Genomic DNA, 430,872 nt, shown 5'->3' on the forward strand with positions numbered 1-430,872 from the left:
TGTCACAAATCAAGATAAAAATGGTTGCCAGCTCTCAGTCGGCCGCAGCATTAAGGTTGCCAGGTGTAAATAGGTATATTATGGTTAATTAACGTTTACAAGTTATTTCTCGGACATTAGGCTTATTCTAAATGCAAATCTTATAATTAAATACATCTTTCAGCTTTCTTCTTCATCGTCTGTGTCACTATCAACATCATCGGAATCATAAGAGCTATTGTCTATTTCTATATTTGCTTCTTTGTTGTTGATCGTCTAAAGCTAGTTCTTGCGATGCTAACAAGATGTCTTCGATAGTCATTGGTGTTGGATCGCCAATGAACCACGTTGGTTTTAAATTTTCTTCAATCACTGACCAGCTGTAGTCTTCTGGATTGAAGGTGATACAACTTGGAAAGCACAAATATAAATACTAAACACTAATCTTTAATAAATTGAAAACGAAGTGTTCACCATTCGTAAACGAGACAAAGTGGCGTGCTCACCTTTTGTAAACTACGAAATGCCCAAGCTGCACATAAGCTGTAAGTGTCGCAGCTGCCATGCTTTGTCCTTATTCATCGCACGTAACAATGCGTGCATCTTTTCTCTTGCGCTTCCACTTCCACCTAGAGCCAGAGTCGTTCACAAAAATGGATTTTCATGTTCAATGTACATAAAACTTCAATTTTGCATAAATATTCAAATAAAAACCGGTGAATTAATTAACAATAATATACCTGTTTATACGCGGCCAACTGAGAGCTGGCAACCATTTTTATTTTGACTTGTGACATCATTTTCTTTAAAATGCTGTAAGATGACTGGAAAAACATATAGCTGCAAATCATATTAATTGCGGCCAATTTTTACAAGGCAGCCTATTCTTAATCCATTCCATACATCCTCAAAAGTCCTTTAAAATTAATTTCATCGAAAAAACAGATACCTGAAAGATCAAGCGGTGGGATCTTAGAGCACAAATGGAACGTTTTCTGTGTGTCCTGAAATAAAAAAAAATAAAACATTCATCCTAGAGAACCGCCTGACGTACAAGAAAACATAGTTTTGTCGTACGTTTTAGATCTGAATTGATTCCATTCTAATTCACACTACACTACAATATATTAATAAGGATAAAAATGTTGTTTATTATCTAGGTTGTTGTATATTTAAAGAGAAAGGTTGTTAAAAATTTTAAAAACAATGTGTAGTTATATATCGAGCGTTTAAAGGACTGATGTTTTAAAAAATATTTTAGATAGGTTATCATATTAAATGAGTTTGATTTACTAAAAAAATTGAAGAACCATCAATTTAATAATGAATTTCCTCACATAATTAATCCTCTAACGCCACTCTCTTTGGCTGTGATCAAAATTATATAGTTACATTAATTAAGCAACAATAACTATGTTTTTTTCTTCATTTAACATAAGTGAACTTCCATTTGATCAATATAGAGACTGTTAAACTTATTCTTGTTCCAGCAATTTGAATCATCAAAGCAGTGGTTTCTTTTCCAGTTGACCAAACCCTAACTTATTCCACTGTTTACAATGTCTCGCAAATAGCTCTGTAAGAATTCTTTCATTCATTCCAATACACGTAGCCGTCGTAGAAACGTTGATACTTGGAAGGAATAGGTAATAAGTAGAGACATGAAATTTAACAGTACTGTCCGCAGCCTTCCATTGCACCATAAGTGAAGATTCTTATTCAAGCGAATCTGATATACTTAGTTTAGTAAGTTGACGCAGTTGATCAATATATAACAGCGAATGTTTATACAGAACTACTCGCAATTCGATAACCAAGTAATTGTCCTCAGAGATAAATTTGACCCACCTATACATACTGAATTATTCCATCAACTTCTTCCGGAGAGAAACAATTCCACTAATAAACAATGAAGTGGCATATGAGAAACGGGCTAATCAAACTATTCTTAAATTTTACAATCAATCAATAATTATTTATAATAATTATGACTGACAGCAGTTCTTGTTCGTCTATATTTCAATTAAACTGATCTCCTGTATTGCCCAACATATTTTTCTCAATCCTATATTTTGTCCTTCGGGTTTACCTAAAAATTGTTTGAAAATATTTGTTGGATTTAAAAACTAATTTGAAATCCACTCTTTTAGAAATATTTTGCAGATTTGTATAAATAACAAATTTCTCTTTTGTTTGTTACGCGATTTTTCTGAAACCTATAAGGATTAATCAAATTATCTACAATTTTCTTATGGTACAGGTATACTCTCAATCAAAGTCCTTACCTTATTATATCTGTCAATGTTAAATGGGAAAGTGTTCAAAATATGTAACAAGAAATGAATTCTGGTAATTTTAGCTTCGATACAAAGGAAATAATCAACCGGGATGAATCTGCAAGTAGCGGTATTTTTCTAAATATGACAATTTCAGTACAAACTTGTTTTGCCTAGGTCAAACTAGTTGATATAAATACGCACACTCTAGAATAAACTGGTACGGCATAGTCTAAACATTATAGTATATTTAGAAAGTCAAATGAATAGATAAACTGAACAAAATACTATATAATTCGAAACTTAATCATTAATATTAAAAGCTGTGGAGAATTGGTAATACAAACAATCATACTATAACAAATTGTTTTTTTAATGAAAGCAATAATCATGGTTCAGTTTTTAAAATTGTTTTTTTCCTTTTTAAATGGTGTGCTTTGGTGGCGCAGAGTATCATTGCCTAACCTAACCTAACTTAACCTAACCTCATTAATAATACAATATAATGAGAAGACTTTTTACTTTTACTTTGTAACATTTCTGTCAAAAACTTTTCCCTCCATTGTTTTTGATCTGCTTGTCGACTTAACGTAAGTTCATCCCAAGAGCGGATCCAGGGTCTTGCCAAAGGGGGTCATTGGTGTTAGGACGAGTCTTCCCCCAAAGACATGGCATTTTAAGCCTTTTACCCACAAAATATAAGTTAATTACGTTGTTTTTGACAGCTTTTACTTTAAATATCTCAATTCCTTGAAACAAATAACCAGTTAAGTTAATTATTCAGGGCTTAGGGGGTCATACATAAGCTTTTAATTTTAAACTGCAGTCATCTCAGAACTAAATAAGTTAAGCACGGCTGGCACCTAGACGCAATCTATGCAATGATCTATTTGTTCGTTATTAACCGTGACATATCCGTCTGGTACTTCTCGTTGTTCAGTTATGACAATATATTTAGTCTTCTTTGTATTAAGCTTCAGTCCTTAGTTTTGGCAGACTATAACAAATTTTATAATTAATTGAGTTAAGTTCTGAGACCACATTATCCACATTTGCTTAGTTTGTATCAAATATAGCGAAAATATCGTCCACATACGATACCATATCCTTTACTCTTGCTTGAAGTTCTTCCTCTAATACAAGTACCCGTAGAAACAAACTACAAAAAAAGAATGAATAATAAGATGGGAGAAGATTTTGGAAGGACTACACGATCAGACATTATAAAGCAATCTAGTTTAAATACTAGCTCTTTTTTATTATATTCAAAGGTTTATATATAGGGTGTTTCTATATTCGACCGACAACACTCTAGTACGGAGAGATCTCAATAAATGATTCATTTTGCCCCTTGCGAGGCCTAGTTGCTGAGATATAGGGTGCTCAAAATTTTAAATCAAAAAATTTGCCATAAATCAAGAACACCTTTAAATTTTTTTTCGAATTTGGTGACCAGTATGCTCCTTAATGAAGTAATATTTTGACATAAACAAACTTTGGAAAAATTGGCGCGCTGTCAGGATTAGTTGTCAGATTTATTCCCCTAGTTTTTACGCCACAATTTTGTTTTAAATTGCCTGATTATTTCTAGTTAAAAAACTAATAACCTTTTATGGAGATGAAATGAACGGTGTTGTATGCCTCTAAGCCTCTAAGCAAAAGTCTGCAGATAATTAAATACTACTCAATATTTCTAAATTATAATCTGGTAGGCACGTATCATATTTTTGATAGTTCGTGATACTTTGTGTATTTGACACGATCTTTGTTAGTTTTTACATTAATTTTGCTGTTATAAAATGTTTTCATTTGAACAGTTCACCGATATGTTAATGATTCACGGGAAAGCTCGAAAAAATGGTAGAATGGCAGCTCGTTTATACAAACAAAGATTTCGCAATCGTCGAATTCCACATCATTCTACATTTCCAAGTATTGGAAGAAGGCTGAAAGAAATAATGCTGGAAAGCAACGTACAACAATGACTGCGCATCTGGAAGAGGAAATATTGAATAATATTTTTGAAAGGCCATCTTTAAGTACTCGAACGGTAGGTCGCGCTTTAAGAGTGGACCATTTTACTGTATGGAAAATTTTAAAAGTGTTGCATCCATACAAATTGGCCAGTGTTCAAGCATTAGAACCTAGAGATCTTCAGGTGCGTAAGGAATTTTCAAACTGGTATATACATAAATGCGGTGAAAATCGAAATTTTCCAAAATATGTGTTGGATACCGACGAGGCTAGATTTACTAGGGAAGGAATTTTCAACTCTAGACATAGTCACATTTGGGATAAAGAAAATCCGCACTTTGTTGGTGAAAGCATAAATATTCGGTTAATGTGTGGGTGAGTTTGGTTGGAGATGGCTTAATCAGGCCTAACATTTTACCAAATAAATTAAATAAAGTTATACGCGCTTTCTGGAAGAAATATTCGATGAATTGTTGGAGAATGTACCGTTAAATATTAGACAACACATGTGGTTTCAACACGATGGGACATCAGTTCATTTTGCTGCAGCAAGAAATTACTTAAACAGACTTTTAGAGAAAAATGGATTGGTCGGGGTGGACCCAATTGTTGGCCTCTATCGAATCTGAACAAGATCTAATAGCTAGAATTCAAGCTGCGGCAGAAATCATTCAATCCCATCCAGATTTATTCTCAAAGACACGTTTTTCAATGACAAAACGGTGTATATAAGTGTATTGGAGTAAGCGGCCAATAGTTTGAACAGCTACAGTAACTTAATCTCAATTTTGTTATCGTTGTAATACATTTTTGTTTGAAATTGAGATTATGAAATCTTTTTATTTGTTTTGAAATACACTCAATTATCATTCGAAATTAAATAAATAATTAAATAATTTGTAAATTACTTACGCCCTTACAGACTTTTGTTTAGTGGCAAATTTCTACAACATACAACACCATTCATTTTAGCTTGATAAAAGGTTATTAGTTTTTCAAACAAAAATAATCTGGAATTTAAAACAAAATTAAATAAAGAATTTGCTCCAGTGGCGTAAAAAATTGGAGGATAAAAGTGACAACTAGCCCTGACAGCGCGCCATTGTTAAATTTTTCCAAAGTTTGCTTATGACAAAATATTACTTTATTAAGAAACATATTGGCCACCAAAATTGAAAAAAATATTTAAAGGCGTTCTTGATTTATGGCAAATACCCTATATCTCAGCAACTATGCCCCGTAAGGCGTATCAAAATGAATCATTTATTGAGATCTCTCTGTGGTAGAGCGTTGAAGGTTTAATATAGTAACACCCTGCAGCAATAGCTCCATATATTCCCCAAAAAGGTTCATTTGGGCCTCCAAAGCTCTAAAGGAGGGTCGACAAGAATTTATACAAATTTCCACCATATACGATAAATTTTTTTGAAAAATTTTGAGAATATGTTTAAAATGTAGTAGTTGCAACATGCAACATATGAAACAATGCTTCTTAATCAAAAGCATGCTCAGATGTAACTCATCTCATTTCTATTACATGCATGTTAAAAGGTCAAGGGGAAATCTAATTACTTTAGAATTAACAACGAAGGAAATGTCAGATCAGCTGATCGATTTAAGCACTTTTGTGTAAAACTAACTTTTTCGTAAATTTTATTGCTGATATTTTAGTTTGGAGTTTGGAAAGAAGAGTATTAGTATCTGTAAGTAAAAACTGTACTGCAAGAGCAAGTCCTTCGCATAATGTCAAACAACAGCAACAATATTCACAACATATAATTCGATGACCTTGCATGTTGTCCTATAACATGTCGATCGTTCTTCAGTGAATTTTGGTTAACAAAAATATGCAACTCGAATCTATCAAAATCTAAAAATAAATATTGTTAATTATAGATGATATGAGCTTAGAAATTATTTTGCGGTAAACTAGTCCTGAAGGACTTATTAGGGGATTCTTAATTTTAGCAAATCAAACTCAGCAAAACTTTCAATGTCTTGACTTAATTATAAAGAAATATAAATGATTCTAAAAGTGAACACATATACCATATCATTTTCAGTGTAGTTCATAATGATATAATAGCAAGTATATCTTCCTTTTTTATTATATATCTTTTATTATTCAGATTACATACCGGGTATTCTAAAAATAATCGTAAAAAAATTTAGAAAGCCCGGTAGGAGATTTATTTTCGAATTAATAATCGTCATAATAACTGGTGATAAAATAAAGTTGCACAATAGTACTTAGTGTACTAAAAATATAAGTTTGCACATTATTTATCTAATTTTATAGTAAACGGGGTTGATTTTTAAGAAGAATTCAATTTGTAATTTTAGATATTATATAGTAACAAATGGAATTAGAAAAGTAATTAGTTGATTAACGTGGTGAAGTTGATACGATAAACATAAAGATCAATTTACGTTACAAAACGGTTTGTATAGATATTCACTCTAATTTAATAAATATACAGGGGGTAATAAAAAGGTAGATCATAAATTGAACCACATATTCATTTTGCTATGGAAACTGCATTTTTTAAAAGATCATTGATTTCTGACAAAATGGAACTGCATTTTCAATGATTCAATACCTTAATTGTTTCTCCTTGATCGATTCCAATAGAATACACAAATCCCAAAAGCTGTTGTTCTCTCAATCTTCTCCAAATCATAAATGTGCAATATCTAATTGAGCAGCGATTTGGCCATTCGGCCGATTGAATATCCGACTTTAAGAGCTTATATATTTTACAATAATTTAATACGTGCCTGCTCTTTTCCTTTACAAGAATAGTTTTGGAATAATGGATTCAATAATTTAACTTCGGGAAACCTCGTCATTCTACTACTTTTCATCTTTCTAAAATCACTTTGTGTTTCTATTTCTAGATCTTTACATATCTCACAATTCATTCTGTAATTCACGGGCAATTATGATTTTGATTCTCAGGTAGTCAAACTATTTTTAACTATTTATAATTAATTAAAATACGAACTATAATTTCCACGTAACAATTTTTGCACAAATAAATACTTTTGCGACTTGATATTGTAATGATTTTCGATTTTATTCGAACATTTTTTAAAAGGTGCGATGAATTTATATAAAAGGTGCTTCTCACTTACTCAGTTTATTTAAACACTAAAACGAAATGCACTAAACTAATCACTATTCATTGAATCATCCAGTAACACTTAACTATTCACTTAACATGCATTAACTTACCACTTTATTTAAATTAACAGTTTGGTATGTTTTTTACTAATCCGATATGTTAAGGATGACATCGTATTATTTACTAACTACTAAGGCTTTTAGAGACTCATTTATGTACACTTTAATCATATCCAGAATATTCGAAATCTCTAATTTGCCTAAAGGAAATAATATAAAGAAGTTACCGCCGTATATATAAAAATTATAATGGAAATGATCCTTCCAAGGATTAAACCTACCGCATCCACCAAAATTTAGATTTTATTAACATAATAGAACAGGATCGGCTTCACGGTCTATGTTAGTGGAAAAGTTCGTAATAATATTTTGCCTTTTACATTTGACACTCAATCTATATCATGTGTTTACAATTTATTCTACTCAGATACCTTTCTTTTCCGCTAAATTTAGGTAATTATCTTTTAATAAGGAAAAAAGTATTTTACAATAAACAACAATAAAATACAATGGAACTTTTTGTTATGTCTTGTTCTAAAAATTCTGTGAATTAAAATATTTTTAAGTCGTTATTATATATTCATTATAAATTGGAATTTAATAACTATCGTAACCCAAATAAAAATCACAAATACTTATTAAGTTGGAGCCATTTCTACAAAATCAATTAAATATTCAAATAAAGTATCTCCCTACACATGTTTTTTAATGTTTAACCGTAAAACTAATAATATAATTATTTTACGTATTTTTCACTTCGCTCTGAGAATATAGTTAAGTTTCAAATTCTACGCCACTGGCGAGGTTAAAAACATTTAGTTTATAACGTTGCCAGCCATTTCAAAGACATCTCTCTTGCACTAACTAAAAAACATTAAGGTTGAATACACAAGGATCAACTCAAAAGAAACTCATTTATTGAACAAATCATTAATCAGTTTGCAATTAATAACAACCTTTGTATTTGTATAGGAAACTAATGACGAGGCAAGTGGTTGCCAACTAGTGGGCAACCCGCTTCTCAAAGGTTTCAATGGACGAAGGTTGGTTTGTTTCAAATTACTTTTACACAATAGTGATTCGAGTGGTGACTGCTGTGTGAAGATGCCTGTGGTTATCGATCTTTGTCTTCTATAGGTTTTAGTATTATGGAAAGGCGTGCCTTGGTAGCTGTTTTCGGATTGCACTTCTCTAAAGAAAGTAGTCCCGATAAATTGATGTTATGTACGTCTGTAGGTGAACTCGGTGTTCATGAGCCACGTCTCTCTGTCGAGTAGGTTTTGAAAAACTGCTCCAAGTGGGATTATGTTGGAAAACTCAGAAGATTATCTGCCGTAGTAGTAATGGTAAAGCAAGGTCAGGTCAGCGATCTTTCTTCTATGCTTTAAGCTGTCCAAACTGCTGGTCAACTCTTCTGTATTGAGTCAAGCTTCCTCAGGATATGCTTGGGGCCAAGCTCCAAATGAGCTAAAGCAATATTCCAAAGATGGACGAATAGGATAGTTTACACATTTGCAAAAGAAATTTGGACTGGAATTTTTGATTCAACTCTGAGGTAAATCATATTCTTTATAGTTAAACTTGAAAAGGGTATGTAATAAAACGCTTTCTGTCACTTTGTTCAAATGAGGAAATAAATATGCTGTTCTATTACAATTATTTATTAATAGAAAAGTCTAGAAAACTCATGATTATAGAAAATTTCAATTATCTCAAGCAGTTATAAACGAAAATGAACTAATGTTTTTGAGTTAGTCAAGTTTCGGTCACAATGGAGTCTAATGTGTGTGCAAAACCATCACCAATCAGTTGGCAACGATGCAACTGTTTTGAAATAAAAGTTGATCTTGCAACGGTTTTGCAGCCTCGGTAACGTATAACAGCAGAGAGCCGCACGCGAGGTGACCCGAATGAAACTAGTTTGCAATCGGTTGTACCATGATTCCGCGCTCGCAGTTGCGTTGTAGACGTTGTTTCATTTAATTATCGACTGAATACATAAAAAAATTACGTTTCACTTCTGCACCAACAGTTAAAACTGATTACGAGTCGTTTCCTTGTCCGCCCAAAATTTTTATTTGTTTTGCAAAACTGTTGCGAGATCAATTGGTTTGCAACCTTTGTTGCAAAACAGTTGCATCGTGATCGGTCGGTCTTTGAGCTTAATTTCTTTTCAGTTATTCCATGCGTATTGGGTCTAACAGTCCGCATGTAATAGTGTATCTGATTAAAAATATAATGAAGTGTAATATAAACTAATATTTCTCTATATATTTGATAAAAATATTTCAAATTCTTTCTGAATTCTTCTTGAAAATTAACATTGGACTTTGTCTATATGTATAGTTAAATTTTGTGATAATAATTATATGAATGTTTCGATTATTTCTCAATTAACAACATCTACAATATTTTCAAGTAAGTATAAGTATCTAATGTAAAGATTTTAAATAATTCTATTTAGGTATGTAGTTAACTTTCATTCAAATGTAGGTAATTTTTTGATAAATTTTGGGAGCATAGTATCAGAAATACTTGTTATTGCTTTTTTCAAACAATAGGACATACCTGATCATATATCCAGCCACAAAGTAAATTAAATAATACCTCATATTATAATTTAGTTTTTTACTTACCAAAAATCGAACTTCAATATTCAGTTAGAACTAATCAGAGAAGGTAAAAAGTAAAAATGTTGAGATAAACTCCTTAAAAAAAGTATTGCATCACCAAATTTTACTATTATGTCATAAATATAAAAAATGAGACAAGAGAAATATCAATATCAATTAGTTTAATTTTCGTATAGAAAGTTTATAAAGTTATCTGAAGCTTGAAATGTAAAACTAGCTTCACAAAGCGTAGAAGAAATGCTGGAATAGAACCAAAGTAACTGACACTGCTCCTTAATTGACCAGGAAACACCCATCACCAGCTAGCTTAAAATTCGCAAGAGAACATGCGAACTGAAATCTTCAAAATTTGGGTGGTCTATAGAAGAAATAGTGAGAGTTATTTTCCTAGTAACATGTTGAGGGGTGAAATATCTTTAAGGGCTTACACAGAATTATTATTGTTAGGTAGAAGATACATTATATAGAGATTTTCCAGACACATGCCTTACCTTGTGCCCCTTTTATACACAATGACTTCGTGTTATCACATGATAACGAACCGTGTCACTAAAATAGTGTACCAGTGCCTTTAAGAGGTATATATTGTATTTTTGACTGGTCTGCACGCATTTTGGACTTAAACCCAATGAAACAAGTGCGGGACAATGTTCACAGAAGGGTGAGATCAACAGATTTAATACCAACAACTCAGTGAGAACATTTTGACCTAAATTACTTTGTCGAAAGTATACCACGACATTGTCGTCATGTGATTAGAGTTCGAGGAGGCAATACGCGTTACGAAATTGAATTCATTTAGTTTTGAAATAATAATTTGCTACTTTCTTCAAATAATATATATAAAATATCTTTCTTCTATTACTTTCTTTATGTTATTAATTTAAATATGGAAAAAACAAATGAGGCTGCCTAAAAACTTTCATATAAATAATGATAGTTAGATCAGCAATACTGATGCGATACTTTTTTTAAGAAGATTATCAATAATATCTCAATGCTATACGAACACAAGCTAATCGTAGATTCAACTCAAGAACTCCTCCATAAAGGATTAATCGTTATTTCCGCGTGACTGATGACCCCTCCCGTGTGCGCACTTTGGTTAATTTACGTGTAGTTCGGTATGAAATTTTAAGGTATTTTGCTTTTATCACAGATTACTTTGTTGTTTTTCGTTATTTAAATGGGAATATGCTTCATAGCAAGTCAACAAATATTATCCATCATGGTAAAAGGAATATGGAATGGGCCAAAAAAAAAGAGAAAACTCAATTTCGATGTACCACCAACATGTCAAACCCAGAAGTACTAGTAGGACTTACACCAGCCATGGCTAGGGTCTGCCATCCATTTGCCAATGGGATGGATGGATAAACCTTTAGTACCGCTACTAAAAAGTCCAGTAGAAATACATCGCAAAGTAATACGATGAACTCCTTGCGCTTTTGAAATTGGTTTACGTAGCACAGCGGTGTTAACATAAAAATAATTGAGGAAATGATTAGGGATCAGTCAGGAGAGTACCTTATGGCATACATTTTTCACCACTATTTTTTAATAAGGCAGGAATTAGAATAAACCACACTTGATCCAATTCTTTTTCGATATAATAAATATACAGTTATATTTATTTGAACCTCGCGCATTAGAGCAATGTAACACATAATTGCAACATTTCCTCCCGGATACGTGGTTTTCTCATTTTTCACACTATGCATTTTTTTGCTTAGTGTAGGCTAGGGTTGAATAATGTATATTCGAAACTTATGGAAAATGAATACGATTCTTCCTAAAGCTCTTTTCATCTAATGAAAAGTTCAATTTTAGCTTCAAGTTTGTCTTGTATCTTTCAACTACCACTGGGTTATTACTTTTCAATCTTAAAAAGTATTCACTCGTGTTTGACAAACATGAACACAACAGTTGAGAGTAATGTTTGAAAAACTCCCGTAATTTGAGCACAAAACAGACACAAATGTCCTAAATTTTGTAAATTGCTTGAAAGCTTACTTGCAAACTGAATAGAAAAAACTAAAAAAATACTCAGTTTCACTGAAACAAATCTAAAAAGTATCTATGGTGTATTTTTAACACCATGAAACAAAAAAACAATAGAAATCAACTCTCGCAAGCGGAAAACCCAAGAATAGCTAGCGCGGGTAAATATGAGCAAATGAATTTTTCACGCCACTGGCAGCAAATATGTCAGACTGTTTTTTGACGCCAAAATTAAACCACATCACCTCACTTTATAGTGAAATAAACAACATAATAACAACACTTTATAAGCTGAATAATATGTAAGTAGCTCCTTATGTTTGAAAAAAATAATAAGCTCGTCATAAGAACCGAATCCAAAAAATTAAAACGGAGCAATATATCAAAAAAATTTGAACTGGACTGGACATGACTTAAAAGAGTAAACTAACTGGGTCTAGAAAATTCGACAAATGATTCGAATACATATATAATATATAACACAGAAAAATACCTAGCGCAAAATTCTATCCTCAATTCTCGAGTAGAAAATTTGACCATTGTCCTTGCCAATGTCATTAAAATGAAAGCTTTCATAGGATGGCTACACGCTTACTGTAATTGGTGAGGCGACAAAATTAGATTGTGTGTGCTTCATGATTCCCCGCTCATAAAATATCTTGTCCTTATCAGCAAAATACTGTACAGGGTGCGATTGAAGGTCATCGTCATTTGTGAAAGTTTAACCATTCAAAGTATTCTGCAAACTTTGACATAAATGGTAATCAGATGGTGCCAGATCAAGGCTGTATGGGGAATGTGACATCACTTGCATTATCATGGTGGAACACTAAACCTTTCCGATTTGACAATTCTGGCAGTTTTTCTATGATTGCTTCATCTAATTCCATTGATTGTTGACAGTAAACATCAGAATTGGATCCTTGGAACCAGCTCAAAAAACACAACTTCTTTCAAATCCCACCAAACTGTCAGCAAGAGCTTTTTGTTGTTTTTCATCTGTCGATGTGGTTTATGCTGGTTCATCGTGTTTGCTTCATGATCGTTTTCAAACTATGTTACTGTACAGGACCTATTTTTCATCGTCAGTGATGATTCTTTTCATTTCATTTCGTTTAAAGTGCATTTCACAAATGTTGATTCCTCGTGATAAATGAATTTGTTACAATTCGTGAGGTACCCAATCCTCTTCAATTATGACTTCGATTTGGTGATCATCAACTTCAGTAGGTCGACCAGAACCAGAATTAGCACCATACACATATTTCTTTGTAAACCGCAGCAGCTTTCTTTCCTTTTCGGAAATAAAAAAAAAGTTAAACATGCTGAAAATGTTCGTTTCTGCACTACATTTAAAATTAACCCACAACTAATAGCTTTAATAAAAATCCTGCACTACTTGCTTCTAAAGTTTCGTCAATGTGACCAGTATCACGTGACAAACGGCAAAGTACAGAACTAGCGTAAGTAACAAAGGCAAGAAAAAGAAAACTAACTGCCGAGAAGACCGAAGTAAACTTAGAGTAAAGAATATCAAAATAGTAGTCCAAAGCAACAAAAAAACTGTTTAAAAGAAAGTAAGTTGAAATAAAAAAAAAATAATTTTTTAAAATCTCGAGTATTGGATAGTTTGATGAAGAAGACACATATGTCCAAATTTCTAATCTCTTTCCTAAAATTCAATATTAATTAATATTTCTTTGTGGAATTAGAAATAAAAAGCAGTGTTTCAATTGGAAGAAGGAGCAATAGCAAAATTTTTAATAATATTTTTGTCGTAGTAAACTGTGAAGAGAAATTTGCAGTATAAATTTCATAAAATCATTTATTTTAATAATATTTCAATAGTATTATAATTTAGTGAATTGTACTTTTAAAACTTCCTGTTTAATAACTATGAAAACACTTATTCATATTCAACCGCAGAAAGTTATGTTCCCAAACATTTTCAAAATGTTATCTTTTTAGTTAAGAATATTCAAAAGCTACATAAGATGTGTAAAAAACTGTATAGATTCAAATTATTAGCTTGAAGTATTTATTACATTTTTATAAATATAAAATTTTGGTTCACACTTTATGTAAATATACATAGAATTCAACTTCTCGAATTTAGTGTACATAATTTTCCATCGGAAAAGTCAGCTCCATCCATTCGTCAAATTATAATATACACAGTATTCACTATACTTTAAACTGTTTCTAACCCATGATAAGATGGCAGTTTCGAATTTATAATGGCATTGGGCTCAAAATTTTATAATAAAAACGCAAACCTCAAAAGTTAACACATCAGCTGATTGATCAAAGTACTAACTAACTTTTTTGTCCGTTGTGGTAAATATAAAACCAAGGCCACACGGTCCGAGCGAATACCCGTAACCGGGCAACCTACTAACCCTATTAACCCAGACCGCACTTCTCTAAGAAGACAAGTACTAAATGGAAGCGAAACCCGAACAATCGCTCGGCGCTTATCTAACACTTCAGTCTCTTTTCAATCCTCACATATTGTTTATCGAAACAACTTCTATAATTTGGTCTCGATTGAATAACCGTGTCCGTGAAACGTTGCGCGTGAGTATTGTACAAGAAGGTCTAAACAGATCATTAGATATTTACAATGATAAAAACAAAAATAGGGTCAATTGGAGCAATGTTTTGGTATCCTATCCTTGAATATGTACCTTTATCATCCCTAGAAGTTTGATAAATAATGCCTCAACATTCTAAAGTAGTTGAAAAACATATTAATATTATCCCACAACTAAAATAATCAGTAGAATCCGCCATAAAGGTGTCTTCTTTCTATAACACGATGAATCCAGCAGTTTTTCTTACTTCGGTAGCGAATTAAAGAAAGAATAGCTTAATTCTTTTGTCTTCATAATTCCATATTTGTAAAAAGACTGATAAGCTATGGATGTGAAATTAGAACACTGTATAATCCGAGCATTCAGCCGAATCGTGTGTTCAACACTTCAAATTTCTCCCGCAACCGGGAAAACCCGGACCGGGTGATCCAGGACTAACCTTCTTGTTGTGTCGTGGTAATATCTATCGCAAGCATCATTTTATTAGTTTCCTTCTATTAGCGCCAAAGACAGAGTTAGTTTTGGATAGTCACAGACATGATGCGATGACAAGAACTTTATATAAACTAAAACAACCTATAGAATTTCACATATCATCGGATAAAGTCGCCAACCACGTAACTTTGTTTTTTTCTATATTAGCATTTTCATGCGATTAAATAGAAAATTTCTGAATGCATCCAACACAAAAACTAGAAAAAACTCAAAAGAATCCGTTACTATAAAGTCTAAATAGAAAAATTCCATACCGCCATTTTGTTTAAAGATAACCTCACTCCGTGTTAATTTATTTGATTTGTTTTTCTTCAATTATTCTTAACTTTGTTTTTATTTCCTATATCAGAATTTTCAAACCATTAAATACAAAATTTCTGAATGCATCCAACACAAAAACTAGAAAAAACTCAAAAGAATCCGTTACTATAAAGTCTAAATAGAAAAACTCTATACCGCCATTTTGTTTAAAGATAACCTCACTCCGTGTTAATTTATTTGAATTGTTTTTCTTCAATTATCTATTCTCTTCGTGTTCATACGTTTCATTTTTCGTTTATTCGGCGTGCGAGTGATTGATGCCGAATGCCGAAATCCAACATCGCTGGATTGGTTCACTAATAAATTCATTTATCACTTTTGATTAATTTAATGCCTAGACGTTTCATTCTTAATGAAAGATGCTGAATGAAAGACAGAAATGAATAAAAAGTCAACCGTCTGATATCACCTTTACCAGCTATGAGACCTAATTCGTTCATAGCTAATAAAAGACTTAAATGCTTCCATTGAAAAAGCAAGCAAAATCACTACGTTTTTTTTTGGATACAAAGACATTATTTTAACTTTTAACTAAACTGATACTGCAAATGCACACTACGCAGGCCAGTATGATGGTTTGTTACAAGGACACTAATGCTTCTAGTAATTTCTATAGGAATAAAATACAAAAACATCTGCCCATGTTCCTTTCCCCTCTTGAAAATACATACCTGGTAGTATATGGACTACCTACTCGACCCTACTCGAGCGCTTCGTTCTGCAAGTCAAGTTCTCGAACGCTGTACAGTACAGAATGGCACTTACTAAATAGCTGATAACTTTTGAACGAATAAGAATTTTGATTTGAAATTTTAAATCTATATTTTTGAATAGTTTTGCAAGCTATTGAATTTTTCATGTATGGGATTTGTAGGATGATAGCTAACTAGCTTTTGTAATAATTTTATATAAACACAATTTTTTCAAATTATAACTATTTTATTTACTTAAAAAATTACCGTGAAAATGAATTTCTAAATAGTTTTTTTTAACTTAATATTTATACTCAAATGTACTACTTAGTTTCCTATAAAACAATATTTCTTCTTCTTCCGTCTCCTTCTTCTGATTCATAATAAAGAACTGTGCGTGAGTCTTCACTGACCCAATACATTGAACCGGCCCAAAGCATGCGCGTTAAGACAATGACAACTTATTAATTTTTTTTATATTAAATTAAACTGACAAATATTAATATAAGCTGACCAATATTCCAAAATTCTCTAACGCTGACCAATTGATAAGACCAACTGACCTTTTATGACCAATTTGTGACCTTTCAGATGGTATAATTGGTCAATCGAAATCCACACACGGGGTGCTTAGATCGCGGAGCCCAGTTCCTGTCTTCTTTCACCTGTTCAGCTTAGAAGCATTTTCTAGATCTTAACAAAATCTAATAAAGAATTCTTAAGATGACTCAAGGGAACAAACAGGCCCCTTTTTGAAATTTTTGGATCAAAACAAAAAAATTACCTAAAACTTAAAAATTGAGCCTCAAATTGAAATAAAGACAAAACAAATCTTGGATTCCGCATCAATCCCAATTTATGGCGCATTAGTGTGACGTAGAGAATTGACTAGGTTTCTGTTTGGGTTTCAAACATATTCGATTCATAAAATTAAGAAATTCAATATAAGTAAATGATACCCAAACTAAGTCATATACACTTAATAAGCTGAAAATATTGAAGTTGGAAATAACTTGACCTCAAAATATTTCGATTATATTTCATGCAGAAAATATTAATTATAGAGTGGCATATAATTGAAATTGTACTATTGGACGAGAGTGTAAGAGAATAGGTTTACCGCTCTCTATCTCCCTCTATTCGCGATTAAATGCGCCTCATTTGCCATTCCTACCACTTGAACTTCATTTCGATCCAATTATAATAGAGTGGAAAGAAATAGAGAGTGGTATACCGAAGTTCTTTCTCTCTCTGCCAGCCGTTCGCCTAGCTCTCTCTTTGTTTACTTTTTTCTCTATGTTATAATTACATTCATAGTAGTTAGCGTTCAAGAAAGTTGATTCTGAAATATAATCTGATTCACACGAGTTGTAGTAACTTCAATATGCCATTCAATAAGTAAGATTGTACTTTATAATATTTCATATTTATGGTTTAATTGTATTATTGAGAATAATTCTGCTTTAACTGGGATCGGTATGGATGTAGATGACTTTGTTAATCAATATATATATTCAATTTTTCCTGGTTCCCTCAATTTTAACCAAGTAGATTGAGAAATTTATGAGACAGTGCCTGTTAGATCGGTTTCTGAATTATCACAGCTAAGTAATTATTATGATACATATGGGATGTGACTTTGATTGAACTATTTAAACATTCAGTTCTCAATAGACTTCCTGTATACACAAATAGCATTGATTCTTATATGCGGTACGTTTATAGATAAAAATCTAAACTTTTAAAGCAGGTCAACTATTGTGAATTTTCGATTTATCTTACTGAGTTTGTTTAAAAAATGTTTCATTAATTTATTCAACTTGGACAACTATACAAAAGAAATTCTTCTTCTTCTTCCTGCTGTGTATAGGCATCATTGCCTGTTTTTCTTCACGTGATTGCCTCTGCTCAGTCACCTGGGAGGTTGTCACTCCATCTTTTCCTAGGTCTTCCAATGCTTCTTTGTCCTGCTGGTGATTTGTAAAAGAAATTCGTGTTGAGTAAAACAAATAATGAGATAAATGTGCTTATTATATTTGGCTGTTCTTGAGATCTGATATCTACAAATTTTCTCAGTATTGTTTTTTTGTTGAATCATTTAAGAAACACCTCATGTCCATTTTTGGCCAAAGTTGAGTTAGACATTTTAAATTGTTAGTGAAAGCTAAACAAATTCAACATTTAAAAAGTTTCATTACTCGAATAAAGATTAAGGACAAGTTAAAGTATAAAACTTTATCGATAAACAAATAAGCTTTTGATGAAAATACCGTTTACTGGTTTACCAAAGCTTCCAAAAATCAGTGTATATCCGCAAAAATGTGATCTAGCAAAATCAGCAGAACCTATGACCTCAAGAAAGTCGAAAACTGAAGACATTGGTGAATTCTATTCAAAAATTTGTAACTGGCCAACTATTAATATGGATGACATTAAACTGTTTCAAGAAACAATGTTTGGAAAATGTGTAAACATTATTTGAAAAATTTTGTTTATAATTTGAAATGTTTTTATTGATGAATTATCTTGTATGTATGTATGGATTTGGGGTCTCATATACACTGCGGCCCAAAGGATCTATTGTGTCCCCCTTATACTGGAGAACCGTGTATTTACAGCTGATCCATTAATCCCACTTCTTTTAAAAAAGTCTAGAATGTGGGATGGCGTTAATTGCCAGAGATCTTCGTCTTCTATTCCATGCGCTCCCAGGTGCTCTGGAGCTCCTTAATGTTTCATACTTCGAGAAAATGTGGATAGAGGCCTTGATATTTCGCCGATTTTTTTTGTGGTAAACATAATTTAGTTGGATTTATTTGTGTTTACCAGTCTTATCCATTTTTTGAGCCAGGATTTGAAGATTTTCGTCTGCAAACGTTGCTATCAGCGTCCTAGACGTGGATGGTATATCTGCTGTGAAAAGTAGATACAAGACCAGCGCCAGAGCATTACCCTTTGGTGCACCTGAATTTATCTAATGATACTCTGATATCTAGAGCGTATGAAGAGTTTGGTTGTCACCTTCATTTTTAAGTCAAATTCTGATTGTAAAAATTCTAATGATCGGATCATTATTTTACGTATTTCATCGTTGTTCTGGGTGCTTTTCCTATACTTAGGCACATCATCTTTTTAGTTTCACCACTATATATTTATTTTCTTTTGCTTCACCCTGATTAATCAGTGTTTTTCTCTAGTTTTTTTTGCAACAGTTGTTGTTTTCAGTTGATTATTCCATCCTCTTTTTCTCTTTCTATCACGGTTTTTTCTTTTATAATTATTTCTAATGTGGATCTCGTAAGCTTTGTTTTTAGATTTCCTCAAAAGATCATCCTCTTTTCTTCTCTCTTTATTTTTTGCTCTTTGTTGATTTTTTGAATTTGTGTTAAATATTTGTTTCAATCTATTGAGCTTACTTCTTAGTTCAGCCATAATTCAACTTTGTTACTACTAGAAGCTCGTAGATTTATCAAATTTAAAACAATAAATTATTATATATTATATAAATGAAATCAGTTTAAGAATATCCCAAAAAAACTCAATTTATCCCAAGAGTTCAACATTATAAGTTAAAAGTGAGAATGTATAAGAATCAGTCAAAGTATATCATCCTTTGTGGATCCAATTTATTTTATAGGGGCAACATTACGAATTAAGAGGGCAAGATATATAAAAATGAGTTGATAAGAAATTGTAGTCATACTTTAGGGACCAGCGAATGGACCTAGTTTTATAAATTGTGAAAAGTGTTGCCTAATTAAATATAGAACTTCATTTCTAACATTTTTTTCTGGTTAAATTTGTAACTAAGTAAATAATAGAGAAGAATAATGTACTGTTGATTATATTCACATTCAAACAAATTAATTAAGATTTAAATGCAGATCTAAACTTTGTAAATTACTTAATTATAGTGTTTTCTTGGTGTTTTTCTTCCAACTTAAATATAGGAATAAGTTTTAGATATTCTAGTGTAAAGAATATCTATATGAAATAAAGAATTTCAGCAACATATGTTGTTTCAATATCACAAGCGTTCTTTTTTCACCAAACTTAGACAGTGGCGGCGGCACTCATGCCTCTTTCAGAAACGAGGCAGAGTAGTGTAGGGTTGATTCGCTGAAAATACTAAGGTTCCAACTAAACCAAGTATGTAATGCTTTGTCTAGTTTGAGAGAGAAGATTAGCGAATGCCAGTTCTTAAAGAATCAAAAATCGACGTTTGAGTTCATCATTTCATTGGTGATTTGGTATGACATCATAATCCGAGTTCACACCATCAGTAAAATGTGTCAAAGTCCAAGTATGAATTTAGATGCAGCAATCTGTTATGTTTTACACTTGAATAATGATAAAAATATACTAAATAATGAATTTATTACTAATACAAGTAAGTTCACCATGTGCTACCTACGTAGATAGGACATCACCCTGACAAATGACATATTGTTGTGACTAAAACACCCAGCCCCGTCTCTACAATACATCACACAATCCAATATATTATTCTTAAACTGGTTAAACTGGTTAAACGAGTAAAGAGAAAATGGTTTTGATTTTTGAGACTTTTAAGTCTTGAAGAATTTGATTACGAAGGAAGAAAATGTTTGACTATCAAATAACTGACAGGGCTCATGAGCTAACACAGAAAGAGGCATTAAGAGTAAGCTACATTAAGGTTCGTTCCATACGGCAATTTTTCCATAAGAGATAAGTCCACAGGATGAATAAAGAAGAATTGTACATAACCTACTAACTTTGGAATACGTCTACGTCAATAAGAAAAAATAAATCTTATTAGTTCTATAATACATAATAATAAAGTAATGACAGAAACCAAATATGCGGAACTACAAAAGGAATATCAAGCTCAACTCAAAAAACTCGAAGAGGAAGAGGTAATTAACAATTTTAACATTTGAGAAAGAAATAATTTTAGATTTTGTATAGGAGGTTCTCATTCAAGACTTAAATAATATGTTGAACCAAAAAACTTTCCTTGAAGATAAAATTAAAGGTATTGCTAAATTGATTCCAACTTTGAAATTAATTAAACATGAAGCACAAGATTTAGTTAACACAGTTAATGACATATCGAAGTCTTCAGAGAAAATAAGTGGTAAAATTAGAGCTTTAGATAGCGCCAGAGTAAGTTCAACCAATATACTATAGGAGTTTTCTAATTATAATTAATTTTAGAGCCGTGTAGATGAATGCCAAGCTAGAGTAAGTGATCTAATAGATCTTGAAATATGTTCTCAAGGAGTACAAGCAGCAATTCTAGATTCAGATTATGAAAAAGGTGCTGCACACATACATCGTTTTCTATCTATGGATCAATCATTATTAAAAAGAACGGCAAATGATATGGATAATGTAACAGATATGTTGAAATCTGTAAGAACTTTACAAGATGCTGCTAGTCAATTGAGAGCCATTGTAACACATAAATTCACAGAAGCTGTTAACACAGAAGATTTGATATCCATTGAGAGGTTTTTTAAAATATTTCCGTTATTAGGGTAAGAATAAACTTTTTTTTCTTTATAAGAATAGGGCAATCTAGAACCATGACCAACACAACACTAATATGGCCACTGGACGACAAACAACATGTTTAATGATATTGTGACTACTAGATTTGGCTATTTTTTCAGTGTTATTGTGCTTTCTGTTGCCTTGAATTGCCCAAGATTTATTTTAAAGACTTCTCTTTTTGTTTTGACATATGATTCCTTAAAAAAAGTTGTGACATCAATAAATTTTTATATTGTAAAGCACTATTGTGAATTAACATTTTTCAAATATAAATAAACTGTTGATGTTGATACTCCAAATCTATATCCCAAACTGTGGAAATACAGATTTAAATGTAATTTTATAAATGCTAGCAACATATATTATTTTTTGTCTGTATGAACTGTGTGAGAATGATTTACTATTAATAGCTCAGTAAATCTATAAAAATTTCAAAAAATGTCTTCTGATTATTTTCAAAAGTTTCACTAAAAAGGGTAATTTGGAAAATGTACTGTTATGAGCATGTATAAGCATCAGATATGTCTTCTGATGATAAATCTGTCTGTACTTCCACATCGAAATTCTCCTGGAATATTTTCTGTTCCAGTATCTTCTAGTAAAACCGGAAGATAATATTTTATTAAAATAATATTAAATTAAATTCAGCTCAATTACAATTAAGACTGCAGACAAAAATAGTTTCTGAAAAGAAATAGGTTTCATCAAACATCTTTCACAGTAACCTTTTACATAATCAGAATATCTTACTTTTCTAACTACAACTGTGATGTACTTACTATAATAACATTTACATATTACATACAATACAATTACATTTTCTACATTACAGTTATCATGTTTCGCACCTTTCAACATTTTTTTCATCTTTCGTATCTTATCTTTTTGCAGAAATGAAGGTTTTATCTATTCTCTAGCATATGTTTAAATTTGGGACTCAATCAGAGTTTAATCAGTCCTCTAGATGTATCTGTTTTTCTTAAATAAATAAGCAGATGGTGGACTGCTGTATGTAGCTAACAAAACTTAGGAGAATACTTTTACTAGACTGCTGTAATGCACTCAACAGCTTACTAATAACATGGTCTTCTGTCTCTTTTTATAGCATCTAAACATTGCCAGAATTAAAAAAAAACTAACAGCATTCCTTTCAGATCTACTTCCATACTTAATCATCGTGCAAAATGGCATCATAAAAAAGTTTTTGATTTAAATGACATGGGCATGTTAAATAAGTAAAATGTGTGTGTCGTCCATCAGTCACATTTGTTTTCAACTGACCCATATAGATGACCTTTTTCTATTTTAGACTACATGAAGAGGGTATTAAAGAATTTTGCAGTTACTTGAGAACAAAGATAGCTTTAACAGCTGAGAAGAATTTAAAGTCTGCCATGAATACACCACTTTCAGATAAGCGACATGGTGTAATATATGCTGATACCTTAACTCTACTTTATGAGGGTTTAGCAAGAGTCATAGACACCCATCAACCTCTAATCGAAACTTATTATGGTCCTGGTAGATTACTGTCCGCAATATCCATATTACAAAGAGAATGTGATATTCAAACTAAAAGAGTGTTACTTGAATGGACAAAAACCAGAAATATTCAGAAAAAAGTCCAATTGATAAGTGATTTGTCAAGAATGAGTTCCACTTCAAGTTTTAATAAATTAGAAAAGATAGATCCTAAGGATTTAGATATTCTGATTGGGGAGATCACACTAATGCATTTCAGGATTGAGTTGTACATTCGATTTATTCAAAGAAAAGTAACTGTAAGATATTCATATATACATATGAACAATTTTATTTGCAAATAGTACAAATTGAAAGGTTCATCATTTATTCCTTATTTTGTTTGGCTAGAACAGTAAGAGTAAACTATTTGAGAAAAAATCCAATGCTGTTTATTGGTAGAATTTTGAACTTAGGTAGGCTTTCTTGATTGTTCCAATAATCTTGTTATCTGCAGAACAATTTGTATATTTTTTAATGTGTTTTGGAACCTCCAGAAAAGAGGACGAATCAACAACCCAATTTTAGGATTGTTAATCAAATCTAAACTTCCAGGTGAAGCACCAAACAACATTCAGTCATGATATTTAGATCTTGGAAATACAAAAGCTGATGAAACTTTATTTCTCATAGCATCAATAATCATACACATAGAAATCATAGTGCCACATCCGCCAGAGACTACCTGTCCCACTTGACGACCTCATAGTTTGGAAACAATATTTGGATTTTTGACGACTGTTGTTACATCAGCTTTGTCAACATTATGAATTTTGTCTATTTAGAATTGAGAGTACATTCATAGTTGTCAAAAAATCAAGTAACATTCGCTTGTTAAAGGCAGTAGCTCTTGACAAACTATTATTTTCTGGTTTCCTTGATGTAAGAGTAGGTTGTCGATTCATAAAGCTCTTTACCTAGTCTATTCCAGCAATTTTTTCCTCCCGACTTTGATCCAAGCTATCATAATAATGAGCAAGATGTTGAACTTTACTGTAGGTTATTCTGTAATTAAACTCCGAATATCTAATTAACACTTATTGAGTCATGTATTTAGAGGTGTAGCATTTTGATGTGTTGGCTGAGGCTCTGTTGGGTTTATCATTGCTAAGATTGACTACTCCTGTCTTAATTTTTACTATGAAATAGAGGAGAATACTGCATTCGGAATAAATCTGCTGGTACTCTCGAATAGATTCCATTGTGGACTAGTTTCATTGCTTTAGGCCCAATTTTATAGTGAAGTTTAAACCCCAAACGTCACTTTAAACCACAGATACCCTTTTTGCGCTTTTTATAGATGACGTTTACCGACAAACTTCTGTTTAAACATTACCGGCAATCAGGGGGTAGTTTCTTCTTCTTTAACATGAAAAGAAGGATCAGAACTTTGATTAAAAATTTGTACTTTATATTTGATGAACTCGACGATGATAATAAAGAAATTATCAATATTGTCGTAATGCTTCCAAAAGCATTACTGCATTGTTAGATAAATTACAAATTTTCTTTGTTCATTTTTTTATACAACTTTCTCAATCGATCCAACTTTAAAGCAAAAAATTGGAAAAAGAATTTTTCCACACTAGTGACAATTTGCAGAAAAATGTTTGCTTAACTGTCACCTAAAAACTTGTTTATTATTGTTATATTCCACATTCTGTGGGATTTTTGTTTAAAAACCTTATATAATTCCAAACTTGGTAGATTTGGTTTTGTTTATAAGTTATTTTCTGATACCCAATTGAAACTTTTTTGTTTCTTAGTACTCCGATATTTTATTTAATCTGGAATAATAAAGCCCAATTTCTTTCACAACTCTTCAAAATTATTAACTTTTATACAAATTACTTAGTTTTAGTAGCCTTACATAAAAATAATTTGTAATAATGTTCGTGCAGAAGTTCGGAAAATAATAAACTTTTAATTTGAGAATTTGATCTAAAATTAAGCTTAAAATGTAAAAAGTGAAACAATAAAGCCCAATTTCTTTCATAACTCTTTAAAATTCATCACTTTTATACAAATTACTTAGTTTTAGTAGCCTTACATAGAAAAAAATTTCATTAATGTTCCTAAAGAAATTTGGAAATGGTAAAATATTATTTTGTGATTTATTTTGATTTAAAATTTAGCTTACAATGCAAAAAGTTGAACATAGTACACGTTCTCACTAAAATATTTTTTAATAATGTTCATGCAGAAGTTTGGAAAACAATAGTATATTAATTTGATATTTATTTTGATCTACAATGTGAAAAGTTGAAAGTAATAGAAATTTTCATGTCAAAATAACTTCCAGTGTGAAATTAATATTTTAAGTAGACTAAAATGTAGAAAAACAAAATTTTATGATCAAATCTTTCGTAATTTTTGCACACTAAAATTCCAGACAGATGCAGAAGTAGGAATCCCAAATCAAGATGACAAAAACGAAGTTCTCCAATCGCTAGAAAAACTTATAAAAAATAGTGATTTGGATCAATGTAAACACGACCTTCTAAGTCATTACTTAAGATTAGAACAGTATTACATGGAAGAGTCTGTAGCTAAAGCAGTCAGTATGGATATAATAGAAGCTGGACAGCAAACTTCTAGTATGGTAGACGATACATTTTTCATCATTAGGAAATGTATTAGGTAAGTTCCCTTCACTTTTATTCCATATAATACCTTCGAATATGATAAGATTATATTTTGACTTCATTTTTGGATACTCCTAAACTAAATTAGTACCAATTTAATCCCTATAATCTTTGAAATTTAAAATCTCTCTTAATCAGGAGTTAACTTAGGCATTTTATTTGAGTTCAAAGTTCATAAACGATATATGAACAAAAAAAGAAAAATATAATAAGCTAAAAACCAGTAGTAAGGGCAGTAAATGAGAATGATCTAATTAGATTAAAAAAATCACTTGTTAAATCAGATATTCTCACAATCAAATAATAACTAAACTGTTTCTACACTTCTGGATTTTAAATTTTTATTGAAAATAGTTGGTTTAAAATCCGCCCTCCTCAGTGTTCTTATAAAATTGGTCGTTTCGATGAATTTACAGTAGATCTAGTACTGAGTTTAGTTTTAGTAAACTTATAGCCACAATTTTTTTTAAATCTAAGTTATGTGATTTAACATTTATACTGCCTAAATTATTATACAGGTTGATTTCTATTATTTATTATTAAAAACAAAACTTCTTAATCAAGAAAATTCCAATACGTTGTAACATTAATTATAAAAAAATCGTAAAATTCTATCAATTTATCATTTTTAGGAGATCAGTGTCTACAGGTTCTCTAGATGGTATATGTGTCATAATTAACAATGCCTGCAGAGTACTAGAAAGCGATTTTGGAGAAATATTGAGAAATAGATTAAGACAAGGCTATCCTTCTGGTTATTTGGATCTTACTCAAGCTTACAATGTTCTACAAACTTCTATACAACAGGGCAGATTACAATCTGGTGATACTGAACAATCTAGAATGGCATTTTTAGTAAGTTTTTTTAACTCATTTCAACAAGAGAAAACAGTTAGATTTTAAACTAAAAAATATGCACTGGCTACTCAACAAAGGGTCTCAACTAAGACTCAAAAATAACTTGCTCATCTACAAAAGTATATCCATACCAATCTTGTCGTATGGAATAGAATTAAGGGGCTGCAGTAAACCTTCAAATACGAGAGCCCCCTGGTTATTCATAACGATCTGAATATCCCACTAATAAAAGATGTCATAAAGAACTATTACACGAGATACAAAATTCGATCCAATGACCACAACAATGAATTAATAAATAATCTATTCAACCAGCCGCTAGCAAAGAGAAGATTGAATGGATGGTTGGTTCCTGACTCACTTTAGAGACTTATAGACAATTTACTTAATATGCTTATAGAATAAAAAAGTAAAAGTGCTGTATATTAATAAAAAAATTCAGTCTTTTTGCTTATAATTTGTACCTGTGGCCCCCAGCAACTGGGCCAAAAGAGGTTATATCTTATATCTACTTACAATGAATTAGAAAAACTGGAGTCTTATACTCCTCACTTGTCAGTTTCTAATAGAAAAAAGAACCTGCAAAAAACTTTTTGAAGTGATTGAGTCCTGAAAGACACTGCTAGTGGTAGAGAGGAGATTCTTAACTGTTACCAGGACAAATGTAAAAGAAACCTCAATAAATGGTATACATCAATATATTTCAGGTTTCTCACAATATTATCAAGTGGTTTCCATTGATAATATTGTTTTTTTAAACCTGCGGACTGGGCGCCTCGGAACAGATGTTAAACCGGAACGATGGATTAAAATAATTCTAAAACTCAAATAAACACACAACCACAAACTGATGTGCAGGTACTAATGCTACAGATAAACAGGTAGACGAACTGCTAGGCCGTTACAGCGATTTTACGAAACTTTTCGACCGACTTTCCGAACGTCGGATCTGAGAGACTTTGCGCCCCGCCCGCCAGGTTAACTAACCGCCTTTTATAAGATTAAGTAATTAAAAATTGTTCTTTGAATAGCCTACTGATTGATGAATACTTTACTTATTATCCCTACATCAACATTTCTACTGACGCAGGCTTCTATAACTAAGTTGTTGTCTTTAGAGACTGAAGGTTTAATTCAGATATTGAAACATATAAATGTAATATTGGTGTAATTTTATACAGTTTGATCCAGATGAACATCATTTAGGTTTAAGAAATTCCTAAAGCTTGAAATATTAGTATCAAGTTATCATTATTAGCCATTAATTCCTTGATATTTCCAATTATATTTCTAATTGTAGTTGTAAAGGTGTTTTCATTCTTTTCGCTATCCGTCTTGTAATTTTCTGTAATAATTTCGATTATTGTACTGTATAGAAGAGATGTGAGAATTAACAAAGTTTAGTTGTTTAGTCTAATTTTATTGATGTATTTGACTTGAAAGATATACCAAAATAGCTCAAGGATCGATCCTTATTTTAACTTGTTACACAAGACGACAGTTATTTAAAAACAATCTGATGAATATGGAATAGCGCATACCATACTTTCCTTTTTGACAGGAAATTTCAAAATTAGCCATTCATTATGTACAATAATACTAAACTTCATAAAATATGGTTTTCAGAATGCTCAAGGCGAGGAGAAAAGTATATTTAAAACAGCATTGATAGGTTTTAATATGGTAATTTGACATAAAGTTCATGTAAATAAGCTAGACATTAAAACTTCCGTGAAAAGAATGTTAAAATCAGCTTATTTTACATTTATTCTTTTTAGGTAGCTCTCAATAATGCAGATAGTAGTACGGAATATGTAGATGCCCTATGTGATAATGTGTTGAAAGAAATACAGCAGGCCTTACCCAAAATGAACAGCAACGAAAGAGGTGAGATTTTTATGGAACGAAACTTTTATATTTTTGGAATTTTTAGCTCTCCGAAATTCATTATAAATTATCTCACTTCTCTATTCTGCTGCTGCCTCACTCATTTCATTGATCCATGTTTTCCTTACCTATTTTTTCGTTATATTCTTTCACTTCAACAGCCTAATAAAAATTTCATACTGGCAAGAGTTTGGTCTCTGAAGACGATAATTTGTTTTTCGAAAAGTGTGTTATACAATGTAATTGTGTGTTGTTATAGTGGTAGTAAACAGTGTGTACAGCTTAAAAATTACCTATAGGTCCCGAAATTTCAGCTTCGAAAATATGGTTTAAACATTCATTCAACTATGATTAGATTAATTGGAATCTTGTTCTTGATGATAGATGATAATAGTGTGACAGACAAGTGGATTTATCAAGAAATTGTCACATATCACACAGCTTATGAAATAAAGAAATAAGCGAAAATAACAGTTTAGCTTTCCTATGAGTGTCTGCTCAAACAGAAATCAAAGGAAGCGAAGAAGAAGAAAAAGGATACAACCATCTTTTATTGTCCCGTGGTTGGATTGAGGAAACGGAAAGAAAAGCGCTCTAATACCATTTTTGGTTAAATCAATGAATCAAACTTTGTTACTGTTGGAATCAGAAAAGTCAAGCTACACCTCCTGGTCACTGTCACTTTATGAATCACCTAATGTAATTAGGTATTGAAGAAACTGACAAGTGTTATTTTTTCTTTCTATTTCTAGCATAACTCTTCATTACAATCATACACAAAAAATGTTTCTGACCATCAGAGCTCAGAACTGGAAGGGAAGGAATAGTCAAAAATAATTCTGATAGAGGGGGACAATAAACCTTTAGATTACAGTTTAATAAATTCTTAATTAAAACTTTGTGAATTGTGCATGTTCTATAGAATTTATTTTTATTTTAAGGTAAATTGGAAAGTTGTTTATCTGGACTTTCATCTGTTACTACAAATTTGAAAGATATAATAGATTATGGCATTCAACAATTACGATCGTCAGCAATTAAACCCAGAATCAATCCTTGGGTTGATCAATTCTTGAATGTGAACCATCATTTAACTGAAGTAAGTTGTCTGTAGCTTCAATATCGATTACTACTTTGAAAAGACACATCTTATAATAAATTATTCTTGTTTTTTTTTGCGTTTTAAAAATATGAGGTATATTTTTGTCTTTTAAAATTCGAGGGCTTTATCACACAGCTGAGAGTGCTTTGAAATTCAGATAATTTGGAAATGGAAAGTTTAGTGGGCAGTGACATACTATATGTTTGAAATAATCAAGCATAATGCACAGAAAATATTCTAAACATATTTCTATAATTTTTATTTTGTTTAAAAAAATTATGTTTGTAGGATGAATTGTCAGCGTATGAGGCAGGAGAATCATTTATCCAAACACTAATCATGAATTTGGAAACACTTTTATCATTTTTCAAAGACATTTTAACGAATTCTAATTATGATTCTTTCACGCAAGTATTAACAGCCGAAGTAACTCAGAGATTTGAGAAAGTAATTATGAAAAGTACTTTTAATAGAGTAAGTAATCTGTTTCTTCGAGTTTTTTTCGGTTTCTCCTCAACCTTCTGTTTTTAGCTGGGCGGCTTAGTACTGGATAAAGAAGTAAGATCACTAGCTGGGTACATAACAGCAGCAACATCTTGGTCAGTTAGGGATAAATTCGCTAGATTAACTCAAATAGCGACGGTTCTCAATCTAGAACAAGTTCATGAAATATATGATTATTGGGGAAACCACGACAGTGCTTTAACTTGGAGGTTGACACCTTCAGAACTAAGAACTGTCATGGCTTTGAGGTATGAGTAAATTATTTCTATTTGGTTTGAAGGTGGGACATAGTGCAGTCTCGTTGAGATTGGAGCAATCGTAGATTTTTAAAAAATTATCATTCATTGCCTCATTCGACGTTAGTAATTTATTGAGTTTTGAAAATAGGTACACACGAGATATTATTGCTGAAACTGAAGAGTAAAATATGAAAAAAATCATGACAAACGCCTTCATCGTGATATTTATCATCAAGCCTTTCATTCCTTTGGATTATGGCTACCGATTACTCCTCGTTTTCTATTTTTGTTTTCTTTATAGTTTATCATTTGTTTTCGCTGCTTTTTTAATTTTTTTCCATTCTTTTCGGTTCCAGCATTTTGCCCTCCAATTCTCATTGAGTGCTCTTATGTCCTCCTCTATTTAGTTTCTCTAAGTCTTTCTCTGCTTGCCTCTTCTCCTTGACCACAATGGGTCCATAGCGTTATTCTTTTGATCGTTTCAGTTGATTCTCTTCTCATTATATGCCTAGCCCATATTGAGTCTTTGTGCTTTTATATATCTCACTATAGTTTCCTTCTCCAGCTCTTTCTCTATTTCTTCATTTTTCTTTGCTTTTATTTCTCTATCTGTGTTATGTTTGAACCTGTTAAATTATATTTTTCAAATCTGTGCCACAAGGTGAAGCAGTTCATGTACATGGGGATTTTTGAAAATTATATATATATATATATATATATATATATATATATATATATATATACAGATATACAGCAATACACATTGTTTTAGCAGAAAAGTGGAAAATAATGAAAAATTTTCTGGGTTTCATTTGAGTATCACTCAACACTTACAGTTCAACTACACTAGATGTCAAAGTTCTTCAGACAAATTTAGAAAAAAAAGCTGTTTTTGACTTAATTAGAAAAATAACTTTTATTAAATTTAAGATAACAACAATTTCACCATTAACGTTTCAAACCAAATCTCCATATTACCAGCCTGCTTTTGAGTACATACATTAAAATGTTATGATTGTAAGAATCCCTCAACAACACTGAAACTATAGTAACTTTTGTATTTTTATTTACAGGTCCGATTTTAAATATGAAGATATAAGAAGACTCAAATTATAAATCGTTTATTATTTAATTTAATATATTGTAAGCTTCTTTGTAAGTAGCATAATTATATTGGCACTGTTCATAAATAATACACTTCCGTTCTTTCAGTACCTCAGTCGCGTTATTTGCTATCCAGGCGATCTGATGAGGGCATAGCTTCCATTTGAAAGTACAGATTCCCTGGTAAAAGCAGAAGAATGAGCACACAGTATAAATGTTTACACTTCCGTTATCAACTTTATATGGAAAATTGTAGCTAATCCAAGTATCCACTTTTGTTTTGATTTCCCGGAACCACTGGAAACGTTAGTTCGATCGCAGTACACTTGATAAATACTCGAACATTAACATTTATCCCTCAGTCTGTAATCTGTATTTATACTGTCATAATTTCTTTTTGTTTGTAAAATTCGAAAAGTAAAACATATATTTCTCGTCACCTGAACCTAAAAGAATTTTGGACATACGAGACGCATGGATACCTGCACACACACCCACCCCAAGCAGGTTTCATTTTTCTTCAATAAGACGTGAGAATTCTGGTCGTTAAAAGTACACGCAGTTATGTCGATTGACCATACCGTTCAGTTGGAAGGTTTCTTCGTCCAACCACAAAATAGAATGCTAGAACTGGGGATCATCCTGACTGCATCAGAGGTACCACGTCTTGCAAAATTCCAATCTGCGATTGAAATCGCCCTCGTGAATTGCGTGGAGGAGAAGAGGAAGATTAACTCGATAGTGTCTGCGTTTTAGCATTCATCGTAAAGAACGATCGAATATATGAAGTTCTCCTGATAGCCGCACTGCAGATTGGTTCGGCTGCTTAACTAACGCCAGCACAACTGTTTCCTTATTTTCGTTAATTGTTAGCAATACCGGCCATCCAGAACGCGGCGCGTCGGCAACGGAGATCTTTTTTAAGAACTTCTGGTAGGTTTTCCACACTGTTGAACAATTTGGTAGCGGCAAGTTCGCAAATTGTTGAAATTCGGTTAACATAGTTTCGTAATCGCGTTCGTACGCATATACGACGTAACATAAAAGCTCTTGAAGCGTGAACTTGTATCGGTTAATCATTATAAAACGTGTCTATTCGACCAGCACGTCTTATCAATGTTATCGTGAAACATACAAAACTGTCTAAAGCACGAACATGTTTCGTTTTAATCTTTCGACAGCGGTTTCAATTTGTTATGTATCAAGTCAACAAATGAATAAAAGAAAATCATTTTATAAAAAATCAAAAAGATTTATTCTACATATTCAAATATATACATAGTTTACAAAAATATACATGTTATCACAAAATACTGTTGATTTCATTAAACTACTAACATTTTACGCAAACGCTCTGCCTTTTATACTAAACATACCATACCCCATTAAAATAAGCATAAAAATTGGCACACAAATTTCGGGAACTATCACATTCCCAGGATTTTGTAAAACAGATTTCTATCATATTTATATGATACAAATAATGTACAGACAGCAGGATATTCATTGTACATATTCATATTTAGAAATAAATTAAAAATAGATAAAAACAAATGTAAAATTAAGTTTTTGTATAATTACATCTTGAATGCATCACTTTCTGAACCAGAATCAAGATTGGCCTTAGCCTGTCGAAGAACTTGGCTCGTTTTGTGAATTTGTTTACAAATAGTCTTTTCTACTTGTCTCTTACGCTGATTGGCAATTGTGAGTTGTTGGGCAGTTTCTTCTAAAGCACGACGCATTCCAAGCAGTTTTCGTTTAAGTTCATGGTTTTCATTTCTTAACTCTTGTGTATTCTGACAGCAATGTTGTTTTTCCCCTAAAATCATAATACAAGTATTTACTAACTCGAATTCTATTAATTTTTTATTGGCAAAACCGAATAACTAATGAACTTTTGGAAACATCGGAACAGCATATCTCATTTCAAGAAACTTTACATCAATATAATTTTTTAATATTTGAAAATGTAAATAGAAAAAATCTGTTACAATGCGTAAATTTGAGAATATCAATCCTTTACATCAAGTTAACGACTGCAATACTACTCTGAGGAAGAGAAAATTTCAAAACGGACAATTTTAATAAAAGCACATACAGTTGTAAAATAAAAAGTAAATAACAAAAATGTTTTTCTGAAAATCTTTAATCAAATTATAGTTAGTGCTTCGGTCTGCCAAATGAAATTAAGAGAGGTGATTTAAACTATGCTTAAAGCATGGCATTAATGATCTATTATAGCTATGTCATATTTACATTTAAAGTACATTGTACTAACAATTTTATAGATTCAAGGTTTTGATAACTTTTTCTTGGACTTCTTCCTGGACCTCTTTTTTCAAATATTTTGTATTGCAGAATGATTTGGAACATTGCATATCTGGACTTGTTTCGCATTATGTGGCCGAATTACTGTAGTTTGTGAGTTTTTATGGTTATCAATATTTTTCGTTCTTTTGTATTTTTCTGAGGATCTATTCATTTATTATCTGGGTGGTCTTAAATAATATTCATCTATAAAGCCACATGCTTCTAATCTTTTGCTCATATATTCGAAGGTCCAGGACTGAACCCCATAAAACAGAGAAAACGTACCAACTAGCATTTTTATTTCAAGAAAGATATTGTGACTCTTGAAGAAGGCACTCATCTGATTAAAGGTGGATCTTGCCTTCTTGATTTGTGCCTTTATTTCCTGGTTTTTAGTCCAATCCTGAATCTTTCTATTGGTACTTGATTGATAAATATAGATATAGCTATAGATAATATGCAGCCTTGGCTGTTTACTCTCATTATTTTCACTTTTTATATATTATCTTATTCGATTGTAAGGTATGTAGATTGGTTCCAGTAAAGGGTTCCAATTATTTTCGGGTACTCAGTTAATTCACATTCCTTCAAGTATCTCATCATTTTTCGATGCTTTATTTGATCAAATGCCCTTTCATAGTCTATTAAACATGTATACTGTATCTTTGTATCAGGAGCTGTATTGAGAATAATGCATCCCTCGTATAATAAGCATTTATAAACCCTAACTAGTTGATGGATATTTGGCTCTCACATCTCATATGAATAATTGCAACTATTAATAAAAATAAAATAAATTAAAATTCAGTTTTAATACACCAATTGGCCTGTAATATTTTATGAATTGTTGTTGCTTGGTGGTCAATTCTCTCGTATAGTTACTAGCAAAGATAAAAAATTATTTGTCAATTCCTCACTTCAGTTTTAGCCTAGAAATAACGAAATCTAGTACCTCCAAAGAGATATCCATATAATTTTATATGTTGAAATTCACTATAGTGATAGTTATTTATATTCACTGCTTAGCAGTTGCTAAGTCACGGTTAAATCGCAGTTAACTAACGCAAGACCATCTCTGACATGACTCTGGCATCTAATTAATTTGGAAGATCATGGTAGTAAATAATTTTAAATGATCAATATTGAGTCTCAATTGTTTCCAGCTTTACAACTGTTTTATTGTAATGGTGCCCAAATAAATATTTATCATTCACCTCATCCTAGTATAAATTCTATATACTTTAACTGAGGTATAATAATACTCCCTGGGGACTCCATCCAGAGACATTAGGTTACACCTCTCGACCTTAAAGGTTTGACTAAGCCTTCAAATTCAAATCAATAAATGCAACATTAGATCAGATAGTAAAAAGGGAAAAACAAATTCTTCCTAACTACTGGGCATCATGTTAGTCAGCTTAGTAGTTTTTAGTCTGGTCAATGTAGACATTAATAATAACAAAAATTCTCAGAAAGGCAAATATTAGAGAGCTGGGGTTTACCATTACAAATAAAGTTGTAAAAATCCCCATCGATCCTGTGTATGCTACAAAAGTTATTCGGGGTAAAGGCCAAAATTTGAGGTTTCTTTTATTTTTCTTGAAAACGGTAAGTTTTATCAAAAAAAAACTGGTTTTCAAGAGTTACCATTCCTGAGATATCGCGATTGTAAGAGTCACATTACACATGATATGCACAAATTTCCATGTCACCAGTGAGGTACTGTACTCGGAGCGTTTTTTTACCGTGGTATCCCCTGTAGGCCTACTCCACTAACTGTCATGACAATTTTAGGATAATTTAAGGTAACAATACACGTCAAGTTCTAGATATTACCTTATTATTGATATTGCTATCGATTATTGTTTTGATTTCTTTAGATATTTTAATAGATTCATATTCTTGAAAGTCTACTTCAACAGTCATATCTTCTTCGATTTCTTCTTCTTTCTCTTACTGGATGTTCATAAATTGTGCAAATGTATATCATTGATCTTTTTTTGCAATTGCAAAAAATAATGTTGAGAAGTTCAAACTAAAATTTTGACCTTTGACCCCGAATAAATTTTGTAGCACACATAGGATCGATGGGGGTTTTTCAAACTTAAATTTATAATGGTAAACCCCAGCTCTCCACCAATATTTGGATTTCCGGGAATTTTTGACCATTATTTTTATGTCTAAATTGACCGGACTATTTATGAAAGTCCTCTTGATCTAAATTTATTATTTTATATGAGATTTTGGATATACCATAATCGAAGTTATTTATGAAGGGGGTAGTTTTTTATCAAAATGTTTATAAATAATGACTAAAGTGTAATTCTTTGAAACATCTATGAAACGTGAAAGTTCAGTTAACTAATTAATCAGTTTTAACGATACATACTTTCTGATAAGATTAAAAAATACATAGCAATTATTTACAGCTTGCTTGGTCGCAGTTGACAAGCTGATAAAGCGTTATTAGTTACAATTTAAGTGTACCGTTTAATTTTTAATTGATCAGAATTCATAGATCTCCAATTTATATAAATGTTTCCAAATTTCAACTTCTCAATCACAGATAACAATAGTATGTTATCAGGTTCTCGCTGAAAATAACTTCTTTTATTACTTATAAAACTTGGTAGTGTCGTGATATAGAGATATTTTAGGTTTATTTATGTAACACCCAAAAATTTCAAAAACTAGTTTTATGCAATTTTTTTGTTGAAAATATACCCTTACCACTATCAATCTTCTCGTTGGTATCCCCATCTCCATCAAGTAAATTGTTCATAGATTCAGTCAACTCTATAGTCTGTAATAAAGGTCTAACAATATTAGTATTATTGTGATGCATTTCCAAACTTGAAAATCGTCCTTGGTCACTTTCGATCCCCAAATCAGGAGATGCGTTAGCTTCTTGTCTATCAACGTCTGGATGTTGTCTATTTCTTGCTAACGAGGTATTTAGATTGTACCTTAAACAAATATTAACACAAATCAAACGATTATAATAAAGACCAATCAATTTTATCGCAATTATTAATTTATAAAATGCAAGGTGCTGTATATATATATATATATATATATATATATATATATATATATATATATATATATATATATATATATATATATATATATATATATATATATATATATATATATACACAGGGTGTTTAATTCATGCGACACAATTCAAAATTGCTCGTATGAAATTAAAATGGGTCTTTCCTATAACCAAATTTACTCAATCCACCCTTTTCCGATATATCACCCTTAAAAGTTGGGGACTGAAATTGAGTTTATTTTTTTTGTAAAATTTCAGAAATGCTAGAAACCTGAAATTCTGTAATTTTCGTGCACTCGCAAAGCACTAACTACGGGTATATTTCTTTTAATATAATAAGGTAAGTAGTAAGTAAGGTAAGTGTTGCTAATCTCACCCCCGTATAATGTAACAGAAATATTAAAAAAATACCGTAATTAGTCCTTTGCAAGTGCACCACCTTTTAAGAGTGATATATCGGAAAAGGGTGGGTTGAGTAAATTTGGTTATAGGAAAGACCCATTTTAATTTCATACGAGCAATTACCAGAATTTTGAATTTTGTCGCATGAATTTAGAAACACTCTGTATATGTAAACATTTCACTTACATACCTGCTACATTCTTCTAAGTTATCCTCTGAACTGTAACTAGGCTGAGAAAACTGTCTTTGGAAGCCAATATTGTGGTTTGTGGTACTCAAATTTGGCATTGTAGATGAAAGTTCGACGCGATGAGCCTGTGCTCTAACGAACCTGTTGTGTAATTCAGCATTGTTTGATTCCAACACACTGATTTTCACTTGAAGCTCCGACTTCTGTTTTTGCAATGTAGAAATTTGTAACTGGTAGTTTTGGGATACGGTATCGCATTCAGCTCGGATTTCCGCTAGTTGTTGTTTAAGTTCAGAATCTCTTAAGTTATACCTACAAGCAAACAAAACTGATCATCATTTAAACAAAGACATATTATTATAAACCGTTAATTCGTTTATGATTATATAATTTGATAGAAACACTATGAGTAAAATCATATAATGAAATAACTAATACCTTTCAAGTTCTTGCTCCAATCGAGTCTTTTCGTTCGCCAATTTGGTTTTCTCCAATACAGATTCTGAATATTGTAAAGTTGTAGCATCTAATTCCTTTCTTAGATTAGAAATCTTTTCTTGTTCTTCTGCCACCTTATTACTAATTTCTTGTTCTTTACTTTGGTACATTTTTAATGTGCGCTCATAGGAATCGACCATTTCCTTCAGTTCATCCAACTCACTTATAAGTCTATCAACTTCAAGTAATTTTTGTTCCGCTTCAGATTTTCTAATGAAGTTTTTGGAATAGTTCTCTTCAATCTTGAAAGATTTTTAATAATAATATTCATATTAATCGATTGATTAACATATAAAATTTAATAGATTAGAGACAATAAAAAATATTCTGCAAAACAGGAATATTGTTAAAACAAAGTTAATTTCAACCAATCAATATAAATTACAATTACAATGACTTTAACTCTTCCTTTAGATTTCCACTCTACTCCTTGAGTATCTTATTTTCTGTAATTTCATTGGTATTGATATTAATAAGTATAACAACAAAAGCAAGGAGATATTTGTGACAAAATAATCCTATAATGTTAGGAGCCAAATAGGCTTGAAAATAAAGGGCATTCGAATATATAAACAATGAATAATTTTCAAACATCAACTAAGGTTAATTTAGGAAATGAAAATAAAGGTGAGTAATATCTTATCGTAATAAGGGCTGAAATAATCCATTTCTTACAGCTAAACAATATCTGAATCTACTAAACATAGTTTCAAATATTTCAATTGTTTTGTTGAATTCCCAGTACAAAGTTTTTCCCTTAAGTTATTGATATCTGTAGCTCTGCCAAAGCCATGTCGATACACATTTTATTTTTAATAGACCTAAAGATAAAATAATTTGGAGGCTATTTGATTGCACAAAGAAATAATTCTACAATTAAAAATATTTCTAAATTTTGAAAGTAAAATAGTTGATTATTTTTGTAAATAATGAGTTGTTTTATAAAAAATCATAGTACAAAACTTCCTCTGACATTGTCTTGGGGGAAAAATTTTTGTACTTTAAAGCAATAGTAAGCATTTTTTCATCCTTTGCATATATTTTTTAGAATCACAATATCTCAACTTATTGTGCTTTGATTTGAAAATTAATTAGCAAAAGCGAATGAGCCATACATCTCCATATTATTTTGATGTTTTATTTTACACTGACATTTTGGGATTTAGCCTTTATTCCTATATAATAGATAATTTTCCAAAATTGTTAATATTGCCAGATAAAATTTCTGCTCAAAACTAACGAAATAAATTTCACAGATAGCTCTGTTTTTTTTTATTTTCATTGTGGATCGAACCTTCAAGTGACCTTTTTAGAAATGTTATTACTTAGTCTGAAAAAGTCGAGAGTATTGATATAAAAAGTGAAATTGTGCAAATGAATGACAAACAATAAAATATCATAAAAAACCTTATTTTCTATAACAAAAAGTGATAACTAAATTGAAATTTCTGGACCTGTTGGTGACATTCATACTTTACACACTGTTTATACAAGAATTGCTACTTTAGTTTTGAGATAGACAAATATTCATGATTGGATATGGCTTGCATGTGTTTGAACCAATTCCGATTGAGGTACCTCCAAAGAATGTGATTTGAATGCATCAACTGCTTCTTCGGGTGTAGAAAAATGTTGACCATTGACCTTTCAATTTATTTGTTACAACTTTTGTTGTATTTGGCTCGCCTTATAAAACGAGTTTTTTTTAGCGATTGTCAAATAACGTGGTATACAACGCGAACTAATCTTGTTAACAGCCAAATGCTCATGCAATATTGAGGATATGCGAGTGAAACTAATGGCCAAGTATGCCTCAATTTCACGGTATGTCACATGGCGATGTCAAACATAACATAATTACACTGACGCGCGTTTCAATATCCAAGTCATAGACTGAAAGTAAACTGTCAGTCTTTGAAGATGATAACTTCGTTGTCGAAATGCGCGTCAGTGTAATTTTGAGAGTTTTGGTGTAGTGGTAGGGTAAACAGTGTGTTTAGAACAAAGCTATATGTCTAGAGAGGAGATTCAAAAAATTATAGAAGGGCCTTATTGGATTTGATTTCAAACACTAACTTCTATTGCTAAATTTTAAACTTCTTCCTAGTTGCGTCAAATTACTCTTAAATAACATATTCTCATTCTCAATACTGTTCATTAACACAATTCCACTTCTGATACAAATGTTCCTACTTCATCCAAGTCAAGAATGCCACTTTAAATAGTTTGCTTTGTAATGTAAATAAAGTGCATACTAGTTTGGAGTTTGAGACAACAGTCATTTAATTACCTCTTTCATCCTCTGTACATAATTGTTGGAATATTCTTCTTTGATAAGTTCAATTTTGTCAGTCACTTTCTGCTCAATTTCCTCTAATTTTCTAATATGTTCAGCTTCTATATCTACTGCAAATTCTTCAACAACCTTCTTCATTCGTGTTTCAAGTTCTTTGAAATCCTTTTCTTTGTTTTCATAGTTCACCAAATCCTCTTTTGCTTTTTGGATAACCTTAAAAAGAGAATACTTTTAATATAAAAGAGGTTTCAAATTGCATTTCTTGACTTAATTCTAATTTTGATGATAAAACATATGTAGCAAAGAGAAATTCTTACCCTGTTAAGTTCTTCAGTCAAATTCAACTTCTCAGTGTTCTCAACTTCTAGAGAGTTTATCAAATTTTGTACTTCTTTATCTTTATTCACAATACTACGCATTAACTCTTCCTTGGTTTTCATCAAATCTTCCAGTTGAATTTTAAGAGCAACAACTTGATTTTCCGCTTCTGATTTCAAAGTTTCGACATTGAGAAGTTTCTCTTCTGTTTGCAACAAGTTAGTTTTTACTTGTTCGTACAATTCCTTGGCTACAGTTGATCTCAGTTGTTGAGTTTTTTGTTCACATTCCATTTGTAATTCATTCATTTGTTGATGAAGTTCAATAATCTAAGCAAAATCAAAGGAAACACTAGCTATGAATATTGTTAGATAAGTATGATAAAATGAAGTGTACTGCAAATGATGTAAATCATTTCAGTGATATATTTAGCAACTTGAAGTAATGATAAATTATTTTCTTATATTCTTATGTCATTGTATTGTAAAAAGGATTATTCTGTCCTGAAACTACAAATTTTAATATCGCAGTTGCTATATTAAAGTCTGAAAACTGAAAATATATGATGTGCCAATTATGAAATTTGGTATAACAAGAAAAATTATCTGGCATGAAAAACCACTTTGAACTTATTTGGAAGATCAAGAAATGATGAAAATGTCTTCAAGTTTATGCAGTTATTATTAAATCATATGGAATAAGACATAAATTTAAAAAAAGTTGACAGAAAAGATTAGTTTTTGAACCAAAACTTCAACCGTATCAATAATTATTTATGTAATTAGGCAAATGAACATTAAAGTTTATTAGAAAAAATGAGTATTCACACTTAGCTGTAGCACAAAGTATACACATCAACAGTTAATACAGGTTAATCCACTTAATGCTGTCACTTGTGACCTTATTAAAAAATTTAAAGTATTGGTAGAACATAATATTGTAAAAATCAATGCAATTTCATAAACTAGAGCAAATAATGGTAAAAATAAGGAAGAAAAGATAATCTACTCAATAAAAAGGAAAACAGTAACTAAAATGAAATGAATTTCTGACTGGAGTAATACCTGTTGTTTATCATACATCGTTTTAATCTTCGGTGTTACATTGCAGGTAGCTTCATCTTCAGTACTTTCGCTAAACCTTTCTTCTTTAGATGTTATGGAATTAGTAAGTGTTTGATTAAGGCCTATTCTAGCTCTGGACACTGCTCTATCTGGTTCTGACCACCCTTCTGATTCTGAATGGCAGTCACTTTGGTATTTCAAAGTTGTTGAAGTGGTATTACTTTTTGTAGGAGTTACATACTTGGATAGTTCCCTAAAAATTTGACATAACACATTTATAGTTATTGAAAAATTCTGCTGATTTAAAAAAAGAAATCGTTATGTACCCACCTAGCGTATCCACTCAAGTTATTGTTTCTTTGTTCCTCATCTGTATCAGATATTTTGGTAATGGTATTCAATTTATTTAACTCGTTATCTCTCAGCTGAAGTTCCGATTTCAAATTAACAATTTGTTCTCTTAACGCCGTGATGACTTCATCGCAATTCGGTTCGGATTTTTTGTTTTGTTTGTATAAATGGCTTTGGTATGTCAGGGTAATATCACTAGGAACTATACTCAAAATTTCGGGACTTTCTTCGACTTCTCGTGAGTCCAGAGACAAATCTTTAAATGCTGAACCTGCAATGAATTATTTGTAGAGAATAAAAATTAGCAGATTTCACAAACAAATGATTTTTATAGAAGTTCATAATATTAAGACACTTAAAATATATATAATTATGATACTGCTCCATATCAAAGACCTATCTATCATTAAAACTCAAAGTGAAAAATGGACGAGAAAGTAGTTCTTGGTCTCTTAACAGCCTTTACCTGGACCTCCAGTTTGGCACCGCCCAAAGCTCTGACCAGTGATTTTAACAAGGCCCAGATCAAATGCCTCAAAATTTGTGGTGCGGAGAAAAAAAAAGCAGGAAAAGCAAATCTACAGAGACGGTTCAGCGCTTAACGGCCCAGACTCCAAGATTGCTTCGACCTCCAGCCCTCCTCCATCCAGAGCTTCCAAACTGCAGGTCCAGATAAAGCCTGTTGAGAGGTCAAGAGCCTCTGAGTTCATGCCCATCGAGTTGGCTCCAAAAGCTGTAAAACTACATCTGCAGTAGGTCCCGGTGCTAGCCAAGCGAAATCGGAAAGACGATCGAATCTATAGTCGAACAGGATAACCCGATACTTGTTTCACGGAAGAACAGCTGCTGGATTACATTGATGCGGTGACAATGTGCGGTCTCTATCCGGCAAGAAATCAAGTCAATTTCTTCATTTTCGGCTGGTTAGAGATCATATCCTAATTCGTCAAAAGGTTCAAGCCGTTTCAAAGGACATTGGCCTTTAGTAATTTTTAGCGGAGCATATATTATATATTGTTTTTGAGAAACTTGTTAAATAAACGTACGAGTACGTTACTCTCATAGTAATCAATTGGTTAATATAAAACTTGTTAAATGGAATTATGTACAAAAATATCAAAATGTATAGTAACTCACCATTTAAAATTGATGTAATGTTTGAGAGTTGTGCCAAGCTTTGGTCAGGATTAAAGCCCAAACTCATATTAAAAGATTTTGATAAATCTAAGCTACTATTAATGATTTCTCTCAATTTTCTCTCTTTATGCATTCCAATATAACCCAAAATTGATTTTTGTTTTAACAAAGAATCTAAAAATATTGTTAACTCTTCCAATCGACAATTGAGCAAAGTACAAACTTTGTTAGATTCACGTTTGAGTTTTTCGGATTTTTCTAAATCAATTTTTAGAGATTCCACTTGACTTTTCAGTTTTTCAATAATTTCAGGGTAGTTGACGGCTTCTACTTCTTTGATTTTGAGTTTCAAGAAGTCTCGTTCTTCTTTGCAAGCTTTCAATTCATCTTGAAGGGTTCTAAAAAAATTTAAAAATTAAATCACCGCTTAACTTGACTTTATAAAAATATATTTTACCTGATGTTATTGATTTTTGTTGGAGACGAAGAAAAGTCTTTCATCTCTGCATCGTAACCAACATTCAGATCTAAACCAAGCTCAGAAATAGTTTGCTTCAAAACTTTAAGTTGTTGATCTTTTCCTGTGAGGTCTTTCTTCAATTTTAAAATTTCCGGTGAATTCATCAGTTTGCTATGTAACTTTTCAATTTCTTTGTTTTTCTCCCACAATTCTTTATTAACGATTTCTTGTAAAAAGGAGTTGAGTCGTTCTATTTCCTTTTCTTTTTCTTTAGCGTCTGGATTTCCAGATAATACCTCAAATTCCAACTCTGTTATTTTGTTGTCTTTATATTCCAAACTTGTTAATAGATTGTCGTATTGTTCGCGAATCTTTTGAATCTGGTTGTCTTTTTCTTTTAAAGTTGCCTCCAGTATCTAAAAATACATTTCAAAATTAATGGTTTTTATATTTTTACCAAATGTTAAGTTAGTCATGTTCATTATAAAAATTTAAATATTTGGTTAATGCTTCCTCAAGTTTTGGCTCTACTAGATTCGTCGATTAATCTTAGAGAAATTTTGACTAAAATCTTATATTACAGAAAACGAGAAAGGATAAAAAAATTATGCGTATAGTTTTATAACTGTAGACAAATCAGTCTAATACCATGATTTTGAATCAAGTCACGAGGATAAAGAATGTTACGAAACCGGTAATTTGCAAGAGAGTGTCAGAACCAGATTTTTAAGAGACAAAAGAAATTTTGGTTGTAGATAACCTTCTTATGATAAAATAATAAAAGCATACTATTATTGTAATTTTCTGAACCAACTGGTTGGTTAAAGTTGAAAAAATACTTACTAAATAATCACGAAAATCAGTGAATTAAAGTACAAGTTGTTGTAATATCCACCCTATTCTCCATACTTAGTTCTCTCTGATTTCTGATTGTTACACATATAAAAAAAATCATGGAAAACTATTTTGATCAAACGAAGGTGAATTAGAAATTACTGGAAGAAATGCATTGGTGCTCAGAGACAGTGTATTGAATATTAGAATTTTTTAAACGATGAGGGGTATTTTACAAAATCTAAATTTTTCTGGAAAAAATTTGTAAATGTAAAGATGCTGATCTTAGTAGATATAAAGGAAAATGTGGAATCTCTAATATCATATATGACCTTCAAATACTGGTTAATAAAGTAGGAAATAAAATGAGTCTAAATATCAACGCCAAAAGACAAACTTCATAATTATCTCCAAAAACTTAGGTATGTTTAAAAATTCTACGATAATATTTAACGCAAGATCCATAACGTGGACAAATTTAAGTAGCAGGGTATCTGGCTTTTGAAAAACTGGTCATCAGACAAGAAAATGAAAAATCGCACCGAACAAGCCTTCTTGAGGTTTACTTCTGCCGATTTAACCTAAGACTATAGATTTGTGAAGTGCTAAGTTTGGTGCTTCCTCAATGGAAGTTTGGACATTTCAATTAACTGCCAATAACCAACCAAGTACTACTTGTATCGTATAATCCTTGAAATAACATGGAAAGTTTTGCTAAAAATAATTTGGGACTCTACTCAAATCAAACTCAGTTCTACAATGAGTCAACAAACAATGTGTGCTTTATGAACTGATCAAAAAGAAAAAAACGGTCTACTTTTGATGTAAAAATCAAAACGCAAATAATCTAGTTACTGATACATACCGTTAGGGACAGAGAGCAACGGAAAATTTCATCGCAAACATGCATCAATGGATTTGCATTAGAAGAAGGAGGATCTCAATGCAAAAGATTAGATGAATAACTGAGTTGGAGTTATAAAGAGAAAATTAAGTTAATTGAACAAAGTTGTAAAATAATTGTTAAGAACAACTTTACCTGTATTTTGGCCTCCAACTCAACACTAAGAACTTTGTACTGCTCTGCCATGTCCATACCTTCCGCTTGCATCTCCTCCATCGATTTCTATTAAAAGTGATATCCATGGTAAAACTTACAATGTTCTTAAATTTAATGAAAGCAACTAAGTAGTTGGTGATTGATATTAACTTCAATATAAAATTTACATTTATTCTCCACCAAAGCATCGAAAGCAACAAAATAAAAAAACAAACACAAAATAAAACCAAAGCTTGAGATCCATGCTTTTATTTACGGTTAATACAAAAAGCTACAAAATACTCTACAAACTACACTTGAAGCTAATATCTTAGCAAAGGACAATGTGTTAGTAACAATTTTTTTCTCAGTATTTTACACTGCTTCAATTTCAAGTTAAGGCATATTATTCACAGCTTGCGTTTTATACATATATTTTTTATACGTTCTGGAATCAAAATTCGGAATAGAATACAGACTATTAATGCGAGCATTAAGATATAAACTCGCCCAGTCCTAAAAAAAATAATCAGATAAATATGTAATCAAATTTCTTACCTAAAAGAGCGGAAATCTACGAAAAAATAGTGAATTCCCCAAAAATAAGTGCAGTGTGAAAAGTCAATTGATAACAGAATAAAAATACAATAGGGTACTTGCATGGTTTGAGAAAAAAATAGTTATGGATAGTTTATATACAACTTTTATCTAATCCTTTGATAAATATTTATAGAGAAAAAATTATTGAAAATTCAAAAATTTTGTAAGTGGTTTAAACATTTCGGTAAGGCCGCCATATTGCGTGACATCATAGGTATAAAATAAACACTGAACATATGATACAATGTAAATACGATGGTTATTCTAACATAAGCGTTATTATTAAATTTTGATTAATTTGAAAAATGGTATATAAATTCTGTTTTGTGCCATGATGTGAAAATATCTCGACTAAAACAACTGATAAAGTATTTTTATGATGCCAAGAAATTCGAATATTCAACACAAATGGTTTGAAAGTGTTGGTCGTTTTAACGATCCTGCGAGATGTAATTATTTTTATTGCCAGGATCATTTCAATGTAAGTAAGATTCAAATTTAACTTATTTTAATGTGATTATGTAATAATGTAAGAACTTAACCTAAAAGATATATTTACTTTATTCTTATATATACGTAATGTTTTATTTATACGTAACTAATAAATAAAAACTGTATTATAACAGCACTCACTACGTTGTCGACAACGACAACCTCGTGATCATCAATATTTTTATTAAACCTAAGACGTCACAACTGAAAACCAATGATAATAGCTTTTTATGTAGTTAAAAATTTGAAATGTTTGCGATTTTCAATTAAATATTTAGATATTATTTTTTCACGTTTGATTAAATGTTTTACTTTCTTGCGTTATTTTATATCAACAACTTATAAAATAAAAAAAATGCAAGTACCCTATTAGAGAGTATTAGCTTTGTTGAAGAACTTATTTTTTATATAATAAATCCTGCCATAATTTTGAATCATATATAGTACTGTAAAAACCATCAAGTCGGTTGAGTTTAAACTTATTTGATAAATATGCAAAAAAGTGGTTATTAGGTAACATGCATACCTTACGAAGATAAATGGGGCTATGCCTAACCATTGGTAAGTATGGTAAATAATAATGGAAGTGATAATGATCCTTGATGAGAATATAATTTTACGATAAATAGAACAGTATAACGGTGTAGTAAGTTTTTAATTAAATGATGAATCTCATGGTAAATGGATCAGACGACGACATTCAATGGAATGTCCTAGATCTCACAACTTCGAATTTTTTTCTGGGGGGTATCTTAAATTCAAGGCTTTACGCACTTGAAACTTGACGTTTTAAAACTACGTATGTAGGACCATTTCCACACACAAATATGAAAGTCGTCTTTACAGTAAAAAAAAACGGAAACTGGAGTATTTTGATCCCATACTAAGACACGACAAATACCGTCTTTTACAGTTGACTCTCCAAGGAAAAGTGGATAGAAAGAGGGGACCAGGGAGAAGACGGAATGCATGGTTGCATAACCTACGGCAGTGATTTGGAGTGTCATCTGTTGGTCTGTTTAGAAACGAAGGAAACAAGATAAGAATATCCCTGTTAATAGACAACGTTCACAACGGATAAGGCAATGAAAGAAGAAATACAACAAGAGTTTCAAAATAGGATTCAGAAGTAATTATAATAATTCCTTCGCAATCTTTAATTAATATTAAACTTAAAATGTGAATTCCATTCAGAATAAATATACAGAAACAAGATTAGTATCATTTAATAGATTTTTTTCCATAACTTTAAATATTCAGTTCCAAAATTTCACGAGTTTATGTATAATGTAAGGCTAAGAAGAAGAATGGAATTTTTGATTAATCTTAGCTATGTAGATTTTTTTTTAAAAACATTCTTGATGTTTTGTGAACGTAAATAAATAAAATTATAAATGAGAGCAATCATACAGGTATCTCGAAATGAATATAAAATGTATTTTAAATTTCCTTACATTAGAGGTTTGTCGGAGAAACCTAGAAACTGTTTCAAAACGCACTTGTCAAATAATTGTGAGCTGGCGTTCTACCCAATAAACAAAATTGGCAACTTATTCACACATATCAAAGACAAATAACCTGAACTCCATTCCAATGTGATTTATAAAATAAATTGTTTCAAATGCAACAAGAGTTACATTGGTATGACTAAACAGTGCTTGGGAACGTAATAAGAACAAAAAAGATAGAACAACTCTAGTCCAACATCATTTCGCTGATGTTCATAACTTTAATTTTGATGATGTAAAAATTCTGGAAACGGAACATAAATATGCAAAAAGAACCATCAGCGAAATGATATACATAAAACTGAATGATAGAGTTAATAACCGTACAGATGTGGCCAATCTCGGCGTTCAAAAAAAACCATCTTTTGAATGTTTATAAGTCAACACACACTAACCGGACTAGTACTTGATTGTAATAATTAGAATAATTCCAACAGTTTTTCCCGTTCATGCTTTTGTTAATATTGGAAAAGTTTTGAAGTATTCAGTTACTGTATCTTAACAAGAGAATTATCTCTTCGTGCGGAATATGTATTTTATCTTTTATCTGACTGACTGTCTAATAATTTGAAAATGTATATTGCTTGCACGGGTTTTTACTTATATGTGTATGTATTAGTTTCTTTAAATAACTTTTTTATTAGTCTTCTGTTTTATGCAATAATGTTCTTATTTGTTTATGTCATTTAGTTTGTCTTAGATGTAGTGTGTCCTATTCATTTATACATTCAAATATAGATATTTATATTGTTACAATATCTGATTATTATTTTACTTCTAATTTCATAATTTTTTGTTCACTTGTTTATCTTCATCAACGTTTGTGTTATAATGGACCATATATTTTTAGCCTTGATAAAAATCAAAAAAAGATCAAAACGTTGGAATTTTAAAAAACTCTTGCAGAGTTTTATTTTGAGTCCTGAACCCGCAACACCATTCGAAATTACATACAAGGAAGGACAATAATATCAACAATGATAATAAATAATGGAAGGCAAGCTTAAGGATTTTTAAGAACATTATGAAGCATCCCTTACTCAACAAAACACCAAGTTGTACAGATGATAATAGAGAAGATTAAAATTATAAAATTATTGTCCAGTAAACATTAAAAAGTAATTTATTTAAATAAACGTTGGAATTACACTATTAATTGTTACAGAATAGATTGTTACTAAACACAAGCTGTCCCAAATGACATAAAGTATAAAAATATCAAACCTTATCTATTTTTCTCTATTTTTTTATAAACTTCTATTTTTCACAGCAGAAACAAAAAGTAGAGTCTTCTAAGCATCGCGCACTTACAAATACTACATAAATGATGGGTGCTCGAACTAAATCTAATTTTAACTAAGTTCAGAATGCAGAGTTTTGAATCGTTCTCTATTATAAGACAGTTAAATTTTGATGAATTAGGCCAGCACATACAATATAATTAGGCACAAGGAATGATGAACATTTCACATCTACTATTTATGTCTTTTGATTGCAAAAACAAAACCGAAAAAGTATTAATCAAATATGGCGTTACCTATTACTATATATTCATTCCATTGACAAATTTGATAAATTTTTAAAACTATTTCTTATTTAAAAATCAATCTATACAGGTCAAATGTAAACGCAATTAGTTAGTAGTGTGCTCAAGATTGAGCATACATACAAGTTGTTTTTCACTTTCAAATTTGACAGGCTTTTGATTTTATTCTAAAATATTGTTTATAACATTTCAGATAAAAGTACATGTTACTGGAAAATGTAAGCAAATGAACCTGGAAGGAAACTATCTTGTATGCAATAGTCAGACTGCTACCAAAACATTGAACAAAATAGGAACGCTAAAGTCTTTTACTGACCTGGAGCATTTCTGTGCTATAAGAAAATAGACCTTTCGGAAACTTAATAGTATAAGATTGAAGAAATATCTGAATCTTTCTAAAAATATGCTACACTTTCTTATTGGCTTTCTTGCAAGACATGTCCTCCTGAGGAAGAATCCAATGAGACTAGGTCTAGCATAAAATCACAAGCCTAGATTCTGTACACAAGCCAACATAGAAAATGTTTTGGACAAGAAACTTGTAGGATTGAAGATTTAGCTTCCTGGAACTGGAGTTCAACAGAACTGGAGAACTAGAAGTTGATGTTCTAGTGATCAGAGAAGTTCTGATGGGAGGCACAATGGAACTTAGAGTTGTTAATAAAACATGACCCCCCCCCAATATATAATCTACATATTTATTTATATACATTCAAATTTGGTAGGTTTTCTAATTTATCGTCAAAAATATTTAATTTATGTATTAGATAAGAATTAAACTTTGTTTAGTGCGAAACTGGGCTTTAAGAGAAGTGGTTGTTCAATTAGGTGTCCCTAAAAGATAATAAGAGTATTTAATGACAATGAGGACAATATTTCTTAGAATATATCCATCAAACTAACTCTGGTACTCATGAAAATATGATTAGAAAGAACTTTTGATAACCCAGAAGAATTTAAAACATGCTACTGTACAAACCTACAGTTAATTAGCATAATAAAACAATTGAGTTTATTTTTGAACCTAAAAATTTTGAAAAAAAGAAAAACGAGAATTTTCTAACAGCCAATTTGTTCAATAAAACCATTAATACTTGTAAACATGTCTTTTAACATTTTATTTAATAATAAATAAAAAACTTTTGCTTTAAATAGTAAGCTCAACTTTCTGTAATTGACAATATTGCACTTCGTGACCGGCCTATCATTTAATAATGCTGTACAGTTCAGAACTGAAGTTCTTTTAGAACTCTGATCTAAATATAACACAGATTATTCTAGGTTTTCGTCTCTTTTCTTCGCACGAGACTCCACATAGGCGTGACCGAAGCTTGTGATATATTTTTTTCAGGTCTATCACCTAAAGGAATTTTGTTTAAATATATTTTCGTGTATTGAAAATAAGAATTCCGTTCATTACGCAACAGATGTGGCAAGATGTTTTTCGAAAACAGGAAACAACCGCTAAAATTGAAACTTTTTTAATCTGTTGTTGTGTACATTGATAAATAGTTGTAGAAGAAGGGATATTTTGAGAATTAGGTTAATAGTATATTTCTGGAGACATAATTCTTGTTTGAAAAATAAATTGTTTTAATAGAATTTATGTACGAAAAATTTCGAAATTTAAATAACTTTTTGTTTTATTCTCATTTGAACAGGAAGAGTCGAATTGAAAAACCAAAAAAAATTATACTACACAAACGCCACAAAATATTAGTAACAGAAACAAGATTTTCCAAAAAAATTGTATAGAAGTAAATTAATTGTGATACAAGAATCCTAAAAGGACAATTTTATTATACATATTATGATGGAAGATATTATGAAGCAACAAAAAATGAGAATAACAATAGAACTAGATATTGTTAGATATGAAACAGTAAGATGAACTGGAAGGCGATAAACCAGAGACAATTACCGATGCTAGGTATTTACGAGGATGGTCCTACAAGTACCTGGCCTGACCTAGAGATAGCGGTAGTTACTCGAAAAATACCACTGAATTAGAAAGTACACAATTTATACAGCATGTTTCAAGTTTGATGACAACACGTTGTTTAGTATTTGTTTGACAGCCATCAATAGTGAACATTTTGTGAATTTGCAAACACGGAAAAAATTGCATGCAGAAATGCAGAAAGTTGCTGTAGTATGTCAAGCTAACTTAGACAAAGTAGAATTCTTCGTAATTTAATATTTTCATCCCTCAACTAAAGTATTTTATTTAATTTTTACTGAAAGTTACCTTCAATTTGTTTTTTTTTCGAATAACTGATAATGGTCTTAAGAGTGAGAAATAATTTTATATATATATATATATATATATATATATATATATATATATATATATATATATATATATACACATATAATCCAAAATAATTTTTTTTAATTAGCCTGTTATTTATTTTAACAGGGGTTCAAATGTACTTGAACCTTGTCATACCTAACATAACCATTACAACGTATAATAAATAAAATCTTTGACATAGTTTTTCTCAAAAATAACTTATGGCTAGGTAGAACCCTGTCAGTCCAATGTAGCGATTTGTTTTTAAAATATCGGTTGAGCTTGGATGTAAATTATTTATGGAAAAACAATTAGCATTTTTTAATTATAAAAAAATAGCTTTAATCTCGCTTTGTTTAGCTCATTAATATTGTTTTATAGGTGATTATGATTTATTTTTACATAATTTATAAAGGTAAAAACCAATAGATGCATAATATTCACAAAAAATTTATGAATAATCGTTCTTTAAGAATAGGCAACTCTATGAACTGAAAGTAAATGGGGGAATAAAGACCATAAATAGAAATTGGGTTGTAACTCTTATTAAATCTTCACATTCCGGCTAAATATTTGTTTGGATTGTTTCTAACCAAATAATATGGTTTCCAAATTCTTATTATCAGTGTGTATTTAGTCTACTAATTTAAAAAGAGTGATTAAATGCAGGATATGCAAAATCAATTAAAAGTTAGCAAACATTTTTATACGTAAAACACTATGATACACAAAAAAGATTCAGATGAATCTGGTATGTGGGTAGGTTAAAGGGACCAATAAAACATGTCTTTGTAGTTGATGAAGAAAATAATGATGAAAATATATAGATTATTATCATGTGATTGAGATATCAACTTTGCTTTTACCTTTTTTCAACCAACACACTACATATGCAACTACGAATCGTTTCTTTGAATATTATCTGTTGACCTATTTTGCCAATAAAAAAACTTATATAATTACTTTCTATCAAAAAAGTAATAGCAAATGGTTGTTCTAAAGCAAATGTTTCATTGGACTCTTCAACATACGAGGATGGTCCCTGGCTTGGTCTAGAGATAGCGGTAGTTGTTTAAAAAATACCAATATATTGGAAAGTACACAATCTATACAGCATATGTTTCCACTTCGAAGACGCCACGTTGTTTAGTATTTGTTTGGCAGCTATCAATAGTGAAAGTTTTCAGTGAATTTTCAAAAATGGAAAAAGTTGGATGATACGTGGATCCATCACTTCACACACGAAACAAAAACAATCAAAACAATGGACTGAAAAGGGAGAACCGGCTCCAAAGAAGACAAAGTGCGTTTCATCTGTAGTCAATATCATTGTGTCGGTTTTTTGGGATGCGTGTGGGATAATTTTAACTAACTTTCTTGAAAAAGGAAAAACTTATGGCAACGTTTGAGCGAAGAAATCAAACAAAAACGGCCGCATTTGGCTAAGAAGAAAATGTTTCATCAAGACAATGCACCAGTTCACACATTCGTTATTACAATGGCCAAAATTGATGAATTAAAGTTTAAATTGCACCCTATTCGCCAGATTTAGCCACCTCAGATTATTTTCTGTTCCCAGACTTGAAAAATGGCTCGATGTTCAAAAATTTTTCAAAGATGAAAATGTAATGTTGCAGTTAAGGACTATTTCGAGAAGCATGACGCATGACATCGCTGGGAAAAGTGTGTGGAGCTAAAGGGATATTACGTTAAAAAATAAATATTTTTTTTCAAAAATTTTGTGTTGTCTTTGTTGGGCCAGGTACTTATGGGACCATCCTCGTAAAGTCTTCCTCATAAAGTTATTATAATTTGTTGCATACTCATTATACATTTCTAGATTCAAATTTAAAAATGAAATTAAAAAAAGTGTGGAAAGAAACGATAAGAGCGCAAGGAAGTAAAAGTTTTTGATTTAATTTATTTTTTATAAGGACTGTAATATCTTTGTGAATTGGTTTAAATTTGTTTATTTTAAAAATTGATAAATAATTTATTTCAAAATAAAAAAAAAATTTCAATAACAGTATATAAATCAAACTAAAAATAGATTACACCAAATATATAAAGCAGCATAAAACGGTAATACAGATTACGTAATGGCAGAGAAAAATTGTATTCCAAATTTATTAAGCGATTCGCTTTAGTGTGAATAACAATAACATACAAGCAATTTGAATTTGAGAAAATTGTAATACAAAATTGACCTTAACTCTAGTCACAAGTTTTTGTAGCTTTGTAGTGAAACATATTTTATTTTGTGGTGTTAAACTGAATTTTAATAAATAAATAAAATAGATGGATAAGTTTAGCAAGTTTAAACAGGAATAAAAAGGTCACAGATGTGGAAGCAAAAAATTTATACAGATTTCGTAATGGCAGAAAGAAATATTTCTCGAACTTATTGAGTAATTCATTTTAGTATGAATATTAGTAGTTCAAATGACACAAGCAACTATTATTATAAAAAATAAACAAAATTTTGAATACATTGTAATACAAAATTGCCTAATCACAGGAATTTGCAGCTTTAAAATGCAACAGGTATTTTATTATGGTGTTAAAATGAATTTTTGTAAGTAAATTAGTTATATGGATAAATTATGTGAAAATAAGAATGTTTGGTTAAATTCAAATAAGATCAGACTGCAAGTTAAAACAGGAATAAAAAAAGCATAAATGTGGTTGCAAAAAATTTATACAAATTTCATAATGGCAGAAAAAAATTATATCACGAACTTAATGAGTAATTCACTTTATTATGAATATTATTCGTTCAAATGACTCAAGCAACCATTATAATCAAAAATAGAGAAAATTTTTAATTGAATAAATTATTATCAAAAATAGTTGGGTTATGCTGGGTGAGTTACGTTAGGCTAGGTCAGGTTAGGTTAGGTTTTTGCATAAATTTTTATACCGAGCTGTAATCACATGACTGTATATTATTTAATGGTGTTAAAAATGAAGTTGGACATAAATTACTTAGATAGACAAATTAAGAGTAAGCAAAAGCGACTAGTCGATTCATATAAAATCAGATTGCAATTTAAATAGGAATAATAAGAGCATAACCATGGCGATAAGAAAATAATACAGATTTCGTACTGACATAGAAACATTTTTAACTATCCAATCAATTATCATCAAAATAAAGAAGTTTTCTGACTACGACATTCGAAAAGATAGAAGAAAAAATTTTTTTTAAACTCACTCTACTTTTCATCTTCAGTTCCACATTTTGGGTTTGAGTAGTTATTGCAACTAACTTCCCACATTATATTTCACATAACAACGAACAGTAAAAAGAAATATGTTTTGGGGGGCTAAATAATCTTTTTTGAGTATTTTTTCCTCACTAAACGCGAATTAAGTTGAAAACATTAAATGAGGAGTGGATAATAGAAAAATACAATAAAAAAAATAATGTTATACTATCAGGTATTGAGGTAATGGCATAATAGTGTCAAACACAATAATGTTTATTTATTCTAGTTATTCATCTTTTGAATAATCATCATACTTATTCTTTGTTTACTTTACATATACAAGGGGTGAGCTTTCCAAACATTCTGCCATTACGGAATCGAAACAAAGCCAATTTATCATTTTCCTTTTGTTTATCTACCTCATTATTGGTCCTAACAGCCCTTTCTCTTAAGGGAGCAACGTCACCATCACTAGTAGGCTTAGACACCACCGACTCCAATTCTTTTTCGAGATTTTTTATCTGCATTTGATAAAGGGTTATTTCATCGTTGGCCTTATTCCTGGATTCGATCATGTTTTTTATTATCTCACATGCCTTGAATTGCTCCGTTTTCAATTTGAATAGTTTCTGCCTTTGGGTTTCGTAATCCTAAAAAAAAATAACAATACGCTAAACCTCGAAAATCAACATATTATCGATTATAATAAGTCTTATGAATGAGAACTATCAAGTTTAATAATAATGATTATTACCTGTCTAAGAGACGTGAATAGACTAATAATTTTTTCTTTTCTAGAACTCTTCAACAACTCCTCAAAGTCGACATTATATTTTTCTGGCTTAGTAGACGGAGACGTTAAAGACGTAGAAGAAGTTGAAGATATTGTACTTTCGGAAGAAGAAGCTATCTGTACATGTAATGCGTTCTTTTCCGCAATTCCTGTAGGTGTTGTTGGGTCCTGAACTGAAACAGAACGACAGTCAGTATTTGATTTGTTAGATTTCAGCATCGGACTCTTAGACACCGCTAGATTTTGGTTTTTCCTTATTTCAGTCACAGCTGCATCAAATTTAGATTGGAGTTCTCGGTATTTTAATTTCAATTTTTCATTTTCTTCTTCTAGTTCAGACACTTTTGTATCGTTGGCTGACTTGACTCTTTCGGTTTTTTTGTGTTCTCTTTCCAGGTCTGCCTTCACACCTAGTTAATATAAAATTTTATTAGTACTAGCTAAGCACAAGCAGAAACCATATTAGTGACTTTTGATGCAAAAACGTCTCATTTACAAATATATTATATAACGACAAAAACTACCACATAGGAATACTATTATAAATCGATCTATGTTGTAGAATTCTCTATTGTTATCATAATTTTTTGTTTCTGGGAAAAATTAGATCACAGATTAGTGAGATTTTCTATAGTGTCTCAATTTATATATTTTCTTTTCTTTTCCTTAACATCTTAGAAGTATTATTAAGATTTTTTATTCTCAATACGTTTACAATTACACTAAGTATGAAACATACTATATAGAAAAATATGATATAGGTAGATCCGATAAAGAGCTATGAATTGAAGTAGAATAGACGACCTAAGAAGAAATTCCACCCCATAAATAGCTGACATGATATAAGAGAAGTTAGACATTAAATGAACACAAACATATAATATATAAATATATAAATACTCAATCAGCATTAATTTCAATATAAATGAGAATTCTTCTTGTAAATACAATTTCAATGAAGAAAGTAAGAAAGCTGAGAGGCTACCAGATGGGGGACTGAAATATTTCTGTATTATGTTACACTGATGATGCTGTTCTAGTCGCAAAAAATGAGGATGGTCTTCAAAGGCTTTTATATGTGTTTAACTGCACAGCTAAATATTTCAATATGATAATATCTGTGTCCAAAACAAAGTGTATTACCACATACAAAACTCCGATAAGATGTAAGCTAGTCATAGACAACAAGATAATTCACCAAGTAATGAAATTCAAATACCTAGGAATCGAGATTTCAGGATTTGCAGACGTAAGAGAGCAAACAACTGAAGCCTTAAGAATGTTTGGACGAAACCATATGGCGAAATAAACATATCGGAATAGAGGCCAAATCGAGAATATATAAGGCCACGGTAAGACCCATATTGACCTACACCACAGAGACATGGCCAGAAACGGCGAAAATCAAACGAATGATAGAAACAGCGGAAATGAAAGTGCTATGCAGGATAGCCGGAAAAACCCTACTGGACAAGAAAAGAAGTGAGAACATCAGAAGGTTGTGCAAAATAGATGACTTCAACGAATGGGTTCTATCAAGAAAGAAAGAATGGAATGAGTCGTATGGATAGTACCGGCAGACTCAGAAAAAGGTGGAGCGACAACCTTGAAGCAGGATAGGAGGCAAGGATGTCGAAGATAAAACAGGCGACTACGACTAATACAAGGAAGAAGAAGAAGAAGAAGAAGACCATTTCAATGAGTTTTATCAATTCAATCGTTTGAAATTAATGTAATTCATTCAACATTGTAACGTTTTTTTTTGTTAATGATGTTTTTAAATATAAAGTTATGAAAGTGAAAGTTATAATTTTAAAAGCACTAATTATACATTCAATTGTAGGTTAATCGGTGAACAAGTAGGTAACTTCAGTTAATTAAACAAAATAATTAAAATTTCAATTCGCCCATATATAAATATTTGAATTAAACTTTATACATACCACTGTATTTTTTTTTAAGTTCGGCATATTGTTCTGCCAATTCCTCAAACTTCTTATTGTCGGTTAGCATCTTTTTGAGGAGAGTTTGGTTCTCTTTATACATAACATCTAATTTATCTTGGAGGTCTTTCATTTGCATTGTATTAGCCGTAATTCTAGTGCTCAAAGTCTCATTTTCGTTTTGGAGGTTTTTGATTATGTCTTCTTTAGCATGCATCTCTTTCTGCATATTTTCACAACGGATTTTTAACGTTTCGGTTTGTCCAATGACGAATTGTAGCGAGGCGTTGTTTTCTTTCTCTAAATGAATCTGAAATGTAAAACAGTCTTTATCAATTTAGTAGGGGCATATAAAAATCGATGACACCCAATATATGGAATTGTATGCAGGGTAATTGTTTAGTGTGATAAAGTTTACTGTCTCCTTTGTCCTTTGAGATATCAATTTGAAAATTTGAGGGGTTAGAGCCATCATTAGTCGTCACATTTTAAAATTATTTACAATTTTACAAGGTGTTCAGAAATGCTGTGCCTTATTAAAGATACATTTTTCTCTCGCCGGGATAAAAAGTTAGCTTTTTAAAAGGGTATGCCGGACGTAAAACTGGCCTATTTTCCCTTAAATTCTCAGTCATCCCGTAAAGTTCTGTGCGTTGCCCTGTCAAAGTTTATTAATATACAAATTTTGATTATTATTTATAGCTTAGGTTTTTTTAGCATAAAACGAATAATGAAATTCGCAACCTTGGTGATTTTGATCCAGATAATCAGTTTAGAGTTAAATCAGAGTGTACTCTATAACCCTGGATGTAAACTTCTAAAGTGGTGGAGAATATGTGAAGGGTATGCATCCTGCATGCGACACAGTAACCAGATTATTTATAATTCATCAAAAAGTATATTTAATGCCAAGAAATTTAAATAATAATTATAACAGAAGGATAAGGAATGCGAGTAATGTGAAATGCGACCCATTTTATGTATCAATTTTTCCTTAATGTACCGGCCAAATTTAAAACAATCAGCTATGCTCATGTTGCAACAACTAAAAATGTTTTCTTATGTATCACGTTACATGACTGGAAATATTTCCAAGACATTATAAATTATATGAAAGCAGAAAACGAGAAAATAATTATATAATATGAGAAAAAACCTGTGGAATTTCTGTGATAAGGAAAAATTTACCAAATATTTTAAGTATATCAACATTTAGATCCATTTTTTCAAGTTCTTAGACCTTTTATATATATTTATGTTTCTAAATCGTCTTCTGTTTCAAAATTAGTATTTTTTATAATTTTTTAAAGACAATTAAAAATTTTGACGTTTCGACTAGTTTCAGTCTTTATCAAAATATTTTCAACTTTCAAAAATTATAATAAAAACTAATTTTATAACAGAACAGACCTAAAATCAACGATTTAGAAACATAAATATTCAAATCAATTTAGATGAATTTTCTTAGCCCCATTCTTCTTCTCATTTTTTCAACTTTTCAACTATATACTCCGTAACAGCTTCTGAACCCTCTACAAAGCCCAGATTCGTCCATGTTTGGAATATTGCCCGCACATTTGGAGTTAACCTCCAAGGGATACCCTAAGAATACTCGACTCAATACAATAGAGAGCAATTCGACTTATAGGCGATGTACATTTCACCAGAATCTTGGACAATTTAGAGCATAGAAGAAAGGTCGCTGACCTGACTCTGTTTTACAGATATTACTACGGCAGATCCTCTTCCGTACTGTCCAGTATAATCCCGCCTAGAATAGTATTTGTAAGATCTATTCGACATGCAGACGTGGATTATAAACATAGAGTTCGCCTGCAGACGCCCAAAACGTCAATTTATCGGGACTATTTTCTATGGCACGTCTTTCCCGAACTCTACAACCTACAGAAGGTCAAGATCGATATTCACAGGCATCTACACGCAGCAGGCAAACAAAGATCGGGAAATAGATATACTGCTTTGACAGTAAACAAAAAAAAAACGTTTGTTATTAAAACTAAATTCCCTAAATAATATCAACTATAGTATGAGAAAATAAAATGATGTACTAAAGCAAGCTCGATCTTCAAGACATTTAAACTTGAATTCATATCATCCTATTTCTTAAAAAAAAAAACTAACTATTTGGTTGATAGAAAACTACTAAATATATAATAGCAGCTATTGAAAAAGCATAAACTATACACAGAAAAAATTATGGATTGATAAAATATTCAAAGAAAAATAAACAAAAATTATATCAATAAAAAAAACTGGACTTCAAAATTTAAAACACCATACCACATGAACTATCTCACCATATGGGTGATTCCGTTCTAACTGTGATTTTTTGTATTCAAAATTTCAAGATTTTAAAATTTAACTTTTCTAACTTTTTTATGCATATTATTCATCTATTTTACTGTAAAAATAAAACTCTAAGAGGAATTTACTACAACTTCAAAGTATCACGAGCAAGACACAAATGTCGGATTTTGAGTTCCACGGTACTGACTCATTTATCCACGGTACTGACATGGTAACTTAAGATATTAAACAACAAGTGCATCAATTTTCCTCAGTTTGATCATAAACATTAGAATTTATAAGGTAATTAGTTTAAATCATTTGTTACGACAAAAAAAATTAATAATTTATCGGTAAATTCTAGGAATGGACATGACACGGTACTGACATTCAAGTGATGTAGTATAAGTTTTCTTTAAGTGGCAAGTTATATTGTATAAAAATAATGTTTAAATATCTTAAGAATTATTCAATTAACACAAAATTTTTATTAATTGATTATTAATTAATGACTAGTACAAAAAAACAATACAGGACATTGAATATCACAGTTATAATGGAATCACCCATATATCTATCATTGTACGGGGACTGTAAAGTGTCTGTTAAATGGAAAAGTTACTTCCCATAGTGCAAGTGTTGTCAATCTCAGAAAAGTCACTCTTCAGTCAAACCGTCCCCGTATCAAACAATATATTGTGTTGATAACTTATGTACACAAAAGTATAAGTCACATGGAATATTTTCTATAGATCATCCCAATTCTTTTGCTCAAAACCTTATTCTGTACAATCATATTAAATATCTATATTGACCATTTCGGGTAAATTTTAAATAAGAATTATACCAATTTTAGATACACACTGTGTATAATTATTTTGGTTATTATACTTACGAAACAGTATACTTTGCAATGTCTGATATACGTTTCGATAATCAAGTTATCGTCTTCAGAGATTGAAGGGAAATTGAAACTTATAACAACGAATATATTTAATTTTTTATTCCAATGCACCCTCGAGGGAAACCTTACAATAGCAGGAAAGTTTAACCTTTAAATCATATTCCCTTTGTTGTATATATGAAGGACTAAATACGTTTTAGTTTACTTTAGATCTCTGAAGACGATAACTTAGTTGTCGAAACTGTCGTCAGATAGTGTAAATATCAGTTACTTATGAAATATATAGTGGTAGATTGTACTTTTTTTGTGAATATAGAAACACACTACTTTTCTAAAACCAACACCACGAAAAAAAAAACAATAACAATCATTAATATAAAACTACAACTAAATGCTAGTTTAAAATTTTGTATTAAGTTGTTTTGAAAATAAGTAATAAAGAACGAGGTAAAAAAACTACAGTTATAAAAGTAGATATTGAAAAGTTGGGCGAACTATACAGAGTGATTTAGTTGGTACCAACTTAAGTTTAAAGTTTTTAAAATAAACTTTTATTAACAATTAGAATATTTATTTACATTATTTTAATTAATTTGCTCGCGAGTATTAGATAACACTGGTAAACACTATTTTTGTCATAAGAACTTTGTAATAATTTTCATTTGTTTTGATGTACAGTCATTCAAAAAACAATTATTATTATGTTTCAGTTACATACGGTTGTTTTGTGACAGCTGTATACGAGATCTGGTTATTTAATAACGACACTGGTTACGAAAAAGAGTTTTATTATAAAAAGTATTCTACATTCGAATGCTCCCCTTCAATATATTCCCCTCCCCTCACCACACACCTTTCCATACTTTTGTTTCCATTGATCGAAGCAGTTCTGGAAGTCTTCTTTGGTGAGGGTCTTTAGAAACTCTGCCATTTTTTGCTTTACCGCTTCCATCGACTTAAATCGGGTCCCTTTTAAAGCAGATCTTTTTCTAACCTTTCAAGGAAATCTGAGCAGACCAGTTGACGCAAGAGCTTTTGGTGAGGAGTCAGATTTTTTGGCGCCAACTCCGCACAGACTTTTGTCGTGGGTAATTTTTCTAATCGTTTATTTATCGGCGTTTACAGCCTCGGCAATCATCCAGACTCTCACTCGACGATCTGCACTCACGATTTGGTTGATTTTGGTTACTGTTTCCCGAGTTGAAGCAGTCACAGGGCGACCTGGGGTAATCTTCAGTGCTGTCCCGGCACTCAAAAACAGGCGCACGAGATAGAGAAATGTCTCTATAGGTCTCTTGGAACAATTTAAGCACCCAGTCGGAGTTTTTTTCAATTTAACGAAAAATTTGAGATTGATACGTTGCTCCAGTTTTTGGTTACGAGAAAAAAATATGTTCGCTTCAAACCGCTACTGCACAAATACTATAATAGTGACGGGAACGTGTTTTGGGACGTTCATAGTGAAGACCTTGTATTCTTTTTCTGATCTCATTTACGTGTTTTTGTTTGAATAACTCAATTTAGGCGACTAAATTACGTTTATTACATTGTAAATACGCCGCAAAAGTATTCTAATAACCCGGACATCAATTTTTACATCTCAGCGTCGAAAATTAAAACAATTATTTATTTAATATATGTATTTAGCTTATTGAAATTTCGTCTTAACAAGAACGAAATTTCAAAAAAGGAGCACATTTATTATTAAAATTCGAATTGTGTCAATGCATAGTCCTTTTTTAGAATTTGTACAAATTACAAAATAATAAACTTGATATGTCTCGAATCCTAAATCTAATCATTATTAGAGTCAAGTCTCATAATTTCTCAATACATCTTATTGAATTTGATTATTCTTAAACCAACATATAAATTTTCCAACATTCTTTCTGTTTTTATATACGTTTGCCAATTGATTAATATTGTGACATAATATTTATGGTAAAAACAATAGCAGAAACTACAAGAGGCGTGTTTATGTTAACATTTCAACCCATTTGAACAATTCTGCCGTCGATATGTCGCGTTGCCACGGTACCAAGTAAAGCCAGTACCACACGATGCGACCAATGCTTCCAACGTTGGACGCTGATCTGATTGGACGCATACGTGTGGTCAAAGTGCGTATGTCATTCGACGAATGCTTTTCTTCCAACGTTGTCCATGGGAAGTTGGTTTTTTAACCCGGGTCAAAACAGTACCCAACATTGAAAGGGAATTTGAACCATAACTTGTTGTATAACTACACACTTCTTCTGTCTTCTTGCGTGTGGATGCTGCGTGTTTTGTATGAAAAAACAAAGTTGCCAGTATCATTTAGTTTATTTTAGAAAAATTCACTTTTTTGCCACTTCCTCCAATGTTCAGCCAACGTTGGAAGGTGAATGTTGGCGCAAACGTTGCACGCATCGTGTGATTGCAACACTGCATCCAGCCTTCTTTACAATTTTTAGCCGTACTATGAAACGCGAATGTTTAAACGTATTGTGTAGTACCGGCTTGAACCTACACTGTTATCGTTTGGGCGGCAAATGTTCAAATCCGCCTATGTTCACAAACCAAAAATAATAGTGCCCGTTATGTGTTTACTTTATACGAGCGCATGTTTATATTTTGGATGAGTGCGACAAGTTAAAAGTTGCAAATAGGTACTTGCTGATTTGTTTATTATTCTTTAACTATTAAGTATTTCTTCGATGTTTTTATTTAGTTCTGGTTAGTCCTGTGAGACGAAAGAACGTGCTGTAATTCATATCTTTCTCTATAAATTGTTTACGTCCTCGAGAATTCAGACTTGTAAGTTTTAAAATAGGTAAAATCACAGAACTATCGGTTGAACTCGTGCATTAATCACAAGTCTTAAGTCTTCATAGTCTAGGCAAAAAATTCCTAGATGTATCTTGGACTAAAAGATGAAAAAATACGCATCCACCAGGAGTTTTGTCGATATAAAGCGTTCATAGCGGTCTCGAAAAACCACAAAACCATAAACGTATTGTATTGATCAGTAAACGTGATCTGCCTCTGAGAACTTCTACAGTGTAAAGGAGATCAAGAAAAGTTGTCCTTTTTGGAAGGGTGTAAATGAAAAATCATCTTTTAAGACGTCAAAATAAAGAGGTTGCAGTGGACTAAAAAACATAAAAATTGGATGTATAAGAGTGGGAGAGAGTTTTATGGAGTGATGAGACAAAGTTTGAGGTTTTTGGATCTAAGAGAAGAGTGTTTGTGAGCAGGTCAAAGAAAAACTGTGAAGCACGGCGAAGGCTCGGTTTGGGGATGAATTGGATGAAGGGTGACTAGAGATCTGGTAAAAATAGAAGGAACTTTGCAGAAAGGAGAATATAAGAAAATATTAGAATGAAATGTAGTAGGTTCTGACCCGCGCCTGATCGGCAAAAAATTTATCTTCCGGTATGACAACAATTCCAAGCTTTCTTCGAAGCTGTGCAAAGATTATTTGGAATAATTGGAAAGGAAGAATGTACTAAAAGTGATAATTTGGCCGTCACAGTCGTCCGACCTCAACCCGATTGAGTTGTTGTGGGACAAGTTGAACGGAGAAGTCAGGAATCACGATCTTACTTTACGTCTTTGAAGTATCCTGAAAAACGAATGGAAATAAACGAAAATTATTTGTCGTCATAATAGGTCTATTAGCCAATTTTTTTTCAGTCCTTTCGGGTTTCTCGATTTAACTCACAATTCCTCTGGTACTGGATTTGGATGGTTTTATGTTTGATGATCCTCACTTATATAACTTCTTGTACTGTGGGTACTTTCAGATCCACCTGAATGGTGTGATTTGGTACACCATGGAGCCTCTACTAGTTGATTTTCGATTGGCATCTCCTTATCAATCAATGTAATTCTCTAGCTTCTATGTCAAGTTATTTTCTTTTGTTTGTGATATTACCAGTTGAGCTTTCTGTCTGTATTGTTTAGTTTTACTCACTCACTTGAAATAGAAACTCCGGGCATGAGACAAACGATGGACATAGATGGACTTTCTGCACATCTTATCAAACAACTGCTCCAACTTAATAGGCGCGAAATCCGACTAATGACCGGACTTTTAACCGGACATGGTCATCTAAGGCGCCATCTTCACGCCATGGGTATTACGAATGATCCGGACTGGTACATCACAGGTTTCATGCCAAAGCGACTGAACAGCTTCTAAAGGGTCATTAGTCAAGTGTGGCATGACGGACCTATTTGAAGTCCCATGTGCTCTACGCCCCCTTGGCCGCCCACAATGTTACTACGATCTATGTCGCTATTTTTCGATTTTTGTTAGTAGAAGACTGTGTCTTCGGCAAAATTTCCTGTTGTTGTGTACTGTGTTTCTGGTTTATCTGATGTACGCTATCCTGTGGCACCCCTGCTGCAAAAGGAAAAAATTCGGGTTTTGTTTCATGTTCATTCTGTCTTATTAGAGCAGAACAACTTCCTCTAGTTTCTAATCGAATATTCAAATTGAGGTTGCAGTTTTTGTTTCTGAAATCTATCCAACGATATTTGAACTGAACCAAAATTTATTGACAAACGGTTCCGAGTTGTGTTACTCCCACCAATGAATTGAAGTATCTTTCCAATAACTTTACTCATTTTTGAGCATCACAAGAATGTTTCTCAATGTTTGAGATGGAAGTTTTCTTAATAGATATCCTCAGAAAGATGCCATTTACATAATCGCACCACAAACTACACTTCATAATCAATTTATGGTAATTTCCAGTACCCACAATGAGTTCTAATTAAATTTTTTCTTATTTTAAATAATTTATTGGTACAGTATACCAATGCAGATATTATGATACTCAAATGTGGTAAAATTGCAACCAAGTCACTCTGTATGGTTCGAAAAAATAAGTGATAAGTACGTGAAAAAAAAATCAAAATGGAAGTGAGAAGATGTTTCGTGATTTTATACTTTCAATACCTCATTTTCCAAAATTTTAATTCGCTGTTGTAGTTCATTTGTTGTACTATGCGTAGCTTTACTACTGCAAAATCCAGTCGTATCGGTTCTATATGAAGTTGCTTCCGAATCATTTTTAATATCCTTAAAAAACATTATTAATTATAAATTATACAGATAGACTAATATACAACAGAATTCAATATTGAACTAATAGGTGGGCAAGAAGACCCAAGTTGATCGAAGAAATAAACTCGTGGTGTTATTTGACATAGAGAAAGAGCCAGTGACACATTTTGGTAATAAGAAGCTTCTGACTAAATCCTCAACAACCGTTCCACAATAGACCGCTAATCCTTTATTGCTAGTTTAGGTACAACTAATTCATCGAATAATGCATATAAAGACAAGTAGCTAAGTCGTCCCCCTACATTAGTTGGTATACAACAAAAAGTGTAAAAAGTTAAAAAAAAAAAAATGCAAGTATTGGTACTGGCCTAGATAAAGTATAAACCCGATTGGTTGGATGACAAGCAACTATACTACAAGGAAGAGATTGTTTGGTGAGTAGTTTTTACGTGACTCTTCATCTCATTGTTCTGCTTCCAAAATATGAAGACTCAGACCCAGAAGAGGTTATTTCCTAGTGTTAGCACCTTTTCCGAGGTACCTAAGCCTTATCCTGAAATGAGCAGGAAATTTTTTCTATGGCTTGCTTGCAGAATCTTCAGTCGTCGTCCTGTACCATCCCTATCGTCTTAACGGGGTATTTCACGTGGCAGTGACCACCAGTTTAATGTCGTTTCTGGACATCTCGAGAAGTTTTTCTTGACTAATATTGTTAAAAATCTTCTGTATTGTCTTATAATGGTAAGACTTCATCTTATGCTTTAACTATTTGTTCAGTTCGTTGTTAATTTGACATCTTATGGGGTCACAGTAAAGCTCTGATTCAAAATATGGAGTGATTGCTCTTTTTGACAACTCTTTCAAGGGTTTTTCTGTTTCTATTAACTACTCCTTTTAGAGTTTGTTAACACTCTCATGTTAGCTTCAGCTCTTGAGGTCTTTAGTACCTTCCAGACCGCTTGGCTATAAATATATGTGCTCTTGAGCACTTACATATTTATTGCTAACAAGTCTGCCTAAAAAATAGTGGATTCAAAAATGCCCAATTCAGCTCCTTGGGCTAGTTTTGAACCAACTGTATACCAAGGCTTGATATTAAAAAGATTGCAAGTTAAAACTATAATTTTGTTAGTTTCGTCTCCTCTGTTACTCAAAGAGACCTATTCCTACCTACACCGTGGTCTACAGATAGCCTTAATCCATCCAATGCGATAGTGACAACAGGTAATACCTTTAAGACTGCAGCTGATGGCTAATTGGACGATGTCCTCAGGCCAAAAAAATAAAGCTTGCGAAAATCTTCATTGGCCCATAATTGGTCTACTTCGAAGGAGTACTATAAATGCTAATGTCAGAAGCAACTCGAATTACTGAGTGTAAAAGGGTTTATCCTCTTGTGCTTGTTTCTTACATGAAGAAATCTCAACTCATTATTATAAATTCTGCAACCTTAATGGAATCACAACAACAAATTCGATACATAAAGCTAACGTTCACCATGACTTTAAGTTAGAGGGTACAGTTTACTTTCACTTGCTAAACTAAGGGCAAGTTATGTTACATACCTAGTACCACTTGGTGAGTAGTTGCCTCTAGATATTAGTACCAACAGTTGATTTTATTCATTTCTTTCTTATTAAGTATCTAAAAACATTCTAATGGTACTTTCTTCGGATTTAAACGATCCTGAATCATTGGAAATCTCCTTTTTCTTGTTCAAATAATCAAATAAAATACCGGACCTAATCATTTATTTCGGAAATCAAGTACGATTTCTTTTTTACTCTACATTTATAGTATTTTTTTTTTCGATACATCTGTGAACTTTCTTTTAATTCTATCTTGCACTGCTTTTATAGCAAATCCAAGACCTTAGAATATTATCTTCAGAATAAATAGGTAAAGAACATTCAAGGACACACCAGTTAAGACCAAGTTGCAGGAGAAAGTAAATTAGCCTTATTACAACACCTACATGAATGTCCAAAAAGTTTGACACACGCATTAAAAGCCATATATAAAATAAAAACACTCAAAAAATCTAGCCATTTTCAATTTCTACAAATATTCAACTGTCTTTAGATATACACTATAGAAAAATTGGAGTTTTGAGGTTTAAGGCCGCTTGACATGGTACAAGAAATTGCATGCTTGTCGAAATATTGCGCGTCGCTTGATATTAACCAAGTCTCTTTCCATTGCATTATGGCGGCCACTAATAAAAATTCCAATAGTAAAAGTAAATAAAATCCTAACCTCAATTTTTGTTCAATATTTCGTGGAAGGTTTTAAAATGAGAATAACAAAAATAAGTGAGTAGCGAAGTAAAAAAATGGTCAGCGAATTGATGTCAATAATTACATCTGTTTTACTTTTGGAACCTGATGGATAGGTTGGTTGTTAAGCCAAAAAGTAAATAGATTTCTCACTAGAATTGCAGCTTGCACACAATAAAAATGACACCAAACCGCATGTGCATGCTTTTAATCAAGAAATATTGCGTCTTGCATTGCATTGCCATTTGTCTTGCATCATAAATAGCAGCCTTTAGCTGTAAGTCTGCCTAAAAAATAGCGGATTCAAAAATGCCCAATTCAGCTCCTTGCGCTAGTTTTGAATCAACTGTATACCAAGGCTTGATATTAAAAAGATTGCAAATTAAAACTATAATTTTGTTAGTTTCGTCTCCTCTGTTACTCAACCAAAGAGACCTATTCCTACCTACACCGTGGTCTACATATAGCCTTAATCCATCCAATGCGATAGTGACAACAGGTAATACCTTTAAGACTGCAGTTGATGTCCAATTGGACGATGTCCTCAGGCCAAAAAAATAAAGCTTGCGAAAATCTTCATTGGCCCATAATTGGTCTACTTCGAAGGAGTACTATAAATGCTAATGTCAGAAGCCACTCGAATTACTGAGTGTAATAGGGTTTATCCTCTTGTGCTTGTTTCTTACATGAAGAAATCTCAACTCATTATTATAAATTCTGCAACCTTAATGGAATCACAACAACAAATTCGATACATAAAGCTAACGTTCACCATGACTTTAAGTTAGAGGGTACAGTTTACTTTCACTTGCTAAACCTAGAATTGCAGCTTGCACACAATAAAAATGACACCAAACCGCATGTGCATGCTTTTAATCAAGAAATATTGCGTCTTGCATTGCATTGCCATTTGTCTTGCATCATAAATAGCGGCCTTTAGCTGAACTTCATCTGCGCATGCTTTTAATCAAAAAATATTGCGTCTTGCATTGCATTGCCATTTGTCTTGCATCATGATTAGCGGCCTTTAGCTGAACTTCGTCTGCGTATGCTTTTAATAAAGAAATATTGCATCTGGCATTGCATTGCACTTCGTCTTGCATCATGTCAAGCGGCCTTTAGGAAACAAATGCCTATTACTTCTACATACAGTTTGCTAAAGTAAGTAAAAATATCAATCAATGCTACATACCTGCAACTGTACTCTGAGGTCTTCTTGTTCTTGTTTATACATGTTCAACTGGTATTCCTTCTCCGCTGCATATTTTTTGTGTTCTTCGTCTTGTAGTTCCATCGCTTTAACAGCTTGGCACAGCAGATCCTGTTTTTCCTCCATTTCTTTTTTTAAATTCGCATAGTCAACCTTAGAAAATTAATTAAGGAAATGTTTATACAGATTTACATTTTTGTTTTATTTGATTTGATTCTATCACTGCATAAGTAAAAGAAAGGAATTGTTTCAAACTGCAATATTATAGCTGTCTACCAGTTCTCGAAAATATGTCCAAAAATAGCAAAATATATATGGGGTTTTGGAGGAAAATAGTCTAAAAAAGTTTTGATATACTGTTACGAATATAAGAGCCTGAATTTATTTTTTAACTCCAAGACACTTTATAACACAATTATAAGTAAAGATTATAAAAGCTGTAAGAAACTTATACTGATATGAATTCGAGATCCATACATTTTTGCGATTCATTGAAGGGAGTTTGTGACATAATACACAGTACAAAATTATTAAAACTTGTAAGGAAGTTCAAATAAAGTTATGTTACAAATCTTAGTAATATGAGATCCACAAAATCATTCTAATCATTGACCTTGAGGCAGTTTATGACACAATAACATTACAAAATAAGTAAATGCTGTAAGGCATTTTAAGATTAACCATACTGGACACATTGAGGGTATGGGATCGATGAGTTTATCCTATTCATTGACTTCAAGGCAGTTTTTAATTCAAAACATAGTACAGAATTATTAAAAGTTGCGAGGAACTTCAAATAAACAAATAACAGAAATAAAAGATCCTCAAATTTATTCCTATTGATTTCAAGGCAGTTTGTGACACATATGTAAAAGCTGTAAAGAACGGGGAAACATTTGCAAGCTTTACGAAAATGGGATCTCTACATTTGTGCAATTCCTTGACTAAGGGAGTTTTTGACATCATTCATAATACAGAATTATTAAAGTAAGGATCTTCAAGAAACGTTATGTTACAAATTTTAGGAATGAGATCCACAAATGCATTATAATCATTGACTTTAAGGCAGTTTATGACACAATAAACAACACAAAATTATAAAAAACGGGATGGGCCAGAAAGGCTAACGATTTTACAAACTCTCTTTCGTTTGAACGTTATGAGAGGAGTTGCGATGGATCACTTCACCGGAGCGCAACGTGCATTCTGCATTAAACTTACAAAAATGGCGATTCATACGCTATTGTTCGGCGTGAGTTTTGATTACATGAGATAAATCAGTGTCCGAGGTAAAGTGTGATTCGATCGTGGGTCATAAAGTTCGACTCTCAATCAGAAGCCTACGGGTCGCCCAAGATCAACAAGAACAGAAGACACAATTCAACAAGTTAGAGCTTCAGTTCAACGTAATCCTGGTCTATCGACTCGCAAGCGATCAGCCGAGGTATCCAGAACATATTTGTGTCGAATTTTGTCGAAAGATCTGGAATTACGCCAAATGATTTAATTTTGAGACGATCTTTTGTTGAAATAATGTTGGAACGCTTTCACAGTTTCAACAATATACTGTTCTCCGACGAAGCCCATTTTCACTTAAATGGGCATGTCAATAGACAGAATTGCCGTTACTGGGCTGCAGAGAATCCACCTGCAAAACATCCAAAGCCTCTGCATTCGTCGGAAGTAACCGTTTGGGCGGCCATATCAGCGTACCGTATTTCTTTCAAAATCAACAGGGGCAATCTGTCACGGTAAATTATGAACGATACATAGCCATGTTAAGGGATTTTTTCTTTCCGCAACTGCAACAATTTGAAGCCTATAATCGTACCACAAGGTTTCAACAAGATGGCGCGATATGTCATGCTTCTAATGCCTCTTTGACGGTCGTTAACCAGATGTTTGCTGGGAAACTGATATCTTGCCGAGGTGACATTTTTATAAATTCGCAAAACTTTCTGGCCCACCACCCTGTATTACAAAAGCTATGAGAAACTTTAGGAAAAATCATTCTGCAAATCTTTACAAATACAAGATCTATGGGTTTATTCTATTTATTGACATAATTATTTAATTCTGACAGGAACTTTAAGAAAAATTTCACAGCAAAGCAACTTCAAGAAAATTTAAATTGCAAACCTTTACGGATATGGGATTTCTATGTTTGTTTTATTCATTAACTTTAATGTAGCTTATGACACAATAAACATAGAAAAATAATTTATAAAAAAATGTGTAAACTATCCAATCAAACAGTTAAGTTTCAATAGTTTTCGAGATATAATGTACTATGAATAATAAGAATCTCTTCAATTATCAACAGGTGCACAACTTACTTGTAATTCTATATGTTTCTTAACAATATTATCCTTATCTAAAGTAAAATTGCTGCCCATCTTTTCTTCTAAAAAATATATTCTAAGTTTAAGATTAAAATTTTCTTTTTTGAGGTTGGTAAGTTGTTCTTCAAATTCTTTGACAGATCGTCCACGCATAGGTCCGCTGGGAGACCGAAGACCCATCGTATCTGAAACAAAATTATTGTTAAATTACAACAAATTACTTGACCTCCAAAATCAGTGAAAGTTGTTCAATTGTACCACGAAAAATACAAATTTTTAGCCCCCTTCTGAGTAAAGAGTAAAGAAATTAATTAATTTTAAACACCTATATAGTAAGTAATACATGAATATATATCTATGATAGAAACTATTTATATCTTATTAAACAGAAGTTTCTTTTCTTCTTGTTAAGTTATTATTAAATATAATGTTCAACGTAAAGAACTGAGGAATTAAATGCTTAGCTCAATAAGAAAATATCAAAATAGGTCGATAGAAAATAGAAAATTTGTCATCAAGATGTCATATCCCGAACAATCCCGCAAAAGTTTGGCATAGCAAATCTGCCCTTTGGGTTTATTTCAATACAACACGTTTTCAAACTAAACCAAGCTTTTATTAGGGAAATTTCTATATTGCGAGATTGGCGACAAGAGCAAGGATGAAGCTGACCCGCTTCAGATTGGGATCAATAAATCCACCGATGGGCTCAGAACTCATTCTTGGTGTAGTCAAAAATGTTACTATTACGTTTCTTATCAGTCTGCTTGCATGGGACAAGCTAAAGCTGCCTCCCTTGCCAAACTACTGCTCCACTGGCACGAATTTCAACTGGTGGAAGGCCTTTTAATTGGACACGCTCATCTAATTCGCCATCTACACACTATGGGCATCGCAGACAATCCGTAATATCGCTGGTGCATAGAGGAGGAATAAACGGCACACCACGTCATCGGTGAATGCCCGGAACTCACACGTGCCAGGATGAAACACTAGGGCAAACCTCGAAATTTGCCCATTAACGTCAAAAGGTTCAAGTAAAGGTGCCTGGTTGGCTTTTCAAAAGACATCGGCCATTGAAATTTCAAAGGGGGAACGACGCACCCATCAGAAAGCATATGTGCTCAACTGTCCTTGACAATTTTACTATGAACTATGAAGAAATGGGAAACTTTCGAGAAACTTTACAAAAATTTTGGAAAAAATATATTTATTTTTTAACGTAATCTCCTTTTAGCTCCATACACTTTTCCCAGCGATGTTCATTAAGTTCACTGTTAAAAAAGCTTTGACCACCGAGCCACGGACGTGTCAGCTGCTGCATTGTCTTGATGCAAAAAATACTTTCTTAGCCAAATGCGCCTGCTTTCTTCGCTCAAACGTTGCAATAAATTCGCATAATACTTGCCATTAATAGTTTTTCCATTTTCAAGATAGACAGATAAATTTATCCCACGCGTATCGCAAAAAACCGACGCCATGAGCTTGCCTGGAGATGGATGGTCTTTGCCATCCTTGGAGCCGGTTCTCCCTTCTCAATCCATTGTTTTGATTGTTCTTTCACGTTTCACCCATGTTTATGAAACGGTGCAAATATTCGATTTTATTTCTGTGAAACGTTGCCAAATACTCGATGGAAACATCTTCATGACACTGTTTTTGTTCCATTGGGAGCAAACGCGTCACCCATCTTGCGCACAACTTACTCCACTTACACCAAATTTTCAGTTAATATGCGATGTACCGCACTTTTTGAAATGCCTAATATCTCTGCTAGCTCGCGCACTTTTCAGTCGAGGATCATCCAGTACATTTCTGGAGTTGTCACCTCATTTGGTTGACCACTGCGATGCTGATCGTCGCAGGTCGTACGGCCTCGTTTAAATTCTGCTGCTACTGTTGATAACGATGGAGCAGTCTCATCCAGAGTATAATCTAATTCAGCTTTTATATTGGTTAGGCTAACGCCTTTCAAATAAAAATATTGTATCAAATAACGATGACCTATTTTTTCCATATTTACAACTATTGATAGCTGCCAAACAAATACTAAACAACGTAACGTCTTCAAACTTGAAGCATTGTGTACTTCAGTGGTATTTTTCGAGCCGCCATTTCTAGTTCAGGCCAGGAACTTCTGGGACCATCCTAATAGTTGGAATTTCTGGAACCGTATTGGTGATATTTATATCGAACTACTGTTTACTGGTACCACTATACCATCACTCATAATTAGACTACCTGACATGAGTTTCAATAACCAGTTAGGTAAAGTTTATCTTCGACCTTTGAAGACAAAAATTTGGTTATCGAAGCACGCGTGTAATTATGAGTGTTGAAGTAGTGGTAGCAGTAAATAGTGCGATCAATATGTCGTTCGTGATACAACTATTGTGATACCACCAAGTGATGTCTTCCTCTTTCTCTTTAGTGTGGCGCAGTGGACTGTGACGCATGGCGTTTTCGCTGTTGAACATTCGACACCTGGTTGCAACACAATACTTCATTGGGTTGCATCTTTTCGCACAACTGGAGTTGCACTAGGTGGCGCGCTCCAATTTTGAACGGTGATTGTCAAAAATAATAGAAAACCTCGAAGAAAGAATTTTGATGTTTATCGACGCAGAAGGAGGCCATCTGTATGAAGTAATCTCCTAAAATTGATCAGTTCACTACAAACAGTGCATATCGATATTCCAACGAACAAAGTCAAATTGGATAATCTAAACATTGTATTCATGTGAGTCCATTTTGTATGTAATCGATATAAAGCAAATTATATTGATTTGAAATTCATGCGTTCTTTTTGGGCCACCTTCTAATTGGAACTCTTTTAATTTTTTTTTCTTCTTTCTCGGAAGACCATTAAGACATAATTTTTTAAAAAAACTCGAAGCTCGGAATTTATCTCTTTATCTTTTAAGTTTAGTAGTGATATATCCTAAGAGGGTAGGCTAAAGAAATTTTGTAAGAAATTATAATTAAGAAATAAATCGGAAAAAAATTACCGGTTTCATCTGTGTCTGATTCTGCATCGTCAAAAGATGTTTGCGAACTGTAAATTGATAGTTTTGACGGGTTCGTGTCTGGTCCATTACTCAATTCCATTCCGTCGAATTATAATTTGGAATGATTCAACGTAGAGCATATTAAAAATATTCGATTGCCACAAACAACTAACAAAAAATAGCTTTTCTCATCAAATCATTAAATGAAATTTTGGATAAGTTAAAAAATACCAAACAAAAAACTTCTTCGACTGCCACAAACGTGTAATTTTTGAGTGAATAGATTTTTTCGAATTGATGAAGTCTGTCAAATGTGACGTTTCGCTTGTTTACTAACTTGATTACTTACAAATCATACAGTATAAAAACTGACGTATGTCATGTCACATTTGAATAACGTCACCAAAATTTGAAAGTATGCAGACTAAAGAGGGTTGAGGTAAGGAGAATCATATCAGTGTATCAGAAAGTGTCCGTCTACAGTCATTAAAGTAGAAAGGCGCCACTGTATTAATAGTGAATTTTAAATAATAAAACAGAAGTAGAAGCTCCCACTTGAACTCATTTACGAAAACTCTTTAAAATTACAATGATACAATCAGTTTCAACGTTAATTCACTGTAACTTTATTAGTTTGTATTTAGGTTTGTGTCAGCAGACTGTCTGTAACTACTTGATCATACGCAGTATAAAAATTGCGTTCCAACGGTATCAAATTCAAGAAATGAACAAAAAATTTTACGTTCCAGCAACAAATTGGAATGGTTTCCGCCGTAACCGTTCCACTACTAATCACATATTTACGCTCCCTCAGACCCTAGAAAAACCCTACGAGTACAATTTCGATCTTCACCATCTCTTCATTAACTTCCACCAGGCGTACGACAGTATCCTCAGAGACCAGCTGCATGAAGAACTAGTGGGGTTTGGCGCCCCAAAGAAGCTGGAGCGTATGGTGGGAATGACAATTTGGGACGCCTCTGGCAGAGTGAAGATATCGGTGTCTCTAGGCACAGTTTTTACTGTGAATACAGGGTTACATCAGGATGACCCACTAGCGACAACAATGAAAGGTGCCCCAAAAAGCATCTGAACGGAACTATTTGCAATAGGCTGACACAGCAACTCGCCTATGCGGATGACGTTGACATCATGGCAGGAGCCGTTTCGGGGTTCTTTCAGGAGCCTTTTGAGCGAGCAATTGAAGAGGACCCAAATCAATTAACAAAAAACCATGAACATGAGAGCCTCAAGGACAACCCCGACCTCCCCAACCACGTTCCAGGTCAGAGAATATCGCTTGTCTGTGTGCCACCAATTCTAATATCTTGAGGCCTTGATAAATGGAGATAATAACGTGACAACAAAGAACAAGGCAAGGGTTGTTGCGGGGAACAGATGCTTCTGGGAAGAGAGCTCTCAAAGTCAAAGCTTACAATTTACAAGTCATTAATCCGTCCCGTAGTCACATACGGATACGAGACATGGACTATGACGGCAAGTGAGCGAATTTTGAGCTGCTGGGAACGTAAGATCCTACGAAAGATTTTTGACCCTGTTTGCGAGAACGATGCGTGGAGGATAAGAAGGAACGTTGAGCTGACACAGATGTATGGCGAGTCAGATTTGGTGGCGTTTATCCGTTGGGCGCGTCTGAGGTGGTTGAGACATGTGGAGAGGATGAGAAATATGTTAGGGGTTCCTTGAAGTCGGCGAATGAGAGGAAGACCGCGCCTTCACCGGTTGGAGGACGTTGAGGACGACCTGATCCAGCCAAGGGTTCGATGTTGGAGGCACCATGCTCAGGACAGAAATTATTTATAATTTCTCAAAGAACCGTAAGGCCAGTTAAAAAAGAAAGAACAAATTGAACTTGTTTAGTTTAGTAGTTCAAAACGAGCCAAATTATTTCTTTGGATCCACGTATATTTTAGATCGTGTATCGTGCTTTATTTGGTTGTAAAATATTGTGGAGATGGAAATGAATGGACCATTATGAAATTATATGGAAACAAAAATAATGATTTTCTTCTTTTCCTTAACTAAGTTGAATATGGTGTTCCAGCAGGAATTGTCGGGTACATGTTCGTAATCAAGTCACGCAAAGTACATCAAAGTTCGAAATATGATCAGAGCCTACTGCTGAAACAAACTGTTCAACAAAATCCTACCTAGAGCAGAGACCTAATTGATAGGCTGACGTGGCTCATGAGCGCCAAGTTCGCCTGCGGACGTCAATTTATCGGTGCTTTTTCCTTTGGAGAAGTGCAAGTCTGTGGAAAAAAGCTGCCAAGGCACGTCTTTATCGATAACTACAACTTATAGATGTTCAATATCTCCACACGGTAGGAACCACTCGAATTACTTGACTGTAAAAGTGTGTACCCTCTGGTGCTTGCTTTTTACATAAAAAAACTATACTCCAGAAACGAAAAAACACTCGAAGCAGGGCGATTCTACCCCAGAAAAGACAAAGACAACCCTCGTAATCCCTACCGTACATTATTAGAAGAGCAAGAGGTGCGATTCCTTACAGTTATTCTGAATTGAGCTACCCACCTAAATACTTGATATGTATTGAGGTAAATTATTTGAAATTTTTTATGGTAGGTTATTTATTAAGGATAATCCACTAAACTTCAACAATCCGTTTCTTATTGCCCGAAACTGTATATTGCATGTTTCTTTAAAAATCATATTCGTAACGTTCCACTAACAAATTTTATAGTGGGAAGATGGAAAAAAGCCAAGAAATTTACGTGCCAACAAACATTCTTTCGTTTCAGATCTACGCAGTATTTTCAAAAAGATTAATTCAAAATCTTGTAATCTATTTACATCGTTGTCAATAAAAAAATAAACCCGAAGTAAAAACATACTATTTGCACTTTTCGATTCGCACGCGCGAGTAGAACGAGATAGATATTTATCATTCTTATAGAAGTAGTTTTCTTACTCCCTCTGAAAAACATAATATAGTTCATATCAGGGGTGTCCAGCGGGTTGATCGTGACTATTAGCTCAGTCCAGTCCAGTAGAAAGGCAGAAAATATAAATACTTACAGTTTGGCAAATACAGAGTTAATGTCGAGAAACGTACGAGAGGCATGAAGTTAAATTGTATATAAAAAGTAATCGGATAACAAAGGCGAATTAGTACGTAAATCAATCAAAGTACTAAATTCTGTACCTCAGAATAAAATATATATTTGGTATCCAGTCAAAACAATGACACATTAGAACTGACAATAGTGGTCAAGTATATTTCCTTGAGGGATCGTACTAATCCCTACTACCATCATCCAGTGACGCGCACTTTCATTCCTGTATTTGCCAAAGTGTAGACTTTCTCTGGTGACACCACTTCATAAAGAGCTCGTACTGTTTTTCGTAACTTCCACGAAATTTATACGGCAACGAATTAAGACCGGCCGCATTGTTTTCTTCGGTGAGATCAGGTGGCGTGGATTCGAGTAACTCTTCATCGCTGATGTTTTCTTTTTCATCATCATTCATATTCATTAATTTAGACAAAACAAATAATTTCAGAAAATTAAAAATTTTAGGTTATGCAAAATCATCGAAGTGAAACTGTCAACTGTCAACATTCAAGTGGCAGAGCGTCCCGAAAGTGTTTTGCAGTACAGTACAGAACTGTCACTTTCACTACATGGAACACTCCAAACGCAACTTTCGGTATGTAAATGAATACAGAACGAACAACTTTCAGATGGCGTCGTCTAAAAAAGCAATTTGCAAGCATTGAAATCACAATTAATAATCCAAGAAAACATGTTAATCACACTGGATACTATTTATTATAAAAACTGCGTCGTCAATAACCAAAGAGAGAATGATTTAAAGAAAGTACTTTAGAATTAGATATTAGTCTTAGAAGTTAGGACATGTTTGAATTGAGGCGTGGAAATTTTCATATATGAAAACAGACATTGCTTATGAGACACTCCTATATGTCAAATAGACATCAGAAACCTAGCTTAAGTGTTGTCAAGCTCTTAACAGTCACGGTTCCTTCAAACCACCCACGGATGTTGCGATAGAGATCCTTTTTCTATCCAAACTCGTCCGATCATCATTATTCAGCTTGTTTCTTACCCTCATTAAAAATCATGTGATTGACCTATCAATATTAATAAGGAACGATTACGTTCTAAATATTTAATATTGTCCAACGGCGGCAGACTAAATAAAAATGCACTGGTTCATTTGACCTCTAACCAACACAATCTCGCGTTTTAAGTGACGACAACGGTCAATGATATTTATATGTATATACTAACATCGTCAGTACTTATGAATGATAATATACAATTGTTAATATCCAGTGGTAGGCTGAAATCATGAATAAAAATAATAAAAATTGAGTAAACTTTGTTGAAAAACATACTTTATTGGAAATGTACTAATAATTAAAAGCTGATGAAACTTTTTTTAAATGGGATTGCACGTCTCTAACGATCTAATAATATCCTCTTGATATAATAGTCCTGTCAAATTAGACCAAAAAATAAGAGTGAAGTTACATCAAATCGTAATAAGCTGAAAATCAGTGAAATCGTTCAAGATATGATTATAAACAAAATGTTTTTTTCGATTTTCAGCAAAACGGTAAGTTTTATCATAAAAATACCTCAGACAAAAATTGTAGATTATAAAATTATCTATAAAAAATGTATAAATACTTTTTTTCCTACGAGCCACCGTTTCTGAGATATAACGATTCAAAAAGTTGTAAAAGTTGTAATCGTCATAATATGCAGTACGCCATGTATATACATCTTCCGAGTTGTAATATATGTTTAAAATCTTTTTCTATCGATCATTATAACTTACAGTTTAAATATAAAATATACGTAAGTTATAACTATAAGAATATCAGGTAGAAAGAAACCCAGTCTGTATTTTACAGGAGTAGAATAACAGTTTTCAAAATGTTTGGACAACAAAATTTAGTTCAATGTGCTTAAATTTTTAAAAACAGTAATTCAACTCGACAAGAAATTATCACTAACGGCATTCGCTTTCTTCTTTCTATGTACGGAGCTCCTAAAAAAACGACCTGCTTAGACAAGTATAGATATGCATGTTTTGTTAAAAATACCAAAAGTAAAAAACAAGTTCAATTAGCTTGTCTTCCTCCAACCTCAGTTGCTGCTCATCAACATCTTTTTCGGGTATATTACCAAGTTCAAGTGTGGCTTGGTAATCAACTAGACCTTACAGACTGGGGTTGGAAGTTGGTGAACAATGCGTTAGAACCAGTCCAATCTCTACTTCCACCTGCGCCGGAAAAACTGCCCAACACAATTTTTTGCAACTGCAAAAAGGGATGCAGTGCAAAATGTGGTTGCAGAAAAGTTGGACTGATTCGTTCTCTGGCATGTACAAATTGTCAAGGCTGGTCGTGCTCTAACGTTGAATCACCAACAATGGAGGATTCGTTTGATTCGGACGACGTGACATGCGATACATCGCTATTGACGCAATTTACATGCACCTCGAATGAAGATGAATAACAAGAAGAAGATCAAGAAGAAGAACAAGAAGAAGATCAAGAAGAAGAAGAACAACAAGAAGAATTTGAAAGCTACGAATCTGGTATGGAACTTATTGAACATCACTGGGACAAGTATATGGAGCTAAATACCTATATGTTGGTTTGAACACTGCCGTATTTAACGCACGACACCACCTTTTTCGTATTTCATATCATACTGCAGATTTCCCTAATGCATCCAGAAAATCTATATGAATTTACAATTTTAATGCAAGTATATTAAAATCCAAAAACCGTTTGCCTTATTTTAAAAATTATTATTCACCATACATTTAGTTGGCGTGAAATAACTTTCAATTGGGTACGGTATTTTTAATGGAAATGAAAATGTCCGTTTATGAGATGAATATCGTCAGGCATCGTTTAATTGTTTCTGCGTTCCTAATTTAAAAATGCCGCGTACGCTTGGATTCATCGTACAAAAATTATTATTGCTGACAAATACGAACAATAATTCTTTCAAGACAAAATTTAAAAACACCTACCATTAATTTTACTTTCATTATTTTCTTTTAGAATAAATGAGTGTTTGAAGTAGCAAATGGTGCCGAATCGTCTAGTTTTGTAATTTTAGACCAAGGTCGATAATTTTTGAAACCAAAAAAAAAATGATAGTAGGAAAAAGAGGAGAATATAATAAAAATTGAAGGGAAAATAGTTTACGGGCGATTTGAGGTCAGGAAGGGAAAGGGTAAAAAACGATTTCTGACAAAACTACAAGTCCTATTGAAAAAAGGCAAATAGTAAAGTTGTAGGCAATGAGAAGATCTACAATTTTTGTATTCACACCTTTTTCACATAACCTCAAAATATTTCAAGACCTACTACACCTATGGCCAACACCGAAATTGAGCCGAACTGGACGGAATTCCCCATTTTATTACTCTATACCTTTCCGAAATAGACTATAACAATTAAATGATATATTTTTGTTTAATTTCGCAATGTGGATATTCCTTTCGGAATATTGACTATTGGAATACAACATCTTGTATTTCCTCCCTCGGATACTCAATTATCGATTCAATTGTATTGGAAACAAAATAATGATAGTGAAGGTTCGTCAATTCTTCGGTTACTGAACACAATGAAATAAAACACCCATATCATTAAAGAAAATTATAATCGTTAAATTGCTCCTCGTTTAAAACCACAGGACAAGGAGTGGCGATTTCTTCAAAAATGATCTTGGGACCTCCGATTATCACAAAATAAAAATCTCTTATTCGCTTATTTAAATTAATAAAAGTGTAAGTGCAACGTATATGATTAGATTCTCATTGACAAAAAATTCAAGCAGATTATAGAATTGATCGGATTATACTTAATTGACCTTTTTTTGTACTCAATCACTCTCAGATATCATAAATGAATTTTGTAAAATACGCCACTTGTTCATGAAAGTATGAAAGGAGGGAACAAGCACTTGAACCGTAGAGAGAAGCCTAAAGTATGGTTAACTTATAGTGAGATATAGCATAGAGATTATATCTTGTATATGTTACAGGAAAAGTAGATTGTTAGGGAGAGTAGACTCTGTCTAGGAAGAGTTAACTCTTACTAAAAGTTTCAGTAAAAGTTGGATGAGAATAAACAGATCAACTATACCTACTGTGGTTTAGTAAAAGTTTTGTTTATGTTTATTCCAGTTTATTAGTTATTTACTGTCTTTACCGTTGTCTTCCCGTTCACGTGTCTATTTGATGCTAAGTGTTTACATTTCAATAATTAGTTGCAAACTGAAAAATAACATTACAAACATAAAAAGAAAATGAAATGTATCATTTGAATTATCACAATACAAATAAAATTTTATATAGACGTTTCAATGGAAATAGTGATTTCTGAAATTATTTTTTAGGTTGATCCATATCTGCATTCCAATTTTCAGTATCACGTCTAGTTACATCTGCTCCAATTTGTGTACAAAATTTTTATTTGTATGCAAATTTTGAAATGTACAAAAAGTATAATGAAATTAATCCCCGCCCTCTGAAGTTTCAAAATTTTTGAAGGTTGTTCTACTGCATTCCAAAACGGCATAAGGCTGAGAATGAAACTTTCAAAAACACTTTTAAGGTATTACAATTAAGGCAGTTGTTCCAGAATATTGTTTTCCAAAAAAAAAAAATTAAAAATATTCCACTACCACCTCAATGTGGTGTAATCGCTAAGTTGTTCCACAGAACAATCCTGGAACAACCCCAAACAATCACTAAAATCGCAATACTTTGGAAATGTCATTCCAGTTTAAAAAAAACAAACTCAATTATCTGTAAAAGCTTCGTTCTAAGCCCTATGCCACTCTGGAGCAAAATAGAACAAACCTAGAACAACCACTAAACTCTAGGAAAACCTATAACATCTCATCTAATAGCGATTTTTCGAAATTAATATTATGCTAGGTGCAAACTTTTCGTTGGACCATCCTATATATGTTTCTAACATAAAAAACAGTGATAGGGCGAATATTCGCCGATTGCATTCACGGATATTCGCCTATTTTTTCATATTTGTGTTTGTATGCGCATTTGCAAAATTTCTGCGAATATAAATATCAGAAAAAAAAATTTTAAGTCACTTAACCTCGTAAGCATATTATCAGTCTTCATTTTATCATTTGGTATTATTCATTTATTACTTTACTTTGGGCAATGAACCTCAATAATTAAATTTTATTTAAACTCATCAAACAAAAAGCATATATAGAGGGTGTTCTGGGACTATGTTCTCATACGATCTCTCGTTTCTGAGTTATAGGCCTTTAAAGTTGCGAAATCAGAACTTTATTTTCTAAATTATAATTTTAATGGATGATCAGAATGTTAGTAAACCGCATTTCAAATAAGCGAATCTCGAAGCTTCCTTCGCAAACTATGAGGCAGAAATTTTGTGGTAAAGTCTTCCTCTTTAGGTGATGAGTATCTTCTGTACCAATTCAAGAATTATATCCCAGATTTTGATATCAAATGTTGAGGGAACAAATGGAAAATAATGAGTGCAGTATGGGTTACATATAATTGGATAATTTTTAGTGGGTATAGTTGCATTGGGGTGTAATACGTATTAAAGGAATCGGAGGTTCACGTTCTTCATTTTTGCCAATTGCTCTGACGACTATGAGCGCTGATAGGTCGAAAGGAGACAAAAAAGTGTGAAGTGCAATATCCACACCTCGTAACTAACAACAAATTTTCTAGCAAAGTTATTTAGACTTTGCTTACTTTGTGCACTACTAGATTTTTAAGGTTGCTGTTCCGTAACTACTAGCATTTCCTTTATTAATAAATTTTATTCCTTAAAGTCGATCACTCGGTAGAATTTATAATAAAATTTTATTGGATCGTAGCCATTTAAAAATACAAAAATAACTATAACTATAACTAACAAACGACGAGTAACATCCAACCCAATTTAAAGATTAGGAAACCGTTGTTGAGAGATGAAATATAAGCTGAATGAAACACACGTCGACTCCAACATCGCTTTTATATTTTTAATGTATCTCATTTAAAAAAATATTCGTTATAATGACTTCTTATTCAACCATCTTTTATCCAGTGTTAAGTCAGGTGTAGCTCTTTACATTCTGTTTTTAGCTTTCGGGCTACAGTAACGATATATTTTATCCATCTCTTTCAGGGTCTTCCTATAATTCTTTTTTTCTTTTTCGAGTTCTTTAAAATGTTATCTTATAAGACTATTCGTTTTCTTTGCTAGTATACTGATCAACGCAGCTTGGGCTACGCTATACTACAGAGGTCGACATAATGTAAATTTGCATCAAGAGAAAAAAATGAAACGTCCTAATGAATTTATAAAATGAAACTACAAAAGGTATTCGGGAAAGAGTTACTATAAGTGGTCAAATTAATGCCCATCTTGATCAATGCATTTACGGCAACGTTTCTCAACGGAGAGACAAGTCCTGCGAAGCATGTCAAGTTGTCCACGCAGAATTTCAAATTTTACTTCAAATTGCAGTTCGAAGATCGGGAAGGGTGCGTAGTCCTCTTGCAAAAAAGAGGTCCTTGAGAAGGCCCCACAGGAAGAAATCACAGGGTGTAAGGTCACATGATCGTGCGGGCCACTCAATGAATCCTCGTCTGCTCTATACATTCTCCAAAATGAACATCAAGGTACTCCTGCACATATAACGCTGAAATGATGGATATTCTCGAGTGTTTGTGTGAGTGATTGTTGTCCATTTACCCACGTAAATATTGGAGCATTTTCTTTGGCCCCACGAGAGCGTAGCCTGACATTTGCGAATCTCCGTATATTGTCATATTCTAGTCCGTCTGGTTCTTGTACAGAGTTAGAAAATTTGTTTCTCAAGCTTATTTCCATGATTGTTTGCGTTACTTTTACTACCAACATCAACAATAGAGAAAGATCACGAAAAAAGATACTTCCTACGGCCTAGATTAAACGTAGTGTTTTATTGTGGTTATTCAGAATCAATTTTACGAAACTGATTTGGTATACAAAAGCTTCCCCGTGGTAAATAATTCAGTCGTAAATATCTATTGGATTCAACTTTTTGTTCAAAAACTACAGTCAACTGACTGGTATTGATGTTGGGTTATACCTCAAGGATAAAACCATTTATAGTTGGTTACAAAATAATTTCATGATCCTGTTAACTGGCTATCGTATGATTATTTTCTTTTGGGGTGTATTTAATACATCGATGTTGAACAAGAATTTGGCGATGCATTGGCAAAATATGACTACCATAGATGGTAAAAATATCATATTCGAATATACTCACTTGAAAACGTTCCATCGTGTTCCAGAGTAACTTCTTGAAGTTGACTTGGACTAGTACTGAAACAAAGAGAAATTAACATTATTACTATTGTACGAGGATATACTGAAAAATTCTCAGTCTACTATAGAACCAAACAAAATTTCAATGTCAAAATATTTTATTACTCAACATATTCTCCTCTTAATTGGACTCAGCGAACCTGCAACGTCTCTAGACCTTTCAAAAAAAATGTTTCCTCTTGCTCTGCAAACCAGACTTCCACAGCTTTTATTACCTCCTCGTTTGAAGCATATTTACGACCTTTCAAACAACCTTTACGACCTTTTTTCAGTTGAGGAAAGCGATAATAGTCGGACGGAGCCAAATCTGGGGGTGTTCTAGTAATTCAAACCCTAAATCACGAATTTTTTGCATGGCAACATGAGATTGGTGTGCAGGGGCGTTGTCCTGCAAAAATAAAACACCTTTGGATGGCTTTCCGCGTCTTTGCTCTTTAATTTTTTCCTGTAGAGTGGTCGGTAATGTCGAATAGTAATCTAATATTCAAAAAAATCAATCAAGATTACTCCATGGCAATCCCAAAAAACTGAAGCAGGAACTTTTCCAGCAGATTTTTTGACACTAAACTTCTTAGGTCTTGAAGAACCAGAGGGTCGCCATTCCATCGATTGTTGCTTTGTTTCTGAATTGTAGAAACAATTCGGTTCAAGAAGTCTACATCGTTTTCAAATCGAGCACAGATCGAACGCGATGCTTCTACCCTTGCACGCTTTTGGTGAACATTCAAACATTTGGGGATCCATTTTTTCCCATGTCCAATTTTTCTCATGTCCAAATTGACGTGAACTATATAATGAACGCGTTCGTATGGAATATTCAGTGCTTCAGATATCCGTTTTAGCCCAATTCGACGGTCTGATGAAATCATGTCATGAACTGCATCGATATTTTCGGGGACTGACACAGAAACTGGCCTTCCCGATCGGCCATCATCTTCAATGGAAAATTTACCTCTTTTGAAGATTGCAGTTCAATTTTTCACGGTCGCAAGACGGCTCGATACTCCAATTTTTCGATTGTCACAAATTCGGTGGACATCTTTTTTCTTTTAATTTATTTCGTAACTCTGGTTTACTTTTTTGACGTCAAACTTTACACTGACACTTCTACTAAGTTATTGTTCGTTGCTATTGTAACGCAATATTTTGTTTATGCATGGAACTGGTCTAGGCTAACTAGATATCAATACATCCTCGTAAGGTAAGGTTGCGCAGTTCGCTGGAAGTTGATTAAATGAACATTTATTCATTTAAAAAGACTTTTTTACTTGTTTTTGAACTTGACTTGTTTTGAACAAAATTTGGTGTTAAATTTTCTGCCAAATACCCCGTAGTGTGAAATCCGGATATTCTTTCTAGTTCATGAATACTCTTGTTTAATTTTCAAAAGAGTCACAATCTCTGAAAAACTGGCGACACAAATTTATCCTTGTACAATATTACTAGTCAAAATACTTCTCTGATTTCAAAATTAGCCAGATTTCCAATATCATCTGTAAAATTTTACATAACTCTGACACATTAATTGTCGATATGTCACAGCTGGGTTCTCAACATTTGAAAAACTAACTTTGATGGAAAGCGCCTTTAGACAAATAAAAAGGTATGGGTATTATGTGAAATATTATTTTCTCATTGTTTCAAAAGATTGGAAACTCGATGGGCTAATTGTGTAGAGTTAAAAAGGACATTACCTTGAAAAATAAAGAAAATAAAGAATGTTTATCTCTGAAAAGGCAATATTTCGTCAGGTAGGCCAATGGAACTCGCCGATTTTAGCATAAATTAAAAAAATATAAACAAAATTTTGGCATGTTCTTTATTCGATTTAATTTCACCAAAAAATAATAAAATTCAAACAATATACTAATATAAGGTATCTTAAACTTTACCTTACCATTATTTGAGTAACTTTTCCCGAACGAAATAATATATTTGTAGTCCTTGGCTTGACATTTTATTGCAACATTAGATAAATGTTACCTTAAACTATTAAAATCAAACGTAAAATTAAACGACGTCCAAACGACATACTTTCTGATCCGAAAAGCATTAAACGCTACCATAAAACGTGTCTCCCGAGAAACTATAAACGGATCAAAGATATGAGAATTAACCGTTATTTTGGAACGCTAACATTTTTGAAACAAGAAAACGTTTGAAACATTTTTTTCTATGCTGTTTACACACTTTCACCTCTACCTGCTCATTGTGGTTGTTTCCAGTATTTTGAAATTTTATTTTATTTGTTTTATCTTTATGTAGTTGTTTTTGTTTGTTTTTTAATTTTACAAGCTTTTGTTTCCACATTGTAACAATTTTTTGACAATAAAGCATTTCTCTCTTTCCATAATTGAATTTATGTTTTTTTAATATTTCATAGTTCGTTAACGCAGTTTTATTTTTTTTTTATTCGTATTGATGACCTTTCAGTCTATTTTCTAAATACTGAGATGTCCGCCCTATGTAGGCAGCGTCACAATCAGTACAAGGCACTTGTTGGGTGTTCCATGGAACTCCTTCCTCCATTAGATCTTCTTGTGCCTCCGCATACCATATTTTGGCTCTTCTTTTTTTTTTCGTATTCCTGCTATATTTATATCAGTATTTTCTTTGCCATTCTTGGTTCCGACATTATTTTTAAGAGTCCCAATCATCCTGGTCATATGAATCTTATAATTCTGCTAATTTCTTGTTCATCATACACATTCGTTATTTTCTAGTTTGTCCTTCTTTTCCATATGTTTCCCACCTAATATCCTTCCAATTAATTTCCTCTCCCATATATTATATATAACTTGTTCTCCGCTTTATTCAGTACCTACATTTGGCTTGCATAAAGTACTGACGGTCTAATTATTGTCTGATATAGATATAGCTTAGTTCTTTGTGAAATGTTCTTGGAGATAAGTATCTTGTTTATTGTTCCTGCCTTTTTGCTTCCTCGAGTTAAACTTGCTTTTATGTTTTCTCCCTCCCCGCCATTGTTTTTGATAAGTGTTCCAATATAGATGTAACCGTGGAATTGCTCGAACTCAATAATATTTTGTGTATGTCAAGATTTCTCTTATTTTCATGTGTTTTTCATGCGTCATTTTGGGATTTCTCCTCATTTACTCTTAGGTTTGTTATTTTATGTCATTTCCATGAAAGTCCTGTACGTACTTTTCAATTCGTTTTTTGATAAAATAACCACATAAGAAAATTCGATTATAGAATTTTCCATATAGTAAGGAGGTCGAAATTATGTATTCTTAATAGTTTAGAATAGTTGCAACGGAAAATGCAGTGTACAGTCTCTTGTGGATTTAATGTCATAATGAAAAATTTAGAACCGTAGGACCGTAAACGCCGAAAAATCGATCCTTTAACATTTAATGCGAAAAATTAATATTTAATAATAAGGGGTTTTCCAATAAGAGGTGTTATTTTGATATTCAAAGAAAAATGCCATTTTTTGAGATAAATGATCGGATGTTTATTTCATTATAAAGAGAAAGGTATGCCGTTAATAATGGAACACAACATCAGCCAAATGGCCGCCACGACTGCGCTTACATGACCATATCCTTTTCATGAAATTTTCCGTAACCAAATGGCAAAGCGGCTGCCCTATGTCCTCGATAGCATCACGAATTCCATCTTTGAGGTCTTGAATCGATACTGGACTGTTGGCGTAGACCTTATCTTTCACGTGTCCCCAAAAGAAAAAGTCGCAAGATGTTCAATCACAAGATCTCGATGGCCAATTGTGATCACCTCTTCGAGAGATAACACGGTCCGGGAATTTTTCCCGTAAAAGATCGATGGTTTCGTTGCTTGTGTGTCACGTAGCGCCGTCTTGTTGAAAGTAAACGTTGTCCAAATCAATACCATCCAATTCCGGCCATAAATAATCATTAATCATCTCTCGATAGCGCAATCCATTCACCGTAACTGTTGCTCCAGTTTTCGAAGAAGTAAGGTCCAATGACACCGCCAGACCATAAACCGCACCAAACAGTCACGCGTTGAGGATGGAGAGGATTTTCAACAATAACTCTTGGGTTTTCCGAGCCCCTGATTCGACAATTTTCTTTATTGACGTAACCACCAAGGTGGAAATGGGCCTCATCAGTTAAGATGATTTTTCGATGAAATTCCGGATCATTTTCATGCATTTCAAGGACCCAATCAGCAAAAACAGGACGTTTTTGATGATCGGCCGGCTTGAGTTCTTGTGTTAACCGAACTTTATAGGCCTTAAGACCCAAGTCTTTATGCAAAATACGGTGTAATGACGTTTGTGGAATGGCTAATTCTGAAGAACGACGAGGAATGGACAAACCTGGGTTTTCTTCAACACTTTGGGCTACAGCAGCAATAGTCTCAGTTGCTCTTGAGCGACGTGCACGGGTTTTATTCTTCACATCACTGTTGTCCCAACAGCTCAAATTTTTCCACCAATTTCTGTATTGCGGTCCGAGAAGGTGCTTCACATCGACCCAAAAATGTTTTAGTTTTACAAACCGTCTCTGCCAAACTCACCACCATTCACCATTTTTATAGTGAATTTTAATAATTTCAATGCATTGTTGAAGCGTGTATCGTTCCATTTTCATTAATGGCGTAGTTTCTACTTGTCAAATGTCAAAAAATGACAGCTTCAAAAGTGACATTTACCAAAATAGCGGGCTGTTCAAAATAACACCTCTTATTGGAAAACCCAGTATAACAAAAATGTAATATAGATTTCATTTGTTCCGTTTCAGAAAAACATTTAGTTCCCATCTCTAATTCTAGTTCTGTATCTGTCGTCACAACAGGAAGAACGGCTTTCAGCATGTGTTTAATTTTAGACAAAACTGTCTCGCTTGGAGCCCCACTTGCTTTTATTTTGATTTAAGGTAACGTACCTACGTATTTTTTTATTTATTCCCTAAAACACAATTATCTTACAGGACCGGCTTCGTTATTAGACTTATTCAACAAAAAAAAAGCTAACAATATTACAACCTTTATTGTAAGTTTCAACTTGCTACTTTGATCCATTTTATTATGGTAGAGTTCGAACGAACACTCAGTCAAATAGTTTTGAAAAATGTCTCAAATTGAGTTTTGCGCCGTTATTAATTTTTTTTTACTAAATAAGGATTAACACCAACATAAATCGAAAGCAGCATGGAAGCAGTTAACGGTTACTTCTGTCAATTATTTTCAAAAATTCGCTGGGGACGAGAATCATTAGAAGATAACCCACGTGCGGGAGGTTCTCCAGAAAACATTAGATTAGTGAAATAAATTGTTCCGGCAACTAAAAACTAAATAAATTGCAGCATAAACCAGCATTTCCAAAGCAAGTGTTCTAAGGATCCTACATGAGCATTCCAATATGACAAATATTAGACCAAGGTGAGTGTCTCGAATTCTCAGCGCTGTATAAAAGCAAAGTTGAGGAGAATGTTGTGAGCGATTATTAGAACTTTGTCATGTGGACCAAGAAAGTGTAATCCGATTAATTTTACTATGATTCAACATCCAAAAGAGATTCCATAGCCCGTGCCAAAAAAAAGAAAATATCACGAACAGCACCACTAAAAGGATTGCTACATTATTTTAGGACTGCGAGTGTATCCTTTTGATTGACTACAACCACGAATGCTACACATCACTTGACATTGCGTCAAAAAATTATCGAAAAGAGGCGCGGCAAAATCAGCCGAGTTGTGTACTTGCTTTAACCGTGATTTAACCGCCTCCAAGTATTTTTTACTAGCAAAGCTAAAGGACGATTAAGTGATTTAAATGCAGGAATTAAACAGGCGGAGTACTAACATTTTGACTCTACAAATGCTTTATATAGTGGCACAGAAGCTACAATCAGATTTTCTGAAAAGTGTGTAGGAATTAAGTAGAATATATTGAAAAATAATCACAGTTTTTTTATTTATTTTTATCTTTCTTTCTTTATTTATTATGCTAATAACTCATGGATCGCACTGCGTAAATTTAAAGAAAAAACTAAAGATAATGAAGACATCAAATAATGAGGTACTATTGAGTGGTCAGATGAATCGCCAGAACAAATCTCAAAAACAAAGTTACAGAAACCATAATTTAAGTTCGCCAGACACCAATAATTTTTTTTATTATCTCAAGCATAAAAGTTACAGAAACCAAAATTAAAACAACGTGACTGCAAAGATTCACACCAATGAACTAACAAGGATGCTAACGCAGCACTTATTGGTACTAGTAAGTATAGCAAACCAATTTAATAATCCTAACTCCGGCAGTAAAATTTCTTAATATAATAGTGTCACCAAACTATGAAAATAATAATATGACAGGATATGACATTGAGGATAATCCTACTACATGTATAGAAAGTTATAGTCCAGTGAACAACGGTAAAACATAGTATCACCTCAGAATTCCATCGTGATGCATCGATTAAAAACAAAATTTTGTATCAAGTTCTATTTACCCTTCAAATCAAAATCTTCCCTATGCCAATATATGCAAATTATTGTACGGGGTGAAAACTACCCCTTATTTTCATAATTCAATAAAATAAAAGTCAAAAATCTTTGTAGAATTAAAATAAAGATCGCATGATGTTTTAGGATACTATTTATGTTTTTCAACCCTCAATCAATGTATTTCAAAAGCCCATTTTATATTTATTCATGCATATGTGGGTGATTCCGTTCTAACTGTGATTTTTTGTATTCAAAATTTCAAGATTTTAAAATTTAACTTTTCTAACTTTTTTATGCATATTATTCATCTATTTTACTGTAAAAATAAAACTCTAAGAGGAATTTACTACAACTTCAAAGTATCACGAGCAAGACACAAATGTCGGATTTTGAGTTCCACGGTACTGACTCATTTATCCACGGTACTGACATGGTAACTTAGGATATTAAACAACAAGTGCATCAATTTTCCTCAGTTTGATCATAAACATTAGAATTTATAAGGTAATTAGTTTAAATCATTTGTTACGACAAAAAAAATTAATAATTTATCGGTAAATTCTAGGAATGGACATGACACGGTACTGACATTCAAGTGATGTAGTATAAGTTTTCTTTAAGTGGCAAGTTATATTGTATAAAAATAATGTTTAAATATCTTAAGAATTATTCAATTAACACAAAATTTTTATTAATTGATTATTAATTAATGACTAGTACAAAAAAACAATACAGGACATTGAATATCACAGTTAGAACGGAATGACCCATGTAGCAAATTTCCTTTCACCAAAGCGGATGTTGCCAGTGCCATACCGGTTTTTTCACCATGTGCATAAATACACACACACACTCCAAACTTAATCTGTTACGAAATTAAAAAAAATATGTTAATTTTTGTCCTAGGTAGATTACAAAATCATTTTGTAAGAAAATTTACAATATATTAGGCTAAAAAGTTTTGAAATGTATTGAACCCTTTATTTTTGAAAGAGATACATTCAAAGGGCTCCGAAACGGTATCAGTCACACTCTACTGTGAACTTAGAAAGGTTATATCTCGGGTAATTATGAAGATAAGAAAAAAATAAAAAAAATTTATTTAAAAAAAAACCCAACTTTTTGTTTTGTAGCAATTTCAACGTAGCTTTCACATTTATAAGTTATTTTATTGGAAGAAAATTTTAAAAATTTTTAAAAAAATATTTTTTCCATTGTAACCATATTTTTTTTCAGAATCAAGCTCTCTAAACCATTCTCTTGATCCTATTATTTGTATTGAATTAAAATACTTATACAGTTTGCAATTTTTCGAAATATTCAGTTCACTAAATAAGTTCCACATAAATAAATATCAGTTTTTATTAGGACTATAACCAGAAAAAACACATTCTTTCTATTTTTTTAAAAGCTACCTTAAATCTCCTTACAATTTTTTTTGACAAAATCTCAAATTTTTGAGTTATTTGTGAAAAATCGATTAAAACTATGCTTTTTTGTAAGAAAAACTTAAAATTTCTATCACGAATAAGTCAACAAGTATTGATTATTCGAAAAAAAAAGCCCCATAGAATAGTGCTTAGAATGCTTTTTTCTTTCGATTTCCACGGTTATTTTCAACAAAAAAAATACCGTTTCCTAGTTAGGGTGGTATTCTTCCCCAGAGTAAAAGCAGATATCGACATACGGTAGGTAGATTTTGCCTTTTAAGGTATTTACTATCTACTGTTAAAATTTCAAGCAAACCGATACGTCTTGAGCGAATCTGAGGTTTACTAGACTTTTAATTATGAATTGGATCTGTAGATCACTACAAACAAAACTTGATGATTCATTGAGTTTCTCATATTTTTTTGCAATCCAATTTATAGATATTTACTTAGAAGACACAACAAACTGGGTATTTAAGTACCTCTAGTATCATATGAGGCAAATAGATAAAAATTTTTAAGCCGGTCCCTATCTCTTTCAGACAAGCGCGTTTGGCAAGTATTAAGATAATTAAGAAAAATGGTAGTTGTGGTCTGGAAAGCATCTACTTTGTAGTTATCTTGATAATTCTTTTGTAGAGTTGTCTTTGATGCTTTCTGAAAGTTATTTTGACAGCTGTTGAACGTGACAAAAATTATTTTAGGCAACGTCCGGTTATCGATCGATCTATTTTTACATACTTAATAACTAAAATGAGAAATTTTACAAGTTGACAATGGTGACCTGAAACTCGAGGCGGACTCCTCCTTTTATTGCTTTATCCATTGCGAATGTTGGCTATTAAGAGGGCTATTCTTATCTTGTTCACTGCGTTTCTAAACAGACAAACACATGGTTGTGCAACCATGAATGCCGTCTTCTCCCTGGTCCCCTCTTACTATCCACTTGGACAATCAACAGCTGAAGACGGTATGAGTCATGTCTTAGTATGTGTCCAAAATACTCCAGTTTCCATTTTTTTGTCTAATGTAAAGACAAATTCCTTCTCTTTCCCCAGTCTCTGGATAACTTCCATGTTGGTGATGTGCTCCGACCAGGATATTTTCAAAATACGCCGATATATCCAGTCTTTTTAAAAAAAATATCTTCCTTATTATATAATTTATTCATGTTGTTAAACGCAGCTCGCGATCTTTCTATCCCTGATCGTATTTCTGATGCCTAGTCTCATTTCTACCCGATCTATTTCTTCTTCTTCTTCTTCTTCCTCATTCAATAGGACCAGGTCCTATTCGATCCTGTACGTTTGGCCCTGTTTCTGGATCTTCCTGAGAAGCTGAGCTCCAGCTCTCGTCCACCTCTTTGGTGGTCTGCCTACAGGTCGGCGTGAGTTCGGTCTCTGATTTATAGCCCGCTTTGTCTTCAGGCATTCTTTCTACGTGATCCCTCCAGAATCTTTTTTGTTCCCCGATCCATCTCACCACATCCTGTACGCCCAATTCTTCTCTTATGTCATCACTTCTTATTCGGTTCCTGAGGGTGACTACCTTGATGGTTCGCTGTATTTTCATCTCTGTGGTTCTCATTATTCTTATTATTATTAAAATTAAACGTAGACCTTTTACAATTAATTTTATTTTAGTGTTATTCATACGATCCTGAAGTTAGACCGGTTTGGAATACGTTTTTTTTGAAAAATGTACGTAAAAGTTGGAAACGTATTTCCATTTTTCAAAAAAAATTGACATAATTGCATAATGGCCTCTCGAGCTCTCAACCCTTTTCCTTTAAAAAATAAAGAGCCTAAAAGATTTTTCATTCACATGAGCTTATAGTTCCTGAAATTTCCTTTAAAATGCTTTTTTACAGGATACTATAACTTGAAAATGAGTTATGGTTAAAAAACCAATGACATTTTTTTGGAAAAACATAGGAATTTTCATTAAGTGCGCGTAAGCGTTTTGAAACGTTTATATAGGTAGATATTTGTATACGACTTTTGATAGAAATATTTCTATCAACGTTACTTCGAATATTGAATTTTAAATCATACGATTTTAAAAATTAAAAACCACCGAAAATCTCCATTAATTATTTCCCAGACGATGAATACATACAGTATTCGAAAGCTCGAAAAATATATAAAAGTTTGTCCACTTTGGTGTTTCATTGCCACGTTCCCAATAAAAAACCGCTTAAATATATTAATGTTTCTAAATGTTCTTGATTTTAGGTCTCTTCTGTTTTTTTTTTGATAATTTGTAAAAGATTCATGAAAAATTGACGTTTCGACTTCAGTCTTTATCTGTATAACATCTAACCAAAAAGTGCGTGTGAGTGTGTACAGAGAAACATCCATCAACTTTTTTTTTGATAACAATCATCCATAAATGCAATGTTATAAGATCTAACCTGGTTTGGGAAAACCTAAACAAGTCACATGAACGATATAATTATTGTCCAATGGCTTCTGGGAAACAATGAAATGCAGTAGACTTATCTGAAAATAATTCATAACGAGACTCGTTTGTGAATATGTTCCAGTGTCCAGGCTTAACTCAGTTGCCTATGCGCAGTTACTCTTAAAAGACGTGATTGTAAATATCAAATATACAATAAAATACGTTCTAGAACATGATACACTATTTAATATTCGTGCTTGAACCAGATTTTTACCAGTAATTTAATTAAAACTTAATTTTTTTCACTTAGAGGTAGTTTTTACCCCTAAAAAAAGCGTCAATCGGACTTGTCATTTTTGATACTGAGCATAAAACGAAACTTATTCGAAATTTTCATGCAAATCAAATTCACTACCTGTACTAATTTTATTGCCAGCCCTCGCTATCGCTCGGGGGTAAAATCGTTCTCGACTAGTAAATGTTATACACATCCTTTATAGTATAAATAACTAGTGGAGATTTCGTTTTTAATTGTTTGAAATACCATTGAATTCACATACAGGGCAAGTCTTTAGCGTTGCCGATAACTCCTCTACTATGAAAATAACAGCGAGGGATAAAGTTCAAGGCATTTTGGAGTATTTGTATTCACAAATATTTTTATTTTGTATCCATAATTCATTAAATGACAATAAAATAATAAACGAACGAAAACATCGTAAATCTATCCTTTTTATTATTCCAAATAAATATCTGTGTTTAATAATGGGAACGCAAACTAAAATAAATTATAAGCGTCTTTTCACGTAACTTATCTGGATATTAAAATTGGAAAGACGTGTCTATTGTGTTTGTTTATACTGGCGAAGCTTTGCATCTACATTTATATTTTGTTTAGTTAAATATTTTATGAAATGCTTCATCACGTTTGGTGTCATGTCGTAAATATAAAATTACAGTGGTAAACACTGTTTTTGTCATACGAACTTTGTGATAATTTTCATTTGTTTGATGAACCTACAGTCAAAAAAATTATTATTTTGTTTCGGCCACATCCAATTTTTTTGTGACAGCTATATAATCTCTTCTGACCTCATTTACGTGTTACAGTCCGGTCAAATTAGACCAAAAAATAAGAGTGAAGCTACATAAATTCCCATCAAGCTAAAAATCAGTAAAATTGTTTAAAATACAATTGAAAATAAAATTTGAAAGTTACCCATTATTTCCGTGTTTGGAAAAAATTGAAAAAAGTATTTTTCAAGCATAAATATTAAAGCTCGGAGATCCAATAGGTTCCAAGACACGCTGGATCGAAGAGAAATGAAATAGCACACACATGATAGAAATAAACTTTATATAGTATAGTAACTAAGTTATTAAAAAGAGATTTGAAGGGACATTGCGTCTCAGTGCACTTAACACTTAAAGGCGTATAAAATATGGAAAATGCAACGAAAGGATTGAACTTAATAGATAAGCTGTAAGCACTAAGTATCCCCAGTCTTATAGCAAAGAGATACAATTGATCTTTTGTATAATAGTGTATATAACACAATTGTTAAACTAACATATGGAAGATTAAGTCAAGGATCATTTAATAAAACCATGCGCTGGCATATTGTCTGTCAAATATTTTCAAAAAAGTGATTTTTGAGGTAGTTTTTAATTATTCACTGTCTACTAGATAAAATTCAATATTTTTTAATTATAAATAAATAAAACTGTATGCTAAATCAACTTATATTGAAAATTGCAGGCTTGCCTTTCGGATCGTAATTTGTGCTCCAGATATTCTAAAAATATGACACCTCGTCGATTACCGAAAAATAAATGAGTGAATCAAAGGTTGTGTTCTGTTGGATATATTTAGATAGTTCTTTCGAAACCTTTAACTTTGATGTTTTTTTTAATGGCGTACCTATTTAATTGTAACAAATATATAATATTGATGTTTCGACTACCTTCAGTCTTTATCAAAATATGACAATTTGCGCATTTATTTTTATATATCAAAAATATGTAGCGGCCATCTATCAAATTATTCGTAGTTGCATTCAAATTCATAAAATTGAACTGCAAATTTTATTTAAATCATTTAGATCTATTTTATAATTTATCTTTTTTATGTATGTGAACCATTTCTAAAAATTCTTTTTCTTGTGTATTAGATTCCGCTCCAAGAATTTTTGAATCTTTATAATTGAATTCATTTTTTTTATATTTCATGCTTCGTTAATGCAGTTTAATTTTTTTTAACGTATTCATGACTTTTCAGTCTATTTTCTAAATACTAAGATGTCTGCCCTACATAGACAGCGTCACAATCATTTAGTTCAGCGTAATAATTCCTTTATAATTAATATAATATTTATTGAAATAATTCGATAGTTGTTGGGAAAGTCCTTGTACTGATATGGCACTGACAATATTCGCTTTGGTGAAAGGACATGAATTAATATAATATGTTGGAAAAGTCCTTATACATATGGTAGGGAAAAATGTTTCATGTTCGGTGTCTTAATTGAGTACATTATCTATTTATCCTTCTCTTAAATATGTTGTTTCTCATTTTGTCCGGACAATTATTTTCTTTCTTCTTATATCAAATTCAATATTATGTTACCGGATGAAAATAAAAATAACAAAGCTAGCCCCTAAGAAATTCAGCTCCTCCTGTTTTGCGCTGAGATCAGTTTCCAAGGAACTGAACTCTTCCATCCTTACTCATCTTTGAATCCGTTTGCCTAATTCTCCAATTTCAGAAATATTGTTGTACGGCTATCCAATTAGGAACGCGGAGCACAACCTTTACTGACCTACTCCGCGTTTAGAATTAGTTAAGGGCTCAATATTTTACAATGCAAAAAAATGCACAATCACTTGCCAATTGAAATCAAATCGATATCATATTTTCCCGCTTTCCGCAATAATTTGAGGGCGTATTTACTGGAAAGTGCCTTCTAATTATATTGCCTATTATTATGACCTATAATTTTGTTGCTCATTGAGGTTTTTTCTATATTTTGAAATTGTATTTCAGTAAATTTATCTTTCTCTCTCTCTCTCTCTCTCTCTCTAAGAAGATATTGCGGGTGAAATAAAAAGACAAAGTAAACAATAATTATATCTGCTATTGCCTTGCTTCTGGAGTCTGATGGACAGAAAAAAGCACCCAGGCGATGGTGGAACAGGCTCAGAAAATGAGTAAACATACAAAAATTATTTGAGAATAGATAAAGAAACGTTTGAAGAACTCCAAATGAAAATAAAACATAAGATAACTAGGAGAGACGTATTATCAGCGGATTAGAAACTCATAGAATTGCATCTTACAAGCAATAAAAATGGCACCAAACAGGTAAAGTGCGAGATCTTCTAGGAAACAATCGGCTGATCTTAATCTGCGCATGCTTTTGATCAAGAAATATTGCGTCTTGCATTGCATTGCACGTTGTCTTGCATCATGTCAAGCGGCCTTAAAAAATTATATTTTATCTTGTCTATAAGTAAATGTTTTCAAATTATTGATAAACGTCTGTAAACAGATAGACCTCTCCTGCACCTCTATTTTAGCTAAAAGCTCAGATTAGTAAGAAGCCTGTAATGTCTCTTATCCAGGTTTCTCTCTAATTGTGGAGTCACTGTTCGGAATTACTTCCAATGTTTCGAAGCATTTCAGGGGTTATTAGTTTACATTTAATAGGTTCCTTAAATTTTGCTCATTGCAAAATCCCACAACTCGATCTGCTGGACGACTACCTATAAGGTGGTATGAAAGCTGGTCCTCAGCATCCCAACTACTCCTGGCGAACCCTTGATGAAAATACAGGACCTAGTCCTAACGTAAGAAGAAGAAGGAGAAGAAGAAGAAGAAAAATCCCTAAAATAGAAATCCATTGACTTTAAATCAGGGTATTTGCAGTCCATTTGATACAAACGTGTAGCAAGCGCGATGTAGATGAGTTTTTTCTAAGCGTGGACGAAACGTGGATCCACAACAATACACTGGACGTTAAGCAGTAATCTAAACAGTGGATTTTTTGGGGCGAATCTATGAAAAAAGAAGACCAGGTGCATTTATCAGCTCATATCAGTTCAAAAAGCTTTTACTAGATTTACTAGATCAGTTAAAAAATTAACTGATTAGAAACGCAAAAATTCACAATAAAACAAAAACCCGAAACCGCAAAATTAGTTTCGACTCTATAAATAAAATAAAGTGACATTTACTTTATTTTAGCGCCAGAAGTCATACGTTCAAACATTTTCCGAGAGGAAATTTAATTACCGGCACTTAATTATAATTACTTCGACTTGACACTTAAACGAATGTTCGTAAATACAACAAATATTCAAAATATTAAAATGTAATTCTGAAACGCGCTATTTACTTAATCTGTTTTAATCTATAAATAATTTGGTTTTTGTTATTTTACTGTTGCACCGTCTGGAAATATATATATCTACTGTTTCTTGATTCGTGAATATTTCATGTGTTTCAAAAGATGACCTAATTCGTAGGATGCACATTGAAATCGAAACAAATTAACATTATTTTACGAGGTCTGACAATAAAGTAATGAGACTGAAGCTGTAAATGTTATTTTTTCTCGTCCCTATATTGTGAAAAACGCATTTTGACACGGACGTAAGTAACAATAACCAAAAAGGTATCGATTACTCTTGACGACAGGTTGTGAGTGAATTCTATAATAATACATACGCCAGTGACTTCGACATTAGGCGAGGCTTACCGTATAATATTAATTTTAACAATTCTACCTCACATATTTATACACTACACCTTTTTTATATATAAAATCTCCCAAACTTTCCGGAATCTAAGGGATCACCTATCAATCGAATAACCTATCCATAAGAGCGACTGCTTATTCTACCCCGAGAGATGGTCGCTTGCCGAACAACGTTTTCTATGAAATTCATTCTATGAATTATGAATCTGCCAAAGTTTTGAAAACTGAAATCAACTACAAAAGCGCGATCAGTGTATTAATATAAAAACTGATTTAAATAACAGTGTATATGAATATCTTTTTGATTTTTTAATAGGAAATTTTTTCAAATTCCATAAAATTCGTAACGACATAAACTAACATAACCTTTAATCGGTCGAATTTCAATTGCAAACAACAATTAAATGCATGTCCTCAATCGATTTAAAAAGCGTTTCTTTCACGACGTTTCTAATTTTGGAAAAGAAAAAGGAATCACAGTGCGATAGATCCGGCGAATAGGATGGTTTCTTTCTGGAAGACAGAAAGTGCGCAGTGACCTGGAGCATCGTTGTGATGCAACTCTTAATTGTCCGCGATGTATGAATGTTCCCTGTAGACCATTTTTTTAAGTCTAAGTACATTATTCACGGTATGCCCTCGGACATAAACGAATTGGTCTGGTTGTTAGGAACAACAAGACATAAACTAATTTTTGCGAACTAGTTTTTAGTTTTAATCTAATAAGCACTTCTAGGCGTCGAGTACATTTATATGATGAAGTTTTTCTGAAATTTTGGATTTTCGTGAGCTCGTTAAAATTTGAACATTCGAAATGTTTCTTTACATTGAGTTGACTACAAGGACTATGTCAACATGTGATTTATTGAATAAACAACAGTTAAAATCTGTTGTTATTAGTAAAGTTCAATCTCAACAAAAGAAAATAACAATTTAGTCCCTAAGAAATACAAGACCTGCTTTCTTCTACACAAAAAAGCGGAATTAAATATATACTTTTATTATCTAAAGTATCTCAGTGTTTAATTAGGTTTTACTTAAAACAGTTTGTACAATATTTGTCATACCAACTTGTTGTACATAAAATGTGATGACTAACAGATTGTTTAATCTTATATCCATATATACACACTCATTTGTCATTAATTTTGATATGTTATTACTTATTTGGAAAAATGTTGAAGATTCATTCAATCCTATTCATTATAAAATCAGTGAAGTTTAGATTTATTTATTTGAAACTACATATTCTCAAAGTTTCACAAAATACCAGTTGATATTTTTTTTTCACGACCTGCTTCATTTTGGAGTTGATTTTTTGGAAAATCCTTTGAAGTATGATAATTAAGTCTTGTCCAGTAGCTTGTTTCACAAATCAATTGTAAAATCCATTTACTACAAATTTGATTCCACTTTTTCAGCGTTTTCCTTCTATGAGAATCATTCCTCTAAACACCTATATAAAAGTAACCACTTATTGAACGCATTATTTTCATTTATAATCAGTTGCAATCCAGTACCAAACTATCACGATGGGTTTTCCTTTGTAACAGTACGATAATCAGCGAACTTTTTTTCAACTACTTATCGATTCAGCTAGAAACTTCCACGAGCTTATCGCTTATCGCAGAAAAAACATCAAATCCACTGTAACCTCATTTCTCTACCAAACAAAATCTTCGTAAGTGTGTGTTACGAAGTATTTTTCCAACTACATCTTCACCAGGCTTTGTATTGTATTAAGTTACCACCCAAAGGATCTATTGTGTCCCCCTTTCTTCATACTTCTAGAGAATGTAGATAGATTCATCCTCTGTGCAACAAAATCTACTAAGTCTAGCTCTAGCGTCTTTAGGTGTCTATTGTGGCGACGGTGCCCCGATAGGACTCCTGTTAGTATTCGTAGATTGTTCTTACAGGTTGATACATTCAGCAGATCTACTCTGGTTATAGTTTCCCAAAAGAGTCTTTGCCTGTTTCAGCTCCTGTAGGTTGTCCCAATAATTGGATTTGCTCCTATCTACCTTCTTTTCCAATGCTTTTTCTATTGTTGTTTAGCTAACACCACAGAAGGGTTCAGGTCCCATGAAGGGCTTGTTTGCCCCCGTTTTAGCTATTTAATCTCCCGTCATTCCGGTGTGTCCCGGAATCCATTGAAGCGTAATTTTATTATTCTTGCCGAGCTCCTTTAATTTTTCTAGCAATCCCAAACGAGTTTGGATTTCATGATATTGGAGATATGATATTGGAATTGCATAAATTTCTGCTTGGTATGTTACCCAAGCTTTCAGAGTGTTTGGTTCTGAGGCTGTACACTCCTATTGCATTTCTGTCTGCTTCAACAGGCTGTACTAGATCCTCCTCTTTCTTTGCCCGTTACAACAACTTCTGAAATTGTTGTTGCTGCTCTAAACCGCCGAGCCGTCGTCGTAATTAATAATCATCTCTAAACCACCATAGAAACGTCGCGGCTTTATCATACTAGATCGCAGCCTTCATGTTTGCGATTAATGATCAATTATCCTTTCAATATCTGCTGCTCTTCCATACAACGTTACCATCCCTTGAACAGACGTGTCCATTACCATTATCGTCGACTTACCTTTGAGGAACTTCAAATCCAAAAGCTATATCATAACCAAATCTATATAAAGTGGTAACAAAGAAGATTTTGGAAATCCCACACTTTGATTCCATCACTTGATACGGCCTACCTCCATCGGTTCCTTTCGTCTTCAATTCTTTCTTGTAGCTATCTTCCGCCATAAATAATTCGAGGTTTTCTAATACTCCTAGGAACCTTTTTAATTTCTTTTCCTGTTTTTTTGCTTGTATAAACAACAAAAAATAATTGTCAACTAATGTCAGTGTGAGGTCGATTATTCTTTGTCATATGTGTCATTTTAAATAATGCCTGGAACGACACTGTTTACATTTTATTATTAAAATTGATTTTGAAATAATTAATGTTCGTAGAGAAAATCATATTCTTTAGCGAATCCCAGAAATGAGAGTTTTGTTGCAACATCATGAACATCTGATTATTTTCAGAAAAAAATGATCCATTCTCGTACCATGAACTTTTCCTACACAAAAGCTTCTTTATTGGAAACGAGGTCAAAGAACTTGAAAGATATCGATTCGAATTTGGAAGTTTATTCCGGGTTTTATTTAATTGGCCTATTTATTGGCAACGGGTTTGTTTACGTTCTCCGTTCTAATTTCAAACATACGCAAACAACATTTAAAAATACGATGCAGACAAAATAATTAAATGCATAAATGTCTCACGCTTCTGGGCAGGATCATCGCCAATAGGTATAAGAAAAAAAAACAGCCCCGCACGGTATTTTATCGACAAATGGATTATACCTATCAACAATCAACAAAATGATAATTGCCGTCCACTAAATGTTTATTGGCTCAATGAAATATGGCATTAGACAAAAGTGAACATTTATATCTGATACTTTCGATAAACGTAAATAACAAGTATGTCAAATCTGACACTGCCATCTTGAAGTTTTACATTTTTAATGGTGAAATTAACTACTTAACACACTCATCTTGGTCAAAAAATGGAACCAAATCGTGCGATGATTTTCTATGACTTTCGACGTGGATTAAACCAACAGCAGGATCAATTCGCTTCGACTTTTTGTGATAAAGCACCATCTCGAAGCACCGTATTTCGCTGTTTCTTCGCATACAATCGTCGTCGCACTTAGCTGCAGGTTGAAGGTCGTCCAAAATCGGCTATAGTGCCAGAAAATATCGATGCTGTGCGTAAACTGATATTACAAGATCGTCATCTAACATACCCTGAGAATGGGTATTGGTTTGCATATTTGCATGAACATTTGTTTGTCAAGATTTGTTCGCATTGGATACCACATAATTTGACAATCTCTCAAAAAAAATCTCGTCGATTGGTGCAAGGAAATGCTGAAAAAATTAAATCGCAGTGCTTCAAAAGTCGTCTATTAGATCCTGACGAATTCATGGATCATGCATATGAACCCGAAACTGAATAACAATTGAATATATGGGTTTTTCAAGACGAGCCAAAGCCAACAAAAGTTGTTCAATTGTCTGCTAGACGCGTTTGAAAAATCGAAAGAGACAAATCATTCAGTTCAAACAAAAACATTTTTGAACAGTCAAAATATCGAATTGATAGGTCACTAGCCGTTCTTTTTATTCCCGCAAAGGAAAAATAAATTGCGAAGTCAACGTTTCTCTACACCTGAAGAAGCGGTTGATGCGTTCAAATCACATGTTGTAGAGGTACCTTAATCGGAATGGAAAATTTGTTCAAACGCGTGCTAAAGTGTATTGATCTTAATAGATAATATTTTGAAAAGCAATAAAGCCATATTCAATTATAAATATTTGTTTCTGTTTGTCTTTTCCCAAACTAAAGTAGCAACCCTCGTACAATGGTACCTTCGGTGATATTTGTTGGGAAGAAATACTTGGAATTGAAGTAAAATTTCTTATCTTTATTGGCACAAAAGTAGTTATTGGAAAAAATATTATGATATGGCTATGTAATATTTAATACACAGGGCTTTTGGCCTATCAATACCTTTTTCTGTTGTTCTATGCATCTTTTGGTTATGAAAAACCAATAAAAGTCCGAAAACTTGTATTAGCTCGGGAAATTTTATGGAAATTATATTTAGATTATTCTGTGATAATATTTAATATGATAAATAATAAAGTTTTGCATTAGGAATTAGGTTTTAGTACTTTCTCTAGTAAAAATAGACTATAACAAAGGTTATCGATGCTAAAAAACATTTAAAATAAAAATCAAATCAGTTATCCCATCAAAACTAAATCATTTCATCTCTTTCTTTAAAGTAAATTGTGGGCAAATTTGCAAAGTAATTTTTGAGAGACTTTAATAGTCTACACACAGGGCGATTCAAAAAAAGATGATACCGTCTCTAGGATAGATAGAAAACTACGAAAAAAATTTGAGATTTGCTCACACATTTTTTACGATTTTGCCGCAACTACTAGCAACTTTCATGGAAAATTTTATACGGCCTTCTTGAGACAATGGTCACTTCCGGTATCTCCCGAAGTAGATGTTTCCGTATAAAATAGAAATCGATTTCTCGTATCATCAATAATCTATGTATAAAGTTTCATGATGATCGTTGCGGGGTGGCTTATCATTATACTTAAATTGACTGATTATTTATCTTCTGTTCTAGCTCCCTACGTTGTAACTATCTACGTCCATGTTTTCATTACTCAATGCATTAACGATGGATTATAAATATCACCGAACATCAATTTTTCTTTTTATAGAATACATTTTAATGGACATTATGATCTTTTCCTTCAAAGTACGCGATAAAGTATAAGCTTTATTTTTTTGACTTGAACATAAAAAGGTGTTACATCTTTTATTTATTCATTTTTTATTCGCTTCATAACATCTGTTGAGATTTTGTCTGCTGGTTATTTTTGGATTAGTTAAAAAATAGAAAAAAAATTACGTCCATGGATTATGAAAGTTTTCCAGTTGGCAAACGTTGCAATCATTATTTTTGAGAACAATGCGGAACTCATAGAGCTTAAGAGATAGATTAACCAATTAAAAATAACACAAATGCCATTTCCAAATAAATGTTCTTGACATAAAACACGTCGTTATAAATCATACTTCAAATATGTTTATATGGAAAATTTCGGCACAAGTATGATAAGCCACCCCGCAACAATCATCATGAAACTCTATATACAGACTATTGATGATACAAGAAATCGATTTATCATATCTATTTTATGGGGAAACATTTACTTCCGGAGATACCGGAAGCGGCCATTATCTCAGGAAGGCCAACAGATATCGAACCATGGATAACTTTGTTCGATAGATCTCATCAAGATCTACCTGTGTGTGAAGAGTCATGATGATTGAAGCAATATTATGCAAATGAATTATTTTCACGAAAAATCGATAGATAAAATGAAAGTTTAGGTTAGGTTAGGTTAGATTAGGATAGGTTAGATTAAGTTAGGTTAGATTGTGTTAGAGACTGAAATAAAGGTAATAAAAATAATTTTTTTCAATCAAATATTTTAATTGGACTTAAATCTTAAACTTTTACATTTGAAAATATTTTTCGACTTCTCTTATTTATGAAATGAATGGTTCAGATTCACGACATTCTCGTCGCCATGTATATTCTACGATTCCGTCCTTCCAATGTTCTGAAGGCACATGCCTATCGCGGAAAAATGCTCTTAGAGGTCTCCATCTGGCCTCATTTCTTGTGGATGAACCCTGCTATCAGAAACAAAACTTTCTTTGTGATTGACCCACTCATGAGTGTAGCCTTCATTGCTGAGGCATCGGTAAGCTAGCCAGTCATCTGTATGAATTACGCTTCCCGGAACAACGTGCTTTTTTGATAAAAATGATGCATTTGCATACTTTTACCACAGAAACTCTACAATTATGATGAATCTTCACACACACATAGATCTTGATGAGATCTATCGAACAAAGTTATCCATGGTTTGATATCTGTTAGCCTTCCAGAGATAATGGCCACTTCCGGTATCTCCCTATTTCGGATTTGGGAGTATTAAAAATATTCTTTCCATATTTACTATTACTAATAACAACTACCAGAGATACAAACTGTAGCGTGTTGGTTATATTCAATCAATATGGTGTATTAATTAAAACGATGAGTACGAAGTAATATAGTTAATCGTAAAACAATAATAATCAATTTGTATCAATTTGTTTAACTGGATGTCATATGGATTAGTCATTTTTTTTTCTCCCTAACAGATAATAGTTTCTCGTAACTGGCTTAACTAATTTGCCCTTGTGTCGATACAGTATAAGCGTTAGATATAAATAACGAGATTATCTCACTTTTTATACCGTTAATTCATTATAAAGCAACGTAACTTACTATTTTTCAGCTAGTTCTTAATTTAACATAATTTTTTTTAAATTTTTCATGGATGAGAGCCGTTTTTTTTTTCAACATCCGATTGCTCCGTGCAGACGCTACACGGGCATGCGCTGTAGGCGACTGTGAAGCTCTCGCACTACAAACTCCGCCATTGTTGACATTCAAGGGTCAGTCGGCGTTGTGCTACAGCTACCTATACATGTCCGACAATATTGATGCTCCCGCTAATTGTGAATTGCGAAGTGTGATTCGTTTTCTATGGGCTGAAGGCCATAGGGCTGCAAAAATCCATGGAGAATGAGTCGTGTGTATGGGGAAAACTTAATGAGTGATGGTGTTGTGCGTGAATGGCCGTGAATAACGCAAATCTGTCGTTTCAGATGACCTGGTTCAACGAGTTGACAGAATTAAAGAAAACCGCAGATTCCCCATTACTGCTTTGTCTACGGAATTTCAGATGTTTCAAAATCTGTTTTGTACTCTACTTGAATTCATTGGCGGCAACTTTCTTTGAAGAGAGTATTGGAAAGCTTGTCCACAGATATGACAAATGTCTCAATCTCTTCGGTAATTATGTAAAAAGTAAAAAGTAAAAAGTAACCGGAAGTGTGCCAATCTATTGGTAATAAAATTATTGTTTTATATTTTAATTATAAAATTATAAACGTTGTTGGATATACAATGCGGCGTTCATATGTATGAAATAAATTCAATTTTAGCGTTATTATGTACAATGTGAAAAAAAAATCGAAACATGTCGATTTTTATTCTTAAATTGACATTATGAAAATATTATCCCCCTCCAGCCCCCCCTCGAAAATTTTAAATAAGAAAGATGGTAGTGTGGCACCTTGTTGGAAAGGCATTTTAGTACTCTGTTCAGCAATATATAGTTACAAATTTGGTGGAATCATAACTGGGAAAATTATTTTTTATGATGTGAAACTTTCAAAATGTCTCTATCACAAAACTTCACGTAGAATGAAGATAATAATGTATAATATTTAGAATGTATTTTTCAAAAGGGGGTTATATAATAAAATATTTGACGGAAACTTAGCGATGACGGCAATTAAATCTACACTTCAATGTGCCGTTAAAGAATACGACGATTGCTACTAAAATTTTGAATTGGGCAAATAAAAACAAATATTTATAATCGGTTATGACTTCATGTTTTTCAAAATATTCTTCATTGAGATCAATACACTTATGCAAGTATTCGAATCAATTGTTGAAGCATTTTTCCCACTCCAATTGAGGTATTTCCAAAATATGCGTTTTGAACGCATTAACCGCTTCTTCAGGTGTAGAAAAATGTTGGACTCCTCTGCAGGAATAAGAAGAAATGATTGGATGCCATTAATTCGATGCTTTGACTGTTCAGAAACGTTTTTGTTTTAAGTGTGAGAAATGGCATTGTCATAGTGATTGATTGAATGATTCGTCTTCTGCGATTACGCGCCAATTTGCTTCGAACTGCTTCTTGTGCGAACAACTTTTGTTGTATTTGGCTCGTCTTGAAAGACCCATACACTCGATTGTTGTTTAGTTTCGGGATCGTATGCATAGATTCGTCGCCTGTGTCGATTATATAGACGTTTTTTGAAACGCCGCGATTTTTTCAGCATTTCTTTGCACCAATCGACACGAGATTATTTTTGAGCGATTGTAAAATTATGCGGTATCCAATGCGCACAAATCTTGACAAACAAATGTTCATGCAAATATGCAAACCAATGCCCAATCTCACGGTATGTTAGATGACGATCTTGCAATATCAGTTTACGCACAGCATCGATGTTTTTTGGGCACAAGGGCCGATTTTGGACGATCTTCACAAAATTCATCCTGTAACAGTGCCTCGAGATGGTGCTTCATCACCAAAAGTAGAAGCGAGTTGATCTGCACACTGATGTTGGTTAGGTTAGGTTCAGTTCAGTTTTATAGATTCCACAATAAAGTATCGTCTTCAATTATTTATTATTAATGCGACTATAATGAACCATAAATATATTTATCTAATTTATCTAAAGCGGTGGTGCATCCGGCGTATATTGTTCGCCGGACCGATCCATTTTAAATCATACACTACCGCGAATCCGGCAAAAAACACGGTCCGTTGTCCGGTGAAAAAAACGGACGTCTACAAGCGCTCTTACACTGTCTGAAACACGTTTCGAAAACCAAGTTATCGTCTTCAGAGACTGTTAACTGTTACGAGACCATGGTTGTTGTGGTTGCTCCATCGACATTCGTATTATTTTTCAAGAACGTTTTGAAATTAATCTCCCCAATTCTTCAATTTATTTTTCAACGTACCGTCTTTAGTACAATATTATTTCAATATAATCAATTGCTACTTATACATAACAAACAAAATGGCACATAACAATAGCACAGTTCAAATTAAAATTATTTTCATTTTACCCACTTCTCCCGCCTCGCCTGGCAATAATTAAGATAAATTATAATTTGAAACACATGTGTATGTGGATATATGCGAAGACTTTTGCGCTCGGGACATTTACAAACATACAAAAAGCGAAATGATTGTATAAGTAATTTGTTATTGTTACTACCGATATAGTATGTTGTTATGTAATAATCCCACCTCCGAATCGAACAGAATAAACGTTCAATGTTTATTAGAACGCAAGAAAATAAACAAAGTTTCGACATTACTCGCAAACATGAAGGAGTTTTACTGTTGATGAACACTTGTTAAGACGCAGCGTGCATCTGTCCATTTATAAATATTCCAAACGCGTGTTACATAAAAATAGTCAAAGGATACACTAATCAAATAAGAATATATATACACACACCACCTACATAAATTTGTGGAATACGAGGGTCTCTAATGAACACAACGTAGATAATTGATGAGTTTGTCGACCTAAACACAACATCTCTACCATAATTGGGAGGATTTCCGAAATAGAAACATTTTAAAAATACTTCAGCAATACGTAATTAAAGTAGAAATATAGTGTATTGCTATTAATCTGTATAAATAGATAAAATTCGAGTATCTTTTTGTAATTCTAAATTAACTGTTTTTCAATAAATTCATATGAAAGTTTAACGCGAAAAAAATAATTCTCTTTGTTGCGGATAATCTCTGAAAGTACTAGACCGATTTTGCCGGGACTTTAATACTTTAGGACACTAACTCTCGCCGAATCGACGACGCATACTGGGACAAAAAGGCTCTATACCTGGCAATAAATCAGAAACTCTATAAATATATGCTAAAGTTGATTAACATTAATAGGATTACTACAAATAAAACGCATAGTTAACATTTTGAGTTTTATTTTAATTCAAGAAGACATTATCGTAAGATATAAATATTTTCTTCTGGTTATCAGAATCAAAAGAGCTATTCTTGTCATCGTTGGCGTCATTAATGTTGTCAAAACCACAGTGTTGCAGAAGTCTTTTAATAAATCCATTACTTCTTTAGGAAGGCACTCAATTTTCTTTTACTTTACGTAAAAATGAATTAAAAATATCCTGCTCACTATATTCTACAATAACGTCAATAAGAGATTGAAGTTCTGATAGGCTATTGGCCACTACCACGGTATCATCTTCGTAACGACAATTGTTTATAATGTTTCCATTGATGTTTATGTCTGCAGTTGTATTCTCGAGGGCTTCGCTGAATACTGCCTCAGAGTAGAGGTTAAACAGTAGGAGAGACAAGACACATCCTTGTCGCACGCATCTTCTAATTGCTATCTCTTCTGATGTGGACCCTTCGATTTTGACTGTTGCTGTTTGGTGCCAGTAAAGTCCGGTTATGATCATTAGATCTTGTGCGACGATAGTTTTTGGTGTGACACTCAGTCAAAAGCCTTTTGGCCTCTACCGCCATAATAATTCACCTCTTTAGAGAGTGGCACATAATAATTTCAATATATTAAACCATCCATTTATTTTTAGGTTAGATCTTTCCACGAAATTTTTTTCTCTGTAGATTTGTATGTTTTGTCCATATTTCACTTTGTTTGAAAACTTATTATATTTTATTGCAGTTAATATCTGAAAATGCGAGAATATAAAAATGTATTACTCACTATTAATTTTGAAAAAACTAAATCATGGTTATAAGTACAAACCAAAATATTAATATTAACCTTATTCTCACACTGAATGGAAAACAAATAGAATGGGTGCAAAAATACAAGTATCTCGGTTCAGTCATAAACGCTCAAATGGATCCAGACGAAGAAATGAAGATCAGAATTGAAATGGCTCGAAAAGCATTTGTCCAGTGCTCCTCAATGTTTGCAATCAGAAATCTACGTCAGAATAGGATTCATGTGTGGTCAGTACTGCTGTACGGAGTGGAAACTTGGACCTTGAAAGCGCAAATAATAAAAAAACTTGAAACATTTGAGATGTGGCTCTATAGACGCATGCATCCTGAAGATACCCAGGACTGACAGAATCACCAACGACGAAGGCTGTTGACAATTATTAAGATAAGAAAAACATTTTACATAGGACACAGGGAGGGAAAGGAAAGCATCGTCAGGAAGAAGAAATCCTGGCTCCATAACATAAGACAATGGACAAATCTCAGCGTCGAAGAATTGTTTGATGTTGCGAGGAACCAAGACGCATTTAAAAACGTGGTCGCCAACATTGATGAGAAGAAGAAGAATATCTTAAAATAGAAATAACCTCACATCTTTCTCACTCATGATCGAAACGGAAACAGAGAAAAGTGTGAAGGTGGTCATGGAAAATCTAACCTAAAAATGAATGGATGGTTTAATATATTGAAATTATTATGTGTCACTCTCTAAAGAGGTTATGTAATTATGGCGGTAGAAGTTACGTCTCACAATTCTGGTGGTGTAAATTGAATTCTTCACCCGATATTGTGCTTACAGGATGAGTTTTTTTCGACTCCAGCAAACTTTTAAATTAAAATCATATTTCCAAAGTCAACTATCAAACATGAATCAGTGCTACCAACTGACCACCAGCGTTACAGTGTAATTATCCCAATGTAATAATTTTTAACAACGTACTTGTATCTTAATCTTTTTTTTGTTATATTGGTAGATTAAGGCAAGTATAACATTGGATTATAGCACCTGCCTGACTTCATCTGCGTGAGTTATAACCTATAATAAATCATATACTATTATTCGAATAAGAAACTTTTCTTATCACCGCTCGTACTGAGATTAAAGGAAGAAACTAATCAATTTTACGTTCAAATCGTACTAGTAAATTTGTATGAAAAATGTGTGAAATTAGGAAATAAAACTCGATAAATGAGAAAGGAAACTAATATGTACCATATCAAATAATTATCATTTTAAGTCGTTCATTATCAACAATTTCCTCTTTTGATTTAGATAAGGACCAGCATTTATTGCATTGCTATTATTGAAAACAAAGATTTGCTATTGAAAAAATTACAATACGACTAAATTTCAAAAATCCAAAAAAAATCAGTACTAGAACCCAAATTACCAAACCTAACCTAACTTAACCATTTTTAAATTAAAAGTCTTTTTTGTGGTGAATTCCAAATAAGCAATTTTTTAATTATTTTGAACTCAATACCAAAAATGCACTAATTCTTGGAAAAAATAATTTTTTCTATCAATTTTGTTCAATATTTTATATACGAGGATATATTGAAAAATTCTTAGCCTACTATAGAACCAAACAAAATTTCATTGTCAAAATATTTTATTACTCAACACATTCTCCTCTTAATTGGATACATTTATTACAGTGAACCTGCAACGTCTCTAGTTTCAGTTGAGGAAAGAGATGATAGTCAGGCGGAGCCAAATATGGTGAATAGTAATTCAAATCCTAAATCACTGATTTTTTGGATGGCAATATGAGATTTATGTGCATGGGCGTTGTCCAAAACACCTTTGGATAGCTTTCCGCGTCTTTTCTCTTCAATTTTTTTCCGTAGAGTGGTCAGTAATGTCGAATAGTAATCTCCAGTTATTGTTCTAGCCTTATCCAAAAAATCAATCATGAATACTCCATGGCAATCCCAAAAAACTGAAGCAAAAACTTTTCCAGCCGATTTTTGGACACTCTTGGAGTGTCGCCACTCCATCGATTGTTGCTTCGTTTTTGGATCGTAGAAATGTACCCAAGTCTTATCCATAGTAACAATTCGGTTTAAGAAGTCTACATCGTTTTCAAATCGAACCCTTGCACGCTTTTGGTCAACATTCAAACATTTGGGGATCCATTTTGCAGCAATTTTTCTCATGTCCAAATTGACTTGTATCAGACCCATCATGACGTACGGCACGGAAGTCCGAGAGGACACCAACAAGACAAAACAAATGCTGAGGGTGGCCGAGATGAAAACACTGAGAACAATAGTGGGGAAAACAAGAAGAGACAGAGTAAGAAACACAGATGTCAAAGAGCAGTGCCGGATACAAGACATTGTAAGATGGGAAAGATAACGTAAGAGGCAGTGGTACAACCATGTAAGACGGATGGACGAGAACAGACTTCCGAGAATAGTCCTAGAAAACAACCTGCCCGGCTCAAGGCCTTCCCGGAGACCACCTAAAAGGTGGAAAGATAATTGGCAATCCACCTCTCAAGAAAAGATACAGAGGCAGCTTCAGAATTAACAGATCGACAGATCTCCAAGAAGTAGAAGAAGAAGAAAAATATAAAAGATAATGGGTAGTATATATTACTGGGTGACTGTTGCGTAGTTGAATTATTAATCTAGATGTTTCTAAAATAATTAATTAAACGAAAGTATTCTAGAATTATTTCAAGATCATATTCAAAGAAGTAGCTCACACTATAGCAGTTAATCGATGGCAAAGGTGTGTAGCCATCGAAGTTAACCCTTAAAAAGAAGACAAGACGTCCAAGAATCTCACATAGAACCAAGGGACGCGAAACACAAAGAGAACCTGTCCTGGAATGGATTTTTTACGGAACGGGATTTTTTAATGTAAGAGCAGTTAGTTGAATAGCACTCCTGGTGGTAGAAAAGTGAAGTATTAGTTATTAAAGTGTTTTTAGTGTTGTAATTAGTGTGATTAGTGATGTAATAAGGTGCAATAAATTTTATCCCCGAACCTTAACGTCAGAAACATCAAAGTCAAAATTCATAATATTTTTCATTAGATATGGTATCGAGTTTGATTACAACGTTTTGAAATTTAGTATGAAGATGAATCAGAAACGAGGCGACGTCATAAAATTTCCATTTTAAAGTTATCAGAAAGCAAATAATCTGAGATGTTTGCCAAACAACTATAGAGCCAATAACACCAAATAAAGCCGAATGTTGATTAATCGAAAAATATTACTAAGATGAAATGGAACACATACATCATATATTTATGTTACAGATGTAATTATTCTGTTTAAATTAGGGAAACATTTTGAGTTTTTTAAATCAAAATTTGAATGTTATACAGTGAGGCCATGTAATAACGCATAATTATTATATTATTATAATACGAGCGTAGCGATTGGTGTTATTTATCCGAATCTACAGTGTTGAAAATTTCTTTTATTAAAAATGTGTAGAAAGTTTTGACTCAAAACAATTTAATAAATTTACTGAACAAAATAATTCCATTCAGTTTGAGAAAATCACAGAACATTTACTAAGCGATAATAGAAAATTCCATTAGTAATTTTATTATACAGTGTGTTTTTATATTCGACTGACAACGCTCTACCACGCAGAGAACTCTATGATTAAATTTTAATATAGGAATACGAACCCTTACGGGGCCTAGTTGCTGAGATATAGGGTGTTCAAAATTTTAAATCAAAATCAAAAATTTGCCATAAATCAAGAACGAATTTTTTTTTCAAATTTGTTGACGAATATATCCCTTAATAAGTAATATTTTGACGTAAACAAACTTTTGAAAAATTTAACTAGTGGCGCGCTGTTAGAGTTAGTTTTAGTCACTTTTATCCCCCTATTTTTTACGTCCCTGAAGCAAATTGTTTTTTAATTTTGTTTCAAATTGCCTGATTATTTTCAGTTGAAAAACTAATAACCTTTTATGGAGCTAAAATGAACGGTGTTGTAGAAATTTGCCTCTAAACAAAAGTCTGCAGGTAATTAAATATTACTCAATATTTCTTAATTATAATCTAGTAGGCACGTGACATATTTTCCATTCTACTGTATAGAAAGTTTTAAAAGAACAAGTGTTACATCCATACAAATTTTCAAACTGGTATTTACAAAGTGTGAAAATCGCACTTTGTTCGTGAAGAAATTACTTAAACAGACTTTTAGAGAAAAATGGATTGGTCTTGCTGAACCCAATTGTTGGCCTCCTTCGAATCTGAACAAGATCTAATAGCTAGAATTCAAGCTGCGGCAGAAATCTTTCAATTCCATCCAGATTTATTCTCAAAGACACGTTTTTCAATGACAAAACGGTGTAATAATTGTATTGAAGTAAGCGACAACAGTTTGAACAACTACTGTAACTTTGTCAATTTTGTAAATGTTGTAATACAGTGTTGGGGCTAATATTATTTTTATTTTCATTGCCAATTTTGTTATTAATGAGATAATGAACAATTTTTATTTATTTTGAACTAGAATTAAATGAATAATTAATTTGTAAATTACTTACGCTCTTGCAGACTTTAGTTTGTTTAGTGGCAAATGTCTACAACACCGTTCATTCTAGCTCCATATAAGGTTATTAGTTTTTTAACTAGAAATAATCAGGCAATTTAAAGAAAAATTAAAAAAAGAATTTGCTCCAGTGGCGTAAAATTTTTCAAAAGTTTGTTCATGTCAAAATATTAATTTATTAAGGAGCATATTGGTCACCAAATTTGAAAAAAAAATTTGAAGGCGTTCTTGATTTATGGCAAATTTTTTAAATTTTGAGCACCCTATATCTCAGCAACTAGGCCCCGTAAGGGTTCGTATTCCTATATCAAAATGAATCATTTATTGAGATCGTTCTGTGGTAGAGCGTTGTCGGTCGAATATAAAAACACCCTGTATAATTTTGTAATTTTATTCAAATATTTATCATCAGCATTCTTAGTAAATTTACTATGTAATTATACCACTCAATTAAACTACACTCTGAGGGAAACTCGATTTCCGAAAAACGATTTTTGAAAATTTTCAATTTTCTTAGCAAAAAGTTACAAAAAAATCTTATTTTCAGTTTTCTTTCTCCAACGACACCTCACAAACAAATGAAGTAATTTCGACCAGACTGCCGGCGATCGACGTGGTTTTTTGAAGTTAAGAGCTGATAAGTTTTTGAAATCGATCAGTAGAGTCGTTTAAAAATTATTACAAAAGGGCCACATTAAAAAATCGATTTTGTTGCTTATTCTTTAGGCTCATTTGAACATTTTTCAATGTAGCAACTGAATATTCTCTCCATTTTTCGCGTAACAAGTCGAGTTCAAGCTAGCATGTGTCAAGAAAATTACTGCCAGTATACAAAACTCGTCCGGTCTTTTTTATCAAATTTCCGGTAGTACTTAGTTGCAGCAACAAATTTTGATTCACTAATTGACTCGGTATTTATTGATTTATCGAAATTTTACGCTAGCTTTATATGAATTTAGCAATAATTGCGATTTTTCGCGAACGGCTTAAGCAACAAAATCGCGGTTTCAGGAACTAAATAGCAACAAAAAAGCTACAAATTTTTAAATTAAATTAGAGTTAAATTTGGCAACTCAATAGATTGAAATCACCATCTTTGTGTAACTGATACGCATAAAAACATTAAAATCCCAACAGTTTTCCTGAAGTTATCAAGACCGGGCAATAAAACTAGAATTAAAAATTTATTATAACGATATTATCGTTCCAGATTCTTCCAACAAAGAATGAACATATGTCAATAAACTGATCACATAAGATAGTCGGAAACCAGCTGTATCTTTATCTAGCATTCCAACAAATAACCGATGAAACAGAAAATACGCACGCATCGTCACGGAGAAAACGACAATCCCAAAATGGTATCGATGTATTATATAAAATCCTTGTACGATGTAGTTCAAAATTCCTAGGATTCATCAGGATTAAAGTGAATTATGTTTAATACAAGAGTTGCTACATAAGTTTTGTGATAGACAAATAAAAACGAATATTTATAACTGGATATCGCTTTATTGTTTTTCAAAATACTCTCCATTAAAATCTATACACTTTTCCAAGCGTTTGAACCAATGGGTTTTAAAACTATATCGGGTTTGAATTTTTAAATGTTTGGGCACGCCGTAACATAATTTTTGCAATTTATCGCACGTCTCTAGCACTCATAATACCGATGATATCAATAAAAGTGTAATTTTTACTCCGTCCTCATTTCTCCTTGCAATGCGCCAATCGCTTGCTTACGTCACCAGCGCCGATGGAGTTTCGCTCGACAAGGTACAACAGCATCCTCACCACGTTGTTTTGTTTCACCATCCTATCGCGTTGTATTAGTTTTTGTTAGAATGTTGCAACCTGAATCGACAGAAGTTCGTTTTAAATATTGTATTGTGCCAAAATGTACCAAAGCCACTATTAATGCACCAAATTGCATATTCGAAACTTGAAACTTACGATACAGAAACGTTGACCTCGCAATTTATTTTGCGATCTATAGTAATGAAAAGAAATCATTGGGTGCCAAACAAGGACTTTACGGCAGATGACCTGACGATTCGATATTTTGACTGTTTTTGTTTGAAGTGATGTGTGAGAGCACGTATTGTCAAGGTGGAGGATTCGTCTTCTGCGATTGGTTTCGCTGATTTTTCAAACGTTTCTAACAAACAAATGCTGGTATACCATTTAGAATTGACGTTACTCTAATGGAACTGCGGCGACATGTCCAGTTATCCAGAAAACACAGGCGATCATTTGCTTCGAAGTGTTTCAAGCGCGAACAACTTTTGTTAGATTTGACCATACAACAGTCGATTGTTGTTGAAAGTATCAACCTAAGTACAAACAATCTACAAATAGAAACAGGACACAATAGACACCTAAAGAGATAATGCGGCGTACAGATTTTGGACCAAAGGACCGGAGGACCAAAATTCTCTCGAAACGGTAAAGAAAAGGGTACACAATCGATCCTTTGGGTCGCAGTGTATATGATACCCCAATATCTTTGCATAATACACAGTCTGGTGAAGATGTAGTTGGAAGAAGCCTTCGGGGCACACAGTTAAGAAGCTCTTGCTTGATAGTGAAATGAGGTTACAGTGGATTTGGTGTTTTGTCTGTGATAAGCTCGATGAAGTTGCTAGCGGAACCGATCAGTAGTTGCAAAGAAGATCGATTATTATCGTACTGTTACAAAGGAAAACCCATCGTGATCGTTTGGTACTGGAGTGCAACTGATTATAAATGGAAATGAATGAGTTCAATAAGTGGTTAGAGGAATAATTCTCAGGAGAAGGAAAACTTTTAAAAAGTGGAATCAAATTTGTAGTAGATGGATTTTATAATTGATTTGTGAAACAAGCTACTGGACAAGACTTATCATACTTCAAAGGATTTTCCAAAAAATCGACTATAAAATGGAGCAGGTGTTTCGTAAGATTGAGAATATGTAGTTTCAAATAAATAAATCTTCACTGATTTTATAATGAATAGGATTGAATGAATCTTCAACATTTTTGATTTGGATAAGGAAAAAATCTTCACGGCCGATTATCTATCAATTCCATGTTTTGACTGTTCAAAAACGTTTGTTTGAACTGATGTATTAGAGCTCGAATTTTCATGGTCGGCAATTCGTCTTCTCCGAAAGGTTTTCGCTGATTTTTCAAAACGGTTCTAGTAAACAAATGCTGGTATATCATTCAGAATTGACGTTTCTCTAATGGAACTGCGGCGACATGTCCAGTTATCCAGAAAACACAGGCAACCATTTGCTTCGAAGTGTTTCTAAATTTGTTAGATTTGGCTCTTCTTGAAGCTAATTATGTTTAATAATTCAGTAAAGTTTTTGTGCGGTTTCCAAAAAAAATGTGGTTTTGTACGTATATGCCCAGAGTCACTCCAATATCAGTTATAGCTGTATCGTTGGATTTACGTGTAACTTTATTGGCAAAAGCATTTTGTGGTTATGATTATCTCAAGAAAATGCTGGTTAAGGTTAACATCCTATTTACATTTTTTAATCAGGTTTTGTCCTTTACAGGTTTTCGAAATATCCCCAAGGATTAGAATCACTCCAATATCTACAATTAAGGAAATTAACTGTAACATATACCATGAACGTGGCTTCATTGGAAAAGACTCTAAATAATGTTCAAGGATTTTTATCATTAGCTAGGTCTTTGGTCGGTCAGTCTTCGAGTGCACTCGTTCAAAATCGTCCAAGCTGCAATTTTGGTAATTTAATTATAAGTTCTTCTAGGATCCTTGTAACCTTCTCAAATTATGGAGTACGAGCACCTTTACAAGTATATGCTTTCAAATTTATCGATCCATAAATTCTTAGCTACTTGTCATATTTCTGGAGGTTTATATAACAATATGTTCCGAGGTCACAGAAAAATACTTCTTATCAACATGAAGTAATGATTTGACCTTAAAAAGAAGTGCTGCTCTATAAGGGCTAATTTTCTAGTGACATGCAGAGTGATCAATTCTGGTGTGATGTAGAATGCTGCCAGAGTGCCAAAGAATGACACCAGATTCACTCCAAAAAATCATTGCCTTACATAACCTAGATTAGCTTAGGTTGAGCATTCTAGTTAGACAGAAAATCTCTAAAAGGACAGTTTTACGGTGCTATGATGCTCTTGCATAAAAGATCGGAAGAAGTTCCAGTATCAGGATGTATACGTGTTAGGCAAGCACAAAAGTTTCACAAGCAGTTGAAATTCAAAGGAAACTGCTCGGCTATAAGGTTCAAAAAATGTCATGGAATACGTTTAAGGGGAGACATTGAGTGCTGATAATGAAGTTATTGTAGAATATTGCTTTGATTTGGATAATCTTATAAAGGAATACAACGGGATTTTAATGAACAACAATGTCAAAAAGAACACTTATTGCAGGCTCAGAACCTAGCACACCAGGTTAGCTTATATATTTTCATGTTAATGCTAAGTTAGCAGTTATTGGAAAATCCAAAAATCCGATTGCTTTTAAAAATATTCAAACCTTACCTGTTGATTATTATAATAAAAAGGCGGCTTGGATTAATGGTTTCCGAAAAATTTGTACCCCAATTATGCTAAAAAAAAAAAGAATTTACCACCTAAGGCTGTATTATTAGTGGACAATGCGCCGTCGTATCCTGATAAGCAACTAAAGTCAGCAGATGGAAACAAATGCGTATCATATTTGCCTCCAAATGTAACATCTATTGCCCGACAAGTGAACCATGAAGAAGCTCTATAGGAAAGACCTTATGCTTCAATTTTTGGGAGAATGTGACCTTCGGGTTTTTAGGAAACGGCTAAATTTAAAAGAAGCAATTCATGCAGTAGCTCACGCTTGGAGTGATGTGAAAGAGACAAACACTAAGAAGTATTTTATAAAATGATGAGTTTAGAAGATACATCAAATGAAGAAGTTAATGAAAAAGATGATTATTTAACCGAAGGTGAGTTACCGACCGAGAAAATAACATCTATAGCGACGCAAGTCAATGTATTACGATAGTATTTTGATGGAATATTTTATATAGTCCACTATTTACATTCATTTAATATTAATTTACCTAGAGGTTATTAGAAACTAATTAAATGATATACTCATTAAATTATAATCTCAATTTTATGTAATACAAATAAAATGAGTAATTATATCTTAATTTCATTTATATTTAGCAACTAAACTAATTTAAATAAATAAAATTTTCGAAAATTTTTATCTTCATTAACACCACCTTTTAGAAACTTTTCAAGCCTTATAAGATTTTCAGAGCAAATCGATTTTCTTCTTACTCAATGAAGTTATTTGATATTGAACAAGGCAACGTGTAACAAAAACCAAGTTGTTAAAATTGTGGCCAGATGAAGCCTCAGCTGATCGTGCAACATCTCGTAATTGCAACTTAAACGGTTTGGTTCTATTTGTGTTCCCTATCATTTGCAATACTCGAAAGAAATCTAGTTATTTTTAGTTTAACAACACTTTTGTAAACCTTAAATTTTCTTTTCTTTTCTTTAATTATAACTAAGGGTGGATGACGAAAAAATTGAAAGTTATCTAGTTCCATATCAAGCGGCTTTTACACTAGCCACAAAATCTCTACAAGAGAAACATTAAATGGCAAAGACTTTAAAGTAATGAATTTTCGAGTAGCTTTAATTGTTCATGCAAAACAAAACCTTTGATAGATAATCATAATCGAATTATGTTAAAAATTTTGTTTAATGAAGCATTCGAGAATAAGCTATACCATTATATGGAAGTTGAATATGAACCTTTCCCATAGTAAATTCGTTAAAATCACATAGATAATGGAAGATGTTTTGGAATTTTTTTTCCAAACCTGATCGTAACTAGAGAATGTTATTTGGGATACCCTGTAAACGAGGGCAGTTAGAAGAAATAATGATTTTCAATAAAAAAGTATCACTTCCCAATTAGTTAATATGTATGAAACTTTTACTCAGTTTCTTTGTCATTTCGCGGAAAAAATAATTTTCAATCAACACTCGAAATCATCTTTTTTTATCCCTATATTTATCAAACAACGAAAACTGTTTTATTGAAGTATTGAAATATTTTATTGGAGTATTGAAGCTGATCTATATATCAAATTTATGTAAAATTTTGACAGATTACATTAGAAAAATGGAGGAAAATATTCACTATAACGAACTTCTAGTGTCAAAGCAGTTTGAAAGACGAGGGATACCCCTTGGTGATAAGGCGCGTGCTGGTAGTTCAGTTACTGTTCAACGAATTTGCAGACGGAACTATCAGGCGATTGAGGAAAGTTTTTGTATTGGAACAGCAAAATGTTTACCTGCAGTTCGTGCATCAGTTATATTTACGTGGTCGTCGTTTCACGGAGGATGAGATAGATAAATCAATGTTTCCATTACGGTTTGTATAAAATAACAAGTCTTAAACGGCTTATCGTCAGTAAAAATCCTCCACGAGCAACTAGGTTTAAAAGAGAATGGACATCGCTTGATGATGAGGCGGGTGCTGGTAGTTCAGTTACTGTTCAACAAATTGGAAGAATAAGACAAATAATCAAAGAAGATCCAAGACGCACCTATCAGGAGATTGAGGAAACGGTTGGTATTGGAACAGCAAAATGTTTACCTGCAATTCTTGCATCAGGTATATTTACTTGGGCGTCGTTTCACGGAGGATGAGATTGATAAACCAATGATTTCAAAGGCGCATGGCGGTTCGTGTGAACGACAAAGTCTTAAAAGGAGTATCGATGGTGAAAACCCTTCACGAGCAACTGGGTTTAAAAGAGAATGGACATCCCTTGGTGATGAAGCGCGTGCTGGTAGTTCAGATTAAGATATAATAATTACGTGGTCGTCGCTTAGTTTCACTGAGGATGAAATAGTTTAAGCAAATTGTTGTACTTTGAACATAAATTAAATAAATGTCGTAGAAAGACTAAAATTTATTTGTATACCATTATACAAACCGTCACTTTTCTATAGGTTTTACATCTGATTTCGCCTAATATTATCAACTACCGTGGCTATTGAAGAAGGGAACAAGCACTTGAACGGTACAGAGAAGCCTGAAGTATGGTCAACTTTCGGTATAACACTAACATTTGTAGATAAATAATTTAAACTAGAAACAAAGCTTATTTTTGTTTGTATGCATACGTAACTGTAGAAATTAATTACCTACCAAACGCTACGATTTCGAAAATTTGATAAAATTATAATTGAGACTTTACGATTGCATACATTTGGTAGTATGATGTAAACTTTCACTTCCTGTGATAAGAACTAGTAAACAAAGACAAATGATAAATGTAAACTTTAAATCAAACACATTTCATAAATAAATATTTTTTGGGTCAATGATAACTAACAAAGGTCATTTACAACAATCAAAGAGAAAAGAAAATAGGATATAACTATAATATTTATGAAGCCTCTTTAGTAGAATTCTATATAACGATCTTATGGATATATCTACAGCGCTGCACACTAGTTGCGTCCCTCATCCATGGTAGTTATCCCAACATGAGAGGGTGTGTTATGATTAATAAGTTGGTAATATGTATTTTACTTAAACTCCAGGAAAGAAAACGCTTAACCAGAATTCAATATTTAGCTATCGATAATCCTGGAAAGTATAATTAGTTTACAGAAGTATTTAGTACCACATTTCTTGGATGGTCTTCGGGACCCTTATAGTCTTGGAAATCGCATTCATTGGACATGCTACCTATCGATTGCGGTAACGATTTGGAACGTGTTTAGCTTTCGCTGTAATGGACGTTACAATTCAAAACGAAATTATGGAGAATCATTCATGATGATATTTTTTTTTTCTAAAGGAAGGCTACAACTTAACGTTTGAACACAGAACCCAGTCAATTTAACAAAGTCCACTTCCGCTCCAGAGCGTGTTGAGTATGTCCCACTGATCGATTCCGCTAGGGTTTTACAACAGTCGCACAATTTTTTCGTCCACTGGATGCGACAATTGCTTCTCTAATGGTCACCTCAAAACGCTAGGTTTAGTAGAGAGTGCAACGTGCAAATTCTGTTGCGTAGAGGACGAAACCTCTTATCTACATTCTCTCGAAGTGTGAGAGACTAAAAGTCCAGATAATTACACCTGGTAGCGTATAAAATAGGTAATGGGTATTTCCATCATTTGAATTAACAAATCCGGGCTTAGGTTTGTCTATGATTAAACCAGTTCTTTCCCTAAATTCTCTCTGAATACGGGCTTTGTTTTCCTGTTCCTCGAGCCACTTTTTAATTGGTAATTTGTATGACAGATGTAAAAGGGATTTAAACATTCGTATCGCAAAACCGATAATCTGAATTCCAAATTTTTTGTTTTTATTTCTCTATAAATCATTTCGTCAATACAATTAAAATCCTTGAATGTTGCACTACAAATAAAGCATTTTTGTGTGGAGGTTGTGTCAGTAAGCGCATTACATATTTTGCCGTCAATCAATAGAAGACGATGACCTATGGTATCTACGGATATCCTACATTCAGAACTGGGGTTCCAAGTATCGCACCAAGTAAGGAAATAGATCCTTTTGGTCGCGGTGTATATGATACCCCCATATATACAAAATTTCAGCAAAATCGAGTCTATCTTTTCGGAATTTTATCGATAATATCGAGACGGAATAGATTAAGAAGAACAATCACCAATGCTAAAAGAATTAGAGGATACCATTAAAAAAACTAAACAATCAGAAGGATCAGACGAGATCGTCAATAAGATGGTAAAATTCTGTGGAAATGAACTACTGAATAAACTCCACCGATTAATAGAGCTAGTTTGGGAAAACAAATGCCAAACGGATGGAATAGTGGAGCCGTATGGTCCATATTTAATAAAGGAAATCCAAAAATGTGCGCTAATTACGGACCCCTCGCCCTACTAAATACGGTCTACAAGATTTTTACTTTCATCGTTAATACGAGATTTAAAAAGTATACGGAGTCTCGTCTTGGAGAATATCAATATGGATTTAGGCCCAAGAGATCAATAGTAGATGTTATTCATATTTCAAATCAAATTTTAGAAAAATGTTACGAGCGAGATATGAATATCCACGTTCTATTTATAAACTTCAAACAAGCTTTCGACAGCCTGAAAAGAGACATACTACTAAAAGAGATGTCAAAATTGCACGTCCCAAAAACATTAATATAACTCACCAGAATCATGATGACTGAGTGTAAATTTTCGAAAATATCTCAATTCTCAATGCTTTTATGATGTTTTAATCGATTATAAATATTTTAGAGAGGGAAGAAAATGATTCAAAAAATCCAAGCAAGCAACAGAGCATATCGTAAATTCCTGCTTCTAATGCTATGCAAAAAAATCGGTAGACATACTAAAATGTAAATCTACACAACAGCAATAAGGCCAACAGTAACTTATGGAGGAGAAACGATGAATCTAACAAAAACTGATGAAGAAAAACTTCCAAAGAAAAATGAGAAGAATATTTGAGCCGAAAAAGTTGAGTCACGGACAAGATAGAATCCTAAACGCTGAAATTAGAGAAATCTTAAATGAGGAGACTATTACCAGATATATAAAATCGCAGGGAATCCGATGGCTAGGACGCATAAAACGGATGAAAAATAATTATGAAGTTAAATAAACACAATGAAAACACTTAAGAAAGAAAGGAAAACCAAAAAGCCAATGGGAAAATCAAGTAACAAGTGATGTAAACAAAATGGGAGTTCGTGGATGGTGGAGTAATACCCAGGACAGGAAAAAATGAAGAAAAACAGCGGAAAATGGCAACGCATGCAATGAACTAGTTTCAAAATGGAAATGGTTAGAACGTGGATGAAGTTTCCACAATAAATGAGTCAGTTCAAAGAGCTCTTGATTGAGCGTTTACTATTCCTACTGGAATGTAAAACCGAAAATATATCTCTATAATATTTTTAGAAAATTTGACTTTTTTCCTATATCTGACAGTAAAAAAATGTCCATGTGTCAACCTAAATTAGCCAATTCATAATTTCGTGACCTTTATTTGCTTCAATTTCGATACTAGTTTATAGAAGAACAATTCGAATACTTTTGTGTAAACTCTTCTAATACATTGATTCCCAAAATTGATTTCCTCACTCTACGCCACTGTTAATTTCAAATTTTTTAATTCCATTTACTGTTTTCAAACTGCAGCAACTGACAGACACAGTCAAAAACTTTAAATATAAATGAAAATCGAAAGTTTGTCAAAATGTCTCGTCGACACCAATGAATAGACAAAAAGTATTTAACCTTAAACACTAGCTACTTTCAACACAGATGTGCGTGGAAGAAAATAAACAAACAAAAAACAATTTACAACCGCCTATATGTAAACTTTGTGATCCCTATAAGGATGTTAGAAACACTTTTTTTTTCTATTCATCCTCTTACGGATTGTAATATATTGTGACAAGATTAAAAATAAATTTACACTTTCCATACTAAAAATTATCGTATGTGAAATTATTTAGACTCGCACAAATATCTTTTTGAAACTGTATCGAACCTTCTTTGTGTAGAAATTATTCTTTACAAAACTTAAATTGCGTTACCAGCATAATAGACTTTAAAAATGATCTTAAAGCCTATTTCGAGCAGATTTTGGTACAATTATTTTTCTCTCAAAGATAAATTAGGACCAATCACCCCTATAAATGAATCATCACCGATTACAATGAGTAATACATTTATAACCACCCCAAAGCAACTTTGTTGACAGTTACACAACTTTCTTAATTATGAAAAAAACTTTAGACGTATAGTTTTTATTAGTAAAATTTTCCACTCATAAAAACCAATTATAAACAATCTGCATATCCTCTTAATAAAGATATATATATATTATAAAGATTTAAAAGAAGTTGAAATATAATCGCTTACCAAAAAGGTATGGCGGGAGGACTCACAGCACTCGAAGGTCTTTGAGGAGTACCCGAAAAATCCCCAAAATTAAAAAAAGACATTGCGACAATTAATAAAACGAATAACCACTCCAGCGTTTCTAATAGTATATTTCTAACACATATATATCACAAAATCGCTACCTCATTGTCACAAAAAAAAATTACCAAAACAAACTATATAAACCATTTTTAACGAAATATCCGCGAAATGTAAAGATCCACAGAGCGCACTTCCCACTTCAACGATCGACTCTAGACTGAGCAGCGACATATAAATGACGTGAGCTTGCTGTATATTTTGATTCGGAAATAAACAGCTTCTCTGGCTCGTGGACCCGCTTAGCTTCGCCGGGAGTTTTGAAGTATCTTAATGTGGTTAGCGTTAGTTAGAAAAAGACGGATATATGTTGCGCATGTCTTGAATATTAATTTTCTCAAAGAATGGGTATCGATTTAGGGGTAGCACGTGGGCGCTTTTTTTGCCCTGGATGTATCTAGAGTAAAGTTATATGGTGAAGTCAGTGAAGCTTTTGACCTCCGAATTTTTTTAAACAGAACCGATTTACTTGAAATTTGGTACATACGAGGATATATTCAAATATTCTTAGCTTATTATGGAATCAAACAAAATTTCAATGTCAAAATATTTTATTATTCAACATATTCTCCTCTTAATTGGATACATTCATTACAGCGAACCTGCAACGTCTCTAGACCTTTCAAAAAAAATATTTCGTCTTGCTCTGCAAACCAGACCTACACAGCTTTTATTACCTTCTCGTTGGAAGAAAATTTACGACCTTTTGAACTTTTTTTCAGTTGAGGAAAGAGATGATAGTCGGACGGAGTCAAATCTGGTGAATAAGGGGGGTTTTTAGTAATTCAAACCCTAAATCACGAATTTTTTGGATGGCAATATGAGATTTGTTTGCAGGAGCGATGTCCTGCAAAAACAAAACACCTTTGGATAGATTTCCGCGTCTATTCTCTTTAATTTTCGTAGAGTGGGCAGTAATGTCGAGTAGTAATCTCCAGTTATTGTTCTACCCTTATTCAAAAAATCAATCATCATTACTCCGTGGCAATCCCAAAAAACTGAAGCAAGAACTTTTCCAGCAGATTTTTGGACACGTAACTTCTTAGGTCTTGGAGAACTAGATTGTCGCGTTTCCATCGATTGTTGCTTTGTTTCTGGATCGTAGAAATGGACACAAGTCCCGTCCATAGTAACAATTCGGTTTAAGAAGTCTACATCGTTTTCAAATCTAGCACAGATCGAACGCGATGCTTCTACCCTTGCACGCTTTTAGTCAACATTCAAACATTTGGGGATCCATTTTGCAGCAATTTTTCTCATGTCCAAATTGACGTGAACTATATGATGAATGCGTTTGTATGAAATATTCAGTGCTTCAGATATCCGTTTTAGCCCAATTCGACGGTCTGATAAAATCATGTCATTAGCTTTTGAAGCTTGCAGTCCAATTTTTCACGGTCGCATAAGAAGGACATTGATCACCAAGGGTATTAAGCATATCTTCGTAAATCTGCTTACCTCTTAACCGTTTTAAATACAGGTACTTGATGATGGCTCGATACTCCAATTTTTCGATTTTCTCCATTTCGTCGGTGGACATCTTTTTTCTTTTAATTTAATGCGTCACTCTGGTTTACTTTTTTGACGTCAAACTTTACACTTACACTTCTAATAAGTTATTGTTCGTTGCCATGGTAACGCAATATTTTGTTTATGTTTATTTTTTCTTCAATTTTTTCGAGAAATCAATAATTTTTTGGTTAATCACGATTGAAAACAATTTTTAGTGAAAAAAACCACGTTTTCAAAATATTTTTCACGAATAACTCAAAAACTACGCATTTTATTAAAAAAAGTGATAGTTATTTATGCATGATGGTCAATCCGTCCTACTCGTGGAAAAAAGTATTACTTTACTCACGAGTTTCATACAAAATATTTTCTACGTCCGTAAACTTAAAAAAATTCGACAAAACTTTTATAAATTTAGAAAAACAAAATTATAGCATAAGAAAAAACAAAGAAAATCATTTTTTTCCAAGTCCGTTATAATATTGACGTTTTTTTTCATTCATTTGCATTCATAGAGAATGTATTTTATGAATCGGTCAAAAAGCGTGAAAAAAAATGTACCGTAGCGGCTCATTTTTTCCCGCTTTTGCGTTAAAAAAAGTGCCGTAACTTGTCATTTTTTAACGCAATTATAAAATTGTTATTAATAGTGGACTGTGAACGCTTTCTTTCTCATGTCAATTCGTTTCTCCGATAAACTATCACACGTTTATTTCTTGTAATTCGTTCAAGAAAAACAGTTTTGTGTCTAATTAAAAGGAGTGTAGTATTATTATTAGTGATGGAGAGTAATAGCGAAGAAGTTTAAACTGCACACCAGAAGATGTTGTTGAATCAGCAGCTGCAGCGACTATGAATCTTCTCCCTGAGAAATCCAGGGAACAGTATTTAAAAAATATAATTCCAAAATGTGGAAATCTTTAATACTTTAGTCGACCTATTCAAATCTGAACGGCACCCTAATGGTAAATAACGACGTAGACATCAGTAAATACTCGAAACTCATTGCATATTTGAAAAATAAATCAGTTGGCTATAGACCCAAAAAATCTAAAACATTTGCCCGTGAAGAAATTAATAAGTTTCTGATGCAAGCATCAGACGATCATTATCTCATGCATTAGGTATGACAGCAAAAAATTTTAATGTAAGCTTAGATATTATTTGTAGCATCTTTCAGGTTGCTTTAATATTCGAAATCGCAGGAGCTCTGCGAAGGGAGAAATTACATAAAATGACAATAGATTAAACTTGGTAAACATGTATAAAAAATATAAAAACCAACGACCCACAAATGTCAAAATAGATCATTTCTTTTTGCGGTATAGAAATGGAAAATGCAAAATCCAAAATGTAGATATCAATACCTTTTCAAAAACTCCCTCGCTTATCACAACATATTTGAATTTACCTAATCCAAAAAAGTGGATTCCGGTGATGATATAATTCAATTAAAAAAACACAAAATATTCTTGGCTGTTAAAAAAAGATATTCTGGTATCCATCGTTCTTCTGACTCGGCATGCAGAATAGTTATTCTTTTATCTATATTAGTCGGAGCTTTCGTGAACATTTTTTTGAACCATCAACTCATCCTTTACTGGGTGTATCATGGATGTCGTACCAGGTCTTATCTAGATAGATTCTGAGTTTTGCATGCGCTGTGACTTTTGAATAAAAACCCCAAACAACGTAGACTACGCCACAAAGTTGTAATAATGTGAATAATTAATTTTACTATCAATTTCAACTTTCCATGAAACTGATAATGACGTTGGCACTTTTTGTTCTGAATACCTTCCATTGAGATTGCTGCGAATTATTGAAATTGAAAGAAACCAATTTGTTTTGGGACATCAATGTCTTCTAATGTTTTTTTAGGAGCTATCGAATTATTCACAATTTTCCAAGCTCTACTTTCGGGGATACTCGATAAAGCTGGAGTCTCTTTCAATGAAAAGTATTTTTGGTGGTCTCTCTCTACTAACTTTAAGTAAACACTATTTGGTAGACATTTTAAAATACACTATCGACCTTAATAATACACACTGGTTCATGGCTCGAAATGAACTGAAAAAGACAAAAGCTTTGGGATCATAAATAATCCAATCCTCTTAGGGTCGGGTATAAATATAAGGGTATAGTCCATTCTGTTGCATTTCATACATTAACTGGATTCCAATTCCAAGATCCTAGGTTTTCCGAGTCAACCCACAAGAGGACACGGTAACTTCGGTAAGATTTGTAACAGCTATATTTGTAAATTTCATCATTCATATTGGATTCTCCCATTTTTATGAGTTTTTTTAACAAGTAAAACTTCAGGCAAAAAGTTTTTCCAGTAAGTCAATTATTTCGTTCAAAATTTGGAATTTGTGTATCCCTTGCACGTAACCTAACTTAACTTAATCTAACCTAAGCGGCGATCGATTTTACCGATGTTAAAACGGAAATTACTGATAAACAACACACAAATTAGTTATCTTGTTTTGATAAGTAGAAACAGATTATTTAAATAATAACACAGTTACAATTAAAATAAAATAAGGAATTCTGAAGATGTTAATGAGATCAAACAATGATCAACAAAAACAAGATTATATAGGGTGTTCCGCATAAGAACCGACACATAGCAGAGGCGTATAGGGCATCCCATGACGTTGGAGGGTAATTTACATCTATACCAAGTTGCATCCCCGAGGATTGATACGGCCTCACTCAAAATAAGATCCAAAATTTCGAAATAAATCCATTTTTATTGAACTAACATTTTTAATTCAAACTGGCATGATTAAAAATTGTATTTTATATTAAACCGTGCCTATTAATACTTTTAACACTAATTAAAAAAAGACATTAGAGTTAAAAGTGATAATTTTATAATAAATAACTTCAAACTGCATAGCTCTTCACAGCTAAAGGCACAAAATTTATCAATTTGTTCTCTCATGAGAATTTTCGATTTTTTCTGACGGTACCCCACATTTTATCTCTTCAGAAATGCAAGTAATTTTTGATATTTACTGATGTCTACATTATTCTACACACGGTTACATCCGTGATAAATTTTTCTTTGTCATTCAGACAGTACCGTACCTTTCCGTGTCAATGTTGTTCAGTGAGATCAATTTCTTGCCAAATTCTTCCGTTCCAATAGGCATTTAGGTATTTGGGGTCCTTCATATTGTAAGTTCCCGAACCAACTCTATGAGAAGCTCGTCGTTCATATTACAATCAGGTACACACAGAAAATATTGAACAGTCAATCGAGCAAATTCTTACTCACGACAAGAAATTACACGTGAAGAACGTCACGTTAGTATGGCTCGACTTCGTGGTTGTCAATCAAAAGAGAGAAGTGAGGTAGTCTGAGAAATGGCTTGGTAGGCAAAGCGAAATTGTTAGCAAACCCCAGAGATCAGCATCTAGTTAATATTCAACGCACAAAAAGGCTCCCCTATACGCCTCTACTCTGTGTCGGTTTTTAAGCAGTACACCCTGTATACTACAATAATATATGCTTATAAAACATCCTCAAAAAAATGAACAAGTCACAGTTGAAACAAATGATGATAAAAATTCTGATAACTGAAGAACACAGATGAAGGGTGGAAGAGAACTAACAAATAATGGTAGACTAAAAACATTAAAGTTGGTACTTTTGGAATCATTGGTGATATTAATACTGAACATACTGTTTACATTACCACTACACCAACACTCACAATTTCACTGCCTGACGCGCATTTCGATAACCAAGTTATCGTCTTCAGAGACTGAAGGTGAACTGTTTACATCAGACAGTGTAATTGTGAGTATTGGTGTAGTGTAAACAGTGTGCTCATTTTGTGAGAGTGCAAAGACTGATATGACTCAGAAAAAAGAATTCCAGATATGCTACATAAATACCTAATTACAAAAGAACATACACCAAAGAAAGCGTTGGAAGATTTAACAACCCTAAATGCCACTAACTAGAAAAACAGAAATATGTATAGAAATGAAAGTGAGTAGAAACAGTTTTAGAAAGAGGAAAATAAAGTAACAATATTCAGTACTAGGCAATTTCATCTACACCCTTCAACAAATGGAGTATGTAAAAATGGGATTTTGCAAATTCAATGTCATTTAAAAACATTAAAATGTCATTTTCATTAATCAACTGCAAGAGGTTTTGATTTAAGAATACGGCACCATCTTCACGTAAATATTTATTACATCTAGCCATTAGAAGCAATCAAGAATGTTGAGAAATAAATCATAAGGTTTAAAACCCACTATTAATATAAAGTAGTTGAATATGATAGTGCTGCACATTATTGAAAGTATACCTTTGCCAGTAGTATCATCAATAATTGTGCCTAAAGACTACAATTTAAATAATTACCATCGTTTAAAGTTCTCATATTACAATAAAATTACTGCAAAATTTAGCTCCTGACACTGTCTATCAGTCTCACATCAGCATTGTCTAAAGAACATCACTAACATTGCTTTTTCCTATTTTTTTGATATCGGCAAAACACTAATATTTTCATAATCAAATAACAAGGATGTTTTAAACAAAACAATACCTCCAATACAGACTGACCTAACGTATTTTGTGCTCATAACCTCACAAAATTAAGAACTAAGAAGATAAAAGGAGAACTTTTGGTTTAATTTTAATTTAAATTTACAGTTAATTTTGTGCAAGAACTACAAGTAACATTCTAATTTATACATTTTCAGATTCAATCGAAAAAAAAACTTCTATTATATATCTATCTAATTGAATATATATAAAAAATGTGGTACTACAATGATCCCAGTATTTTCTTTTTACAAAACTAGTAGATTCTAGTGGTACAACATATTGCCTGCCACCAAATTAATAGCTCTGGCTACGTAACCCTGTTCTGTACATATTAATATAAAAACATATTTTATAATATTAGAGTTTTTCAATATTTACTTTTTTAGGTTCAAATCTTGTACCTTTTTTAATTTTATCAAGGTGAAACATGAATTTGATATTATTTTTAATAAAAGATGTTTTTAAACAAAAAGAATCCCTAGATACATTTTGGATGGGTACAAAATTTTGAAAAAAAAATTTCTAACCTAAATCTCTAGACTGAATCCACAGGTTATAGCTGCTATATGAGAAAAAATGGGTAGCAAAAAATATAACTAACTAGAGCATTAAGCTGGTAATCAGTCGAAGGCTAGAAATTACAATATTATTAGAGTATTGTGCTTTATATTTTTATACAAGAGAAAATATAACTGTAATTTTTATTATAATTTCCAGGACAACCTTTACAAAAACAACTTAGTAAGAATTTTCTAAAAAGAAAGATCGGCTCTATAATTAAACATTACTGTCTAATTATATGACGCAGTTAATTCAAGAAGGTGCTAACATTCTTCAACCGTTTTTTGCTGTTAATTCTATCGTTAAGAATTTCGAAAATAAAATGAAAAAACTTACGTTTCTATCAGACTAATCGAACAATCGGTTTCAGTAGTTGGAACACTTTCTGCCATTGTTTGAATATATTCACTAGTAAAAAGTACAAATATACAAAAACACTTTTACGATTATCAATTTAGGACGATATCAGGACATTAACAAATTCAACCGTTAATTAATCAATTTTGAATTTTTGACAGATTTGTTTGGATTGGTCGCGGTAGGTTGCTATGGTAAATAAATCAGAAATGCAACTGAGACTTATAAAAATAACTAAATTAATGGTAGTATTTTTAGGCAACCAATAATACATCTCATGTTTTGATTTTCTTGATGAAATTGCTTGTAACAAAAAAAATTTAAAAAAAAAACTATCAAATAATTAAATATAGGTATGAAAATGGAATAGAAATGCTTGAAATTATTATTTCAGATGCATTCAGAATAAAAAAAAAATTAAAATTTAAATTCAAGAGTGCTAATCATCCTCATAAACTAACTGAGAAGAAACAATGGTATTTTACGGCTAATTTATCGTAATTCTTGGTTATCTTTATTGATAATTACACAATGTTTCGAATTCACTGTAGTAAGGTACTTTTAACATTATAAACTTTTTTTCAAAAAGAATTTTCTGATTAGAATATCGTCTACGAGCTTAAACAATTCCTCTATTGCAATGATTTACAATGAGCATCTTTAAGAAAATGTTTTTTATGATTTCTTCGTATATTTAGAATGAAAAAATGTAACTGCTGATATATTTTTTATTTAAATTTTTTATGAATAAGTTTAGTCCTTTTTTTTTATAAAAGCATAATGTTTTCAGATTTCTCAAGTCCTCCTTACCACTGTCTAAAGAATATTTATTTATGGGAATCATGGAATAACATGAGTAATTTTAGATTGTTCAATTTATTTATTTATCTATAAATTTAGAATCACCATGAAATAAAAATATTTAATTTGATGGGAAAAAAATATATATTCTGGTTATCAATAACATTGGAAAAGTTGGGAAAGCAGCCTAGAATAACTGATATGTTATTGATGACCAGAGCCGGATTCCCTTTAGGCCCTGGTCTATGGGCGCAAGCTCCCAAAGGGAGCACAACCAAGAGAAAAAAAATCTAGAAATAAAAATAAATAGCCATAACCCAACTTCACGTATGGCTATGCTTCGTTGCGGGAATGCTCTGCGGGTTGGATCGTTTTGTTTTAGTCCCAAAGTTAAGCTCACTATTTAATACATAAAATTGATAAAAGTGTTGTAATACGGCATTTTGTTAAGCACAGAACTAAGTAAATTCCTCTAAAATCTTGCAATGGTAAAATTGCATCGTAGATGGTGTTCCAACAATTAATATATAACCTAATATAATTTTTAATAAAGGTTTTTAGGAAAGTAACTATAACCAGACTAAGGGGCGGTAAATATTATTGGGCCTACGGGCGCCTTAAGTTTGCCTCTGTTAGTGTTTAACAACACTGAATGTAATGAAGGGCGATTTATAACAAAGGGAATAAATATACAAATAATTTATTAAACATACCTTAAAGTACAATTCTCACAATCCTCATTAAACTTTATAGTACAAAGCTGTAAAATACCAAACTTCTAACAATTATACTAAAATGATTTCATACTTGTTTTCATCTGTATGATGTAAATTGGTTTTCATTAGGTATATGGGTAAATAAATGAATAGACAAGGGAAAGTTTGTTATAAACTATAGTAATTCCTTTAATTAAAGTTGTTTTAGGATGATTCAAACTATTTACAGAGTATGAATTATTTAGGGATTATATAAACAATATATCATACATTTAATATTGAATGCATAGAAAATAATATATAAGCCATTTTTTGCTTTACTGGGTACTTATATAATAGTTTATATAGTACAGAAAATGACAGATTTTCCTTAAGAATTATAATCTACTAGTCCCAAATTGGAACGTGGGTAAATAAAAAAGTATAAGTGTATATAGGATAAACAGAGCTTGATTCTAAATTTTCCTAGAAATTAGTTCCGTACGAAAATAATCTGAGGTCACACTAAATGATTCTTTCCTAATAGTTCTAAAGGCACAATAAGCAAATTATTCCAATAAAAAGTTAAGGAAAAATATTCAATATTAATGTCCCGAGTGCATGTCAAATTGTCGATAATTTAATTTTCTCGAGTGCGCGAATGCGCACAAGAGGAAATTATGAGACAATTTGACATGCACGAGAGGGCATTTTGGCAGACTATTTCCTGAGAAAAATTTAATTTAAAATAAACAATAATTGTTCCTTTTCTTAAAATATAAAATTAAAACCAAATGATGTTTATTAATCCTAGACGAAAATTTGGCACTAGTGCAAATTATCGATAATTTGCACTAGTGCAGTATTATCGCTGAAATTTGATCGTTGCTAGGTAAACATAAAATATTACAGCTTTTTGGTTGGCTTAAATTTTTCAAAGGAAATAGTCATAGAAATAGTTCATATAAACTAATGTAACATCAACAATACACTACATCTAAATTCAGTTTTCAATTGGGTAATAAAGATAATTTTGTTATATTATGTCATAACAAAGTAATTTGAAAAATATCAAGCATTCCCAAGACTCTTTTGTTCAGTCCAAGTACGCAACAACTCCTTAGGATCGCTATACCCATGTGTGGCAATAGTAAAATTATAATCAAATCTATAATAAGTCTTTTTATAAAAATAAAACTCTTCGCAATGCAAAGGATCAATTTTTGTTTTAAAAGCTAATAAACCTAAATAAACATCATCAAATCTAAAGTGTTTGGTATAGAAACTTGCATAAAACATATCTATCAATGCACTCGAAGAAAGGATATAAGCTCCTGCTGTAATATAAGGTGGCCACATATGGTATGGGTATTCAGATAGGGAAACAAACCATTTACTTGAAAAATGTCTAAGTGGTGCTGAATGAAATCTATAACCTGCATATAGTCTAGTACTGTCCTCAAAACTTTTAAATTGTCTTCTTCTTAAAAGTTTATTAGCTGCAGCAAAAGGATCTTTTATATATTGAGGATAATTAGTTGGATGTCTTAAGAATCGTAAAACGTTTTTAGTAGAAACATAGTAATCATCATCTACATACATATAAAAATTAGAATTTGGACAATATCTGACAGCCCATTGTATACCCATCATAGTCTTATAAGTATTATTATAATAACTATCAGTGAAATTTGCTTGAACAACATCCAAATATCGTTTATATTCTTCATCGACAGATTGCTGTAGTACTTTGGATTTTCTTTCACCTATTAGAAATACTGTCCTTATTTCAACATCAGAAAATCTTCTTTCAAAGCCCCAACTACTCCGGATTGCTATCCTACGGTCGAAATTTTCTGGAGCACTTTTGACTAAATACACTAATCGTAATTTCTTAATATTAGTGCATTTATGGGTACAAGTTTTATAATATTTAAAAGAATACTGATTAATAGGTAATATTTCAGGGGTTACATTATTTTTCATTTGTTCAATAAATGGTTGTATATCACCATCATATGGGTAATGAAAATCATTATAAAAGTCTCTTTCAAAAAAATGATGAAAAGCCCCGAAAAAGTAAAGCACGATCACTAAAACTAACAAAAGAGTAATGTTTTTAAGCCGCTTCTTCAAACAAATCATATTTAAAATAACTTTTATAAATAAACCTTTCATTGAAGTATATAAAATCAATGTATAACATAATTTAATTATAATATTAAAATTTAAATAGATAACTACAGATAGTACTAGTAGTTCATTTGCACTGAATTATAACCAAATTATTCTTCTGTTTTGTTTTTGTAAGCACTAAGAGAAATACATTTGATATCTACATTTGCACATCAGCATACGCTTTTCTAACTTATACATTCCATCTAATTCTGTAGTCACAGGCTATTCCTAATTTAATGAAAAATATGTTTTAGCAAGACCATTGAATTGAAATATAAAATAATTTTAATTCAAGGATTAATAGTAATGAAAATCAAATAATGTATTGAGCTTTCTAATATGGTGTCGACACATAGAGTTTAAGACAAACATTACTATACCACTTGTGTCAAAAAGTACCAGTAAATTTAAATGTTATTTTGGTGGTTAATGGTTTAAACAATGTTTATTAGTACTGTATAGTATATATAGTAAGAATACAATTAATGCTGTGTAATGGAACTCTACTCATTACAAAACAACTATGGTACCATATACGATGTGGAGCAATTAAATGGAATAAATTTTTTAATAAATTATTGTGGCCATATTGAGAAAAACGCTTGGACACGTCAATTTGTATTTCCAAATACGCACTTAATAATTTAAAAAACAAGTCTAATGGAGTCAAATCAGGAGATCGCGCTGGCTATTCTATCGATCCGTTCGTCGCTATCCACCGATTTGTAAAAATTTGGTTCAGGTACTGCCGGATATTGATTTGGTAATAGGGTGGTGCTCCATATTTTTGAAACCATAATATATTCGCAGACACTTGTTCCCTTGTTATTTAAGTTTGTCAAATTTGGCACGAGATTATGTTGGGATATTTCTAAATATTTAAATCAATACAAATTACTATCAATGTATAAGAGACCTAAGATATACTTTCCAATAATTCCTGCCCAAATATTAACTTTTTCAGAATATTGCGTATGTTCTTCTCTCATCCAGTGAGGATTTTCATTAGACCAATAGCAGCAATTGTAAATGTGATCTCATCAGAAAACAAAACATCTTCTAATTGGATCACATTGTTATCTAACAACACTGCCATCATTTGTTTCCAAATATACGTTCTTTTATAGAAATCGTTGTCTATGAGCTCCTGCATTGGTATCATTTCATAGGAATCCATTTTATTTTCCTTTAATATTCAAAAAATTGATGTATGGCTAACACTGAACTGGCTGCTTGTCTATCAAAATTATGTGGGTTCTCTTGAAACTAAAGCATAATATCCAATTTCATATAATCACTTACTGCATTGTGAGCTACTTTTTTAGAAATAATAATGTACAGGGGGTTGCATTTAAAATAAGAAAGTTGGTATTGGCCACTGTCTCATGACATATCCTGTATAATTTGTTTTTGAAAAATATCCATATTTAAAAATACAAATCAACATTTCCAAGAATTTTTTTCAACACCCCCTCATTTCTATATTAACGAATTTATTTCATTTGGTCATTCCACACTGTATAGCTGCTTTGTGGCAAGAGAAAAACGGTGATAGGAAAGGTGATGACTGATCCACCTTGTGGAAAAGCTCTAGATATATATTGTCAGATTTCATAAGAATGAAGATAAAGAAAGTAAGATCCTTATTATCTAGTTTTATTATGTTTCTTCATTTACAATATTTAACAAATTATTAACAGCATGATGATTTTCTAATTCATTTATTAAATTGTCTAATGGTGCACCGCCTTCAAAAAATACTTTTAAATTATGTACATTGATACCTAGTCTATGATCAGTGATTCGATCCTGATTAAAATTGTAAGTTCTAATTTTTTCATTTCTATTTCTTGTCTTGACTTGACTTTTTTTAGCAGCTTCTATTTTGTTGCTTTGCATATCCACTTCCCTTTGATAAAGTATGGCTCTCAATTTAGCCATTGCTAGTTTCCTATTTTTGATTTGTGATCTATCAACTTGACATTCTACAGATATTCCAGATGGCAAATGAACAATTCTCACTGCACTTTCTGTTTTATTAACATGTTGTCCTCCAGCTCCCGAAGCCCTTTTTGTTTCTATCTTCAAATCACTAGGATTTATATTTATATCTATATCAGAAGGTTGAGGAAGTGCTATCACTGAGATTGTACTTGTGTGTATTCTTCCGCCTTTTTCGGTAGTAGGTGTTCTCTGAACTCTATGCACACCAGCTTCGTGTTTAAAGTAACGAAACACCGAATCACCATTTACTAGTGCTGATGCAAAACGTATTCCACCAAGATCTGTTTCTGCATATTCCGCCAATTCATAACTCCAACCTAAAATTAATTATTATAAGGTAAAATAGTTGAAGTGCTTTGTTGTCAGAAATTTTTGAAATTCACAAATTCAGGATTCATATAATAATAAATATCAAGCATTAAAAGTAAGTATGCCTAATGGCCCATCTCCAGGCGGTGGGGAGGAAGGCGAGCGGAACCGGACTCCTCCCAGAGTAAAAAAAATATGTTTTATAAAAAAATCGAATAATTTATACCTTGTGAGATATAACTAGAAGCTGATTGTAATGCCTCAGGAAGTTTCATGGACTTATGTCACTGATTTATACCTTTTATTACATGTTAATGTGCATCCAAGACTAAAGGATGTACTTTTGAATAAAAGTGCCAAAAATTTAGTAATACGCTACAGAATAGAAACAATAGTGATGACAGGACACATCATGAAAAGGATACCTACAAAAATGGTGAGGAGGATAACACAATGGATACCTCTATCTACACCAGAATCCTAGAAATAATAGACTGGAAAGCAAAAACAGAAAAGAATGGAGAAAGCTTACAAATCAAGTCAGAACCAATAAAAAACTATAACAAAAGGACAAGGGGAGTAATTTATGCCAAAAAATGATTTGTAGGTGCACAAAGTGCTAATGATGAAAATAATTGAAGGGAAAGATGTACTGAATTCTTAGTACCTTTATAATCTATAAAATGACAATACATATCAAACATTTCTTTAGCGAATAACATAGCTTCTTGTCCTCCAACACCTGCTTGTACTTCTAAAACAATTGAGTTGTAAAAATCTTCTCTATCTGTGGGTAATAAATTCTGTAATAACTGTTTATCCAGTTGTTCCAACATCTTTTCATAATTATGCTTTTCTTCTTTGGCTAGTTTCCTGATATCGGTATCATTATCCTTAAAAAGATCTTCTAAGCTATTGATATTATTGACCAACAATTGACGTTTGTTTAATATTTGTATTATAGGTAGCAATTCATTTTTTCTTTCATTGTTGATACCATCTCTATTCAATATATCAAATTCTAATTGTAATTTTTTGATGTAGTTGTTCAAAGAGATTCCATTAACTTTTAGATCGATTTCATTATTATGAATTATACCATATTTTTTTATAGAAATGGCGTTATTTCTAGCTCCCCTTAGTACTCGTAACAACCTTACCGACTTGAATAAAAACATGTATACTTAATGCCAGTTGAACACTTAATAAACAAAATGTATTAATGTTCTAGTAAAGAAATATTGAATCGTATTAAAACTTCTAAGATTAAAACCAATTATTTAAATCGTAAACAAATTATATTTTTCTTGAAAAGTTAGGTTATCTAAATGTCTTGTTCTGTCTCTGAAACAACCAACATTAGTGTAGGTACTTTGTCCCATAATGATGTCATGTCATGACCGACATTAACAGGTAAAAATATAAGAAAATGTCAGTATAACCTATATAAATACGCGCGAAAAATGATAAAAATTTTCTGGAAAAAATATTGATAATTGCAGATAAATGAAGCAATCTTATCTCGAATTATGCCACAGGTATTTAAACGTGTGTAAATGACATGAAACTAATAAAATGATTATTTTATCCTTGTTTGAACTATCATTAAATTGAACATTTTAGGATATAAGAAGATTTTTTTCGGTAATATCGAATAAAAATACTACATCCAAAACACCCGAGACTAAAAAGAAGGTCAAACGTTTGGTAGACTCTGATGATGACGATGACATTATTGTGTCTACTCCGGAACAAAGCAAAAAGAAAATTGAGAAAAGTAAAAGAAAATCTGAAAAAGCCATAGTAATTGTTTCAGATTCTGATGTGGAACCGGATAAAAAAGAAATAAAGTTGAAACCAGTGGACATTAATGATGTATTTAGTGATAAACCGATTAAACAGAATATTGGGACTCTTCCTAGAGGGGATGCAGTCAAAGTTGAATCAAAACTATTGAACAAACCTAATAAAAAGAAAAAGGTAAATTATATTGGAAAAAATTTTTTCAGTGGCTTTTATGTTACATGTTTTGCAGTAAGGAAGTTGAGAATATTAACCCCTAATTAACCAAAAAAAAATTTTATGTGAAAAGAATACAATTTCAACATTGTTATAAAGCAATATCCAGCCTAATCCACAACCTCAAAAATTTCCATTTGTTACCACCCTTGATAAAACTCCTCTTTTGGTGGATAATTTTGACATATTGCACTTTTATTCCATGAAAAGAATACATTTTACTCTTTAATAAATAAGTGTTATAGCTTACAATCCCATGTAAATGATAAATATCAATAAAACGATTTTTTCTTAGCTTTTACATTGATATTTTCAATTCTCGATTATATTTGAGTGTAAAGAGTTATTGCAGCATAGAATACAATGCCGCTTGAATTATCTCAATTGTGCACACATTGGCCTGTTTAGTGCGTTCAAATTAACTTGAGCATATAAGATAAGGAGTTAATTCAGTATCAGTTATATCAAGAATCGAGTTTATAATAGTTTCGCGTTTTCTAAATTACATTATATTAAGTATTTTTAGAAAATAGACCTAATATAATGTTGCTAACAATCAATTATGTTTTATCTAATTGTAGAAGATAATATGTGCTAATATGAAACGAGTTAAATATTTCAATATTCATGTCATTAGATATTATTACTTAATTGCTTTTTTGAACAAATTAATAATTATTATTCAATCCAAATACAAGTATGTGTATATATAAGTTTAATTTTCAGGTAAAAACTGAAGTTGGCGTACATAATGATGAAGCTTTTGAGAAAACTCTATTGGAACTAGATGATGGTTTATTGTCAGATAATTTGGAGCTTTTAGAGCAATCTCTTAATGATGCTTTGGAAGAAAATACCAAAACTAAAAAACGTAAAAGTCCAAATGAAAAAACAAAAACTAAAAGGCCCGAAACAGATGGTAAAGATGAGGAAATTAAATCTAAACAGAAAAAATTTGAAACTGATTTACATCCCGATGAGGCGTTTAAGAAAACTCTAAAAAATTTGGATGAAGAAAGTTACAAAAACAAAAAAACTAAAGTATCTCCTAAAGCGACAGATTCTGGAAGTAAACAAAGTAGTTCGAATGAAGATACTCCTAATAAACCGAAAGATAATAAGAAAAATAAAAGGCAACGAACTCCCTCAGAAGGTATAATTTGTAATTCATATGAAGATTTTGTCACATAAGCTCTAAGATATCATTTGGTTTTTTGTATATATTTCATAATAGATAATCGTAATAGTTGACCATGCTTTTTTCTAATAGACTGAGACAATACATTTTTGATTCTTTAGCAAATGACATCAAAATATCAAAACTATCAAAAAATTACTTAGTGGTGTTGGAATTTGAAACAAAGATGTGGTTACTGAGATATTGAGCCAATATATTTGATGAATCAAAATGTATATATTAAAATGGCAAGCCTTTCAAAAACCATAATTTGAAGAAGTACTATGAGATGGAAATTTTTTATTGTATGATTAATTGAAATGTTAACCATTATTCAAAGATAAGTAAATAATGCTCAACAAATAATTCTTTTTGAACTCACAAAAAGTTATAAACAAAACATAACAAATTGAGAATATTCTGAATTATTGAGAAATCCAAATAAAAGCAATGAAATGAAGGCATAGATTCACAAAAAGAAGTGAATAGGAATATCTCTATTTTCAGCCAGAGGTATATAATAGTTGGTCCACTTTTGTTCCTCATATATGTCTTTGATATATGTGACAGTGTCTTTCACTCTCACATTCAATCATATGCTGATGACACTCAAGTTCTGCACTTCTTTGACCCTGCAGATCCAGAAGCAGTAGCTACACACCTAAATAGAGATCTGTTAATTATTCTTGAATATTCCACTGAGTATAATCTAAAACAGAATGCAAATAATACTGTGTGTCTTCTTAAAAAAGCTTAAAACATTCGACTCCTGAGGGAAAAACTTGTTTTTTGTGAAAAAAAAAAACATAATTTACATGGGAGACATAAAAATCTGCTAACCATGCCTCGGCATAAATATGCGCTTTTTTTTAAGGAAGTTTGACATATTTAGCTGTTAATAGTTATTATTATAATGCTTTCCACAACGACATTAAATTGTGTGGTATAAATTCCTTTAAACCTAAGTACAGAGCAATTTTGTTTAGTAAACAAATATATAACTGACTTTATCTTTTTTGGGTTTATGTAATTATTCAATCAATTTATAGTTGAGACTGTCTCAAGTTCTTTTGCATAGTTAAGCAGCTGGAAGTGGTTAGGTGGAAGAATAACGTATATGTTGAATCTTGCTACTCCTGTTGCATGATATGTGTTGTATACTTTGTAAATTGTATTTTGTCACATATCAGACCAAAAAAGATGATTTATTATTATTATTTTATAATTACCACTGTTTTATTGACCTAACTTTGGTTAAAACACAGTTATTTTAAAATTTAATAATTGTGTGTGCAGGATCTACTCCGAAAAAACCAAAACTGGACGAATCTAACTCAGAAATTGACCCCGATCAAGAAAGATTTGAAAAAAAAAGGTATTCGGCTATGTTATACCAAAAGTATTTGAACAGAAGCGGCCCAAAAATGCACGGACAAAAAGAAATACCAAAGGTAAGTAGGATGGACGAAAATCCATTGAACAATACAATCAGTAAAGTTAGAATTTCTGGAACCGTTGGTAATATTCATACTGACAGACTGTTTACTTTATCACTACACCAATACTCACAATTACACTATCTGACAAACGATTTGCTAACCAAGCTATTGTCTTCAGGTAAACTTCAGTCTCTGAAGATAATAACTTGGTTATCAAAACGCGCGTCAGACAGTGTAATTGTGAGTGTTCTGGTGGTGGTAGTGTAATCAGTGTTTCATTAAAAATACAATCAGCTATATAAGTTTTAAAATAATTGTTTCAAATTAGATTTAAAAGTTTGACTTGTATAATTCTGTAAAAATTCAAATTCCTTATAAATGAAATTGAAGTTTTACTCAAGACGATATTTGCGTCACACTTCTCACTACCACCCAGATTCATATTTACTTTAACTAGAATTCTTAACCCCAATGTGTTATTGTTTAATTTTTTGTTTAAGGGAAAATCTAATTGTTTAACTGGTCTCACATTTTTACGTACTGGTGTATTAGATTCATTAGAAGGTGAAGAATTTCTGAATCTAGCAAAAGAACACGGTGGTAGAGTCGTACATGCTGTTTCAAGTAAGATAATAATTTCAAATTTTTTTTATTAAAATTAATTGCTTCATTGATTGTAGAGAAAGTTAATTATGTAGTAGTTGGTGAGGATCCTGGTCCAGCAAAACTAGAAAAAGCTCGTGGCTATAAAATACCCGAAATAAACGAAGATGAATTTTTTGATTTGATTTTAGTCAAATCTGGATTAAAACCAAAGTATTCTAAAAAATCTCAAGATTCTTACGATTCGGGAGTGTATTCATTTGAGGATGATGATAAACAGGATAAGAAAAAACAAAAGGATTGTGATGAAGTATCAGAAAAGAAGAAAAAGAAACATAAAATTGAAGAACAAGATAAAAAATTTGATGAGTTCAAAAAAGTAGCTAAGACAACTTCAGTTGCGGTAAATATAAATTGTGATATTAATTTTTAAATTATTACTACTTTTTTATCAACATGAAAATGATAACTACTACTGTTCAACACCCAGATCTCGCTATCGTACATGACAACCGGATGTAGAATTGCCACCTCGTTAGACCTATGAAATTCGATACCTTGGTTCACAATTGTTCAAATTACATTTTTTATCAAAAAATCTAAACTTCTTGATTATTTTCATTGCAAAGAATTGTTTAAAGGTTTAATTTATTTGAAAGGTCTGTTTTAAAACTATTCAGTACTTACATAATATGAATAAAGCTTACACAATGAATAACGTTGATGCGTTTTTTTCGTTACACTCATTGCTTAACAACAAAATGATAAATAATATGTATAAAAGAACTAAGAATCTCTTGACTTAAGGTCGATAATAAATGGTTCTTCACTCTTTTCAAGAAAGAAAAGCTTCTCTCACCTGAACAACTATACACTGGTGTACACAGCCAAAGAAAAAGATGAAATATAGCTTTGAAAGTGTACGCATTCCTGAACTAATTACGATTTTAAACCAATTCTACAAGAAATCACAATTTCAAGCTAAATCCTCTATATGCTTAATTCCAACGCCTTTTTTTAAAATACTTGCATTCTCTTGCTCTTGTTCGGCTCATCAAAACTATTCGCTTCAGTGTGAACAATAATTTTTTTCAGTCTTCAATCAGTATCAAAATAAAACAAAATTTGCCGCCCTGGTCTACTGCCCATTTAGACGGCTGTTAGTATTTCAGAAAAACTAAGATCGGCTCCAGATAAGGATATATTCTCCAATTGTAGGTATCAGCCTCTACATAGATAATGTTAGACGTTTCATCTTTCATATTAAAACAGTAAACATACAGTTGGTTATTAACCCCATAACCTAGGAGGCATCAGCAAATAACTCATGAAGCCATTGAAAGAGTAGTTTGGCAGCTTTTTGTGTGTGATCCAAGTTTTACAAACTCAAATTATATTGTAATGGACAAATACAATTTTTCGGTTATTTTTTATCAAGTACCTCTAGTTGAATATAAGTTTATCAAAACATTTCCTTGACACTGTTATACTTTGGGGTCGCCCTAAAAACTCAAAACATCTACCTTGAATATTTTCTGAAACAACATTTAGTATAAAAGTCTCATGATTCAACATTAAAATCTAACAATTTATAAATTTCAGATACTTAACGTTACTGCTATTTATTCAACAACTTTTACAGAATGAAAAAGAAGATCAAAGTCACACCAAAACAGAGTCGAAAAGGGACAAAACTAATAAAGGAAACTCAAAGACATCATCATTCTGGACTAATTCTTCCAAACCTAGTAAATCTATAAAATCTAAATCTCCTTCAAAGGCAAGTGTTAATTCATCAGAATCTACTGAAAATCGTAAAAATATCGACTCAATCCAATCTGTAAACTTTTATTCAAATAATAGAGAAAAATCTGTAGAATCTCTATCTGTTTCATCAGAAAAAGATGAAGCAACAGTATCTTTGTCTCCAACTAACTCGATGGCATGGACTGATAAATATAAACCAATCGATACAAAAGGTATAATTGGTCAACAAGGGGACGGCAGTAACATGAATAAGTTAAGCACATGGTTATCTAACTGGTATAGAAATCAATTACCTGCAGTGAGAAAGAAGATACCCCGACCCTCTCCTTGGGCTAAAAATGATAATGGAGCGTATTATAAAGCTGCTTTGTTGAGTGGACCACCAGGAGTTGGTAAGTAGTATCACTAAAACAGTAATGATTGATTAGATTCAATATTGTTTGTCTTGGTAAAATAAGTTATTATTATATTATTATATCAAAAATGCAATATGTAGGATGCATTTAAATTTATTATATTGTCCCTTTCAAATTCATAATTAATTAAAATATTTCTTATTCCCATTTTCATGAATTTTTTCCATCTCTTCTATCGACTGTGACTAAAAGTGCTAAGCTGGAAAGGAAAATTCAAATGAAGTTAGGGTTAGGTTAGGAAATATGGTTATAGTTCATTGAGTTGTTGGTCAAACATTTCATTGTGATTGTTATGGTGTAACATCCATGAATTTTCTTTTCACTAATTTTGTCTTTTCATCGAATTTTTTCTCTTAAATGTCGTATAAAATTGAGAAAATATTCTTTATTAACTGTTTCACCTTTTGAGGTGCTTAATACTTCTATACCAGAAATAAATTGTCGTTTCAATTTTGATCCACTTCGACTTTTGGTTTCGGTTCACTTGGAAGAGGCCTTTATTGCAAATATATATCTCATCTTCAGTTACAGCTTTTTATTTTTATGAATGTAAGATGTGTAACATGAAATGAATTGGCTCGTTAAATACAGAAATTTCAGTAACTAGCTTTCACAATTAAACTTCAGTCATAATTTCCTTTCCATCAGTGATGGATGACCAGCAAAGATGAGACAAATTATCTACCATACCACAAACTTTTTTAATTTCTTTGTAACCCTCAGGATCACTTTTTTGATAAACCTTACGTAACATTTTTAACTCTTCTGTACTTGAAATTCTATTTATAAGAATGTTATATTATTGTATCTTTTCATTGCAAAAATCACAAAACACATTTCAAATGAACTACCAAAATTAAATCATAGTTGACATTCATACTCAGTGTAGTGTAAATGAAGAACAAACTGACTGTAGTGTAGTATTATAACTTCTACAGATAATTTAACAAAAAATGAATTTTGTTGTTTACTTTTATTTTTTTTTCAGGTAAAACAACTACAGCAACCTTGGTATCCAAAGCGTTAGGTTTTGATGTAGTTGAATTTAACGCGTCTGATACTAGAAGTAAAAAGTTATTACAAGAAGAAGTAGCTCAACTTTTAAGCACAACTACAATTGCAGGTTATGCAGCAGGTAAAAAGATTAACTTTGTATTTATTTTATTTTTTTATTTGCACATAAATCAGCAATCAGAATTAAGTTCTTTCTCTTTGGGGTTCTAATAAAGGTTGTGTTTTATGCTTCTCTTGTCCCTCTAGTCAATCATGATATTTTCTGCAATCCTTCTGGACTTCTGGTATGTATCAATCGATACATACCAAGGATAGCAATTCTTGATTTACTGGAACAACCCCAAAGTTCTATGCCATAAGTCCATATTGGTTTTATCACAGTCTTATAAATTAACAACTTGTTGTCCATGGTTAATTTAGATTTTATTCCTAATAACCAATATAACTCTTTGGAGCGCAAATCAATTTGTTTCATATTTTTGACTATGAGCTATATTCAGTTTAGCTTTGAATCCAGGTGTATTTTCCAATATAATGGACTGAATGGGTTTCTGGTATTTTTACATTATTTATAATGACTGATGGACATTGGTTCATTCTCAAACTGAATGTTTTTTCTGCAGATTTATTTTCATTAATTTTTATTTTCTACTTCCTTATCCAATCTTTAATATTTTCAAGTGGTGTTGGAGTTGAGCTGGATCTTTGTGGCTGGATAAAATGACTGTATCATTTGTAAATGTTCCTATTACATTATTTTCTATCGTAGGGAGATTTGATGTATGTAATTTATATTATTTAAATTTAAAAAGGCATTTCGAAATTTGTCTCCAGGTAAAGCAAGGACTGACAGAAAGAGGGTTCTTCTAATGGACGAAGTTGATGGTATGGCAGGCAATGAAGATAGGGGTGGGATTCAGGAATTGATAAATTTAATAAAAACAACAAGCGTTCCAATTATTTGTATGTGTAATGACAGAAATCACCAAAAGATGAGATCGTTGGTGAATTACTGCTTTGATTTGAGATTTGCTAAACCTAGACTCGAACAAATTAGGGTAATGTATAATTTTTATTAATTTACTAACAATTGCTATTTACTATATAAGTAATAGTACTACTAATCACTTCCCCAGTAAATAATTGTTGTATTAGGTACATTCGAAATTGAACTCCCAGTTATAACATCATGTCAAAGTTTCCCGATTCAAATCTACTGATATTTTAAGTTTCTCATAAAATATACAGGTTCTTTCTAATTTTCAATGTGGTTTCTACCCACAAACCACAAACGTTGATTAATCTGTTGTTGGATATAGAATAATTGAACACCATCATTACCTAAAATTATCTTCTTCATGACAAAATGATTATAGAATCTCGGTGATTGGTTTTTTGTTGTATTAATAAATTAAGTTTATTATTCCTTCTTATGCACCATGCTTCTTAAATGTATGTTTGATGGTTCTTTTCTTATTTGTATCAAATATTTTGTTTGTATTTTCTTCAACAATATCTGGTTTTAATAGTCCTGTTCGTATGTATCTGGTTGCCTTACCAAATTGTTACTTTGTTTTTGTTATATTAGGTTTGTTTTATGGTTTCCAATAAATATAAGTTATTATTATCCCATTTCACAAATTCATTCTTGACTAATTCTAGGAATCTGGATTTTTTGTTTTATGTGGTTTCATAATTTATCTTACAAATTTACTCTCGCTAACCTCTTTTGAAATATTTGTTTCATAATATTTTGTTCCCATTGACTACTACAGTTACAAGTGCTCCTTTTCTACTTTGATCTTTGATTCACTAACCATATATATGTACTTATTATTATCATTGCTTTAGACTTTCGTGTGGAATTTTATTTTATTGCTTGTAGAGCCATATAGAAGCATATTTCTAGTAAATTTTTTAAAATATAATTCGTAAATTCATTATATATATACACATTTTACATTATTTTTACCAAAGCATTAGCTGACTTTGATAATTTTTAGGGCGCAATGATGTCGATTTGTTTCAAGGAAGGCTTGAAAATATCACCAAACGTACTTTCAGAAATAATTGCAGGTACAGGCTGTGACATTCGTCAAAGTTTGAATCATCTCACTATGTGGGCGGCTCAAAACAAAAATATGTCTCTAGAAGAAGTTCAAAGTAAAGCGAAAGAAGCCAAAAAGGATACAGTTCTCGGGCCTTGGGAAGTTGTTAGGATGGTATTTACAGAATCTGAACAGAAGAATATGACAGTATCAGATAAGATTAGATTATTCTATTATGATTACAGTATGGGGCCTCTTTTTGTACAAGAGAATTATTTGGGTATTACTCCTAAATGTCCTAAGTGAGTACACAATTTTTTTGGTCATTTACAATAAAAAAAAAATAATTAACTTGTACTTTTACCATTGAAAAAAGAAATAAAATAAATGTAAAAGCTTAACATTGAAGCTTCAGCCCGGTTTAAATATTTGCTACAATGGCCACTTTTCAAAAAATACAATAGTGTATGTTTTAGATCTGAAGTTATGAAACGTGTTGCTTTGGCAGCTGATTCAATCAGTAAGGGCGATTTGGTTGATGCCAAAATAAGGAGTTCAAATAATTGGTCCTTATTAGAATCTCAAGCTATGTACTCATCAGTTTTACCAGGTTATTACATGTCCGGTCATGTTTCATCTAGAATCAACTTTCCAGGATGGTTGGGCAAAAATTCTTCTGCAAATAAGAGAAAGCGAATGCTCAATGAGTTACATGTTCACACTAGAATGAGGTGAGTACTCATTATTATTTTCATGAAATTTGAGACTCATTAGATAGCAAATAATAGCACAATATGAGGTCTGAGCAAATAATACGGCTCTTTACGAGCAGTGCAGTTTATTTCATATGGTTCATTGTAAAATAGTTGGCGGCCAAGGGTCGTTAAGCACATAGGCTCCTTTGAAAATCCAAGCAGGCTTGAACCTTTTAACGAATGATAGCTCCAGTCACTTCGTCAATGGAATCCAGCAGATCTTCTTACGTGATAGCGGTATTGGGTTGCCCCGCTCGACTCATGGCCAGCTACAGTTTTGATCGTCTCACCGATTTTCCGTAGCAAGAACGGGGATGTACTGAGGATGCAATTTTAAAGCTTTTGGAGCCAACTCTTAGAGCAAGGGGATCTTGTTCTTTTAATAAGATTTATCTGGACATACGGGTTGAAAGCTCTAAGTGGAGAAGGGTTGGAGGTCGAGGCAACCTTAGGATCCGCCGACGTTGGGCACTGAGTTGTCTCGGCAGCCTTGGCCTTCTTCCTTTTTTCTGTTTGTCTCAGCGCCATTCATGCTGCGGCGTTTGAGCCGGGTATTGGCAATGGTCAGAGCTTCGACGTCGGTAAAAACTGATGCTTTGGAGATAGTGGGCTCCATGGCCAAAGTCCTATGGGTGAAGAGGAGGATTTGACATAATTTTGCTGGAATATCTGGAACCGTTGGTGATATTCATATTGAACACACTGTTTACACTACCACTATAACTAACACTCACACTTACCACACAATTATTTTAAAAAATTGAGATAACTGTAACTTTCATTAGAAACTACAAAATGTGAGAATTTTACTAAAATATGTTACTGTTGAGCGATTAGACACGTAGAACGTTTCTTTTTCAGTACATCTGGCAACGTTGTGGCCATGAAACTCGATTATTTGGTGCCGTTAAGAAACGCAATAATTACACCTCTTTTAAAATATGGCGTTGATGGTATCCAACAATCAATAGCGGTTATGGACGCTTACACTTTATTGAGAGAAGATCTGACTAATATTTTAGAATTATGTCACTGGAAAGATGATAAAAATCCATTTAATGACATTGATTCGAAGGTAACTATCATCATCATTTTTGTTTCAAATAATACAATGTTGCAAAAAAAAAAATTAATATTCAATAAGCTATTTAGTCAAGTAGCTTCGTTTAGCATTGTAATTAAAACTAAAAGTCTAATGGAGTATTTTTACTATTCTTGTTTACTCTTGTTCTTTATAAATAGTAAATAATATTAGTGACAATCAAAGTAGAGTTTTTTTAAAACAATTCAATTTAAGTTTTAATTTAGTGTAAAAACTTTCAAGGTGAAGTCGGCATTCACGAGGGCGTACAATAAAATAGGACATAAGTTACCGTTTGCTCCCGGAGCTGGTTTTTCCAAAAAGAAGTCTCGAGATGATAATCCAGAAAATGAAGATAATATACTCGAATCTGATGAAGATGATGAACAAGAAGACAATGAAGATGTAAACGTTGATTCTTTGATAAAAGTGAGTAATTGGTTTTATCATAAAATGCCAATATCTTTTTTCATATTTTTATTAGATTGGAAAAACAAGCAAAAAAGAAACCACCAAACCCAGTACAAGCAAAACAAAAGGAAAAGCCAAGAAACAGAAGTAGTATATTTTGTTTCATTTAAATTTTTAATTTTAAAATTTTCATGTTCTTCATACATCTGTTTTGTTTTTGATTTTTTATATACATAAAATAATTATTTCCATAATGGTTTTTAAATATAAATCTAAGCGTTTGAAAATTTTTTGTTTTTGTATGATAAAGCTATAGCCTCCTTATTTCAGCTCGACCACCTTGTATTTTCATAAATCTGCAACTTTTTTGGTACTTTAACAAAACAACTATAAAATATAGGTGAGCGTCAAAGTTTGAAATCTATGCTTAGGAGCATTTTAATAACTTAATAACGCGAATGATGTTAAAAAATTCAAATATTATACTTTACACATAGTACAAAAGTTTATAAAAAATGAATCTAATAACTTATCCAGTATTTTGATTTTTATAATTAGTTAGTCGAGATCATCTTGAAAATTAACGCGTACTTAAAAACAAAAAGTCCAGTCAATGCTAATGAGAAACTCATTCCAACCATAACAATTCAATATTAATACTTACTATTAATACAGAAGAAGTGCGCAGGTGCCAGATGATAGTTGCTACTGTGAATCCTACTGGTATGAATGCAGTGCTTCTCTCTACTCTACACAAATCACTATAGCAGTAGCCTCCATTCATATTTACATAACAACGAGCAAATGAAATTTATAATTTATTGACAGATTTTGATACTAGTGAATGTTTATTGGGCTCATGTGTTTTTGAGTGGTTCAAGATATATATGTACGGTTTTTGGGTTGTTTGACCGTCGTCGATTGTGACTTATCTTTTATTGTAGTTTGCTAGCAATTGAATCGATCACAGCTTCTGAATATGCCAGCCCCTCGTGTTGACGAAACGTCAAGAACAAGCCACAATAGACGACTGTCGAAAAGCCCAAAAACCATACATATATTAGACGATGTCCGGGATAATCTTATCCGATCTCACAATCGGTTAAGTATGCGTGTCAATTTGGCGACCTATGCTCAAAATGAGAAGCTTCTAAAAATGTTTGAACTGATACTTCGATTTCCATGGAAAACTACACAAAATTATTTGGAAGGATAATAAAATATGAAATGAAAAGAAGACCTCTAGTACTTTTTTTAATCAATGATATCCCTATATCGCTCCATGTGGACCATGTGGATATATATATATATATATATATATATATATATATATATATATGGGTGATTCCGTTCTAACTGTGATTTTTTGTATTCAAAATTTCAAGATTTTAAAATTTAACTTTTCTAACTTTTTTATGCATATTATTCATCTATTTTACTGTAAAAATAAAACTCTAAGAGGAATTTACTACAACTTCAAAGTATCACGAGCAAGACACAAATGTCGGATTTTGAGTTCCACGGTACTGACTCATTTATCCACGGTACTGACATGGTAACTTAAGATATTAAACAACAAGTGCATCAATTTTCCTCAGTTTGATCATAAACATTAGAATTTATAAGGTAATTAGTTTAAATCATTTGTTACGACAAAAAAAATTAATAATTTATCGGTAAATTCTAGGAATGGACATGACACGGTACTGACATGGTAACTTAAGATATTAAACAACAAGTGCATCAATTTTCCTCAGTTTGATCATAAACATTAGAATTTATAAGGTAATTAGTTTAAATCATTTGTTACGACAAAAAAAATTAATAATTTATCGGTAAATTCTAGGAATGGACATGACACGGTACTGACATGGTAACTTAAGATATTAAACAACAAGTGCATCAATTTTCCTCAGTTTGATCATAAACATTAGAATTTATAAGGTAATTAGTTTAAATCATTTGTTACGACAAAAAAAAATTAATAATTTATCGGTAAATTCTAGGAATGGACATGACACGGTACTGACATTCAAGTGATGTAGTATAAGTTTTCTTTAAGTGGCAAGTTATATTGTATAAAAATAATGTTTAAATATCTTAAGAATTATTCAATTAACACAAAATTTTTATTAATTGATTATTAATTAATGACTAGTACAAAAAAACAATACAGGACATTGAATATCACAGTTAGAACGGAATCACCCATATATATATATATATCCCTATATCGCTTCATGTGGACCATGTGGATATATATATATATATATATATATATATATATATATATATATATGTATATATATATATAAAAGGTTGGGAACTAAGGTTTTTCTCTTTTTACTGATAGAGAGCCCCTGATAAACCTACCTCCTATGCATTCGATAAATTTGAATATTTAGTTAATCCTCATCATAAATCGAGAAAGCTTCCAGAATTCCATGGTAGAAGGAATTGTTGAAAGCTTCAATTTCTAAATATATTTCTCATAATATTAAAAACCCTCCAAATTTGTCTGAATAATTCGTTCACATATAGTAACAGGTATTACTGAATAGTTGGTCTATCCTTGTATATAAAGTGCTATATATTTACCAATAATTTTCAAATACATCCGTTCCTCAAATAGTTTGTAATCTATAATCTAATCCTTTGTTTATAAAATCATCAATTTTTTGCTTTTTGACTTTTGTCAAGAACTAGCATCAAATTAAAAGTAAATAGGCTCAGTGACTAATAGTTTACTGCTACCATCAATTTAATTTCGAATCAAATTATTTCCCGACTTACGTAGGTATATTGATCAAACTTTATGTTGTTTTATCAATAATAGAAAAAAATGTCCCTTCCACATAAAATTAATTTTGTTATTAAAAACCATTTAGAAGGAAATTGTTAAAATAGATCAGTACCTTTTAGAAAAATAAGAATAATAAAATGGGAAATACTGAGAGTAATGTGGTGAGTGGTGTTAAGAAACAAGCAGGAGCTGCCTTGCAGCCAATTTATAAACTATGCGATTTGAAAGGTAAGCATAGAAACAAATATTGGATTACTTTCCTATTTATTTCGAAAACATTTTTTCTTATAAATGGCTTTTGTTTTTTAATGCTAATTTGTTTTTATATTTTATATAATTACCTCACCCAACCAACACTATTGCTCTGTCTGATGCATGTTTTCGATAGCCAAGTTATCTAAATATACTTTCAATCTCTGAAGACGATAACTTAAATATCGAAACGCTTATCAAACATTGTAATGACCCATATATTCGTAAAAATAGTTTTACTCGCTTGATATCTCATTTTCGGTCTTCTATTAATTCCAATCGCTACATTTTCAAAATTTAGATATGTCTAAATTTTTTAATTTGCACATTAAATGGCGGAATGTCATTAAATTACTTTATAATTGAAAACTGTCATTTTTTGATTATACTAAACTCTGAAGAGACCATTTTAGACCAATTAAACTAGAAAAACACAATTTTTCACTGAATTCTGTTTATGAGTTCCCATTATTGATAAAATTAACCTAAAAAAATACCAATATATGGCGAAATCAACTCAGAAAAATTTTTTTGGACAAATCGAACTCAGACAAGTCGATTTTAGACAGACTTAAATTTCTAGAAGCCAATTTTGACCAAGAACGTCCAAATACCATCTAATTTGTCAATGTTAATTTTATAAAACTTCTCTCTTTTATAAAATTTCTCCTGAAAGTTTGGATCAATCATCATAAATCGTTTAGATTTAGTGCTCCAAGTGCAGTGCGAAGAACTCATATATCCTTTATTTCATTAAAAGAATTGATAAATTTAGTTATTAAATGTTGTTATTTATACAAAAATTATTTGTAGGTGGTGGCCTTTTAGTGGAACTTATGAAAAGAGCAACCCAAAATAAGCAATATGCCGAAATAGATCATGCTATTAAAACTAAGGTACACAAAACGAATCATCCAGATAAGTTAGAATTTTTGGATCCGTTGGTGATATTAATACTGAACACACTGTTTACACTACCACTACACCAACACTTACAATTACACTGTCTGAAACAGGTTTCAATAAAAAATAGTTCATCTTCAGTCTCCAAAGAGGATAATATGGTTATCGAAACGCGCGTCAAACAGTGTTGGTGTAGCGTAAATAGTGTGTTCAGTACAAATATTGTAATATAAACATTTGTTTAAATTTTATATACAGGCATTTTGGAAACTAAGATTATATTATTAACTTGATGTTCGAAAAATAATCCCTAATCTACTTCACTGCAACCTGAAAGAAGTGAAAGAATCATTGCCATATGGTATTCGGAGTATTATAAATCTTTTTCTTTGTTATAATTTTCCATTTTTAAACCGTATCTAGTTGAGCTGCTGTCAATTTTACTAGGATTTAGCATGTCTGAAACCAAACTTTCAACTGGTTTCCTGCATAAAACTTTTATATTATGAACGTTAGAACTTGCAGAAATTCTTAAGCGTCTAACTTGAAACCAATTGTTACAAGAAGATTGCTTAATAATTTCACAAGACAAATTAACTATTTCATCTTCCGATAATTGCACGTTTTTCAAATAAAACTCTTTGATGTTTGTATCCAGTTCATACTCACTTTCATAAATAAAATACTCTTCACAAAAAATTAAGAAATTATTGACACATGCAGCACATTCTTCTTTTACTAAATTCAATTCTACTTGGGTCAAAGAATAGATGACATTTCTTACTGTATATTTATTATTTTTTGTCAATTGTGCCTCCATGGTTCGTTTTAATGGTGAATCGACTTCAAATTCAGTTACTGATACGTTCTGTGGTTCATGTACCTAGGTGACATCACGTTCTTATAAACGTTACTGCATTCTGTTATATATTTTATCATTATACTTGTATTTTTGGCTTGTTCAAGATAATTATAAAATTGTAGTAAGTTTTAAATTGTCACCTTTTTTTTTGACGACTTATTTATTACTATTTATTATACTTTTTTCCGTTTACTACTGAAAAACGTAATAAAACATGCTCTGACAGCCTCCCGTAGTTCATATTTACTGTGGCGCTGCAGTCACACACGGACCGAATAAGTTTTTCTTTAACTGATTGAAATATCTGTATAGATAATTTTGCTTCATTAAATTACCGTTAATCATTTATGAGGTCTTCAGACCTAATTAGAAATTTATTTAATGTGACTGTTACCGTTACACAGTTTAATGTTATAAATAATAGATTTTAAAAAATCCCAGCTCATCTCAGGCATATTTAAAGTTGATTTACTAATTTAAAGGAAATTTATGGAACCGTTGACAATATTCATACTGAATACATTGTTTACACCACCACTACACCGACGCCAACTCACTAAATTTATACTAAATTTTCCCACCAATTGATTTTCTTCCGCGAAATTTACTTCCAGCGGGAAAAAACTTCATGGCGGGAATCTTCACATTCATTCCTTGACTACTAAACTTTAGAGTGGGCTGTAAGGAATTGGCCCTTTGTCCCTATTTAAGCTACTCTCACATTTTAGCAAATTCAATGCTTTCGAATGCATCCAACAATTTATTATTGGATATATTTTTTAACAATTTTACATTATTAATATTTATGTCATGATAATGAGTGGCAGCATGATCGGCAAAACTCGATTTTCCGGTGTGTCCATATTTCAAGTATGCAAATATTATGATAAGTGATAATTGTTTTTAGTTATATTTTAAATTCTTGTTTAATGTATAAAATATGTATTTATTAATTATTTTAAAAATTTTATTTACATGATTTATTTCTTGTACTCATTTTTAGCACTGCAGCATTTTTTGGGGAAATTTTTCAAAAAAATCACGATTATAACCCCCTACCTCAAATGCATCTGTTTTAATGTGTAAAAAGGGGGTTTACTTTCGGGATTTTACGGTAATAGTAAAGCTAAATTAATGAATTGGTAATTTGTTTATCAGGTGGAGCATTTTTTATATAATAAAGGAGCTGGTCGTTATATTCCTATATCACAATTAGTACTATTGAGGAATAAGGAACGACCAAGGCACAAATGGGTAAGTTCACTCTATATATAAAAATTTTAGTTAAATAAAAATACAAATACATACACAAGCACGGGAAAACTATGCACTAAATGATCCACTAAGACTTACATATTCACTAACTTATATAATTTATTTAAATACACTATATAAAAAAAGACATAACATACTGTAAAGAGGTTATTAACTCTTTGCACTCCAGCCTTATAACTCATAGAGTTTACCAATAACTTCAGCAAGTAAGTACCCGTGAGGTAGAAGAAAAGTGGAGTCGTTGCTGTAAAACAAAACATTTATTTCTTAGATATTTCATAAAGAAGCTTATCCCAATTTATATTATGAAGGAAAAACATAAATTTTGGGGCTTAAAATTTGTGTGATATCTTTGGAAACAATTACCCATATGTATGAGGTTTACAGACTATGTACTTACTTGTTTTTAAAATAATTGAATATGATTTTCTCTTGTAAAGCCTCATACTTTGATACCATAGGTTATTCCCAATAAAAATTTCAATGCTCTTTATTCTCTTCACAAGCTTCCACAATTACGCGCAATGGAAAATCCTGAAGATTTCGAAGTAGACGATGAAGGTCCCGAAGTTTCCCAAGAAGAATATCAAAAAAGTAAGTTTGTACTTATTAAGTTTGGTATTCTTCAATAATGAAATATTTTATGGTTATTTGAAGACCCACATTTATATAGACACATTTGTTGGAAGATAAAAGATAGAGGGGCCGTAGGAGAAACACTCATGCATCTGTGTCTATTAAATGCGACTTCTCTTCATGCTGATCTGGCCAAAAGACTGTTACGCTTTTATCCTAATCTAATAAATGACATTTACATGTCTGACGAATATTATGGTACGTTTTTTTTACATAGGAATCAACAATAACTCTCAGTTTTTGTTTACATAACTCCCAAATCAGTGATTATTCCGAATTAATTTAAATAAATAAAAAACTATTTATGTAATTGCAGGAGAAAGTGTATTACACATTGCTATTGTAAATGAAGATCCATCTATGGTTAGATTTCTTCTGGATACTAATGTAAATATTCACGAGCGATGTTTTGGAAACTTTATGTGTCCAGAAGATCAAAAGTTTTCCAGATCAGATTCTCTTGACCACGAATGGGTTAACGTTTGCCAAGAAACTAATTATGAAGGGTGAGTTTTTAAAAGGAAACTGTAAAAAAAATTAGAATATACATTGAACTGAACCTAGTTCAATAATTTTGAATTTATTTATTAGGTATGTGTATTGGGGAGAATACCCACTAACTTTTGCTGCTTGTTTGGGACAAGAAGAAAGCTTTAGGCTAATTCTTGCTCGTGGAGCTGATCCAGATGCACAGGATTCTAACGGAAATACGGTTTTACATCTTTTAGTTATCAAACAGAAATCGGTATTAGAAATTTTTAAAATAAGATTTGAATACCTTGCGCATCAAAATCAATGCATGATTTCAATTTTCATAACTTTAGCCATGATGAATCTATTGTTTTGAAGGTTGATTTTATCCACTGGAAGTAGAGATCTGCAAACTGCAAAGCAAGACATACGTTTCACACACAATCATGTTAATGCTTTTCGTTCATTGCAGTATTTGTCCTGATTTACATTAAGTTTGAATTCCTGGAACCGTTGGTGATATTTATATTGAACACACTGTTTAAACCAACACTCACAATTACACTGTCTGACGCGCGCTTCGATAACCAAGTTGTCGTTCAGTTCATTCCAACATTATCATGAACGGTGAGGCTCATTTTCATCGCCTAAAATCCGTGTATCACCCATGAAGAAACCTTCTAAAGTTACTACTTGGTGTGCTATTTACGTTGGAGGAGTCATCGGGCTATTTTTGTAGAACGTCGCGGGCCAAACAATACCTGTGGATGGCGAATACTACAGAGCCATGATTCGTGAATTTTTTCTTCCTCAATTGGATGATTTGGGAAGAAGAACATGTGGTGCAATGGCACATACTCCTTGAGTTAAGCGTTTCAGACTTTTTTAGGTTATCTGATTCAAGTCAACACTCTTAAAGTTCTTGAAGAAAAAATGCGAGAACCTATCTCCTTAAATTTTACCAAGAGTGATGGTAAAAGTCATAAAACGAACCCATATGGTCATCAACTGTGTTGGCAGCCAATTGGCCGATATCGTTTTCTTAACTTTTAAGAATAAATCCTACTGAATTGAATAATCAAATTTTACAGAACCAAAGTGTTTCGTTAAAAAAAAAAGCATAAGAATATCGGTTGATTACTTTAGCCTCAACTTGTTTTGTAGAATGTATATTGTTTAGGGAAGTCTTTTTGGCTTTACAACCACATCAAGCTTACAAACTCTACATCTTATTGTTCTGCTTCCAAAATACATAGAATCCTCCGAAGGAAGCTATTTTATGGAGAGTTTTGTGGTCCACTTTCCTAGGTATTAATTAGTACTACTCCTTCAAGATACTTAAGCCTTTTAACGAAATAAGCAGGACTTTCGCAGAGTAGATGTTCTGCTACTTCCATAGCTTTCTCTTAGAATCTGCAGTTGTCGTTCTTTACCATGCCCATCGTCTTAAGGTGGTATTTGACAAGGTAATGATATCAGAAGATCCACCACCAGTTTCATGTCGTTTCTGGTCATCACGAAAAGCTCTACAGACATCTAAACTGATAGGGTTATAAGTCTTTCGGATTGTCTTAAGCCCGAAGTGTTTCCGCAGTGAAACTCCTGCTGATTGTTTAGCCATACGTTCAGTTCGTTATTGATATGGCGTCTCATGAGAGCTCTGGTTGTTGCCCCTTTCTGGCAAGGCTGTCTGCTTCCTCATTTTCTGGTATACTCTGGTGGCCTGGAAGCCCCATTAGGGTTACTTGGTTTTTTTAGCTAGTGCTTTTAGAGTTTATTTACACACACAAACTAGTTCGGACGTACACTTAATAGCTTTCTGCACCTGGAAGGTCACTTGGCTATCTGAGAGAATGAAGATGTGCTTTTAAGAGAGGTTTCTTACCAAACACTCCTGAGCACATTTCTTCATTGCATTGGTAGGAATTCTACCTGAAAAATGGTGTGTGATGTTCCTAGAAGTATGAAGAGCTTGCATTTTGGTACAAAAATGAATGAACCAACTCTTGCGCTAGCTTCGAAACCGTAGTGTATCAGAAAGATACATTTCGAGCTTGAATTTGCAGATGATTAGCAATACTAGCAAAAAACAAACAAGGAATTGATGAAATCATAAAAAATATTTAGAAAATGATGGAAACACAAAATATATGAAATGGTTAGAGAATCGAATATCTTTGAAACAATTGAAGGAGACTCTTAATAGCGAATAAGATACAGAAATAAAATATTGAAGGAAAATAAATATAAACATAAGGGAATGAGAAAGGAAAGTAGACGAAGAAAAAAAGTTATTGAACAAATGTACACGCGACAGACAGTGTGATAGTGGGTTTGCTGTAGTGGTTCAGTGTGAATACATCAAAGATTCCAGAAATTCCAACTTAGCAGTTTTATTTATAAATATTTCCAATATACCGTAGATGAGAGTTATAATTATAGTACCCCAAACATCGAAACACTAAAGTTATGCATTAATTTTGATGCAGTGTATTTTTGATCCTTTCATAAAAAGCTTTTTTCGTAATTAAAGTATTGATAATTTTTACTTCAGGAACATTTTGATATGTCGTACGAAGTTGGAGCCAGTCTTTCTATCAGGAATAACCAAGATTTAACTCCTTTGACTCTAGCAGCTAAACTTGCAAGAACCGATATGTTTTTCCACATTTTAAACTTGGAAAGAGAAATATATTGGCAGATAGGTTGGTAGAATTTGTGTATTTCCAAGTAAGAAAACTAGAACCCGTAGAGTTCGGATTTAAGTTCGAAAGTGCGGATTTATGTTTATTAATTTTTTTATTTATTCTTAAGCCATGTTGTGTATGTCTGTTCGATTGAAGGTTGACATATACTTCTCTATGCTATCTATCTTTGATCTTTTATCCCTTATCTGGATAATGAAATCTTCACAGATAGCTCGGAAATAAAATATGAAAGAGGTCAAAGGAACCGAACATCCAAAAGTCATACAGACTGAAAACTGATGTAATATCTATCTACGTAATAGAGAAAGCTGATAGAATAATGAAAGAAGTGGTTAATCAAACAGAAAAAATCTCAATAGATCCCTCCAAAACAATAGCATCAAAAAGACAAAACCAAAGAGGTGATAAGATCTAGCAAAGCAATCTACTGTGTGGAAGTGGAAGGGAACTCCATGGCAGATATGCTTGCTAAAGGTGGAACAAGGGGAAAGAATGTCGAAGAGGCAGTAACAGTGCTAGTACCAATGAATTGAAGTGATTCCGCTATATCCGGAACGATTTGGCCAACAATCCATGAATAGAATACAAAAGAAGACCATTGGAGCGATCACTGGACACTGTACTGTTGGCGCACGACTCCAGAAATGGGGAATTATAATGGTCAATAATTGCAAAGAATGTAGCGCAGAAGAGACAATCGAGCATCTACTATGCTTGTCGCAGAAATAACGTCAGATGCTGGGGGATGACGACATAATAACTTGCCAGGAAAGTTGCAGAATTAGAAAATAAAGAAGTAAACAACTTTATTCTGGGTTGGAAATGCTTTAAAATAAGCTATGTAAAGGGAAAAGATAGGAGGGTGGTTAGCTAATTAACCAAGTTTCCAAATCGTGGAAAATACAAGATAACATAATTGGCCTTTTTCTATCCACGTTTTTCTTGGTCTTCTTCTGTAACTTTTACCTGCTATTTTGGATTATAACATTATTTTTGGTATTCTGTTTCTGGTCATTCGACATATGTGACCATAACATCTCAATTGTGCTTCATATATTCTAACTCTAACTGGTTTCACCTTTAGTTTTTCTCTCTATTTTTTGACGTTTGTTTCATCTCACAGCGCCAGTTCTACTTACAAAAAATGGCCCACTTGACACTTTGATTCGCGTCTTGAGGCTGCATAATCTCATCCGTTTAAATTCTGTGAATGGGTTGACGTCGTTTCGACCCAAATACCTCTAATCATTCGATTTACCAGACCAAACTCGTACGCTACGAGCGCCAACTATCCTGAGAAAACCAGCTATTAGATGGTTCGATTAGTCTTTCGCAGTTCCGATGATTGATCCGCACGTTAGAATCGCTACGGACCTCCATCAGTGTTTCCTCTGACTTTGTCCTGACCAGGCATAGTTCACCATCTTTTGGATCCCAGCGTGTACGCTCTTGATGCGCCTCTTCTCGTAATGAGAACGAAACGCTCCCAGGAGTGCGAAACGATTATAAAAGCAAATCGCTAATCCTCCTTTGGTCTATGCAAGGTAAACCTTCACTTTCATAACGGCTTTAGGTTTAGCTATTTTCCTGTGATATTTCTTTCCCATTACAATAATATATGCGAATACAAAAGGAGAAAGAAAATTGAAAATTGATGTTCATATGGTATTTCTTTTCAGGAAGTATAACATGCGCAGCTTATCCTTTATCGCAGATTGATACCATTGATATGGAAACGGGACATATTTGCAAAATATCAGCTTTAAATTTGGTAGTTTTTGGAGTGAGTAACTATTTAATAGAATAAAATTTTGTGCTTAAAACAATTTTTTTCAGGATAAAGATGAACATTTGGAATTGTTGGATGGTCTACTAATCGATTTATTAAACGCAAAATGGAATACTTTTGTCAAATTTAAATTTTATAGACAATTTTTTACGTTCGCGTTTTACTTCATTATATCACTTTTTGCTTTTACTTTACGACCTGGACCACCGGAGCCATCAATATCGACGAATAATGCTACTAACGCCACTGTGCAAAATACTTTGAATAGTACTGGAAATGGTTCGATTATTCTTAACAATACAGTCAATCTCGTCTTGCAATTAAATGATACTGTGAAGAAAAATAAGACAAAGAGTAAGTAATAAGTAATAATATCAACTTCTATTTCTATGGAATATCACCAAAACCCACTACATGATGAGCAGAGTAAGAATAAGACCAGTACTAGAAAAATCCAATTACTTCTGGTACGTCTAGTATTGATCTCACATATTCAGTCTTGATAAACTGTATTTTTTTGTAACAATTTCCCAAAATACTTCTGAAGATGAGGATCAAGTCGAATAATGCTAGTCTATCAACACTATTCCCTAACTTTGACTTTATGCCATCTTAAAAAGACCTGGTGAAGGGCAAGTCAATTAAATATTTAAATTGATTTAATTGCATTTTTATTTCCTATGATTGACTTCACTAACTTGCATTCCAATTAATAATTCTAAGAAATTGAGCACAAATGAAAACCCTGAAAATAATTGGTTAATATTATCAGCAGATTGAAATGAAGAGAATATCGTCTGTGACGGTTGTTGAACCCCAGGGTCGTTAAAAATTAATAAGGTTAATTGTAATACACGATTAATCAAAAACGTGTAATTCGAGGCGATTAAAAGACACGTCCCTTTATAAAAGCGGCGCTAATAAATAAATAACCTTGTAACTATAACATTCTATCTATCAGAATCAGCAATATGTATAGACAGAAATATTGTTATCATTGTAGTAAGCATACGTGTACTTTGACACCGAAATGTTGACAGAGGTCCGAACCAGTGATTTTGAAGAATGGTTTTATTATTTCCCACGGATCGGATATCCCTCACCTTCAATCAACAAACGTCGTTTTTATAGTTTTTGGTTTAATAATCTTTTTTGTAGATAGTTACGAGGGGGCCGAGCACGCGTAGCGGACAGGAAGACGTACGAGAGGTTATCTACCTAATAGGTACTGTTCTGAAGGAGAATTATAATCAGAACAACTATCATTATAAGCATGTTTTAAAGTCATTAATTATAAATTATCACAATAAAAAACAATACTTTGTTATCATTCTTGTGGATCCTATTTTTCTCAGGATTATTCAGTGTTTCTTGGGAAGAAAATTGGAAGCTTCAAATATCAATAATCTATTTTTTTCCAGAAGTAAATGATATGATCAAATTTCTATAGGGTGCGGCATTTTTAAAATGGCTGCGAATACGTAGGCAAGTTGTCGATGTTACCATTAAGTTCGCCACCTCAAAGCATTACAGTCGTCATGGTTACAACAACACTGTGTTTGCTGTGAAAACGTCTTACCTAACCGGTAGCTTTGTAGAAGCGACGTTAATCGCAATCAACCAGTGCCTAGTGTACATTCAATAAAGTTTTGGGTGACAAATTTTGAAAATATCGGTGAAACAGCTAATAAGAGAGGTGACAGTACGATATTCGTTATAACTCCTCGGAATGTTTAAAGCGTGAGGGCCGTTTCGCCGAATCATGTCGCTCTTGGAATATCCGACAGGTTTACCCGAAGGATCTTGAGGTCAGATTTGCACCATCGCTCTTATAAAACTCAAGTGATTCAGGCATTGAACGAAAACGATTTTGCTGCCCGACGACAATACTGCGAAACGTTTTTGGACAGGGTTGAAGAAAACGAGGAGCTTATTCACAGCCTCTGGATGAGTGACGAGGCACATTTCATCCTTTTGGGATTTTTGAACTTAAGGAATGGATTGACCAACAACAGTTTGATGTGCTATGTTCTCATCGGGAATGATAAGCCCATTTTTAAACGTTTCACACTTTCGTCTATTATTTTTAATACAATAAAATATAACAACCATTTTTCACTGCCATACTCTGTCTTGCGTGTTCAGTCTTGGTTTTGGTGTTGTTTTCGTTAAGTGTGAATATGGTCTTGGATTTTTCACAAGAAATAAGACCAAATTTACATCACTATTGGCAGTTCAGTAATGACTCATTAAATATTAAAAAATTAAAGTCTGCTTTTCACAGATTTAAGTAATGATGATGATGACGATGATTATGACGTGGAAGAATGGTGGGACAATCTAAGAGAAGAGTGTAGGCTGATGCAGTTGGATTCCTTACAAGCTAAAATCAGAATTAGTGCTGAAATAGCGATAACTATTGGAGCTTTTTTATATTTAGTCGCCGCAGTACGTGAAGCTCGATTTTTAGGTCTACGAATGTTTTTCGAAAATCTGGTAAGTGATACAAATACATTTTTGTTATTTTTCTACATATCCCTAATAATTTGCCTTTATTTACTTATATATCTCTCCTCTATGTTGAGAAAATGTTCTAGACACAATACTGTAAAGCCGGTACCACACCATGCGTCCAATGCTTCCAACGTTGGTCGCTGGTATGATTGGACCCATCTTCTGGTCAAAGTGCGTATATCCTTCGGCGAATATTTTGCTTCCAACTTTTGCCATGGAAAGTCGGTTTTTTGACCCGAATTATGTCATCTCTATCCTATACAACTATATAAGAAAAGTGTAAAGCATTGTAAATAACCTGCTTGTCATGTAAATTAATATAATATAAAATATCATCTGTAACGTTGTTGTGCCGAAAAATCATTGTCGGGATAGTTAATTTGTAGTTTGACTCAATGAATATATTTTTTAAAAAGGACTTCTCCTTTATCAATTACATGTACGTGAAAGGAATACCCAACATTGGAACGAAGTTGGAACCAACACGTGTGGTACAACTACACAGACTTCTTGTCCTCTTGCGCGTGAATGCTAGGTGTTTCGTATGAAGTTACGAGTTTATTTTAAAAGAATTTATATCTGTTGTATGCTGTTGGAGTGTGATTAACAGATCAGCTGTAATACTAGGTTTCTTAGTATCGCAGCAAGAAAAGGGACACAATAGATCCTTTGGTTTGCAGTGAATATGACACCACAATATACATCTACATCAGTACATCTGCATGCTGTTGATCTCTTTTTTGCCACGTTTAGATAAGGTTTCAGCCACCGTAGAATGTTCAGAAAACCTTGGAAGGTTAATAATGACGCAAATGTTGGTCGCATCGAGCAGTATAGTTCTTCCAATATCAATTGAAAAACTTATATAAAAACCTTTTCCGACAATTTTGTTTAATCTACCGAGGGCGTGGAAACCACATTTTATATTATAAATTTATTATTTTTATAAATACTTTAAAATATGTAAAAAGACGAGTAAAATGTACCTGTCTGTAAGGTAGTTTGGTTTAAACAGGGTACCAGACGTGAACTGAGCCCTTTTTGTAACCCATTCGTTTATTAGAACTTGGCTTGTCTTTTATCTGACGCAAATAATCTTGTCACCATCGAACGATCCTTGACGATTCGGATTGTCATCCGTTTATTCAGTTTTTTGTGTTTAAAATCACATGATGACAAAACTTGACGCGATGTTTTTAAACTGGTATAATTGTATTTTGGATAATCTGCTATCTTTTGCTGCATTACTTCTAATATCGCAACCCTATTCTCCTTGTTTTTCGGTTCTATGAATGATCCACAGCAACCCCTTTCGTGACTACTCAATAAATGGAAAATTTATTTACTCTAATTAATTCAGTAATTCTTATTACGATTGCATTATCAGAATACTAAATATTTTCCTTTCTTAAACATTCGAATATATTTAATATAACTTGCTGGGTTCGTATATCTAAATCTTTATTTTTAAATTCATACCATACTCTCACTACACTGTGCATCATTGTTTTCATTCGTTCATGATCTAAAGAACGTCATATTTCTATTTATTTAAAGAAATTGAAGAATTAAACAAATCTCAGCAAGCCACGCCACTGCTTATCGCAAACTGTCTCTAGTAGGAATATTTCGGAGAAATTGTGTACATACGGCATCGGCTAATAGAAATGCATTTATGTTTACGATTCGATGTTTTCATTGGTAAACAGTGGAGATGATGAGTCCACGTGAACTCACGGTTTGTTACGATATTTACCGAATTTTATACGGGAAGTAAACATTATTCTTCATATCTTAATACGAATTCAAACCATGTTTAAAAATTACAATAAAGCTTAGTATAAATCAGGAAATTTTTAACAAAAAAGCAATTGCTCTATTGTTTTCAATTGTCGATCTGTATTTGATGTGCTCTTCTTCTTTCTTTAGAAACAATGTATCTTGTAGAATCACTTTTTAACGTTTCTGTGTATAACATTGACAAATTATTTTTAAATTTAATTTTTTGTTGTAGAAAACTTCACCGTCACGTGTAATGTTCCTATTTTCTTGCATACTAATGCTGTTTATACCTATTCTTAGAAGTTTTTGTATGGATGAACTTGAAGACACGATAGCAGTGATGGTAATGTTAACGACAGCTCCGTACTTTTTGTTTTTCTGCAGGTATTTTCAGTTGAAAATTTATAATTCAGCGTTTGTAGAGTGAAACGAATGGCATATATTTGTTATATTTTGAAAAATGATTTGGAGTATTTTCTCCCCTGTACACGAAATTTTATCTTCTGTTCTCTAGTTAAGGGTAATTCAATTTACCATGGTTTTATTAATCATAATAAATATTTGATTCTGTCCTAAATTGGAGCACTGTAAATGAATTAAATGAGAGATAATTTTTTGTGAGGAGTAAAAATAGTTCTTTGGCAACCTCTTTAAATGATTTTTTTTTTCAAATAAATAGAGACCAAAATAATTTTGATGGTCAAAAAAATTAATTCCAAAACAAATTGCCTCCTACAGTGATGTCAATATTTGCAATATTTATATAGTAAATATGAACTACTATATCTTGAACTATCTCACAAAGTACCAAGTGCACATTTTTCTCAAATTGCCCAGGAAAAAATCTCAAGGATTTACATCTGATTACATAGGAGTTCTCGACAATACCAACATTAATCATCAAAAGCCTGAGACAAGGGTGCTGCACCTCTCCAACACTTTTCAAAATATATGTTTCAAAAGATCTAACAACTTGAAAAAAGGAAATCAAAGGAATGGGGATCCAAATCGGCGATGACACACGGTATAATTTACATCGACTACCATCAATCGCGAATTTTATTCAATTTAATGAGTAGGTGAAAAAAATCTACTGTATTTGACTATGAAAAAATTTCTTTTCACCAGATGTACCAAAGGATGAACACATTTCAAGTTTACACAGACAACATGCATGAATTAAGCTAGGAGTTGCTCAATCATCCGTCCTATTCTCCGTATTTAGCATCGGGTAACTATTTCTTGTTTACAAAGCTGAGGAATTAGCTTAGGGGAAGAGATTAAACTCCAACGATGAAACCATCTCACAAAAAATTATCTATTTTGATAACCCCACAATATTTTTATTTTGGAAAGGATAAAATAACTTTTTATTTAAAAAACTGTAACCTATCGATTCGCTCTCGTACTAGTTAATTTGGAGATACCTCCTTTATTATTACATTTGATTTTAAGTAAAAATTATTTCAAATGGTTTCGATACATTAGGAAATGAACTAAATGCGGAATAAATTAAAATGTAATAATCAACACTTAAATAATATCATCGTATTCCACTTAAAAATTTTTATGATTTACATTGTTCAAGCTAATACAGTACAAGTAACTCCACAAGGTAGCAACCAATCCAATAACCAATCCAAGACCTCTCGAGCGGGCAATACTATTAGATCTCCTATGTACAACTCTAACTTATCAAGATAATAAGAGAGTATAAATTTGATCAATTGATTCAAATTTGATGTAATACTAAAAGACAAGTCTCTAACTTTACGCACGGCTACGTCTCTGGTTGTTCTATGTTTGAATTGACTGATATCAAAAGTTATTAGCTCGGTAAGAGGGTCTACAACATCAACAATCTTATTGTCAATTGCAATCGATCTTCTAGTACGCGTGGTGGTATCTTCTTCCGTTGAACTCGCTGATTTTAACGAACTTAGAAGATTAAGTAGAACACTTTTCACTTCATCTGCGTTATCCCACTCAACACTGGATAAACTCTCCCATATTGATGATAGTATGGTACCGTTCTCAGATCCAGCCTACAACAAATCAAATGTTCAATCATTAATGTATTCATCAGATTATTCGGTTACATCGATGTTTCATAAATTTTTTAAGCGTCAAATTTACATAGCAACGAGTTGAAAGTTGCTTTCATTAGATCAAATAAGTGAGATTATTGCACTATTTTACTATTATGTAAAATAAAATAATAGGACACTATTATTTAACACGTAGATTATTTTTTGGTTTTCAAGTCACTCTTCACCTATGTCTAAAATACTGTTATGCTTCAAAAATACGTAGACTCCTTTCAAAGGAGGTTTTTTTTTCTGTGGGTAAAACAAGAACACTTTGGTGTTTAATTTTACCACATTCCCACTAATAAAACGCTCATAATCTAGCAGGCAAAGATTTCGTTCCAATTCATATATAGATAGATTATGAGCGTTTTCTTATTGGGAATGTGGTAAAGAAACGCCAAAGTAGACTAACTAATATATTTGTCGAGCTTTCGAATAATTGTATATTCATCATCTGGGAAGTATTTAACTAAGATTTGCGGCGGTTTTAAATTTTGTTAATTCTTGTAAAAACATTAAATTAATGGTTTCTGAAATTCAATGTTCAAAATGACGTTTAATAAATATTGATTCTCAATATTTATTTATTTTCAATATTTATTTATTCTCAATATTTCTAGCAAACGTCATTTTTCAAAATATCAGTGTTTATAACATATAAATGAAATTATAAAAAAACACTCAATCTCTAAGATTATTCGTTGAACTGTTAGATTTTGTAGATTTAATTTAAAAAAATTCAAAATTACTTTTTAATTTCTCAATATGTTCAGCTATAGATTTCAATCGTTTATGGTAATTATGAATTTTCCAAAATTTATTCAATTGTACTGAAATTTTTTTCTCTAGATTTTTTACTTCAAACTTTTTTCATATTATCGACAGGCTTGCCTCCTGGATATAACTTAAATGCTCTCATATTTTGTGCACTTCTCTAAGTTGAATTAAATTATATAAATAGGTTTTGAATAGTCCAAAATGAATCAATTTTTTTTAATAAGCTAATAATTACTTACGGCTCTTTGTGTTGCCCATTGGCTAGTTCTGAATAGGGATCCTATCGAAGAACTTTCAGCATTTGCAGCTAAGAGCTAAAAAATTGTGATTAAAAATAAAATTATTAAATAAGAAAGTATTAATAAATGTTAATACTTTTAATAACTTAAAAGCAAAATGCTATTTGAAATAAGAATCTGCAGAATACAAAGAGGATCTAATAGATTGAAGAAATAGGTTCAAAGTAAATCATTAAAAGAAAAATTGTCAAGGATTCTGATTTGGTTATCTAAGAGCCCATCTCTTCCAACGTAACATTTTTTATTTAATACAATAAATTGTAGTTTAAAAAAGGATGTTAATTATATTGGGAACATACTATGTAGCTAATCTGTCAGATTCATTTAATTTCTTCATAAAATGTAATTTTTTTATATTCATAATGTTTCTATTTCAATACACTTAGACTTACTCGAACTTAGATCTATTAAATTTGATTGTACGTAGGAAGTAAAATTATAATACAATCTCTAAGGTCTATTGTCCTTTAAAAGCTGTCGTCGTGGCTGGACTATCTATTTTCATCTCTAGTTTCAAAGATACATTGAATGGCATCAAGAAAGACACACTTTATCCTTTCAAAACCATCCTTTTAACCTAGATTTATATCCATTAGGTGTTTCCTGATGCGGTGGTTCCTAGAGGTAAGCCAATCACAGATAGATTCCGGTACAGTAAAAGACTTCTACTCCTTTTTTTGCAAGTATATTGACCTTTGTTTCCGAATGACTGAGAACCCAAACCAAAAAGACCTATTGTTAGGAGCACAATAAATTGGTAGCAGCCTGACTGACAAAATGTATTTGTTATTTCAATAGCCAGCTTCTGGTGCAGTTTTAATCGACTGTACCATTTGATGGTATTTCTCTTGAAACTTCTCTTTCACTATTAGAAATAATAATGGTAGAGCCTCATATAGTATATTGGTGGGTCCACACGATAGAGACTTTTGTTCGTACAGATATCTGTACAGTCGGAGTAAAAAATTTTCCCCAAACATTTGGATATAATGTTTGTATAGACTTTTCATTACTTTTCGTTCGAAAATACAATTTAAATTTCTTAGCTACGATAAATATGCAGACTTAGATGTATACTCTGACTTTTGGATCGCACAGACATTTGTCTATACTGTCTAGTTTGCACAGACAAAATTCTATAGAATATAGAATTTTATGGAAGTCTGCATCGTGTGTGTGACAGTAGTAATGATCACAACCAATTTTCAATGATTATATTAACACTCATATCGTAATTAAAAAAAATTCTTATAGTACTAATTGATAAGAACAATTGGTGCAGGTAGATTAGTCATATAAAGGAAGAAAAGTAACAGGAAGACGAAGTAGAAAGTGTATAAACAAAATGAACGGAACAAATGGATAAGTATTAAATAGAAACTATAGAGTTACTACGTACTGTTAGAGAAAAGATGAATAATACTGTTTTGAAAGCCATTTTCCACTGAAACTAATAATTTATTTTTCTACGGGGATTTATATCTACATTAACATTTTATTTAACGTGATTTTTAATTCTCTTACAAATAATGACGATAGAATTTTGCTTTTGAAAAGAATACTTACCTGTCAGTTTATATCTTAAGTGAGATTTAATTGTCACGTAAAGTGACATATTAATTCGTGATGAATTAGTAAAGTTTAGGACGAAGATCGGCCTTTTTTTGTTTACTTTTATCATGAGTGTAATATTTACTCATTCTACTTCGGTTTGAAAAATGCGATGATTATCGTTTTTGATTATGTATTTATGTAATCAGTTTGTAAAAGATTCATTATTGATATTCGTTAACATATTTAACAAGATATGTATTATGTAAAAAATATTTTGTAATACTCTTAAAAAAATTGAAAAAAATGCACGCATTCACGTGTTTTATGACGTGAATTTCAAAATTTTCTTATTTGTGCATTTTTGTGGCTTGTGCCGACCCTGTTCCCAAATTGTAGTTACGGCGGTATAATTCTTCCGATATCAATTGCAGAAGACAGTTATGCGAGGAACAATCAATTTTTAATAAATACGCACGGCACTTATACCAAATTAAGAAATTAAAAATTATGTTTACTCCCCGTATAAAATTCGATAAATCGACTCATCATCTCCACTGTTTACCAATCAAAACATCGAATCGTAAAAATAAATGCATTTCTTTTGGCCGAAGCAGTCGAACCAGAGGCAGTCTGCGATAAACAGTGGCGTGGCTTGGTGAAATTTATTTAATTCATAAATTTCTTTAAATAAATAGAAATATGTACAACATCAAAACAGATCGCTTTAAAAATTTATTCGGAAACAAACAAACAACGATTCCCTTCTACGAAAGAATTCGCCAATACACAAACATCTTGACAATTGAACTACCAGTTTTCTTTCCAATCAATATAAAAACTCCTCCCCCTTGGATAATCCCTATTCCTACCATCAACGTTAATTTGAGTTACTACAAAAAAGAGGAAACAAACCACCCCCTGATAGTTCAATCATTTCGCACCCTCGTTGAAGAAAACCTCAAAGAATACCATCTTATGTACACTGACGCATCCAAAACACCTAATGGCATAGGAGCAGCAGTTATACTAGCAAACGAAAATTTTGCATTTAAGCTATCTCCTCACAATAGCGTCCACACTGTTGAACTTTATGCCATATTTCAGGCATTAACAATCGCCGGTAGATATGAATATAAAAAAATTGCAGTAATTACTGATTCTATGAGCTCCATCAACACCATTAAACAACTCTTTCCCAAACACCCACTAGGTTCCCTCATTAAAACCCAACTATACCTCCTCCACCAATCCAAAGCGTGCGTCCAAATTGTCTGGGTCTCATCACACACCAATATCCCAGGAAACGAAAAAGCGGATCAATACGCCAGAGAAGCAGCAGATAACAACAAAGTAACAATTGTGCGCGAAGTGATAGTCAGTGATTTCAAAGCGGTAATAAAAGCGAAAGCTCAGTGTAAGTGGCAAAGTGAGTGGAACAGGTCGCAGTCAATATTGAAAACCATCAAACCATACGTTAAACCATGGAAAGGTAGCCCAAAAAGTCGCGCAGATCAAATAAAAATCGATCGCTTAAGGCTGGGTCACACTAAAGCAACACACTCCCATCTATTTAATAGAGAAAACCCACCGATATGTGAAACTTGTAACGAGAACCTTAATGCTGAACATTTATTGTTAAACTGTCGAAAGTACAGAAATGAAAGAATACTTAACAATTTCCCAGACAATATAACCACCTTACTCAATGAAAATTGTAATAATGCAAACATAATTAAGTATTTGAAAGACACCAAATTATATCACAAACTATAATTGACATGTCGCTAATAACCTTTGTAGTTGATGCGACAATAAAAAAAAAAATAGAAATATGGCGTTCTTTAGATTATGGGTGAATTGATATTGGAAGAACTATACCACTCTTGGTATAGTAGTTACATCTAGAATCAAATCTTGAAAATCAATTGATTATTGGTTTATCCATAATTATCAGTAGAGGTAACTAACTACCCAAGTTTGAGAGGGTTCAGTTTATTACATCTCTTAGATTACCAACCCCTTTACTATATAAATAATATAAATGTTTGATTGCAAAGATCATTAGCCATTGGTAGATATTTTAGTAATCTCGTTTTTAGAGGTTTCAAGACAGTTGGTCCTTTTGTAGTCATGATATACAGAATGGTAATGGGCGATTTGATAAGATTTGCAAGCATTTATTTGGTATTTGTGATGGGATTTTCTCAAGGTGAGTCTTACACTCTAACCCTATATGACACACAAATTTTAGTAAAATTAACCAAATATTACACGATTTAATGATATAAGTATTTTCATGAGGTCATTTATTAGTACTAATAAAAAGTAGAAATTTTCTGAAACCATTGGTGATATTCAGTGTGTTCAGTACACACTGTTTACACTACCCCTAAATCACACTCATTCACAATTATACTATGTTATGCGTTTCGATAATCAAGTATTCATCTTCAGAAACATGCGAGTTACAGTTCGCTAACCCATGGGTCCGTATATGGTATTTGGTGCATTCCACTAAGCGTTCACAGCGCCAGAAATACTTTTTTGAACGTTCCACATAGCGATTCATGACGCCATGACTAACATTCACAACGACCGTTGTCAAGAGATGGGTTGAAGTGAGCGTCGAAAGAATTAGCAGAATTTTCAAAACTCTTTTTTTCTCTGCTTTGCCATTCGTTTATATTTATCACAACACTTGTGAGTGCTTAGTGGAATGCACCTATTGAATATCGAGCTGTCATAATAAATATAAGTTACCAACAAATTATGGATGGTAGAGTTAAGGGGGACCACCTCATATGGGGGCTTAGCTTAAAAACTGTCCGCTTGTAGACGGTAAATTATAATTCAAAATTTGACCAGAATGGCGTTGATGTGGTAGTGTAAACAGTGTGTTTCAATAGTATTAATAAAGATTGGGGAAGATTCAAATTTATAACATACTAGTATTTACTAAAGGAATTCCCACTTAGATTATTATGTTCATATCGAAAATGTGAGTTATTATTTGTATTTCTAGCTTATTACATAATTTTTCTCACGTTTGATAATCCTTTAACACCTGAAGATGTTGATGATTCCGCTACGAATCCAATATCAACTCCCATAGAGTCAATTATGGCCATGTTCTTGATGTCTTTAACAAATTTTGGTGACTATTATGATGCTTTCGCTAGAACAGAACATGAATATGAAGCAAAGGTAATGAAAAATTTAGAAATTTGGACCCTAACTAATAACCTATTTTTGTAACTTCCCAAAATCGATTTCCTTTGAAAAGCTAATCAGGCACTTTGACTTGAACTTTTTAACATCACTAAATAAACTGCAAAGCTTGTCCAAATGTTTGAACTTTGTACTTGTGACCATTATGATGCTTTTGCTAGAACAGAACATGAATATGAAGCAAAGGTTATGCAAAATTTAGGAATTTGAATCCTACTTAATAACCTTTTTTTGAAAGTATTTGAAAAATAATCTAATCGATTTTTGAACCTGGCGTGCCTTTACAGGGTTCTATACACAATGTGACAGCAAAAAATAAATTTTCTTCAACAACTGTTAGATAGTATTAAGATACTATAAAAAGAATTCTTGGTATTAAGATGCTATAAAAAGAACTCTTGAATTGCCATCAGTGATTTCGCTTAACTATATTCATAAAGAAATGGAACTATACGGTATTAGAAAAAATTTAAGAACCTAAAAATATAAATGTAAAATCTTTTTATCATCTTACTTCCAATCTATCAATCTAAATTTCAATAGAAGGTCACTAGAAATGATAAAGTCCACATTCCATCACAGGGAATACTGCAACTTGTGTGTTCTCTGCAAAAGACTGCTCCAACCAAACCATTTATCCTGGAGTCATCTTTGAACCAGGTGGCTCCATTATTTAGTATAGCGGATTACTGTTCTCTAAGTATAATTATAATGTTAATTTTCAGATACTTTTTGTGATATTCATGGCAATTGTGGCAATTCTTCTAATCAATATGTTGATAGCCATGATGGGTAATACTTACCAGAAGATTGCCGAAACAAGAAATGAATGGCAAAGACAGGTAGGTACATTATAGATAAGAGGTTTCCTATTTCCCTTGTAGGCCACTTTCATAATATTCCCAAAATTTGTGGAGTATCGTGAACCCTTGGAGATTTAACTGGACAACTTTGGGAATCGCTAGGACTGATCATTCCCATTTTAATATAATTGTCAAGATTTAAATCTTGTAAAATACTGTTCACGCCATTTCAACCAAAAAGGAATGTTTTATATAAATTTTACATAAATATAAGAAAATTTCTCTCACCAATAATATGAGATCATCAAGTAATGGTGATAATTGAAAACTCTCTTTCTAGCTCACGTTCTCGGCTACTTAGATGATGTTTAGTGGTGATAAGCCACCGATTGGTTAATTTCTCGATTCCAAAAATTAAATGATGAAACACACAGATAAGGCTTTACGAAATGGAGTAAACAAACACTAACATCTGTACCCCTGATAACTGCCCTCCATAAGCTAGTGTTTGCATTAATAGTTGTTTTAAGTATGGCAATCAAAAAGTTTTGTGAAGAAATTTCAAAAAAAATTCACAATTTCTAAGAAGGTATATCGGTTTTCAATGTTCAAGCATCAATATTTGAGGTGTAGCTCATCGTATCCTATGGTTTTAACCCACCATTCGGCAAGCTCTTTAAACCTTGGTAAAACTATTTTTGGTAGAGAATTATCGCACTTCATTTTGAATATATCTCTTTCGGATTAAAACATTTTTTCCATGCAATAATTTCACCATAAACCTGAATAAATACTAATCCGACGGTGCAAGGTCCAGACTAAATGCTGGATGTGATCGGGATTTCAATGGCACCAGTATGCAGTATGTGGTTAAGCATTTTCTTGTAAGATAACACCCTCTCCTAACCACTGATTTTACATGTTGGGGCTGTTTAGATAAATCCATTTTTCGTTTTGCTTGAATATCGATTAATTCGTGTGACACTATTCGACCACTTTTATAAATCTTATATAATAATTTAAAATGGCGATGTATGGTATCTTTAGAAGATTCAAAGGAGTCCGATGATCGGCGAGTGCTAATAATAGGTTGGTTTTCTATTGCTTCCCTTCTAACCTCATTATCCCACGCAGGTTGACAACTTGATCGCGAACGATCTTCAAGCAACAAATCTCCACTATTATAACGATTAAACCAACGCTGCGTCATTCGTTCATCAACTTTGTCTTTACCTTCAATTTCACATATTTTCCTTGCTGCGACGGCTACATTAAACTTGTTTACAATAATGTCACAATACACGAATTTCATATTTATTAACAAAAAAAAAATGTTTAAAAGGAAGTAGGGAAATTGTACTCTTCATAGAATATGTTACTAGTCTCAACAAGTTATTATATATATTTAAATCATTACTTATGAAACATCCCCTGTATTTTCTACCTATGTGTGAGATTTAGATGTCTCAATAGATAACTACTTTCAGTACAATTGCGTTTCTAGTTTAGCTATTAATTTTTATTTTTTGAGGTTTTGGTTTGAATATAGAAACTGATGAGTTTAAACCATTATACAAACAATTGGAAAAAAAGATTGATTTCTTTAGTAAATTAAAAATATATATCAGGTACCTAAGTAATAAAAACACTTTTTAGTGGGCAAGGATAGTACTTGTTGTGGAAAGAGGGGTCAGTCCTCCGGAACGTCATAGACAGTTGATGGTTTATTCACAACCTATGTCCGATGGCACTCGAGCTCTTGTATTGCGACTGAATCAATCGGTAATGTCAAATGCATAATACTTATAATTGTGGCACAACAATACTCGGTTCACACACACTGTACATGAGAATTGTTTTTTTTTTAACCTCCAATCACACAGTATGATGGCCAGGAATTCAGCAGGTGATTGATGTGCGTAGTAGGCGTATCTGTCACTGGCAAGCAAACGAAACGACAATCACAACAATGGATGTACACAATTTTTCCAATGAGACTCACAAAATTCAAACAAATAAAACAGCCATAAGATTATGGCAACTGTTTTTGGGGGCCAAAAGGTGTGTTGGTTATGGAGTTTATGCAGCCTGGAAAAGCAATTAATGCAGATTCATGTGAAACTTTGCGACCCTTACGGAGAGCTATTCGAAACAAACGAAGGGGAATTGTTTTGATCCACGGCAATGCCCGTGTAACCTAACCTAACGACTCCTTCATTAATTTCAGTGAGATTTTCTACTACCCACTATACAGTCCCGACCTAGCACCAAGTGATTTTCATCTTTCCCTTAAACTGAAGTAGTGACGTGGAAGTCGGCGCTTCCAAGTTGACGTGGAGCTCAAAGAAACCGTCAAAACTCACTTCCAATCATTGGCGACTACATTTTATGAAGAGAGTATTACAAAGCTTGTTCGTTCACAGATATGACAAATACTTTAATTGTCAAGGTGATTATGTAGTGAAATAAGCTGTATTGTACGTTACTTTAGGTAATAGAATCTTTTTTGTGTATTCGCCCGTCTTTTCTACAGTCAATCAGAGGTTGAAAAAAACAAACCTCGTTTTATTAAGCTTGTTCCTCCAGGCATTTTCTATACTTTCTCTCCCAGCGTGGCACACAAAGTTTGGCTAGCATTTTAATAAATAAGAGCGTTGATTTACCATTAGAGGCGCTTTTGTAGTGGGATGTCTTTGAAATGTTAAATGTTAGTGATTGGGAGCTTTAATGCATATTTGTTGTTGGAATATTTTTACAAATAAAGGAATAATACATTAAAGTGATGGTACAGTTATTCCAGCAAACTGTAAAAGTGAGACAGGCTTGTTTTCTAGGAACTGCTCGATATTTTCTTCCATCACAACATGTTATTTTTTCTCGCACCTAACAACCAATTTTTACAACTATAATAAGACCTCATCTCATCAACTCTAGCATGAAAACAGTAGTTCTCATTGTGTAGTTAATTTCAAATTTAAATAGATGTACATATTTTCTAGGATGAAGATAAAGAGGAAATGAAGGAAATTTTGGAAATAAAAAGAAGACATGAACGATATGTAAAAAAAAGGAAAGAAGCAAAACAAGTCCCAAATAAATTAGTTCACAAATAACTTTTATTCTAGAAATACATTCATATGGAAGTAATTTGGTATTTACAAAATTAATAGAGAGATTAATAAAGCTAAAAATTTAACAACTTTATCTATTCTACTAAAATTATCATATTCTTGTTCATATTATAAGACATAATTCTTGATTACAGACTCGGTTTTTTACAAATGCAAGCTTTAGAAATTATACTGTAAAAAATTTTTTGACTGATGAAGTTAAGAGTTTATTATCTTATAAAAACTAAATTCTTGTGTATTTAACAATACATGGTAGTAATTAGATAAATGTTACGGAACTTTAAGCAACAAATTAGAAATAACAAAAATGTAAAGTCCTTAATTATAAGCTTGAGTTAGATTTCATAAATTTCCTCATACAAAAAATCATTATTAACAAAATATTCTTTATTACACCCACAAGGTACACCATTTTGATGTTTTATAAACTAAGTCTTACTTTTAACGCGACGTTTTTCATCGGGTTTATTTTTTTTCCTTGGAGTTAGTGCGCTGTCAACCTAAAAAGAAAAAAAAATAATTCTGAACTCTATAGATCATAATGTATCCATATAGGAATAGATGGCACTAATAGTAAAAATTCATATGATTTTCAGTTAGCCCCAGCCTTTAAAAGTCACGTGTACAAATTAAATACCTATTAGTTTGTGAGTTATAGAATTTTGAGTGAAGCATTGCTTTTTTGGCAAAAAAAAACTATTGAAGCGAAGGCGAACATTATTTGGATTTGCCGCAGGAAAATCAACTGTTGAGAAGTGGATTGCTAAGTGTAAACAAAGCGAAATGAGCCTCGAGGACGATAAACGCAGTGGATGCCCCAAAGATGCTGCCACTGACGAAAACAAAAAAATCCACAAAATATTATCGGATGGCCGTAAAGTGAAGTTAATTGAGACAGTTGAAACCGTAACCGTGTTGAAAATATTGTGAATGAATATTTGGGTATGCGAAATCTATCTTTAAAATGGATGCTTAGATTCGACCAAAAACAAGAACAAATTGATGATTTTGAGCAGTGTTTGGTCGTAATAAACCCGGATTTTTTCGTCGATATGTAAAAATAGCTGAAACAGCTACCGGAGTGCAATCTACAGTGAACTTACTGCTCGTGATGAACTTACTCCGTAGAAAAACACAAAATTCGATTGTTAAGGATATGGTATAAGTATTTGGGATGCGTATGGTATAATATTAATAGACTACTAAAAAGGGAGAAATCATAAACAGCCACTATTACATAGCGTTATTGGATTGTTTGCAGGACAAAAGTACTTTTTTATGCTTCTATTAGAAATATAGATGTGGATTACATTGGACAGAAACCTGTAATAAGGTATAAAAAGTAAGCCTAACTTTAATGCTGAGTATGGTATATTCTTATACTAATGTTTACCCTACTGGCGGTAGGAAGTATTTACAACTATTAGACTTTATTAGCTTCAACTCGGAATTTTTCTGATCAAAACATTCTCCTTTGGATATCTTTCCCCTGTTCGTTTATGGACCACTATATATTTTAGAATCTTACAATTTTGTGTAATCTTTTGCCGATTGTATGAATTCTCTAAAATAAACTTCATTTTTATATTTCAACTGTTAGTGCTTTTACTTTTGATCCATACCTACCTCCAATGGTTTAACAACAAAAATGGAATTAACACAACTAATAAAAATTCTACCACTTACGCTTTCTGCAACTTTCTCTTCTATAATTTCAGGTAAATCGGATTTAGTGGATACTAATCTCCTTGGTCTGGCAATTTTTCTAGAAGTTGATCCCTCTGCAAAAAAATTGATTTATTATAATTTTGCATACAATGACTTTTAAATGTTCTATAGTATCTAGCCTAACTTCAGCATATAATAAGGAAGGACAGAACAGTTATATGGGAAACCGAAGCAAACAAAAAGAAGAAGCAGGCCCAGAAGGAAATGGAATTGAGAAATATCAAATAAACCTGGAAAATTGAGAGAAAAGTTGTCATTATTCTATTCCTTTTTTTACAACAGTAAAGTATAAGTTTAAAAAAAGATGTACAGCTGCCAAGGCAAGTATCGCAAAGGTCAATCAAGTGAGGTGACGAATCCAGAAATTTGTACTGGATGATCGTCGATAAAGATAGGTGCCGCGTTTACTCATACTCGAGCAAAAACAGTGTAGAGATGATGTTTCCAGTGTTTAGCGAAATTTCGCATAAATAATGTTTTTAATAATTTAGTATTGTTATTTGCTTATGACAAAATTTGACAATGTGATGTCGTCAACCTCATTTTCAATCTGAGTTCACAAAACTCACTAAAACACATGTTATCAAGCTTGTTCAGATGAATTATCAGAGTTTTGATATAAATGGAAAGCACCTATTCTTATAACCATGAATGAAATATCTGTCCATAACTTCATATCTGAGACATAAGATCCGCGAAAACAATGGACCGAAAACAGAAAACCGGCTCTAAAAAAGGTGGAGACGGTTTGATCTCAAGGCAAGGCATAACACTAGTATTAAAGAGAAGTTCTTGCCAGAGATAATGAAAGTAGTCGGATGTTGTAAAGATCCTGTCCACTTTCATAATTTTTCAAATTATCTGCTAAAATGACGATAAATCTCACCAGATTTCAAAGATGAAACCGATGCAGTTCTACTACGCGTACTTTTAGCCACACTATCATTGTCTGCATCCATCTTTCCTTTCCTAGTTTTTTTTGACGGACTTGATTCAGAATTTTCCGATGCTATCGATCCAGATTCGGAATGCTTTCTAGACCTTGTTGAAACACCTAAAAATAAACAAAAATAAAAAGTTTTTTTCATGAAACTTGAATCATTATAATAGGCCAGTAATTATCAATAAAACAAATCACAATGACATTCACCTGAGGCAGCAGGACTTTTCGTTTGACTTCTAGTACCCCTTCCACTCCTCTTAGGCGTTGAAGGAGATACAGAAACATCAGATATAACGGAATTTGATCTACTTCTTCTAGTTTTTTGGACTGAAGTGGCTGTACTAGCGGAAGGAGAGGAGGGTTCGTACACACGATTTTCGTCGGGATCAGATTTTCCTTAAAACGATAATTAGATGTAGGAATCATTTATTGTAGAGTTATAGTGAATGCCAATAAGGAAAAATTTATTTATAGATTATAATATACAAAACAAAAATATATAGAAATATGTTTCTATAATGATGAGAATATGGAAGGTTGACTTGATTAATAATAAAAGCTTCAACAAAAATGCAAAATGTGGTCGTTTTAAGGTTTTGATATGAAAATAACATACAGAATTTCTGCATTTTATTCTAGTAAATTTTTCTCTATATAACAGCAAAAGATTCATTCTACCAAATGTACAAAAAAAGAAGTACTGGCATTAGCTACATTTTGGAATCACTACCACTACACCAACACTCACAATTACACTGTATGACACACGTTAACCAAGTTATCGTCTTCAGAGAATTAAAAAATAATAGTCAGACAGTGTAATTCCCTATGAGTATTATTGTAGGGGTAGTGAACAGCGTGTTCAGTATTAATTTCACCAAATACCAAATACAATTCAATTATTTACATTTTGAATGCAAACATTGAAAAATTGAATTTTAGTAATTGATCAGTATACTAACACAGCTAGGTTGAAACCTATTAAAAGGAAACGTTATTTTACCTTCTGTTAAATGAAGATCAATTACAAACCACCATTTTCACATAGGTAAAAAAATTGTGCTGTAAGACAGCTATTAAAATGAAAAACATTAAAAATCTTATAAACCATTTCACAAGAGGACCTTCTTAAGGACAAAATAATTATTTTATTGAAAATGAATATTATTCATTCAAATCAAAAATTTACCTTCAAAAATTTCTTTATCTAATAAATTGATAGGATCAATAGGTTCCAGATCAATTCGTTTTTTCGATATTTCGTCTAAACTCTCTGTGTCTGCGGAAATTGTCACATCTTTTATTAAATTTGCCTAAAACATAATAAAAAATTATAGAAACACTATTTTAAAAAATTCTTACTAGAATATATATATATATATATATATATATATATATATATATATATATATATATATATATATATATATATATATATATATATATATATATATATATATATATATATATATATATATATATTCTCTCCACGGAAAAGCATCAGCAGTGATGACAATCATATGAAGTGTAAGATATGAACTACCAAATGAATATAAAGTATATTATATTCTAATTTTCTAATGCTACACAGTATTGACCATAAAATTATTGATTTATTTTTTATTTTATTCTAGTATTGAGGGCGAATATGTAGTCTAACAAGGAATTCAACATGTATATTAGTAGCACTAGCTTTGAACACAAGAATGAACTGCCAAGGGAAACCACAGAGTGGTCTACTGGATTAGTTAGTTTGCTTAATATTTTATACAAAATACTAAGAAGAATGCATGCGGGATATAGGGCATGTAATAAGTACAAAATTATAATGCAGACCAAGAGAATTAGCCGAGCAACCAAATTAAGAGTCTATAAGACTGCGATAAAACTAGTAGTTACATATGCCACTGAAACTATGAGACTGAAAAATATGGACAAAAAATAACTAAGGATATATGAGAGGCAAATACTTAGGAAAATTCATGGACCAGTGAAAGTTGGAAATAATGAGTATAGAGGTCTTATGAACTATGAAATTAAGAATATATTGGAAAATGAGGATATAGTAAGTACAATTGCAACAAAAAGAATATAATGGTACGGACACATTAAAAGAATGGAAAAATGGTAGAGTACAAGGAAAATTACAGAATGGAGACAGAACGAGAAAAGATTGCCTGGTAGACCAAGATCAAATTGTGAAAGATATACAGAATCTGGGAGTACGTGATTCTAACATTGATAATAAAGGAGCCATCACACTGATACACCGCAACCTGAAAAAATTGGCGCTATTCTCCTGATAAAATGAATGTAGACATTTTAAAACTATACAAATTCATCACATTGCATCCAATGGTTTGAATATGTAAATAAATGAGTTTTGAATGCCAACACAGAGAGAAGGGTAGACCCAAGATGCATTTGATCAATGGTATAACTAAATATATCAGTGCAATATTTTACTGGATGATGTTCTTTTCATGAACTCATCGGGCTGCAGTGTTAGTTAAATTCTGTTAAAAACCTCACTTGTCGCCTGGTTAATCTCCTTGCTGTAGCATAATTATCAATAACACTTGCAGCTTTGTTCCCTGCTTTTGCCTTCTCTGTTGTTTCCTCCGGAATTATAGGCATTTGGATTTCTGATTTTGCTTTTCTTTCGTCTACGTTATCTTCAACTTCGTCGGTTGATTTATTTCTCTTCATAGTCCTCAACCTCGAGAACGTTTTAACAGTGTCCGTGCTTGCACTTCTTTTTTTCCTTAAAGTGAGCTTGACCATAGCGGCATCGTCTATTATTTTCGGTGAGCTAGTAAAATCGCAATCTATACTGACGTTGTCGAGATTAGTTGTTCTGGGGACATCTGATGTGGAAAGTGCTCTACGAGTCCTCCTAGCTAAAACAAAATATTATAAATTAACTTGTTTTTGAAATTATATTGAATATATAAAGTTTATATATGGTATATAGCCAAGATAGTTGGGTGAAAAGATTCTTGACGGGAGAAGGAGCGAAAAGAAAAAGAGGGCATCCACGGAATGAATGGATAGAAGCATGAAAAATAAGAATAGAGAACTGGCGTGTAGCAGCCACGAACAAAAATATAAGGCCTATTGAGCTATTTTATATATGTTTATAAATAGTTTATACGACACAAACCAAATTCAGAGTTAAAACTATACCATTTGAATATCGATAGCTTGTGTGATATGTATTAACTTTCTTTACTCAAAATACAAAATTGAAATGTTTCCTTAACAATATACAGAAAAATACAACACTACTACTGCACCTAATTGTGATGAAGACTTGGGTGGTGTAGTGGTAGTAAACAGTGTGTTTAGTATGAATATCATCAAAGGTTTTGGAAATTTCAATCAAGTTTTTATAGTAGTAATTAGGACGTTATTAGAAATTTGTTGAAAGAAAAGTTGATTTTTATACTTTCTCACTTTGTTACATTTCAAATAATTACTATTTAATTGAAAACTATTAAATTTATCTATCAACGTTTGGGATTAAAAAATATCTACTGCGTTGTTGAGATACAGGGTTTTTCATTTATAAATTGAAAATTTGGAGCTGCTGAATTCAAAATATGATATTTAACATAAATCATTGAGAGAGGGGAAGATCCTCGATAAGTTTTTTATCTACTCTTATTAATTTATGAATTAATTTTTCAACTGCTTTTAAGCAATTAATAGTGTCTATAAATAAAAAAGATGAGTTACAATAACTCATTATGTTACACAGTCAATTATTAATTTTATATGCAAGTGGTTGATTCTCAGCGCGACTAGGACAACAAAATTTATTTATTTGGAATCTAAATGGCGACATTATATCTAATAGGAGTCTAATATACCACTTTATGAAAAATGCTGCAACCCTTTTTCAAGTTAGTATGTAATAGTGTGTAATAGGTAGTTGTTTATACTATCACTACACCAACATTCACAATTATACTGTCTGTCGCTCGTAAACTGTTAACCTTTAAACTCTGATGTAGATTGTTTGGGAAGTCGTTTCGGTTCTACATTTCAGTGTTCTACTTCCATAATACCTAGACTCCTCCTAAAGGAGGCTATTTTTTAGGGGTTTTTGTGCCCCACTTCCAAAGGTGTTAGTCCTTCAAGGTACTTAAGCTTTTTTAATGAGGTGGGCAGAAAATTTGCAGACTAGATGCTTTACTGTTTCCATGGCTTGCTCGCAAAATCTCCAGTTGTCGTCCTCTGCCATGCTCATCATCTTACGGTGGTATTTGACAGGACAGTGATATGTCAGTATCTGGTCATCACGAGGAGTTCTAAAGTCTTCTTAGCTGATATGATTATGAATTTTTTGTGTTGTCTTAGGCCTTTAGTATTTTTCCTGATTCTTTGGCTATCCATTCAGTTTGTTATTGATGTCACATCTCATGAGTCCAGAGTAGGATTCTGTTCATAGGTTTGGAGTCGTGTCCCTCTTTTAGTAATGCCATTTGGTAGGCCCGGTAGCAACATTAGGGTTACTTTATTTTTGTTTGCTAGTGGTTCTAGAGTTTGTTTGCACTACCATATTAGTTTGGAAGTGCACTCAAGAGATTTCAGGATCTTCAAGATTTGGCTATCTGAGATAATGTATATGTGCTTTTTAGAGAGTTTTCTATCAAAACACTCCTGAGCACATTGATTTATTGCTAGTAATTTTACCTAAAAAATGTTGAGTGATGTTCCATGTGGTCCACAAATGCTCAATCCAGCTCCTTGACACATAATTGGCGGTCGTTAATTACCACTTCGAATGAGATTGCCCGGCTTTAATTTTACTGTCTGGATTAGCTTGTGGGTATCGCTAAATGCCTCTTTCTCCACTATAAGGTGAAGAGGAGGCAGGTTTAGTAGCGTTTCTAAGGCTATGGTGGGGAAGTTTGACATTGTCACAGACTCTTAATGACGATAACTTGGTTATCAAAACGCACATCATTCTGTGTAATTGATAGTGTTGGTGTAGTGGTAGTGAAAATAGTTTGTTCAGTATATAAATCAACGTATTGCTAATATTAATATCTTTTATCTTCACGTTACAATTTTTTTACACTATTTACAATGATTTCAAAAATATGTGAAGTTTTATACAAACCTAACACTGGAGACTTTTGTTCTAAATTACTATCAGTTTTAATATCATTCGAAAAGAGGTCATCATCTCCTTCAACAGTAACAACAGATTTTTTATTGGTCTCTGCCTTGGACACTACATTTTGAGTATCAAGACCTGAATATACAGAAACAGGAGTACTGCTTTTCCTTCTCGTCCGTTTAGCGGCTATTTTTTCTGATTTGGTGTTTGATGTATGTACTTGAACTACCACTGTTTCATTTTTGTAAGTCTCGCCTATTAATTAAAAACATATTAATAGAAATGATTATTCAGTTGTAGAAAAAAATTGCATAAACTATACCTTCAGTAGTATCTGATGAAGATGTCGTTTGCTCTCCTTTCTCTTTTCTGCTTAGAGAATATCTTCTAGTCAACGGTCTCCCTACATTTTCTACATGTTCAACTTCCTTTTCAGTGTCTTGTTCCTTCTGGGATTCTGTACTGTTATCTTTCATTGTAGCATTTATTTCATTGCATTTATCTTTTATTATATCATGATTTTTGGATTTCTTCACAACAGTAGTATTAGTTGAGCTATCAATTTTTTCCTGTTGTTTCAAGTGTTTAGTACGCTTTTCTTTAATTTTAATAGTTGTATTAGTTGATTGATCTACTTTATTCGTCTGTTGGATACTATTTTCTTGTTTGTTTGTTGTTAGAAAATTTCGAACTTCCATTTTTTCAAGTAGTTCGTCATCTATCTTCGCAATGAATTCTAAAGGATTCACTTCTTCAGCCTCTTTATTTTCATCTTCAAATTCTTTTGCTTTAGGCGACTCTTTTTTATTAGAAATATTATTATCAGATAACGTTATCGAATCTGATTTTGTAGTATTATTTTCATTTTTTTTATCAGGTGCACTATTATCTTCAAGATATTGATTGGCTATAAATCTTTCTTCCAGAGCTTTTTTCATGTGTATTTCATGGTGCCTGTCTTCTTCTTTTAGTTCTAGAACAATCTTATCTTGAATCAACTCATTTTCCGTCCGCTTGTCTTCTTCTCCAATACATCTATTATCTATGTGAAGAAACACAAAGTTTTAGAAAATTCAAATTCGAAAATTATATTTACTTACTATCAGAATTATTATCACTTTCAGAGTCACCTCTTTCACTTTGTTCTTCGTATTGGAATTGTACCTCCGCATTTTCTTCTTCAAATTCTTTTGTACTGTTAGAAGCGTCAGTGCTGTCTGTACTTCTAGAATTGTCAGAGAGAAATTCTCTACGCTCAATGTATTCTTCGGTTGTTTTGCTGTAGGCCGAATGATTGGATGTAATAGAATGTTTAGAACTACCTTCGTCATCGCTACTTGAAATTAAAATAACGCTGTCTGATTTAGTTACAATCGGTTCTAAAGGATCTTCTAAAAAGGCCATTTCCGCATCTGGTAAACAATAACTTTCGTTCGGAGTACCTGAATAGTGAAAATATTCATTATCAATAAAATGAGTACTTCCAATTTTCAATTAACATTACGGGAATACGTCGGTATTTTCCTTCGCTAACTAGATATCCTTCAAATTATTGGGAATTTCATACTACATCAGGGAAACAAACATTTTCGATAATATATTTATGTAATCTTTACCATGACTTATCTAAAATATAATTACAACTACAGTATAGTAGTCAATGGATACTACATACTTCGTCTCAAATTAAGATTAATGTGGTACCAATTTGGAGACAACGGGAAATAGTATCAAAAGCTATGAATTATGATCTTCTGTCTGCTAACCTTTTTCTTTGCTTTTACAAATGAATTAGTGCTTTTTCTATGGAAATTTCGGATTCATACATACTATTAACACTATTATATATGAAATAGTAATGTAAACTCTTCAAGAAGATACTAATAGAAAGAATAAACCCTAACTTGATTATAATTTCTCAACATCAATTCACATTTTATTAAAATAATTCACTAACTCGACAAGATAATAAAAAAAAGAACAAGTAGACCAAAAAAAAAAATTTTGGAATTATATACTGTACTAACAAATCCAGTGAAACTATTCTACAAAGATCACAATTCAAGATCTTCATGATAATTGTCGATCCTTGTACGCTTGAAATTATATGATTTCAATTGATAATACAAAACAGTTGCTAATAATAATAATATATGCTCAGAAGTCTTTGAATAGAATATTCGATAGTTAGCACATTTACATTATCTCCAATAGCCAAGGGACCTTAAAGGCTATTGTGTGCAAAGTAAACCTAAAGTGGCTACCAAGCCCCCTGGAAATACTAGGTAATGAGGAAGCAGCCAATCTTGCCAAACAAGATAAACGACTCAATGTTTTGGACCATGGCCCTACTATGTCCTTATGAGAATGAACTAAAGAATCCGTTGGAGTCTTGCTAGAAAAACACTTAATGTCTAAGACACCCAAAAAAGTTATAACCATACCGGCTAAAAAGTCTCTGGAACTTCTCGGGATGTCCAGCTATAAGCTATAGATCATGCCCCAACTAGAACTACTTGAAAACGCGTTTTACCCTATTCCTATTTTGGCGAAACTAGGTCTTTATACGACTACATATTATGGTTTTTGACCGTGGGAAATGTTTCAATTTTCAAAATAGAACCAAACTTTTTGGGGTCCTCGCACAGTCTAAAATATCAAAATATGCAATTTTGTAATGTTGAGCTGTTGAAATAGTGTCAACTTCATCTTTTAATTTCAGTCCATATCTAACTCGACATCAATGTCATTTTTGTCTGGCTTAAGATTAACTGCATTTGTAGAGGTTTTTCTTTTTGCTGAAGCACTGTTTGTACTAAGCTTCAAACTAAAGCACAGTCAATGGGTTCATTTTGCAAGTACTTAGAAACAATGGAAGTGACCAAAAACAAAAGACGTAAACAAGTTTTCGAATTTGGACCATTTGCTTAGAAGGTTTCTAGCTGCGAATCGAGATTTGCTGTAAAAACTTCCATTTAGATTTTTTTAAAAACAAAAAAAAATTGAAGAATTCAACTGAATTTACACTATAAATGTGTTATAAAATAAAACCAGTTCTAGTGAAATCTGAATGTTACAGCGAATGTACTGTACGCTAGTATAACTGCAAGTTCTTTGGACAAGAATAAAGTAGTTCCCTTTGGATAAGTCAAAAGTAGAATATTATTACTAAATAATTATTGATCAAGCCAAGTTAAGGCATTTTTAATGAAAAATACTTTCTTCTTTAGATTTGTTATTTTGATAAACTAATGTCAATCTTAACAATCCATGATAGATTCTCAAGAATATTCACCATTGGCTTTATTTTTTTATTCACACTAAATAAGATTTCTATTTATATATTATTATTGTGCCATACCAGAACCAGACTGTAATGGAGTATATAAGAAAAATCATAATTGTTTTAAGAAACTGGAGTTTTGACAGCAGGAACTATCCATTTTTCCAGTATAATGCAGCCAGGGGCAGGGGCATACGAGGCGATCACCACGGGCGCGACGACAATTTTTTTATCAGTTTCCACACGAAAATTTTATCTAAATCCAAATATTATTTGCAGTAGCACACTTTGGGGTGGAATACTAAATTATTAAACCTTGTACTTTTAAGCTCAGACTGTTGGCCATACGAAAAAAAAATTAAACTTAGTAAACCCCCATTATTTTTTAACGAAGAATCAATTTCTGAATTCTAATTTTAATTTTGATGTTCAAAGTGGCCTTTTTTTTATTAGAACCCTATTATTTCGTCGTTAATTGATTCCACGCCCTAGTTCTAGCAACATTTACTTAGGTCACTTTTTTTGATAGGAACAACTGTATAAAAGGGTTACGGACAAACCAAAACCACCCTTTTTCATATAAGAAGAGTAGGTAACATTCAATTTACAAAAATTTAAAATAGTCGCGATTTTTGTTTATATTGCTATTAATGCTGATTGATAATGAATTTTATTTTTTTATTGACTTCCTTGTTTTGCATTGATTTTATCTCCCAACCTTAGATATAAGAGGGGATCTCACCAAGTCGAGGTTGTCGTAAAGACGAAAGTATGTAACTTACTTCGATAGTTAGAAATATACATCAAAAAACAGTCTTTATAATTTTAACAAACCCGTCCTTCAAATACAATTAATATTTGGTTTCAATATATATATGCTTATATATATATATATATATATATATATATATATATATATATATGCTTAGCCTTGGCCCTATATTCAATACAGGGACAACACAATTGGTTACAAGTACCAGCAACATAAACGCTTTATATTCATATTAGTTGGTTAATTATAACAAGTACATCTCAAACTAAGAATTAAAAAATAAAACTTTTCCCACAGCTATATTTCAATTGTTTTGTTTTTTGAGTAATGTTAAGGATAGGTCATAGGAGGGTCATATGAGTCCGGTATGGGTGAGGGCGAGTCCAAAGGACTGCCATGGGCCCCGCAATGGCCCTGAATGCAGCTGACTATTCTATTAACCAAACATATTGTTGATATACATGTTCACTAAATTTGTAATAAAAAATAGGGTAACTAAACTAAGTGAATACTTATGCTGAAAATACCTGAGAGCGTCGAACTTCTCTTGGATTTTTGGAAAGTAGTTTCATCGTCTGTTACTCCAAAAATATTATTTTCCCATTTATCGAATTCATTAATATAATTTTCTCCATCATTTGAACTACTGTCCTCGATGACAAGAGAAAAATGCTTAGATGAGGTATCACCACCTTCCAAATTTGGCGGCGGTTCTTGAATTGGGACGGGAGTGAGCTCAGTTAAAAATTGATCTTTGATTATTATTTCGTTGGGGCTTCCTAAAAAGAATGATATGCATTTAACAACTCACAAATTTCTAAAAGAGTTATTATTTTCCGTAGTCAATAAAATATCAAAGTGTGTACATAATTTTATATGGTAAACGATTGTCATAGAATAGAAGCTGAACAACACACTTGTAATAAGAGGGCAGTAGACTAGGAAAAATATTAAATGAAAAATGATATCAGTTTATCTATTTCTATCTAACAGTTATCCGTTAACCTTAAATTTCATTGAAATTGTTATATTTTAATTTTTTACCTTTAACATATTTTTCATTTGTATCAATATGTTCATTTACGTCAACATCTACTATTTCTTCTTTATCCCCTGCAAGTTCTTCAATTTCTGATGACAACTCATGGACTTCTACAGCTTTATCATCTTCTGATTCAGCATCTGAAAGTACTTCCTCGTAATCTACCGCTTCTTCTTTGTCCTTTTCTTCCTCTCTGGCAAAATCTAGTTGAACCTTGGATAGTTCATTATTCTGTTCTTTTTCTCGATTTTTTTTACCACTAGCCATGAGAAAATCTATATATTCTTGTAAAGAATCTGATAATTTCATACTAGAGCTTTCTTGTTCATCATATTTGTAGCTCACATCTATGGAGGTATCGGTATCAAAGGTTTTTTCTAAACATTGTGTTTTTGAAACAAAACTGCTAGAAGTATGAGATTTTTTAATATCAGGCGTTTTCTCAGAATTTTCCAATGTATCAACAATATTAAGATTTGATTCTACTGTAGTTACTCTTGATTCTTCAGAAGACTTTTCAGTAACAACAATTTTTTCAGATTGAGAAATAGAAACTTCTTTTGAAATGACAGATTCCTTAGGTGTTTGGCCTCGTATCTGAGAAAACGCATTGTTCTCTAAAACTTGTCGACTCAAAGATTTCCTTCCTTTCACTTTTGATACTATTCTTGTTGGTTTGGGAGACAGAGAATCAGTCGACATTGAACTACTAGTTGTTGATGGTTTTTCGGAAATATCAGATAACACTGATTGATTCTGACTTGATAATTTTGATAGTCTTGGACTAGAGCGCGTAGGTGACATTTCACCAAGTGATCCTACAAAATACGAAATGAAAGTATGTCATCAAGAAAAATATTCAGAATTAGTCAATAAAAATTACAGATGAAAAAATCTTTTTCAGCATATTATTATTAATATTATGATTCAATAAATTATTATTTATTAGATACAGTTTCTCAAACTTGACCTTTCTAATGAGAAAATGATAAATCAATATTGAATTCGGTAACCCAGTTGTTTTCGTATTATTCCATAGATGTGAAATGTTGAATCTAAAACTAATTTTAAGCAATGCGATAATATACTAAGCATATGTGATGAGAGATAATAAAATTATTTGTGTCACAAATGGAAAGGTTTTCTAAGGGAACAATCACCAAATTGGGAAGAGATACAAGTAGTTAATGAACAACAGATTAATAAAATTTCTTAAATCATTTTTGGGGGGTTTTTAAAGCTGTTCAATTCCAAAATTCAAAATTTGTCTAATGCATAAATTAAAAACTGTGTATAATAGACTGCCATCAGAAAAATCATACATCATCGTACACAGAGCTATTGAAATAGTGTGAAAATTGAAAAAATAGCTAATACGGTATAATACCTAAAGTAGACTACTTAGTTATTGAACTCACTTTTGTAACTTTTTCTCGCTCTAGGAGAACCAACTGCTACTTTACTGACTTTATTTTCTTCAGCTGGAATCTCCTTTTCTTTAACTTCAGTACATTCATCTATTACTACCTCACTCTTTTTTTCAATATTGTTCTTTTCCTCAATATGCTGATCATTAAGTATTTCATTCACTTTATCTTCTGATTTTTTTTCTTCTATATTTTCATCCGTTAAATTAGCAGAGTTTTCGGGAGAATAAAAAACTTCATCACTGGGTTCTTCATTAGCACTTGTGGATAATGTCGAGCTAACATCTTTAGATGATATAGAAGATTTACGTAGTATAATATCTTCCAAAGGAGTATTGTCTAATAACCTAGAGCTTTGATCACTAACAGATGTCGAAAATCTCGTTGCTGCATCGAATTGGACATGCTGTCTTTTAGAAGTTCGAGATAAAGAACTTCTTGGTTGTAAACCCAAACTAGTACGCTGAAAAACCAAAATTTAAAATCAATTTTCAAAATATACATTGGACAAACCTGTAAAGAGATATTACGATATTGATTTTCAGCCTCTTCTCCTGGGAATGTTTCATCTGTGATACTATCTCTTTGTTGAACTAGATGTCTGACCTAAAAAAATTGAGTTTTATTATTGAAATTACAAGAGTTTATCAAATAATTATGAATATAATGGGTTACAATAAATTAAGTCGCAAATACATCATACTGGGGGAAACGAGAATACCTAGAGTGCTAATAGCTGTAAAAATGAACAATCACATATACTCTGATGATGTGGTCTCAATAGAAAGTTCTAAGAATAAAATCCAAAAGCTCAGAAATAGAAAAACCGAAAATTGAAGTCAACATGAATAACCTAAAAATTATTATAGAGATATGGTTGCGATATTGAAAATTCACATCACAATAGCAGTACCAACTATAACATACGCAGTAGAAAATTGGATTAGAAGGAAAGATGAAACAAAAATAAATACAATGGCAATTGAAACACTTGAAAAGAATATCGCGAAAACTAAGTGGAACAAGATATACAACGGAAACATTAGATTAGTAACAGAACCAGATTCGATAGTGGAAAAAATAAAAAAAGCAGTTGTGTGGACATGAAAGTGATGAAGGAAGATCATGAAAAAAATAAATAGATCAAATAAATGAACTGTGGATAAAAGAGAAAAAACTTTAAAGGAATTGAGCAAGATGACAGTGGAAGAAATTAAATAAACGGATGAAATTGATAATTTAATAAAAGGACTGTTAACTGCACTACTGTCTTCTCATATGGATTTTTAGCATGTAGTTTTTACATAGGGCTCCGTTTTTTCAATTTATCTCTATATACTTTTGTTACCATGAATCAAATAACGGTTTCATTATACATTGTGTTTCAGAAAATAACAAATTTATATGTGCTTAACAGCCCTTGGCTGTCCACAACGCTACTATAAAATATGTATCTAAATAAATCAACAAAATGGTCTAAGACATATGAAATTAGAGCAAATGAAATGAGATATACGTATGTAATCTTCATCCTAAAAAAAGATTCCTGTTAAATGGTCATGTTCAACTATCAATCCCTTATACAGAGGAATGAAGTCCAATACCTTCGGTCAAATACTAAGATGGAATGAACAAATTTATGAAAATGAAACAGAATTAAAATTGAAACAGTGCTATTGGTTAATTGGAAATGATCCCAACTAAATTTAAAGACTCAGCTGCTGATTTAAAAAGTATATTAAAACCAATATGGAGCTGTGGGATACAGCGAGGAATCAAAACCTTGAACTGGTTCCACTACTAATTATTACCAATCCTCCACGCTATGTCCCAAACCAACTAATTGGACAATTCCATCAGTGAAAATCGAAATCATTATAGCGAGAGTTAAAAAATCAGAAATAGTGCTCACAGTAATGTGTTAGTGTGGAAATCGTTTCTATAGATAGAGAATTACTCAAAAGAGAAATTTTTTCCACATCATAATATAAAAAACTGAAAAATAAAATTTTGTTTCACAAATAGAATTGCTCAAGAGGTAATTTTGAGCTACCGAGTTTAAATATAAAAAAAATCTCAAAACCTTTTTGAACTAATTTCTAGCCAAAACTCAAATTATCACAAAAATATATCTATTTTCAGCCAGTGAAAAGCAAAACAACAAAGTATTAACCGTAAAAACTGAAATTGATTGAATATTACAAAAAATATACCTTTAGAATACTTTGCGGAGTGCATACATTGGTTCCGGTTATTGATTGATCATGAAGAAAGGAAATCTTCCTTTTTACAATTGGTGTAAGGGTGAGTGCATGACCCGATTTTTTCGATTTAGAAGGTGGACTGGTGGTACTTGTCCTTGGACTTAACCTCATTCGTTTACTCGGAGGTGTATAGACGTCTTCTTTATCTTTAGAATCGATTATTTTTGGAGTTATAACTGGAGTGAAAATCCTACACAGCAATAATTTGAATAATAAAAATTATTTTCTTTGAAAAAGTTTAGCAAGTATCTATAATATAAAAGAAAATGAGTAAACTTACCTCTTTCCATTTTTATAGATTGTTGGGGTTCTTAAAAATGGCGTTTCCTCCGTAACCAAATCTGTATACTGACTTTGGTTAATAGACTCATTGAAAGTTCGTTTAGCTTTAGTTAAAGCAGCGTGAATCAATGTTGATTTATACTTTACTTGTTCAGTTGTGTCATGGACAAAAACGGACATTGGAGTTGGTCGTTCCACTAAAATTGAATTTTTTCAACTTTTTTCGTTTTTAATTTTGTAATTGTATATGCACAAAAAGCATTGCTAATACTGTAAATTCATTAGCCACATTACAAGATTTGTTTTGAAATAAAATGATTTCTAATATATAGTGTGATTCCAATGTAATTTTCATAATTGCAATGGACGATTCGCTACTTTATAAAACAAAAAGTTCTTATACATATGTGTGATAAAATTGCCGTTAATGGATTAAAATACGTTCAATTATTAGGAAGATACTAATTTCAACTTTCAACTATACGTGAAATTTATAGTTTGTAATTAGCTATGCTGCTGTTTTTAAAAAAAGTATTAAGAAAAAAACATAAAGTGCCATTGAAAAGATTCATAATTATATATATATATATATATATATATATAACGCATCTAAATGTTCTTGATTTTAGGTCTATGCTGTTTAAAAAAGGCAAAAAATGTAGTGTCCATTCTTCTATTATGAATTGACTAATATGCAATTTTTGTATAGATTAACAAATGGCAACGACTTAGGAACTATACTTTATGACCAGCATTATTCAAATAATCATTTACCATGTTGTGAAACGTTAACTGAACTATATCTTCTCTTACAAGAAATGGTAACTCTGTGAAAGCAACTAATATTATTAGACGACCTAGAGTTCCACAACTGGAAGACCAGATTCTCCAAATTATTGAAGAATATGAAAAACAATAATCAGAAAACTTACTCAACAAGTAATTATGTTAATTTAAACAATTTGGAAAAACTCTCAATATAAGCAAATATACAATAGTTATTATCCCTTACCTTCTTTCCATATGTTGGTTCTTTCCTTTCTAATATAATCAACTAACTTTCTATTAACATCTGGTAAAAGCGATTGAAATATTTTGACAATCTGATCTGTTTTAGTTGCCATGCTTTGTCCAATTAATCCTTGCCTTTCTGGAAACTTTCTCCTAATATTAGAGTGAGTATCAAAAGCTTCTATGAACCTTGACCGCAAAAGATAATAGAAAATTTGCAAATCATCACACGTAGGATTTTCGACACTTCTTAAATATTTGAAAAATGCTTTTTCTTCATCTGTATTCAAGCATTTATAAAGCACTAAATGCAGAGAATCACTTTTGCTACATTCATGGAATAAATGTGACAACAACTTCTTTTCGTCATTATTCTGATATTGTTTTTTAAAGTAGAAAGCTTCATCGATCATATTGTTAGCAATGAACAAACTTATGGCTGTTAATACATCTTTTTCATCTGTGATTGGAGGTTTCCTGATTTTCATATATAATAATGCAAAATTTGGATGCTTATGAATCAACAGTGATCTCATTACTAAGGTATGGTGCCACGACTGAAGATCTTCACCCAATACGAATGGGTCTAGGAGTTGTTCCATTGCTGTTGTAAAATCTCCATGATCTAGTTGCCAAAAAGCTTGAGTGATCTTTATTATACTTGGAGATACTTTGAAAACTGCAGGGAACTTTATTAGATGGGTGACAACAGAAGAGTATCTAAAAAAAGCGTTACAAATGAAATTTATAAAAACTAAAATGAAAAATCTAAAAATTAAGTAGATAGAAAAGAGGAATGAAATGTTTAAAAAGCAACAATCCTTAAATGAGCATTAAAAATAAAATTAAAACTTTGGTCCTAGTTAAGCTGATGAATAATAGAGTCAAAACTTTATCAAAATAAGAGTTTAATTAATTATAATATTTAACAATGTGTAAAATGTTTATCCTAAAGGTAGTTTTGTGATAATACTTCAAAAGTACTGTGTCATCGTATAGCAATATACAAAGTGACATAAGAACTATATTAAAATTGGAATAACTTTATATGGCCCAGATTTTTTTCCATAGTTGACATAAAATCAGTTCTCCTAATTAGTAATCTATTTCTTTGTGTATTGTTTGGTGTTGTCAAACTTTTTCTGGCCAAAAAATTCTCTCTTTCAATAAATATATACTATTTTCATTAATTGAATAAAACCATTTTAAACAAAATAAAACACGATTCATTACATCATATAGGTTTACAAAAATTCATATTTATGAAGAAGTATTGGAAGCTTATTTGGAATTTATGTTTTCCAATTGGGAATTGATCGGACAATGGATGGTTAAAAGGAGATGATCCTATATCTAAGCCATCAAATCATCATATTAATCTTCTAAAGGAAAATAATTATATTTATAAATATAAATTGCAAAATTCATTGAAACATATTTTTTTATATGTTCAATGACTTGAAAAATTGATTTACCAAAAAAAGAAAAATGCATTAACCCTTGAGAATTGATTCAACTATGAAGCTGTCAGTTTTTTATAATATTGTGACAAAATGTTTATATAAAATACTACTTTGTAGGAAGAAAATGACACAAAAATACCAAAAAAGATTAAGAATATTTGAGAGAAAAATGTTATCAGAAGAATATATGGAGTGATTAGAATGAACAAAGCAGACTTGAGAATCTGAAATAATAGAGAAATCGATGAAATACTAGGCATCGTCTGATTCATTAAAGCCCAGATATTAAGATGGTTTGGCAACATTCAAAAATTGGAGATGCCTAAGAGAATCACGAATGTAAAAAATACAGCAGTAGAAAATGAGGCAGACCCGGTATCAGATGCACTGATTAAGTTCTCAAAGACTTACAAATAGTGAATGTGAGAAGATGGAGAACATCGGTGAAGAACAGATCAGTTTGAGAGGCGAATTGTTGAGGAGATCACAGCTCATACTGAGCTGTAGTGTCAATTGGAAAGGTATTATATATAAGTTCACATACTAATACATCTTGTTATATTTACCTGCTTTGATCTAGAGCCATAGCCAAATCCAAAAATAAATAAATTACCAATGAATGCCTATGGCAGATACCAGCTCCATCCACCAGATATGTTCTAATCAAACTCTGCAAGGAAGGAGGGGGATATAATCCGTCGCCATCATCTTCCTGCCACAATTTCTGTAATCTACTTCCTCCGCACTTTCTTTCAATTAAATTATCAATGAATAATAAAGTATCATCATTTTCAAACGATTCTTTACACAACAATCGCATTTCAGCGCGCTTTTCATTGTAAAATTCTTTTAATTCCTGTACTGGATATGGGGCGCTGATGCGTTCCGAGTTATCAGGACGAGGATAAGTTGAAGGATGACATTCTGGTAGTAGACCAACATTTACAAGCCATTGTAAAACCTACAATTAAAAACAAGCTGATTATACTAAATCCCGCACTAAGGTGCAAGTGAAGGTTTTTAAAAACGAAAATTCACGCAATGACTTTATTACTCTACAATTACATTGAATAAAACAATTATAATTATGTAAGGTGTGTATATATAGTTTAAATGCCTGCTGCGGCGTCAGCGGATTCCGGTCGTCAACTCATCATATTTAACTTGCACTATACATCTTAAAAGAATAATGGAAGGTGTACTAAGTTATGTATAAACAAATACAATAGTAAAAAAGATATAAATTCTTTCATTAAAACTAATATAAAAGTGATGAATAGACTTACATTTTTTCTGGTTAAAAAATTTGCAATCAAAAATAAATACATTGTATGTCTTGTATTAAGCTTACCTCGAAATAAGTTGAAACCATCTCCAAAGCTGTCCATTGTTCTTTGACAACATCCAAACATCCCACAAAACTGCATAATTTATTAACAATATGTTTATATAATACACACAGACCACTGATCTGCCTAGTACAATTATTCAACAAAATACTGGTATTAGTATCCAATCTCAATTGAGAATAGTCAAATAAGGAAGTGCAGTATTTATCACAGTTCGTTCTCAAAACGATGGCTCTTTGAAAAGCCCAAGTTAGAATAAAATCCAGAGAGCACCCAGCTGATGAGAAACTGCCATTTGCCCATTCAGAAGCGCATTTGCATAACCATCCTATAAGCTGATGCTCTAGTGCTACATTCAAGATTATTTCTCTTTGCATTTCAGTTGATAAGTTCCCACTTGAATGTATATCAATGAATAGGGGTATTAAACCAACATTAAGGGCCTGTTTACAAGCATCACTTGGTCTTACAAGGCATAAAGGTCCTACTGATTCCAACTGAGTAAGTAAAGATTTCTGTATACCTTGATTCACCATAAATATAATATCAGACTCTCTTAATATCCATAGATTGAAATTTAGAGATGTCGGATAGAAATGTTCTTCCAATCTTTGTACTCCTATAAACTGAGATAAGGATTTATTTTCTAATAAGATGCTGGAAATTGTAGCAGTTTTATGTCCATTTAAATAGATCGAATCACTTATACCAACAGTTAGTAAATAGTTTGTACAGTCTTTCCAGTTTGTGAAATTGGGCATTTGAGCTTTATACCATTGATTGAGATCAAATAATATGCAGCAAGTTTGTGTATCAGATTTCGAATACCAAACAACCCAAGAAACCAAACATAGTGCTAAAGTGTCTCCCACTGAAGAATGGTTAAACGATTCTTTATTTGTAGATAGTTTCGTAATTGGTTGAAATCCTAGACAATGACCTCCCTTAGGTAGAAGTCCATTTCTACAAATAAAACATGTAATCAATAATGAAATCCTGATAATACAATTTCTTATCAGTTTATGACTGATACTAATATACTACTTGTATGAAACTGGGATAGGATTGAGCAAGAGGTAGTAGGAATCATAAATTAAACTCATAAAAAAGTTTTCAATGATCACCTTTTTTGTAAATATTCACTGTGATTATAACATTATGGTTAAATGTTTCACAGATGGAACATTATTCACAGAATATGAGTATAAGTTTAGGTAAATAACCTGTATATTGAAATATTTAGTTAGACTAGATAAGCTAGAGGTAAAGGCCGAAAATCTTCATCACTGACACTTTCAACTTTTGATTTATTGTATACCTTGGACTGTTTACCAGTTAGTTAGCAAAGTGAGGTATCCTGTCTGGGGGCAATGTGGCTTACCTCTGCTGGCTTTAAAAAGCTTAAATGTAAGCATTTGTGTATGGATTTTCTCCATTCACAGAGGAGGTGTTGTTGCTTAATGAATGTGCCTTTTGGGGTCGGTCGGTAGAATAAGAAAGAAATATCTTTGATTGTTTCAGTTTTAGGGGTTTTACTCCCTGTTTTTGATTTCTTCTTCTTTTCTCGCTTTATTTTGACCATAATGGCTTTTTGGAAAATATAAGAGGTTGTGGTCCTATGAAAGGAGTTGTCCCACAATACTTCGCCACTAGGCCTACTAATATACCAGGGTATACCAAGCATGAAGGAAACAGACAACCTTGCCAAAAAAGGAGCAACGGCTTCATATCTTGGACCAGAGCTCTTCTGCGGCTTTACGAGATGCCACTCCAGTAACAAACTGAGCGAATGACTAAAGAATCAGATGGAAAAAGCTCCAGGCCTAAGACAATCCATAAGGTTGATAACAATATCAGCTGAGAAGTTTGAAGAATTTCTCGAGATAATCAGACACGATCGTCGATCTTCTGACATATCCCTGTCCTGTCAAATACCATCTTAAGATGATTGGGATGGCATGGCAGGGGACGACAATTGCAGATTCTGAGAGCAAGCCATGGAAACAGCAGAGCATCTACTCTGCAAATGTCCTGCCCATTTCACTAAAAGGCTTAAGTACCTTGAAGAAGTAATACTAACACCTAAGGAAGTGGGACACAAAAAAACCCAAAAAATAGCCTCCTTTGGAAGCAGAATAAGATGTAGAATCTTGTACCAAATATTTTCTAGATATAGGTGCAAAGTCGACGTAAAGCCAAAACAATCTACTTCCTCAGAGAAGTAGCTTGTTCATTGAATTATTTAGTTACTTTTCATTAGTTTAAAAAATTTATTCATGAAATGGCTTGTGTTTCTGAATGTGCTGTTTAAAAATGATTTGTTACAATTGCTGAAAAGCATCCAATATTCTCAAAGTGTTATGTTTTTTATTTCTTTGGATTTAAAATTTATGTTTCTCATTCAACTGATTTATACTATTGTGGATTATTCTCACCTGTGTGCTTCAAGTTGTCCTAGTTCGACTTGAAATCGAATGGAACAATAATGGAAATCTTGATATAAATATCCATAACCTTCTTGATATTCTTTCGATTCATAGCATAAAGAATACATTACCGCAAAAGGTAACCCAGCCTGGTGTGAAACAGTATTACTATATGCAACCCAAATATAACAAAAAGCTCGGGGATCATCTGTCGGTTCTTGTAGAGCAAAATGAGTAATAGGAAGATGTTCATCACAGACTGGAGATGTATAGACTAGTTCAAGTGTTGTTAAATTCCAAAGTTGGAAAGCTCCAAAATTATAGCCAACTAGTAGGGATGTTAACTGGGAGCAGTAGTACAATGCACTTGTTGCAACTTCCTCTCTATTCACATGAATTCTGTCGTCACCTTCAAAATAAACATAATAATTTATCCATAGTATAGAAAAATAGATATATCAATGTAAAATCTTTTAAGCCAATTATTTACAATCTATCAGTAAGTTTCAATAGAACATCACATTAAATTATAATAAACTTAACTTATCAGAGTGTAGTGGGAATGTGTGTGTAAGGATTTGTCTTTGGCTCACATTTTATTTAGCTCACGTTTATTAATTTAAAGTGAAAGCATAATCAAATTAAAGAGAGAAAATACTGTGGATGTAGAATGGATTCTTAAAAACACTAAAACAAAATTAAAATTTAGGAAAAAGGCAAAAAAATGAGAAAGAAAATATATCAAGCCATGGGTTTTCTAAGCTCATTATACATATGCCAAGAACTGAGATAATGTAAATTAAAAAATAATATATAAAATGGTTACTGTTGCTTGAAGGTATAAACAACCCAGACAGTTGTCCTAGATACAATAGTGTTAATCATATCATCACTTGGTGCAATCTCTTGGTTTCCCAAATCACCAGACTTATTCCAAATTATTTTTCCTAGGAGGATATGAAGAGCACAAATTTTAGCAATTAATTAGCAATAAATTATCGCGTAGAGTTGGTTTCAATAGGTTTTATCATTGCAGAGATAATGCATATGGCTCCCATAGATAAAATTAATGTAGGAGGAAATGGATTTTAAGCAAAGGCACGAGCAATAAAATCGGTTTTTTCATAATAAATTATTAATGAAATAGAAAAAAATTATGGTAGGTATAGTCCATATAGTATAGTATAGTAGGTATGGTATAGTCCAGGTGCTCCCCCCTAAAATGGTCGCTGCAACTTAATATACTTATGATATTCCAATATTCTGTAAAATATTTCCCGATACTGCTTACATAAACTTATTTCAATAAATTAAAGAATTGTATCATGTTGAACATACCATACATTGACACTAAAACAGCAATAAAGCTTTTCCACTATCTCATACATGTTTTTGATTAAAAATATTGTGTTTGGGGATATTTATCATACAGTGAAAAAGTTACAGAAATGCTTGGGACTATAATGAAACATATAATTTTGAATATATACTGATAAACATTGAGAATATAAAATTTACTTCTCAAATACTAACCCTTTGGTCCTTTAAGTACAAAATGTTCAGTTGCACTATTAAAAACTGCATTTAAATGTATTGCAAGATGAACTCCATCCCTAACTGACCTTTCTTTATAATGTTCAATTTTTGGTATATGTTTTGAAGTCAGAAGGAACAATTGAGATGGATTTAATTCATCTCTTTTTGATAATGAATGCAAAGACTCTTCACATATTTGCCTACATATGTCAATGAGTAATACATCTCCTCCTTCTGTCCCTGCAGCTAGGATTCCATCAAAATTTCTTAAAGGACCTGGTAAATTCAGGTCTTCTATACCAGGATCTATTATATGAAGAGATGAAATCTGAAATTTAGTTTTAGAATATACTTTATTACTGTTCAAAACAGGACATCCAGTAATTACCTTTTCTTTTATTTGTATTGCTCTTAGCACTTTGGAACTAAATATATCAAAAATACAAATTATTCCACCACTAATGGTACAGTCAATTCCTACTGCCAATAGAGATATTCTGCCATTTGGTCTACGTATTTCTTCTACACATATTATGTTGGTACTAGAATCTTTAAGTACTCCTCCAAATATCCAAGCACTAACTTTAGAACCCGTTTTAGTATTCCTTACTTCTAAAACAGGCCCTTTAGACTGCCACACATAACGATTATCCTGGAAAATTCCTCCTAGTAATTGAGAATCTGAAAAAGAGATTTATGTAAAATTGAAATATATTATGATTAATTCATTACCTTTGCAATCAAATGATACAGTGTCACCGTGAGTAATAGATTCTAATCCGCCTTGAGGAAAATTAATTACTTTTTTAACACAAAACGACATTTTTAGGTTATATTAGCAAAACTAGTGACAATAACTCAGTAACGAGTTGTATTATTGAGATTTTATAACATAAAAAAGAAACGGTTTGACTTATCATTTAAATTTAAACAATTTTTGTAAACATTGTGATTTATGTCGTGTTTTTTGTTGGTAATGAACGCGGTTAAACCAACTGTCAAATTTTAAAGGTTCTGCTATTTTATCAGTTATTGTCTTCTGTTTGACAATTTTGTAGGTTTGTTGTGATGTATACTACTAGCTACATGCATAAATCATTATTCTAAATCACGGTTCTAGATGTAGATGATGTGTTCATAATATTTGATACAACAGCAAATTTTTTATGATGAATTAGTTTTTGTACTTATACATATCGTCTTATTAAAACTATGGTCAGTTTAAGCACCCCATAATATTGAAATTCAGGCAACTAGTATTACACGCAAGTAATAGGTGGGGCGGAAGTTACGGATTTCCGGGTAATCAAAAATTATGTTTTGATTGCGGATGTTTTACATGGATATGTAAGAGTTTTATTAAAATATGAGATTGCACTTTAAATAAAACAGTTTGTAGATGTAAATAGTTTTATTAATTTTCTGCTATTGATTTCTAATATTACAATATTAGAACACAAACACAAGTTACATAAAATATGTACAGTATAATGTTAAAACTTTGATATATAATTAATGTTTAATTATATCACAGACTGGTAAATTAAAAATTTGAAGTGTTTATGTTACAATTAATGTTCCACCAGAATTTTTAGAGATGTATCCATTAATTCAAAAAATTCATTACTCCAATAACTTAAATATATTATTCTTTCTTAATTTTTTTTGTTGAACTTCAATTCAATATGAATTTAATAAATGTAAAGATTCAATTTTGTTAAAATAATGATTGGTATTCGTATAACCTTTGTATAGGTAGGTACACCTCGTATCTATTGATGATGTGTAAAATTTACGATATAGTTTATTATATAATATTATAGTATTATATAATACGCAAGGTGTTTTTTTGGCGTGAATTGTTCTATACTTTTTTTTTCATCAAGTGAACACTACTTTTATTGCCACTAATATTAAGGTTATAGACCTTTTTCATAGATTCTATAGATGTAAAATATATAAAAAAAATTGTTTTTCATCAAGTTTCACTTGTTCTAAAACCACATGAAATAAAATTTAAACAGTAGATGCTTTAGTTGTAGCAAAGAAAAAGATGTAGAAGTCTTCTCTTCAAATGAAGCACCAGAAAATAGCTATAACTACAATACTCTCATAAAGTGAATCGACAATGTAGTTTTTAACTACTATGTCTCATTTCCCAAACGTGTATGTGTGTCGGAACAAAAAGTTGTGTTTAAGAATCGGTCTAAAAATGACGAATCTTGAAGTAACCCTTCTCAACATCATGGAATATATTGGAGTCAGAAGCAGAAGGTGCTGTTCATGTAAGTATACGGGGCGAAGAGACTTGCATATCTACACAAAACTACTACAAAGGTACACAAGAGTTTTATTGGCCACTAGAATAGGATTTTAACAACTAGTACATTTGTAACACTACAACTTTTACCACGTTTTTATTGTTTTAGAAGTGTACCTTCCCAGCTACCAAGCTGTCGTCGATTTAACATCTGTTAGATGTATTTTTGGTCAACTGACGTCAATGACATCAAAAAGACTTACTGTAAAGACTGAGAGTAAAATTTTACAATAAGAAAAATTGACATTTACACGGTTTTTTTAATGCTTTATCAATTGAAAACTTAGAAATTCGTATAAATCTATCTTGATGCCTTATTTGAATGATTACTGCGTATAACATTTTTTGGTTATTTTTTATAAATTAGGTTGATAGATCGAATTTATATTTTAGTATTTTTTAACGTGCTTAAAATCTTGAAATTTGAATTTCAAGTCGATGCAATTGATTATTATTCGTTTATATAATAGCCGTGACTCCACTGTTGTCAAATCAGCAATGAAATCTGAATTTTTATAAATTTTAAATTATTTTTTTTATTAAACATATAAACTATAAAATGTTTTTTAAATAATATTATTTTTTTTTATTTTAAATTTAGTAAATACAATTTGTTACAAATAATAGAAACTATAAATTTTTACCAATATTCGTATGACACAGTCAGGCACCGCTTTTCTATTTAACTGATAACGTCAAATAATTCTGATGGGACATTCTGTTTAATATTGATAAAAGATAATAGAGAGAGAGAGAGAGAGTTAGTTTTTACGAAAATACCAAACTCAATTGTTGAATTAAAACACTTTGTGGCCATATTCATAGTTTTTTTGTTAATATAATATTGTGTTACATTAAAGTTTCGTTGATATACATTGCTCAATATTATTTCATTTTAATTTCAGTTGTTTGTATAATCTAATAAGATTAGTGTGATTTTTTCAATTTTAGTTAATCACTCGTTCAAACATTATCCTTTCTATTTAATATTTTTTCTAAATTTAGTGTAGCAGATACACTTTAAAAATAACAGTATCATAATATAAACATATTTTATATAAAAAAAAAACCTTGAACTCCTTAACACCTCCAATACTGATATAACTACATATAATATACAGGGTGTTCCGGAATTTAATGCAAAAAATTTGGGAGTGAGGAGATGACGTGAAAATAATGTTGTGACATGAAAAAAAAGTTTCTCATACGAGTTATAGGCCTTTAAAGTTGCGAATTCAGAGCTTATATTTAAGTATATTTTCTAAATTATACATTCGAACATTATGAATTTTTAATAGATGATTATGTATGTCCATATTGTGTGTTGACGGAATAAATAATTCTACACTACTATCTGAAAGCCAGGGGCGGCTCACCCCAATGGTTAATAATACTTGAGTTTTATAGGGACAACCTGGCAATTTAAAGATTGTTAAAGTCGATAAAATTTATAGTTTAGGAGATATGTAGGTTTTTAAATCGTGGACATGCCAAGGAAACCGTTCGCCATAAAGTGACTATCTCCTAAACCATAAATTTTATGGAGTTAAACAAGGGGTATCTTTTTGTTGAAAAATCGATTGAAAAATTCATTCTTGCTATCTTTATATTGTACAGGTTGACCCTATAAGAGTTACGGATTGTTAAACATTGGGTATGAGCCGCTCCTGGCTTTCAGATAGTAGTGTAGAATTATTTATTCCGTGAAACACGCCACATGGACATATGTAATTCATTAATAACGTTCGAATGTATAATTTAGGAAATATATATATATATATATATATATATATATATATATATATATATTATTATTATTATTATTATTATTTTGACGTCAGCTATTCACTCCTTAATTTTTTTGCATCAAATCCCGGAACACCCTGTATAAGATCATATTTCAGTAGACGTGTTACATAATAAATATATTTGATATAAATAATTAGGTTATAATTATTAAAAATATAATATAATAGTAAAATTTTACAAGAATTGTTTTTATTTTAAAATATACTTGTTATACTTATTTCTAAACAAATTTTCCTAATTTTTTGGTTATTTTGGTAATAATTTTCTACACTTGTTTATTTCTACATTGAAATTATCTTAAATTACATGCTCCCAGCTACCATACAAGGTACTTCATAGTTGCTTTTCCAACCAGATGATTATTTTGGATGTATTTCTTCTCAAACTCTTCTTATCTCTTCTATGGAGTGTGGAGGTTAAGGAGAATCTTTTCAGTGTATCAAAAGTGTCTGTTGAAAAGGAGCAAATGAAGGTGGCGCTTTAGTAGCAAGTGGAAAGGTTTTAAAATGAAATTCTTATTTTAAATTCATAAGTATTGTGGTTATACATACTGTTGGTAGAAAAACAGATATAGGTTGAGATATATCGAACTCTTTACTAATTTTCGACCAACTGGACAACTTTTCACTGTGCACAACTTTCCCATTGTTCATACTTTTTTTATCTTTATATTAACAATAATAAATTCAATAAATTTTCAATATAACAAGTTCGAAAAATAGTTCCCTAAGCCGGGCCAGTCCAGCTACTATGGAAGTTTAAAAATTCGGCGAATTCGCGCGGCATCTTTCACATTTTTTATAAATGGCGGAATTCGTTTAATGTTTATTTGTAGATAATTTTTTTAGTAACAAATAATTTTGTCTAAGTCTATTTATTTATTTCTTTTGTTTCTTTTTTTCTAGAACTTTGTATAATTTTATTTAGGTATATAAATAATTTGAGTAAACGCAGTTAGTTAAGTTTTAAATTAATAGTCGTAGTGAAAAGAACGAAATAGTAAAAGTAATGGCAGAAATTATTTAAGTGATATTTATAAGTTGAGTGTGTAAATAAATTAAGAACGTAAGAGCCACTCTTTATTGATTCACCCCACGAATAAAAAGAGTGTAAATAAATACGAAAAACGTTACAATATAATAACCAATGTTAATAAAAAAGGCGTATTGATATCAAATCACTATCCACGTTTTTTGAAGAACTTCAAAAGTTATAATTACCTAACAAATTATTTTTGACTACGTGAATAAGGAAAATATTAAATTTTACAACCCACCACACTTCACTATGTTTTTAACTGCTAGATTCATATAATTTCCATTTGCTACACTAGCGCTATTTTGGTGAGTCTTCGAACAATAATTTGCTGATTTGCGTATTTAAAACGGTTCTCATTACATCTACACTCCATAATCTCTTCATAATTAATGGTAAGTATGTTCTGTCATTTTCTTTTTCTTCTCCTTTTGTTGTGTCAATTTATTCAGTAAATTTTAGTCTGTTCGGTTTTTACTTCTTGTATTTCCTGTTTGTGCATGTTACTTACAACTCGACAAATGTTTATTGCTACTTACTTACTTTGATCTGGTGAAAAATTATTTTCACCTGGTCACTATGTTTATCATTTTCTTCTTCTGCTTCTAGATTTATATTCTTTCTAATGTATCTGACTTGGTCATACATACAGTTATCGCTTTCTTAAAAGGAGTCTTTTAAAACTGTTTCTTCTCGATAGTCAATTTAGCATCATCACTATGTTTATTGTTTTCTTCTTCGGTTCCAAGATTTTTATCTGTTGCTCCTTTAAACTCTTTTTGATCCTCCATAATGAGATATAATTTCGTTGTTTGTTTCCTTTGGATTCATTTGGAAAAAAAGTCTTTTCCTTCTTGTATTTATTTTTAGTGCGCGTTTTTTTGGTTAGACGGATGTTTCCCTCTCACAACATGTTTTTGGCTTTCTTAAATTTACCATTTTGCATCCATCGCTTCTCAACTCTGATTAGCCTTTTATAGAGGACATCAGGATTTTAATAATCCAATTCATTCGTTAAATTTTGGTGTCTTAGATATTTGTATTTCTCTTTATTGCGTGTTTTCTGGTTGGACGGATGTTTTCCTCTTATAACATGTTTTTGACTACTGGGTATTTTGCATCCATCGCTTTCAACTCTGATTAGCCTTCGATTATATGGGGGAGTCAGTATGTTAATAATTTGTTCATTATCTTCTGCTCAATCCAATGTAATCGTTAAATTTTGGTCTCTTTGTATTTCCTTTTAGTGTCTGTTATTAGACAGTCGTTTACCCGTCATAATACGCTTTTGGCTTTCTTAAAAGGAATATTCTGGATCTGTAGTTTCTTTCCTTTTTTCTGCTCAATTCATCAATTTTGGTCTTTCATTTTTTCTTCTGTTCTTCTCGAATCATGGTCTCTATCTTATTATATCAATGATACTTTATTTCAGCGATGCTACTTGTTGTGAGTAAACATATATGGGTGATTCCATTATAACTGTGATATTCAATGTCCTGTATTGTTTTTTTGTACTAGTCATTAATTAATAATCAATTAATAAAAATTTTGTGTTAATTGAATAATTCTTAAGATATTTAAACATTATTTTTATACAATATAACTTGCCACTTAAAGAAAACTTATACTACATCACTTGAATGTCAGTACCGTGTCATGTCCATTCCTAGAATTTACCGATAAATTATTAATTTTTTTTGTCGTAACAAATGATTTAAACTAATTACCTTATAAATTCTAATGTTTATGATCAAACTGAGGAAAATTGATGCACTTGTTGTTTAATATCTTAAGTTACCATGTCAGTACCGTGGATAAATGAGTCAGTACCGTGGAACTCAAAATCCGACATTTGTGTCTTGCTCGTGATACTTTGAAGTTGTAGTAAATTCCTCTTAGAGTTTTATTTTTACAGTAAAATAGATGAATAATATGCATAAAAAAGTTAGAAAAGTTAAATTTTAAAATCTTGAAATTTTGAATACAAAAAATCACAGTTAGAACGGAATCACCCATATATTGAATAAAGGAGTAGAAAATAAAGTGTTGATGATGTTATTAACCATGAGTGAATAATGTTTTCTTTTTTGGATAATTAGAAAATGCCATATTTAGATGAAAGTACAATGAAAACTAAAACAAAAAATTAACATAAAAATTTATAATTGCTTTTTACAAAAAATATAACCAATTTTATTACAATTTCTTTGATTTAATCAAATTGTGACGCTATACCTACGTATAGGTTATCTCAATGTAAAAGATAACCGACGAACTCTTTTTAACAAAGATGATTTTTATTATTTATGAAATATTGTAATAACACTACTTAAATAATTCGAATATCTTAACAACACAAATAACACTAGAGAAAAACAAAATATTTTAGCGTATTTTTATAATAAATAACATATAATATCAAAGATTAAAACAATAAGTTTAGATGTCTCTAAAGTAGGTACTTTCATTTACAGTGAACTACTAAATTGTGGAATAAAAGTATTTCTTCAGAAAAGGAAGAATTTTGGGAAAAATAATGATGGTTGATTTTTATTTTACATTTACATTCAATTTTCATTGTTTTATAGAAATGGGCAATTCATTTGAAAAAGGATTCTGTAATTAATGATATCGAATTTTCACATTAAATTTTAACTACGTATAAAATAAAAAAAATAATTGTTGGTTCTTAAAGATTATTCAAGAAGAGAATATTTGAATAAAGCCGATTATCAAATAGCAAAAATATTTACAAAAAGAAATATGAGACGCCCCAAAGCGAACTGTAAACAATTTGTCCAGGTCTGCATTACAATATTTAACTTTCCGAATCAGTGAATCATTTAAAAGTATAGATAAACAACAAAATTACATCAAAAGAATTAATCCCTTGGAAATCCTAAATAAAATCGGTTACTAAATCGAATAATACTGAGAACATAATAAACGTAAATAGGGTATTATACATAATTCGAAATATTTTTTCTATAATCATCAGATAGGTACTTTTAGTAGAATTTCCGCTTCACATTCAGTAATTAGTTGTGCGCAAGCTTGCGGTGTATTGAAGGTAAAATTATTCTCAAATAAAAGTTTTGTGAATAATAAAGTATGTGGTAACCGTGGCGCCAAGACCAACCATTTGCAGATTCGGTAAACATCCTACTAGATCCTAGCACGTGGAGAGGCCAAACAATTAACAGATGCTCAAAAAGTGATTTTAATTGCTTTTATCCGATTCTGTCGCCGAGGAATGTCCAGAAGAGATGCTATCCAGGAAACAAACTTTTTTACAAATATCTTCATCATATCATTCCCTTTTATTCCATATTTTATCATTTTTTGAAGGTAATTCGTCACTATTTCAGTATTCGTGCAGTAGCGGTTAGAAACGAACGTGTTTTTTTTTCGTGTCGAAAAATATGTGTCACCAAAAATAGGAGCAACGTATCAATCTCAAATTTTTCGTTAAATTGAAAAAAACTCTGACTGAGTGCTATAAATTGTTGCAATTCGGTAGTGAACGCTTGAGTAGATCTGCTGTATTTAAATGAGCCCAAGCGTTCAAATATGGCCGCTAAACCGTCCAGAATGAGCCGCATGATCATCGATCGCTAACTAGCATCACACCAGACAATATTCGACGCGTAGATTTACTCATTTTGGAGGACTGTACAAAGTTCGTCGCTGCTTGCTGATGCAATATGAGGCGGAGGGGGACGGTTTTTCAACGCGAATCTTCCCTACAGGCGAAACATGGGTACATTAATACACTGCCGAAAGCAAGGTGATGTATAAAAAATGGAAAAAGGAGGTAGAGGCTCCAATCAAATTGAAGATAACAAGTTAAATCGGGGATCGTCGGGGAGTGCTGTACGTGGATTTCCTTGCACATAACGTTCCATAAATGTTGTATACTACTCTAACTGTCTCTAAAAATATACGTGAAATCCACTTATCGCTTGAAACGGAAGAGCATTCCAATGCAAAGTGCGATTCTTCTCCACGATAACGTGCGCCTTCATACCGCGCGTCTCACGCTCGATACAATACTAGAACATCCACCTACTGTTTGGACTTATCACCCTGCGACTACCACATATTTGGACCACTGAAAAAAGCCCTAGAAAGTCAAAACACCGACGACGAGGACGAGCAGTTTGTGCGGGAAAATTAGGGAAATTACTTAGAAAAACTGTCAATTTTTGTAAATATTTTCGATAATAAATAAATGTGTCATCAGCGTTTGTCTCGATCATATTTGAACCGCTCCCAATTAAATTTTGGCGTTTTTCTAAAAAATTTATATATAAATTTCCTATAATGCAATATTGTATCGTCGCGTTGAATTTTCACGTGAAAATAATGTAATTTTTGTGCTGCGTCATATCTTGAATAGGCACGCCTGGGTCAGCTTAGAACTCAAACATAGCCTATGTTTGAATTCTAAGGAGACTTTACTGAGCTAAAGTGAAACATTTCTGACTTCACCTTAAAGTTCAAATTTAAAAATCCTTTAGACTAAAGGAAAATTATGAATCGCGCGCTTTAATTTAATGGGAACTTTAAGTTTAAAGTTTCCTTCAAATGTACTATGAAACCAGCCGTAAGTTATAAGGTCCTTTAATCTAAAGGAACCTTTAATTAAAGTGCCGGTTAGAGTGAGATTATGAAACCAGTCGTAAGAGTATATTTGGAAATATTTCTTCAAATAATCCTTATATACGAGGTAGATTTTTTAAGTAAGTACCGTTTTGTGATTCCGCCGCCGCAACCCCAAGGTCGGCGTTCCGCACATGCGCGCTGGTTACCTACATCTCTTGTCTACGCACTGACGCCATTACAGTCTGATTCTTCATTGTGTACGTTGTTTACTGAGTTTTTAAGATGCCTCCGACAATCGTGAGTCCCGCCGATTGTGAAGTACGAGCTGTTATACGATTTCTTAGTGGTAAAGGCGTAAAACCGATCGATATTCATCGTGAGATCTGTGAAGTTTACGGACAAAAGATTATGAGTGATGGAATGGTAAGGAAATGGGTGAGTGCAGGGTATCGTTTTGCTGCATGACAATGCCCGTCCACATGTGGCTAATCGGACCAAAGGTCTCATCAAATCTTTTCATTGGGAAACTCTAGATCATCCTCCCTACAGACCTGATCTGGCGCCCAGCGGCTACCATTTGTTCCTACACTTGAAGAAACACCTGGGCGGTCAGCGTCTTCAAGACGATGACAAGTCAAAACAGTTGTGATACAGTGGTTAACTGTTAAGTCAGGCTGCAGAATTTTATGAGGAGGGTATTCAAAAACTGGTGCCACGTTATGACAAGTGCCTCAATAGACACGGAAATTATGTAGAAAAGTAGATTAAGGTACAAGCTTTCATGTAAAAATAAAATTATTGCGATATCTTTGCACTTCTTTTTTTAATTCCAAAATGGTACTTACTTAAAAAATATGCCTCGTACTTTACATAAAATATTATTTTGATTACACCCTACTAAAAACAAAATATGAATTGTTACTGTGTCCCCTGATAGGTAAAATAATTCTTGAGAAAAGGTAGAAAACTCTCGACTACGATTATTTTTTGGGATTTAACTCCAAGTGACAGAAGACTAATTCACATTTTTCTGTAAAGTGTCTTTTTTTTAATGTGGAAAATATGAGTTTTGATATGATATGAGAGAATTTTTTTGTAAAATTTTAATTCTGGTTTTTTTATTTGCAGACAGTAGTAGCTATAGGCGTAGCACGGATATGTCGTAGAGGGGAGTTGTGGAAGTTAAGAATCGATCATTTAGAGCGATTTAAATTCAGCTTTACTTGTGAAATTAGATAACACGAAAACAAAAAAGCCAAGAACGAATTTTATGAGATATATAAAAAATATGCTACTCTTCGACCGATTGATTTATGAGAAAAACGTTTCTTTTTAAATTATCAACACGGAAAATGTACAGGTAATTGGCATTAACAAATTCGGTAGTACAGTAAAGACAATTGCATTTTCTTGAAAATTAGAAAACCCCCATCTATACACAGGTCACCGCTTCAGAAGTTCTTCGGCAACAATTTTAGTAAATGCAGGAGGGGACATATTAACTTTAAAACGCCATGGAGGATGGCAATCCAGTACCGTGGCAGAAGGATACGTCGAGGAGTCTATTAAAAATAAAATTAACGTTGTTAATAAAATCTTAAGCTCCATTGAAAAGCCACTCGAACCCTTCACCGAAATGGAGACAGATCAACCCTCAACATCTAAAATTAACATAACAGAAAATTTAATAAAAAGACATGACGTTCCGGGTTTAACTATACAAAATTGTAAAAATTTCACCATCAACTACAATTTTAAATAATATTATTAACAGTTAGGAGGATACTTTAGTATTATTTTAGTTTTACTAATCATAAAAATAAACATTAAGTTCCATTACTTTTATTCTTTCAATTTGTGCAGTTGTAGAAAAATTATAGTGTGCAGCATGAGTGAAAAGTTTTTCCACTTGTTGCACAATATACTATTTCCTACGACCACTTATGAGATTGATAGATTGCACACTCATTTTTACCTAAGAAAGTATCTTATTTCACACATGTACTAAAAAAATAAAAAAACACATGTATTAAAATGCTTCTTTTTCTTATGTTATATATGGTCTCGAAGGATAGAGGGAATACGCGAATACAATATGAATCTGGCTGGGTGCCGAAAGGCAAAAGGCCAAATTTAAGAAGACTGAAGAAGTGGAAAATATGATTTTTTTGAGGTTATATTAGTGTAAGTTTGTTGTGATTTGTGTTCAAATACTTAATAGGGTCTGCAAGATAATTTAAACGTTAAAATTAAGTGTTATTAATATTACTGGGTAATGTATAAAGTAGTTGAATGAAAATTTATTTTCCATAGTGAAGGAAAACATTATTCATGACTGTCTTGATTTTACTAAGAGGTAAGTTAAAAGTTTATTAAAAATTATATTAAGTAGGCTGTAATATTAATTGTCAAACACACAAACAGTCATTTTGTAAAATTGTAAGTATTGTGCTAACAAAAAATGGATTCTAGTGATTTTGATTGTACCCCTCCAGAAATAATAGAAGATGCTATTACAAAATAAAAAATATTTTGTAAGATATTTTTCAACACATGTGTGATATTGTTTAATTGATTTTCTTATTTAAAAAATACGTTTTTTTGAAGAATCCTTTACGTGGTCGTAGGAAAAATAGTGTACACAACTCGTTGGAAAGTGTATTTCGCCGCTATGCGGCTCGTGCAAAACAGTATCTAGTGCGAAATGTATTACTTTCCAAACTTGTTATGTAATATACTATTCAGCATACTAACAAGAAAAATAAAATATGGAGCTCATCAACTTTGTGCGGCAAATTTTCAATGATTCAGTCAAGCGCCCTTGTTAAAAATGGCGTTGGTGTTACTAAAAGTCTAGATTGATTATGGAACGTCGAATGTTCATATTAATTTTTGAAAATATGTGTTTTTTCAACTTTATGTGAAACGGAACGTAGCTCGTTTTTGGCGTGTCCATTAATCATCACCGGGGTCGGATTATGTCTTAATTATTAAAATTACCCAAGAAAAATTACTTACTTCCATTTTTATTTTACAAATTTGACTAACTGGCTTTTTAAAAAAACTAATTAGCCCAAAATTTTGACACAGACTTGCTAAGACTGTGGCGTGGCAATTTTATTTATAGTTAGTTCACCTAACAGTTGAGAAAGTTAGGTTAGGTTATTATTATTATTCTGGATTCCATTTAAAACCTCAACCAACCATAAAATTAACAATCTATAAGTACTATGTAGTGAATACTAATATACACCCAATATAACATCAATTATTTAAAGAAAGGCGCCCTTTACGGGGAGTCTCGCAGCTCTTTCCGGGGAGCAGGAGGCACCCCTCGCAGCTTGGGGGGCGCGGAGAACTGTTTAATACGTTGGCAATTTAAACTAGTCAATACTGATTTACACTCAATATAACCTTAAACTTATCTACTAATTAAAAAAAAACGAGGGGGGGCTCCGCTACCCCTCTCTCAGAAGGGTGTCACTTTTAATGCCAGTTGTTCAAGAAATAAGTTTTTTGAAAATTTCCAAATACTTAATTTTTCAAAACTAAAATTAGTCTTCAACCAAGCAGGGCTCGACTCTAAAGAATGAAAATTTAAATCGAGAACTTTTTTATCTTTTACCCATCCAGGGGCACAGTATATATGACCTTTATAATAATATTCCCTTCAAGTGGAGTAGCTGTTGGAATTGATAAAGTTTTCATTAAAAATTTTAGTACAGTACAATTTTGACATATGAGGCTAGTTTCACATTTAAAATTTCATTGGATACGATTCAGATACGGTTATTTTCCGGTTTTCGTCTATATTATATTAAAACACATTGTAGAGATTCAAAAATTCAGTTGCGCCATACACGAAATTTCCTCATAATTTCATTAAAATGTTCAACTGTAATTTTGAAGCAACAATTTTGACAATTTAATATTATACAATATAAAAATATTACCTAGAAGAGTAATTTTTTCTGGATTAAAATGATATTAGTAATATCTTTAAACATTAGACGACGTAAATTATTTATTTTTATTTTTTTGTATCTAAACTTGCGTGGCGACCTAAGGTAGCGACACGATTGTTCTCTCATGTCAAAATTGAATTTATTGAGAAAATAACAAATTTTCTGTAGATAAAATATTGGAAACAAGACGCGGGTCATGGAAATTAATTATTATTGAAAGTTTCGATAATAATAGAACACAAGACCTTTTCTTCTTTCTTCCATAATAGATCTAATCTTCCTTCTTCGATATTTTTGATATTGTCACTCCACCTCTTTCGTGGTCGACCTCCACTCCGTGTTCTGACTGGAGATTCATCCCTCGCTATTTTTACCAGTCTATCGGTTGTCATTCGACTTACATGTTGGTTCCATTGTTGTTTACACTGTGATAGCCATACGATAATGTTATCTACCTCACATAATCGTCTAATGTTTTCACTCCTGTCTCGGTCTAATTGTGTTTTTCCCGAGATCTGTCCGTGATTTTTCATTTTTGTGGTCTCCAAGACTCTTCTCACCCCTGGCTCGCCAATAGACGGCTCTTCGCCCCAAAAGAAACTGCCCCATTCGTCCCTTCGACTGTTAGCAACAGCATACGAAGACTTCCTTCGTTGGGGTAAATGGTTGGGGTATTATCTCAAATGGGAGAAGAGTTGAAAAAGTGTCCAGTCGTATAAGATAGATAACAGTGCAAAAACCTTCTAAAATGGCGCTGTGAAGACAAAGGGTATGGTATGATTGTAGCAATGGTAGATGGATAAAAATATGCCGAGTAAAAAAGCTTATGTGTAGTTATTTAGAACTTATTCATTTCAGTTTTATTGCGAAATATCTTTTTAAAGAGTTGTTACTTGAAGAAGTACCAAAGATCCTCCCGAAAACGTGACTTTGATGGGTTATTTTTGACTGTGTAGCGTTGTATTTCGTGTAGGAATGTGGTAAAGATAGTCTGAGTATATTTGAAACTTGTAGATAATGAGCAGGATTCTGAGTAAAACTCTTACCACCTAATCAAAAGGATTTAACTCCACATCAAGTTTTAAGTTTGTCCTTGTACGCTTCAGCTGCCACTGGGTTATCACTTTGCAACCTTCAAAAGTACTCATTCATTAATGATAAGCTTGAATGCAACACTGGAAATTATTATCCAAAGAACTACCGTAATTTAAGCAAAAAATTAATACAAGTGTTCTGAATTTTATAAATTGCTTGAAAGCTCATTGTTAAAAAAACAATACTGCAACAATACTCAGTCTTAGCTGTATTAGTTCCATTGAAACATATCTAAAGAATATCCTCTTCACACCATAAAACCCAAAAAACAATACAAAACAAAACTCACTACCGGAAGAAAAATACCTAATCATTTTTGACTCAAGCAGAATGTGGGTAGATTTCGTCCTTTATGCAACAAAATCTGCATGCCGTATTATTTGCTAGGTCTAGCGTCTTCAGGTGTTTGTTGAGGCGACAGTTTTCCGATAGAACTCCTGTTAGTATTCGTAGATTGTTCTTACTTAAGTTGATACATTCAGTAGATCTACTCTGGTTATAGTTTCCCAGAAGAGTCTTTGCCTGTCTCAGTCCCTGTAGGTTGTCCCAATAATTGGTTTTCCTCCTATCTACCTTCTTTTCCAGTGCTTTTACCATTGTTCTGTAGCTGATACCACGGAAGAGTTCGGGTCCCATGGAGGGCTTGTCTGCCCCGCATTAGCGAGCTTATAAGGCTTTTAGAGTGTTTTGTTCTGGGCCCGTACACTCCTATACCAGTTCTGTCTGCTGTTTTTGATCCCTTCCTTTTGAGCCTCCCTTTGAGGCTTCAACTTCATAATCTTCAATTAATGCTTAACAATAAAGACAATTGTTATGAACTCGTCCTCTGACATAGGCCGCGAAGCAGGTGATGTTGGATTATGTTTAGAGAATCGGAAGTTATTCGTGATGATTTGCCTTGATTTTAGGTCTCTTTTCTATGAAAATCATTTTGGTTTAGACCGACGTAGGTCGAAACGTTAATATTTTCACCTGTTTTAAAAACTGATCTAAAATCAAGACAAAATATCACAAAAAAAAGTTCGAGAAGTGAAAAGTTAAAGAAAAGAATCTGAAGTTGGTCATATACAGTTCCGTCTATTAATTTCTTTTATGGTGTTTTGATCCCTCTTGTTTGTACAGTTTATTATTGAGATGAAGTTTTTCTCAAAGCTAAACTCTTTCGATACAACGTTCTTAGGCTTTTCCCAGGGTTGGTTGTTAGGCCATGATAAAAATATATTAAAAACGCCAGCAGCTGTATTACTTTCAAGAATTAGTTTAACCGAATGAGGCTTCATCTTTGTAATCTTCAATTAATGCTTAACAATAAAGACAATTGTTATGAACTCGTCCTCTGACATAGGCCGCGAAGCAGGTGATGTTGGATTATGTTTAGAGAATCGGAAGTTATTCGTGATGATTTGCCTTGATTTTAGGTCTCTTTTCTATGAAAATAATTTTGTTTTAGACCGACGTAGGTCGAAACGTTAATATTTTCACCTGTTTTAAAAACTGATCTAAAATCAAGACAAAATATCACGAAAAAAAAGTGAAAAGTTAAAGAAAAGAATCTGAAGTTGGGCATATACGTCGGGTACATTTCCTAAAATGCGCCAGTTATAAAGCGGCATCCTTTGTACAGTTTTTATAGGACATTACATCGTGTAGGGACTTTTCATAGAGAAGGCCTTTTTGTTTATTTACACTCTATACTCGAATTATCTAGAGATCAGTTGTATATAAATAGTAGGCTAAATAGATCTTGATTAATAATAAACAACTCTTCTACTTTCACAAGTCTATAAAGTCAGGTTTCAAAGCCAGTAAGACAATTCATTTCCAAAGGGTAGTTAACACGAAGGTTGCCAAAAAATATTTGATTATTTTAATATTACAAATCATTTTAATCCAGAAACGGAAGAGAATTGATTTAGAATTTCGAGTACGCGTTATTGGAGTGATCTTCAACGTTTGTATTTAATCCCAATAATCCACCAAAAACATGGCTTCATTGAAAAATATAGATTTATTATTATCCCCCGCAAATAGCAATTGATTTAATAATAATAACAATAATGTACTTAAATGATAGAATATTTTGAAAAACAAAACAGTTTCGTTTTTTATTCTTGGTAAAAGATTTTCTGACAAAGATCATTGTTGGTGATGGCTCAGAAACAAAGCAACAGTTAATGGACGATGCCAACGTTATCCCGTCAAAAAAGTCGTCAAATCGAATCGAAAATAAAAACAATGCTGATTTGTTTTTTTAAAGTCAAGGGCGTGATTTGTTGTTTGTTTTGTTCCCCCAAGTTAGGGAGTCGAGTAAAACTTTTATTTAGAAGTGTTAGAAAGTTGCCAGACAATGTTCAATCAAAAAAGACCCGATTTTTTGCAGAAATTAAACTAGTTCTTTCAGAATGACAAAGCACCTACACACACAGCCATCTCCAAACAACAGTTTTTGGTTAAAAATGACATGGTTACGCTGCTCCACGCTTTTCACACTCGTCTCGTCTGGGATCTTGTGACTTTTTTTCTTGAAAGGGATAATGTGTTTTGAAAAAATTTGAAACGTCTTCTTAGTGGGATTGTGGCAAAATTAAACACCAAACGTATTATCTCTAATATATTTTTGAGATTTCGAATACCTATGTATTCATCGTCAGGGAATTCATTAAAACATTAAATTCATAAGTTTCAAAAATCAATATTCAAATTGACCCGTGACATAAATATTTTTGAATTTGTTGAATCTAATGTTTTTCATTCAATTCTTAACTAATTAATTCCCAGACCATGAACACATAAGTATTAGCTCATTAATATATTTAAGTTAGCACACTTTGGTATTTAATTTTGCCACTAATCCCTCTAAGAAAACGCTCATAATCTAACTGGCGAAGACTGCGTTTCAATTCATAAATATTTTACTTGTCCATAATATAAGCCCCAGACGATGAATACATAAGTATTCGAAAGCTCGGAATATATTAGAGTTAGTACACTTTGGTGTAATTTTGCTATAATCCCACTATGAAAACGCCAATACCACGAAAAATATTGAATTACATCTCCTCCGAAGAACGTGAAGTCATCCACAACCGCCGAAATTGGCATCCCTAATAGCTTGCAATTACAGGGAGAGGATCGTAACCACTGACTAGTTTCGACGTTGTTGCGTCTCTTTGGAGTAACGTAACGAGCTCTCGTTCGGAGTCACTAATCCGAACTGAAGACACAGCCAGCCGGCGCTGCTACTTGATTCATGTAGTTAAACATTCCTCAGTAGAAGCGTTCTGGAGACATCTTCACTTCCAACTGCGAACCATTAGTCAAGTATATCTCTAGTAGACGGAGATATGTGAAAATTATTTCCAATTTCATGATTTGGTTGTTGGCTTGACAAAGCTACTTCCTGGTTAATACCACGAAGAACGTGATATTCAACTGCACTTTGGCTTTCGATAAAATGAATCCGTACCATCTAAATGTTCTGTTTCATACGGAATAACGTTTATCTGAACGTAATTTACGCGTTAAATTATTTTCGCTTTACATTGAATTGCATAACAAGTTTAATTTCATCAACTCATGATTTGACTATGACGTTATGCGTTATCAGTAGTTTTTACTACTATTAATGATTACGTAGCTAGAAAACGTGAGTTTTTGATTAAACATATAAAATATTTGTTATTAAATTAGAAGTTTTATTATAAAATTGAAGATATATTTGAAAGTTAGACACAACTATATCGATTACATGAGATAAAACTATTAAAATAATGAATTTTCGTAGTTATCTAGAAAACCTAAGATTGTGGAATGGAAAAGATTTACTGTATACATACAAAATATTCCAGTTGTCGGTCATCCCTTGTTGAAAAAATCGCGTTAAAAAATAAAAATTTATTATTTATGGGATAATGTTTAATATTTAAAAACTACGAACAATAAATATACAGCTAAGAAGTGAAACAATTTGAGGAAGTAACTTGCGAAACCTCACATGTCCAAATGTAGTCACAATCGAGTTAATCTCTAATATGATATCTGTAGGTGAATATCACAAACATTTCAGACAAAAACTCACAGATCCCATTTCAAATGTAAAGTGAAGAGTTTCAAGCAAAACCTCACTTATTTTACAAACATTTCCAAACAAAAATTCACATGCTCAATGAGCCAATAGGAGAAGGCCCCACTGGTCACTGTTTGTAGCTTCACCAGTTTGTAGGTTATGTTCTGCTGTGTTTCAGTGCGGAAGTTGCTTAGCTAGTGTTTTTTATACAAAAACTATTGATCGTGGAAGTGGTGTTTTAGCGAAAAGTAGTTCAGAAAGAAGTGGAAAAATCATATATCGTTCTTCTTACAAACAATTACAAGACCAAAACGTAAATTGACTCAGTCATCATTCTGGAGTAAAGAGTCAGAGGTTTCGTACTACAAATTGCTGAGGCATAAGCCTACCTCAAAAAAAACTAACCGGTCATTGCAAGTTTTCTTTGGTCCATAGCAAAAATGAAACCAGTGTGCATCATGCCCGGAATGAAATGTTACCGTTTACCGAGTAAAAGGCACTTTCCTCAATATGTCCTCAAATTATTGCGAAATGCGGGAAAAGATTATACCGATTGGATTTCAATTGGCAAATGATTGTGCATTTTTTTGCATTGTAAAATATTGAGCTCCTACGTCAATCTAAACGTGTAACGACTTTTCTGAAATTGGAGAAGCGTGCTTACGAATTAGGCAAACGGATTCAAAGATGAATAAGGAAGGAAAAGTAAGAATTTTTAATCTTTTAAAGAAGTCCCTGCAGTGAACCCTGCTTAGTCCGAGTAAATATCTAACAGCTCTCTTTTGTGGTATGAGGATTCGCTCAAATCGTACCACACGTACCCCAGAAGGAAAAGGCATATCGGAGATGCGACTCGATAAGGACATAATACACTGTTAAGGAGGTGGATAAGTTCAGTTCTTTGGAAACTGATCTCAGCGCAAAACATGAGGAATTTAATTTTTTATTTAATACAATATGTAATTCCCATTTCAAACAATTGACCACAACGAGTCATAAAAATTTCACAGATTCATGGTGTGTTATTTAATAAAAAAGGCAGCAATGTATTTTTATATGATATAAGGAGTTTAATATCGAATTTAAATTCGCAGAATGAGACATTTGCGGCTATTGTGCAAATATGGATAATAAAATTAAAACAGGACTACCTAATAACAAATCTGGACTGAAGAAATAATCCATAACAAACGCGCTAAAGCTTAATTTGACCTCGCCAACGAAAATAAAGATAATATGAAATAACTTTCTGCTTTGACATATAGCAAGTTCATAGTCTTCCTAGAACTCCTATACAACAAGTGGATCAACAGAGGTTGGTTTTATGCTTCAAAATTCTTTCAAATCATCCATATTAGGCTCTTTCGTGACGGCTGCACAGTCCAAAACAAAAACCGAATTTTGCATGGTTTAATGTATTCAGTAGCCAAAACATAAGGAAACATTGAGATCATTTCATTGACGTTTCCTGTCCAAGGGTATTTTTCCCCCAGGCAGGGTGTTTGTGAGGGAAACTTTGGAGGAAAAAGAAGAATATTTTGAGGAGTACAAAAATTTGGGCTCAGTTAGGTCTAAAAGATCTAAAGAGTTCAGGGGGGGGGAGAATTAGCTAAAAAAGAAGATACTTATAACAAACAAAACTCCTTTAAAGGCACTGTAAAATTGATGGTGAAAGCCAATTAATACTTCAGGTTTGAGGATGAACACCTGGAACAAAAGAAACTTCTAAAAACGGGAATGAATTGGGCAAACATTATGAAAGCTTCTCTTTGATTCATTCTATTTCCAGCGCTAAAAAATGGCTTATAGCCATGGGGCTATAGCAACTTCAAGGCTTATTATCACCGCCACACATTTGGCCAGCTGATTTGAGAAATATATGGAGGCCACCAATCTATGCGTGATTGGTGGAAGTCCTACAACATGATGAATCCTCTACAAAACATTGCTGCAGCTTGGAATTAAGTAAAACTAAGCTGTTTGATCGAAGTTTGGAGAAACCTTTGGCCTGATGTGGTAGAGGCGCCAACTAGACGTTTGCAAGATACTATAAGAGAGGTAGTTGACGATATCGCTATTATGATGGAGGGGTCTGAGTATTGCAGTCGAGGAACTCGAAGAATTCGTAGCAACCGATAGCGTGCCTTTGAACGATAAAGAATTAATGGCAATGCAAAATACTTCGTAAATAAATAAAGAAGAGCCGCCAGAAAAAATAAAAATATGATAAAGTGTAATCCAAGAGGCACTTTCAAAAATATATTCTGGTCTAGAGATGTTGGAAAGTTCGGATAGTGATTCCAACCGTGTTTTATATCCGTTATACCGTTTATACCGTGTTTTTTGTAAGCTTATAATAATTTGTAATGTATTTTGCTTATTTCATTGACCTCGTTATACGCATATTTCGCTTGGCACGAATTTGATCGGAGCGCATCCTTCGCATAAAGCCTTCAGTCTCTGAAGACGATAACTTGGTTATCGAAACGCGCGTCAGACAGTGTAATCGTGAAAGTTGGTGTAAACAGTGTGTTCAGATAAGTCGCTGAAAATTGAATTCGCAAATTTGTCAGAAAGTTATTTATGTTTCGATTTTTTCATGAAATAGATTAACAATTTATATTTATCATTATTTAAAGTTATCAATTTTGTTTTTGCTAACTTGTTGAAATGGAGAACACGTGATATAAAAACGGCATTCAACGTAATTTGTATTCGTAGTTGTTGTCAACGTTAAATAATTATTTATCACGCCATCGATAATAATAAATATGTTAAAAGGTATAATTAAATATATTTTGTTTATATTTTATTACTATTTAATTGAAAACTATTAAATTTGTATTCTATGAACGTTTGGTATTGCACAATATCTACTCCGTTCTAATTGTACAGGGTTTTCCTCTATAAATGGGAAATAAAGGCGCGTTCTCACGAGTCAAGTTTAATTTACCAATTTTAGTTGATCGATAAATGTTGAATGAAAACTGTGGTGAGAACCTGTCGTTCAAAAGAATTGATCAAGAAAAGTTTGACCCAGTTAAACTTCATCAGCGATGGAAAATTTTATCGCGAACATCCATTAGTGGATATGCATTGAAAGAAGAAGTGCATCCTAATGTGCTCGCCATTCAACTAATAGAAGAGAGTCCTGAGATGACAAGATTAAAACGCTATAGACCAACAGACCTGCGAGAGGGGTCTAAATATTAACAATAAACATTAATTAACAAGGGGGTGAACAATTAGTTTTAGTCTTAATTAATAAAAAATTTCGGATTATATCATGTTCGTTGGAACAATCCTTTTCGTGTTTCTTTCAACAGTCATACCAAATACCTGTTATCCTTCAAAAGGACAGATAGTATAATAGATGGGGTTAAAAAAATATAAATAAACTAAAAAATTGTCTAAAACATTAACCCTTAAATACTAACACACCGTCTCACAGACGGTATTGACAGGTTGAGTCTAAAATATCTTCTAAACGTCGACCGATCATGTAATTTCAGTTTACATCGGTACAGATGAGAGGCTGGTAGCACACTTTGAGAAATTGTATCGTTCTTGAGATATTCGAATTCTAAGCTTCGGTGCCGTTTGCTAGACGGGATTATAGTGTTAACGGTAGTTTTTGCCTATATTTGTGAACAATGGATGAAGGACCCAGTGGCTCAAAACGGGTAAAATATGGCGACACAAATTATGAGGACGTCCTTCTAAAGTGGCGGGAAGAGGTTGGCAGTGATAAGTGTGCAGGGAAAGAAAGAGTCCAAGTGTAATACGGAAAGAAGGGTCCACTATGAGTCATGTGATGAGTCGCCACTGCCGCCATTTCGTGTTCAGTTCCTCATACACCGCCCGGTCAGTGCGCTTCACTTTGAGGTTAGGTGTGTGTTAATCAGTGTTAAGTTTAGTTCGTGTGTTAAAAATGATGGACAGTGACGATTATGTGGAGGAGCCAAAAGAGTCAATTAGTATAAGGAATACGGAGACAAAGAAGAGGAATAATTTTGGAAGAAGGTTAATAAAAAACTGAATTTACAAAGCGATGTATTGCTTTGAAAATGTCACGGAACGAAGTAGAGCTAAAATAATTAATGAATCCAATCTATTGGGTGCGGTTAATGAGCAAAATGCTCACATTTGCGGTCAGATAAGTGTACAAGAAATTCAAAGACGCCGCCCACGCAAATGTGAGGAGGATGCTTGTTTCTGTGACGCAAGTTACTCATACAGAGTAAGGTTTTTAGATGACCAAAACCTTTTAAAAGAGGTAACTGTTTGCCGAAAAGCGTTTATGTCAATTTACGAGATAGAAAAGAAAAAAATGGAATTCCTTCAAAAAGGTATGAATTGGCCCCAAAAGACCAAATGGAAAAGCATTCCTCAAAACACAGGAAATTATCTGAGGAAAAATATAATGCAGTAAAGGAGCATATTCGGTCATTTAAAGGACGAAAAGGACACTATAATTTGTCAGAATCAAAGAAAGTTTACCTGCCTGAGGAATTAAACATTAAAAAAATGCATAGCCTGTACCACGAGGAATATGGAGACTTTCCTGTTTCCTACGAGACCTACAGAACAATATGATGAATTTATACGGGTAGGAACTCGGATGGAATCGGACTATCAGATGATGAACAGAGATTTAATAAACCTACACAGGCCGTATTACGACTTTCAAGTCCACTTTATGGTACAAATAGATAAGTGACTTTTGACAATTGGTTCACTTCGATTGAGTTGGTTCAAGGTATGAGACAATGGGTCTTAACATGCATTGGTACTCTGAAAAAGAACAGAAAGAAAATTCCGACAGTTTTCCTACCAACAAGAAAAAGTGAAGTAGGAACAAGCCTCTACGGATATACAAAAGATATTACTCTGCTTTCATACACCACAAAAATCAATAAGGCTGTTCTTTAACTATCATCTTCCCACCACCATGCCAGTATAGACCCATTGTGCAATAAGCCCGACATCATTACTGATTACAACTGCACCAAAGGTGGTGTCGACACGTTAGATGAGAAATGTAGTAAGTTTAGCTGTAGTCATCGAACTCAACGGTGGCCTATGGCAGTGTTTTTTTTAGTACAGTGAATGCGTATATACTTTACGAATCCTTCAGGAATATTGAGCATTTACAACGCTCAAAATTTATCGAAAAATTAGCATTTCATCTTATGGAACCTCATATGAAAAGGAGGTTGGAAAATGAATTTTAACGGAAGAAACTGAGACTAAGTATATGTGGAATATTCGGCGTTGATGATGTGGTAAACTAGCCTTTGGAAACGCGAGTTGAAAAGCTAGAAAAAAGAAAAGACTGCTCACTTTGTCACTACAAAAAGAAAAGGAGAATTGCCTAGGTTTGCTTCCATTGCCAGAGACCAATCTGTTTAGAGTGCCCAAAAAAGGTGTGTAGAAAGTGCTGCAAACAAGCCCAACTTTATCCTTTTTTCTTATTAGTTTGTTCATTTCATGTGTTTTCTTTTCTGTATTTTTTCAAATATTTTGTGAAAAAAAAACATGAGACAATTTTTTTAGTATTGTTTTAATGTTCATTCGTTAATTACTTGACAAAAAATTTATTTGGATGCAAAAAAAACAGTTTTTTCTTAAGGCGTCTCTCATACGGTGTATTAGTGAGTCTTTTAATGTGTTAGTACTTAAGGGTTAATGATATTGTAAAATATTCACAATTGAAATGAAGAGAGGATAGAAACAATTAATAAAACGACTTTTCGGTAAAATAATGTGATTCAAAATAATTTTAAATCAGATCCTGAATGATAAATAACACAATTTTATTATTATCTGTCGTAATGTAAAATAAAACGACAATATACAGTATTTTTAATACCTAATATTAGTTAATTTAGGGTTAGTTATTACCACTTGCCCCTATTTAATTCCTGATGTGAAAACACAGCCTTTTTTATTTTTGGTGGACTATTAAGATCACAGTTAACAAAACCCGATGCAGTTATTGTTAATTTTTTCCTATTGCAATTGAGCTTTGTGCAATTCAGAATATGTAGGAAATTTAGCAGTTTCTATTTTATCGTTAACCTTAAAACTGGGATAAAAGGCTATTTGATTAGTTCTAAGGTTACGACCTTTACTGAACCCATTCCAATGATTACCAGCTACTCCAATAATGTCCCCTGCTGCCACTAACATTTCACCCTTTCGTTTCGGTTCATGTGGCCATAATGCGACGACATTGTGCGCATTCTGACCACCATAATAATATATATCATCTAAAGAACGATATTTATTTGTTGCGTCTGGATAATAGTTTTGCATTATTTCATATGCTACCCTGCAAACTTGAGATGAAAAAGTACATACCAAATAATCACTCATAGATAACATATGTATGTCATTTATAATACCGAACAGTGAGGAATCTGAATATCTGGTTGATACGGCAGCTGTTTTGGCTATTGAAGGATCACCGATTATTTCATATTTTGGATACAATTTTTTGGCCTCCGGGAATACCTTAGGATCATCTGAAGCTAGATATATTCGTCTTTTGTCGACGTTCTGTTTCAACTCCAAATTATTATAATATTCATCCACGTGGGACATATATTCTTCTATACCATGAAAAGCAGCTTCGGTACCAACTTTATCAGTACGACGGATATGAACTCCTACAATAGGTCTCTTGAAACCCATTTTAGCCATTGTATCTTGTAGCATTTTCGCTGTTTTTTCTTGTGGTCTTAGAAGATATTTTAAAATCTGGCCCACCCACCATACTATTGGATCACCATGTAAACGTATCAACCTAGGTGCTAAATCTTCTGGAATAGCTAGAGGTAGAAAAGGTGGTCTAGGTGCTAAAGAATCGATTATGGGTAAATTGATTACTTGAGTCTCCGAATTTCCAGGCCAGCCAGCCGTAGTTTGACCGCTTGGATCTGTACATGTGTTGCTAACCGGTTGAAAAATCTCTTCCCAACCTCCTTTGTGGTATCTAAATAGAGAAATTATAAAAACATTACCGAAATATTAACCCACTGATATATTAATAATCAAATAAAAACGATTTGTCATAAAGTAAACCACCATATTTAGTCTACATGAAAGTTATTTGGTAGTAAACTTACAGATACAAAAAGGAACTATGAATTTCAAGATTTGTTATTGCAAAAAATAAATTTGCTTCAACTCATAATTCTCATTGTTATTACTTATTTTTGAAAAATTAAATGTATACACTATACCTATATTTTAAATCTGATTTTGAAAAAATAATATCTAAATATCTAAGCATGTAACATGATCCAAGTTTCAGAAAATGGGAATTATTAGAAATAATTCAAATTCACAAGCCTCTTAACGATCAGAAATTTTATGTTGTTGATCGTTTTCTCAGAGAGCATGGGCATACTCCGTTAGACTTCTCTGGATATGTGTGACTTCAACCAAATTAAAACATTTCATCAAGAGCCACAATACTACTGGGAGTTTTCGGTACAAAAAATAAATAATTTTTACATAGTCCTGAGTTTCATAATTACCAATCTTTATTTATAAAAACTCTATTAAATTTGTAACTTTCCAAGTACTCTTTTTGAGCATCCAATTGAGCACATGCTCGCGCAATGCTTCAAATGCCAGATAAATGTTTCGAGTTTATGAGCTTCAAAATTATACTTTAAACATAAACTATAAGGTTGAGGTTATATAGGCATTTATTTCATCGACTTATTACCATAGAGAAAACAATAAAGTTAGAGAAAGTGTCATATAAGCATACATCTAATACTTCTATATGGGTAGTTTCTATAAGTGGAAGCTGTTTCGACTAAGGAAGACAGAATGGCAACGATTTCTCTATTCTCCGAGGTTTCAGCATTCTCAACCATGCGCAGTATAGATAAAGGGTCTCGAACAAGAGAGAAAATGACCCATACCAACTGTCCATATAATAGTATTACATATATGCATATAAGTGAAACTGCACTATTGGACTAGAGAGGGAGGGCTCTACTCGTCAATAAATTAAAAACTTATTATTTTCCTTTTTGGTCATTTCTACCACTTGAAACTCTGACGTCCTTTTGATACAATCAGAATAGAGAGAAATAAAGAGTGGTATGGATGTCCTTTCTTACTCTGCCAGCCGTTTGGATCATATATGTAATACTCCTATAAGGACAGTTGGTACGGGAAAAACGTCCCTACGTTACGGTGCCGATAATATTCGTTTTCTCTCTCGTTCGAAACACTTTATCTATACTGCGCATGCTTCATGCGCGCAAAAAATGCGCAGAACTCACTGAAGCGCTCAGAGGAGAGAGAGAACGATATAATATTTGTTTCACTTAGTCGGAACACCTTCAACTTATAGGATCTGACCATTTAGAAGTATTACATATATGGTTTGGACCCACTTGGATAACCTCCCACACATCGCTCTCTCTCTCTCTATCATTAATATTGTCCCTATGCTTATTAAAGGTTACGGACCAGCCAAAACGATTTTAAATCGATGCCAACGCAGTACAACAGAAACAACATAAGAAGGATGGAGCTAAAGAGGGCAAATTAAAAGAATTTATACCTGTTGCCTTGAGTTTATTTTGTTAGCCTATGATTAATAACCTATATTGATGAAAAATTTTGATATCTTTATCTTTTTATCTTTGACCTGCTATGTGATTTTGATATCCTACCTATTTTTGGTATAAAATTCTCTTCAAAATAGTGTTCAAATAATTATATAATGAGGTGATAGGAGTTTGAATACTTGAGACGATTGGTGGTATATCAGGTTTGTGCAGTTTTGGTAGACCATATATTTTTAGGTGGTATGGCATTATTAATTTTTAATTTCTTTGTAGTTATTGGTGAAATAAAGTTGTTCGTCAAAAACCGAATTAGATCATCATTTGATTTTTGAATTATAGTCTTATTGATCATTTCTATTAGGTATTATTTATGATTCATGGTTTTTACATATAAATTTATATTATTTTAATACATATTATGTGCTGTTCTAGAAATACCAATAATACAATACAAGAGGACACGTGTTGCTTAGCAGCAATGGCTATGTGGATAATTATAGCTTATGAAAGGGCTTGGTTTCCTGAGTCTTTTTAGATAAAAACGAACAACTTGGTTGACAATTGGAAGTCGAGATATGCAGCTTTGAGAGGAGAAAAATATCAGAAAAATTTAAAAGTGAAGTTAAATGTCCGCGTTTAATTCTCCTCAGATTCAACCAATTCACTGAAATTATATCTCAAATGAAAGGTATTGATTTATTGAATGTTTTAGACCAAAACGAACGACCCAACGACTCACCTCAATTAGAAGTCGAGATATGAAAGAAGAAACTTATTAAAACATAGGAAATTGAAAAAAAAATGATCAGATAGAACGGCAGGATTTTTAGCCATTAGATTTTTATTGATTATTTTAATATAAAGATAATCATTAAACAAGAATGGTAGATTTTAAGAAGATATTACCTATCCAACTTTCAAACTGTACTGATGTAATAAATATTATTTTTGTATTGTATATCTTTTTAAATTTATAAATAAACTAGTTGACTTGTGACCTTTCCTTCATTTATCATTTATTTAAAATCATCCCTTGCCCTAAAGGAAATAGAAAAATAGTTATATATGGGAAGAAAAAAATATAAATCAAACCAAAAATTTTCAAAAATATGGGCATAGTTCCTGGTAAAGGAAATGGAAAAGATTTTATGGAAAAAATTATTTATTTCCTTCGTTTATACTTATTTGACTAATGGTTTGTTAAGTAACCCCATTATATTATTAATATATCATATCGTATATATAGTATTCAATGTAGTAGAATTTTCAAAAAAATGTCATTTTAATCCTAATAGTTTTGTTGATAATCCTATTTATATTCTACATAATAGTATAGCTGTTTGTCCTCTTTAGCTCTATCTCGAACTTTAATAAGTCGATGATTTATTTGAAACTTAATTAGATTTACATTTGCGATTTTAAAGTGGAATCACAACAGTGCTGTTCAAAACATTATCCTAAACTTCAATTAATCTAAATACTTACAATATAAACACAAAATAAAACTAAGTAACATTAAAATAATAATTAACACCTACAAATTAGTCAAATATGAGCTTAACATAACCTTAATTTGCCTTATTTTTTCCACAAAAGTTTGTTTTTGCTGGAAATGCATAAATAAGAGAATAGATGCATATGTGTCATTCATTCATGCGTCGCGGCATGCTTGATATCAAATGTCCAACAAAAGCTAGCAGTATATTCTCCCATTCTTCAATAGCGACCTCTATGAGTTAGTTGTAATTAGAACCAGGGAGACTATGACCTCGCATCCTCTTTTTGGGATAGTTCCATAAGTGTTCTATAGAATTCATTTCCAGACTGTTATGTAGCCACTCTGATAAAGGGATATTGACATCATGTAAGTAGCCAATAACCTCTCTAGCCACGTGGGGACGAGCGTTGTCTTGCCTCAATAAAAAAATCGGCCCAACAAACAGAGAAAAAGGCATTACATGTTCGACAGTAATGTTGTCTAAGTAATATTGGGCATTCTTAGACCTCATACATAATATACGAACCAATTCAGTACGAGCATCGAAGCAAATTCTTCCCCAAAACATTCTAGAGCCACCACCAAAAGGCACTTTATGAGAGATGGCAAACCTTTCTCCTTGCCTTCACCAGACACACTCACATCCATCTGGAGCTTTAAAGCTAACTCTAGTCTCATCTGAGATCAGAGCCCGTTTCCAATAATTGATGGTCTAATTCTGTAGTCTTGCAAAATTTAATCTCTAAACTTTGTGTTCTCTAGTAAGCAAGTGTTTTTTGACTGGTCTTCTGCTACTTAACACTGCTTCATGGAAACGTCTTCTATCAGTTCGAGACGATATATTGATATTTTGAACATTGCTGGCGACTCTTCTATTTCTATGAGCACGTTGTCTCGATAAACGATCTTCTATTTGATTAGTGCAACATTTTCGCCCTTGTCCTGTTCTTCAATAGTATGAGACTGTTGCTAGAATGATGTCTTCCTAACAAACCCCTGCTTGCACTCCCTCCTCCATTGACAAATTCCTTTGGAAGTTCATTTTTTTACTTGACATACTCCCAATGAACTTCCAGACATGCATGTAATAAAAACAATTACAATCAACAGCGTGCTTCTAACAGAAACTTGGCTTTAATCAGCACTTTTTGAAAAAATGTTAACAGTTTTAGTCTAAAACGAAGTTTAATATGGATTACTGTCAAAACAAGATTATGTGATACTATAGTTAACTTAAATAACATTGTCAAACAAGGTACATGGCCTACTTGTCATATAGTAAGTTATCAATAAATAAAGAATATTGAGAAAAAATAAGTGGTGTGTTAATTTTGCCCAGGAGTTTATTATATGTATTATTACCTACTTAATGAAGAAGACTATAAAAGAGCCCAAGAAGGTTATCTATAAGACAAAGTATAGTTATAATTAATTGCTTCCATATTATTGTAGTATTTCATAGTATTCAATTTCAATTAATTTATTCAATTAATCGAGTATCTTGTATTTCAGGCAAAGAACAAATAAATAATTTGTGATATTTTTAAAATTTTGAGAAAAACATTTTTTCCAATTAATTTTTGTGTTCAAAGCTCATGAACGTCGTACCTATGGGTTTACTGCACAATATTAGACTAATCTTTATGTATTCCAAGACCTATAAACAATTAAATGAAAAAATATTCAAACAGACATAACAGGAATACAATTCTAAAAAAAAGTTACACAACTATAAGTCTGTTGTTAACACTATCACAAATTAGGTAAGATATTATTCTTTATTATCAATTCATTAATTGTTGAAATATCTTTCAAATATTAAATATTATCATCAGAACAGGATAAGTCAACTAGAAAAGAAAATCTTTGAATGTTTTGACTTACCTCCAACCTTTAGATTTTAATATCAGAGTCCGTTTTGTACCATAGGCGACCATAAAACAATAAACAACATGATGTAACTGACAACCATATCCACATCCTTTATTTAAATTACACACTAATTTTTTTGCCGTATCACAATCTTGGGGATTTTGTAAATACATAAACCTTTCTTGAACTAAGTTACTCAATGCTGCAGATTCTTTTTGTCTCCATGTAGTATATCCATCAACATCTGCTAGTTGTTCAATGTCATACAATAAAGATCTTTTATGCTCATTTCCCATATTTACTAAATAATTAATAGATTCTAAAATTTCTGGAGCTACATCTCCAGCTTTCTTTTGAAGGTCTTGGAGACCCGCGTTCAAAAAATAAAATAATTCTTTAGTATTAGAAAAGATTCTCCTTCTAAGCAATTCATACTGAGAATTAGGTTCTTCCTTTGGGTTAATATTGTCCAATTTACGTTTATCAAAAGGACGTTCGGCCTTAGTCAATCTCATTTGAAAATTTTCTATAGCTTCTTTTTGTTCATCATTTAAATTGTTAATACTTATATCCCGGAATATTTCTTGTATTTCTTCATTTTGTTTCCTCAATACATCCAAGTCACTTAATGCCCTCGTCAACCTTTCGGCTACTTTACTATCGGAGTAAGTTATATTTGAATTTAAAACGGGAAATGCAGACATCACTAGTACTAGAAGCCACAAAGTTAAAAAAATCACCAGAATTCTATAACGTCCTATATAGTTGAGATATTTCACACATGACAACATTTTTTTCTTTATATTTATCTACTTTGTAACTTAATTCACTGTAATTTATTAATCTATTTACACCAATAGTTAAGTAGTTTGTTGACAATTCACGATCTTCCACATACAGTTATCAAAAATCAAATGAACAGAGTCGTCAAATCAGAATACGCTTCTTCTATATTCATAATTTTTTGGTCTTGAACTATTAAATAACATTCTTTCTGACGCATAGGCAACACAAAAAACGAAATAAATCTTGAGTGTTGTCTAACGCAAAAAATTATATTTTATGGACACAATTGAAAACAGAGCATTTTACATTTTCATACTTAAATATAACCAAAGAAAACCTATATCTGTAAAGAAGCGATATATATTAACAAGGTTATATCACAATCTCGACTAGAAGTACTTGTCTCTACAAGATACGTTTTAGCAATTTTGTCAAGTGTTAAAAATTCAAAATGACGTAAATTGTAAATAATGGTATTGAAAATGGAAGAATGAATTGATTAATAAACAAAAACCTTATCCATGTGACTAAAAATTAAACGCCTCCAAAGAAATACTGAGTAAAAAATTAACTATAAGCATACATAGTAACAATGTAATTTACTGTGAATACCTATACATCAACCCCAATAATTAAATCTGATCATTTGAAACCTTTTAATGATAAGGGTGGCAGAGTCAGTATGCCGAATTCGCTGTTGACGATCTTAATGGTTATCTTTATATCTTTATAACCTCTCATTTTTTTAAAGCCCAAATGTATAAATTCCCCCCAGTAGCTTAACGACCTTAACTTGCCCCCCATTTGAAAACCATATATTATATAGGTAAAAAATATAATCACAAATCGATAAAAACAAACGATCGAGGCTGCATCTTAAGCATGTATCTATCGATTTGGGACATATTTGTTAGTAGCGGATTAAACTGAGCTATAAGTATAAATAAAAATATAGGTTTGCTACATTTGTACGTACCATCTTGAAGTGCTAGTTTTTCTGTATGATCACGTAGAGGAAGATTTAGTATAATCAATCACCTCATGCGATTTAAAATAAAAATCAAAATATGATACAAAAAAAATATGCATCAATTTTTTTGCGGACCATTTGGCGCCTCTTTATGAGTAGCGGCCCGGGTAACAATGTACTTCTCGCTACGCCACTGATTCCCTCCTCCATACGGTTACTGTTGAGCTTGTTCCTTAGTGGCGTCAGGGAACAGTAACTTACATAGATTATACTTGTATACGGCTAAAAAATTCCTTTTTGTTTCCTATTTTATGTATACCATAATATTAAGGCGAATTAATCGAATTTCTTACAAAATAAATAATTTTTTCCTAACGTTGTTAACCCTATAGATACTAAACAAAGCGAATAGATGATTTCAGTAAGATGGAGCTTCACTAGAATATGTAATTTGAGATTATTACGTTTTGGCTTAACAAAGATTGATACTACGATATTAAAAATATTTTAAAGCATTTTTTGGGTTTGATTTTGTTATAAAAATGATTTTTCACCGATATCCGAGATACGCAGTCGCCATCCTTGAATTTACATCCTGTAGTTTTATAGATTACTATTTCAAATTCCAATATTAACGCAATTTAAAATACTTTTGTTAAAAACTAAAATTTGAAATTATTTGCCAAGTACGAGCCTGTACCAAACTTCGAATAATCAAAGATGACTGTTAATCCCAACTATTTATATTGAAAAAATCAACCAATTATTCCAGGTACCATTTGACGCTCCACCAAGAAAATTTTAAATTAGAATTTCAACAAACTAAATCAGAAAAATAAATAATCCAATGAACAGTAAACAAAGCTTGAATCTGAATAAGACCTCATGCAAATGTCTATGTAACAGTGCACACATGCATTTAGCAGTCAATGTTCATGATGGCGCCAGACGCTGTTGCCAAATTTCAACTAAATATAGCATATTTTCGGTAGAGGCAGTTTTTTTGGAAAAAAAGTTTATTTCTTATCTAATTTTTATTAACTTTATATTTATTATCTTGAAAGATTTCTTAGATATGAATTTTTTTGCTATAATTTCAATGTTAAATAATATTTTAAAAAAGACGAAAGCTAGAGCCTGTTATAAAAGAAAATTATGCATTTATGAACTTTATAACCTATATAAATATGAATTCATCGGAAAAAACCATATAAACATATTTTGGTCATAGCTATGTATTTATTATAACTTTACTTTCCCCTTACTATAATCACAATTCTACTTTTTTTAGATAGAACAATGTACATTTTAACATTTTTGGTTTATCGATTTTTTATTGAGACAAAAACATATTCTTTCGGGTTTTTAAGAAATTGTCAATCATGTATCTTTATTTAACTTGAAATAAAAGCATTGACAATAAATTTAACGTGTATAAGTATAAAAAAAACTGCGTCACTCTATATGAATTTTTTATATAATTTTTCCGTGGCTCCTTCAGATTTATAAGCAGGGTAGATGATTTCCATTGAAATGTACCATATATATTTGTCCGTTTCATAAAGGTATCACCTAGATTTAGAGCAAGAAACTCAACTTCGAACTGTCAAAATTGGTAAACCGGTAAATAGCTACGATCAAAAAGGAAATACTACTGATAAAAATTTGATCTGGCAATGCTATGTACCTATCAGCTGGGAGTGAGCATGCGCTTAGCGTAAAGTACAATCTCTACAGATAGTGCGCGTACGTGCTCGAAGCGCTGGCTTCGCCCTATGCTAAATTAATAAAAACTTTGTGATTTGTTTGTTGATATTAACCCAAAGTCGGATATTAGGGTGTAAAATGAACGTGCAACGTGTCTTTAGTGCATTGGGCCATGTCCCGAAAGTGGCACGCTGGAGAAAAAAGGGAGATTAACCTCATTTCGGGTAAGTGGACTTAATGACAGTTTGTATGTGTATTATATGTGTCCTTGATAAAAGGGTGTTATAATTTTAGTAAATAGTATCTTATTAGTTACATACAGAATGTCAAGCATTCAATGAATATATTTCGAATAACTTTCCTATTGAATCGGTACATTTCTAAATGAGAATGTAACAAAAACAAGGTACAGTTTTTGTTCGGGCATTGAGCTGTCATTTTAGACGTTGATTTTCCATCTTACTCATTTTCGATTTTGGGCAACAAATGGTATTTAGAATGAAACGTTGTAGTGTTTATTTATTAACTTGCAACAGTCAAACAAAATAACACGTTTTTCCCGTTATCAGTTTTTTTGTTTGGGACCATTATCAGTGCATTTGGCGATGTGGTTTGGAAATATCGACCCTACTCTCCCTCTTTTTCTGTTTCTCAACTTCTCGATTAGGGGGGACATGATTGATAATAGAATGACAAATGGAAATCTGTTCGGAGAAATGGATAAGTATTTATTCAAAAGTTTAACTGGAATTTGATGAGTAAACAACTTAAATAATGTTGCTACCTGCTTAAATCCTTGGTTTTATTTCTGTTGAGTCGACCCTAGATATTTTCTCAAGAATAAAACAAATTAAAATGTATTTTTTTAGAAAAAAAAAACAATATTAAATGTAAAATAACCAGTATTAATTTTTTATCAATTATTTTTCATGATTTTTCAATTCCCCTCTTTAATGTACTTACCTGTAATGAAATTTAATTTTGCTCCAACAGGGTGGACAACTAAAAGGTTGTATTAAATATTTGCCAAAATAATTGGCATACAATAAAAATATATGTTTGGCGAATAAGAGTGTTGTGGATATTACTATATGCAGATGTCACAATTATACATGATTATAATTATTGATATAATTGAGACATCAATTATTATTCTAATATGGAGTAACTAAAAATTCTTGATAAATCGTTTTCATTTTGGGATTCTTTTAATAAAAATTATTTGAAAAAATGGTGAAAATTGACGTTTCGACATATTTCTATCGTCAGCATGTATTTTTATTTATATTCCATGGTTTGTATTTTTTATTGTATTTATTACCTTTTAATCTATTTTCTAAATACTGAGATGTTTGTCTTGAAAAAATTCTTGAAACAGTATACAAGAAAAAGATAATTTTTAGAGATGGTTTACATAAATAGAAACAATAAAGCTGTCAATGATAAAGAAGACCTAGACAACAATAAAATTTATAGTTCTGTTTTATAAATTTTAATGAAACTGCAAATAATTTAATTGATGTCTCGCTGCATGTTTCTTGAATATAACAATGTAATCAACTAAGGAAAAATGATTTTTTGTGGTTAAAATAGATTTCTATTTTGATATTAATTGTAGGTGATTGATTAATATAATTATGTAAATTTTCAATGTCAAGTTTTATTTCGATAAAGACCAAAATAGATGGGAACGTCAATTTTTATCTGTTTGGTATGGTAAGTTTCTATCAAATGAGACCTAAAATCTAAAAATCTATTATCTAATAGTTGAATTTTTTTTATTTTAACAGTCTTCAGTTCAGAATCGTAAAATAAGTATAAAAACGTGCGTTTAAAAATGTTTTATCCCCTTAATCTTCAATTTTTGGTAGAAAATTATGTAGCCTATTATAATGTCATTAGATGTCTCCTCTATTAACATTTTCTTGCAAAAGTTTGGTTTATTTTGTGAAAAAATATTCGTGGTAGAAATCCGTGGATAACTTCACACGAGTATTTAGAGAAATGAAAACAGGCTCCATAGAATTTTCAAGCATATTATTAGCTACCTACTACCTCAATCTAATGATGGATGTACCAATTCCATGTTATGAAATCTATTGTTTTTATTCCTTCCCACAAGAGGTTTTCAATGTCATTCAAGAGTAAGAAGCTTTATACTTTATTTTGAACAAATCGTGTATAAAAAAATCTTTATTTTTAGCAACAGTAATTAACAGTCATACTTATACAAGTCTCTATTATTTCAAAATAGACGTAGCTCTATTTTTTTCATAATTATTATGAAATATTTTGAAGATCTTAGATTTATAGTTCTTTCAACATAGTGGTAATTAGAGAGTGAATAATATTTGTTTTATTATCAATAATTAGCTCGCTTTCAAAGTAAATACACTTCTTAATAAAATTTGAAGGAATCTAAGTCCATTGAACATGATTTAACATGTTTCAATTTAAATAAAAACAAAAAAACAATCAATTCATATACAACAATTCAAAAACAATAATATTAAAACCATATTAAGAGACTCCCAAAGTGGACAAGAGTCATTATCAGTTTTCCAATGTGCATAATAAATGAAAACTGATTATGGTGGTTGTGGTCAGAAAATTAACAAAGCTCTTATTTGAAACTCTCAAAACACTGTACAAGTTTATTATCAAAATGACTGATATTTTGGTAGAAAGTATTATTGTTGTACTTTCAAAAAACTCATTCAATGTCAAGTTCAGTATTTACTTGGTTACATCTGACCACACACCGAAGTTGTGTGGCTATCAAGAGGAACTGGTTAGTAACATTTTCATCCATTTTGAAATGTGTGTTTCAGTTTTCACAAGAGGAGGAACTGAATTTGAAATAACATTTGCTTGATTGTAAAACACATTTTCCATTTGAACGATATCTTTGGTATGTCCAACAAAATTAATCTGCAGTTATGGCGTAACAATCCCAACTTGAAATAAAATCAAAAATCAGTCTAGTTATCAAAATCAGAAGAAATGTTCGTGACAAAATTAAACACCAAAGTGTACTAACTCTAATATATTTCCGAGCTTTCGAATACTTATTTATTCATCGTCTGGAACTGAAATTATGGACAAGTACAATATAAAAATATGTATAAAAGTATATAAAATAATAGAAATCACTTACATTAATTAAGAATTGCGGCAATTTAGTTGATTCTATTAAAAAAACATTAAATTCATCGATTTCAAAAAACAATACTCAAATTGACGCTTGATCAAGCATTTCTATCTCAACTATATATACACATTTACCATATATAAAATCAGTAACTAAAGATATAATATGAATTAAATCTACCAAAGTTTTGATAACTAAGAAAAACTACAAAAAACGTCTATTTTTATTTTTAAAGATAAAACATATCTTGTCCAAAATTATCAATGTATTAATAAAAAAACTGATTTAAATAACCTCAGTGTTATCTATGCATATTTTTTGGAATTTGTAGAAACAAATTCTATGAAAGAAATTAACTTGACCAATTAACTTACCTAAACTATGAAATTCAACAATGACGACCTAACCTATAAAATTTAATGTCATTTATAATCGAACCAATAAATATTCAGCTCCATCCATAACGACCTAGCCTAGTAAAATTTTTATATTATTGTATTTGACTATAATTTCAGTCCCAGACGATGAATACATAATTATTCGAAAGCTTGGAAATATATTAGAGTTAGTACATTTTGGTGTTCAATTTTGCGACAATCCCACTACGAAAACACTCATAATCTACGTGGCAAAGACTTTGTTCCAACTCATATATGTATTTTTTTAAATTTAATTTTAAATTAGACCTTTTATATATGATTATGTTTCTAATTAGTCTTGATTTTAGGTGTCTTCTGTTATATCTTCAAACTAGTGGTTAAAGTTCAGATTTGTCTAAAAAAACACTGTAGCAGGCTATGAATTTAAAGCAGCTCCGACTACATTATATTCAGTTTCCACATTTTATGCAGAGTGCCAGATTTTCTTTGTATTTTTCATACCATTTAAACAAACATGAGATGACGTGCACAAAAAGAGTTTTAGTACTTGACATTGTCTATTCCCATTTCATTTTTTTTTACTTAATAGGAAACTATATTAAAAAAATAAATGAATTCGGAAACGTTTAAAACAACCCTCGTATATTAAAAATCTGGAGAATAGAGAAAAGAAAAGCATCCCCCTGGTATAGAACTAATTGGGACTTTCTATAAATCGACAAAAATATTTAAGGAGCCAGAAACGCACAAGAAATCCATCAGCTATAACCAGATAAGTTTTTGAGGGTCAATGTTCTTCATTTAACTGTTATTTGGTAACTTGGCCGGAACAAATCACATTGAAAATGCATCATTTTTGAAATTAACTAATATTTCCTTTTAGCATATTGAAACATTTTATGGAAAATGTGGAATGAAATGAAATTGAAAGTTTGAAATTTTTTTATGTCAAATTAAAAATTTGTGTCTTAATTAACCTCAAATTTATGAATCGGCATTTTTATACTTCTAAAAATATGATTGAACGAAGATTAAATTTTACTTAAAGTTTATTAAAACATTCGCTGGCACAAATTTTTGAAATGCGCAGTTTATAATGATGGATAATTGAGCCGCAGTTGAGATTGCTCAATTTAAGATGATACTGGTGAAACTTGAATTTGATCTTCGCGAATTCCGAAATTCGCCTTGATAAATGGCAGAAACTCAAATCCATGATACAGCAATTATGGGCCTATTGGCGTGTTGATTATTTGAACGAATTGCAGATGCGTGGAAAATGAAAGCTTCTTAAAACCATTTAACCGTCCTTAAATATGATATCATTTTTTGACGATCTTTGTAGGTATGGTAGACATTATCTACCAAAAACATGCTCTGAGTAGAGAAAACAATTAGGAATCTGATATTTAAACGAAATTCTAAAACCGGAAGCATCAGATTCGAATTCAATCTAGACTAGGTCCATATGTCCAATTTTAGCGTTATTATTCTTAAATTGACAATTTACAGAATGAAAATACTCTTCCCCTCCAGCACCCTCTCTATAACCCCCCTCGAAAGTTTTAAATAAAAAAGTGGGTGGTGTGGCACATTGTTGGAAAGGGATTCAGTCCTCTGTTCAGCAAAATAAAGTTTTTTAAATTTGGCGCAATCATATTTGAGAAAATTAATTTTTAAGATTTTTAAAATTTTGATAATGTACCTATCATAAAACTTTACGTAGAATGAAGATAATAATGTCGCATAATGTAGTTTTCAATGTACTTTACAATTAAATAAAATGTTAAAAATGACTACCATTAATTTGACAATAATCGAGGCGATTTTGGAATTCTCGTACAACATTTTGTATGACCTTAGGGGTTATTTTGTTAATTCCTTCCGTTATCGTTATCCTAACTTTTAAATCAGCAATATTGTCTGGTCTATTAAAATATACTTTATATTTTAAATAACCCCATAAGAAATAATCGAGAGGAGTTAAATGGGGAGATCTAGCCGGCCATTGGATCGTTCCACGTCTTCCAATCCACATATTGGGAAAAATAATTTAAATAATTTTTAACTGTACGTGCAAAATACGTCTTGTTGGTAGTTGATAGATCGATCTATCTCATTTGGATGATTAACATCAGGAAAAAGTCTTAATAATGTAGGCACTAAGAAGTTAATAAAAAAATCTCACCATAAACTGTGCCATCAAAAAAATAAGGGCCAATAATTTTATTGCTAATGATACCAGCCCAAACGTTCAGTTTTTTAGGATATTGAGTGTGAGCCTCACATATCCAGTGAGGATTTTCTCTGCTCCAATATCTATAGTTTTGTTTAGTAACCGTTTGAATGAAACGTCGCTTCATTATAAAAAATTATTTTGTTTATGAACTACAAAGCTGCGTTCATTCTGTCCATCATCAATTCACAGAATTTTGTCTTCTATCATGACATTTTCATTTAATTCCTGAACCAACTGAACTTTGTTTGGTATTTTTCTTTATGCAAAACTTTCAAAATAGATGATTGAACATTTCTACCTGGTTTTTCAATATTTTTTACATGTTCAGTTTCACGAAACTTTTTTTTTTCAATTTTGCTAACTGTAGACTGCGAAACGTGTTGACCAGTGTATTTATTATTAAAAATTTCACAAATCTCCTTTTGATTTCTTGTTTTATTACCACAACCAATCATAATTGAAATGTCTTTTCTTTGAGTCCTTCTTTCTTTCTTTCTTGACGTTTTTTAATAACTTTAAATACCTAAATGACACCAGCTTACTAGATTAATATCAATTATTTATTTGGCTTTTTGACTAATATTTTAGTATCTCCAAAGATTTTCTCCTGATGTTTAGCAGAACAGATATGAAAATACTTGATTATTTCTGAAGTATATTTTAATAGACCAGTCAATATTGTTAATTTAAAATTTAAAATAACCACATATGTTGTACAAGAATTCCAAATCGCCTCGGTTATTGTCAAGAAGTGAATGGTGGTAATTTTGAACATTTAATTCAATACTATCAAAATTTGAAATCTTAAAAATTAATTTTCTCAGTTATATCTGCACCAAATTTAAAAAACTTAATATTGCTGAACAGAGAATTGAAATCCCCTTTCAACAAGGTGCCACACGAGAACCCCTTTCTTATTTAAAATTATCGAGAAGGTGCTTATAATTCAGAGGGGGTGCTGAAGGAGGATAATATTCTTATACTGTATATAAAAATAAAAATCGACCTGTTTCAGGTTTTTTTCATTTAGTACATAATAACGTTAAAATTTAATTTATTCCATATTTATGGGCCGCATTGTATATTCTACTCTCCATAAACTACTACTACTACTATGCCCTTACATTTTAAGTTATGAAATCTTCTCGTCTCTCTCCATCAATTTACAGAATTTTTTACCAGTAGCCTATAGTCCGGGAGCCAGCTGCATATTTTGAATAGTCATTCCGTTCCACCCAATTCTGCTTGTCCTGACAGAAGTCACCTTAGGAGTGAACGTAATGACCTTCAGCTGGCATGGTAGCGTCAGGTCCGTTTGATCCAGGTGTAATAAACTCCGTAAATTCAACTCATTCCGGGATGGCTCAAACTTATTAATTGATATGGTAGATTATATTGTATAAAAACCTTCAGCTGCATGTAAGGCGACGGAAAGTCCTTCATCTGATACGGGGATTTACCGGATGAATGTTTTATTTTTGTTAAAAAAAATATGAAATTGGAGGGGCAAATTACCATCACGTTCATTGACATCTTCATTCAACTTGATATCATCTACCGTTTCTGGGAGTTAATCTCCTTCAAACCAATGAAAAACGTACTTGTTGTTCTCTTCTTTCCAACCGCATTCGTTTGGAGATAAAGTTGAAGGAATTTTTTTATGAGAATGTACCCAAATATCAGCAATGTAAGGGGATCGTAAGAAATGTTGCTTCAGCTCATTTTGACAGGATGGCAAAGATGAAGCGTCGATGCTTCGTTGTTTGAGAAATTCAATCAAAGAGCCTATTTTATTGGGTTCATATTTTTTCAAAAATAATTCCGCTCTAGCATTATTGACATTTTTTGTCTTCGGCAATCCATACATACAAAAATAAAATATTTAGCCGGTAATTCACGGGTAGTATTTCTGTTATGCGATCAACGCTGATACCTATATACCTACGCGCGCGCACTATAGGGACCTTAGCGTATCAGCTGAAGGACTTTCCGTCACCCTACATACAGCTGAAGGTTTTTTTTGTTAAGTATACAATATAAAATCTACCATATCAATTAATAAGTTTGAGCCATCCCGGAATGAGTTGAATTTACGGAGTTTATTACACCTGGATCAAACGGACCCGGCGCTACCATGCCAGCTGAAGGTCATTACGTTCACTCCTAAGGTGAGTTCTGTCAGGACAAGCAGAATTGGGTGGAACGGAATGAATATTCAAAATATGCAGCTGGCTCCCTAACTATTAGTTTTGTACAACATTCCGTCTGATGATTTATTTCGTTCACTCTCAGCATTATGTGCTTAGAGAAAGGATTAGGGATTTCCATTTTATTTTAACCAAACATGAGTATTCTATATTTTTGGCGTCAGTATCATCTTCAATGATATTAATAACTTTTCTAAGATAAAATGTCCTATGTACAGTTATCTAAAAATAACCTCCCCTAGATTTTTATTTCATTTCTTTTCTAACAAAACCATCTCATTTCATTTTAGTAATAATAAAATTCGAAGAAACTTTCTATCAAACTCTGTCAAATAAATTTTTCATATTAATTTTCACATTCACAATCTTATCAAATGACTAATGGATGATTATAAAGTGAAGTTCGGTAAACTACTTCTCGCGAACTCTTTCATCATCAATGACTAGTTTGGTAATTACTAATCGATTTGTAGTAAGTCCCTTCTACTTTTAATCACAGATAATTCAGTGTGGAGTAGAAGCGAGGTGGAAACAGATGATATACAGCGAATAACATAGTTGAAATCAAAGTTACTTATTTTGTGTAAAAAATAGATGAATTTAATAAAACAATTTAAAATAAACCACAAATTTAGGATAAATGTTCAATTGCGAGATCAATTTTTAGTTGAATTGTTTTGAATTTTAATGTATAATTTATAACAAATGAACTGCTTCCATTATGTATTTTCCACTATTAATTTTAAAGCAATAATGAGAGTAAAATTTTAGGAAAACCCATAGTTTCAGTATATTTTTCTTTCATAAATTTATATGAATTGTCGAAGCATTTTTTCCATTACGATTGAAGTACCTACAAAACGTGTGATTCTGCTTTGTCTACGGAATTTCCAGAAGTTTCGAGGTCTGTTTTGTACTCTACTTGAATGCATTGGCGGCAACTTTCTTTGAATAGACTATCGAAAAGCTTGTCCATAGATATGACAAATATCTCAATCTCTTTGGTGATTATGTCGAAAAGTAACCGGAAGTGTACCAATCCTTTGGTAATAAAATTCTTGTTTTATATGAACTTTTCTTTTATTAATAACCTATCGGAGGTTGAAAAAAACAACGGTCCTCGTATTTATACAAAGAAAAGTTATTTCATATGAAAATATGCGAGGTAAAACTTGAAAAAATATTTTAACTGTCTACTAAAAGAAGTGATACGCCTATTGATGATTCATAAAAATAAACTACGTCTTTGATTTCCACAATCTCACGTACTTTCAATTTCTGATCGGCCACACCTTATTTCGGAAGTAGTATCCAAAACGTTTGGCGTTTCCCCTCCTTGCACGCCCACAAAGATACCCAGTGAAATAGTCGCTCATGGTTTTTCGTTCTTGTTCAAATGATGACGATAAATACCTTTTGTCGACTTATTCAAAAATTGGTATTAAATTGCTCCTGTACATTGAAATATAAATATTGATTTTTTTGCAGACAACTAAAGAAGGCAACACAAGTAGGCCTCGTCGTTTCTGTTTGTCACAAGTATGGTGAACAGCGGTACTTTCGACACGAACGCTATCGGGCAAGGGGATAGAAATGCTAAAGTCAACCGTGCGTATTCAGACGTCGAAGTTTCTCCAGAATCCGTTAACTCGACAAACGATGGAGACGTCTCCGCTTCTGCGCATTCTAATGACGAATCGACGCCGGACGATGAGACGTCGAATAAAAATCTTGTGGCGGACGACGATGTTGGAACGATATCCGACGAGGAGAAAGGTACTTTGTGTTGTAGCGTCCCTCTCGACAAGGTCCAGGGTGTTTTAACGCCTTTCAGTACCCCCAAAGTCGACGATCAGAAACCTACTAGGAAATTATTAGGTGATTATTATTTTTTTAGTAAAAACAACTTTAAAGTCAAAAATGAAAATAGTATCGATGGAAAAAGCGAAGAGTTCACAATAACCTTACTATACTAGATATAAGTTTATAGAATAGATGGACAGATTTCGAAATTGTACTTCGGGAATACTTAATTCTTATTTGAAAGACCCTCATATATCAAATTTTCGGAACCTTAGTTCATATTTATATTTAAACATACTGTTAATAATGCCACTACACCAACTTTCGCGTTCACAATATCTGATGCGCGTTTTGATAAACAAGTTATCGTCTTCAAATAATATCACACTTCCTATAATCCACGACAATCCCAATCTTCCAGAGGAAAAGTTTTTCTACATCAGACTCATTCTTGAAATGTCAATAAAAACGCACAAAAAAAATTTTAATGAAACGCTCATTAACAAACATAAACGTCATCCATCACCATCATGATGTGTTTAAATAGACAAATAAATATCAATAAAAACGGTTGACAATCGAATAAATGTCAATAAAAACGTGTAAAAATAAAATAAATGTCAATGAAAACGGTTGAGAATCGAATAAATATCAATGAAAACGGTTGAAAATCAAATATATGTCAATAAAAACGGTTGAAAATCGATTAAATGTCTATAAGAACGGTTGAAAATCAAATAAATGTCAATAAAAACGGTTGAAAATAAAATAAATGTCAATGAAAACGCACAAAAAAAATTTCAATGAAACGCTCATTAATAAACATAAACGTCATAAACATCCCCATATGATGTGTCTAAATAGACAAATAAATGTCAATAAAAACGGTTGAAAATCAAATAAATGTCAATGAAAACGGTTGACAATCGAATAAATGTCAATGAAAACGGTTGAAAATAAAATAAATGTCAATGAAAACGGTTGAGAATCGAATAAATATCAATGAAAACGGTTGAAAATCGAATAAATGTCTATAAGAACGGTTGAGAATCAAATAAATGTTAACGAAAACGGTTGAAAATAAAATAAACGTCTATAAGAACGGTCGAATTTCAAATAAATATCAATGAAAACAGTTCAAAATCAAATAAACGTCAATAAAACTGAATATAAAAGAATGTTTAACGAGGTGTAAGAATAATCAAATAAAAAGTCGATACCTTCTGATTACCTTCGAAGGGACAATTGGTACATTAGTGACCCCTCACAGCGTGTTCGACCACCATATGAAAAAGGATATCGTAAGGACAAAAATTATATTTGTTGACTAAATTTTTCGCTGTTAATAGTAACAGAAATCATAGACAAACATCTGTGTACAGTGTGACCTAAAAAGTTAACTTTTCCTAATTTTTTAAAAGGTTTATTTTTTTTTCAAACTAATATGTCTTTTCATTCTTTATACCTCAATTTATTACCTTTCCACATTTTTTGTTAATTTAATAGTATTTCGTTAATACAAACAAAGAAATCTTTTTCCAAAATCAAATTGAAAAAATGACGCACCGAAAAATCCAGTTTTAACCGCCATAATTATGAATTAAATATAAATAAAGTTATGTGAAGCAATTGAAATTTTTCTTATTATAAAATTCGCATCAACTATATGGTATTAGCGATTCAATTTTTTTTACAAGTTAAAGTACAAGTACAAGTACAAGTTAAATATTGGTATTTTATTTTATAATATTTGTTAAATTAAGTTTATGATCGAGATTTGTCTGAGGTAATTTTTGAGTTTAGTAATATTGCATTTAGGTACTAAAATTGCAGATATTGTTCCGAGTGGTAGATTAGATGCCATTCGGCTTGTTACGTTTTTTTCCTTCGTTCACGTATTGTGGCACAGTAGTCACTTTGTTTATTCTAACATTCCAGTTTCTGAAGAAATTAATTTGATATGACCTTTATTCGAGAAATTCAATAAAACCTCGGAATGTATTCGTGGGGCCTGCAAGATCGAGATGGGCGTCGGTGCGCTTGACCCCCAATTCGCAGGGCCCTTAGCATTTGGTGCTCTTGCTACGAGGCTAATCCGGCACTGGATTTAAACGAGATCCTTTATTCGGCCCCACAAATAAAAATCTGAGCAAGTTAGGTCTGAAGATCTGGGCGGCTAAATAAATGTCCTGTCCAACTATTAAAGTATGTTTGATCTGAAATTGCCGAACATATATGGAATAATGTGTTGGACAACCAACATGTCACGGATATATAGGGGCAATTCGTTTCTTGATTAGTGTAAATATCTTTGTCCATTTACTGTCTTATAAAAAAAATTGCCCTAAATAATAATGGTAGAGTAAATCGCCTTAATATACACTACTGGTCCGAAACGAATCCTCGTTGAATACAAGAGATACAATAACAGGGTCGGACAGAAATTTTCTCATAACAAGGTACCCTCTTTCCCCCACAGAATTTGTTGAAAAATTCTATTATCCCATATAAAGTGCTACTTAATTGGATAACTTTTAAAATATTTTAATTTTTAAATTTTCAAATAAGCCCTCTAGTGGTGGATCTAAAATTCTGAAAATAATTTCCACGTGTTTCTCGGATCCACTTTTTTGCTTTTTTTTGAAAGTGTAATATAATCCGTTCCTGAGATATTTCCGACGCCTGTTCTTAGTTGCCCACCCGGTCCAGATGTGATGATGGTTTCATTTCGATTTTGTAACTAGGGGTGGTTTACGATGTTTGCCTAATAGCTCTTAACTTTTTTACTCTCAAAGGATACAAAAGAAAATTATGAATCCTGGAGAAACTAATCAGGATAATCAAACATTTTTTTTTAACTAATGCATTGTCGTTAGTTTTTGTTAAGTGTGCCAAGTTTAAATTAAATCTGATCGCTCAAAGTAGAGCAATATCGAAGCCAAAAAGGCACGTAAATGGAATTGCATCATTTTAAGAGACAGAAGAGCATCGGTTTAACACTTTCTATCTCTCTCTACTCGCTTGTAATTCCTTTGCGTTCCCACCACTCAAACTTTTCCATTTAATTTATTTTGTGAAAGTCTTCTAAACGATTGTTGAAGTTGAGAATATTCATCCAATTTTTTTGGTTCACTGTGCCAAATGATTTTAAATGAGGAAATGGTCCAAAGATTGATTTTTTACCTGATTCTCCCACAGCCTCAACTTTGTTTCAAAGGCTTGAATATATGAATACATTTGAGTGACATTGACATAATCAATTGATTTGCCTTTTTCTAACATGCTTGAATAGAGTCACGTAATGCAAAAAATCTTTCTACAACTAGTCCTCGACTGAGCCAACGCGCTTCGTCCAAATCTTGTGAAAATTGTCTGAACTGTGGGTGATTTTGTCCTCTGCTCCTTATAAAATTTACAATTTTAATTATAGGTTGCATGATATGGTCCATTTTTAAATGTTTGGATGCCAATGATTCCTGATGAATTATACATTGAAATCCTACATAATTCACTGATTTTCTCTGTTTTTATTTAGTTACAACACCCGAAAGTTTGCCTGCCATGGCAATGTGCTCAATTGCAGAATAAATATCATTTGATGTTGTAGTACCTGTCAATGGAACGCACTTTAATAGTTCTTCAGTTATTTCAACAACAGCAAGTTGAGCTGTATCAACAGTATCAGTCCTATCGTCAACAGCCAGTGAAAAGTAAATTCCTTAAATTTCTCCTTCAAATGAAGAACCAAATTTTGAGATAAATCATTTATTCTTGAAGCAACGGTGTTTCTTGAGAACGAAATATTTCAAATTATTGACTTTTATAAAATCGCCATCGTTGCATGTTTCGATCTGTTCGCGATTTCTAATGCAATAATAAAACTTGATTTCAGGGCATCTTAGCTGTCTGTATTAACTTTAGTACACATCGATTGTTGACCTTGAAGTTTAGATTCTTTAGATTCTTATTTTTTCAGTGTAACAATCGAATTTTGACTTATGATTCGTATCATAGGTCTTCAAATTAAACTCCTTACAATCAGCAACTGTTCGATCACAAATCAAACACAGTGGTTTACCTTTCCATTCTAAGAAAAAATATGAAATTTACCGTATCGCTTCGATTACTCGACTCAACTGAGTCACGTTGCGCCGACGCACTCGTTTTAGATGGTTAAGGAAGGTTTCAGTCTAGACTCGAAGCGCGTGGAAAATTCTATAGTTCTCGACAAAAATAATAGGATAATAGGAATCGAATGAAGTCTAAAAAACATTATTCTTCTTTCTGTGACTCATTACGATCGCGGGCCTTATTGATACGGCCTAGAGGCCGGAAGCGGCCTGCGGGCCATATCTTTGACATGACTGCATTATAGCTTCGATTTACCACTCTCTATTTTTTCTACTCGCTTCTGATTCCTTTGCCGTTCCCACCACTCAAACTTTCGAATTGATACATTCAGAATAGAGTAGACAGAGATAGAGAGTGGTGTAGCGATGTTCGGGTCAATTTGAACAACCTCCCATAACTCTACCTAAAATATTAACTCTATGGTAAATTGTAACCCATTAAATCCTATCACACTTTTTTTTCGAATCTGTGTTATCGCGTTTTTTAATGCCGGTTTCCTGCCATTATGTTTGTTTTTGTCACGTTGTCGATATTATTTCAAATTATGCAATCGATAAAATTTCTATCGATACACTTGGCAATAAAAATTCACTATTATTCGTTACTATTAACACGAATTACTATAATTGATATTAAACAACCGTCCTAATTACTAACATCACGTTTAATTAATTTGTTTTATATTTTATCACGTGAATTGATCACAATAGTTTTATTATTAGGTAATAATAATCTAATAGAAATTTATTCTCACTTTTTCTCAATGTTTTTTTTTTATTTTTATTTAATCCTAAACTACATTACCGTCAGGACTTTTTGGTTGGAGGTTATGATATTTATTTTTTTCTTCATGATTTTCTATGTTTTACTTGACCTTTTATTTTTTCCCATTTAATCATCTATGGGATATTGTTAATGTCTGAAAATTTCTAATAATGAAATTTTTTTAATGTAATTGAAAATACTTACTTGGATTTGGAAATATTCGAGCCAACTCAGGTAGAATACTACTTTCCAATAAATCTAAACACGCCAGACCATTTAAGTTACCCTCAATGAAAAAGGGACCTATTATTCCAGCCCATACTTTGTTTTTTGGGATATTGGGAGTAGGATTCACACATCCAACGAGGATTGTTACGTGACCAGTATCTACAATTATGCCGGTTCACGTTTCCATTAATACAAAAAGTGGCCTCATCGCAAAACATAACATTACTTGAAAAAGTTGTTCGTTTTGATTGAAACATTCCATCATTAGGTCTGCAAACTCTTCACGTCTACCAAAATCGTCATCTGACAACACTTGAGCCAACTTTACTTTGTATGGATGGAATTTATTATCACGTAAAATTTCCATTACGGATGTTTGCGACATACCCAGAATAATATTTGTCTAGTACTCAAGTGTGGATCGTCTTCTAACAGGACACAAACATCTAAAGATTTGTTTTCAGTTGATGAAGTTTTTCTGCGCCCTGATTTGGATAAATCTTTTCCCGAACCAGTTTCGTTAAACGTTTTTACTAATTTACAGACAGTAAATCTTATTATGGGACTTCGGTTAGGATATAAATTATTATTCACCATATCCTAATATATCCTAATTCGTTCTTTTCCAAATAAACGATCCATAGTGACTTTCAATAAAAAATGAAACAGAATTAGTTCATATTAATTTCACAAACAAAAGGATAGATCATATTCCAGTCAGAATAAATAATAAGTGAATCCACACTCAAAAACAGAACAATACAAACTTCGATGAAAATTGCATGTTAAAATCAATCAAAGAATACCCTCGCAGTCCCAAAATATTATCAACATCCCTTTTTTGTTGTCTTTCGAGACATTTTCTTGTTTTGGTACGGTCTCTCCTTTCTAATGCCACTCCATGGAATATCTTTTGGATGTCGGATCATAGTAAAGACCATAGTTTCATCACCCGTTTAAATTGGTCGGATTACAGCAAAAATTATAATTCGAAGCACCCACTAGAATCTTTTTTTTTGGAAATACCGGTCTGTGTTGCAATTTCTTTTGTTATTAGGCGCCTGCGCCGGTTACTTAGAACTATTTCTTTCACTAATTTAATGTTTGCTGGAGTATTCACCGTCACAGGACATTCCGCACGAGGGACATCTTGAAAATGATGGACACCAGTCACTGTAAACACTTTCGGTGATTGCCTCAAATAAAATTCACGAATTAGTTGACCATTCAACGTATTTACCAGATCTGGACCCCAGAGATTTATTCCTGTTTCCTAACCTTAAAATTTCACTTGCAGGAGAGATATTTTTCTCAGAGATGAGATTTATCGCACATATACACGCTTATGATGAGGAGTATTATTATTTGGAAGGGTTCAAAAGATTAAATCATCGCTGAAAAAGTTTATAGTCTTATAAGGAGACTGTTAATTATGGAAAAAATATCTTGTTTTTTGTTAGACCGGAAACTTTTCATATTTAACAAATCTGAACCGTTTTAGTGTAAAAACCATCAATAAAAGTATTCCCACTTGGAAGGTTGACAGTAATAATAATTGTGCAGGGCTTTGGTCATATTATTATGAAAACGGTCTATGAAAATATTGCGCGCTAATCATCAAAATTGCATCGTCAATATGGAAAACTTTCTGTATCAATTTGAAATGTAACAATTCATGGTTGCCTTGAGTTTTAATAATAAAAGTAGTGAGAAATAATTTCTCACTTTAATGGCGCACATTTCTCACATATTGCAAACATTTTTTTAATGTTTCTAACCTAAAAGGCAATTTCAGTGTTTATCTGAAACATAATAAAAAATAAAATAAAACAACAATAATAAAATTGAATTGAATCTAATTTACGAAAGAGGAAGCAAGCTGATGTCTAGCACACGATCACGCAGATGATTAATTTCATTTTGGTAGACTATAATATCATAAGTTTTATTAGATTTTTCATAACGAATCTCATTTATTCAAATTCGTGATCTATGAATCGAGAAAAAAATTTTAAACTGGTTTTTCTCTTGGTCCGAAGTTACCTTGGATTTATGTCTAGACTTTCTAGACTGGATAATATGATAAATATTAACAACAAAGAAGTAAATATAATCACGAAGAAAGATGAAGTAATTTAGAGATGAAGGAAATACTTTGAGGAAATTAAGAATGCGGAAATTGAGACTATAGAAATCAGTATCAATAAAAATTTCAAGAAGATGAGGAACGGAAAAGTAGTAGAAGCAATTAAATCTAAAAAAAGCGCTAGAAAGAGGCAATATAAATGTTGAAACAATGGATTAAAAAGGAATAAATTAATTAAAAGAATTGTTAAACGAGATAAAGAAAAAATACCATAAGATTGATGCAAAAAAATTTGAGAGTCAGAGGATGTTTTTCCTTTTTTTTGATATTCAATGAAAATAATCCCACGTGCATCACAAAAATCCAACGCCACGACTTTGCCTGCAGATGGAACGGTCTTTGCCTTCTTTGGAGCCGGTTCTCTCTTTTCAGTCCATTGCTTTGACTGTTCTTTTGTTTCGGGTGCGAATTGATGGACCCACGTTTCACCCATGGTTATGAAACGGCGCAAAAATTCAGCTCTATTTCTGTGAAACATTGCCAAACACTCGATGGAAACATCTTCCCGACGATGTTTCTGTTTCATTGTGAGCCAACGCGGCACTCATCTTGCGCACAGCTTTCGCATGGCCATATTTTCAGTTAATATGCGATGTACAGCCTACTATGTCTGCTAGCTCGCGCACTTTCCGTCGACGATCATCCAGTACCGCTTTGTGGATTTTCTTCAACATTTCTGGCGTGCGGCCTCGTTTAAACTCAGCTACCCAATATTTTACTGTTGATAACGATGGAACAGTCTCGGCCAGAGTAGAATCTAGTTCAGCTCTTATATTGGTTTCAAGTAAAAGTATTGTATCACATAACGATGACCAATTTTTCCATGTTTGGGTATTTTCCAATATAGTAGTATTTCTCAAGCAAGTACCGCCATCTTTAGATCAGACCAGGTACTTTTAGGAACATACTCCTAAGTCCATAAAGGCTCATACAGCATAAATTTATCATATAGAGATAAAGTGGAATTTCTTCCAATCAGCCAGAACATTTTTCTATGTCTTAGTGCCAGTTCTATTCTTTTCTTTTTATGGAATCAAATACAGCCGTTAACGCGGCATATTATTCTCACTTACTAAGGCTGTTGCCTCAAAAAATTATCGGAAAAATCCGCGGTAAAATCAGTCGAGGTGTGCGCGTACTTATGGCAATGCTCACACTGCTTTACTTTACTATACACTAATGTGGCTTCATAGAGATTTAATACCCACCATATAGACCCGATCTACCTCCTTCCGATTAGTTTGTTGTTCGCAAAGCTGAGGCCAAGTTTAGGGATGAAATATTTAACAGCGACGATGAAATTAAACGTGTACAAACATTTTGACTGATACAGAAGCTTCAATCAGACCTTTATGACCTTTCTTTTCATATTCTTTGTTAATATATGAAACGAAAATTGATTTGACATTATAATTCAACTTTTGCTATAATCAATTAAAAATGATCTTTTTGGGTATCTCAGTTTTCAAAAGTATTATTGATATTCCAGTTATTTTTTTTTTACTTTCAGATTTAAAACGGAAGGATGTCGTAAGGATGACTTTTCTGTGTTTGTATTGCGAGAGATCCTTTGCCAGTGCTAATCTCCGTCAAAAACACGTCGAACGTATACATTCTATCAAGAAGAACCGCCGTCTTAGCTCCAGAAAACAAAATCAAATGACAGTGACCCCATGCTTCTACTGCGAGAAATTAAATACGACAGAAAACACTCTGAAAGATCTCTTCCAACATCTCGTTAACGAACACTCCGACAAATATTTCGGATGTCTTCAGTGTGAAGAAAGGTTCTTCACAAATTCGTTGTTGTCTGATCACAATACGTTACAGCATCCCATCGCACCGAGTCTTCCCGAGAAAATTCGAGCAAAGGATGCTCCTATCGAAGACGCTACTCTAGACAATGAAGTAACAGTAAAATTAACCAGAAGCAAAACCAAACCAAAGACAGAGTCAACGGAAAACTCCGAACCGACGAAAACGGCAATTAGAAGCAAAAACGCGAAACTTAAAGATTTGAGAAGCAAGAAACTAACGGTCAAGTCTTCGCGGATAGCGCTAAACAGGAGGGAAAGTAAAAGACTTCAGGCCATAAGTGATGCTCAGAAGAAAAAGAGACAAAAACCCGTAGAGAGAGGAAAACAGACGGCGGTTAACAAAACGGAACCGGCGCCGGAAAAATCGAGTTGTATCAACCCTTACCCGGAATTTGATCACTTTTATCGCGTCAAAAAAATCACAGATCATTCCATAGACAATTTAAAAATAAGTTCTTTAACGTTCGACGACGTTTTCGATAAGACATTCTTCAATAGAATTAAGTGCAATATCGAGGAAAATTTATTACATCATATTGATGGGAAATTATTTAAAAATGAAGAATCCGAAAACAGGATTTCGAATTTCGAAAAAGTGTCGACCGTTCATCAGGAAATTCAAAATTCTGCCGTCGAGAATTTCGGTTGCGAATTAACGTTAAACGCGGTAACGCCGGTCGCTTCGTTGTCGCTCAACTCTCAATACGGAGAGGATTTTGAATCTCAAATCGAATACGGGGCTAAACCTTCGAAAAAAAAAGCCCAGACAAAGAAAGACGAAGTACACTACAAGTATTTCACCAGAAGAAAATTTCAGGTAAGAAAACCGATGTGAATATTTTTTCTTGAATAATTTATTTTAGTTTCATCACTTTGCTTTTCGATAATTAATTGTTTAGTTATTTTACATCAACTTTATATTGTATGTATTTAATCATAGAGGTAAAACACTACACCAAAAAACACCTTTTGGACTACTAAACAGCCCTTTCCTCAAAACTCAAGAGGAAGCTCCTCTATTCCAAGCTTCAGCTACGAGTAAAGGCCTACAACTAACTTCTCAAAAATTTTCTTGCTTTCCCCGAGGGTTCGATCGCCATAAGATGAAATTAAAATCCCACTTCATTATTCGTTGGTTTTCTACGAGCTCTTTCACAAAGTAAATGGACGACGATAGAGGATAACACAGCCGCAATTCTACCCGCTCTTCTACCTATCCTATTCGTCTTAATTGCACTTTTTTCGAACGAGCCATTCTTTGACTTGAACCTTTTGATGTCGTTAGGAGAGCCATGAAGCTTGCCCAAGTGTTTAAACCGCTCTCCTGTGAGTGCAGTTTCGTCCTCATCAATGCAACAACGGCACTCCTGGTCATCGTCCATGGTGTGGAGATGGTGTCTTAGATGACTATGTCCGGGTAAAAGTCGAATTTCGCGCCTATTTAATTAGAGTAGTTGTTTGGTAAGAGAAGTAGAAATCCCCATCTACGTGTGCCTTAGCTTTCCTCATGCCAGGTGTCTCTAACCATCTCCGCCGAGCCTGCCTTACAAGCACAACATTGAAAAACGCAGTTGCCACACTTTTGCCTACACTAAGAATGGGTCCTGGACCCATTGGTGTATTTGCCGGTCCCAGTCTGGCGAGCCAGACCGCTTCGTTGTTGCCCTAGTGACCAGCCACCCAAACGATTTGGGTCTTGCAGACCTTAATCACCATCTCTTTTAGGATTTTCTTGCACTTCAGCACTGGCCTAGAACACGCCATTTCTGCTGAAATGGCTTGAATGGCAGCGCTGCTATCTGAGCAGATTGAGATTACTGTCTTCCTATGGCGTCGATTGAGTATCATACGTCCACATTCCATCACAGCGAATACCTCGGCTTGGAACATGGTAGTGTGTTTCCCAAGTGAAAAATATTCGCTCCGTCCAAGCTATTCATCCTAGAGCCGTCTGTGTATCAAGTAGCTCCATCATAGTATAACGGGCTTGGAGTCGCCAGTCCCTCTACTCTCTCTCTCTCTCTTAGTGATGTGTACCTCCAAGCCCTTATTATTAACTGCCGTAGGCGCCATTTGGTCACTTCCCATCAAAATTAATGCACATTTACCCGCGGTTTGCGTCAAGATTTGTCAATGGCCAGTTGGTCCAGCCTTCAATTTTTTGAGTATGTTTAGCCTGTATGCTGTCCTCATGGCTTCAAATTGTATCGCAAAAACCAAAGGTGAGAGACCAAGTAGGATTTCAAGGGCTGTAGTTGGGACCGTATGCATAGACCCTGTGATATTAAGACACATGAGGCGCTGGGCTCTGTCCACTTGCAATCTTGTTTTTGCTTTTTCCTTACAGGGCCACCACATGATGGTCCCGTTCGTGAGAAGTTTAACCATTGATGTATAAATCCAGTGAAGGATCTCAAGTGAAAGACCTCAGATGCCACCGAAGACCCTTCTGCATGTCCAGAGGGCCCAAGTGGCATTTTTTATTTTGTTGTCCACGTGTTCGTACCAGAGCAGTTTTGTGTCCTGAGTTACTTCCAGATATTTTAAAGCTCTAGAGTACGTAATAGTCATGTCTTCCATTTTTAGACTTGGCCAGTGTTGCGCCTCCTGGTAAAAAAAAGGAGTTAGGATTTTCTTGGGTTATTATTTAGACCTTTAGACTGTCACCACCTGTCCCCTAGTCGCAGGATACGTTTCATGGGGCTTTACAAGGAAGGGAGTCCTTTCCTGTTCAAAGGATAACTAGGTTATCAACGCAAGTCGGTGTATAAGAGTTTGCCTTAGTTAGGTCAGTGATCAAGCCGTCAATGACCAGACACCACAGGTTGGAAACAAAAATTCCTTCTGCGAGCTCTTGCTGGTCTCTACAGTTTAATTCGGCAGACACTCGGCGTTGAGAGAGCATTTATATTATGAGACACATTTCGGCGCCACATCTCTCGAGTGCCAAGCAGAAAACTTCAAAGGGTATTGTCAAATGCCTCTTCAACTTAAAGGAATGCCGTCAAACCGACTTTCCCCTTCTTACAAGATGGTGAAGAGCTAAGTCTTGGCAATATCCCTAACTCCAAAAAGGTTGACATCCTTAATGATTATTCACACTGTATCATGAATCATTTTTAAAAAAAAAATAATAAATTGAAATCGTGAAAATCATTTTACTATCGATCTAGCCTATTACGAATTTATGGTCGTACTGTATTTTACATTTTTATTTTCTGGTGGATATTTCTCTCAACAAGACTATATAATTTTACACGTTCTGTTTATAATTTGTTTTTCAGTTGGAAAAAAATAAGATTTCACTAGTTAAAGTTAACTAGTTGTGTTTAAAACCGTGCTCGCACATGTTGTTCAATTTTTTTTTCGGTTTTTATGCAGTTTTATTATAAAAATATTCCATTTCCAACTTAGACGAAGCACCTCTTCACGTGTTGGTTAGTTTAATTTGTATTGTCTCCAAACTTATATTTTAAAAGAATATGTATTGCTCGATATATGGTGTTATAAACTTAATTCCATTGGTATGACACCCATATTTGTGACATATTATCGTCTTCCACACAAGTCGTCTCCCTATTAAACTATTTATCACTTACAACTTTTTTTCTATTCTATTTCTATCACATCGAACAGTGTCGAACCTAGAGTGATCTCTGCCTCGAACTGGTACTAATTTGAGCTTTGATATTTATCTATCTATATATTTTTTTCTCATTTTGTTGTTCTAGTTTATCACATATCCTTCTGTTTGGCTATCCATCATCTTGTTTACCATATTCTGAAGGGTGGTGAGTCCTATTAAGTCCTTCACTTATTTTTTTCCTTTCTCCTTCACATGCATTTAGAAAATGTGTTTTCCTTGTTATTTGATCCTTTGCAGTATATACATTCACCACATCTTGTGGTGAATGTGAATTTTCAAGCAGTTTAAACACTTCTGGTAGTGTGTGTGACCATTTAGTTCATCCAGGATTAATCCACGAGCTTCTCTTTTGCTTTCTCTTTGTTCTACGAGCATTCTTTCTTCTAACAACAGGTCTGATGGATGTAGTCTAGTTGTTACAAGCGAGGTAACATTTAGAGCAGAACTTCTAAAGATGTTTCTTTGTCCACCCAATCTTTTTATATTTTTTTGTCTTCATATATATATTCTTATATATGTTTACACATAAGTATATTTTATGCTATTCATTGTATCCAAGTTTTTTGACTATCTAGCATCTTGTTTACCATATTTTGAAGGGTGGTGGGTCCTAGTAAGTTCTTCATTTCTTTCTTTTTCCTCTTTCTATCTCATTTATTTAGAAAAGATGTGCTCCTTGTTATTTAATTGCTTGTAGTAAATATATTCACCCCTTGTATTCATTTTGAAGCAGTGTAAACACTTCTGGTATTGTGTGTGGCCATTTAGTTCATCCAGGATTAGTCTTCAAGCTTATTTTTTGGTTTTTCTCTGTTCTATGAACATTCTTCTAACAACAGGTCTGTTGAAAGTAGTCTAGTTGGGACAAGCAAGGCTATCCAGCATCCTGTTTACTATATTTTAAAGAGTGGTAGATCCTTCAAAAATCTTCATTTCTCTTTTTCCCTCCATCCATTTCATGTAGTCACAAAATGTATGCTTCTTTGTTTCGGAACTTTTGCAGTAAGTACATTCTTGTCTTGTATTAATTTTGAAGTGGTGTAAATACTTCTGAAAGAATGTTTGTCCAGTTAGCTCAATCATATCTCAAGTTTCCTCTCATTTGTTCAGAATAAGACTACAATCTTCTCTTTTGGTCTCTATCTGTTCTATGAGCATTCTTTCTTCTACCAACTAGTATATTGGTGGTAGTTTAGTTGTCACAAGCAAGATGATACTTAGAGCAGAACTACTATCGATGTTTCTTTGTCTATCTATTCCTTTCATTTTATTTTAGCTCCCTAGTATCTTTTTATTCTGAAGAGTGCTAGGTCCTACAAAACTCTTTATTTTCTTTTTTTTCCGCCATCTTATGCTTCGTTGTATGTGAACTTTTGCAGTAGATACATTCATCCCTTGTACTAATTTTGAAGTGATGTAGATACTTATGGTAACAGTAGTTTATCTATGTTTGCTTTTGTTTATCCATCTCCCACCTTTCCTGCCATATTTCTACGATTAGTCTGCCATTTTCTCTTTTGGTCTTTCTCCGTTCTACGAGTATTCTTTTTTCTACCAGCAGATCTATCGGTGGCTGTGATGAACAAGTCTTCCGTAGAGGTTGTTCCATGGGTGCTTATGGAGGGTTATAGTGAAGCAACAGATGGTGATTCCACGAAAAATATAGAATATGTTTTTAGCGAAAATTATTAAAGAATTAAGATACTATTAATCAAAATCAAAAATTAACTGTAAACGTTCTGGTGGGACAAGTAGCTTAACGACAACATTTAATTTTATCTTGTGAAACCCATTTTTCCAGTGTTATTTTTATGTCATATCTTAGAACTTTCTCTTTATAATTTCATTATTGTTTGCATTGGATGGGTTATTTTTGTGTTCTGAAAATATTTTTTTATACTTCTAGGCCAGTATTTTGGAGCAAACTGAAAATAGAGATCTCAGTAAACTCGATATGTGGACGCAATTGGTAATTAAAAAACGTCAACAAAAAATTATCGACGATAAGAAAACTGCGAAGGAAATTCAGGAATACACCGCATGCGATGAGTATAAAAATAAAATTCGCCGAGAGGAGTTGAACAGAATTCTAGACAGAAGAGGTAAGATGAATTCTCACAATTAATTAATAATATTTAAAAAAAGATGAAATAATAATTAAATCGCTCCTCTTCTGGGTATTATGTTTCAATAAGATACTATTAGTTGTATAGGCTAATGTGTTGGCTTTAAAGTAGCTTCAATCTTGTCTCAGGTATGATAAGCTACAGTCAGAGAAAATCCTTTTCCGTTCATTTCTTAGGTTAGCAGGTCAATTCTTTTTTAACTCCTTGTAACTATTTCATTATTTAGGTAGAAATATTCCTCGTATTGAATTAATGTTGTGTAAAATTTGATTAGTTACATCCAATAGAGCACAATATGAAGTTTATGAGACTAACATGTGGTCTCTAAGATTGTTTTGTATAATAGAAGCTTGTCTTCCAGTGGTAGTTAGGATTCTGCACTTTTGCAGTAGATACATTCACCCCTTGTACCAATTTTGAAGTGGTGTAGATACTTATGGTAACAGTAGTTTATCTATCCATGATTGCTTTTGTTCATCCATCTCCCACCTTTCCTGTCCTATATCTAGGATTAGTCTGCCTTTTTCTCTTTTGGTTTGGTCTCTGTTCTACGAGTATTCTTTTTTCTATCAGCAGTTTTATTGGTGTAAGCTTGTCTTCCAGTAGTAGTTAAGATTTCTTTTAATTATGGCTATGTTTATACAGCTCCATAGATCCATACCACATAACTAAATAGACTGTATAATTGTTTCCTGTAATAGAAGCTTGTCTTCCAGTGGTAGTTAGGATTCCTTTGAATTATGTGTATGTTCATACAGCTCCATAGATCCATACCACATAACTAAAGGACTATAAATGTTTCGTATAATAGAAGTTTGTCTGTCAGTGGTAGTTAAGATTCCTTTGAATTATGGATGTGTTTAAACAGCTCCATAGATCCATACGACTTAACTAAATGGATTGTATAATTGTTTGTATAATAGAAGTTTGTCTTCCGGTGGTAGTTAGGATTCCTTTGACTTATGGGTGTGTTTATACAGCTTCATAGATCCAAACGACTTAACTAAATGGACTGTATAATTGTTTCATATAATAGAAGCTTGTCTTCCAGTGGTAGTTAGGATTCCTTTGAATTATGGGTATGTTTAAAAAGCTCCATAGATCCATACGACTTAACTAAATGGATTGTATAATTGTTTTGTATTATAGAAGCTTGTCTTCCAGTGGTAGTTAGGATTCCTTTGAATTATGGTTATGTTTATACAGCTCCATAGATCCATACAACATGACTATATAGACTTTATTGATTTCTAGGTAGTTTTCAAATTAATCAAGGAAACCAGTCACTGAAAATATTTTTTATTCTCCAATTTAACTTTTATAACGTTTGGAAAATGATCAAGTTTCCTTAAAGCATGATAGACTTTATAACAGATTTCTTTTTATTCAAATATACACTTTTATTTGAAATTACATATATCAATTATTGTAGGGCCTTTTGAGGACTTGCGAGAAGAGGCTAGTAAGAAAGCAGCTCTGGATAAGTTAAATTCAGATTCAGAAGATAGTATTAGTCATGAAAGTTTCACGGAAGTCCGAGAAGTGTTGAATGAAATTTTAAATAGGGTATTCAATATGACTGAGAAAATAGAGGAACGTGATGACGATCAAGTAACCATGATAGCAAGTAGTCAAGTAAGATATTGGTGTTTACTTAGAGACTTAAAAATGAATAATTTTTACATTTAATACATAACAATAACTCTTCCTCTTAGAAATACAAATATTTTTATAAGTGTCATTTTTCACTGGAAAAATTTTGGAAATTGAAAAAAATTCAGTAGTTTTTGTATACAAATTGGATACAACATTGTTTATATGAAAACACTCATTAATCTTGATACTAATCAACTGAACTGAACCATCTTGTTAATGCTGCACAATTTATATTAAATTTGGAATTCTCTACATTTTTCCAATTCTACCTACCATGCAATATTTCTAGAAGTTTCTAGAGAATAGCTTCTAACAAATTCCCTCGGTAATGTAACCGAACAGCAGAGCACTACTATATATAAGCGTTTTTGTAGTGGGATTGTGGCATACTATACAGTTTTATACAAAAAATAGATATATGTCTCATGTAAACAAAGAAAAGTAACACATATTGGAAAAAAGGTGTAAATATTGCGAAAAGGAAGCTGCATTTCCACTTGATTGAAACAAGCAGCTGTAGTAAACAGCGAAAATCTCGTTACTTTTTGCCAAACGCGTGCAGTAAGTGAAGTTGGACCTGTGGAAAAACTCTTAATAACTGAAGAAATGGATGAGGAGAGGTTAGGTCAGTCCAGTTTTTGTCAGACACCTTCGACGAGCATCAGGATGTCATTATTGATCCTCATAAATGAAGTAAGGTGTTTGAAAAAAATAAAACAGTGGATTGAAAGATCGAGTGAACATGCTTGAAGACCACATCGAGTAAGTAGAGAAGAAACTGTGCGTAATAACTTTCTACAAACAATAAAAGGTCAAGACTCTCCTGTGTATAGAAGCGTACAAGTATATAATATAGTGCCCATACACCTACTGGAAAGTAATCGACAGACAGTGAGCCATAACCTTAAGGCCGGTTCAGACGCAGCTAGTAGATTAGTCGAGTGGTCGAGTAATTTAGTGCTTGACCCGTTAGAACACATTTATTTTAGTCGAGCTGACTGGCAGAGTCGAGTAAATGGTCGAGTCAAATAAATAGAAGTCTATTGTATTTTTCGGGTCGAGTAGCAGTCCCCACCACAAAAGACAACCGACTAGGGCAGCAAATAAACACCTCTAGATATGCAACAAATTGGCTTAATCACTTTAGTAATAGCCACACAAACGTAGTGAAGTTTTTGATTTTTGTAGCGTGGCTTACACGACGAGTTAAAACTCTGTATAAGGCAAAATACTTATAGTGAAATCATGAATGAAAATTTGTACGTTTGGGTTTTCGTATACAATCCTCTTAACAAAAATATTTTAAAAAATGGCTAACATTACAGAATGAGTTTAAGATGGAAATTTATGATGTGCAAATTATGTCAAATTGTGATTTATATATATATATATATATATATATATATATATATATATATATATCATAAATTTCCATCTTAAACTCATTCTGTAATGTTAAAAAGTACAATTGAAGATATTTCAAAAAGTAAATGTTTTACAGACAAATGAACCCGATCTCAGAGAAATTCCCAGCTTTTTAAATTTACGTCGAAAATCGTCGTTACCAAATGACGGAGAAATAGACCAATCAGATAAAATTACTTTGATCTGTTCATCACAAGAAACCGAAAACTTTGAATTGCCTACTAATCCAACGCGCGGAAAGGACGAACTCATAGAGTTGTCAGGAGAATGGGCTCGATGTCGAATGTATATATGTGCAGCTTGTGGTGCAAAACTTCCAAATATGAGGTATATGAAAATTTGAATAAGATGTATCGCAATTATTAATCGAATGTTTATTACAGATATCTTCTGGATCATAAAACGATCTACCACCAGAATGTTTGGGTGCAGCATTACGAATTCGTCGGAAATCAAAGTGAACTGTATAGACATTTGAGTATTCCGGCATTAGGTAAAGTCGGTTTTATAGAAAACAATGTGCAGTGTAAATCGTGGAAACGAAGTGACGCTCGAACATGTACTAAGTGCAAAAAACAGTGTAACACTTTAGGGGAATTACACAGGCATATTTTAGAGTGTGGAGGTGATTGGACTTGGATGTTGGCAAGAAAAAAGTGCAAATATAGATATGGAGCTAAATCAAGAAGAAAACGAAGAGGTATGTTATTGTTTATATATATAGGCTTAAATGCAGACCATTTAGGTCCATAGCCTTGTAATTTCTCTCCACTTCTCCTTGCTTATTCTCTCCAGCTCTGTCTACCTCTTTTCCTCTTCTGTTTATTTCCAATCGTTCTAAGTGACCTAGTCATTGTAACTTTTTGTCTTTATAAACGTGCTGATTGGTGTCTCATTGAAAAGTGTGTAACTTTCATGAATTTATCTTCTCTCCCATCTTAACTCTATATGCTTTCCTCCAATCTTTTGTTTTATTCAACATTACTTTTGGTAGTTCTTAGTTCGAATTCTTTTTCTTTTTGGCATTTATAATCTAGTAGTACACCCAAATACATGTAATTTTCTACTTCCTTGAATTCTATTAATGTTTATGTACTTTGAAATTGTTTTTTGTCTTGCTTCCACATTTATTCTTCATTTCCATAAACTTTGTTTTGTCTTTATTGAAGTGTAGGCCTATCTCTTTAGCTGCTGATACTACTTGTTTTGTGGTTTCTTCAAGCTTTCTTTTGTTTCTTGCTATCAATGTTACATCATCAATATTATTGTTTATTTAGTTCTGTTTTCATATTGTGTGAGATATATAAAGAAAATTTCCACTAAATTACAAAGGAATCTGTCGGGTATTTCCTAAATCTACTGTATTTCCGGAAATAATTCAAATTTTTCAAAATCCTCTTACAGGCATATTCTTCAAAAACGATTTTTTCAAATTTCTATACAAGAAAACCCCTTTTAGCCATGATATATTGAGATAGTTGTCATTACTTCCAAGTCCTTTTTCAATCATTTCAACTTTGTTTTTTTTGAACACCTCATATACAATAGTCTTCTATATGGCTGTTATTTCAATCTGATCATGAACTTCAATAAGCAATTTTTCCTAATATTCCAACTTAAGTAATGTGGAATTCTTAAAATCTAAGGCTCTTACTGTCTAGTAGTTTTAGCAACACTACAATACATGATAATTGCACTCTGCTTTTAATTAATGGCCTCATTTAAACTAGCTCACTAACTCAAAAGGTTTGATCCTATTGAGCCTTCTTATTAAATTGGCATTGTCGAGGAGTTAGATAATTTTAACGTTCTTGTTTGTAATATGTGTGTTCATAGCTACTGTCCAATTTGGCTAGAGTCTGGTAAACATATTACTTAAATGTTACTTCCTGCCATAGCCTCAAAGCTTTTTACCATGTCCAGACGTGTTTCAATATCAGTTTGTAGAGAAGCAGTTTGTTGTGTGTGGACAATTTGGAGTTTCTTCCTAGAAGCTAGTACATCGTTTTTATATTTTATACCAAGCTCTTCATGTTTTTTTAATGTGGAGAACGAAGTCTACCGTGTCATTCTCAAATAGTTTCCATTCGTTCGTTTTTGTTGAACTCGATATGCTATTTATTAGTCCAAAATGGCCGTATCATCAGCAAAAGTTGCAATTGTATTCAAGATTTGGTATATCACTGGGACACAGAAGTAGAGTACAATATACGACTATGTGAAATACACTTTTTTTAAAACTTAACGCAACTCTTTCAAGAATCTCCGGTATAAATATTTGTCAAGTCTAATATAAATATATTATGGAATAAAAAAGCTTTGTTTTTGTTTTCTTCATTTACTTATTTTTTAATATGAGTAATATTTATTTTCAATGAAGGCACATTAATTTTTTGAAGAAATCTATTATTTTTTTCTTTATTATGTAAAAGTCATTCAGTAGATTTTTACATTTTTTATCTAGCTGTAATTCATAGAATCTTATATGAAATTGACTATAAAATAGGGTAGGTTGTGAAAAACTATGATGTATTTCATGGAATTTGCAAAATGTGGTGTGTGGCTGTTTGATTGGGGATCATGACATACTCTTTTCTCCACGCCTTTCTATCTTTTGTTTGCTATTTTATTCCCTTGATCTCAAAAGGTTCTTTCATATTTTCAATCCATGTTTTTCTGGTCTCCCTCTATAATTTTTACCTGCTATTCTGGATTTTTGGTATTCTGTTATTGGGGTATCTGGCATATGTATCATAAACCAGCTCAATTTTTTTTTATTTTATATGTTTCTAACTAATCTCATTTCCATTGCATTTGTATGGTCTATTTGATTTTGATGTAATGTCCATGTCTTGCAGCTGTAAAGCATGATGGACCCCACTATTTTTTTCACAATTTCCATTTTTATGTTTTTTGATACATCTTTTTTTTCCAAAAACTTTTCCTATTCTTTTATTTATGCTGCAGTCTGCCATTACTTTCTATTATTGCATCTAGATATTTATATCTTTTTACTTGTTCAGTTTGTTTTCACTGTGTGTCAATATTATGTACTTTATCTTCTCTTGATATTATCATGCTCTTAGTTTTGTTTGTATTATTTATTTTCATATTCATTTTATTCATAACCATATTTAATATTTCCCGATAATTTCATAGATCTTATTCTAACCTCGCTATCAATACTAAATCTGCGCCGTTATATATGTTGGCTCCATCCTCCAAGTCTCTATATTAAATTTTTTAATCTGACTCTTTGCTCTTTTTATTGTTCCACATGTGAAAAATAGTTACTTTACCTCACTATTTATCTAATTGTAAATATCAATATTGTGCTTCTAAAGGGTATTCCGCCTTATTTCTTATTCTTTTCTCTATTATTCTAGTTATTATTATTGTTAATATACTTGTTATTGTTACACTTCAGTACTTTTTACAATTCTTTTGATTCATTTATTCCATTTCCATCCATCTACTCAATCATTTCAGCATTTATATTGTCCCTTTTTGGAGCTTCCACTAGCTGTAATGTTTTAATCTCTTCTTCTTTTCTTATCTTTTCGAAAAGTCCATTATTGCCTATTTCTATTAGCTTTTGAAATACTCCTTCTATCTCTCCATTACTATATCATCTTCCTTGTCCTTATATCCATGATGTTTTATTTGTTTTTCTTTCCTAATTGCTCTAGTATTCCATAGAATAATTTTTGATTCTTTTATGATATTTTCTTTGGCTTAATTTACTTTAATTGATACTTTTATTATTGCTTTATATTGTTCATAATTTTTATTTCTCGTATCATCCATTTTTCTTTTATCCTTTTATCTTTCATTTACTTTCTTATATCATTTGTCCAACATTCTGTTCTCTTTATGGTTTTATTAGGTATACTCCACATGTGTCTTTGGCAGCTTCAAGAATACTATTTTTAAATCTATGCCATTTTTCTTTTCCTCCCTCTATCCTCTCTTCTTTATTTAGATGATTATTTGATATTGCTTGACATCAATTGATGCTGTTGATATGTTGAAGTAATATTACAAAATTATGAAATTTTAGGTTTGGTAGTAAGAATGCACCATCATAAAAGAAAGACTGATTCCACTGAGAAGAAAAAGTACAAGTATGATGGTCCCAGACAAAGACCAAGCGATGGTGAGCTCAATATAATATTTCTAAGTAGTTTATATAAATTACAATTAGTTAAAGTTATTTATTATAATCAAATCATAAAAGTATGAAGTTTCACCTTATTTGTTTTATTATTTAGCGGAAACTATTCAACGGATGTTGGCGAATTTACCAGCAAAACGTTCCACAAGAAAGCTGATATCTCTCTATGATGGAGTACGTCGAAAGCAAAAAAATAAAGAACTGGAAAAAACGAAACAGAAGAAAGTCAAATGTGGTAAAGTGATATACAGCAAAAGTAGCAATATTAAAGAAACAACTGAAAAAACTATCAATACCCAAAAATCTAACCAAACTTCCAATATTAGATCTATGCGTAGCTTAAATAGGGTATTATCGAGTAAGATTTTAGATACGACAACCACACTTTCCGTAAAAAGAAAGTTGAAAGTTTTAAATGAAAGGAGGAGGACTAGACAGTCAGTATTAGCGGAAAATAATGATAAAAATGAACATTACAAAAAGGATTCGGAGAAGCCTTCTTCTAGTCCTCAAACTAGAAAAAAATTGGAAAAGACGGAAATTAACAATGATGATACAGCTGTCAAGAAGACACCCCCTAGAAGCACGAAACTTGCCAGAAAACTGGCAGTTAAGAAACTTTTAACGGGGAACATTAATATAAAATCGTTCTTTCCTGTAAAGAAAAGAAAAAATAAAAAAGAATCCAAACAAGAAGCTACACCAAATGTTGATATCAAAACTAGAAGTAAAACAAGAACAAGTGAACCGGAAGATGATAATAACGATGATGTTGACCAACCTAAAACGAAGAAAAATAACAAGTTGAATAATATTGTTAGTATAAACAAGAAAAAGACCTCTAAAAAAGCTAGTCAAGAAGTTGCTCAAAAGTACGAACAAGAACTCTCTAAAAAACCTGCAAATAAAGAATTAGATTTAAATAAAAGAAAAAGAAATCTCAAACAAAGCTTCAGAAACGTTATTAATAGAGTGAAGAGACTGAAAATTGATAATGCATCAGAAAAAGTACAAACTGATAATAATAAATCCCCACTTTCGAAAAGTCCTTTTTTAGACGAACCAAAACAAGAAAAAGATCCAGTGAAGATAGTGATTCCTTCTACCATGGAAGCAAAAGAAAATATAGCTGACATATCAGAAACTGCCCATACTGTGATAACATTTAATGAAACTAATGAAGACTCTCCAGTTCCTGAAAATATTTTCAAGCTCGATTCCAATAACGAGAAAAATTTACAAGCTAAAGGAGAACCCAATTTTGATTCTCATCCTCTTAGTGTAATCAATACAGATACTACCGTGACTGAACTTGTGAATTTACCTGCATCGGAAGATCCAAACAAGTTACAACCTATATCGATAGAAACTTCGGTAAAACCTAAAACTCTCCCAATGATCTCACCTAATTTAAAAGGAAAAATCAGAAAACCTGCTAGGGGCTTAAACGATTGTATAGCTATGTTGACAAGCAAACTGCAACAAAAATCATGTGAAAATGTTTCACAGCCGAAACAAACATTATCGCCTGCTATTAAAAGTCCAAAAACAGTTACTGACCCTTCGCCACCAAAAACAGAATGTATTCTTAAAATTCCCACATTTAAAACGCAAAATGAAACGTGCGAAGAAGTCGCTTTAGATCTCAGTATAAAACCAAGAGACAAAGTTACGACCGATGTTCAAAAATCCTTACCTGCTAAGTCAACCGAATCACCTTGGCAATTCAATAGATTAACATCTGTAGAGAGAATTATTGAGAATGTGGTAAATAATAAACTCCAGGAACCACAAAAAGTCAAATTACCTACTCCATGCCTGTTCAATTCAATAGATCGCACAATTCAGAATGTTATAGACGGTCATCTTAAACAGCAAAATATGCAAACTAGAACTACAGTAGACGATATTATAGATTATGTTGTTAATATTGATAAATCAAAAATTGTATCAAATCAAATTGTAGATGTAAAAAATCTGCTTTCATCTTTGAAGCAAAAAGGGAAATGTAATCCAAATATAACATCAGTTATTGAACAAATGAAAACTCAGGCTGGAGAAGATGCTGAAGGTGTAAAAGTATCTGATTTGAAAACCATTATAGAAACAGAATTGACAAACAAAATAACTGTTCCTAAAGAAAAAGTAACTAAAAAGGCTGGACAAGTAATAAAGAGTAGATCTAAACGGAAATTAGATCATGAAAAGTTGTTACCAGAGACTCGCATAGATGAAATATCTAAAACTAAAGAAACTGTAAATACACTAAAAGTGCCAATTGAATCAAAAGATATGAATAATATTCCTATCGAAGACGAACCTTGTTTTTTGGAAAATAAGACTGTTAGTGATAACATTCTTTCTACAGCAAGTCTAAGTGAAACTCTCAAAAACGAAGAAACAATCGACGAAACTAGAAACTCTGTTAACAAACAAAATCTTAGGAATTTCAGGAAACAAAACAAGACTATAAAAATTCCTGAAACAAATCTAAATGAAGTTCAGAAATTTTCAGTTAGCAATGAAACATTGAATTTAAATAACGTTGAAAAGAAAACTTTAGTTTCTTCCATTGGAAACGTCGATATAATTGGAGACAAAATTCCTCCAGTAACAACTAAGACCAAAAATAACGATATAAAAAGTGAAGACCTTAAAAATGTAGAGATATTTAAAAAAGAATCATCTGATATTGTAAATGTTGTTTCAGCAGATAGTTTAGATGAAAATACAATAGGCGAAAATAGTACCATGTTGAAAACCATGGAAAAGGAACAGAAAACTAGAAAAATACCGCCTGCAAATAATAAATCTAAGAACTTAGTTCATTTAACACATGAGGTAGCAGCTGGTGTAGAAATTTTAGACAAAGAAACTATCAATGATGCAAACAAAATAAAATCCAATCAAGAAGTAGAAGATGGTGACATTGAGGCACAAATAGAAATAACAATTATAGGTAAATGTGCAGCAGATAATAAAGATACCATTGGTGATGATAAATTTGACATGTCACTTAATGGTATTAACAAAAAACAAATAAGACGTTTCAAGAAAAAAGATAAAAATCAAAACAAAAAAATTAATAATGAAGTTTCTACTTCGATTCTAGAACCCTCAATATCAGATAATATACAAAAAGAAACACCACAATTTAATCAAAAAGAATCTGAGATTACTGAAACTATAACTGAAATCATACCAAAAAAAAGAGGTAGAAAACCAAAAAAAATAAGACAGCAAAAACAGAAAAACCAAACAATATTACCCGATGAGGAATTATCTGATATTTTAATGAAAAAAGATAGCGAAGAAAATTCATTGTCATCTGAAAAGTTTATTAACAATGAAAATATTCTCAAAACAACACCAGTTGTAGAAGATACTCTGCCTGAATTATCTAAAGAAACAAAAGTAGATTCACTTGTATTAGAAACAAAACTAAAAGATGATGAAAATATATTCTCTAAAGCACAACTAGACAGCTCCAGTAATGATTCCGACGAAATAACCGATAGGAAACCAAGAAAGGGAACAAAAAAAGAAAATGTAAATCACACAAAAGATATTGAAGATTCATCTAGTGAAACAATTAATGAACATTTGCAAGACCCAATCGTTTTAGAGTCGCGTCTAAAAAGCCCAACCAAACGGCCAATTTCACCAAAAAAGTCTAAAATTTTAAAAGATGTCAACTCTGAAGATATTAAAGTAGAACAGATGTCTAAAACTGATGAAACTAAAGATTTATTAGAAGAATATGATTCAACTCCTGTTAGGCTTACAAGATCAAAATCTCCTAAAAAATTGACTAATAAATTACAGGAGCTTGACGGCGTTGTCCAGGAGCTACATAAAGAGATTAATGAAGATAATACAATTACCACAACTGATACAAATACAAAACATAATACCCTTTGTAAGGATTTATCAATCGAAATCAATTTGGAAGGAACAAATAGCAGAAATAATATTAAAAGTTTAATTGAATTTGGTTGTAACAAATCGGATGATACCGAAGCTACAAAGAAAGAAATAAAAACGCCATCCAAGAGAAGTAGAAAGAAGGCAATTAACACAGTAGATGAACTAAATTTAGATAAAATAGGTGAAACCAACAATTTATCGCATCCGGATTCTTCAAAAGATAAATTAGAAACCAAAGTGAGTAATTTAGAAGGAAAAACAAAACCTCCAATAACAGAATCAGATATATGTCTTAAGAATAACGAAAATTTGAATTATGGAAAAGAAACAAACTCATCTCTCGACAACCTACCAGAATTGATGTATAATACTAAGATTGATAGTTTAAAAACAAAAAACCTTATTCAACAAGAAACTATTGTTAAACCCAAAGGTAAAAAACGAGGTAGGAAACCGAAGTCTCTAAAGATGTCTGTAAATAATTTGAATGCAGAAAAATTGGTCGATGCTTTAGAAATCACCAAAGAATTACAAATCGTGCCACAAAATGAAGATTTGAAAATCAAATTAACCAAACGTAAACGGGGGAGAAAGCCTAAAGCTTTAAAACAAGACACTCTGAATGTACAAGATCCTTCTTTAGTTGTACCTAATGATACACATGAGGTTTTAGTTTCGGGATATTTAGAAACTGACATTAATAATAAGGAACTTGTTTCTGAAACTATTACAGCAATGGTAAATGATGGTGTAGAAGATTTTCCCACACCAGAGCAATCAGAAGACAGTCACTTGAATGAACCAATTAAAACATTGGATTTACAAAAGAAATTATATACTGAAAACAATGTTTCTAAACCATTTGAAGATGTAGTGTTTTCTCAACAGCTTAAAAATCTATCGGTAACTTTGGAAAATTTCATTCCTGAACAAATAACTTCCAACAGGTTGTCAGAACAATTCATAAAGGAAGCAATAAAAAGATCAGCATATGTTGAAAGAACTTCATACAATTCAAAAGAAAAATTAACTGAGAAAGAAGGAGTTAGTTTAGAAAATAATATTGTTGAAGATAAACTTCCTGATCAATCACTTAAACCGGTATTAAAAGTGAAAATATCACCAATATCTGACGTAGAACAAAACAACGATGGTCCACTTTTGGAAGAGAATAAGAGCATTAAAACAACAAGAGTGCCAAAGTCTCCAAAGAAATTATTAATATCTTTAAATGCAAGTATTGAAACAGTCAATAAAAATGAATATTCAAATAATTTGAAAGTAAACTGCATTGAAACAACCAGTATAAAAGAAAATGATTTAGTTAAAAAGTCAAAGTCTTCCAAAAAATCAATTGAAACTGCAGATTCTTTCGTATCCGAGAAGATTGAAAATATACTCGTTGAAAGAGATGATTTAGATAGACCTAGACAAACTAACTTTAAATCGTTAAAGAAATCAACAAAAGTGAAAGAAACTACAGATACTACAGCGAATAATAATCTGCAACTTTTACAATTTCCAGAATTAGGTAAGACAAAGTCCCTATCAGGAGATGATGTAAATGAAGTTACACATTACAAAGATGATTCTACTATAAGCATACTTAGCGTAGAAGGAGAAAGACGATTAAGATCGCCCAGAAAATCGAAAATTCTATCTAATTCAATGGAAAAATTGAATGCTGATAGTGGCTTCGATAATCAAAGACTGACACCTAGAAGAAAATTATCCAAATCACTAAAAAATATTTCAACAAATATGGAAACTAAACAATCTGATTTAATAGACCAGATGGTCAAGGCATCTGGTCGTTCTAAAATGATAATCGAATCTGAGTTCATTCAGAATGATTCATCAAAAAATGTTTTGTGCAATTTAAGAAGAACTAGATCATCTACTAATATATTAATGTCTTCAAATGAATCTATATCAAAATTAAACGATACTTTAGATGCTGAAGTATGCAATATATTGTCACAATCTGAATTTAATTCACCCGATCTTAAATTAAACAGGTCTAAAAGTAGATCATCATCTTTGAGAAAGAGTTTTGACAGCCCATCCATGACTGAAGTTAGCGAACCAGAATCTGTTAGTCCAAATAATAGAATTAAGAGACTCGGTAGAAGATGCAAAAAGTATTTTACATCTGAAGAATCTATAGATAAACTAGACTTGGCAGAAACTAAATCATCGACTGAAATAAAAATTATAAAATCAACACTTTTCACATCCTTAAATAAACGAGATGTGGAAACAAAGTCTGCACCACTTTTTAATTCCCCAGATGTAGATTTTGTCAAACCTATAACTGGTAGAAAATCTAACAATTCAAAACTTGTTACAAATGAAGAATCTTTTAAATGCCCAGATTTTGGAAATGTAGATTTAAACAAACATTTACCAGACAGAAAATGTAATAATTCTAAGCTTTCTGCTTCAGAGGAATATTTAGATAAATTAGAAAGTGAAGAAATGAATTCTAATTCAGATGTAGATTTCCTTCAACTTCTAACTAACAAAAAATCTAAAAATGATAATTTATCAAAAATAGATGTTGTAAACATTAGTGAAAATATTGATTCGGACTCCAACCAGTTACATTTAAATCAAAGGGATGTCAACTCTAACAACAGCTCACAATTAAACTACTCTCTTCAATGTTCAGAAACAGATACATCAGATGTTAAAGTACTGGAAGAAAAGATTCGGAATGCAATTAGACAAAGTCTCCTGTCATCTATTAATACACCTGATTCCCATATTGAATCTAGTGACATTCCTAATTCAGATACTAAACAATATGATGATCATAAAATATCAGAAGTAAACGAGATTAGAGTTAATTCGTCAGATTTTAATACCCATTCCATTGAGCAAGAAATGGAAAAACCTAAAAAAATCAAGAAATTATTCATCAATAATAATAATACCTTAGAAGGTATTGATAATGGTAGTTCTAGTAGATCTCTTAGGAAGAAGTCTGTTATAAATTATGCAGAACAGGAAGAAACCAAAGAATTGATAGAAGACGATGGTATTAATAATAATAACAATAATGAGTGTAAAGATTCTCAAACTTCGGAAACTAAAATAACCGATACAAGCAACAATAAAAATATTTCACATGGATTAGAAGAAAATCAAATAGATGAAGTAAAAGATAATCACATAGTTGAAGAACAACATTCGATAAGTGTTGATGAAAGTGAAAATTATATTCTAAAAGAAAATTTATCCAAAAATTCTTTATTAACAACAAATAACGGTGTTAATAAAAATAGAACCAAGCTGAAAGCTAAAAAGGGAAGGAAGAAGATTATCAAAAATAAACTAACAATCGAAGCAAATATAGAAGACAAAATAGAGTCTAAAAACGACAATGTCTCATTGATTGCAGAAAATGTTATTGCAAGTACCGATGATGCCGCGTTTTTAACAACCATACCACCACTCGCAGACACTTCGGAAGAAAAAGAACCACCAATAAAAATAATAATCAATAAGCAAAAGGCAAGAAGAAAATCTAAGAATATTAAAAAAGTGGGAGAAAAAGGTCACAACGATTTATTTGAAGATTTCTCATTAGTGATTAAGAAAAAAAGAATTATAACTTTTTCACCACCAGATACCTTTTCCAAAGAAGATACATATCCTATGGAAACGCATCAAGTTTCAAAACCTCCAGTAGAAATATCAGACAAAGATTGTTTGAATGATTCTGTACAAGAAATGGACATGGAACTTGACGAAATTCCTATAGAAACCAGTATAATTGAAACACCCAAACTAGATCTTACTTTACATAATAATTATGATACCAAAGACGTGATGTCCTTACAAGTAGAGGAAAGATTCTCAAATTCTATCCCAATATTATTTCAAAGTCCAAAAACTATCGGTAGAAAGAAAAAATCCAAAAGAAATTCCGAGGAAAATGTATTGAACCAGCAAGATGATTTAGAAGATACAACTATATCAGAATTTAAATTACCTTTACTAAAGATAAGTACGAAATTAAATAAGGCCGAACAAATTTACGAAGAAGATAGAATATTCCCAGATATTATTAACAGTACTCAATTGAACACAAACGAAGAAGAAACGGAAAAGTTTGAGACTAATTTAGAATTTGATGAATCTGTCAAAATCAGTAACGAAACAACACTAAACTTTGTCGAACCTGTTGTAATACGTAGATTAAAAAAAATAAAGAAGAAAAAAATTAAAAATCACATTTCTGTAGAAAAAAGTAACCAAGAAGACAATATTATTACAAATAACGAAGAAAATAATTTAGATAAAGAAGTTGATGATTTAGAGATACCTTCAAGCGACAATTTGAAACAAGTTTTATCAAATCCGTTTGAGGAGAAAGAGCCGAGACCTGAACCACCTGTACTTGGAGAGTTAAATAAAACAACTGTTGATGAAGAGAAGGAAGTTGAAAAATATGTCGAAGATGAAATTCCCAATCAATTTGTTATAAACGAATCTGAAACAACCACAATAAAAGTATCTAAAAAGGGAAAGAAAAAAGGGGGTAGGAGAAAATCACGTTCTAAAATTTCCTCCTTTGATAAATATGATACAGATATTACTGAAGATGCAAATGATATTTTTAAAGACATGGAATCAAACAACGATGATACTGACGTTGATAATTCAAAGTTAGAAGACGACGTTACAAAATTATTGAAAAATCCAATACCTTGTTACATGAAACTTGATGATGTAACTAGAGAAGAAATAGATAACATATACGCATTTTCAGAAACCGAAGATTTCGAATTGGAAAAACCAATTGATTTACCTCGTAGGTTACCTAGGAAGAACGACTCAGTGGAAAAATTAAAAGATCAAGAACATGTTCCAATAAAAGACAGTATAAAAAGAAAACAAAAACCGAAAATTAAAGAAAGTGTCTGTGAAAATTCAGAAAAAGACCAATATCTTAACGGTGAAGTGAAAGAAGATGCAGTTGTGGATAATTTTACACTTCCAATATTATCAGTCAGTGATGTGGTTCCTTTGGAAGTCGAAAAAGAGATTAAAGATGGTGTAACAGATGTCGAAGTATCTGGAGGTAGAAAGAGTATGAGAACAGCAAAAGTAAAGGCGTTAGAACATATCCACGATGAAGCTTTAGCAGAGCTCACCGACATGGATATCAATAAAAAGTCAATAAAAGATACGAAAAATTTGGACAACATAAATAAAAAGACAAGGAACAAAAAGAAAAATGAAAAACCAAACAACGATTTTGATTTCCAGAGGAAAGTTCTCAATACTGAAACACCTTTATTGGAAGATCTAGTAGCCGAACTGAATGGGTTTGAAGAATTAGATAATAGTATAGAAAGAGAACTGCGCGCGGAAATGACTCCGGAAGAATTAGAAAAAGAATCCAAAGTAATACAAAATAAAGTTGACGAAATGTTAGTGAACCAACTAGTTGAGGAAGGGTTAGAAACGACTGAAGAGAATCAAGAACTGAGGAGAAGTAGGAGAGGATCTCGTAAAGTTGCTTCTTACAATGAAAACGACCTTATAGATCCACTAATCGATGCTATAGAGAGTAAACGAAAAGGGAGAAAGAAAGATGATAAATCTATCGGTGACACAAAACAAAAAAAAGGAAGAGAATCTGACAGGAAACTCAATAGTGACGAACTGTTTGATCTTCTTAAAGCTTCCACTAACGATAATATTTACGTGCCAAAACAACAAAATTCTTTCCTGTCTAATATCGAGGATTCTTCAAGAGATGTAAATGACGAAAATTTTGACAATATGTTTGAAAATATGTTGGAAAAATCCGCATTCTTAACCGAGGAAAAGTTTATATCGAGATGTAAAAACGACATTGGAAATATTTATGATTTTACTAAAAATGATTCATTAATTGAAGACGAAATTAATGGGGTAAAGAAATTTAGAAAGATCCCTGTCGAGATTGAACCGATATTCACAAATCACGATTCTAATTCGGAAAGTAAATCGAAGAGTGATAGCTTTGAATCTAATTATTGCGAAATATGCCATAAATCTTTTGTGAAATTAGAGAATTTGATTAAACATAGAAGAACATTAACGCACATACAGAAATTATCAGAGTTGGAAGCAAGAGAAGCTGAAAAATCAAAAATTATCAGTAGACATGAAGATGAGAATAGTAGAGAATCTGTTATCGAACCGCCGTCGCTAATACAATCGTCAGAAGAAATCGAAAAGGCCAACGAGTTGAAAAATAACGAACTGGAAATTAAATCGCCGAATCAGACCTTCTCAACAAATAGTTCTTTGAAATTGGCCGACATTATAAATGATGTTCTAACAAAACCAGTTTTACCAACTATCGAAAAAGAACCTAACCAATTTTCCGATCTAATTCTTCAAAATAACGACACCAAAAGATACAAAAGCTTGGGCGAACGTAAAAGTTTCGACTCTGATACTTTAATTTCCACAGACACGCGTCTCACTGAACCGTTCGAGTCGAAGACTCAAATTTTAGAAAAACAAATTAGTTTATTAGAGAACATAATCGAAAATCAAACAGCTGGAAATTATATTGACGATATCTCTTTATCATCTGAAAAATCAGATATTCCTTCAGAACCCAGATCGCCCAGTGTCTCAAAGCCTGCTTCTGATAACAATAGTTTCCTTAAACCGGTACAATACGAAGAAATCTCCGAGGATAGCACTAATCTTCGCAACTACGATGATCCTAAATTAAGAAAAACTTTAAACAGGGACGAGGAACTCTTTTTGGAATGTTGCAGTTTGCTGAAAAGTAGCTCGGAAGTTTCTAGTAGTTATTCAAACAAAAAAATGCAAGAGAAAGTCGTGGGAGCTTTAGGTTTGAAGCCGATAGACGAACCTGAATGGTTAGAGAAGAAGAATTTCATACAAGATCGAAATTTAGCAGGTATTGATGATTATTCCAACAATTCGAGGATACCGACGCCGTTAGGCGACAGTTACGACGACGACGCCTCCAATTCCAATACTATTTCGTCTAATTGGGGCATAGATCAATCGCTAGAAGAAAATCAGGAAGAAGTTAGTGATGTTAGATTGACTTTTGAGAACATCTCTAAAAATCACAATGAAAAATGTGACGACATTAGATTCGATGGAATTTTATCTAGTACTAGGTAAGTCGTCTTATTCATCATTATTCAAACCTTAAGGTATATTATTTTTCAGATTACCTCTCTTGATTTGTGGATTACCAACTGCCCTTCTACCTTTGGGAGGTCTTTCTGATAGTCCTTATCCTACTTCCACATAGTTGTCTTACATTTGTGTTTCTGATTTAGTCTCTTCTGGGTTTTTCTGACGATTAATATTAGATTTTTCATAACTGTCACTTCTGTTAATATATTTTTATTGTATTTCTTGACCCTTAGACGTCTTTATGACGTGGATTGCTACTCGGGTTGTTTTAATGCCATTTATTTTTCTCTATAGCTTCTGTTTGTTTTTCATTTTCATTTACTTTGACATTTTGCTTTCTAGTCTATACTCCCATATTGTCCTCTATCTTGTTTTTCTTCTTTGCTTTCCCTTTTCCTTTGGTCAATAGTGGAATCCATTATGTTTTCTGATTATATCTTATTATATTATATTCAAATGTTGTTACCTATTTTTTATTACAATGTTCTTTGATTGTTGTCAATCAGAAAATCTGAACCTTTTACCCTTTTTGATTTCTATTCTATATTATATTGACTCTAATAATCAAATTTTTTTTTTCTAGGTAACTTTCATAACCTTATTATGATAAATAATAAATTGGTAGCATGTGAATAGATAACATATCCTTAATTATTAATTTGTTTTCCATCATGTCCTTGATTCTTTCCATTTCCCTTCTTTGTTGAACTATTTTTCCATTTCGCCCTTTTAGCACAAGTTTAGGTAGCTTAACGACCAAACCAAACCATTTCGACACACATATATAATTGTTCTTTTAATAGGTACCTGTTAGGGCTTTGAATTTTGTAAATGTTGGAAGAACTGTCGAAGTATGAATTACATGTTTAATTATAATTAACAATATTTCATAAAAAAAATAAGAAACTGTGTCAATTGTCATTAATTTTTCTTTCGTGGAATTTAAACATCTTACAATATCATAAATTATTTCTTCATTGATTCTCTTCTGGTTTATTTGAATCATTTGCTACTATAGTTGTCTTTAGTATATGCTGTTACTTGATTTTTTTTAGTAATTATATTTTTTTACTGTGATCTAATTATACTTTCTATCCCATGTCAAATAGGCCTTTAATATAGAGACTTTTCCTGAAATTTCTTGTCCAGTATTATTTTTATTTTCTCAGATTTCTGTGTAATTTTTATGTTTTTAATTCCTTTTTTTGTTTCCCTTTTTAATGACTTCAAAGCCCTTTAGATTATTTAATTATTATTTAATATTTACTCATCCTTATCTTCCTCATTAATTTCATATAACCTTGTTCATATTAAGAAGTATAACTGAAAAAAATGTATTTTTCTTGTTAATAAAATTGGCTTAAAATTTTCTTTAATATATTCGATATACACAATTTTCATATTTATACTTTTACCATTGATGTTTTCCTTCCATGTTTGCTACTATCAAAATTAACATGGGTATGATCTAGTAAGTGTTAGATATTCTTGTAAAATATTCCTTTGAACTGTAATTTTAAAGAGAAGCAATGGATTAAATCGATTTGTACTTTTAACACCTCTATCTAACTGCATAAATTCGAATAACAATTTATGATTGTAATTTACAGGTCTGATCAGTTATTACCCGATAACACGAGCTCTCCTAAAACCAGCAACGATGAGTTTAGTGATGGGTCGTGTAATGAAACTAAAAGAATGATGACGAAAGGTGCAAGAAAAGTATTTGAGGGCCTCAAAGTCTCTATACCCACTGAGGAGTTAAATCTAGAAGAAGTTCTGAATTATAGTCCTAAACAGAAAAAATCTGATCAGGTGATTGATGTTGTTGTTGAAATAGAGAAACCACTTATGTCACCAACTCAAAAATCTAGAAATTCCAGAAAATCGAAACCTGTCAAAAAAGCTCAGGTTGGAAGTAATTTGTTATTTAAAGTATCCAAAAAGAAGCTTCCTTCTCCCAGTATTCACAACAAAGAATTCCAAAAAGACGTTTACGACTTTGAGGAAACTCAGGATAATACCGATGCTTTTAACAAACCAGATTTCAAAGCTTTCAGAACCTTGAAAAATACCGAAAATGAAAGTGAAGCTGAAAGTAGAGATTTACAAGATGTGAATACTGTTAACACCACTACTATACCAGTTTCTTTAAATAGAAAACCCAAGGCACAAGAAAATATAACAAAAAAGAAATGCATGATAATGGGTAGAATATTTAAAAACGCCGCTAAATCCAAAGTGGAAGATATTGACGAAGAAATAAGGAGTATACCAGCCATCGCTAATGAAGAATTAGTTGAGAATTACGTGAGGAGTCAATCGACTTTAACATTCGATGATGTATCTGATCAACAACTCGATGTTGATAGAGAACAAAAACAACCGGAAAAACCCAAAGTCGACAACAAAAAACAGGAAAATAAAAAGAAAATGAAATTGAAAGGAAAGAAACGAGCTAGACCTAACTCGGAATCGACTGATGACGAATTCAGCTTAAATAAAACAACGAAACGAAGAAGTAACAAAAAGAATATAAAAGAAGAAGACAATGTCATTAATTTAGAGCAAGAGTTGAAAGAGTGCATAGGTGTAGCGAGTAGAAAGAGTCAAAGAAAATGTACTTCCGGAAAACAAAACGTTTTAGTTGAATACTGGAGTTCAGATGATTCTCAATTCGAAGCACTATTGGAAAAACAAATTATAGAAGTTAAACCAAGAGAAAAACCTATTGAGAAACAAGTAATTGAAACACCTACTGAACAACAGAATGAAACCGTTGTAGACGAATTACCACCTGTAGATAACATTAAAAAACCATTGGAAGTTAAGAAAGTGGTAAGTACAAAATTGTATTAAAATGTTTTTATTCACTCTTGAATGAATAATCCTTGTAGGAATTATTAAGAAAAAGAAGTTTTATTGCAATTATTGATATTTCTTCATAACACAGTTTCGCCAACACAAAATTTCTGAACTAAATTAACATTAATGGAAACTTTGGTGATATTTATAACTGTTTACTACCACTACGCCAACACTTGTTTATTGAAAACAAGTTTATCTTCGGTCTCTGAAGGCGATAACTTGGGCAGTGGTACCAAATTTCTTGTTTGTAAATAGGTCTATGGAACTAAACCAAATGATATTTTTTGTGTGAGCTCCAAAACGTTGCGATAAACTTTTCCCTCAGAACAGTCATTATAGAGCCATTTCTTAATATTATCGCTAACATAGCATTTTAGAGGTGATTTTCTTTCGTTTACTTTTATTTTAATTCATTTTTCTCTATAGCTCCTTTTGATACTGCTGCTTGTTATATTTTTCGGTTCCTTTCAATTTCATCTTTCAGTCTACAATTTCCAGTGGACTGATTTAAATCCTTTATACTGGAATCCATTATATTACTTGTCCGTGGACCTTCTTAGTTTGATTCCAGTCCAGTATATTATTATTTTTTCTTATCCTATCAAATTTCTTGAATGAGAATAAGTCTTTGGAACTAAATCAGTCGATATATTTTGCATGATGTTAATCGTTTTATAACCATGAGTAGATCTTTGATTCAGAAACTATACCCTATGGTTTTGGATTTGGTCCTCTCTGGACATGAAATATCACCATCATTATAAATTCGCCCGTTGGATGTTAAGATATCTCCTTTCTTACTATTCATATCTGCCCTCGTCCTGAATCTTGCCATTCTTCTTCTTCTTTCTTCCATAATGTCTAACCCCTGTTCCTTCTTCGATATATTTCCTTAACCTGGCTCTAGATTCCATATCTCCACCACCTCTTTCGTGGTCGACCTCAACTCCGTTTTCCAATTGGAAATTTATCCCTTGCTATATTTATCAGTCTATCATCTTTCTTTTGCAACTTGTTCTGTCTCCATTAGTAGATCTTTGACTCATAAACTATACCCTTTGGATTTGAATTTAGTCCTCTCTGGACATAAAACCACCATCATTAAAAAATTGCCTTTTGGATGGATTGTCACTCCACCTCTTTCGTGGTCGACCTCAATTCCGTTTTCCAATTGGAGATTTATCCCTTGCTGTTTTTACCAGTCTATCGTCACAAAAACTTGGAACCCTATTTAAATGCGAAAAAACAGCTTCTCATCCTCTTTAAGGCCTAGCTTCGTCGAGCTTTGTAGTATTGATGAAGCTCGGCACCGAAGCAAACCCCGAGGATGCTTAATTCGATACAGAAAACAGCAATTCGACTCAGGTGATCAGAAACTTGGATAGCTTAGACCATAGAAGAAAGGTCGTTGATCTGCCTCTGTTGATACTACTGCGGTAGATGCTCATCCGAGCTCTCCCACATAATCCCACCTAGAGCAGTATTTGCTCTATTCGACAGACGTGACTCATAAACACTGCTGACGCTGATAACGCCAATTTGTTGTGCGCTTTACATGGTTTGATAGCAGATGTAACTAGGTTCTTAGTTTTTGGAGTGATTCTAGCAAATAATCAATATTGTAACTATTGATCTGAGTTAGTGAAACTTCTTCTTTTGGAGAAGTGCATTCAGTGGAATTTACAGGAAGGTACGTCTTTAACTAACGCTACAACCTAAAGGAGCTCAAGACCAATATCCACAGATACATCCACGCTGCAGGTAACACTTGAGTGTATAGGGTTTACTCTTTCGTGCTTGTTTTTTACCCAAAAAAATGATTATAAAACCACTAATTATTGTCAAGCGTTTTTGGTAGTTTTTTTTGCTATAGCTTCTTATAATAACGCCCGTTTCTTTTACTTCTTTCAATTTCTGTATTTCTCGTTTTTCACTCTATAATTCCCAGTGATCTCATCTCGTTCCTTCAGATTTTTCTCTATAATGGAATCCATTCTATTACTGTTTATTTTGTCTTTATTCTAGTATGTTATCCTGTTGTTTTGAACTTTAAAAAGTCTTAAACAGATTTATATTGATTACAGGACTATTTGCGTATACCAAATTACTAAATTTTACCATATTTCTTGTCAAAACAAACTTGCAATAAAGTTCTTCTGATAAAATGTTTTGTTTCCACAGAAGAAGAAATCTACATCGGGAAAAAAGAAACCAAAAACCCAAGAAACGACTGTCGATGGCGTTACGGTAAATCGAAGAAAACGTGCAGCCGTTAACCCTCTCTACCATTGGTCAAGTTCTTCTGAAGATGAAGCCAGCGATTTAATAGAAATAAAACCCTTGAGGGACGAACTCGAAGACGACGAAGATAGACCTGTTCAGCATGGATGGATAGTAGGGGACTCTCCTAAAAAATTAGTGACCATGTTGGCTCAGGCTAAGGGCAAAAAATCCGATATAGACTGTGTAAAAGAACAAGGAAAAAAACGGACTAACACTGTTAGTTGACGGTAGTATGTGATTGTATAAATATTTGTGCGGGGGACACGGTTTTTATTGTTTTTGGAAAGCTCTCTGGAGGTGTGTGTCGGAATATCATTGGTAAATCAGTTGAACATGACTGATATATTATTTAAATGATGAAATTACCTAAAAATATATACCAAATTGAAACTTGGGGATTGGGATAAATATTTTTTGTTGTGGATGTTACTGAGATCAGGATTCTTCGTTTTGTACAGAGTTAATGAAGTTGAGGTATATATTTTACCCGTAATTTCAATTTATATGTCACACAGACTATTCATAGTTTCATTATAAATTACTTGTGCTAAAGCTCCAGAAAATGTACAGTTTATCTTGACTAGCTGTAAGATTTGAAAAAAAATCTTTTTTTTTTAATTAATCCTAAGGGGCAGCTTAACAATGTGTACCTCTAAATGTCATTATTAATTCATGTCGTATAAAATGGCACTAAAATATTTAGGTATGAAATTTTATACTAATTGGTGGAATTGGTCATCCGTTACTTCAAATTAACATTTAATTTTCGTGTTTTGGTTAAAATTAAAATTGCATAAAAGCAGGTTTAATTTTTTACTCAATTTTTGCCACCTTAACAAATACCCGATATCTTCAATGAGAACTTATCTGTCTCACCCTTATTGTTCTTGTTGTAATCTGTAGATATTTTTCTGATCACTTTTTTTTCTTAAATTTCATTTACCAAATTAGCTCTGTAGTTTTATATAAAAATATATCTTGATTTACAAAAAAACAACTTTGTACATATTATATATATATATAATCTATATATTTTTCTTTTGATTAAATTTGTAAATTTAGCTTTGTTAATATACTACAAAATAAATGTATGTAATAATTGTTATCTACTTTATTTCTCATCAACTATTGTTGATTGGTTTACTTTTTTTAAAGAATTTTGAGAAAACCAAGGGAAAAAGATTTTGGTAAATTTAATTATTTGGCTATCGAACTAAAAGAATATTAACCACAATAACACCTTTGACAAATACATCTCAGTTGAGGTTGAATATGGGTCATCTTTTTGGTTCAAGGATATATGAAGTGCTCGACACTGACAGTCTTGTTTGTATCTACCTCTTTCTGTGGAACCAGACAAAAGTGAAAGCTACTTTGAAATATCTGGTGCCTTTTAAAAATGTTGACAAGTAAGACTTTTTCAACTAACCTGTTTATGTAGCTTGTGACACAATAAGAGCTCTACACCTATCTCTCTTCTATGTTGGAATTTCTGGAATCGTTGGTGATATTCGTACTAAACACACTGTTTACACCAACATACACGATTACAATATCTGACGCGCGTTTCGATAACCAAGTTTACCTTCAGTCTCTAAAGGAGATAATTTGGTATCGAAACGCATATCAGACAGTGAAATTGTGAGTATTGGTGTAATGGTAATGTAAACAGTGTGTTCAGTACCTATCTCTTATGTTCAATATATTAATGTATATTTCAATTTTTTTTTCTTAAATAAAAAATAATATTGGAGCTGTTGAAATTAGTTTGGCGACCTTTATTAGAGATATTTGTTTAAAATGAAATGTGGATTGATTTCAATTGAAAAGTTTATACAAGAAAATTGAATGTTAGAAATTTGAAAAGGATGACTTTGCTTAGTATGATTCTTCAGTTGCGATTCTTATTTTTATTTTAATCATGGAAATGATTGAATTAGAAGTGATTATATTTTTGTTAATTTTGATAACTAAACTTATATTTTTGTTTTATAATTTTACAAATACTTTTGGTTGTAGCTGCCAATGTTGCCATTTTTTTTATGAAAATATAAGCTGATTTGTATAAAACAATTTTGTTAGTGTTTTTACTATTTTTCATTCGATTTTTGTAATTACTTTTTTATTTGTAGCATAATGTGTTCATAATGTGTAGAGAGATTTTTTTATTATAATTTTTTATTATGGTAGCAGTTTGCAAGATTACCCATTATACCAACAATTATTTTATATAAAATTTTATGTTTATTTCTATATCAGTTCCCTACATATAACGCTTGACCTATTTTATATACAAGGTGAGGATAATGTATGGAACAGCCAATTTAAACTATTCAAAAGAAAAGTTTTAATGGTGAAAATACCTAATCAAACATCTTTTATTCCAACATTAGTCATACTGAAAAGTTATTGGGGGTAAAAGGTCGCCAAAATAAAAGTTCATTCACAATCTATTTTTTTACAATATGGTTTTGGCTAAATATATAGTTAACGGTTCATAATAAATTCAAAATGGTGATAAATGAATTTGTAGAGTATGAAATTTCTTATAAATTTTATTGGACAAATTTTCTCGTAACATTTATACTTAAGGAGATATAACGCTGTAAATGTCGAGTAAAAACAAAATATCCACGAGATTATAATTGTTGGATATTCAATCATGCGCCTAAAAGTGTTAAGGACAACATTTTGTTCCTTCTTGCTTTCAGTGGCTACGCCACGACAGCAGCTGCATATAAAACAGGGAAATCCAAAGTTCTTACAACGTTACAAAACAACAATACTCTATTGAAAGCCGTAGAGTCGTTCACCGAAAATAACGTTGATCCAAACATAATCGCTCACGCCAGATAACTTTTTTTATTGCGCTGTTGGTAGGTGACGAATCGGAAGTCTCTATTAACTCGTTTCGCTACAAATGTTTCGGGAAATTTGCGATTCAGACAAAATTGAATCAATCAGTTCTACCTCCAACACGAGATACGGCACGCTACCATTCTTTCAGAGCATATTACCAGGTTCAAACTTAGCTTGGATTTTACCATGACGCTGAAAAAAGGGGTTGGCAGCGAACTGTACAAGGACTTCCTATTCGCATTGCTATGGCTCCCGCACCGTCAAGTTTGTTGCAAATAATATTGTGCAAATGCACCAAAAATTGCGGAGCTATCTGCGGATCTGAACAAATTCCAAAAAAAAATCCGTTGCCTAGAACTTTGCAAAAAAAATACCCGGCGCTTGGCCTATTATGCTTTACTTCGCCATTGAAAACAAACTAAGTAATAAGAACTGAAAAAAATGATTACGATTCATTTTGAAATTGATGATTGTGGATAAAATTGTTTGCAAACTTATTACAGTAAAACTTTTCTTCAACTTACAAAAATAAATGAAGTAAGATATTAAAACAGTCACCTGCCTATTTAGGCAAACGGATGAGGAATGCCTAGCTGCCCCATATTATTCAACAGGAGAAATTGGGTTTGTGGCAAAAATTCAGTCGAGTTTGATGAGTCAGTTCATTTATACTACAGTACGCTTGTTCGTTTAGATTATTCATCCATTAAATATTTGGGTTCATAGTAGGATGATGATCGTTTAGCATATAGGCCGTGTCCCACTTTGAATTACCTTTGGCAAGCGATCAGACACTTTGGCTTGATCCTTTTGATGTCACTAGACAAACTGTGAGGCTTGCCCAAGTGCATGACCACGCTCCTGTGATTGATTGACACTCACAGATGATATGATCTGCAGTTTCTTCTTCCTCCATGCACCAGCGGCACTACGAGTCGTTCGTGGATGCCCATAGTGTAATCGCATAGGTCAAGGGTGGATAAAAACCGGTCCGCTTACTGCATCAGGTTCTTCCAACAGTTCTTTTAATCTCTTATATGAATCTATAATCAACAGAATTTGTGTATTGTAATAGAATTATAATTTCGAGCAGCTGTAATCATATCCCTACTTGAATGTATGCAACATACTTTAATAAAGCGGGTGGTCGGCTGACTACAAAGAATTGAACGTGAACTCCTTTCACTCTTCGGGGGGCGACCTGCCACAGCATGCATACTGATTTAGCACTCTTCGCATATCTGTCATTTATTTGGAGACTAGTGTTCGTTATTTTGCAAATTAATAATAAATTAGTAAAGGGGACAATTTATTCATACTATTAACTTTTATTAACTGTCAAACTTCTCTGTCTAAATGCTTTAAAATGATACTTATAGTAAGTTTTGTTAAAAAATTTTCTTGACAGAAAAAAACTCCACATAAAACATTTGCGTATGCGGTCCGGGAGACATTTTGAGAATTTCATTTTGTGTCGCACTTGAAAGTATTTACCCACCCGTGATATAGGTAACGTTGCCAGGCGTTCGGGTTGCCCGGCTTTTCACATTTCTCAAACGAGCGTGACCGATCGCAAGCGACAAGAGTCGATTGTTGGTTGCCAACGCAGGCTCAAGTACCGCCCATTTTCTCAACACCAACAAAGAGAACGTTGATTTCAAGAAGCTTTTAGCACATAAAAAATGGGTAGCCTATTTTAAATCAATGATAAGTCAAGATTGCTTTTCAGAATTGTAATTTTCAGATTGTAATGTTGTTATTCTTCCATTTTTGGTAACTTTGCCTTTACCTAGATGATTAAACCGCCATCGAATATTCTGAAACTGATCCAAAGATTATTGTAGGGCTTTGAATTTGTTATTAAAGCAGCGCACGATAACCGATAGAGAAATTTGACTGAATATTACAAAAACTTCACAATTTCAAGTAGAAAGTTGTAGATATCGAGTTCTTTTAATATATAATGTAATAGCGTTTATTCAATGTTCCATATTACATTTTTGTATCGAAACGAAATCTTACAATTAAGGAGCTATAGCAATACATACGTACTTGTACACGATAAAATACCGGCGAGTATAGATAGATTATGGCAACTTTTTTAAAAATATTCGATTTAATGGCAGATTTTTGAGAAAAATTATGGAACTGATTAAAATGAAAACCTAAATTAGTTCCAGGGCTTTAAATGTTCAAGTAAACGAACTCATTCATGAATAATTGTTTATGACTTTTTCACAAGTAATCCAATGAAGTTTTTATATTTTTTCTTCATCTATTTATCAAAATAATATAAACAAAGACCTTTTAGGACATAACAGAAACTGTTACATCATTAGTGAGTGCGGATATAAAATCCAAAGTAAATAGTGCGTGGGAAAACCAGTGGAAAAGTGCGACAACTAATTTAAACGAAGTCAAAAAAGCTCTGGTCTTTGATACCTAAAAATCGACGACGCCTAGGCCAAACTCGGCGTCCTTTTTTTCAATTTCCATATTTTTGTGATTTAGATATAGAAAACTAAAACATATGAACTTCATTTAATGCTTTGTTAAAAAGTTATAAATGATTATATTTAAAGAATATATTTACGATAATATTCAAAGACATAAAACCATATGAAATCCTTGAATGAGATATTTCCCATAAATTCGCAGCAAAAGCAATTCTGTTCCAGGACACTCATTAAAATTAGATGAATCCATAATTTTATAAAAAATGGAAGGACCACTTTAGTATGAAATTACCGACTTTGATTTTGGGTTTGTAGTTAGTTATAAAATAAAAATGAAATTAACATTTGATTTAGTATGCTTCACATAATCCAAACAAAAAAAATTGAAAAACTGCTAAAACAAGAAAGTATATAAGGGTGTTTTTATTGGGTATTAGTAGGCGTTCTTGCAGGTCAAATAATTCAAAAAATTTCTAAAATGCTTTCATAAATGATTTGCAAAACAAGAAATGGATTTGAGGCTAGTGCTGGAAAAGGTAGAAACAAAAGTTATTAAATAATTTTTATGAAAGTAAAGATTAAATTTACAATGCAGATGAATTTTTAAATAATGCCCAAAAAGTTTCTTGCGACAAGAGGCCATAAAATGAATAAACCAATATGTATAATTTTCCTTTATTCAAACACTATAGGAAACCATTTCATAAAATCTATTGTGATTGGAAAATCAATAAATCCAATACAAAGATACTGCTTAGAATACATCTCTAGTTTATTCCAAGAGTCAGAAGAGCTCACAGTTACCCAGTAACTTGTTTACGGAATAGTTTCAAAAATATTTTATTCAAAGAGTAGAATCACTCTTCATTTCAAAAAATCTTCAAGAAAAGTTCTTTTGAAAGACAAAGCTCCAACACACCATCAGATCTGACAACACGAAGATATAATATTAACCTACACCTACAAATGTAAAAACCTCTTGACCAAGAGGTCACTGAATGCTTAACAAAAAGTGTTTTTTAAAATAAACATGATTCCTCTACTGGTTCGCATGGCCTTTGGAAGAAATGAAATTGCTGGGATAAAATATTTGATGCCTTGAACATGAATAAGCAAAACATGATGAAATTTAGTTTAAAAAAATAGTGTGATTTAATTGGTTTATGGCAGTCACTCTGTAGAGCATTTATTTGTTGATTTTATGGAAAGTTACTACAACTGTTGAAATTTTATTAATAAGCCATTGAGATGCATTGCTAGAAAATGATGTCAAAAAGGTGTATTTCTTTACTATATAAATATATAACAAGTAAAACAATATATACAGTAAATGCTTCAAAGTGTATTTTTTAACAGAAGTTTTACTGACTCCAGTAGATGTATAGAAATTAACAAAATACTCTAAACTTCTTTAATGGGTAATATCATTTTTTGTTGCTTACTGTTTACACTGCCAGGATGTGCCTTGGGGTCGTGATAATTTTTGTTTTGTATATAATGTAGCATAGAGGTGTATTATAAATATGTCATATGAAATTCGTATATGGATAAAAATATATAGATCAGTATTGTGTTTTTGTCAACCATGTAGCAGGAAGTTTTTTTAATAAATACTTTCCCCTGCATCAATGCCTTTTTAATTTATGCCCACATTTCCTAGAATACAACTAAAATATCCTTAATGACAGGATAACAAGTAATGTATTCAATCAGCAATTCAAATTTTATACGAGATTGAAACTTAAGGAAAAGATCTATATCAGTTTAAATAACTAAATTGAGAATATGTAAAGATATAAAACTTGAGTTGAGTAATCATTTTTACTTCAAAAGGTGCGAAATTAACATTGTATGAGTACATTTTATTAGTTGCTTTTCATTGTTTATTTCATGTTTTTTTCAAGTTCAAGACATTTCATCTGATAACATACCCTCTTTGGAACTGTGAGATAGTCTTATAGTTTCACCCTATATTCAGCCTTATCCTTACATGGGAGCGGCACAGACATCCATCTGCTTAGGTTACAATCCGTACTTCATTATTTATTTAGTGGGTTATGGTACCAATTAGTTAAATAATTTATGTAAACAAACACTACTGAATACCCAGTGCCTAACAAATAATATAACCTAAGAAGAAATGCCATTTCAGTTGTTATTCAGCATGTCGGATTTTCTATGCCAGTGCCCTAGATTGTACGTGGCAGAACTAATATATTTTCGCAGATCATTTACTGTATTCTATGTTATTCATTTCCACCCAGTTCTGATTTCGCAGTTTCTTGAATTCATGATAAAAAGCATCTTAAAACTGGGTCACGTTTATTTACAAAATAATTTTCACATACATTTTCAACTAAACCAAGAAAAACTAGTAGAAATGATTTTTCTTTTAAAATGTGCCAAAGAACATAAAGTTTGTTAATGAATTTATATTAATCAAGGTACGTTAAAAAGTTTAAGTCGACTTTGCCACCAACAAAAGTAAACATTATTAATACCAGAAATACATAAAATATCACAGAACTAAATTTATCGTTGAAATAAAAGGTTATAGAGACTCCTTTTGTACATGTGCAAAAGTTTTGTGTATGTTGTATCACAGAATATACCATGCTTATGTTTTGTGCCTTCTATCCAAAGATTATATACATGCTTGTATCCATTGAATTGAAACAACTTTTAATTCATGCTTTTATCGACCCGTGGCTTTCGCGAGCAAACGCTCTACGTTATATATGATGTCACGCGATACCGACAGTATCGCGCCGATTTCATATATTCCTCCAATTTATGTGAAATATTCTTTCCAAACTACACATTTTCTTTCGCACACAACGCTCAAGGCTTTTTAAATTAAAGATACGGGAATTTCAACTGTCGCGGAAGTTAGCTTTGCAAGCGTTGAGTGGAACGTACCCTACATAATTGTACATGATACCAATAGATAAAATATAATAATCCTAAAGATCAGTTCAAAACATAAAGGTATCTTTCTCTATTTAGCTGTTATTGAATTTACATGTATATAGGAAATATAGTTAAATATTTATTTATTATCAAATATTTTACAACGCGTCCATTACATCCTTACATATTTCTATTTTGATTTTTGTACTATTTCATTTATATAAATACATACGTAACATACCCCAAGCCAATTCGTTTGACCAATCAGAGCTCCTCTTATGAATGTCGCTAAGAAAATAAACAACGCATGCGTCTTTTGAAATAAGCTCAGAAATACGTCCCACTTTTACTTGGCTAAAACTGTCGCAATAAAAAGAGATATGCTATTAACTACACGTCTTTGATCATGGAAACCGAGTATATTTAAGGGAAAACAAAACTCAAATCGTCAAGATCTTTGAACAACTGAATTCGATAGGAAGGAAGTAACATCTAAGGTGAGGTAGCGGTATAACATCATCCACCGGCCCGACCATCATGGCTGAAGCGGAGCAACAACAAGCAACGCCAGAACAACCTAAGGCAGTCCCAAAACAGAAGGAAGTACTTGGTAAGACTTTTTTAAAATATAAAATTGACAATTTTCAGTTTGACTTACCCTCCTCGCTCATCTTGGTGGCATCCATATTTCTATTTAACGAGCACATGGTCGGGAAAAGTAATATTTAATAGATTTTTAGCTTATGGTTGTGGCATATACTTAAGTATTAGTTTTTTTTCAACTATTAAACTCATTTTATTGAATTTAACATTTTTTCAAAACCTAAACATTAAAATTACTATTCAAACGACATTTTGTCTCGAGGCTATTGACTCTGCTTGCTTGTCATACATTTAAGTATTTTTATAAGTAAATAGTTATTACTGAATTTATATTTTGTATTCTTATTCATGTTCTACTTATCGAATTCTATGTATCTTTTAATAATAGTATCATTATTAAAATTAGCCTATTTCTATATTTTGTAGAATATCGCCAAAAAAAGTTAGTCAAGCGTGGGTAGAAATGTGTAGATTTTAAAACTTTGGAGAAATTTTAACATTGTAAATGATATGAAACGATCAAATTTGCTTCAAATCGAATTATAATTTTTTGTCTAATTCACTTAGTTTTCAAATATTGTTATATTTACACAAAAAATTTATAACAAGATTTTTTTTCATTTTAAAGTGATAATAAATTACCTTGTTTTTATACAAGTGCGATTTTTATATTTACTAAGGATTTCTAAAAACATCATGCCCTTCTAGTTGACATTAGTGAATAAAAAATGCCCTGGTTCAGACTGAACCATTTAATTAATATTAATCAAATTTTGAAAATGTGTAATAGTTATCCATTTTCTGGAAATGATTTCTTCCATTCCTTGAGAGCTTTCATTTCATTGTGCCTGTTCATTAGTATCTTGTCTATTTTATTTCCATGTTCTAATTTGCTTTGAAATCTAATTGTATCCTGGAGCTGTATTCTTTAGACTTTTAATAGCTTTGTGCATTCAATCTTTAGTTCTGTTTATCCTTTTCTTATACCATTTTATCCATCCTCGTTTATTAAACCAGAAGTGATTTTTCCATTTATTCATAATCTATCGACCTCTCATTAAAATCATAATTTTATGTCCTATTAACAGTTTAATTCAAATTTTTAGACACACATTATTTAGTGTTTTGTAAAATAATTCGTTTGAGTATAAATTTGTCTCTTTTTTTCCCCCCAAACTTTTCTGATAATTTTACCTTGCTTGGTTTACTATTTTTTATATTTCGCTGTATTTAAAATTTTATCACATTGTAGATATTTCAGATTTCCAGATTTCAGATTTTTCAGCTTAATAACATTTCTTAGTTGTCTTTCAACCACAACATTTTTTTTTATTCTAACATTTTAATTATGCTATGTACTTTTTGGGATTTCAATATTTTTTTAATTGGTATAGAGATTAATTTAGCTAATTAATCGCATATATTAATGGTTTATCCAAAGTTAGTGCCAACCTTGAACTAGTACAAAGTCCTAGAATGAAATTTAAAAATAAATATATGCTCAAACTTGGCTTATTCATATGTAAATTTTTTAAGTTCATTAAACTGTATTGTCATCATTGCATATTTTTAGATAATCTATGAAAATTTGAATAACAACTGTTCACAATAAAAAAAATTGAGTGTTTTTAAAATGATGAATTTTTATTTTGTTGGAGTATTTAGATCACTTAGGAGATTAGAATTTTATGAAATAGTGAACTGTCAAAGATTCAACAACTTATTACTTTTTTTCACATATCTATTCCCTTTCACTATTTTTGTTTGCATCTATTTATATTTAGTTTCCTATAAATTTTTCTGTTCCAAGTATGTGTGCTTTTCAAATTCAATTTATTCATTTCTTTTATTTATTTTTCAGTTTTTATTGAATTTTTTTGTCAGTTCAAGTTGGTACTAGAATTTTTTCTTTATATGTTGGTAGCCCAATCTTTTGTATAGCATTTATTTTGGAGTGGTCCAGTTTTATTTTTATATGAAGATTTCAACAATTTGAGCAGTGCTGTATAGTTTTTCCTGATTTGTTCATCATATTACATTCTTGATTATTAATCCACTATAGCTTATTTCTTTTTCGATGTGTTGGTGTAAATTCTTGAAAGTTGTACTCGCAGAATTAGATTTTATTTTGGAATATGATTTGCATTGTCTTTTCTACAGCAACGAAGGTAACTGGCACAGTAAAATGGTTTAATGTCAAAAGTGGCTATGGATTCATTAATAGAAATGATACCAAAGAAGACGTCTTTGTGCATCAAGTGAGTATTTTTTATTTTATTTTTGAACTATATTTGATAGTTGGAGTGCATATTAATATTTATTGTTTGATATTATATTAAATTTTGAAATGTAGTCCAAACAAACAAACAATATACTTTTCAAATATTTTCAGTGGGTAAATATTAAAGAAGCTTTTTTGTTCCAATAGAATATTCCTAGATATTGATGTATTTGTTTACCAAATGTGTCGAATTAAATACATATAATTTATTAGTTATTTTTGGCTTATCTAGAAATTTTTCATTTGAAACTAATATTTGTTTACAAATTGATAATTATATATATCAAGAACATATATATATATAATATATATATATATATATATATATATATATATATATATATATATAATTGGAAGTGAAAATTATCAATATTAATGTCCCGAGTGCATGTCAAATTGTCGATAATTTAATTTTCTCGAGTGCGCGAATGCGCACAAGAGGAAATTATGAGACAATTTGACATGCACGAGAGGGCATTTTGGCAGACTATTTCCTGAGAAAAATTTAATTTAAAATAAACTTAATTCTGTGTTTAAAATTTGTTATTCTTTAAATTATACCGTAGTTGACGATCATCATATTGGCATTGAATTGGTATCTACGGTAACTTATTGACAACAGTGGTGGAAGCAGCATAGAAACACCATCGTCGGCCTCCAGTAAAGTTGTATATTCTAATTGCATTTTCAATAATTGTTCCTTTTCTTAAAATATAAAATTAAAACCAAAGGATGTTTATTAATCCTAGACGAAAATTTGGCACTAGTGCAAATTATCGATAATTTGCACTAGTGCAGTATTATCGCTGAAATTTGATCGTTGCTAGGTAAACATAAAATATTACAGCTTTTTGGTTGGCTTAAATTTTTCGAAGGAAATAGTCAATATTAATGTCCCGAGTGCATGTCAAATTGTCGATAATTTAATTTTCTCGAGTGCGCGAATGCGCACGAGAGGAAATTATGAGACAATTTGACATGCACGAGAGGGCATTTTGGCAGACTATTTCCTGAGAAAAATTTAATTTAAAATAAACAATAATTGTTCCTTTTCTTAAAATATAAAATTAAAACCAAATGATGCTTATTAATCCTAGACGAAAATTTGGCACTAGTGCAAATTATCGATAATTTGCACTAGTGCAGTATTATCGCTGAAATTTGATCGTTGCTAGGTAAACATAAAATATTACAGCTTTTTGGTTGGCTTAAATTTTTCGAAGGAAATAGTCACATTTAGCTACTTTTTTTCTGAAAAAACTCTCAGTGGTTTTAATCGTCATTTAATCATGGAAGGCGGATCCTCGGTCAGATATTATCCTTGAAGGGTTTCCAAATATTTTACGTTCTTTTTCAAGACAACATATCACTTCTTTCGTCGTGGTTGATTTTGTTGGGTAAAGCCACACAAATTTGGTAAAGTCATAATTTACCACAAGGTTTATCCAAAGTTTGTGCCAACCTTGAACTAGTGCAAAGTCCTAGAATGAATGAATTTTTTCTTCTTAAAACGCAGGTTAGAAGGAAAACACTTTTATTATAGAATTCAAACAATGGAAACACTTTTGATTATCCTAATGAGAGTAACGTTGAAGGCCCATGGCTATATTTTTTTACAAGTAAAAAAATTACAAAACATATATTTCAAACTCCTTAAGCTCTGTTGTGTTCTCCTTTCTTTACTATTTTTACTATATCTGTCCATCCATTTTTATTCTCCAGTCAGTTATTCTTACTCTTCCCATATCAGGAGCCTCCTCTTCATTTTTTTGCTTGTCTTTTCTTTTAATTCCCTCTCCATTTGTGCTCTCTTAGCAATTCTGGTTACATCCATTCTATGACCCCAACCACCCGATTCTTTGGGGTCTGATAACTTGCATAATATTAGGCTCTTTATATATTTCTTTTGGTTCAACATTTGTTATTCTCTCCACGACTCAATATTCATTTTCACACCTCCAGTATTTTTCAGAGTAGTCTCTCACACTTCTGGGTTAGTATCCAGGACTCATACCCATATAGTACAGTCGGCACAATCATTGTTTTGTACAACCTTATCTTTGCTGTTTTGGATATTGCTTTTGCTTAAATAATATTATTCAAGAACCCCATTCTTCTACTACCCTTTGCTATCAGATTTTCTAGCTCTTTCGTATGATCATCCGTAATCGTAATCAGCACTCCTAGATAGTATAAAGACACAACTTTTTCAAAATTATATTCTTCGTTTTCCCGCATTTTCCTGTTTATAAACTTAGAAGTATAAATATGCCATGTTTGTATTGAAAATAGGAAATATATTGGTTCAATTGATTGATTTCTTAAATTAACACAAGAGCATATAAAAAATATTTATATCTATGATAATAGCATCCATTATTGTTTCTAAATCCCAAAAAGATAATATTTTGATTTTTGCATCTCCAGTTTTGCTTGACGTATCATTTTTATTATATAGGCATAAAGTTACTTTTAATGGAGATATCGAAACATCTATACTTCGCCAAATAAGCCGAATATATTTTTTTAAGGTTCCAAAAATTCCAACTTAAGTTGTAGATTAGTTGTTGAGTAATTATATCTCAAACTTTTAAAATTTTCTCTTATGTAATTTAAATGGAATAAGGAAATTATCAATTATGCCCCTGTTAATATTAAAATCAAGAACTCAGTTTCATGGAATTTTTTCTTGAACATAATTCTTAAAGTAAATAATAAAAAAAATAATCTACTAATTTTGCCCACCCCAATGTATACATCCCTCTAGTATTGTTTCTGGCGAATCTTTAGATCTTCAGAAGAAATGGACAAATTTGAAAATTATTTAAATATTGAAATTTCTAAAAATATTGGATTTATGATGAAACAAAATTATTATTTATAATTTGAAATGATTTAAGCTGTTAGGTATTTATTTTTGCACACTCCTTAGATCCATCTTTGTCTTTTTAAGAGATGACTGAGTCATAAGTGTGCTATATAACAATAACTCCACGAGGCAGCCGATTATATAACATTTTGTACTTAATAATATGTTACTGGCTGTTTTATGGGGAACACATTTTATAATACATGTTTCAAATGTTATGTTTTGTTGCTGTATGATAAAATTAAAGGTCACTGGAAAATCCAGATAAGATAATTCCATACTTTGTTTGTTTTAGTGTTTATTGATGAATGTTTTAATTATTTATATATTTGAATTCAAACTTGACTGGTTAATATTTGTGAAGTAATTTAATTCATTTATTTATTGAGGTCTCTACTTTTATTTTCAAAATTTCGAATATAGGGATGGATATTAATCTATATAATAAAACTTTTAATTCAGAGGAATAATACAGGAGATTTCGAGTGAAATCAAGTAGTTTTCACTCCACCGATTCTTTTTCTCATATAGTTGCTTCATCTAGATAAACGATTGAATTTGATGATTACAAATTAATTTATTGCTGAATGATAATTTTTCTCTGAAATTATGCTTTGAATATATATTTGTATATGAATATAAATGTATAAAGATGTATTTAGTACGGCAGATATGGGAGGTCCCGTAGCCGTTCATACTCCCCTCAGTTTTAGTGCGTTTTCCTATGTTTTTTGATGCGTAGAATCGATTTTTCGATGGTGCCGAGCTCAAATCTGGTCGAGTAATTTGTTATACAAAATGTAATTGTTTATAAAACTATAATTGTCAAAAAAAAAGATCTACAAAAAAGATCTTTACATTTCTGTTTGCAGCAGAAGTGTTTGATCACAAAAACTGCTTGAGAAATTATGTAGTAGTAAAAAGTAAAACCTGCATAATTTTACAAATAAGGGTTGAAAACATAATTGAAAGTGGTGAAAATGTTCTTATTGACACTTTAAGCTACTATAAGGTGCATCTCGTTTTTTTAAAATTTATATATCCTTAAAACACAAACAAATGACGGTTTTTTTTTTTCATGAAAATTTGTACATTCAAACTTCAGTAACTTTTTAACAGATAATATTTAAAAGGTACACCACATCTCATTTTGAAGCTTAAACTTTAACGTTTAAAATGAGCTACTTCAGATCTTCCTACGTCATTTATTAACTAAATAATGATCGATAAACATCAATTTTGCATTATATGGACTTAACTTTTTAAATATTGATTTTTAGCAAAAAACTGTAGAGATCTTTTATGTAGATCTTTTTCAAACGAATTGTTTTTATTTGTAACTTTTTTTCATATCTCTTGCTTAAGAATTATATCTTTATAAACATTATATAACAAATTACTCGATCAGATTTGAGCTCGACACCCTCGAAAAATCGATTCTACGCATCAAAAAACATAGGAAAACGCTCTAAAACTGGGAGGAATATGAACGGCTACGGGACCCCCATAGCTGCCGGACTAATTGCACTATACTAAATTGAGAAAATAAAAAAACGAACTAATTACTTACTAGATATTTATGTTTCCTTCATTTTAATAAGTTCAATTAAATTAATTAGATATAAACTAATTACCTAAAGATAAAAACTGTGATAAAGGTAAAATAATTACTTTTTCTATTTAGTTGTGTCTGTTGTATCATCATTTTTTTTTAAATCGTGGTTAGTGGCAATTAAAAGTATAGACACTGGGCGATATAAAAAATATAAATTTTCAAATGTGCGGTACATTTTTAGAACGGGATTTTTTTACGCTTTCAAGTATTGCTAATCATTATAGCTATTTATCAAAATGAAGGAAGGAAATTGAAATTTTCTCCAAAGAATTCATTGAAGATAGATGTAAATAACTAGTATCAATCATTATGACCACCATTATGTTCATAATTGAAAACAGTTTATACGAATAATTGCTGTTTTATTGACAGTCGTATTGTCCAATTCATTGGATATTAGTCTATTATTATAACGAAAATGTAAATGTAAATCATGAAAAAAATTAATCTTTCGGAGTCAAATGGCTTGTCAGGTGACTACTTAATATTTCGGTTTATCTTTAACAGAGTGAATGTTCTTCATTTCCAATTAACATGCACGAATGAAAAGCCTCAATAAATGAGCCAATACAGTTTGGTGTCAATTGCCTAATTTAAAAATATCTTAATGAAGCTTGCTGTCACTGTTCTTTTAATGGCATTTCAAAATTCCACATCTTTTCATATAATTTTTAAAGGTGATCCATTGAAAAATCTCAAACCAGTTTACAGTTTCTTCTAATAAATAAAAGTGATGCTTTTTATTTAGAAAGAGCAGTTTTTCTAAAGATGCTTCATCAATAGGCAGGCGGCATTAATTTATTATTTGTACCAGGTATAAAACTGGTTTTTCAAGACTTCCAATGAACCCTCTTTTGAAATAGCTTTGTGACAAGTCTTCCCCTAACTTTTTAGTAGCGAACTTTTATACAGGGTGTTTCTATATTCTACCGAAAACGCTCTACCACAGAGATATCAATGAATGATTCACTTTGATATGGGAATACGAACCCTTACGGGACTAGTTGCTGAGATATAGAATGTTCAAAATTTAAAATCAAAATCAAAAATTTGCCATAAATCAAGACGCCTTTAAATTTTTTTTTCAAGTTTGGTGGCCAATACGTTTCTTAATAAAGTAATATTTTGACATAAACATACTTTTGAAAAATTTAACCAGTGGCGCGCTGTCAGGGTTAGTTGTTTTATATTTCCTGATTGTTTTAATTTTTAATTAAAAAACTAATATCCTTTTATGGAGCCAAAATGAACAGTGTTGTAGAAATTCATTTAATTTAAGTATTTCAAAACAAATAAAAATTATTCATAATCTCAAATGTTCAAACTGTTAGCCGCTTACTTCAATACACTTATTGCACCGTTTTGTCATTGAAAAACGTGCCTTTGAGAATAAATCTGGATGGATTTTAATGATTTCTGCCGCAACTTGAATTCTAGCTATTAGATCTTGTTCAGATTCGATGATTGTTTTGTACACTAAGAACTTCATATAGCCCCATATAAAAATCGATATGATTCAAGTCAGGTGAAATTGGAAATTGAAATCTGTTGTTGGTTATAAAAAGAGCTAGGAACTTGTTGCTCAACTATATCTTCCGGTCAAATCACTCGTTTGCAAACTAAATTATGGTTTTTGAAATTGTTGGTAACAATGGGTAAAACCACTTAATATTGGGAGTTAATTTATTTTGAAATTTGATATTTCATATATGAAATGTACGATATTATTTTCATTGAAAATATATATTCTGTTTTAGTCGGCCATTGTAAAAAATAATCCGAAGAAGGCCGTTCGATCCGTCGGTGACGGCGAAGTGGTAGAGTTTAGCGTAGTGGTTGGAGAAAAAGGGAATGAGGCAGCCAATGTAACTGGTCCTAACGGTGATCCAGTAAGGGGCTCGCCTTATGCCGCCGATCGTAGAAGAGGATATCGTCAATGGTACTATCCTAGAGGAAGACGGGGACGCCGTGGAGTAAGCAGAGGCGGCGGGCCGCCAAGAGAAAGTCAAAGTGATGGTGAATTAAAGGTTAGTAATTTTCAATTTATTGTTAAAACATTTATCTTAACAACTTGGTTCTTCCGTTTTGGTACTAGTTTCCAGGATATTTAGTAAAGCAGTTTTTATTGAATAAAATTTTATCTATAGGATGGAGCACAATCTGGAGGTGAAGGAGGTGGACAAGGCGGCCAAGGACAAGGTCCACCACGTCGTTTTAGACCCAGACGAGGTCGTGGAGGCTATGGAGGAGGAAGAGGATACTATAGAGGACCCTACCGTGGACCGCCAGGAGATCCAGATCAGGTAAAAAGTTTTTGAGCCTTTCAAATACTAGTAAAATATACATATAATTTATTGTTTTTCGATTAGAATGGCGATGCTCCCCGTGGTCGTCGACCCATGCGCGGACTTTTCCGCCGTAATTTTCGTGGAGGCCAAGGAGGCCCTAGACCACGTTCCCAGGACAGCCAGGGCCAAGCTGGAGAGCAAAACGGTCAAGAAGGTGGACCACGTGGACCACCACGTCCACGCTACCGCAGACGTGGCCCACCACGTCCAAGAACCGGTAACTCTCATTCGGATTCTGCTGGAGGAAACCAACAGAATGTCAAGGTATATATATTATATTGTGTAACTTTGAAATTTGTGAAAATATCTTCGAATATTGAAACATTACTTGGAAATTTTGTTAAATAAAATAAAAGATAGATTTTAATAACAATGGTGATGGATGATTGGCACACCCAAGGCAACGGCAGTGTTATTACAATGTTTACACTGAAGTGTTCGGTTGTGCAAAATAATTACAAGGATTCGCTAACACCATGAGAATTTACTAGATTCTGTGAATGGAGTTTGATAGTAACCTTGTTACATTCCAAATATAATATGTAAAATATAGATTTGTAAATAATATTAACAACTGTAGAATAGTCTGTAATTAGTCAGAATTCAATAAAAATTATTTAAAGTGCAAACTTTCAATGTTGCAAATAAAATTTTATTATTAAAATTGAGCGCTGAGATCCATTTTCGTTATCACAATTATATTCATAGAAAGTTTGTATTGGATGATACTTATTTGTAAACTAGTTTATGCCATTTGAGTGTACAGTGGCCTCGAAATTTATGAAGCATTTCATCATTAGACATATTATATGCCCTCAAATTATTATTTATACAACTTTTCACAAAAGTTGTGTACATATATCTCTTGTGGCAACTAATTGTCAGTGTTTTGTCTTCCGCTCTAGTAGTTGTGTTCGAAACCTTTTGTAAAAAAAACAGCTCTGATCTGATCTGAATCATTCCAGCTCCATCTGGGGTCCAAAATTCATGACTGACTGTTTACATGACTCTCTTTATTCTTTATTGTTTTGAGGAAAAGTACACCTAATACGGCTTGTATTTCTGAATGGTCAGTTAGTTTACAGTCTCTTACAAGGAAACTTGTTCTTCTGTTGTGAATATAAATGTTTGTGCAAATTACCACACTATCGATCATATATGTGGTTATGAAAACTAATGATTCTTTTTGATTTGAAGAATTCTTGATAGGACCAATGGAGCCGAGACAAGACATTTTTACATCTAGTTTTCTTGGAAAACCTTTCCAAATCGTTTCTGTGTTTTTTTCCTATATAAAACCACCACTCCTCATCATCAGATTGCTTTGAATCACTACTGCTCAAATTCTATTCAATAACTTCATTGTCACCTTCACTTTCTTCATTGAAATTATCAACATCGTCTCGAAGTCCGTCCAAATGTGATAAATTTTCCTCAAGCTCTCGTAACTCGTAACATTAATATTTGAATTGAAAAATTCAAATTTATATTGGTAAATTAAGACTGTTTCAATTTTTCATTTCCATACCTCAATGGAGGGTAGAAGGTGTAAATATGAAACTTACCGAACATCCCTCTTATTCATAAAATTTTTGGTTGGTGTAAAGAAACTTCTGAAGGTCATGAGTCTCATTACATGTTCACATAAAACACTTTTATTTTAGTTTTCATAAACATAGTATTTTTCAAGAAAACCTGTTCAAGAATTTATTTATTTTATCTAGATATTGATGATTAGCCATATTCCAAGAATTTGAAGGCATAATGATGATGATGAAAAATCAACATCTTAATGCTTAATTTAAAGATTATTAATTAAATTATTTACAATTATCATTGAATAGATGTGTAATATTACAGTTACATATTCTACTAACCAAAAAATAGATAAGTTTCAATTATCGACCTGCTTCTAACAGTTTCTCTATGCACGCCCTCCTTACAATAGTATTTTCTTTGAATTCTAGGCTCCTGAAAATTCTGCATCTGAAAAAGCTGTTGAAGTAAGTAGTTAAAGTTCTGTGTGGTGCATGTTGCGTTTTTTTAAATTTTATATATTTATAAGAAATTTCTTGTCTATTAACAGAGTTTGGTTCCAAAAAATGAAATATAAGCTTGTTGGAACCACATTCATTTTAATAGAAATAAATGTGCACATCCAAGGCAACGTCAGTGTTGTTATAACATTAGCACTGAAGTGTTCGGCTGTGCAAAATTATTACAAGGATTCGCTAACACCATGAGAATTTACTAGATTCTGTGAATGGAGTTTGATAGTAACCTTGTTACATTATAAATATATAATTATTAATAGATAATGTTCAAAATTGATAGAAAATTTTTGCAAAACAATTCAATCTTATATTGGGAGGAAATTTCATGGTTTGCTGATAGTTTTCAATAGTTTAAACAGATATTTTAAAATGATTTGAATCCATCTGCATTTCTCATATTGGTTTGAAATTAACATATAATATGGAAATATAATTAAATTTTCGTATTGCAGTTGAAGCACAGCTGATTGATTCATGATGAACCCAACAACTTTATTGGTTTATTCATATAATTAAATTTTCGTACCGCAGTCAAAGCTCGAGTGGTTGATTCATGAAAAACCCATCAACTTAATCGGTTTCTTGATATCATTAAATTTTCGTATCGCAGTTGTAACTCAGGTGATTGATTCATGGAAAATCCTACAACTTTATCGGTTTATTGTCATTTTCATTGCAGTAACTTGCATTTAATTCTATGCACAAATTTTTCCTTTGGATTATCAAAGGTCAGTTAGATAGTTAGACTAGCAAAATAAAAGTTTCCATCTTATCATTTTTAATTATTGTTGCTGGCATTAGCTTATTTCTAATTTTGGAGCGACACAGAAGAGAAAAAGAACATCATATGCCTATGATCTATTACTACAATTACTATTAGTTCAGTATCCGATCAATTCAAATTACTTACCAAACATTCAGATCATATTTTCCAAAAAGCCATATAGTCTGTTTTTACCATAATGAGAAAAGATGCTGCTAACAAGATATTGATCTAAATATACCAGCTATATATTTTTAGCTCTTGATAGCGCACACTCTTTATAATACTACAAAAAGTAATTAAGCAAATAGATTGGAGAGGTGCTATATTTAATAAATCGACCCAGATTTGTGCATATGCATATGATATTGCAATAATAGCAAGAAATAGAGACTGATAGAACTTTTTCAAGGTGTAGAAATAAAATGTAAAGAACTCACCATAGTTTTTAATGAATCTAAAACTGTATTTAAGAAGATACCTGCATCAGAAGATTGTAGGAGACTTATATAAGACACATTACAAAGTTGTAATATATCTTATTTGTGCGATCCTGAAGTTCATTTAAAACAAATTAATAATAATAAGAAGTAGAACTAAGTTGAAAATCTACAGGATTCTAATAATACCAATTATAACTTATGGCAGTGAATGTTGGTGAAGAATATATGGAGGAATTAGAATGAACGAACCAGACTGGAGAATCCAAAATAATAAAGAAATCAATGTAATACTAGGCAATTAAAACATCGTCCGATACATTAAAGTCCAGAGGTTGAGATGATTCAAAGAATACAGATCAAGAGAAGAGAATCATGAATGCCAAAACATCAGATGGACTGGTCAAGTTCACGAAGACTTACAAACAATGAATGGGGATTTTTGGTGAAGAACAGACCAGTTTGGAAGTAAATTGTCGAGAAGGTTGAAGTATTTAAGAAATAATTTCAAAAATAAAAATATTAAATAAAAGCTTATAATAAGGACCAAAGAATCCATTTATCCAAATAATATCAAAGTTTCCTATACAGATATAATTTTTTTTAATTTGTTAAGATTTGTAACTTTTTCAAAGCATTGTTTTTTCAATTGATTTTTTATTGATAACTATCCGTTGAATATTGTTCCCAGGGAATAATTGCCTCTACTCTATAGCAACTGTAACCAGTTTTTCATGTTTTGTATATATATATATTTTTTTAAATTAAATTAGTGAAAGTCATATTCACACTCATTTTCACCAAACTCAGGTAAAGTGGCATGGAAATCCAATGATATACTCAAATTGTTATAATCTATGGAAACTTAACACTGGTAGACTCTAATAAGGTAGATTTTACATGTTTAGCTCTGTGTCTGTGAATTTTTTTTCAATATAATAATATTGTATAAGAGAATAAAATAAGCTGAATGTAATATTTTTGTTACAGGAAAGTCAACCAGTGCAGAATACAACTACAGAGAGCAGTGCTTAAGCGTAATCGCGCTCAAGTCCATCACTCTAAAATATTCATAATTATGTTAACAACGTTTAGCGCGTGAGTTTGTAAACTATAGCAGACAAAAAGGCATTTCATGTAGTCCATTTGTCTCTAAGGATTTCTTGTCAATTCACCAAAAAAAATACTTGCAAAAAATATGTGTTTGCTGCAGTTTGGCGCTGCAATTTTCAATGAGAGTTAACTAAAACATTTTTGATACTTTTTATATTCTCTTTGATGTTTGTATACTGATTTGTAAATTGTAGATAAGCAAATTCAAACTCGTTTGAAAATGGCGACAAACTGATTTGTATTTTTGTTATCGGATCATGAAATGTCTTAAGACCTTATGTCTTGCTGCAAATTTTTCCTTCATAACAATTAAAAAGTAAAAAAATACTTTAAAATTCGATGTTCTGTCTTGTCAACAGTGACGAGCGTCGTACCAAAAAAAATGATTGCAACATCTAACTTTAAAAAAAATCTTTTCCAACTTGTGAACAAAAGGGAAAAGACCAAAAAAAAGTTGAAAAAATACAAAAAAATTCGCAAAACTCTCAAACAAGGACAGTTCAATTTTCAACTGTTTTGGGTAATATTTTTTTCTCATAATTTGTTCATGAAATCTCATCATACAAATATAAAATTTTTGGTATTCTTTGGGTGCTAGTCATGTAAGTAATTGAGTATATTTTCATATTTAATTGTGTAATTTTTTGAGAATATCACAGATGTACTATTGGAGTTAATATTTAATTTTTTTTCAGTACTTTGTACAAAAGGGAAATAAAACTGTTCTCGAAGAATTTGTTGTTTTGGTTTACCCTCAATTCAGGCTAACTAAACCCTATTCCTATTTAAAATGAAAAATTATATTTGTAACAACGTCTAAATTAGTTATGTAATAGTTCTATAGTATTTTTAAATAAAGGTCAAAAACATAGTGCATTATTTAACAAGAATAGAAAATTGCAATATTTTAAATTTGTGAGTGTGAAGGTGTAGCTTATCGTTATCGATAACATAAACTGGAAATCGGAAGATTGTACATTTGAACTATTATTTTAATGTGCTCCACAAAACTCGGGAGGTTCATAGATATTTATGTTGAACATTGTTTCCTTAGCCCAACTTTTGTGTTCTATAGATTGAATTTTCACTTGCTTGTCTGATTAATACTGAACACATTGTTCATTACTCCAACACTCACAATTACACTGTCTGACGCGCGTTGCGAAAACCAAGTTATCGTCTTCAGAGACTAAACTGTCTCATCAGTCTCTGAAGACAATAACTTTGTTATCGAAACGCGCATCAGTGTAATTGTGAATGATGTTGTAAACAGTTTATTCAGTGTGAATATCACTAACGGTTTCAGAAATTCCAACTTAGATATCTGATTAATATTTATGTTTATGAGTTGGTAAGTTGTTCAGTTTAGTGCAAGTTGTGTTCTTGTATATTTTTTGGAAAATTTGACGTCAGTTATTGGTTCCATTTTATATATAGTGTGATTTGACATTTAGCTTTTTGTTTTAAATAATGCCTAAACGCAATGTTCCTGCGGATGAAGTTAATAGGGTTAGTATGAATGAGTTTGGTAGGGTTCCAGTATCATTTTTTTGTAGTAGTAGTAAGAAGTAAAAAAAGTCAAAGTAGGTAGAAATTTTCATTTCCCACATCAGATTTTAAGCCTATTTCAATGCTTTCCAATGCCTTCGTCCATTTATTCCAATCAGCTTCCTTTGCCCTCCATTTCATTATCTTGAATAGACCCCACCTCTTGGTTAATTGTGGTAGCTGTAGGCATGTGATCGCTATTTTCGGTTGTTTCCAATTCTTCCGGACAAAAAGGAGATAATTATGTAGTCAGCAGTGCTACGTTCGTGACTCTTCAATTCTGACCTAGTTGTGACAGATGTCTAGCTTCTCCCTTATTCAGGTATACTAGGTTTTGCTCTTCAATCGCATTCATTAAGTTTATATCTTTCGCATTCGTAGTTTCTGACTCCCCAGCTTTGGTCCTGGGCGTTCAGATCTTCCATGATGATAAATGGTCCGTGTATTTTACTAAATATCTCTAGATAGTTTTTTTGTAATGGACAATAGATGGTAACTATTGAAATTTCTTTAACCTTCACTCCTAAGATCTGAAACCGGTTAGCTAAACTGGTGCTGATGTTATGAGTATGTTTTTGTTAATAAAAATAATTAATCCTCCCCTTCCATCATTTTTATGTTGCCATATGTTTGTGTAGTGTGGGAAAAGGACGCTTTAGTCCAATTTAAGGAATGTTTCATTCAGAAGAATTAGGTCTGGATGTTTTTCATGAGTTAAAACACTAAAGTCAGAATAATTTGAAAATAAACTTTCATTGTAGAATAGTTAATTCTTTTCTTGTTTTCACTTGTGAATTATTAATTTATGTTTTGGATTCATCAGGGCTGTTTGGTATTGCTATTTCATGTATTCACCTTCTGGATCGTTTCAAAAATCATATCCTGTTGTTTTTGTTTTATTTCTGTTTCTGCCACTTCAGGCGATTATAGAATATATAAATTTCTGAAAGTACTTCCTTTTTGGTTATTTCCTTAATTTTTGATTGTTCTAGTAATCACTTAAAAAAGTCAACTACTGTAATAGGGTCTGTTTGGTACACATTTTTGAATGTGATATATTTCCTAATATTTTTTTGCCTCTCATGTTCCTTACAGTTTCTGTCTGTGGATTTATGTTCATACATTGGATTACTGGTTCAACATATACCTGTTCTCTCGACTCAAAATTATTTACAACGATCATTTCTAGCAATTTCTTACCTCTAAAGGTGACTAATATAGTCTGCATTGGTTTATAATCAATTGTGTTATCTTCGTTTACGATTCTTCCATTTAATCTTCTTGCTGCTATTGTCAGTCTGGTTAGGTTAGGTCCGTAATTACTTCTTCCATTGAGGTATTGAAATCGATGTCCCAGACTATCCTTTTTATTGAAACTAGTGAAGAAGGGATGAATGCATTCTATTATTTTGCTGATATTATTTTATTAGTGAGAAAGGCATTGGCATAGTGTAAGGTGATGACTAATTATGTTCCTTTCCCAGTAATTTTTTTGATACTTTTAAATTACCTTAATATTTTTATTTTTGTTTTCTACTACTACAATGTACGGGGCTTTATCGTATACTTCATAATTCTTTATTGTGTTCTTGGTAGTTTATAAGGTGGCTTAGGATGTGGAGGCCAAGGGCCCCCGAATCTAATGACATGAATGCGTTAGGGTTAGGAAGTTGGGTTATATACTATGGAAATTAATGAATAAATCAAGCAATGATGCGGAACTTAAACTGTAAACTTATTGTGTGTTCTAGGTCATAGCTGCACTACTAACGACTTAGCTGTTCGAAAATATAGGATTTAATTTATATTTAAAAAAAAGTAATTTCACACGTGGTCACTTCAAAAGTAAAGTACGGAATCCCATTTATTGATATAAGCACGTGAAAATTATTCACGCTGAGTAAATTAAACAAAATATGGATTTTACTAATTTATTATTGCACTTGGCATTGTTATAAAAAATTTGTAGAACATTTTTAGATTAAATTAGTTCCATACAAATACATCCTGCTGATAAAAATATCATACTTTATACAATTTCATGAAACAAAAAATAACACATTTTTTTAAAAACACCATTCAAATTCAGGCTTTACTAAATATTGTAAGAAATTATCATCAATCTGTGGACAAATTATTTTATAACTAACTTGTTATTTTCTATTATTCATCTGCTTATTTTTGCCTCCCAATTGCATTAACAATTGCAAAGTTGGCTTAATAATGGAATTCCTGCTGCAGTGAAGGTTCACACATTCAGATTTGAAACATGTAGAACACACCAATTCATATAAATGAATACCATTGTAAACAAACTAGTAAATGAATAAACATACATTGTACAGGTAGTCACCACCAAGACTGTGATAAAGTATAAAAATTCGTACCAGCACATAAAAGTTTTGGTAACATACATTTAAAACCGTGATTTGGCAGTGATAGGACCAATTTTAACGATTTATTGAGTACATAGTAAGTATTTTGGTAAACTAACAATTACAGGAAATACTAAAGTGAACATTTAATTTAGATTAAAAAAAATATCACTGCGATCAGTATACAGATAATTCTTCTCTGTATCATGAAATTGTTTTGATCCATATGTCAATATACGAGGGTTATCCATAAATAAGTGTCCCAATGAATTTTCACAATGAAAAATAGTTATTAGCTTGCTTATAGTTAAGATAGCTTAAAACCTCTTCGTTCAGCTCCTCGTCGTCCCGCTCAAGTTTCTTTAATTCAAGGAAGAGATGGTAATCACTGGGTGGGTCTAGGCTGAAAGGGAGTTGTGTGAGACTGACAGTTAGGAATGAATGTTACCACGCAAAACGTTTTGGTGTTAGAATCGAATGGAAGCGTGGGACGGAAACTGGGAAAAATGGAGCCCAGTCTACTAAAACTTCCGCTTGACAGCGTTTCTAGGGCCATAACTCCTTGGGAACCTTATTATATGGACAACGTTCATTATCTGAGTGAATTGTTAGTTTTATATTTTTCTGCAATGTGAAGCTGTTTAGCTAATTACCAACTGTTTTCACAAAAAAAAAACTATTTTATCACAATTTTTACTTTGAGGTCGGTGAGTAGCTACACACCTCATTGTTCCATTTATTTTTTGTCATAAATTTAAGACCGTTGCATGAAACAATAACTAGATTGATGTTCTTACCACAACATAATACCTTACTTTCTGCATATATACATATTCACACAAATTTTATACAAATAAAATTAATACAACTAAAAAATTATCACAAAAAAAAGAAAATTTCACTTTTATGTCATATATAATTGTTTACAATCATTAACAATTATATTCTTAAATCTATTTATCTGTTCCAAGATAAATTGGAAATTTTGTGGGATTACACGTTACATCGTGAACTGATTTAAAATGTTTGATGACTAAAATTTATACTATTAGAAAAATTATTATTCTAAATACAGAAATTGTACACAGTCGATTAAAGAAAAATATCAAAATAAATTATGTTTTTATTTATTTTTTATGTTAAATATTTTCGACAATAACGTGCATTTTAGTCATATAAAATACATTTCAAATCAGGATAAAAATTATAATTTTCTCGTATATCTTTGACTTTGACCCATTAAACAAGAAAAGTTTGATCTAAAATTACTAAGGCCATACAATACTGTGAAATACAGAAAACTTGTATTTTCTTGCATAATATTATCCAACTCACCTATTTACCTTCCAAAAAGTAATATTTTGGAATACAAAATATTCAACAGTAGTTTTATGAACGTGCTGTGAAATAATGTGCAAAAAGCAAAACTACTAGTATCTTCTAAGCAATAATTGTACATAACAAAAATTAATGGAACTAATGTGTCAATATTTTGCTCAATGGCTCAAGAAAACTTATCACTTTTGGATTTAACTATATTTTTAAATATAAGCACTATACATGGGGGTTGTTCGTATAAGGCCTTCAAGTAAACAAGAAGAGGAACAAAATATCAATCATAGATCCAGGGAATTGGTTTTAAAAGATAGGAAATGCAGCTTAATGTAGGTGGGAAATATTAACAAATCTCTTAACACTTGGTAGAGTTATTCAAGCTTTAGTTGACAAATCACAAAAACATATTCTTTACAGAGATTCAAAATTCCCCTCAAAGATTATTTGGGAGGACATACGAAATCAGTAGTTATTGCAACCATTTCACCTGCCAGCAATTCATATGAAGTGACCGCTAGTACTTTAGATTAAACTAAAGATATAAAGAATATCCCGACAGTTAATGAAAAAATGACAAAACAGGAAATTACTGATAGTTTATTTGAAGAAAAAGAAAAGTTATAAAAAGATTTAGATGCTTTAGCTGAACTGGAGAAAATATTGCACTAGGAGAATTGAACAGATACAGGATCGAGTGTATTGCAAAGTCAGAGAATTTAAATTTTCTCGACATTTCCGCTTCCACTTTTAATTCATTATCAAGAGAGGGGGTTACGTAGGGTAGTTATTCGTTAATTAATCTAAGAAATTATTCAATTCAGAGGTATAACATACAACAAATGACCCCTGTCGGCTGATTCTGCAGCCTACTCCTTGGAATTCATCTTCTTATTCGAACGATTTGCTATAGGTTGCTTATATTTTTTCTTCTATTTCTGATCGTCTTTCCCCATTACTCTTATCTTAATTCTTAGATACTTGAACTTTTGTTCCTGAATTGCTTGTATACCTCACAATTTTTGTTTATTTCTATCACATTTCCACTCCCCCTTTTGTAAGTTTCTTCAACATACTTTCCATTATGTTTCTTATTTTTTTAATTAGAATTACGTCGTCCGCGCATGCTATTTTTTGACCTCAACAAGAATTTCCTTCACTAAAATTTTTTACTACATGCTTTAGCTTTAGATTGAATGGTGAAACAGTTTATTGATTGTGAATTATTCAGTTTCTCCTTTACTGGTCAGTATATTTGCTTTTGACTAATTCATAGTCTTTAAAATTATTCGTTAAAGGTAAGTCATGTAAATCCACAATTTGCATGACCTACCATTAACCAGAGAGTGGAAAAATCACATGAGCACCAGATTGATATGTAAACGCTGTGTTTAGATTTCCAATAAGCGTTTAATCCAATCAATAGAAAAAATATTGTGAAGGCACTGAAAAACCCAGGAATGCGATTGAAACTGATGACAAGAAATTAGAAGCTGCAAAAGCTATTATAAAGGAACAAGATGACTATTTAGAACAAGAGAAGTTTCTTTCGAAATGGTACGAAAATAAACAGTGGAAAGCTTGAAGAAGCAAAAAAATTATTGAAAGTTACAAAAAATTTGCAAAGCGGACTGCGCCATGTTATTTACAATTTTTTGATGTTGTAGTATCACCTTTAAAAAGTTCGAACTATTAGGAGAGTTGACCTGGTGAATAAAGCTCTAGTTTGTTAATGGGGACCTTGAAGTCTCACCGGGACTAAAATATTCTTTTATGTTATTCAATCGACAAGTTTTATAATTGATCTTGTTTGTTTGCAGAAAGCCATAAAGCAAAACACCTTTGGAGGTTAAACTTCTAGTCCATATATATAATGGATTCGGGTTTGTACCGCAAATTTGACGTGGTAATGAAAGTTAACACTATAAGAAATCCTGAAGAAGAATATATGGACGTTCATAAAGAATATCCTACTATACACTATTGAGAGTGTAAAATATTTGTCAAATACTGGTATACTTAATATTTTGAAGTGAGTTTAGTTTTCCATAACTATTAATATACTATTACTGACAAATTAACTTATTTTGTAAACACTGTAATATTCAAAAAAATATTTACATATACTTTTTGATGATTGGATGAGGTATCAAAATTCCAAATATTTAGAACGAATGAAAAATTATTAGTATTGAAAATACTAATTACTTTTTAATAAACAACAGCATCATTTTTTACTATTCTATATGTACAAAATTCAAACAAAAATGTTTTTGATTTTTCGTCAAATAATAATGATTGATTCCTAAAAACAGCATTATTTGTTTTCAAATTTTATGTTTTTTTTTAATTTTTTTAAATCAGTAAAAGGTATAAATATGGTAACCTTCAACAAATACCAATTTGTTATAGAAATGAAAAAATTAGAGAAATTTATAAGAAATTATAAATTATTATCATTATAAGAAAGGAGATTAACCGACAAGATTTATGTCACGCTGTCAGTTCATAACCGAGGAAAAAATCTAAATTAAATTTTAATCATGGCAGCAGTTATAATATAACGATTATTTCCCAAACAAAATATTTCCTTCTAAAGTCCTCTCTATATAAACAAAATATTATTTTAAACATGAAATGTCAAAACTGACAAATGTCAATCATATCTCCCATTTATTTACTCAGGTAGCAGAATATCAATATCACAATAAAATTAAAAATGTAGTCCACAGATCCATGCTAAGTGAAGTTTCTTAAATTACGAGAAAAGTATTTTCGATGGGTTTGTTGTCTGCAAATTGCAAATTATCCTCTTCACTCCTATAAAGATATGAGGAAACATTAATATAGTGTATATATTGAAAAATAAGTAATAACTGGTTTCCTTTGAAAAATATTTTTCACATTTTATTGGATTGAAGTTCTCAAAATAAAGTGTCAAAAGGTTTTTGATACTTTGTCTTTAGCATAAGGAATTTTTAGAATACACAGGATGATTCATTATAAATTATAACTGTTTTTTATTATTTTTTAATTCAACTATTAAATACTTTAATACAATCTTTATAAGTTAACCATAAAATTAATACTGATCAAAAGTAACGTTAATAAGTTTAAAGTACTAATTTAAACAAAAAGATTCACAAGAGAGCCGAAAATAGATGGTGTCCACTCATGAAAAGTTAACGGATATTAAAGTAACCTCAAAAATAACATAGATAGTATACAAAAGAAATAGAAAATAAATGGAAGAGGATAATATCGCTAAACATTTAAGAAAACAGAAAGTAAATCCATTTGGTCATAAAGAAGAAGAAGACCGAAAAAATTTGGAGAAACAAAGAGGTCATAAACATTGGTGGTTTAAGAGGAATAAAAACTGAATACTAGTAGTATGATCAGTCAAGATCCTATTATACGAATAATATAGAATACGATAGTTTTTATGACGTTATCAATCTATTTAAATAATGTCCAGTTGTTAATTGCTGGAGAATAAAGTTTCTCGTTTTTTTTATTACACCTTCAAATGAAATGCAATTGATAATTAAGACAACTACTTTGGTACATATTCATTTAACACTACAATACTATTTTGTTAGTAAAATACATATTTTTGATTATGACAACCCCAGTTAATAATTTGAACTTAAACGAAATTTTCACAACCACTTCTTTTATTTCATGTCATTATTGTATGTATTTATGGCACATTAATTTAGATGTAAAAATTTCGTTAATGTTTAAAAATTCCACAAAATTACACATTTATTGTTTTCACCACACCAAAGATGTATTCATAAATTATTGTCTTTAATACAGTAGTAGTATTCAAATCATTTTATGTAGTAGTAATTATTCACATATACAAAAACTTAAAGCAAGATCAATATAAGATCCAGCCACCTAAAGCAAGATCAAAGCTCCACCTATTTAAGACAAGATCAAAGATATTGCCATATAAAGCAAAATAGTTAAAGATCCAGGCATCTAAAGTCAGATTAAAGATCCATCCATATAAGTAATCTTCTTAAAGCAAGCACAATTAAAAGAGATATAGCCATATAAGGAATAATAATCAAAGATCTAGCTTTATATAGCAAAATAATTAAAGATCTAGCTATTTAAAGCAAAACTAAAGATCCACCTACAATATCAGTATGCCAATAAATAGAACGATACTTTGAGATGATAGGGCACACATTTAAATGATATTTACAATTTATAATAAGTAAAAAAGTTCTATTTTAGTATTATTTTGAAACTGGGAAGCTAGCGTTAGGTTTGGATTTTTCAAAGAAAATTGATACAAAAATTAAAACACTTTTTTACAAAACTTTATAATGTGATCTAACTCAATTTATATTGTGAACATAAATACAGATATTGGAAATGTATATGATACAAAATAGACTATCAAATGCTATATGAAATCCAAAAAATCTCAAGCCAATTTACCCTGTCATTACAAAAACATTTTTTTCATTGTCGAATAATGAGAATAAATGATGTAAAAAAGTGTTTGATTTGTGAGCTGCAAATCTAACCTGAACAATCACATACTATTACCAAATGCACGCCATGGCTTAAACAATTAACATGTAGACACCATTTCTAACATCTTATCCATCACCACTACTTACAATTTTGCCAACTACTATAAATATTATTATACATTTTATTCTGTTACTAAATAAAAAATATTTCTTTTATTACAACCAAGAAACGTCGAAACGAACCTGTTAAGTTACATTTTCTAGAGCTTTCGTGAAGCCTTGAGGAATCGGGAAGCATCTATAACGTCAGGTTTGAAACGTCGCATAGTTAATACAAATAACGCATCGTTGACAAAACATGAACAGTTCAGTTATACAGATGAATGTTGTTGATATAAATTATTTTAAACTTGTAAAAAATAATTGCGAAAAAGTAAAATATTAACAAATACAAATGCATTACAGTACTCATAGCTATTTCACACTAATGTATTAAAAAGATAAAATTTTTTGCTTTCGTACGAGACATGGCTATTAAATATTGAGACTGGATGTGCTAAATATGCGCCAGATATCACCGTAAAACTTTCGATACTTTAAACAAATCTGTATAGTCGTAGCCTCGAGATGTTTATTTGTTAAGATTAAAATAGTTGAACCACTAATTATTATGAAATTTCACTTGAAACTTATGATTTATTCAAAAAAGTGTATGCTAGTGAATTATTATTGCAATCAAGTATTTTTGATTGGTTTAAGCGTTTTCAGAATGACCGAGAAGACCTTCTAGAGAATCAAAAACAAATATAGTATCAAGTAGGTAGTCTGACTCCCAGTTAAGTACCTGTGGAAGAAAGAACAGGACACTGCATCGGTCCATTCCAAATGGTCTGTCCAGAGGTTTATAGCTAAGTTCAGCACCCCAATGTTATATCATCTGCCTTATTGGATCAATTGAGGTTTTGTAAGAAAAAGTGGTAAGCGAGTTGAAGGAGGTAACAGAAGAATACTTGTTTCAAAGGTTTGCTGAAGCGTTGTATGGATAGAGGAAGAGTATATATTGAAGGTGTATAAATAAACGTATGAATTCAAACTAAATTATTTTACGGCGCCAGATTTGTTTTTTGATAGCCATAACTCATACATTTCAAAAGGTATCAATGGCAGAGAAAATGGAATAATAGTACAAGATATAGCTATCAACTTTTTCTTCCACTGGTGAAATATACTATTAACAATTCTGATAAAATTATCACAATCATTAAATTATAATAATATATAAAACAAACCGGGATGTCATATCAATAATACTATTAAAGTTATATAATCTTGTAATAGTTACAATGTAGTGGATGTATTAAATGAATATGACTGTAGTTACCTAATTTTTTTGCTCTCTAACAAATTTCGGGAATCGCCCTTTCATGTTTGTATTTGCGTGAAAACTTCATAAATTTTATAAAAAACTAATCCAAAAATCAAGATTACCATGAAATTCCTGAAAAATAAGATGAGAACGAGGTGAAAGAATATAAAACAATATTAGAAGAAATTCAAATTGCAGTTTAAGAATATTAAAGCAGAATTAAAATAAACACACTTGAAAATTTTGCGATTTAGAAAAAATTCGAGAGGATTAATTTAAATAGAAGGATAGGAGACGAGGAAGTAAGGATTCTTGTGAATTAATAGTTAAAGTATTATTATATGTCATTTAAAATACTCGGATACCTTTAGAGTGGAAAAATTACAAATGATTAAAGTTGTATACATATTCAAGGCATTGTCATATAATGTAAATGAGTCTTGTCGGTTCATCAAACTTTACAATTAACTGTTTTCAAATTTCCTGGAATATTCTCAAAGTCAGAATAGTTTCAAAATATTCAATATAAGCAATGTACAAGTTAAAGAGGAAAAACAGTCTATCTAACCTAATTTCACTTCCCATTACTTCGAATAATTTTTTCTGGATAGACTCCTGCCGCTTTTCGGAATAATTCATAATTTACATGGTAGTAGGCGATCACAAAAGGTCCCTCCTGGCAACTGCTTCAGTAAGACAAATGACTTTTACATATTGAATCGTCGCCCTTATCATAACCTCATCGCATACCTTAGAGTAACTTTACCATGTACAACCCAAACGTCAAATCACATCTAAATCCATTCAATGTAGTTACACCGTCCAATTAATCTTTAATAGTAACATTTCACCTCACTCACAATACTCGCCCAATGTGCGCCCTCACATTTCTATTTATTCCGATCGCTTAGTGGCAAAAAATTTGAAAATTTGGATGATGTCCATAATGCCAACTTGATTTTTTTATTCAAAAACCATTTGATTTCAAATTTGTTATTTAAATGGTAAAATGTTGTTGATAACGAAAGTTATTAATTGAAAATATAAATTTATTATTATTAATTTGTATATTTTATCAAACAATTAATACAAACTCTTTTCCAAATGTTAGAGCACTCTTAAAACACCACAATGTGAAATTATTAAATATGAAACAAACATACTAAAACTAATTTTTCTGAAAAAATTGTTGAATATCTTTTTTTTGTAATTGAAATAGTTGGGAAGTTGCTGATATTTGATGTCTGACAATCCTTTAATTACTAGTAGCAGTAGATTGAACTGCTGAACTCTTCCAAGTCCCAATAATTAAATGTAGCAAAAGGCTTATGGGGCCTACTTCTGTTCATTCATCATTTTATCAAACGGGAGTTTATAATAGTAAATAACTACAAGGATAATATTGTAATCATAGCTAATTACTAATAGAAGGTTTTTCTTTATTTTTGAAAGGAATCAGGTAATGCAACACGATCAAAAATCTTCAGAGATGTACTTGATATAATTGATTCTTGTTCCAGAAGTTCTAAAATATCTACAAAGATATATTTTTTTCAATATGTTTGTTACAAATTTGAATTAAATATTATTATGTTACTGATGGCAAAATATGTATTACTGAAATTTTTGCTAAAGCTTTCAATCAAACTCAAATTACATACTGTGCTTTTTTCAATGTAGTCTCTCTGATTTCGAATGCTTTTAGTAAACACTCTACTAAGTATCATTTCCAGCCACGTGTTGGTGACATAACCGTGCTGTTCTTGAAAAACATGTTTACAATCCCTAACGATAGTAAAATACAAAACAAAAATATTAGTTTAATCTAAGATTCAAAAGTTCTAAAAATACTCATCATTTTCAAACAACCTAAAAAAGTGGATAAAAAATTTAGTACAAAACCTTCTTTCTAAGTACATACTGCACATAGATAGCAAAGTTTAATTGTTATGGCCAAAAACAGTATCAAAACATCTTTCGTTCAGCACATTTAATATTTTCGGAAAGAACCAGTTATCGCATGGTGCTAAATATGATCAGGAAAGTGGAAATGGACAGATGGAAGGTTTTTTTGGAACTATTTCGCTTTTTTAACTTAAAGGTTTAACTGTATCTCCATGCTTGATAGATAGATATTGAATCACAAAAAGATGACAAAAAAATAATTTGATTAGTAAAGTATGGAATATGAGAATTATAAAACACTTTCCATAAAAATTTTATATGAAAAATATTATTTAGGTTGTTCTTTTTTAATACAATAAATCACACCTACCGATCGCAAACATCTAAAGTATTTTTGTTTTCGCCTTCTACTGGGGGAGTCTTATCAAAAGCTGCCATAACCTCTTCCACATTTTCAACAATACCACTATCTTCAGCAAAGTGTTGTTCTGGCCATTGCACTTTATTTTGCACTAATTTTTCGTTATTTTCGGACTCATGTTCTGACTTATTCTCTTGTATATTACAGTGGTCTTGGCATATATCTCTATCTTGAAGAATATCTGATCCGTCGATTTGATCTCCTTCCAGAATAACTGAAATAGGATACGTCGAGGGTAATTGAGTAGCTGGTTTATCGTCTTCTGAATATGAAGAAGCAGCCGATTGACTTCGAGTCATTCGTAATGTATTTTGGCTACTGGAGGGTTGGTAAAGGCTTTGCGTAACGTCGCGTGCTAGAGCTGTTGGCGGTCGGACTTTCACTCGGAAGAACTTGGTGCATTTTGGTACTTTGTATCTATTATCCGACTAAAAATAAAAATAAGTTAAAATAATATATTTTAATTAATCACTTTATAGCAAAGATATTGCCAACAACTGGTTATCAACGATGGATATAAACACTGTTTATGCTCCATGTTCGTTTACACTGATACTAGCAATTTTTTTATAAATTTTTAAACATTAATTGACCTTTTTTATATGATTATGCAGTTTTTGAATATTCTGGAGTGTCCTTAAGTTTTACTAAATGTTCTGGAACTGTTCTGAAGAACGAGTAGGGGGAACATCGATAGATGATTTTGAAAAACTTTCAAAATAATAATAAGAAACTTAATGAACCTTAACTTTTGTTTAATAAGTAGTCGAAAACCCTGTATGTAATAGAAATATATCAAAAGTGGATCCAGATAATTTTATAAGAAATTTTAATCATCAAATTTTTTACTTGAGAATTTTTTCAGATCTTTTATGTTTTTTTGAAGTCATTGTTCGAGTGGTTATCAATTATTTCCAACCCGTTAAAACATATTTCAACTATAAATCCTTTTTAGACGCTAATTTGAATTATAATTTTATTAGACTATAGATTAAATTTAGAATAGTTTATCAAGACCCATGTAGGAATTGTAAAAATCTGGAGCAATGTTGATGCAAATAAATTCAAAAACTATTTCGTTGGTTATATTGTATCAGAAGCTTTAAGGGGCACACGATAGATATTTTTAGTGTGCGATGTAAGTATAAAACTGCAAGAGTTTCAATCAAATCTATTGTATTACTATCAAATAGTGACAGATATTATTTTAAATAATAGATTAAAGAGACAAAAATAGAAGGAAAAAAATCTACATTTAATTGGTATGTTTCTGATTATTACTGAATTATATTTTCAATATGGAAATTTTGGAAAATACAAACTTGGATAATGAATTGTATATGAATATAAAAGAACGTCTTACCTTTCTAGCGTAACAATATTCTTTGTTGATTACTTCGCCTATACAGAAAAATTTATTAGGTCCATTTTCATTGATTTCAAAGCCCAATTCTTCTAAATAGTCAGAATGTAAAAAATAAAGATGCTGTTTGTCCTGTACGACCCTAAAATTTTCGTGATCTTTGTCCCAGCAAACTATTACACGATCACCAGGTTTGCAGCTTTCAATATTAATAATACCTTTCTGTGTATATTCCGATTTTTTCTCGTCTTTTCGTTTCATAGGACTAGTAGTTACATCAACTTTAGCTGGAAATATTTATTTAGATGTATATTTCACAAAAAAAAACTTTTTAATTTGAAATTTTTATAAAATTAAAAAAAAAACCAGTTAACAATAAATATGAAGATGGTAAGGGACCATCACAATAGAATCAATCCAAAAACAAAGATTTTCAAATAGAAACAATTAGTGTACATTAAGGGAAAATTGGAGGCAACTAGATAAAAATCATATTACATTTAGTTACATTAATGTAAAGTTATACTTTAAGAAGCATTATCTGCTATTCCATAGTCAGTCAGTCAGCGAATCGGAATATTTTTTAGACTGACTATGGTCAGTCAACTGGCATTTGGTTAATTTACAGTGTTTTTAGAGGTCCACAATTTTAAACTGCCTTAAAATAATTTCAAAGAAACTGAATATACCATACTTCTCGCAAAGGGTAGATATAAATAAAGAGTAACAAGGCTCAGACACAATAGATCCGGCCTTCCTATGTTTTGTCGACCTAACCCATGCTTTCTACAGGGTAAAACAACAAATAGTTAAGGAATGCAACTCTAAACTAAACCGTACAAGAATACAGCACGACAACACATTGACAGATGACATTCCAATAACAACATGAATTAGACAGGGTGACAGTCTAAGTCTAATGCTTTTCAACCTTGTAACAGACCGCCTATTAAACAAAGTCAAAACTACAGAAAGAGGATACACGATGGGAATCAGCGATTTGTATACTATGCAGATGATACTGTCCTCATAGCAGAAGACGAAGACAATCTACAACGAATACTTCAAGATTATAAAATTATAGTTATTAACTTGCAATTATCTAGGAACTTGTTGTATATATACGAAACAGCTGTATGTCCCATATTAACCTATGCAACTGAAACGAGAGCGAATACAAACAGGACAGAACAACGTCTGCCAACCTTCAATACCCACTATACCCTCGGTCTATAAAACGATTTATTGAGTAAGTATTCAACCGCAAGGAAGCAAAACAAAATTCTGTACGAGAAATCAAAATCAATTTCTTCTTAACATAAATAGAAATGCACAGAATCATTATTTTTATAAAAAAAAACAACTATTTGTTTCTTTGCATTGGCATTTCAACAGCAAATCAAATTAACTACAAACCAGCTGTCAAATAAAAATAGTGAAGCCGGCTTAAAGATGTGAACTCCTTAAAAACGGCCCGTATATTTATAAGTGGTAATTTCAAACAAAAATAATATTTACCTTCGCAAACAGCCACCGATGTTGACATATCTATAGACTTATCTTTCGACATTTTACTATTTTCTAGTTCTTCTATTAAAGCTTCTTTTTCGCTTTGCAGTGTGCTAATCATCTTCAATAACTCAACATCCGAACTCTCCGTCGCACTTTCGGCTAATTGTTGAATTGTTCCTTTATATTTGATGCATTCTAAAGTTAGATTCTTTTCTCTTTCCATAAGAACTTCGATTTGTTTATCTTTTTCTTCTGAAATTTTTATCGCTAGATCTTGTAAAGCCAGATTTTTTTCTGATAGAAACTTCGATTCGATTTCTCGGATCCTATTATCCATTAATTCCATTAATGTTGTTCGTTCTTGTTCTACAGCATCGTTAACTGCCTTTTCTTTTTCTAGGTCGAAATTATCTTTCATTTGTTGAAGGAAAGTAGAGTTACTTTGTAAATTATTGGAATCCAATGATTTTTCAAAGGTATTATCTGAAGGACTCCTTTCCATAGTCATTAATTTAAATCTAGATCTTATATTTTCGATCTCAGCTTTATGATCCTTAACTAGCCTATCCGAAGTTTCTTTTATTAATTTATTCATTTCTTGATCTTTTTCAAGTAACTGGTTCTGAAGATCTTCTTTTATTTTGATATTTTCTTCCTTTAATTTAACTAAGTTTTCTTTAAATTCTTCTAACAACTCACGAGATTTCAGAAGATCGTTTTCTAAAGAAACTTTATCATTCAGTAAATTTTCAATTTGTTTATTATTTTCTTCTTCTCGTTTACTCAATTCCTTAATTGCATCTTCATGATTTTTTGTAATTGATTCTAAAGTATCCTTTTCTTTTTGTTCACGCAAGACGATTAGATTTTCCCAAGAATTCGTTAGGCTATCGCAGTATTGACTAGTACAGTTTTGTGTAGCTAACACGTGTGTTTTCAGGGCAGAAAGTTCAGATCGGAGATCCAGGGTTGCTTCCATTGCTAACTGATGAAGTTTACCGAGTACATTTTTTAATCGATCATGTTCAGTTCTGGATATTTGAAGATTATCCTGAAATTATTTATTTAATTTAGGTAAAGTGGATAAATTACTTTAAATAGAATTTGTTCTGCTGGTGTTATTTTTCTTATTATAGTTATTTATGTGTAAGTTTATATATTTCACTATCTGTCATCAACTAGAGACTATTGGGTTATGCATTTAAATAAATTTTTCTTTAACTAATGGTTGCAATACTAAAATGTTTGAAATAAAGTTCAAAAAGTGATAACAAAATGTTAATATTATTACATTTTATAGATAAGAAACCATTTGAGTGACACAGATTTAGTGTGATTGAAATCTAGGATTAAATTATTTATATCATATCCCAAAGAACCACTAAAACTGAACGCTAATTTATTGTGAGCAGTCAGAGTCATTGGAAAGACATATAGGAATTTAGACATATAGAAAACAACTTTCAAATGAGACTTACCACTATTAGAACATGTGTAGGTAAATCTGCAGCTAAATCTTGGTATAAATAGTTTGATGAAATTCAGTATCATTTGCACTACGTAAACAATATGAAAATTATAGCCATTATAATTAATCACATTTTAAAATTAGACCACATTTACTATGATGGAGCAGGTTTTAATTGAAAACGAAGTTTAAATCCGCTTCACTTTCTTTTGTGGAAATAGTTTTTCATATGCTTTCATTATTTGGTTAAGCATTGTCCTTATCGTATAAACCCTTCAAGATTTGACTGTATATCTGGTACAGGTCTCTATTTTCCGTGTGATCTGAACGAACTAATGAGCCGTTTACATATTTTTAAGTCGATTGACTTTAGTTTTCCTTGATACTTCATAGATAGTCCTCAGAAACTTGAATCCTCTTTCTTCTGAATCTACTTTTCATCCTGTGATCTTTCCTCCTTTTAACACATGTTTGGCACAAATGAGTTCCAACCACTGCAACCAAACTGTCTCGAACAATTTATGATTTCCTTTAATTCTAGATTCGCTCTCCTTCTCTAGTCAACTTCTAGCTTATTAAAGATTTTATTAAGCAATCTTCTTCCCTATCGGTTGATTTAGATTTATATCGAGCCCAAACAATATAGTAGTTTGGATTACCATTCTGTATAGCTAAGTTTGGCATTTCTTAAGATGTTTTCTGATATTGATATATGTTATATACTTTTTTGCAACTTTATTTTGATTCCTACAGTGTGATATGTGCTCATCTCCATGACTTGGTCTTTTGTTTGTTATGTTCCTATACAAACACTTCGGTGTTAAAAAATAAAACATATTTCTAGCACTGTTTTACTAATTTTTCATAATAATGGCTACAATCTCTCTAATGTTCACTTTAATACCGAACTTTATCGTACTAATCAACACTCTACTCCTATATTATTAGTAGGGAAGTCAGAGAAAGGCACCAGCATGTCTTATGTACAAGTCCAAAGAAGACATGGCTACACTCTCACTTATCGAATACTATCAATATAGGAGGGTTAATGGTACTATATAAACTTATTGTAAAATGATTGATGTGTTTGTGTACATGCAGGTTTGTAGGGAGAGGATATTTAAAAGGATTATGGGCCACCAACCACAGGAAACTAAAGATAAATATAAAGACAGAAAAAAATTATGACCAAATTAAATTAAAATATGCAGAAATAATTAAGAGCATAAATAATACTTTTAAAATATCTGATATGTGTTTGTGTGTATTGATAATGACACTAGTTTACCCGTGTTTCACAATATTTGAACAAATATGTATTAAACCGGACCACAGTTTTTGTATAATTTTTTTTAAGAATTAAGATAATACAGTTAATAGATTTAATGAAAAATAATGACGGAACAATAACATAGACTGATACAAACATTTGATAATCGATAAGTGCAGATCGATGATTTATTTTGTTTTCTTTCCCTCGCCTCAGGTGAATTTTGGTTGCAACCACCTTGAGCACCACACTTGCAAAAATTATCAATAACAATAAAACCATGTAAACTAGTGTGATTTAAGGAAGACAATCACATATTGAAATTAAAATAGCATTCTTTAGGCGCAAATGAAATGATAACAGCAAAAATGTACCTAAATTTTTACCCATACTGTTGTATAAATATTTATACCTCTAAACCCTAAAAAATCATAAACACTACGTGCAAATAAATCTAAAATAATCGCGCATAGATAGTTTCATTAATTTGAGGCCGAACTGATAAGTTTTAATTAATAAATACGAGATATATTCGTAAAGTAAGTTCTTTTTAAATTATTCTGCAATGCGAACGCACTTTGTGTGATTTGTGAAGGAACTCGATCATTGTTCTGTTCGTTTCCTCGAGTTAACCCTACTTCTATGTTTTCTTTCCCATCACCATTGTCTTTGATAAGTCTTCCAAGATAAACGTAACTGTTGACTGGGATTCAAACATATTTCGCGTGTGTAACTCCACTTTAAAAGTTGGCATGCGTCATTTTCATGAACTTGGATTTCTCTTCATTTGCCATTCTGCTATTACTATGAAAGCCCTGCACGTATTTTGCACTCTTTTCACTTGTTGATAAAATTACCACATCATCTGCATAGGTTAGCAACTGTGTTATTTTTGTTATTAGCGTTCCAGATAGTACCACCTTGTTTTAGTTCTATATTTGTGTTAAAGCTATCTGATGTTTTTTGTTTTAGTAGATAGAGAATTTACTTGTTTTAGTTTTATATTTGCGTTTTTTGTATTATTTTTTTTTCGGCTTTTTCGAGTTTCATTTTTCTGAGCTTTATCTGTGATAAATGATAAACTGATTTATGCAGTTGATGAAGAGAGACAAGACCAAAGGTTCACAATAAATATTTAATTTTCACATCTTTCACAAGCATTTGCATTTAAACATCAAACATGATGCATTTCTTGATTCGTTATAAATAAAATTTGTACTATAGATTGTCACGGGGATGAAACATGGGTTGCTTATGATATATACTTGAAACCAAACAAGAATTCATGGAATGGTGATACACTTCATCTTCAAAAACTAATGTACACAGTTTTTTAGGATAAAAAAAGCACTAATTCTTTTGGTGGCGAGGGCTAACAATTAATAAGATCCTTATTGGATGGAAGACTCCTACAGCTCCATTCTCATTTCGAGGAAGTTTTAATTGTTCTTTGATACCCGAAGATGTTATGGTTTGATTCAGATGCGGTAATATTCTATGAAGAAAATAAATAGAAGATTGTACCACACTATGGTAGAAATACATGGCAAATCACTATGTCGAATTATTATTAAGAGTGGTCTTTTTTTTCATAATGAAACTTTACGAACATCTCTCGTTTATCAATAAAGAAGTTGTTATTCTGAAATTTTTGAAACTTCTGTTATAACAGTAACCAATAAAAATAACTCTCAATATATTTGCAAACACTCACAACGATAATAATCTAGTATCCAGAAACTAAAGAATAGGACAAATTACCACACAAAAGCTTCTATAAAAATCTGTACGACTAGAAATAGAAATATTAAAAAGCGCAACTCAAACAGATACTGGTATAAATAAAAAGTTTTGTTCGCTTTTAATGTTCAAGAATACCTGCAACAAAGCCACCACGTTATGAGCGGTATCGAGTTGTTTAATGAATTCGGAGCCTTGACTGTGTCCCGTTTCGATACTAAGGCTCGACGGTAGGCTCTCGTCGATGTAAAATTCATCATTCGAAAAATCTCCTACTCCAGCGAGGTTCTGCGCAGTTTGGTGGCCCAAGGGACTATTTACCTGCGGACTCTGTGGAGTGTGAGGTGAAATGGATTTAGATCTAAGCACGGGATTTCCGTGATAGTGGGAGTTGAAGCAACTATCTGTAGGTCTAACATTAGAAATTTCTTCTATGGATTCTAAGGATGGATGTTTGATGTTAGTAAATGAATCAGTATTGGAACTGACGCTCAAAGTCCTTTGGGTGTGGCAAGAGGAGTGTTCTTGTTGAGTGGGTTTTTGTTGGAAAGTTCTAGGAGGTTTTTTGGGAGGAAGAGACGTTTTGTTGTCACTGACCTCTGTGGAGGTAGATGCATCTTGGGTGTGCGGACGAGGTGATGGTATATTCTTATCGAAATTAGGTTCAGGAGGACTTTGAGACACTTTCTCAAACTCCTCGGTATCCGTTTCAGATTCACAGCCTCTGAAAAAATAAAATGAAAATAACATGTCTGTTACTTTGAAAATTTTTTTAGCAATTTTCGTCAAAAGGTTCAATTGATATGACCAATACTAACTTGTCTAGCTCTTTATGTTGTGTTATACCAACTGCAGTAGTGAGACAAGGCTCACTACCAGTACATCTCAATATGTCCTTGTCTAAATCGCTAGCCAAACCTACATCATTAACTGCCTGTATCAGTTTTTCTTCAACTGCTTTCAACGCTTCTTCATTACCTACTGTATCCTCCGTTTCTTCTTCTTTTCTAGTAAGAGAATTTAATAGAAAGAAATTCGTATAACTCTTTGTATCTGGTACATTCAGCTTATCTGCTAAGTCTGGAATTTCTGTTTTCAGACTAAAACAAAATAGAAAAAATAAATATTTTGGTTATAATAGTTGTTACACATGTCGAAATAATTGTTCATGATGTGAATGTACTTAACTGTAATTAAATAATTTTTGTTGATAAAAAGGGGCATTAAATAAGATGTTATTGAAGTTAAATTAGGTTTACAAGCATCAAAAAGAATTTAATCTTGATGCTAAGTAAGAAGGAAGACTAAGAATGGAAATGAGAACCCGCACCAAAACTGTTAAACAGAGGAATCAAGAAGAGGAGATCGACAATGATTCACTTTTGAGAATTCCTAAATGGTACTCTCAAATAAAGAAGAAAAGAATTTACAGTAGTAAATTGAAAAATTGTATTACAGTCTCGTTACTGGCTCCACATAAAATAAAAAATTATATGAAATTTAAACACTATGTGCTACAACTTACGTATCTATATCTTCCTGCGTTATCGGGGGCAGAGACATGTCAAACATCGGAGGTGCTTGAGTAGCGAAATTTGGAGGAAGATCTTCCATACCGGGAAATAAAACATTAAGGAAGTGCCCTTGGAACTGAGATCGAAACTCCTTTCTTCGAGTCACCTCTTCATTGTATATTGCAAGCAGACGGCAGGCTAATTCGGATGCCCACTGAAATTATAAACGTTATAATGATTAATAACGAGACATTTCAAGAAAATAATTACTGACAAAATAATGATAAGAAATTAATTTTCAACATCTTCTGATCTTACCAATAAAAACTGTTGAGAAAATGTTCTTCTTCTGACTACTTCGGTAAGAGCGGATAGATAGTAGGTTGGACACATATGCATTTGCTGGAGAAGACCTATGTTGTATTTAAGTTTATCTATATCACTACCATATGCGTCCATTTTGTAGTAGGCTTCTGTAACTCGATCTTCGATATACATTACCCATCTATGAAAAATAATTAAAAATACATTTCAAAATAGAATTGAAAGTAGAGGTAAAAAATTATAATATTGATATTATTACAATTTATATTAATTTTCAACCTATTCACTGGCAGCACGAAATCAAGGAATCAGGAAGGAAATGATCATTATAACATTTCTAGCTGAATGAAAGAGTGATATTCAATGATACTTCTTAAGAAATTTTCTATTATGTGGAAGTAATTACTTGAATGACAATTATTAGAGTTAAATACCTACAAAAGACTTTTTCATGTACTACTATAGTAAATAGTTAGAAATAAATTATATAGATGGAGATTCTTGAGAAACACTCTCAGATTTGCATTTGTTTTTAAGCATACAATTAGTAAATGTTATTAAGAAGTTCAATGAGACAAGTGAAGCAGTTTATTGTGAAGAAGCTACTGCTTACTCTTAATGCGTTTGAGATTTTGTTTTCCTGAAAATGGCATCAAGTTGAAACTTTATATGTGTTACATCTAGAACATTTGTTGTACACTCCGTAAAAGATAAAACTATAGAATTTAATATGCTTGATTCACTTGTTTTTCAGCCCACACGTTCTAATCACCAAATAGTATGTACATGTTCTTCTAATATGACAGGAAGTTACAGTTAAAAGATTTCAAACTAAAGAACAAATGTACATAATTTTTCGGTTTTCTCTATATTGCTTTTAAAACAGACTCTGTGTATATACTCATCTATGCAACTAACGGTTTGTGATTAGTCCACTTCAATGAACACATTAATGAAATTTAATAAAAGCAAATAAAATATTCAATAAACCTATTCGGTTTTAAGTTATTTCATAGTTTGACTAACTCTTTGGTATTGTTAACTATTATCCTATCGATTGCGCCATGTTTATATAGAGTTAATTGAATTGCAGCATGATTTATTGACTACTTAATAGCATGTTACAGTTTTCGATTTAAAATATTGATGTAACTTAATCTGTAAAAAAACATTGGTCCATTGCAGAGAAGACAGTTTGTATTGTTTGATTAAAACTTATTACAATCAAGGAGAACAATACTTTTTGAGATTAAATAAAATGAATTTCTACTCACTTGAGCCGATGATACAGATTTATACTTAGTTCTTCTTTCGCTTTGGCACATCTTCTTCGAATGTCACATATTTGAGCGTGGTAGCTTGCCATCATTGCTAGTTGTTTTTTATGAGACGTACATAAATCGGGAAGTACCGATGGATCTTTTGTATTACTTGCCCGGCTTTGATTCTGAAAAAAATGAATTTTACTAGAAATAAGAACGGGCGTAGTATCTTGCTGTTTTAGAGGTAGCCAAAAGATATTGTTGGTACAAATGATTTTGATTGCAATAGTTCTGAAAACAATTTAAACATTCAATAAGTATGGAAAAAGCAATCAAAACTTAATAATAAAAAACTAAGAAAATTACTCAACACTAAAAAAGAACGAAAGCAACTTATAGTAACAGGTTTTATTATTAATAACTTCAAGTTAGTCAAATAAAATCACAATTTTCTACAGCGTTTTCAATATGGAATAAATGAGGCGCCTAGAATCAAAGTCCATCTCAAGAAATTTTCGGAAAAAACTGTCACATACTGATGAATCATAAGAAATTATTAATTTTTTTACTAAAATGTATGATCGAGATCCCCACAAAAAGTTTCATAAATATTTAGAAAAATTTAACATCAATATTTGGACTCGTCGGATTTTGATTCTAAGATTGGGATTTGACGGGATTTGAAACAAAAATAAGCTTAGAAAGGGGTTGAGCTATAAAACAAATACTAATTGTGATTTTTACATTTTTTACAGTTTAATTACGTATAGCCTTAGTAAAAAATCTTGACTTGAAACATTACAAAAATTGTAAAGTATCATAAACTAAAATTTAATGTTTTGTAAAGTAAACAAAGGGTTTATTGTTGTACTAGATCACACAATTTCCTATCAACAATTTGGCGGATATTGCAACTAAACCTCAACTATCCTCTCAAAATACACTAGGATGTGGCCGGACTCAATATCTAAAAAATATGAACTTGGCGGTTTTTGATTCTAGGCACCCTAAATCTTCAACTTCTCTAGTAAAAGTTATGATGGCTCTGTAGCAATAAAAACTTTCAAAAATTCTTAAAAAAAAAGAAGGAATGTATTGGAAAAAATATAATAATTATATCAGTAACTAGATAATACCTTTTAATTATGAATCAAACCCTCCAACCTTACTCGGTATATGTACCACCATGAAACAAGTGATTTGTAAATGAATCAAGCCTGAATTTGAAACATTCAAACTCATAGAACAAGTTAGTAGCTTTCATTCTAAGGAATTATGTTGGAAGAAATGGGAAGATAGGATTTAGAATTAAAAGTGTACTATGCATTGAGTAAGAGCCTCATAAACAAACAAGAAATCTCCAAAGAAACAAAATAGAAGTGTTCTCGCATAAGACAAAAGTAAAATTGGTGCAATACATTGAAGAGTGAAAGAAGTAACTAAAAATTACAGACTCAGAAACTAGAATGGTGGGGCCAGCTTATAAACGTAGGAACACGATATTTCAGATGTAGCTTTTGAATGAAAAATAGAAACTACAATTTGGGACAACCATCTATGACTTATAAATTGTTCTGGGTCTTGATTATTAAGTTTTTAACAATTTTTTAAAGTATTATTAAAAATTAAATTTCATTGCTGTAGATAATTACAAAAAAAATGTGAATATGTTTAAAAGAGTATCTCTGTTCGTTTTGCAAAAATGTTTATTAATGTTCTCACATCCTGACACTGACTAAAAAGATCTTTGCACTTTACATTAGCTAATTTATGATTATGATATATATTTAATTTATCATAAAAGCTACAACATAGTCACCCATTTATTAGACTTCATTTATGATTTTATCTTAGCTGTTATTTTCTATACTTTGCCAAATAATTTTTTTAATATTTTTTTAGAAATATAGAAATAGTTAGAAATGGAAAATTTGTGTACGAATTTGTAATTCCAAATACATTCATTACTTCATTTTCTTCAACTTTTTACTTCTTATCCTTAGGCCTTTTTTAATTGAAATTGAAAGATAAAATCTTGACTAAGTAGGTCGAAAAAGTTACAGTAGAGCCCATTTTAACGTATCGATGTGGAAATGGACTACTAGAGAAGATCTTGCAGGATATCCAGATCAGAGCCTATACCAAATGAATTTATATGACGAAGAACAGATCGAGTATACACGACTTCGGAGAGAATACAGACTAAACAATTGCTCGGTACAGACATGTGATGAGCAGACGAGGAAGACACTCAAGGACTTGGAAGGGAGGGATTGAGCAAACCATGAAAGTCAGAACTATCTAGAAAATTGAATGGATAGTTTACATACACTTATAATTAATACTTTAGAAATATGATGTTGTCCTTGATGTTGTTAAATAGAACACTGAATTTTGATGTCTAATATTATAGTGTATAAAGTTGTATTACCAAAAATATAATTTTCATTCCTTACCAATAAGGAAAAAAAAATCAAATTGAAAAATGCCATGTCTTCATACTTACAATTAGACAATTTGTATATGTAACGATTTTATGAAGATATGATTCTTTTTAGATAAATCGTTCAATATGGTTTATTTACCAGAACTGCACAAATAACTGAATAGTAAGATAGAGCAAGAACATAAACAGGAATAGGGACAGACAAGCCCTTCACGGGACCTGAACCCTTCTGTGGTAGCAGCTGTAGAGCAATAGAAACAGCATTGGAAAAGAAGACAAAATCATAAATTGGAACAACCTACAGGGTCTGAGACAGGAAAAGACTCTCCTGGGAAATCATAACCGGAGAAGATCTGCTCAATGTAGTATCTACCTACCTAAGTAAGAACAATCTACGAATACTGACAGTATCCTATCGAGGCACTGTCGCCTCAATAGATCCTTGAAGACGGTAGACTTAGCAAATAATGAAGCGTGCAGATTTTGTTGCAATGGGGACGAATCCTCTATCTCTCAAAGTATGAAATACTATGGAACTCCAGAGCTCTACACCTGGGAGCGTATGAAATAGAAGACGGGATCTCTAACAGCTACACCTATTTCACATTCTGGAATCTCTAAAAGAAGTGGGATTAACAATTCAGCTGTATTCCCCAGTTTCGCGACAAGAAAGGGGGACACAAATATCTACATACATACAAGAACATAAACTGAATATTTACTAGGAATTATTGGAACATAGACGTGCAGTTTTGTGAACAAATTATGAATTAACATTTTGTTTTCTAATGAATCCACGTTTATGTTAAATGGGTAAACTCACAAGCTTGTTTATATTATGATGAGAATAAATGCTGTATAAAGGAAGGTTATAGGTCGAATATTCTTTGAGGAAGCTTTCAATGGAATAAGATAATTATAATTCTTGCAAGAATAATTAGTAAACAGCTAATTTTTTTCCAACCCTGTTCATACTAAAGTCCTGAATAAAGATATTTGGTTTGAACAATATGTTGTGCCTTCTCATTTGAGTATTTCGATGCGATATTTCCACCAGATAAAAGGAAACCCATCGAATGGTAACCAGATTATTTGGACTTCTCTTTATGAGTGTTCTTAAAAAACAGAGTTTTTAAGATCGGTTGAGGATCCAAAAAACGAATAAGAAGTTAATCAGTTATAGACCTTCTGATACGCCAGTGATGTCTTACTTGAAATGACCAAAGACTGATGTGCTTTGAAAAGTCAATCGGGCTTTGGCTTAAAACTTTTGACGAATTAAGATATTGAAGAGGAAAAGACTACAGTGGCTTGGTTCCGCTGCCGAATGGAGACTGCATAATGTCACCATGTCAATAACCAGATGTTTTCCATGAAGGCGGTCTCGAGTTCTGCTTGACTAACGGCTAGCTGCAGATTTCACGTAGCTAGCACCGAGCCTTTTTGCGAATGCAGTTTTACAGCTTTTGGAGCTAACTCGTTATTCTTAATAGGCTTTACTTGGTTGGAAGCCCTGAGAGGAGGAGGGTTTGAGGTCGAGTCAACCTTGTGATCCGGGGAGGTTACGACCTGAGCCTTGGTTTTCCTTCTACATTTTTTAAGTATTGAATTTATTCCATTTTAGAGACTTTTTCTATATAATATCCAAATTAATAAAGGAAAATCTTTTTTACTTTACTATAGAATCATTTTTAAGGTACTGCTAAAGGAAATGTTAAAATAAAATGAAAGAATATTAGCTATTATCTTTCCATCGATGTTAAAAAACAACGGAAACATGTCATGCATCACATAATTGAATTCTAAGTAAATATTTAATCCATAGAAATGAATTGTTCATTGAACCCCACAGTCCAAGTTTAACAATAACAAACAAAAAAAGTCAATGGCAGACAACAGAGGATATCAAATCAGGTTTCGCTATTCATAAAATTACAATCAATAGAAAAACAAAAACAAGTTTCTGGTAAATATTCAATCGTAGATAAAACAGGTTGGATAGAGTGGGGTAAAGCAGTAAATTTTATTTTAAATAGGTCTTTTGATACATGATATTGATAATAATTGTGTTTCAACTGCTTTTCAGAGATGATTGAAAAAATATACGTTCGAGATCAGAATATCCAATAAGAAATTGAAAAAACCGTGTTGTGACTCTGTATTTGTAAATAAAACTGTGTAGAACATTCAATTAGGTTACCACAAATAAAATTTAATTATAATATTATAATAAGTGCCACGTGTGATAAAACAAAATGTTACAATTCTTGAAGACATTTTAACTAACATATATATGTAATGCTGAATAAATAACATAGACTTATATGAATACAATACCTGATGTTTAATCATTGGTGACATAGTTACAAATATATTCACTGGTGATTAAAAAGTTAAACATATACAAGTGATCATAAGATTATAATAAAAATTCAATAATGTTTGTTATTTCCAATCTAACTTAACCTGTTTAGACAAGGCAATAAATGCAACCGTCTGCCTAACATCAGAATTTCTTCACACTCCCTTACACTAAATTATTATTTACCTGGAAGTAAAGCAAAAAAAATGAACGTAACTATATTTTTTCTTTATTCCAAAATACATCATCATCATCATTAAGCCTTTCAATCCTTTGGATTGTGGCTATCGCTTTAAAATCCTTGTTTGAGGTAGATTACTCCTCGTTTTCTATTTTTGTTTTCTTTATAATTTATCGTTTGTCTCATCTGCTTTTGTTATTATTTTCCATTCCTTTGAGATTCGGCATTTTGCCCTCCAGTTCTCTATATTAAGTGCTCTTATGTCCTCCTCTATTTCGTTTCTTTATCTGCCTACCTATTCTCCTTGGCCACAATGGGGTCCATCGCGTTATTCTTTTGATCATTTCAGTTGGTTTTCTTTTCATTATATGCATCAGTTGAGTCTTTGCGCTTTTATGTATCTCACTATATTTTCCTTCTCCAGCTCTTTCTCTATTTCTTCGTTTTTCTTTGCTCTCCTTTCTCCCTTCTGTGTTATGTTTGGACCTGTTATAGGTCTCATTATCTTTCTTTCGGTTCTTTTAAGTTCTTCTCACGTGATTTCTGGTCTTATTAGGGTTTTGTACATTTTTATTTTGTTTTGTTTGGTTATGTTTTTTAATAGGTTTTTGTTTATTCCATAGACTTAATAGCTTTTTTGTATCCTTTCCTTTATCCTGTCTCTGGTTGTTTGTCCCAACATTTATAAATGTGGTCTATCAAAAATAATATTAAACTAAAAAAGTATAAGCTGATAATGAGATAAACTTACATTAACGAACGAGAGAGTTAATTCTGCTTGTTGCTTGACCAGCTTCTTGGCTTCCCTCATAAGTGTTTCTAGCCCAGACAGTCGTTCTCCCAATCCTTTAATTTCCTTCATTTGGATATTGTCTGCATTTTTGATAACCTCTGCGAAATCTTTGGAGAGAGACTGGTAGAGTTTCTTATCAATCTGTATTCAAAGAAAAAAGAACCAAGCATTAGATTTTCCTGAACTAAAAAAAACCTCATGCAAGGTTTGTTTGTAGTATTAAGTAAATTGGCATATATAAAATGTAATTATATAAATTAATATCACAAATACTAAAAAATATGCAATACTAAATCAATAACATTGGTAAAACAGTTGTGCCGTGAAAAAACAGTGCAAGTGAAAAGCGAACATAATGTATGTCAGAATCTCTTGTGTCCTCCTTTCTTTATGTGATACTGGAGATGCCAGTGAATTAATCTCACTCCTCTTAAAAATCTTAGAATGTGGGATGGCTCTAGCTGCCAGAGATTTTCGTCTTCTATTTCATACGCTCCCATGTATAGTGCTCTGGAATTCCTTAGTGTCTAACACTTTGAGAAATCTAGCATCTTCAGGTACCCATTGAGGTAACAGTGCCCTGATAGTACTCTTGTTAGTATTTGTAGGTTGTTCTTACTTAGGCTGATACGTTCAGCAGATCTTCTCTGGTTATAGTTTCCCTGGAAAGTCTTTGTCTCTCTCAGCCCCTGTAGGTTGTTCCAGTAACTGGTTTTACCTCTATCTACCTTCTTTTCCAATACTTTTTCTATTGTTCCTTAGTTGATACCACAGAATGTTTCAGGTCCTTGCAAGGTAACTTTATTTTTAATTTATAGCTTGTATAAATTGTTTAGGCATTCCCAAACTAGTTTGGATTTTAATATATTGGAGCTTAGGGCTTCAATGGCTGCTTGGTTATCGAACAAGATGATGGTTTCTTGTTTGAGATAGTTATCTAGATTGAACTGGATACATTTTTCAATTGCATATATTTCTCGTGCAAAAATGCTTGACGTCAAAGCCTAGCCTTCCAGAGTGGGCCTGTACACTCCTATTCCAATTCTGTCTGCTGCTTCAGAGCCATCCATGTACCATGGCATTTCTGTTTATTTCTAGTATGGTGTTTTGATATCACTTCTGCAGCTTAGTATTATGGTAATTTTTTCTCAAAGCTGAACTTTTTTGGTAATTCGTCATAAGGCATGTCTCAGGTTTGTTCATTTTTTAAGGACGGTTTTTCCTTGTTAATTTTGTGTCTGAACATTCTGAGTGACGTTTTACCCCGCACGCTTCCCAATATTAAATGGAGAGGTGGGAGATTAGTGTGGGGTTATTGGGCATGGGGCATGGGCCCTGGTTGCATACATCTCAATCCAGTCTTTAAATTTTCGAGATATGGTTCCTCTTAGTATTCATACCCGTTCTATTACCGCAAACCATTGCCTCATATGTGATGATTGGTCACAATAGCCTTTTATATCCACAGTAGGATATTTAAGTTACAAACCCAATTATTCTCTGTGAAGTATCTTACTTCAGTTTTTTCTTACTAGTGAAGGTAATTAGGTAGGTCTTATTCGAGTTGCATTAGCCCCACCGATAGACACCACAATTTGTGTAGTTGAATCGAACATATCTGGTATTTTCTTTCCATTGGTTGAGGTGCACTAGGGATACTTTCTTATGCTGGGTTGCACTCTTAGTATATGTAAAAAATTGAATCTTAACGATTCAATTTTTCTGCTAAAGTTTCTCGAAGAAAGGAAAGTTAACTATCATATTCATCATGAAAAATTCTTTGAGGACTTTGTTAGAAGAACTGGAAGAAAGAAGAGAAAGTATTTACAAATTGCGCAAAGAAAGATCGATACTACATCCACATTCAGAACAAACCTTAGCATATATGTGTATCTGAAGAATAAATTCAAATATATTTGAATGATGACACGTTAAAAATTAGTTTTCCAATGCCAATAGTATTGAGTAATCTGTCTAATGTTACCTTTTTCATACCAAACAAATTTCAGGACGGATATCAACTTCTTTTAAATACACATTTTTCATATTTCTTAAAAAAATTAATTTTTATATAGAATTGAAAAATATATCACCTGCTGAACGCCTACGCAACAAATTTCGTATAATTTATCTAATGGTCCATATTTTTTGGTGGCGTTTATCCAATCAAACAGAGTGATTACTCTACTTGTCTGCGAAGTGCTACTAGAAGCTTCCTCATCTTCCCTTATCGATGCCTTGAAGTTTTCTATAAAGGTTTTCGCAGCTGGCATTAGTAAGGATGGCAAAACTGGAATCCTTTTCAGTACCTCTAAATCTCTTTCGAAACTGCAAATAAAAAGAAAATTGAGAAAATCTGTATCTCTTATTATTGAAAATATTAAAAAATATTTTGTAAGCTGACAAATCTTGATAATAGAGAAAACTTAACGAACGAGTATTTCCAAATACCTTTTGGATATATTCTATATGTTATTGTAACATTAAAACCTTGTCCTAGAAGCTAAGGGACGATGAAAAAAACTGTTAGTTATTTTAGTCATATTCCCCATATTTCAAAAACCATACTCACAAGATTCTTGATGGATTTCTCTTTAAGTAATCATCCTGTTGCTCAGGCGATATTGAAAAAACGACTGAGCTTTGTCTTATGTCTTCTTTTTTATCAGAATTTTCACCTTCAGCTGGATCTTCCCTGTAATAAGTAATTTACAGAATATATACCGGGTACTTGATAAAAATGACTTGCCATTTTTATTCATTGATTTGTAGTTTACCAAAATAATTATTTGATTAGTAATGATGAGGAGATGATAAGAGTTTTCAGTGTTGATCTCAAATTGATTAGGAAGATGTTCTACTATTGTATTTAATTCCCTCCTCACATTACAATGAAATATAGAATAATAAATAGAATTTTTTAATAATTCTATTATAAAAGTACCAGAATCAAATTTGGTAACGTCTTGTGATAATCGGGGGTTGATCGACTATAAAAATGATTTATTTTCCACAAGTATCATAAAATCCTGACTTAGTATTGTTTACAAAGCGAAAAAACTCATATTGCAAACAAAGAGATAAAATGAATCGATATTTTTAAGTTAAGAAACTTAAATATTGTTTCTTCATAAAGAGATAATTTGAATAATGGCTGAGAAAATATCGTGGTTTGTAATAATTTTATGATATTTATCACAAGAAAAGATCCAGCCATAATACAAACTAAACTAACAATTGAAAATGTCAGGATGTAATTTAGTAAATTTTCGTATAAGTTATGGTTTCGATAGCTTATTTTGCTATTCTTTAATATGGCAAAATAACATTAAATTATTAATTAAAACACAAAAATTAAGCTCTTCAACTAATAAAGATGACCTTTAAATAGCCTTAAGTAGCCAAAAATAGTCCAATATCATCAGAATAAAAAAATTAAATAGACAACAATAGTCCAATACTATGAGAATGTTGAAACTCTCTTCAATCGCCAAAAGACTAAAGTCTCACAAGTAATGACTACGACCTTTAAATGATCATAGACAATAATTAAAAAGCCAAAATTGCTTCAAGATCATGAGAACGTTGAAACTATTCTCAATCAACAGAATAAAAATATTAACCCCATCAAGTAATAATAATGACTTTGAAATGGTCATACACAATAATTAAATAGGCAAAAATGGTTATGATACCGTTGAAACCATTCTCAATCAACAGAATAAAAAAAAAATGATGCCCTCTAAAGTATAAATAATGATTTTAAATTAGTTACAATTATATTCAATTAAGAAAACCAATAAAATTAAAGCCTTCAAGTGATAATAATGATTTTGATTGGACATAAACAATAATTAAATACTCAACAGTGGTCCAGTATCATTAGAATGTGCAAACTATCCTCAATCGCCCGAAGATTGGAGCCTTACAAGTAATGAAGAAGACCTTCAAATCATCATAGATAATAATTGAATAGCCAAAAGTGGTCTAATATCATGGGAACGTTGAAACTATTGGTAATTACCATAACGAAAGAAACTGAAGCCCTGTAAGTACTAATGATGATCTTTGAATAGACAAAAATAGTTCAATATCATGAGAATGAATAAAATTGAGCCCTTCTAATGATTATAATCATTGTAATTGGACATAACAATAATTGGATAGGCAACAGTGGTCCAATAAAATGAGAATATTGAAATTATCCTCAATCGTCAAAACGTGAAAAAACTGAAGCCCTACAACTACTGATGATTAACTTTAGATGATTATAGATAATAATTAATTAGCCAAAAGTAGTCTGGTATCATTTATCGTCGAAACAAAAAAACAACACGAAACAGAAGTTCTGCAAGTAATCACAGTGACCTTAAAATGGTCATAGTTAATAACTAAATAGCAGCGGTCCAACCTCTTGGGAACATTGAAATCATTAGCAATAAACAAAACCAAAAAATTAAGCCCTTCAAGTGGTCATGTAGGTTTTTTTTCTAATTGATTATAGACAATAAAAAAATATGCAACAGAGGCCCAATATTATAAGAACGTTGAAACTATTTTGAATCAGATAATACAGATAATAATTAAATAGGCAAAAGTAGTGCAATGTCATTAAATCGTTGAAACCATCCGCTATAACCATGATCATGACTTTCTTTTCAATTGGTCATAAACAATAAATAAATAGGCAATAGTGGCCCAATATTATAAGAGCGTTTAAACTATTATGAATCACCAAAACCACAATGCTGAAGTAGTTTAAAATCACTAGAATGTTGAAACCATCCTCTATAACCAAAATAAAAAACAAAACAGAAGTTCTGTAAGTAATCACAATGACCTTAAATTGGGAATGTTGAAATCATTATTAATCAACAAAACCAAAAAGTTAAGTCCTTAATTAATGATATTACTTTATTTCCAATTGGTCATAGACAATAATTGAATAGAAAATAGTGGTTCAATATTATGAGAACTTTGATTCTGAATCACCAAAACAAAAAATTGAAGCTCTGCAAGTAATGATGATGACCTACCAGTGATCATAGATAATAATGAAATAGCTAAAATTGGTCCAATATTACGAGAGCGTTGAAACTGTTCTCAATAAACAAAACCAAAAAATTGAGCCCTTCGAGTGATATGGTCATGGACAATAGTTACACAGTCAAATCAAGAGAACATTGAAACTATTCTCAATTTAAACCGTACAGGAAATAATGGTGAACTTCAAATGATCATAGATAATAATCTAATAGCCTAAAGTGACCTGATGTAATTGGAAACAATCCTCAACCATCAAAAGTAAATGTAGACTAAATGGCATGTGGGTAAGTTCCTTAGATTAAAATTTTACTGCCTTAAATTACATTACAATTAAATCCTGGTAATCTGAGCTCATTATTAATAATAATGATTAAAGAAAAAACCAGTTTCAACAACTTATCATTATCTGAACAGACTATTATGGTGTGAACAGCAATTTTTGATCTGGAGGTCAATATCTATACCTTCCTCATAAGATTAGTGTCATTTAAAGTAAATATTTTCGTAAGATTCCTATATCTATTATGGAGATTAATTTTATTTATGATTAATGTAATATGCAAAATTAGATTGTTGACGGTTTTGATTTTTTGAAAAATACTTTTACAAAAGGTGATTCTGTCCTTTCTGAATCTTTCTATTGTATGCAAATTGAGGTGAACCTAATTTAGCACCAATTATGAGTATGGTGTAAATTTAAAACTATCAAAAACAAATTTATAATTCAATCTGTTTAATGGGTCATATAATTGACAATTTACATTTAATTAATCGTTCACATTTGTATAATTACATAAATAGAAGTAGCTAAACATTTTTTACATCAAAGTACATTTGGAATTGCCCGTAATTATAATTATGGAAAAATTAACTGCTATCAACTTTTTATTTTAATGTTGTCACAAAGGAATAGTCGAAGATTTGAAATATTGAAATGAAGCTACTGTTAAAACTGTTCGACATTTTAAACTTTGTTGAACAAAAGCAGAACATACAAAATGAGGTTTTTTGCTTAACTATTAGCACTACTGATGAGTGATATCTTGAAGTTTAGCACACAAAATTTATTATTACTCTTATCAGAACAGAGTTTACATAGAAATAATCACAAATGGAAATGTTCAACTGGCAGAAGTATGGATCAAACTGCAATGTTGAGCGTTCATTTTTCTTTTGATATCATAAGTTTGGGAAAAACCAATAAACGCAAAACAGTCGTTGTTGGGATTATATCCCTTCAACATTGAAACTATAACGATTGTGGAATTATCCAATGAACCAACTATCAAAAAACTGCTATAATGGAATATTGCAAACTATTCACATAATCATTATTCACTAGCCAAACAAAAGAAGGGAACGAAACGAGGTGAAGGCACGAATAAGAGGGAAACCGTTGGGAAAAATTCACAAAAGACATGGAGACAGAGACATGTTTGGAAGTCAAAGAAGAATATGGGGAATCCTAAGAAGAAACAAGCTCGAAGTCAAATACGAACTAATAAAATTACACCAGAGCAGAGTACTATGAACCGATTTTCATGAAATTTTGGAATTAGGCTCATCCACACCCAGCCTGGGGATGGTTGCCACCCCTTCTTGGTGATGTAAATTTTTTTTTAATAACCTCAGATATCTATAGAAGGCCTAATTTTGAGAAAAAAATATCCCATAAAGTTTATCAAAAAAACCCAATACTTTTCAAGTTATTGGTAATTGAAAATTCGGATTTTTTTCATTGGTTTTTTGCAAATATTACCAAAAATATGCATTTTAACATCAATTTTATGATGAAAAACTTGTAGCAGTTGAAAAAATTGAACAAGTTGGTTGTTTATAAAGTGTTCTAAGTGCAATATTAAGCGAGATATTAAAGATCAAAGCCGTTTTTTATTTTGTCTGAAATTTAATAGATGCATTCAATGCCATCTAGCGGCGAGCAAATACATTTTATGAATTCTAATGACATAGAGTTTTGTAATGCTTGAAATAAGCTTTAAAATGGACACGCACTGTTAAAAATCTTTTCCACGTAAAATAAGTGAGCTGTAATGCAAATAAGATGAACATCTAATGGTTTTTTCTTTTAAGTCAATAGATTTTATAAGTGCCATTTCCACCAAAATTAAAATTAATCGTATTCCGTCGAGAATCAACTTTAATATGAAGAGTTTTATGGATTCTAGTAGTTTAGGACATATATTTTTCAAAAAAATCACGATTTCATAAAAAAATTAAAAGAAAAACACCTTTTCATAATATCTCAAAAATGATACCTATAAAAGGATAATTATGAAAATGTACGCCCTTTGACTCTTCACCGTTTTAAAATTTAAGGTTTTTCCATATATATTGTGTTGTAGCTCTTTTAATTACCTTTAAAATGGTTTTCTTTAAGTTATGATAGCATCAAAATTGAAGGAGTTGTTGTCCAAAAACTAATCGTATTTTTTCTACTTAGAAGAAAATCAAAAACTATCGAAAAGGAAGAATTTCTTAATCTATAATTAAATTATTTTTAAATGTGTAATCATATATATTTACTGTTTTAATTTAGGGGTAGTTTTAATTGTTGAAAAGTTGGAATAACATTTAAATCCTTTTCATTTCATCAAACAAAATTTTTTTAAACAATTTTTTATCAAGGGTGTGTTTTTAAACGTCGAAAATGGGTTAAGAATTCGATAATGAATATAGAGAAAATGAAATAAAAATGGTTTTTTATAAGTTATGATATGACATGAAATAAAATTTACGTTGTGATTGTCGTTACAATAGATTCATAAAAATATTCTCGATCAGTATTGTAATGGTCATGAAACATGAAGCTGCACCTATTCAGAAAGTTTTGTGATTGTCAGTCGACATCGTTGGAACCCAGCAACGCAAACTTTTCTGTAGTGCAACTATTCCGTGCTCATAGAGTACAATATAGACATTGAAACTTCGATAATTCCCTAACCGCTTGGTCAACTCGATGAACAATATCGTCTGTAGCTTTGCGTCCTTGATTCCCTTCATTATGATCATCAGTTCTGCCAACTTTTAAATTTCTACAGCAATTACGAACAACGCCAGCATTCATAAAGGTGTCTCCGTACACTCGACTCATTCTTCGATGAATTTCCGTTGCACTGTTCTTCTTCTTGGTTGTAGAATTAATAGCGACAACCATGTGAGTGCAACTCAACAGGAAATTACCTATCGGAATAGCCAGCCGCATATTATGTACACCAATTACCTGCTGCATGTCTGGACATCTACTGAGCGTTCGAACACTATTAATTAAGATATTTGATTGGTGGAAGACTGGAATCATTGTAGAGGGAATTTGGTTATTAGATTGGCATTCCATAAATGGCTAGATTAAACATTGGTAACAGTACCAAATATCATTAACAAATTATTTATTTATAATTAATAACATAATACTATTGAATATATAATCTGAATGGATGTACTCACAATTTTAAAATTTTTATGTAAAAATCTCTCATCTTAAGATAGTGTCTGAACTGTTTTTCTGAATCTACAACCGCTTTCCGAAATGAGTTTGTGGAGTCTTCTAGGTTCGCCACAACGGCGGCCCATCCTTGTTGCTGGAGATGTTGATCATGGACAAGATTTTCGCAGATCGATAGATGTTTTCTAGCTAATTCCAGAAGGTGTTGAGCTAATTGAGTCCTTTTTCCGACTGTAGCAAATGTTACCGGCATATCACAGTGCTCACGGACTTTTTGTTCAATATCTGGAATGAAAAATTTTTTAGAGTAATTGAGAAATGGGGTATCATACATTTAGGTTAGACGGAAGCGAGACTTTTCAGAGGTTGACAATATTCTATGGTGGTTTTGTTGTTAGATTCTGATATTATCTGCCAAAATTTGATACAAATTTGGCAAAGAGATATTTTTTTTGATACGCGTATAAATAAAGCTGTCTTGGGTACCTAATTATGGAGATGAACGATAAAAAAAACCATGAAAAGTTACGTGAACATTATCCTTAAAGTGCTTCGTCCCGTGAAATTATTTATACTGGGTTCTTTACTTTTAAAATTCGACATATATGAATACGTAACGTCCAAGACTAACATTTACTGTAACTACTATGGAAAAGTTTAATATAATCCGTGACCTTGTAAGAGATTGTTGAATAAAAGTACGTGAGACAGTTAATGAAATAACTTTGTCAACCAAGTAGTATTCTGCGTTAGTTTACATATGAAAAAACTCTCTGCAAGGTGAGTGCCGCGATTGCTTGATGCTGATCAAAAGCTAGCTCGTATTGTTTGGATGTTTTCAAAAGATAATTCAAGTGAATTTTTCCGTCGATATGTCGCTTATGTCAACGCGAGAAGATTATTTTCAGGTTGGTTTATAAAAATTCTCTGAACTAATTGTGTGAGGTTGAAGAATAAAATATACTCGTGATCAGAAAAATCGACTCTGGCGACACCCTTGCAATCGCAAGTCATTGGCAAAAAACTGAGCCCGAAATTGGATTTTTCTGAATGAAATCTTCAAGCTTCAAAATGATATAAAATATTGTAACGTTTCTTGGTCTCACAGTCCAACAATATGTTATGATCGGCAACCACCCTTTTTTGCTTGGATGGACACAGCATGTAATAAAACCCCCCCAGCGGATACCGTACTGCGTCAACGCCAGAGTCAGCGAGAAGTGAATAAGCTGTTCCGGAAGAAAAAGGTGCTCATCCGAGAGATGATCGATTCGTTGTCAGCACATCGCCGAGGAAGCGGGTCCTCACTGGTGTTCAAATCCAACAAGAGCTCAGAGAAACACGAGGAGTGGCTCGACAGTCAGAAGAAGACTTATGGCAGCTAGCTTTGAGCCAAAAGTCCAGCTACTGGCCTCAAACTAACCCCAGTCCGTCTATAATTTGCCAGAGAAAACGTTTATTGGGTTGATGAACCATGATGCTCCGTTCTCTTCTCATACGAAAGCTGAATGTGCCTAGAAAGTAGCTACTGGCCTCAAATTAAGCCCATCCCGAGCAGCCCATCGACGATTTGCCAGAGAACATGTTAATTGGACTGACGAATAATGGGGCTCCGTTTTCTACTCAAAGGGAAGCAGAGTGTGTCTGCATGGCAGCGATAGAAGAGGATGAATCTACAGAAGACCAGGAGACAGACTCGCATAATTTTACAAAAAAGAAAACGTTGCTTTTGGAGAAGATTTCTGAATGGTTTGGGCGTTCATTTTAATTGAACCAAATCCGAGTTGGTTTTTATTGAAAGTGACGGTGAACTGATACATAAAAGACATTTTAGAGAATCACGTTGTTCTCTACGCCAGTTTCATTGGATAAAACTTCTTCCTAATGGAAGACAATGCCTGTCCACATACTGCAGGTTCCGTACGGCAGTATTTACAGGATATCGAAATTGTCAGTATGGATTGGTCAGCGCGTAGCCCGAACTTAAATCTTATCGAGCATTCATGAGATGAACTTGAGGGAAAAGTTCGGGCTAGGAATCCTAGAATTAAATAGCATCGAACAAGATTTAGTAAAGAAACTTCATGAAATTAGAAGCTGTTATTAAAGCTAGGGGTGGAAAGACGGAATATGGGTAGGTTAATTAAAAATAAAATATTTTCACGAATTTAGGATTGTCTTTTCATTACTGTTAATTATAACCTCTTTTCATTGTTTAAGATTCCTTTGATTTGTTTGATATTTTTTCTTTACTAAAGAAATAACTCAATAATAACATAAACCACCACTCATTATAAAGCTAAGATTAATGACTTTGGGATGCTGAAATCTGAAAAAAGACAAGTATTTATATATTTTTTGCTTGAGATTGATGACCGCGAACGTGCGACTTGGTGTTGTTTTTTTGCTCATGAGTATATTTATTTTACAGTAGAGTATCTATTCAACTGAAAACTCATTGGTCAATATCATTATTGTTTTCGATTACTTTTCGGCACGGGAGAAACACCGCATTCTTTTTATTTTTACCTCGAAGAAATTTTATATTCGAAGAATTATTCAATTCCGCCAGAAAAATGATTTTTATCCTCAAAATTAGTTTTTTAAAAAATTATTTTATTGTTTAAATTAATTATTACAGTAAAAGTACATCTAACATCTCCAAAGCTTGACTTGAAAGTGACCAAAATCAGATATTGAAAGTTATTGAAAGTGAAAAGTGATATAAGTAATAGATCTTAAGAAATGAGTTTGCTGAGCCAGAGGAGTGGTGAGGTAATTTGCGGTTCCCATAAGGAGTGGTGAGATGATTTGTAAGAAATGATATAAGCAGCACGTCTTCGAAATGAGGTAGCTGAGTCTGCGGTTCACATAAGGAGTGGTGAGATAATTTTAATTAAATTCGAGAATGAGTGTTGTGAGTGATAAAAACTACTTACCACTTTCACTTGCTGAGTCTAAGCCGGGTAGTGGAGGTATGGGAGATTCGATAATAGATTTGCTAAATAGAAATATCGGGTTTGTATCCGTGCCGGCAGAATAGGAACACACCCTCATGCGATTATTCAGTGATATACCTCCACTTATTAGCAACACCATCTTGTTAGCTGCAATGTTAAGCTCTTCTTGGATCACATTCTTTAAATTGCCCACTCTACAACAAAAAGATTAATTAGTTCCAAATAAATGGGTCCACGAATGCTAATTCCGGATAAATTCGCGAATTTTCACTTAGTTTAAAGTGTCCGAAATAGATTTTTCCAGAATGTTCTGGGTTCATCCCCGGACAGGGTCAAAAAATTGATAAAAACAGTTTTTTCTATATTTTGGAAAAATGGTGAAAATTAAAAGAAAAACTGTGTCAAGTTTTAGATCTTTTAAGAAAGAAAGTTGTGGTGGAGAGAGCTTAAGGGATACATATGGGAGAAGTGAGATATTTCTTTTTTAAGGGATTAGTACCGGTTATAAAGGTAAAAATTACGTAAAATTAAATATTTTTTCTTCTCGTTTTTTCTATTATAATTTCTTATAAAACTTTTTGTTTATTATTTTTTAATAACAATTATTTTTTATTTAACATCATTTTATAGAGGGCACCAAAGTTGAGACTGCGAAAATGATAGCCTCCCACGTTTGAATAATAAAATTGAAAAAAAAAGCTAAAACAAAATGGCGGCTGTTGAAAAAAATGTAAAATTAATGTTTTTTTTTTCAATTTTTTTCCCAAGGCAAATTTTTTTTCAACTTTTCTACAATTCTCAGCACAGATTAAAAAATGCCATTTTGAGCAGCTTTCGATGGCTTCAAACTGCTTGTAGAGCACCGAAAACGCGTGCGCGCTCGAACTATTATAACTTTCTTATTATTTCGAATTTCGCTATGAAATTCTAGGAGATTTTTTTTGAAAGTAAAAATATTCGAAAAATGAAAAAAAATATCAATTTTTTGAAAATTATAACCGGTACTAGTCCCTCTGACTTCATTTGAATGTCACAAGTAATAAAATTACTTGGAGATTTTACAAGAATTCTGAATACTTTTGACTGAAAACTTTGATGTGTTTATGTTGGATACAGAGCCCCATAGTCGTATATCATAACTCTAGATGGGTTTCAGTGTGCCTTTGTATAGTAACAGCTTGTTTTTAATTGTTAGTTGGGACCTATTCTTAAGCAAAATTTTAAATTTTTAAACTTTTATTAAATCGTGAAATTCAGGGCCGGATTAAAAGGCCCGGGGCTAAAATAATGACGGGGTCCCCTTAAGGAAATAGGTTACCCGAAAAATTAAAAAAAAATAATATCAATACGTTAGGTTTGCGGTATCAACACATCAATTCAAAATACAGAATGTTTTCTAAATGATGAGGCCCTCTTGGACCTGCGACTATAGCCCCCCAAAGCCACTAGCTTAAAACATTATTATTAGGTAAATATAAAATATACAGGTTATTAGAAACTCACATTCAAATGCGATAGTGACCAAGCCCTACTGATTCACTACCGTTAATGAGATATTGAAATGGAAGTTTTGAAAACAACTCTTTTTTTTGCAAATCGTATCATCCCTGCTGATATGTTAGGTGAGATGACGCACTATCCGAGGAAACTTATCGGCAGGTTATAACCAGATACTATCAATATAAAACTTTTAATCGTAAACTTTACCGTGACAAACAAAAATACTGTTATAACAAATGCAAAACTAAAAAGATATTACACACTAGATCAAATACAATTTCCTTAACATAACATAAAAACCAAAATTCTTCAAATTCAAAACTCCTTCAGATTTTCGTATGGTGAGTTCTGTATTCCTTCTCCAAAAAGAATCTAACCATGGATAAACTTATTAAATTTATCTGGTAATTTATTTTTTTCGTTAATTCAAAGTCCATAGAACATACAAAGAATCGCGTTGGTGTAAACCAATGTTGTTTTTGTAACTTTTTCATGAACCACTATTTTTAGCTCATTTTGAACTCCTAATGTAGAAGAAGGTTCCAGGCTTTTGCTGTGACGGTCTCCGCTTTTTTTGCCGGCGAATTGTACCCTCCGAAATACCCAAATGTCTACCAGCTTCGAGAGCACTCATATCTCCGTTGTCAACTGTAGAAATAACCTCCACCAATTTCTGGACATTTTAGGCTACTTTCGTAGTCTTACTTAGTGATTTGTTTTTAAATAAAATATCTACGCCACTGAATTGAAAGTTATTTTGAAGAAGATTTTGAAGAGATGGCAACTATGATTTGGAAGGGTTGAAAAGATTAGACCATCGCTGGACCAAGTGTATAAACTTGAAAAATAAAAATGTGTTGTTTCTTTGTTAGGACGGAAACCTTTCAGAAAAACTTGGTAAGTAACCTGAAAATTGAAAAAACGAATGGTTCTGTTCGATATATTATAGAAATTATGAATAGAAGACGTCGAAATTTATGAATCCTTAATGTCAACATTGAAGGGAGCAGACTCCGAATTAGTCTGGTCACATCACTGTTAGCTATCAAATTAGCAAGAAACATTATAAACAGTCGGAATATATTTACGCATCTCAATTTATAAACTGGTCGGTGGGGCGTATTATTTTGTAAACACATTTTTGTTTTTTGTACTATATCGATCATTAGTGCATACTGAAAATAGAAAACGCGAATCTATAAATAAATGCTTGGTGTATTTCCTAAAGAAAGAAATACGGGTCACTTTAACCGTTATAAATGTTATTAAACGAGATATCGAAAAAGTTATTTACAGCTTTGAACTTTACAATTATGTACAAAGATACAGGGTCTTATTGAACTCTATAGCCTTTTCCGTCATTTGTCGGGTCACAAAAATAGCATCTATAGCAGACCATTTCATTCTGAATCCCTGCTGTTCCTCAAAGATACTAGATAACATCAGACGAAGATAACTTACAAAGGTTACTGAATGGGTTTGAACAAATAGCGAAAGATTTTACCATGCAAATATCCCTAAAGGAAACCAAATCTTTTGCAGTATCCAAAAAACCGAGAAGATGTAAACTCGCAATATACGATCGGAGTGTAGAACAAGAGATGTAATTCAAATATCTAGGAGCGAACATAACAAGTAATAGAAATGTAAATAATGAAGTGAAAGCTCAAACAACAAAGACGTCATTAATATCAGGGTGCCTGAGCAATTCCTATATTCGCGGATCTAATCAATTCATACATATTAATAACAAGTATTCCAATAGGTATCCATCCCAATAATAATCTTCGTCGTCAAATGGACTAATAAAAAAGTGAAATGAATCTCATAAGAACTATGCTGGAAGAGCTGCCTGCTCTTACTGAGGAAATGATGATGAAGAAGATGAACGAAGCAAATTCAAACTTTGACTGCATACATAACTGAAATTGGGAATGGAATAGGACAATATAGGTTCAAACAGATGGAATCAAGTGACATTCAGGAGTTGCTTGAATCGCAAGATGAAGATTTCACTGAAACCGACTTAGAGGAAATGTTAAAGTCACAGCCAATTGAAGAAGAGGCTTCAACAAGCACTGGAAACGTGACATTTCATTTGGAAAATCTTAGTGAAGGTTTAAGAATGGCAAATGGAAATTATGGAAATTAATCCGTCTATAGAACGAAGTCTAATTTTTGCTCATGTTGCCAGTCTGAGTTGATGAGTTGAAGGAGTTTTGAAAAACTGCCAAGCAAGAGAAAATTACAAAATTCTTTAAACCATTGCCTAACTCTTGAATATAATAAGTAATTAATCAATTGGGCCATGAACTTCAATTGATTTTCTTATATATTTGTTTTTTAGTTTGTCACCTAGGAACATATCCCCTATAACCCCATGTTCTGACTTAATAATTTCCTATTTAAATTTAGGCAACATTGCTCGAATGTAGCTTAGCTAGAGATACAGCCTCTTGCGTTGGGAACCATCAGGATCTGTTAATCATCTAGTTAACTGATACAAAGAGTGCCTTGATTTTTGCTTCCTCAAAATTCACTTTTTGAATTCTTCATGTGTAGTTGATTCCCAACCTTCAGAATATACGTTTCGTTTTAAATTTCATCCACGATGTTTTCTCTTTATGAAATCCATTAATCTATTAGGGTATTCCCAGAAGTACCTGGCTCAACAAAGAACCACAGAAATTTTGGAAAAAATATATTTATTTTCAACGTTATTTTAGCTCCATACACCTTTTCCAGCGATGTTCAATAAGTTTGGTACCCTTTTTATAATAAGAAAAGTCCAGCTACTCAAACTAGCCATTAACTGCCGACATCATCTCTTCATTGTTGGAAAATCTTCGATCACCGAGCCATTTTTTTTAGTCTGGAAACAGAAAATAATCCGAGGGGGCTAAATGTGGTTCATGTAGTTGAAATAACGGATGTGTGTTTTATTTTTGTGAAAACTTGCCAAACATTCGATGAAAACATCTTCACAACGCTGTTTTTTTTTCATTTCGAGCAATCGCGGCACCCATCTGGCGCATAGCTTTCTCATGTCCAAATTTTCAGTTAATATACTGCACTTTTTTAAATGTATCGCAGTACCGCTTTGTGGATTTTCTTCAACATTTCTGTGGTCGTCACCTCATTTGGTCGACTACTGCGATGCTGGTCTTCGCACGGCATCGTTTAAACTCTGCTACCCAAGATTAAACTGTTGATAACGAAGGAGTAGAAGAATAATTTTGCTAAGACCTTTCAAATAAAAGTATTGTATCACATAACGATGATCAATTTTGAAGGCTGCCAAACAAATACTAAACAACGTTGCGTCTTCAAACTTGAAACATATGCTGTATAGATTGGGTACCTTCTAATACAATGGTATCTTTCAAGCAACTACCGCCATCTGTAAGTCAGGCCATGTACGACTGGGTCCATTATCGTAGATCTAACACACTCTTTTTCGTGTATTTTGGCGGTTACCAATATTCTGAACTTTTTGTGACTTATTATTCACTGTTTCGCTCCCATAAAAAGAAAAATATAACTCGTCGTTCATAGTTATTTCCAACCTTTAGTCGCCGAGACTAAGTTTTGATTTTTGATCTATTAGAGGCTCTTCAGAATATTTGAGTACCAATTTTTTAACTTCATACTAATCTTTTAGAATGTTGCTTACATATTTCTTATCGATTTTGAATTTGCGGCCCCATTTTTGTAAACTTCCTCCCAGTTTTCCATGAGCCGCTTTAACCAAAGCCTCTCTCTTCGTTTTTGGAATTTTTTCGCTTTTCCGCCTGATTCCGACTTTCTTCCAGTCGAAATACATGTCTTAACATGGCGACAGATATCGTAAATTGTTTGGCTATTCCCATTCTTACAAAGTGATGAACGATTTCTTCTTATCTTGATTTTGTTTATGAAATTTGGCAATTATTATACGTCATTCATTTTCTTTTAAATTTTCGATACTTGAAACCAAACTTTCAACAGAGACGTGGTATTTATACTTGGGACATTGGTCTAAAATGTACGGATTTTTTGTCGCCACACATTGTGTTTTCTCGCTTATACTGGCGTCGTGATGCATACTAGACACCACATTTTTGTTTCACATAAGACACTAAATTATAAGATTGCCCAAAAGTAAAAATTCTTAAATTTAAAGATCGATTTCTAGGATGTACAAATTCTAATTTCTCCATTAATGAAACGCTAGTTATCTATTTCAACTCTTAATGTTTCTCATTTTATTATTCGCTCATATTTACAGTTTATGGTTTTTGGGGCATACGGTTTACTAGACAAAACCATATTTAATCAATCACCTATATACTAATAACCCAAATATTAAAAATAAATCGTTAGATATGCAAACTGAAATTGGGTTATCGTGAAGATTTCATTCAAAAAAGATTTAAATATTGTAAGGTTAGCAGGTCAGACGTTTGTTTTGTGTTACCAGATAATAAAATTATAAAATCGTCTGAATATACGTCGCAAATTGCAAGTTATGTCACCAAACGTGTAACTGATTCATGATAAATTTAAGAAGACAGTACGAGAGACGAAAAACTGACTCCAAAAATTGATATTTTAGAAATGATGATTATCTTTTTAGTTTTTACTATATTTTTTGTCTTCTCCAATTTGATTTAAAGCGTTTTGCAAATGTTGGTTGTTTTACTTTTATGTACACACATAAACACTGCCTTGAATGGTCAGGGTTCTACAGGTTTTTAAAAAAATCCAGGATAACGCCATGACATTTCCAGTACAAAATTTAATAATTTCAATGATAAATATTGACTCGTTTAAAAAAAAACTGAGAGACCGAATAAGAACAAGGTTACAATTCTACGAGAATTCCTACTTATGTTTTGAGATATGGCAACAATGATGTCAATATGTCAAATTTGATATTGCCATCATAAAGTATGACATTTTTAATGGTGAACTTACTCAGAACGTATTACTCTTACGAGTGCCATTTGAGTTGTTTACAGATACTTGAAATATTAATCTTAGTCAAAAAATCCTAGTTAAAAAAATTTAATTAAATCGCGAACATTTTCATGCGATAATTTTCTATAATTTTTTACTTAGATTAAACCAACATCAGTGTATCGATCAACTCGATTCAACTTTTGTTTGGTGATGAAGCACCATCTTGAGCCACCGCGTTTCGCTGGTCTCCGAATTCAATCATGGTCGCGCTTCGCTACAGGATGAATTTCGTGAACGTCGTCCAAAATTGACCAGAAAATATCGATTCTGTGTAAACTGATATTGAAGATCATCTTGTGACATACCGTGAAATTGAAGTATACTTGGGCATTAGTTCCACCTGAAGAAGCGGTTTATGCGTTCAAATCACATGTTTGGGAGGTACCTCAATCGAAATGGAAAAAATGCTTCGACATTTGATGCAAACGCATCTAAAAGTGTATTGATCTCAATGAAAAAATATTTAAAAAAACTATAAAGCCATATCCAATCTATATATACCAATGAATTGCTGTTCGTTAGTCTCGTTATAACTTGACAACGGCTGGACCGATTTGGCTACTTTTGGTCTTGAATTATGAGAAGATTTAAAAGATTAATAAATATGAAAATGCTCGGAATTAAATGAAATATATTGTGGTTTTCCTTGTCCTTAAATGTCTTAACGCAACCATAATATTTGACATTTGACAACCAACTAACATGTCGATCAATACCTCAGTCAAAGAGTGCATCCTTCTATCTTTGTGAGTGATGATTACCGCTACGTGAGCGAGATCTTTCTTTACTTCAGTGATCCTTTGTGATAGTGACGTTTCAGGATATATGCTATTTTTTGTTGATCTTTTGTAATAGTGATACTTTACTGCTAACTTGCGAGTATTTTTGCACCAAGATGAAACTGCAAATGTGTTTGCGAAATAGTTGTTACACATTGGAAATAACAAAGTCGCAGTGGACACATCGACCGGATTCACTACAGATTTCTGTCCCATCATAAACTCAAAAGAGGAGCTTATCAGCGTGTTTTCCCAGATATAGAGTAACAGTTCAAGAACCAGCCAACCAGGGCAATTTTTATCCTTTAAATCAGTCGGCACAATTATGAACCAGGATAAAGTGGTCAACTATCCCACGGAGTTTTTAAATTCACTGGAAATGCAATGGAATAAGGCTGGCTGTGAAAAAGGTGATGAATATCTTGATCCCGCTTATACCTATGATTCCAACAGGTTTACCATTCGATTTCAAAAGGTTACGATTTCCGGTTCGTCTGGCCTTTGTGAAGACCATAAATAAATCGCAAGGCCAGTCGTTGGAAGTTTACAAAATTAACTTGGAGTTTTCCTGTTTCGCGCATGGACATATATACGTCACGTGTTCGCGCATCTTTGTTTATTTACGCACCACAAAACAAAACAAAAAAAATATAGTTTACCAGAAAGCTTTTAATTGATTAATAGAATGTATCATAACTGCGTGTGTCTGTCAATATTAAATTGAAATCATATAAATAGCCAGTATTTAAGGAAAACTCTGATTTGTAAGTAAGCAATATCATGTGTAATTAATAGAAAATAATAATAAAACTTTATTCATACCGAGCTTTTTTTTTTATTTGTTTTAATGAAAAAAGGATTTCTTTTATTTGTTTTAAGTTTATATTATATAAGAATTTAGTTCTTTTTTTTATCGACTGAGGCAGTACGAAGTATATCGGGTCATGAAAATATATAATAGTTATAAATATTTATTTTTTTTTATCTCAAAATTTAAGAAGCAACCCTCGAATGAAATAATGGAATATTTTCAAATAATATGACATCAATTAATTAGACAATTTAGGAGGTTGGGATATCATAGATAAATAAGTGTTAATTATCTAATGTTTTACGAAAAAAAACTAACAAAGAAACCAAGGTAAAGTTACGTAAATATTATGCTTGATGGGCTCTGTCACATGAAAGTGGTTATATGGATGATGTTATCAGCAAGGTACCACTACTGCTTAATGCTGATCAAAAAAAAGATTGGATAGACGAAATATGGATGTTCTTTTGAATTCTGCGAGCAAAAATTATGTTGAAATATCACGTATATCGAAATTACTGAAATTTGAAAGTATAGTGTTTTTTCAAGGTATATGAATTCAATTAATCGATATGAATTTAAATAAATAATTTTATATTAAATTAATACTATTTCAATTAACTCAGGTTTATGTTTATGATCAAACCAAAAAAACCAAAAAAGAAAATTTCGTAATCGTTTAAATATAGGAATGGGACAGAAACTATTGACAAATCACAAAGCCGGAACAATGTTCCAAAAAAAAAGATTACAAGGTCTAGGTTATCAACACTATTAACATAGTTATAGTTCGTCCATCGACAATTGAAGAATGAAAAATTCTAATTAAATATTGGATAACGTTATGCGTGAGTAGATAAAGTACAATTTTTTTCAACATGAGATACGAGGTGTGTTTAAAAGTTCAGCACTGTCATATCACTCATATCCGGAGACATTTTATATAGAAAAATTGAAAAAAAAATTAGATTGATGAAATTGCAACAATTAATTTGGGATCTTTTGTTATTAATTTGGACTCGAACGGATTTTTCAATATATTAATTACGTCAAAAAATTCAATTATCCCTTTGAGAAGCGGATGATTCAAGTTGCCAGCGAAACAGGTCGAGTTTCTTTGAACCGGTTGCCAATGCGTTGCCGACTGGTTGGCAACCAGTTGCCTCGTCTGTAGTTCCCCATTCAAATACAGAGGTTGTTACTCATTGCAAACTGGTTAGTGATTTGCGTCAGAAATGAGTTTCTTTGGAATTGACCCGTGTGTATTCAGCTTAAGTGGTGGATTAAACCCACTTCTGTTTTCATTATTTTTTATATAACAAATGATTTTGATTTGTATAGCGAACGAAATGGTAATAAACGTTCATTATCATTTCAACTGAGACGGTATAAAATAAAAACACAAACAAGATAATGTACAACGAACCATAAAATCCTTCAAAACTTTACCGGTTATAAAAAATATATAAAGTACGTTACTCTTTCCATACTGCGAAAAAATAAAGACGAGAAATGTTTAAAAACCTATAAATAAAATTTATAAAATTGCGTAGGAAAAAGTTGGCACGTGTAGTTGTGGATTTCGTCATTAGTTCAAGTCTAATTTTATAACCTTGAGATCCGCATATGCTGAAATTTAAAGAGCATCGATACAAACGGAGAGCTTGAGATTAATAACGTTGTTGGTTATTTCCTGTTGTATCGGTATAATCGTAGATAAACAGGTATTCAATGTACCAGATGGTTTGAAATATTTGAAATTATTATTCGAAAATATTTCAGATTTTTTATTAATAATAGGGAAGCCCAAGCGGGAATTTCGGGATTTACTAAATCGTGGCAGATTAATATACAAGGGGATACCTTGTACCTGGTTAAGTACGAGGCATATTTTTTAAGTAAGTACCGTTTTGCGATTCCGCCGCCGCAACTCCAAGGTCGCCGTTCCGCACGTGCGCGCTCTTTACCTACATCTCTTGTCTACGCACTGACGCCATTACAGTCTGATTCTTCATTGTGTACGTTGTTTACTGAGTGTTTAAGATGCTTTCGACAATCGTGAAGAAGCAACAACAATCCATGGAATGGCGACATTCATCATCACTCAAAAAAGTGAAGTTTAAGCTCACAATTTCTGCCCGGAAAATCATGTGCACAGTTTTTTGGAACAGAAAAGGAGTATTGCTAGTGGAGTTTCGGTCTCGTAATGAGACAATCAATGTAGCGTCTTATTGTGAGACATTGAACAATCTGTGTCGTGCAATCCAGAACAAAAGATGTGTCAAGTTGAGTAAGGGTATCGTTTTGCTGCATGTGGCTAATCGGAGCAAAGATCTCAACAAATATTTTCAATGAGAAACTGTAGATCATCCTCCCTACAGCCCTGATCTGGCGCCAAGCGACTACCATTTGTTCCTGCACTTGAAGAAACACCTGGGCGGTCAGCTTCTTCAAGACGATAACGAAGTCAAAACAGCTGTGACACAGTGGTTAACAAGTCAGGTGGCAGAATTTTATGAGGAGGGTATTCAAAAACTGGTGCCACGTTATGACAAGTGCCTCAATATTCACGGAAATTATGTAGAAAAATAGATTAAGGTACAGGGTTTCGTGAAAAATAACATTATTGGGATATCTTTGCACTTCTTTTTTTAATTTCAAAACGGTACTTACTTAAAAAATATGCCTCGTACTTACACCGAATATGAGTTCCATATATATATGACCGCACGTTAAGAATAAAGGATCAGATTAGTAAAAAAAAAATGATTATCAGAAATCCCCGAGCGCGTCAGATTAAGGTAGGGTGAGCTAATTACATCCTAAAAAGTGTATATTCCACTAATCTGATAATTTGGAAACGACGTAAAGAAAGGGGAGGACGACACAGTTGGAAAAAACGTCATTTCGAGCGTGGTTGAATTTTTTGTTATTTATTTTTAAGGGAATAATTCAAGGATGACGAAAAATATATAATCTGACAATTTCCACTAATAGCAGTAACAAAATTTCATCGATAACGTTTAAGCAAACCGGTTTTCCGATAATTCGATAATCTCGAAAACATTCCTAAAATTAATATTGTTAAATAGTTTAATGATTTCTTGTTACAGAAACAAAATCTGAAGATGAAATCGAGTGAGAAGAGGGAGGTAATTCTATTGATGATGATCAATATATCAATGGCCACCCCCATCATGCAAACGATCAGATTAACGTACGTACCGTGATGTAAAGACTACAAAGTGTGCTATAGCGCACCAACTGGAAAGCTGCCAATGAGAATTCGCTCCCAAAACGACGCGCCAATTTGGGAGCGAATTCTCATTGGCTCTTGAGAGATGCGCAGAACGAGTCGAAAATGAGCCCTCGGGAAGAACACACCTTGTAGTCTTTACATCATGGTACGTACAAAATCTGTAGCTGCATCCCCACACAGATATAACATTTTTTTCATTTTATTATCTAAGCTTCGCAACTCAATAAGTCTCTATGACGCTCGAGTAAATCCCCATTTAGCACCATGGGCTCCCGTACTATAACGTTATTATGAAATATATTGTAGTTCGTTCATGCATAAAAGCTCATGCCACAAAATTCAGGAGGTGATTGCTCGTATGAAATTAAGTCTTTCCCATAACAAAATTGCCTCAGCCCACCATTTTCCGAGATACCACCCTTAACACTTGAGTAGTCGCGCTATCACAAATCTATGTTTCCATTATTTACACAAAAAATAATATTCATATTAATTGCTGCCGTATTAAGCAAAGAATATAATACTACAATGGGCCAGCATCTAGATTGCTGCTTTCCTATCTACCTCCTCAATTCCAAATTTGGTTGAAATTGTAAAAAGTTACAATAGATGGTTCGGATTTCTCTTGTGATCGAATCTATTTCGTCATCATGGTGCCTTCAAGGGCTCTGCCGTTTTTTGATTCACCGGTTCCATCGACTCAAATCGGATCCCTTTCAAAGCAGATATTTTCCTAACTTTTCAAGGAAATCCAAGCATGCCTGTTGACGCAAGAGCTTTTGGTCAGAAGTCAGATTTTTTGGCACCAACATCGCAGTCATCTGAATGCTCTTTCGACAATCTGCACGCACAATTTGGTTGATTTTGTTCAATGTTTTCGGAGTTGAAACAGTCACAGGGCGACCTGGGCGCTGTTCATCTTCAGTACTGTGACTAAAGCGCTACACCACTCAAAAACACGCGCACCAGCTGGAATTGGCCCCATATGTCTGTTTTTTTCAATTTAATGAGAAATTTAAGATTGAAACGTTGCTACTAGGCAGTAGGAATAATTATTACATTTTTATTCTTTCTTGTCTATGATCTAGAAACAAAACATCCACGAGTTCCCTGTTGTTGAACCAACAATATTTCGTCCCGTTCCAAAAATAGGTTGAATCAAGCTTACCAAGTTGAAATTTCTGGAACCGTTGGTGATATTCATACTGAATACACTGTTTACATTACTGCGTCAGATAGTGTAATTGTGAGTGTTGTTGTAAACTAGTCATGTCAAAGGCTACAATCTGAAGAGATGTTTGGGTCTCTCATTTTGATATTAATGTTGTAGATGATCTATTGATTAATAATGCAAGTGGTCAAAGTCATTTAGATTGAAACGTCAATTTTTTACCTATTTTTTAAAACTACAGAATATTCAATCAAAAGAGACCTACAATTAAGATGATTTAGCAATAAAATATGGATGGCTAAATGAATTCGAGTGTCATTAAATGCGAGTTGCATATACTATATTTTCTACGACCAATCACAATAATGAAAAACAACCACTTTATTTTCTAAAGAGGCAAATTCTTCGTACATTTTTGCTGATTATACTGGCAGTACATTATTTGCGGTTCTTGTGGCTTGGTGTCTAATATTTGGTGCAGTTAAATTCTCGATTTTTCTTTTAAAAAGCGCAAATTTTGATTTGAATTGCTAAATTTTTACTACAATTTGTCAAGATTATTAAATTTTAAAGACGTCTTGTGGTTATGGCAATAGGTGATGTTTTCCAAATATTATCTAATGCTGCTCTTTCATCTTTCAATTGGTTATAAACTTGTACCTTAATGAATGTCATTAAAGCAGTAGTAGTACAAATTTAGGAAATTAATTGAAGTATAGAAGTAGAAAAACATATAAAAGAGTCTTACTTAATTAATTTTCAATCAAAAGAGACCAAAAATCAAGACTATTTATCAACAAAAACAGGTGTAAGAAGTAAGAAATTGGAGAAATTTATTTCTATATCTTGTTACAAAGTAAAATTTTACATTGACCCGTGTTATTTTTTTATTATTAATAAGATCTGCAGCAGTGTTTAGCTCAAGAATTTTATTTGCGAAATTATGTTTGTTATTAATTGATTTCTCAATATAACCTTCAAAGACAGTGCCGGATTTAGCGAACTTGCGGATTTAGGCCAAATTAACCAGAGCGGCCTCCGTCCCGGCCATTTTAAGTGGAAAATTGGAATGTACCTTATTTCAATCTCAAATTAAAACTAGTGAGTGGGTTGGGATATCTTAAGCATCCGGATGATTGCTGAGGCTGTAAATGCCTATAAAGAAACGGTCAGAAAAATTTTACACGAGGAATTGCACATGACAAAAGTCTGTGCGATGTTGGTGCCAAAAAAACTGACTCCTGACCAAAAGTTTTCTGCGTCAACGGGTCTGCTCAGATTTCTTTGAAAGGTTAGATGATCTGCATTGAAAGGGATTCGTTTTGAGGCGTAGGAAGCGATAAAGCAAAAAACGGCAGAGCTCCTAAAGGCACTCACCAAAGAAGACTTCAAGCACTGCTTCGATCAATGGAAAAAACGTATGGAAAGGTGTGTGGCGAGGGGAGGGAAATATATTGAAGGGCAGCAGTCGAATGCAGAATAATTTTTATAATAAAGCTCTTTTTCGTAACCAGTTTCGTTATGGAATAGCCAGACCTCGTATACTCTACAACAGCTTCTAATCCGTTACAAGACCCAGATTCCATACCCTGAGGATGCTCGACTCAATACAGAAGAGACCAATTCGACTTATATATTACCAGAAACTTGCATCAGCTTAGAAAATAGAAGAAAGGTCGCTGACCTGATTCAGTTTTACCGATACTACCACGGTAGATGCTATTCCGAGCTGTCCAGCATAGTCCCATCTAGAGCAGTTTTTACAAGACTTACTCGACAGGCATACATGGCTAATGAACACCAAGTTCGCATACAGGGACTCTTTTCTTTGGAGAATTACAAGCCTGTAGAATCCAGTTAACAAGGCACGTCTTTCCTGAAAACTACAACCTACAGAAGTTCAAGATTGATATCCACGCGGCAGGTACCATTCAAACTACTCGATTGTAGTAAGGTTTACCCTCTTGTGTTGTGCTTGGTTTTTATATAAAAAAGATCGCGACCCAATTGACCTATTGATAAATTCGGCATACCGAAAAAGCTAACAACAATTTAATAATCTTTACGAGAGTCGTTCCATACTTCAAACTCAAAATGTAAAGGGTAATAGTAGAAAATATGAGTTACCCTCATTCACTTTTATCAAGACGGTTAATGTTCAACCCAACTTGAAGAGTAAATTAAAACTAGCTGGATTGCGTGTTTCAGAATAGAATAGGAAATAGGGATCCGGCCAGCTGAACGTGATATACGGAAGTGAGTGAAATTGATTTTCATGTGGGGTTACGTACAAGATGGGGTGTATAAATTTACAATAACACAACTAGAAATAATTTCAAATTTTCAATGTTTTGAAAGGTGTAATGATCAACTAAAAAAGACGTTAAATTGATGCCAGTAATGGTCATTTTAAACATCCGATTGCTTATAATTATTGTGTGTCTCTTAATCAATTTTCCAAAATAAAATTTCTAAGCTCCACAAATTTTCAATAAGAAACGTTATAGTTCTCTTTAATACAGGATAGATTGCCCCTGGTTTATAAAAATTAAATATCTTTCATATTGTCAAGCGAAGGTCGAAACGGTGTCTTACAAACCCAAAATAATAGTGTCCGTTATTTGTTTACTTACATGAGCGCGTATTTATATTTTGTAGGACAGTGCGACAAGTTAAAACTTGCAAGTACCGTCTGATTTGATTATTATTCTTTAGCATTGAATTATTTGTTTGGTGTTATGATTGTAGTTTAGGCCTAGTTACACCTCTCAGTCGAAAGAACGTGTTGTGATTTATAGTTTTTGGACCAAGGCATCTTTTTGTGAGATTCGTATATAAATTGTTTTCGTTCTCGCTATTTCAGACTTTTAAGTTTTAAAATGGGTAAAACCAAAAAAGTACCATTGCCGCTAAATTAAAAATACCTCGACATACCGAGGACTACAACGTTCAGGGCGACCTTGAAAAACCACATACGCTGAAGATCAGTAAACGTGATCGACAACACACGGGCCCAAAGATAGCAGATCAAATCAATGAATCCAAGGATCTGTCTTTGAGTATCTTTACAGTAAAAGAGAGATTGAGTTCTGGCCTTTTTGGAAGGATGGTAGTGAAGAAAGATTAGGAGATTGCAGTGGGCTAAAAAACATAAAAATTGAGCGCATGAAGAGTAGGAGCGAGTTTTATGGAGTAATGAGTCGAAGTTTTAGGAACGTCCTGGCCAACGCCTGATTGGCAGAAAAGGAAGAAAGAATGTACTGAAAATAATATTTGGACGCCACAGTCGCCTGATCTCAACCCAATTGAGATGTTAAGGAACAAGTTGGACAGGGAAGTCAGAAAGCAGTGTCTTACTTCCCCTTCCACAAAAACGTTTGGCCGGTAGTGTCTGATATTTTTACCTACACACTATATATTTTCATTCCGACTGTTTTTACTTTTGATTTAAAAATTTTGAAAATATTAAACATAAAATAATATTAGTTGTTTTATTCTATATATACAGTGTTAATATGTACAATCAACTTGAAGTTGGAAAACTTCCACAACCAGGTGCAAAAGTCTAATCAATAGATGGCAATGAAAATCAATCTTAATTTCCATGGAAATTATGTTAATGTTTGAAAGTTACGGACTTTAAAATAAACTGTAGATGCACCAAAGCGTCTCTAAAATTAACTGAAATTATCCACCAGACACTAGATGATTAATAACTAAAGTAAAACCTTTGATGGATTAGAGTATTTGACACTTTACATTTAATGAAACTTGTATGACAATAAAAACATCTAAAAATGATCCTGTGCATCACTTAAGTTTCACTTAAATTAACATTATTCACCAGACAGTAGATGATTAGTAACTAAAGTAAAGCCTTTCATGGAATAGAGCATGCGATACTTAACATTTAATAAAACTTGTGTGGTAATAAAAACATCTAAAAATTAATCATGTGCATAAGAGAAACAGAAATGAGAAACTTGTTTTAAATTATTTTAAGAACAATCCTAGTAGCACTTTTAGAAATGCCAGTATAGATTTGAAGGAGCATCCAGAAACTATTTGCTTAATAGAACTTGTATGATATCAAAACACCAAAGAATTAATCCTGTGTATCAGAGCAACGAAAATGAATAATTTATTCTAAAATACTTTAGAAATAATCCTAGTACCATTCGAAGAAATGTCAATATAAATTATAATGTTCACCATGAATCTATTAGCCTGTTGCAAAAGAAACTAATCCTTTTTTAAAACAAAAACTTTTACACACGTTGCAAAAAGGCGACAAGGCCAAGAATTTGAAATATTGTTAATGGACTTACTCTCATATTTAAACAACAGATATGTTTTGAAAAATGTATTTTTTACTGTCAAAGCCATGTTCACTACAAATGGAGTATGTTACTATTGGACTGGAGATAATGCCAATTGAATAATAAAGCTTAAAAGCTAGTATTACCAAAAATCAATCTCTGCTGTGGGATAATAAACGAAATAATTATTTTTCATTTTGTTTTTGAGAAAAAACCAAGTTACCAATTAATGATTCAATCTACTTTTATAGTTAGATGGGTGTTCAGTTTATTATACCAGAGCTGTGACACAAGGGCTGAACGAACAATATCTAAATCAATAATTAAACAAAGAAATAACTAAAGATGTCCTTAGACTACTGAAAAAGTAATCAAAAATTTTAGTTAATGTCATGTAATTCACTAACTACTACTTAGTAAAAACTATCTTAATACTTAAAGCAAGTACTGACTGTGATTTATATCAATACAAGCAGATGATAAAGCTGGTTGGTAGTTTCGGGTAATTGTCATCAAACATTGCGTCAGTTACTTGTTGGAAGGAATGGAATTAACTACCTTCTACTTAGTAAAAACCTTCTTATAACTTACTAATACTTAAAACAAGCACTAACTGTGATTTATATCAATACAAGCGGATGATAAAGCTGCTTGGTAGTTTCGGGTAATTGTCATCAAACATTGCCTCAGTTACTTGGTAGATGTCACCTACTACTCCACAGCTTGGACCGATGAGACAGAAAGTTTAAAGGATTTCTTGAAGCACCGTTTGAATCTCCAGTCAATAGGACATTCAAGCACTTGATAGCTCAAGGCAACTTAATAATTTTGGACTTGTTTTGCAGGAAAATAATCACACAAAAAGTTTAAAAAATCTTTTGAAGGATAAATATATCAGACTAGATAGTGAATTGGTAGAGAAAGCTTGGATTGAAAATAAAATAAAATATTTATATACTTTTCTTATAGTTTAGTTTTCTTTTATTAAATATTATATTGATATTACCTTAAATATTTTTTTCTCCAGTGTTAGTTTATTCTAAGAAGAATTATTAAAAAATGAATCATATTTTCATGACATCTATTAATACATTCTTTTTTAATTGTAAGCTCAAGTGTTTTCCAACTTTTAGTTGTTATCAATAAATATTATTTGGAAGCATTTTGATTAGATATTTATTTCATAAGAGATAATGTGCCCTCCAAAGTGGAATAAAAATATAAAAAGAATAGTTGACATCAGTGAATAACTACAGAGTTTATATCAGTGTTTCTAATCTAAAAATGTTGGAGGAAAAGCAGGCAACCAATGTTACTTTACAAAATCATCTCATGTTTATAAAGCATCAAAGATCATTCAAAAAGTTAAAACCAAGACGTCCACGTAGAAATGTACATGTAAATCGACACATACATGAAAAAATATTATAACTAGCAGGGGAACAAGTTCCAATTGATGAAAGACTAAGTACATGCTTCACCTGAAAGGCAAATTATATAGTTTGCTAAATTCACCAATGGTTGAAACCCTACCACATAACAATAGTAACATGTTAATAAATCACAATAACTTTCTAGAAAACCATGCTCTACACATATTCATATTGTATCAGGAAAAAATATTAAAAAGTATGTAGTAACTGGAAGAAAAAGTTTACATCCAAATTTATTATCCCAAGAATAATTTTTTCTATATTTACATCACTTTATTTTATGTGTACAAAGAGATCACACTGTTTTATTGGAATATGAGATAAAAATAAGACTTACGTTTCAAGGGCTAGATTCATATCTAATGTGATCATTTGACCGGCATCGACATGGAATATGTGCAGCATCTTGAGTCTCAAATTTATGCAAATAACAATCTTCTAAGCATACCTGAAAAGATTGTTCACAATATTTAAAACAAAGCAAACAAAAATGTTTTGCTGATAAGGATACAGACTCAACACAATTGCACAATTCGACACTTAACCTTCTTATAATTATTAGTCTTGTTAAACACTAGTAGTATTCAAATTGTATTTTGAACTGAAAATAATGCAACACGTCAGGACAAGGTTTAAAAGTGGATTACATGAAGTTTATCGTTTCGTTTAATAACTGTGAAAAAATAATGTAAATATTTGTTTATTATTCCAAATGGAACTGAAGAATTATGGTTATTTTCACAAGTATGTATATATTATAAATACTAATACATATTTTCAATTTGTGGGATGTGAACCCTTCTGTAGTATCAGCTACAGAACAATGGAGAAAGCATTGGAAAATAATGTATATAGGAGCAAAACCAAATATTGGGACAACCTACAGGGGCTGAGATAGGCAAAGACTCTTCTGGGAAACTATATCCAGAGTTGATCTGCTGAATGTATCAAGTATCAACCTAACTAAGAACAGCCTACAAATAATTACAAATACTAGGAGTTCTATTGGGGCACTGTCGCCTCAACAAACACCTGAAGACGCTAGACCTAGCAGGTAATGCGGCGTGCAGATTTTATTGGATAGAGGATGAAATCGCTATATTCTCATAAAGTGTGAAACACTAAGGAATTCCAGAGCACTACACATAAGAGAGCTTGAAATAGAAATCGAAAATCTGTGGCAATTAAAGCCATCCCACATTATAGACTTCTTAAGTATAGGAGTGGGATTAATAGATCGGCTGCAATTCTGTTTATTAGATTTTCTCCTAAAGTGGGACTACTCATTATACCTTAAAGTATAAAGGCTGGAAACTTTTGTGTGCATATATTTTAAACTAATTGATTAGGTTCTGGCTTTTTAAGTTTGAACAACAGTGATTGAGTCAAGGTATCAGGTAAAAAAGGTGTAAAGAATCCCTTAAAGAATAGAAGCAAGACTACTGGTCAGTAACAACAAAATTTATTGCATAATTGTACCAGAAATAGCATAACATTTCAATCTACAACTTGTGAGAATGTCCACATACAGAAGGAGGATAGTTGGAAAATTGGAAAGCTGCATAAAAAAATTTAATATTAAATGTATTGTCTTTCCAACAAACGTAGAGTATGCCAAGAAAAGTTATACTGGACCTACAAATAAATTTTTGGTTTTCAGTTTTATCTGGCAGCAGTTGAACAATAGAGCGAAGGATGTATGCTGGAGTTAATCATAGTGGAGAGTCTGAGCTATTGTTGATCTAAAGGTCTGGTGTGGATAAAAGGAATTTTGATTGTGCAGTTCAGATTGAGAAGTATATATTTGGTACAGAAATGGAAATTTTGATTGTAGTCCTATATAGACATCAAAATGGTACCAAAAGTTTTTAAAAGGCTCCAGATATATCAACTTATAAAATGTCCTAAATTTGAAGTAGACTGCACATGGATAGCAGAAATTGGAAACAGAATAGGAAAAATAATGAACCATATTAACAATATTTTGTGAAGTTTATATGAAAACAAAGATTAATCTAAACTTTAATAATATATTTAATAAATAATTAAAGTACAATGAAATAATTGTTTCATTTATTCACATTCTTATTAAATGTCATTTAGTGGACTGTTAGTGAGCAATAATTGAAATTGTATTTTCAAGATGTTATTTTCAAACAAAAAAGTTTTTCACATTCAAAATATTCGAACTTGTAATGACTTGATACTTATAAATTGGTAGAATACCATCAATACAAATTATTGAATATGTGAAATGTACATGACTCATTTTTGTGAATATGGATAGCAAGGTAGAATGTAGATAAGATTGTTATCAATAACAGGATTTAATAATTATGAACATATTGTCAAGAATTATCTAGAATGTGTATTTTGAACTGATTTAAAAGAAACAGTTATTTTTTATACTTATTTTCAACTTAGGTCACTGGCCATTGATTACAGCAAAAATATTTTTATTTTGATACAATCTTACAACATTTACTATAATATACGGTTCAATTTATTTATTTCAAATCACATATCTCAGTTTCTTAATCTCTTATTCAATATAGATACAGTACTTTAGATATTTTTTCAAAATTAGTACGAATTAACTGGTTTTTGTAATATAATTTTTTATGTCCACATTAGAATCGCCATTAGTTAACCCTTAATTAAATAAGGTAGAATAAAATAAAGACAATATGGTAATTTTGAAACAAACTGAAGTTAGAAAAAACATAATCACGTAAGTACTTACTCCATAATTAACTTGTATAAATATACTTAAAAACCTACCGAGTCGATACTGTATCGTATTTGTAGGGTATCCTTATCAACAAAAACATAACATTTAATTAAATAAACACAATTAAGCACAACTAGTTAACGACTATTTTGGAAAATTAGAATGTGTTTACCCAACACAAAAATAAACAAAGAAACAATAATTCATGAACTCCCGAACATGTTTTAAATCAAATGCGTAAAAACGATTTTTAATACTAAATCGCACCTAAGAGGTGTTGGACACTCCGATCACAAAGAATTTTTAGTTTTTTTCAACCATTGTTATGACAGTTTATTGGCATTTTCGCAGCTGATATTGGTAAACACTAATCTTTTTGTTTCCACCATTTTCACTACAAATTACTTCAATTTTCATCATTTCGTTTCAATATACACGACTGGTTATAATTAGACATTCTATTTCAAAACGTAAATTAACAATCAGCTGACTAGGAAGTGTTATTTTGCAAACTTAAAACGACTTGTGACATGCAATTCATTATCACCAAGGCCATTTTATATTTCGGGGGAAAATTTAGGGATATTTGGTTTTGGAAATGTATACTGCACAAACGGGTCGGATCGAACATGTATAAAATGACGTTATTCAAACAACTATCAGCATAATTTCTAATGTGGAAAGTCAGTTTATATACAATTTTTTTTTGCAAACAGAAGTTAGCGAACTGATGTTATTTAAACATGAATCGACATTTAAATCTCCAAACTAGATTAGAACATAATATTATCACTCAATGTGCTCAATGAGTTTATAAACCGTGGTTAGATAAATTTTATGATTTAGTTTACATTTTAAATATATAGAAATGTATATAATTTGGAAGAAATTTGAGATCAGGCAAGTATTTTAATTTAGCGAATTATATAATTGTACTTACAGCTCTTAAAAAACCACAAGAAATCGTGTTGGGTGAGCTTCAATGATGTGAATAGCACTAAAAGTCCAAAATGCTATCAAGCTGGAGCCTAAAGTCCACAACCACATTTGTTATAACTGGCGAAAAACTGAAAGTGAATATTCCATGATTTATCGCGTCCGCCAAGGCACAACCTACAAGTTGTGAAGCCAAAACATGACTTGAGTTGTTTCATAACTTAACGCTACGACATTATAACATTCCCTAGCTTTCCCTGCTTTAGGGTCTTTAGACGAAGTATATTCGGATTCCCTGTTAGAATTTTTTATTGTGGTGTATTAAAAGATCATTGATAAATATTTTCAAAGTAATAAATATGTAAAAACTAGAGAGGAACACATTAAAAAAAAATATCAATTATTGGCTTAAGATATCGACGGAAAAATTAAAATTTTTGTGAATTAAATAAAGTTAGAAACATTTCAAGTAGATCAGCGAACTCCAGAAAAGAAATTAATTAGCTATTCTCGAATATAGTCTAAAAATTATATTCAAATACAATATATATTATGTGGTGTGTGAATATTAGAACTGATTATTTACCCAAATCTAATCACTGTTGATTCATGATAAAAAGGCCGAAATACCCATTTTATCTAGCATTATGATAAAATTATCAAACCTTCCCATCGTTACTGCGTTTTATTTAATGCAATATCAATTTTTATTGGTTGGTAAAGACACGTCTTAATCAAATCAACAAAATTATGATTCGGTCAAGTTGTTAAAAATTTGTATTTAATGATTGAATTTAATATTCCAGAGCTAACGAAATAAATCCGTCCCAATGGAGATATATACACTCTCCAAATTATATAGTTCAAATTTAAAATAAGATTTTTTAATATGAAATTATTACATAAATGCTCAACAACTTAAGGGTCTTTCTTTTAACATAGATATATATTATTTCATTTTGATATATCGATAAAAAATGGATTGTTATGTTGATATCTAAAATTATCTACTAACCAATAGTATCTGAAAAATATATCAAATATCCTCTCTTGCTTTATGCAACATATTTTACACAACTTTTATTTTGTATATGAAATAATAGATAACTATAAATAAATATTTCCAAAAAAAAAGGAAGACACTCAGTCCACTATTATAAATTTTCTAATAAAGTTTATACTTTGTTGCTAAGGGTTACTTACCTAAGTAAAGAAGTACAGTCGCCTCAAGACAAATGTAACACATTTAGTGGGGTAATTTATGGTTTAAACTCATGGTCGTACCTTATGTTATTAAAATTTGGCTTTTGAAAGTATTGTCAAATAAATTTTTTGGAGAAAATTGATTTTAATATATATTTAATTTTAAATTAAAAACAAAATAAAATAGAAATGGAGGAGACAATTACCACCACTATTCGGACGGGTTTTGTGATTTGGGGTAATAAGTTTTATTTAGGATTGGGTTGATTTGAACGGCCCTAATATTGGATGCATTTCCACCGCAGAGCTTGGATTAGTTAAGTTAAAATCGAGTCAGAAACATCAATAGAAGACACAAAACATTGAATAAATAAAGAAAAATACACAAAGCAAATAATTTGGGATCAAGGATGAGAAGGAGATGGATTCATAGAAAGAGAAGTAGAGTAGAGTTTAATTCGTAAAAAAGATTTAGGAAGTTGTAGATTATATTTTTAGTGGATATTATATTTTAAATTGAATTTACAAAAAATAAAATATTTATAATAGAATGGTGAACTGGCATTTTTTACGTACGTCTATGAAAATAAATATTTACTGTGAAGAATTGTTCAAAATATGATATTTACTGATAAGATTGACTTCTGTTCTTTTGTAAAAGTGTCATCGGTGATACGGCTATACAAGTAACTGTAGTATTAGCCTGGACAGGAACATTTATAATCTTTGTATTGTTGATTTACAGAATAACCGAATTGAATAACTTATATATGAACAAAAAATAATATTTCTTGTTGGTAACAAACATTTTATGAAAGATGTACTGTTATTTCGAAAGCTATTTAATTTTCACAACATGATTATGTGGAAATACGTGATTGAGTCTACTTTTAGTGTATTTGTAAAATAAGTAAATAATAAAGATAAAATTGTGATGCATGAAAGGGCCGAAAAACAATGACAATTTTTGTATATTAAAAACTATTGATCGTAAAGTATTTTTTACTATAGGTTACGTAGGGTATCTCATAGATACAATTTCGATTTTTCCAAATTTTCCCCTTCCGATTGGAGTTTGATTATAATCGCGGCGTTTTCTTCCTCTTCTTTAGGTGCTTTTTTTTAAACTTTTTCTTGTAGTAGTACGTTTAAATCGATCTTTTGTTGCAAGGTAAAAATATAAAGAATATAAGGAATTTTGCATATTGTATCACATTATGCATGACTTTCCATAGCATAACGGCTAACACTAACCTCTAGTGCCATTCACAAACCAAAAAACTGAGGGGGACTCATTTACCAGACTGGGATCATCAAACTCACCGATGAGCCCAGAAACCTTTGGTGTAGCTAAAAGTGTTGCTATCGCGGTCTACTCGCAAAGCGGTTTCGGCAGAGATGGATAGAGACACCTAACATGAGTCAAGCAAAGGCACACATATGTGGACCTTGTGTGTCTCACACTGAACAACTGCTTCAACAGGCGCGAAGTCCGAGTAGTAACAGGATACTGCCATCTAAGACGCCATCTCCACAGCATTGGCATCACGGACGATCCGCATGAACTTTACGACCAAAGCAGCTATGAAGAGTTACGAGAGTTTAGATGCTGACAATTTCCTCACCTCTAACCTTGCATTCCATCCTTGTGTGAAAGTGCTGCCAGGGGAAAGTGTGATAGTGCTTGGTAAGGTTTGTATTCCACTTGTTGTTCATGTGGTACCATAGTGTTCTTATTTCCTCTTGCTCGTCTGGAATCAGGATTTAACTCTTATCACTTTTTGTCTTAATATCTGAATAACTTTTCTTCTCACTTTCATTGCTTTCCATTCTCCTATATCATTTTATGCGCGCCCCTATATCTTTCTTTTCAATGAAACAATATATAACTGAATAGTGTTACTTTCTTTCCACTTGATTTCAATTTCCCTGCTGAAATTCATGTCTTGCGCCCCCAGGAGTAATTGAGACTTTTTTGTAAATTCAAGGTCTCAGATCATCTTTGACATTTCGATATCTCTTCTCATGTTCAGTTTCAACAATATGGCCGACACCCAGTTGTCGTATCTGTTGTCACAGGAACAATAAATCCAACTCGCATGACTCATTAACCCCAAGAATCTTTGTTAGGTTGCATAAAGGCAACTCTTCCAAACGCCAGTATTCAATCACCGCAGGTTGCTCTACATGATCTACTTAGAAACCGAGATGTGACTGTCTCAATTTCGGATTTACACTATAGACACATTTCAATAGACTCAGACTTGTTAGTTTCTAGCAGAAATCAATAGTATAAATGAAGATGTTTTATAATTTTGTGAAAAAAGTGATTGTAGAATATTCTTGTATAAATTACTCTAGGAGTTTACCCTATCCAAAAAAATGTTGGGTGTCAAAGCATCTTTCAATGCACGTACTTGACTTTCATATGTGTTTCTTATGAAGGATTGAAATGCTATTCATGCAATTTATAAAATTTATACCAAGCCCTCAAAGGTAGTTGTACCATGATAAAGAGCCTATTACGTTTTTCTTCAAATATTTTTCCTATTTGCTTCATTAATTATTGTGACAGAGTAGTCACTTCTGTTTTATAGCCATTCTAATATATTCTACTTCCAAGTGCTTTCCGTGTCACAATAATTAACGAAATAGAAAAAATATTTGACAGGTCACTTTGCAGGTTATACAGTTTCTATAAAACTCATTCTCTCGCGAAATTATTGGGATTTTTCTGAGTACAAATACCGAATTTAGAACTTTAATAATAAGAAAGGGGAAGAAATAAAACGTTTATTTGAAAATATTTTTATTTAACTGTAAAAATAATAGATGGATAATGGGCAAGTATATTATTAACAAGCAGTATTTGAAACATCACAACCGATTTTAGATTAAAATGTACAAAGACTAGAAATATACAATTAACACGTAAACATTAATATATATTCAAATTTAGTTTTCCCAAAATTTTACAGAAATATTTCTATTCAAATATAGAGTTGCAAGCAAAAACTTACCCTAGCGTAAAATTCATTAGAGAAGAAAAAAGAGATATGATTAAAAAAAGTAGTTTAAATAGTATTTGATATAACCGAATCAACTACTAAATCTTGAGTCCTCATATTTTTATTGATTTCTAAATAATTAGAAAGCTGCTTCAGACTTAGTTCAGTCAAATTAAGATAATTGTTGACTAGATTCTTTTTGTTTCCAAAAAATAATTTTTTGTTAATCTGGATCTGTCAAAATTTGCAAAAAAATGGAATAATAATGAACTGAATGAATTTCAAACATATAATGTTTCCAATAAGCAATAAAACCAGGGTGTTATATTAAAAGCAAATTAGAAGTTCCTCGGGAAATTCCCGGATCATCGTAACAACATATAAACTAAATAATATCATTAACAAGTATCACTATTTTTTATTATAATAATTTGAATTTTTAACAACACACACATATACAATCCTAAGAAAACTGATCGAAACAATATCGTTGGTTTGGAAAATATTATTTACTAGATTTTTGAGAAACTTATCGATATAAATAAATTCTTAAAAAATATATATGAGTTTGATATGTTGAAGAGTATTTTATGAGATTTTTTTATTGATCTTGATCTTATTACGTTTATTGGTCATATCAGTAGTTTACTAGGTATATAAATTTTTGAGGAATAAACTCTATGATCAAATGTAAAAGATTTTGAACAATTCAGTTTTGAATCTGGCGTCAGGTATAGTTACCACCTTGTGAGTGTTGAAAGTTGGACACAAAAGGAATAAAACTCCTTAAAACTACTCTAATTGGATTACATGCTATTAAAAATTTAGTAATCCTCCATGTCGATCCTCTCACTATCCTTCTATACTTAAGAGTCAAATAGAGATAGATAGATAGATAGAGAATTAAAAATTGATTGGCAAGTTGAAGCAGTACGATGGCGTTGATTGGTCTCGAGTTGCAATTTCACCAAAGTTTTGCCTTACTAGAACCAATACTAATAAAGCTCGAAAGCAATAGACCAAATGCCAAGTATCATGTACACAGAAATCCTCTGATATACAGATATTTCGAAGCTAGTGTGAGGAGCTGGATTGGGTATTTTCATGCTTTAATGTAAGCTCTCCAAACCACTCACTATTTTTCAAGCAGTCTTGCTAGCACTAAACATATGAGCTCATAAATCTCGCTAGAAAGCACATTTACATTATCTCTGATAGCCGAGCGGCCTTGAAAGTTATTGAGTGCATGTCCACGTTAGCGAGTGAGTGTAAACAAACTCTAAAAGCACTAGTTATTAGAAGCAAATTAAGCCTAAGGTGTTTACTAGGCAAAAGCCTTGGTAAAAAAGAGGCGACGACACTATATTTTGGCTCACAGTTCTACTTACTATGGCCTTATACGCGGTCACATCAAAAACAAACTGAATGTTCAGATAGCTGAAAAATTAAATAGAGTCTCAGTACAGAAATAATCTAGGCCTAAAACAGTCCAAAAGATCTATAACCATATCAGCTAAAAAGTTATTATCTGAAATTATTTACTTTACCAATGTCCTCTACATATTTCAGTAAAAGAATTAGGTACCTAGAAGGAATAAAGCTTTGAGATGTAGGACAAAAAAAACCGAAAAATAGCCTCTTTTTGGAGGATCCTACTTATTTTGGAGTCACAACAAAGAGATACTGAGTAATTGTTACACTCCGTCTCCGTGTAGAGGTAACTTGGAATAAATTCAATGTATACTTTGTATGTGAGCTGATAGGTCAAGCAAAATGCTTATTGTTGATAGTACTAAGTTGGCAGTTCTACATCGAAGACGGTTGCAAGAGTTAGTAAAACGCTCTCTTCTGAGTCGTCTGAGTCTGAGAGTCTAAGAAGAAGATCGTTTCTGATATAATTATATCTGTGTTATATTGTGGCGTGTCTCCCAGAGTTTTTTCAAGCCATCCTTATAAAGGGAGTAGACCAGAGACAATATATAAAATTTTTGTATTTTTCAATCTTCATTGCGTGTACCTGTAGTGAAGAATTCGACTGTCGTTACGGAGTAGAATAGAAATTACTTTTTTCCGCCATACCGATGCCCGAGGAAGGAGTTACCAGGAGTTTTAACAGCCGAGTGGGTTGCCAGAGGAGTTACCAGGTTAATTTTCCATATTGTTTGAAACAGTTCTAAATCTTTTTTCCCATTAGAATCCTTTCAATTTCTCGCTTTAAAAATGATATTTGTAAGCATATAGAATAACCACATTGGTCAATTATGTCAGTTTTTTTCGTAATATATTTTTATACATTTATTTTTAATTTTTTTCTTCGTATAAAGAGTCATTCCAGTGCTCCCCCTGGAAGACCACTCTTCTAGTTTTATTATTTAAATCTTTGTAGTTTTCTTTATGTTTCATTGAATTTTATTGTTCAAATATTTTTTTTTGAAAACGACTCCCTAAACAACTTAATCTTATCTATTAAAAGAATCTAACATTGCGGTTTATAAAGTCTGTACTAAATTTATAGAAAATAAAATTTATATACCTAATAACTTCCTTTTTTTTTTTCAAATGAAATTTAATATTTCAAAGATTTTGGAATTATAACGATGAAAAATAGAAATTTTATTCTATTCATGGTAATGAGTCACATACTATATTATAATTTATCATATTTGTGCTCAAATAGAAATAGCTTCTATAGTACCACAATGAAATATAAAGTTACAAAATATTTTTTATCAAACATATAATTTTGTTTTCCATCAATTGGCTAGCAATTATTTATACGATAAAATGTATTTGAAGAACAGCTTTATGGTATTAAAATAGCTACCTCGATAATTTAAGTGATTAATAACAATGAAAGAGCATAACGACGTTAAATACTAACTTGCGAATGTGGAGATTCGCGAGTAGAATTTGATGGAATCGTACAGTTTAACCGGTTAACTTGGAAACGACCAATCGATTCACTCAGCACTCTATCCCATTGTTCTAGAGATGTTGGTGCTTCATTAAGATTCTTTATCTTTTCTAATTCTGAGGGGGTTTTACCTACAACACGAACGAAACATAAAAATTTAATGTTAAATTTATACGAGGCATATTTTAATGAAAGCTCTTATAGGACAAACAGGCACTAAATAATCAGTTTCTAACCAAATAAATTATGTATAATTCAACATTTTGATTCCTGTTGAATAAAGTAATATAGGAAAAGTAAAAATAATCTACTAGATCGAAATATTTTGACAATATTTATAGGAATAATAATCTTACATTTTATTCCAGATTTCGCCCTCTGAGTTTCCTGTATAATAATAATTTCATTTGTAATGTATGCTTCTCTTCTTATTTGATCCCGAAGATCCATGGGAATATCCGGTATCAACCATTTGACAACAGTTAATATGAAGAACACCACGTTTTCAAAAACTAATACAAACATTAGTTTTGCTGCCAATATTTGATAATACAAAGAAGTTCTAAGATATTCGTTCGAGGTTCCTGGTGGTTCTCTATAATCTGGATACCTAGAACCACAACAGTTATAAAACGTAACGCTATACATACACGGTTAATACGAGGTGACATCGAAGAATACGGTTAATGAATATTTATGGCTGCTATTAACTATGCTGCAATCTATTTTAATTAGTGTATCTAGTATATTGACACATCAGTTTGCTACTACAGCCGTTTTAGAGACATAGTGTGTTCGTGAAACTTTGATATTGAACAACGCCTTTGAAGTTGGAAAAATAAACTCACTAATGTTAAAATATGTCTGCTGAAAAAGGAAATATATCTGTAAAGGACGAGAAAACGGTCAGGACCTCCTTTGAAATTTCCAAAAAGTGGACTCACTTGTTAATTTATACAGGCAGTTGAAGTACTGTAACATTTGCAAACGATGTACGAAAAAAAAGAGACCTGGAAAACGGGCCGCTTTTGTTTCTCGCATTTTTGGCAATCAAAATTTTTCCAGTCTGTCTACAACTGTCTACAGATTTAGCACCATACAGAAATTAAAAGAAACAAAAATTAATACACTCGCCCGAAAACGTCCTTTGAAGGTGCAGAAAAAAAATTTAGAACTAAGAAGGAAAGCGAAAGAAAAGTTGTCTTCCTCAGCTTAATCACTCTAAAAATTATATGGATTTTAATAAAACCAAGCTACATCTATTCACTAGCTTCCTTACAAGTCTTTGCCGGCTCAGGAAGGACTTGATAAGACTAAAACTATTGAAAACTGACAAGTGTAGCTTCTATAAAGAGGACGAACAAACTCCACTTCTCTTAGTTCTAGAATGTATTGTCATTGTAGGTATACACAATACGAAATAGAATAAAATTTCAAGTTGTAGTGTGAACCCTAATCTAGATCTTTTCACCATATATGGCACCTCGCGACTTCTGGCTCTTCCAAAAAATAAAAAATGTACTAGAGGGAAACATTTCTAATATTCTATCTATCTATATACAGAAAAAACGAAGGGAGATCCAGAAGAACCTTCCAGTTATTGATTCAACGTTAGGACAAGATCACTGCTAGCGAAGGACAGTACTTTGAAGGATATGGATATGTTTTTTTCAGTAAATGACCGTAATTTTTGATTACACCTCGTATATACTTCATCCTTTGATAACATTCCGGAAAGCCATGAATTAAGATATCACATTAAAAAAAATGTACGGGTATTTACAGGGAAATTTGATTTGGGAGACATTTGGGACTTCTGGTGTAGTTGGACACTTGTGCTGATGCACCTTCTATGCTGGAGTGTGTTAGTAAAATGAAAAAAAGAACAAGAGATACATTCTCATAAACAATGAGTGCTTAAGCTATTAGTTTATTGAAATGGCACATATCCAAAATTGAATAAAATGAGTTCTATTAATTTTATTGTTTTATTTCAAAACATTTGATACATGATAAAATATCTCTTTGAAGTTTTAGTTGATTTCTCAAAAACTATTAGGATTAAATAGTTTCTATTCTTGAAACTTTATGTAAAAACTAACTTACGAACTCGTCCACGACATGGACCGTGAAGCCGGACCATTTTGGGTATAACGGAAGTTTAAAATTTGACGAATACGCCGGTTCCTTTGATGTGTTTATACACATTTTGATCACAGCAGCGTCTTTGACATGTTTTTTTATAAACAGCGGAGACTTGTTCGTATTTTTTTTAGAACTAACTTCTAGGAAGGTTTTTTTATTTGTTTGTTTCCTTCTAGAATTCTAGAAATTCCTATCTGATATATATTCGAGTTTGTTTAGTATCTAGCAATCATTGTAAATAATTGGAATAAAAATTAAGTAAGTAAAATACTGTGAGAAGATCTCTTTTTATATTTCCCATGCTAATCTATTTATTTCAATAATCAATACACATGCACTTTCCAGTATTGCTGCCTCTAGAGGATCTTCCAGTCTTCAGAGGTAATTATACTAAACTCAACTTTTTACAGTTATTTGTGAGCCTGATCTTAAATATGGCCAAATACACTACTTACCGGCAAACAGATTCTGAATCCCATTTGTTGGGCCTCGACGAATTGATAAAATCACTTGTATTGAAATATGATAATGAGTTATTTAAATAATTTTCCAAATTATTGTGATTCGTTAAATAGACAAGCCTTGGAATAAATTCTGATGTGAATGCTATAATGAAACCCTAAAAAAATAGAGCGATAACTATAGATGTGTTATGGAGGTTGAGTCATCAAATAATTATCTTTAATATTATTTCCATCCATATAAGATATCTCAAATGTAGTACAAATTAAACAAACGCTTTCTCCAATGGAGTGCCCTATATTTGATCACCTTTTTGAATGCAGTGGACTAAAATGATAGGTTCGGACATAAATAACGGTTCTTTTAGTTAGATTTAGCAAATTTGTCAAAAATTGACACTACTTTTGTAAGAACGGAGTGTTAGGTGCATCATTTAACCGGCGAAAAGTTCTCCAGTTGCACAATTGACGTTTTTTCACAACTTTAGTGAACAGGCCGCGCGGTCCGTTAATGAGAAACTCTCCACAGTGACTGAATTCACCAGTTACGTACTGACATACTCCCTCAGATTCTATGCGTTAACACAGTTATTTAAACAAATGTAAAATGGTTTTTTCAACGTTTTATATTAATAATAATTAATTAAAAATATGTGATATTGTACTCACGTTTGTTACTACAGACAATGTTCCTATGGAATCTAAAATTCTGTACCAAACTCCAATATCGCGAACCCTCTGAGAAACGGGTCTTCGATAAAAAGTTAAAAGTTTTTGGGCGTCTAGTCGCATTTCGAGAATGTTGTTTATCAAAGCAAAAAATGGCGCTAACGGAAACGCCGCTACGAATATTGTTACAAAACCATATTGAAGAACTAAAATTTTTTAATTATCATATATTTATATACGTTTAGGCAGAAATAAAAACAAATATTTAATTGCTCTGATGTTTTTGGTGCATTGTTGTAAAAAATTTTTAGATATTCCGCAATTAAAAAAAACTTTTTGTTTTGACTTTATCGTTTTAGTATTGAAATTATAGATTGTTGGAACGGTTGCCATACAATTTCTCGTCTTCACAGAGGTGTTTATTACTTTACTTTTATTGTCTTTAACGAAAATTCGCAATCTTTTAATTTTCAAAAATATCCTGAACAACTTAATCAGATTTAGGGGTTGAAAAAGACAAAGTTACTCCTTAGGAACTATAACCAGAGAAGATCTGTTAAGTGTATCAGCCAAGGTATGACAAATCTAAGGATACTAACAGAAGTCTTGCAAACTGCGGTTTCTGTTACGTAGAGGAGCTTTACACCTGGGAGTGTATGAAATAGAAGACAAAGGTCTTTGGTAGCTAGAGCCATCCCTCGTCCTGAATTATCTAAAAAGAATAGGGTTGATAGATCAGCTGTTAGTACTGAGTAACCCCAATGCAAAGGTAAGAAAAGGAGATACAATAGGTCCTTTGGGTAACAGTGTACTTCAATCACAACATCTATACATAAATCGATTTAACCCCAGTAACTTTAATCACATCATATATACATAAACTGATTTAACCTCATTAACTTCACCAAGTTGAGAGATAGTTTACTAAACTGAGTTATGCTTGGAGTTCATTTATATCGAATTACAACTAATTCAGTCGGAAAATTTATCCTCCAAGAAACATACTACGATTATCGGAAGTATTACTTTCATCATGTCTACTTAAGCGGCTTCGGTGACATCCTTTGGCCACCCAGGACCTCGGATCTTACCCTCATGGACTTTTTTCTGTGGGGGTATCTCAAAAGTAAAGTGTACGAAACAAGCCCGGTGACAATCTCTGAACTGAATGAAAACTTAAATCCTAATTTTGCTACCGGACAACCTGTATATTAGTCGCCCTCTGCATACTAGATACTCAAGAATGCGCTTTATTAAAAATTTCATTTAACTTTATGGGAACAATAATAAAAAATAGGTAGCAATTTCATGCTGCCGAATCGGGAGAGTCAAGCTATCATATTACATCAAATAATTGAACTTAGAAAATAGGAAACTTTTAGAAATCAACAAGATGTTAATTAATTGATACATCAAAATCTTCATAATCAATTCTTCTTTTTTAGTTTGATATATCAAAGTTTTTCCTAGGTCTCTACGTGCCAGGATTTAGTACTTTACTACTGCTATAGTCCAATTTTGTCCAATCTTAGTGTGGTTGCATCCTTACTGTAGGATTTCTATTAAATGTACAAAATTTAATTATTTTCCTGCGAGGTAGAAAACCAAAACAAGTTTTAGTATTCCCAATTGGTTGTATATTCGCAGTTGTAAGAAATTTAATTTATCCTCGATCTTCGAACTAGTACGAGCATTTTAAAAAACGAACTTATCTGGTAGAATTCTCGACCTTATTCAGATTTGCGGGTATTCATTATCCCCGTTTTTCCACGTTTATCGTGATATGTAAAAGAAAAACTGCTAATTGGTTAACGAATCAGTATTGGAGTGACATCTATGAAGTTTTGGTAAACTGGATTACATATGAGGTGAGTAAATGTATATTCGTTACTGGTCTTTTCATATGCAAAGCTAATTTAGCATCATCTCATTAATTGCAACTGAATTTTAAGCATATTTTGAGGCAAATTGTACAGTCTAAAAGCTCAACTTTGCTCATCGGACCTATTCTAATTAGAGATCCATATCACCGGACCGTACACTTTCACTTTTTTCAGTTTATCATTCGAAAAAATACTGTTTTTAAACTATTGTTTTCTAATATCACTATATACGCTTGAATCAGTTAGATACCTTACCCATTTCTAAATATTCCGGAAACAGACTCCTAGGTCCCCATTCTACCAGTTTGTAATCTTTCACCCATTGAGGTCGGCAGTTTTTACATAACTGTTGCTGGGCGGTTAAACCAGTTTTGACTTTCAAGGTATTCAACCATTTGAAAAATAACGGAAATAGCATCTCTAAAATAGTGTTCATGGTTTGTTTGCCTACCATAATTATTGCCAGTTGGATACAAAGTTCAGTTAGGCATCCACCGGGTCCACACTAAAAGTAAAGAGGCTTAATTTTTTGGCGTAAATGTTGGTATATTTGCGAAGATTTTAAATTTTATCGCAAACTCCCGAATCCCAAGCTCACGGTATATATCAAGCGGGCGATTGATATGCCATAACCATGCCAATGGTCCGTTGAAGTTTTTGATATGGAGTCTCAAATATCTTTTTTTTTATTAATAATATACAGCCCTTTTACAATCTACTCTATAAGTAGAGTAATAAGTAAATTATCTATAAGTCACTAAAGTGAGTTAGGAACCAACCATTGATGGTACTCTGAGAGTGGGAGATCTTCTGGCCATATTTTCTTCAAACGTCTCTTTGCTAGTGGTTGGTTGAATAGATTATTTATTAATTCATTGTTGTAGTCATTGGATCTAATTGCCAGAAAAATTAAGTTATATGTCATATCTATCAACTTTGATGAATATCTTTTTCTTAGAATACTAGTTACTTGGACAGGTTGAATCGTTATGCATTGAGGTTCCTATAAGTAAATAGTCTGACAATCATGGGAGGGAAAGGGAAAAATCACTGATGTGTATTAACGAAATTGATAGTTACCTCTTCTTGTCTATAACCAAAAACCCTATTGTATTTTTTAGGATAACCAACGAATCTTCCTTTAAAAAATGCGATATAAAATATGCTAGCGTAATAATTAACAAATTGTAATAAATATATCTTTAATGTTAAGGAATCATCGAATTCAGTCTGAGTTCTAAGTAATTCGTATTCTGTTAAGTATTTAGCTACGTATGTGTAAATCTAAAACAAAAATAAAAACTATTTTAAATGAAAATATAATAAGATAAACGTTTGAATTATTGAATATTTTACTTACATAATTAAATATCACAATAAAAACTAAATTGATGCAGGCAGAAGTACAGGTGGTGAATAACATTGCCGAACTGTTGTCTACAACTACAGCAGCATATGGATTGAATGCTTTTAGAGATACTAAAATGGACATACGATAGAGAACAACTGCTACAACTGTTGCAAGAGCTAAAGCGATCTACAAAACAAAGAATATTGAGTAAGTATAATGCTCTTAATACTGACAACAGTTCTCAACGATGTTCTTTACTTTAAGCATGGTTGCTAAATAATCTAACAGGAAAACACACTAGCATCTTTATTATTTAACATTGCTGTAGAAATTGTGATAATGGGGCACAAATGATTATAAGAGGCACTACATTTAACAAAAATATACAAATCCTTGAATATGCTGATAACGTGGATGACACTACGGTAGCTTTTGTTACATTTACCATCACACCATTTGAACTGGGTTTAAAAATCGACAAAAACAAAACGAATACTATCATGCCAACAGTTCCAGCAAGCAATAGAACTAGAAACATTGGATAAAACATGCCAGTGGATAAGTCTTATTGAACACAATGTTTACACTACCACTACACCAACACTTACAATAAAAACAGTTTACTGTCAGTATCTGAAGACGATAACTTCGTTATCGAAACGCCCGTCAGACAGTGTAATTGTAGTGGTAGTGTAAGCAGTGTGTTCACTATGAAGTCTAATCTTGAAGTGATAGTAACAACAGCGAAGAATTAAGAAGAACTTCACTGACAAATAGAAGTTACTTGAGCCTCTGGTGTCGATACTACAAAAGCAAGTAACTTTCAGATGATAAAACCAATCCCTATCCATACATATAGATAGGAAATTTGGATTATAAACAAGACTGATGAAAATTTGCTATTGTTTTTGGAACGGGAGGTTCTGCAATGGATATTTGGTGTTAACTGTAAAAGAAATAAATAATATTAAGTAGTAGAGATACTCCCAATAGATTGGCAGAAAGCATTAATAATAACAACTTTCGAAAATAGTGATGTTAAAACTACAAAAACTACCGAGAAATATTATTAATTAATACAGTAATGAAAATGATCGAGAAAAATATTAGAGAAAAGAATAATATTAACAGAAGAAGACACATTCGAAGAATCTCGGAGAGACATTATTTCGATCCCTTCCTTTTTCTTCTCTACTTTTGTAACAACATTTAGCTATCTCTATTTTTAGTATCATGGACTAGATATCATGAGCAAAAAGACATAAGAAAGTTAGGAAAAGAAGACTAAGGAAAACTTTGTTAGAACAAGTAGCACAGGAAGCAGAGCAAAATTGCAAGGCAATTCGATAAATTAATGAAGTAGTAAAGGACCGGAAAGAGTAGAAAAAATTAATAGAAGGAGAGTGAAAACTCAAATCATAATACATTTAAAGAAAAATAGTTGTAAAGAAGAAAAAGACTATGTAGGTGATTAGTAAGTCATCAATAAACCTTCCTATATCATTATTAGTAGGTCTATTGTTACAGTACACGAATATTCGTGGAATATTTTAGTGAAATCAACAAAATAACACTAACCAAAAGTAGTACAACTGAAAAACTGAGTATAGTCATAGGTACTCGCATTTTCCAATAAGGCACAAGAGGTTCCATTGTGTTTGTTATAACATTAACTTGTTTCCTTGTAACATGGGCTAAACGTGCTAAATATTGAGGTCTAGGATGTTCTTCTTGTATATCGAAACCAGTTACGTCCCATCTGTGAGTTATTTCCGCAGAATATCTCTTCCACATTTCCATAAATAAAGTAGCTGAAACAAATTTTTATTAATTTTGATATCATGGTTTGGTACAGTTGAGCTTACCCCAAACGGACATAAATATGGCGAAAAATACTGTAGTCGGATTGTCGAAAAGGTACGTTATTCTTGCATGAACACAAGATTCAGAAATATTCCAATAACTGCACCAGACATCACAAAGCGGACACATTTTTTCTTTGATCTTTTCATTGCATATATCCTCACTGATTAAATAAAAAAAATTTTTTGATAATTTTTCAATTGAACGGATATTAAATTGACATACCTCGGAATATTGGAATATAAAGTAGCACAAGAATATATGAAACATATTAGGCCGACTAGAGCTGCTGGTATTAACATTTGAGTGTAAAATCCCAACCAGGCAAAGTAGAAACCAATTTTCACACCAAAATATTCCTTTATGTAATTGAGTGGTTGATACTTGTACCATTTTTTTAAAGACGCCCATTCTACGTATAGTAAATGTCTCGTTGAGCCTTGGCGCCTTAAATCACCCTATATAAAAATTTGCTTTTATATATAATAAAGAAAAAAACTATCAAAAGCTTGTTGATAATTAAAATATATTTATCGATGAAAAATAGTGAACCCAAAATAATGATCAGGGCATGATCATGATGTGAGCATCCCGGTCGAAATAGGGCGCGGCATCGTTATTGGTCCAAATCCGAGGCACTGTAAATTAAAAGCAGTGTAGAAAGAACCAGAGCTGCATTTCGTAATTTGAAGAAAAGTGCTAAAAAGCTGCATTGTAACGCTAGCGAAAAACAAATGATTGTGAATATTTATAAAAATGAAATGCGAGAAAACGATGATAAGACTGTTGATGACATTATTTCCAAAAAGGCATATATTTCGGGTCTATCTTCTTTAATTCTCCACTGAATCCTTCGTTACTATAGAGCTAATCATTCAGTGGTCGAACCAAAAAAGTATCCATTCATTATTCATTACAATTCAAGATTTTAATTAATAGCACATTTTATGTTTTTTTGTATACGTGCGTATTCTCTAACGGAAGTGTTATTGGGTATCATACTGGGTTTCAAGGTCTATCATAGGAATATCGAAAACTATGAGATATAGAAGAGAAACCGTTAAATTATAGCCAAGTTGCTATTTGAGCGAACAATAATTAGATACCATTAAATCAACTATTTTTTTCCACTAGAAATAATTTTAAGCTAGCGAGTTTTTAGATTTTTGTTCTAATTTGTTTCTATAATAATCTAAAACATAATTTTTTTATTACTTGGAGCATTATAACCTATCTACTGACAACGAGAGATAACCTCTCTAGAATTTGTAGTGGTGAAAAATAGGTCCAGAAAGGGTATCGGGTATTTGTAAGTTCAAGTAAACAAAAAATATTTATAAGCAATAAAAACTTTTATTGTTTTTTGATATCATATGAATTGGAAAATTATTTGGAAAAGATAATGTTATTCAAATGATGACCGTTACGTTGCTGGCCCTCTTCTAAACGGGAACGAAGAATGGCGATAACACGTCGACACAAAGCTCTTGATATTGCTGCCATTTCTGACCTGATGTTTTCCTTCAATTGGTTTCGTTGGATTATTTTGATAAACATTACTTTTAAGGTATCCCCATACAAAATAGTCAAGCGGGCTAAGGTCGGGGCTTCTGGGAAGCCCCTTCGCGAAATGACTTTATTAAGGAATAATTCATCCACAACTTCCATAGGTATGGTAGGTAGGTAGGTACCTTCGAGGTATGGCAAGTGGCCCCATCTTGCTTGAACCACGTTCTTGAGTTGAAACCTGCAAACTCCTGCTTCTCTGGGACCAAAAAATTTCGCAACATATCGCAACAACGGTCACTATTCACATTAATTGCTCGGCGTAGTTGATCATCATGAAAATAAGGACCAATAATTCCTTTAGCAGACATAGCGGCCCAAACAACGACCTTTGGGCTGTGCAGGGGTCGTTCATGCTTTTGTCTCGGATTCTCGACTGCCCAGTACCGACAATTCTGCTTATTAACATGACCATTCAGGTGAAAATTTGCTTCGTCGCTGAACAGTATGTTTTTAAAGTTGTTAAATCGCTGCATCATTTCGTTCGCAAAATTCAGTCGATTAGCATAGTCCGTATCCTTCTATAAGAGACAATGTTATAAGATAAATTGTTGATTGCACATCACAACAAAATCTCAAGGATCTTGGTAGATGAGAACATACTGGATAGAGTATAAAGACTTGACCAAATTCAAGCTGATGGCTGTTGAAAATTTTATTAAAGGGAGTCCTTGTAACTGTGTATAGGATGAGGCACAGGTCTCATTAAATCTCTACACAACCTAGCATACATAAATATGTGTGGTATTCAGAAAAAATAATTATAATTGTTTTCAATAAGATCTAACAAAACTTTAAAATTTGTTTTTAGCCTGATGACTTTAAAAACTACATCAACTCACATCGTGTAATGGGTACGCCGCTGCGTACGTCTTATCATTTAATAATCTCTCTATACCAAATTCGAAGTCGTTACCACTCTCACTGAATCTTTTTCTATCTAAAATAAACTGTACTATTCTAGATCGTATTGCTGGTGTGAAGAAAAAGGGGGAATCGACATCAAACCTGCAAAATTATTTTCAGTTAATAACCAGATTGATACTAAAAATTGGAGAAAAATGAAAACCGAGGAAAGATAGATAATCAACGAGTATTTTAAATTAAATTGATCATAGATCTTAACAAAATTACTTCACAATGGAAAACTAGGTGCGCAACACAAGCTATATTTTAAAAAAAATTGGATATCTTTACAAAAATTGCAGTAACGTAAACTAAATTACTAAAATTATTCAAGTCATTATTTGGGAAAATCACAGCTTTAGGATGTAGAAGGTGGAAATAAATGAGTAAATATGATGAGCAGATATTTGAACATTTTTATTGTTCATTCATGACATAAGAAACATGTATCACAAGTAATAATTGAATGCTCTAAGCAAACAAATGTTTTACGTTTAACACAGTTGTAAAACGATTTCGATCTTTGTTACGCTTACAAATTGAGCACCTACTAGATTTTTTCTTGCTTTTTTTCAGGTCTTCCTTCGGTTTTTTTGTGCCCAGAGTTGGGTATTCTGGTTAATTCAGAGATTTTTCTTCTCAAGATGACAGGAGGCCTCAAGTTCATTGGTCGAAGTTTTGAATTAAAATTAAAGAACTAGATCTCTTCCTAATTTCATTACAAATTTGTATCGATTCAAGGTTGCTTCTAGAATGGGATTGATAACTAAAAAGCCGTTTATTGAAGCTCATCAACTACATCTAATCTATCTTTAAGTAAGTTATAAAAAGAAATAATTTCTGATAAACATTTATTTCCTGAAGATTCGTCAATTTTATTCGAATGATGTAATGTTGAAAAAAAGCATTTTTTCTTTTTTCGGAATATATGGAACGAGAGCGTTGATGGCGGAAACCAGTTATCGAAAGTTATATTACAACAAGAATTTTCAATTGATACTGAACGTCTATCACATCAGCCCTCACCTCTCTGAGCCGTGTACTTCCAATGTTGTCATGTTACCAGTCCCATTTTTCCATTTCCACAATTTGAGAGATGGAAATTTTTTTTCAAGAGCTGCACATGTGCTTTTATCAAAACAAGTTCCTATACTATAATAAAACGAGTTGCAGAAATATGGTTCTGTTACTAATTTTGCTTTACCAATCATAGTTGAATGTTAAAATCGTTGATTGATATACAAAAATTCAATATGAAAATATAAGTGAATCTTTTTTGGATCCTAGGTATCACAGAGCATGTGTATAAAGCCTAGAGAAATTTGAACAGCCATTTTGTTGATAAACACCTATTAAATCTGATTGGAAAAGTCAAAAAAGTAGTTGTCTGAAATATAGAGAACTATGACCAAAGAAACACCAAGATTATAACCTTTACTAGACCAGGCATACGTATAACAATATCTGGGTGATTCCGTTCTAACTGTGATTTTTTGTATTCAAAATTTCAAGATTTTAAAATTTAACTTTTCTAACTTTTTTATGCATATTATTCATCTATTTTACTGTAAAAATAAAACTCTAAGAGGAATTTACTACAACTTCAAAGTATCACGAGCAAGACACAAATGTCGGATTTTGAGTTCCACGGTACTGACTCATTTATCCACGGTACTGACATGGTAACTTAAGATATTAAACAACAAGTGCATCAATTTTCCTCAGTTTGATCATAAACATTAGAATTTATAAGGTAATTAGTTTAAATCATTTGTTACGACAAAAAAAATTAATAATTTATCGGTAAATTCTAGGAATGGACATGACACGGTACTGACATGGTAACTTAAGATATTAAACAACAAGTGCATCAATTTTCCTCAGTTTGATCATAAACATTAGAATTTATAAGGTAATTAGTTTAAATCATTTGTTACGACAAAAAAAATTAATAATTTATCGGTAAATTCTAGGAATGGACATGACACGGTACTGACATTCAAGTGATGTAGTATAAGTTTTCTTTAAGTGGCAAGTTATATTGTATAAAAATAATGTTTAAATATCTTAAGAATTATTCAATTAACACAAAATTTTTATTAATTGATTATTAATTAATGACTAGTACAAAAAAACAATACAGGACATTGAATATCACAGTTATAATGGAATCACCCATCTGCATTGCCGTTGATCCCTTGAAACCTATTATGGCAAAATGGGCTATAATAGCTGGAAACTACGTATTCTGTTATATAACGCGTTTAAAATAATGTTTCACAGTTTTCTTTAAACCAGATTGGATAAAAACTTTTTTTATTTTAGTTTGATCTAAATTTTCAAACATTTACTTAGAAGTTTCAGATTTTCACAGTTTTGTTTAAACCAGATTGAATGAAACCATTTTCTTGTTTTAGTTCGAACTAAATTTTTAAACATTTACTTAGAAGTTCAAAATTTTTACAGTTTTCTTTAAACCAGATTGAATGAAACCATTTTCTTGTTTTAGTTCGAGCTAAGTTTTTAAACATTTACATACAAGTTTCAGCTTTCCACAGTTTTCTTTAAACCAGATTGAATGAAACCATTTTCTTGTTTTAGTTCGAGCTAAATTTTTAAACATTTACTTACAAGTTTCAACTTTTCACAGTTTTCTCTAAACCAGATTGAATGAAACCATTTTCTGGTTTTAGTTCAAACTAAATTTTCAAACATTTACTTAGAAGTTTCAACTTTTCACAGTTTTCTCTAAACCAGATTGAATGAAACCATTTTCTGGTTTTAGTTCAAACTAAATTTACAAACATTTACTTAGAAGTTTCAAATTTTCACAGTTTTGTTTAAACCAGATTGAATACAATCATTTTTTTTAGTTTCAACTAAATTTCTAAACATTTACTTACAAGTTTCAGCTTTTCACAGTTTTTTTTAAACCAGATTGAATGAAATCATTTTTTGTTTTAGTTTGAACTAAATTTTTAAACATTCACTTACAAGTTTCAACTTATCACAGTTTTCTTTAAAGCAGATTGAATTGAATCATTTTTTTTCAGTTTGAGCTAAATTTTTAATCATTTACTTAGAAGTTTCAACTTTTCACAGTTTTTTTTCAAACCAGATTGATTAAACCATTTTTTGTTTTAGTTCGAACTAAATTTTTAAACATTTACTTAGAAGTTCAAAATTTTTACAGTTTTCTTTAAACCAGATTGAATGAAACCATTTTCTTGTTTTAGTTCGAGCTAAATTTTTAAACATTTACTTACAAGTTTCAACTTTTCACAGTTTTCTCTAAACCAGATTGAATGAAACCATTTTCTGGTTTTAGTTCAAACTAAATTTTCAAACATTTACTTAGAAGTTTCAACTTTTCACAGTTTTCTCTAAACCAGATTGAATGAAACCATTTTCTGGTTTTAGTTCAAACTAAATTTTCAAACATTTACTTAGAAGTTTCAACTTTTCACAGTTTTCTCTAAACCAGATTGAATGAAACCATTTTCTGGTTTTATTTCAAACTAAATTTACAAACATTTACTTAGAAGTTTCAAATTTTCACAGTTTTGTTTAAACCAGATTGAATACAATCATTTTTTTTAGTTTCAACTAAATTTCTAAACATTTACTTACAAGTTTCAGCTTTTCACAGTTTTTTTTAAACCAGATTGAATGAAATCATTTTTTGTTTTAGTTTGAACTAAATTTTTAAACATTCACTTACAAGTTTCAACTTATCACAGTTTTCTTTAAAGCAGATTGAATTGAATCATTTTTTTTTCAGTTTGAGCTAAATTTTTAATCATTTACTTAGAAGTTTCAACTTTTCACAGTTTTTTTTCAAACCAGATTGATTAAACCATTTTTTGTTTTAGTTTGAACTAAATTTTTAAATATTTACTTACAGATATTCCTTATCTCTACTATAAATGGCAGTAAACCGATGCTCTTTATCAGGGAAAGTACTGTCATCAATGGTTATATAAGATTTTAATTTGTCCCAACGACTACTTATATTATCTATGAAAAAATTTGTTCGTCTTGATATTTGCCGAAGGGCTGGAATCTAAAAAAAGTATGTCTTAATTACCGCTTGTACTGATTTTATTATTTTATTAATGCACTCTTACAGTAAGATGAAATGAAAAGAGTCTACCACACATGAAAAAAAAAAAAAAAAATTAAGTACCTTTTGACCGATACTAGCAAAAACGTTGTAACTGTCAGATTCCTTGGGTTCCTTACATAATTCCTGAACAAAAATATAATAATAAATAAAGAAAGAAAAATAAAAAAAAACTTGTTATAGAACCTGTCACAAACAATCATGTGTCACCCAGTATCAATGCGAACAAAACTATTAAATTGTTTATTGTAACATCAAATTTTTGTACCCAGTATATACACGAGTAAAGATAATACGCATTATGAACATTTGAAATAATCTAAATATTTGTAAAATGATGTAATACTAAAAGTAAAACAGAAAAAATACTTATTTTACTTATATTTGCTTAAAAATTCATATAATGTGTTCATAAAGTAATAAATATATAAAAAAATTATAGTAACTTGATAAGAAGTATACCGAGTACGCTGTTAATCTGATATAACTTATTAAAATTTTTTTAAATAGTACACTCTGTATAGATTTTCATTTTATAGCAAATGTTTGCATTCTCTTTTGTCTTCAGATAATATATTTATTTATTCCTTATCTCCTATTTTATTTAGTATATCCATTTTCTTCTCGGGCTATCTCTCCTTCCCTCGATAGTACTGCCTTCCATCATTCTATCTGTTAACATTCTGATGATATTTATGTCTACTCGAATTCGGCTGTTTCGTTTTTATTCTTCTAATTATTGGCTCTTGTTTTGTTATTTTTCTTTTCTCTTTGATTTGGCATTTGCACAGGTTCCCATATGTTTTTAATCAAATTATATATTCGTTCCCATAAGGGTTCACCACCATATTTTAGAACTTCCATTGGAATGGCATTCCTACCAGCACTTTTGCCATACTTATATTTTCGATGCTGTTTCCTCTACAAAGTCTAGTTCATTGACCTCTTCCTCAAACTTGCCTTCCTTGTTTCATAGTTTAGCAGTTCGTTGAAATATTCCCTTCCCCTTTCCAGTTTTCCTTTTTTCCCCCTATGAGTGAGCGGTCTTTGTCTCTGTTATATTTCTGTCCGGTCTTGTTTGGTATCAGACTTCTTTTTGCCTCTTGATAAAAATTTCTGGTTTTTTTATGTAACGTTGTTCAAATTTTTTCTGTTTATCCTCGAGATGCTTTAGTTTCCTCTCTCCGCACATTTTCTTTGCTTCCTTCCTATCCTGTGCGTAATCATGTTTTAATTCATCTTTTGGGACTTGCAACATTCTTTTGCTTGGTTCTTTTCCTTCTAATGCCTGTTTACAGTCTTCATCAAACCATTCTTTGTCTTCTTCCCCACTTTCCCTAGTTGATGCTGTGTCATATCCTTCATTGTTTTCTCAATCTCTGTCCACTCCATATCGATATCCTCCCATGTTTGTTTGTTTTCCAAATTTGTGGTCATTGCATTTTTAAATTTTTTCGCCACACTTTTATCCTTTAATGCGCTTACGTCGTCATATTTTACTAGATCCTGAGGCTTTCCTTTGATGTTTGGTATTTCTTCTTTGGCTATTTACTTGTATCATTTCAAAATCAATTTTGCTTCGGTGGTCATGCTTCGTAATGTCGTAACAAGTTGGTTATGGTCACTAGCTTGGTCTACACAATTGTACCTTTGTAGGGGAAGGATGTGTCCTTATCCTTTTTCACTTCTGTACTCCTACTCTAGCCAGCTCGCCTTTTTTGAATACTTCCCTGTAGAAGATTTCATCATTTGAAAGCAAGCTAACCTCATTTTGGTCCCAGTCACAGTCCCACACATTCTGGGAATAACGAAACTAATTTCTTCCATTTACTTTTTTCACATTGTGTAAATATTTTTGAAAAAAAAGTTTTAATGAAACACTAATAAGTTATTTGTTGATGCACTTTAATGCATAGAAAGAGAATAAAAATTTATTTTAGTACATTTTGTGAATGTTCTTGAACAAAGCATTACATATGAGCTTACCTCTTTCATAGGCATTCTTAATTTCAATATCTCACTATATCGTCTCAAAACTTCGTTTTCAACATGAATCTAAAACAAAATATTTCTAACCTAAGAGTTAAATCACATGATTTTGAATTATTTTGTTATTAAAGATACTAAAATATTTCATCATATGCAAAAATGACCCATCCTAGAGGGTTGAGTGGAGAATGCTAAACTAAGTTGGTGGAAGGTAGTCAGACAAAATACAAGAATGCAATAAAATAACTATTAGTGTAGTTGTTTACAGTACAGTAAATAAGGAGAGTAAGACAGGAGAAGAGTTGTGATTAACAGCTATGTGATAGCTGCTCTTTTAATAATACATATTAATTTTACATAATTTTACATAATTAATTAATAATAATAATAAAGTAATACAAAGAAGACGAAATATTAGAGGTTCTTTTCTTTGAATTATTTTAAACCAATTCTTTGGAACAAATTTTTGCAAAAACGTGTAGCTTTGTCTGAGTGTATACATAAAAAATTCATAGATTGAATGATGTAAAAATGTAATTAACGATTGAAAAGAAGAAGAATCATCTCATAAATTGATTTCTTAAAATGTCTACTGTAGTAGAGTGATTTTTTATAATTCCAAGTCGATTTAAAGATACAGCAGTTAGAAGAAGGGGCTGTTCGTAGCGCTAAGTTGGCAGTCGGAGTCCGGGTCTATTGTGTATTTGATTGCTTGGTATCTGGCAACCTTTTATACACATACACGTTTATACAAGTATCTACAGGCTATATATATATATATATATATATATATATATATATATATATATATATATATATATATATATATATATATATATATATATACAACTATAAATGATTTCTTTTCATAATGAGTGGACGGAAAGGAAATAGGAGTGGAAATGTTCATTCTGGCCGTAGTTTCGGCGAAAAAACTGGAGGTTCCCATCGGCATCGCTACGAATTTCGCGTATTGCATTTCGGAGTTTGTTTCTGTATTCGCTGCAATTTCTGAAATGGTAAAAGTGATAAGTCTATTTCGCAATCAAGTTTCCGAGGCTTAGATTTTAAAATTATTTTATTGTGCGAGTGTGAAAAACAGATAGTTATAAACTCGGATCCATTGATCGAGATTGCATTTGAGGTTAATCCCCAGTTTGAATTTGTGATGCGATTATTAAAAGTTATTACGAAGGAATAAATCTTTTCTGCAGGTTCATGGGATATATGTTCAGGTATTGGAAAATCAACTTACACTGCACTACTAAAAAATATTCATATTGCTACATTTTCACTGTGTGAAACTTTATTATCATTCGCTGTCACACAAGGAAAAACTATGATTGCAGAAGCAAAAAAAAACCAGGTGGAGGTACTTGAAAGAAAATTTTGGAGCTTCTACATTAATTGGAAAGTACATCGGGAAAGTTTTAGATGTGATGGTTATGAGTAGTTTATGTGGTGCATGTAATAAGTGGAAAAGTAAAAAAACGGATGTAGATAAAAGTATCATAAGCCATTCCGGAAGTTCCGGTAAAATGGAAATAAGTACAATCACGCTAATGTTTTTGAGGCGTATGGAAAAATAAGGCGTAAAGTTTCTTACATACATCAACGATGGTAACAGTAAAACTTACATGGAGATCCTAGATGCTAAACTATAGGGAGATCTGTAGTAACAAAAAAGAATGTATGGGCCACATAGAAAAAAGAATGGGAATACAACTTCGGGCTGTTAACAAGGTTAAAACAAATAAAGGAATCGGTGGAAAAGAACCAGGTAAACTTACTGATAAAGTTATTCAAGAAACAACGAAATTCTACGGATTAGCTGTTCGAAGTCATTCAAATTCTCTTGAAGATATGAAAAAGGAAGTTTGGGCAACGTATTATCACAAATGTTCTTCAGATGAAAATCCTCAACATCAATTTTGTCTTCGATGGCGAAGACAGTTGGTAGAAATGGCGTAAGGCAGAAGCTAGACCAGTTTCATCACGATAAAACACCTCTAATAGTAGAAGTATAAATAGCTACCAAACTTGTTTTCAAATCTTTATCAATAGACGAATTATTAATTAGTTTTTTGGAGCTTAGACACAAAACAATAACGAATCTTTGAATTAACTGATTTGGACTTTTGCTTCTAAGCATTTCCATTCTGGTCCCAAGATAGTTGGAATTCTTAGCTACTCATCAGTTATTATCTTAAATGAATGTTTTGAAGGTGTTTTAAAAGTAATGTCGGTTATGGGATGCCTCTTTGGCCTCGAAGCCCACGTTCTGAGCGGTGCGTAAGTTTTGTCGTTAAACAATCCAGGATTTACTCAAGAAAGAGTTTCAAGAGGAAGAGAAAAGAAGTCTATGGACCAGACATCACCGATTGAGGGTAAGTTGAGATTTTAATAGTTTTAAGAAGGCTTGAAACTTTAAACGCGTTTTTCATAAAACTGTGTTTTTCAAACTTTCCTCCATCGTATCTCAAAAACAGCTTGACCATATGAAAATATACTAATTTAGGAGAGGAAGTTGCTCCAAAAAAAAAAAAAACAAGGCTACGTGAAAGTGAGCAACGGATTCATGAAGAAGAGCAATTACTGAAAGAGTCAGGTGATTGGGACACGTGTACATAATGTATGTACATAGAATTACCAAGAGAGCACAAATAGAGGAAGAGGATTCAGAATATGAGGCATACCATAAAAGAAATGGATAGGAGAGGTAACTTCACATGTAAGAAGAGTGGGAATAACTGAGTGGATGAAAAGAACAGAAACGGGTGGAAAGATATATTAAAGAGAGTGGAGGGAAAACAAAACAAAACTTATAGGCTTTGAAATATATATTTTACATTGAAAATTCTATAGATAGTTCTAGAATATTTGAAGGATGAGTATTCATATAGGTAAAAGTTAAAAGGACGAAAAAAAAATAACCTATCCTTCAATTTTTAGTACTATGTATCAATTTAATTATAGCGATATATAACATCATACAGTAAAAAATGCTGTTTACCATTTTTTCTGATAAATTAAATGCTAAATGTGTTAGAAGGTGATACCGTAGACCAAACCGTTTATCTTGTAGGGCTTTAAACAGTCAAACGTACTTATTTGGGAAATCAATAATTACGAACCTTCACAAAATTCAGTCCGTTGGGTTCTTGCTTTCCAAATTCCAATTGTAAACCTTCTCTTTTTAAATTTGTTTCAAACGTTTTTCTTTTATCGTACGCTTTCTCCTCTATGGCGTTTTGATTGAAAGCGTCCCATACTAAAACGTAATCTACAGATCTGATTCCGTCTTCGAAGAAAATCTTTGGTGTGGCGCATTTTGCGGCATCGCAATATTGACTAGAATTTCTACAGGAACAATTACAGGATTTCGTTTTATTTGATATATGATTTATTGGATTTTCTTCAATTAAGTCTTCGATTGTGGCAGATGGCTTCGTGAAATCCCTATAAAATGTAAGAATATACTAAAAATGTATATGAATAGGTTAATAGTATTTAATGAATAATAAATCTCTACTCACAAATGTATCAAATTGAAAACAAAACAAGATATGGGGATGGGATTCCAAACCTCTACTTATGTTAATAGTACAAGGGTGGGTAAAATATAAACCGGAATTTTGGTATAAAAAATTTTATTATTAATTTACAGAGCTAAAATTTTTCTAGATAGTTTCCGTGACACTCTACACATTTTTGCCACCTTTCCGAAATCTTCCTAATGCCTTTTTTCGTAAAAATCTCTCGGCTAGTCGCGTATTAAGGATTCTACCTCCGCATTACTTTCAAATCGCAGTCCGCCAAGTGCCTCTTTGAATGGACCAAATAAATAATACTAGCATGGCGAAAAATCAGGACTTTAAGGAGGGTGATCCAGTGATTCCTACTTCGTTCAAAGTTCCCTCCACTCCATAGACGCGCGGTTTACTCTCCGGAATATAACTCAGAAAATTTTGGTAGACATCTGGCTGAAATTTTGCGGTAATCGAACCGTTCATGAATTATTTACTCAACACTAATCTACGCTGATGCCTAATTCTTCAGCTATATCACGTACAATACAAAGTCGGCCTCCCAAAATGAGTTTTTCTACAGCGCTGACGTTCTCTTCGGGAAGCTGCACTTGGAAATTTTACGTCCCTTTTCGGCTTCTTCGGAAATCGAAATCCCATTCATACACTTGAGTCTTGGAAAGACACTCATCTTCGAAATTCTCGCGTATTTCAGATTATATTTGACCAAAAACGAATAATGATGCGTTGAATAACAAACACTGGTACATCCTTCTCTCTCATGGCTATAAGTACATTAAAAAGCGAAGATACGCCCTCCAGGCCGTTCCATACGCTTAGTAACAAACCAGCCTAACATTCAGTGCAGCCACTTTTTCAGGACTAAATTTTTCCCGCGTTTAGTCAAAAAATTTATATTTGAACCACCTTTGTATTTTATTTAACTGGTTATTTAGGTTATACTTCATAAGAAAGTTTGAAATACTCGTGGTGGTTCGTGCCGTAATACTATACTTTATCTACAATTATAACAATAATTACTAAGATAATACAATACTACGAGTATGAAGATTTTGTTTATTAAAAGAATGAACTGCGAATGTTGAGCAAACATAAAGCTGAACATTTGTAAAAGTAATTTTTATACTTTTATAGATAATCTGTAATTGTACAATTCAAGTCCCCGATGATGAATACATAAATATTCGAAAGCTTGGAAATATATTACAATTAGTACACTTTGTTGTTTAATTTTGCTACAATCCCACTACCCCTCAAGGTATTCCTGATATGATTGCTTGAAAACGAGATAAAGACTAATGACATGGTGATTTGGTGAAAAAATTTACAGAAATGTCAATCCATAGATAAAGATCAATCGGAACCAGTGGCGCTACGAGTGTTGAGTTGAGTTTTGAAATTTATAAGTATTTTCAATTGGAAATGACTTTATTGTTTTTCAAAATATTTTCCAGTAAGATGCGTTTTGAAACCAATTGGCGAAGAATATTTTTTCTCAATCGGCAGATTCTTCTTACTTTTGTTTAGCTCGATTGCTCCAAAGACTTTTAAAACAAGGGAACTTAGTGTAACCATTTTATTGACCGAAAAGAATGTTGACCATTTTTAAATTGACACAAATCTGCCACTTACGGTCATTGTATATTATTTTGTCAAGACTGTAGTATTGTATACAAATAATGTTATTCAAATAACTCTGCTTAGTTTAATATGGAACGTACAGCTGGTTTGTATATACGCAACTTGCTTGAGGTGGACATGAATATGTTGAGCCATATGACGTCGCGCCAACTCCCGGATATTCCAGCGGCCTTGTTGACTTATATACGTCTTCATCGTAGATATTTCTATTGCTTGACGTTATGGTTTCTAAAAGTTTATAACTTGTCTTTATTTATTGTCATAGACTTTGTCTTGGGGATAGTTATCTTCTTATTGACCTGTTTTGCAATTTGGTTGAATCTGAAGAGCATTTATTGTAGATTGTCTTCGACTTCTGCTATAAGGAAAGCATCTGCGTAGCATATAATTCGAAAGTCGCTGTTTCCTATCGTGTATCCTCTTTCTGAAGTTTTGATTCTGTTTCTTATACGATATAAGACAATTTTTAAAAGCATTGGACTTAGACTGTCACCCTGCCTAATTCCTGTTGTTATTGAAATGTCATCTGTGAGTGTGATTTCGTGTTGTATTCTTGTACGGTTTAGTGAGTTAAGTTCCTTGACATTTGTGTCAATTTTTTTGTTGACTCGTTCTTTCTCTAAAATGCGTATGACGTCTTTCAGTTTCACCCTGTCGAAAACCTGGCTTAGGTCGACAAACCATCGGAAGGCCGACTTATTTTACTTCATAGTCTTGTTGCTCTTCATTTATTTCTTTATTTTGTGAGAGGTACTATGTTAAAATTCTTGTTAGAAGTTTCATTATGGTGCTAAGTAGATATATGCCTCGGTAATTGCTTGCTCAATGCTGTCGGCTCTTTTATTAGGGAAAAGTATTGTTAGATTTTACAAAAGTTGACTTTAAAAAGATAGATATCGGAACAGAGCTGGTATTTCTAGCCTGAAAGTCATCCTATATTGTAAAGAAATCAAAAATGAAAAAAAAAAAACAAATTATAAGTCGGGAATTTAGTTATGTATTGAAACAGATATTCTTTTTCTTCATTTTTGAAAGCCCATGAGTCATATAGGCATTTAGCTATCGATTAAAAAGAAAAGAAGAACCGTGAACGTCATTTTAAAAAAGCTGATGCCTTTCTTTATGAAAATACGGCACTTATTTTATTAATTTAACATTTTTTTTAATGATTATAATTCATATAAATTCTAGTAAATTCACTTTCAGTTTATAGTAATATTGTAAAACGAAGCAAAAATTATTTTTTTTAGTTTTATAAAAATTTGTGTAATGAATATTGTTACGAATAAGCTCGCAAAATGGGTTCTTAGGCCGGCCCTGTCCAGCTACAATGAAATTTTAGAATTCGGCGAATTCGCGCGGCGCCTTTAACATGTTCTTTATGAATGGCGGAAGCGCCTTTGACGCACTTTTTATTATAGAAGACGGTTTATTACAATATTTTTTTTTAAATAATTTCTAGGAAAGTCTATTTATTTATTTCTTGTATTTCTTTTTGTTATAGAGCTTTGTAGAATTATATTTGTGGTAATAAGTTTATGTGGCGCAGTTAGTTAGTTTTTGAATAAATAGTCGTGGTGAAAAGAGCGAATTTAGTAAAAGTAATCGCAGAAATAATTTAAGTGACATTTTTAAGTAAATTATTATAGGTTAAGTGTATTGTATAGTGTTTAAATAAATTAAGAATGTAGAGACAGTGTTTATTAATTCACCCCACGAATAAAAAGTGTAAATTAATAAGAAAAACGTTACAATATAAAACATACTCACATTTTTTATATGTAACTGAGAATTCATAAGATAAAGTCAAGAATGGAAAAACACTACTAATGGGAAAACGCAAATTATACGTGTCTAAACAGAGTCAAATGATATAATATCGCATGATAAACGGTTGTACAGATACTAAAAAATGCGAGAAAATATATTAAATTTTCAAAATCAATATAGTTTAATTAATTAACGCGAACATATTTTTTCGAATGTACTCCCATCGTATGTAATTATATTATAAGTGAAACACTTATAAGGGAAACAAATACATGGTGCAGTGCATAAGTTCTTGACCTCATATAGTAAATAGAGTGCGTTCGCAAAAATATTTATGCACGCATCAGTGACAAGTCTCAAGAAGCTTTACACAATAGTTGCTTTCCAATTTATTAAGCAGGGTCCACACTATGCCGCGGTAGGCCGGGCGGGTACGTTCGGGCCGGCACGACGTCCACACCGAAAACGAAGCCGACCGGGTTATTTCTACCTACATTATTGTTTCAACACCAAGACTGGTGACTTCGTTGAAGAGTTCTTATTAGAAGTTTCCTTAAAGTGTTAGTGTTTTCAAAATGATTACCGACTATAACGTCGCTATGTCAGCCATGGCTGTGGTGATACTCGATTTAAATCAGCCCCTAAAAAGACGTCAAGAAAGATTTTGGAGTCACCCGAGCCTTAGGAGAGGACGGCAGCTGTACAGGGCTAACGAATTAATGAAAGATTTAATTTTGGATGAAGAAGACCTCGTTATTCCACTCCATCACTTAAAATGAACAATAAAAAACCCTACTTAAACAAACTGAGTCGAAAGTAAAATAATTCGTCTAGTTCCGTCGGAGCTTTAATTGTAACTGAAGCCGCTCGGCACGTCCCCACTCTATATTTTTGTTCGGCTCGGTTTCCTTTGATCTGTACCTACTTTATGCGGGTAGGGATCGGCACGGCCCGGGCCGGCATTTTCTAACCCGCAAAGCTGCCCGTGGCGTCTACATTAACGCGGCTTAGGCCGCCCTGGTCAGCCCACCTGGCCTACCACGGCATGGTGTGGACCCTGCTTTAAGCACTTCATATACGAAACCTATGGGCTCGACTTTCATGAGTTTAGCATACAAGAATCAATTGACTTACTAAGGCAGTTACGTTATTAAATTGACGAAGAAAGGTGCGGAAAAATCATCCGAGGTGTGCGATAGCTTCATTACAATGCTCCAGTCCACATAGTTTCTCTTACCAATGCTACTATACACGAATGGTTTCCTAGGCCGGCCCTGCCCTGTTACTATGGTATTTTATAATTTCGGAGAATTCGCGCGGCGCTTTCCGGTCGGCCTCTTTTACATTTTTTATAAATAGCGGAACTCGTTTGATGTTTAATTGTATATAATTTTTTTAGTAACAGGAGGTTTATTTACATTATTTCTACTAAATAATGTCTAGGACTTATTTATTTCTTTTTTTTTTGTTATAGAACTTTATAGACTTTTATTTAGGTATATAAATGATTGGTGTAAACGCAGTTAGTTAGTTTTTGAATGGGGGTGAAAAGAGCGAATTAGTAAAGTAATAGCAGAAATTATCTAAGTGAAATCTATAAGTAAATTATTATAAGTTAAGTGTATTGTATAGTGTGTAAATAAATTAAGAACGTAAGAGACAGTTTTTATTAATTCACCCCACGAATAGAAAGAGTGTAAATAAATACGAAGAACGTTATAATAGCTTTAGCCAGATGTTCAAAAAAGTTTATAGAAGTGAGAACATTTTGAAAAATAATCATTTTTTTCCAATGATTGAGATTTCTTTCTATGCTAGGCTGAGAACTCATGCACTGCACTACATATATACAATATTGATAGCATACACTCCCAACGAGGAGTTAGCCAGTAGAAACGATAGATCCATTATTGACCCCTGCCTGGTTAAAAAAAGCACACTAAAGGAGATAAAAGATATAAGGGTAAAAAGAGGGTACACTACAGAGAGTAATCATGATACGAAATGTGTGGAATGTTTTGAACTAACACCTGATCAAGAAAGTATATAGATGTGACTAGTAGAAACGAAAGATCCATTATTGACCTCTGCCTGGTTGAAAAAAGCACACTAAAAGAGATGAAATATATAAGGGAAAAATGGAGGTACACGATAGGGAATAATCATGCTACAAAATGTGTATTGAACTACCCCTTGATGAAGAAGGTATTTAGAAGTGAGCAGTAGAAACGAAAGATCCATTATTGATCTCTGCCTGGTTAAAAGAAGCACACTAAAGGAGATAAAAGATATAAGGGTAAAAAGGGGGTACACTACAGAGAGTAATCATGATACGAAATGTGTGGAATGTTTTGAACTACCACCTGATCAAGAAGGTATTAAGAAGTGAGCAGTAGAAACGAAAGATCCATTATATATAAAATGGGAGTAATCAGAGAGTAATCATGCTACAAAATGTGTATTGAACTACTCCTTGATCAAGAAGGTATATAGAACATTTGCATAATGAGCATTAAACTTTGATATTTTGTTGTGATTTTCTTATAACATACGAATACTTATGAATAAATAGATTTTTTAAATGAATGATTCTTTTGAGTTAACCCCGTACATTCGCGACATCCTTATGTACAAAAATATGGTAAATATATTTATTTGTATGAATGTGCTATTGGGGTAATTACTAATACAACTACAGTTTTAGTAATATTCTTAATACAAATCAAGTATCATCAGTACACAATTTATTAATCACAAATGTTTCTTACCTCACTATTGACTGTGATAATGATTCACTTTCCTAGAATTTCATTGTGGGAAAACCATGACATAATGTTGAAATAGAATTAATTAAAAATATAAATAAGAAAAAATATACAAAGTCATAGTAGAACCTATTTTAACGTATGGATGTGAGTGCTGGCAACTAAAAGATAGACAGGAGAAAAATATAAAGGTTGTGGAAATGGACTACTCATGAAGATCGTGCAGGATATCCAGAACAGAGCATATACGGAATGAAGATATACGACGAAGAACAGAAAGTATAGACTCCATCAGAGAGAATACAGGCTAAGCAACTGCTCTGGTACGGACATGTGATGAGGATGGGGCAGAGAGGTGGCCGAAGAAAACATTGATGTATCAACTGCAGATTAGAAGGAGGCGAGAAAGACCCTCAAGGACCTGGAAGGAAGAAATTGAACAAAATATGAGAGTCAGAGAGAAAAATATATTTTTGCCTTGATAGAAAAAAAAATTCACTTTTTACAATTGACGAAATTGACATGGTAATGTAAGGAGTTCTTTCAAAATTGAATCTTTAGAAAATTGTAGAAATTAACTTTTTTACTAAATTGTTCGTAATTTATTCTGCTCTATCTTTCACAAATTTTTTAATTTCTCTTTTTAACATAACACTCATAATATGATAAAACCAGTACATGTTCGTTAATAAATGACACAATTTAGAAGAAACAAACTTACACTTGAAAACATTACTAAGCTACAAAACATGCTTGAGAATATCTGAACATAGTTTCTGCAGTTGAAAAATGCTTTCTTTCATGTAGCTGTCAGTTACCTTCTAAAACCTTAGAGAGATTATTAAACTAAGTTGAAATTTTTGTAACCGTTGGTGATAAACTTAAACCTAAAAACTTGACGCAGGAGAAGGTTTAGGTAGTGGTAGTGTAAACAGTGTAAACTCTTGTTGACCATATCTTATGATTTAACAGTGTTGTCAGATCAGAGAGTATGCAGATTAAGTCTGAACCCTATTTTTTCTAAATTGAAGCAGATTACAGAATGACCTGATGGTCAAAAAACTTTCGGATTTGAGGCAGAACCCCAACAGCAGATCAATAAATGAACTTGATCAATACCAAACATTTGTTATGAATATACTTTTGTGTAAGGATTTTTTGAAAGAAAATATACAATTCAATAAAGGTGAATTGTCCTCTAACTTCAATGCTCATTTCTTACAGTTTACAAGTTTTGTTTAATCTTGAAAATAGTTTTTTATCAATGTAATTGTTTATGCTAATTGATCCATTCACAGAATTGTAGTCAACAAACCAATCTCACAATTAATGCATAATACAATTGAACAAATTGGACAATAACCGAAAATAAAATTGAAATATTAACATTGTTTCAAATTGTAACAAAAATCTAATCACAAATATAATCGATGTTTAATTTTATTAAAAGTATGAGGATTTAAAAGATATTTACCTTTCAGTATCCATTTGGTATTCTAAATTATCTCCACTATGGTATCTACTGGCTACAGACATTGCATCAAAATCACTTTCCGATTCATCATCAGTCTCATTATTTTCATATGTAATAGGTCTTGAATTAGTTAAATTAAAATTTTCGTTAGTAAAATTTTTAGGTAATTGTTTGGTCTCATTTTTAAAGCTTATAGTAGAGTTTGTATTTTTTTCATTTTTCTTTAAACTAATTTTAGAAGCTGAGGGTTTTTGGATAAGTGGTGTTTTGCCCTTAGAACATAACTGTGGACTATGGATATCACAATTGGAGGACATACTGAAACAAAAATATCAGTTATTGGATAAAAATATTAAGATATATAAGTAAAATACAGTTATACCTCGGTTTACGTGACATCACTTTGCACGATTTCGTTATAACGCGTTTTAAAATTCGGGCTAACTGAACTCGCTTTACGCGTACGCATTGGTCGCATTCAGCGGCCGAAACTATTGTGCAACTGTAAGCGCAGTAAGCGAAGATACAGATACAGAAGAAACCGGTCTTTATTGAAAAAAGATGCCATCCCGAACTTTTATATCCAAAGAAGAAAGGCAGGCAAGAGGTTCTAGAGCAGCTAAAGATTAAGTGATTTTTTCTTTGGGCGGAAATGCCACTGGAGACTTCAAATTGAAACCTTTGCAGCTATGCACTGGACTGATAAAGATAACTTACCAGTTATTTGGCGATAGAATCAAAAAGCCTGAGTAACAAGAGAGGTTTTTTCTGACTGGTATAAAAATAGCTATTTTTCAGATGTCGAAGCATACTGAAATCGTATTAGACTGCCTCCAAAAGTTTTATTACTTCTTGATAATGCAACTGGTCATCCACCAATATTGGAGTCTGCGCGTGGTTTGGAAGTAGACGATTTGTTTTTGCTACCAAATACTACCTCAATTTTACAGCTATTGCAAACTGCAAGACTTATTATCACCACCACACAATTGGTCAGCTGATTCGAGAAAAAGATGGATGACACCAATCTACACGTGATTGGTGGAAGCCCTATAACATTATGAATGCAATACAAAACTTTGCTGCAATTTGGATGTGGTAGAGGCACCAAGTAGACGTTTGTGAGTTCAAGATACTATAAAACAGGTAGTTGAAAATACCACTGTTATGATGGAGGGGTCTGAGCTTCGAAGTATTGCAGTCGAGGAGCTCCAAGAATTCATAGCAGCTGATAGCGTGCCATTGAGCAATGGTCTAAACCTCTAAAAAACGTTAGATCAGCGTTTCTCAAAAAATTAAAATATGTATTTCGTTTTTTTAATCTTTATATTTAGAACATTTGATCTACCAAATAAATTGGTACATATCTAACTCTGAAATGGACATATCATCTGTATCTCCTTTATAAAGTGATACAATTTGTATTGTAGAACCTTTTCAAAAGAACAAGCTTATATTTTCTAGACCATGATCATTATTAGTGCAATCATATTATTTCATTTGTGTACTCAGCTAAGAATCTGGGCATGAACTTTGATGCATAGCAATGATGGAAACACCACTTGAAGAAAATAGAATAACTGAATCTCATATGTTGAGAATTATATTGGCTATTAGCTAGAAATTTAAGTACCAATTAGACACAAACTGATAAAGCCTGTGTGCAAGAAATGCGACCTCGACGGGGACCTGGAAGTGGAAATCGTCTTAGATGAGATATGGAATTTTTATAATGAATTATGAAGTACAGCTTAACAATCAATCACAATGCAAGCCAGCTGATAGACCTAACCTAACCAAGACAAAATCTTTGAAAACACCAGTGGTTCAAACCAATTTATTTTTATTAAGATTTTAATAGAAAAGTACGCTTGCTGATCTTGTTTCTATAGTAGTTGTGATTAAGATGAATATAAAAAAATATTAATGTAAAGTTAGTATTAACAATTTCCTTTTAATAAACTTAAGCAACAAAATTAATTCTTTAGCAACTAATTTGCTAACAAAATTCATTTGATTTTATTGACTCACTGATAGCCTAACAGACCTGTAATTTAGAGATATTGCAGGTAATGCATAGATACAAAGAACTCAAGAATTTTCAAGTAATTCAAATGTATCAGAGCATATCGATATATCTGCATAATTTTAAATACAATAGTGTAGCAATTTTAAATTCTCTATTATTAGTTTATTTCATATAGGTAGGAATTTAAGGAAATTGAAATAAATACCTTACGTTCCTTTTAACAATATTAGAAATGTAATCTATAAATACATTATGGCAAGTTTTTTTTGTAACCAAAAATATGACTCATTGTTGTAATATATAATTATCACCTGCATTTACAGTGTTAAACTAAGTTTTTATTACTACAACTATAAAAGTAATAATTCCATTTATAGAATAACAAACAATTTAAAAATAGGATATTCTAGTAATTTCACTTTTGTAAAACAAAACATTTTAAATATTAAAGAGTGACTTACCTTTGTTACATAAACTGTTTTATAAATAACTTCAACTACTTTCAAATAACATGTTTTGCTTTTAAGTGGTATTTTTCAAATCTATGATTTTGCTTAAATTCTACACTAAAAGTTAACCTAGAGATGACACTAAAGATAAGTGCCGACTATTTGACACAGAAACCTACTATCAATTAGAACTAATTTTCGGTGTTTCGAACCTACTAGCTTATTGATTTGAACTATTATTATAACTGACTGTATAAACAGTTAAAGAAATCTTAAATTAAATTGAAAAAGTAAATAATAGTAGAGCTTCTCCCATGAAGGTGGCAGCAGCGTGACAATAAAAGACGAATTTAATTGTTAATTGATGTTAGTTATTGTGAGAGACTATTAAAACTTTCTTTAATTATTAAGGTTTAAAGAATATTACCAGTATACATATTAGATTCAAATATACAGAGTGGCATAGAAACCGGAATAGGCATATATACTATATATACAGAGGGATGTGAAAGATTAAATTTTGTAGCTATTTTATAGCTCGTTCAATTAGATTTCCTTGGTGGATTAAATTACATTTTCTTTACCTCCTATAAAAAACTTTCGTATTCCTTTGCCTCAGTAGCTGTTGTAGTCTAGTCAACATGTACTTTTTAAGTAAAACTTTCGATTCGAAATCGTATCTATATATATATAGGAAGTTTTTAAAACATTTATTCGGCCGGTCACAATTATCCAAAAAAAGGCGTTTGTTTTTTCTTATGTCTAAAAAGCCATTTGAGATTTTCCAAGAGATTAAAAAAAAACAGAAAATATTTCCAGACAAATCTTGACATACGGAGCTGTAGCATCAATATTTGTAATTATTACCGAGGGTTGAAAATATGTCAGAAAACGCCCTCTTTGAATATTTCAACTAAAATATTATTTAAATATTTTAAATATGAACAAAAATTGAGAAAACTCAGTTACTCATAGGTTATATGTGAATAATAATCTACCAGCGAAAATTTATATCGCGATATTTCAACAAGAAATGCATTAGGCAATTAAATATTTTATGAAGATTGAATGTTAACAAAGCAAGTTATTATTAAACTACAAATCTCAGATTTTTTACCTTTAATGGAGGTATTGTACAAAGGCTTCAGAATAGATTCCCGTCAAGAGAATTAAGAAATTGTTAAAAACCTCACATTGTTATTAACAATTTACGTCGGTCATAAATTAGAAAGTTCAATAAATTGATCTCCATTCTTTCAAATTTTCGATGTTTGCAATCTAATTTATTATTCTCATTCTTCTGCTGTTCTTTTCCGCCTTTTCAATAGTCATTTTCAAACCTCATCAACAGCCTCAATTCTGCTCACATCCTCAGTTGTTTTAACTGAATTCGCTGACACCTACGGGCTGGAACCACTAAGATCTACCAATGTTAACTCAAATAATTCTTCATTTTTTATATAATTAATCAAATGAACGATTAACATTAACATTAGCAGGTTTTATTTGGCTCGGACTAATCTAGTGTTAAGACCCAAAACGAATAAGCTCATTAAATTACCATTTTCATATTGGATTCGCAATTTTTACTGCTTGTCCTAGTTTAACAAGGGTTATTAAACTTCTCGATAGACTTTCGAAAAATCAATAGAACTAATCGAAAAAACCGTAATTTATGGTACCCGTATGAAAAATAAAATTATCTTCCGATAAACTGTTTGAAATTCTAAAAATGAAACACAATAACATTTGAATAATAGTAGGTTGTTACCTAATTAACGTTATTTTTTTATTTACCAAGTCCTTCACAGGTATTAATGAATGTATGACATCTTTTTTCAAATGCACCAATGCCAAATATATTTGAAATTTATGCCGAGAACATCAATCCATAAATTTATCGAAGCTATAAAACTAAACGAGTTACATATTAGACGATTTATTGTACTACAGGTCGATCGACACCAACTTCATACTACCGTTGGAACGACAGATCGAATTCGTTTTTATCCACTTATCTTACCAATTGGCGCTACGGTCCTTGAAGAACCTTGGCCTTCTGGACAACTATCCCCCATTCTTCTCGATGTTGCACTTTTCTCCACCCGTTTCGGATGTCAAGTTCTTTTAGGTCCTATTATTCGTCGTCTTGCCATCTTATGCGTGGTCATCCTGGTATTCTGCTCGTTCGTTCGACTTCTGCTACCAGGCTGGGCTCTCTATCTGCGCCATTCTCCTTCGTCTTAGATGCGCCGAAGTACTTTCCTGTCTCACAAGCTGAGTCTCAGTTCGTCTCTAGCAGTTATCGCGCAGATTTCAGAAGCACACATGACAACTGACCTTAGTACTGTACGATAGTTCCTCTCTTTTGTGCGTCTGCTCAATAGGCGAGATTTCAGCATCTTCTGGGTACTGTATCTTCAGAGCAGTCTCGTTGTTTTCAGTTATGAGAGAGTCAAGGTATTTCAAGTCGTCAACAGGCTGTAAGGTATATTTATCTCCCGTAACGCTGCAATTTCTGCGTGGTCTCGGCTGCGCGACATGAGCATGTACTTCGTTTTAGCTTCGTTTACACTGAGTCCTGCTCGATTGACTTTTTCGTTGAATGTCCGGAAGTTCTCTTTCAGCTCCATTTCCCTTCTGTCCCAATCGGTTGAGTAGGGTTGCTTTGCAGTCTCCTAAATATTCTTTACAAGGTCAGTTTGAACAGAATACAAGAAATATTATTCCCTTGCTTCAGACCTCTTCTGAGGATCCGAAATTTAATGAAATACCTGGAATTCGTTTGATATTTGTTTTTATGTAAGTTTTTATAGCAAGCGGTTTATTTACATAATTTCTAAGAAGGTCTATTTATTTATTCGTTTTCTTCCTTTATTTTTATGTTTATGTAGCTCAGTTTAGTTCAGTTTATAATAAAGAGTCGTAGTGAACAGAACGAACTAGCAAAGTAATCGAAGAATTCAAATAAAGTTATTTAAGTGTAGTGTATAGTGTTTAAATAAATTAAGAAGTGCTTATTAATTAACCCAACGAATATAAATCATATAAATAAATAAGAAAAACATTATAGTGTTGACATAGTTACGTTTCTATTGGATGCCACCAGTAGATTGTGAATGATTTTTTTCCACAGGATGTCGACTATAAATATTCGCGACGATACGATAACAGACATTGAATAATGAAAGAAATACATTAGCTTTGAGGTCGACGAAGAATGTTGCTAGCCTAGAGACCTCAAAGTCTAGTCCATGTCTCGGAAGCTTTGTACTACCATCATCTTTAGCGTCGCGTGCTCAACGATTTACAAATTAATCATCTATATAAAAAGTGAAACAATTACAATCCATGAGGGTACTACTCACACTGTACTTTCTAGTATAATATAGTTAAGAGGAAATACGAGAATTATTGTTTTTGAGATAAAATATTTTATTATATCTATTTATAAGAAATAATCGCCAAAATTTGGATACTGTATTCCCTAAATAGGTTTCTATTGAATTTTGAATTTCTATTGAATGGAATTGAACAGCATAAAACGAAGCGTATCCAACATAAAAAAGTTGTGGGTGAAGTATACAGGGTGAGTTGCAAAGAACTTTACATACTTCTACTATATGTAGAGCCTCTCAGGAAGGATATCAAGAGGCTACTAAAAATTGTTAACTACTTTTCTTTATTAATTTATAAGGTGATTTGTGAAATTGACCAATTAATTGGCTGTAACGTTTACATATCTTATCTGACTTTCTAAATTTTTTCTTGATGCAGTACACTACTGTCTGTAAATTAATTAAACCAACCAAAATGTGATCCCATTGGCCAAATGATATGAATTGACGTGAATCGAGATCAATAGACATCATAAGACATCGATCAACATCACCAATCATTAAGGGAATTGTCAAGAAATAATTAAATGAATGAGACTATTGATATTTTTCATAGAAACTTCCTTTTATGAATCAAGATTTAAAATATTTACTGATTGAGTGCGACAACTTTTTGACTTGTTTAAATGCAATAAGTTATGACCAACGCTATTCAAAGATAAAGCTCAATTTACAAAAGACTGGATAAATAGTTCCATATGTCATTATCAGTTATGTGTAGATTGGTGCCATAATTGACAAATTAACTTTTCAATGTCTATTTTACCTATCGGTATATTTAGTAAGCTTAACGAACCAAAAAATAATACCTAAAATCTTTTTCAAGTAGTACCCGTGGTTGAAGAAATAAATCATGTCAAAAATTGTTTATACATGATCTGTAAAATTTGGATGGCTCATGGTAAGCAATTTTGTATGGCTTAAGAAAACATTATTGAGGACGTGTATTTTGTTCTGAAACTAGAGGTCATTACCTAGTGATTAAACATAACCTTACTTTTGAAAATCCGACTAAATACTTTATCTTGTTATTTTAAATAAATATGTCCAATTTGTACCCATGGTTGCTTAATTCGTACGATTTATATGCAATAATGATCTTTGTAACATTAAATAATTTCAGATCTTTCTTTTAGCTTTATATATTCCTCGCATCCTTTAACTTGTCAACTGAAGATATTGATTCATTAACAACTAGTGATTTACTGGTAAATTTGTTGCTTACATAAAATCGGGGATGATCACAAAAAGTGTTTTTCATGTCCACCGACGTCGTCATTTCAATAAAGGTACACCATTACAATTCAAGGATCTTTTATTTGACGACGCTGCAGTGAAATGACTTCCAATAAAATGTTATAAACAAATCACTTTGTTTTTTGACTCTTCCAATTTTCATCGTTAATACCAATCAAGATTAACCAAACTTTTTGAAGCTTTTCTCTAGGAGCAAAATGTAGCATGATATTAATCCGATTAGGTAATTAAAATAAACATATGAAAACTAATTGTTTTATTGACTTCGGAATTTTTCATTATTTTTATAGCAACAAGCAATGATAAAATTAACAACTAGCTCAGTGGAGAGGAGTAGCAATAAGAGCTTTTCGGGGCGGTAAAATAGGTTATATTGAGGTCGTACCAATTTTCAAAACCAACTTTCAGCAGACCTAAAATCTTTTGATATTTAGTGAAGAGACAGAATTGGAAAAATATATTCTGAAATTATAATCAATCTTCTATGACATAACAATTATAGAGTTAAGAAAAGCTTCCTTCGAGTTTGCCGAACGTGAAGAACTGAAACATAACTTTAATATGACTAAGAAAATGACTGGTATGACATGGTTCTATCTGTTTATACTACGCCATCCCCTCAGACAACCAGAGTCAACTCCAATCGTACGATGCAGAGGATTTAAAAGGGACATGGTAATAGATTTTTGAAAAATATATTCACCGTTGATGGATAAGGGTTTTCAACTGTGCGAACAATTATTATCAAATAAAGGAAAATCTCAAGTTGTGGCTAGTGGCGGAATAAAATCTCGTCAGGTCAATATGTGACACCTATATTAATTAAATCTATCAGAAGAAGCTTCTTCTGGTTCTATAGTTGAGATATTCGGTACTGGTTACATAAACGCTGAAACATGTATAACCTGGATAAAGTACTTTAATGCTGTAGTCAAAGAACCAATGACGGAAAATAAAGTGCTTTCAATTCTAGATGCACACAAAGCCCACAACAGCCATAGAACTAGTTCGAGAGGACGGAATTACTCTTTTACAACGATATTTTAGCTATTGAAGATTTATTATGACTAGGCGGTTGAGAACTTGTTGGAAAAACATTATTGAAGAGTGGTTAGCAGCTTCAGGTAGCACGCTTCATAGGAGAAGTTTCAGGAAAGCTGCAAGTGGATTTCGGAAATTTGGCATTTAACCTGTAAACAGAAATGTTCACTCAAATGAAGTTTTTGGGGTACAAGATAGCCTACAAATTAAACCGACAGTAATAGTGGAAAGAAAAGATGAAAATAATGGTTCGGAAAGTAATACAAATATTCCTTTGGTCATTTTAAGCAGCAACAAAAGACAAAACAAACATCATTGAATCCATAGGACGTTTCAGGAAGATATTTTGCAATTTCCAGGGCCAGTTCACACCCAAATTGAAGGTAGCGATATAATAGATCACCTGAAAAGGAAAGGTACGACCTCTAATATGCTGGAAGTGCTACACGTCAAAGTAAAGCTGAAAAGATGTAACAGAAAAGCTACTAAGTTTAAAGATAGATATCATTACGATTGCGTCCGGTAGAGGAATCAGTGATAAAAATTTGGAAATAGTTAAAATAAGATCGAAATGAAGTAGGGAATCTTTGAGATATTAGGGGTAGCTGTATAACAGAAGTAACTAAAATAATTAATAAACTTAATCGTGACAACACTTATCGAAACAGGCTGAACAGCATGTTTTCCTAGTTCAGTAAGGATTCAAATCCTGATAAGGTTAAACCGATCATTGTTTTCAAGTAGCCCTAATACCGGTGTTGATTAATTTGCTAAAAAATATGATATTTTATAAAAGAAAAAATTGTTACCCCAAAAATCACCTTTAACTATAAAATACCGAATTATCATTAAAGTTACTTTCCCTTTCAAACCTCAAAAACGATATTAACGGAGTCTTAATCTGATAAATAAAAACCAAAATTTAATTGAGAAAAGTAACTGTTTCTCACAGTGAAAGGCTGACGTTTTAAAAGCTCAATGCCCTAAACTGCATAACCGAAGTGGTAACACGCAGAGAAGATGAGAGAGATAAGGACCCTAAGACCACCCCGTTCACACGCAACTGTGTATAGCAACAATATAATAAAGTCCTTGCGGATCTGTTCACGTGTATTATACCATCTGGTAGCTTTATTGGTCTATCGGTGGTTGGTCGAAAGATTAATAACGTTCCATATAACTATAAATTATTGATATTCGATTCCTTAAATTGGTGATGCTTTGAAAACAGTGCGCGTGTTCCAACGTTAACGGTTTTCAAAATGTTTGTGACCACTTGTAAACGATCATTTTGGTACTTGGGGATTTTAATCATTTCAGGAAGAAGTCTTGCTATACAGGTTAATACTTTCTCGATTACTCGGCTGGCAGTGGGTTTATCAATACCTATCATAACAATATAAGTATGTAATATACACCTATCGAGGTTTTCCAGACTTTGTACATTCTACACAATTCAACAACTAACTACCTGTGAAATTTTCTAGTGCCTGTAGTGTTGATCCTGTAGCTATGTAGCTTAGTTAATCGAAAATGAGCTACAAATTACTCCTCGTGCCATTTAAAAAAAGGATTTTGTCTGTTCCTAAAATTCTGAGGAGCCCTTGGAAATAGTTCTAACTCTAGTAGCCCTATAAAATCTTCGTCATCGGTTAATTCCAACTCTTGAACATCCCTATGTGTGTATATCCATTTTTACAACCATTAATATTTCTTATTCAACTGAAATTCGAAGACACAAAATCAGGAGAAAAAATTTGAGCATTCACACTAGGGTTGTTACTTACGTTTTGGGATAGATAAATATTTATAATTGGATGCTACTTTATTGTTTTTCAAAATATTCTCCATTAAAATCAATTCACTTTTGCATGCATTGGAACCAATTATCGAAGCATTTTTTCCATTCCAATTGAGGTACCTCCAAAACATGTGATTTGAACGCATAAACCGCTTCTTCAGGTGTACAAAAACGTCGACCTCCTAATTTATTTTTGATTTGCGGGAATAATAAGAAATCATTGGGTGCCGGTATCCAACACGAACAAATTGACAGCCAATTGTTCATGCTATATAAGTATGCCTCAATCTCACGGTATGTCACATGACGATCTTGCAATATCAGTTTATGAACAACATCGATCTTTTTTGGCACAACAGCCAAATTTGGACAACTTTTACGAAATTTATCTTGTAGCGAAGTGCGACCTCGATTGAATTCGAAAAACCAGGGACACACGCTAGCTCCAGATGGTGCTTCATCACCAAAAGTCGAAGTGAGCTGGTCGGCACAGTGCTGTTGGTTTAACCCATGTCGAAAGTCATAGAAAATCATCGCACGAAATTTGATTTGTCAGATTTGACATATTTAAATCAGTGCTGCCATATCTCAAAAGTTAATCCACGTATTATCATTAGATCAAACTGCACAGTACATGTTATTATTAACTCCCTCGATCACAACGCCGCCCTGGCGGCCACAAAATGAGATGACTAAACGCTCATGAAATGAGCCTACCTTGATACCCTTGTTTCAAAACCTGCTTATAAGACCATGATTGAGTTCTATTTACGTTAGTATTCAAATAATAAATTTCAACTTTATCCAATAGCGGATTTTCAGCTAATTATTAAAAAGTAATAATTCCCAAATTATATTATCAACGACTAATTGTCTAAAGATTTACATCAAAATATTTTCACTTCTTCTTAGTTTTTTAATATTTCTCTTACTGATTTTAATCGATCTTTTCCTTTTTATGAAAACGCCCATGGGTTTAATCGTAATACGTACGCCAAGTATCCCTAATACGAATAATGTGAATAGTAGACAAAACACTGTATTAATTCTCTTTTGTTTCATGAAGTGTTGCAAACAATGGGTAACACTAAACCACTGTTTAGCATCTAGTGGGCCATAAATATAAAAAAGGGGGACGTGGGAAATATTGTTTCAGTTGATGCTACATTGTTTTGATCATTTCATGGCTACTGTTCCATGCAATCGAATACCTCATAATGGAGCTATTAAGCAATTGTTTTAAGAAAATGAGTTAGTACTTCGAGAACGAAAAATAGCTATAGCTTTTGATGGTGCGGTTTATGAATAGTGGAATAAAGAAAAGGATTTCAAGTAGTCCTTAAGACTTTGTATTCTCATTTAAGACCATTTTAAGTAGCAGGTAGGAATTTATGGTGGTTTCGTTTCTCATAACTCATTGTATATTATTTATAACATTCGTTGTGTTAACGCGCTTTATTTATCTTGATATGTATACCTATGTAACGGATTATTTGAACTTTGTATTCGACCATTTAAAAATGTCGGAATGTGTCGAAAATTTTCTCACTTTTTAAAGATCGGACAATACAATCATTTCATAAATATCCTTGATAGAATCACTAGTATCGTACGTAACAGATTTATTGAAATTTTTACCCATTTTGAACGATCATAAAGTAGAAACGCTAGAGGTCTTCCATCATGTGACTTATACGCAGCAGCAGTACAATATTCATATGAATCAAATCATTCGATTCAGTAGAAATAATCATTATGACTAATATTCCAAAGGTCGATCTTTTACGAATTGGTAATTAAAAAACAAATCCAACTTTTTTAGTTGCTTGTACAGCACGAACTCGATTATCCGGCCCTCAGTTATACGGATTAGCGATTATCCGGACTATGAATTGCGACCAATTAAGTAATATTGAGCCAAGTTAAGAAATATTTAAATATGTACTAAAAAACGAATTTATGCAAGCGCGAACGAGTCGGAAATGGCCCACGGGATCACTGCCCCACGCGTTTCGTTATTCTTTTAGTTAGTTAGCAATTGTTACTCCGCTCTGATGTGCGGTGCCAAGATTGTGATGATGATGATATCAAAGAGTGGGTCATTTGTGACAGTAATGGTCAAGGCTTTCAGAGTATGATGGATGACGAAATCGTAGAAAACATATTGCAGATAAATGAACAGCAGGAAATGCAAGAAGATGAAACAGAAGGAAATCTAGACGTGGAAAATGATGTAGAACCATCTCATGATGAAGCAATTCAGGCTCTGGAAATAGGTCTCAAATGGTTTAATAAACAAATAGAGAGTGATACTGTGAGTTTACTACAGCTGAAACGAATTCTTGATATAGCAGCAATGAAGAGAAAAAGTAGCTTACGTCAAATGCCAATTACCAAATATTTTAAACTAAATTAAACTTATTATCATTTTTCATTGATAATATTTTTATTTATTAATACATATTACTATTATTAAACTTATTTTATTGCACAAAACCCACTTTTCTTCATACATTCGATTATCCGAATCTTCAGCTTCAAATGCTGCAGCAAGTTTACGGTTTAAATTTAAATTTTTTACTTCAAGTGTAAATAAAAATATAATTGAAATTTAATTAATGTATTTCCGTTAGTAATTTTTCAATTTCCGAAAGAGATAATGAGTGTTATTGAATTGATGAATTTTAGTATTATTAGAAAGAAAGATTGAATTTAATCTAAAAGTTAATAAAAAATGATAATTATATATTTAGCAATAAATTATAATAATATCACGAGTTTTTGATCGGGACTAGCAGTCAACTTCCTATAATGACCGGACTAACATAAGTAATAAAATTTAGACACATATAGGTACTAAAAACCGAAACAATACCGGCGTACTTTTGAAAATTTCTAGCTAGAACCCAAAGTCCTTCTTATCTAAGTAGTACCTGGTACTTTGCATTGATTTTCTCTGATCTTATTCTGTGAAATTTCGTCGATTTTTTTTATGAGTTTTTAAATTTTAATTAAAAAGTAATTAAGAATTAGTATATATCTATAGATACTCGTAGTGTCAACTTCAAAATGTAGAAGCTACATTTTATAACATTTGTCAAATTTGTCAAATCAATGAAAATTTATACTAAGTGTCCCAAATGAAAGGTATATTTGAGTTAAAACGAAAAAATTATCTAAGTTTCATGAATAATTTTGTATAAGATTCTTTTCTACTCCATTGCCCACAGATATACTAAGATTATGATATCATTCAAACTCATTTGTTCGTTACAGGATTTGCTTCAGAATAACAGCGGAGTTTCTTTTTTTCTCGTAAAGCGCAATAAGTTCATCACTCACTAATACTAAAAAATATCTTTTTGCCGTTGTATCTATAACAAGTAATACCATTTTTGCTCCATCTTTTTGAATCGATCTAGAAGAGCTTGAGTTGATATAGACACCTGGTCAGAAGCTGTATTCCTTGGTCTTTAGGAAAAATGCTCTAGAGACCTACAATGAAACAATCTTCCGATGTTATTACCAAAGAAAGCTACAGAATGAAAACATCGAGTCAAATCGTATTGGTTCATACTAGAACAGCGAATTCGGTTGCTTTCCGGTCTGATTTCAGTAAAGACAGCAGCAAGGATTTGGCGGATAGATCTGTCGACTGTACTGGAAGGATTAAGATAGATACCTACGACCTGTTTTACTGCAGGTCGTGTCATAAGTGAGTCACTTTTAAAAAAATCCATTATAAAACTTGAAAATACAATAAAGAAATAATACTAATAATGATGATAAAACACTACATAACAGAAGAAATATTTGACAATAAATAATTGAATATGAAGAAAAATGTGTTAGTAATGAATTAGAGCTCCGTTCTTTTCAATCACTTTTTATAATCTTCTTGGCTTGAAGTGAATTAAATTCCGAGAAATATTTCGATTAAGATCTTCCATGCTGCTTCAATGGCTTCTCATAGCTCTTCTTGATTTCTGGGACAAAACTCCCTTTTGTAAATTTTGTTAACAACCACTCCCATAAATTTTCAATGGGATTCGTGTCAGGACTATTTGCCGGCCACGGTAAAGTCTCAATATTGTTTTGTCGAAACCATTATTGAATTATGCGAGTAGTATCGGCAGGACATGTTGGTAAATGATATATATCATTTCCACCATAAGCTTGATTTACCGATGACAACATATTGTGGTCTAGAAATTAAGGTAAACCCCAGACTTGAATTTTCTTATTACTTCCGTCAATTGTATTGTTTGCTCTCATTTGAAAGCAATTCTTTCCTTGTACAGTTTTTCAAATCCAAAGATTTAATTCGCCTCCATGCCGTAGGACGCGATCCCGAAGAGTTTGTGCCTATGCAACACTAGAAGCTTAATCAAAGGGACGTTCTCTTAAAAAATAATCAATGCAACATCTTGTGTGTTATTTGAAATTAAGACTTATATATGAGTTCTGAATTTCAGTTAATTGAGGAGGCACCGACAATGACAGTGCCATTATGTAGGAGCTCTGATTTACGCAGGCAAAATATAAGTGTATTCATTTTGAGTATTATATAAAACTAATCACTTTAAAAAATATTTTTTCATTTACATATTCAATACATTATGCAGTAAAGGGTTAAGTTTTGTTCTATAAATTCGTTTCAAGTTAATCTATTTTATGTTTATAAGAATAGACAGTTATCAAACATCATGTATAAATGTTTTGAGAAGTATATTTCATTCAGTTAATCATTTATATCCCCCGTTTTCTTTATTACATAAAGTTAAATCCGGTTTTTCCACTCTGATTCATTTCTGTAATTCAAAAGGTAAATTTGGTACTATAAAAATCAAAGTAAATCTTGACACTCAATTAGTTTTGTCAAAAATTCAAATCACTATCTATATACCCGCTATGATCCCTTGAATGTCCCAGCGGGGGGCAATATTTGCATAAGCTACTAAAAACTTCGTGAAAACGTCTCTTATTCTATAGCAAAGTTTATTGCTCTATAAATTGTAATTTCTTTGTCGCTCATGCCGATTTGATGCTAGTTTGAATTTGGTAGATCGAGAACATTCAATTTTATTATTTCTTCAATGAAAATTCAAGAGTTTATTACCTACCCGATTACATAAAAGAGGTACCTAGATATCCTTGGAATAAAAAATATTTTATCAAAGTGGTGACATTACAGAAACGTATTTTGGGAATCTTTTTGTTTATTATTATTAATTGTTTTTAGGGGAGTAAAAAATATCTGATACCTTATTGTTGAATTCATTTACGGCGACTCAATTTGTGGGAATCTTCAAAAGATATATTTACTTAGTGCTCCCTGCAGGGACTTATTTAAAAGATTAAAAATGCTGATTCTTTCTTTCTCATTCATCTTTGAATCCGTTTGCCTAATTCGTAAGCACGTTTTTCCAATTTTAGAAAGATCGTTGCACAACCTCTACCTACCTACTCCACGTTCAGAATTAGTTAAGGGCTCAATAGATTACAATACAAAAAATGCACAATCACTTGCCAATTGAAATCAAATCGATATCATCTTTTCCCACATTACGCAATAATTTCAGAGCATATTTACTGGAAATTACCTTCTACTCTGTACTGGTTTAATTTTGCTATGGACTATACTAATTATTATTTATTATTATTACCTGTAATTTTGTCTTACCTATAATTTTGCTACTCATTGTGGTTTTATTCTGTATATTAAAATTTTATTTTATTTGTTTTATCTTTATTTAGTTATTTTCATGTTGGGTTTTTAGTTTTTATACGTTTTTGTCTACAAATTTTTTGACAATAAAGCATTTCTCTCTCTCTATTTTTTGGTAATGAATTCGCAATGCCAAGAAAGAGAAAAAAATTGAACACAGTCAAGCATATTACACTTATTTTAGACAAAATATTGTTAAAAGTGTGAGAAGTACCCAAAAAAAAAGTTATGACTTTCACTGTTTTTTACTATTTTTTATAAACTTTGACTATTTTAGTTGTATCAATATATAATTTGATTTGATATATCCATATCATTTTCTCTTTCTTTAACATCGCTGGCAAAATTTATTGAGAAATCTATGAGACTAAAAGAGGTTAACCATTATGTTTGTTTTCGCACAATTAACTGTCGTGACTGTTGTATCAAAAGTGATTAGTCAAATCGGTATCAGAAAATAATTTCCTTGTTAAAAAATTGAGAAATTAACTAGAATAATAACTGGTTGGCAGGATTATAAGCTAAAGAGAATTGTTAAGCATGAAAAATGAGCAAAGAGATAAAGTGCACTATAAGTCCATATATTGAACCATAATAATTAAAATTACTCATTGTTCGTAGAGGTACACGTGTACGACATAATAATTACACCATCATATTCAATAAAACTCATCAAGCGCCCGATCTTTATAATCACAATATACTTTTTTGCAACAAGATAATGGACTACTGATGATAAAATGTATCAGCGATGACATGGCGGATATATATCTTAAATCAACAATTAAATGTAGTCATTATGGTGAGATCAAAAATAAAAAGGTAGTATAAGTAGTTATAAATTTGATAAAACACTGATATAAGGAATTAGTTGATGAGTGTGCGACTTTATTTAATATTACAGAGTAATGCGACGTGGGTATATATGGGAAGGTGTGAACAGTTAAAAAAACTGAATGTGTTCAAGGGTACTTAATGCTTTATTTCTAAATCTTTGAGGAGCTAATATTATTTGATAATTGTATTAATAAAAATAGTTATTTATGATACAAGTGTTGAAAGTAAGATTTTATTTGTAATACGTATATTATTGGTTCCCAAACTTTTTTATTTCATAGACACCACTTTAACAATTTTGCCGAATCCCGTGGATCCCCTGCAGGTACAGTACTATCAATCTCCAAATCTTGAAAAATTCTCGAATAAATTTTAATTCATTATGCTGTGAGTTGATATCAAAAAAACAAAATTGGACAATTGAAAAAGTGACTCAATCCAACTTTACTTTTTTAACATAAACAGTGAATCACTACTTAAATACAAATTTTGTTGGTTATCAAACTAAATGAGGACGACATTGACATTAGAATAAATATAAAATAGATATTAAGAAATATCTAGAGTATGCAGCTTTATATATTAATATACCTAATGGTAGATCCGATAGAAAGATGTGAAAAATCTTATATTGAAATACGAAGAAGGTCCTAAAAGTACCTGACCTGACCAAGAGATGGCGGTAATTGCTTGAAAATACCACTGTATTAGAAAGTATACAATCTATACAGCATATGTTTCAAGTTTGATCATGACACGTTGTTTAGTATTTGTTTCGCAGCCATCAATAGTGAAAGGATTTCAGTGAATTTGTAAACATGGAAAAAATTGGTCTTCGTTATGTGGTACAATACTTATTTGAAAGGCACTAGCCCAACCAATATGAAAGTTTAACTAGATTCTACTCTGGGTGAGACTGTTCCTTCGTTATTAATGGTGAAATAAACGAGGCCGTATGACCTGCGAACACCAGCATCGTAGTGTTCGACCAAATGAGGTGACGACTCCAGAAATGTTAAAAAAATCCACAGAGCATATTAACTGAAAATTTGGACATGAGAAAGCTGTGACCAAGATGGGTGCCGCGTTTGCTTACAATGAATGAAAAACAGCGTCGTGAAAATGGTTTTATCACAGAAATAAAGCCGAATTTTTGCTCCGTTTCATAACCGAGGATGAAACGTGGGTCCATCGATTCACACCTGAAACAAAAGAACAATCAAAACAATGGACTGTAGAAGAAGAAGCGGCTCCAAGAGAGAACCGGCTCCAAAGTAGACAAACACCGTCCCAATTTCAGGTATAGCATCGGTTTTTTGGGATGCGCGACCATCAACGGCGAGTATTATGCAAACTTAAAAGTGCAGTACATCGCATATTAACTGAAAATTTGGATACGACAAAGCTGTGTACAAGATGGGCGCTGCGTTCGCTCACAATGGAACAAAAGCAGCGTTTTGAAGATGTTTCCATCGAATGTTTGACAATGTGTGCGTCGTTTCATAACCGTTGATGAAACGTTAGTCCATAACTTCACACCCGAAACAAGAACCATCAAAACAATGGACTGAAAAGATAGAACCGGCTCCAAAGAAAGCAAATACCGTTTCATCTGCAGGTAACAATATAGAAATAGGAAAAACTATCAACGGGGAGTATTATGCGAGTTTATTACAACGTTTGAGCGAAAAAATGAAGCAAAAACAGCCGCAATTGATTAAGAAGAAAGTGTTGTTCCATGAACACAATGCACCACGTGACATCCGTTAATGTGCAATGGCCAAAATTAATGAATTAAAGTCTTAATTAATTGCTATCTCATAAGCCAGATTTAGTATTTTATGGCTTGAAAAAATGGCTTGGTGGTCAAAGATTTTCCAACAATGAAGAGTCGATATCGACAGATAATAGTTATGTTGAGGAGCTTGACGATTTTTATAATAAACTTGTTTTTTAAAAATTTTTGTGTTTTCTTTGTTGGGACCATCTTCGTATGTTGATGTTGTGATTTACTTTACATTTACAGTTTACAGACATTATTATGGACTTGCGGATAGTAAATTAACATCAAAATTTTTTTGAAAAATTTCAATTCTTCGATTTCGAACCCATTTGATTCGTGTAAAAAATATAATAAGATTATCATTTCGTATATCATTGTTTTATCTATTCTTATTAACCTGAGGGGATCAGGTTTTCTTAAAGTGACGAATTGTTTCGTAACGAATCCACTTTTGTTTTTCTACCAGTTACTTCAAAATGAAATATCAACAGTTTATTATTTATTTCCCAACCCTACCGAATAACCAACAAAATAACTCAGATACGATCTTTCTTTCACACTTCCAACACACAAAAACAACACTTCACAATCTACATCTACATTGAAATTAAAAAAAAAACGCGCAATTCTTCTTTTCTTGAAATCAAAAGACCACCTCGAAGAATGATTCAAGCTGTGTCCCATTATCGCTTTATTATTCTCCGAAATCTAATCGGAGGGTAATCTGGTCCTTGAATAGAGCACGAGTAGGGCGAGCGAAAAGGTGCAAAGGGTTATGGCGTAAGACAACAAATTGGTGGATACCTCATGCAGGGTCTTCTAACGGTAGCGAGTTATCGAGATTTTTTGATGACTAGGAAGTGTCATTTATTATTTTTTACAGGTAGGATCAGAATTATAAGCATACATCGGAGCACAACTGTGAATAATCAATTTCTAGTATTTATACAGGGTGGGATCTACATTTGGGCACTTTTATAACCGGTCTAGCGTAGGAATCGCACTGGGGGAGGGATCGCAGCTAATATCATATAATTCGTCGTTTCTTGGGAAGTTTAATCATAATGGATCGCTTCATGAGGGAACAATGCTCGTTGCATGAATTAATTAAATTACCAGGTAAAAACTATGAAGTGATTATGGATCCATTCCGCGGTGTGCTCAATAAATTCATTAGACAGTCTCCACTTCGAATGTGAATGGAAATTAAAGCGTGAAAAAGAGTAATCTGAGTAGACCCGTTGACGTCAGAGCTTTTGGTCAGGAGTCAGATTTTTTGGCATCAACATCGCACAGTGCGAAGTTGGTGGGTAATTCCTCGTGTTAAATTTTTCTAACCGTTTCTTTTCTGGTGTTTACAGCCTTAGCAATCATCAGGATGCTCATTCGACGATCTGCACAAACATTTTGGTTGATTTTGGTCACTGTTTCCGAAGTTGAAACAGTCACAGGGCGACCTGGGCCCCATTTCTTCTATTCCTTTTAATATTTTCTCGTTCTTATTCAAATTCCATCTAATTCCAATAGAAAATCAGTCAACAATCAGTTATATACAACTATTTATCAATATTTTCAATGTTATTAACAATTGATTTATATTCTGGACTTTATTATATTACTTTTTATTGCTATAATTTGAACGTTGAACGTAAACATCAGTTTATCGATAAAAATGTAAAATAAAAATGAAGTAAGTGTGACACGCGCCCGCATCAGTTAGAAATTGCATTTTGATAAGGTGTACAGGTGGTGTACTAACTGCTTCACCTTTATCTTTGGCTCATTCAAAGGGAGCTTATAGCATATTAATTTCAAAGCCACGAGTCACTAATGATTTTCCTTTTTTTCCATTTGTTGAGCACGGTGTTGATATACAGGGTAAAAAAGAATAAATTAGAAATATGTATAGAAGAAAAGCGCTGAATATTCATATTTGAATTATTTTAGCTATAACCTATACTCGTATTTTGTAAATACTATTAAAGAGAAACGAATACTGTTTTCAACAGACAAAACCACTAATGGATTGCCTGAGTCTCTAAACAGAGATTGAGTTTTACGAAACCGGTTTGATGGAGATAATTTCCTTGTAAGTCGACGTGTCAAACTTTTTCAAACCATCCAAATAAACATTCCAAAAGTTCAGTCTAATTTTTTCTGTAATCACTTGCAAATGAATCATTTTAAAAGTATGGGAACGGAAAGTAATTTGAGGGAACCAGAATAGGTAAATATGACGGACATTAAACAAAACTTTCACACGTTCTGAGTACGTTTCTCAATAGAAATGTCAAGCTCTGTTGCCATCTCAAAACTCAAGTACCAACCCTCGTAACAATATCCAAAGCAGATCCTGGAATGTCTTAATTAGGATTCTTCCACCAGACATATGTGTTTCTGTTAACGGTACATATCTATAGAAGACTGCCAATTTTGAAATAATAAAAAAACAATTTTTGCTAAACACTTAACAACATTTAATTTAAGGAGATGATCGAAGGTGTGGTTGATAAATAACAACATGGACTTCATTAATTATACCACGGATTATTCATTTTATTATCCAATTGTGTAAAACTTGCAGTAATACCAACGGAAAGAATATAATAATAGCATTTCTGAAAAATTTAAACCTAATCAACTCGAACCGATAAAGGCGTTGTACATAGTAAAGGTCTTACCAGTTATTAAGGGTGATTGAACTAATATAGTTAACGCAATTTTTCTTTACTTTAATGATAAATAATGATAAATGCCGTTCGATATGACTCTAATCAATTCTGTTATGAAGTTAGTTGCGGAACGTGATTTATGGTACGTGAAGAAGTTGAAGCAAAAATAAGAAGAAATGAAAAATTACTGTGTACGTGTAACTGGTCGAGTGATGATATCGTTCTGAAGTCAGAGTTCAGATTGTAGAAGCTCATTTATTCAGACTTATTCTAAAATTATGGGGAAAATGAATATTAGAAATGTAATGAAGTGCATACGAATTGGAATTATGTAAATTTCACACTAACTACGTAAAAGAATGAAATAGTTTGTTTCTCCATATTTTCTAAGATAAAAGATTCTATTTAAGAGTATATGATGATATACAGAGTGAGTTTTATGTATGGAACGCTTCAATTATCTCGGAAATGGCTCGTACGATTTTAATAATTTTTGTACGCAAGGGGCTTGTGACACATCCGGTATTATTGTGTTATCTACATTATTGTCAGATCTTTTATTTTTCCGGAGAAATAATGAACTTAAGAAATATTGATTATTTATCATGTAATCTTTTCTATACCTAAATGCCATAATTTCGGAGTTGTAGCTACGTTTACAGTATCTCCACGAAAGTTACAATGGATATTGTACATTTAGATGGCTACGATTGAATAAATTCGTTTTTATTTGAATATTCTTTAATAATTTATGTGCTAATACAAATCTCGTAACAAGGTCTAGTGTCAGTAAGTTAGTGAAAAGTTTAACGAAACTGGTGCAGTAAAATATTTATCCAAATTTGGCGCAGAAAACCTTGAATACATTTTGCATTCTTCTTATCTCGGTGGTAATCCTATCTTTAAATTCATTGGCAGGTTTTGTTTTATTAACGATGTTTTTTAAATGACCACAAAGGAAATAGTCTGAAGGATTCATGTCAGATGATCGCGGGGGCCATTCGATAAATCCAATCCAATAAATCTTTTGAAAAACACATTATTTTGATATTGCCTCACCACACACGCATAGTGAGGTAGGGCACCATCTTGTTGTAGCCAAATATTGTCGTTTGGGATATTGTTATTGTCTGAAAATTTCTAATAATGAAGATTTTCTAAAAGTAATTGAAAATACATACTTAGATTTGGATATATCCGAGCCAACTCAGATATAATATTATTTTCCAATAAATCTAAATACGCCGGACCATTTAAGTAATGAAAAAGGGTCAATTATTTTGTCGCCTATTATTCCAGCCCATACATTCAGTTTTTCGGGATATTGGGTGTGGGATTCACGCATCCAACGAGGATTGTTAC

At 32.1% G+C, this 430,872-nt stretch overlaps 13 protein-coding genes across 38 annotated transcripts; 5 read left to right on the forward strand and 8 right to left on the reverse strand.

Moving 5' to 3' along the window:
- The first annotated feature begins 20,799 nt into the window (after window positions 1–20,799).
- Window positions 20,800–32,858, forward strand: LOC130902119 (conserved oligomeric Golgi complex subunit 4). 2 transcript variants are annotated; one of them, XM_057813973.1, is made up of 12 exons: window positions 20,800–21,047; window positions 21,100–21,297; window positions 21,349–21,671; window positions 22,997–23,468; window positions 25,601–25,848; window positions 26,486–26,708; window positions 28,490–28,598; window positions 29,540–29,697; window positions 29,989–30,174; window positions 30,232–30,452; window positions 31,517–31,598; window positions 31,656–32,858. In XM_057813973.1, the coding sequence occupies exons 1-11, from the start codon at window positions 20,976–20,978 to the stop codon at window positions 31,557–31,559; spliced, it is 2,253 nt and encodes a 750-aa protein (XP_057669956.1). In that variant the 5' UTR covers window positions 20,800–20,975; the 3' UTR covers window positions 31,560–31,598; window positions 31,656–32,858. The 2 variants fall into 2 exon arrangements, with proteins under 2 accessions (XP_057669956.1, XP_057669955.1); XM_057813972.1 differs by having other exon boundaries at window positions 20,853–21,047; window positions 31,517–32,858.
- LOC130902116 (centrosomin) lies at window positions 32,779–134,318 on the reverse strand. 15 transcript variants are annotated; one of them, XM_057813957.1, is made up of 20 exons: window positions 126,980–127,265; window positions 85,344–85,399; window positions 71,978–72,168; window positions 69,624–69,794; window positions 66,048–66,170; window positions 57,892–58,201; window positions 56,173–56,358; window positions 55,910–56,121; window positions 55,575–55,805; window positions 45,508–45,594; window positions 43,632–44,050; window positions 43,175–43,572; window positions 42,017–42,308; window positions 41,687–41,939; window positions 40,622–40,951; window positions 40,299–40,517; window positions 37,949–38,250; window positions 37,511–37,822; window positions 36,591–36,826; window positions 32,779–33,369 (listed from the first exon to the last, which is right to left on the reverse strand). In XM_057813957.1, exons 1-20 carry the CDS (start codon window positions 127,060–127,062, stop codon window positions 33,125–33,127), a joined length of 4,656 nt encoding a protein of 1,551 aa, XP_057669940.1. In that variant the 5' UTR covers window positions 127,063–127,265; the 3' UTR covers window positions 32,779–33,124. The 15 variants fall into 15 exon arrangements, with proteins under 15 accessions (XP_057669940.1, XP_057669938.1, XP_057669944.1 ...); XM_057813955.1 differs by lacking the exon at window positions 126,980–127,265 and adding an exon at window positions 134,085–134,308 and having other exon boundaries at window positions 55,910–56,358; XM_057813961.1 differs by lacking the exons at window positions 66,048–66,170; window positions 126,980–127,265 and adding an exon at window positions 134,085–134,266.
- Window positions 134,319–135,590: 1,272 nt separating this feature from the next.
- Window positions 135,591–137,935, reverse strand: LOC130901061 (beta-1,3-galactosyltransferase brn). Its single transcript, XM_057812139.1, has one exon. The coding sequence runs from the start codon at window positions 137,777–137,779 to the stop codon at window positions 136,673–136,675; it is 1,107 nt and encodes a 368-aa protein (XP_057668122.1). The 5' UTR covers window positions 137,780–137,935; the 3' UTR covers window positions 135,591–136,672.
- A 1,484-nt stretch (window positions 137,936–139,419) lies between these two features.
- On the reverse strand, window positions 139,420–141,451 carry LOC130901059 (peptide chain release factor 1-like, mitochondrial). Its single transcript, XM_057812138.1, has 2 exons — window positions 140,760–141,451; window positions 139,420–140,100 (listed from the first exon to the last, which is right to left on the reverse strand). The coding sequence occupies exons 1-2, from the start codon at window positions 141,268–141,270 to the stop codon at window positions 139,439–139,441; spliced, it is 1,173 nt and encodes a 390-aa protein (XP_057668121.1). The 5' UTR covers window positions 141,271–141,451; the 3' UTR covers window positions 139,420–139,438.
- On the forward strand, window positions 141,438–153,109 carry LOC130901058 (replication factor C subunit 1). Its single transcript, XM_057812137.1, has 14 exons — window positions 141,438–141,630; window positions 141,716–142,072; window positions 142,838–143,264; window positions 144,585–144,739; window positions 145,228–145,351; window positions 145,408–145,733; window positions 146,973–147,489; window positions 148,502–148,648; window positions 149,362–149,585; window positions 150,531–150,877; window positions 151,052–151,306; window positions 152,192–152,405; window positions 152,655–152,840; window positions 152,896–153,109. The coding sequence occupies exons 1-14, from the start codon at window positions 141,622–141,624 to the stop codon at window positions 152,971–152,973; spliced, it is 3,366 nt and encodes a 1,121-aa protein (XP_057668120.1). The 5' UTR covers window positions 141,438–141,621; the 3' UTR covers window positions 152,974–153,109.
- Window positions 153,110–155,750: 2,641 nt separating this feature from the next.
- Window positions 155,751–182,292, forward strand: LOC130901154 (transient receptor potential cation channel subfamily V member 5). Its single transcript, XM_057812279.1, has 17 exons — window positions 155,751–155,853; window positions 156,691–156,773; window positions 158,801–158,896; window positions 159,424–159,511; window positions 159,575–159,751; window positions 159,870–160,059; window positions 160,145–160,298; window positions 162,579–162,729; window positions 164,412–164,515; window positions 164,569–164,875; window positions 166,806–167,017; window positions 169,050–169,201; window positions 175,637–175,746; window positions 176,560–176,741; window positions 177,491–177,607; window positions 179,225–179,350; window positions 180,568–182,292. Exons 1-17 carry the CDS (start codon window positions 155,763–155,765, stop codon window positions 180,679–180,681), a joined length of 2,454 nt encoding a protein of 817 aa, XP_057668262.1. The 5' UTR covers window positions 155,751–155,762; the 3' UTR covers window positions 180,682–182,292.
- On the reverse strand, window positions 170,369–173,481 carry LOC130901156 (uncharacterized). Its single transcript, XM_057812280.1, has 3 exons — window positions 173,383–173,481; window positions 171,924–171,998; window positions 170,369–170,862 (listed from the first exon to the last, which is right to left on the reverse strand). The coding sequence occupies exons 1-3, from the start codon at window positions 173,419–173,421 to the stop codon at window positions 170,401–170,403; spliced, it is 576 nt and encodes a 191-aa protein (XP_057668263.1). The 5' UTR covers window positions 173,422–173,481; the 3' UTR covers window positions 170,369–170,400.
- LOC130901153 (protein ELYS) lies at window positions 180,663–206,394 on the reverse strand. Of its 2 annotated transcripts, none has more exons than XM_057812277.1 (22): window positions 206,086–206,394; window positions 205,742–206,034; window positions 205,351–205,681; window positions 203,827–204,226; window positions 201,394–202,354; window positions 200,609–201,003; window positions 198,581–199,299; window positions 197,567–197,765; window positions 197,236–197,476; window positions 195,536–195,628; window positions 195,014–195,485; window positions 193,598–194,413; window positions 193,081–193,332; window positions 189,599–189,940; window positions 188,821–189,540; window positions 188,499–188,753; window positions 185,903–186,270; window positions 184,560–184,683; window positions 183,578–183,766; window positions 183,314–183,481; window positions 182,386–182,480; window positions 180,663–181,199 (listed from the first exon to the last, which is right to left on the reverse strand). In XM_057812277.1, exons 1-22 carry the CDS (start codon window positions 206,174–206,176, stop codon window positions 181,128–181,130), a joined length of 7,596 nt encoding a protein of 2,531 aa, XP_057668260.1. In that variant the 5' UTR covers window positions 206,177–206,394; the 3' UTR covers window positions 180,663–181,127. The 2 variants fall into 2 exon arrangements, with proteins under 2 accessions (XP_057668260.1, XP_057668261.1); XM_057812278.1 differs by having other exon boundaries at window positions 189,629–189,940; window positions 206,086–206,362.
- A 6,269-nt stretch (window positions 206,395–212,663) lies between these two features.
- LOC130900996 (alpha-(1,6)-fucosyltransferase) lies at window positions 212,664–237,159 on the reverse strand. Its single transcript, XM_057812035.1, has 2 exons — window positions 236,228–237,159; window positions 212,664–231,245 (listed from the first exon to the last, which is right to left on the reverse strand). Exons 1-2 carry the CDS (start codon window positions 237,004–237,006, stop codon window positions 230,261–230,263), a joined length of 1,764 nt encoding a protein of 587 aa, XP_057668018.1. The 5' UTR covers window positions 237,007–237,159; the 3' UTR covers window positions 212,664–230,260.
- A 2,512-nt stretch (window positions 237,160–239,671) lies between these two features.
- On the forward strand, window positions 239,672–294,778 carry LOC130900726 (uncharacterized). Its single transcript, XM_057811535.1, has 11 exons — window positions 239,672–239,902; window positions 249,144–249,533; window positions 258,239–259,362; window positions 264,098–264,293; window positions 265,750–265,952; window positions 267,475–267,725; window positions 267,782–268,098; window positions 271,459–271,554; window positions 271,670–282,665; window positions 284,298–285,525; window positions 287,737–294,778. Exons 2-11 carry the CDS (start codon window positions 249,197–249,199, stop codon window positions 288,061–288,063), a joined length of 15,075 nt encoding a protein of 5,024 aa, XP_057667518.1. The 5' UTR covers window positions 239,672–239,902; window positions 249,144–249,196; the 3' UTR covers window positions 288,064–294,778.
- Window positions 294,779–296,417: 1,639 nt separating this feature from the next.
- Window positions 296,418–310,883, forward strand: LOC130902160 (Y-box factor homolog). 3 transcript variants are annotated; one of them, XM_057814043.1, is made up of 7 exons: window positions 296,418–296,673; window positions 298,827–298,924; window positions 305,189–305,458; window positions 305,579–305,734; window positions 305,801–306,043; window positions 307,747–307,782; window positions 310,027–310,883. In XM_057814043.1, exons 1-7 carry the CDS (start codon window positions 296,601–296,603, stop codon window positions 310,069–310,071), a joined length of 921 nt encoding a protein of 306 aa, XP_057670026.1. In that variant the 5' UTR covers window positions 296,418–296,600; the 3' UTR covers window positions 310,072–310,883. The 3 variants fall into 3 exon arrangements, with proteins under 3 accessions (XP_057670026.1, XP_057670027.1, XP_057670025.1); XM_057814044.1 differs by lacking the exon at window positions 307,747–307,782; XM_057814042.1 differs by having other exon boundaries at window positions 305,801–310,883.
- Window positions 310,740–372,866, reverse strand: LOC130902158 (RB1-inducible coiled-coil protein 1). Of its 6 annotated transcripts, none has more exons than XM_057814033.1 (17): window positions 372,568–372,866; window positions 369,907–370,017; window positions 351,276–351,490; window positions 348,339–348,621; window positions 342,400–342,522; window positions 341,921–342,155; window positions 339,786–339,968; window positions 334,058–334,230; window positions 332,778–332,964; window positions 332,471–332,673; window positions 331,764–332,045; window positions 331,543–331,669; window positions 326,474–327,518; window positions 324,956–325,242; window positions 323,542–324,020; window positions 322,928–323,051; window positions 310,740–318,224 (listed from the first exon to the last, which is right to left on the reverse strand). In XM_057814033.1, exons 2-17 carry the CDS (start codon window positions 369,972–369,974, stop codon window positions 318,219–318,221), a joined length of 4,020 nt encoding a protein of 1,339 aa, XP_057670016.1. In that variant the 5' UTR covers window positions 369,975–370,017; window positions 372,568–372,866; the 3' UTR covers window positions 310,740–318,218. The 6 variants fall into 6 exon arrangements, with proteins under 6 accessions (XP_057670016.1, XP_057670015.1, XP_057670021.1 ...); XM_057814032.1 differs by having other exon boundaries at window positions 372,313–372,847; XM_057814034.1 differs by lacking the exon at window positions 322,928–323,051 and adding an exon at window positions 321,282–321,398 and having other exon boundaries at window positions 318,059–318,224; window positions 372,568–372,853.
- Window positions 372,867–377,231: 4,365 nt separating this feature from the next.
- Window positions 377,232–411,182, reverse strand: LOC130902159 (anoctamin-5). 3 transcript variants are annotated; one of them, XM_057814039.1, is made up of 18 exons: window positions 411,006–411,182; window positions 408,516–408,833; window positions 400,452–400,776; window positions 397,315–397,383; window positions 395,392–395,454; window positions 395,108–395,268; window positions 391,142–391,307; window positions 388,959–389,191; window positions 388,736–388,896; window positions 388,449–388,681; window positions 386,880–387,056; window positions 386,600–386,803; window positions 385,775–386,024; window positions 383,637–383,842; window positions 382,962–383,125; window positions 380,718–380,971; window positions 380,329–380,492; window positions 377,232–378,884 (listed from the first exon to the last, which is right to left on the reverse strand). In XM_057814039.1, exons 2-18 carry the CDS (start codon window positions 408,830–408,832, stop codon window positions 378,858–378,860), a joined length of 3,174 nt encoding a protein of 1,057 aa, XP_057670022.1. In that variant the 5' UTR covers window position 408,833; window positions 411,006–411,182; the 3' UTR covers window positions 377,232–378,857. The 3 variants fall into 3 exon arrangements, with proteins under 3 accessions (XP_057670022.1, XP_057670024.1, XP_057670023.1); XM_057814041.1 differs by lacking the exon at window positions 395,392–395,454 and having other exon boundaries at window positions 411,006–411,176; XM_057814040.1 differs by having other exon boundaries at window positions 377,232–380,492; window positions 411,006–411,176.
- Window positions 411,183–430,872: the final 19,690 nt, after the last annotated feature.

The sequence above is a fragment of the Diorhabda carinulata genome, chromosome X, assembly GCF_026250575.1.
Source record: "Diorhabda carinulata isolate Delta chromosome X, icDioCari1.1, whole genome shotgun sequence".
Taxonomy (NCBI): domain Eukaryota; kingdom Metazoa; phylum Arthropoda; class Insecta; order Coleoptera; family Chrysomelidae; genus Diorhabda; species Diorhabda carinulata.

Bases quoted from the DNA above. Each gene is read 5' to 3' on its own strand.
- LOC130902160 (XM_057814042.1), top strand. From the start codon at position 296,601: ATGGCTGAAGCGGAGCAACAACAAGCAACGCCAGAACAACCTAAGGCA. The intron at 296,674-298,826 runs GTAAGACTTTTT...TCTTTTCTACAG, and splicing joins AAAACAGAAGGAAGTACTTG to CAACGAAGGTAACTGGCACA. The intron at 305,459-305,578 runs GTTAGTAATTTT...TTTTATCTATAG, and splicing joins AAAGTGATGGTGAATTAAAG to GATGGAGCACAATCTGGAGG.
- LOC130901059 (XM_057812138.1), bottom strand. From the start codon at position 141,270: ATGTTTTTATTCAAGTCGGTAAGGTTGTTACGAGTACTAAGGGGAGCT. The intron at 140,101-140,759 runs GTACTAAGAATT...AATTAATTTTAG, and splicing joins TCATTTTATAGATTATAAAG to GTTGGAGTTATGAATTGGCG.
- LOC130900726 (XM_057811535.1), top strand. From the start codon at position 249,197: ATGGTGAACAGCGGTACTTTCGACACGAACGCTATCGGGCAAGGGGAT. The intron at 249,534-258,238 runs GTGATTATTATT...TTTTACTTTCAG, and splicing joins ACCTACTAGGAAATTATTAG to ATTTAAAACGGAAGGATGTC. The intron at 271,555-271,669 runs GTGAGCTCAATA...TTTATTATTTAG, and splicing joins CAGACAAAGACCAAGCGATG to CGGAAACTATTCAACGGATG.
- LOC130901061 (XM_057812139.1), bottom strand. From the start codon at position 137,779: ATGAAAGGTTTATTTATAAAAGTTATTTTAAATATGATTTGTTTGAAG.
- LOC130902158 (XM_057814033.1), bottom strand. From the start codon at position 369,974: ATGCTGCACATATTCCATGTCGATGCCGGTCAAATGATCACATTAGAT. The intron at 334,231-339,785 runs GTAAGTTTATCT...CATTTTTTTCAG, and splicing joins TAACTCTCTCGTTCGTTAAT to AATCAAAGCCGGGCAAGTAA. The intron at 332,965-334,057 runs GTGAGTAGAAAT...TATTTTTCATAG, and splicing joins AATCTGTATCATCGGCTCAA to ATGGGTAATGTATATCGAAG.
- LOC130901058 (XM_057812137.1), top strand. The intron at 145,352-145,407 runs GTAAGATAATAA...CATTGATTGTAG, and splicing joins AGTCGTACATGCTGTTTCAA to AGAAAGTTAATTATGTAGTA. The intron at 149,586-150,530 runs GTAATGTATAAT...GATAATTTTTAG, and splicing joins CTAGACTCGAACAAATTAGG to GGCGCAATGATGTCGATTTG.
- LOC130901156 (XM_057812280.1), bottom strand. From the start codon at position 173,421: ATGGCTTTCAAAACAGTATTATTCATCTTTTCTCTAACA. The intron at 171,999-173,382 runs GTACGTAGTAAC...ACAATTTTTTAG, and splicing joins TATTCATCTTTTCTCTAACA to CTCTTAGCTGCAAATGCTGA. The intron at 170,863-171,923 runs GTAAGTAATTAT...GATTTGTTGTAG, and splicing joins AATGGGCAACACAAAGAGCC to GCTGGATCTGAGAACGGTAC.
- LOC130902116 (XM_057813954.1), bottom strand. From the start codon at position 127,062: ATGTCTTTTTTTAATTTTGGGGATTTTTCGGGTACTCCTCAAAGACCT. The intron at 66,171-69,623 runs GTATGTAGCATT...ATGTTTTTTAAG, and splicing joins ACCTCAGAGTACAGTTGCAG to GATATTAAAAATGATTCGGA. The intron at 40,518-40,621 runs GTAAGAATTTCT...TCTCTTTTTAAG, and splicing joins TGACTGAAGAACTTAACAGG to GTTATCCAAAAAGCAAAAGA.
- LOC130902119 (XM_057813973.1), top strand. From the start codon at position 20,976: ATGACAGAAACCAAATATGCGGAACTACAAAAGGAATATCAAGCTCAA. The intron at 21,672-22,996 runs GTAAGAATAAAC...TTTCTATTTTAG, and splicing joins AAAATATTTCCGTTATTAGG to ACTACATGAAGAGGGTATTA. The intron at 25,849-26,485 runs GTAAGTTCCCTT...TATCATTTTTAG, and splicing joins ATCATTAGGAAATGTATTAG to GAGATCAGTGTCTACAGGTT.
- LOC130902159 (XM_057814039.1), bottom strand. From the start codon at position 408,832: ATGTCCTCCAATTGTGATATCCATAGTCCACAGTTATGTTCTAAGGGC. The intron at 391,308-395,107 runs GTAAGTAAATAT...ATAATTTTGCAG, and splicing joins AGTAGAGATAAGGAATATCT to GTTTGATGTCGATTCCCCCT. The intron at 387,057-388,448 runs GTTAGTGTTATT...TTTGTTTTGTAG, and splicing joins TTTCAGTTGTACTACTTTTG to ATCGCTTTAGCTCTTGCAAC.
- LOC130900996 (XM_057812035.1), bottom strand. From the start codon at position 237,006: ATGTTGTCATGTGTGAAATATCTCAACTATATAGGACGTTATAGAATT. The intron at 231,246-236,227 runs GTAAGTCAAAAC...TTCTCTATTTAG, and splicing joins TTAAAATCTAAAGGTTGGAG to ATACCACAAAGGAGGTTGGG.
- LOC130901154 (XM_057812279.1), top strand. From the start codon at position 155,763: ATGGGAAATACTGAGAGTAATGTGGTGAGTGGTGTTAAGAAACAAGCA. The intron at 156,774-158,800 runs GTACACAAAACG...TTTGTTTATCAG, and splicing joins ATCATGCTATTAAAACTAAG to GTGGAGCATTTTTTATATAA. The intron at 160,299-162,578 runs GTATTAGAAATT...TTTTTACTTCAG, and splicing joins TAGTTATCAAACAGAAATCG to GAACATTTTGATATGTCGTA.
- LOC130901153 (XM_057812277.1), bottom strand. From the start codon at position 206,176: ATGTCGTTTTGTGTTAAAAAAGTAATTAATTTTCCTCAAGGCGGATTA. The intron at 205,682-205,741 runs GTAATTACTGGA...ACTAAATTTCAG, and splicing joins CAATACAAATAAAAGAAAAG to ATTTCATCTCTTCATATAAT. The intron at 181,200-182,385 runs GTAAGTGGTAGA...TTTTCTTTTTAG, and splicing joins AAGAGAAAGTTGCAGAAAGC to GTTGACAGCGCACTAACTCC.